This window comes from Ahaetulla prasina, chromosome 1 (genome assembly GCF_028640845.1).
Source record: "Ahaetulla prasina isolate Xishuangbanna chromosome 1, ASM2864084v1, whole genome shotgun sequence".
Classification (NCBI taxonomy): domain Eukaryota; kingdom Metazoa; phylum Chordata; class Lepidosauria; order Squamata; family Colubridae; genus Ahaetulla; species Ahaetulla prasina.
In genome coordinates, this window is record NC_080539.1 from 129,389,381 (window position 1) to 129,966,096 (window position 576,716).

Sequence of the window (576,716 nt, forward strand, 5' to 3'; positions counted from 1 at the left end):
TATATGGAAATATATGAAATACGTATATCGAGGCTACAAAACTTTAAAATAGGATACAGTACCTGAATGATGTCATGTTAGGATTAAATAGGAAGTATTTACTCCATTTAATTATTATTGAGCATTATTCTGCATAAATCATCCTTATGAACCTATCCAATATAAAATGATTTGAAGATGGCTATTGTAAATAGCGGCCAAGATAATAAACCCATGCAAGTAGCATCATACTGATTTCGGTCTAAATAATAGTATGATTAATTAGAAAAATCAACATTTCCTATATACCACGTTCACAGAAACAAAAACATTTTGAATTCTAAAAATAAATTTATTTATTTTTTTAATTTTTGTCACTGTTAATTAACTAAACAAGGCTTACATATAATTGGCTGGGTTTCCAGAATACACTGGAGCATAAACTCTTTAGCCATATTTTACTCTGAGGTTTACTTATGGAAACCTAGAGTCCTGTGAATTCATTTACAGTTTCAGTGTGACTACAAGTGAAGAAAGGTGAAGAAAAAAAGAGGATGTCCGGCAAAACTAAGACCCAGTTTTATTAACGGCTTCAATAGCTGGAATTACAAAGGCATTGAAGAACGGAGATACTTAACATGCGTGACCTGCCTTGAACTACACAGCCTAAACTTGGTATTATCTCTCAATTTTCGAGCAATCACATTTAGAGGTGAGGCTTTATTGGGTATCTACTAAGCCGCATCACCAGTAATAACATTCAACTGCTATATTAACGTAGAAGCTGAGGTCGAAAGAACTTGAAGCCCAGGAAACATAACGGAAAAAACGGATGACCAAGGTTGGCTTTCACATATTGCAACAAAGTAAAAAAGGATTATTTTACACGCATCCACATCTGACACGTGAAATAGGATCTAGGATACGCACACTCCCGGTGCAATAAAAACAAGCAAAGGGCAGAACTAAGTTAATGGGGAAGGAAGGACCGTTTCTGCTGAGAAAGCCAGCCAGACCTGGGTTAAAAACGTTGCCCCTCACGTGGTTAAGCGCCTCGTTCCTTCCCCGACGATCAAAGGGGGGAAATCCCGGCGGTGACGGGCGTCCCCTTTAGGCATACGAGGGACTTTCTCCGGTTTTACGGCCCCTGGAGGGCTATTCGGTTCGTCCACTCTGGGTCACCTGATTCGGGCTGGTGCGGGGGGGGGGAGAGAAAAAACCCCAAACCCGCGAGGTTGCGCGAAAGAACCAGCCGAAAAGAGTCAACCCGGAGGAAAGACAGAGGTGTGTTACTGCCAGGCGGAGAGGGGTTGGCGTACCTTACGCCTGCCAGGCGTTCGCCTATTCCTGCTCCAGGGCCACCCCGGGGGAACGCATGTAGCCGCGCGCGCGCCAGAGATTAGGCTGCCAGGCGAGCAAGCGGAGAGATTAAGCTAGAAATAGCGGCGGCTCCTGGGCGTGGAAAAAGCTGCGCTCCACCGGAGCCTCCGCAGCCTTAGCGCATCTTCCTCTCGGCCAATCCCACCACCACCACCACCCCACCCTCCGCCAGCCTCCTTGCACCTGAGGGAGAGGCCGAGTGCGCTCTAGGCGCGCCTTCCCGCGCGCTGGAGCAAAGCGCCCGGTGCGAACTGAGGGGAGGAGGAGGAAGGGTTCTCAGCGGAGCTGCTGCCAACCGGGCGGGGGCAAGAAAGGTTGCGGCGGGAAGATCGGCAGCGACGGGGGCCTTCTCGCGACCCAGGAGCTAAGCAGGGGAGAGGAAGAGGCACGGCGGCGCGCGCCGGGAGGACGGGAGCGTGTTGACAGGTTCGCCGCGTTGGGTTCTTCTGCGTTCCCGGGAGTGTGTGTGGGGGGGCAGAATCGGGGGCAAGGAAAGCCTTGCCCCCGACGTTTAGTAATCTTCAGCGTGGGTGGATAAAGGGTGCCGCTGTGCTCTGTTAACCAGACGCGGCTGCTATCTGGTATCATCGTTCCCTGTGCATTGAAAGTGGTGGTGCTGGTGCGGGGGTTGGGGGCATTGTATGGCATTGCATTGCAGGAAAAACTAAGGATTTGGGTAAGGAGAGAGAGCCGAAGGAATGGGGGGTTTTTGGGGTGCGATGTCGGGGTGGGGTCGGCCGGGCTGTGGAGAATGGAGAGGCCTGCGGGTTGTCTCGCCTTCGAGGAGGGAGGGAGCTGCTGCCTATGGACTGGGATGGGGAAGAAGGCTCCGAGAGGGCATAATATGGCGCAATGGTATAATCTCTCCTCAGACAGCGGAGTGGAAACGCAGGGCGACCGGGGGGGGGGGAACCCGGTGCTGCAGTGAAAATCGGCTGCAAGAGGAAGCCGGGGTGGATAAGTGGCCGAATGGGAGACGAGCTATTAAATTCATCCTGGGAGCCCTCTTGAGGCTCGGTCGGGAAGGCCTGCGCTTTGGAGACGCGGGGGGGGGGAGCCTTTTCTCGTGCCCTCCCTCCCTCCAACATAAATAGCGGAGAGGGAGGTGGTAGTTTGCAGTAACCGCCATCATATTGATCAAGGGATGCAGTTCACAGAAGGAAAAGGAATATCTCCTCCTCCACACACACACACATACACACACACTTTAGCGTCTTAATCTCCTGAGTCATATTTCGTCTTTATTCCCCCATCTCTAAAACATCCGTGGCTACACATATCAGTGCAAACAGTTACACAACAGAAAAGATGGGGGTTGGGGGAAGGAGTGGACTGAGAGCCAGGCTTTAGAGGGAATCTACTTTTAATGGACAAATCATCTTATCTCTTCTTTTTCTCCTCCCCTCAATTGTTCCCTCCCCACCTTCTTCATAGAAGTGGCAGCGGTCCTAGAATTAGTTGAAGATGTCAGGTCAGACGCTGACAGATCGCATCGCAGCTGCTCAGTACAGCGTTACAGGATCAGCTGTAGCCAGAGCAGTCTGCAAAGCAACCACACATGAAGTGATGGGCCCCAAGAAGAAACACCTGGATTGTAAGCATCTTTTTATATGCATGGTCATGTGTGATTTTTAAGCATACAATTCAATACTCCTCAGACACTAATCTGCTGTCTTGATGAAGCCTTATGTGAGGCATCTTGGAAAAATGAATTTGTTGCATAAGTTCTGAAGTTATGTTTGACCATTTTCTTCATTTTGAATAGCAGGAGATCGATTTGAATCTGGAAAACAGTGAAATATTCTTGCTTGCTTTGGTTACCTGAATTCAGTGCTGAATTAGTGTTTGGCTTAACTAGCAATGTAAAAATTTTTACAAGTAGAATTTTGAACAGTGAAATTGAATAGTTCTTCATCGGTGTAATCTCTGTAATGATTCATTGTGTATTTGGAGTGTTAAAGTGGAAAAGGCATATTTCAAATGGATATCTTCATTATTCAGAATCCAAAACTCAGTTCTTCAACAGTTATCAAAGCAAACTGTTGCATGTATTATATCTTGGTCATGGTTATATCGGCAGTACAGGTAGGCCTTGTTTAGTGACTGTATGCTGTTGGAATGATGAAAAATAACTTTAGAACCAATCCTTGCATCCATGACCTTCGCAGGTTTGTAAAGCAAAGAAAGCTGAAGTAAGATTGTAAGCGCAGTTGTGATTTCACTAAGCAACCACTTCACTTAATGACCATGTTCCTGGTCCCAATTGTGATTGTTAAATGAAGACTGCTAAATGTATGTACTATATTTTGTAGTGAGTTTTAATTTCTTCTGGTGTTGTGGCTTGGTCTTCTATGATACATCAAAGTTAGTTCTCACTACACGTTAAGTCTGGTGTCAGCTTTGGAAGCCATACTAGGCCGAAGGCTTCCATGCGCTGCCACAATTCTCCTCTGTGGAAAAGGAGGGGGGAGGGGGGATGATTAGACATAACAACATTTTTCTGGTGGTCAAGGTCAGGCTGGGTTCGCATCTGGAGAAGGAGTGGCTGGAGTGATGCTTTGACATGGGACGCTTGAGGATTGGAGCATGTGACCGGCAGAGGGGTCATGAGGGTGGAGATTTGGGGGTTTGTATTACTGAGGGACGAACCGGAATCCCCAGTTTCGGTTTTCATCCAACTGTGCCAGTTTACCTATGCTAGTAAAAGAGCTTTGAAAGATGTTGGGTTCGGAGTCTTTTCTGCAGGAGGTGTTTTCTGGAACGTTGACATCTGGAGCATCAATCTATAGCATTCCAGATACTATTGAGTTACAGCTGTTACCATCTGTGCCTGTGAGTCATAGGTTTTACATTCATCTGGTGGGTCACCAGTTCTTTTCTCCTGAGTTAAACATTGAGTCAGTGCTATATATGATTTTGTGTTTGCAAGTTGTGGAGCTAAACCAGTACTAGTAGGAATGAGAAGATACAGCCATGTGCATAGTTTTTGTAACATTTTTGTCCATTTATGATCAATTTTTCCATAATCTCAAGGTGAACAAGTTGACAGACAATACATGGCAATGGCAGATTTGTTATGAAAATATAGAATCTTTCCTTTTCCTACAAATCTCTGCAAAATAGGATAGTCCTCTTGTGGAAAGTCACAGCAAACAATATCTACTTCCCAATGTTCTGGGGCTCCTTTTAATTGAAAATTTATTTTTTCTGGTAGCACCAAACAAATTAGTGTTAAGAAATCAAATCATGGTGGAGTAAAATAATTTTCCAGATCACATTGTCACTTTGAAGAAGAAACAAAATGGCCACCTTCCACACAGTACTATTCAAGAAGGAGTAGATTTTTGTGTTGAATATGAGTGTTCCAGTTTGCCAATTATATGAAGATGTGATGGCGTTTCTTTTTGGTTTAATGTGATGTGCGAATTCATTCTAAAATAAAAATAATTACATGGTTTGTTGAGTTAGTCAAGCCTGAAATCTGTTTACACTTCCTTGAAATCCTTCTGGCCTTATAGGAAAGAATGTGCTTGAATGTTGGGCCAGAGTTACACTCCAGCATGTGCGGGTTATCTCAATCTGATTTAACTTCAAATCTTAAATGGATTGGAAATGGAATTATTATTATAATTATTTATTTTATGTTTTATACTCTTTATTTCAAATGACACAATTACCCAACTGTAGTATATATTGGGATTTTGCCAGTCATACTCAAGGCAGGAGGTTCTAAAACAACAAGTTGTGCTGTTTTTTCATATCTTGTTGCAGCTTTTTTTTAGGGTCACAGAATTATAAGGTAGTGAACTCGCAGCAACCCCTGAAGTTGTTGTTTCTTACTATGTTTCCATAGCAAGGTAATTAATATGTTGTAACTTAATATATTAAGTTAATAATCTATATAATCCCAAGCAGTCGTGCATAGAGGCTCTGATTCTCCATATGTTTTATTTAATAATCAAAATAGTCGTTTCATAGAAGGATAATTCAGTAATGTTTGTTATCAGTCCATTGTTTTCTACTTTGTGTATTTTAATCAAAAATATACTGAATTAGATTACTAATATTTTAGTAATGTACTAATGTCACTGTGAAGCATATGATTTTTGTGGAAGTGAGCAAAATACTGCAATAGATAAAGGTAATTCTTGATTTACAACCACTTGAGCAAATTTCTGTTGCTAAGTGAGACATTTGTTAAATGAGTTTTGCCCCATTTTATGACCTTGGAGAGCTTAATGGAAAAGCTTATTTGCATTATATTTACCAGTGAAGTATAGGATGGATTAGAAAAAGGCTTAAGGTGCCCTGAATTCCTTTCTCTTTATAACTGAAGTTGAAGGGAAATTAGTTTGAGGGGTAACATTAATATCTTCTACTTGTGCAGCCAGAATCACTTGGTGCTGTGCTATGAATGACCAGTTTTACATTTTAGCATCTGAATATCCCATTGTTTCTCTATGATTTTTCTCTAAAAATGATTGAATATGGTATACCCATAAAGCACAGAAGCAAGAGTAAAATGACAGAAATGTGTATTATGTACATATAGTCATAGTAAAAATTTGAGGTTTTATCTTTAAAAATAAATAAACAGAAGCAAGGCTTACCGGTATGGTAGTTTGTGGCACTGTACTTCCATTTATGGGCTTCCTGGTTTCTTGGTTTCAAGTATCTCAGAAAATAATAGTAGAAGTTTTAATTGTCATATACAGATAGTCCTCGACCTGTGACCGCAGTTGAGCCCAAAATTTCTGTTCCTAATTGAGACATTTGTTAACTGAGTTTTGTCCCATTTCACAACCTTTCTTGCCACAATTGTTAAGTGAATTACCACAGTTGTTAAGTTAGTAACACGGCTGTTAAGTGAATCTGGTTTCCCCATTGGCTTTGCTTGTCAGAAGGTTGCAAAAGGTGATCACATGATGCCGGGACACTGCAACAATCATAAATATGAAGCAGTTGCCAGGTGTCTGAATTTTGATCACATGAACATGGGGATGCTGCAAAGTTTGTAATTGTGAAAAATTGTCATAAGTCACATTTTTCAGTGCTGTTGTAACTTTGAACGGTCACTAAATGAACTGTTATAAGTCGAGGACTACCTGTAGTAATAAGATTCTGGTACTTGGGAAGGCATAAGTGCAAAATAAATGAATATGTGGTAAAAGCTTCTGGGACTTTCTGGGACTTTTGCAGAAATTTTCCAGGGTGAACTAGTTCCCTTTTGTGAAGTTAAGTCTTACAGACAAAATAATTAAGCCATTGAGGTTAGTGTTTTATGAATGGCTTATTTGGTGCCATAAAATAGGGAGCAATGTTAACCTAGCTAAAAGAGAAAGTTTGGCTGTAATGTGAAAAGAAACAAGTCAAAACATCTGCCATTATTATATTTATAGATGTTAATAATGTACATACATTGACTATATGATTTCAAAAGAACTGGTTGTTTAGATTTATTTACAAGTGATCTTAATTTGGCTGCCCTCAGTAGCCCTTAGTAGTTAGTAGCAACTAACATTTGTAATTAAATCTGTCACTAACCAGTAAATTCAAAATACAGTATGGCAATTATTAAACATTTTCAGATAATTATGTTTCTTTGTATTCTGGCAAGGAGTAGAGCCATTTTGATCATCTAAGATATGAACTGTTAACATATTGGGAGATGTAATGAAAAGCAGGTTTGATTCAGTATTGAATGAAATTTCAGAAATAGATTCTGATAACATGTTTCTAATAGAATACATTCAGCATAGCAACCCATTCCTCAGTGTGAATATAGGTCATACCTGGGACAATATGCACATGCAATGGGATTTTTCTATAGTATTTGAGCAAATGCCATAAATACTATCCAAATACTAGCCTCAGGTACTCTTTGATGGGCCTACAAAGATGAAGCTCATTTCATGTAATTGAAATAAAATACAGTTAATATGGCACTCTTCAGTCCTACATTGAATAACGTTGAATCCCTTATGTCTTATTAAAGATATTAACCTGATAACGTATTTTAGACATCATTCCAAGGATATCAGGTCTGTCTGTGGCACTGAAGCCTCAGATTTTGAACCTCTGCATCTGCTTCATTGAAAGTAATCAACTCTAATGGTTTTAAATACACTGCTAGAGCCCTGTGGGATTTTCCAGTTGGTATGACTAGTCTTTCAATATGACATTTACTCAGGTAATTGAGTAGGCATCTTTTTCCTTGACAGATTAAGATAGGTTCTTGGCAATAAAGTCAACAGGAATGCAGCTACTGAACCTGAGTGAACATGGGTTAGAGCACTTGGTTTCAAACATTTTCAGGCTGCAAAATCTTTTATTTAAAAAAAGAATATCTTCCCCAAATCCCTGATTGAGTAGCAAAGCATTGAGTTGTCACAAACGCAATTGCCCATCCACACTACCCCAGGAGTGGAGGTTCCGAATGTCAGCTTACATGCACTGTCCTTTCTGTTATACCTTAGAAAATTTGGAACCCGCATTTGGTAATTTTTCTTTTTCTTTTGGTCCTTAATTTCTCATAGAATTCCTATTGAAACTCTAAGGTTCAATTGATGACACATAAAAGAAAAACTCTGAATTAGAGCTCTTTGTGAAGTCTGTTCTGTTAAAATGAGAGTGATTCAGTTCCACAGCATTTTGCAGTGTCATCTGGTGAAGCTCTTTTATATACTGAAATATTTATTATGATTTATTCTGAAAGGGACTTGGCCATATTCTCAATGATTAACTGTAATAATTTGCAAAATACTTCAGGCTAAAAATTGCTCCTATTTAACACCCCATTGTTGATGGAATTTCATTAGAATGGAGATATTCCTTGTTTACTCTGCTCGAATTCATTTGAGGTTTAAAGTTTCGGAAAATATCCTTGGATAAGTTTACCATATCTCTTGCATGCATGATGCTGTCCTTTAGCTTGCTATAATTTAGTAAGGATGAAATGGCTGATTGGAGCCAAGAGAATCTATTCCTTGTTTTGAAATGAGATTGTATTACCATCCTAAAAAGATAGCATTGGAACATCCTTGAAGAAGTCTTTGGACTCAGAAGTGGAGGAGAACATCAGAGCAATTATTATCATCCTTTTCTTAAGGAAGGATTGTTAGATGATTGGTTGGTGTGACAAACTCTAAATACTCTTAGTCAGACTTGGTGACGGTGCTGAAAGAGAAGAGAAATACAACCATTAGATTTCACTTGGGCCTCCCATAAATCTTCAGTAACCTTGAGCATGGTATATGTCGGGATCAATTGTCTGGAATGACAATAGAAAGTTTTATTTATAGTAGTGCAATTTCTACTTAAACATCCATTACCAAAAAATTTACTGCTTTATATTCCCTGGCAATTTATAGTAAATTCCCTTTCTCATGGTTCCCTTTCTCCCGCAGTTATATGTAAACTTTATTTGGAAATACAAGTGAAAATTGTTATGTTTGGGTATTGACGAGGCAGGAGACCAGGTTAGTGACAACAGCTCTTTAATATAGTGTGACCCAGCGAAACTTCTGGAGAAAAACCTCTCCTTATATACACTTCAGCCAGAGGCTGCATCCAATCAGAAGCGAGATACTTCCCGCCTAAAACTCCCGCCAAAACTTACAGTAATACATTACACTCCTTCCCTCCCAGAAGGCACTTTGCCAATATTTACATATTACTTCTCTACGTAGTCCCGCAGGTACGTGGGGCGTCTCCTGACTCTCCCGGACCTGCGCAATTCACTTTCTGGAGTTGAGTCGAGCTTGCCAGAGGGGCTTTTTGTTCCTCTGAGCTCCTCCTCCCGGCCATCCGGCCCTGGATTATTTGCCGGCTCGGACCTGCTGTCCTCTAGAGGGACCGGAGGGTGTCGCTGGCCCTCGCTTGACTCAGATAAGTCTCTGTTTGGTTCTACGCTTTCTGTTTGTTCTCGGCTCCAGTCAGCTGTGGGGTTAATTAAATCATAGTCAGGGCTGGTCTCGCCTAATTCTGCCTTATCGCTCAATCTGTTTCTTAATTGATCTATGTGGCGCCTCCAAACTCTGCCATCGTCTATTTCCACTAGGTAAGATTTGGGGCCCATTTTGTCTATGACTATCCCCCTCTTCCAGCTTGGGCCGTCGCTGTAATTATGTGCCCACACTGAGTCTCCTATGTTTAATTCCCGGATTCTATCTGGTTTTGTTTTGAACCCGTCCTGTACGTAGTTCGGGTGTAGCCGGTCTAGTGGGCACCGTAGCTTCCGCCCCATTAATAGCTCGGCTGGGCTGCGGCGGTGGCCACACAGGGGTCCTGTGTTGGACGGTTAGGAATGCGTCGATCTGTGCCTGCCAATCGCCGGGCCGCCGTGATAGCGCTTCTTCGCACTCCGAACAAAACGTTCAGCAAGGCCGTTCGACGCAGGGTGGAACGGCGCTGAGAGGGCATGTCGGATGCCCTCTTCAGCCAGGTACCCTTCAAATAATGCTGCGGTGAACTGTGGGCCGTTATCGGACACGAGGGTGGCCCGGAGCCCGTCGTGGCGAAAAGGTGTTTTAGTGCTGCAATGACAGCTCCAGCGGTTGTGGATTTCATTAAGATGATCTCCAGCCATTTGGAGAATGCATCCACCACAATTAGAATTGTTTGGCCGTGGAAGGGGACGGCAAAATCAATGTGTATGCGGGACCAAGTGCCTTGGGGTTTCTCCCACTCCATCACTGGGGCCGTAGGTGGTAGTGGTCTGGATTCCTGACATACCTGGCATCGGCCAACCCTGTCACCGATTTCCTGTCCATTAGGGGCCACCAAACATAGCTCCTGGCTAGCCCTTCATCCTTACAATTCCTGGGTGACCCTCATGCAGTAGTTCCAGGACTTTTTCTCAGCTTCTCTGGAACTACCACCCTATCCCCCAGAGCAGGCACCCCTTGCACAGACAATTCCCTCTTTTCTTTGCAAACTCTCTAAACGGTCGCCCGGTATGGCCATCCCTTTGAACCCAACCGATTACAGTTCTTAAAACAATGTCCCGGTAGGAGGCCGAGCCACTTCCTGCGATGTGACTGGGCCAGAGTCCCAAGAGTCAATTAGTAGAACGGGGTGCCGGAGTAGGGTCCTCGATTTCCCGGCAATGGGCATCTGCTCAATGCGTCCGCATGCCCCAGCTCTTTCCAGGTCGATGCTGCAGTTTGTAGAGTAGGCGGCCAGAAAAATAGTCCATCTGGTCAGCCGGGGTGATAGTGCCACTGGCGTTGGGCGGTCGCCAGCCAGTAATCCCAATAGCGGTCTGTGGTCAGTGATAATTTCAAAGTCTCTCCCAAAAACGTATTCATGAAATTTTTTCACCCCTGACACTATTGCGAGCCTCCTATCTAGCTGGCTGTAATTCCTCTCAGCCGGGACATCGTCGTGAATAGAACGCTATAGGGGCTTCAGTGCCGTTTGGGAGTCTGTGGCTAAGTACAGCTCCTACTCCATAGGGGACGATCACAAACCAATACTAGCGGCAGTCTGTTGTTGTGTTGTATTAACAGGCTATCGCTTGATAGCAAACTTTTTACTGCCTCAAATGCCCTATTCTCTGACTTCCCCCACGACCAAGCAGTGTTTTTTCCAAGCAACTTATGCAGCGGTTCAGCAACGGTTGCCTTGTCTTTTAAAACACGGCGTAAAGTTTACCAGACCCAGGAAAGCCTGGAGTTCTGTCTTGTTTTTGGGTGCTGGGGCTCTCTTTATCGCCTTGACTTTGCTCTCAGTGGGTGAATCCTTTTTGTCTATTCTATAGCCCAAAATTCAACAGATTCGACCCCTATCTGACACTTGCTTGCTTTGACTTTTAATCCTGCCGCCTAAAATTGCCAAAACTTTCCTTAACCGCTTCCCCAGTTCTCTTAAATCTTCCCTGATACCAACACATCATCGAATAGGGTACGACTCCGGTAACCCTTGTAGGAGCCGCTCCATCAAATTTTGGAATAGCCCGGGCCACACTCACCCGAACTGTAACGGGTGCACTTAAAGGCACCCCGGTGCGTTACAATGGTCTGGGCTTCAGCTGTGCTAGCATCTACGGGTAGCTGTTGGTACGCTTGTGCCAAGTCTAATTTGGCGAAAACTTGTCCGTGCCCTAGTGAGTGCAATAAGTGTTGCACTACTGGAACTGGGTAGGCGCTCTTTTGCAATGCTTTGTTCAAGGTAGCCTTGTAATCAGCGCAAATTCTTATGGACCCGTCTGGTTTTATAGGGGTGACGATTGGCGTCTCCCATTTGGCATGGTCAACTGGCACTAGTATCCCCTGGCTGACTAATTTATCTAACTCTTTGTCGATTTTAGGTTTGAGTGCAAAAGGAACCCTCCTTGCCTTTAACCTAATGGGAGCTATTTGGGGGTCTAAATTGAAGGAGATAGGGGTCCCCTTGTACTTGCCTAAGCGGTCCTCGAATCGTCTGAATTCCTCCATTAGGCGTTTGCAGGTTGCATCCGCTCCGGTGGGCGCCAGTCACCCCATTCCCAACGCCCGGAACCAGTCTAGCCCCAGCAAGCTTGGCAAGGTTCCTCGACTAACGTGATGGGCAGGGTCTTTTCGTATGTCCCGTACTTGACCTCGACGGTCGTTGTCCCTCGAACAGGGATGCGGTTGCCCTGGTAATCCTGCACCCGGAGCCGTTGTTTCTGTAGCTTGCGCTTTGCGATGTGCGGCAAGGCTTTCACAAAAGTGTCCCAGGACATGATCGTGATTGCTGATCCTGTGTCTACTTCCAGTCGGCACGGTACGCCTTCAATTGTCGGGTTTGTGAAGATCTTTTCTTCGATGCGGGTAGCTGCGTGGTCTATGGTAACAGTCATTCGGTTTGACTTCGCGCTCTTTCTTTCCTGGCCAATCGCGGGTCGCCTCGCCGATCTCGCGCTCTGATTGGCTGGTTTGAAATTTCGGCGGGAATGTGGGGTTTGCATCTCTGACTCAGAGCCGCTCTGATTGGCCGATTTGAATTTTCGGTGGGAAGGTTGGGGTGCTCGGCAGACTTGAGCCAGGTGCCCCTTCCTTTCACACCGCCGGCAAATGGCGTCCCTGAACTTACATCTTTGGCGCTGATGTCGCCCGCAACTTCCGCATTCCTCCGGTCTTCCTTGTCGATTTTCCGGTGTAGTGGACTTCTTCCTCCTCTTCGCTGGTTGACTCACGATAGGTTTCTTCGTGGTGGACTGTGCTCGCTTTGCGCCCGCCATCGGCGTGAGTCGCTTTGTAATGTGTCTGCTGCATGGTTGGACATCTCATGGGCTCTGGCTTCGTCCAGGCGTTTGCCAATGTCAGGTTGCTCTTGGCTGTAACCGTCTCCTCAAACGGATGTCTCTGACCCCCGTATAAGTTGTTCCAGCAGCTCTTCGTCCAGATCGCGGTACTGCAATGCTTGGAGGCTTGTCTCAGGGCTGCCATGTAGTCGCTGATAGACTCGCCTTCTTGTTGCCTGCGCTCCCCAAACTCGTACCGTCGAACGTATTTGGACGGGGCTGGTGCGTAGTGATTCTTCAGGAGGGTCTGAAGGGTCTGCCACGATACGGAGTGTAGCGGTGTTGGCTCCGCTAGAGCTTCTGCGACGGCGATGACTGCGGACCCACAGTGGCTTATGAAGTAAGCCCGTTTGCGGTTGTCGGAGACTCCCTGTAGCTCGTTTGCCTCCAGGAAACTTTCGAAACGGGTCATATATATTCCCCATGTCTCCTGGGCAGGGTCAAACGGAGTGGGTGGCGTGTAGCCGGTCATCGCTGCATTCGCTATCACCTTGCTGGGTTTGATTCTCGTAGTGAGTTCAGCTCTGTTCTGGTGCTCTGCCTCAAGATCCCATCCTCGTCGCCAATGTTATGTTTGGGTATTGACGAGGCAGGAGACCAGGTTAGTGACAACAGCTCTTTAATATAGTGTGACCCAGCGAAACTTCTGGAGAAAAACCTCTCCTTATATACACTTCAGCCAGAGGCTGCATCCAATCAGAAGCGAGATACTTCCCGCCTAAAACTCCCGCCAAAACTTACAGTAATACATTACAAAAATGTTATATGAGGATGGCCATCCAGTTTCATTTCTCCTTCTCATCTAACCCAGGTGAGGTGGTGGATATCGATATCTGAGCAGAATAATGGACTGGATGCGAATTGATAAATTGAAGGTCAGTCCAGAGAAGGAATTACAAGTGGCGGGTGGTTCATTCTCGAGTTGAGCCTTTTCTGGAGGGAATTTCATTTTATTTTATGGAAGTGCTCCTGGATCCATTATAACATTGAGAAGAGCAGATAGCTTCTGTTGTTTTGAACTCTGAACGGCATGTGTGAAATGGTTTTCAAACTTTAGTTTGTCCAAAATAACTGCCATGGTTAGATGTTTCTTGTACTTCATTAGCTGCTTGGTTCCAAACCCTTTTCTGCATCCAACTCAAAATATTAGTGCATATCTTTAAAATCTGAGATAGTTTGGGGCTAGAATCTAATGGACGATCTTTTCCTCTGTATATCTGACCAGATCCTTAGGCTACCTGCAAAGATTTCTCTGTAAGTATCTTCATTAAATGGCACTGCATATTCAGGTAGAAGAGGAATCACCTCTTCGTTGTGGTGTACCATCTTTGGAAGTGCTTCCCCAATTTTTTGTTTGTGCCCACTCTTTATTTTGCTCAAAGGAAAGACATTTGCATTTTTAAAAGGTTGGAAAGATTGTTTTAAATTTTTTTACATTGTATCCTTAGGTTGATAGTTGATGTTGCTTTTATTGCTTTTATTCTTTTAGTCTAATGCATATCTCTCAAAACTTTAGTTAATTGATCTGACTAATAATTACATCCAAATAAACATTTGATTATTTTGTCATTTGCTTCATTGAAACTAACTTCCTAATAAATATTTTCAGGATATCTGTCTGTTTCCAATGTTTTGATTTTATTAGACAATGATGGCTTGGTTATACAGTCTGTTGTCGATAAAAATGCAAATTGGTAAATTTGTATTTGCAACACTTTCCAGCAACAAATTATCTGACAAGATCACATTTGCAAACCATGGTCATTTAAGTATTCTCTAAGAGCAGGCGTGCACCACTTGGCAAGGGGAAGGGGCCATATTAATAAATAAAAATCAGTAGTTCTGTGGCTAGTAAAGCCGCTGGAGTGCAGGAGATGGCAGCAAGGATTGGAAGTGCTCAGCAGCAGGTCTTTTAGGGCTGAGGATGTAAATTTACTACTTCAAAAAAAAGATAGACAACACAAGACTTTTTGCTTTGTAGGCTTGGCTGAGCGGTTTACTTTGACATGCCTCAAAATGTTAATGATGAAACTGCAAGCCGACTCTTAACCCATATAAAATTTGCTTCCAACTTTCTAGGCTCAGCCGCTCCCAGTATGGAGACAGACTAAAAATACGATTTTGCCCATAACTTATGTTGTCTTAAATGTTAATCGTGAGGAAGTTGGTAACTCCATGGTCAATATCCTTGCTAACTTTGAAGGAGTTAGCCAGTCATAACTTCCTGCATCTCCTTTGTGAAAAATACAAATCCATATCTTCACTGGCTAGTCCCAGGGACTCTATCTGATGGCAGAAAAAGTGGACTTATTTTGTGGTAACTCTCACTAGATGCATCTCCAGGCAGAAATGATACTCAGAACCAAAGCTAAGATAAGCTAAGGTGGAGCCAGGGGTATTCAGTTTCATGGCCCATATTTAAATGACATACTAAGATTAAGCACAGAATAGAGTAGTATTGTCATCTGAGCCAGATTGTTGAGTTCTAAGTGGAACTATACAGTTTTGCTTAGTTACCAATAATATCTGTTGTATTGGTTCAGGTGTCTATGGAGATTCTCAGCCATCCAGGTTATGGTTGTCCCAAAGGTGTTTTTTCAAGAGACAACTGGACTTTCTGGGGTTTTTTTGAAGAATTTCACTTCTCATCCAAGAAGCTTCTTCAACTCTGATTGGATGGTGGTAATGGAAGGATTTATACTCCTTGCAGACAGCTGGTCATTTGCATTCTTTTAGAGAGTTGTTAAGGCCACCTATATATTTATCTGTGTCCTCAGGGGCACTTGAGTAGTGCAAATGGATGTTGAGCCTTCGTGGAATGTTGAAATTGGTACAGATGTTTATATAATTGTGTTCAATAAGCAGTCGGCTGTCGGCTTTATGCTTTGGAACGCTTTCCTTATACTGGTAGTTTTCTCTTTTTCATGAGGCCTCAATTTACTATAATTTACTATAATGTACCCTAATGTACATGTAATACTCTTATCATGTGATTTATTTGGTTTCCTGTGATGTGCAGTTCTTCTCCATTAGTATTGTGAAAACAGGGAATAGTCCAGACAATCGTTAGGGGTCAACATTGACTTCAAGGCACAAAGACACCCCCTCCCCCAAACTAATTCTTAGACTGCATTCAAAGGACATCTAAAGTCATTGCTTAACAGGTAAGCCACAAATAAGCCTTGATTACAAGTTGTCCTTTAAATTTTTAGAGTAATTGTACTACATCCAATGCACTTGTGTTTGGACAGGTTGTTAAATATAACTGCAGTTATATGGCTTAATGAATTATCAGGAATTCCATATGGTTGCCTATAAAGCATGGTTAAAAAACTTGGTGAAGCATATGAAGCCAGACAAATTGGAAATAGTGGACATGAAAATTAGGTCGAGATAGCATATTGAATCACTGCAGGCCATGGTTTAATATCATGGCTTGTTTGCTTCCTCCTAAGCTTAGTTTATTGGTTTAGCTGTACCAAATTTTTAATTGTAGAAAACAGTGATATAAGGCTATATGTTTCTGTATATAATGGTTTATAAGACTGAGGTATATATTGCTATTGAAACTAAAAAAAAGTAAAGAGATTGCAATTGAAATACAGTTTAATATTTAGCAGGAGTTTTAACTACTCTGGTCAAAGGAATTGCCTGTAAAAGGAATTCTCCAAAGAAGAAATAAGTAATATTTTTATGATCAAGCAGTACTCCTTGAAAATTGATAGGGTCCTTTGAAAGCAAAGTGTCACAGATGTTAGGTACTGGTAGCATAATAGATGTTTGTGATTGTTTCCTGATTCTTGTAGATATTTCTCATATCATTAATATTGTTTCTCCAGGTATCTCTAATATAAACTCAAAGCAGCATGTAAGTAATAAATTTGCAGAAATTCAGACTACGTGTATTAGGTTTTGATGTCAGAAGAAACAATAGCATTTAACAATAGCATTTAGGCTTATATACCACCCCATAACACTTTATAGCACACTCTGGGTGGTTTACAATGAAGAACTGTTATTTGCATATTGCCCCCAACAATCTGGATCTTTATTATACCAACCTCAGAAGGATGGAAGGTTGAATCAACCTTGACCGCGTCAGGATTGAACTCAAGGCTGTGGGCAGAGTTTACCTGCAATACTGCATTCTAATCACAAAAACTATGGCTTTTGACATGGAACTGAAAGACATTTCTTAAACCATGCAAAATGTTATGTAGGAACTTAAATTGGAATTTAGTGAAGAAATTGATTCTGGTTTACATTGACTTTTGGGGGGGCTATTTAAGTTTATTTGTTGGATATATATTATATAGGGGTGTCAAACTCGATTTCATTGAGGGCCACATCAGGGTTGTGTTTGACTTTGGGGTGGTTGGGCTTGGCTAGCTTGACGTCACTTGTGTCCGGGGCGCTTGTAGTGGCCCGGGTGGGGCTGGGGGGATCCATTGTCTCCAGCGGAGGAAGGCGAGACCAGGAAGAGCACTATACCTCTTGTCCTCCAGAGGAGCCTCACTGTCCCTCTCAGGCCATGCAAAAGTCCCCTTGATGGCAGTGCAGGCTGTCCAGAGCCCTAGGCAGCAGAGGCCAAGCTCCCAGCCTGGCCCTTGAGCTCCCAGGGCACTGGGGATCCCACAGCCCAGCCCAGCCCCACTTCCCTGAGGAGGTGCCCAGTTGCACTCCTCCTCGAGGCTGCTGCTGCTGTTGTTCTCGCTTTCCTTGACCAGGTTGCTCATGGTGTGTGTGTGGGAGAGCAAAATGTGTGGGTAAGAGGAAGGCCTACTCCTTCTCCATGCAAGGAAATCCAGCTTTGTAACCAAAGCATCCTCAGTGGTAGGATGGGAAACCACCAGGAGAGGCCAGGAGGAGGAGACAAGGGGATGGCAAAAGGGCAGCAGGGCTGCTGGTAGCCAAGTGCTAAGGCAGGACCTTCCTTCCTTCCTTCCTTCCTTCCTTCCTTCCTTCCTTCCTTCCTTCCTTCCTTCCTTCCTTCCTTCCTCCCTCCCTCCCTCCCTCCCTCCCTCCCTCCCTCCTTCCTTCTCTTCTTTTTCCTTCCCTCTTCATTCTTCTTTCTTCCCCTCTTTCGTTCTTTTTCCTTCCTTGCTCTCTTCCCATCTTCCCATCTTTTGCTTTGTCTTTCCTCTTTCCCTTTCTCCTTTCCTGTCCCTTGTTGGATGCTCAAATGCAAAAGAGGAAACATTTCCCCTTTTGTTTTGTTTTGCTTTTAGTTTGTTTTGCTAGCCCTCTGCCAGTGAAAATGGAGCTCAAGGACGGCTGAAAATGGAGTCTGAGAGCTCAATTTTCTCTGTCCGTGGGCTGGTCCTTTGTTGATTCCAGGATGGCCCCGTGGGCCAGATCTAAGCACCTGCAGGCCAGATTCGGCCCACGGGCCTTGAGTTTGACACCCCTGATATAGGATCTCTTCACTCTGGATGGGCTTATGATGTAATGAATGTCTGCACAGTTATTATCATCATTGTTGTTATTGTTGTTGTTGATTGCCTGTTGTTTAGACTAGATTTGGCATTTTTATCCATCTACTGAGTCTTTCCCAAGGACCTGAGATAGGTAGATGTTTTTCATGGTGTTAAAGTTATTGTCACAGGATATAAGCTATTTCAAGTAAAGCGGCCTTTTCCAATTGACTAGTGGTGATTTTGTCAGTATTGATGGTGTTCAAGTGGTGGTCTGGATTTTGTGGGGGTTGTATCCTAGGCGCCTATTACTATTTGTACTTCTATGCTTTCTTTTGTTACAGTCATTCTCCTTTTATTTGCAGGTCTTGTATTTTGTGATTTTCTCCAGTTCTTTCTCTTCTATCCTGCTATTTATTGGTTACAGTTGTTAAGTCTGGGGTGTTACATGGCAGGTGCTGGTCTGTTTGAATTCCAACATTCCAGAGCCCTTTACTATTATTATTATATTTTTATCTTGCCTTTATATATAACTCAATACAGTGAAAATAGTTAATACTTTGCAAAGTGAAGGAACTCTAAATTTGGTTCTTGGGAAACCTCCAGACATTGCTGAATTATAATTCCCAACAGATATATTTATCATGGTGGAGAATCTAGGAGCTGTAGTTCTCCACCCCTGTTTTCCAGCCAATTTGATCTCAGTGAATAATATTACTTAAATGTGGGCTAATATTTTAAGATTAATAGGACAAAACTGTTATGAATAGCATGCAGGAAAAAATCAGAGGATAATACAAAATTCTATAAAACAAGGCAATAAAAATAACAGTAGCATAAGGTTTTAAAACAGAGCTCAGTGGACAAATAGTCTGATCTTGGGACAATAGCACTTCTGCAAATGCCAGGATATACAAATGCCTTTAACTGATTTTTAAAACAGTTGGACTAATGATGTTTCTTACTCAGTAAAATAGAATTTGGGATATTAGAAGGACATTCTGAGCCACATCTAACAGTTGTGGCTAACAATAGGCCACAGGTTGTGGTCTCCCTTGATATTAACTCATTAGTTGGTTAATACTGGGAGAGGCAGTATTTTATATTTTTGGATCCTAAGCTGCTTAGGCCTTTATTTAGGCTTGGTAGCTCACAGGTAGCCAGTCCATCAGTTCAGGAACTAGTATTATGTATCCTTTTCAACCCTCTTCTAAGTAACAAGCTAGTTCTACAAAGGATGCAATTTCTGGGCTTTCAAGTCAATGTTCATAAGTCTTTTTAGTGTAGAATTTATTATAGCATCAATTATTGAAGCTTAGCTATCCCTATCCACGTAGGGCTGGAAATGGTTTGTCAGCCATAGGCGTTTCTTCTTATTGAAGTCTGCTGTGCCTCTGCTGACAGTTCGAAATCAGGGAGAACCCCCAAGCTAGTTATTTGTCTGTGCATTTTCTAAAAATGCTTGGGTTTTTTTTCATGAACAATGGAAGTACAGTATTGCAAGCATTCTGGTGAAGAGCTAGATGCAGCTGTAGCTCCCTGATTAGTGAAATCTACAAAAGAGAACCATATGTATGACACCACAAGAGTTTTAGTAGTGCATGATTCATTTAAAATGCTAAGAGTGGAGGCAGACCTGATAGGCTGACAGAAGTATAATAGAATCTTACAAATAATATTACAAAAGTGATTGGGTCTTAAAAAATCATTATATATCACAATACTTGTAAGGTTCTATTATACTTGTGGCAGCCTATGAAGTCTGCCTCCACTCTTAGCTTTTTAAATGAATCACGCACTACTAAAAACTCTTGCAATCACCTTTTTCCCTTGCTTAGTATTGGAGATCATTTTTACTTGTCACCCCTGATGAGGTAAGTGAATGTGGCTGTTTCTCTTATATAATACCATGCATCTATGTTCACTTCTAATGTGTGACTGCAGACCTGAACAGAGAAAAATGGGGAAGATCACATTTAAGATTACTTTGTGATTCAGAGTTAGGACGAAATCATAGCAGCTACGGTACTGGTGCAGATTTTTAAATAATTAGAATAGCATATCTGTTAATAGGAGAAATAGTGCAAAAACCCTTGGTGTAATTCAGATTTGAATAAAGTACCTGCATACCATGAATGATGCATCTTGTATTCTATGACAGTATTTCTCAGGCTTTTTGCAATTGCAGATCAAAAAATAAATGTTCAGAAAATATGGGGACCACCTAGATAAACAAACGCATCACTGTATGTTTTCTTTAAGAGTATGTGAATTCCCATTTAACAGAATAACAGAGTTGGAAGGGATCTTGAAGGTCTTCTACTCCAACCCCTTAAGCAGGAAACCCTATACCATTTGAGACAAATGATTGTCCAATCTCCTCTTAAAATCTTCCAGTGTTGGAGCATCCACAAGTTCTGTAGGCAAGAGTAACAGGAAATTTCTCCTTAATTCTAGCTTGCTTCTCTCTTTGATTAGTTTCCATCCATTGCTTCTTGTCCTGTTTTTAAGTGCTTTGAAGAATAGGTTGACTCCCTTTTCTTTCTGGCAGCCCCTTAGATATTATTGAAACACTGCTATCACGTCACCTCCAGTCCTTGTTTTCAGTAACTAGAAATACCCAATTCCAGCAACCATTATTTATATGTTTTAGCCTCCAGTCCCCTAATCATCTTTGTTGCTTTTCTCTGTGTACTCTTTCTAGAGTCGCAACATCTTTTTAACATCATGGTGACTAAAACTGGATGCAGTATTCCAAGTGTGGTCTTATCAAGGCATTATAAAGTGGTATTAACACTTCATGTGATCTTGATTCTATCCCTCTGTCAATGCAGCTTGTGTTGGCTTTTTTGGCAACTGCAGCACACTGCTGGCTCATATTGATATGATTGTCCAGTAGGACCCCAAGATCCTTCTCACAATTACTATTATTGAGCCAGGTACCACCTACACTATACCTGTGCATTTGATTTTTCTTGCCCAAATGTAGAACCTTACGTTTTTCACCACTGAATTTCATTTTGTTAGATAGGGCCTAATGCTGAAGTTTGTCAAGATTCTTCTGTATCTTAAGCCTATGTTCTGGAGTGTTGGTTACTCCTGCCAGCTTGGTGTCATCTGCAAATTTGATGAGTTCCCCATCTATCTCCTCATCTAAATCAATGATGAAGATATTGAAGAGTACTAGACCCAAGACCCTTGGGATACCCCACTGCATACTTCCCTCCATGTAGATGCAGTTCCATTGAGCACTACACGTTGAGTGTAGTGGAGAATAAGATATTGTAGTACTGCAATGATTATTGTTGCAACTACGTAGGCCTTCCCATTTAAAGGACTTATAAAACAAATGTTTGTAAGAAAATTTTGTTCCAAATTAAACATAATAATGTTTACCATAAACTTGCTAGTCAAGAATAGTCTTCAGTGTAGATTTCAGTATAGTATGGTTTTAGGGAAGATTGGTTCTCCAGTTCAATGATGGTGTTTTTTAAATATTCATCATTGTACTTCCTATTCATATTTTTCTTTTGGGGTTGCATGTTTTAGATCAGGGCTCTCCAACCTTGGCAACTTTAAGACTTGTGGACTTGAACAAAGCAAAGCTGGCTGAGGAATTCTGGGAGTTGAAGTTCACAAGTCTTAAAAGTTGCCAAGGTTGGAGACCCCTGTGTTAGATCACAGTTCACCAAAGCACAGCATAGGTGGATTTGACAGCTGGTAACTGTATTTCAGACTTGTGGTCAATGTTCTGAACTTTAGTATTCATGTTACTAGTTGTATTATAATTTCTAGTTTTCAACCATCAATCCATTTTCATGATCTTGCTGATTGGTGGTGGATGTGGGATGGCTATATTCAGTGGTGGGCTGCAACCAGTTTAACAACTGGTTCTGTGAACACGTGCTTGTGCACAGCATTCAAAATACAGCAATTTGAAGCTCATCTGCTTACCTTCTAAGGCAGCCCCAGTAAGTAGAACAGCGGATGCGCAGAAATCAGCTGTGCCATGCGAATCAGCTGAGCCAGAAAGAAGGAAATATAGGACAGAATAACAGTGGTGGTATTCAGCTGGTTCTATCTGGATTGGGTGAACTGGTAGTGGCGGCTGAGGGAGACTCTGCTCACCCTCCTGGATGTAACCACTTCCCGTTTTTTATGCTCTCCACATGCGCGGAAGGCTCTGCGCATATGTGGAGGTGGTGCATGCGATCACATTTGCAAACTGGTAGCAAAGGTAAGTGAATACCACCCCTGCAGAATAGGGCGGGAGTGAGTGGGCGGTGCCAGCGGAACTACTGGTTCGTCCGAACCGGCTGCAGCCCACCACTGGCTGTATTACATCACGTGATGGCAGACAACATTGTTCTGCAGTGTGATTTTACACTTAAATGCCATACTATGGAAAAACAGAAGCAGTTCATTGACTTCTGCAATTGTACTAGTGTCGTGTCCCACTCCTTTGCTGACGGCCGGGTCGGGGAAGTCCGTATCAAGCGTGCCTCTGCAGCTCTGCCAAAGTCCTATCAGAGTTCTCAAGGCAGGCAGGAGACCAGGAAGTGACTTCAGCAATCCAAGTTAGACTTTGCCTGACTCAGAGAATGCCAGAAAGCAGATCCTTTATATAGGCCATGGGGTGTGGCTCCATGACTCAGCACTTATCCAGGCCTGCCCCTCCCTTCCTTTTGGTGACGTCGCCTCTCCATTCTCCGGAAGCGTGGGTCTATCCATTGCATCGTTTCGTCTCCAGCTGTTGGTAATCTCAGCTCGTGGCTGGCTTCAGGCGCACATGCTATCAGAGGGAGGTTTGTTTGTTCGGCCTGTCCAGGCATGATGCCAGGGCTGGGGGCTGGAGGCATGCCAGGACATTCTTCAGCACTATCAGCGTCTGGCAGGAGATAAGAGGGGGAGTGAGGAGACACAACAACTAGTTGTGTATGTATAGCCTGTGATAGATGTGAGACTCAAATCTTGGTCGAAACTGCTGAGAATAACTGTAGACCTGTAATGAAATAGGACAAGACATTAAAGTTATTTAAGGATATTATCAAACAAGCTTTCTACCATAGTAGGAAGAATTCCAAACTTGAGATTTCAGAAGAATTCTGCTGTTGATTGTAGTGTGTGCTTTAAAGGTCAAGGAGAAACAAATTGTGCCAGTAGCTGAAGACTCCAGGGGATTCCCTGCTCAAAAAAGTCATAATAGAGGAACAAGAAATCCAGATTCAGTTTTCTTGCTTCAGATCCACCAGATCCACCTCTGAAACTAGGGTAAGATGGCAAAATGTTCAGTGAAAGCACAGAGTTATAGACTTGATGCCTTGACTTCTACTCATGGGAAGGAAACACTGTTCAGATTAGGATCTGAATGGAAATGCTAAGGAATAAGGCTAACCTTGAAGCTTTGGAACTTGGTCACTGCTGAGATAATTTCTTGCAGTCTTCCATGCAAATTTTAACCCTTTATTTTTGATCCTACATTCTTTTAGTAAGGATTTGGTCCTCATATGACTTGCAAGTGAAAAAAAAAAATAAGGCACCTGATTATTCTTGTTCCTCCTCGATTTGGCTAATAATCCAAACATTATCTTTCACCAAGTTCTTTTACTGTCTAATAAGAAATCACGCACAATTCAGTCTTTATACCTGTATAGGCTTAAGGATATGAATAAGAGGGTAGAGTTTACTAATCCAGACAATTTACCTTTCTCTGTGGAGACAGAGGTTGGCAGTAGACTTCTGTTTACATTTTCTTGAATATAAGTAGTACTTATAGGTTTACATATAAGCCGTGGCGGTGCAGTAGTAGTAGTAGTGTTGCAGGCTAATTCACTGCTCAATGCCACCAGTTCGATTCTGACCGGCTCAAGGTTGACTCAGCCTTTCATCCTTCTGAAGTTGGTAAAATGAGGACCCAGATTGTTGGGAGCAATATGCTGACTCTGTAAACTGCTTAGAGAGGGCTGTAAAGCACTATGGAGCTGTACATAAGTCTAAGTGCTATTGCTATTGCTACATGCAATAGAACTGTTTTGTCAGATTTCTTGCTTATATGAAGTTCAATAAATGGCTTTCTATTGAACAATAGGGAAATAAGCTTTGAAAATTGGGGTGATACGGAGTGAGCCTAGTGTGTGATCTATATGATTCATAACATCTGTTTCCATGCCTCCTCTTCAGATAAATGCCTGAGTAGGACTTGATTGCTCTTTACTTAGCAGTAATCTAGCAATATAAAATTTTTTGGGAAAAATATTCTCAAACTATCAGGGGTGCTTTTTGTCTGTTTCCTCCTTTTTGTTTCAATATAAAGCATAAGGTATTTTTTTGAACATAGAACCATTAGGGAAACACTTCCACTTGTTAGTTATTCTGGGGTAGTTTGAGAGAACTAATCCATGAACTAATCCACGGGCACTTATTTAAGCAGCAATAGGCAACCCAACTATTTGAATTATGTTTCCCACTGTATCTTGATATTGACTAGACTGGCCAAAGATGCTGAGCATCAGATCATCTATCCTTCAGCTGAGCTTCATTGGTATGATGAGTGAGGTTGACTGCCATCATTGAGCGATGCTTTTGTTGAGAATTCTGAATTAAATTACAGAGTCTTATAACACCTTCAAATATTAACAAATAATAATCAAGAGTTACCTTGTGGCAAATAAATTTAATATATAAATAGCAATAGCAATAGCACTTAGACTTATATATCGCTTTACAGTGCTTTACAGCCCTCTCTAAGCGGTTTAAAGAGTCAGCATATTGCCCCCAACAATCTGGGTCCTCATTTTAACCCATCTCGGAAGGATGGAGGGCTGAGTCAACCTTGAATCTGGTCAGATTTGAACTGCCAAACTGCAGGCAGCCGACAGGCAGCAGAAGTAGCCTGCTGTATGGCACTTTAACCACTGCGCCACCATGGCTTATAAATAAATAAAACTACAGTTTTCAATTATAAAAATGCAGTTTTCATAGCTAAGCTGGGATTTAATTGTAAACTGCTGCTCAGTTAACATTCTTTTTAAATTTATTTTTATTTATTGCATTTTGGAATCACCTATCTCCCTACTTTGAAATATAATATTCTCCCTCTGCAAGTAGTCTCACATACTGACATATGATCGATTTTTACATAAAACTTCTGAACTTGTAGGAAAAAAGGCTCTGAAAATCATCACTAAATCAGTAGCAAAGTTTAATTCAAAGTGCGTGCCCATTATTGACTGCTCTGTTAACAGTTCTACTTTCAAATATGTCTGAACAGTGTGCATCCAAACAGCTTTTAAAAACAATATACCCCGTTTTTGCCTGGAATATAGCTACTGCTGATTAAAAGATGCATTGATTTTCAGATGAAAGATAAATGACTGCTTAATAGCTAGTGCCTAATTATTTTGCCAGAAGTTGTTATATCTCTATTTTGATTAAAAGTAGAATGATTACAAATACTTCCACTATAAATGGAAGCACTGTTTATCAAGAAACATTATGTAAATATACCACTTCTGGAGTTTAACCTAAACATGATTTGAAAGAAATGTTTGTGCAGCATAAATGCCTAAAGCATATATATTCCTAAAGTAGAAAGCTATTAATAGAATATTTATTCCTTCAACATTCAGTTATCCCTTGTTTGCTCGGCAACATTGATTCATAGTATTGCAATGGATTCCTATGATCTGTCTGATCTAAACCCCCCAAAATTGATGCTGGTTAGTATTTTAAATGAGTGCAAATGTAATTGCAAATTGAAATTTAATTAAAGTGCATCAACATGGATGATATACAAGACAGTACTTTCTCAAACTCCTCATTTCCCAATAATTTTCTACATGCTATTAGGTCTTGACTTATGACCACAATTGAGCCCAAAATGTTTGTTGCTAAATGAGACATTTGTTAAGTGAATTTTGTTTCATTTACGACCTTTCTTGCCATAGTTGTTAAGTGAATCACTGCAGTTGTTCAATTAGTAACACGGTTGTTAAGGTGAATCTGGTTTTCCTATTGATTTTGCTTGTCAGAAGGTCGCAAAAAGTGATCACATCTCGCCAGGACACTACAACAGTCATAAATGTGAGTCAGTTCCCAGGCATCTGAATTTTGATGATGTGACCATGGGGATGCTACAATGGTCGTAAGTCTGAAAAACTGTCATAAGTCACTTTTTCAGTGCCTTTTTAACTTCGAACTGTCAGTAAAGGAATTTTTCGAGGAGTATCTGTATCTTTATTTAATTTATTTATTATTATTTATTATTTTATTTGATCATATTTATATACCGCCCTATCTCCCGAAGGACTCAGGGCGGTTTACAGGCACTTAAAAAACACATAAATACAATATAAAAACAATTAAAAAACTTATTCTAACAGCCCAATAATTAAAAATATAGAAATAAAACCCAATTTAAAACCCATAAATTTAAAATCTAACTCAGTCCTGCACAATTAAATAAGTATGTTTTAAGCTCGCGGCGGAAGGTCCGAAGGTCCGGAAGCTGACGAAGTCCGGGGGGTAGTTCGTTCCAGAGGGTGGGAGCCCCCACAGAGAAGGCCCTTCCCCTGGGTGTCGCCAGACGACATTGCCTCGCTGATGGCACCCTGAGGAGTCCCTCTCTATGAGAGCGCACGGGTCGGTGAGAGGTATTCGGTAGCAGTAGGCGGTCCTGTAAATAACCCGGCCCTATGCCAAATTTAATTTGCGCAGGCAAAAGAGAGTCTCCCTCTCTTTTTTTCTTTTTCCTGCACTTTCTGTTTATTTTTTAATAGGATACGTAGGTATTTCATTAAAAAATATGATATAAATAAAAATGTGTAAAAAAGAACAGCAAGCAACAAGAAATAGCAAAATAAATTCCTTTCAAGCATTTGCCAGGATGTATGGAGAGTTTAAAATTGGGAAGAAAAGTGTGCACAGCTGTCAGAGTGATCCAGAAGCTGCCTTTATTGGTTCTGGATCATGTGGAGAATTGTACTGATGGTCAATTCTGTTACAAAATCTTTTCCGCCTCCCATTCATGATTATATTCTATATGTAATTTGCAACTTTCTAGTAAATACATGAAAAGTCTTGTAGTGGATATTGCTCTGATGGGGTCAGCTGAAGTGAGTTTCAGCATTTAAAGAGAGCCGTGGTGGCGCAGTGCTTAAAGTGCAGTACTGCAGCCTACTTCTGCTGACTGCCGGTTGTCTGCAATTTGGCAGTTCAAATCTGACCAGGTTCAAGATTGACTCAGCCCTCCATCCTTCCGAGGTGGGTAAAATGAGGACCCAGATTGTTGGGGGCAATATGCTGACTCTGTAAATCACTTAGAGAGGGCTGTAAAAGCACTGTGACGTGGTATAGAAGTCTAAGTGCTATTTCTATTGTTAAAACTTTTAGAGTCTGGAAATTTCTGTTTGCTCTGCCAGAAAAGAAGCGAAACTGAAGAAGAAAGGAAATTAGGACATTATCTATTCAAATATGCAATCAATAATATTCACCATTATTTTTTTTATTATCTATTAGTAAACTATATTTTGATCTTTAACCAACATAAAATAAAAACATTATGACATTTGCTATAGGATTAATGGCCATAAGAATAACCTATACTTGTAAATTTTATGGACGTCAACTATAAAGTTGTGAAATAGTTTTTTGTTCTCTGTCAGTTTGAAGTTACTATGGAACTCAAAACAATAAAAATATAAAACTTTATAAGACTACCAATTATGAAATACAAATTAAATCTGTACCTGTGAGTTATATTTATCATAATACAGGCAGTCGTCATTTAGTGGCTGTTTGCGGTAAATATGGTGATGAAAAAATTCTTGTATTTTTGATCTGTAAAGGAAAGGAAAGCTGAAATCTATCTATAAGCAAACTTGTGGTTTCACTTAAAGACTGCTTTGTTTAATATCCAAATTGCCAGTTCCAATTGTGGTTGTGGAATGAGGATTTCTTGTAATTATATGTTATTATAAAATTAAAAAGTATAATTAGAGTATAAAAGAATATATGTCATTCATAGAACTGTGGAGTCCTTGATACTCTCTGAGCTTGGTTGCTTTCTTGCAGATATTTCATTATTCAACTAGGTAATATCAGTGTGACAATCTGACAGAACAATCAATGGGACAGCTTGCCTTCAGATGTTGTGAGAGCTTTATCACTGGAAGCTTTCAAGAAGAGACTGGACTGTCATCTGTCAGAAATGGTGTAGGGTCTCCTGCTTGGGTGGGGGGTTGAACTAGATGACCTATAAGGTCCCTTCCACTCTGTTATTCTGTTATTTCTGTTAAAAGTATAAGCATTTTATTCTGTTGTTTCCGTTATGTAGAATTGCTTCCTCTTTATGTACAGTAGGTTGCCCTGCCAGTGTTGAGGGGGGGTATGGTTTTCTCATGTTCATTAGGATATTGTTTTCTGCTTAATCGTTTGCCTGATATTAATCTCTGCTTATCTGGGCATTGGTTGTTGAAGAGCATGTGATCTAGTCTTTCTGTTTCCTTCTTACCATTTTTATTGTCATCACTCAGTATTAAAAGTGCTAGGAAGGAACATCTAGGTTTAGCCAAAGGTTGACTATAGATAGCTGTATTCTATAATCCACCCAGTATTTGAGACAGAATGGGAAACTGCTCTTAAAAACACAAAACTGGATGCGCTGCAGTGGAGTGAATTTACAGAAAGGACTCAACTGGGCTCCATAGGAAATCTTGCCAAAAAGGATTTGCAAAAAAAATTTCCCGGCAAGTCTTCTGAAAATCGGACACGATTGAATGGAGAAAAAAAAAATCCAATGCAGACATTAAATCTCTGAAGCCTGACTGTGAGATACTGGTCAATTAAAGTCACTCTCTGTTCCTCTGCTAGGAGATTTTCTGTTCCAACCAGTTCCTTGGTTTCCAATATGAATGTTAAAATAGTATTAATCTTGCTAATGGTGCTTAATAAGGTGATGGCTCTGTAATTTGCAGACTTGTTCCTCCTTTGAAAAATGGAAACAGTGAATGAAAATCCTTAGTCCCTGTGGATATACCCATGCTTGCTTTTATACATGAAAAAGAAGGCCAGAATTGGACCCTACCAGGTTGTATTATTTTTAACTAACTCAAGGCAATTTAATCATTCCCATTAGCCTTCCTGGATTTTAACTGAGAACCTAAATGCCTGACTTCCATGACTGTGATCAATTACCAAAGTGTTGCAAATCATATTGAACTGTCTTTAGAGCAGGGGTCTCACAGGCTGCGACCCAGTGTTGGGCTTTGGCCCGTTTGGAACTGGGCCATGGAAGTGGTGGGCGATTGCACATGCGTTCATGCATGTGCGCAAAGCTACATTTGTGAAAGCAACTCACACGCACGAAACCATCCCCCCCTCCCCTCCCCCCCCCACGGCCCCACCACCACTGCCAGTTCGCCGAGCCAGAAAAGTTGGAGAGAACATGTAAGAAATATATTGCTTATAAAAAACTGTGGTGTTAGGGTGGGCTGTTTTAAATTCTCAAATTGAGTGCTTCTCAGGGAAAATAAGAAAAACATTGGATTATTTTGTACCATTATTTAATTTGTGCTACAACTTTGGAGTTAAGAAAAGATGTCAATTCAACCTGATTACTGACAATTGGAGAAAGAAACAGTGGATTCACTCTAAATCTATCCATAAATGCTATGAAAAAATAAGCTAAAACAAAAAAGCCTTTGTGATCTTAGTTTCCATCAATTGTATAATGTTTTAAAGATGCACCCATTGTTGGGTGAGGGAAGGTTTAGGGTTGATGGGAGAGAGTTACGAGAGATGGATTGTTAAGAAAAGAGTAGTTGGGTATGATATAGACATTCCTATATTGAGAAAGCAATATAACTATTGATGTGTACAAATGGGGTGTTATAAAAAAAACCTAGGTTTCTTTTCAATTTGTCAGAATACTATTAAAACTATCTAATGTATTCTAGATTAATTGTGTCCTGACAAAATTGTACCGGGTTTACAGTTTTGTTTCCCAAACATAGCCACCTTGAGACAAGTGACAGCTGTGTCTTTCATGGTCCATTTTCAGGAGTGAGGTCAAATGTCAGTGTATAGCGCACAGGGCCAGATGCCATAGCTCCTTCTAGTAAATGAGAAGTTGCAGCATCATTGCTTAAATCCCCTCCCAGCTGAACAAGTCAGATACAGCTTTTTGTTCACAGTTGGTGATAGTGATAAGACAGACAGACAGCCTGGGAGAGATTAAAGTAAAGATGCCTCATCAGATTTTCTTGGTCTCTATGGCGGTACCATATCAAGAGACGTAGAAGGATTCTTAGCACTAACATGCCCCCAATCCAGTCTCTCAGTCTGCTTATTGAGTCTTGACAGTGTCCTAAAAAATTACCGGTAAGTATTCCTCCGATGATTTGGGGCCATCATTATTTCTTGACATCACATTCATGTTTATTTCTTTAATATAATGATTGGCTTGTTTGTACTGACTGAAGTGAGGGGACGCATGACTGAGTTATGTATTTGAGATAGGCAGCTATATAAATCACAAGCGGCCCATTTAGGTGGTGTGCTAAGTCAAACTAAAACGTCCCTTAAGATTTTGTATTCCTCAGATCAAAAGTGACATAAATACATTTACCAAATCGGGAAATGTTTGTGTTTGCTGATTACTAATCTGCATGGGTTTTTTTTCTATCACAGTATATTTGGTTTCATCAGGAAGTTGCATGGCTGTATTTATACTGGTACCAGAAGTTGATTGTGATTTGAAGTTGTCCCCAGGTTAACTTTTAGCGTTCCCCAGCTGCCTTTTAAATGTGTCTTGAAAGCTCCAGTGCTCTATATATTTCTAGATTAGGGCCAAGATGAGTACAGGTAGTACTCAATATAAAATATAAAACCATTCGTTTTAAAGTTACAGTGGCACTGAAAAATGTGACATAACTGATCCTTGCACTTATGATCATTGCAACACTGTGCCAGGGTCACATGATCAAATTTTGGGTGCTTAGCAATTGGCATGTATTAAAAACTGTTGCAGCATCTTGGGATCATGTGATCATCATTTGTGACCTTCCCAGATAGCTTCTGACAAGCAAAGTCATTGGGGGAAATCAATTCGTTTAATGAATTGTTTAGTGATTCACTTAACAACTATAGAGAATTGCTTAACAATTGTGGCAGAAAAGGTTGTAAAAGTGGGTGCAACTCACTTCACAACGATTTCTTTAGCAATAGAAATTCTGGTACTGACTGTGGTTCTAAGTTGAGAACTACCTGTATGAAGTAAGACCATATTTTTCAAGTAGGTTTTTTCCCTTCCTTTGGGCCAAATTGGTATAGAATTCTGTGAGGTGATAATTACAATTTTTTTTTTAATTTATTTTTGTCACAACACTATACACAAACAATTGTCATAGATAAAACAACATATTTTGAAGAAAATATACTAATATGTATAAAAATATGCATCAACTATATCAATTTGATATGATGAAGGGAACAATAGGACAGGAATGGTAGGCACTTTTGTGCTCTTATGCACGCCCCTTATAGCCCTCTTAGAAATGGGGTGAGGTCAATAGTAGACAGTTTTTGGTTGAAGATTTTGGGATTTTGAGTAGAGACTATGGAGTCAGGTAATGAGTTCCAAGCATTAACAACTCTGTTACAGAAGTCATATTTTCTGCAATCAAGTTTGAAGCGGTTGACATTTAGCTTGAATCTATTTTTTGCTCTTGTAATATTGCGATTGAAGCTGAAGTAGTCTTTTATAGGAAGGATATTGCAATAGATGATTTTGTGTGTTAAACACAGGTCATGTCGAAGTCGACAGAGTTGTAAGTTTTCTAATCCCAGGATTTCAAGTCTGTTGGTATAAGGTATTTTGTTGTTTTCGGAGGAGTAAAGAACTCTTCTAGTAAAATATTTCTGGACTCTTTCTATTGTATTTATGTCAGAGATGTGGTATGGGTTCCAGACGGATGAGCTGTATTCAAGAATAGGTCTGGCAAATGTTTTGTATGCTCTAATTAGTAGTGTAGAGTTTTTAGAAAAGAAGCTGCGTAAAATTAGGTTTACAGCTCTTAGGGCTTTTTTCGCTATGTAGTTGCAGTGAGCTTTGGCACTAAGGTCATTTGATATGAGAACTCCAAGATCTTTGACAGGGTGGGGGTCATCAGTTAGGTAATGTCCATCAAGTTTGTACTTGATATTAGGGTTCTTTTTTCCAATATGTAAGACTGAGCATTTGCTGGTTGAGATTTGGAGTTGCCAAGTTTTAGACCAATCGGAAATTAAGTCAAGGTGTTCTTGAAGGGTAGAAGTATTATCAGTGGTATTAAATAGTTTGACATTGTCAGCAAAGAGAACACAATAACTTGAGATGAGGTCGCAAAGATCATTTATGTATAGTATGAAGAGTGTTGGTCCAAGAACACTACCTTGGGGAACACCACTTTTGACAGGAACAGGATTAGATATAGCGTTGCCAATTTTGACTACTTGTTGTCTGTTTGACAGGAAGGCATTTATCCAATTGTGAAGAGGTCCCGAAATGCCGTAGGATTTTAGTTTGAGGAGTAGTTTATCATGTTCATTTTCTTGAAGTCATCCTTAACGATCAAAATGAGAGTGCTGCCTTGGATGACAGATGTTGGGAAATGAAAGCAACTCTCCCTGTTGGTCATTCCTTCTGATTCAACATATCCAGGAATCATTGATCATCTGCTATTGTGGTGACTTTACTAGTGCTGCATTACATTTAGAGAGTGGTGAGTGTGCCCCGATGAAGCATTTAAACAGTGTATCATATAACCTTCCCTACGTCACAATTATTTGTGTAATTTTATCATTTAGCAGTAACAATGATTATTTAGCAATAATTTTATTGCTGCCTGCTCTCTTTGAAACCATTTTAACTCCCTGCCTGATGAACCTCTTCGTATAGAGAGATGCGCCATCTTATGTGTGTGTGTGTGTGTGTGTGTGTATGTATATATATATATATATATATATATATATATATATATATATATATATATATATATATATATATATATATATATATATATATATATATATATATATATATATATATATATATAGGTCTTTGGTTGTTCGGGTTTTCTCCCGTGTAAAATTGGAAGTGTCGTGGCGACGTTTCGACAAAGTCTCATTCGTCATCTTCAGGCTTCAGCTTCGTGCTTCTGGGAGCAATGTGTGATTGCAGCTGTTTCTTCCTTTTTAACTGCTAGTGGGGGTTTGAACTGATTGGGTGGGAGCTTGGCTGTGCTCTGATTGGAAGGGGTTTTTTTTGGTGCTCTGATTGGCTGGGGGTGTGTCCTGTTTGGGTAGGGGCTTGGTTGTGCTCAGATTAGTCTGAGTTGCAGGGGGATTTGAGCTGGTGAGCTGCACTGCTGCTGTTTGGCTTCGTGTTTGTGGTCGTGCTACATCTTCGTAGTGGGTGTCAGTCTGTTGCATGTATGGATTGGAAGGGTTTGAAATGGCTAATGTTGCAGCTGCAGTCTGGCTTCTGGTCCTTGGTCGTGCTTCATGATCAGTGTGGGTTTGGGTCTGCTTTCTGGGTGGATGTGTGGTGGTGACATCCTGTGTGGACCTCGTGAGTGTGGGTCTGGTGTCATTCCTCGTGTTAAGGATTCGTTTGTCAATAAGGGCGGGTTTCCAAATGGCTGGTAGGCGGAAGGTATCATCTCGTTTGTTCATGCTGTGTGGACGTTTTTCTATTTCGATGGCTTCTCCAATCAGTTACCCTACCCCTACCCAAACAGGACACACCCCCAGCCAATCAGAGCACCAAAAAAAACCCCCCTTCCAATCAGAGCACAGCCAAGCTCCCACCCAATCAGTTCAAACCCCCACTAGCAGTTAAAAAGGAAGAAACAGCTGCAATCACACATTGCTCCCAGAAGCACGAAGCTGAAGCCTGAAGATGACGAATGAGACTTCGTTGAAACGTCGCCAAGACACTTCCAATTTTACACGGGAGAAAACCCGAACAACCAAAGACCTATATACAAACACCCATGAAAACCTCAGAAAACAAATATATATATATATATGTAGGTCTTTTGTTATTCGGGTTTTCTCCCACGTAAAATTGGAAGTGTCTTGGTGACGTTTCAACGAAGTCTCTATATATACATCTCTTTCTCATTTGATTTTAAACACGGAATTTATAAATATGTGTATATAAATAATTAAAAGTTATTGCTGTGTATCCGTACAGTGCATTCTTTGAAAATGATGTAGAAGTATTTTTACTTCATATTACCTCTTTACCATAACTCCTATTTTTTTCAGGTATCCATACTAGCCTGAATGATTGTTGGAAGGATGGTTTACATTAAAAGTTAATGTAATTCTTAAAGCAGCCACATCTTTTTTCAGGTTCACACAAAAGCCTGAAAGCCATCAGGAGTGCTATGTTCACATGAACTTTTCTAGAATAATTTTCCAAGCATATACAGCACGTATTGTGGAGCAGGGGTCTCCAACGTTGTCAACTTTAAGCCTGGCGGACTTCAACTCCCAGAATCCCCCAGCCAGCTTTGCTTTGCATTGCTTTGCTTTGCTTTGCTGGCTGGGGAATTCTGGGAGTTGAAGTCCACCAGGCTTAAAGTTGACAAGGTTGGAGACCCCTGTTGTGGAGGTCCTATGACAACTTGACGTAACCAACTCGCCACGGGACAAGAGTTAGAGTAATATTGAAGAAATAGTGAAAGAGAATCATTAAAGGAAGGATGCCAAAGGAGGGACAAAAAGAAATGTGAATGACAAAAATTAAAATATTATAATTTTTTTAAAATAATTAAATTGAATTGTTGAACTGTCCCGTGGCAAGTTGGCCACGGCAAGTTGGCTGTGTGAGCTTTCCCATTCTGTACTGTGGATTCGTTGGCTTTTACTGTACCGGTCTCAGTTTAGAAAATTGTTATGCCGTGACAGTGTACCTGAGCTACTTTGAATATAATAATAGGAAATGACTTTAAATTATTGCTTATGAATCCTGAATCACGTATTGATCTTTATACCTTCCATATCGATGTGGATGTCCATGAGCTTTATAAGTAATAGATTCTACAGCAACTAAGATTAAAATCTATAAATAATAGCAGTTTTTACTGAAATATAACAGGAAGAAATACGATCATCATAGGAATCGATATGAGCATAGTGATAAGAATAAATCTGCAATAATATAAATTGCTTCACATTAATCTGCTCTACTATAGCATGTCATGATTAGGTCACTGAGCTTCTAGACAGGCTTACAAGAAAGAAAAAGAAATTTGTTATTAAATCAATAAAATATACTACAACTAGGTAGACATGTTTAAATTGAGATAATACCTGTTATTTTTCTGTGTGCTTGTTTTGTGTTTGTAACAGGACATCTTTGTATCTATTTCAGTTATCTATTGCCTTAAAGGAGAGTTGATTTGGGCAATACTAATTTAATTATTGAGTTCTAAATGATACTATAATATCCAGTCATGTATAAAAAACATGGATTCCCCCTCCCTCCCTCTCTCTCTCTCTTCCTCCCTCCCTCCTCTCATGTATGTGTGTGCGTGTTTGTATGTGTAAATGCAGTTACAAATACAGATATAGATATAATCCTCAATTTACTTCTAAAAGTTTTGCTTAACTAAACTGAAAAGATAAACATCTTAACTGATTCTAAACCAACTCTGCATGTATTGGCATGTATTGGCCAAAAGTAGAAAAGTCTCAATTAATGAATTTCCTTCTGCTACAGTTTTTGTGGCATGAACTGTTACAGAAGAAATGGATATGAGAGAATAATGTAAAAAAAAGTTCCTTGTATAAGTACTCAAAAGTGCTGGTTACAGAACTTATTTAATATTTCGAAAGCAAATCTATAAAGTCGGTAGCAAAAGGAAGAACATGTTTTATTAATTGGTTACAATATTCTTCTGATATGGGAATGGTGGGACTTTGAAAAAATTAAAACAGCAAAACATTTATACAGAGACACAAATATGGCTATAATTTTAATTGAGCCAAACCCAGAATGCACTTGGGCCACATATTTATTATCTGCTTCTCCCACTGTTATTTTTACTGCAAGAGCAAACTCTCACAAAATAAATTTTGGCAATAGCAATAATGTTAGACCATCCAATAAGGAACAGTGTTCCATTTTATTTTTTATTGGTTTTTCTAAGTATTATATAAATTTCTAAGAATGACTTATTTTTAACCTTAAATTTCTTTTTTAGTGAAATTACTACTGTATCATATAATGATTTTGGTCAGTAATTTGTAACTATACTCTCTTTAACCAGTACATCATCTTCTCTATATTTACTGTTACTATTCTCTCCTTCCTAAATATTGTAGACCTAATCCAGGCCACAAATGAGACGAATGTCAACATTCCACAAATGGCTGATACCCTCTTTGAGAGAGCGACAAACACTAGTTGGGTTGTTGTCTTCAAAGCCTTAGTTACAACACATCATCTAATGGTTCATGGCAATGAGGTAAGCATTTTAGTCCTCAAAGCTAATGGAAGGGATTGTTAAGAAAACCTGTGTTTGTCTCATAGACTCTAAAAAAAGAAAAAGTTATAGCAAGTAGTAAACATATCTGATACACTGTTAAGGCAGTATAAAATATTTAGGTTATGTGGGGTTTTCTGTATGAAAATGTTAGGGAATAAATTATCCACTCTGCTTACTGAAGGAGATAATTCTACCCCAGCGTTCCATGCAGTGGTGAAATTCAAATTTTTTTACTACGGGTTCTACGGGCAGGGTGTGGTGTGGTTTGGTGGGCATGGCTTGGTAGGCGTGGCAGGGGAAGGATACTGCAAAATCTCCATTCCCACCCCACTCCAGGGGAAGGATACGGCAAAATCCCCATGGGGGAAGGATATTGCAAAATCTCCATTCCCACTCCACTCTGGGCCCAGCCAGAGGTGGTATTGGCCAGTTCTCTGAACTACTCAAAATTGCCTGCGGGAAAGGGAAGGGAAGGAGATTTCTGGTGCTCCCTGCCAAATTTCCACAAAGAAAGTCAATGGGAAAGCTGGCAGGAAGTCAGAAATTGCTCTTGCTTCCACTACTTTTTTGCCTGCTGTTGACCATTCGTTATTTAGGTAACGAACTTTGAAATGATGACCCAACGAGACATGGGTTGTTTAGTATATGTTAGCAGTAATCTTGTTGTGTCAGTTTTGTTCAAAGAACCAATATGTTAACTGCATTTTACATATGACCAGGGGTACTTACTGACTGTATGTAAAATGCAGTTGTCTGTTAATTTTTAGATTAAAACTTGTCATGTGTTCAAATAATTCACTTCTAACCTTGGTATGTCTAACTACAACATGAATGGCTTAACTGTTTTTTTTAATATGGAAGGATTCAGTGCATATTCAGATTTGTGAACAGCCATCTGTGTCTAGGTAATTGTATATAAGCTGACACACATAACTAGAGATATGTACAAATTAGATATTAATTATGTAATGAAATACTTCATTTTTTTTTCAGCAGATATGAAATATGTTTAGAGATCTGTCATGAAAAAGGAAGAGAGATATAATTCATTTTATTGTTTTTCTCCCTCTTAGAGATTTATTCAATATTTGGCATCTAGAAACACACTATTCAATCTCAGCAATTTTTTGGACAAAAGCGGATCACATGGTAAGAAAAAACTATTCTCTTTATCAAGTTTAATGTGGTAGCTTATTTACAGAAAATAACACGAGCAGAAACAACATTTTTTTCATAGTTGTCTAGTTTTACATATTTAGATCAAAGCAAATATCACAGACTTAAACAGTAAAGGTTAAATTTATCTTTGCTCTTAATCTACATTTCTGTGTACTTTTCTGATCACACCAAAATAACCTTTCTAAGCACTTCGAGATACTGCCTCATTGTTACTTTAAGTCACAGTTGAAGTGATACAATGCCACTTTATTATTATTTTTAATAGCATTTTTCTTAAGAAAATCAACAAGGAGAAAACTAATCCTTAGTGTGAAGGGTGTGTGAATAAAAACTTACATTCTGGAAAGCAGGCTTTAATTTAATAAAGATTGTGTCATTAATATAAGTAAATTTTATTTGTATGTGTTTATGTGTTTGTTCCAGATATGGTTATCTGATATTGAATGAAGATAAAAATAAACGATAAAGTTGGATGCTTAATAATGAATGACCATTTTTGTTTAATAAGCAACAAAGAACTTATATCAGGCTCAATATTCTGCAAAGCATTGTTATAGTGATTCTTTGCTATGATGTCAGACCTAGGCAGTTTAGTGTAAGTTTCCAATTCCTGGTAAACATGTTTTGTTAAAAAAAAATCTGTAGGCAGCCTTACATCTGTTAATTCCTCTGAAATATGGTTTGGCAGGCTGTCACTTGAGGTTTGTTGATGTGAGTATCTTAAGAGGAATGTAGGTGCCTTGTTCTCTTAATGCAGAAAGGTTTTAACATACCACAGCCAGGTTAATTGGAAAAGAAACAGTGCAAAGAAAAAGTGAAAAGCAGGGAAAACCTTCTAAGATGAAAAGTTGTTTTTGATTCCTGAAATTTTAGTACTGTACTCTTTCCCCAAGGCTATCAACAAATATCAACTCCATATAGGATTCTATGAATTAAATCCTGGCAATGCAAAGACTGCATAATTCTATTAAGTATAATAGAATAGAATACGTAAGCCTCTCTCTGCTTCAAAACTTTATGAACACAGTGCAGAGCTAAGTAAAATTTTATAGGGATATTGATAGGAGAATTGTCCTCTCATTCTTTCATCATAGTCCTATCAATCATATACTGTAGCTTGTCTTTATTTTATCAGCATCCAATACACAGTGATCCAACAGTTGTTTTCTAGTTTAAGAGTTCTTTAGATCAGAATGTAAACAAGTGTTGCCTGTTATTCAAAACTATTGTATCTTGAAATTTACAAGATACTCTCTGCTCTCCCTTTGGGGGTTTATTAATGTGACCTGCTGTATTTAAAGAAGAGATTTGGGGAAATATTCATTGATTGAGAAAGAATAAAAAAACTATATATATTATACTAATACATTAGTAATAACTGATTCTTGGCTTGGTGTCAATAGCTAGGCAATTACTATACAAGTGAGCCCTCTATTACTTAGACTTTTAGGGTGGTTGGAATAATGACTAAATTACCCAGTAGGTTTGCATCATTAACATTATCATTTTTTCTCACTCTAATAAATTAATAAGTCAAAATTCTCCATGTTACGGTTGCTTTTTCTAGGATACGATATGTCAACTTTTATCAGGCGCTACAGTAGATATTTGAATGAAAAAGCATTTTCATACAGACAAATGGCATTTGATTTTGCAAGAGTAAAAAAGGGGTAAGCTGTCCTTATTTAGTATCAATATTGTCATTGCAATATAATTAATTAAATGTTGCTGTAATTTTTTCTGGTCCGGTCCGGTCCTATCCTATCCTATCCTATCCTATCCTATCCTATCCTATCCTATCCTATCCTACCCTATCCTACCCAACCCAACCCAACCCAACCAACCCAAACCAACCCAAACCAACCTAACCTAAATTGAATGTTGATGTAAATACATCTGACAGTGTCCTTTACTATATTGTACGATTCAATACAACAAATTGAATGTTGCTGTAATTATTTCTAACAATCTCCTTTTACTACTTTCGTGTTAATCATTAAAAAGGAGTCAAACTGAAAACGTGTTAAAAAGGGTCCTGGCATGCAAGTATTGCCATTTGTTAAGTATAACATAGGTTTTTTTCGTGTGTTTATCCAATAGAAGAGGGGTGTCAAACTTGGTTTCATTGAGCCGCATCAGAGATGTGTTTCACATCCCCGGGGTGGGGAGGGCAGGAATGTATGGCCAGGATGTGTTTGGCCAGAGTGGGCATGGCGAGCTCAACGTCACTTGTGTCGGGGCGCCTGTGGTGGCCCAAGCACTCTGCCAGCGAAAATGGAGCTCGGGAGAGCCACATGTAGCCCTCTCGAGCTCCATTTTCGCTGGCAGAGTGTTGCAGGAGGCTGTTGCAGCCAAAATGAGCTTGGGAAGGCAGAGGTACCACAGGCTGATCCTTCGCTGTTTTCAGGACAGCCCTGCGGGCCAGATCTAAGCACCCCATGGGCTGGATCCAGCTCCTGGTTCTTGAGTTTGACACACCTGCAATAGAATGTCTAAAGCAAGGGTCTCCAACCTTGGTAAATTTAAGACTGGCGGACTTCAACTCCCAGCTGAAGTTGGCTGGGGAATTCTGGGAGTTGAAGTCTGCCAAGCTTAAAGTTGCCAAGGTTAGAGACCACTGGTCTAAAGAGCCCAGCATTTTGCCAGGATTCTTGCCTTCTCTCACACCAAGTTCTGTTTAAAAACTGAATTCCTTCTCTTCCTCTCATTTTTTTTTCCTGACGATTTTAGTAGTAACATCTTTGATTTCTTCCTCCTCTAGTACTTGTATCTTGTTCCTCTCAACTTTTAGTCTTTTGAACTAAGTTGCTGCTTGGGTTTTAATGGCCATCAGAGCATTAAAGTAATGCTTAAAGAACACCCATCAGGAAGTAGTAGAACTGTGGCAATAAACTGACAGACATCCATTGTGCCTTTTTTGCCTTGTGAGGGAATGATGCATGCGTTATCAGATCTTATAATAATAATAATAAAAGAGTTGGAAGGTCTTCTAGTTCAACCCTCTGCCCAGGCAGGAAACTCTACACCATTTCAGACAAATGGTTATCCAACATTTTCTTAAAAATTTCCAGTGTTGGAGCATTCACAACTTCTGCAGGCAAGTTGTTCCACTGATTAATTGTTCTAACTGTCAGGAAATTTCTTTCTTCTAATTTCTTCTTAGTTCTAAGTTGCTTCTCTCCTTGATTAGTTTCCACCCATTGCTTCTTGTTCTACCCTCAGGTGCTTTGGAGAATAATTTGACTCCCTCTTCTTTGTGGCAACCCCTGAGATATTGGGACACTGCTATCATGTCTCCCCTAGTCTTTCTTTTCATTAAACTAGACATACCCAGTTCCTGCAACCGTTCTTCATATGTTTTAGCCTCCAGTCCCCTAATCATCTTTGTTGCTCTTCATCAAATAGGACTGCTTTCTCACTTAAGGGCATGTCTTTGGTGGAAGAGTCTCAGTGAAACAGTCTCTAGCTAAATTGGCTTTGAGGAAACTTGACTATCAGCCTAGTTTAAGAGATGATCTTTGTCAGGCACTCCTGCAAGCCAGATTTGCACCCAGCTCTTATAGAGAACATTGGACCATAGTTCCTGATGCAATCAGAAAGTATCTGAGTGTGTATGGAATAGATCACTGAAGGGTTCATTCCCTTATGATTTGTGGCCATATTTCATACAGGACTTATTTTTAACTAATGTAAGATTCTGCAACCACATTTGTGCGTTACCCAATGCTAATGGCCTATTAAAAATGGCTAAAGACTTTTTTGTTTGAAACTATTGTTTAGGCCAACATCAAAATTAGGGCCGGTTTAGCTCACGCTGGTAAAAGCCTGTTATTAAGAACACAGTAGCCTGCAATTACTGCAGGTTCGAGCCCGGCCCAAGGTTGACTCAGCCTTCCATCCTTTATAAGGTAGGTAAAATGAGGACCCAGATTGTTGGGGGGGCAATAAGTTGACTTTGTAAAAATATACAAATAGAATGAGACTATTGCCTTATACACTGTAAGCCGCCCTGAGTCTTCGGAGAAGGGCGGGGTATAAATGTAAACAAAAAAAAAAACAAAAAAAAATCTCAAGCGTTTTTTATGAGGTATAATATTACTCCCTTTTTTACTACCTATTCAAATTCAATTACCATTGCAGCTTCCCAGCTTTTAATTGAGTGTGCTGTAGCAAAAGCTCAAACCTTTGCTTGTCAGATGGACTCTCTCCCTTTCTAACTTCCAGGCTTATATGGCTATGTCCCAGTACTTTCATAGGGGAAAAAATAGTATTTTCCATCTTGCTCCCAGGCAAAACACAGGGACTTATTAAAGTCTTTCATGTTGGAGAAATTTCTGTTGCCAAGCAGCAGATTATACCTCTAGACACTCCGGAGATTACATATCCAATATGTTATTTTTTAAACTATTACTTTAACATATAAAAGATAAAGAAATCATGATGCAAAGAAGAAAGAAAAGGACTAAAATACAGAAGAACATACTCAGTTTTTAAATAGCAAATTAAATCCTGACCACATAGAATAATGCTAGTCAGCTTTTCCCTATAAATAATACAAAGTTAATTCATAAATGGAAAATAAGTCAATACCAGTTTATGATTTTAAATCGGTTTAATGTTACTTCCATTAAAATAAAACAATATATTGGCTATCCTCGGTGCACAATAAATCCAGAAATCAAATTCTAGTTTTTCAGCATATAGTTCAAATAGCATTCGTATATTGAACTTTATTACTGTTCCCAACATCGAATAAGTCAAATGGGACAATCATGAAACAAATCTAAAACATGCATTCTGTCATATATCACTTCCAAATCTATTGAAGTTGGAGAGCCACCCTTTGATAAATATCCCATCTGGTATACAAGATACTCATTCTTTTTATTCCAATTTTCTTGCAAATTACCAATATTAATTGTAGAATTGTAGAATAGAATTAGATGGAAGGGACCTTGGATAATGATAAACTTCAATTTTCTATAAAATTGAACTGCAGATTTAGGATCATTTGAAACTAAATTATGCTAAGTTAAAGTATTAAAATTTGATAGAGATTTCATAAAATGCTTTAAATCAGAAGGTTAAAATATATTTTAGATAAGTAAGTAGCTGTTTTGCTATTTTAAAAACAATCCAAATTCTTGTTCCAACAAAGCTAATGTTTGCTAGTAAGATGACAAACAAAATTAATATGTTTTTTGACCATGAAGATTTAAAAAGATCTACCTTGCTTTTTTCAAACTAGGATCATCCCAAATTCAATTTCTCATGGGAATAAGGAACAAATTTAAGCCTCATTCCCAGCTTCTAGTTTCTAATGCTGGAAAAATACATGCCTTTTACCTAAAACAAGAGCCAATCCATTGCAAAGACATTAAGAGAGGTCAAATATGAGTTGGGCTTAACAATTGAGCTGAAATTGGGAGAGCTAAGAGTCCCATCTTCATAAGTACCCATAAGTATCATGAGGACCCAGATTGTTGGGGGGGCAATAAGTTGACTTTGTAAAAATATACAAATAGAATGAGACTATTGCCTTATACACTGTAAGCCGCCCTGAGTCTTCGGAGAAGGGCGGGGTATAAATGTAAACAAACAAAAAAAAAAGTAATAATTTAGATAATGAAAACTGGGTGGTTTGCCTATTGCATAAACATTTTCTTATTACCTTATCTATCTGTTTTAAAATGAATTAACACAAGAATCCTTTTAAAGGTACATATTGTCTTGAAGTAATATTTATTATAATGTTTATTCTTCCTATAGACTTACAGGGATATTTAACCACCAGCTAATGTCGGTAATGATGTTTTCAGTTTTTGGCATATGCCAAGAGCTTGGCCACAGATTTTTTTAGATTTATTAATCAGATTAATACTCCTCTTGTGGCATTTGAGTTGCCATTAATATATTTGACTAATATTTTCCTTTTTTTCTTATGTTTTTACAAACCTTAATATGTTATATTGTTTCAGTACAATGATATTTACATAGTATTGATTGAAAATTAACAATTACTAGTTGATGATGATAATAAATACTTAGATACAATATTTCTTTTCCTTTATTTCCAGTAGTCTATCAATATTAATGGTAATTTCAGATGACCATATTACAAGCATAAGATTATTTGACTATTTCATCCAGAATTGAATATAATATTTTTTAAAAAGGCTGCAGATTGCCTCAAAGAATTTGTTATACAATAAGATGTATCAGTTGGGTTTGCTTTTGTTTCCTCAGAGCTGATGGTGTAATGAGGACGATGCCCCCGGAAAAACTACTGAAGAGCATGCCAATATTACAAGGGCAAATAGATGCACTTCTTGAATTTGACGTATGGGCTTATATTTTCCTTAAACTTTTATGGTTACAGAAAAACACTTCTTACTTTGAATATTAAAAAAAAACCCATGAAACATTTAACTTGTAAAAGGAAAGTTATTGTATTTTGTCAAGCTGTGGAAAAAAATAAATGGCTGAAGACTGAAGATTGTATTACCCTTTTGCGCTTCATTGAAGGTCACAACCAAGTGTCATCATTTCACCATTAATGTTACACAAACTTCAAAATGTTGTGCATTGATATTCAATTTCTTACTGGGTTTATCTAGATTTCATTATTTCTAACGGCCTAACCTGAGCTGTTCATTCTTGTAGTTTAGCATTGCTGAATTTACTGCATCTTCAGAAGCATACTTTCTGTTTAGACTTCTGTTTAGACTCCTTAATCTCAACAATAAATATATCTGCTAATGTTTTACATTGTGCCGAAAGAAAAACTAGTCTGAATGCTGTATGTTTATAATAATTCATGGGCTTTTCTTATACAGGTTCATCCAAATGAACTGACAAATGGGGTCATAAATGCTGCATTTATGCTTTTGTTCAAAGATCTCATCAAGCTTTTTGCTTGTTACAATGATGGTGTCATTAATTTATTAGGTATGTGATTATTTTCTGGATCTATGATTGTAGCCAGATTATTTTTGGTCATATTCTTTCAAAAGAAGACTAAATCTTTTCCCCCCAGAAATACTGTAATCTGACTGACTAACTAATCACAGGTGTGGAACATCTCTATGCTCAAGCACTTTAGCTAAGCAACTTGCATTAAGCAGTAAGAACCAGCACCGTTGCCAGCGTCATTATAGCAATAGCACTTACAGTAGTGGCCAAAATTGTGGAAACCTTTTGGGAAAAGTGTATTTTTGAGGTTTGATGGTTAATAACACCACTTTTTTTGGAGTTTCAAGATAATCATATTCCACTGTTGGAATGGCCTGGGAATAGCTCAGACCTTAACCCAACTGAAAATCTGTGGAGCTGACTAAAGAAACTTGTCAGTTAGAAGCGACCCAGCAATAAAACCCAGTTAATAGAAGCAATCATTCAATCTTAGTTTCACATTATAACAGTTGCAGAACTGAAAGACTTGTTTCGCTCCATGGGAAGACGTTGTAAGGCTGTAATTCATGCTAAAGGTTACCCAACTATTAGCTGACATGGTGAACATTTTTGTATATCTCGTTTTTCCATGTGTTTCACTTTTCTTCTTTATACTGTAACTGCTATTCTAATAGAAAATCCTTCATAAAAGTTATTGCATTACATTCTTGATTAAATTATTTTTCCATTGATGTATAATTTTATGGTACTACTCCAAAAAAAGTGGTGTTATTAGCTAGTTTTAGAAAATACACAGAGCTTTACAGCCCCCTCTAAGTTTACAGAGTCAGCATATTACTCCCCCCCACAAAATCTGGTTCCTCATTTTACTGACCTCGGAAGGATGGAAGGCTGAATCAACCTTGAGCCAGTGAGACTCGAACTGCCAAATTGCAGGCAGCTGGCCGCCAGCAGAAGTAGCCTGCAGTACTGCATTCTAACCACTGCGCCACCACGGCTTTTATTATTGTGGAAGAATAAGTCTCAACAATCCAGGTAGCAAATTCAAGGCAAAAGTCTTGTTTTGCTATTTTAAGGATTGAAGACTTGTTTTTTATTACAAACATCTGGCTGAGTCCAAATACTGTATTTAGTGATGCTTAGATAAGCACTTCAGCATACGCTTTTGGCAGTGTATTAATGAAGCAAACTTCCTATTTGGCACAGATCATCTTTTCATGTTTTTGTTCTTTCACTCAAATAAATAGCCCCTATCAGGAAAAAAAAAAGGTGTACCAAGTAAGTGGTTGCAAACACACTGTTAACTAAGGTTTTCTTTTTAAATTTACTGTTGATTTTGTCTTAGAAACACATTTTCCTGGGATTTCAGTTTAAAGAAAGAATTAAGGTTAGGGAATACTATAAAATAAAACTTGAAATTGGGATCATTCATAGAAGTTTGCTGGGTGGAATAGGACAAAAAACAAATCTGGCTTTCTGCCATCTTTTTAATAATACCACTTATGAAGATGATTCTTCATTGTGAAATGTCAAGTCTTCAGATGTTCTGCTTATGAAGAATACTAGAGATTGAGATTGTCAAATATATTTCTTCCAGAGAAGTTTTTTGAAATGAAGAAAGGACAGTGCAAAGATGCCCTTGAAATTTATAAGCGGTTTCTTACTAGGATGACAAGAGTATCAGAATTTCTTAAAGTTGCAGAGGTAAGTGAACCATTCATAGAAAGTATAATAGGCTGTAAATATGGCAAATATTCTTCAAGGTACTGAATTTTGTGAAAAAGACTGGAAAATGGTAGACATAATGATTATATTTAATGTCAGTTACACACAGTGTGTTGATTTGTGATTTAGCTAGTAGTGAATATTCCTAAAACGGAAAGAAATGGCAGTTAACTAAGGGAAGTAATCACCAGGTGGCTGGTTTTCAACATCCAATGTTTGCATGGTTTTTCAGTTGAATGCTTCATGGTACAGTATGTACAAAGAAATCCCAGAGACCTATGCCTCAAATTGTAAAAAATAAATAAATAAATAGAGATGTACTTGGAAGAATGTGTGAAAGAATTAACACTGTTACACAATCCAGAGATTAAAGCAAGCATAAGAAAAAAAATTCATCTAGATTTTGAAGATTTTGTTGTATTTGTTAAAGCTGCCAAACTCGAAGATGATTCTGAGTGACGTACAATAAGTCTAATAGATGTATTTAAAAAACAACTAAAAATCTTGGGATTGTTTATTATAAGATGGGACAGAAAGAAACTTGAAAATACACTTATTTGTTTAATTGATTGATTGATTAATATAACTTAAATAAAATTGGATTGCTAAAGTCTACAACAGGGGTGTCAAACTCGCGGGCCGGATGTGTCATGTACTGGCCACACCCACCCCTGTTTTAGCGAAAGGGGGAAAAGTTGTGATATGTCACGTGATGACATGTTGAGTTTGAGATCCCTGGTCTACAACAACAGACTTGCATTTGTTAAATCCCCAAAATGTCTGGGTTTTTTTGGTCTGGCTTATCTCAAAGGGCTATGTTCAGTCTTGAAAGCTTCTAGAAGTTTCTCTCTGTCAGATGATAATTAACTATGTTACACTTAACAATTCAGTTCACCTGTTGTTGCTTGATGATTTATATTGCTTTTTGGTTTGTGATCACAAATGTGAAACTTGAAACAATTTTATTTTCATTTCTTTCTTTCTTTGATCCACAGCAAGTTGGAATTGATAAAGGCGATATTCCCGATCTCACGCAAGTAAGTTGCATTCAGGTTGACAGTAGTTAAAGGTAACAGAAAAAATCTGTTCATTTAGTAAGCAACCTAAAAGTGTTAACTATTTTAAAGATATGCTTCCTGAAAATGGCAACCATTTTGATCATAGGTTTGTTTCTATACTAGGATTTCCAATTTTAGGCCATTTATTTAGGAAATTTTCATTTTTAGAGTATTTAGAGATATTGTATGTAATGAAGAAATCTTCGATTTTTTCCCTCCTTTCTAGAGATACAGTTTGTTCCCAGACTCTTGAGAGTGCAATGTCTATGCAGATTCTCAGTCATCCATGTCATGGTTGTCCCAAAGGTACTTTCTTTCAAAAGGCAAATGGGCTTTCTTGTTTTGCTTGAAGACATTTTGCTTTTCATCCAAGAAGCTTCTTCAGTTATGAAACCAGAACTGAAGAAGCTTTCAGAACTGAGGAAGCTTCTTGGATGAGAAACGAAACGGTTTCAAGCAAAAGAAGAAAGTCCAGTTGCCTTTTGAAAGAAAGCGCCTTTGGAAGGTCTGACAGTGCAAATAGTACACTTGAGAGAGGAAGTTCTTTAGGATTTTTACCCAGTGCTTTGACTTGGTCTATAACATCGCTTACTTTTTTTCTTTCCAAGGAAGAGATAGGTTTAGGGCAGGAGTGTCAAACTCAAGGCCCGGGGGCCAGATCCGGCCCATGGGGTACTTAGATCTGACCCACAGGGCTGGCCTGGAAACAGCGAAGGACCGGCCCATGGTGCTTCTGCTAGTGAAAACGGGCTCCCGAGCTCCACGGGGAGCTCCGTTTTCACTGGTAGAGGGTTGCAGGAGGCCATGGCAGCCAAAAATGGAGCTCTGGAACCTGTTTTCACTGGCAGAGCGCTTGGGCTACCACAGGTGCCCCCAACAGGAGTGATGTCAAGCTGGACACGTTCACCCTGGCCATGCCCACCTCACTCACACACACACACACACACACACACACACACACACACACCGAGGTCAAATACAACCCTGATGTGGCCTTCAATCAAATGGAGTTTGACACCCCTGGTTTACGGCTACCATAATAAAACTAATTGCTTATAAATTATTAGATGTAAAATACTTTGATACAAAGAAATGATAACTTTTATTCATATTTCTACTTTGTACATGAGTGCGATCATTATTTATCATTGCATTGGTAATATAGAGGGCTAATAACTACCTTTAAGATTTTGAAAATGTTATTTATTGCAAATATATTTTAGCAACATTTAAAAAACTTATGAAGTATGTTGCTGAACAAAAATAAAGTAGTTTCTGCAGAAATTTAACATAAGGATGACATACTTGCAAGCTTTATGATGGCGTCCTCTCAGTATAACAATTTAATATTTTGCATATAAATGAAACAGATTTATTTCTAATTACACATTACAGGTAGGTAGAATTACACTGACCTAACATTGCACAACTATAACAATAATCATTGGGTTTTTCCCAGTAATGTGCTAGAAATTGTATGAAGTACAGTAAATAAATTCAGCTACCATTCTCCCTTTTGCTTACTGTTTTTCTTTTGGCAGAATATATGATTATTGTAGCTTCAAATGAACATGAAGTATTTTATCTTGCTTTGGTTATAAATTTTCTTTTGTGCTTTTTCGTGATAATGCCCGATCATGGTTAGAAAGTGAGTGTTGGAAATGTAATCTTGTTTACATTAAAACCAAGAGATTTTGTAAATTCCTTAATCATGAATAAGGATATTTGTATTTTCCAGTTTTATATATTTTATATATCTTCCAGTATTTTAGTGCATTAGGGAATTGTTCAGGGGTTTAATTCAACACACTGGCCTTTTTAAGACTGGCTGTTGGTATTATATTCAGTAATGGAGAATTTGCAGACTTCCTCATCATCATCCATTGAGGACATAGTAGAATGCTCTTCACCCATAAAAGCCAATGCCATGACTTGATGCTTGCCTGTTGGCAGGCAGCTAAAGCAGTAGTTTAAAACAACTTGAAGTTTGAAAGCATTTGGCTTTAATTTAAATTACTTTTGTCTTATGCTTTCTTTTGGATAGCTTAATATCCATGCTGTTAAGTAGTATGAGCAGTTTTGAAAGTCCTTGTACATGATTTAGAACAGGTGTCAAACTCGCATTGTCGTCACATGACGCATCACAACCTTTCCCCCCTTCACTAAAGTGAGGGTGGGTGTGGCCAGTGCATGATGCATCCAGCCCCCGGGCTGTGAGTTTGACAGCCCTGATTTAGAATATAAACCATCTGTGTTTGCAGTTTCTTAAAAGTTTTTCTGAGGTTTCATAACCACAGATAGTGAAACATTCAGAATTAAAAATGGTTTCTGTATAAATGAATGAAACATGAACATAACTTGACTTTTGAATACATGTATAATCATATTGCACAGTTGATGATCTATTGTTATAAAAATAAATAAATAAATAATAGAATAATCATTTATTTTCCCTGAAGTCTGTTCCACCTAGTTAACTGCACATCTTTCAATTTGAACAGAATAAGTTAGTCGCTTTGATTAATGTTCTCTCTTGTTTTTAAAGTAATTTATTAGATTTCAGTAAGATGAGTAAAAAGTAAACAAGCAGGGAGAAAGGAAGTTAAAATGGTGGAAAAAGACAAAAAGCAAAATAAAAGTGCAGAAAGATCCCTTATCTGTTTGCAAGTAACATTTGACTTATTAAATAAAGGCGTAGTGTAATCATTTAATTACAAAAGTATTTTCCAAAATGGCCAGCTAGATGGCAGCACTTAGCTGACCTTGGCTGAACTCAAAAATCAAGCAAGGCAGACCAAATGGTGCTTGGATGGGAGAACACCACAGAATCCTAGATTAAGTTTAGATTGGAAAATTAAAAAACAAATAAACAGAGGCAGTGACAAACCAGTTCTATATTGTTACCAAGAGAAAACATGAATGTATCCATGACATCCTCAAGCATCAATATCCACTTGAGGAATACTTGGCTTCATCAATTCGTATAAATTCCATACACCAAACTTCCTGTGGATTAACGAATGGAGATTTCTGATTATGCTTTGAAGTAGTATAAAGGCTACTTTTGTTTTTAAATTATTTTATTTATATTCATTTAGAATAGAATAGAATTTTTATTGGCCAAGTGTGATTGGACACACAAGGAATTTGTCTTGAATTTATATATTTATTTTACTGTTAAATAGATAAGTTCTAACTATTTATCTAAACTAATAAACAGGTGTGTGTGTTCAAAAAATAGGTGCTTTATCAACACATTATGAAACAATAAAATCTTCATTATCTGTTTTGGTAAGATAAGAAGCATATTTCCTAATTATGATACATTTTATGATTTTGTATTCAGTATCCTATTAGTGCCTTCTTACATTTTCAGAAATGGCAGTAGACTATACTTCTTGACTGTTTTTCTGTCTTATGATGAAGAGCAGGATTTTTCAGTGATCCATTATGACAATATATTAAAGAAAACATATGTAATGCATATCATTATAGAGGAGAATGTGAAATATATTTCTTTAACATTTGGAAAAAAGGGATGTGTTGGCCATTATACCTTCTGCCAATTCTGAATTTGAAAGCCATTTATATAGCACATGGAAACCATCTCAGATAATGGACAAAAAGTTGACAGAAAAATTGAACATATGTCGATTTAATCAGACAATTCTATTTTAATTATGCCTTTATAAGTAATGGTTCTAGAAAAGCCCTGGCACAATCCTTAAAAACTAGTATTAGAGATCATGTGATTTGAGCCAGTGATTTATAGCTTGTAATTCCAGTTCATTACATATCCCTGAGAAAAATGATAAAAAAAGTTTTCACAGGGAAAATAGATTATTAAGTATAATCAGTATGAACCTATTGCTATCTGTAAGGCAGTTTACACTTACATTAAGAAACCTTTCTTGAGGCAGGACAACACATCTTTACATATTTTAAAAAATAATTTTATCCATACTCCAGGATTTCTTTTGTGAATCTAGATGATACCCTGGTCTTCCTCCAAGGTATACTTTGCAAGTTGAAGTTTGGATAAGGTTAGAAAAATTTGCATTAAATCTGTGGTGTATGTCCAGCTCTGTTGCAACTTGAAGGTAATTTGTTATAAATTAAACAGGTTCAGAAGCTATGTTGCTAATTTAATCCTAGCTACAATCTTTCTATATTGTTATGCCCAATTAAGTTTTCAATGGTTTAAATTTAATCTACTATTTAAAAACTCATAGTTATTGTTAAACTAAGTGATAAAAATGAAGAGTCATTTAAGGCCTGTACAATTGATGGACTTGTTCGTCTTGATGAAATGTAATGTGTATCTTACCTTATACTTGGGGAAAAAAAATTCTGATCACTGGAAATATGTTTATATAGGTATTACTTCATCTGAAAAAGCCAAATATACCCTTTGTTCTTACTGCACTTGGAGTCTTTTCTCATTTTAATAACAGCAAGAGCATGAATAGATTAAAACAGTACTATAAATATTAAGGGAGAGATTACTTAAATTGAATTTAATCATAATTGTAATATTAATGTTTGGATTTTTTGAAAAAATGTTTTTATGTTGGCTGACTAGAAAACTCCTATTTTATGATTCTTAAAAAAAATCAAAACATGCCCTGAGCAGGTCTGAAAAAATAATTCTCAAGAACGACATGAGTTGCTTTTAAGAAATATTCCGACCAGTAACATAAACTTTGAAGGATGAACTAAGTTTTATGAGAAACAGAATTTTGGTCACTAACCTTCAGGATTCAGAACCACTAATATGCAATGTGTTCTGTGTCTTATGGCCCTCCTTTATACTATTAGACATGAGAAAGTGGAAGTGTGTAGGCTTTGGTTAACATTACGGGGAGGACCACAAGTTTTATGTCCATTTTGGTGTATAGTTCCCTGTTGTGTTACAGATCTAATTCTACAGAGAACAATTGCCAGATTTTTCATTGAATATGTATTTTTGCATGCATGCATATATTTTTTGTAGAGATTAACATTGGTGCTATTAATAATGTTTAATATAAACCCATTCTGGTTTCAGTTTGTATTCCAACTAATAACCTCTTCCTTCAAAAAATGTACTTCCGCATAAGAGACAACCTATAGTAGCATGGAAGTTGTCTTTTGCACAGTTGTTTTATGCATTAAGTGGGATAGATGACAAATAAATTTAACAAACTAACAAATAAATAAATAGCATATCCATGCAAATAATTGATTCAAAGAAGAAGAAAAGACTCTGGAAATGCCGCTTGAGCTTTGTATCAATTGCTTTTTCTAATGCTCCTTGGGTTTAAATGTATTTTTTCATTATATTTTTAGGCTCCCAGTAGTCTTATGGAGACTCTTGAACAGCATCTAAATACTTTGGAAGGAAAGAAACCTGGGAACAAGTATGAAGATATTTTATAGATTGATCTAAAGAAGTTGTGGGGAGAGAATCCATTTATCAGTTTGAGCATTGCTTGGTGAAGTTTTTGGCTTCTTGCTAGAAAAAGCTTTGAGCGTTCATTATATAGTAAACATAAAACAGGATCTCAATTGGTGATTATAATAAGCCGCATGTATCTCTCTGTTCCTGAACTTCTCATTGTCTAGTGATAGCTTTATTGCTTGCCACTTATTGAAGGAATATTAGCAACATAGAGCTTCTGTAGTATCTATACACATACTTCTTCACGCGAACACACTGTCTCCAGTCTTCCTTTCAGAATGGGTGGTACATATATGTATTGTGAGACTATTGCTTACCGGTTGGTATGAAGCACCGTATATTATTGGTTTTTCCTGGGCAGCAAAAATGGTATAACCATCATGTTTCCAGCTGATGAAAGAAGCTGTAATGGAGAAACACTGAGAAGATGTGTGCTAATACATGTGGTATATTTGACCATGTAGGATTGCAACTGTAAATATTTACAGATATTATAAATGAGTAAAATAGATAGAAATTTGTAGCTTGTATCAGTGGGTTCCTTCAGTCACAAAGTGCACTTGGAACTTGGCTCTGTCACTTGGTACATTAAAGAAACTAGATGTATTTATGAGATTATATAAAATTAATACAGGATATTGCTTCCTTTTCATCTCTGCATTTTTTGCACATTCCAAAATCAATTACATGATGTTAATTCAAAATCCAAGATCTGGCCTTCGTGTTGCACAGAAATTATTGTAATATGTCTGAATATTATAGGTAGCCTAATACCATCCGGTTAAGTTTAACCAAGTTTGTAATCCTAATTAATGTAAGGCCAACAAAACTCAACAGAATATCCTCCTGAGTATACATGCTACAAATAACCACTTTTTAAGCTAACATATAAAGTTCCTCTAAGCAGACGTTTTTGGTCTGCATTTTATCATCCAATGTTAGTAGTGATTGAAAGAAATTAAAATAGGCTGACATTAACTGATCTTGTTTTTCTGTATCCCTCTCTTTTATTTGCATAATGGATCTTTTGCCATTTAGTGATGGGTAAGTAACTTAACACACTAATGTGTCTGCCTGTGTGTATTTTGCATCAGTCTCTTTAATGAAAGCTTATATTTTATGAATATTAGTTTCTTACCAGTAATTGGCATGCTGTTTTGGAACTCTGGAAAATGAAATGCCTGTGAAGCACAATGGTAATTTTCATGTTTATAGTATTTATGAAAATATAATTTCTGTTCTAAGAAGATAATTAACTGTAAACTCATACTGTTAGCTAAATTGTTACATGGTTTACCAGCTCATTGATTTTATTTAGCTCCTTGCAGTAAACCATAAAAAGATTAATCTCCTATAATGCTTTGAATATGTGATAAGAGCCCACATTCAATCATTTTAATAAACTATTCAAAATCAAAGAAGTTAAAGAAACTTTTTTTGAAGATTTGGGTGACAAGTATTGATTGAATTTTGTTTGGAATGATAAGACTCTAATTTATGAGTTGGATTTAGGACAAGGTTTATATATATAGAGAGAGAGGATGGACAGTTCAGAAATATGAAATTATATTGTATAGATATGAATACAAATATATGTAGTACTACATGTATAATATTTTAAGATTATAAAACTACACAATTCACAGAATTGAAAAATACATTTTTATACAGCTAATTGCTACAAAATTATTAATTTACTTTAAAATATAGCCATATCAAGATAGATAGTATTAGCCAAGGTTTCCTGAAGAGCTAAATTAATATTTGGACGAGAGACTACAACATTAGGAAGGTAAGAGTAACAACTAAAAAACAAATTCTGGAAAAAACAACAACAGCAAACTCCTTCTGTACTGTTGCCAAAAATGCTGCATGTTGATGAAGTTACTAGGAATGAATCTGTACATGTAAGGGACTATTTTTTAAAAAACGTAGCTCTAGTTGTAACGAAATGTAAAACTAAAAATGAAAACCAAGCTAGTGAATTCTGAGAATACAGTAACTCTTATTTTTGGTGACACCATCATCATTTGCAATTAAGCAAAATAATTTAAGTCTTGTGATGACCTTGCCTCACTGTTTCAGTTAGGGCAATATTTTTTAAGAAAAAAGCAGGGATGAGATTAAGGTTCAGAGTACATATTTAAGTCAGCTTTTTCTGATCTGAAGTACAACCAACAGTTTCCTTTATCTTTTTATCATTTTCATAGGCACTTATATCATGATTTGCCATGATATCCAAACAGATCAATTAATTTCACATTTTAACCATGTTATTTAAAGTGAAATTATCAAAGAATATTTCAAATCTTTTCTTCCATTTTAAAAAAGAGCAGTGAAAAAAGGTTTAGAAAGAAACAAGTTGTCCCTATTTTTAATATGTTTTCCCATCTGTTTTTAAAATGAAACATTTGTTTTACAATTGCATAGGCCATCACTATTGTTTAAAATCATATTTATACATTCTGCCAGATTTTTCTATGAGTTTACAACTAGCAAATAAAGTCTGTTCCTGAATCATATTTTCTTAATTTAATTCTTCTAGGTCTGGTGCTGGTTCCCCTTTGGGCAAGGTAATCTAAAAATTGATATTAGTAGTTGAGTCTTCAATTAAGTATGTAAACTGGAAAAGTCTTGTGCTTCATAAGAATGTATAAAATCGATATTTGATCTCTTCTAGTTTACATCCTACACACCTATATTGGTTTTCATTTCTATGTGAAAAATATTACACAGATATCTCTTTCCACTATGGCTTCTTTCCAAAGGATTAAACTACAGAATCAAACGTAAGCATGTATCCATAGGAAATCAATTGTCCGATAGCCCCAGTGATATAGATGTGATTTGAATCATATTTTTATGTCTTTGAATCATATTTTTGTCAGCATGAGTTTCAGATTACAAAAGCACTGAATGAATGGTGATTACAATTAGTCATCAAGGTTCTCGGCATCCCAGCCTACTTGCAGTCATGAAATTACAAGATGGCACTTACGTCAGGTTGCTAAGCACCCTGAAATCATGGGATCATCATTTGCAACCTTCCATGCCAGCTTCTCTAGAAAGCCAATGAGGAAGCTAGTAGTTGCTGGTGTAGATCTCCCCCACCAATGCTTCATCTACAGTACCTCTGCATTCACACTGTGTTAGCCACATGTGTAGAGCAATGTCATGGGGTGGCTTCTACTTACCTTTACTACTGGTTTGCAGTGGGATCGTGCACGCAAGCTCGCTTCGCTCACACACGTGCAGAAGTGCAGAAGCTTCCTGATGATGGGGTCAGTAGGCGAAGCCTATCCCTGGTTTTACTACCGGTTCGGAAGAACTGGTCTCAACCGGGGGCAACCCACCACTGCAATGTACCCTCCCTGATCAAATGCAGCACAAGTTGCACACCCTTGCACATCTTCTCCGACACTCTCAAAAGTAAGATATAAGGACTACATGAGTGCAGTGAATTTACGAGTGAATTTACAACCACCAATTATAAGGGGGGGGAAATGTACAATGATGGATTTAATCATACTATGCTGTCTTGTCTTTCACCAGAATCACCTTAGAATTTAGACTGCTATTTTTTAGGGCATAGGAAATTGAAAATAAGTGGCTGGCGAAATGAGTATTACTAACTGCACATGATACAGCTAAGAAATCTGCCTTGGATGTACACAAATCATTGTGTAATGAATACATTCACACAACATGCTAAGCCATATTGGGATTTGACTTAATGTGAAGCAGGACTTGGACTATAGTGGACCCAGAGTTGGGTTCTGTAGTCAGCACAGAATTGCTTCTTTGTCAGGTGTAAAAAAAAAAACCAACAAAAAAGGGAAAGAATTGCCTTATGTGTGACAATTTCGAATCCAATCCAAAGAAAATTACTGGGCTAGAATAGGTGGATGAGGAGCCAGCAGACTACTACTTTGAGCAATGGATATGTTTGTCTGTGGTATTTGTAATTGTTCTTCCTGACAGCTATTTTGTAATAACGCTTGTGATCTATTTTTCACATTACAAATGTACCCTTTTTAAAGTAACTAAGTAACTTCCATGCTCATAAGCTCTTCTGACAACCTATTGGACATGTTGAAGGTTATATTTTTAAAGGCTTTTTAAAAATTTATTCTACATGAGGTTTCTTGCATGATTTAACTTTGAAAATAATTTAATGGAAAATTTTCCTGCTGTGAAGCAAAAATGTGAAACATTGTGGTTTCTTGGACATTTCCTAGTTACTATAGATTTCAAATTTGACAGCTTTGAGGTTGCTGGCCGAGACTGATTTGGCAATAGAATTTTTACATAAGGTTGGAAATACTTCTCAGGATTAAATCTAAGACTGCCTTCCCACTAATCCATTTTATGATGATTTCATAGCAGACTCTTTTTATAAAAACCCGTGCTGTCTTTTATCAACACTGTGCAGTTTTCCTAACAGCCAAATATAAATGCAGAAGTATATTTAGTATTGAAATCCCTAGAGTGCTCTCGGTAACAGACGAAACAAAAACTGAATAATTTTAAAGAGTTACAACCCAGTTGAAAAAAAATCAACAAGAATAATCAGTAATTCAAAGGTTTGCAAACAAATATTTTAATTTCTTTCCTAAAGGCAAAGTAAAGGTTAGTGTTTTATAGCTCTGATATGATGATTGAAGGTTACTGCCATATCCTAAACAAGGGGACTTCTGAAATTAGATGAAAGATCTATGGTAGGCCTTTCTCATCACACTTAATGTTTTATATAGTACACAAAAGCCTGTCTTACAATGTTTTATTCAACATTCCAGAATCAAAGGTACTATTGCTGTCCATTAGCTGCCTGACAAACTGTCAGCATGCAAATTTCTGTCCAAAATATTTTATATTAACAAAATTTTATAAACAAAATTTATAAAATACACGGGGTTGTCCAAATTTTAATATATACACTGAATACATTTTTTCCCCAGAAAAGATCTCAGCGGGACTTTAATTTTATCATATCTACTATGATAAAGCCAACTTTTAAAATGGACTTAGCTTTGAAGCCTTTAAATAAGGCATTTATTGTATAGAGATTTATATTCCATACAAACTCACTCTCTGTCAGGAATGTACTGTTTTTGTTTTAAAGGGTAAAATGTATGTGAACTCTTACAGCAAAGGAGCATTCTTGGGGGAAAGATATACTGCTAATATCTTTTCCTATGTGGATCTTGACAAAATGCCAATTTTTGTGCTGGCCAGGATATTTGAGATCTTACTTAGTCATTGATCCCCAGATAATGCTGAGCTGTGAGCAAAAATTCAACGGACGTGTTCAGAGCAGCCTTTTTGAAATGCTTTTCATACTGTAATTCCTGTTTTGGCTCTTGATTCTTTAATATTAGCCTATGTGCTCTGTTCCTTGAGGGCTATCCAAAATAATAAAATAATTTTAAAATGGGATGGGTTTTTATAAAGCTAGTTTGAAGTTTATTGCATAATGATTAAATAGTGTTTACTTAAGTCAAACTTCATGTTACTCTTGTGATATTACTGAAGAATTTTTGAGAGAGCTTGTGCAGGCTTGGAAACTTCCTATAAAAATAGGAATATTTTAACTTTTTGTTCCCCATTAAAATCTGCATATATTTTCAGGCTTTCCTTCCATCTGAGGAAGGAAAGCTAAGTATTAGCTTGCTGGGAAGTGGATCTAAAGGATGTACTTTTCTTGTATCCTACAGACTTTTTTCTCATCTCTTTTACTGCTCTTTACCCTGTTTTTCAAGCTGCTTCACAAGAAATTACTAAGGATATAATTTTAAGAGGAGTATTTAGTGAACTTCTCCCCCCTCCCTATTCACATTTATCCTTTTAACATTTAAAATACAGATGTAAATAATTCAACTTAGTGAAACCGTGTTTCCCCGAAAATAAGACCCTGTCTTACATTTTGTTGAACCCTGAAATAAGTACTTGGCCTTATTGCCATGTGCTCAAAAACCCGATTGGGCTTATTATCAGGGGATGTCTTATTTTGGGGGAAACAGGGTATGTAAGTACAATGTGTCATACAAAATTACACCTTTTTTTAATTAAACAGGGCTAAACAGATGAAGTAATCCTGGTATCGACCTGGAAAAGGGGAGTAGGGAGTACCAAATACCAATAATTAACAGAAATGGTTAATACTTTAGAAAGACTTCTTTTATGATAATAGGATGTTTAATGTTTCTTTAGCTTCCCTTTTAACAGGAAATTAAATAGATCTAGTTTATGTTATTTTTTTATTTATTTTTTGTAAGCTGCCCAGAGTCACTGAGAGTGAGTGAGTGGCCATATAAATTTTCTTAAATAAACAAAATAAATTTGGTATATCCTAACCAGCTCTTCTTTTCCAGTCTTCTCCAGCCACAACGGTTACATCTCCTAATTCTACCCCAGCAAAAAGTATTGATACATCTCCACCAGTTGATCTTTTTGCAACATCTTCAACGACGGCTCCAATCAGGTTAGTTTGGTTGTACAATAAATACAATACTTACTTTTAAAACATTTGGTACAGGTAGTCATCGACTTAAAACAGTTGATTTAGTGACCATTCAAAATTACAAAGGGCATTGATAAAAGTGATTTATAACCATTTTTTATGGTTACAAGCTTTACATCATCCCCATGATCACGTAATCTAAATTCCGATACTTGTCAACTGGTTCATACTTATTGCAGTGTCCCGAGGTCATGTGATTACCTTTTGTGACCTGACAAGGAAAGTCAGTGGGGAAAAATTTAAAGTAATAACTGATGAGATGTCTGAAATGAAAGAGCAGATATCAGAAATTCAAGTGGGAAATACAGAAGTTAAAGAAGGATTTGTAATGGCAGTATGAAGTTTGGCAACGAATGTGATTTTATTGGAGGAGGAGGTTGAAGAAATTAAGCAACATAATTTAAAATTAGAAAATAAAATGGATGAATTTCAAAGTAAAATGGAAAAAACAGAGGATGAAATAGTTTTGATACAATATAGAAATATGGAATTTGCTCTTAGAATTCGAGGTTTGAAAGAAAATAAGGAAGAGAATTTAAGGGAAATTTTTTCTGAAGTATTTGCTGAGATATTAGCAGCTCGTCCAGCAGATGTGGCTTATCAAATTGATAAAATATATCGTGTGAATTCTTGGATAGCAAGGCAAAAAAAGTTGCCAAGGGATGTTGTTATTTATTTTACAAACAGAACAGTGAGAAATCAGATTTTGCAAGCTTCATATAAGGGGGAGAAGATTCAGATTGCTGGTCAAGATATTTTGATATTAAAGGAAATTCCACCAAAAATGTTAAGGGCTAGGAAGGAATTTGCCTTCCTGGTGAATGAACTTAAAAAACATCAGATTGAATATAGATGGGATATTCCAACTGGTATAATAGTATATTATGCAGGGAAAGTATATCGTTTCAATACGGTTGGAAAAGCAAGAGAATTTTATGTTGAGGTATTAAAAGTTGGAAGTCTTCCCCCATTGGAAGCTAGAAGAAGGGAGGCTGAAGTGAAGGAAGAGAAGTGAAGCAGGTACAAGAACAGATTGTGATGGAAGAAGATTTATTACAAGTGTTGGAAATACCTACGACGGGTTTAGATTCAAAAGAACAAAGGCTGACAAGAGCTGCTGCTAAACGCAAGGAACAAGAGATGAAGGCACAACAACAACTGGCAACTACTACAACGGAAACAGTGGGAGGAGCAAGGCCTAAAGTAAAATGTGATCTGCGGCTGGTGTTCCAAAAGTTTCCTATCTTGGAATGTTAATGGCCTGAACTCACCGTAGAAGAGAAGGAAAGTATTTCATTATTTGAAACAATTTAAAAATGACATTACCTGTTTACAAGAAACACATATTAGATCTTGCTAAATGTTGGAGATGCGATTGTGAAGATGCTACTTATTACCATATATGGTGGACTTGTAAAAAAGTTAAAGCATTTTGGATTAAAGTATGGTGGATCATGCAGAATATTTTGAAAAGAAGATTAAGTTTATTCCGCAGTTCTTTCTACTAGGAATAATTATGGACTACAGCTATAGAGACTAAATTGATTTTGAACTTAATAACAGTCGCAAGACTTTTGATTGCTCAGTATTGGAAGAAAGAAGAATTACCTACAATCAAGAATGGACACTCAAAGTATCAAATCTGGCAGAGATGACAAAATCTCTGCTTACTTGAAAGACTATACACTAGAAAAATATATTCTAGAATGGAAAATGTGGATTGATTATATTTAAAATAAGTATCAGATAAAAAAAAATATTGAATAGCATATGAGTAAATTTAGGAAATATTTTGTATTAGATATATTTTTGAAGGAGAGGGGAATTGAGAGTGTGACTAAGTGTGGTGTGACTAGAGATTATAATTTAGGAATTATTTTGGATTATGATTGTTAGTTTTGATACCCTGCATTTTGTTCTGGGAAGTCGGGGTGGGGGGTAAGGGGGAGGGGAATTGGGGGGGTTTTGGTAGAGATGGAGTGATGGTTAATGTACAGGGATTATTGAAGAAATATAATTAATGTAGGATCGGGTCTGCATAGTTACCATTTTAGAACGGTGAAGAGGGAGAAAAGAGAGAGTAGGAGGTAGGAAAGAGGAGAAGAGGAAGGAAGAGGGGTAGAAGAGGGAGAAGGAAGGTGTAGGGTGGAGGGAGGAGCGGATGTAGATAAGAGAAGGAGAGGAAGGTTTGGAAAGTAAAAGAAGGTAGAAGAGGGAAGAGTGTTAAAAAGGGGGGTGGTGACTGGGCAAGCCCGACTAATTGTATATAACTGTACATTGGATGAATTATTTGATATGATTGTAAAAATAAAACTTTTTATGAAAAAAAAAAAGAAGGGGGAAAAAAAAAAGGAAAGTCAGTGGGGAAAACAGATTCACTTAACAAGTAACAAGTGTTACTAAGTTAACAATTGCAGTGATTCACTTAGCAACTGTGACAAGAAAGGTAGTAAAATGCAGCACAACCCACTTAACAAATGACTCACTTAACAGAAATGTTGGGTTTCATTGTGGTCACTACTTACAAGATGTTATAAAGTGTGTTTATTCTTGTGTTTCTGTTAAATTGGTTCGATGATAGAAGACAAAAGTTTATATAAATGTGTTGCAGGCAAAAGCCAAAACATGTATGTGCAACTTAGAATAGAATAGTATTTTTTATTGGCCAAGTGTGATTTGTGACAAGGAATTTGTCTTGGTGCATATGCTCTAAGTGTACATAAAACTTCAATGTACAGATCATAATCACCCTCAAAACTTAATGTTTCTCTTTCAGAGGGAGAAGAACAGAGCCCAGCAGGCTGTAGACCTACCTTATTCCTACAAAATGTCCTACAAATACTTTCTGCCTGATAATTTTGTGGAATGTAGATTAATAATGAGTAAATGAGCTTTATCGATCTAGAAATTGTGACTTTTGAAGCCTAACTTATCTGGAAAACACTTATTTGGGGAAAGTTGATATAAGATCACAACAATTTGTACAGTTCTAATTATATTCTTGCATGTGCCATTACTTTTGTTTAATTCTTGCAAACGAATTCACAGGACTTCAAAATTAGTTTTATGACTTTTATTCAAATACTTTTTGGTATCCCCCCCCCCCCCGCTGTTCAATAGTGCTTCTAAGCCCTCCAGTGATCTTCTAGATCTTCAACCAGATTTCACATCTGGCTCCGCACAAGCAGCTTCCGCAGCTCCCACTGGTGGAACAACTTCATGGGGAGGTAAAACCTTTATGATTTTAGTTCTCTAAAACTTAATTTCAGAATAAAGCTGGAATGCTGACCATGCTTTCTTAATCCACCTTCTTATGTCTAAGACTATTTGTGCTGATTACAGCAATTTTGTAAATTGGATTTTCTCAGTCATTCAGGCCTCCAGACGTGTTAGAGTACATCATTCCTACCTACCAGCCAACACAACTAAGAGGTCTAACACCTCTAGAAATCTCCAGTTTGAGGGGGGAAATATCATTATAATGAATTTTAAAGTTTCACCCTTACAACATATTTTAATTTCAGAATAATATTTTTGAGTTCAATTTGTACTGACGTTATTCCATTGTATGTTTCAAACAAATGTATCCTGAAGGTTTTGTTTCATGAATCAGCCTATAGTTAAATGTGTTTCTCATTTTACATTTCATTGGCCTATAATCAAAGCACTATATTCCTAATTCTGTTGGGTTTAATTTTCTCCTTCTACAGAAGGAATTTGATATTTTAAATTTGAACATTTTAAATTGCCATTCAAAATGCAGGAGGTTGGAAAGTACAATGGAGACTGTTGGAACTCAGAACATTTTTTTAACATCTATTAAGAATATCGAACCTGTCATAAAACCAACAGGACACACAGATTTTAGTCATTTAAAAATAGCATTTTAAGCAGAGGTGGTTTTCAGCAGGTTCTGTCCAGTTCTAGAGAACCGGTAGCAGAAATTCTGAGTAATTCGGAGAACTGGTAGTAAAAATTCTGACTGGCCCCACCCCCATCTATTCTCTGCCTCCCGAGTCCCAGCTAATCGGGAGAAAATGGGGATTTTGCAATAACCTTCCCCTGGATTCGGGAGAAAATGGAGATTTTGCAGTATCCTTTCCCTGCCACGCCCACCAAGCCACGCCCACCAAGCCATGCCATGCCCACCAAGCCACACCCACAGAACCGGTAATAAAAAAATTTGAAACCCACCACTGATTTTAAGTTATATAATATTTTTCTTGACGAGTGGCATTAAAACTGTTTCTAACAATGTACAAAGGTGCAACCTTGTCTGTTGTAGCAAACTATCACAGATATTATGGGTTAAATTTTTTAAATTTCCCAGTGTTTTCTCGAAAATAAGACCCTGTCTTTTATTTTTTTGAACCCCGAAATAAGTGCTTGGCCTTATTTTTGGGGAGGTCTTATTATTTTGCTGCGTGTGGAGCATGGTGGGACTCCTCTTGCCATCTTACCTGATTTCCAGCTCTGCATTTAAATATTTTCGAGGAGGGCTTATTTTCGGGGGGGGGGGGGGCTTATATTAGTGCATGCACTCAAAAGCCCGTTTGGGCTTATTATCAGGGGATGTCTTATTTTGGGGGAAACAGGATGATATCCTTCACTATACCCGAGAGTGACACGCCAGGTTATGTGGCACACACCTGCCTTTATTCTCTAACAGAAAAAGAGTCCAAGAGACTTGGACAACTCGACTAGGATTGCTTTTTGGTCTTTGGGCTAAAAGGTCACATGTAATGTATATTTTTAAACAATTAGGATGCTCTCTCTTCAGCTTTTGCCACTTGAATTGGTTCCCTCAATCTGCATAGTGGTAAAGCTAGTTCTATCCAAGAGGTCTTCTTCATTTCATTGCATTTGTTTAATAAGTGCTTTGGCAGTGCTAGAAAAAGGGGAAGAAAATAAATGTATTGTCAGCTGCATGCTTTCTTCTATGCATCTGCTCTCTCAGGAGGTCAAATGTAAAGAGAAAATCCCATCTATATCCTCTGCTGGGGAACAATGCAGATAGAGCTTTCCTTTCTGAGACTTAATGAAATATTGTTTTCGCTATCTTTTTCCTTCCCCAGTTTTCCCTATCAAAGCAAGAATTGTTTAGTACATCCGCATATATCTGAATTGTTTCAAGAGTCTTTCCAGGAAGGATGAGGGGAAATTTATTTTTAATCTATATCAGCACTGCTCCAACAGTGAAGGAAGGGATTGTATTCCTGCAGGATCTAATTTTTTTATTTTGGCAATTATAGAAGATGCAGTATTTTCACTAGAAACAAGTACTGCTCAAACTGGGATAGTTTTACAGAACAATTACTTTCTGTATTTGTTCTGTAAAACTAATTTTACAGGGAACCAGAGGGTTTGTTAGGATTGATCAAAGATGTGGCTTTTTCATGGTTTCTAAAGCAGAGGTCTCCAACCTTGGCAACTTTAAGACTTGTGGACTTCAACTCCCAGAGTTCGTCAGCCAGCAAAGCTGGCTGAGGAACTCTGGGAGTTGAAGTCCACAAGTCTTAAAGTTGCCAAGGTTGGAGACTCCTGTTCTAAAGAACAGCACTACATTTAATGTTTAAAAACTGTAATTTAGGGAAATTGCTATTGATGATCAGTGATACTAGATGAATTAGCTAATTACTGTCAAAAGATTTTCATGATCATAAAGCATAAAATCCATCAGCTGATAATAATGAATGGGGGTAATATTGAGGTAAAAGCAGCCCAGAAGCAATAATGTACTCAACCTCACTTAACAAGAATTTTTTTCCTTAAAGTACCTGGGAGGCAGAACTGCAGCAAAGAAGCCAACCAACAAGTTCAAATGCAGCTTTGCAGCAAAACGCATTAAAGAACTGTGTACCTTTAGTACATAAAAACAGGAATGGAGGACATGTGCATGCAATCACACATAGACATCAGAGCCATCAAATCAACCAGCCAACCAAATTCTTTCAGGAAGGAAAAACCTATGCTGGTTTGCTGAGCTTGGGGCTACGTTTGTGTACGCTCTTTTGTCCTGTTGATTACAACATGGAATTTTTGGAGGGCCACTAAAGATGAAAATTCAGTTACTTTTTAAAGGCATCATGAATTTAACCATGAGCCAGACAGAAGAACATGATTAAAGTATGTACATAGTTGGCATTTATTTATTTATTTATTTATTAAATTTTTATACCGCCCTTCTCCCAAAGGACTCAGGGCGGTGTACAGCCAAAAGATAAAAAACACAAAAATATACAATTAAAACAACAATTTAAAACCGAGCATATTAGAAAAAAATGGCCAACATTTAAAAATTTAAAATTTAAAATTATGAACCCTAAAATAATAAAACCCCAGTTAAAAATTTAAAAATATTAAGCCAGTCCCGCTTGAATAAATAAGTGCGTTTTCAGCTCACGGTGAAAGGTCCGAAGATCAGGCAGTTGATGTAGTCCAGGAGGAAGTTCGTTCCAGAGCGTAGGAGCTCCCACAGAGAAGGCCCTGCCCCTGGGGGCCGCCAGCCGACATTGTTTGGCGGACGGCACCCTGAGAAGACTCTCTCTGTGAGAGCGCACGGGTCGGTGGGAGGCATGAGGTAACAGCAGGCGGTCCCGTAAGTACCCGGGCCCTAAGCCATGGAGCGCTTTGAAGGTGGTGACCAAAATCTTAAAGCGCACCCGAAAGACCACAGGAAGCCAGTGCAAGCCGCGCAGGAGTGGCGTTACGTGGGAGCTACGTGAAGCTCCCTCTAATTACCCGCGCAGCTGCATTCTGGACTAGCTGCAGCCTCCGGGTGCACTTCAAGGGCAGCCCCATGTAGAGAGCATTGCAATAATCCAAACGGGAAGTGACAAGAGCGTGAATGACCGTGCATAAGGCATCCCGGTCAAGGAAGGGGCGCAACTGGCGAACCAAGCGTACTTGGTAAAAAGCCCTCCTGGAGACGGCCGCCAAATGATCGTCAAACGACAGCCACCCATCCAAGAGGACGCCCAAGTTGCACACCCTTTCCATTGGGGCCAATAACTCGCCCCCGACAGCCAGCTGCGGCTGCAGCTGGCTGTACCGGGGTGCCGGCATCCACAGCCACTCCGTCTTGGAGGGATTGAGCTTGAGTCTGTTTCTCCCCATCCAGACCCGTACGGCTTCCAGACACCGGGACAGCACTTCGACAGCTTCGTTGGGGTGGTCCGGGGTGGAAAAGTACAGCTGCGTATCATCAGCGTAGAGGTGGTAACTCACCCCAAAACCACTGATGACCTCACCCAACGGCTTCATATAGATGTTGAACAGGAGAGGCGAGAGAATCGACCCCTGCGGCACCCCACAAGTGAGGCGCCTCGCGGTCGATCTCTGCCCCCCTGTCAACACCGTCTGTGACCGGTCGGAGAGATAGGAGGAAAACAACCGATAAACGGTGCCTCCCACTCCCAAGCCCTCCAACCGGTGCAGCAAGATACCATGGTCGATGGTATCGAAAGCCACTGAGAGATCTAATAGGACCAGGGCAGAGGAACAACCCCTATCCCTGGCCCTCCAGAGGTCATCCACCAATGTGACCAAAGCTGTCTCTGTACTATGACCGGGCCGGAAACCGGACTGGAACGGGTCTAGATAGACGGCTTCATCCAGGTACTGGGGAAGCTGCCATGCAACCACACTCTCTACAACCTTCGCCACAAAGCGAAGGTTGGAGACTGGACGGTAATTCCCCAAAATAGCTGGATCCAGGGAAGGCTTCTTGAGGAGGGGTCTCACCACCGCCTCTTTCAAGGCGGTGGGGAAAACCTCTTCCACCAAAGAAGCATTTATAATTCCCTGGAGCCAGCCTCGTGTCACCTCCTGAGTAGCCAGTACTAACCAGGAGGGACACGGGTTCAGTAAACATGTGGTTGCATGTAACCTCCCCAGCAACCTGTCCACGTCCTCGAGAGCCACAGAATCAAACTCATCCCAAATAACGAGGCTCCGTCATCCCGCTTGGATCATCGCAATTTTGGTCCAGACTATCCCGGAGCTGAACGATTTTATCGTATAGATAACCGTTAAACTCCTCGGCACGTCCCTGTAAGGGGTCATCCCGTCCCTCCTGATGAAGGAGGGAACGGACCACCCGAAACAGGGCGGCCGGGCGGTTATCTGCCGATGCAATGAGGGTGGAAACGTAAGAATGTTTCGCCTCCCTCATTGCCACTAGATAGGTCCTGGTAAAAGACCTCACTAGTGTCCGATCAGCCTCGGAACGGCTAGACCTCCAGGTGCTCTCTAGGCGTCTTCTCCGGCGTTTCATCTCCCTCAGCTCCTCAGAGAACCAAGGAGCCAATTGAGATCTACGCCGGGTCAGAGGCCGCAAAGGCACGACACGGTCCAAAGCCCCAGCCGCGGCCCGTTTCCAGGCCGCGACTAGTTCTTCAGTCGTGCCGTGGGCAAGATTCTCAGGGAACGGCCCAAGCTTCGTCTGGAACCTCTCAGGGTCTATCAGGCGCCTGGGACGGAACCAACGCATTGGCTCCGTCTCCCTGCGATGGTGAGCAGCGGTCCGAAAGTCTAGGCGAAGGAGAAAATGATCTGACCATGACACCGGTTCCGTCACTAAATCTCCTAATTCCAGATCATTAAACCACTGTCCAGAGATAAAAATCAAGTCTAGTTTGTGCCCCCAGTGTGTGTAGGGCCATCATTTACTTGAACCAGGTCCAAGGCCGTCATGGAAGCCTGGAACTCCTGGACCACCGTTGATGACAAGCTGGCCGATGACAAGATGAAATCCCCCATGACCAAAAGTCTGGGGATCTCAACCGCCATCCCGGCAAGCACCTCTAGTAGTTCAGGCAGGGCTGTAGTCACGCAGCAAGGAGCCAGGTACGTGATCAACAGACCCATCTGATTCCTATGGCCCCACTTCACAAGGAGGGATTCACAACCAGCTATCTGAGGCACAGTGGACTCCCTCGGCTCTAGGCTCTCTTTAATCACAACCGCCACCCCCCCACCCCTACCTTGGGCCCTCGGCTGATGGAATGCACGGAAACCCGGGGGGCACAGTTCAACCAGGGGTACCCCCCACCACTGTGCCCAACCAGGTCTCCGTAATGCCCACAAAGTCCGCGGACTCCCTCTGAATCAGATCACAAATCAAGGGAGCCTTATTAACCACGGACCGGGCATTGCACAACATCAGTCGAAGACCCAGGCCCTGAGGGTCCTGACCAGCATGACTAAACTTATACAACAGATGGATAGAAGGAGATTATTTTTCAGAATACGCACACAAACCCATCTATTTTGTTTCAGAAAATCTTTTAAGAAGTAGCTGTAACTTTCTTCCAAGCCATCAGAATGTGACATAATAAACCTCCAAGAGAGAGTGCATGCAATGTTTGTCTGTGTGAGTTGCTGGCCACAACATTGCTTTTACACTGCTGCATGTGTATATACCCCTGGCATTAGCATCCCCTTTTGACTCAACTGCATATACAGGTAGTCCTCGATTTACAACAATTCATTTAGTGACTGTTGAAAGCTACCATGGCACTGACAAAAGCGACTTATGACTACTTTTCACCCTTACAACCATTGCAGCATCCCCATGGTCACATGATCAAAATTCAGATGCTTGGCAACTGACTCATATTTATGACAGTTTCAGTGTCCCCAGGTTGCATGATCCCCTTTTGCGACCGTCTGAAAAGCAAAGTCAATGGAGAAGCCAGATTCACTTAACAACCATGTTACTAACCTTACAACTGCAGTGGTTCACTTAACAACTGTGGAGAGAAAGGTTGTAAAAGGGGGCAAAATTCACTTAACTGTCTTGCTTAGCAACAGAAATATTGGGCTCAGTTGTGGTCGTAACTCGACGACTACCTGTATGACTGGGTGTAGAAGCAGCAGCAGCAACACTGGCTACAGGTGAAAGTATGTGGCCTATGAGAGCGGAGGGCAGGGTATGAAGAGGTATGCAAATGAATCCTACAGCAATTTCAGGAAATCTCATACACTGTGGATATCAGGTGTTCTTCAGATGAAAGTCACACGTCTTCTAGGTGAGTCAATGACAGGCTCAGAGTACAATCCAGCTGAGTTGGCATAAAAAGACAGAACTTGTCTATATTGGGACAGGGGGACTAATCCTCAATACCTTTCCCATTTTAGCTCAGGAAAATACCAAAGTAAAAGAGTCAGGTTCCAGGTGCCAATAACAAGGGTGAATCATGTCACCTGCCTAGACAGAACTCTTTTCCTCAAGGCTCTGGTTGTGAGTGAGAAGTTGCTGAGAAACATGCCCAAGTCTGACCAGAACTTGACATTGGCTATCCAAGAACCTGGAGTCTGTCTTCTTCTTTCCCCCGTTTGCTCAGTTAGCATGATATGGAATGTTCTGGGCTGCCTATCAAACCATCAAACAATATCTTTCTCTGGAAATGGGCCATACACACTACCCAAAACAAGATTGGCATATTTGGGCAACATCATCACAGAATTAAAGATCTGGCTGTTCTTGCTACTGTTGGATAGCTTCTTCCTAGGCACAGTCTTAGTTAACCTCAATTGGACAATTTCTGGAGCAAGGAGAGAATTTTCCAGAGGGAAATGGGCAGGGCAGAAATGGGCAATGAGAGGGTTTCTGTAAATCCCAAAGTAGTTGCCTCCCTTGCTTCACTATATTTGTTTGATTGCATTTTGGGTCTCCCTTCCAATTGGATAAATAAGCTTACCATTTTTTTCACCCTTGAGCTGGAAAGGATAAGAATAATAGAACAGCTATTCTGGCCATTTTTGTTCACCTCTGCAGCTTCAAAGTTGGGAAACGTCTTTTTCTATTTATCAGTGGATGACTGACACACTTGTATAAAATGCAGGAAACCTGTGTAATAAAAACAGTTTTAAGACTTTGCTGTCATTGCTCATTGCAACCAAATTATAAACCCACTATTAGAAATGTTAATTTGCATTCAAACAGAGATGCTGGATTCTAAGCTTTTTAAACTGCCTTGCTTCTGTGATTTTTAAAATCAACGTTTAAAAGCACGTATCTCTGCTGATTTTGCTACCAGTTAGATTGTGAAGTGTTGTGCCATTTCTTCAAGCAGTTTCAGGTTCATGGTGTTGAAAAAACTAATAACTATTTGCCAAACATATCAAGTTAATTCTTGCTGTCAGCAATAGTTTGCAGTTGGATAAGGCTGTGTCAGTGATGGGTTGAGATAGGCCTTGGTCACTTAAGTCTTTGTTTCTAGGTGCTTTGGAAAAGGAAAAGTGACAGCATCGTGTAAAACTGCATGCCAATATCTGTGATATATCTGGACTTAGAGCAGGGTCCTGCTGATTTGAAATAGCCCCATTTTGGCAGAGAGTGACTGCTAAGTAGCATGCATGTTGACTTTCTTAACCCTCTTTATTTCTTTACAATGCTGTCTTTTAACGGACATGTTACAGACCTCCTGGGAGAGGGTGAGTAATGCTTGATTTTCTAAGCAGTTCTTCCAGCAGAAATGTTTAAATATTCAATTAGGCTAAGCCTGTCTCTGTTCAATTTATTTTACTGTGCAATCTAGTGTTATTTTGGCCTTTTCTGCTTACTGTTCCTGTTTGATCTTCCTGTATGGACACATGTAGACAGTTTGGCTGGATTTTCCAGTGTTACCTCTGAACCACAGATTTCAGATCCATTTGCACCAGAACCCATCCTAGCTCCTCCTGCTCCAACTGCTGACACAGCAACTACTTCTGCAACTACCACCAGTGCTGCTCCTGCGGCTGCGGCTGCTGAGGTGGATCTCTTTGGAGGTTAGTTAGCTTACTTATTCACTACCACTTTCTCAACTGAAACACGGGGAGGATGGAGAAAACACTGGTTGATTTTGGTAACTTTCTCACTTCGCCTACAGAATTAATAAAAATTCTTCAAAAGAGGCCCGACGTGCATGTTACCTCCTGCAAAAATTATTCTGGGAAGTGACTCTTCATAGGAAGATGGGTGGAGTGAACTTACCTATCATAAATGTGTTATATTAAGTAGCATAAATCTCTTTCCTTGCACATAGCAGTGGGTTTGAGACCTATAGAAGAGTTTAATCTTTTTCCCCCTCTGCTTATGGGTGGTCCCTTGTTCTGAGGCTGTATTCAACCTGACTTGGAAGTGCCAATTAGTACTCCAAATGTATTACCTCAGGGGTATCAAACTCGCAGCATCATGGCAGCATCACATGACGTATCAGGACTTTTTCCCCCTTCACTAAACCAGGCGGGGGCAGCACGTGACGCATCCGGCCCGTGGGCCACGAGTTTGACACTCCTGTATTAGATATACCCTCTGAAACAAATTGAACTTTGGATAATTTAAGCAAAAAAACTGCTTATCAGAGATGCTAGTTATAAATATTGTATAGCAGGGGTGTCAAACTCGTGGCAGCACGTTGTTTACATGACATATTGTGACTTTTCCCCTTTTGCTAAATGGGGGTGGGGGGGCGTGGCCAGTGTGCGACACATTCAGCCCACGGAATGCAAGTTTGACACCCCTGTTGTACAGCTTTCTTTCTCTGAATGGGAGGAATAGATCTATTGGTATTGCTGCGTTTATCACCATTAGCCATGTTATGCCAACCTGGGGAGAGGAAGTTGACCGTTCTCTTGCCTTATTTGGTCAGTTTTAGTCTGCAGAATAATATAATTTGACAAGATAAAAGTTTTTCAGGAGGAAAAGTACGCACTGTAAAACAAACATACAATTGATTTAGTGATTCTTCAGGTAAGCAGAATGTTTCCAATATAACAGCTGTGGAATTTTATCCCATTTTCAGTATCTGCTTTCAGCATTTCGGTGTGACTTTAGGGTAAAGCTTCCTGTTTACCTTAGCTAAGTAGAGTTCTTGAAATTGAAATGTTCTCCGTTATTGGACAACTGCCATACAGTTTTCTGTAACGTGTTAAGCAAAACAAAATTGCTTAAAAGCTTCATTTATTAGAATCTCAGCACAATGAGAATTTGGCAGACTCCATTTCCTGTTGCTTTTTTTCTTATTACTTTGCTCTTTAATAGATCTTACAGGCAGCTTTAACTTATTTTGTTGCAGATCAGATGCATGTCTATGTGAGCTTTTTAGAATAGGCAGCAGGATTTTTATTTTTGAGGATGAATATTTTTAACGTTAAATTGTCTGTGTCTTAATAAGCATGTGAGTCTTCCTGTTTCTAGAGAAATTGTAAGTTTGGTCTTTCTAGTGGGAAATTGCATGTCAGCAAAACCAACAGCAGTCCTGTTTTAATTCTGAATTGCCTTTTCAAACTCCCCACCATTGTGGCTACTTCAGTCTTTCCCCATTTCTTCTGATCATTTTGCTCAATCTTATTTAATGCTGCTGGAGTCGGCAGGGTTTGTAGTACTGTACACAAGTAATAAAGAGTGGGGAAATTGGTAAAGCATAGCTTCTACTTTTTTCATAGTTTTAACTTAACTTTCTAGATTTGAATTTAGAAAACTAGATCTAGCCTTTTTCTGTTTCACACGACTCAGTGGACATTTCTAGATGTCTCTAATTGCAGCAAGTGCAAATGCATTATTTGCTCAACCATGTAGCCCAAATGAATTGCAGTCTATATTTTTCTCTGCTAGTTGATAAAGGACGATTTGTTTCGATTAACTCTAAAAGATAGTTTAGCATTGCATAAACAGGCTAGTGAATTTTTATCCCTGAGGATGCCTGAGAAAAACATTAGAATCAATATCCTTATTCAAAGTGACTGGAACTGGTTATTGATAATGTTCTCATGATGTAGTAAAGCTAACTTATCCTTAAAATTGCCTTGAAGTTTTAACTGTGAGATACCTGAGGGAACAGCAATCAGGTGCTGCAACTTTTCCTTCTGTGGTTTAAGCTACTTGAACTGCCCTGCTATGCCCACTATGAGAATTTTTCTCTGATGACAAGAAATACTCTTGAAGGAGATGACAAGAAAACACTAGTGGCAAGGAGGTAGCTGTACCAAAAGAATTAGTTGTATTAACAACACTGGAAAAGTAGTTCCACCCTAATATTGTACTTTCTAAGATCTCTAACCCAAAATTAGCCATTAGCAAGCCATAAATTCCCGTTTGCTAAGTGGTGAACCAATCATACTTTGCCCCAGTATCTTTACTGGGAATTAGTTTGAAGTATGGTTTATTGACACAAGCAAAAATTAGAAAACATGCCTTGATTTTGGCTATTTTCAGTTATACTGTATGAAGCAAGTTTAAATCCAGAAGCAGAAGGTTTCCATTTCCCCCTTCCTAGGATGTTCCTGAAAAGGAAGTTGGGTCTTGATCCAGAGTCTTAATCACAGTCTCTTGTGAAATGCTAAAAGGGAGATAAAATTATACCTTTGATGTGTGCAAGAAAAAGTAGGCAATTGGTTGACTGCCTGCAATGAATGCAGTAGAGTCTTAGGGAGACAAGTCCTTTTTGCACATGCCCTAAACTTGACCAGTACCTTGCAAGGGTGTGAATAGCTTTGTGTATCACTTATGCAAATAAATAAGGCCAATAATGTCGCCTGAATTATTAGAATGCTATGAGTGTAATTACAGTAGTCCAAGTTAAGAGGAGGTTTTTTTTTATTTTGAATTTATATCCCGCCCTTCTCTGAAGACTCAGGGTGGCTTACACTATGTTAAGCAATAGTCTTCATCCATTTGTATATTATATACAAAGTCAACTTTTATTGCCCCCAACAATCTGGGTCCTCATTTTACCTACCTTATAAAGGATGGAAGGCTGAGTCAACCTTGGGCCTGGTGGGACTTGAACTTGCAGTAATTGCAAGCAGCTGTGTTAATAACAGACAGACTTAGTCTGCTGAACCACCAGAGGCCCAGAAGTTGAAATTGTAGTGCAAATAACACTTTTTAATCTACTTTACTTCCCCCGAGGGCGACGCAGTGTCTCTGTGGTTAAGACACTGGGCTTGTTGGCTGGAAAGCTGGCAGCCTGAGTTCAAGACCCAAGTGCGATGTGACGGGGAGAGCTCCCATCCTCGCCCCAGCTCTTGCCAACCTAGCAGTTCGAAAGCATGCAAATGCAAGTAGATAAATAGGTACCACTTCGGTGGAAAGGAAACCTTCATAGGTCATTCATGCTAGCTTCATGACCACAGAAATATCTTCAGAAAGTTCTGGCTCAATGGCCTTGAAACAGAGATGAGCACCACTCCCTAAAGTGGGCAACCACTAGTGGAGTAAAATCCGCAGGGGCTCCTTGTTTATATACCTTACTTCCCCAATCTCAGAAAATATATGAAACAATTCAACAGAATAGGAAAAGTTATTCTGTTAAGTGTATTGGTTATTGAATGATTTTTATGTTATTTATTAGGGGTTTCCCCCCCCTTGGAGATTACATATGCATGCTGCTCAAGACCCTTATACAAGGAACATTTTCCTTGCCATTAACTTTTCTGCTTATCTTGCAGACTATCGCAATCATTGTGACCTAATATAACTACGTGGGTTGAGTTTAGTTTGAAAACTGTTGGTAGTTGCACAAAACAAATGCAACCTTCACCCTATGCCCTGCATTTTGTATAAGGGATTTTTTTATGCTATTTAACTTGGTTCTTTTACTATATTTTCTTCTTTTTTTTTCATTCTTCTTAATTTCTGTTTCTAAACCTGCACTCAAGATGCCTTTGCAGCTTCTCCTGGTGACGCCCCTGCAGCACCTGAAGGGGCAGCAGCACCAGCTACCCCAACCCCTGTAGCAGCAGCTCTTGATGCATGTTCAGGAAATGGTGGGTTCCATCTCATTAGCTCGTCTGTCGTCATCGTGTGTGTGTCATACTAATTAAAATAAACTTCATGGCAGTATGTTTGTCACTTAAGGGTGGGGAGGGATTTTTTCCTAAAAAAAACAAAAAAAAACCAACCCCCATTTTCCCCAGGTATTTGGACAAATGTTCTGATCGAACAAAATTGTGTCAAGAAAACATTCCTACATGATTTCGCCAAAGCCTTTTTTAATTGAAAAATGTTAACAGTGCTGAATCTTGCATGTAGCTGGTAGAATGTTTCTCCAATTAGGAACAGATCTTTTCAAAGCACCTTAGTTTAAGTGAGAGGAAAAATGCATGTCGGCACATGGGCACCTATTTGTACAGATGTGGGAGAATCAACAGTAGTTAACAAAGCTGTGCATTTGATCTCTGTTTTGCATGTATGTATAAACGATGATATGTATGTGTGTATGATTTAATCCACACAGGGTGTGGCTTTTCCTATTTCCTTCCCGGCTTTATATATATGTATATTCTGCCGTTTCCTTTTACAAGACCCCTTTGCCCCATCAGAAGGCAATGCAGAGGCTACTCCTGAGCTGGACCTCTTTGCTATGAAGCCAGCTGAGACCAGCGTTCCTGTAGTTACCCCTACAACTAGTGCAGCTACTTCCGCAACCAGTCCTACTCCAGTTGCTGCTGTGGCCCCTCCAGTCCCTGCTACAACTGCTGCTACTACTGCTACTGTCACTACTGCTACTACATCTGCTCCTACCACCACTACCACCACCTCTGCTCCTCCTGCTGCTCTAGATATCTTTGGTGGTAACTTATTTAATTCTTTCTTTCATTCTGATACATTTTGGGGTGAATTAGATTTTCAGCCTATGGAAACAGTCTCTCTCTCTCTCTCTTTTTTTTTTTTGCATATTTAGACTATATGGCAATTATTTTTTGAAAGGAAACAAAATTCACAACATGAAGATATAAATTAGTAAGACACAATATATTCTTCATCTAGATTTGTTTGAATCCACACCTGCTGAGGCTCCTGCACCACCTAAGTCAGATGCAGCTCCTGGCATAGACCTATTTGGGACAGGTAAATATATATAAAAGTACTGTCGTATAATAAAGCAAGTTTGTGTTTTTAAATTTCCATTTTATTTGATTGCTGAGCATTTTTTTGTCAGTCATATATATATCTATCGCTGATCTTCATGTAATTTATAATTCTTTTTTTTTTTTTTGGTTTCTGCAAGATACGTTTTCTTCTTCAACTGCTGGAGCTTCTCCTGGGCCCGAGAATTCTCTCACTGGTGATCTCTTATCAGGTAGGCACTTTCTCCTTAGACCCAAATTATTCTCGTGTGGCTTGTCACTTTCCTTCCAAAATACCCGTGAAACATGGTCAGTTTTAAACTGTTGAAAAGTTAGTAAAGTCAAAACTGAGCTGATCCCTTGAATATTCCCTGAGTCACTTTATATGATCTTTGAGCAGGGATCCCCAACCCCTGGTCCATAGACCAGCACTGGTCCACAGACCAACACTGGTCCACGGCCCACTAGGAACCGGGCTGTGCAAGCGAGTGAAGCTTCCATCTACACAGGCGTGGGATTCAGGCAGTGTGCAAAACCACACCCTCCCGGTCCATGGAAGAACCGCCCTGTCCCCCAAAAGGTTGGGGGTCGCTGCCTTTGAGAACATTTACACCATTATTTTTTTAAAAAGGCAACTCTCTCTCCCAAATTTTAGATTGTATAAGCCTTGCCCAAGTTCCTACACAAGCAGTATACCTTTAGAACAGGGGTGTCCAAACTTGGTCCCTTTAAGACTTGTGGACTTCAACTCCCAGAGTTCCTCAGCCAGCTTTGCTGGCTGAGGGACTCTGGGAGTTGAAGTCCACAAGTCTTAAAGGGACCAAGTTTGGACACCCCTGCTTTAGAACATGAGATTGTTAATCATAAGATCTAGATAATTAAAAAAAATGAAAACATAATTATTTTAATTTAGGAAGGCAATGTGTGCAACTTTCTCCTCAATTTGTAGTGCTAATCCTGTTTACAGACTTCTGTGTGCAGTTTACATTCCACTTCCTGTTCAAATTATTGCTAAAAAATGGACAGAGTCAAAAGCTACCTGGAGAGCTTGTTTATAATCGTAACCCAGGAAAAGAGCTTTATGAGATACATAGTCTTATAGCGCCTTCCCTATTGATAGATTTATGATGTAGTTCTAAGTGACAATTCCTGCTATATTAATAAGCATTTTCAGGCTCTAGGGTCATAATACTGTCCTCCACAGTTTATCTATTAAAAGAAGGATCATGAAGCTTCCATGATCAGGAAGTTTTCATGCTATCCAGAATCCAGGAAATCTAAATAGTTAAACATATCCGGCTATAAAATTTGATCATATTTCGAGTTAACCAGAATTCCCATAGCATGAATGAAATGAGAAATCTGAAAACGACAGCTCTTGAGCATCATATGCATGCAATAATATAAAACCAAGGCTAATATATATTTATATAATAAAATACATACCTATTACCGTGTGCAGTCCCTGCATGTGTACAAGATACATTAAAAAAATGGCCATAGAATAGTTTTTCTTTTCAATCTAATTTTTAAACACGCTGCTTTTATAGTGGATACTCTGTGAAAAATATAAAGGGGATTTAGTTTTTCCAAATCTTTCCTATATATATATAGATATAGATATACATTGTGTTGGCATGGATTTAAAGTAATGGCCTCATCATTCCTAATTTGCTGATACTAAATATTATCATGCTTACTCCAGTGGATGCATTTGCAGCACCATCGTCCCTGCCCACTGCTTCCCCGGCTAAAGTGGACTCTTCAGGTGTGATTGACCTGTTTTGTGGTGGGTATTGTTGTTCCTCACCATTCAAGTACTTCCCATTTCATTTCCGGGTTCATTTCATTTTTCTTTGCCATCAATTCAACACTTCACAACAATTACTTTTATTGTGGTGTGGTGTGCTTTGTTTGCTTTTTAACTGAGTGTTATAAAATGCAGTTGAGGTGGTTTTTTTTATTGTTGTCTGTCCTTATTTCCACGCATGGAATTCCTTTCTTGTTCAAGTAACTATTTCATTCTTCCTCTTACAGTATACAGTTTTCAGTTATGCTATTATGCTTCTCTATAGCATGTATATTTCTCTTGACAGCTACCTGTTATCTATTTGTAGATTAGGGATGGAGTTAAGGGTCTATCTATCTATCTATCTATCTATCTATCTATCTATCTATCTATCTATCTATCTATATCTATCTATCTATCTATATCTATCTATCTATATCTATCTATCTATCTATCTATCTATCTATCTATCTATCTATCTATCTATCTATCTATCTATCTATCTATCTGTTCAGACAAGTCTGGTAGAATTGAGGTGATGCTTAGCAATTATTTCTCTATGGCAGGGGTGGGAAATTAATTTTCCCAAGGGTCCACATGAGAAACGGGTTCCGGGAGCGGGGGGCGAACGAATAGGGCTACATGCATGCATGGATGCACCTATGTAAATTGAAAAAAAATAGTCACCTTCAAAATAAAAGTAATGCAGTTGTATTGTGTATGTGTGTGGTATATACTTATTTACACTTATCCCATCACACAGGCTTGATAGGGACACCCAAAAAAAAGCCAGGTGTGATCTGGAGGCTGTAAAATGTCCAGGTCTGCTGTATGGGCTTCTGGGATGTACACTGAAATTATTTTAAAGCATAGTATCTACTGTCTTTTAATTTCAAACCATGAAGGGAACTGTATAACTGTGATCAAGCATAAAGCACAAACTGTTACTGCTTTTTATCAAAAGGCAGGTTCTTCATAATTTGCAATATTACTCAAGAAAACATTAGATATTGAAAGGGGAAAAAGCACAAAGGACAACAATTTTCATTAGCAGTGATGATATACAACCAGGCAAAATGTTTATCTTATAGAAGATACATCTTTTTATGGTTGGAAGCAGTATAAATTAGGAAAGTCCCCAAATTTACAGAGCAGCAATAGATATGAAACGTGTTATTAGATAGCACACTCATTAAATTTCACAGATAAATTTGGTGCATTTCAGATACCAAAAATAAAAACACTATAAAATTTTTCACCTGAAAATACTGTTGATATATTGCCTTTTTTTTTTTTTGGTACAGCCTCCATCTCAATTAAATGAATCCGTATTCCATATGCTTCATAGCAGTTAGTCTCTCTCACACTCTACTGGCTCTGATGCCCCTGACATGTTTGCCAAAGGCAGATGGGAAGGCAGGCAAACAAGCAGTTCAGTAGGTGCTGGAACAATCTGTCTGCAGGTTCTCCTGAAATGAGATCCAGGGAAGGAAAGCTGCAGAATGCCAAGGAAAGAAAGGCAGTAAAAAGTATTTTTGTGGGACTGCATCCTTGTGGGAACAAGCAGAGGTTATCTTGCTCATGTGTGCACAGAAAACCTTCGATGATGGATGGATAGGTAAGATGTAGAAGAAAAGAAGAAAACCGTGCATTAGAAAAGAGAAAATAAAGGGTTTCTGTTGAACTCTGGAGTCATGTCTTTTGTTCCTGCTTCAAAAACCTATTTGCAGATGTCTTAACAAACAGAAACTTCCACTGATTTTCTTTCCTGTGAAGTGTGTTGCGAAGCACTTTATTCAAATACTTTATACATCCCTACTTCTGCATTCTTTTTTTTCTTTTTTCTTTTGGCAATGGCAAAGCACCAGATTGCTCACAGTATTTTTTGTTTTTTGATTTCTTAAGTGGCTGCTTTACAAATGACAAGATACCAATATTTTTCCATCCCTTCTTATTTCATTAAGAGTATCTGCTTCCAACCTACTTCCCATCAACCTTTAATGTCCTGTTTGTGATGCCTCTGTGAAGGACTTGTTTAGACTACAATATATCTTTCCTTCTCACTGCACAAGCACACCCTCATGCAACTATGGTTGCAGCTACTGAGAAAAGCACCTCTTTGCAAAAGTGCCGGCATGCTATTCCATTCATCATCAGAGCTAGCAATACACTTTAAAATGCAATAGAAGAAAGTTGGCTTGGAATTTGGCAGCTACCCCTTTTTTGCTCAGACATATTTTACAGATGGCCAGAAGAGTACATACAAGATCTTAAGAAAATGTGAAATGATGCTAGGGAAGTGACAATAGATTTTATTTATTTTCTGCATGGTTTATGGGGAAAGGGAGATCCAAGGCCTATATTTTGCATCAGCACAGGAATTGAATGATATCCATCTACAAAATTCTATTGGACATTGGACAGGAAATACTTAGAGGCTCATGTATCCCTTAAAGTTTTTATGCATACTGTAGATCTACATAGGGTTGCAAAACTACTTTCAGAATGGTTTGGAGAAATGAGGAAGAGAATAGAATAGAATTTTTAGAATAGAATAGAATAGAATTTTTATTGGCCAAGTGTGATTGGACACACAAGGAATTCGTCTTGGTGCATATGCTCTCAGTGTACATAAAAGAAAAGATACCTTCATCAAGGTACAACATTTACAACATGTTGTAAACATGCTCTTAGAAAGCTAGCAGTTTTCTTGGGGTCATCTTCCTGTGGAAAATCTTAACACTGCCATCACTTCTCATCAGTACAACTGTCATACTTCTAAAATAGTCTATATATGTCCTTTTTTGGTTTCTTCTGGTTTTAGAACAACTTGTAGGACAAGGAGTGGCAGAACCTGGGGACAGAGTCAAAAGAAGAATCAGCCTGGAATCTCTATGTAGCCACAAATGGACTTAGTCAACATAGAAACTCCAGGCTGATTCTTGTTTTGACTCCGCTCCCAGGTTCTGCCAGTCCTTCTTCTCAGCTACAACTATTCCTCAGATTGTTTCATATATTTTACCAATCATTCCTCTGTGGTCGTGATGACGAACCTATGGCACGCGTACCAGAGGTGGCATGCTGAGCCCTCTCAGTGGGCATGCGTGCCGGCCAGCTGGTCTTTGCACACACCGGAGTGCCAGGAACCCAAAGACCAGCTGGCTGGCGTGCGCATAGGTGCGCACGCGTTCCAGTTTGGGTACTTGGTGCTGAAAAGGTTCGCCATCACTGCTCTATGGTCTTGAAAATTGTGTCATATTCATAGTTGCATTCTCCCTCCAAATATTACATGTTTATATATTTACATTATCTTTAAATCCTATTATCTTTTATTGCTGCCTTATGGAAAAAAATCAACAGATGCTTTTGGAAGTGGCCCTTCAGAGCCCCAACCTGCAGTTTCAACTGCTTCTAATGCTTCTGCTTCTGCTGACCTGTTAGCTGGTAATGAAATATAATTGTGGTATTTTTTAATAAAGGGTGTGCATGTTTTTACTGCATCTTTTCTGTACTGTGACAAAAAGAATAGCCAATGAACCATCACTAAGGCGACTAGACTTCTAAACTAAAAACATTCTGTGAAACCCACCACTCCAGGAAGCTATATTAATTTGTCTTTACAGGATCATTATAAGTATAATAAGTCACTGCTGCTTGCAGAAAATATCCTTAGTCATAATTAAGACATGGAGAAGCTCATGTGTTCCCCCTGTTTACCTATGAATTTAAATGATACCATTCTATGTAGCTACACATGGGTCTATACTATTATTCTATAATCACTACTAAGTAACATTATGTAATTCGTAGCAATCTGATTCTTATGGTATACAACTGTGCATTAGTTTTAAAAGAATGGTCAGGAAAGAAGGCATAAATTGCTGATAAATAAGATCCTCTCAATTCAGGGTGCATGAACCAATTAAATTATATGACAGGGTATTTCTTACGTTAGTTCAGAATGACTTTCTGTTTGTATTACTGAATGTCTGAAGCTAGGGTTCTCAACAGGGACAAGGCATGGAAATTCACTCAGACTTCAAAAGAAATTCCATTTCTAGTACCATAAATTTGCCATTGTTGTTACTGCTTTGAATATTCAATGAACACCCAGAAGAGAAGATATAAAGCAGATACAAGTTTATTAGATAGAAAGCATACATTCTGATAAACAGCTACAAATTAATTAACCTTTTATTTTATTTGAGATACACAGTTCAGAAAATATGCTTCATAGTTTTTTTCTTTGATATGGTCGAAACTTGATAGTGCATGCTAATGTGTATAATGTTTTCTGTTCTGTCAGCCCTAGGTACACACTAAGCTAGAAAACTAAAATCATGCATGGTAATATTGTTTTCATTACAAGAGTGCAGAGAATCTGAGCTTGCTTCCCTTTTCCCTTTATCTTTCTGAGAAGTAGGGAAGGTTCTTGCTTGAAATGTTTACTCAGTTACTCAGTTCTAGCCTGACTCAGGTTTCTTTTATCTCAGTGTTGTCTTGGTTGCAGCTCTTCCTCCTGTTCCTCAAGATTATTCCTTCTGCAATTTACAGCAGGAAGGAGAAGCAGTTCATACAAATTGAAATAGCAGTTGTCAAAATGGGTTGGTGGGGTCTCCAAACTTGGCAACTTTAAGACTTGTGGACTTCAACTCCCAGAATTCCTCTTTACAGGATTGTCTTTACAGGATCATTATAAGTATAATAAGTCACTGCTGCTTGCAGAAAATATCCTGAGTCATAATTAAGACATGGAGAAGCTCATGTGTTCCCCCTGTTTACCTATGAATTTAAATGATACCATTCTATGTAGCTACACATGGGTCTATATTATTATATAGCAAACCTTGCTGAGGAATTCTGGGAGTTGAAGTCCAAAAGTCTTAAAGTTGCCAATTTTGGAGACTCCTGGTCTAATCTATGCCAAATCTGCCAACTGTTTACAACACGTAGGAGAAAAGAAGGACATTAATTGTGCTGATTTATTGTGTCTTCCTGAGATTAGTTTTTAAATAATAAATGTAAACTTGCAACCTTTCTCCTACACAGATGCAAATCTAACTTTTTAAAAAAGATGTGCTAATCTGTGAAGTTAAGGCAACTTTAGAGAAGGGGTGGGGGATGAGTAAAATGCAATAACTTGTTACATTTCTTTTTCTGAAGATCTTATTAACTCCATCCAACACAATATATGTTTTCCACTTTTCAACAATCACTGTTCCTATATGTTTGTAATTTGATACTCATTCAATCTCTGTGCATCATCAAGCTTTTAAGTACTCCTTTCATACTGTTCCCTGGCTTTTGTGTTCAATCTACATTCTTTCGGGATCCATTCTTGGCCCTATCTCTTCTTGTTTTAACACATTTACTTCTAAGTAAACAATTTCCAATTAGTGTTTTCATTTCTTTTGACATTCCCAACCCTTACAAAATTAGCAGAAGCGCACTTTTATGGATAGCCATTTCACATTTTTTTGTGTCCATTCATTTTTAAAATACGTGCTACCCACTACTTTTCTATTTCTCAAAATGTCTCCATTTTCTCATGGTTAGAAAATATTTACTAAGATACACAATTCATACGTCTGCTTTATGTTTTGCCACTTATATATCAGTTGTAATTATTCATTCCATTTTGCCTATCAAACACTAATGCCTTCACATTAGTACATTAATTTTCAGGTCCACGCTCCTTATTGCAGGGTTCCCAACCCCTGGGCCGTGGCCCATTCAGAACCAGGCCGAGCGAGCAGTGGGCCCGTGTAGGACCAATTTGACTTGCTTGAGCAGCAGGCTGGCTCACACCCATGCAGCTTGATTTGCGTGAGCAGCAAGTCAGCGCACACCTGCACAGCTCAATTTGCATGAGCAGCAGGCCAGCGCACATGTATGTGCAGCTCAACTAGCACAAGCTGTGGGCCGGTTCCTCTCCCCCCCCACACACTTGGCTGCCAAGCTGTAAAGGTTGGGGACCACTGCCTTATTGTATTATATAAGTATCTAATATTTGCTGTAAATCATTTAGGTTTGCAACATATTTGCCTACCAAACTACTGTACATGACCCTGACAACACGAGATCAATCACAGGCATTCCTTAGATACTTTTATACGTATACAATACATTATGTAACAAGGGGAACATCACACATCTGTGGCTTTACTACCTATTGAACAGTTCATTTAACTTTTTCATTCATTCTTATGCATGCTATACTTCTGTTGTATATTGTTTATTTAAAGAATCAACACTTTCACACAAAACACATGTTTTCTTTCAATAAAAGTTTCTCATTGAATTTGTTTTTCAGTGATGTGTAGAAGAGCAGAATTCTGCAGGGCAAACTCCTTATCTGGCGTGAATCCATGTTTAACTTCCCAACTGTTGCTCATTGCCACACAAGTTTACAGGCAGAATTTTGCTAATCCCCTCTATACTTTCCTGCATTCATCCTTGGTGCCTTTTAATTTCATCCTGGGAACAAATAATAATAATCTTATCAAGAAGAAGAGGAAAAGAACTTTGTTTGTCAAAGCCAATTATAATGTTTTTCAGGCCTGTGGATTAATCCTTAGTATTAGGCTAATAATTAATTTCTTTCTCTTTAATTTTTTTAAAAGGCTTTGGAGGTTCTTTTATTGCTCCATCTCCATCACCTTCCCCCATCACACCAGCTCAGGCTAATATATTGCAGCCCAATTTTGAAGCAGCATTTGGAGCAGCCCCTTCTCCTTCCCCTGCTGGCGGCAGTTCCTTCGATCCCTCAGGTGAGTGAAAAGATTCTTCTGTGCCGCTTTTATCTCCAAAATACATTGCTGTAATTCTCCCAGCTATCCAAAGTATTTGCCTTGTTTTTTAATGAAAGCATTCAGAAACAGTTGAAAATGTAGTATACTACTTTTAATATATAATTTGCAAAATAGTTCCTTCTGCTCAGTTCTCTTCCATAGGATTTCAGCACACATCAAACCAAAGTGCATATATTCTGTATTTTTGCATGTGCTTTATATGCATGCCCATTTAAAAGAAACTCCTGAAATTGCAGATATCTTATTACTGTACACTCAGCATATGGCTGTGCGGTGCTGCCATTCTCCAGAGCCTTTCCCAAGCATGCTTGGCACCAGAATTTAAAAATAAAGGAGGTCCAGGGTATTTTGTCCTTTGACACAAGGCTTGACTTTTCATTACTGCTCTGTCGTTTCTGTTTGTGTCTCTTTCATTGTCTACTTCCATGCTGGGGCCTTGCTACAAATTTGCCTTTTGGGTGAGTTCTGCAACAGAAAGAAATAAAGAAACCAAATAGTAGTTAGTAGTATTTTGCTTTATAGTTACTGCTTGCCGGAGCATACTGCAACTCCGCTTACTAACATTAGCATGCATACTGTATCTGTTATGAATTGGTGTTACTGACTGTGTAATGTTGGCCTGGATTAGGTAGTTCTGTTTCATTAGAGACAGAGGGACCATATTGGTTGTTTTTTTGGTATACGACCATTTGGTCAGCAACTGTTCCAGCATTCTTGCAGTCATGTGATCACGATCTGAGTGCTTGGCAACCCCTTTGCACTTAAAGCCACAAGTGCCCCATGATTACATGATTGTCATTTGAACCTTCAATGCCAATTTCTTCCTGGCTCGGGAATCCGGGGAGTTGATGTCTACCCTTGTATCTTATCCATATTTGTCCATATATCTTGATGGTAAATTGGAAAACATAAATGTGTTTTGTGTAGAGAGCATCATTGGGTTTTTTGTGAAATCCATCTCAAACCCAGACAGCCTGATCTGAATTGCATGGTAAATAACACATGATTACTGTGGTGCTTCTATTAGCAGCAGAGTGGTAATGACTTTGCCCACAGTAAGTAAGGAAAAGGGCCCTCACCTTGTCCCATGGGAATATTAATACAGTCAAGAAGAATATTTCTCACTGTAAACGTGCCCCATTTAGTAATCTCTTCCTCGCCTAATGACAGGTGGAAGAGATGATGGTTTATTTCTGCCCATATAGGTACGTTCACAGGATGTCATGGCCTCCCTCCCAGTATTTTACAAGAATTTTCTGTCATCTGTGCCATTTCCAAAATCCAAAGGGCCAGTCTGGGGCAGATCATCCTGGAGAAAAATCTGTGGTTGCTAACAGTGACCCAAACTTGAAAATAGTTTGTGTCACTGTTAGCAGAAAGTAGTCAGTGCTCTTTCCACTGGAAAAGATTTCTCACCCACTGGAATGTTTTTGAATTTCCCAGCAAAAACAATGCTTGCCCAAAATCTTTGTCTTTTATTTTACTTTCTCTCTACCTGCTCAGTTTTTCTCTCTCTCCCTGAACTTGTTCCTAGAAAGCATTCATTAATAGGTTGTAGTATTTTACTTTCTAGCTTCCTTTGTTATGTCAATATTTTAATAAAAATAATCCTTACATAAGAGACATTTCTATATTATGATTCCCTTCCAAATCTGTAAATCAGGAAATAATAATTAGTTACAATACTCCCACTTCAGACAAACCTGATGTAAGTCTTAAATAGCTAATTGGCTAATAAATTATTATTCCTTTGGAATCAGATATTAAAAACTCTGGTTCAAGTGTTGTGGGAAAAACCCAGAAATGGAATATGAAAACCTGAATTAATTTTAGGGGCCATATTGGATGAAAGTAATGTCAAACTGACTTTTTTTTTTTACTGTTCCAGAAAATGGTAACATTCTCATTAGATTTATGGACACAATAATATGTGAATCAATTCTTCCATATATCAGTGTTAAAAACATAAAATGTGCAGTACAGCAACATGGACTATTTTCATAGCTTAAGAAGTTAATGTTGTCTAATGCTTTGTCTTTATTGTAGTCTGTTTGGAATTCATTTATTTCAATGTGTTGGTCAAAAAGCATGCATGCCTTCCGTTGGCATTACGTTGGCATTAAATCTGTGTGATGGTTCAAAGATCAGTCGTGATTTTTGTATGTTTTTAAAAGGTTGTGAATTCTCCATTTAAGCATCTTATTTAAGCAACATTATTATGTGAAAGCTTAATTGCCTGAAAAAGTATTTTTCCTAATCTATTGATTTTCTTAAATCTTCAGTATTTGATGGCTTAGGTGATCTTCTTATGCCCACTACAATGCAAGCTGGTCAGCCTTTGTCCGGTGTGGGCACAGCCATTGCTTCTGCTTCAGCTGCAACCAAACCCATTGGAAGTGATCTTGATTCTTCTCTTGCAAACTTAGTCGGAAGTAAGTCAGAGAAACTGTTAGGTTGGACTTGATTTTCATTTTATGACCGTTGATCTTTTACACGTTGCACCAGTTGGCCATTCCCGAGTTCAGTTACTATGTTTTGAAGGGTGTATTTCTTCCCTTATGTGGGAGGACAGTGCAGTTGTGTTACAGTTTAGGCTGTTACAGAAAGTTCCTTTTCTCATCCTGAACTTTTGGGACCAAGGTACATCATGTTTTCATTTTGCCTAGTCCATTTAATGGAGATTCTTTAACAAAACAAACATTTCTAGAAGTAGCTTTTAAAGTGGAAAATATGAAAGTAATGATTGTTATGGATGAACAATTAACATTTTCTTAAACTTAGCTTATTATGTCCTATGTATTTATAGTTAGGAAAGTAATCAAGAAAGTGTAACCAAGTAAAGTAATCAAGTTGAGGTCTAGGTCAGGTAGAGTTTTGACATCAGTGACTGTACGGTATAAGAAAGTTTTCAGAGATACAGTGTAATTATATATAAAATATAATTATATCCATTATATAGTTTATTGTGACTTTTAGATAACTGGCTGAATGCTGCTTACGTCAGCTAAACCTGAGTTGCCTGGTGATTTGATAGACAAACATGTTATCTTTTGACATCTACTATCAGATGAAACAATCTTTTAAATTCCTGGTTTCTTTTGCAGATCTTGGAATTTCTGGTACCACAACAAAGAAGTAAGTAGCTGGTTAATTCAAAGTCCCAGATAGTTGTGTATTTCCCTTCTGTACTTTCTAGCATAATACTGTAGTCAATATTTTTATATAGTCCATATATAGCCTTTTGATGGTGGTGTTGGTGGTTAATCATTACTATACATCTAATATTGCAAAAGGTGGAATGAGTTTGCAAAACAGTTAAAATGCTTTTGTTTTTTTTACAATCCAAAATATCAGATTTTTACAACATAATGTAATATCAGTAATCCCCACAATTTCTTCACTTTCCTAAAAACCAAGTGTAAATTATAGATATCCTCAACTTGCAACCACAATTAAGCCTGGAATTTAGGTCATTAAGCAAAGCAGTTATTAAGTGAGATGCTTCACTCAATGACCACAGTCCCAGCACTCCTGGTTGTGGCCATCGAACAATCACACAGGTTGTTAACTGAACAGAGTCCAATTTGGCAGGCATCTGGGGGAGAGGGGAGAGCCTAAGAGGTTCCGCTCAGGAGCTGAAAATCTTCCCTGTTGAAATCCAAGCAGGATTTTCAGCTCCTCCTGGAGAGACACTTATGCTTGGCCTGCACTGGCCTCTCCCATCCATCTGAGACACCCTGTGCTCCTTACCTTATCACACTTCCTTTCTGTTCCCACTTTGGATTTCGGCTCCCTCCCTTTTCTATATTCTGCCCAAAAGACTTGACTATGTGTCAGATTGGTCTAACAAATGGCAACTTCAAATCTCAACCAACAAATACTCTGTCCTGCACATTGGCAAAAAAAATCAAAACATAAAATACAAATTAGATGGAAAGGCCCTTATAGATGACCCTCACTCTGTCAAGGACCTTGGAGTACTCATTTCTAAAGATCTAAGTGCCAGAGCCCACTGTAACAACATTGCCAAAAAGGCACTAAGAATTGTTAACCTAATCTTGCATAGCTTCTTCTCTGGTAATATTGTATTACTAACTAGAGCATACAAAACGTTTGCTAGACCAATTCTTGAATACAGCTCATCTGTCTGGAATCCGCACTGCATATCAGATATTAATACAATTGAGAGAGTCCAGAGAATTTTCACAAGATATTTCACTCTGTTCGCGAAAAAATACCTTATGCCACCAGACTCCAAATTTTGGGCTTAGACAACTTAGAACTACTCAGACTTCAGTCTGACCTAAGCATAGTACATAAAATTATCTACCACAATGTCCTACCTGCCAATGACTACTTCAGCTTCAACCACAACAATACACGAGCAAATAATAGATACAAACTCAAGGTAAACTGCTCCAAACTTGATTGCAGAAAATATGACTTCAGTAACAGAGTGGTCAATGCCTGGAATGCACTACCTGACTCTGTAGTTTCTTCCCCAAACCCCCAAAACTTTAAGCTTAAACTGTTTACTGTTGACCTCACCCCATTCCTAAGAGGTCTGTAAGGGCTTGCATAAGTGCACCTAAGTGCCTACCGTTCCTGTTCTAATATTCCTTTTTATTTACTCTTTTCATGTATCCAAATTATGTTTATATTTTTACCTGTTATATTATATATGATTGACAAATAAATAAATAAATAAAATAAATGCCAAAGGATATCAGCTCCTCTGTGTGCATGGAAGGGAATTCCTTCAGCAGGATGCAGAATGGAACTCAAATCTTCAGGATCTGTACTCCAATTCGGTACCCTAGGGAGGTTCTAATCTCTTCTCCGCACACAGCTGGGAACTCTTTTGCTGGGGTGCAGAAATGAACTTCAAATCATCAGAATCTGAGCTACATTTCTGCACCCGGCAGATGTCATGTCCATGTGCCCAAGGGGAACTCCTTCTATAGGGTACAGAAATGAAGCTCAAATCATCAGGATTTGAGTTCCATTTCTTCACCTCACTGAAGCAATTCAGTTCTCCTTGGGAGGCAGCTCTTTCAGCCAATCCTACGAGACGAGAGAATCCTCTTGGCAGGCAGCAGCAACCTGCACCCTTCCCTATTGGCTTCCCCAATGACTTTCTGGGAAAGCCAGCAAAGAAGAAATGCAAATGGTCAACACATGATCGTGAGCATCTTGGCAACTAGTCTTAAATCCAAAGAAGTTGCCAAGCACCCAGATTGTGATCAGGTAACTGCAAGGATGGTGGCCTGACATTTTACAACAGCCAAAAGTACTTTAAGGGCTATAAGCAGGGGTGAAATGCTACCGGTTTGCACTATCCAGTAGCAATCACAGCCGGTAGTTCGGCGATCCAATAGCGATGGCGGAGCAAAGCTCTGCCCACCTGCCCAGGTGTCATTACTTCCTGGTTTTAACCAGGAAGTAATAAGTTTTTTACCTTCTGCGCATGCGCACATGAGCATTTCTGAGCTGGTAAGGAAGGTAAGTAGATTTCACCTCTGGCTATAAGGCACCCTTTCTGAGACCTTCATAACTTCAAATGATCATTAAATGTCTAGTCCTAAATCCATGACTATCGCTATTCCTGAATAAATATGAATAGCTACAGCAGTGCCTCTATATACAGTACTTAATTAATCCTGATGCATGATGCAGGTTCTTCTGTATTGTGGAGTGTGTATCAAATGGGTATCAAATTCTCTTTTGTGCTTGCCATTCAGACTCTTTACAAATTGCCTTTTGTAATTATGCCAGCAAGATTCCAGCCCAGAACTTTGCTATGGTTGCAGTTCTGCCTGGCAATAAGTTAGCACTCATATTCTAAATCATTCTAAATCTTAGGGGAGACCTTCAGTGGAATGCAGGAGAGAGGAAGTTAACAGGAGGAGCCAACTGGCAACCAAAAGTAGCACCTGCAACCTGGTCGTCTGGAGTTCCTCCAAGTGGCCCCTTGGTATGTGGAGATAATCGCATATTTCATAGATATACAAAATTCCATGTGAACATGACTACTAAACTATTGGAACAGAGTTAGTATGTCAAAATACAGCCAGATACTAAAGTTTTGACATCCGAAATTATCAGCATCATTTGTCTATTCCAAAACTGTAGTTTTGATATGTTTTTAAGGAAATGGGAGTCCCATCCTATTATTGTTATATGTTGCATTGTTATCTTACTGTTCTAGCAGTGGAACACTTCCTCGTTTCTCAAATGATAATATGTTTTGAGTTTGTTTTTCAGTTTTCATATAGCCTTGGTTTATTTTCAGTTATGTTCTTCTTACAAGCTAATAATAATAATGCAATCGTGAAATTGCAATAGGAAACATTTTAACAAAAGACTGTAAAATATTAAATATTGTACAGTGTGATGATCTTTCCAGGTAAGGAAAGCAATACACTAAATGCAAGGTTTTTTTTCTACCAGAAAGGTTGGACGATTGTTTTTTATGTAAGTAGCCTTTTGTTATGAAGTCGTACTAACTGAGAGACCTGGCTACTACCAAACTAATGCAAAATTTCTTTATTTTTATGGTCAACCTAAACTTGAGTTACTAATTTGCAAATAACCCTTGCAGTTTGATTCCATTAAAAAACCAACCTCCTGTGTTTGTCGTTTTTGTATGCAACACGTAATTTACTAAATGAAGTATTTGCAGCAGGATACAATAACTGCAGTTAACTGATTTGATGCCGCCTTAATGTTGGCAGTCTAGAGTTCTTTCATAAGTGCTGAAAATTGTGACATTTGACAATTAAATATAGAAGGGCTTTTAAACTGTTTTTATATGTATAAAATTTAACCAATTAGTGATTTATCTCTATTACTCCAATCTCTAGACGGGATCTGTGCCTCCAGCAGGTGCTGGCCCTCCTACATCAGGTGCCGCTTCTCCACAAACTGGATCAGGATTTGGGATGGTAAGGATTGACTCAACGAATGATAGGAGGGGAAAAGTACTACTGTCCACTTCTCCAAGTGACTTCTTCCTTTATTGATCTTTTATATTGGTCTTTTAAAAATCTCAGTAATCTTATCTGGGAAAATGCAATTTGAATAATTACTGGAGATACCACTGTAGTTCTTCCTGGAAAATAGTCCTCTTTTTCCCAGCTGCATTTTAAGAATCTACATCCTGAAGCTTATCTTCTGAACATTATGGCCAAAATATATGCTCCTTTTTTTCAGGAAAAATGTGCATTATATGTTATCTCTTTCTGGAAAAAAAATGCATACAATGTATTGTGTACTGAATAATGTATTCTTCTAATGCAATGGTCACAGTCCACAGACATCTTAAGTTAATGTAATCTACTCTGAGATGCATGTAGGTAGAAATGGGTTCACATCTGAAAAGACAACTAAAATATGTGCGCGCACACTCACACACCCCAATGGAACATGCCTATTTTATCAAGAGATTTCTTGACAAAATGGCATCTCTTAGACATTATTTGTTCTCAAATCTTTTCCAGCAACCTCCTGGAGCTGGCGTTGGAATGATGCCACAGCAACCTCTTATCTATGGACAACCGATGATGAGGCCACCATTTGGAGCAGCTGCAGGCCCTGGTGCACAAGTAAGAACTTGCCTGGTTTTGGAGAAAACAGAATTCCCTTCCCCCCCCCCCTTTTGTTAAGTCATGTAGGCCAATGTTATTTCCTTTTTATTTCTGGACGGCAGTTTAGTGTGACATATTATTGTTTTCAATTCATACTATCAAGACTTTTCAAAGTTACAATGTGGATTTTATGTAATTGTTTAGTTTTAAATTTTTAATACACTTATTTTTTTAGAATAGTACTTCTTATGCTGCTTTAGCTCTCTCCATGGGGCTCCCCTTGAAGTGCACTCGGAGGCTTCAGTTAGTCCAGAATGCAGCTGCGCGGGTGATAGAGGGAGCTCCGCGTAGCTCCCATATAACACCGCTCCTGCGCAGACTGCACTGGCTGCCTGTGGCCTTTCGAGTGTGCTTTAAGGTGCTGGTTACGACCTTTAAAGCGCTCCATGGCTTAGGGCCTGGGTACTTATGGGACCGCCTGCTGTTACCACATGCCTCCCACCGACCCGTACGCTCTCACAGAGAGGGACTTCTCAGGGTGCCGTCCGCCAAGCAATGTCGGCTGGCGGCCCCCAGGGGAAGGTCCTTCTCTGTGGGGGCTCCCACACTCTGGAACGAACTTCCCCCGCGTTTATGCCAAATACCTGACCTTCGGACATTCCGTCGCGAACTGAAGACACATCTTTTTATTCGCGTGGGGCTGTCTTAAATTGAATTTTATCAAATTTTTAAAATTCTTATTAACTAATTTTAAATGGGGTTTTAGCTTACTGTATATTTTAATTTTCAGGCCAATTTTAAAATAAGTTTTTTAATTGCATTTTAAATTATATATTGTACTGTCTGTTTTATTTTTGCCTGTACACTGCCCTGAGTCCTTCAGGAGAAGGGCGGTATAGAAATCAAATAAATAAATAAATAAATAAATAGCTATTAAAAGTATGCCACTGGTCCAAAAATGATTCCTGCTTCCAGTGAATGTTCAAATTTATGTATTTATATTTCATACTTTCATATCTCTCACCTCCCTCAAAGAGAGATGATACACAATAAAGCAATTTTATTTCAGTTTTTATTTATTAATTTAAAAGCAGAACATCACAATAGTTCTCATATTCATTCAGTGGGACATAGCATAAGCCCATATTTGTGAAGTGCAGATTAATTTTGGTTAGAGATGGATCATAATACTTGTAATTGTATATTTCTTTCTCTATTGTGCCCTTATCCTTCTGGAATAATGGAAAACTATTAAGGTTTCTCCAAGCCCAACACCCGCCACCCAGAGTCCCAAGAAGCCTCCATCAAAGGACCCATTAGCAGATCTTAACATCAAAGATTTCTTATGAGCTATTTAAGGTATGATTTTCTTCTTCCATCCTTCCTTCAAATATATTCAAGCTTGTATTCTCCTTTATATTTCATAGAAGATGCTAAGAATTTATTTTGATTTGAAAGTACTGAGCTTGCTGAAAGAACAGCTCACATGATTGAAGTGGTTGAAGGGTTGAACTAGGACAGAAAGCACCCAGGTTCATGTTCACACTCAGTCATGGAAGCTCACTTGGAGATCTCTTTTGTCAGCCCATTCTGCTTCATAGAATGAAGACTTCCTTATGAGCCACCTATAAATCCTGAGCAAGTGACAAAGTTTGCACTAGGCAGTGAAAACTATGAACCTTAAAAGCAGCAGTATCTTTCCCTTCCCTGGCTCTTACACAGAAAACGCAGATGTAGGCAGCGTACTTGCTATCAAACAGCCCTATTTCTCCTGACCACTTTTCCATTTCAAGAGTAGAATTTAAGCACTAGATTAGTATCTTGAATCAAATGTTACAGGTCTGTTGCTCTCTGTGTGTATCTATATGTGCCAAAGACAGAGCAATGATATGTGTATTAAACTCCTTTCTATAGAATAGATGTGGAAGAAAATGTGTTTCCAATTATTTTGCATCTTAGGAAAAAGCATTACACAGCTGAGGGAAAGGAAGGTTATATCATCTGTCGTCTGGCATATAAATCAGATTATGAAACTGAATTTGAATGCCTGTCCCTTAAACTTTGTAACGCTTCTTTCCCCCTCTTTTCGTGATTGTAGTTTTGTGAAAGGATAAGTGAAGATGCAAATTTGAAATCTGCAAACAAGAATTTTGTTGCTCAGAATTTCCAAGTGAGCCACCAGTACCAAACCCAGTGCTTACTCAGACTTCTCTCCTACTTCCAAAACGTGTAGCACAGCTGTGAAAGTGATCATAGGAATGTGTACTATTTTAGTTGTTATCCCTTCTCTCTCTCTCTCTCTCTCTGTTTGTGTACTTGGGTTATAATTTATGTGTTTCTCAACTTAAACAATGGATGTATGTTTCTGATGCCTTCTTAGTGCTTTTCTGAACCAATCCATTAGGAACAGATTATGCAGCTGTTGTGTGGTGAGCCATTTGGAGCGATGTGTCTGTGTTTCTGGAGGTCTTAATGTAAATAACCTTGGCGACCCTCTAAATTTTCTCTTCAAATCCAGTTTCCTTTGCATATCTGTTATACAAAACAATATTGTGGTTATATCAGGTAGCAAAAAGAACACTGTCAATCCTTTTTTTAAAAAAAGTGTGTGGAATGTAATTTTTTTTTCAAAGCAGGAGTATTATCAAATTTGTTGTGGGGTATGTTTTAATTTCCTGACATTTGATCTGCTAATATGAATGAAATTCATATTAATGATCTTCTATCAAGTTACTTGTCAAAGGTTTTTAAACAAAATCCCCCACATAAAAATATTTTATCAGATTGCTTTAAAAAACATTTGTCTTTTATTTTCATTTAAAACCATCCTATTTATCATTGTTATTTAAAATGCACTGAAAACAAGTAAAGGGTAAGTTTCTAGCCATATAATTCAGAAAAATCAAACATAACAAAAGCAAACTCCTTTAGGTTTGTCAGGCTACTTTGGCTGCTCACTGTTTCCAGGGGCAAATCATGAATTTTTCCCCCTTTGTTTTTATGTACATCTGTCAGTTTTGTTCTTCTCTGTACATATCTTAGATTAGTGTTTTTCATCCCCCATACAGCACTATGTGTTTTCTGTACTGTTTGTGATTAGAGGTCACACTGAACCTGAATTATACCCTTTACCGTAAACAAAAGTGTTCTTTTATCGTTTTAGTTTGTTCTCTCATACTGTGTGTGCTGATGGCTTAGCTTAAGATTTTTGACTTCTTAATAAGGTCACTGTTGATCAGTGTTACAAGTGGCTTGGCAGCTCTTTGTTAAAGCATATTAGGTTGGAAAGATGTTCATCTTAAGTCTTTCAAATTAATATTTAATCAATATGTGGTACCATTTTTAAAAAGTGGTTGTATATTGTGGGGATATCATACCCTGTAACGACAGAGAGTTAGAGAGAGAATTTCAAATGGATTTGCTTTGTATTTTGGTTTGAGGAAAACCCAATGCATGTATACCCTCTGAGATGCAATAAAACACCTTGATCAAAGTAAATTCAAAATAAAGTGGTCTCTGTTTTTTTTTTAAATTATCTAGTTTATGATTATAGTAGGCATATAACTGCATTAGGGTTGGTTTTCAGAGTTTAATGATTGTGGTCTAGAGAACGGGTTTCTTGACGCTTTGCCAGCAACTGTGGTATCTTCAGAGGCAAAGTGATCTGCTAGGCAACTGAGCAGGGACACCAACCTGCACCAATCAGAAACTAGCTCAGCTAAAGGCCAATCAGAAGTCAGGACACCTGGCTATTAAAAACAAGGGCCGGTCAAACCCTGCTCATTTTCTTATGTGCTTTGTTCTGATGATGCCACACGCAGTTGCTGGTGAAATGTCAAGAAATCTTGTTTTCTAGATTTTGGTCATTAAACACTGAAGCTCATCACTATTCAGCCAATGCCAGTGGTGGAAACCTAAGCAGTATACAACAATAATTTACAATTTTTTAAACCTTTCTCCAAAATGAAATGATCTTGTTATTTTGTTTTAAAATTAAGTCGTGCCAAACACACCCTCTGTGGAATTCATTAGCATTTTAAAATTCATCTACATAAATTCCCTGAAATGTCCAAAGTCACTCAAACAATCTGAAATATAGTGCTCTGTATTCTGTATTCAATAACAATTTCTTCAATCAGTGAAGCTTGGTTCTAAAAAAGTATGCAAACCAACATCAATCAATGCAAAAAATGTACTGGAAGGAAAGATATTTAGTATTGATGTCGGTTGAGACATTGGGTTAGCTGGCATTGCAATTCGTGGTTGGTTTGTTTTTTTACTGTTAAAACAAGTTTGACGGTGATTTCATCTCAAAAGACATACTACAAATTTGGAAAAGGTTCTAAACAGCAAAACTAAAATTGTCAGAAAGCTAGGAACCCTTTTCTCAACCAGAACGAGGTTTTGGAGCTGCCATTTCCTGAAATTCCCTGTCTTTGGTCATGTTGGCCACATTCTGGCAATTATAATATCAGCATACCTGGTTGAGTCAGGAAAAAAAATCAAAAGGATTATGAAGAACATAATAGAGGAATGTAAAATTATAGTTTGATTAAAGCAGCTACAGTGTTTTTTAATAACACTCACACTGGATTTTATTTTTCTTACTGTGAGAAATACGAGAAGTCTTGTATTGAAATCTTGAATTTAGAAAATTTAGAACTCCGCCGACTTCGACAAGACCTGTGTTTAACTCATAAAATCATCTATTGCAATGTCCTTCCTGTTGAAGACTACTTCAGTTTCAATCATAACATTACAAGAGCAAACAATAGATTTAAACTCAATGTTAACCGTTTCAATCTTGATTGCAGAAAATATGACTTCTTTAACAGAGTTATTAGAGCTTGGAACACACTACCTGACTCTGTGGTCTCTTCTCAAAATCCCCAAAGCTTTAACCAAAAACTCTCTACTATTGACCTCACCCCATTCCTAAGAGGTCTGTAAGGGGCGTGCATAAGAGCACAAACGTGCCTACAGTTCCTGTCCTATTGTTTCTCTTCATTATATCCAATTAATATAGTTATTACATACTTACGCTCATATATATGCTTATATATTATATAGTTATTTTCATGCTTATGCTTATATATACTGTTGTGATAAATAAAAATAAAAAAATAAAAAATAAAGTTGATAATGGGAATTTATAATAAGTACAGTGCTTAGTTAAGTCACAGAGTCCCTTACTAAAGTACTGCTACCAAGTTTGACAACTTAAAAATATAAGACAAATTCTGAAAGAATAATGCTTATGGATGTTAGACATAATGTTGATTATGTTACTGTTGGAAGAAATGTCCTTCTGGGTTCAGTTCCAAGGGGGAGAAAGACACTGGAAACATTAGGCTATTTGGAAAGATGGTTTAATGGTGGACAGGACCTCATGGTTTGAGGTCCTGGGCAATTGAGCACATGGGTGTGTGTGTGTAAGACAGAGGGCGAGAGATTTATACCCTCTCTTGGGCTTTGAACTTGCTTTTGGTTCCTGTGAAAGAAATGTATTCTGATTGGTTGTCAGACTCCCATGGGGCCATGCAGGGGTAAATTTGTAGGTTGTCTTGAGTCCCAGGCTTGGTTGAATATTGCTGGGTGATGTAATGAAGGGACTTTGGGCAATTCCCAAATTATAATATCAGCATACCTGGTTGAGTCAGGAAAAAAAATCAAAAGGATTATGAAGAACATAATAGAGGAATGTAAAATTATAGTTTGATTAAAGCAGCTACAGTGTTTTTTAATAACACTCACACTGGATTTTATTTTTCTTACTGTGAGAAATACGAGAAGTCTTGTATTGAAATCTTGAATTTAGAAAATTTAGAACTCCGCCGACTTCGACAAGACCTGTGTTTAACTCATAAAATCATCTATTGCAATGTCCTTCCTGTTGAAGACTACTTCAGCTTCAATCATAACATTACAAGAGCAAACAATAGATTTAAACTCAGTGTTAACCGTTTCAATCTTGATTGCAGAAAATATGACTTCTTTAACATAGTTATTAGAGCTTGGAACACACTACCTGACTCTGTGGTCTCTTCTCAAAATCCCCAAAGCTTTAACCAAAAACTCTCTACTATTGACCTCACCCCATTCCTAAGAGGTCTGTAAGGGGCGTGCATAAGAGCACAAACGTGCCTACAGTTCCTGTCCTATTGTTTCTCTTCATTATATCCAATTAATATAGTTATTACATACTTACGCTCATATATATGCTTATATATTATATAGTTATTTTCATGCTTATGCTTATATATACTGTTGTGATAAATAAAAATAAAAAAATAAAAAATAAAGTTGATAATGGGAATTTATAATAAGTACAGTGCTTAGTTAAGTCACAGAGTCCCTTACTAAAGTACTGCTACCAAGTTTGACAACTTAAAAATATAAGACAAATTCTGAAAGAATAATGCTTATGGATGTTAGACATAATGTTGATTATGTTACTGTTGGAAGAACTGTCCTTCTGGGTTCAGTTCCAAGGGGGAGAAAGACACTGGAAACATTAGGCTATTTGGAAAGATGGTTTAATGGTGGACAGGACCTCATGGTTTGAGGTCCTGGGCAATTGAGCACATGGGTGTGTGTGTAAGACAGAGGGCGAGAGATTTATACCCTCTCTTGGGCTTTGAACTTGCTTTTGGTTCCTGTGAAAGAAATGTATTCTGATTGGTTGTCAGACTCCCATGGGGCCATGCAGGGGTAAATTTGTAGGTTGTCTTGAGTCCCAGGCTTGGTTGAATATTGCTGGGTGATGTAATGAAGGGACTTTGGGCAATTCCCAAATTATAAATATATATAATATATTTTTATATTATATTTATTATAATATATATTATAAATAAATATAGTTATTTCATGCTTATGCTTATATATATTGTGTGACAAAATAAATAAATAAAAATAAATAAAATAAATAAATTCCTATTATGGCTTTGTCCTGGTTTGGATCTTGAGTGAGGGCTAATCCTAAAACCCTGGAGCTGAAGGTCTTTGGTCTTGTAGATAAGATGGACCAGTCTTTTGTCTTGTAGATAAGCTGGCACCAAAATATCTGCTGGGGCTGAGTTTCTGTGTCCCTTAAGATTTCTATTTCTCTTTTAGGGGAAATAGTCTACCTTTTTAATATTTCCTAGAATATTTCATTCAAGAGTGAGAAGCAGCATGCTTCTAACTGAGACACAGCAATGGTCATGAATATGAACCAGTTGCCAAGCATCTGAATTTTCATCACATGATCATGGAGAGTCTACAAAGGTTGTAACTGTGAAAAACAGTCATTAGTCACATTTTTCAGTGGCGTAACTTTGAACGGTCACTAAATGAACTGTAAGGTGAGAACACAGGGATGTTGTGGCACAGTGGTTAAGACGCTGAGCCTGTCGATCAAAAGGTCGGCAGTTCAGCGATTCAAATCCCTAGTGCCGTGTAATGGGGTGAGCTCCCGTTACTTGTCCCAGCTTCTGCCAACCTAGCAGTTTGAAAGTACATAAAAAGGCAAGTAGAAAAATAGGGACTACCTTTGGTGGGAAGGTAATAGCGTTCCGTGTGCCTTTGGCGTTGAGTCATGCCAGCCACATTACCATGGAGATCTCTTTGGACAGCGCTGGCTCTTTGGCTTTGAAATGGAGATGAGCACTACCCCCTAGAGTCGGGAACGACTAGCACATATGTGCAAGGGGAACCTTTACCTTTTAAGGTAAGGACTACCTGTATACTTCTTCAGTCCATATAACAAAAAACTCACAGAATTGTGCTTATGATACACTCAAGATCCAGATTCCTCTTTAGGAAGGAGGTTAGGTTTTAATTAACTGAAAATTATATTATCTTAACTTAGATCCTTAAAGACTTCAGCATTGTACATAAAGTTATATTCAAAAGAAAGATGCTTTAATTCCAGATTGCTTCGTTGCCATGTATTCATGAATACAATTTACTCTTGATTTTGTGACTTTTAATAGCCCTGCATTTATAGTCCTCCCCATCTCCATAAACGAAAGGGAAAAATAATAATTTTGGAGCCTTAATTTTAAATCCTGTTGATCAAGTCTGGGCATGTTCAGGTTCATTATTTGAATTAACTGCAAAGGCTTAAGAGGGAAGTTTCTTAGCATACCAATATTTTAATTTTGAGAAAAGTGTTGAGATCTTATTTTGTGTACTATTTCAAAAAAATTGGTTATGTAGGTGCTTTTTTTTTTAAACAGTGCTGCACTGATTTTTAGAAACAGCCTCTTTCCATTTCATTATAACTTCTATTCAAAGAATTAGTATTAAAACTGGAAATAAAATGAATATTTGATGAGTTTTCACATGTGATATTCCTGTTTAAAGGTTAAAAAACCTAAATGCCTAGAAAGTTCAGTTGGTAACTGGTTTTGTTATAGGCTCAAAATATTTAAGGCATGTTAAACTGAAACATAAGCTTTTATATCCTAGGCTGCCCCCTGCTGGATAACAGTATGGTATGAAAAATGTAAAGAAATACACCATGCGGCTCTATGTCATGCTTTTGTTTACCATATCACATCACTGGTACGATAATCATATAGCTAATTGGTGAGAGTCAGGAACAGGCTGTGAAATGGAGCTACATAGACTCAATATTCTTTCAGACAGAATTTCTGTGGTTGCAAGTCAGAATCAATTATGCAAAGAGATACCTCTTCTCTAGCATATGGAAAATCAGATAAAATAGAATACAATGTTTGGATCACTCATTCTGCTATATGGAAGGCTTGGACCAGTCTCACTCTCTGAATCAATCAATCAAACCCACCTCACTGGATTGTTTCTGTGGGGAAAATAGGAGGAAGAAATAAAAGGTATGTTCGCTGACTTGAATTTTTTATAAAAATAATAAGGAAGCACCAAAAGGAAGTGCAACCTATGCATAAATTATTCAAAAGTTGGCCCGGTTGAATTCAATGACATTTCTCATTTGTAAATTTGAATGAAGTTAACAATCTACTCTTTTGTCTCAGGCCTTATTAATTATGACAGCACATAGAATATGATGTTGAGTATCTGATTGTCTTGTCACTTTTTTTAATCCTATTTGAATATTCTGAAGTCCTGTTGCCTAAACTAACTCAAAAAAGTTAAGGGAATTTAATTAGTTACAATCCAGAGAAATACTGTACATGCAAGTTAACTTTGTACGACCATTTTTAAAAAAAAAAAAAAATCTTTGAAAACAGCATGCAACTTGTAAAAATACCACAGGGGCTTATTAAGTAAATAAAGCACGAAAGCTATCATCCTTTCTTTGAGATATAATCAAAGTTTATTGACCAATCAAAAGCAATAAGCAAAATCAAAACTGCATAGTCAATAAAGAGGTGAAAGCAGTTTTCCTTTCTAAGTACAGCTCTTACAGCACATTAAATTGTTTCAGCAAACAAGGAGTCTTAAGTACTTTGAGGGAAGACTTCATACAGTATTGCAGCTTCTATTTACTGGGGATTTTTTTTTTTTTGGATCTTGAGAACATTTTGGTCCAAAAGTTAACATTATGGTTTAGTTTTTAGTTGCTCTGTAATTTTTGAGTGGTTTTCATATATATTTTTGTTTTTAGTTAGCCACCAACTAAACATATTAACTTTTGTTTTGTGATATTTTTAAAAGTTGTCAAATAAAACATGAAATTTGCCAACATAGTAATTTACAAGCTTAAATTTACTGGGGTTTTTTGGGGAAAAAGACATGGTGGCTGTCATCTGGTACCTGAAATAAAATTCTCCATAACTTGTGTTCAGAGAATTTTCAAAGGCATTTGCTCCAGCTTTTTATGTGAAGAATATTGTTTCTATTCAAGAAAAAAATGTACAAGGTTGTTGACACAAATCTGTCTTATCACAGTTTTATTAGGGTTACTTTGTGCAGATTTGTGTTTGAATGTGGTGTGTTCCCTCTATTCCAAGTTTACACATCCTTCTGTTTTTAAAAAAGTCTGAGACTGAGTGCTGCTTGAGCGTTTTCGGCAGAATCAACTTTCCATATGGTAGAATATAAACTATTCTAAATTAATACATCAGCTTAGACATTCAAGTATTTTAACACCACTTTAATAATAAATCATTTATAAATGATTTATACATTTATAAATTATAAATTTTATATATTTCATAAATTATATACATATACATATACATACATACATATATATGTACCATGTTTTCCCAAAAATAAGACTGTGTCTTATATTTTTTGAACCCCAAAATAAGCGCTTGGCCTTATTTTCGGGAAGGTCTTATTATGCATATGGAGTAAGATGGGGTCTCCTTTGCCGTCTTACCTGATTTCCAGCTCTGTGTTTAAATATTTTTGGGGAGGGCTTATTTTCAGGGGGAGGCTTATTTTAGCACATGTGCTCAAAAGCCCAATTGGGCTTATTATCAGGGGATGTCTTATTTTTGGGGAAATCGTGTGTGTGTGTGTGTTCATAAATTTACAAAATATATGTTTAACTGTTCCATGCTCTTCAGAGTTTGAAGGATGGAGTGTACCTTTTGGTAGTACAATTGGACAGCTTTGACCTTCACCACCTTCACCACTTGAATGCCGGTTTAGCTCTGCCTGGTAAGGCCTGTTATTAAGAACACAAAGCCTGCAATTACTGCAGGTTCGAGCCCGGCCCAAGGTTGACTCAGCCTTCCATCCTTTATAAGGTAGGTAAAATGAGGACCCAGATTGTTGGGGGGGCAATAAGTTGACTTTGTAAATATATACAAATAGAATGAGACTATTGCCCTATACATTGTAAGCCGCCCTGAGTCTTCGGAGAAGGGCGGGGTATAAATGTAAACAAACAAAAAAAAAAAGTGCCTCCATACAGCCATTCAAGAAACCCGCTTTGCTGATGACTGTGCACTAAGGATAAAGTACCAGCCTTTGCCAAACACCAAACCCATAGAACTGAAAATCATTGATAATGACAACCAGCTGATAAATAATTTCAAATATTTGGGAAGTATCACCTCAACCAATGGGTTTTTGGACAAAGAAATGTCTCCTGTATCAGCAAGGCCAATCAAGCACTGGTATGCTCAATCAATATAATATTCACTGTATATCTCCACCAAGCAGAAAGACTACAGAGATGTGATTATCCCTTTTCTCCTATATGGATGTTGAGTCCTGGACTCTGTACCAAAGGCACATCAACTAGAGAAGTTTCACGTGTCCTGCCCTGCCCCATCCTCAACATTTGTTGGCAAGACCATATCTGCATCCTGGAAATATTGGATCGCATTGAGATATTGGATCGCACTCTCGCACTGAGTCCACCAGCGTTAAGCTCTGATTATCAGAGCCCAGATGAGGTGGGTGGGATACGTTATCAGAATGGATTTAACAATTGTTCTATAGTGTATTGGAGTTTGGGAAGGGACCTTAAAGTACATCAAAGATGCTATGAAAGAAACCTGCACCATTGTGACATCCAGCCAAGGGAAGTAGAAGCTGCTGACAGAACCTGCTGGCAAATAGCACTTAGCAATAGCACTTAGATTATATACCGCTTTACAGTGCTTTACAGCCCTCTCTAAGTAATTTAAAGAGTCAGCATATTGCCCCCAACAACCTGGGTCCTCATTTTACCCACCTCGGAAGGATGGAAGGCTGAGTCAACCTTGAGGCTGTGGTGAGATTCAAACTGCCAAATTGTAGGCAGTCAGCAGAAGCAGCCTGCAGTACTGCACTCTGACCACTGTGCCACCACAGCTCATAATTATCCTATTGGCTTTAAAGACAGGCACTGCCAAAAACTGATAGAAAACTATGGGCAATGTCACAGAAAAATATTCACAGTTACTATGAAAATGTACTTCCATTGCCCCCATTACTCTAGACTCTATGTTCTAGACTGGGATTGGAACTGTGTCCACAGATGAGCTGCACAACACCATATTCTCCTTGAACCCAAAAGGACTGTCATATATTGATAAATAATTTCAACAAGAAATGGTCAATATCCTGAGAAAGAAGTATTTTAACCAGTATACAATTACGAATCCAACAATTAATTAAGAAATACTTAAATGCTCAAAAAACAAAACTTGCTGAAACTGGTTATCAGAAAGGTTAATATGACATCATTTAGTAACCAAATATGCTCAATACGACATCTTAAAAGAGGTGTATGATGCTTTAGAAATACTTGGGAAGAACTATTTTGCCTCAGTCACACAGTTTATAAAGGTTTGTCAGACTTCAGTTGCAGATATACTTCAAAATTGTCTCATATTAGTTCTTAGGAGCACTATGCTGGTAGTTCCTATATTTGGCTATTCTGAAAGAGGATATGTTGTTGGGTAAAAATAAGCATACCTTAAATAGTTTCAATGAACAAAATTAAACTGTTTGGAGCCCTGTTTAGTAATAATGGATGGATTTAAATAGATGGAGTGTGGAGAAAATCTATGTGATCACTAGGAGTCAAAAACAACTCGATGGCACATAATATAGATACATACAGTACAACATACATACTGGTACATACATACAATGTACATTATGTAAGGCCTGTCAGGTATTCTCTTGTTCCTGGCTTCATCTTCAGCTGTAAAGTTAGTATCCAAATTTAGCTGGACAAATAGACTGCAAAATGAGCTGAAGGTACCAGTTCTGCAGATGTCATTCTAAACCATCTACCAGCTTTGCAGAAACTCTCCAATGTGGTCATGATACAGATAAAGTACATGGCTGCACCCAGCTGTTAAACACTCTATAATTTCAGCCCAAAACAGCAGTCAGCAACTGATGTGGTTAGAGGAGCAGACACAAGGTCCACTTAGTAAACTGTCATGGGCTTGCAATGATGTCTCCACCTTAACTTGTTGAAATTAAAGGCTGCCTTTTCCAATTTAGGTTGAGCAGTGCTGACATCTGAGTCACTTTCACTAGATGAGTACAGATTAATTATCTCTGATGTCAGTCACAATTTAGTGACGGGGAGCTTTGTGAGGCATTATGTGCTATTTTTGTCCTTTTTGTGCAAAATACAGCTCTCTTATTAGGTAGAACTTTAGATAACTTTATTTAGATAGAACTTTATTTTAATGACACAACCCCTTTGATGGAATACTAAAGAATCTAAAACAGAGGAGTTTATGAAACCCCATATGTCTGTCTTTCAGTGCCAACCATTTAAACGTCAGGCTACCTGGATTTGCCATCCTGGCTCTATGTTAAAGATAACAAATGTAGCATTAGACCCACTTGTCATAATCCAGCATTCCCCAAAGATGCAAAAATCAACACATAAAATTTCCAGCAACAAGAATTATGATGATGATCATCTTATCTACAGCCCCAGGTTGAAAGAAACTACATTAGAACATACTGGTGGTAATAGTGATTAATACTGTAGTTCGATCCACTTTGACTTTTAAAAATTCCATTAAAAAAACAAGCTTTCTATCTTTATCCCATTCTGTAAACTGCTGCAGTCTTCCCAACCTACCTAGCCTCAGAGGCATGATTTATTGTATTCATATATTAACTGTATTAGTAAATGGCAGCTATAAATCATTGTGATTACATTACACATGTCACTCCTAAAGGAAATCAACCCTGATTGTTCTTTGGAAGGACAGATACAGAAGATAAAACTCAAAATACTTTGGCCACCAAACGAGAAGAGAGGACTCATTGGAAAAGACCTGATGCTGGGAAAGATTGAAGGCAAAAGGAGAAGGGGGCAGCTGAGGATGAGATGGTTAGATAATGTCATCAACGCAGCGGCAGAGGTGGTATTCAGCAGGTTCTGACCAGTTCTGGAGAACTGGTAGTGGAAATTTTGAGTAGTTTGGAGAACTGGTAAATACCACCTCTGACTGGCCCCACCTCCATCTATTCTCTGCCTCCCAAGTCCCAGCTGATCAGGAGGAAATGGGGATTTTGCAGTAACCTTCCCCTGAAGTGGGGAGGGAATAAAGATTTTATAGTATCCTTCCCCTGCCACACCCACCAAGCCATGCCCACAGAACCGATAGTAAAAAAATTTGAATCCCACCACTGCGCAGTGGGCATGAGTTTGAGCAGACTTAGAGAGATAGTGGAGGACAGGAGGGCCTGGAGTGCTATGGTCCATGGGGTCATGAAGAGTCAGACATGACTTAGTGACTGAACAACAACAAATGTGTAGTATGCACACATACTTTGCTAGATTCTCTGCACCTGATTTTTGTTTTATTCCTGGACTATGACTGCCAAATCCAAAATGATGTAATTTGTGTTCTGAACTGTAACCATTTCTCATATTAAAGGTTTCTCCCTTCTTTTACTATTTACTTTCATTAACAGCACTAGAACACAATTACCTTCTATTGAGCTTGATACAGCTTTCATTTGACTTTAGGCAACACATAAATATTTACGTGCAGCTTGCTTATGCAGATTTTCAGACGAATCTAGAAGAGTACTTCATTAGGATAAATAAGATGGCAGTGCTTTGAATGTGTGTGATGGATTTTCCCAGTATTTTCCTTTAAAGTTATACCTCTTAAAATAATTTTTCTCATTGTTTGAAGACTGCAACGCTCCCCTCTGCAGTTTTTCAGGCATCTCGAGGCAATTCCTTATCTTCCATTTTGTAGATGGCAATTGGTTCTTGGGAAGGATGCTTCTACAACATTTGCAAACATAAATACTCACAACAAAAGTAAGGATTAAAGCGGTCCCAGAATATCCCTTGGCTGGCCTGACAATTGGAGTGAGCCAGCTGCAGGAAACCAATTTTGGGAGAGAGGCCCAGCTATGGGCGGCTGAAGAGAGATCGGTGTAGATCTCATAGTCTGCCCTAATGCTATTCTGGTATAATTTCAGTTGGCCACACCTGAAATAAATATAACACATATCTTCTCTTTCCCTTTCCCCTCCTCTTTTTTTCCCTTTCCCCTTTTCTTTCATTCCTCTGGTGTTTAATTTTTCAACATTACTGCGGCCTGTGTTATCCTCCTGTCCTCTCTGAAGCCTTCAGGCCATCTTCAAGCAGTCATTGTAGCTGTGTGATCCTAGCTGGCACTTCTCGTCATGACTGCCATGAAAAGAGTGCTTTGTCCTCATTGAGATGGCCTGGAGGAAAGTGAGAAAAAGGGAAGCAAAGGAATGTATCCCTGTTGTCAAGGCAACCTGTGCTTCCTTGCAGGGCTACTATTAGGATGTGTCGGCCTTGTTGTCATAGCAATAACAATAAGGATGCTATTTAGCAAACATGAACTGCTGTGTGATACAATATGGAGAAGAGTTTCCTTAACTGCAGAGACAAAATCGTATATTTTTGGAACAGTATTTTCACAACATGTGGATAACTTTGGTGCATGTAGGACTAAGTGTGACTACTGAAGCTGTTGTGACCTAGGCCCAAGTAGTTATTACCAGACACAATTGGTCCTAAACAAACATATTTTATTAGAACAGATGAGAATTACTTCATTCTCAACTTAGTCCATCATTTGTGTTGTAAATGTTATACCTTTGATGAAGGTTTATTTTTCTTTTTCTTTTATGTACACTGAGAGCATATGCACCAAAACAAATTCCTTGTGTGTCCACTCACACTTGGCCAATAAATTCTATTCTATTCTATTCTATTCTATTCTATTCTATTCTATTCTATTCTATTCTATTCTATTCTATTCTATTCTAGTCCAAATTAAGTCCAAAACAAAATCCTTCAGAAAAAGTCCTTCGGCCTTATTACAAACCTTTGTCTTCTTTGGCACCCTACCAAAGGCTTTTCTTGGGAAGAACCCCATGAGACTCCAACAAAAAACAAATTTAGCAACATTGCTTTCCTACAAAGAATCCAAGAGCCCTTGCTGCTCTTTTAAGCATAATGATCTCCTGGCCTTTTTGCTTTAGCTGCTCTTGCCTTCTGGCAGCTCTTCGCATGCATGCACTAGGAACAGGCTCCTCCTGTTCCTCTGCCTCTCTGCTGTCCGCCTTTGGAGGTTTTGGAGTCCGCGCATCACTCCCAGACGGCCCTGGCCCCATCTCTGCCTCCGATGCAGAGCCCTCGTCCGGGCCTTCCCCTGACTCCAGGACTGACCCATTGTCCTCTCAGCCTCCTCATTGTCTTGATTCTGCTACCAGCTCTGCAGGCTGCTGGCGGACCACAACAGAAGCAGAGAAGATAATGTTTTTGAAAATCATCTTTCCTCCTATGCCATTTGGAGCTCACTCTAATTTGTAATTTCAAAATACAAAATTAAGGTTGCACCTTCATTTTTATGTATCTTATCTAGAGCAGCCATATTTACATAATCTTAGCCATTAATCAAAAGCAGTTTCTGTATATTTATAACAGTGAAAAAAAAATCACATTTGATACACATTATGGCCAGCTAGGTGAATAAAATTAATCCAGTCTTATTTCCAGAGTGAGATTTATCATCTTTCTTTATCTGCCACTGGGCATAGAATAGGACCACTAGGCATCTCCCTACTGAAATTTCATCCTGTCATTCTATTTTCCTACTTAATGTTGATTTTCCATCACATATATTGAGATGTTTAAGGGCATACTTAATAGCAGTTGCAAAATCTCATTTATGAAATGGGATCTTAAGTGTGGGGTTGTGGATACCAGGTTTATCTGGAAACATAGAATTACCGGTATATTGCCTTTACTTTTTAGACAGCTTTGATTACTGTGTGACAAGAACCCTCTGTAAATGTCACCATACCATTTTCTCTATACATTTCTGCAAATGGAGAGGTTCGTAGTGTTATACACGTGTGCTTTCAGGTTCAGCATACGGTCACTCATTCACACACTCATAGCCCTGGAAAATTGTCACACTCAACTTACTTTCAACCGAACATTGAGGCACAAATGGTTCTTTAAAATAAAGGGAGACCCAGTGAATTTAAAATAACAGCAAATTTCTACTGATTTGCTCTATTTGCTCACTCACATGCACACACTGGTTAATTCAACCAGTGGATCATTTCAACTCATTCTTCTTTGTCAGGAACAATTGTCAGACTAATCGTTCATCTATGTCTCAGATTGTACTTATGCATTCAACTCTTGAAATAGTTTGCCTTTTCATTGACCTAACATTTCATTGTTATTATTTGCCCATTTTGGACATATCAAAATAATTAAAAACTCAAGACAGTTTGGAATTTTGCTTGATACTGATATTGTCTGTAAGAATTCATTTTTCCAAACAAAAACAATTCTTGCTGAGAAACTAATAAGTACAGGTGAAACTCAGAAAATTAGAATATCATGCAAAAGTTCATTTATTTCAGTAATGCAATTTAAAAGGTGAAACTAATATGTGAGATAGACTCATTACATGCAAAGAGAGATAGTTCAAGCCTTGATTTGTCATAATTTTGATGATTATGGCTTACAGCTCATGAAAACCCCAAATTCACAATCTCATAAAATTAGAATAGTACATGAAATCAATAAAACAAGGATTGTACATAGAACAATATTGGATCTCTGAAAAATATAAGCATGCCTATGTACTCAGTACTTGGTCTGGGCCCCTTTTGCATCACTTACTGCCTCAATGCGGTGTGGCATGGATGCTATCAGCCTGTAGCACTGCTGAGGTGTTATGGAAGACCAGGATGCTTCAATAGCGGCCTTCAGTTCTTCTGCATTTGTGTTTTTGCTGTTATGTATTTGCATTTATCTTTTATCTATAATTTTGTTAATCTCAGCACAGGTCAGATTTAGTATAATAACTGTCTTACAGGCTTCTGAATAAACACTATATTTCTATAACCTCTTTACTTTCTCATCCCAGTGATTTCTTTATTTGCTGAAAAAACCTCCAGATTGAGATTAATGTCCAGGAAATAAGCCATTATTTTTAGCATGCAATTAATCCAACTTTCTTACACTTATGTAAAACTAGGGAGAAAAACTACCCTGTTGAATGACTATGTATTCCATACTGTACTGAGTTTCATATTTGTAACAAACCAAAATGAAAAATTATAGTTCTGTAAAGTCTTTGATTGTGTAAATGTATGCAACTAGCCAATAATTGTTGAGTTCTTAGGAATGGCACAAGAACCAGAAAGTTAACTGATTGTTCGCCAAATGCATTTTTTTAAAAAATAACCCCTCTAATATATGTTTATGTATATGTGTATATATGTATAGGGACGTGGTGGCTTAGTGGGTAAAATGCTGAGCTTGTTGATCAAAAGGTCGGCAGTTCAGCGATTTGAATCCCTAGTGCCACATAACGGGGTGAGCTCCTATTACTTGTCCCAACTTCTGCCAACATAGCAGTTCAAAAGCATGTAAAAAATGCAAGTAGAAAAATAAGGATCACCTTTGGTGGGAAGGTAACAGCATTCCGTGCACCTTTGGCGTTGAGTCATGCCGGCCACATGACCATGGAGACCTCTTCGGACAGCGGTGCTCTTCAGCTTTAAAACAGAGATGAGCACTGCCCCCTAGAGTCGGGAACAACTAGCACATATGTGCAAGGGGATTCTTTACCTATATGTGTACATAATATGAATTGAAAGAAAGACTCTACCTTTTCATGTGGATTTTAAATTGTACTGTGAGAATATATTGCACAACAAGAGAAATTGGCAATAATGACCGTTTTAATTGTAGAGTTTTTTAACACTAACATTATGACATCAAGCCAAACACTGACAGTGCATCATTGATGAAGAGGCTTTATATTGTGTAATAATGTGTGAAAATGATCGTTGTCTAACTATGTCTCTTGTTCTTTGTGGGTTAAAACTTGTATCCACAAGGAACAGGAAGTTTAACTGCAACCATCACAGCCACATAATAACTATAGTAAAGATAAGGAAATGCACACTCAAGACTACTCATAAACTCATTTTTGGAGCTCAAACGAATTAGATGGAGAACTTTTAATCTAGCCTTGCCCTTGTTCTAATTATAGGATTGATAAAATGGAAAGATGGATTACTTTGAAGTGGCAACAATGATCTATACTTTACTAACCTTGTTGGAATGAATGCCTTGATGTCTGAAAAAATGTATCTTTTCTTTTATGTTTTTATCCCTCTCATTAGTACATTACTCTTGATGTAGGAAAGGTCTTGTAATGTCACCTTCTCAACCTATATTTGTGGGATATTTATGGAACTTGTCATTTCCATTTAGGGATAGCAGTTCTTCAATTGAAAGTGCAGTCTTTTTTTTTTTTTGGTCTTTTGTCACTTGTAAACATTCAATTTTAACATTTGTCTAAGATATTCCTGTATCTTGGTGGCTTTCACTGGCAGCAGGAGATGCAGTTCCTGGTTCAGCAAATTTGCAGAAGTGATATATATTCGCTGCTGAATAGATTATCTAAAACGGAGACTTTAAAACTTTTTCATGCTATGGAACTTTTTTTTAATTCTTGGAGTACCTGATCAAAAGGAGTGGCATTTGAATATAAGTTGGTATCCCATCCTTTCCCTGTACATTAAAATAATATTCTGCTCTGAATATGTACTTTCTTTTAGTAGAGTAGAACAGATGGAAAAATGCCATAGTCACTCTGGATGGCCTATGCATTTTAAAAACCTTTTTCTCTTAGCTCCTCACAGAGATTTTTCCCCTTAGTCCCTTGTGTAAAGGACAAAAGGAAGATCTCTCTGTGGGGGATTAAAATTACATGTTATTTACAATCTGTAAGGTTTATATAACTGTGTGACTTTGGGTTGCTCATAAGGATTAACAGAGAAACAAAACCCCAATAAATAACAGCAGATGCCCAATGATAAACAGAAAAGATATATTAACAGTGGAGGTCATCTATCTACCTGAACCAGGGGCCTGTTGCCTTTATTAGGTAGACCAAACAGGAGATGCAACCACATATGTTGCGAGCCAACATCTTTATAGTCCAAGAACCTATGGAAGTTGCCTTCTGAGTGTCTTGCTCCTCTCTCTGTACAATTGTGGGCTATGCTGCCTCTTATCTGACTTGCCTAGGCAACATCTCTTTGCTCCATCTCCCAAGGTCTTTCCCACATACTGTGACAAGATGTAGAAAGCAACTAAGACTTAGATACCTTGCAAAAAGTTTACAGGGTTGAGCTATCCAAATCTCAGGGTAGGGGTGGAATTTGGATTCTGTCCAAAGCATACCAGATTCCAATTACAGCAAACAATGTGTATGCACATTTCACTGTATTCATAGATTGTCCAAAAGCTATCAAGCTGTGTGTGTGTGGAGTAGTTGTTGTGTCTGCGCCCCCTGAGCCGGGCCCCCTGCCAGAAAGTGACTTAGAAAGTGAGGGGGAAGGGCCATCAGGACTTACCTCGGAGCACCGGCTTCCCTGGCTCAGCTCCAGGAGCCAGAAGCAGGCCAGGTGGAGGAGATAACGAGGCCTCCATCCCCTGACTCTTCCCCCCCTCCAGACCATGCCTCCAGACCCAGCTGATGGCAATCAGGCCTGGCTGGAACCTAGGTTTCGTAGGCAGGAGAGGCGGGAACGACAGAAGCAGGGGTGGGGCAGGCCTAGGAAGTGCTGAGTCATGGAGCCACACCCCACAGGATATAAAACCAGCGAGGGCTGCTATGCCTCTTCTTAGCAGGCAAATCAACTGCTTGACTAAGAGCTGAAGTACTGTTTGTTGACTCATCGGCATCAGGGAGATAACAGAGACACTTGGCAGATGCTCGCTAGTTTGCTGCCAGAGCTGATAGTGCCGGCTAATTAAGCCATCGCTCGGACTGAAGCTAGGGGGACAGAACAGTAGTACGCACATCCCTATTTGTCATTCCTACATTGTCCTATGCTATTTTTCTGCTTTTGTCATAAACAAATGCTTTTATATTTATATGTATTATTTTGCCATGGGTACATATGAGCTCACTTCTGCTTAAATTCCATATTAAACAAAGATATATTGTATAAACAGTAACTCATTCTTGGGTCTCTAAATAGTCTTGCATTTTTTCTTTATTCCTATTCACTTATGATACCTAGAAGAATTTTTCTTCCTCTGGTTCCCATCTATTCAAAATATTATATAATTTTCCTCCCAATTCATCTCCGATTTTTCAATTCAGTGAATCCAGCGATCAGCATTCACAGCAATATAACATGCAACTTTCACTTTCTTACTTTCACACTATATTTCAGTAATTAATACCAATTCACACTTTCTGATATGGAACATATAGCTCTTTGAAGAAGGACGTCCTATGATTCCTTGGGAATACTTTTAAGACAATGGTAGGAAATCTATATTATTGAATAGGAATATCCATTTTACCTGTGAAATGTGCTTCATATTTTGTTGAATATAACGGCAACTAGAACACATTTTCTAGATAAATAAAATTTAGTTTTTGTTTTTAAATTACAGTCTTGCAAACCTTCAGTTTAATGTTTTATATCTTGAAGTCTTTTGAGAACATCATGATGTACAAATGCCTTCTATATGTTTAATTTATTATGGATATTATAATATTAAGGATATAATATTCCATAAAAAATAATTCAAAATAAGAATACTTCTGAATAAGGCTTGTAGATTATGATTAATTTGATATGGAATATTTTCAAATGCACATTTTACACAGAAATAAGAAAAATCTTTGCATGTGAATTGTACATTTAATACTTTTTCAAAAGTGGTATAGCAAAAAAAAATATGTTAAGATTATTTTATTCAAACTGAAGTGCTTTTAAGAATTTAGTGATTTTCACATTTATACATATATTTAAAACCTTTTGTTTCTTATTACACATTTTTTTACCAAAATGTTGATCAATTCAAGTTAAAATGAAATTATTGTAATATTAATAAAACCAAGATTACATATGGCCAGGAATATTTCACCTTAACCTTGCATATTAAATAAAAGTTCCAATGATTTTGTCTTCTCCAAATGGCCTTCACATCAGAGGTGGGTTTCAGCAAGTTCTGATCAGTTCTGGAGAACTGGTAGCGGAAATTTTGAGTAGCTCGGAGAACCGGTAGTAAAACTTCTGACTGGCCCCACCCCCATCTATTCTCTGCCTCCCAAGTCCCAGCTGACGGGAGGAAATGGGGATTTTGCAGTATCCTTCCCCTGCCATGCCCACCAAGCCACGCCCACCAAGCAATGCCACGCCCACCAAGCCACACCCACAGAACCGGTAGTAAAAAAATTTGAACTCATCACTGCTTCACGTACATGACAATCTTTGAAGCAGAAAGCACAGTAGAGTTTATTTTGAAAAGCTACTGAAATGTGTACATTTTAAATAACAAGCCTACTTTAAATCCTTTTCTAGTAAAAGAACCCATAAGAATCCTTGCTACATAAGAAATCAGTAATATATTTACATAAATGTTAACCTACAAATTCTGTAAACATTAGATCATGATTAATTAACAAATAATTATTGGCTTTGGTGGTTGTGGTGGAACTCTGAAGGACTGCTTCCACAATGTGGCCTATCATTTGAAGAAAGAAATGATAAATAAATTCACTGATAAATCCTAATACAGGGTTTTCCAATCTCAGCAACTTCTAGGACTTCAATTCCCAGAAATCCTCAGTCAGCATAACCACTGCTTGGAATTTAAGGAATTGAAGTTTTCATATCTCAAAGCCGTTGAGGTTGAGAAACATACAACTTGTGCATCTCATGTTACCTTTATGGTGAAGCTTTTATGTACATTTCAATACAATTACATTTTAGACTATAGAGCTGTTCTTTTCTTCGTCAAGCTACTCTTACCATTACGAGCATATATATGGCTTCTTGGGCTACTGTTATCTCCTACTTTTGATAGGCTGATACACTTAGCTTTTGATAGTTTAAAAAATTTCAATACAAAAATGTTACTATTGCACCTTAATAATAATTTTAAAAGGCAGGAATTTGTTCAAAGTAGTGACTGAATAAAACAAATACAATTTCAATACTTCCAGTTTTATTTTCTAAATATGATTTAAAGGCATTTAAATTACATGGATCTCTTTTCTTCAAATTGGGAACATGCTACTTTGATTAAGTTTCATTTTATTGGTTTAGAATTCAAGAAAATGGCTTTCCACTTTCATAAACACTAATTTGGTAGGACCATCAAAGTGTGAAGATTACTTTATTTCTCTTGTCTAACCTCTATGTTTTAATAATGAATGTGTGATGCTTATTTGAGCAGAACCCTGAGATAAGTTAATATGTTGGAAATAAAATAATAAATGTTTTAATAATACCAATTACCAGAGAAGAAACTTTTCTTTAAAATGTTAACTGAGTAACAAACTGAAAGAGCAAAGAATGTTTGTTCTTTAGTATGATTTAAACTTACCTATATATTTGTGTGTTTGTGTGTACACACAGAGAGACATATACGGTACATATACGATACACAACCTGGGATTTAAGTGTACCTCATGTCTATGGTAAACTTAATTAACCTAGCAGAAAAATTCTCATAAATGCTGAGGTGTTTGTTTTTGTTCCTCAATACAAAAAAAATCTAATTTCTGGCATCAAGTTCAAATACAATCAAAGCAAATCAATGTACGACTTCCATTGCCTAACACTACTAGATATTAAGTAATCCTGTATTACCTTTAGCCCTGTGCACAGGTGTCATTATTCCCTAACCAGAGGCAAATCTGAGCATATTTGAGGGGTGTAATTCGAACTGCAACATTGTAATCCTGTTGTTCTCCATGAACATCCACCCACTGATGACCAGAATAAATGGCAATAATTTTGCGTTTCCATTTCTTCTTGTCTGGTTCTTTAAGGCGAAGGTAGATTCCTGAACCAGTAGAACCAGGCTCAGCATCACAATACTGATAGAAGAGATCCTTGGATTCATCAGATATGCTGCAAAAGCGATAAACCAGTTGGCCAGCTCGGTCTGCATCGTATCCAGAAAAATGGATCATATTTCCAGGAATCATCTTGCTATCCGGGCTGACGCCAAGTTCCATGTATTTCTTCTTGTGGGGACGCCTGAGTTCCAAAACTGCATAGTCATAATCCACTGCAACATCTCTTGTCACATCGGTTGTCCAGCCTTTGGGGATCTGAGTACTTTTAACCCTGGTCCACTGGAAGGAGGGCTTACGCTCTGACTTCCTCTCATTCAACATGGGTGTCTTTTGTTTTCTGCCAGCTCTACCGCCAGATCTCCTTTTCTGGGGTTTGGAGTCAACCTCATCCTCTTCGACTTCTGGCATCTCCCTCTTACTTCTCTTGGCTCCCCTGCGTCTCTTGCCCGTGCCTTTGGATTTCAGCTTCAACATTCCCACTCTCAGTTTCTTGCTGCCTTTAATGTAATCTTTACCGTCATGCACACAATGGGCAGCAGTGAGTACATGCTTTGGAGAAATAAGGATGCCAGTGCAGCCCGTGGAGATCTTTACCGCGGTGTTAAAAGGATAGTTGGTCAGAAATCGAGTGTCTGAAATGCTGAATCTGCTGTCTGTACCATAGACCTGTCTCTTCCTTCTCGTTGGCATCTTACTAGTAATGTTTACAACTGCATTGGGCTCCGTTCCCAGAACCTCCACTTCTGTCAGGGTCCTCGTGCCATTCTCAAAGACTGTCTCATAGGAAAGCAGCTCCTTCAGATCAGACCAACGTGGCACTGGCAATGTCCTCTGGCATTCAATCCCACACACGCCGCTCAGTTCTAATTTGCCACTGGCTTCATATTTAGGAGTGTCAAGGAAGAAAGTCTTTTCCTTCACAATCTGTGGTATTTTTTTTAACTGCCAGCTAAAATCTTGTAGTTTTATTCCACTTGTGAGGCTGAAGGCAAGAGTGGAAATTAGCAGAACTAAGGCCATCGTGTGCTTTCTTTCTGTTTTGAAAAAAAAAAGGGTGAGAGAAATATTATTTTAATTGCCATAAATTTACAAAAGTTTACAGTACTATTAAATATGGCCCTATAAGGTAAAGGTAAAGTGCTAGTCGATCCCGAATCTAGGGGGCGGTGCTCATCTCCATTTCAAAGCCAAAGAGCCAGCGCTGTCCGAAGACGTCTCCGTGGTCACGTGGCTGGCATGACTAAACATCGAAGATGTATGGAACACTGTTATCTTTCTACCAAAGGTGGCCCCTATTTTTCTACTTGCATTTTTTACGTGCTTTCGAACTTCTATGTTGGCAGAAGCTGGGACAAGTAACGGAAGCTCACCCCGTTACCCAGCACTAGGGATTCGAACTGCTGAACTGCCGACCTTTTGATTGACAAGCCACTGAGCCATCGCATCCCTGTAAATGGCCCTATAAAGACAATTAAAAACTCCCTCTTTACAATTTGGTACTGCTTATTCCCAGAAGAATCAGGGTGACTGGATGGAGTTGAGCTACAAAGACAATAAATATAATAAAAGTAATATATTCAAATAGCTATCACCAACTTTTTTTTTCATTTTTAGATTTTTGAAATTTTATTCTGCATCTTAGATATACAAATATATCAGCACTCATATGGCTAGCAAAGCCAGAAATATTTATTTATTGATAATTTTAAAATCTTATAACCATATGATTCTCTACGCTTGTACTGTATAGCATTAGAAAAAAATTTCATTTTTAATACATCCTTGATTTCCTTCAGGACTTCAAGGTGTCTTATGTGGGGCTCTGACTCCATCTTCTATTCTGAGCTGCAATTCTATGGGGTAGGTTGGCTGAGAAAGAGTACCTAGCCCAAAATCACTCATCAAGGTTTCTTTGCTGTCCATTGAAATCAATCTTTCCCAATCTTAATACAAGACTTTAACCACTCTACAACACAACGTATTCCAATTCTTGTATTCTATATCCATAACTACTTTAACATATTTTAGAAACAATTAAGAATTTGAGGTAAATTTGAGGTAAATTCATATTAGCTGATGCCTTTGGAATTTTTACTTATTCACCTTTTTTACTAGTATTTGCAGTAGTTCTCCCACAGCCGTGATGGCCAAGCTATGGTAGATGTGCACCAGCGTGTGGCATGCGTGTTTCTGGTGCGTGCATGCGCATTGGGGGCATGTGTGCCGGAGCCCCATAAACCCGAAGACCAGCTGGCTGGCATGCCTGCACGTGCCAGAAACCAGAAGACAGCCAGCTGATCTTCGAGTTTCCGGAGCTCTGGCGCACGTGCCTGCACATGCACACAACCAAGTTCCAGTCTGGGCACTTGGTGCCAAAAAGGTTCGCCATCAGTGTCCTACAGTAACTGAACTTGTTATATTTAGCAATATTACAGCTAAAACAAACCAGATCCGATCCAGAAGTGATATACCTTTCTCAAGAATCTCTGATAAATGTCCAGGTTGACTCAAAAACTGAATTCAGACCTCCAGAATACTTAGTACGCTGTGTAAAATAAATACACTAAGGCCCCTTTCAGATGGCTCCCAAGTTCATCCTCCCAGCTCTCTTTTTTTTCTGTAGTTGCTTGGAATATCTTCACATTTTTCTATTTAAGTCATCCAGTGTATTTCCATGCTGGCCAATGATGGAATGTTCCATCCTCTGCTGTGCTTTTTACTCTTGAATTACCTTGAGAAGCAGCCACTGGCAAAGCCATATTTAGAGCAGACGAAAATGCCAGAATGGCTAGTTAAGTACCACAGGACTTTGGTTTTAGGAAGAAAGGGGAAATCCCAAGAGGAAGGACAAGATGGAAGAACCACCTGCCCTGTATTGCATAGGAAATGCAGCTGATTTGTCTCTTCTGCATTGTTTTCCTGGAGTAAATCCAGAGCCAATTACTTTCCAAAGTTAATTTTGGTTAAACATTTTATTTGACATATCAATAGAAATTGCACTATTTAGTTTGAGCAATTCAAAATTAAGCATGGACTTAACTAGTCAGAGGGCAATTCCTAAAATTTGGGAAGTTTTATTTGAATACCTGTGGAGGACACCACGTTCTGCTACAGGTTGCCATAGTTTTATATTCAGAAGCAGCAGCAGCAGATTAAATGTTATTTCCCTCTATTTTGATGCGTGCTCAAACCAGCAGCACATATGATTATATTACATTTCAAGTCCTTTCCAACCTGTTGTTTCAATGAGAGATACTTTTTTTTAAAACCTGGAGGTATTAATAGTGTCTCTTCCTTCAGATGGTTTATATAAAAAAAAAACAGCCTGAATGTTGCAATGCTCTGAAACTAGCCCTAAACACAACCACAAGGACCACACCAGCTTCTTGTATTGCATTTTGGTTTGTTAAATACACGCTTCTTACTGCAGCAAATTCAGGAAAGTAACTTGTAATTAACTACAAGCACATCTGATGTAATGGAGGACAGTGCCACAGTGTGACTGCGGCTATCCTAATCACAGCAGAGAATAAATGTGTGGCTTGACTCCTCCTCTGGCCACCGTATTCTCCTTCACCTCAAAAATGAAAGAAACAACATCAATAAGCACGCACTTCCCTGTCTTTTGTCTCTCTTTCACTCATTTTTCCCAGTAGTGAACTAAAAACCTGAGGTAACTTCTCCTCCATCTTCTGACTCATTTCCATATGTACTGTACTCAGTAATGTGAGATTTCCTTGGCTTACCACATGGGACCTTCTCGTAGGTGCCACTGAGGCTGCAATACCCACCATTCTTCATGGCACAAATCAAGCAGCCATACTGGCAATATTGGCAGTTCTGGACGTTTTTCCTTTTGTTCCTTTAGTAAAGTAAGCAATAGAGCCACCAGTGTTTCTTTCACGGTAGCCTGTAGATATCCCATAAATTCCTTGAAAATAGTAACAGTGGAGAGTGAAGATCATTCTCCAGAAAAAAGTTAAAGCCTTGAAAATAGTGACAAAGGACACCTTATGAGGAGAGCATCCTCACTAGTTCATTTTAGGGCCCTTATTTGAATGATTGGCAATTCCCATTTTTGCAGCCATGTTTTAAACTCAAAAAATCCCTTTATGACAGTCACACATAGCTTCAATTTTTAAATGTGCCTATCAGCTAAGGTGTGCTCTAGTCTTTAAAAGGAGCTAAAATGATAGTTAACTATATTCTGCAGTGAGTGTGTGGTTTCTTTTATGGGGAGATGGGGAGTAGATCAGATAGAAAAATAATGCTTGGATTAAACATTTCTGGTGGTATAAGGACAATTTTGGTTATAAACCTAGTTATGTCCTATCTGAAAGGATCCTACTAAACTAACTCAGAGACTAATATTTTACTAGTGCTAATTGTACTAGTATCCAGTTGACATATTTATAAAGACTTTTCTCATCTGTGTCAAGTTTAACCATCATTTGGAAAAAGTTCAACTTATTTTTATTTAAAATAAATTTAGGGAAGACTAAATCTAAGAGCAGGTTTTTTAAACCTAAGCTATTGAAGTATATCTTTTATACATTCATAATAACTAATTGTATTTTTATATATTGTTTTATTGTTTCTATTTTTAATTGTTTTGCCCCAATTTGAAAACTATGTGAGTGATGACTTACAGTAAAACACCTTCATTTTAAGTTTCCTTTCATCTTAAAAAACTCAAGTGGTTTGTGAAATAACCACTAGAGGGCAGATAATTTATTTCGACAGCATCTAATGCATTATAAAAATGTTTCAATACTTCAGACTGTGTTCATTGAATATATTATTGTATTCATATGATAGACAGTGTGAATCAGCAACAGCTCCTAGATAATACATATGTTTTGAATGTCTATGTACTTTTTAGTTACTGTCGGTCAGCAAGGCCGACAGTAATGATCCTTACCTCTGAATTTGATATTTGGTTGTGCTGTAGTGGTTTAAGCACTTGTATATATTGTAGTGGTTTTGATAATAAGTGCCTGACTACTCAACCAACTATAGCACAATTAACACAAGTTATGAAAAAGATAACATTTCAATACATTATTTTCCATTCTTGTACAATGAAAGAAACCACACACTCATAGCAGAATATTAGTAACTAAACTATAGCTAATATTTCAACCACATAGCATCACGCAAACCAAATAAAGCCTTCCAAAAATTTTAAGTTAACTAAAAGATCCAATAGTCCAAGAAGAAAAAACAAGAATCATCTATAATAAGGTCTGTACTAGTCACTATGTAGGACAGACAGTCAGTCCCCATCCATGAATACCAACTAGAAGTCAGGAGACACTACGCTCATAATACATGCACAAATTCAACCATAGTTTCAATTAGGAAACTGCAAACATACTAGACCAGCCTAAATCCAAAAATGCTAGGGAATTCCTGGAAGCTTGGCATTCAAAGAAATCAGCTATTAACAGACACATAACGTAAACCTCATTTACATACCATTCCTAAGGCCAATTAAAAATAGCTAAGAAAAAAAACCCAGAACACATCTTCTCCAGCAGCCAATGCTCAGATAAGAAGGGATTAACAGACAATTAAGTAGAAAATAATATTCTGCATGTATAACCTATGATGATTTGGTTAGTGACCATTTGAAGTTACAGGGTGCTGAAAATATTACAGCATGTGATTTGGAGGCTTGGCAATTGTGGTGCATTTACGATGGCTGCAATATCCCATGTTCCCATGATCACAGTTTTTGACCTTTCCAGCTGGTTTTGGATATGCAGAGTCAATTGGGGAGGTAACAAGTCATGGTCATGTGATGATTCAATAGTTTATTTAATAATCACAGCAAAAAAAGGTCATACAATTGAGTGCAGCCATGTGATGCCTTACTTAACAACCAATTTTCTGGCCCTTGTGGTCATAAGTAGAGGGATACCTACAATCAAGGTGCCACTATGGAGAAAACCACACTCCCACCAATACTCAAAGGGCAAGCTACTGTATACAAACAAGAAGCAAACCCCACATTCATTAGTACTAAAGATGTTACTAGATGGGTAATGAAATATGAAATATTCATGTATCTCCCTTTCTGCTGTTTTTGTCCAAATCTGAATACACTGCATTTCATTTTGCTGTTTTATAAAATGCTTCCTGAACTTTAAATATTGGCCTTAAACAACATCCTATCTTATGTTTGAGAAAAAAAATATTTCATATATCATTACAGAATGGAAAAATAATACTTTCTCTGCTGTTATTCATTCTTATCTCCATAAGCTAGCCAGGAAAAATAATCACCAAATAGCAGTGAGGTTCTATGGGCAGAACTTTTCAAATAAAAAGGCCTGAGAAAGATGCCAAGAAGGGAAAGGAGAAAAGTCCCTGCATCCAACCCATGAAATGTACAGGTATGTAAGATATTTGATCAGGCCAAAGAGGTATGCAATAAGCACAGTTAAAAGGAACTTCACTGACTGATTTCATCCTTTAGTTCTTTTAGTTATTATCACCCATGCAACACATTGTAAAGGTTTGCCAGAATTAATGAGAATAATGGGAACTTCTCAGAGCAGTTTATAGTTCTGAAAACATTTTGCATATAGATAGAACCCATTGTCAACAGAATCTTTGATTGTAAAAGCTTTATAGTACAAACAGATACAATTTACTAGGAGTGCCATTACAATCTATCTTCCTGGTTTAATTTATAATTTGAAAGGTCTCTTGTTTTTCTGATTTGATTGAGATATACTTTCCCCAAGGAATACTTTTACTATATCTTCTCAGAATTTCAGATGTTTAAAATGTAATTTCCTACTCTAACCCAACGGGTTGGATGCTTAATTATTATCTGAAATGGATTGGATTATCTAAAAAAAGATTGGCCCACTCTTGGGACTCTCGCTTAAGATTTTGTTTTCCTAATAATTGCTTCAGTTTTAAAATACACCTGGTTAAGTTTTTAGCTCAACCATTCTCTAATGGAGAAATTCCCTCCCATCTTCTTCAATTTTTTTCATACAATCCAATCATTTTATGCCAATTTTTTGGGTCTCTTAAAGTCAGTTTTTTGACTCCTGGCAATGGCCAGGCCAAGTGTCTGAAATTTTCTTGGCAACTTTTTTTCAAAAGTGGTTTGCAACTGCATTCTTCCTAGGGTTGAGAGAGACTGGCAGTATATACTGTATGATTCGTGAAACTAAGCACCGTCACCCTACTTGCAAAAGAAAACATAAAATATAGCTATCTATATCTGAGGGTGTACTTTAGTGCACAGTAATCTGAGACAAACTCCAGAATCTTATTTCTAGTTATTTTATCACTTTCTTGAACACTTACATTCAAAATGCAATATGAAGTGGTTTGTTTCCAAAATAATGGCTCATAAATCCATTTGTGAATCATTACAGTGTATATGCAGTATTGCAGTTAAGACAGAAATTAATGAGTGGAGACTTTTCAATGCCTAAGTGGCAGTGGCTCCCACGGGAAGAAAAATTCTCTAAAAATAAAAAAGCTTGAAACTACTACAAGGAGAGAGAAAATTACTTTTGGCAAAGAAACTGTTTTTCTCCCCTCTGTGCTGGTAATGACTTAATTGAGTTCTTAGGGTTAGGGCTGTCAACACTATTTCCCTTTCACTCTGCAATATAAGAAGACCTTTGAAATCTCCAATCATCTTTAATATATTGCTAAATCACTTTCCTTTCTAAACAATTCCAGTTTGGTCCACAAGGAGCACAGAACCTTCACACTCAAAAGAAAGAAAGGTATGTGGAAGTTGGGTAGCACCATAGAATAGTTCATATATAAAAGAGGTTCAGTTTTGCCAGCAGCCAAACCCTCCTATGGGTCTGATGTGAATGCAAGTTTGGTCTAGTGGTTAAGATACTAGGTTAGAAACCAGGAGGAGATAGCAACAGCACTTTAGACTTATATACTGCTTCATAGTGCTTTACAGCCCTCTCTAAGCGGTTTACAGAGTCAGCCTATTGTCCCCAACAATCTGGGTCCTCATTTTACCCACTTCGGAAGGATGGAAGGATAAGTCAACCTTGAGCCTGGTGAGATTTGAACTGCCAAATTGCAGGCAGCCAGCAGTCAGCAGAAGCAGCCTACAGTACTGTACTCTAACCACCATGGCTCATAGTGAGGTAGTGAGTTGCAATCCATCCTTAGGCATGAATGCCCTCTGCATGACTTTGGATCAGCCCTTCTCTCTCAGCCAAACCCACCTCACAGGGTTGTCGTGGGGAGCAAAGGAGGATTGGGTATGTTTGCTGTTTTGAGTTATTTATAAAAATAATAAAGGCAGGAAAAAAGAACTCTTTAAAAAATGCAAGGAAAGTATGAAATTGGGTTTAGCAATGACTTCATTCTGCCTCATATTCACTCATATTTAGAAGTGAAGGAATCCATAGGTCTTTTAAGCCAAAAACTTTCACATAGAGTCTGAATCAACTCTGTGTTACAGACTAATCAAAATGCTTTGGCTGTTTTTATTAAATGAAATTACTTTTTAGGGTCCCTCCCTTTCTACTTTCCTGCTGCCTTCTTTTCATTTATTTAAACAAGGTGTCTGAAGCTGAAAATCAAATAAGTAACCTTAGTGAAAGACTTTTGTGATTCCAACACACAGAGCTCAGAAGAGGCAATCTGGATAAAATTAGTGTCAGTTTTCCAAAAAGGAAACACAGGGTTGATTCTGAATTTAAAAGCTGACTGTTTCAAGGGAGCAAAATCTTTTGCCTTGTCAAATCCATACAGAAGCTCAATAAATACTCAAAGACCTTTGTGTACCAGTTGTGCAAAACCAAAATATTTGTCATGGTAAAATGCATCCACCAATGCCTAAATTCTACTTAAAGTACACATAGCTAACCACTTCCAGCCCTAAGCTTACTTTTCTGGGCTTTAAATCCAAGACTGTTTAATCTTCCTCTGGCTTCACTGTAACCCTCCTAGGAATACTTCCAAGAATGATGTGCTGCAACCCAGAAGAAAATAGTATTGAATCCTGCTCGCTGATGTTTCCGAAGCTGCCATCCTTTCCAACCAATTTGATTTAACCTGTAACATATTATTTAATTCAATGTATTTATTCCCATTTCTATGGCCGCCCAACTTAACCAAGTGACTCTCAGGGATGGGGGATGCTTCCCTGCCTGGTCCTATGGCCGTACCGGTATTTGCTCCGTTCCCTCGCACCAATTCCAAAAGGGGCACGGAATCTAAGTCTAAACCCCCCCCCCCGACGCGCATTTGCGCACCGCACTTCTGATTCACCCCCGACCCTTTCGGTTTCCTATTTTCATGAAAGATACCTTTGGCCACAGATCGCGATCCAGGTTGGCATTCAGCTTTTCCTAGATCAACAACCGCGCGAGCCTTTCCTAAAGGAGATTGTAGCACCCATTTAAATCCTGCTTTGCTGGCAGGTTTTGCTCAGCACCGAAAATCATCCTAAAAGGCAAGGGACGGTGCTGCTTCCAGACAAGCCATTCCAACTTTTTCCTTAGAGGGAGAGGACGGAATAGCAATAGCACTTAAGACTTATATACCGCTTCACATCGCTTTACAGCCCTCTCTAAGCGGTTGGCAGAGTCAGCCTATGGCCCCCAACAACCTGGGTCCTCAATGCAACCCAGGAACCCCTGGGGACAACCATACCTCAAGCGCCTTCGCTCCTCAGCCTCGCGCTCTGCAGCCGCTAACGCGAGGCTGTACCAAAGTGCAGAAGAATCCCAAAATTTCGAGGAGGCGCAGAGAACCAGCCGTCCAAAGGGGCAGCGCGCCACCCGAGGTCCCGCCGCCTTCTTGCGGGGGGGAAAGGGATGGCGTGGTGAGGGCTGCAGTCGCGGTGGCACCCTCGGAGAGTCCTGGCGAAGGCTACTGCGGCGGGCGGAGGGGGATCCGCCTTGCTAGGGTCTTTCCCAGCCGCGTGGGCGGGGAAGAGCGGCGCTAAAGGAGAGGGGAGGATAGCCTTCTGAGCGAACGGAAGGGAGGAAGGACGACGAAGTGGCGGGAGGGCTGGTGGGGACGGCGCTCCCGGAGAGGGCAGCGAGGTGGGCGGCCGCGCTCCGTAAGAGCAGGAGCCGAGCGGCTGGACACGGGCCACTTTCCCTCCTGTCAGATCCACCAGATCCAAAAGGCATTTGGCGCTCTTCCGCGCCCCTGGTGGAGAGCAGAAAGGAAGGATGCGCGTTTTCCCTGAGGAACGGGGGGGGGGCTCTGTTTTTTTTTGGGGGGGGACGGCTTATTGCTTGGGGGCAACAAAAGAAAAAAGCAAGGAACCGAACAACGCGGACGGTCGTAATTGGCCTTCTCCTTTCCCAAATTTGGAAATGACTTGCAAGGGTTTCTTTTAAAAGTGCAAAACCGTGCAAAAGTAATTGCAGCAAGCAGTCGATGCCCAACGGCAATATTCCCCGTTCGTTCCTGCTCGGGACTCGGTCGTCAGCCAGTCGGCGCGTGCCTCTGTCTAATTCCGATGCGGGGCGCTTCAGAGCAAGCGGCCAATTCGGATTCATTCTCCTTTATTGAAATACCCCAACAAAGGGAAGGCACTCGTGAAGGGGTATTTTTCTGTACCATTAAAAGGGCCTTCAATTTAAAGCAAAAGCTTATAACAATAAAGTGAGAGATGAGGTATATTTTAAAGTGAGAGATGACGTATATATATATTTTTAGGTGAGCTCAGTGGTGTATTAACCATTAAGCAGACGAAGCATGTGCTTAGGGCGTCAGGCCCAAAGGGAGCACCACAAAGTTGAGAAAGAAAAAAAAAAACCAATGAAGATTTGTAAAAAAACAAAGGAGTGGGGGCACCAAGATTTGTCAGTGTTTAGGGCAGGGGTCTCCAACCTTGGCAACTTTAAGACTTGTGGACTTCAAACTCCCAGAGTTAGCTTTGCTGGCTGAGGAACTCTGGGAGTTGAAGTCCACAAGTCTTAAAACTTGCCAAGGTTGGAGACCCCTGGTTTAGGGCACCAGTGAGTCTTAATCGGCTAGCTAACCAGACAGTTTTTAGCATAAATGTATCTGGGTGATGGTACCTTGTTTTCTGTACCCTTCCATATACATACAAGGGATTCTTGGAGGAGGTTTTCCGCCCCCATTAAAGCTTCTATAGCTGGGCTGCAAATGGCAGCAAAGGTTTGGGGTTTCTGTATTCTTTTTCCTCTCGGGCCTCTTCAACTGCATCCCTAGAGAGAATGGGAAGAAAACATGAGCAGAAGAGCGTCCCCCCCCCCCAAAAAAAACCAATAGAGAAAAGACTCCATCAGATTAATTTAACAGATTAATATCGTTGGAAGGGACCTGGTAGGTCATCTGGTCCAACTCTCCCACCCGGCTCAGAGAATGGAGGTGGGCAGAGGCCTGACTTAACTGCTGTAATTCCACGTCCAGCCAACTCAGATTACTTTTCTTATTCAGTTATGCACCTACCAATTTATTTTATAACAAGTTCTTTTGTTACAGGTAGTCCTGGCCTTACAACAGTTCACTTAGTGACTGTTCAAAGTTACAACCGCACTGAAAAAAAGTGACGTATGACCATTTTTCACATCTGTGAATGTTACAGCATCCCCATGGTCATGTGATCAGATGCTTGACCACTGACTGACTTTTATGATGGTTGGCAGCGTCCTGGGATCAGGTGATCACATTCTGCAACCTTCTGACAAGCAAAGTCAATGGGGAAGCCAGATTCACTCAATAACCGTGTTACTAATTTAACAACTGCAGGGATTCAATTAACAAATGTGGCAAAAAAAAAAAGTCGTAAAATGGGGCAAAACTCAGGTAACAAATTTCTCACTTAGCAGCATAAATTTCAGGCTCAACTGTGGTCATAAATTGAGGATTACCTGTTTTGCTATCCCAAGTCTTTTGTACAATTCAGTATAATTTCCTTCTCCTTTTGCATCACCTAATGAAGTTGGTTTAATTTAGTTTAGTGTGTTCTATAAATTGAGGTTTTGATTTCCACCACAGTTTATGGCTTAGCGCAGTGTGTAGATCCCAGTCATTGTGGATTATTCAGTAAGCATGATTAAGCAAACAATGGTTTAGTGCAGTATCAGCCAGCTGTTTTATTAAACATTGATTTTATTCTCATACCAATTTGATTTTAGTTTCACACCCAAGCAACTTTGGCTTGGGTTCAGATTCACATGCATCTAAAGTAATCATAGCCTGAGCCGCATCTCCAAACAATGCCTGGGTGATGAGGCTTTGTCAAACATGACTTCAGTCTGTTATGAAAGTTTACTAGTATATGAAAACAGGAAAACTCTGGCTTTCATTCTTTCCCCTAAAAGGACACTAACTTGAGTTCCTTGGAAAATGGGAAACAGTTGAGATACAAACAAATGGTGCACAAGCAGCAACTTCAAGAATGGATCTCTAGAATTCCCAGCAGGAAGAAGGTCATTCCAGTAGAAAACAATCATAGATTTTGTTTTTAGAGTCAACTCAGTTATTCTACCCTGCATTCACTTGACAATATAAGCAAGAAGGTGAAGTATAACAAGCTGAAGCATCCCTGTTTGGTTTGATGGCAGCAGCGCCTCAGATAGAAAGTCAATTCAGAGAGTGGTAAGGACAACTGAGAAGATTATAGGAAGCTTGCTTCCTGTCATTCAAGATACTGCTTATAAGCGCTATGTGTTAGAGCTCAAAGCATTGTTAGAGACCCCACACACCTACTAGACAGTCTGTTACTATTGCTCTCCTTTGGGAGGAGGTTTCGAAGCATTTCTAGCAGGACTACCAGATTCTGTAACACTTTGTTCCCTATGCCATCTGTCTGATAAACTTGCAAGATTTGTTTCTGTCACCATGTACATGTATGCATCTGAACTAGACTGTTTTTCTCTGTGTCATGCAATATATGTGTGTATATGCATATTTATTTCATTTTTGTCATGTTTATGTAGTGTATATTAGAGGTGGAGACCCTTCCCAATTTCATTTTAATGTATGCCGATTAGTGTACATACAAAGTGACAATAAAGTAAGTCTAAATCTATAGCAGTATTCCAGTATTTGAGAGGTTGCCACAAAGAAGAGGGGGTCAGTTTATTTTCCAAAGCACCAGAGGGCAGGACAAGAAACGATGGAAATTAATCAAGGAGAGGAGCAACCTGGAATTAAGGAGAAGCTTCCTAACCATGAGGATAATTAACCAGTGGAATAGCTTGCCTCCAAAAGTTGTGGGTACTTCATCACTGGAGGTTTTTAAGAAGAGATTGGACAGTCACTTGTCTGAAATAGTATAGGATCTCCTGCTTGAGCAGGGAGCTAGACTAGAAGACCTCCAAGGTCCCTTCCAGCTCTATTCTATTCTGATTCTAAGTTCTATGTAATTTCTATACATGTAGTCCTCTACTCACAACCATTCATTTAGTGACTGTTCAAAGTTGCAACAGCACTAAAAAAGTGACTTATGACCATTGCAGCATCCCATGGTCATGTGATAAAAATTTGGATGCCTGCCAACTATCTTGCATTTGCAGATGGTTGTAGTGTCTCGGGGTCATCTTGCAACCTTCTGACAAACAATATCAATGGGGAAGCCAGGTTCACTTAACAACCATGTGATTCACTTAACAAGTATAGCAAGAAAGGTCTCAAAATAGGGCAAAACTCATTTAACAACTGTCTTGCTTAGCAACAAATGTTGGGCTCAATTGTGGTCATAAGTCAAGGACCACTTGTATATATGACAGCCAATTTGGTCTAGTGGTTAAGGCACCAGGCTAGATAGTGGGAGACTGTGAGTTGAAGTCCCACCTTAGCCATGGAAGCAAGCTGGGTGTCTTTGGACCAGTCATTCTCTCTCAGCCCAACTCGCCTCACTTTGTGGGGAAAATAGGAGAAGGAAGATGTGCTGGATATGTTTCACCATCTTGAGTTATTTGTAAAAATAATAAAGGCAGGATACAAATAAATAAACAAATAAATTAAAATCTGACTGAGATGGTGTAGGGTTTCCTGCCTGGGCAGGGGGTTGGACTAGAAGGCCTCCAAGGTCCCTTCCAACTCTTGTTGTTATATTGTTATATTATATTATTTTAAAACAGAATACAGGTCAAATGTTTACATCATAGATCATTTGCAAAGTAAAGAGCAATGAAAACACAGTAGGTAAATTGCTGTGTTTGGGAAGGATCTATCTGCTATGTTTGCTATCAGCCTTTTATTGCTTATTTCTGAACATCGTGCTTCAATTCTAGCTGTGATGCACTCAATTAATTCTTCCTGATCTAAGTTGGGATTGATGCCAATAGCAATTCTATTCTATCAAAGATATTTTGGTAAATATATTTAAATATATTTAATTTATTAACTAGTAAGGTACTGTAGTCTTTTTATTATTTTATTATTTTTATTATTTAATATAATTATTCTCAAATAATTATATTAAATATGAACAAGATACACAAAGGGGGGTTGTATATTGATAGATGCAAGACTTTAAAAGCCTCACAGTTTAGGACAAGTTTATTATTCTCAAACTGAATGTAATTCCCAGGATACCATATAGTTCTCATGGAATTTCATGTACAAATCTGAAAAACATTATCCAAAATTCTGTACAATGTTCTTTAAATTGCTAGGGGTTCTTTTCAGTTCCAAAGTTATCTTTAAAAACATGCAGTTGTCAATTAAAGATAGGGGCTTTGATTTTCTGAATCTTATATTACACCATTATATATACTTTTTGATTCATACAGAATTTTGGATATATCTTCCCTTAGTTCCTTTGGAAATACAGATTGTCTTCATTGAATGACCACTCATACAGAAAAAATTGAAGATACAGTGGGGCTAAACAAAAGAGACTTATTATGGATCCTCGTAACTATGGCAATCACAGTGTCCTGTGGTAACACAATTGTGATTTGGGCGCTTAGTAACCTGCTCATAGTTATGATGTTTCAGCGTCCTGTGGTCACATGATCTTCATTTACAACCTTCATTGCCAGCTTCTGATAAAAAGTCAATGGGAAACCCAGCAAGAAATTGCAAATGGACCCAGTAACTGTGGGATTCAGCTAACAATGGCAGCTGGGACTTCAGTGTTATAAATCTCACATTTATGTCTACTAAATAAAAAAAGGACCAGCCTGATGGTATAAATGAAAGTGTTATCAGATAGTTGTGAAGAGGATCTTTATGTTGCCTTTAGCTGCTTTTTTTAAAAAAAAACACCATGAGACTTGAAGCATACAAAACAAATGCCAATTGTATTGCTCATTTTCTTTGTTCAAGGAGCCATCAATCCCTTTTTAAAGTCAAAATTTAGTCGGCCAGTGGTTTCAAAGGGCTACAATTCCTGTCTACTTTTTAAATTTCCATCAGGATTTGACAACTCTCACATTGATAGATTTTCATACCTCTTGGCAACTTTTCCATCTGAGTCCTTTGCTTCATGAACTTCACATGAGAAGAAACTATTTTGGAGCCACACATTAAATATGTTAATCCCATGAATTATTTACAAAAAAGATAGAATCAAAATATAATAATAATTCAGACTAAGTAGAATCCACATAAACCGAAGCTTTTGAGGCTCCACAAACATTTTCAAGACTCTAAAGAGGTCCTGAGACCAAAATGTTTGAGAATCACTGCTTTATAGTTCTAAACTAAGACCCACAGATTAAATGAATTATTGTGCATAAGAAACAGTTGTTTACATACATTCCTTTCTCTCCCATGTGCATGGAAGGAAGAAAGCTGCAATTCTGTCTTCTAAACAATTTCACACTGTTTTCAGGAAAGTTATAAGAAAGGCCAAATTCATACTATTAAATCTACATGAATCTGATACCTTAACATAATTTAGGATTAAACACAGCAGTCTTAAATTAAAAACAAAAATGTTTGCATGTTTTTAATAAAAATTATTGTTGGTAAATGATAAATAATGAGATATACCAATAGTGTTATTGGCCAGATAGGCATGAAAGCCAGCTGGGTGACTTTGGGTCATCACTCTCTCTCAGCCCAACCTACCTCACAGGGTTGTTGCGGGGAAAATATGACAAAGAAGTATTAGGAAATTTGCTGCCTGGAGTTACTTATAAAGTAACAAAATGGGATGATAGATAGATAGATAGATAGATAGATAGATAGATAGATAGATAGATAGATAGATAGACAGACAGACAGACAGACAGACAGACAGACAGACAGACAGACAGACAGACAGACAGACAGACAGACAGACAGGCATAAATGGCCTGAAAATATTTTTACTCATTGCATAAGGAAAAGATACCTAGTCAAGTTTCTAAAAGCCCACTCCCTCCAAAAGGAAAATATATCTTTTGAGGAAATATACAAGGCATGCAGAAAGTATTCAGACCCCTTTCACTTTTGTCAATTTTGTTGTGCTGTAGCTTGATTCTACGGTTGTTGAAATTCATTTTTTTCTCATTAATCTACATTTAGTACTCCATAATGACAAAGTGAAAACAAAATTTTAGAAATGTCTGTAAATTTATTTATTAAAAAGAAAAAAAACTGAAATACCACGTTGGCATATAGTATTCAGACCCTTTACAACAACACATGAAATTTAGTTCAGGTGCCCCCCATTTTTCATGATTGTTGCTGACATGTTTCTACAACTTGAATGAAGTTGACCTGTGGTAAATTAAATTGATTGGACATGATTTGGAAAGGCACACAAATTTTAAAAAAAATCATTCTTTATTATTGATTAGCCTTGTTTGCATTTATAGCACATCTCTTTTCATACCTGTCAAATACTTTAATTATTTAATATTTTGCCAACCAATTTTCACTTACAGTGTGTAATACTGTGAGTTTTTAATAAATTACTAGGAATTATTGAAGTACTAGAGTTCTACTCTTATCTTTTAGTTTTGTTAATTCCCGATTCCCAAGATACTGTTCTGCATATCTGATATTCTCATTAATTCAGGCAAGCTGCCAGAGAAAAAGAGATGTATGCTACATAAGATCTGGACCAGTTTTACATTGAAACAGACACTCTTTCCATCTCCTTTGGCAAGGTAACAGTGGAACTATTCCACTCTATCATAATCTCCCCCAATATTTGTCTCCCAATATAGTAGCTGGCTCTCAAAGCAGCATACAAAAATAACTTTTAAAAATAAAAAACCCAAAACTTCAAAATCAGCATCCAGTTCAAAGCAGCAGAAAGACAGGCACCACAGGTTTCAGAAGATGGGAGGATTCCTCTTTCACCTGCCTTCTGACCTCTTTTGACATATGCCAGTAATACTAGAGTTGCAAATGTCCCTCTTTTTTTTGTGATCCGGATTAAGGGAGTCTCCAAAATGATGAAATAAACTCCCTGTGGGTAATTTTGTCTGCTTCTATTAATCTCTTAGGCAAAGTTAGTAAACACAGTTAATCTTTCTAAACAATCTGGATATATAAGAAGAGCAATCCTTTAAAGGTACAAAGTAGGAGTGAAATGCTACTGGTTCGGACCAGATCGCCCAATCCGGTAGCAATGGCAACGGGTGGTTTGGAGAACTGGTAGCAAAAATCCCTCCCCCCCCCCCCGCCCATGCCCAGCTGAGCCACGCAATCATGCTTTTAAAAGTAAAAAAAAAGCCTCTAATGATCGCGCGGCTCAGCTGAGATCATCATAACCGTTTAAAAGCATGTTTTTACAACCCATTCGGCCGAATAGGTTGTAAAAAAATGCTTTTAAAAGTGAAAAAAAGGCTCTGACGATTGCACGGCTCAGCTGGGATTGTCAAAGCCTCTTTTTTTAACTTTTAAAAGCATTTTTTAAAAGAAGCGGCAAGCGGGGAAGCAGGCAACTGGGTATTGGGTGGGCATGGGGGGGGGCAGGGATTTTTGCTATTGGGTCTCCGAACCACCTGCCGCCATCGCTGCCGGATTGGCCCATCCGGTCCGAACCAGGAGCATTTCACCCCTGAATTTACTGGAAGAAAATTAAAGAGTCATTTATGTAAGATAAATAACGCTTATATTAGTTAAGACATAAGTAACTAAATCTATAATATGATAATGCCTGCTATTTTAGTCCAATATTCTTCTCAGGGTTCCAGATTCAACAGCATCTTTTAAATTGATTTTATTTACAGAAACTCCTATGGATGCAACCAGAAATGAACTCAAATTGATTAGGAACAAGACTAAACGACCTCCTGTGGGTTTGTTCGTTTGTTTGTTTTTTTGGTGAGGTTAAAGACGGACAAGTTTGAAAAACAATTCAAGTTCTCCTGGGCATCTGAACATATAGGCAGAACTGTCTTTGGGAACAATTAATCTTCAAACTTTCTTTAGGGTGAAGAGCAAAGATTGATGGTATCACAGAATACAAAGCCAAGCATTAAAAATAGAATATTTTGTTAATTGTTGCTAAACCTTAAGTCAAGTTTAGTTGTAAACCTACTGTAGGACAATTTAGGGAATTTAGGGAACAGATTGGCCACAACAAATCAGTATCTCATTCTCAGCTTTAAGTAAAACCTTAAGGAACAAGCCCATCAAGAGATGATGAGGTTCTTTTAGAAGCCACATGTTACTGTAAGGGAAGAAAAATGAGTCGGGAGGCAGGGGAATGCAGACAATTGAATGGACACCATCAGAAGAGCCAAACAGTGTGCAGTATTACTTATTTGATTGGCAAAACTCTGTGGAAAACTCATATCAAATGTCTTCACTGAACCTTCATTGTGTCTGGAAGTCCTAAGACTTTTTGGCTGCAATGTCTGTAAACCTGATACCCTGTTTAGGTAAGATATTTTCCCAGTCTTGGTCTCTTTCTGAGAGCTATTGCCTCCTGAGGAGTCTGTGCTGGATGGAACAGAAATATTTAGAAAACTATTTAAGTGTCATAGATTGTTTGTTTTTTTAAATAAAACAAACTAAAAAAATCAAAGTAAACTATTGTATATTTCTGTAGAGGGCTGAGGAAGGGATTAATGTTGGCAGATGGGTACAGCAAGATCCTAACAGAGACTGGGACCTGTATTATAATAGAGGTTTGTATCATTGTATCTGAAAGATTTGAAAGATTGAGAAGGAAAGTTGTTCTTTTGCTGTGTAGAGCTGTGAATTCTGCAGCTGGAAAGAGATTTTTACTGTATAGGAAAAGTCAAGCTAATCTTGAAGCTGCACTATATTATATACAAATCCATGTATTTGTATTATTTTGTCTCAAATTAAAAAATAAATCTGAACTACTGTCCTAAAAAACAATCCTTCTGTAATGCCGGCTTGTATCATTTAGTCATACACTACAATTTGCAGCAGCTTTGCTAGTTGTTGTATCTCACGCACAACTGATTGACTCAACATGCATAGCAGCAGCTAAGCTCTTACTTAATGTGCTCTTACTGAATACGGCTCTCATATAGCACCAACAATGGCTTCGCTGGGCAATCCAGAAGAAATTGCAGATGCTCATCCTAGGAGATGCTCCAAGAACTGTATCCAAACCAATTGTGTCAAAATGGATTGGAATATTAGATATTATGAAATAAGTTGAGCCCAATCTGAAAGACAACATACAGTACTGGAACACTTTGTGGTCTTTACTTAATAAGCATTCGTTTATTCAAACTTGAGATGACAATGAATGAGTGGTATTTATGAGCAGTCCACGAAGTTCCATCTGTTGCAGCATCCCTATAGTCACATGATTGCAATTTGGACAGTTGATGCCTTGCTCATTCTTATGATGTTGCGGTATTCTGCAGTCACGTGGTCATCATGTAAAACCTTCTTTGTTGGCCTCCTACAAGAAAAGTCAATTGGGAAGCCAGAAGAAGGTCCCATGACATCCTTGCTTAGTGATAATTTGGAATTCACTTAACGACAAGCACAAGAGCCAATCTGAAGTAATGGTTAAGTGGTGGCCTAGAAACCAGGAGACTAAATTCTAGACTTGCCTTCGGCATAAAAACCAGCTGAGTGACTTTGGTCCTGTCATTCTCTCTCAGTCCAACTCACCTCACAGGGTTGTTCTTGTGGGAAAAACAGGAGGAAGAAGGAGGAGTATGTATGTTCACCACTCTGAGTTACTTATAAAGTAATAAAGTTGGGATTTTAAAAAAAACAACCAGAAAGTGCTGCAATGAAGTCACATGATGTCACACTTTATAATTGTGTTTGCTGAAAATGCAAAAGATTTTTATTGTAATAGAAATAAAAGAGAACTGTGAAAAAATGGGACTAAAATTAAATATAAATACCAAACTAATGACAATAATCAGAACAACCAGCCTTGGAATTGACAATGAAGATTTCAGAGTTGTGGATCACATCTGTCCTTTTAGGAACTACCATCCTAAAGGGTCAAACAGACAAGAAATATGCCACACACAAGCACTTGGTAGAGCATGGAAAAGATATTCAAATGCCCTGATGTGTCATACTTACCAAGATCAGAATTATGCAAGTCATTATAGTCCTTCCAAAGTTGGACTTTGAAGAAACAAGATAGGAAGTGTATTGATGCTTTTGAATTTTGGTGTCTGAGAAGATTCTTGAGAGTACTGTGAAAAGTCAAGAAAACAAACAAAATGATCATCAAGTAAATCAACCCAGAGTTCTCACTTAAGGCACAATAATGAGGCTCAAATTATCCTACTTTGAAACTAAAATCTTATGGCATTTCTGGACCCCTACATAATTGGATAGCTGCATTCCTGTCAAACAGGCAACAAGTGGTCAAAATAGGCAGTGCCCTATCAAATCCTGCACCTCTTAACAGCGGTGTTCCCCAAGGCAATGTTCTAGGTCCAACACTCTTTCTGCTTTATATCAACAACCTTTGTGATCAAATTATAAGCAGCTGTGTCCTCTTTGCCAATGATATTAAACTATTCAACACCACAGACAACTCTGCTATCCTTCAAAATGACCTAAACTATGTATCTGAACGGTCAAACAATTGGCAAGTCCAAATCTCTGCTAACAAATGCTCAGTCCTGCACATTGGCAATAGAAATAAGAACATCAAATATTTGCTGGCTGGAAATTTATTTACAGATCCCTCACATCCAGGATATAAATTGTTTCAACTCCTACCCTCAAAACGACGCTATAGAGCACTGCACACCAGAATAACTAGACACAAGAACAGTTTTTTCCTGAAGGCCATCACTCTGCTAAACAAATAATTCCCTCAACACTGTCAAACTATTTACTAAATCTGCACTACTATTAATCTTCTCATCGTTCCCATCACCAATCTCTTTCCACTTATGACTGTATGACTGTAACTTTGTTGCTGGCAATCCTTATGATTTATATTGATATATTGACCATCAATTGTGTTGTAAATGTTGTACCTTGATGAACGTATCTTTTCTTTTATGTACACTGAGAGCATATGCACCAAGACAAATTCCTTGTGTGTCCAATCACACTTGGCCAATAAAAAATTCTATTCTATATTCTACTCTAAAAAAAATGATCTAAAAGTTGACCCACACTCTGTCAAGGACCTAGGAGTACTCGTTTCAAAGGATCTAAGTCCCAGAACTCACTGTAACCTCATTGCAAAAAAGGCATTAAGAGTTGTAAATCTTATTTTACGAAGTTTTCTCTCTGGTAACACTATACTCCAAACTAGGGCATATAAAACCTTTGCAAGACTTATACTTTAATACTGCTGGAATCCTTGCTGTATTCAGACATCAATACACTAGAGATGGTCCAGAGATATTTTATTAGAAGAGTTCTTAAATCTTCTGCTCAAAATAAAATTCCCTATACCACCAGGCTTGAAAGTTTAGGTCTAGATAGCCTCGAACTACGTCATCTATGTTCCGACCTATGCTTAGTTCATAAGATTATTTATCAAAATGTTCTACCTGTAAATGAGTACTTTAATTTCAATCATAATAACACAAGAGCTATTAATAGATTTAAACTCAAGGTAATTCGCTCTAATCTTAATTGTAGGAAATATGACTTCTGCAATAGAGTAGTAAATGTCTGGAACACTCTACCTGATCCTGTTGTTACTCTTTCTAATCCCCATACCTTTTACCTTAAACTGTCTACTGTGGATCTTTCATGTTTCTTAAGAGGTCCCTAAGGGGACATGCATAAGCGCACCAGCGTGCCTACTGTCCCTGTCCTACTGTTCCCAATTATATGTAATCATTCTATGTGTTTATGGCTAGGTTTTGCCTATTTATATCCTTTTATTTGCACCAATGTTTTTCATGTGTCCATGTCTATGTCTATACTGTTACTTGTTTCCTTGTACTTGTTGACAAATAAATAAATAATAATAATATAATTTATTTATTTATTTATTTATTTATTTAAATAAATAAATAAATAAATAAATAAATAATAATAATATAATAAAAATAATAATAATAACATTATGCAAAGAAGGTTGTAATACTGGCAGGTGGAAGGAAAAAGGAGAAAAGGATGACCAGCAGCAAGGTGAATGGACTCAGAGTATCATGAATGCATCATTGAAATTGCTGAAGGACCAAGTTAGGGTTAGATCATTATGGGGAAAAATTGCATTGGGAAAATCCCTTAAAGTTGAACATATATTTTAGCAGCTTGCAGGGCTGAACAAGGTCTCAGATCTGGAGACTTTTTGACTACTGCAGAAGGTAACAACTACCATATTTCATTTTCACGAAGAAGTCTAAATAGAAGACAGAATAGCAGAGTTGGAAGGGACCTTGGAAGTCTTCTAGTCCAAACCCCTGCATATAGCAGGAGATCCTATACCCGTGATGACGAACCTATGACACGTGTGCCCGAAGTGGCACGCAGAGCCATCTTTCCAGATACGCGAACTGTCACCCAACCCACCTGCAGCTGCGCATGTGTGTGCGCCTCAGCTGGTGTTCAGGCCTCCGGTGCGCATGCACGCAATTCCGGAGACCCAGCTGGTATTCGGAGCTCTCCTGTGCATGCGTGTGCATTTGCTCATGTGAGTACCTGCATGCAGCGCGCGCATATGAAAATGTTCGTGCATGCACAGATGGTGCAATTGCATGTGCAGTGCACGGGGGCAGCCGCACAAAAGCTTGCACATGTGCAGATCAGAGGTGGGTTTCAGCAGGTTCTGACCAGTTCTAGAGAACCAATAATGGAGATTTTGAGTAGTTCGGAGAATCAGTAATAAAAATTCTGACTGGCCCCACCTCCATGTATCCTCTGCCTCCCAAGTTCCAACTGATTGGGAGGGAATGGGGATTTTGCAGTATCCTTCCCCTGGAGTGGGGTAGGAATGGAGATTTTACAGTATCCTTCCCCTGCCATGCCCACCAAGCCACACCCACTAAGCCATGCCACACCCATCAAGCCACCCACAGAACCAGTAGTAAAAAAATTTGAAACCTACCACTGGTGCAGATGGTGTGGTTGCGCACACAGCACATAGGGGGAGCCACGCGTAAGCAAAGCGCGTACCTATTTGGCACTCGGTCAGTAAAAGGTTCACCACCACTGACTGCCTTACACCATTTCAGACAGATGGCTCTCCAATCTCTTCTTAAAAATCTCCAGTCTTGGATCACCCACAACTTCTGGAGGCAACCCGTTAAGCTGATTAATTGTTCTCACTGTCAGGAAATAAGTGTTACTAATTTAACCTCAGTGATTACTCAACGATGGCAAGAAAGTTTCTAAAATGGTTCAAAGCTCACTTAACTGTCTTGCTCGGCAACAGAAATTTTGGGCTTCATTGTGGACATAAGGTGAGGATTACCTGAAGAAGAACATTCACAGAAGACTTCAACAGCAGGAGACCTACACTACATGGGTTTCTTACAAATCTCCTCCATAATCTTTTACAGCCATCCTTTCTAGCTTATAGGCTTACAGAGGATACCAGAAGCAACTGCAAAAATATGGGATTGTTATTCTTGATACTGAGTTACTGACAATGTAGATAAACTCAAAGTTATTGGCACTGAAAGAATAACATTTGTTCGGTGAGTTGGGTCAAGGCTTTCACAGATGAAACTATTACAGAGTCAAATGGAACAGAGATGCTGAAAGAAATTCAGCTGGCAACAAAATGCATGAACAGATGCAGTAAACACCACTAACATGTATCTGATAGGAGAAATCTTGGCACTGCCTGTTTTGAAATAGCAGAATCTGTGGCTGACTTTTTGAATTAGTGCTTTGAAGTTGATACTGAACCATTGCTAATTATGAAGCCTTTTGCTACTTTCCAATCTGCAGAAAGCCTAGAAACAGTTCACAAGGTGTTAGGAAATGACAGTGATCTGGCAGGACTTTCATTAGAACACGAGGACATAATTTAGATTGTCAATCTGACAATTTCAGTGACATCTGCAAGATGACATTGGATAGTGCAAGAAAATGGAACAAATGAACCAGCCATTATAGAAAAGTGTCACAGCAACACTCAGAGCATCTCATTAGCATCTGTGCAGCGTTGAAAAATGTACCCCCAAAGAGCATCTCAATTGAGTGAGAAATTTAATATAATAAGCCTTTGATTTAATGGATTAATAAGTGGACACCTGTTAGTTAAAATTGACTAATCTGTTCAATTACAGGAAAAAAGGGAAATTTGAGATGCAACAGGAAATAATGTTGTGACTGAAGATGATTTGCCAACCTCAAGCACAACAGATTAGTGCACTGCAAAAGAGGAGGAGGCTGAGAATCAAATCCTGTGGCCTAGTACTTCTAATGGCAGTAAAGAGAGAGCAAACTAGGCACCAGACAGTTGAAGTTGCTTTCACTCCCTGCTTTGTCAAGTCAAATCAAAAGTCTGCTCAACCAAGATTAAATTGAGAATTTTTGGTACATGTCTATTACAATATACTCCCATTTACTGAATGGAATTTTAAAACATCCTTACAGTCTTGCAAATGAGTAAACAGGACCAAGGACACAGCAAAAGCAAGAGAGCAAATGCGATTCCCAAAGGAAAGGCTTACAAGAACCAAGGCTTCTCTCACCAGATGGTCCAGATGATCATACTATGATTAAACAAAGGAAATCCTTAAATTTGAGAGGAGGCACAGTTTCCTTACTGTTACATAATTGTCACATAGATAGACAGAATGATAGATAGATAGATAGATAGATAGATAGATAGATAGATAGATAGATAGATAGATAGATAGATAGTCAGAGACAGAGAAACAGAATTCAAACAATTTATAACTACCTTTAACTAATTAGATAATTTGAAAAGAAACAATCTCATTTTTTTCTTATACCTTTCTACAACTATTTCTTGTTAAACTCTGTGTTTTCAGCTGCATAAAAACCTAGTATATCCAATTATATATTTTCCCCAACACTATATGACCAGCTATACATGGCTGGGCAATTCATTTTCTCAACGGGCACATGAGAAAGTGCGACTGTTGTGGAGGGCCAAACCAATGTACACCCTGATTTTATGTCCTCAAACTCCTCAGGCTGCTCCACGACCAAGGGTGAGCCCTGTGTAAGCGCAGAAAAGTGTTCACTCTTCTCCCCCTCCCATGGTCACCAGCTGACTGAAGGAGTACACGGTGATTGTGCAGAGTGGGACCTGACTTGGATGCTTTTCCTGCCTCCTGTGGTGCACTTATTTACACTGATTTCTAATTTCCAACTGGCCCCCCACCTCCCTGGCCAGACAGAGACAGCCAAAGGGCCAGAAATGGCCCAGAAGCTGTAAAATGACTGGTTGAGACTAAATCCAGTTGGGCACAGATAAGTAATGCATACACAATCCTGCCCAATTTTCTAAATGTATTTGTGACAACTGTAATTTAATACATAGTGTACCTACAAAAATGCCTCATCAATCACAATGAGGTGTACTTCTTTTTTTTTTTTTTTTATTGAAAGAGTTTTAAAAAAACAAAAACATTTTTCCCCCTTTTTTCCCCCTCCCTCCCAAAAAAAAACAAAACACCCCTCCTCCCCACCCCGGCTTCCCGGTCAATCACAAGGTAAAGTTATACATAAACCAAACATAGAATAAAATTTTCCTTCCAATCCAAATAACCACATCCAAAGCTTTTCGTCTCCCAACCCCTCCCATTACATAAAATAACTTTCTAATTATTCAAAGGCAATCTGATATTTCTTAATCTGATATCTGTTTTGTAGATAATCAATCCATTTTTCCATTCAATTAAATATCTTTCCTGCGTATTGTCTTTTAAAACGCTGAGATTTTAGCCATCTCAGCCAAATTAATAACTTTCAATATCCATTCTTCTATTGTAGGTATCTCTTCTTTCTTCCAGTATTGTCCAATCAACAGTCTTGCTGCTGTTATTAAGTTCAAAATCAATTTAGTCTCAATCCCTGTACAATCCATTATAATTCCCAAAAGGAAAAATTGTGGCAGGAACTTTATCTTCTTCTTCAGTACATTTTGAATAATCCACCAAATTCTTATCCAAAAGACCTTAATTTTCTTGCAAGTCCACCAAATATGAAAATATGTAGCATCATCACAATCACACCTCCAACATTTCGCTTGGATATTAGGATACATACATGATAATTTTTTGGGATCTAAATGCCACCTATAAAACATTTTATAAAAATTTTCCTTAAATTCTGTGCTTGTGTAAACTTAACATTTCTAACCCAGATTTTCTCCCATGTTTCCAACATTATTGGTTCCTGAATATTCTGTGCCCATTTTATCATACAATCCTTTACCAAATCCTTTTCCGAATCTATTTCAAGCAACACATTATACAATCTCTTTATATGCTCCTGGGTCTGATTTCTAATTTGCTTTATTAAATTTTCCTCCTTTGCATTATACCAATTTTTGATCTTCTTTCCATCTAGCACTTATTTGCCCATATTGAAACCAAGTATAATTCCTCCTTCTACATTTAATACCTGTAGTGATTTTAATTGCAATCTACCTCCTTCACCATACAAAAGTTCTTTATATGTAATCATTTCCTGTTTCTGTTCTATATTTATATTCTCTATTGCATGTCTAGGGCTCGCCCATATAGGAATCTTGTAATCTAATTTATAGGAATATTTATTCCAGACCATAAAGAGCACTTCTCAACACATGATTCTTAAAAGCCCTATCCACTTTTTCCATAAAATAAGTACGCATGCCATCCATATAACAAGTCATAACCTTCTATATTCAAAATTCTTTCCTCTGTTAAGTTAAACCAGTCACTTATTACTGAAAGGGTTACTGCTTCATAATATAGTTTAAAGTTAGGCATTCTTAAACCACCTCTTTCCCGTGAATCCTGTATTATTTTCATTTTAACCTCGCCTTTTACCCTGCCATATAAATTTATTAATCCCACTCTGCCAATCTTCCAAATTTTTATCCTTTTTAATTATAGGTATCATCTGGAACAGAAACAAAAATCTAGGTAACACATTCATTTTAATAGCCGCAATCCTTCCCAATAGGGATAACTGCAATTTCTTCCAGCCACTCATATCATTCTGAACTTTTTGCCATAGCAAGTCATAATTATTCTTATAAAGTTTCTTGTTCGATGAGCTAATATAGACCCCTAAATATTTAACCTTTTTTACTACCTCAAATCCTGTCATTTCCTCTAGTTTTTGTTTCTGTTGTATAGACATATTTTTAATTATCACTTTTGTTTTATTCTGATTTATTTTAAATCCTGATACCTTTCCATATTTATCAATTACTTCCAACAAAAATCTACTTGAATTTATAGGATTCGTTAACGTAACCACTACATCATCTGCAAAAGCTCTAACAATGAGGTGTACTTCATGCGTTATGTTTCTCTGGTACATTTCATTAAAAATCATTGGACAACTTAGGTTATTTTACACATCAGGCTAAGTAGAAATGTAGTTTTATTTAATTTTGCCTTAACCAAGAAACCATCGTTTTAAAAATTGTGGTCAAATTCAGTATCTTGAACCTGGTACGTCTGCAGTTAATTTCAGCAAAACTCAAGAGCGAAATTCTAACTATGAGTGGATTTGAGATCCAAAATGTTTTCTTCAAACTGACCTTTAGTTTAAAAAAAATTAAAATGAAGCAAGTAGGATAAGAATCAGGAATATTCTTTTAGATGACAATGCTATGATATGTATGCAGGAGTGAGAGGCCCCACTGACGTCACATAGAACCGTACCGATAATAGTAACAGTGATACATTTGGGAAATCTAGTAATGATTGAAATGTTCAGCAGCTAGTTAAGAAGGAATTTCCTCAGAGAAAATATGGGAATAAAATACGTACTGTTGGAGATTGATGTGTTCTGTGTTTCATCAGTATTCCTAAGAGTAGGAATTTGACTAATCATTAGTTGAAGCAGAAACGAGACATGTTTATAAGAAATTATAATGAGTTTAGTTAAAATTTACCACTTGGGAAGAAAGGCAGAAGGATACTGACCTCAGACCAGGGGTGAAATCCAGCAGGTTCTGGAGAACCGATAGCGGAAATTTTGAGTAGTTTGAAGAACCAGCAAATACCACCTCTGGCTGGCCCCAGAGTGGGGTGGGAATGGAGATTTTACAGTATCCTTCCCCTGCCACGCCCACCAAGCCACACCATGCCCACCAAACCACATCCACAGAACTGGTAGTAAAAAAAATTGGATTTCACCATTGCCTCAGACTAGTAATCTGAGGCGCTGAAGGCTTTATTCCCCTGTATTCATAGCATCAAGAGTTATTGGAGAAACAGACACAGTTAGAGCATATCAAGAGAAAAGATAACAAATTGCAAACTGTGTGCATGTGTGGATATGGATGTATTTAAAACTTTTAAAAGAAAAGATCAAAACTAATAGAAATTAAGTAAGGGGAAAAGGAAGAAGAAAGAAACCAAGAGAAAAATACATAAGCTAATGGCTTCTGATATTTTCCACAGCAGTTGTTAAGTTCAATTATATTTTAACTTTTCTCGCTCCTAGCTTCATAATATTATTCTCTATATAATCTATCTTGTCTAATCATCGCAGTCATAATTCACAACTCCTTTTTTTATTTTTATGCAACAAGTCTACAAAGTCACCAATAAAGGTAGCAAATTTAACATTCTGAGTTGAACCAAAATATGATTTTAATTAATAACTGTATTTGCTCCCAAGGATTCTATTTCTTGTTTGTTTTGTTTATTTGTTTTGAGTTTTGTAACCTGATTCAATTCATAGAGTGTATGGGCAATGTATCACAGGGTAAAAATACCGAACATAAAAACAAAAGACACACAGCTAAACCTATGCCAGATTTTTTGCTAGTTACAATAAAGAGCTATAAAATTATTTCAGCATATAGTTTTATAACACAGAATTTTGCAATATGTGATTTAAAAGAAAGTAACTAAAACTCAGAATAATGTAAACTTTATATATAATGTTCCAAATGATTCAAATACCATTTTTTGTGCTACTGTGTTACTTTTAAGATATATAGAACATGTTGTAATTAGAAACACGCTATAAGGGTGCAGCAGTCCAATATATACTTGTTACATTGATTTCAGTGGAGCTAAACTTCTTTTCTTAACAAATAAAAGCACCTCTGAAGTACAGTGTTGGAAGCACTGATTCTGGCTAAGTCATTTTAATTTCTGGAGCAACCTGAGAACTGTTTCCTAAAATCCCTTGCAATGCCTTATTTTTGTTCACCAATTGGCCATGCTGGGTTGGTGCTTATAGGAGGTGAAATTTCGTATACTTGGAAGATATCACAGAGGGGGAAATTGCTATCTGCGACTTCAAAGTGTTATTCCTTTCAGCTACAAACAGATCAGGGCTGTCATTTTTGAATTATATGATTCAATTCTGGTCATTTATTGCTGATGTAAGAAACTGTTGATGTTGCATCGGCAGGTCAAATCTGATTAATTCATAACTGGCAAAGTTCTGAAGATAGATAGACTCATTTTTTCCCCCATTTTGGTGCACCAAAGAAATGCCTTTTCTTCATTGGGGGGTGGGGTTGGAATGTATTTTGTTTCACATACTCTGGAAAAAATTAGGGCAAACAAAAACAAAAGCGCTCAAAAGTGAATGCTAAATTTATTCTGAAAATGAGGCATTGATTTGAGTAGATCTACACGTAGTGTGAAAGCTGCAAATCATACACATGTTGGCTTCAAACCCTTCACAGCAAGTTTTTTATGAAAAGCTTCTAAGCCCTGGAATGTTTATAGGCCAAAATGGTAAAATGGAACTTTCTATTCGCATAACTTAAACTGCTGCCCAATTAGCTTAAATAATGCATTTATACTGTATTGCAAATTTTCCCGGGAAGTTCACTGTTGCTTTCCTGGAGATTTCTAAATTTGTGTTGGCATTAAGAACCTTTAAAAAGCTGAAAACCTATAGCCTTAGACTTTTTAGTGAAAAGGGGCACAGTGCATGCGTAGCTTATTGGGCCTGATAAATATAATAATTTTAATGCTAAAGACACATTTGGGCCCATAATGGTTAAATTAATAAGCTTCAGAACATTCCATTGTAGTGTTTCAGCATAGTTTTATAAATAGGGGATTGTCACTGAGTCATATTGTCAAAGGTCAGTTCCTTTCTCTTTTCCTTTTTGGCTACTCAGATGTTTTTAACTAAAATCCATTATCATACAATAAAATGATTTTAAGATAGTTACATTTTTACAGTAAGGACTCCACCAATCAAAGTTATAAAAGCCATGTGAGAAATGTGGTGCCAAGATATATTTCATGATGATCTTTCTGATCTAGAGAAAAGCTGTACTGATTGCAATTGAATATAGCCATTAATTTATTATATTGTAGTTATTATTTTAGATGACAGACCCATCTTACAGGCTTGGCTTTGGTAATAATGCATGGTAACTATAATGATAAACTTATATTACATATACTATTTACATTTTTAATATGCAGTGTTAATATGCAGTGTTTGGATGATATTTAGGACTGTGCTATTTTGATCACACAAGTTTAGAAATATGTTTCATTGAGTTTAATTGGATTTACTTTCAGGATAGTAATTATATGATAACAACATTTCTAAATTGATAGAAATATAAATAGAAATATAAATCTCTTGGTTCAGAAATCCAGCAAATATCTGCATCCTAAAATTAAAATTACTTTATTTAGGACAACAAAAATGTATATGACCACTAGATGGCAGTAATCAGAGACAGAACACTAGTTCTATACTGCAGTCTATCAGTGGTCCGGATTTTTGCAGTCCAGTATGATAGCTCTGAGTAAGATTGCTAGCCTTTTTTTTAAAATCAGCAACTTGTATTTAACATTGGTGTTTTCTATCACTATAAACTGCATAAAAAGTAGTATATTGATATTCTTCTAAAAATACAGCTTTCATACACATTAAATAATTTGCCTGTTGCTTTTTATTAATAAAGAGACAGTATTAAACCAGATAACTTTCTTGTTTTAATTAGTTGGTTTAAGAATAATTAAGTGGGTTGATGCCTGATCTTAAGTGTAAGTGTCAGAATTGAAGATCATTTTTTTTATCTGGGAACAAAATAAATAACATGGAAACTAAAATTGTCCTGAAACCCAACCAGTTAAGGTAATCATTATGTGATGACAGAACTGGAGGATTAAAAACATTTCTTACTCTATATTTATTTGTCAATTATTCATATTAGAAAAATATTTTTGTCCTGTTTAAACCCCTTAAGAATTCACAAGGCAGCTCATGTAAAATTCAAAAGTATTATAATTTGAAATCAATATAGAAAGGAAAGTTAAACCTTTTAAGGTAAAAGACCTTAGAAGTTGTACTTCTATGTTTACAAATACTATGTCATGAGTTATTTTAATCCCTGCTAAATCTAATATTGTGGTTCGTGTAGTTATTGTGTAATTGTGTATAGTGTAATAGTGTAGTTATTTCTAACATTCAAGGAATATAAAAATTAGTCATCCAGGACATTCATCATTTTTGTCATGCTGTAGATGGAATGGGAGATTATGTTCGCATTGTAATATACTACAAAGAATATTTTTATTGTTTCTGTCAATCATTAGAACCATAGTTCTAATTAGAATTAGAACCATATTATTAAATAAACTGGGCTTTTAAACAATGTGTTTAAAACACATCATACTGTATCAATCTTCTCAAAAAACAAACAAGTCATTTTCCATGTTCTTTTTATTAAGTCTAATAGTTTCTCCTTTAAATGGTCTTTGTATTGCATATTTGTCTCAGTGCAGTATTTTGGTTGAGAAATTAGTAAGCAAATAGTTGTGATCAGAGGAGGGATTCAACTGGTTCGATTGTTAAATTTTGGCACAGTTCGGAGAACCAGCAAATCACACCACTGGCTGCCCCCCCCCACTCACTCCTCATCTCACTTCCCCTGCCTTGGCCGATGCCTACAGTCATGCCCAGAGCCATAGCTGCAGCTGCTCTCTGGTTCCCTTGCTTGCTTCAACCACACGGCCCAGCTGATTTCTGCCTGATGAGTCTTCTTTCACTGATCTCCGCCAACCCAGTCACATGACTAACCAGCCACGCCTACCCAGAGAACTGGTTGCACTTGAAAGACAACTGGCAGGCAATGCAGCTTGCATAGCAGTGGTGACACATAGGTACATCAGCAGTAACTGCTGGCACCATTGCATTTTGACCCTTTCAGATGACCAAATCCCCCTCCCCAACCAAGGAAAAATGCACACGATACACCTGTGCAAAGGCCCTCCAGGCCAAGGCTGCCACCTGCTATTTGAACAGTAGCTGCAACTTGGGAGAAGGACTTCCAAGTTATGAACCAATCTTACCTGGGGGAATGCAGTCCCATCCAAGATAGAGGCATCCTCCACTCAGGGGGCCCATAAAGTCACAACTACTCAGTCTTGTTAGGATTCAACTAAAGTGTGTTCTGCCCAACCCAGACCCAAAAGCCTCCAGGCACTGGGTCAATGCATAGATAGCTTTATATGGGCACTTGAGATAGAGATATAAAGTTGAGTATCATCAGCGTATGCATGATACCACACACCAAAATAGTAGATGACCTCACCCGTGGTTTTATGCAGATGTTGAACAGAAGAGAGAAGAATGTCTAGCCCTAATGAAAAATATTTATGGTTTATATTATAGTTTGGATTGTTAGCTAACTTGAGTACCCCGTGGCGTACGGGATTTACATTGATATAAATAAACAAATATTAACTAATATGCTAGCTGTATTTATACAGCACACTTAGATAATGATGTGGCTCTTTTTGGGTTTAACTTATTATATGAACCAGCTACTGTGGTTTATATGTTTATGGCTTAAGATGCTTTGCAAATTTAGCGCACTGTGGTTTTTCCAACAAATTACCATTAAACAAATGCTTTGGCTGATGTACAAATAGAGATGTTATGTTTCTATGAGTCCACCGATCCTGGAATAACAAATGTTTGTACTTGTTTCATTATAAAAGTCTACCTGTAGTTACTTCATAATCAACAGGGATCAGCATCATGTTTACATATAACCAAGTGGAAAAATACAAACTAAGAAGCTTATTTGACTTTTATTTACTCAATATCTATAGCCACCCATCTCAGATAAATGACTCTGGACAGTGAGTACATGAATACAGCTACAATTCCATTTATCATTTTATTCTAGGAATTTCACATATTTCACATATTTCACTGGCTCCCCTAACAGAATGGAAGCTATTCAGATCACAAAAGAAATGGTGCAAAAAAAACAAGCAAAGAAGGTCAAAAACTGGAGTGCCCCTGGTTTAGAACAGCTGCATGGATTCTGGTTGAAATCTCTTAAGAAGTTTGCATGCAAGATTAGCAAACCAGATGAATCAGGTTCTGGAAACACCAGAAAGTGAAAAATGGCTAACAACTGGAAGAACCTTTTTTGATTCAGAAGGTTGCAGAAAAGGGAAATTGTTATGTCCTCACGCTTATGACCGGTTTCAGCCAGGCTTGTTGCCGACGCTCCCATTGGCTGAGGTGCAGGCAACCAAAGAGGCGGGAACTAGCGGGCGCCGCTATTGGCTTCTGCTCTGACAGTTCGGGCTATTTAAACAGCTGTCAGGGAGCGCTGTCCTGACAGAATCTTGCGGGTTGTTAGATATTGTTGAGCTGTTGGTTAATAGTTGTCATTAAAATTGAATTACGGCAGAGCTTCATGTTGGCTTTTCTTTGAGTTCTTGGAACTGAACACTGGCGACGAGGATTGCGGTTATTTTCTTTTCCCTGACCTCAGCGTGCCTGCTGCTGCCAACACTCTATCCCCATGACGAGGTCTCACCTCACGACTCCAGTCATGTCTACATACTTGCCGGTTTTCTCCCCATTCGTTCCTTCCTCTGAAACATGGGATCCCTACCTCGAGCGGTTTGAGTGTTTCTTGCATGCGAACGATCTGGCCAACCTCTCCGGCTCGAGGAATCGGGGCTACTTCTTAAGCACAGTATATATATACTGTGTGACAAAATAAATAAATAAATAAATAAATAAATAAAAATTAAATAAATTACTTTCAGGCATTATTGCAAACCAAATTTGCAAACCAGCTATCTGTTTTCTAGATAACAATGGATCTTAAGTTTTTGATAGTGCGCGGGCCCTTCCGGCCCCGCAGGCAGTTTTCAACCTCTTGTGGGACGCCTTGGTTGACAAGCTGCGAAGCCACTATGCTCCTGCCCCGTCGCGGATCGCCCTCCGTCATGCCTTTCGCCGCTGCGCGCAAAAGCAAGGGGAGTCTGTCTCTGATTTCGTGACCTCCCTGAGGGCTGCCGCCTTGCACTGTGACTTTAGAGACCTTGATGACGTTGTTGGATCAACTGGTCTATGGAGTCGCGGACCTGAAACTCCAATGCCATTTGCTAGCATGAGGACATAACAGAAATAAACCTGAAAATTACAGGCTACTCACTTGGGCGTGCATAAGAGCACAAGCATGCCTACCGTTCCTGTCCTATTGTTTCCTTTTGTTATATCCAATTAATATAGTTATTATATACTCATGCTTTTATATATACTTATATATTGTTTAGTTATTTCATGCTTATATATATATATACTGTGTATATATATATATATAAGCACAGTATATATATACTGTGTGACAAAATAAATAAATAAATAAATAAAAATTAAATAAATTACTTTCAGGCATTATTGCAAACCAAATTTGCAAACCAGCTATCTGTTTTCTAGATAACAATGGATCTTGAATTGATATTGACAACATAGTATTAAGGATGTTGGGAATCCAGAAAAGCTGGATTCAAATTTGCAGAAGAGCTTCTTAAATGGAAAAATAAGGATTAATAATGGATTAATCCAATAAAATAATGGATTAAACATATTCTGGTCATGCAAGTTTTCCTGCTCACCCTGGAGACTATTGGTAATATGCCTATTCACATTATAAAATTACGGTTATTAAATGCACATTATGAAGTTACAAAATATATTAATCTTACCTTTCTCTAAGAAACTGAAAGAGATGATTGAACATTGAAGTAAATCCCTACTCCCACGTTCAGTATGCTTCAGTAATTTTACCAGAATAGGCCTCAGGCTATTTACATGAACAAGGCCTAAACGGATATTATTTTTAATTTTAACAACTGTACAATTTTATTCAAGTTTGCTTTCTTTTCTCGCTCCCCAAATTCTTCCTCACTTCAACAGTATTGCACTATAGTTTTAAGACAAAGCACTTGTTGTGTATTTTGTAATTCTTTTCCAAGTTGCCACCAGCAAAAACAGAGAAGGAAGCATGCCACACAGCAAGCTGCATTATCCTATGTAGCTTAACACAGTTCATACTAAGTAGCTTAGCAGCATTTTTAAGCATTTCCCAGTCTTAACCTGAAATATGAGAGGGACTTTGGATGGAGACTTCTTCCCTACAAATCTAGGCACATATTCAGTATACCATATACAGTACAAGCAGTGGTGGGATTCAAGTAATTTAACAACTGGTTCTCTGCCCTAATGATTTCTTCCAACAACCAGTTTGCCAAACTGCTCAGAAAGTTAACAACCGGTTCTCCTGAAGTGGTGCGAACTGTCTGAATCCCACCACTGAGTACAAGTCTAACTTCTTTTATGTTGCTGAATTATTCAACTCCTGTCACTCCTGGTATTCATTATTTATATAGAAACGTGCTTGCTTTTAAAATTACCAAAGCCTTAATGATACCCTTTGAGCAAATAAATCATCACTACCTTTATTAATCACTACCTTGTTACAAATATTATGAATTTGTTTTCACTGTTTCTTACGTTCACCATTCATGTAATGTTCTTGAGATCTTTCACTATTGCATCATTATATTGTGCAATTAAACTTTCCTCCATAATGCACACTTGACTTTGATTGTTTCCAACTAGTGCACAAGGTCCACCCAATTTTCTGCACTAATATTAGTTTGCTTATCCTTTTAAACTCTTTTCACCTTAAACTGTGCTTTAAACTTCTATATCTTCTGCAGCTTGACCCTATGTATATTTACTCGGTAAGGATGAATTTCTTGGAAAGTACTCCTTGAATCTAGCATGAAGCAATTCAGTATGAATTCCTCCTATCTTTGTGTTTTGTTTCTATATAACAAATCCAGGGTTTCTTTTCTGTTGAATAATTGCTTCAGGAAGACAACCATTCTTTAAAAAGTTGGGAGAATATAGAAACAAAGGATAACACTCACAAACCAAAAGTAATACTATAAGTAGCAGGGGTGGGGGCATCCTTTTGAGGTGTGCCTGCATTTTTTTTTTAAAAAAAATTCAACTTCTGAGACTAATTTGGAGGTAGTCTATAGTATTCCAAAGGTGCTTTTTCAGGAGGCAACTGGACTTTCTTGTTTTTGTTTTGAAGACGTTTTGCTTCTCATCCAAGCTTGGATGAGAAGTGAAACATCTTCAAAGAAAAAGAAGAAAGTCCAGTTGCCTCCTGAAAAAGCAACTTTGGGACAACCATGACCTGGATGACAAAGAATCTCTGCAGACTTTTACTCAATGGTATATTTATATGCAGGCAAGGTAAAAGAGGCAAGGAAGGAAGTTCTTCAGCATGTAATCAGAAATCATGAAAATCAACGAACAACCACAAGAGTAAACAACTATTAGCAATCACTCAAAATTAAGTGCAAGCAGAAAATAGGAGATTTTTTTGTTTTGAAGCAAGCCCTGGATTCATTTTGTATAATATATAAATGGAAATTGTAAAGTAGGCCATATGTGGAAGCAGGACAAGTTGTAGGCCAGGTTTTTTTCCCCACAGATCAACCGGCTGACTTTGTCCTACCTATGAGTACAGTTTGAAAACAAGGAGAACAAGCTGAACCAGCAAAGCTGTTTGCCAGGAAAAAGTATCAGAATCTCAGGATTGCATAATTACCTTTAGCTTAAAACATCCAAACTCCTGGAAAATATGAAACAACATTATTAGAAACTTCAGCTGTACTGACATAAAGTCAACAGATACTAAATTTAATTGGAAGACCGAAGAGATGCATCTACAAGTAGTCCTTGACTTACAACAGTTCAAAGTTACAACAGCACTAAAAAAAAGTGATTTATGACCATTTTTTTACACTTAAGACCATTGCAGCATCCCTATGGTCATGTGATCAAAATTCAGACTCATGGCAAGTGACTCATTTTTTGACAGTTGCAATGTCCTGGGGTCATGTGATCACCTTTTGTGACCACCTGACAAGCAAAGTCAATGGGTAAGCCAGATTCACTTAACAACCATGTCACTTTCTTAACAATAGCAGTCCTTCACTTAACAACTGTGGTAAGAAAGGTCATAAAATAAGGCAAAGCTCACTTAACAAATGTCTATTTAACAACATAAATTTTGGGCTCAATTGTGGTCATAAGTGGAGGACTACCAGTATATGGAATACAAAGGTCTTCATCAAATATGTACTTGAGAAACAGGAATAAAATGAACTCTTAGGTCACGTTTGACTGTTTTGTGATTTATTAACTTAAATCTTTTTCACCTGTTTTTTTTTCAAATAACTGGAAAAAATCTGTCAAATAACTGAAGATATATTTTTAGGGTTGTTATCACATTTATAGAATTTATTTTATTTTGTTGTCATGTTGGTAACATAGTCTACATGATGGTTTCTAAAAACAATATGTCTTCTGGTTACGTTATGGTTGTTTTAAAACAGGACTGTCAAACTGGTGGCCTGGGGCCGGATATGTCACACACAACACACGCCAACCCTGACTCCGCAAAGGCAAAAAACGTCACGATACCTCACGATATATCACGTGACATGATTGAGTTTGATACCCATGTTTTATGATGTCTGATTATATGTATTTATGTTGTTTTGATTGTAAGCCACCCAGCCTGATGTATCTGAAATGAGTGGCTATATCAATCAATCAAATAAGGAAACCATTTGCCATAATTTTCTTCCAGGGTGTTTTTCCAGCTTTCTAGTCCAGCCCTGAAATAAGTGACTATATCTTGGTCTCCCTTCCAAGAATCAGGACCATGATAAATATGGCTGCCCATCTCACAATGGACACACAAAGTTAAAACAATAAAACTGTTGAACTAGGCATCAGCCAGCTATGTATGTAGGTTGTATCTCCAGTACACAGCTACTGGGTTTACATAGAGATAAAATTGGTTCATGGCAGGACAATTACAGCAGATAAGCAAAAGACTTCGTTTTTCGTGCACATTCCATGATATTGACCAAATTCAAACTTCAAAATAACAATTGCTGAAAGAAGAGCAGCTATGGAAGCTAGCCACCTTTTGACTATGATCTATTACGTTATTTGTATCAAATTATGTCTTTTAATGTTGCAACTGACATAAAGTGACACAAACATTAAAGTTCAACTTCTAAATTATGTAATTGTCATCAATTATATAATTTTGGATTTAAAGGACATCTGGATTTAACAAACACATCTTTATTCAAATGATTCACTTTTGGTTGTTTTACTCCAGATTTTTGTTACTCAGGTTTATAGTGAAAATGGACTGATTGGAGCAAGAAATGAATTTGTATAACTTGGCAGAATGCTAACTAAAAAAAAAAAAGGTGGAAAAATGTGGTAGAAATGTAGTGGATAGCAATAGCATTTAAACTTGTATACTGCCCCATGGCACTTTACAGCACTCTCTGGGAGGTTTACAATGTAAACATTATTTGCATATTGCCCCCAACAATCTGGGTCCTCATTTACTGACCTCGGAAAGGTGGAAGGCTTTCTGATAATATACATGGTGTGCTTCAGGAAACGAATGCTTATTGAAAGAATTGGAAAATGGCTGTGTATAATATTCTATTTCTGCTTGCTTGCTTATATACAGTAGAAGTGAGAATTATGTCTCTCAAGAGAAACAACAAAGTTGATGGATGCAGCAGAAATGGGTACTTAAAAAGTGTTGTGTTCTAAAGCAAAAAAGTGTTTGGGTCAAGAATATATGGTTGCTGAATGAATACAAAAGTGATTGTGCATTGTGACAGAGGTACACTGACAATATTTGGTCATACAGATACACTGAATGACAACTAAATTGTAGAATGAATATAGGAAGAATGAATGAAGTGGGAAAAGGAAGATTAAAAATAAGTTTATGAATTCCTGCAAGTGGAGAGAAGTGTGAAAAATAAAAGCCATCTGTTGCCTAAAATTCTGAAAAGACAAGTCATGTGGAAATGGTTGAACGGTTTTGCATGCTTTCAATACGCAGTCCATGTTTTACAAGCATACAGAGAGATAGTGAGTACCACAGCTCTGCAGAACTTCAATTTTGTTGCTGTACTAATTCCTTGACATTCCCACACAATTGAGTGGAGTATACGTGAGAGCCGAATATGCCCTTGTTATTCTATAGTTAACTTATGGATCAATGGTCACTACTGGCAACAGGGTGATGCCAAGGTAATTGAACTGGTCCTTTATGTTTCTGCCATTTGATTGTGATTTTGGGTACTCTGTGTGGTACATGATGAGCAGCCTGGTGCATTACTTCAGTCTTTTGCGTATTGATGATGAATCCAAAGTTGTCAGAAGCCATAGAGAATTTATTCATACTGACTTGCAACTCCGGCTCTGAGCCAGCATTCAGGGCTCAGTCGTCAGCAAAGAGGAAATCTCCCAGAACCATTTCCTTCACTTTGCCAATAGCTTCCCATCCTCTCTGAACTTGAGCATCACTGTTCTGAAAGACATCATTCAGCATGACAATAAACATCATGCTGAATTGTGTGGGAGCAAGCAAACAACCCAGTTTAACACAATTGGTAACTGGGAATGCCTTAGACCAGGGCTGTCAAACTCGCGGCCCACAGGTCGGATGCATCACGTGCTGGCCATTCCCACGCCCAGTTTAGCGAAGGGGAAAAAAGTTGTGATACATCATGTAATGATGCAAGTTTGGCACTCCTGTCTTAGAGGATTCCCTATTTTCCAGCACTTGGCCATCATGCCAACATGGAACTGACATATCATCTGAATTTGGTCAAACTTTGACATGACCCTCCATGGGCCCTTTTTGGTTGACAGTATTGAAGACTTTCATGAAATCGACATTGGGCGATTCAGTTCCTGATGCCATTACCAGCAGATCAATCATGGTGCAATTGGTGTCAACTTGGGGAATCCTGTCTATCGTATTTTACTAATAAACTATAGTTGTTCGTGGAGGGTTATAAGTTGTTCAGCCCATTTCTGAAGGATCCGAGGTGGCGCAATGGTTAGAATGCAGTGCTGCAGGCTACTTCAGCTGACTGCTAGCTGCAGTTCAGCAGATCGAATCTTACAGGCTCAAGGTTGACTCATCCTTCCATCCTTCCGAGGTGGATAAAATGAGGACCCAGATGTTGGGGGCAATATACTAACTCTGTAAACAGCTTACAGAGGATTGTGAAGCACTATGAAGTGGTATATAAGTCTAAGTGCTATTGCTATTGCTAACTGAGTCTTCTTCGTAATGAAAGTTGTACCATCTATACTGGTATTCCCAACAGACTGAGGTCTCCAGGGAGTGCTAAAGACTTAATAAAACCATTTCAAGTCTTTTCTATTCTGGACTATCCTATGAGCAATGGAAAAGGCGTTTTTCTTGGCAGCTGATAATAAACTGTCCTGATGGACATGATGAAAGGGATACTTTTCAACAAGTAAAGCCTGTATCTCATCATTTTCATCAAATCAGTCATACTGCTGGAGAGTCCTAATATCTTCAGTGCACATGAATGGACAACATCCGTGAAGCATTCTCGATCATCCTCAGCACTGCCAGGAAGATGTAGGTCAGCTAGCTCAGTTTTTAAGTCTAACCCTGCTGTGGTTCTTTATCCATTACCTTATTTTCATGACTTTGTATTCTTGTAGTCCTTTTTTGAGTCTGATGAGTAAGCAGGACTGCTACAATAAAACAGAGGAAGTTTATTGGGTATTTTATTAAAAATAAACTACTCAACCAGAAAAAAATTCCAGGTTTTCACTTTTTATTTTTTTTAGAAAAAAAGATATGTGGTTTGCAAAATACTTTAATATTTATTTATTATTCCGACTTTGTAAGTAACTCAGGGCGACAAACATTCATAAGACTTCTTCCTCCTGCTATTTTCCTCACAATCTTGTGAGGTAGACTGGGTTGAGAGAGGAGGACTGGCCCAAAATCATCCAGGAGGCTTTCATGCCTAAAATGGGACTAGAACTCACAGTCTCCTAGTTTCTAGCTAGTACCTTAACCATACACCAATGTAGTTATTTTTAATAATTTAATAATTTTAAAAATAACACAATTAACCAACTCTCAGTGGATCTTTCACTTATAAGAATTTATTTCCATGTTAATATTAAATTGCTCATCAACAATAGTTCTCCTAGGAAAGATAACCTTTTCTGCTAACTCATTAAATGAAATCACATAATCCTGATTCTTAATGAAGTTTATCTAAGAAAATAGCTGGACCTATTTATACCGTACCCAACTGACTATAGACGGGGCTGCTCACAACAGCAATAACCTGCCCTTTGTGCTAGATTGAGGCCATATCATCTGAAAACCTTGTCATAAAAAAGAAAACATTTTGCCTTTTTGAACTTGAAGGTTAAAGTCTGTACAATTTGCTGATCTAGGGAAGGCTTGCTTGCATATTGGTAAGAATATGCAATATACTGACAGATTAGCTACCTTGATTTCAAGGGACAAGGCATCCTTTTACTATTGGGACTAAGAGTAACAGTTCAGGGTACAAGATTAAATGAACTACCTCAAAGTGTTACTTTTTTGCTTCTCTTAACACTAAAGTACTGTATAACCCCACATTATATGGTAATTATTGCTGGATTAAGAGTTTGAGCCTGGCAAGCATTATCTCATATGACTAGAAAGCTGACTCAACCAAACCGTCATTCTACTTTTATAGCATCAAACATAGCCAGAAACATCCTCTGTCTCTCAGCAATTGTTGTATTGGAGCACAGTTGTATACTGAATTTAATGTAGCAACATAAACAAATGCATCAAGACTGTAATCTATTTTGTGATAAGCAACTAAACATTGGGCTGTAAAAGCATTCTTACCTCATCCTTTTAACTTACTTTTTACTAAAGGAAAAAAGGTGTTTGATTCTAGAACTGCTTCTAATTATAAGGCAAGCGATTTTCTTTGTAACAACATATTTTCTTTGTTTTTGCTGGAAATGGGAAATAGATGAAATGACAGAATTAAATAAGCTAAACTATATTTAAATTACACTAACAATACTATAGGCTCTTATTACAGATAAATTATATGTGTGCCAAATAATCTATACTTTCATGAATGCCCTTGATGTCTCTGCAAGTTTAGCACACTCAACAGCACATAGTTAAGTTGTAAACTGACACCATTTTAGGTAAATTACAAAATGATGTGACTGAAAATGTTTTCCAGAAAGTACAAGAGGTATTTCCTGATACCTACAAGTCAAACATCCACGCAGTTCTCAGGGCTGATCCTTAAAGCTTAAAGACAAGTTGGCCCAAACAACATTTATGAAAGTTTTTTCTTCACAAAAATATTGTATATTACAAAATATTAGCAATTTAAAGCTCAAAAGGGTTTTACCTAATGAAGAGATGCTGACCACAGATTAAATACACAGGATCCAAACTGAATCTGGTTGCCAAGTATTATAGACTATTAAATAGGCTGGACAATATATTTAACACGTTTTAAGAGATTATGTTGTTACTGTATTAATTTGCAAACGGTGTTGTGCATTAAGTGTAATGAAAAAGATATGCTCAAATACTAAAGCAATTAAATGTCTACAATTGTTTTTCTTTTATTCATGAGTTAATATATGTGACTAAAAATAGCCTTCTCAGATTTCTTGTTCCAAAATCACCACCCTTTTTGTACACAGAACTTAAATTTGCCTGGAAATATTTTACTATTTATGGCAGATGTAACCATGGTGGGATGGAAGTAAGGTCACAAAATAGCTAAGACTAGCTCAATTGTGTAGGTTTCTGAGAGTATCTGCAGTTTGTTTGTCTTTTAAGACATAAACCTGTTTTAGGGCCTATATTTTTTAATATGCTTCCTAGCTCAACCTAACAAGAAATCACTCTTGGTTTCGGCAGCCACGACCAGAAGGGCAGCTTGCAAGGGGGCCAGTTCTTTCCTAGTCCCCTATCCTAATATTAGGGTAACTAATTTAGCTACCTTTTTATACACCAGCATGCACTCAACCTCGCTTGAATATGTGCTCAAGGGGCTTATTTCATTTCAAATTATCAGTTTGCACTCTAGCTTTCACACGACCTGGGTGCCGCAGGTGTGAAACTAAGGTGCGGCCAAAGAAAACGACGCCACCCGGATCGAGGGGAGTCTGCCTGCGCCCCTCACGGCTAATGCCCTCCGCCCGGGAAACACCTTAAGTGCCTCCGCGGTTGCTTCCAACAACTCCTCCGGAATGACTCAGCGACTCCCAATGCTCCACTGACCTCGGAGGAGGAGGAGGCAGTTGGGGAAGCTCTGTTTCTTCTCCCTCTTCCTCCTCCTCCTCCTCCCAAGAGGCGGCCGCCACAGCAGCCCCGGCCATAAGCGCCAACCACCGGCAACAGGCGTCTCATCCGCCGACCAGTGCGGCTCCACCAGCGATTCCTTTGCTCCGCAACCGGCCGGCCCCGAGCATGGAAGCCGCCGCACCTGCCGGGAGGAAACCTAGGTGGACCACCAAGAGGGGCTGCGATGTTTTACGCGACCCAGCCCTCAACAAGGTTCGCGGGTCGGTCCAGGGTGGCTGGATGGAAGCAGCTCCGCGGAGGAGGAGAGGGGCGCGGCGGGGCGAGAGTGGCTGTCTTGGGTGGGGGAGAGCAACGGGGGAACCCAGGTCCGGCTCGCTTCCAGCCCTTCTTTTCCCGGGACGGGCTCCCAAAGCAAAGAGAGTTTTTCCCTCTGGACGCCGAGAGTCTTCGCCGGCTTGACATTTTTTTCCACGCTTTTTGGTGGTTTTATTTATTTATTTATTTATTTTGGCTTAGCCGAACCGGCTTGTATTTTTTCTGCGCTGGCTCCGCCTCGGCGCTCGCCCTGTCAGCTAAAAGGGAAACAACAACTACCGCCGGCCGGCGCAGGAACGAAGCGCCCCCCCTCACCCAAGCCCAGCCGCTTTCCCCAGTAATTTGAACCCAGGCTCCGTCCGATTGGTTGGGCTTTTCTTGGCAGGATCATCCCACACCGATCTCAGTTGGAGTTTAAACGGCAGACTGGACGGGTTGTGTGCGTGTAGAAAACAAGATAACACTTCCATGGACAAGAGGAAAGTGGCTAGAATGGAAAGTGGGGGACCGGCTGCTTTTCGGGCTTAAAGACTTTGCTTTAAAAGCAACGCTGAAAATAGCAGGCGAAGCGGTTCCAAGGGATGGATTGTAACGCGCTGTTAAAGCGACAGTGACAGCTCTTAGTAGTAGTAAACTGAAAGTATAGATAGTCCTCGAGTTACGACTACAATTGAGGCAGACATTCTCTTGTTAAGTGAGGCGTTTGTTCCGTGAGTTGTGCCCCATTTTACGACCTTTTCTTGCTTAACAGTTGTTAAGTGAATCACTGCAGTTGATAAGTTAGTAACCTGGTTGTTAAGTGAATCTGGCTTTCCCGTTGACTTTGCTTGTCAGAAGCTCTCGATGACCCTGGGACACAGGAACGATCATAAATATGAACCAGTTGCTAAGCATCTGAATTTTGATCACACGAGCAAGGGGATGCTGCAAAGGTCATAACTCTGAAAAGTGGTCATAAGTCATATTTTTCAGTGCCGTTGTAACTTTGAATGGTCACTGAATGAACTGTTGTAAGTCGAGGACTGCCTGTATTGTACAGTGTACCTTCTTAAGTCAACCTTGTATCACCCATCCACATTGCTTTCTTAGGGAAATTACCGTAGCTGCCTACTATGTGATCTTTTCAGTGTATGTATACCGTACGCAAATAATCAAACCTTAGCTTTTTGTTCTTTTTTTTTTTTAGGAAGTAAAGACTGACTGCTCACTCTGAGACAGTGATCAGCAGCTCAATACATATATTTTTTATTGTTTTATATCGCATATTCTATTTCTATGGTGAACAGTGTGTTTTCTAGGGTTCAAAGTGTTAACATATAACCATCACCATCATAATCATTATAATCACATATACATAAACGTATATGTGATAATATCAATCATTTTAGCTTTTTGCTCTTAGCAACAATATCTGGCTTTTTCAGCAAGATTAAGCAGTGTCTCTATCATGAGAATGTTGTGCTGTTTCATTTTTCCTATTTCATTTTTTCAAAAAGTCTGTTCCTACACTACCTCAACTGGCTATAACAATCCAAGCAACATTCTTCATAGTGCTTCAGCTTCATCTGATTAGAGCTAAACTAGCAGACTTTGTGGAGAAGGCCACAAAGAGGTGGGGGATGGAATGCAGTGCAATAAAAAAGGTACTTAATGTGGGATGGAGGTGAAATTTTCAGAAAGAAGGCTAACAGATTAAAGCCCTGTTGAACTGGCTAAATACACATTGAACTTAGGATCTACATGGATGTTACTATATTTTTAAATTTTTGTTTTTGAGAGCGGGAACTGAGGAGTATTACTGTATAGCTTTATAAAACTTTCATAATACCCTGCCTTGTAGTAAAATGGTAAAAATACTTGGTCCATCAAAGACATGATAAACCCTTGGTTAGGGCTTCTTTCATGTAGAAAGCAAAACAAGGAGTTCATCAGGAGAAATGATTTTTCATTGCATTTAATGGGAATCATTTCTGGAAAAAGTAAACATAGGACTGCAGTCATGTTGATGAGGAAAAATTCATCTTGTATTATGTTAGAATAATGGAAATGAAACTGCTCTTATAGTGCAACTAGTTTCTTTCAGCTTTTTGCTCTTAGCAACAATATCTGGCTTTTTCAGCAAGATTAAGCAGTGTCTCTATCATGAGAATGTTGTGCTGTTTCATTTTTCCTATCAAGGTGCACTATTTCATTTTTTTAAAAAGTCTATTCCTACACTACCTCAACTGGCTATAACAATCCAAGCAACATTCTTCATAGTGCTTCAGCTTCATCTGATTAGAGCTAAACTACCAGACTTTGTGGACAAGGCCACAAAGAGGTGGGGGATGGAATGCAGTGCAATAAAAAAGTACTTAATGTGGGATGGAGGTGAAATTTTCAGAAAGAAGGCTAACAGATTAAAGCCCTGTTGAACTGGCTAAATTCACATTGAACTTAGGATCTACATGGATGTTACTATATTTTTAAATTTTTGTTTTTGAGAGCGGGAACTGAGGAGTATTACTGTATAGCTTTATAAAACTTTCATAATACCCTGCCTTGTAGTAAAATGGTAAAAATACTTGGTCCATCAAAGACATGATAAACCCTTGGTTAGGGCTTCTTTCATGTAGAAAGCAAAACAAGGAGTTCATCAGGAGAAATGATTTCCCATTGCATTTAATGGGAATCATTTCTGGAAAAAGTAAACATAGGACTGCAGTCATGTTGATGAGGAAAAATTCATCTTGTATTATGTTAGAATAATGGAAATGAAACTGCTCTTATAGTGCAACTAGTTTCTTTCAGCTTTTTTGCTCAAATGGCAGTAATTTGAATATAATTTTCACCATTGCTCTTCCCATAGGCTGTACTTTTCCAACTTTTAATGGAATTTAGGATTTTTTAAATATATTGAATAATGGTTTTTACTGTATCTCACCCAGAGTTGGGCAACCTTATACATTTCTAAAATAGATAAATAAATGTACCTAATGAAATAATAGAAACAAGTAAAGTTCCCATTATGTTGAACTTGATTATTAATGACTACCTGAACATGTTTGAGAAAAATATGGATATAGTTTGCCACTGTATTAAAAAAACTTTTTAATCTAATTTACATAGAGCCCTTGAATTTTCTGTATAGTACTCTTGTTTCTAAGTCATATCCAGGTCTGACTCTACTTAAGTTTTTCTCAGATTAGACAAGGTCAGGTAGATGCTGCCACCTGCTGTGATAATAAGGTGTGCCTGTAGTGCTAAGATGTTACAGGTACTGTAAATTAAATAATATGGAGCATACTCAGCTATATATGATCACTTAGTCAACTTTATCCCTTTTCTCTGTACTTATCTTTATCAATATTTAAGCATATTTCTGCTTAAAAATAATAGTGAAAAATAAGCAGTCTTTCACAAAAAGGAGTTACCAAATTGTCAATGTATTGCAATGTATTGCAAGGTTATGAGTATGCTTATATAACACATTGAAGCACTAGCTAATCATGTTTCATATTAGCATGTTTGACAAACTCAACCTGTGTTGTTTTGTGAACTCGGAAAATTGGAGAAGTTATGCTTTGTGCTCCATCTTCATTTCCGGCTTTTCCCTTAAAGCTTTTTTTTTAGTTTTGGAGGTTGGATTTTAAATCTGTACTAGTTGTTGCAAAAGGTGCTGAAGAGAAAGTACTATATTTCCACTTGGCAATGGAAGAATGCCATCAATCATATCCAGCCTTTCTCACTGGGGTTTCATGAGAAATTATTTCTCAAGAACTGGTCTTGAACATTACCTATTAAAACCTATGCTTGTTCTTTAAGAAATTTGTAGTTTGGGTGGATGGATGATGCAGGTGTCCATAGTGATTCTGTAAGGATAATGTGAAGAGAATATTTCCATCATATTTGCATACAGTTTAAAAGATAGTGTGTACTTGTAGCCCTTGATTAAATTTAGGAATAAATGTCACTTTGTAAAAATTCTGCAAAGGCCTGGTCTTTAACATCTAATAATCTGGCAAAATGAAACCTAATCTTCTGAACCTCTTTATAACATTCATACTTTTCAGTCAAAAACTAAAATTTAAATATGAAGCTAAGTGTTTTTGCAGAGAAAGGAAAATAGACTATCAGTAGATTAGTTAAATAGAACATTTTCAAGGTTACTCTACTTCCTTGTGGAAATAACAGGAAAGTTTGGTGATGCTATTTTAATTAAATGCTGTGAAAATGATATTTAACCTTTTATTTTCCTTGGAAGTCATTGGCATATGCACCGCTTATTTTCTGTCAGTCTTGAAAATTATAATTAAGACTCATTCTTATTTCGAAACAGGAATCCTAGTTTCAAAGATAGAAAATTGGGCTATGTCTACTTTATTTCTTTTATAACATATGCAAGATAATTTAGGGAAAATGAAACCACATTTAACTTTTCAAGGATCCTTAAAAATTTTACTTATGTGCAGATTATTTTCCTGAGCATCATTAGGAGCCACACTGCAAAACTGCAAAAAAAAAAGTCTTTCTGTCACAGATATTTGTATTGTTTATTTTTAGTTTCTTCTTTGTTTATAGAATATGAAGGTAGGGCTCAAAAACTTCCAAATCTTAGAAGTTATATCCATTGAGATACGTTTTGCATCTCCTCTGCATGTATTGTGAATCACCTGGAGTCATTTGGAATTGAATAGTGCTAATCAAATATATTTTCAAATATATTTGATTAGTCCTTCCTCACACTCTTTTGCATCTTCCCCATGCCTTGCTGCACCTTTTGTGCACTCTCCCTGACCTTCCTACATACCCTTATTCCCTTCCCTGCCCAGCAGCAGCTATTTACCTGCTGTACACCTGGGTCTTGCAGTTTTCTACCAGCTTTCCCACTGACTTCAATTGTGGGGAAACTGGCAGGAAGCTGCCTAGCCTAATGACTGTGGGATGTAGTTACCGGCAACCAGTACTCTAAGGATTGTCATTGCTAACCTGATTCATTCTTCCTTTACCACAGAATTGCTTAGTGATGGAAATTCCAGTCCTAGTTGCTCTCATATTGAAGATTGTCTATGTTAAGTTTTGCACCTGACTCACCCTGCATTCAAATGCTTCTTTGATGAACAGTTTTTCTTCATGGAAATCTTAGCAACAAACAGGGAACCAGCATTTCTGAATCATCCTGGAGCTTCTGTTCTGATCTGTCAGTAGCATTTTCCTTTGGGGTGTGTACCTACTCTGGTGCATTAGCCAGGAGTGACAGATACTACAATTATCTCCTGATGGTTTGTTCTTTGACTCTAAGGTTGATTCAGCGCAACAGAATTCAAATTGTACATTATATTGTCAACACATGTAAATCATATGATACTACCATATTGCATAATCATATGAATGTCTGTTTGTACCAGACATGATAGACATGTAAGATGAAATAATGCTAAAAGTAGGTTACTGTTATACTGAACCTGGCATGAAAGCTGAAGGAGTGCCATGAGAACACCTAGTGATTTTAATACCAGAAAAGTTATTTGTACCTCAACAATACCTATTATTTCCTGCTCCTCCTTTATAAATCCCTGGTCAGTCACAAAATTAACTGGGCAACCTTGCCCTAGCCAGTCATGTAACTAGCAATTAGATGATCAGCTGTCTGAAAACTGCTTTTACTAAACTCTGCAGAATACTAGTGATTAGCAGTGGTTTCTGAGAAGGACAGAGGGAGAAGAAGTGAATTGCATGTGTAAAGTGGGACATTGATATTTCAATTGTGGCCCATGTAGTCTTTTATTCTACAATCTTTGTTCTTTTGGAATAAAAACATTATGTATCATATTGTGGGGTTAACAGAGAGGCAGAACAATATCATCTTAAATTCTTTGAAAGAAAGGTGTCCTACCAATTCCTTGAAATAGCCATAGTGGGAAAGATGTGGGGTTTTTTTTGGCTTGTTTTTTTTTAATATATATTTTTATTTACATTTATATCCCGCCCTTCTCCGAAGACTCAGGGCAGCTTACAGTGTGTAAGGCAATAGTCTCATTCTATTTGTATATTTACAAAGTCAACTTATTGCCCCCCCAACAATCTGGGTCCTCATTTTACCTACCTTATAAAGGATGGAAGGCTGAGTCAACCTTGGGCCTGGTGGGATTCGAGCCTGCAGTAATTGCAGGCTGCTGTGTTTTAATAACAGGCTATCTTACAGCCTGAGCCACCACGGCCCTTATGTCTTTCACTTCTGACTATAATAAAGTTATATTTCTTATTGTTAGTGAGGTGAGGAGATATTTCTACATTTCAAATTACTTCATGTAGAGATGAAGTAATGGAAACGTGCATTTAAATAATACAATTTGAGAGGAATATAGGTACCTATAGCTGAATATAGTGAATTGTTAATCATTTTTAGACAGAAATGATGCTCATCCATATTATTGATGTTTATAGTTCCAGTAATAAAAAAATAGGTCTAGAACAGGGGTGGAATTCGACCAGTTCAGACCAGATTGCGGGTACCAGTAGCGGCGATTTGAAGTGGTTTGCCGAACCAGTTAGCCCAGCTCACCCCTGCCCACTCATCTCTCACCCCTTCCGCTCTGTGTGTATGCCTAAGAAGGAGGTGAAGACCTGGCGGAACTTTTCTTCCTCCCTTCGCAGGGAAGGGAAGGGAGCTGTGACAGCCTGCCTGTTCCTTTAAGGTACTTCAGTCCCAGGAGGGAGGGGGCCAGTGGGGGACCATAAAGGGAGCTCCACTGTGAAGGGAAGGAAAAAAGTTTGGCTTCTCTCTGCCACAGCATTCAACGTGGCTGCTTCTCTCCTCCTTCTCGGGCTCATACACACAGAGCAAACATGAGAAGGAGGGGAGAAGCAGCCATGTTGAACGCTTGAAGACGTGACCAAACTTTTCTATTGGTTCTGTGGGCGTGACTTGATGGGTGTGGCTTGGTGGGATAGTGCCACCCCACGTTGCTGTGAGTGACGTCAAGCTGGCCATGCCCACTCAGTCACGTGACCCCACCACCAAGCCACACCCACAGAACCGGTAGGGAAAACATTTGAATATCACCCCTGGTCTAGAAGGATTTGTGAATCCAGAAGTTGTTGTTTTTTTTGCAAGCTTCTGTAATGTATCTTTCATGCCCACACCAAAAAGAATAATGACAGAATTCCCATCTTCCTTCTTATGGGTTACATATAGGTTGTAATCTATATAAGTAAGCATGAAAAAAAGAAGGGCAAAGTTCAAGCAATCTCTACTGTTTTAGTTACTGTCAAATATAGAGGTAGTTTTATTCATCTGTATACTACTAAAACTCTTGTCTTTGCTTAATTCATAACCTACAAGTGGGCAAAATTGGAAGACATATGGCAACAGTTATTGAACCAAGGTAATTTAATAGATTAATTTATAGAATGCTAGGATCCATGACTCCTGTGGGAAAGTTGTTGCCGCTTCAGGACCACCAGTGCCCAGCTGTGGTCAGTTGCACTCACATGTTTATCATTTTCAGCATTGCCTGACAGCTTTCCTCAAGTCGATGGGGAAGTTTTCATGGAGAAAGTCAATGGACAACTCAGCAGGGAAGGTTGTAAGTGCACCCTTTGCCAGTTTCTTTTCACATTCTCTTGCACCTTGCCCACCTTGCACCTCTGCTTCCTGTCTGCTGCCTTTGGATGTGCAACTTCTTGCCTAGGAAGCTTGCAGGGAGAAAGTCAATGGGAACTCTGGCAGACTAGTAAGTTTCCCCCACCTGTGGATTCTTTGCTGGTCCCTCTGTACTCACACTGTACTGGTTACTTGCACACTTTGTTCTCTTCCTTACTAGATAGCAGTCACTTACATGCCTTCTATGAAGGGAAGAGGAGGGGAGTGGGAGAAAGGAATATACTTGCCATAAGCATTTGTGCATCATTGTAAATTAAATGATATGTTTTGGTTTTGCTTTAGTACATTAAACTTTGCTATTATGCTTTATAAACCATGACTTGGATGCATCCATCCAATTGTGATTGACTCAAGAAATCATGACCAAATAAAAGATGGCTTAGAATGATACGTGATCATTAAGTACGATAATTCAAACATATTGTTTGAGTCTTGACATTTTACAAGGTTATAGCCATACGGTTCTGTATACATTTGAAATGCATCACTGTAATTAGGATGTATTCCTTGTATCTTTCCAAAATGCTCAGAAATTAAAGGGTTGTTTTTTTCTGAAAGCCATTGTTGATACATTTATTAGAAGGTTTGATTTGTAGTCAAATAATTATAATAAAAGAAAGAGACCTAGAAAAGAATTGTGTAGATGCGGATATGTTTCAACTACTTTCATTTCAACACAAAAGAATTGCACATGGAGATTATTAATGTGAGCATAAAGCAGGTTTGACTTTTAAAAGCTGTCTGGACTTGGTCCATGAACAACTCTTGAGGGATGTCTATAGATAAATCTTTCTTGGGCCAAACATGTGCTGGACTAGATATACCAGCTGAATTCCTAAAACCAAAAGAGAGTAACAAATTTTTTATTTATTTTGTTATTTTTACTAAAGTTTCTGGGCTGGTATTATATCTTTTAAAAATATTCAGATTATTGGCCTTCTGTACATTTTAAATGTTATTACTGTAATATTTTTCCAAAGAATCTTTTGCTTATTTTCAGTTTTGAAGTCAAACTGTACACAACTGCCCTTCAAACTATATTCTGAAATTAAATTCAAATTAATTAAAATGTAATTAATTAAAGTGAAAAAAATGATTTCACAAATGAGACTCAGTTTTTAGTGAGATACTTAGTGGTTAAAATAGGTTCTTATTCTTATTGACCAATCAAAATAAACTATATCATACGTTCATTTATATGGCATTTTTGTTCATAGAATATCATAAATTAAGCTATTTAATTGTATACATTTGTATTGTATTTTTATTTCACATCTGCAATCTGATTATACCAGAAAGTTAATATTTCCAAGGATAATGGTTCTCATAGGTGCATAGGTAATATGTGCATTTGTGGCTGTATGTTTGTGTGTGTAATTGAATATGATTTTCTGAAGACAAAAGTAGGAAGGAATCCTATAAAATGCGCCAACTCTGTGTGCCTTACTGTTTGCTCTTTACTGTGAAACAGATAAATGTCATTTGGTTTTATGAGGATGCATTAACAAAATAAGTTAGAAACATTGTGATTTATGTATTTTATTTTACAACAAGACATATTTGTAGATACCTAGGGAAACATTCTCTTAGGGATTAGATTCAGTTTTTTGGGGATGCTAAAATTTATCACTCTCTTTGCCATGTTGCCCATGGCAACACATTTCCCTCCACCCTGCCCAATCAAGTGACCTCCCCCTCTTCGAAGGATTCTGTGAGTTACAGAGAATGTGATGGAGCAGATAGGTTTGGCTTCCCCCCCCCCACCAACTTTGCAGATGGTAGAAGCAGCATCCGGATCTTCATAGAGTACTATTTTAATAAGAGCTGCATACAAAAATTAAACCTGCACCGAGGACCTGGAGGGAGAGGAGGTTTTGGGTTTACTACCACATTGCAGCAGTGATTTGAAAGTCTAACAAATATTTTCCCATTATCCTCTTTGCACCCATAATCTTATGGTCCCATAAAACATAGGTTAAATCCTTACTATTCCAATAGCAACATTGGCCGACTTTCTGTTCTTAGTTGTTCTGGAATATTTTCTGATCTCATGTGGAGCTTATAAAAATTCAGCAGGAAGCTAGGAATGGATCTCCCATTTCTAGTTTTTGCTAAGAACTAAAGAAGGAAATAAATCATTACAGATACAATTAGTAAGCTAGTAAGCCATGCAACATTAATGGAACTTTGCATTGGCTTTCATTAGATAGAAGAGTGACAGTTTGGCTTTTTTTTTTAAAAAAAAAACTTCCATGATATTTTGAGAATAACATGTAGTAATGGATCCTGTGGCTCCTAGTTGAGGAAAGAGCTTAATCTGTTTGTATCATTATTTACTAAAGGGGGTAGAAATCTCATCACAGTATCCATAGCTCCATCTGTTGTAGTAAGATAATATCAGCATATTATAATCATCTGGGGACTGTTTATACTAGTTGAGTTTATTCCTCATTTTCCACTATGTCAGTGATTGTGACTGTTTAGAGTTCATAATTTTAGTATCAATAACCAGCCTTATTTGTTTGTTTCCTCTCTTTGCTGTTTCCCCATTTCTTTTTGTAACATCTTCTTTGATGAAGAGATCTGAAGATCTTTTATACAGTATTATCTTTGTTGTGGCATGCTAAAGTGGAAATGGAATAGGGATAATTTATTGCCTCAATCGCAGAATGTTTCCAAGGGTTCCCCAGGGGGAAAAAAATAAAATCATAAGCAAAATTTGGATAAGCCAAACCTTTAACATATGCTAATCTGTCTGGCAGAGAATGTTTGGTCCTTCATTATACATTTTTCACTTAAGCCAAACCCCGGGAAAAACAGAAAGGAAGGTGCTTTGAATCATCCTATTCAAAAACTTGAAATATAGCCCATTAAAAAGTTTGTGCTAGTTCAGAAACAATGAAAGGCAGGACATGTAACAATGCAGTTTTGTAGGTGAGGAAACTTTTAATAAGAAATTCCCTTATTAAGTCAATTGCCAAATCTTCATTTTTTTAAAAAAAGGAATACAAAGAAGATAGCAACCACACAGAATTCCCATCAAAATCCACATTGTTAGCTTAATTGAACTAAGTTCAGAACTGAACTGAAATAAGTATTTACTTATTATGGGTTTCTAAGATCTTAATTTCAGAATTTGTTCAAAGTTCATTGTAGAGGGAATGTCTGGGAAGAACTTATGTGGTCCTTTTTGTTGGTTATTATGCAGGCCATGCTATTGCTACTGCTTTCTGTTTTTTTGAGCAATATCAGTTTTATGGAATGTAGAGAATAATGGAAGAATAAAGTTAATCTTTGGAGAGGTTGTTAGCTGGTTCCTTCAATCAAGTAAATGCTTAATCTCTGTTATTAAATTTACTAGTTCATCAACCTTTAGTGGAACCTACTTTTTAAATTATCTTGGTTAAATGATAAAAATGCTGATTAGTTCCATCAATTATGCCATTGTATAAAGCCATTTGTATGGAGGAAGCCTTTTTTTTTAAAGAAAACAAAAATGAATTCTATCTGCTCACACCTCTCAGCCAATTTATCTGATGCTTTAATAGCAATGTGCCATTCAAAAAGCTGCAGTTGTTTTTTTCACACCAGGCTTTCTTTTTATTCATAAAATCTAGAGATGATCACTTCCTATGAGTATCACGAATATATGATATTCCTTAGTTGGTGTCTACAATTTCCACATTAATAAAAAAAGACATTATTATTTTCGTAGCTGAAATTTTAGTGATTTGAAAATTGTGAGATTTTGGTATTTCCATCTGACATCTTGCATAATTTTTGTCAAGGGCACCAAAATCACATATTGCAGGCAAAATGCCAATAACATTTATGGGTTGGTAAGCTAGGTAATAGAGTTTTTCCTATTTAAACATTATTTCATTGTGTATATCAGTTACAATCTTCAGTACATTACACATGACCAATAGTCCCTGGAATTACTGGAATTCATAACTATATTTGATTCATGGTTAATGCTGGAACTAAGAGGGAATTGTGATGACAAAGGCGATAGTTCCTCTGTTTCTCACAATTTTTGCAATTACAAATATTTTTTAGTTTACTGAGGGTCTGATTTATTTCACTGAATTCCAAATGTAATAATATTCCAATGTTTGCAGTACACATTTTGAATTTACAAATTAATTATTTAAAGTACCCTTCTTATGAAATGTCTAAAATCTTGTTGGGATACACGTGAACAAAATTCCTGGTTTAATTTCACTTCAGACTTTCCGGCCTTTTGAAAATATTGTTAATTATTTTTCAGTCAATTATTTCTTAGTTAAGAATAGGCACCTTTAATTGTATGCAAAAGTTGTTTGGATGGACCCAAAGTGGCATATTTTTTAAAGCAGATGTTATATCAATTTTGGTCAATTAGGGATTCATTGAAGCATACATTTTGACTAAAGTGGCCTAAAATTTTTCTTTCAACTACAAGGCATGTTGTGCTTGCCATTGTTTTGCTTCTTTTAAATAGCAAATGTGATTTCACGGATTCTTGGAAATGGGGGGAAATCTCCAGTAGAGTCTCTTAATTTGGACTACGTAGCACTACATAGGCAACAAATAAATATAATAATAATAACAAAGTACAAAGACGTGCAAATAGTAATAGAACAACTGTGGCAAAAGCACACAATAGTGGTCCTAATAATCGATAGGCTCATTGGGTGCAATTCCAAAACAACTGGAGTACCACTTGAACACCATCAGCATTGAGAAATGCGCCATCAGTCAATTGCAAAAGGTGGCTTTACTTGGAACACCTTACATCCTGGGACTATATCTGTAACATCATCAAACATCCTTATCTGTCTATCCCAGGGTCTTGGAAAAGATCTGATACAGTGGTGAAATTCAAATTTTTTTACTACCGGTTCTGTGACAGTTGCTTGGTGAGCATGGCTTGGTGGGCGTGGCAGGGGAAGGATACTGTAAAATCTCCATTTCCTCCCAATCAGCTGGGACTCGGGAGACAGAGAACAGATGGGGGCGGGGCCAATCAGAAGTGGTATTTATCAGTTCTCTGAACTACTCAAAATTTCCGCTACTGGTTCTCCAGAACTGGTCAGAACCTGCTGGATACCCAACAGGTAGACCCAATAGGTAGACAAAAATGCCAAATCTGGTCTGAACATCTGGCTGACTATGCAGTGAACCGTTACAATAATAATGTATAAACTGGGAGGCTGGATTTGATCTTGAACCTTCTACACAAAGTTGAAAAGGCAGCATTACTGGGTGGATAAGTAAGGTCTCTGATGAGTTCTAACTTCTTTCCCTGGTTTCAAATTGGGTTTGAAAAACCTACAAAAGGGCAAAGCAACTTCACAATTTGGTTGATCGTACTCTGACCTCTTTAAGGCCAAAGTACGAGATATGCAAAACTGTAATAAGTGGCATGGATGTACTGGCTTCTTTTCAGTATTAAGGTTTTTATATCTGTAGAAGAAGATAAACTACATAATCAAGGGTAGGCCCTTAACACTAAAAGTTGTTAGCTTTATGTAATATATACTGTCATTTCTGGGTATTTCAAACATTGTACAATAGTTTGAGGTATTACGTAAATAACCTAAGGAAAAAGGAGCCTTTTGTAGTGAAATATAGCTTTGTGTTGTTATAAGTGTAGAAAATATGATAAGACAAAATAAATGAGTCTGAGCCAACAGTGGAAGTGAATGCTCATAACAGAATTTCCTCTCAGTTCATACTTGTCATATGTTAGTAAAGAGGATCAAAGATCAAAATCTCATGTGTTACTATCTATTACTACAAGAGTATAGAATTATTTCCTAGTCTCATTAAACAGTAACTTGAATCCATCACATTTAAAGATCGAAAGCAGAATAATCTCAGAAGACACTCACAGGAGAGAGAAAAGCCTCTTTTTCAGACAGTGTTACTGTCTGGCTCTTACATGTTCCACTATAGATATCATAACTAACATAACAGACTTGTGGGAATCTTTTTTCTTATTCTAAAATATTATGAAAATCGTAATATTTTCAGAACAATATAAATCATTTCATATAGCCACTAGCTGAGGCCTTAAAAGCATGGTTGACTTGATGATCAGCACTAGATGGGGGAGGAATTTGTGGTAATATAATTATTTCCTCTCTAAGTTTTTATAGTGTTTATCTAAAGCCAAGGGCATAACAATTTATTCTCAAATTAAGAAGAGAGCTTTGCCGTTTTTTCATCCCATATATGTTGTTCTTATAGCAGGGTTTTATACCTTAGCCTAACTATTGTTCCAACTTTTGTACTTCAATTTAAATGTCTTGTTGGCAGTTGATAATGCCCAACAAGCAAATTAAATGGCTAATTTTATGAGTTGTAAACGTGCTGCAATATCAGTGACTTTGAAATGCAAAATAACATTCAATCTCACTTGTAAAAGAAGCAGAACTTTATTTTGGTTCATTTACATTGGACAGGCCAAGTTTATAAAATGAAGAGCCTGCCATTTATTTTAAAACAACCCACTTAATGGTGTGGGCCATTATGTTAGGTATTACATCACATACATAGACATAGATACAAATAGAGCCTTCTCTTTTTAATGCTTTTTGTCTCAAAATATTCTGATGGAGTTACACCTGTTAGCTATTAGTCAGTTAACTGAGCCTTTGATTAGGAAATTAACTTTTAAAAGAAATGAGCAAATGACCTAGAGTACACTGCTTGAATGGAATGCTAAATGAGTCCTAGATAGGACTCTAAGGACGAGCCAATTGAATAATATTCAGCAAATTTATTTGTGTAGAATCTTTCCCTCTACTTTTAAAAAATTAACTATAGGTAATCCTCAATTTACAACAGTTCATTTAGTGACCGTTCAAAGTCACACCAGTACTGAAAAAAAGTGACTTATGACCATTTTTCACACTGATGACCGTTGCAGCATCCCAGCTTGATCAAAATTCAGAAACTTGGCAACTGACTCATATTTATGAAGGTTGCAATGTCCTGGGGTAATGTAATTTACCTTTTGCGAACTTCTGACCAGCAAAGTCAATGGGGAAGCCATATTCACTTAACAACTATGTAACTAATTTAACAACTGCAGTGAATTCACTTAACAACTTTGACCAGAAAGGTTGTAAAATGAACCAAAACTCACTTAACAAAGGTCTCACTTAGCAACAGAAATGTTGAGCGCTATTGCGGTGATAAGTCGACGACTACCTATATTCATGTTCGATTTTCTGACTACCATTTTATTGACATTAACCACGAACAAGACTTAACCTGAAAATATGTAAGGGTAACATATTATATTTTAAGATATTTTTCAGTTTTTTTGTCATATAATATGCAATAGAATATAATCCAGGCCTTGAAAGGTTTGTTGCTGAATTCAGCAGATTGATTTTCAACATTGTGCAAAAAAAACCCTAAAATTAAAAAAAACCTGTTTGTTTAAAGGCAGATTTGATATGTTTAAGAACTACATCTCTCTGTAACTAGTAGCAATAATCACAAATTAAGAAGAGAGCTTTGCCGTTTTTTCATCCCATATATGTTGTTCTTATAGCAGGGTTTTATACCTTAGCCTAACTATTGTTCCAACTTTTGTACTTCAATTTAAATGTCTTGTTGGCAGTTGATAATGCCCAACAAGCAAATTAAATGGCTAATTTTATGAGTTGTAAATGTGCTGCAATATCAGTGACTTTGAAATGCAAAATAACATTCAATCTCACTTGTAAAAGAAGCAGAACTTTATTTTGGTTCATTTACATTGGACAGGCCAAGTTTATAAAATGAAGAGCCTGCCATTTATTTTAAAACAACCCACTTAATGGTGTGGGCCATTATGTTAGGTATTACATCACATACATAGACATAGATACAAATAGAGCCTTCTCTTTTTAATGCTTTTTGTCTCAAAATATTCTGATGGAGTTACACCTGTTAGCTATTAGTCAGTTAACTGAGCCTTTGATTAGGAAATTAACTTTTAAAAGAAATGAGCAAATGACCTAGAGTACACTGCTTGAATGGAATGCTAAATGAGTCCTAGATAGGACTCTAAGGACGAGCCAATTGAATAATATTCAGCAAATTTATTTGCGTAGAATCTTTCCCTCTACTTTTAAAAAATTAACTATAGGTAATCCTCAATTTACAACAGTTCAGTTAGTGACCGTTCAAAGTCACAACCGTACTGAAAAAAAGTGACTTATGACCATTTTTCACACTGATGACCGTTGCAGCATCCCAGCTTGATCAAAATTCAGAAACTTGGCAACTGACTCATAATTATGAAGGTTGCAATGTCCTGGGGTAATGTAATTTACCTTTTGCGAACTTCTGACCAGCAAATTCAATGGGGAAGCCATATTCACTTAACAACTATGTAACTAATTTAACAACTGCAGTGAATTCACTTAACAACTTTGACCAGAAAGGTTGTAAAATGAACCAAAACTCACTTAACAAAGGTCTCACTTAGCAACAGAAATGTTGAGCGCTATTGTGGTAATAAGTCGACGACTACCTATATTCATGTTCGATTTTCTGACTACCATTTTATTGACATTAACCACGAACAAGACTTAACCTGAAAATATGTAAGGGTAACATATTATATTTTAAAATATTTTTCAGCTTTTTTGTCATATAACATGCAATAGAATATAATCCAGGCCTTGAAAGGTTTGTTGCTGAATTCAGCAGATTGATTTTCAACATTGTGCAAAAAAACCCCTAAAATTAAAAAAAACCTGTTTGTTTAAAGGCAGATTTGATATGTTTAAGAACTACATCTCTCTGTAACTAGTAGCAATAATCACAAAGTAAAGCTCATGTGTAAACTCTGTTTATGAAAAAATAGTTCTTTCTGTGATGCTACCTTTCTCACATTTCCTTCCATATATCCTGCACAAATTTATTTAACTTAGCAGGAAAGAAAGAATGTAGTTTATATTTTTTAGAAACAGAAAAAGATCATATTTGAAAAAAAAAGATGGAATAAGTCAAGATGTAAAAATTGTTTATTTTCACGTGATGTGAGAACAAATAATGTGTGGTCCAATCAATAATATATAGATTTCAGGACTGTTGTGGAGCTGGCCAAAGCAAACGAATACTTGACATACAAATTCAAGTGATCTTTGGAAATTATGTTTACCTCTGAGCTCAGTTTTCTGATTTGGCTGCAAGTGGCGCAAACTTTCACAGTATGGTTTGAATTAAACACGCTTGCTTTCTTTAAAAGGAATCAAATCTTTCTGCAGTCATGAAAATTTTATAAAATAGTTTTAACACTTGCAATTTCCATATTCTTGTGATTTTCCCCATTTCTTCCTGGTTGTATTTGAGGTACTGGAAAAACAATTAATTGAACAGATACTATAGGAACATTCATTTAACTTTCTTGATTTGGTCACATTAGAATGGACACTTACCCATTCTCTTGCCACATTAAACCAAAAGCCTAAACATTCAAAGGACCCCAGGTAGTGGATGTGGTATAATGGATAAGGTAGTGGATTAAGCAGGGAAAACCAGGTTTATATTGACCCTTGACCATTATAGGCGATTGTGCAGCTTGGATCACTTATTCTCCAGCCCAATATACCTTGCTATTAGAAATAGGAAGAATCTCAGTCATTTTATTTATTCGTATTGTGTCTTTACGTGTCTGCATGCAGAGAAATAACCAATGTCACCTAATGGTACTTGGCACCTGAAATGGTTGTCACTCTGCAGTAAGGTAGTGGGTATTTGTCATCCAGGAAGGCCTGATGACTCAAAACTATTTGCTCCGCAGAAAACTGAGTGTGGTACGGGACTCCTGTTTTTCTGAACTTTCAGTTTTTTGCTCTTCTAGTAACTTCTTTGCTACACAGTGATCTCCTTATTTCAGCTGCTAGATTTCGTTGAAGGTGAATAGGTTTGCTCTGGTTCTTAAGAAAGTGGAATATGCCTAGATAGAAATAAGCTTTTAAATAATGTACACTATACTTCAATTTTAGTTCTTTTTTGCCCAATAACTTGTAGGCTTAAGTGAAGCTGTGTTCTAAACACAGCTTCACTTAAGTATCGTTCATACAATATAGCTGTTATAATATTCTGATTCATATAGAACAGTGATGGTGAACCTTTTCGGCACCAAGTGCCAAAAAGGGAGCGTGTGCGTGTGCTCGTCTGGGCTGCAATCCGGAAGAGGAGCTGTCCAGGGCACATGCCCCCTCCCCCAGAAATGAACTTCTGGTTTCTAGCACGCATGTGTGCATGAAAATCAGCTGGCCGGCACACATGCTCACGCAGGAAAATGGAAGACCAGCTCTTCCAGTTTCTGGCACTGCCACACGCAAAAAGGGCCAGCTGATCGTCGTGTGTGCCAGAAACCTGGAAGAGGAACAGGCGACGCCATGAGTGCCAAGCGACATGGCTCCATGTGCCACTTCAGGCAGATGTGCCATAGGTTCGCCATCACGGATATAGAATAACAGACGCATGGCATCTGGTCAGAATAGATTGTTGTTTTGTGTTGATTTCTATTTATCACTTTAATGTGTATTCCAAAGCGTTTTTCTGTAATATACAGCAGAATTGTCTGCTTTATAAACAAAAGAGTAATACAACTTTTAAGCTAGTACATTTGTGTACATTTATATAGTAAAGAATCTTGAATTTACATGTAAAATGTGTATGTGGGAGGGGGATTTAGCATATATTTTAGAAGCATAATGTGATTATACAGTAAAATACATAGAAAGAAGCACTTGAATAGTATTGATTTCTCTAGCAAATTGACTTCTATAATGTTTTAAAATAGTTATTCAGTAAAATAATTATTGTTTGTTTGCTTGTTTTTCTATACAGGGCTTGGCTTTTACTTTGGAAGAGAGACAGCAGCTTAATATTCATGGATTACTACCTCCCTGTTTTTTCAGTCAAGACATGCAAGTTTTAATCGAACTGAAAAAATTTGAAAGACAAGCAACTGACCTGGATAGGTAAAGTCTTCAAGGGGCATGCTTATTTACCTTTCTACTGTGGGGGGAATTTTTATAAACACTTCAGTTCAATTAGTTTTATATTTTTCATGCTTTCCTTTTCTTTCATTCACAGTTCCAGAACTCAAGTTCTATGCATCTTAATTTCTAGTTGTCTTCCAGGATCATATATACAAATATACTGCACCATGCCTGTTTTCCTGTTTTTACCTGTTGTGCTTGTTGTAACATCTTTGTTTCACCCTTGTTTCCTCCCAAATTTTCTTCCTTTCTGCCCAAATTTCAGGCTTTTTTCCCCCTTTTCATTTAAATGGATATTTTTGCATCCTTTTTAATGAATTTTTTTATGAAAATGTCTGTTCTTTCTTTAAAGCAACAACATATGTTTCATTCATCATTTCTACATCTTGATAAACTCTATAGCTTTGTGTGGCCTCTACAGGGAATAAGACCAAATAAAAGCGAATTATTAGAAGATACATTTCTTCTTTGAAATACTATTGGTTGTTCATTTTGAGAATTAAATTTCAATTAATTAGAGGGACCATTTTTGTGGTGAAGTAGGGAGAAGCATCTTTTAGCATTGTGTCACCTACTTCCTGAACAGATGAATCGGTTTATAACTAGTCCCAATCAGTTTTGCATATTTGCTTAGAGGTTGCTTGACTTTATGAGGAAGTGTTTGAGAGGTACTATGCAAGTCAAAGAAAATGTGCGAGTGGCCAATGTGGCATCAGAGTAGAAGGGATGAGGGATGTGTGGGTGGAGAGACTTACCCCAGAGACGTGCAACCTCCTTATTGGCTTCTCCATTTGATTTTCTGGGGAAGCCAGCAGGAAATTTGTAAATAATGATCATGTGATCCTGAAGCACTTTACAACCAGTCATAAGTGCAAACAGGTTGCCAAGCACCCAGATTACTATCATGTGACTGCGGGGGTGCTTGGACGGCCAGAAATATGACTAATCATAATCATCATTCATTCAGTGCCGTCATAACTTGGAATCATCACCGATTGAATGATTGTAGGTTGAGGGCTAATTGTATGTATGCATGTGGTATATTATAATAATATTAAGTATTTGTAAAAGGCTTTGATTTTTCTAGCCCATCTTAGAAAATAATTAAAAATAGCTATCCATCCATACATTTAGTACATAAGATCTAGATTGATTCCAAAAGCAAAAAATGGTTCATATAAAATTGAATCTAAAGATACAGATCAGCCAAAAATAGCAAACAAAAAATTCCCAAGCCATATGCCAATTTCACATGAATGTTTTTGATTGAGGAGTTAAGTATGACAATCAAGAGAAAGTATTATTAGTGATAAGGGAATCTGACCAAACTTTTGAACATTTGAAACTTTGCCTACTAATTTTTGTACCCCATAGAGAAATATTAGCATTAGCTGAAATATTATTTGTGATTGTAATGCAAGTTAAATATCATACAGCATGCAGAAAACCATAGTTCAATAACATTTAATAAGACATAAACTAGAGATGCAAAAGTTTATGTCTTTAAAATGATTTACTGTGAAAGACCTCACACAGATTGGACCTCCCAAGTGTTTGATATGATTATAATAAATAGCAAACTTACCTAAAATCAAAGTTGCACACTTCCTTCAATCAAGTTTAAAAGCTTTTAAATGTAGCTTCTGAAAGAGCAGCAGATTTCCCCTGATCAAGTTCATGAATGTCTTTTTTTTTTTACCTTTTTACCTCCAAAAGCAGGACTGCTGGGGAAAAGCAAGGGCAAGCATGAAAGAGCTTGAATTTCTCACTTTCTGTTTTATTTTTATTTATTTTTTGTTTACATTTATACCCCGCCCTTCTCCGAAGACTCAGGACGGCTTACAATGTATAAGGCAATAGTCTCATTCTATTTGTATATTTTTTTTTACAAAGTCAACATTGCCCCCCCAACAATCTGGGTCCTCATTTTACCTACCTTATAAAGGGTGGAAGGCTGAGTCAACCTTGGGCCGGGCTCGAACCTGCAGTAATTGCAGGCTTTGTGTTCTTAATAACAGGCTTCTCTATTGCCTGAGCTATCCCGGCCCCATTCCAAGCTTTGAAAACAACAATAATTAATAATAGTTATTATTAGCGTAAGTAATAATCACACGTCTGTTCTTTTCTCTCTCAAATATATTTCCTCTCATCCATAGAGACGTGAGTTTTGAAAGAGACGGAATTTTATTACTATTAATAAAAGCTAGTTAGCTGACTCAACTGTGCTAAATTAGATTGGCATGTCCAGAAATTTCACTTCTGCTTCTATTTTGGTTATCTCTTGTTGGTTGCAAGCACTGCTCTGAGATCACCCTCTGCTTTTATAAACATCCACTCCCACATCAGGAAAATGATTCCATGAACCTTGTGAAATATTTTTTAAATGAGGAGTTGGAATCCTATCTTACAATTTTTACTCACATTTTTCACTCTTTGCTTTTTTTTTTTTAAAGTGGGGACTGTTAGTTAATGCAATGATGAAGCAGTTAAAGCAAACCTCTTTAACACATTCTTCGGCTTAGTCTTTGTAAACAGCAATGGCTCATGCACAACATTCCCTAGTCGTACCACTAATAACTACAACAATCTAACACAAATAGATTTCACAGAAGATAACGTTGAAAAGGCACTACGTAGACTAAAACCATCTCTGTCTATTGGATATAATGGACTATGTGCTTACTTCTTAAAAAAGCTTTCCGCTGCTATAGCAGAACCCCTAAGCATAATCTTTGAAAAATCTTTCAGCTCCCTACCCAACCTATGGTCACTAGCCACAGTCATCCCTATCTTCAGAAAGGGAGACCTCAGCCTAGTTGAAAATTACATACCAATCTCTTTATGCTGCGTCACCTGCAAAGTCATGGAATCAATCATCAACCAATCCATTATCCTCCACCTAGAAACAAACAACCTACTTTCTAATAAACAATTTGGTTTCAGAAAAAAATTATCCTGTAATCTACAACTTCTACACTGCAAACATATGTACTACAAATCTTGATCAGGGCAAAGCAATAGATGTAATTTACATAGACTTCTGTAAAGACTTTCATTCAGTGGTACATGACAAACTACTTCTAAAACTAAAATCTTATGGCATCTCCGGACCCCTCCATAATTGGATAACTGTGTTCCTGTCAAATAGACAACAAGTGGTCAAAATAGGGAGCACCCTATCAAATACTGCACCTGTTAATAGCGGTATCCCCTAAGGCAGCATTCTAGGACCAACACTCTTCATACTATACATAAATGACCTTTGTGATCATATTATAAGTAACTGTGTTCTCTTCGCCAATGATGTAAAACTATTTAACACCACCAACAATGCTGCTACCCTTCAAAAAGACCTTGACTTTGAGTTGGAATGGTCAAAAAATTGGAACTTCAAATCTCAACCAACAAATGCTCTGTCTTACACACTGGCAAAAGGAATCAGAACACAAAATACAAACTGGGTGGACATGACCTTGTAGATGACCTTCACTCTGTCAAGGACCTTGAAGTACTCATATCAAATGATCTACGTGCCAAAGCCCACTGTAACAATATTGCCAAAAAGGTATTAAGGATTGTAAACCTAATCTTGCGTAGCTTCTTCTCTGGTAATATTACACTACTAACCAGAGTATACAAAACATTTGCTAGACCAATTCTCGAATACAGTTCGTGCCAGCTTTGGAAGCCATACTAGGCTGAAGGCTTCCGCGCTGCTGTTTTCTCATGTGTGGGAAAGTGAGAGGGGGGGGGTTGGTACAAGGGGCTATTAGACATAATAACATTCTTTCTGCCGGTCAAGGTCAGGCCGAGCCTACATCTGGAGAAGGAGTGGTCGGAGGGATGTCTTGAGATGGGACGGTTGACAATTGGAGCATGTGATCAGCAAAGAGGTCAAGGGGTGTGTTTGGTTTCCTAGTTTGTATTACTGAGGAAAAACCCGGATCTCCAGATTCGGAGTTTATCCAGTTGTGCCAGTTTACCTATGCTAGTAAAAGAACTTCGAAAGATGTTTGCTTCGGAGTCTTTTCTACAGGAGGGAGTTTTCTGGAATGCTGACAGTTCATCTGTCTGGAACCCACACTGCATATTAATTACATTAATAATTGTACATTAATAAATGTACATTAATACAATTGAATGTGTCCAGAAATATTTCGGCAGAAGAATCCTCCACCTGCTCGCAACAAAATACCTTATGCCACCAGACTTGAAATTTTGGGCTTAGAAAATTTAGAACTATGCCACCTTCGGTATGACCTAAGCATAACTCATAAAATCATCTGCTATAATATCCTACCTGTCAATGGCTATTTTAGCTTCAACCACAACAATACACGAGCACACAATAGATACAAATTTAAAGTGAACCGCTCCAAACTTGATTGCAGAAGATATGACTTCAGCAACAGAGTGGTCAATGCCTGGAATGCACTGCCTGACTGTGGTTTCATCCCAAAACCCCCAACATTTTAACCTTAGACTGGCTACTGTTGACCTCACCCCATTCCTAAGAGGATTTTAAGGGGCGTGCTTAAGTGCACCAGCATGCCTACCGTCCCTGTTCTAATGTCCCCTTTTATTCGTATCCATTTCATGTATTCAACTCATGTTTATACTTATATATGTTATCTAATACGTACTCAACAAATAAATAAATAAAAATAAATAAATAAATAAATAAGATTCGTTGTCAAGGATAAAGAGTATGCATGAGTAGCTTGGTCTTGAGACATTACATATGTCTTAAAGACATATTATGCCATTGCCTTTCTGGAAGCAGAATGTAGTGCCAAAGGTTTCTGTTATAGGATTTTCAGCTATTCTTCAGTTTCTTCTCTCTTGGTACTTCTGCAAAACCAATAACAAAAGGAATGATGGGGTTATCATGGTGGATGTGAAGAGCCTATGTCCCTTTGCTTAAATACCAAGCCACACCAGCTGGTTTGGAAAGGGTGCTATATACCCAATACTTATCCCCAAAGTATTTTGTAGACCTGATAAATTGTGTGTTTTTGAAAAATCACAAATTTCTATCTTCCTAATTATGCTGCATGTTTTTTTTTAAAGCATGGTTTGTTTACTGTAAAATTGAGGACAGTTAAGAAATGGAATAAAATTTCAAACTCGATACATCGCTTTCTGGTAGTAGAAAGATTTTTTAGCAGACTTTTTCCTCATACCTTGCTCAAAACATCATTTTTAAAGAATCTGCCATCAATTAAATGAACAGAAGAAAATAAAATGAGACCTTTAAGCAGAAGCAGCTGGTTATAGAGAATGAATAATTTTTTTTAAAAAAAAGGGCATTGGTTCAGTAAAAATCTATGTGTCAGATTTCTGGCTGCCATGCATGCTTAAACAGTTTGGCATACTTTAGATTAGGCGATGGGTAATATATTTTCCACCTGTTACTTTCTTTTGGAAATGAAATGAAATGTAGATCTTAAAAAAAAAAAGAATTGACCAGCAAATTGTGTAGCATTCAAAACCAGGGATTATTAAATTCAAGTACTTTAGGATGATAATCCTCCTGAAATTGAGTGAGATATTTGTTAAGTGAATTTTGCTCCTTTTTACAATCTTTCGTGCCACAGTTGTTAAGCTAACCACCATGGTTAATAAATTAGTAACATGGTGGTTAAATGAATCTGGCTTCCCTATTGATTTTGTTTGTCAACAGGTTGCAAAAGGTGATCATGTGACCTTGGGACACAGCAATAGTCATAAGTATGAGTCAGTTGCCAAACACCTGAATTTTGATCACATGATCATGGGCATGCGACAAAGGTCCTAAGTGTGAAAAATGGTCATAAGCAGAGGTGAAATCCAGCAGGTTTTAACAGGTTCTGGAGAACCGGTAGTGGAAATTTTGAGTAGTTTGGAGAACTGGCAAATGCCACCTCTGGCTGGTCCCAGAGTGGGGAGGGAATGGAGATTTTGCAATATCCTTCCCCTGCCATGCCCACCAAGCCATGCCCACAGAACTGGTAGGAAAAAAATTGGAATTTCACCCCTGGTCATAAGTCACTTTTTTCATTGCCTTTGTAACTTTGAACGGTCACTAAATGAACTGTTTTAAGCTGAAGTATAAAGGTAAAGGTAAAGGTTCCCCTCGCACGTATGTGCTAGTCGTTGCCGACTCTAGGGGGCGGTGCTCATCTCCGTTTCAAAGCCGAAGAGCCAGTGCTGTCCGAAGACACCTCCGTGGTCATGTGGCCGGTATGACTCAATGCCAAAGGCGCACGGAATGCTGTTACGTTCCCACCAAAGGTGGTCCCTATTTTTTCTACTTGTATTTTTACATGCTTTCGAAACTGCTAGGTTGGCAGAAGCTGGGACAAGTAACGGGAGCTCACACAGCAGCACTAGGGATTCGAACCGCTGAGCTGCTGACCTTTCAATCGACAAGCTCAACCTAGTCCCTGAGCCACCGCGTCCCCAAGCTGAAGTATATAGATTTATAAATATTAGGATTCATTTATGTGAGTTGTGATTAGCGTATGATCTTCTTTATTACTAGGAGTGGAATTTAAAGGCACAGGAAGAAGCAGGTTTCTTTAGTTTGCTGTGTGATCGGATAATTTACCTGGAGACTACATATGTGGAACTGCTTGTGAAAGAGTGATACTTTGGAAGCTATTTTAATAGATTACAAATGTTTCCTCCTCTGAACAGAAAAACAATGCTATGCTTCTGTAGATGGATAAAATATTTACATGACTATACCTAGCTTTACGTAGATGTGGCTTGTGAAAAAAATGATCTAATAGTATTATTTATGATTACTGAATACCTTTTTGTCATATTTTATTTCAGTCAGATCATAAAAGTAAAAGCAAGATTATGTGGGGAGCACAGCTCTTTTAGTTATTTTTGTGGTCTACCTTCTCAATCAAATTGGGAATAACCTATTTAGCCCATTCAAAACTGAATCCTTGACTTTCTCACAGAAATAATAATAATAATAAAAAAACCCAATTTTTTAGATTCTAGAAGTATGTTACAGTTTGATGCATTACAATGTTATGTTTCATTTTCTAAACAATGTTCATATTCTTAATCTAACCCACTCTGTCCCTAAAGATGTAGAATGAATAACAAAATAAATGATGTATATGCTAAATAATTTCACATTTGCTACAGATTCACTAGCTTTACTGGTGATATAGTAATAAGCTTTCCACGAGGAAGAAGCATTTTCCATAGGTAAAAATAACTCTAATGGGAAAACAGTCTCTGTTTTATACCGTTTTTACACTTAATTTACTTCAGCGCTACGTATGGAAATCTGTCTAATTTATAATTCATTTTTCACAGGTATATTTTGCTAATGGGTCTTCAGGATCGAAATGAAAAACTCTTTTATAAAGTGCTGTCTTCTGACATTGAAAGATTTATGCCTATTGTTTATACTCCCACTGTGGGTCTGGCATGCCAACAATATGGTATAGCATTTCAGAGACCAAGGTATGTAAGGTTATACTTTACATTTTAAGTAATTGTACATTTTTTTCTTGCTTCATAGGTTTCTGCTTTTCAGCATAATTGAATGTAATCCAAGCCTGGAATAATTAAGATAATTCAAATTATGTTAAGTACACTTTGCAAAAATAAATTAATACTTTATTTTTTTAAACACTGATAATAAAAAAATGTTTGGTTTAAATGGCTTTGGAGAGAAACTAATATTGCTTAATAATAACAATAAAAAACAAAACAAGGAAAATTCAATCCTACTTTGATGTAAAAAACTGAAAATATATTAATATTGTTAATATGCTAACATCATATAACAGTGGATTTAATCACAAAGAAAAAATGTCTGGAGGATATTTTATAATGTATTTTTCTGTAAAAATATTAAAACATAATTTAAAAAGGCAGTTAGATGCTATTACTACCATTGGCAAGATCAGGCAGTCTCTGCAGTTCACATTTATTTTTCTTCCAGTTGCATTGGTAGCCAATTCTTCTCCAGAGTTTTCTCAGCGTATATTTGATTAACATCAGTGTTTATAGCAATTCTCTTGATTCTCTTTTTAAAGGGTGATAAACCTCATTACTGAACTACTTGACCTTTCCTAATATTAAAATACTACAGATAGTCCTCGATCTACAACCACAATTGAGCCCAAAATTTCTGTTGCTAAGTGAGGCATTTATTAAGTGATTTTTGCTCCCTTTTATAACCTTCCTTACCAGAGTTGTTAAATGAATCACTGCCATTAAGTTAGTAACACGACTGTTAAATGAATCTGTCTTTCCTATTGACCTTGCTCATCAGAGGGTTGCAAAAAATGATCACATGATCCTGGGACACTGCAACCTTCATAAATATGAGTCAGTGGCCAAGTGTCTGAATTGATCATGTGACCATGGGGATGCTGCAATGATTGGAAACATGAAAAATGGCCATAAGTCACTTTTTTCACTGTCATTGTAACATCGGTCATTAAATGAATTGTTGTAAGTTGTGAACTATCTATATCAGGTCAGGATATTTAGATTTTAACCTAAAGGAAAATAGGCTAAATTAATACAGGTAGTCCTTGACTTAGTTGGCAATTGCGACTGGAATTTCCTTCGTTACGTGAGGGTGTGTGCGAAAGGCACTTTGTAGGTCAAGAAAGGATATACAGGGTGTGTGCAAATAGCCAGTGCAGTGTGATCACAGAGGGCTAAAGGGGAGGGTACATAGGTGGGGAAGATATACCCCAGTGACTTGTGATCTTCCCTGCTGGTTTCCCCTTTGACTTTCTGAGGGAAAATTGGCCGCTGAATGAATGATTGTAAGTCAAGGACTACCTGTAATCATTTGTAACATCAATGAATGAGTTAGACAAGAAAGAATTCTGAGTGACCTTATTGTAACGTTTTACCAATTACTCTATTATTACTAAGAAATAAGTGAAACAACCTTACAGACAGACAAATTTTCAGTTATATCCTCCTGGCAAGATACATCACGGAGGCCATATTTTATTTCACTGCCACAGGACTCACTTTCACAAACATTCTGGGAAAAGGACTTCTGTGTTTTCTATTTTTAAGCTACTGATTATTGGGAGGTGATCTGGTGTGTAAAATACTATACTTCCTGCAATGTTGGGACCGCTTCTCTAACATACATGGATATTTGGTTTTGAGGATGCACCTAAATGAACCAGAACCGCATTACTTGACCCTCACACCAGAGGTGAAATGTTACCAGTTCGCTCCGAATCAGGCGAACCGGTAGTGATAAAAATTACTGATTCGTGCAAACCGGTAGTAAAAGAAGGCTACCAGTTCATCCAAACCAATATTTCTGACGATCAGCTGTGCTGCACAGTTTATATTTGCTAGAAGGCAGGAAATTCTGCTTTCTAGTTAAGCTAATTTATGCAGCACAGCTGTTCCCCCCCTTGCTGTTCTACTTACTTAGTGAAGTCTTCTTTTTCCGTACGAAGCACATGTATATAAGCGCATTTTTGGCTTTTGTTGTGCATGCCCATGCAGTGTGCTTTTGGTGTGCACCGTGCATGTGCAGGCAGCGAACCAGTGGCGATCCGCGGAGGATTTCACCACTGCCCCACACACAAGCCCTGCCAAGCTTTTTCAAAAGAAGGATCCTTTTTTATAGTCCTTTGAGGTCCTTTGCACGGTCACTCATGCACTCGTGACGTCTCGCCTGGATTACTGCAATGCTCTCTGCATGGGGCTCCCCTTGAAGGGCATCCGGAGGCTACAGTTAGTCCAGAATGCGGCTGCGCGGGTGATAGATGGAGCCCCTCGTGGCTCCCGCATAACACCCATCCTGCGCAGACTGCACTGGCTACCTGTGGCCTTCCGGGTGCGCTTCAAGGTTTTGGTGACCACCTTTAAAGCGCTCCATGGCATTGGGCCGGGTTATTCTGGGACCGCCTACTGCTACCGAATACCTCTCACCGACCCGTGCGCTCTCATAGAGAGGGTCTCCTCAGGGTGCCGTCAGCGAGGCAATGTCATCTGCCGACGCCCAGGGGAAGGGCCTTCTCTGTGGGGGCTCCCACCCTCTGGAACGAACTTCCCCCCGGACTTCGTCAGCTTCCGGACCTTCGGACCTTCCGCCGCGGGCTTAAAACATACTTATTTAATTGTGCAGGACTGAGCTAGATTTTAAATTTATGGTTTTAATTGGGTTTTATTTTTATATTTTAATTAACGGGCTTTTAGAATAAGTTTTTTAATTGCTTTTATATTGTATTTATGTGTTTTTTAAGTGCCTGTGAACCGCCCTGAGTCCTTCGGGAGATAGGGCGGTATATAAATATGATTAAATAAATAAATAAAATAAATAAATAAATTTCAATATGATTTGCTAAAGGTTTCCTACTGTTTGGAGATATGAAAGAAACCACATGAAACCTATAGTGAAAACCCTAATGTAAACATCTCCTCCGACATGAAACTCCTCCCAAGGCCAAATGCATTGAAGTAAACTCATCCACTTTGTAATCTTTACTTTCTTTCCAATGTTACATGCAGCCTATGGGACTAATCATTAATGTGAATAAGACGCAAAGATACTTGCCTTTTTCCAGAATATCCCTTACAGTCTTAATAGATAATTACTCAATAGATCCATTAGTCCTAATAGCACAATGAACCCCACTGTATTACCGATAATGGATGAAGTTACAACTGGGTTGCTAAACTAGAAATATAGTTATAGCATATTCTGAGTATTTAGCTTTATTGGAAAAAAATAACATAATATGTTTTTCAGATTTCACCTTTCTGTGTTATATCCAAAAGTATGAAAAATTACAATCGGTAACCCATTCAGACCACCCATCCATACAGCACTGAGACATTCTTGAATCATCCCTGAGTAGGAAAAATTGATGTCAGCACAATAGCTCATACTCATTTTTATGTAATCTTAGGACACATTTGGAATCATTTGAAGAAAAAAATGTATTTTTAAATTATAAACAATTTGTTTCTGGTTTTTTTTAAATGTAGTATAAAAATGGCAGAATAACAATTGAATGAGAATAAAAACTCTGCTATATAACTTGCTAAGTGTTGGAGTATTTATGACAAGGGTCTCCAACCAAGCTTTGCTGGCTGGGGCTTTCTGGGAGTTGATGTCAGCCAGGCTTAAAGTTGCCAAGGTTGGAGACCCCTGATTTATGATATTATCATCCCTATAGATACATAAAACTTTATAAAATTTAGAACTAGTGTCGTGTCTTATCATCCGCTTCACACATACTGGGTTGCTTCTGAGGCTGCTCTGAGGAATGGTTGGGTGGACCTGGGTAGGAGTAACAAATCTAAGGCCTGCAGGCACCCTGAAGAGTGGGAAGCACACAGGCTGCCTCAGAAGATGGGGAAGGCCCTGAGAAGCCTGGAGCTGGCCTCCCAGGGCCTCCACTAACACTGAAGCATTTAATAATATCCAGGGGTCACTTAATGATTGCATTTGCTTATGCTTATATATACTGTGTGACAAATAAATTAAATAAATAAATAAATAAATAAAAATTTGGGGAGAGCAGGGTTGGGGGTCATTATGCAAAGTTATCATGTGAGCACATTGCTCAACAACCCTCATGACTTGTGGACCGTAACTGGCAGGCTGCATTATGGTCCTAACTCAAGGACTATCTGTAATGATTTTTAATGAATTGTTATTCATTTGATATCATTTTTCCTCCTGCATCTGCACTTTTTGGGAGTTTTGTGGTTAGTGTGTAGGTGTGCGCGTATATACATAGACTCACAAAACCCCCCATTCAGGATAGATTTTAACTGATGTTGGCAGATTTTAAGTTAACTAAGAAGGAAAGGTGGGCATTTCAAAAACCTTTTGAATATTTATATGTAGGGTTTTTTTTCTGTCTAATCTTTTTTTCGGGGGGACTATCATCTTTAAACTAGTCTGCCATTTTAGTAAACATAAGATGGCAGTCATGCATAGTTGTGTTTTTCTTTTACATTCTGTTATGTCTTTAAAGAAGAAATTGAAAGTTCAGAAGCAGCTTCTTTTTCTACATGTTTTCTGTTTTTATACAGGCCTGCCTTTGACTAAAGAAGTTAGGATAGGCATCACACCAGAACGTATCCATAATATTTAGATAGATTTGTATATCTGTAACTATGTACTGCTGAAATGTTTAATTTTGTGCCCGTTAGCATGCAGCTGTGTATCATATATTAATATATCTATACAGTTTTTTTTAATACGCTCTGTGATTTCTGCAAACATTGCTGCATTCCTAGGAGGGGCTGCTATTGCTAATCCATTCTTCTCATTCCATTTTTTTCAAGTTTGATTCCAGAAAGCAAATCATGTGCTGGCTTCCACTTCATGTCCTCTGTTTTAGCAAATGTGTATAAAATCGCGGTGAGCAAAGTTGTCTTTTTATGGGATTTTGTGCTGTCTTGGTTTCTCATATACTGTGGAAATCCATTTCTAATTTCTAATTTCCTTCCTAAAATATTGTGAATTGTTGTACTGATATGTGGTATGATTAGAAATGCATGCATGTTATTAACTGGGTTTTTTTTTTAAACTTAGAAAGCATTGTTCTGTGGAAACATACCCATTCTAGGTATTGTGTGATACTGCAACAGGTTACTAGACTTGTTTTGGCACAGAGCCTTACAAAGACAAAGTGTAGGTGCGCATGTTTTCCACATAACACATGTTGCATTTCCTCTTTCATTTTGTGGTATACTGAGTACACTTGGTGGTCGGGAAATACAGGTAGTCCTTGACTTACAACAGTTCATTTACTGATTGTTTAGACTTACAAGGGCACTGAAAAAGGTGACTTATGACAGTTTTTACACTTTTGACTGTTCCAGCATCCCCATGGTCACACGGTTTACATTTGGATCCCCTTTTGCAACCTTCTGACAAGCAAAGTCAAGGGGGAAGCCAGGTTCAATTAACAATCATGCTACTATAACAACTGCAGTGTTAAGAAACGTCATAAAATGGGGCAAAACTCACTTAACAAATTTCTCACTTAGCAACATAATTTTTGGGATCAATTGTAGTCATAAGTCGAGGACTACCTGTACTTTAAAAAATCCCCATGCAGTAATTGTTTTGTCAAAAGTACTTCTTGAAGTCTGGTGGATTCTTTTTTTCATAAATGATTATATCTTTCATAGAAACCTGCATTTATTTTAAATGCAAATATCTGTTGTGCTTCTTCGTAGCGTTCAGTTTATACAAAGAAAAGTAAGGTTAGTTACACCAGCAAAGAATAACTAAATCACACAGTAATCTTTTATGCCTGAAAGTTGATAGTAATCTATCTCTGCTTTCATTTTTAAATGGTTAAAAAGAAAGAAAGAAAGTTAATTTTGACAAATAAAAGCCAGTGTTTTTCATTAAACTAATATAATTTGTTTGAAAATTTATATTCTTCCTAGTGGCTTATTTTTTAAAATGTCTTTTAAAAGTATTAGGTTCCAAAAGATACTTCTATGCCAGTGGGTTTCTGCAGGTGGTCTGCCTTATAGAAATGGAGTGAAACTGGATCTTTTTTGTAGTTAAAGGGTAAGGGTGATAGTCAGTTCAGATGTTCCTTATTTCATTTGGCTTATTTTAGCTATTCTCCTGACATTCTTGTACAGAGCCCTGACATTTATGGGTACAGGCAGCAATGACTTATGTGATATAATGAAAATTGGCAACAGCCATATATCTATGAGTTTCTGGGTTGTAGGTTATGTTTGCTCATCCAGGCACATACTTAATAACTTATTTAGTATCAAAACAAATCTCAAATGCCTACACATTCTTTTTTTTTGAGAAGTTGCTATATTTTTGTGCAAAAAATAACCCTACTTTTATTCTTGAAACTATATAACTAGAGAATTATATAGAAAACCTTTTAAAGTATATAATTTCCCCTGAAGTCTTTTGGAAAATATTTTTATGAATTAAAAGCAAAATTAATTTGATCGTTTTCTGAATGAACATTATCTCTGAATTAATCAACACTGCTTTATGCATAGTAGCATATAGTCTGGGGATAATCTAAATACAAGGGTCCCCAACCCCAGTCCATGGGCTGGCACTGGGCCACGGCATGCCGGAAACTGGGCCGCACAAACAAGCGAAGCCCCATCTACAGGATGCAGGCAGCACACAAAACTATGTCCCCTCCGGTCTGCGGAAAACCGACTCTCCACAGAACTGGTCCTTGGTGCCCAAAAGGTTGGGGGCCGCTGATCTACTATATTATTGCCTGCCTGCCTTCCTGTTTGCTTATTTATTTATAAGTTTTATACCCTGTCTAATTCCTCTGACTTCAGGTCATAACCAATGCAATACTCCCAATGTACAGCTGGCAAAATACAGCTGAAAAATAGCTCTCTCTCACCAGCATTTGGACTGTCACATTGTGCACCAGCTGAAGTTTCCAGGTATTCTGCCAAGACAGATTCAAATAGAGCGTGTTGCAGCCATCCAACCTTGAGGAAATGAATGACTGCTGCAGAAGCTGGGCAGATACATCCCTGGCCACAGCTTCCACTCCTAGATCCAGTAAAAGCCGTGAATCCAGAAGAATCTCTCCACCCACCACCCCCTGCAATTTTCAGGAGGAATGCAATTTGTTCCAGAACCAATATAGGGCTTATAATCGAATCAGACAGTTTTTGGACAAGCCACAACTTCATAGTGCTAAGATTCAGTTTCAAGTTGTTTCATTCCACCCAGTCTTTTACTGCTTCTAGATAGTAAGAACATTTACTATATTTCCTGTCTGACTTGGGGAAGGCAATATATAACTGGACACTGTCTGCATACTGATGTTATATCACCCGGAATCAACAAATGACTTGACCTAATAGATCCATGGAGAAGTTAAACAACTTGCAGGGAAGAGCACAGTCTTGCAGCATCTTATACAAAGGTGTGAACACACATTCCCCATTTTCACCAGTTGGAACAATTTGCTTAAGTATTGTTGTTTTTGTTAGTTGCAAAGTCGTGTCCGACCCATTGCAGCCCCATGGACATCCCCCAGAGACTAAGCTCATGCCTACTGCTTCAGTGACTCCATCCAGTCATCTCATTCTCTGCCATTCCATTCTTCTTTTGCTCTCAATCGTTCCCAGCATTAGACTCTTCTCCAGTGAGTCCTTCCTTCTCATTAAGTGGCCAAAGTATTTCAGTTTTATCTTCAGGATCTGGCCTTCTAAAGAGCAGTCAGGGTTGATCTCCTCTAGGACTGACTGTTTGTTAAGTATAGACTGGTTTGTTAAGTATAGAAATGCCATTATAAATGCCACTTAAACCGATTTGAAAAACTCCCAGCCATTGCCAGTTCTTTAGGTGATCTAGAAGGATGCTATAATCAATTACCGTGAATGCCACTAAGCGATCCAATAGAATCAGGAAGACTACACTCTCTTCATTCACCAAAACAATCAATATAGTTTCATTACCGGGCCTAGATCTGAAATCTTTCTGAAAGAAATCTAATTAATCTGTTTGGTTAAAGTGTTAAAACTAGAAACAGGCAAATCCTGGTTCAAGTTTACTCTCACCCAACAGAAGTCTACTAGATAATTTTGAGCCAATCATTCCCTCTCAGCCCCAAAACTAGGACTTTTCAATTTGGTTTAATATATAGCGGTACATATACTGGTATTTCTATACTATTGAGCAAGTAAATTGCATTTGCATAAATCAGTCAAATTCTACTTTTTTTTTTGTTTGGTTTTTTTTTTTTTGTTTACATTTATACCCCGCCCTTCTCCGAAGACTCAGGGCGGCTTACAGTGTATAAGGCAATAGTCTCATTCTATTTGTATATTTTTACAAAGTCAACTTATTGCCCCCCCAACAATCTGGGTCCTTAGAAATATATGGGACAGATATTTTTTTTTAATCAGGCTACTTTAAATGCAGATGATACTTTTATTCTATGGGGCTTTTCCGACTACTGAATTAATATTTTCCATCCATTCGTGACTTGGGAAAAGAATGCTGTTTCCATTATTTGTTCTTCTTGATGCTGTGTCCAGTCATTGTCAGTCACTTGATTTCCCTCCAAAACCATGGGTAATAAAGTGTAATAGATTTTACCCAACTTGCAGGTATTGTAGGTCGGTGTCATAATAAAGGGGAAAATATGGGAAAGTAGCAATTTCTACAAGAACTGTAGGATATAGGGAACAAAGTTTTCACTCTTCCATTGTGAGTTGCAGTCCTGATGAAAACCCCTCTGTCCAATGCTGCAATTGAATTTACTAAAGGAAATGAAAGCTTGTATTGCCAGTGCGCTAAACTCAATTAAAAAAAACTAATCCATGTTATTTGGGAACTGTGTTATTAATTTAACATGAAGATAAATCTTCAATGTATTTCTGGGCTCAGAAAAAGTAGAGGAAATGGTGTGCTTCTGAGATCCTGCTCCTTTCCAAGAGAATTGTATGGGCTAGGTTAATTATGGGGAAGGAATTCTTTGGAAGCTGAGTGCATTTCTTACAACTTCGGACAGCGCACAGAAAGCGTATACATTGGGATTCTTTTGAAGATGCCAAGAGCTACTTCACTTAACAGCATAGCATATTGAGGCATATTTTCTAATCTGAAGTATCTGGATATGTTGAGTATGTGGCATTGTTATTGGGCTTATTGTATTTACTGTAAATCTGGTGGATCCTATTCCTCTTATGTGAAATGTTTCAGGCAGTATTCAGCAAGCATGCTATTACTATAGGTAAAGATAAAGGTTCCCTTCGCACATATGTGCTAGTCATTCCCGACTCTAGGGGGCAGTGCTCATCTCCGTTTCAAAGCTGAAGAGCCAGCGCTGTCTGAAGATGTCTGCATGGTCATGTGGCTGGCATGACTAAACACCAAAGGCGCACAGAACACTGTTACTTTCCCACCAAAGATAGTCCCTATTTTTCTACTTGCATTTTTTACATGCTTTCAAACTGCTAGGTTGGCAGAAGCTGGGACAAGTAACGGGAACTCACCCCGTTATGCAGCACTAGGGATTTGAACCACTGAACTGTCGACCTTTCGATCGACAAGCTCAGTGTCTTAGCCACTGAGCCACCACATCCCTTTTATGCTATTACTATAGTATATATTTCAGTGGAACTTTTTATAATCGAAGGAAAAGTTTTAATGGTTGACAAAGGAAAACTATATATGCAGAGATAGTAATATATTTGAAAAAGAATGGTGATGTTAATGAGTTTTCCTTAATGAGGTAGGATATGGTTTTTAAAATTGATGCTGAGCCAAGTAAAGTCCAGATGTTTAGCCTTTCAGATGTTGTTTTAGGATTTCATTCTTGTTTTAAAATTTCCATACCTAGCTTTTAGTAGGTCTTTCTTAGCTAGACCCTGAATGATAATTAAAATATAATAGGTGGAATCAGTTTTAATTTAAAAATGTAATAGTTGTTTAGTTAAAAATCCTTCTTAAATTAAAGCAAAATGAAAATAGTAGACATGGGATATATTGTTTCTTCTTCCCACTTTCTTAAACATGGTTAGTAGTTTGGCAGGAGTGAAATCATGAAATCTTATATTTCCGTGACTGTTCTTCTTAGTTTATAAGATGTCCTTGTTTTAAGATTTTGCTTACTGAACATATCACAGTGAGCTGGATAGTATACTAGTCTAACCAAAATGCTAATGGAGTACAGTTCATCAAAATGTGTGAATCTAGCATATAAATATTTGTGCTAGGTTAGTTTCTAGTGGAGGCCTTACATGAGCTATCAACATCTGGACTCCAAAATCAATCAATCAGAATAAAGCTGGAAGGGACCTTGGAGGTCTTCTAGTCCAACCCCCTGCTCAAGCAGCAGGGCCTATACCAGGGGTGGTATTCACTTATCTTCGCTACTGGTTCACCTGAACCAGATAGAACCAGTTGAATACCACCACTGCCCTATACCATTTCAGACAGGTGGCTGTCCGGTCTCTTAAAAACCTCCAGAGATAAAGCACTCACAACTTCTGATGGCAAGTTGTTCATTGGTTAATTGTTCTTCCTGTTAGGCAGAATCTGCTTAATTCCAGGTTGCTTCTCTCCTTAATTAATTTTGGTCCATTGTTTCCTGTCCTCCCCTCTGGTAATTTGGAAAATAAGTTGACCCGCTCCTTTTTGTGGCAGACTCTCAAATACTGAAATACTACTATCATGTCCCTCCTAGTCTTTCTTTTCTCTAGACTGGCCAAACTCAAAACCTGCAACCGTTCTGTATATGTTTTAGAATCCAGGCCTTTAATCATTTTAGTTATTTTTCTTTGCATATTTGTATCAAACACATATTTGCATAAAACATATTTATATATTTTAATTTGTTGTTTTTTCCTAAATATTTCATTGTCTACTTAACTTGGCACTGCCTAGTTTGTACATATAGATGGGTTACTCCTAAAAGAGATCATTTGGAAAGTTTCCTTGGGCCTTAACATGAGGATAGACAATTTTTGTTGGTCAATGGCTGTGGTTGTTTCTGTTTCAAAGGGTCTTTTGAAGGGGGAGGCATAAGAATCTGCAGGCATCCCATTGGCAGTGACTCAGTAATGTCCCCCAAGACAGATGAATGGTATGTGAGTGGAGGTGTTCTGGCTTTTATTTGCCCCAAAGTAGATGGGTTGAGTTTCTATTAAGGTTTTTTTGGTTTATTTGTTTCTTTTAAGTCTTCATCTTTTAAAAAAGCACCATGAAAATATAAGCAGCACAAACCTGGGGCAGAAAAATGAAGCTGGAGAGTTCTTGTTGCTTATCCTAGGCTTAAAAGGAAAATGAAGTATTTTATGAGTGTTGTTACAATTGCTTCTCTGTATTCTACCATACTCTGCCTTTCATCAGCGTGAGCTAGTCTAGCTATTATCCTTTTGTCAGATATTACTGTTTTCTGTCAGTAACCCATTCTTTGTTTAGCCATTACTGTCTCTGTAAAGTATGTAACCATTCACAGTTTATTTCATACAGGCTTTAAAATACAGACATCTTGGGTGCAAGATGTAGAACATACTGTAGTCATCATGTTAGCATTCTTGGACAATGTTGCATTTCAAAGTGAATTCTGATTCTAATTGGATAGTACCAAGATCCTGCTGTTTTTCTAAGTTTTAATGGGAATACATGGCTGGAACTTGTTAATATAATGACTTCTCATTTTATAATAAAGTTTTGATTTCATATTTATCAATACGCTTCTTGGAAATATATCCACAGCTAGTAACATTTTATAGTTTTTCTTTTTTGTAGAGACTGTCTGGCTTCAGTAGAGTTTGCTTCAGCCATAACAATATTTTTTGTTTGATAGACTAAAGTTTGACAACTTGTAGTTCACTGAACAGTTATACATATGCTTAAATTTTGGCACCAAAAATATTTTTGCTGGAGTTATTGGAGACTTATTCATGGCAATTCAAATTAAATGTGTTTGCATCTTTCATAGTCTTGAGATTTACAGCCTCTTAAAATTCTGATTTAATTTTCATGTGTTTTATTGTTTGTATGTGTAAAAAGAAATTATGATATATTGTAATTACACCATATAATTATTTCCTTCTATAGTATAAAGCTGTTTTTTAATTTGTATTTTAAAAAATTATCACCTTTCTTTTTTCATGGCTTTCTTGTGAAATCTTCAAAGCAGCTAAGAAATGGCAGACCATTACTACTAAACATCCAATGGTTGTTGACCTCTGGCAGATTGAAAAGGCCAGATTGTTTTTGTTTTTGTTTTTTTCCTGTGCCCCTTCATCTGATGATAAGTTTGAGGGCATCATTGCTCATTGTTGCATTGCGATTCATTTTGTTGAAATATTGTTCTTCCTGAATTTAGTTCCTGTTCTGTCCCCTCTTTATTCGTCTGAATAAACTTTGGCTCTTCTTCTTTAGCTTTCCAGTAACATCCTTAGCTTTGAGCCTTAAATTCAGATGTCAGCATATTTTCAAACCTTCTACGCCAGGAATTGCCCAGGTTCTAGTTGCTTGGAAGATTTCCAATAAATCTCTTAGTCACACAAAGGGCATAGTACTTTGGGCCAGTCTCCAAATCTTGTCAGCACTAGTTCCTGCAGCTTCTCTAAATAGCCCTTAACCTTTCTCTTCAGAGTTCCTGGAAGACAATTGTTTCCCTTGTTAGCTCACTTACCTGACCCATTATGATCCAATGGAGCCTTTTCATTTAATGCGTCTTGTGGTTTCCATAGTTGATCCCAACTAGTATTCATGCTTATCTGTCGACAGGAATAATTCATATTTTAATTATTTTCTCCTGTATATAAATGGAGTCTGTCAAACACTGAAGGATATTGTGAAATAAAATGGAATGATTAACATTTGAAACAGACTGAGACTAACTCAAGACTAGCTCATTTGCTAGATATAGGTGCAACAAATGAGATGCGGATTTATAGGTATTCAGGCCCTGAGCCATAGAGGTTTTAAAGGTGGCAACCAACATTGTGAATTGTATCCAGCATTAGACCAGCAGGATAATGTCCCGAAGATAAAGTACAGGTGGTCTTCAACTTACAACAATTCATTTAGTGACTGTTTGAAGTTACAATGACACTGGAAAAAGTGACTTATGACTGTTTGTCACCCTTATGACTGTTGCAGCCATCTCCATGGTTATGTGATCAAAATTCATATTTATGATGGTTGCAGTGTCCTGGGGTCATGTCATCACCTTTTGTGACCTTCTGACAAGCAAAGTAAACGGGGAAGCCAGATTCACTTAACAACTGTGTTACTAATTTAACAATAGTGGTGAGAAAGATTGGAAAATGGGGCAAAAGTCACAACTGCTTTATTTAGCAACAGAAATTTTGGGCTGAATTGTGGTCATAAGTCGAGGACTTCCCGTATCTGGAATTAACAGGGCTGTTGCATGCTGGACCATCTGAAGATTTTTGAGATGGCCTTCTAGCAAGCCTCATGTATAGCAAATTGCAGAAGTCCCACCACCATGAGCTGACACTGTCATGAATAACCATGCACATATCTCCTAATCCAGGAATATGGCTAGGTTTGGCACATCACATGTAGCTGTGCAAAGGTTCCCCTCAACATAACCTCCATTTACATTCAAATAGGAGCTATGAAAGAGCCCTTTCCACCCCTATAAGCCAGATTTGTTCAGAGCAGGATGAGTTCATCCGGAACTATAGATGAATTAATTTCAGACTCAGTTGGGTTTTGACTCCACAGCCGTTTTCATTTGGTTAGAGTTCCGTCCCACCCAGAACCTAAATATCTTCGGGCACCATGTCAGAAATTCTGCTACATCCTCTGCCTGATTAGGGACAGAGAGATATAACTGGGTATCATTTTCACATTGATGACACAACACTCTGAATCAATGAATGACCTCACCCAATGGTTTCATCTACAGTAGATGTTAAACAATGTAGGAAACAGGCTTTTCTGGTTCAGATTACTTCTTAGAAGCAGATGTGGAGATTTGATGTATATACCGCACAATTTTCCAGAAATCTTGTGGACTTATTTCTCAAGAGCTGCTACAATTGATGGTTAATTTGGAGGTCAGACTAACAACCATTTATTTCTTTTAGAGGTGTGTGTGTGTGTGTGTGTGTGTGTGTGTGTGTGTGTGTGTGTGTATGTATATATATGTTTACCGTACTTCTCTTTTGTCATGTTCTCATTCTTCCACTAGAACTATCTTAACATAGAAGCAAGAAATAATTTGGTAATACTAGTTCAAGTATTGTTAGAATATATTTGAAACTGAATCCTCCATCTTCTGAATGCAAAAATTGAATACTATTTTTCCAGCGGGAACCTTGTAGCCATTTTTAAGGAATTATTTTAAAACTACATTTTTTAATGTTGGTATCCAAATTAATATTTTTTCCATGAAATATCCATGGAATATCCTGATTGAAGTATTTTAATCCCTCTGTGAATTGAACAATATAACTAACTTTGGAGTCTCTTCCCAGGATAAATGAGCCATGTTATTTTGACCTGTTTCTCATAAAATAGAGTACCTATTACTGTAAGGATTTATTTTACATTTGACTTTCCTTGAACAAAGTACCCCAAGCAGGACAGGGTGACCTAGATTGTGTTTATATTTTGCAACATCTTTTAAAAATGACAAGCTTAATAATTTAATGTTAGTAATTTAGTTAAATATCCAAAAGTCACGACAAGCTTGATCTTTAATCCCTTAAAAAATGTAAGGAATTAAAAAAAACCCATATTGTAAATATCTCATGTTATAACAATTTAGGGATAACATATCTTTAGTCCTATGTCTTTTAGGCTGTTATAGAAAACTGCTTAATGGGATACCATGGGAACATACACATTAACTATCTTAAATATGTCATCAGTGCCCAAAGATAGCCAAATTTGGTTTGGAGATTTTGTTTCTGACTTGCATGATTCTAAAAGTAGTTTGCATCTCCCTCTCTGCAGTTGATCATATTAATAGGGCCAGAAAATTCAAACTGATGTAAAGACTGGTAATTTAGGGGTAATTAATTAATTACTGGTAATTAAGGGGCGTGCATAAGAGCACAAAAGTGCCTACCGTTCCTGTCCGATTGTTCCCTTCATCATATCAAATTGATATAGTTGATGCATATTTTTTTTACATATATGTATATATTTTCTTCAAAATATGTTGTTTTATCTATGACAATTGTTTATGTATACTGTTGTGACAAAAAGAAAAAAAAAATTATAACTAAAGCTGTTCGATTTTTTTTTTGAAAGAGCTGCTTTGGAATATGTGACTGTACTTTTTTTGAACTATTAAACTAATCGTATCATTTTCCACACTCACAAAATGCTCCCAACTGCCTCTGTGCGCATATGTATAACATTTATTGAATCTTCCATGCCGGTCTTTCTAATCTTAGTTTATAATGTTGGAAAATGATTTTTCTAGAATTCATGTTCATTAAATCAGGATGGGGTCTCACTGATCTGAAGCTGGTTAACTGAGGTTCTGCCTCAGCCCCATAGTATCCTCCGTCCTGTCCAGTTTGATCGGGCAGAGTTGGCACATTTTGGGTTTCTTTAGTTAAATAATGTGATCCATTGGTTCCCTGGAAGCACATTCTCTATGGTAGTGACTGGCTCCTGGTACAACCCTGAGATTGTACCAGAAAACCTGATAGCCCTCACCCTACTTCTGTTTTGAAGGGCCTTAAAGACTGGCTCTCCTCTCAGGCCTTTAATGAGGGAGAATAAAACTTCCTTTGCGCTGTGTGGGCGTGTTTATTTTTTCCATACCAGTCCAGTTTCTGTCAGCTTGCTATATTTTATTTGTTGCATTTATTCCCCCTCCTCCTCCTTTCTTGTGAGCCGCTCACAGTAAATACAATAAATACACTTCAATAGTGTTGCATGTAGTTCACCATTCAGCTCACAAATACATTGCCAGCACTGGTATGTAAGTAGGCAATTCTTGAGAATGGTGTTAAGTGGTGCTTTTTATGTATTTAGACTTTTAAACAAACAGGTTTGAGGTAAAATGTTAAAATCCCTTCATTTCACAATTGTAATCATTCCCTACTTATCCATCCTGAGTAAGTTACTACACTGCAGAAGCCTCCATTATTGGATTTAGGCAAGAGTTGATTTCCACATAAACCTGTCTCTAGATTAGGGAATTTAGCATGCCTAGAACAGCATGAGCAGCCTTTGGGTAAATTGGGCTTTTGTTATGCTGGTGGGAATCATTTCAAAATATGTTTGAACTGTCTGATAACGTGCGTATAAAACTAAAGCTAGTAGGAGACGACTTCCGGTATCCAGCGGCAACGGACGTCTGGAAGGCTTCTCCTGCCTCCAGCGCCCGAATCCGGCCGCCGCCGAGGCCCTCAGGGGCCAGGTGTTCCGAAAAGGACACCTGCCGCACGGACGGCTCGCCAGGGGTCTCCCAGCCGACATACAGGACTGTGGGGACCGATGCTGGCGCGTCCTAGGCTCGGCGGGGTTCGGAGGCCACAGGCCGCGGCCATTATTTTGGTCGTCGCCTGGGCCGCTGTGCCCAGTGACACCGGGGCATTGGATTTATAACTGCAGCAGCCTGGTGGTGAACAGGGCACGGAGAAGAATTGAGGAGGAGAAGGAAGGAATATCGGTGGCGTGGTGGAGTGCTCCGGTGCGGGGGTTTTCTCCCCTGCGGTTGGAAGGAGCACGAGTTATTCTGGAGAGGAGAACTTAAAATAAGAAGATTACGGTTTTGTGGAGCTCTGGAGAAGAGGTGATGGAGAAATTTAGGAGGGAAGGTTTGAGGCCCCCTCCTTCTGGGGAACAGTGGTGGCGTCCAGCTTCCGCCTTCACTATGAGAATTTTGATGACATCACTTCCCTTGACTTCCTGGTTGACTAACTGTACTCTGGACTCGTTGCTCCTGTGAGTGCCCCTGGTGGATCCGGAGGAAATTACAAGGATATCGTGCCTGCCTGAGGATTTTGTATTTTTTTCCTTAATGGCAAAGGTCAGAGACCAACTGCTGGAGAGATGGAGAATTTTGGAAAAGTTATCTAATATGGACAAGAAATTGGATGAAATAAGAGCAGAAATTGTGACTATCCAAAAGGATTTAAAGGATACTCAACAAGTTTCAGCAGAAAACAAGCAGAAAGTGGAAGGTTTGGAGGGTGAGATCGGGCAGTGCAGAAAAGAGAGGCGACAGGCAATGCTGTGCTTGGACTACAGATGGATAAAATGTCTTATTTCCTTAGGTTTCAAAATTTGGAAGAAGTGGACCAAGAAGACTTGAGAGATGTTGTGACTAAATTGTTGGGAGAATTTCTTGGGAGAGGTGTTGATTTCATGAATTGGGATGTGGATCGAGTTTATAGAGTTAATTCGCAATATGCACGCATGCAGTTCCCAGAGAGGTTCATGTCAAATTTGTGAGAAGAGGCGAGATGAAATTCTTAGAAAACATAGGAGTGGGGCACTGATTTACAGGGGCAGGAGATAGCCATTCTGAGGCAGATTCCCAGACAGTGCGTGAAAAAGAAAGAAATATTATTTTTGTCAAGCAAATTGTACCAGAAGGAGTGGGCTTCAGATGGCTGATGCCAGAGGGATTGATGATTTTCCGGGAGGGCATTACGAAAAAAATCAGTACAATTGCGGAGGCTACGGCCTATGTGGAGGAACACAAAGCCTTCCTGGAATCAGATGACCCAGGAATTGAAGAAGGGGAGGTTATAGATCATGGGGCTGAAGCGGCTGCCGCTGTTGCGGCCCTGGAGTTGGGTCAGGCTGAACCCAGAGTTCTGAGATCCAAAACTAGGAAGTGATAAAGATATTTGTGTTGGTTTTCCTTATTCTCTTTTGTACGATATTCTGTTTATTCTTGACTCTTCTTTATTACGTATTTAAAATTTGCAAACTTAGCTACTTCGTGTCACCTGCTTGCCTTATGGCTGTTGTATGTGTTAAAAAATTTGAGTAAAATTCTTATTTTAGATAAGAAAAATGAAAATTTACCATACCTGATATGTATTTGTATAAACCTTTTTTGACTAATAAAAACTTTTTGAATAAAAAAAAAAAAAAAAAACTAAAGCTAGTAGCCTAATCTATTTCTTCTCTAGCTTACTAAATACATTGTATGAAAGCTTTAATTGATCAAAGCCATGAGTGGCCAAAGGCTCATTTGATGATTAGCATGGCATACAGAAGATTGTCCTTGAGATACAAAAAGACTAAATGAAAAAGAACAAGAATGAATAGATAAAATGAAAGAAATTTTTAAAAAACAGGTGATTAATGGGTGATTAAATAGGGGAAAAGGCTGGTATACTCTTCCAAGGTATACTGTAAAATATTTAATACGCTTTCTCTAAACAAAACTTAAGCATCATTGCATTATAAGCTAAATGTGATTGATTAATACAATGCAAATCACTAACAAAACTAAAACCAGTAAGCAATATATTAAATTAATACTGAAAGTTGTATGTCAAATTAATATATAATTGTAGGTAGGTAGGTAGGTGGAAGACAGGCAGGCAGGCAGGCAGGCTTCATATTTTAAAAATAATTTAAAGTTTGAATTACTTCCTTACAGAGGACTCTTCATCACTTCCCATGATCGAGGACATATTGAAACATTGTTTAAAGCATGGCCTGAAACTAATGTAAAGGTAGGTGTCTCTCAGATGCATGTATGTGTACGTTTAGAATCGTATCTATAGGTTACTGGCATAAACAATAGTTTTTGCTTTGATATAGGTATGTCCCATGAAAATTCCATTAATCTAGTACCATGTCTCAGAGAAAGCATGCTGGCACTTTTTCTAACATGGTAGGGTTTTTTAAATGTAGGGAATAGTCAAACATGGAACCCTTTGACCTTAGTATTAAATATTAAAACTAATAAAAGTACCTTTATTCAGTTTGGATCTGATATAGTAAAATGCCTTGCGGTTTATTTAAAATAGGTTTAGCCTGCTTTTTTTCTTCAAAAGCACTACAAAGAGTAACTTTAAAAGTTGAAGTTAAAACTATTATGCAAAAAATTGCTTTTTGGGATTTTTAAAAATTCCAACATACTGTAATATGAAGGAATAAGAATATTCATGTGATTTATAATATTTCAGTATAGGACACGCATTTTGATGTCATCGTTTATAGTAACACATATTGGAAGACGTGGGATATTAGAGGGTTCAATTAAATACGTTACATAAAACTTACCTTCACAACTCTTAAAATACTGTCAGTATGGCCTACTTAGCTTTTTCTATAAATATGTTTGCTAAGCAATAATGTGACCAGCATTGTTTATTAATTTTATATTTCTAAGAGAATGCATTGTTTTTTTCCCTTTTGACTTTTATGAAAATAGCAGGCTAATATGATTAAATCCACATTTCATGTGAGAACAACATTGTCAGCTTATTAAAGATTTCCCTTTGATTCAGTGAGCTCTGAATGGGAGCACTGAAATTATTTGGATACTTGGTATGCACCATCTCTACAGTGGAATGTATAATCTTCTCTAGATCTTGGCTGCCCTTTCAGGTATATGTGCTATCTATAAAGGCATGCAGGGTTGGTAGAGCAGGTGGTTTGCCAGTTGCTTCTGCACCATTGCCAGATCCTTCCCAATTATATCAATTGGGAAGTAGATGTGACAATAACCGATGGATCTTACCCCTCTCACCAGCTTACAGATATTTTCTTTTGGGGCCAGGACAGAAATATGTAATCATCGTGGAATGTAGCATTGAGTACCTGTTTCTTAAGCAACAATGATTGTATTCTCAAAGGATTAGCACAGAAAAACTAGAAACAGATTATTTTTGTTTATAAATGTTGAAACTGCGGTGAAAAATACCTGGCGCAGAAGCTTCGGGTTGCTGAGTTTCTTTCTCTAAGAATTTTGGAAGTGCTATCTGCTTAAAAAAAAAATTCTGGTAGATAGCAGCTGATTTGGCAGGATGATTCATGCATATGACTTATCTGCAATTTAAGCAATTTTCTTATTTGCACTATTCTACGCATATTTTTAAAGCAGCAGCACAGAAACTCTAGATTGAATGGTATTCCTAGGGTCTTCTTATCTGCACATCATTTGACTATGTATGTCTTCAGCATCTCTTCCATCATACTGCTTTTTGGCTTGTTTACTTATATGATTATATTCTGCTGTACTATTCAGGTGGCTAATATTCAGTAAAATGTGAGATGCAAACAATCAAAAAAAATTAAGCCCAATGCTAATAGTAATTAACTTTAAAAACCTGGCAAAAGGCATGTGCCTTGACAGATCTTCTAAAATGGAGGTGTCTGAGGCAATTCCACAGTCCAGGAATAATGCGGGAGAAGACCTTCTTCCATCTGTGAAATAGATGAGTTGTAGATGGCAGGGTCTCTTCAGAAGGGCTCTCCTGCAGATTAATATATCCATACTATTGGGGTGGGCGTTCCCTTAGACAATGAGGATCTAAGCCACTTAGGATTTCAGTGATCTATACCACAATACATTAAATTCTGCCTAAAATCTGACATACTAACACCAAGAACCCTGTGCTTTGTACTTACTAGTAGCCTAATAACAAACTAGTAGCCTCTAAACCAATTGCAATTCCCAATCATTTCTCAGCATGTACTGTATTTCATTGTGCTTAGCTGACCAATCAAATATAAATAAATAAAATAAATAAATAAATAAACCCAACAATATTAAATGACGCAACCTCAAAAATGATAAATATAAAAAAAGAAAAAAGTCCTAGAAATTATGTGATTACTGGAACAGCTCCAAAAATTTTAACCATGTTAATTGAACATTTTCTTCTTTTCAAGACCAATTTGGATATTGACCACAATACGTTACTGTGATGAAGGTGTAAATCATAATAAGTGATATAATAATTTTAGCCAACTCTCATTCGCACTCTCGATCCGTAATTCTTGATACCATGATAAATTCCAAATTCTGTAGATATAGCAAAAACAACATAGGTATATTTAATACATATTGTTAATGTCTTTGTAGTCTTGTTAACAAACCTGTGTTTTTTTCCCTAGTACTATAGTCTCACGTAGACTTCTTTGTAATTGTAACTGCACAGCCATTTTCTTGTCTTCCTTTTTGCATCAATCCTTGTTGCCAGTCCTAATTTCCAGGAAATCCTGCTGGTTGGGAGGCTATATCAAAGAGAGCCTTTGCCCCAGCTATTTTTCTTTTTTGACCTACTGCTTCAACTGAGCAGTCATTCTACTGGGTTTTTTCTCACCCTCTAGCCATCTATATTCCAGCCATATCTGGATTGCTTTCTCAAGGTTTACTAAATAAAAGGAGAAAGAAGGCTTTACTAGGTAAAAGAAAACATCTCCTTCAAAGTTCAACATTTTGGACATTTCTGAAAACAGGAGTGCCTGTGCAGGATTTATTTTCTGTAAATATGAAAAGCAATGGGGGATGATCTATGGGTAGATGCCAAGTTGAGGAGATTAGATTATTAATATAGAATTGTTAAGGGGGACCTACATGAGAGAGGAAGGGAGAATGAAGGGGCTGTCTGGACTCATTGTTGCATGCTGCCACAGGTTGTGTCCAGGGGTGAAATGCTACCGGTTTGCACCAGTTCGGGCGAACCGGTAGTGGCGGCCGCTGGTGGTTTGGAGAACCAGTAGCGATGGCAGCGTGAGGCTCCGCCCATGTGCCGGGATGTTGTTACTTCCTGGTTTTAACCTGTTTTTTACCCCCTGCACAATGTGCAAAAGGCTTTGCACATGCACAGAGGGTACAAAATTGCACTTGATGCGTGCACGCATGCGGGCGGAGCACACACTTCCAAACTGGTAGGGAAGGTAAGTAGATTTCACCCCTGGATGTGTCCCTGGGACAAATGTGACAGTTGGGCTGTTAAAGCCTGTTTATACCTAATTGGTTGATAATCAATAGCCTCTTGTCAGAAATTAAATCTTTAAATTGGAAAATAAGAAGTGGAAATAGCATGGCATCATTATTCAGAGTTGGAAATGTACATCACAAAGCATGAATCATTACTCAGAGGAGTTAAAGCAATGTGTTAAACAGTTACATTTTTAGTGCAAATGTTCAGGATTACAGCGCTGGGCTATTCATGCTCAATCACATAGATTGTTTTAGTAACAGGATTACTAAGTTTTTCCCTCTTTGCAGCACAGCAAGAAATTGCAATTTCTAAACAACGAATTCATTAGAGCATCTGTTAAAAAGAAATCATTAGCCAGAACTCTCCAATGAATTGGGCAGCAGAAACTGCAGAAACCAATTGTTGTCTTAAACACACACATTGTACCAGAGAGTTACATTTTTATTTGCTTTATCTAAACCCTTTTAAGGAAGAAAATTATAACCACTGGTATCTTTTCTTTTATCAAAAATATATTTTATATTTGTGAGGCTATTGACAAATTTAAAAAATATGTAATGTTTGCCCATTTCTTTCAATGTTTTGTATTCTCTGCCAAATCTGCTCTGGGAGAAGAGGCAACTCTAGAATAGCAGGATGGAAAGGGAAATTGTTTTTAAAAAGTCTTGTTTCCTTTTATTAGTAAGATTAGACCCACTATCCATTCTGGAAATAAAAGGGCACCCTTAAAGGAAATTTAGTATGCTTCCTTTGTTTGTCATGTGTTGTTTCTCATGTAGTGATTGAATTCACTTAGCCCATATTGACCAAAGATTTATTTACTTTAATAATGGCTTTAAGAAAATGCAGTCTTTCTTTCTTTCTTTCTTTCTTTCTTTCTTTCTTTCTTTCTTTCTTTCTTTCTTTCTTTCTTTCTTTCTTTCTTTCTTCCTTCCTTCCTTCCTTCCTTCCTTCCTTCCTTCCTTCCTTCCTTCCTTCCTTCCTTCCTTCCTTCCTTCCTTTCTTGTTATTTAGAAAATATGAATATCATGACAGAGCTTAAAACTGATCATAACAAAGAATTCAGGATACCTTTTATAATGCTTACCATACTTTTCCACAGGCGATTGTGGTGACTGACGGAGAACGTATTCTTGGCCTTGGAGACCTAGGTTGTTATGGAATGGGTATCCCGGTGGGTAAACTAGCACTTTACACAGCGTGTGGAGGAGTAAAGCCCCAGGAGTGTCTGCCCGTTATGCTCGATGTGGGAACTGACAATGAGGTAACTGTTTTCTTCATGCTGATGTCAGTATTTGACATATTTCAAGAGAGAAATAGGCAAAACTGTGCAGTAATATTTGCCTATTCAGAAAAAAAAGTTACGATGTGTTTAACATTTTCCCCAGGAAAAATATTTTCTAGCAATAACACAGAGGTGTAATTTGTTAATTCCTAGTGTTTATCCCAGTTTCATTCCAGCCTGTACACACTGAAACTTTTGCTCCAACAAGGATCATACTATCCTGAGTAGTGCAGTTGGGACAAAACTGAATAGAAAGAAAGATCAATGCAACTTTTAACAAGGTAGTGACTCCTAGGTGATGTTTAAGGGCAGTGGTGGCGAACCTATGGCATGCATGCTTGAGGTGGCATGCAAAGCCCTCTCTGTGGGCATGCGCGCTGTTGCCCCAGTTCTGTTTCGGGTTTGTGTTGTGCATGCACATGTGCCTCCTGCCGGCCAGCTGGTATTCAGGTTTCTGCCATGTATGTGCGGGGCGTGGGGGTGCATGCGTCCATGCCTTGCAGTTTGGCCATGCATGTGCACTTTGGGCACTCTGTGCCTAAAATGTTTGTCATCACTGTGTTAGGGCATAATGATAGCCAACCTATGCTTTATTCCTTGCCCGATTTTCTTACAATAATGCAATGTTTGTTACTTTAATAATAGGAACTGGGTTTAATAAGTAGGAACTGGGTTCTATTTTTTCTGACATGGAATAAGAGACCAGGTTCACATTTCATGCACATGCTGGATATTAACATTGCAGTCCTTTCTCGAGTTCTCTTCATGTAGAATTGGGTCCTATAGGGAAAGAATATTTGGTAGCCACTACTTGTATTACTGATATATTTATCCCAAGAAAACATACCATCTTTGTTAAGTTCGGGCAATAAAGAGGCAGGAGACCAGTGAGTGACAACAGCTCTTCAGTTTATAGTGAACCCAGCAAAAGACATCCGGCAAAACCCCTCTTTATATACAGTTTTGGCTGAGGCTTCAACCAATCAGCAACGTGCTTATTCCCGCCCAAATTTCCCTCCAAAACTTTAAAGATACATTACACTCCTTCCCTCCCAGAACGCATTGTACCCACATTTACATGAAATTAGCATCTTATTTCTCTACGTAGTCACGCAAGTAGACAGGGCGTCTCCTAACTCTTTCGGACCTGCGCAATTCATTTTCTGGGAGTGAGTCGAGCTGGCCGGAGGGACTGTTAGTTCCTCCCAGCTCCTCCTCTAGGCCATCCGGCCCTGGATTATTGGCAGAGTCGTCCCTGCTGTCTTCAGGATGAACCGGTTGGCATCGCTGGACTTCATCGGACTCAGATAAGTCCCCCGTTCGCCCCGGGTTTGAGTCAGCTGTAAATTCAAACATTTGGTAGTCAGGGCCTGGCTGCTTTGTTTCTGTTTTACTTGCTATTCGTTTTCTTATTTGGTCTATGTGGCGTCTCCAAATCCGGCCATCCTCCATATCTACTAGATATGATTTCGGCCCGGTTATTCCAAGAATTGTCCCTTTTAACCATGTTGGGCCCTCGCTATAGTTGTGCGCCCACACTGGGTCACCCACTGTCATTTCTCTAGTTTTACCGTGTGCCCCCTTGTACCCATCTGGGGTGTAGGTTGGGTTTAAGCGGTCTAACGGGCACCTGAGCTTCCTACCCATCAATAGTTCCGCCAGGCTGCGGCCAGTTGTCACACAGGGGGTTCTATGTTGGACTGCTAAAAAGGTATCGATTTTTGTTTGCCAATCGCCTGGCCTAATCCTCGATAGCGCTTCTTTGGCGCTCCGAACGAAACGTTCTGCAAGTCCATTCGTCGCCGGGTGGAAAGGCGCCGAGAGGACATGTCTGATGCCCTCCTCCGCCAAGTACCCCTCAAACTGGGTTGCCGTGAATTGCGGGCCGTTGTCGGAAACTAGGGTGTCGGGCAACCCATGGGTTACAAATAGGTGCCTCAGGACTGAGATGACTGCCTCGGCCGTCGTGGATCTCATGAGGATGATTTCTAGCCATTTTGAGTAGGCATCTACTACTATTAAAAAGGTTTGCCCATGGAATGGCCTGGCAAAATCGATGTGAATCCTAGACCATGGCCCCTGGGGTTTCTCCCACTCTCTAATTGGGGCCGTAGGGGGTAGTGGCCTTGACTCTTGGCAGGATTGGCATTTCCCTACCCTGTTGCTAATTTCCTTGTCCATCAAGGGCCACCACACATAGCTCCTCGCTAAACCCTTCATTCTCACGATCCCCGGGTGGCCCACATGCAGAAGTTCCAATACATTTTTTTGTAATTTCTCCGGGATCAAACAGCGTTCTTTGCTAGTAATTTGTGTAGCGGTTCGGCTATAGTTGCCTTGTTCTTTAAGAATACCGCATAGAAGTTGACAAGTCCTAAGAAAGCCTGTAACTCCATTTTATTTTGGGGAGCTGGGCCTTCCTGATGGCCCGTACCTTGCTCTCAGTGGGGTGAATCCCTTCCCTGTCTATTCGGTAGCCCAGGAATTCTACGGATCCTACCCCGATCTGGCATTTGTTCAGCTTAACTTTAAGCACGGCAGACCTGAAAATGCCCAAAACCTTCCTTAGTCTTATCCCTAGTTCCTCTAAATTTTCAGCTGATACCAATACATCGTCGAAATATGGTACCACCCCGGGTAGACCCTGCAATAGTCGCTCCATTAGGTTCTGAAATAACCCCGGAGCCACACTAACTCCGAACTGTAGCCGGGTGCATTTAAAAGCACCCCGGTGCGTGACAATAGTCTGCGCTTCGGCTGTGCTGCTATCTACGGGTAACTGCTGATAGGCTTGAGCCAAATCGAGTTTGGCGAAAACCTGTCCTTGTCCTAATGAGTGCAGCATGTGTTGCACTACTGGGACGGGGTATGCACTCTTCTGCAATGCTTTGTTGAGCGTTGCCTTGTAGTCAGCACAAATCCGGACCGATCCGTCCGGTTTGACTGGGGTGACTATAGGTGTCTCCCATTTTGCATGGTCAACGGGCACTAGTATTCCCTGGCTTACTAGTTTGTCCAATTCCCGGTCAATCTTGGGCTTTAGGGCGAATGGAACCCTCCTAGCCTTTAACCTGATAGGGGCAACTTGTGGGTCTAGATTGAAAGAAATAGGGTCCCCTCGTACTTGCCCAGACAGTCTTTGAAGACGTCCTCGAACTCCTTCATCAGTTCATCCTTGAGGTCGACTTCATTTCTGAAGACCCCGGTCACTCCCATGCCCAAAGCTCGGAACCAGTCCAGTCCTAGCAAACTCGGTAAGGTTCCATCCACTATGGTGATTGGCAGGGTTTTCTTGAACTGTCCATACTTGACTTGGACGGACGTTACCCCTCGAACAGGGATTCGATTCCCTTGGTAGTCCTGCACTCTCAGCTTCTGGGTTTGTAGCTTGCGCTTCGCGACGGCTGGCAAGTCTCTCACGAGGGTGTCCCAGGACATAATTGTGATTGATGAGCCGGTGTCCACTTCCAGTTGGCACGGCACCCCTTCAATGTAAGTCTTGGTAAAAATCTTTTTTTCTAGTCGCGTCGATGCGTGGCCCACTCTCACGGTGGTCTGGTTTAACTTCGCGCCCTTTTTGAATGGACCAATCCCGGGCCGCTTCGCTGCTCCCGCACTCTGATTGGTCGGTTTGAATTTTTGGCGGGAAGGTTGGGGGGCTCGACAGGCCTGCGCTATGTGACCTTTCTTTTCGCACCGCCGACAAACCGCGTCCTTAAACTTGCAGTGTTGTCGTTGGTGTTGGCCCCCGCAACTCACGCATTCGCTCCGGTCCCCTCTCTCCGGCCTCCCGGTGTGGAAAACCTCTTCCTCTTCCTCACCTTCCGACTCGGCCTGTGGACCGGTGTTGTTTTCGCTCCGGCCCCTGGTGCGTTCGGCTTTTGCAGGGTTTCTGCCACTTTGGTAGACATCTCGTGAGCCCTGGCCTCGTCCAAGGCTATTGCCAACGTCAGGTTGCTTCTAGACAGCAGCCGCCTTTGCAATCGGATGTCCCTGACCCCACAAATGAGTTGTTCGAGTAAGGAGTCCTCCAAATCTCTGTACTCACAGTGGTTCGCGGCTTTTCTCAACGCCGCCATGTACACACTTATCGATTCGCCCTCACGCTGTACCCGCTGCCTCAACTCGAACCGTTGGATGAACTTTGAGGGTACCGGTGCGTAGTGCGCTCGAAGTGCCATTTGTAGTGTTTGCCACGGTACCGACTGTACCGGCGTTGGCTCTGAAAGTGACTCCGCGGTATCGAAAACTTCAGGACCGCAGTGGCTCAGGAAGTACGCTCGCTTCCGATTATCCGAAACCCCTTGTAGTTCGTTTGCTTCGAGGAAACACTCGAAACGAGCCATGTACGACCCCCATTTCTCCTTTGCTGGGTCAAATGGCGCTGGCGGCGTGTAGCTGGACATCGCTACTTTCCGCCCCTTACTGACTGGGTTCGCAAATTCCTGGTTACTTCAGCTCTTTCTTTTAATCTCGCTGCCTCGATATCCCACCTTCATCGCCAATGTTAAGTTCGGGCAATAAAGAGGCAGGAGACCAGTGAGTGACAACAGCTCTTCAGTTTATAGTGAACCCAGCAAAAGACATCCGGCAAAACCCCTCTTTATATACAGTTTTGGCTGAGGCTTCAACCAATCAGCAACGTGCTTATTCCCACCCAAATTTCCCTCCAAAACTTTAAAGATACATTACAGTCTTAGATTCTAAAACTGAAAATGAAGTTGACTTTCTTAGATTCTAAAACTGAAAATGAAGTTGACTTTCCTTTTTACACTAAAGAACCGAAACTGAAAATCAGGAAATGGTCTTCAATGCATAGCAAGATAGCAGGCTGCAGTCTCATGAAATATTTGGTAGACAGCAAGCCATCCGTTTATAATAAAAACAGACATATTAACACTGAGGTTCTATTTGATCACAAGTATTCTGTATTGTTTTAGGGTTATTAGAAATGAGCTTTAATATTAATTACATAAGGAGTATGTGGTCGAAAAGGAAGACAATGAAATATGAAGAAATTAAAAACATCAGATGATTTACTAAATAGACATAATCATTTACTGTCACTGTTCCAGAAATCCTGAAGGAATATAAAGTTACTGCACAGTCTGTTCCCCAGATTTAAAGACAGACAAGGTTGGAATCAGTTTGAAAAGCAGAACCTATTAGTATATACAGTCTAATTACCCTGCTGTCAATTGAAGTTAAAAAGAACCTTAGAAACTAAATCTGTTAGATGAAATTGTTAGGTGAATTACTTGATGGAAACTTTTTGTTGTGTTTAACTGCTGTTTTTAATGGAAAAATGGAATGCTGGTTTAAACGTCAACCAGAACTTCCAGCACCTGACAGATCTGTTTAGTTCTTAGTCAAAGGGCTATTTGCTCTGAGGCTGTGTCTGTACAGCATTTTCACACAGTTTAGCACAACCTGTTGTTCATTAGTCGACACAAAAAATTCCTTGCAGAAGGATTTCCCCGCCCTGATGGTTGAAAGTACTTTGAAATCCTTGCTTTCAGTGGTAGACTATGTAAGAAGCATAATTTTATTTTCCTCCAAGTTCCATCTCATTTTTATTTCTAAATTATGAGCCAAATCGGAAAAATGGAAATCTACCTCCCCCCATGTTTTCCTTTTTCCTTCAAGATTTCAAATATTGAAGGCCAGCTCTGGTTCCTGAAATGCAAGTTTGGACTAAAGGTTTCTATGCAAATGTGTCTTTTAAAAACTTGGCTCTCAGAGAGAATTCTGGATCTATTCTTCTTACATCCCACGGAGTCTGGAGGGAAAGAAAAGGAAAATTAGAGAACAAGACCACGAGGACCAGGTAGCTTTTTAAATAAACCACTTGTGGAAAAGGATTGTGGATTAAATCTGAGAGGGTTTCTTGATAAAGGACAAATATTGCAAATATGTCAGAGGTGGGTTTCAGCAGGTTCTGACCAGTTCTGGAGAACCGATAGCGGAAATTTTGAGTAGTTCAGAGAACCGATAAATACCACTGTCAAGGTTCCAGAAAAACCTCTTCTGCATAAAAAAACTCAGAAGCCATTGTTTTTCAGAGTTCTTTACTAGCATGAGGAAACTGGCACACAATGAGTGAAATTCCAAAACTGAATTTCCGGATTCTTTTCCCAGTTATACAAACCCCAAGAGTCCCACCCCCCTGACCCCTTTGATGGTCACATGGTCCCACGTTCTCCCAGTTCATTCGAATATCTTCTTGCCACTCTTCCTGCAGATGTGAACACCATCCGACCTTGACCGCTTGAAGAATGTTAACATACCCCTCAGCCCCCCTTCTTCCCCTCAGGGGAAAAATGTGGCAGCGTCTGGAACCCTAAAGTCTAGTATGGTTTCCAGGCCTGACAACCACCTCTGGCCCCACCCCTATCTATTTTCTACCTCCCGAGTCCCAGCTGATCGGGAGGAAATGGGGATTTTGCAGTATCCTTCCTCTGCCACGCCCACCAAGCCACACCCACAGAACTGGTAGTAAAAAAATTCGAATCCCACCACTGAAATACATAATGTACAGTCTGGCAATTAGGGACACATCTATTTGTTTTGCTTGAGAAAAACTTGAATCTCAAAAGAAGTCAAATGGGAGGATTTAGTTAAACTGTTTTCTTCCTATGGAATAATAATAAATAAGAGTATTAGCAAATTAAAAATGCCTTACTTTAGATAATTGTGTTACAGTATCCTAACAAACTGATACTCCCTTTCCCTATATATTAGGATAAAAATACCAGAAAAATTGGCATACTGAATAAGGAATTCTAGGAGTATTGTAGTAGTCCCAATACATTCATCATTAGATTGAAAGAAGCTGTATTTCAATTTGTTTGGTTTTCTCTTTGAGTAAGGAACACTAATGAGTAAGGAACACTGTAGATATTTTCACATGCAGATAACTCAATTATATGTCCATTTATTTACACTGCAAATTTAATTCAAAAAGTATGTGTTCAAAAATATATATACCGCTATATAATGTTGAATTATTTTAACCTCTGTCTTGGAACACTAGAAAATGTAGTTAACCATGTATTAGAACCAGTGGTGGGTTGTTCCCGGTTCTGTCCGGTTCTATAGAACTGGTAGTAAAAGCGGCGGGGGGTTTCGCCCACCCGCATGTCATAATTGACAATCTACGTATGCGCAGAAGCGTGCACGCTCCCATTGCGAACTGATAGTAAAGGTAAGTAGAATCCACCCCTGATTAGAACTGAAAATACAGAATTATGTTACCATATGGCCATAAAATTCCATCTCTGTAATTTAGCTGGAGTGAAATAGTGTTATTGGATTACTATAAAATAATCAGTTGGAATGCCAAACAGTGAAGTTTATTAAAAGTTTCAGTTTGATGAGGCAGTTATCTGGATAAAACCTATGCATTTCAGCTAGAATGGAGTTGAGAAATGTTTCTTGTTCAGGGTGATTATGGCAGTCTTGATTTAGGAGCCTAGAGCCACCAAGGAGGCAGCATATTCACATCAAAAAGCCTTACAGGTTGTCCTTGAGTTACAACCAGTGGTGGGTTGCTACCGGTTTGAGCGAACTGGTAGTGGCGGTGGTGGGAGGCTCCGCCCACCTGCCCGGACATCATCACGGACTCTCTGCACATGTGCAGAAGTGCCATGCGCTTGTAAAGTGAGCACATGCTCCCAATAGCAAACCGGTAGCGAAGGTAAGTGAAACATACTATTGGTTACAACCATTCATTTAGTGACAGTTCAAAGTTATAGTGGCATTGAAAAAGCAACTTATGACCTTTTTCACACTTAGTGATCATTGCGGCATCCCCATGTCACATGATCAAAATTCAGACACTTGGAACTGGCTCATATTTATGATGATGGCACTGTCCTGGGGTCATATGATCCCCTTTTGTGACCTTCTGATAAGCAAAGTCAATGAATAAGTCAGATGTTACTAGGTTAATAACTGCAGTAATTCTGTGGCAAGAAATGTTGTGGCAAGAAATGTTGTGAAATGGGGCAAAACCTACTTAACAACTGTCTCACATAGCAACAGTAATTCGGGCTACATTGTGGTTATAAGTCAAGGAAGACCTCTATTAGCCTCCTGTTCTTCCCTGATGCCTCCCTATGTCAACACTCAGCATCCTTATGAGTATTTATCTTTTCTCCTGATATAGCATTCTTGTTCATATCCCTACTACTTTTCTTTTCAAATCCCTCTCTCCAGAATCACCCGTCTTGAAAATAAATTCCTGTTCCACTCATATAGTTGGTACCTGATGAGATTAATTAATTAATAATTAATTAATTTCTCTCCCCTTTCCTTCCTTCTTTCCCTCCCTCCCTCCCTCCCTTAAATATATTATTTAACTTTGAACTTTTCATCTTTGGACCATATGATACCAATTTAACACCAGTATATAAAAATGATCCAAATACATTATTTTACAAAAAAAATCAAAATATATAAAATTATCACAAGTATGAGAGTTATGAATGAACTAAGCAGAATAGCACATGGATACATCATTCAACATGCCACTTGGAATGTGTTTTATTAAATATTTGTGTGTAGGGAAGTCAAGAGTTTAAATGCTTTCCTGCTATGTTTCCTTTTTTTTTAAGGAGGCATCATTCATTTTCTTCTTGGCTGATTATGTCTGTTATTATTTTATTTATACTACATGAAGTTGATCAACTACATCCAGATGCTCACACACTATTTTGCTTATTAAGTCTGACAGATGTGATGTGTTTGTAAAGAATATTTTTCTAACTTACTTTGTATTTTGAGGCTTCCATTTTGATTTTTGTGATTTTATATCTTTGTATATGATTGAAACACCACATTCTTAAAATGAAGTATTGGTTCAGATTTGGATAGGCATTTCTGCCATTTTGCAAGAATCAGCAAATCTTTAGGTAGGCCTCTTTCTCCACTTAAATATAATACTTTAGGGAATGGTTGAAACATTTGCAGTCATTTTATACCAAGGCGCCTTTAAAATGATAAACAGCAGAAAGCTGCTGTATGTGAGATTTCTCTGGAACTTTTCCATGTACAGATGCCATGGTTTCAGAAGATGAGGAGCAGGAATTTTTCACAGAGGTTTCCAAAAGAAAAAAGAACTATTACAGCTGGTTCTTTTATACTGGTCAATTTGCCCCTATAGTTGTCATATAAAATATCTTCATTTTCTTTTTAGTATAAACAATCTCATTCTTCTTTCACCCTGTTACCATTCTGAGAATTCATAGCAAAATAAAATTAGGATATCATATAAAAATACCTTGGGTAAAAAGATGATAATGTATTTTTTAAGTATCCTCTTTGTTGCTGACCTCCCAACATTTGTTAAAAAATAGTTAAACTTTTGTAAATTGCTCTCTTTTAATTAAAGATCTATTAAAATAGAGAAAATAGAATACTATCTTGTTTCCCTGAAAATAAGACATTCCCTGATAATAAGCCCAATAGGGCTTTTGAGTGCATGTGCTAAAATAAGCCTCCCCCTGAAAATAAACCCTCCCAAAAAACATTTAAACGCAGAGCTGGAAATCAGGTAAGACAGCAAGAGGAGCCCCATCTTGTTCCATGTGCCCCAAAATAATAAGACCTCCCCAAAAATAAGGCCAAGAGATTAAAAAAAGTATAAGACAGGGTCTTATTTTTGGGGAAATACAGTATCATATAGCACACTCTAAATTAAACCATATTATGCTTCGAAAAAATGATGAGCTCCTACTTCAAATGGGTTAAAGAAATAATAATAGTATGGATATTATTTTTTAATATAAACACTTTATGGAATATTATAACAATCTCTTTAGTTACTGGCACATCTAGTGTATCTAGTCAAGTTTTTGGACTAGGAGCTTTACTCAGTCTTTATGATTTGTTGAAGAGTATAAGTGGATTAGCCAAGAAAAAAGTTGGCAAGAATATAAATAGTAATACTATATATACATTAATATTTCATTAATATAAATGAAAAAGTATTCTATTATTGGCATTAGCAACTCAGAAGGGTCAAAGAATTTCAACACAATGGCATAGAGAGGGATGCTGTGATACATACCTTTGCTACCATTTCACCCAGATCAATTTTTCTTTTAACATTTTTGTTAAACCTTTCAGAAGCATAACCTTGGGATAGGAATATAGGAATGATAGTTCCTACCAAGATTCTGGACTGCCTAGGACAGTACAGCATGTTCTTGTGAATTGCCTGACTCTGGAGTGATTGGGGGTTATATAGGCATTTGGTTATGTCTGCACTTCCATCTGGAGTTCCATAGGAACAATTTCAATCAGTGAAGGAGAAACATCAAATAGGCCTCCCCATGTTAAAGCTTTCCTGCTCTTGGCATCCTTCAAGACTTTTGCTTTTGCTGCTCCTTCCAGAAGAAAAATGGATTCTTTGGCCAAATTGTTTGGATGGTGCATTAAAATATAAAATACGTATTTCACATGTAAACCATTATTTGTAATGTATCAGCCTAAAGAAGTGCAGTCCATTCTATCCCCTTACTTTTCTCCTTGTGCAGCACAGTTCTGTTCTGTAGTAGCAGGTATTTATTTATATACATGCCAGAAGAGTGACAAATTTGGTAAGAGATTCCTGACTCACAGTTGCATTGGCTAAGTTATGTTGATGCTGTTTGTTATTACTGTACACTGAAAACGTTTGGCTGACATATTTCATTTGATGATAACTTGGCAGCTGACAGTTTTCAGTAAACTAAACATTTTTTGGTTTGAAAATTAAACATTTTTTTATTTTTTTAATAATCTCTTATAGTAAAAGTGTAATATTTCTTGAAAAATGCTAAACTTTTTACAACTACAAGGCACTAAATAGCTATCTTTCTTCTTCTTCTCCTTCTCCTTTTAGCTTTGGGGCACCAGAGTGGTCAAATCTTAGTGGTAAATTTAGATTAAATAACCTGAATACATCTCAATTCCATCTTAAGTCCACTCTAACAACCAGTCTTTTATGAGCAGAAATGCCGTGTTGAAAACAGTCTTTGACCGGCTCCAGTTTGGGTGGTTTTGTTTTTAAAAAGCCATCAAGGTTTGTTTTAGGAATCCATAGCTTTTAACTGCTGTAAATCTAATATAAAGTAACATTCATTGTTTCTGAAGCATGTAATGCAGTGGTAGGATTCAGCCAGTTTGCACCACTTCGGGAGAACCGGTTGTTAACTTTCTGAGCAGTTTTGTGAACTGGTTGTTGGAAGAAATCATTAGGGCAGAGAACCGGTTGTTAAATTATTTGAATCCCACCATTGATGTAATGGGAGAAAAAAGGAGAAACTGCATGATAAAGTCTAAAAGTAACACATTTTACTGGTTTGAAGCATTATTAGCCAAACTGTCAAAAATCATGGCAAAGATTCATGTTTTTAGATATTACAGTCCTATCTTTTATTACAGGAAAAACTACCATGTGATAATGATTATGGCTATTTAACTGCTTCCTTCATTTTTGTGTGCCTTTTGAACAGGACTCCTTACAGAATGTTTTAAAGAGCTGTATAAAACAAGAGCACTACATAATTTATTTTTGGTACACGTAGTCCTCAAATTATGACCCTAATGGACTCTTAGACTTAAGAGTCTTAAGTCACGACAGTTGTAAAATTAATAATCTCATAAAATTAAATTGCTGTTTTTCTTGAAAAGTAATCAACAGTGTTACAGCCTTTTTTGCGGCAGTTATTAAGTGAATGCCGAAGTCATTAAGTGAACACGGCAAACCACTGGGTTCACTTAATGACAAAGTGAACCAGTGGTTTGCTATGGGCCTGGAAGAAAATGCCCAGTTTTGGCGAAACCAGTGTAAGATGCAATCGCATGACTGTAGGACGCTACAAATAGCTGTAATTGTGGTTCGGTTGCCAATCAACTGAAGTGCATTCAAGTGACTGGAGAGGGGAGCTTGTGTACTTAAGTATCTGGAAAAATAACAAAGTACTTATGTTGGTTTGGCAGGCCTTTTCAATAAATACTTGAAGGCGCTGTTATAATTAAAGTCAAGTGCTAGCTAGCGAGAGTTTCAACCAGAATGTATGTTGACCACCTTAGAATCGTGCATCTCTATTTGTTGCAACGCTATTTAGAATTTGGGCATTAAAATAAATGAAACTTGCGTTTGTTCTCAACTAAATGTTTAAACTTTTAGTATCCATAATTACAGTTATATGCCCTTTCGACTAACTAAATTAGTATATTTCCTAAATGCTGTGGTTGTGAAGGCTTATGAAGATTGGCTTTCAAGTTTTTTCTCCTGTTTTTCTTTCATTGGTGTCATTATTTCCCACTTACACATTAGCAAAAAGAGCTAGAGAGGATCTAGGTGTGGGATTACATCATTGATGTCACTTTTCTCTGCTCAGAGGAATCACAAATTTGGAGAAATGTAGGCTTTCCTGACTCACTTGAAATCATCGCAGATCTTGTCACTGTGTAAGCTGTAGAGGGTGATTTCTTGTGGGGGAGGAGAAGGCAGTGGGGTAGATTTAGAATTTCTATCCCTGAAGATTCTGCATTGAAATTCTACTTAAACAGTGGATCTCAAACTCATTTAAGGAGTATGAGATAAGTAAGGAAACGTAAGACTCTTTCCTGGTACTTCTAGCATCAGATCAAATATCAGAATTCTATGGGGGATTTATTGAAACCATGAAATATCACTAGATATTTTAAACTCTGAAATAACTGAGCACTTTTTTTTAATTCTGAGGAATAAGAACAATTTGACAATGCTTGGCTGTATTATTACGGTTTTGATTTACTGAACAGCCTAACTGCATGTTTCTGTTCAAAGCTCATCATGTATTTTTAGTTTTTCATCTTCAGATAAAGACTGAATCTGAAATAGTAGCTGCTAGTGAGCTTTAGCTGTTTGCATTAGACAAGTAAATATATTAGAGAAATGGAAGATTTGCAAATGAAAACCTGAGGTAGATATTTGGCACTACTGGTATTTACTACTGCTGTTACTAGTTTTACTTCCACTATGAGATTTTGCAAAGAACTGGGAGTGTATTGTTTGGGCCTATGTAGGGTCTGTTTAAGGTTTTACTTAAGGGAGAGAAGAAGTATGCTTTTAAAATAATAATAATGTTTGATATATTACTTTACAGAAGGTTTTGAAAAGGATGATCAACTATTGTTGACGCTTGTGAAAAAAACTGATTCTCAAAAGAAATCATGATCATAAAACTCAAAAGAAAGTTTGGCTTTATTTATGCTGAACATTTTCCAGCATTTGAAAGTTGTTGGAAAAGTGATATAACTAATGAGCGAAAATTCAGCATGCTTAAAACTGCTCTAGTCACAGGAGACCTCTGAAGAACAGGATAATGGATCCCACAAAAAGAAATAAAATTGGCTAATGAAAAGTGGCATATTCTCTCATCAAGTGGGATTCCTGGAAGAAAATAGTAGTGTTTTTGTCAGAGAAACATTATACAGTTGTGTGTCTATGACTGGAGGATTTCAGGCATTGAAAATGCTAACTCTTGGCCGGCGCAATGTATAACATGTTCACACTGGTACAATAGGACTGGGTGTTTTGTTAATATGATTTAGGGATTTAGGTTAGGGATTTTCTGTCTTCACTGAGTTGTACTGTGTTGTGGGGGGTACACTGAGGGAGCACCCAATCTCATTGTACATATGTTGTGCACTGACAATAAAGATTTGAATTGTAACTCTTTCCCCACCTGATAAAAAGATTCTGCCTCTTCCTGTACCACTAGCCTCAAGCATCTGCTGGACAAAAGCACAAACAGGCCTTATTCTGAAGTTGCTCTTTTAGTAAAATTGATTTGGAAGCGTCTTGTTGAAGCCAACAAAGAATCTATAAATACATTTCTGTACCAATGTAGCTGTGGCTGTAATGCTCCAAGGCACAGTGTGAGGTCGGTGGATGCCTCCTGAATATCAAACCAATCTTCTCAAATTTAGGTTGCTTGAATCAAGGCTAAAGCAGGTACATTTAGAAAAGGCTCCACTTTTACCGTTTTTCTTTGGTAATAAAAGTTATGTGTCCTTTGAGGTGAGCTAGACTCCTGATGACATCATAGACATGGATGTTTAACTTTCTTGGCAGCCATACAAAGACGATTTGCTTCAGTGTTTTTCTGGGGTGTCCTTTGACTTCCTGTTTAACCTGAAGTCCTGAGATTTTCTGATGGCCTTTCATGAAAGTACTAACCAGGCTTGACAAGGTCAGCTAAGTGCTGCCACCTCCTGAGGCTTTTCTGCAATAGCTACCTTACACTCCTGAACTGTAATTAATACATAGTTTCTGGAACCCTTTTTGTTAAGTTAGCTGAATTTCAATAGTTGGAATAGGAAATAGCATTTTAACATAAATGTTCTCTATAGATCAAGGGAGGCCAGCAATTCACATTTAAATTTTTAGCACTCAACATTTCTTTGTAAATCATTTCTAGACTGATTTAATATTTTCAGCTGCACATTTCTGTATTACATAGTCATTAACTCATTTCTCTTCTACTTTGCTCCATATATATTTACTTCTCACTATTTCTGTATGCAGGAGATGCTTTTAGATTTGACCTGCTTCTTGAAATACATGGCCAATATTATCAACTAAGAATGATGAGTAATCTATCCTAGAACTAATTGACTGAGAAAATGTCCTTGATTTAAAAACAATGGTTTTTTTATTTCCTCCATTGGCAGATGAAAGTGGAGGTTGAAGCTTATTAGTCTGAAGTTTGAACGGGCTTGTTAAAATGGCAAAAATCCATGCCTCAAACCACATGGCTTAGGGCCCGGGTACTTACGGGACCGCCTGCTGTTTCCACATGCCTCCCACCGACCCGTACGCTCTCACAGAGAGGGTCTTCTCAGGGTGCCGTCCGCCAAGCAGTGTCGGCTGGCGGCCCCCAGGGGAAGGTCCTTCTCTGTGGGAGCACCTACTCTCTGGAACGAACTTCCCCCCGGTTTACGCCAATTGCCTGACCTTCGGACCTTCCGCCAGGAACTGAAAACTTATTTATTTATACAAGCGGGACTGGCCTGACTTTTTAAATTCTAAATTTAAATTTTTAGCACTCAACATTTCTTTGTAAATCATTTCTAGACTGATTTAATATTTTCAGCTGCACATTTCTGTATTACATAGTCATTAACTCATTTCTCTTCTACTTTGCTCCATATATATTTACTTCTCACTATTTCTGTATGCAGGAGATGCTTTTAGATTTGACCTGCTTCTTGAAATACATGGCCAATACTACCAACTAAGAATGATGAGTAATCTATCCTAGAACTAATTGACTGAGAAAATGTCATTGATTTAAACAAAAAAAACAAAACATAAATCTGAGAAGGATTTAGATCACTGAAACTTTGAACTTATTGTTGCATATTGTTTGGGGCTTCTTTAGTTTACAAATCATCTATGAAGAACTCTACACATTATCTACAGCAGAATCTGGCCCACGGATTGCTTAAATCTGGCCCATGGGGCTGGCCTGGAAATAGCAAAGTACCAGCCCGCAGTGCCTCTGACAGCCAAAATGGGGCATGGGTGTGTGTGGCCCCTTTGCGCCTCTGCTTATTTCGTAGACTCTGCCAGCCAAAATGCCCCATTTTGGCTGGCAGAGTGCTACAGGAGGCGTCCCCCCTCCCCGCTGTCCCATGGAAGAGAACTACAATGCTGATCAGGCCCTCGAAGAAATCCGGTTTGTCATCCTTGATCTACAGTCTCTGGTATAATCTAACTCTGATTCAAAAAAAAATTGGTGCTTTGCTATCTGGCAATTCCAACAAAAGAGAAAAGATAACTTTGATGTATATACTAGACAACACAGTATAATACTAGGTAACATATATGTACAATACTAGACAACACAGTATCAACAGTAGAAACCTTCAAATTTCTAGGTTCTATCATATCGCAAGATCTAAAATGGACAGTTAACATCAAAAACATCATTAAAAAAGGACAACAAAGAATGTTCTTTCTGCGTCAACTCAGTAAGCTCAAACTGCCCAAGGAGCTGCTGATTCAGTTCTACAGAGGAATTATTGAGTCTGTCATTTGCACCTCTATAACTGTCTGGTTCGGTTCTGCAACCCAACAAGAAAAACACAGACTTCAGAGGATAATTAGAATGCAGAAAAAATAATTGCTACCAACCTGCCTTCCATTGAGGACCTGTATACTGCACAAATCAAGAAGAGGACTGTGAAAATATTTACAGACCCCTCGCATCCTGGACATAAACTGTTTCAACTTCTACCCTCAAAACGACGCTATAGAGCACTGCACACCAGAACAACTAGACACAAGAACAGTTTTTCCCCGAAGGCCATCACTCTGCTAAACAAATAATTCCATCAACACTATCAAACTATTTACTGAATCTGCACTACTATTAATCTTCTCATAGTTCCCATCACCAATCTCTTTCCACTTATGACTGTATGACTATAACTTGTTGCTGGCAATCCTTATGATTTATATTGATATATTGACCATCAATTGTGTTGTAAATGTTGTACCTTGATGAATGTATCTTTTCTTTTATGTATACTGAGAGCATATGCACCAAGACAAATTCCTTGTGTGTCCAATCACACTTGGCCAATAAAAATTCTATTCTATTCTATTCTATCTGGCAATTCCAACAAAAGAGAAAAGATAACTTTGATGCTTGTAAATGAAAATTTCTGAATAATAGATCCTGGTTTCATATCAGCAACCATCTATTGCTACTTCAATACAGGTATATTATATAGGTGTTGAAAGTATTGGATATTCTTAATTATTCATTTGTTAAGCATTTCATCATTTAATATATTTTTTTTGTATATCTCAAATACATAGTGCTCCCTCCTCATATTTCTTCATAACAACAGCCCCAGCATGACTGTTTGAAGTATGAAGTGGTTCAGTTGTAGTATTAAATCATTTTTTGCACTGATGAAATTGAGTTTTGAGACTGATTTGGTTTGAAAAACATTCTTGGTGTAGAGTACCCATCATTTTCTCCTGTTTTTCAGATCTGTCAAATAGTTTATGTAGATTATGGACTCAGAATGGCAGTCCATGTATATAAGTCTTCCTTATGTCATTTGTCAAGCTGGCTGTCTAAAGTTGTCGCTGCATTTTATTTCATCAATATTATATAAGAGGAACTAAACTGAGGACCAAAGCTAACAAAGGGCACCAGACCAGAATGGTCAATTACAATAAAAATGCACTGACCAAGTGAGAGATGAATGGTTCTCAGTCCATCGTTATATTAGGACATGTGCTACTCTTCATTATTAAAGATTTTTCCGATATCTACAATGTAAGTCTCTTATAAGAGCTCTTCACTGAATGTCTGGTTGCAAACCTTCTAGTTCAAGTATTGATCTCAGAAAGCACTACACCTAAATGTTGCTGAACATCTGCTAAGCTAGCAATAGCCATCTCTGATTCATATACGAGATCTTTGTGAATATTTTATACTTACAAGTTCATAACTCACCCAGTTTAGCAGGATACTTTTAAAGAAAAATAAGTACAGATTATCTCAGATGAAGTATCCTAAATATTTGTTTAACGAAGGTAATGAAAAATGACAGCATATGGCTCATATAGCGTTGCAGAACAAACTTGTCATTTGCTGAAACAATAATATGAACCAACTGTGATTCCTTATAGCTGATTATAGTTTCAGATCCAGATTATTACTGTTTCTCAGGTGGACCAGGAGTGTTTTCTAATTTCTATTGAAGCTTCATTATTATCATCATTCCTTCTGTAAAAAACTGATACCGAGGTTCAGAATATTTTTGGAAACAATGTGTTATATGGTAAAACCAGCTGTTAGTTTGATTCAGTAACAGAGTTGGAAGGAATCTTGGAGGTCATCTAGTCCAACCCCCTGTTAACCCCCTGTTAATTAAGTGCCTTCAGATTTGATTCTGACTGCATAGACAAAGGGTGTCAAACTCGCGGCCCATGGGCTGGATGTGTCCTGTGCTGGCCACGCCCACCCCTATTTTAGCGAAGAGGAAAAAAGTTGCGATATGTCATGGAATGACAATGTGTCATCGTGAGTTTGATACTTCTAGCATAGACCCATGTTTATTGTTCAGCTGGTCTCCAATAATAATTTGTAGTTCTCTGAAGGGCATTCATCCGTTTCATCTGTTGTTATTCTATCCTTCTGCTTCCTTGATCCTTTCTAAACATAACTGTTTTATTCTATCCATCATTCACTTGCATCCCATTTGTAAAGCATGTTAAGTTTCTATTTTCTGATCATTACCTCAACAAAGCAGTTAGTCTGTCTTGGTATATCTGTCTCTACGATGGATTCAGTATGAAGGCCGTGTTAGGCTGGTTACTAGTCAAACCTGAAATTCAGTTTCGTTTATGGTTTATGCTGCATTTTAGTGTCTCACCCCACTGATTTTTCCAAGGAGTCTAAGGACAACACCAGGCACAATTTTGAATAAGAACTGGAAAATAAAAATGATTCTGTGCTGTACTTTAGTAAGATATGGATTACGTATGTGTATCCCACAAAGAGGTTTCCTGAAATTGGAAGATGGTATTTGATTTTGTTGTAATTGGTAGCTTAGACTTAAATAATAGTAGAATGGTCAAAACCATATCTTCCTCCTGAAATATACTTTGTGGAAAGCTCTGAAGTATTAAAATTATCTGTGGTTTGATGTGGTCAGGGATTCATTTATTCATTTCTGTTTATTTTTGCTTTGGATATTGCATGTATTTGGATTTGAAAATTATAAGGTATAATTTGATACATGAAATTAAAAGCTAACATTTAGTCTCAAAAAGGCTATAATATCTACTCTATAAAAGCATCATGTTTTCCTTCTCACAAGAAATTTTTGGTTATGTAATCTGATTTTAGAAATGTATGAATTGAAGTTTTTTCAGGTATTTTTCAGGACTTTAAAAAGTTATGTAGATTTGCAATTTTAAAGAGTTTACTTTTTACTTTACCAACTCACTACAACTCACTGTGTAGATTATTGATTATTGGAAACTATGCAGAGATATAAATATTGCTTTCTTGGCAACCATGCAGAAGTGATTTGCCACTGTTTTCTTCTGCAACGTTTTTCAATTTCCCTATCTATTTATTTATTTATTTATTTATTTATTTTGTCACATCATCATACAAAAGATTATATAGTATATACACATATAAACATATATAGGAAGAAGAAAAGAAAACAATAGGACAGGAACGGTAGGCACGTTTGTGCGCTTATGCACGCCTTATGGGCCTGTTAGGAATGGGGTGAGGTCAATAGTAGAAAGTTTTTGGTTAAAGCTATTAGGATTATGGGAAGAGACCACAGAGTCAGGTAAAGTATTCCAAGCACTGATGATTCTGTTGCAGAAGTCATATTTTCTGCAATCTAGATTAAAGCGGTTTACATTAAGTTTAAATCTATTGGTTGCCCTTGTATTATTGCAATTAAAAGCTGAAGTAGTCTTTGACAGGAAGGACATTACAATAGATGATTCTGTGAGTTAAACTTAGGTCTTGTCAAGGCGACGGAGTTCCAAGTTTTCTAAGCCTAGGATTTCAAGTCTGGTGGGATAAGGTATTTTGTTGTTTTCAGAGGAATGGAGAACTCTTCTTGTAAAATATTTCTGGACACGTTCAATTGTATTGATGTCAGAGATGTGGTGAGGGTTCCAAACAGGTGAGCTGTATTCTAGAATTGGTCTAGCAAATGTTTTATATGCTCTGGTTAGTAGTGTGGTGTTTTGGAAAAGAAGCTACGCAAAATTAGGTTTACAACTCTTAGAGCTTTTTGCTATGTAGTTGCAGTGGGCTTTGGCACTTAGATCATTTGACATGAAAACTCCAAGGTCTTTAACGGGATGGGGTCGTCTGTAAGGTAATGTCCATCTAGTATGTACTTAGTTTTAGAGTTCTTTTTCCTATATGTAAGACTGAGCATTTGCTGGTTGAAATTTGGAGCTGCCAATTTTAGACCAAGCGGTTAGATGGTCAAGGTCGTTTTGAATGATAGAAGTGTTGTCTGTGGTGTTAAATAGTTTGACATCGTCAGCAAAGAGAACACAATTACTTGAGATATGGTCACAAAGATCATTAATGTATAGAATAAAGAGTGTTGGTCCAAGGACGCTGCCTTGAGGAACGCCACTCTTGACAGGAACAGGATTTGATAAAGCATTGCCAATTTTGACCACTTGTTGTCTGTTAGACAGAAAAGCAGATATCCATTTGTGGAGGGGTCCTGAGATGCCATAGGATGTTAGTTTAAGGAGAAGTTTATCGTGTACTACTGAGTCAAAAGCTTTGCAGAAGTCTATGTAGATTGCATCTATTGATTTGCCTTGATCTAGATTTGAAGTCCATATGTTTTTGCAGTGGAGAAGTTGTAAGTTACATGATAACTTTTCCTGAAACCAAATTGTTTGTTGGAGAGTAGGTTGTTAGTTTCTAAGTGTGAGGTAATGGATTGATTGATGATAGATTCCATGACTTTGCAGGTGACGCAGCAAAGGGAGATCGGTCTGTAGTTTTCGACTAAGCTGGGGTCTCCTTTTTTGAAGATGGGGATGACTGTGGCTAGTGACCAAAGTTTGGGAAGAGAACTGGTAGTGAAAGCTTTATCAAAGATAATACTTAGGGGTTCAGCTATATTAATGGAAAGTTTTTAAGAAATATGCACATAGACCATCAGGTCCAATAGAAAGCGATGGTTTTAAGTTGTGAAGAGCTTTACCAACGTTGTCTTCTGTGAAATCTATATGAGTTAAATCATCATAGTCATTGCTGGTTCGTTTGTGGAATGTTGGATATGTGTTATCGGAGTTAACAAAACTGAGCCAAAGAAAATGTTGAAGAGGTTTGCTTTGACTGTTTCGTCATTGCATTCTTTGTTGTTAAAATCTTTTAGTGGTGGGATGGATCTTGAATCTTTAAGTTTACTGTTGACAAAATTATAAAAGGCACGATTGGAATTTGTGCGTAGAAGGTTTTCTTCTTGCTTGGTGTGGTAATTTGTGCATTCAGTTTTAATTTGGTTGCATATGTTTCAGTAACGGTTTCTGAAGTTTGTAACATAGCCTTTTTTTTTTCTTTTCCAGAGGGATTTTTTTTTTGATTGAAGCTTTTTTATTGATATGAGTAGTTTGTTTTCTTGGACATGGTAGTCATTCGTGGTACATATAATTTAATGACTCTATTGATTTCAAGTAGGAAGATTCTATAGAGGTCATCAGCGGTTATGCAGGTTGCAAACAGATTTTGCCAGTTCAGAAGTGAAAGATCGTTGTTTATAAGGTCGTAATTGGCTTTCTTGAAGTTGTAGTTGGGAGTTCTGGTGTTATGACGATTTAAGTATGGACGTATATTGAGACGAAAATCAATCATGCAGTGGTCACTGTTTGAAAAAGGTTCTTTAATTTGTATTCCGTAAATTGAGTTTGGATTGTTGCAGAAGATGAGGTCAAGGCAGTTGTTGAGTCTTGTATTGTTAGTTACAAGTTGTTCAAGACCTAGGTTTGTAACAGCGTTGTATAGTGTAGTATGGATTGGGTCAGTTGAACATTCATTGGTTGTCCAGTTAATGAGAGGTAGATTTAAGTCACCAAGGAAGATAAGAGGGTATGGGCAAGAGGTAGTCCATGTTAGCATTGAGGTTAGCATATTTGCGTGGGTAATGTCATAGTCGGGGGCTCTGTAGCATAGTAAGAATCAAGAGTAGTGTCAAGGGTTAGGTCGCATACTATGGTTTCAGGAAGAGAGAGTTTATGTGCTACTTGGATATTTTTTAGATTCAGTGTCTTTTTGTAAAAGATAGCCACTCCACCACCTCTTTGGTTTTCCCGATCTGATCGATAGACTTGATATTCTTTGTTTGAGATAATGGAGTCAGGAAGGGATGAATTCAGCCATGTTTCACCAACAAAATGATATCAAATGTGCCACTGTTTAATAAGAGGATAAATTCAGGTAATTTGTTGACTATGCTTCTTGCATTTATCAATTTGCATTTGAGATCTGATATGATTGGTGTTGAAGAGGTAAGGGGCGTGCATACCTAGTTTTGGGTGTTAGTAGGTTGGGGGTTGTGGACAATAGATGGTTGTATAGATGGTTGGATGGTAGTTTGGGTGTTTGGATGGATGGTTGTTTGGATGGCTGGTTGGGTGGATTGTTGGGTGGCTGTTTGGATGGCTGGTTGGATGGCTGTTTGGATGGCTGCTTGGATGGCTGCTTGGATGGCTGTTTGGATGGTTGGTTGGATAGTTGGTTGGATGGCTGGTTGGATGGCTGTTGGTTGGATGGCTGTTGGTTGGATAGTTGGTAAGATGGTTGGTTGAATGGGAGGTAGGGGGATGGGTACTTGGTTGAATACTGGGATGGCTGGTTGATTGTTATGGGTGATGGGGGGTTTGGAGGTGATTTTTTGATTGCAGGTTTTATTTTTTATGCAATCAGCATGGTAGTCGATGTATAGGTTGGATTCACCATTGTCTTGTCTTCTTTTAAGTTCTGTGCGAAGCTCACGAGCGTATCCTTTGTAGAAAGGATAGGTCAGGACGTGATCTAAGTTTACTGTAGGTAGGGTTGGATTTAGCAATTGAGTTTATAGTCTTTATGAATTTGCGTTTGCTGTCCTCATTAGTGCATATAACTCTACAAAATCTTGGTGCTGTTGTCCCATCGCTGTTTTTATATTCTGGTCCATCTCTGGAGACAGCAATTATTTCATTTGGGGAGATGGTTGATGAATTATAATTTCCAATGATGTTGTGAATCTTATTGATATCTGGTTCATTTGTGTTTTCAAGTCCAAATAATATTGCATTATTTTATTTTTGTCCTCTCTCCATTGCATCTCTGATTAGTTGATTAGTAGAATCTGGCCCACGGATTGCTTAAATCTGGCCCATGGGGCTGGCCTGGAAATAGCAAAGTACCAGCCCGCAGTGCCTCTGACAGCCAAAATGGGGCATGGGGGGGGCGTGTGTGGCCCCCTTTGCGCCCCGTTTTTGGCCTGCAGCACTCTGCCAGCCAAAATGCCCCATTTTGGCTGGCAGAGTGCTACAGGAGGCGTCCCCCCTCCCTGCTGTCCCATGGAAGAGAACTACAATGCTGATCAGGCCCTCGAAGAAATCCGGTTTGTCATCCTTGATCTACAGTCTCTGGTATAATCTAACTCTGATTCAAAAAAAAAAATTGGTGCTTTGCTATCTGGCAATTCCAACAAAAGAGAAAAGATAACTTTGATGTATATACTAGACAACACAGTATAATACTAGGTAACATATATGTACAATACTAGACAACACAGTATCAACAGTAGAAACCTTCAAATTTCTAGGTTCTATCATATCGCAAGATCTAAAATGGACAGTTAACATCAAAAACATCATTAAAAAAGGACAACAAAGAATGTTCTTTCTGCGCCAACTCAGTAAGCTCAAACTGCCCAAGGAGCTGCTGATTCAGTTCTACAGAGGAATTATTGAGTCTGTCATTTGCACCTCTATAACTGTCTGGTTCGGTTCTGCAACCCAACAAGAAAAACACAGACTTCAGAGGATAATTAGAATGCAGAAAAAATAATTGCTACCAACCTGCCTTCCATTGAGGACCTGTATACTGCACAAATCAAGAAGAGGACTGTGAAAATATTTACAGACCCCTCGCATCCTGGACATAAACTGTTTCAACTCCTACCCTCAAAACGACGCTATAGAGCACTGCACACCAGAACAACTAGACACAAGAACAGTTTTTCCCCGAAGGCCATCACTCTGCTAAACAAATAATTCCATCAACACTATCAAACTATTTACTGAATCTGCACTACTATTAATCTTCTCATAGTTCCCATCACCAATCTCTTTCCACTTATGACTGTATGACTATAACTTGTTGCTGGCAATCCTTATGATTTATATTGATATATTGACCATCAATTGTGTTGTAAATGTTGTACCTTGATGAATGTATCTTTTCTTTTATGTATACTGAGAGCATATGCACCAAGACAAATTCCTTGTGTGTCCAATCACACTTGGCCAATAAAAATTCTATTCTATTCTATTCTATCTGGCAATTCCAACAAAAGAGAAAAGATAACTTTAATGCTTGTAAATGAAAATTTCTGAATAATAGATCCTGGTTTCATATCAGCAACCATCTATTGCTACTTCAATACAGGTATATTATATAGGTGTTGAAAGTATTGGATATTCTTAATTATTCATTTGTTAAGCATTTCATCATTTAATATTTTTTTTTGTATATCTCAAATACATAGTGCTCCCTCCTCATATTTCTTCATAACAACAGCCCCAGCATGACTGTTTGAAGTATGAAGTGGTTCAGTTGTAGTATTAAATCATTTTTTGCACTGATGAAATTGAGTTTTGAGACTGATTTGGTTTGAAAAACATTCTCGGTGTAGAGTACCCATCATTTTCTCCTGTTTTTCAGATCTGTCAAATAGTTTATGTAGATTATGGACTCAGAATGGCAGTCCATGTATATAAGTCTTCCTTATGTCATTTGTCAAGCTGGCTGTCTAAAGTTGTCGCTGCATTTTATTTCATCAATATTATATAAGAGGAACTAATCTGAGGACCAAAGCTAACAAAGGGCACCAGACCAGAATGGTCAATTACAATAAAAATGCACTGACCAAGTGAGAGATGAATGGTTCTCAGTCCATCGTTATATTAGGACATGTGCTGCTCTTCATTATTAAAGATTTTTCCGATATCTACAATGTAAGTATCTTATAAGAGCTCTTCACTGAATGTCTGGTTGCAAACCTTCTAGTTCAAGTATTGATCTCAGAAAGCACTACACCTAAATGTTGCTGAACATCTGCTAAGCTAGCAATAGCCATCTCTGATTCATATACGAGATCTTTGTGAATATTTTATACTTACAAGTTCATAACTCACCCAGTTTAGCAGGATACTTTTAAAGAAAAATAAGTACAGATTATCTCAGATGAAGTATCCTAAATATTTGTTTAACGAAGGTAATGAAAAATGACAGCATATGGCTCATATAGCGTTGCAGAACAAACTTGTCATTTGCTGAAACAATAATAGGAACCAACTGTGATTCCTTATAGCTGATTATAGTTTCAGATCCAGATTATTACTGTTTCTCAGGTGGACCAGGAGTGTTTTCTAATTTCTATTGAAGCTTCATTATTATCATCATTCCTTCTGTAAAAAACTGATACCGAGGTTCAGAATATTTTTGGAAACAATGTGTTATATGGTAAAACCAGCTGTTAGTTTGATTCAGTAACAGAGTTGGAAGGAATCTTGGAGGTCATCTAGTCCAACCCCCTGTTAACCCCCTGTTAATTAAGTGCCTTCAGATTTGATTCTGACTGCATAGACAAAGGGTGTCAAACTCGCGGCCCATGGGCTGGATGTGTCCTGTGCTGGCCACGCCCACCCCTATTTTAGCGAAGAGGAAAAAAGTTGCGATATGTCATGGAATGACAATGTGTCATCGTGAGTTTGATACTTCTAGCATAGACCCATGTTTATTGTTCAGCTGGTCTCCAATAATAATTTGTAGTTCTCTGAAGGGCATTCATCCGTTTCATCTGTTGTTATTCTCTCCTTCTGCTTCCTTGATCCTTTCTAAACATAACTGTTTTATTCTATCCATCATTCACTTGCATCCCATTTGTAAAGCATGTTAAGTTTCTATTTTCTGATCATTACCTCAACAAAGCAGTTAGTCTGTCTTGGTATATCTGTCTCTACGATGGATTCAGTATGAAGGCCGTGTTAGGCTGGTTACTAGTCAAACCTGAAATTCAGTTTCGTTTATGGTTTATGCTGCATTTTAGTGTCTCACCCCACTGATTTTTCCAAGGAGTCTAAGGACAACACCAGGCACAATTTTGAATAAGAACTGGAAAATAAAAATGATTCTGTGCTGTACTTTAGTAAGATATGGATTACGTATGTGTATCCCACAAAGAGGTTTCCTGAAATTGGAAGATGGTATTTGATTTTGTTGTAATTGGTAGCTTAGACTTAAATAATAGTAGAATGGTCAAAACCATATCTTCCTCCTGAAATATACTTTGTGGAAAGCTCTGAAGTATTAAAATTATCTGTGGTTTGATGTGGTCAGGGATTCATTTATTCATTTCTGTTTATTTTTGCTTTGGATATTGCATGTATTTGGATTTGAAAATTATAAGGTATAATTTGATACATGAAATTAAAAGCTAACATTTAGTCTCAAAAAGGCTATAATATCTACTCTATAAAAGCATCATGTTTTCCTTCTCACAAGAAATTTTTGGTTATGTAATCTGATTTTAGAAATGTATGAATTGAAGTTTTTTCAGGTATTTTTCAGGACTTTAAAAAGTTATGTAGATTTGCAATTTTAAAGAGTTTACTTTTTACTTTACCAACTCACTACAACTCACTGTGTAGATTATTGATTATTGGAAACTATGCAGAGATATAAATATTGCTTTCTTGGCAACCATGCAGAAGTGATTTGCCACTGTTTTCTTCTGTAACTTTTTTTCCATTTCCCTATCTATTTATTTCTTGATAGTTTGTCATACTTAAACTACCCAGGTTTGACCCTGCTTATCTTTTTGTTTTTACAAGTGTATTCACTTAATTTTAAGTGTATCTCTAATCAATCTCAGACCAATCACCATTCATGTTTATTTTTCAGATCTATCGACACCATATGTACATATTAGTTTCATGTTTTTTTAACTTGTATAACATATCAAAGGAATTATAGCTTAATTAATATACTAAACTAGACATTTAAAAACTTAAAATTTACTTAAAATAAATAAAATAAACAAGTGGCTAAAGCATACCAGGCTAGAAACCATGAGACTGTGAGTTCTAGTCTCACTTCACTGAGGGACTTTGGGCCATTCCTTCTCTCTCAGCCTAAAATACTTTTTATGGTTTTTGACGAAAATAGGAGGAAGAAAATGTGTTAGGTATGTTTGCTGACTTGAATTATTTATAAAAATAATAAAGGAGGGATAAAAAAACCTAATTTTTTTGGGTGGGAGATTTCCCATCATTTTTCTATTTCATAATTCCCTGGAATATACTGAACAATTTTTCCAATTATAAGTTGTAAGCATACACATACAATATATTTGGATTCAGGTGCCCGAAATGATAACAGTTGTATTTATTTGTTTTCTTTCTTTTCTTTTCTTTTGAACAGGAGTTGATAAATGATCCTTTGTACATAGGTCTGAAACACAAACGAATCCGAGGCCAGGTTTATGATGATCTTCTAGATGAATTTATGGAAGCTGCAGTTTCCCGGTAATTGGCTATATTTCTGCATTTTGTACCACTGGATGTTTTAGGAATTTATTGAGAGCTGGAAAGACAGCTTAATTTAGAAGCTAAAATGCTTACAAATACAGATTGTACCTGTAACTCATTGGTTTATAATGTTGAGTTGTTATGAATGGATTTACTTTTTCACAACGGTAAGAAGAAGTTGGGGAATCTCTCCCTATATTAGGAAATATTTCTTTTTATCTACTTTAAAAGTTATTTTAAATTTAAGAATCAGAGCTTATTCTTATTTATTTTATTTATTTATTAGATTTGTTTGCTGCCCATCTTGCTTTGAGGTGATTCTGGGTGTCTTACAACAATCAAATGCAGCTGGCTTGTATTTACAGCTAGTTACAGCAGTAATTATAACATTGAAACCTTTTTTTACCATTGCTTGATCAAGTGAAGTGCAGTCCTGTCTTATTCTCTTTATTTGCTTACAGACATATATACTCCATATATTCTTATTCCAAGTTCTTATTCCAAGTTAAACAAAAAAATCAGAACAATGGTTTTGCTTACCATTTCATTAGAATATTGTTAAAACTTGTTGGTAGTGTATTTATTTGGCACAATCTTTTTCTTCCGCAAAGAAATACATTAGGAAGAAACCAGATAATTGTGACACTAATTGGAAATTATGAAAGAATGTTGGGCCACACTGAAACTTTAATAGGAAAATTTAAGTCTAGTATCCTTAATTTAATCAATTCTTGGCCTATGATTAATTCTTAATTGCCAACGGGCCCATCTATAGTTGTTTATTTATAGAAATTCTTTTGCAAGTTATTCATTGCTGGAAAGAATCTATATTGTTGTCTGTTTGCAAATTAGCGAGCCCATCCAGAATGGGGTGAAATGAAGTCAGGCTAGGAGTTCAGGGTAAATCTTTATACCTGATAAAACTAAGTAGTAGGTACACAATGAAGTAGAAACCTCTGTACCTGTTATCTATCTGTTATGCTTGGGGTTTGTTTTGGAAAGTTATATGTTTTTCAGCTTCCAAAAGTTTCTGCTTTTTCTCATTACAATATTAAAAAGGTGTGGATATAGTCACTTCATGACAAGTTTTATTTACAAAAAGATTTACAAAATTTAAAAACTAAACAATAAAGTGATGTTTGTTCCATAGTAAGGACAAAAAAAGTTGCTAGATTTCTAAGAATAGAGTATTTTATACTATAGCAGTTTGGGCTCAGTTATGGATTGAGCATAGATGAGGCATATAAAATTGGTTTTCCATTATAAGAATTATAATAAGTCACATCTTTTTTTCTCGGAAAAATACATTTTTGTTTCTATGAGTTATTTTAAGCTTCATGTATCCTTTAGCAGCAGAGAAAAGCCTTTATTATATAAAGATGACAAGGAACATACATGGCAATTTGCAAAATGGCTAGCAGAGCAAGAAAATGTACAGAACACATTTCCTTATACTGTATGTCTAGGATCCCCAAGCTATGCAATTTATGATGAACATCCAAACAAATCAGATTCTAAAAAAATAAGGTTTAAATTTGCTGTGTCCAGTGTGCTCTACAAATAGTTTGTGCTTCCCCCCCACTTTTAACATTTTGATGTGTTAATGAGTTAACAAAATCACAAGGATTGAGGTATGGTGACCCTTTTTTTAACTTAATTGACTATATAAATCAGGGATAAGCAGATTTACTTCATGCATGAATTGTTATGTTAAAATTTAAGGTCTACCTAGCAGAATCAGGATTGCAGGCTAGGTTGAAAAAACATGGGGGAACAGATGCAAAATCACAATTAAATGGTGGGTGGCGACAATGAGTTACAACCTGTAACAATGCTCCATGGGATGATCTGCCTAAATGTTAATGCAGGAATTAATTTTAAATATTAGAACTTAGGGACATAATACTGAATTTTGTTTCTGTATTTCAACAGTTTAGCAAAGAAAAGCTTACTTTGCACTAAGAAATAAATGTTGAAAAGTTTTGCTGATCTACAGTCAGATTACAGTTGATGGTTTCTTTGTCCCTAGGAGTTTGCTACAGTAGGAGCTTGAGAATGGGTTGGCAAAAAAAAAAAAAGCTATTTTGTAGATTGGTTGAGAATATAGACTAGAAATTTACTAGATTATTGCTTATTGTGCACATTAGTGCAAATAAACATAAAGAGAATTTCAGATTGCCAAATAACTGGGGGAAAGTATATGGTCTCTGTCTCTGTCTGTCTGTCTGTCTGTCTCTCTCTCTCTCTCTCTCTCTCTCTCTCTCTCTCTCTCTCTCTCTCTCTCTCTCTCTCTCTCACACACACACACACACACACACACACACACACACACACACACACCACTAACTGCTAGCAACAGGTTTCCAATCAGACTGGAAAGTCCTGTGAGAACCAAGCTACAGGACTGCATGGACCAGTGCATGAGCATAGCTTAGAAAGGCATTGGGAACAACACCAGAAGCTCAAAACACCAGTTGCTCATAGATAAAGCTCACAGTCTTGCCCAAGACTCATAATATCATACTCAAGAACTTCCAGTGATAACACTGGAAGTCAAGTTAAGATAGCTCACACAAGTGACCATCAAGTGTAGCATATACCATATCCTATACTATAGAGATGCACTGTCTCTACTGCTGTTCTGCATAGGCCTGAACCCCCTCAGCCAGATAATCAAGGACTGGATATGGATACAAGTTCAAGATTGGAACTACCATTAGCCATGTCCTCTACATGGGTGACATCAAACTGTATTTTTTTTTAAAATTTGCATTTATATCCCGCCCTTCTCCGAAGACTCAGGGCGGCTTACACTATGTTAGCAATAGTCTTCATCCTATTTGTATATTTATATACAAAGTCAATTTATTGCCCCCACTTGACACAGCCACTTGACACAGCCTACAGTCAGGACATTTGGATGTCATTTGGATTGAAGAAGTGTGACTGGATGGTAGTCACAGGAGGGAAGGTGGTTAAGACTCCCTGCAGGCTGCATATCAGGCATACAGATCAGCTACAAGTATCTTGGTATCCCACAATCACATGGGAACCATAGTGAGGAATCAAGGAAGCATCAACATCAAAGTATCACCATAGAGTAAAATAGGCCCTGAAGAACCACCCAATGGGAGAACAAAATCCTGTTGGATTTCCAGATTCTATGATCAGGCAAGTATTGGCCAATCGACCAGACATTATGGTAGAAGACAAGGATCGGAAGACAGCATTGGTGATAGATGTAGCCGTACCAAGTGAGAGCAACATCAGGTAGATGTATGAGAAGCTGGAGATGAACCAGGGCCTGAAGCAAGAACTAGAGAAGACATGGAAAGACAATGCCAAAGTGGCCCAGTGATGGTAGGAGCACTTGGTGCTGTGATTCCTAAGCTGGGAGAGAAGCTCCAGCAGTTCCCAGGAACAACCTCGGAGCTATCTGTCCAGAAGAATGCAGTGCTAGGAACAACTAAGATGACTTTGCAGAACCCTCAAAGTCCCAAGCCTCTGGCAGAGGACTGAAGATTAAGGAAGACGTATACCACCAATAGGGATGAGAAGAGATTTTTATTATTTTTTACTAAACTAGAGTTCAACTCAATCACCTGGCATTTCTTGGAGTGATGCCAAATCTTTTTTTCCTAAGACCATTTGATTGATTTATTCTCTAGCACTAGTCAGCATCGGTATTGTTTCTAACACTTAAAAAAGTCTATCCATCAATCCCTGCTTCTGCATTTATAATCAGTATGATTTATCCACACCTGTAAAGAAGATTAAACCTGAAATACTGGAAAATGCATTGTAAAATAATTATACCTACTACATTTTACAAATATAATACTCATTTGATACCCACAATGGGTGTCTGCAACTAACTGGTTAGAAAGCCTAGATATCCTGTCCAGTTTGTAGCCCAGTTTACTATTTGACTCAAGAGACCAGTTTTGAACTGGTCAATCAATAGAATTGATTGACTGCCCTCCCTCTATGCTTCTTATTTTTCCAGTCAAATAGACATTCAGCCAGAAGATACAAAGAGCATCTAATCAATATGTGCATATAATCAATCAAACAATTAAACAATCAAACAATTAATCATCAATCAATTATTTTTTAAAATTAAATCCTGTCTTATAAGGCGGGGTGTCAACTCATGTCATCATGGTGTCGTCACTTGACTTATTGGGACTTTCCCCCCCTTCGCTAAACTGGGTGTGGGTATGGCCAGCGCGTGATGCATCTGGCCTGTGGCCTGTGAATTTGACAGCCCTCTTATAAAGGCTTAAGGCAACATACTTCCTTCTACTTCTATTTTTCCCCATAACAACAGCCAGGGGTGAAATCTACTTACCTTCCTTACCGGTTCGGAAGTGCACACATCACATGCGCGTGCAGACCTGCACATGTGCAAAGCCTTTTGGCATGCACAGAATGTAAAAAAAACATTACTTCCTAGTTAAAACCAGGAAGTAACGACACCCGGGCAGGTGGGCGGAGCTTCGCTCCACCATCGCTACCAGATCGCCGAACCACCGACCACGGGCGTTAACGGATCGACAGATCCGGTCGGAACCGGGAGCATTTCACCCCTTACAACAGCCCTGGGAGAAGTAGGCTGGGCTGAGAGAGAGAGAGAGAACAATAATTGGCTGAAGTCCACCCAGCTTGCTTACACAGTTTGGGATCATTATGTATTAAGAGTCCTAAATTGAAAGGAAAGTTGCATTTAAGCTAACCCCAATTCCTCCTTAAATATTTTAACATAGGGAGGTTAAGGGGAAGTAAGGAAAGAATTTGGCAAGACACATGGCTGTGAACAGTATGGCCATTCTGTGTGGCCCATCCTAAACTCAGTTTCAAGCCTTCATATATTCAGGCAGATGCATGAATGAATAACAGAGTAGGAAGGGACGCTGGAGGTCTTCTAGTCCAACTCCTTGCTCAAGCAGGAAACCCTACACCATTTAAGACAATTGATTGTCCAATCTCTTCTTTAAAAATTCCACTGATGGAATATCCACAACTACTGGTTGTTTTTTTTAAAGTAGATCCATTTGATTCCTGCCAGCAGCTTTTTCATTAGAAAGATTCCCTGCAATGCTAAGTTCACTTAGACCTGTCTTTTAATGACTCAGAACTTATTTCTGAGTAAATATGAAGAATCGTAGAATCTCAAAAGGCATAATCAAGCTGAAATTGTGCGCACTTCAATATTCCTATTTAAGAATTCAACTGTGTTGGAAGCGGTTCAGCAAACTCTAATTAAGCTGGAACCCTAATTCTGACAATAACTCTTTATAATGCAAACATAATACTACACTGTGATTTGAATAGGAAAAGATGATTTCACCTGAGTAGAAACTCAAGAGCACTCAAATCCATACAGAGTTTTTTGTCTCATAAATTTTTGTAAGGTAAATAATACCACTCAAATTCTCATTGCTAGTGAGAATTTGAAGTATGAGTGCTCACTTAAATTCTTGGCCAAAGCTAATTTGGACCTTATAATATTGAAACAATATTTAAAATTGCCTATATTTGTTAGGATATAAAATCAAGAATTTGCTTCAACAGTTGGAAGTGCTTTTTGATTTGCTGTGTTTTTTGTTGGACCTACCTAATGAAAAGTAAAATCATTGCTATACAGGTAGTCCTTGACTTACAACAGTTCATTTAGTGACCGTTCGAAGTTACAGCGGCACTGAGAAAAGTAACTTATGACCATCTTTCACGCTTACAACCATTGCAGCATCCCCATGGTCACATGATTTACATTTGGATGCTTGGCAACGGGTTCATATTTATGATAGTTGTAATGTTCCATGGTCATGTGATCCCCTTTTGTGACCCTCTGACAAGCAAAATCAGTGAGGAAGCCAGATTCATTTAACAACCAGTGACAAGTGTTACTAATTGAGTGACTGCAGTGGTTCACTTAACAACTGTGGCAAGAAAAGTCTTAAAATGGGGCAAAACTCACTTAACAAATTTCTCACCTAGCTACAAATTCTGGACTCAATTGTGGTTGTAAGTCAAGGACTAGTGTTATTTCCCAATAAATGTTACTTTATATTTTGTATGTACATCTGGACAGATTGCAAAATAATTTTAATACAGTTTATTATTAATGATTCTATTTATATTTTTAAGCTTTGTTTTTGTTTTTATTTATTTTTATCCAGTTTGGTCTAGTGGTTAACACATCAAGTTAGAAAGCAAGAAACTTAAATCTTACCTTAGTCATGAAAGGCAGCTGGATGACTTTGGACCAGTCATTCAGTGGTAGGTTTCAATTTTTTTTACTACCGGTGCTGTGGGTGTGGCTTGGTGGATGTGGCAGGGGAAGGATATTGCAAAATCTCCATTCCAACCCCAATCCAAGGGAAGGTTAGTGCAAAATTCCCATTTCCTCCCAATCCCCAGCTGGGATTTGGGAGGCAGAGAATAGATGGGGGCGGGGCCAGTCAGAATTTTTACCACCGGTTCTTCAAACTGCTCAAAATTTCCACTACCAGTTCTACAGAATTGGTCAGAACCTGCTGAAACCCATCTCTGCAGTCATTGTTTCTCAGCCCAATTCACTTCACCGGGTTGTTGTTGTAGGAAAAATAGGAAGAGTAAGTTGTGTTGGATATGTTCCTCGACCTGGGTTATTTGTAAAAATAATTAAGACTAAGACTAAGACTTAAGACCAGGAACTAAACAAACAAGCTAACTACCATACTCTATCTTGTGTTTGTATGTACATGTTGTATCTCTAATATATAGGGAGATTAGCTCTTTCATATTATATTTTTAGAAAGAAAGAGGAGAAATTGTGTTTTTGGTTTTGTTTCCCTTTCTCTTACATTTTTTTAATCTGTTCTGCTAGTTTCAAGGCTGCCTGAAGTTTCAAAGCACGCCTGAGGGCTGCCAATATGCCAATCTCAATATCAGCCCATCCTACATCCTTCCCCCCACGTCTTCCAGCTAGTCTTTCTTTCTCTGGACTGTAGAATTGGAAGTCTGGTGCCAGAACAAAAGTACAGTAATCTCAGTCTTCCATTATTTTTCATTCTGAGAGTGGGCCTTTTAGGAAAGTTCTGACACTGTAGGATTGCAGCAATCATTTTCTAAACTCTGGGTTCATAACTTTAACATTATTAATGTTTTCCCAGTGCCAATTTTGTGGAAACTGCAGTTGCCACCATGTGCACATGCCTACATCTGGCCATCAAGCCTAGACAGGTTTCAATTAAAACAACAACAACCCCAAGTAATTAAGAATAAAGGACATATGGAAGTTCTCATCAAAAGATATCCATCTGGAAAACTGAAATCCAAGATTCCTAGATGAGTTGTTCTTTTGATTTATTGTTTTCGTATTAGTCATCATTCTTCTTTGTCAATGTCAATTCAACTTTTGCAAAGGAAAATATCGTTTATTCAGTTTTTAATTCTTTAGTCAGACACATAATGTTTTGTGCTTAAGTTTTATTCTTATTAAAAACTTGTTAGGAAATGTTTTAAGGTTGTCACCAAGCATGACTTCTTTTCACTCTAGCATATATTTGAAAGAAAAAAGCCAAAACAGAAGATTTTTATTCTTTTTCTTTCAGTTGCTTCTCTGCTCAGGTTTCAGCTTGAATTCCTTCAAAGGTGTTCCAGTGTACAGTCTGAGAATAATCTAGGGACTAATTCAAAATTATACCATATACACATAGTAATACATAAAAGTCTGAAATTAAGCAGAATATCAGGGATATCAAATATTCTACCTGTTATTAAAGTTTCCCTCAATCAGCCTCTACTCCCATTGACACATTTATAGGCTTCCATTGCTTTTCCAGATCAATAAGCAATGCATCTCTTTCCATAGCTTATTTGAACTCTGAAATAATTAATTTATGCTTGAAAACGCTGAGCTTTAAACCTTGTTCTTTTGGAGCCTTTAATCTTTTTAATGGTATTCATTTTAGCCTGGAATCTTATATCCTGCCTTGCATTGCTAGTTAATATTTTCAGATCAGGAAAAGATCATCTACTTACCTTTCCTTTAGCGATCCTATCTGAAAGAAAAGGGACTTCATTTGTATCTTCCTGTTCTGATTGAGTTCTGATTGAAGCTGAGTAAAGTTCTTCTGTACACAGATAAAAGAAGAAAATGTGTAGTGTTGAGAAAAAAAAAAATTGATTTAAAGGGAATGGGAGAAATTTCCGTTTAGACTTCCCAGGTCAGATGAAGGTTGTGCGGCATCACCCTTTGTTGACTGTAAAATAGGTATCAAGATAAGATTTTGATAATAATAAATAATAATGAACACAACTTACCTATGTACTGCTGATATTTTTTTCAATATGCAATATTGAAAGGTAGCTTTTCCACATAGCATTTCAGGGCTGCCAATTAATTTTGCAGAGCAATATTAGGGTCAGCCTAGAAAAGATTTTGCATCTTCTGGTCTGAAGCCAAATTGACTATTCAGCACAGGATGTTTTTTCTTCTTCTTAAAGAGTTTGCCAGGAGACCATAGAAGCTGTAAATTATGGATGGAAAGTATTTTTAAAGGATAGTATTTGCAGACTAAATTAACCAAGTGCATCTGGTTTTTTTATAGTTTCCAAATCAGATTTTAAAATATGATCCAGCTGCTTGCATTTTGCAATTAGCTGACTTGCTAATATTTTGTAAAAAATCTTAAACTGATCTCTTTACTTAATTGTACCTTTGGAGCAATAGGCATTACACTGGAGTCAATAGTGTGTTGCACTTTGTAGATTTTTAATGTTAAATCAGTACAAATGCATCAGTGGCTTAGCTTAAGAAGTTAATAGTAGGTTGACTGTGCCATGTCCATGTAATGCATATATTCTTCAGCTTTTCATCTAATTCAACTGAGATTCTGAACTAAGGACTGGGTTGATAAGGGGCTGAATGAGGGCTAATAAACCAAAGCTTCATCTAGTCAGAAAAAAAAATGTTTTGTCTGCCTGGGTAAGCGGTGTTCACCTTGTTCTGGAGGGGACCATTCCTCACTGTATTTGCTTGAGGGGTTTTGGGATTTTGCACATTCTGTAGAGATGTGACTCATGATGCCTATTACGAATTCAGACAAATAGATCAACTGCAACCTGTCTGAAAAGTGACAGCCTTGTAACATTTATTAATAGGTTGATAATCTCCTGCTTGAGTTTCTGCATGCGTAATTTATGAAGCTACCTTTGAAAGCAGTCTGGGAACCTCTGTTCAAATCAAGAGTGGCTAGACTGTAACTGTCTTTAATTTTAAAGCTTTCAAAAGTATCTTAGGGTTATCTCTGTTATGTCTGCAGAGATCCTAACATGGGGATAGACAAATCTTTGGGTTTTAGACTTAAAATTTTAAGAGCATTCTCTGGTCTCATACATTAACCACCTGGGAAGCTTGCTTTTTCAACAAACATGATTAAGCAAAGCATGGGTGAAATCTACTTACCTTCCCTATTAGTTCGGAAGTATGTGTGCTGTGCACATCATGTGCAATTTTGGACCCTCTGCACATGCGCATGCGCAGAAGGTTTTGCACATGAGCAGGGGGTCCAAAATCCCTCTGTGCATGTGCAGAAGGTGAAAAACAGGTTACTTCCTAAGTAACAACATCTGGGCGGGTGGGCAGCGCCTCACACTGCCACCACTACCGATTCTCTGAACCACCCGGTGCTGCCGCTACTGGTTCATCCAAACTGGTGGGAACCGGTAGCATTTCACCCTTGAAGCAAAGCTAACTCATGGACTGCTCCCTATCAAACCACCTCTGGATACCTTCTGTCATTCACCTTTCCTCATCCTCCTGCTCCTTCATATGAGTTATAGTGGTCCATATTTTCTTCTAAGAATTATTGGTGGAATTTAGGTGGGACCAGAGGTATTTCTCTTTTAAGTTTAAAAAAAATTATATAAATCTGGAGGGAACTCAGAGAGGTGAACATAGGATGGTTATTCCTGACCTAAAAGGCACTGCTTGAAGTTGTATTCTAGAACAGGGTCTCCAGCCTTGGCAACTTTAAGACTTGTGGACTTCAATTCCTAGAGTTGAAGTCCACAATTCTGGGAGTTAAAGTCCACAAGACTTAAAGTTGCCAAGGTTGGAGATCCCTGTTCTAGAAGCCATTTCTAAAGTGAATATATTGTCAGTGAGAGAGCCCATTTTAGTCTTTCACCTCCTTTGTGGAATATTCTTCCCTAAGAGGCCGGCTTAATATCAATCCTATAGATTTTTTTCTGCAAAAATCCTTTTTATTCTATCTGACATTTTAAGGTCTACTTTAGTGTGTTTGGATTTTTAAAAAAATATTTTATCCTTCCACCGTTTTTCATTTGAACTGATGTGTTGCTTTCTTACCCTAAGTGTTAGTTTTGTCATATTTTTATGGCATGCTTGTTTTTATCATTTTGTGGTTTTCATTTGCTTATACACCACTGGAAAGAATTCTGGTTATCTGACAGTCTGAAACTGTAGTCAATCAATCATATTTTGGGAGATTCATGAAAAACAGTCATGAAAATCTTATAAAAGCAGCCTTTCCTTACATCTACAATTCTGATTTCATGTTTTATGGCACACTTTGAATGAACCATATGGGAAACATCAAAACTTGCTTACTGAAAGTGCTTGTACATTTTTATGTTTTTTAATGTTCACAGTATGGGAAGGGCAGAATATTCTTAGATATTATGTGTTCATATTTGCATTCCTTCTCTTTATGAAAGATAAAGGAATATGTCTGGAGATGGTTTCATATTTATTTAACATCAGTGCAGTAGAATATTTGTGGTTTTGATAAAGTGGTTTTGTGGCTTTGATAAAGTTTTACATTGTATTTTTATACTTGTAGTTGGCAAAAGACAAAGTTGGCAGAAATGCAAGAGTTTGCATTTTCTGTTGCAAGTAATGAGTGAATTGTCTTTACTCTAGTAACCCTTTCATAATTGATTCACATTAAAAATAAATTTAAGGGGCATCCAAAATCTTTTTAAGGTGACCAATTCTGAGTTAGTGATTTGTGAAGAATCTTAGAAGCTATTTAGTGATCAGTCTGGTAGTCTCTTTGTAGATTACAGATTTGTGTAGAATAAGAATCGACAGATTTGTTTCCTGTCTTTTTGTAGTTAGTTATAAATCTTGCATCATAACAATAGTGGCTCATAATTTGGCATGAAATCTTAAACAGTGTATTTTTTTGTAGGTTCCTTTAGAGGGGGATAAAAGTAATATTTATTATCCACAACAGAATAATGGCATTCTTTAACATCAGTCAGTTTAATCCAGTGATTTATCAGGGACTGAAAAATATATTGACTAGATGTTGATTCTAACTTGCTACTTGTTACTTTCAGACATGAGGCAGTGAAAAATGTGCAAAACAAGAAAGGCATAGTTCCAATGATCTGAAAATGATTGTTTTTATATATGACGTGGCCCAGAATCTTGCTGAATTGAAATAATGTTACTAGCTCCATATAAATAACCCAGCAAAATGTTATCTTTAGTTAGTGATTAATGCACTTCATGTGAGAAAAAGAAGGCTAGGTTGCTTCCCACCAGCCATCTGTTTATAATTTAAATATTTTAAGATACTGAAAAACACACATACACAACTCTACTGTTGCTCTGAGTCAGCTTGAACCACTTCCTACGCAAAGAAGTGCTTCTGCTTCTTTCTTGCTCTGTGAAGAAGTGCTTTTTCTCCTATAGATATCAAAGAGGATAATACAAAGTAACCAGAGGTGGTATTCAGCAGATTCTGACCAGTTCTGGAGAACCGGTAGCAGAAATTTTGAGTAGTTTGGAGAACCGGGAAATACCATCTCTGACTGGCCCCGCCCCCATCTATTCTCTGCCTCCCGAGTCCCAGCTGATTGGGAGGAAATGGGGATTTTGCAGTAACCTTCCTTTGGAGTGGGGTGGGAATGGAGATTTTACAGTATCCTTCTCCTGCCATGCCCACCAAGCCACACCCACCAAGCCATACCCACAGAACCGGTAGTAAATTTTTTTGAATCCCACCACTGAAAGTAACATCTCAAAAATGTTTTACAGGTGATCTTCAACTTACAATCATTCATTTAGTGACCATTCAAAGTTACAACAGCACTGAAAAAAGTACCTTATGACTATTTTTCACCCTTACGACTGTTGTAGCATCCCCATGGTCATCTGATCAAAATTTGGATGCTTGGCAATTGACGTGTATCTACCTATGATGGTTGCAGTGTCCCCTGGTCATGAGATTACCATTTGCGACCTTCTGACAAGCAAAATCAATGGGGAAACCAGATTCATATTATTAACTTAACAACTGAGTGATTTGTGGCAAGAAAGCTCATAAAATGAAGCGAAACTCATTCACTTAGCAATGGAAATTTTGGGCTCAGTTGTGTTTGTAAGTTGAGGACTACCTGTAGTTTGTTTTAATGTAATCTTTTAATGTCACTATACTGAACTCATTTAAAAAGAATCATTTTTGTCAAATATATGAGCTATGCCCCAATGAACAATTCCTTTCTTCTGGTTTCTTGGTTGCCACTTCCTAATACCAAGAATTATTTCTGTACCCCTTGCATAAAACATATTATTATATTGTTACTAGGTGTCTTTAACATAAATTTGCTGAAGGCATCCAGAATTTCTAAAAATTATTTTTCCCCATTACCTTTATTTTCTGCATTCTTTCAGGAATAACATGAGCCTAACAATTCAAAGGACATGTGATTGTAGTACTGTATCTTACAAGAAGAAGTTAATTATATCTCTTAAACTCGACTGACATTTCCTTTTGTCATAAATATTTAAAATAAGCCTGCTAACTTTAAATGTTAAAATGTTGGAAGATATATAATTTAAAACACTAAATGGGCATTTGAAAGATTGATGCATTTTTAAATATGAGTATCTATTGTGTTATCTAAGGATTTTATGCCAGGAAGTAAAAACCCCAGTAGTCTCCTCTTTCTGTATCGGTGAGGTTGCAAGACAGTCTTAAAAAGAGTGTCTCTCCCTGTCCCACCACCTTATCCTTTATCAATCAAAACAAATCTTGGTAGTTCACGTTTGAACTATGGAGTCTTTGGTGGTCTCTGAGCTTGCAGACATTTCATTACCCAACTAGGTAACATCATCAGGACGTGGTTCCATCAAAAACACTCCCAGCAACACTGATGGGGCAAGCCACTAGTATATAAACAGAGACCAAGCCCTTTTTCCTTCTAGCATTGATGATGTTACCTAGTTGGGTAACATCCAAACATTCCTTTATCAGATAACTCCTATTTAATTATAATGAATGATACATATTCTTTTTAGTCTTTTTTACCTCTGTTGGGGAGAAAAGTTTTATTGGCTTTCCTCAAGGAAGATTTAATAAAGTCAGAATTCAGAATTTTACATATTCTTATTTTTCTAGAAGCATATGGTATGAACTTTGCATGAGTTGGTGTTTCACTGTCCAATAAAGTAATCTCAGGAACATTTTACCATAAATTCAAGTTATTTTCTTTAAAAAAAAACCTATTGTGTTTTAATTAATAACATAAAAGGGAAAACAGCAGAACAAAACACAAAGATAATACTGATAGAAATACACAATACTTAATCAAAGAAAAGAGAAGAAAAGACATAAAAAGTGCCCAAAGTACATCCTGACTTCCAAAATTGAAGTTTGACTTTATTAGAGTGTCTAAATGTGCTATACTAAAATTATAGGTTCTTAATCTGCTGGTGAACAGTATCGTATAATACTTAATGATCATAGCCTAATTCGTTTGAGGCCAGAAATTAAAGGTATGCTTAAGTACTTTCTGAGTCCCAAGAATTTCAGCAATATGAAATTGGCAGAAGCCTTAGTTTTGCATTGAAAAATCATAAAGTATGAGACACAGAGTTGAATATCGGGGAAATGGTTCTGTTTGAACAACATCAAATGAGTTTTACATTCACTAGTCAGAATGCATTTCCAATGTTTTTGTGGATTCAGTTCCTTGGGGCAAAATTTTCTGAATAGACCGATACAATTACGGCCCATCTTTCCAGACTGTAGTATGTGAATATATTTATCAAAAAGTTACACATTGCAAAAATTAAAATAAGGTTGAAATCTGTATACTTTCATAAAGGTAAACCTTTTAAGGCAGCATGACATACTGCTATCCATTTCGATTTTGTTTGTTTTGAAATAGAGAGAACATATTACTCTGTTTTAATAGACAGTTCTTGCCTATTGTCTCTTAAGAGTTCTAATTTGCAAAGATGTCCTTATAGGCCATAGAAGGCCTAACGTCATTCAGTTTAAAATGTTAGTCATACTGCTGATTTTCAGTTTTCAGCAGAACTTTATCAAGATCCACAGATCTGGCTGCACTTTTGCAGTAAACAGTATAATATATTTATTAGGGCAGTTCAGCACTTCAGGTTTGAGTCTAAAAAGTGAGTCCATTTTGGCTTTATGACCCTTCTATCTGAGACGATTGGAGAGCCGATGAAATGGAGCCCTCAACCTGGTGACTTTATTACAGGGAGGAAAGCACAAAAACCCAGCAGAAACAGGGAATTATGATTATTTCTGCCAGGTTTTGAATACGTTCCGTGTGTCAGGCAAATGTTATAACAGCTGTGCTGGTGAAGTATCATTGCTAACAGTATATGCAGCAAAAATTAGATTGCAGCAGAATGGCTATCATTGACAGAGGTGAAGAGGCATTCTTACTTAAATGTAGCAGCCAATCAAAGTGCAAGGGTTTGTCCAGAAATAAAGTAAAGCTGAATAATAGCAATTTGAACCAGCACAAGTCAGTTTCCTCTATTGTCATCTCAGGGGAGGAAAACACGCATGAGTTGTCTATTCATAGTGGACTGGGGAATTCAAAGGAATATTTTACAAATCTCAAAACAATCATAGTTCTCTCATCAGAAAAATCATTAAGAAACCAAGTAAGAGGGATGTATTTGAACTAATAACTAATATGCCTGATTTAGAAACACAGTGTAACGTTTTAAGAGCTTTATTTCTTTACCAGTTATTTCAAATGGTCTTATCTCAGAATTGATTCTGACAACCTTACATCTGTTTCTGCCATGCCTTTTCTGACTGTGCAGATCTGAACGGGAAAAGTGCATATGCATAATTTCTGTCGGTTATGCACTAATTTAGGTTTTTTTAATTAAATGTAATCACAGCTTATTTATCTTTGAAATAATTGTTGGAATGTTTAAAACAGCGTGTTTTCAAGATGGTTGTGGGAATACTGTAAAATGCACAAGTGTCATTTTGAGAATTCTGGCCAGCAAGGTGTGTTATCATATTTAATTTCCATTGATGCTGCAGAGCGAATGTATGAAAATTACCCTTCTCTAGCATTCAAGGGCAGGTTCAGGCAACATATGCATTCTCATAAATGAATGTTTTTTTTTAATGTATTTATAGACAATATGTTACTATTAAATGCTTTCTTTGTTCAAAAGATGATAAACTAATTGTAGAAGTTTCTGGCCTGGAAAAAACCAAGGGTTCTCTTAGCAAAAATGTGTTTTCTGAAAATCATGTTATGTCTAAAGAACATATGTTGCTTATTTCAATCTTTTCCTTAAGCTAAAATTGCTCTCTCTGCTTTCAGCATCATAGTCAATAAGGGATAAATAGAATAGAATAGAATTTTTTATTGGCCAAGTGTGATTGGACACACAAGGAATTTGTCTTGGTGCATATGCTCTCAGTGTACATAAAAGAAAAGTTACGTTCATCAAGGTACAACATTTACAACACAAATGATGGTCAATATATCGATATAAATCATAAGGATTGCCAGCAACAAAGTTACAGTCATACAGTCATAAGTGGAAAGAGATTGATGATGGGAACAATGAAAAGATTAATAGTAGTGCAGATTTAGTAAATAGTTTGACAGTGTTGAGGGAATTATTTGTTTAGCAGAGTGATGGCGTTTGGGAAAAAACTGTTCTTGTGTCTAGTTGTTCTGGTGTGCAGTGCTCTATAGCGTCGTTTTGAGGGTAGGAGTTGAAACAGTTTATGTCCTGGATGTGAGGGATCTGTAAATATTTTCACGGCCCTCTTCTTGCTTTGTGCAGTATATAGGTCCTCAATGGAAGGCAGGTTGGTAGTAATTATTTTTTCTGCAGTTCTAATTATCCTCTGAAGTCTGTGTCTTTCTTGTTGGGTTGCAGAACCGAACCAGACAGTTATAGAGATGCAAATGACAGACTCAATAATTCCTCTGTAGAACTGAATCAGCAGCTCCTTGGGCAGTTTGAGCTTACTGAGTTGGCGCAGAAAGAACATTCTTTGTTGTCCTTTTTTAATGATGTTTTTGATGTTAGCTGTCCATTTGAGATCTTGCGATATGATAGAACCTAGAAATTTGAAGGTTTCTACTGTTGATACTGTGTTGTCTAGTATTGTGAGAGGTGGAAGTATGGAAGGGTTTCTCCTAAAGTCTACCACCATTTCTACGGTTTTGAGTGTGTTCAGTTCCAGATTGTTTTGGTTGCACCACAAGGCTAGTCGTTCGACCTCTCGTCTATATGCGGATTCGTCATTGTCTCGAATGAGACCAATCACTGTTGTGTCATCTGCGAACTTCAGTAGCTTAACAGATGGATCATTGGAGATGCAGTCATTGGTATACAGAGAGAAGAGAAGTGGGGAGAGCACACAGCCTTGGGGGGCCCCTGTGCTAATTGTACAGGTATTTGATGTGATCTTGCTTAGCTTCACCTGCTGCTTCCTGTTCGTTAGGAAGCTTGTGATCTGTTCTGGTACCTGTAGCTGGTTTAGCTTAGTTAGAAGAGTGTCTGGAATGACGGTATTGAATGCTGAACTAAAGTCTACAAAGAGGACCCTTGCATAGGTCTTTGGAGACTCAAGATGTTGTAGGATGTAGTGCAGAGCCATATTAACAGCATTATCTATTTACTCGGTATGCAAATTGCAAGGGGTCTAACAGTGGATCCGTGATGGTTTTCAAGTAGGAAAGCACTAGCCTTTCAAAGGTTTTCGTGACTACAGATGTTAAAGCAATTGGTTTGTAGTCATTCAGTTCCTTGATGGTGGGCTTCTTCGGCACTGGGATGATGGTAGAGCGTTTGAAGCAAGAAGGAACATAGCACATCTCTAGTATAGTATAAAAAGGGTTGATAGGATTATTGCAGATTAATGAAATGATGGTTCAAAATTGGACCAGCAATTGGGCCTCATAATGTAGGTGGCAAAATAAACATCATTAAATACAATTTGCAATACGTAATCATAGCTAAATCCAGACTGCCATCCTGTCACTGGGTGTTGTGCCTTGTGCTCTTGACGAGTGTATCTTGTCTTTTTATATATACGGAGAGCATATGCACAAAAGACAAATTCCTGCTCCAAATTGGGGCTGTTGAAATGAACATCCACATGTTTTTCTCACACATATGGACTGCAACACTTGGCCATAATGTGCTGGCTGCTGCTGTGCAGTAGGTATTGGGTTTCCTAAGCAAAAAATATAAAATGCTCCCTTTCAGAGCTTTTTAATCCTATGCAACAGATGCATTATTATTCAAACCACATAGTGTACTGCATTTAAAGTCCCTAATCTTAAATTTTGAACTGCCTACCCTCATAACTGTGTGGGATGTAATTTTGTCCTGATGCAAAGAAGTGTGAACAGTTTTGCTAACATTTCCCAATGGAGCTTTCTTCCACCTACTGCTTTCTGCTGTGCAGGTGCCCTGGAAAAATCTTGTTGAGAATAAAAGTTTCCTGCTCCAAACATATTTCCTGTTAAAGGATCATACGTAGTGTTGCACGTGTGAAATCTTGCCTGAATCACTGCATGAATTTCAGAACATTGCTGCCAGTATGAGCTTGATAGATCAGAGATCTGTTGATATTTTTTCTTAATAAATCTATCCCTTTTTGGTGGTCAATGGATGGTCAATACAATGAAAGTCTAGAATCTAAAGAACAAAAGAAATAGATGAATGACACCTGTGCCCTAAAAAAAGTGGGACATCAAAAAGGAGATATTAAATGGATTTGTATTACTGAGATGCTAGGAATCTAGAAAGTAGGAATGGCAACCATAACAACATCCCATTCAAACTTGGTTGCCTTTTTAATTTTTTTATTTTAATGAAAGCATAAATTGGATATGTGGGATTCTCACTGGAGCTGAAGGAAGGAGGCAACCACAAGACCAGATGGGAAAGTGGGCAGCAGTAATTATGAGTAAGAAGCAGTGAAGATCAGGGAATCCAGATGTTTTCTGACTCATGTGGCTAGTCTGTAACAAAATTTCCTAGACTGTCACCCGGTTTCAAATGCTCAATTTGAGTAAATTTCAGACAAATTCAAAGAAAAAGATAGGATGATGATGATGACAAAACAGGAACCTGAACCTGAACTCAACTCAACAGGATCAAATGCCGGAAGGCTGCTGAAATGAAAGCTTTGAGCATCAGATGGAATAACTGTTTAGCAAAAGACAGTAAAAACATAAAGAGGGGAATAACCTTTTCAATTCAATAAGCTACAAGGTTTAGTGAAATGTGATAATCACAGTAGCTTCACTAAATTGTTGAAATGACCAGGCCTAAAGTTACTCCTGTGTGTTAGGGAATAACACATTAAGTATCTTTCAAGCTATGTTTTGTTCGTTTGCTTTTGAGACTTCACATAGAATCACAGATGGATTTCTACATGAAATCTTGAAGAAAAATATTGATTTGATAAAACTTTGTGTGCCTTCAAACAAGCATTCATGTTTGATCAAGTTGGTAACTCTTTATGTCAGATAAATACTCCAATGGCATTTGTCCCTACATATTTTCCCATGGGATTTCCAAATACAATACCAGCAAATAAGTCATAATTTGATGCATGTAAGGTTACATGCATAGGCGAACAATATCTATTTAATTTAAGTGGAATTACTTTTAGAGAATTTACATAAGGATACATTCCAAAATGGAATCAGATTCCTTGCAGAATTGCTATTAACATTTTTAATTCAGTTTTTATCTAATAACTCTGAATTCAGTTTTTATTCTAGACCTTTATTTTAAAAAATCACATTATATTCTATTAAAAGGCATTTTAATTGAGATAGGGAAGGTTTTCCATCCTTCACAACCTCAAATAACAGTACAATGTAAGAGCACATTTCATATTTTGAAATGCTTTTACTATTTTTGGTTTGACACTTTCAAGTTTGTGCTATAAATATTTATTAGCAAATTTTTTTGCTAACATCATTATTTGGTAGTTACATTTCATTAAATGAACCTGAAAAATAAATTATGATATTTTGCTCTATACTGCTAAAATGATCTCATAAGTCCTATATGAAATTTTATGAAAATTTGACTAAGTTGTAGTATTCCTTATGTTGATTTTATTGAAAATTCTAATTTTAGCCGTTGACTGAAACAAACCTTGAATGTAGTCTTTTGTACTTTTTTATTTAGTAAATTAATGTAGAAGCCCTACGCACTAGATTAATCTGTACAAGAGTTAAGTTATTAGTTTGCAAAAAAAAAAATTCATAAAATTGATAGAAATAATGCTACTGTATTATATAATCAACAGACCTTTCCTTAGCTATCTTAGTTCTAGTAGCTTCTGAAAGAGAAATTATCTGGAAATAATACATGTATGAAAGAGGAAGACCTTGATCATATGAATAGGGGTAGAATTTTTTTTTATATTTTTTGACTTCCCTTTGCAGACACCATTGCTTGCTTAGAATGCCGACAATGACTTTTACAAGCTTTATAGAAAAGTTTTCACGATCACTTTAAAACAGGTAACATTTTGTATGAAACATATAAAACAAAATCTGTCCCAGTCTGTTACTCTACAATAATTTTCTTGTGCTGTGGAAATTCAAAACCTGAGTTGTTCTTATTCCTCTTTTGAAGAAATAGCAAAGTAATTCCTTTCAGCACAAGGAGTCTGCTATTTTTATATACAGGAGTAAATGCCCATAAAATTATCCATGCATGGATAGCTTCTAGTTAGTAAAAGGCCATATAATTCACTGCTTCAGTTTTGCATTAAAATGGATGAATTTAAAATAACAATTAAGCATCTAAATCTGTTTAATGCCAAGTCTTTTGCTCACAGTAAGCATGATGACATGGAATTGAAAACATATCAAAGGACCAATCATATACTATTAATGCAATTTAATTTTACCGTTGTCATTTTAAGTATATAATGTTTTGTATCCTTAGGTATGGCAGAAACTGCCTCATTCAATTTGAGGATTTTGCCAACCAAAACGCATTCCGTCTTCTGAATAAATATCGCAACTTATACTGCACTTTCAATGATGACATTCAAGGTAATGAAATATTTCTAATCTCTGTTTAGCAGAGGACAATATGATTTAATAACTTAACTATTTATAAAAACTCTGTCTCACATCCAGGCAACCCATTACAGCATGTGCTTGTAGATCCACATAATGATAGGGGTAAAGTGTCCAAGCCCTTTGTGGATTTCCTGCACTGAAGAGACACACAGGTTGATCTTTGCTGTCCTATTGTCACATTTCAGCTCTCCTGAGAAGGAACTAAAGATGCTTCCCTGGTTTATTTGCCATGAGGCATCTGTGGACTTCCAGCAAACCTCCTTTAGTAATTGAATACAGCTTTTAAAAGGCAAAGGTTCCCTCGCACATATGTGCTAGTCGTTCCCGACTCTTGCATAAGGGACATGGTGGCTCAGTGGCTAAGACGATGAGCTTGTTGATCAAAAGGTCGGCAGTTCAGCAGTTCGAATCCCTAGTGCCGCATAACGGGGTGAGCTCCTGTTACTTCTCCCAGCTTCTTCCAACCTAGCAGTTCGAAAGCATGTAAAACATGCAAGTAGAAGAATAGGGACCACCTTTGGTGGGAAGGTAAATGTGTTCCATGCGCCTTTGGCATTTAGTCATGCCGGCTCCATGACCATGGAGATGTCTTTGGACAGCACTGGCTCTTCGGCTTTGAAACGGAAATGAGCACTGCCCCCTAGAGTCGGGAACGACTAGCACATATGTGCGAGGGGAACCTTTACCTTTACCTAATTCTTGCATGTGCATGCAAGAATTATTGACTGTCAATTCTGCTAATTCATTTTTTTGGAGATCAAAGATCATTAGATAAAATACGATATTATTAAGTCACATTTACCTACAAAGTTTAAAATAGTGCAACCAATGGTATTTCCTGTGACATTCCATGAAAGCAAAAAGTAGACTTTGAAGAAGCAGAATAGGGAGAGTATCCTTTGAACATGGGTGTTGGAAAAAACTTCTTAGAATACCATGGAAAGCCAAGAAATAAAACCCATTGAACATATCAACCACTTGAGTTCCCATTTGAGGTACTAGGCTTAAATTATCCTACTTCAGACACATTGTATAAAGATCCAGCTTTCTGGAAAAGGTTCTAATGCTGGGAAAGAGGGAGAAAAAGAAAAAAAAAGTTGATGGATTCAGACCCAAAGGACCAGGTTAGAGATAGATTGTCATGGAATAAATCTGTCCATACAGTTGCTAAAAATCAACACTGATTTGATGGCATATGATCAATCAATCTCCCATTATCATTGCTTAACATTTTATACATACATACATACATACATACATACATACATACATACATACATACATATATACGTGAGGAATTTGTATTCCTAAATCTCATTAAGTCCATCTCATTGAGAATCCCAAACTCTTCCAACTTCAAAATGCTGAAGTTCTGCAGGAAAATGGCAATTTTCAGTGCATGGTGTTTGATGCTTTATGACAGCCTTTTCTTATGTTGGTGAAATTTCGTAATATTGAATAGCCTTGTTTTGTTCAGCAGCTTCATTGTTCAAATCTCCACTGATCTTTTTAATACATTGCGTAACAAAATATTTTCTTTTATGGACAAATAATATCACATTTACCATTCCTATGTATAGTGAACTGTGTTCCTGGCGGGTGTTATTTAAAGTATTATCATAATACACCTTTCATTTGATGCAATTGAATAAGGGTGAGGAGAGAGATGAACGCTTACTTGAAAAGGAGTAGTAGCTTCACAATTTATCATTCGGACATGGTGTCCTCCACTGTTTTTACTATAAGATAGTGTATCTAAGGAGAATTACTATTATTTTCTGCCTTAATTATTTCCTAATTATTTTTTCTATGTAGTTTTCCACTAGCTATATTCATTACTATTTTAAATCTCTAGCCTTTTCTTCCTATTTCAATAATTATCTAATAAATATAAGGCAAATTGGTGTGCCTTCTTGAACCTTCTTCTGATTGTAGGGCTGGTGGGGTGAACTTGATCTAAAATGAGAAAGCATAAAATGCTTTAGATTTCCTGTGCTAGACAGGGGATTGGACCTCGTGGTTTAAATTATATTTACAGACCTGGGCTTCCGTAGGATTCTTTTTCACATAGATGTGAAATGTGCAATGCATACATGTGCAATGTAACTTTACTGCAGATTTTTTGGGGGTGTGGGGAGGAAACCTGGAATGAGCACTTGTGTGTATTTCAGTTTAACATTAGAAGATTAAAAAAACAACATCCAGGACAAATTCTGTTTTTAAAGTTCACCTAAAAGATGCATGATTGGTTATCAATGGACATGACCTGTTATTTCAATTTAATACAATTATTTCTTATTCTGTTTCAGGAACAGCATCTGTAGCTGTTGCTGGTCTCCTTGCTGCACTCCAGATAACTCAAAATAAACTGTCTGATCATACAGTACTCTTTCAGGGAGCAGGAGAGGTTTGTTTATCTATTCTTTTTTTCCCATTGCTATGCCACTTTTCTGACAAAAGAGGTGTTTCTGTGCCATATTTCTAGTTTGGCCAGATATTTATTTATTTAATTCGCTGTTTGCCTATTTATTGATCGTCTGCTGCTTAGGGACAGCAATTAGTGGATCTCCATGGCTTAAATGACCTTAGATTAGAATTGTGTGGCTGTGTAGTTCAAATGGACAAGATGCTTCTCCAGCAGGGCGGGACCAGCAGCCAGGCATGGGGAGTGACTCGGTCTGTATCCAATGGGATCGAGTCTGCTAGTTGAAAAGCACCTCCTCCTCCTGGTGCCTTCCAGCTTTCAGACTCGATCTGATTGGGAACAGACGCACTTCGGAGCTGCTTCCCTTTGAATTCTTCCCAAAGTAAGCTTTTCTTAAGTAATTAGGAGGGCGATTCAGCCCTATTTATTCCTTCCCAGCTGCTGGTATAGGGGTTGAGGCTCCCATTGTAGGTGAGCTCTCCCCCTCCCCAGCGAGAAAGGGCGATTCAGCCCGATACCGCTGGGGACAGCATAAGAAGCTGCTGGAAGAACGGGGAGGCTGTTAGGCCTCAATTACGCCTCCCCGTGGCTGGCAAATTCAGCGGCTGCCGAATTTAAAACACAGCCGCGTGGCGGCTTTAATTAATATTAAGTTTGGGCGCTCCCGGGTGCTTCCCGATCGCCTCGGCCTACCCATAAAAGGGTCTAGGCCGGCCAGCCTGCCCTTACCTGAGCTCTGGGGCGTCTTTAATCAGGCCATTGATGGGCCTATTTTCCAGTCACCGGATCTTCGTGGGCGCTCCCGGGCTTCATTCCCGATCGCTTGGTGACTCAGCAGGGCCTCTGCATCGATCTTCGACTGGCTCTCCGGCCACTCACTGAGGCCTTCAGTCTGTGAGTATGATTACCCTTTTAGCCACCTCCGGTTTTACTAGCCACGTGGCAAAAATACCTAGTAGGCCCTAGAGAATGGAAAAATTTCCCCACTGAATTTTTATTTAAATGGTAATTTAATTATAATTTGTCCTAGGTCATTTCTGTAATAGGCCTTGGCTTGGGCCTCTAAAGGCTCATAGGCCTCGCATCCAGGCCTTGTCCACGTGGGGTTGAGGCCTAACTATCGGTTAGGCCTTTCAAGATGGCCGCCGTTCCTCCAGTCCGGCCTAGTAAAAGGAAGCAACATCAGACCAGTCCAAGCCCAGGGCCTAGTGCTTCGAGCTCTCATGCACCCACAAGGTCAGAGACACTTCAATCCTCCATTTCTAAGCCCCAAAAGGCTATTTCTAAGACTTCTGAAAAGAAGGCCCTACAACGCCAGAAGGCTATGGATAGGGCCATTGCTAGGGCAGTGAGGGAATCTGCTGATACTATACAGGAACAGCAATCCACCTCCTTACCAGTTCAGCCTCCTGTGCAGTCTCCTGGGGCTCCATTAACTTTATCTCCTGATATATCTGTAGACTCATCCCAACCTCTGCCCAATTCTGATTTATTCTGTCCTATTTCTGTATCTGAAATGGAGGTTTTACCTGCAGCCCCGCCAGTACTTGAGTCAGCAGAGGTTCCTTCTAGTGCCACTATTCCAATGGGGCCTGTGAGTCACCAGGCAGTTGCCCCAGTGGCTAATGACCCTGCAGTTATGGCAGAAATGATTGCAGCTGCTGTTCAGAGGGGTATTACTGCTTCCAGGCAGACAAGAACCCATTCATGGGTTTCAGAATATGTAGCATCCCAAACTAGTCACGATTTGGTGCAGGACTACTCCACACCTCAAGCTGAAGATTTCCAGGCTCATTCTCCATCTCGGGCCTCACTGGGGGATGAAGGGGACCTTAGGGATGAGAACCTCTCTGAGGATGAGGATTTGGTTCCAGACCAACCCTCCTTTGTGGGTCTCTTCAACCCACAATTATTTCGGTCTTTGCTACACAAGGCCAAGGTCACTACCCGGCTGGGAGTGGCCCGACCGCCCCAATTCCCACCTCAGAGACCACTGATCCACCCATGGACTTGTTTTCAGTTCCGTGGTCGAGTCAGAAGAGGTGCCTGCCCCCAAGCTCTTTGTGGAAGTAGTCGATAGGCAATGGAACACTCCTATAACTGGTCCTAATCCTAATGCCTTGGACCGTCGCTTGTATAATTTGGAACCTAACTTCCTTAAATTACTGCAAATCCCCACAGTTGATGCCCCAGTAGTTGCATTAGCAGGGCCATCTGTGGTCACAGGTCCTCCAGAGGAAACCCTTCGCCCGGAAGACAAACGGGCCGAACAAACCCTGATTAAGAGTCATCAGGCGGCTGCCTGGGCCGTTAGGGCCTCTTCCTCGGCCTCTTTCTTTAATAGAGCGGCCCTTTATGGTTAAAACAGTTGCGGGACCGTTTACCAGTCACTGACTCCGGTCACATCAGGACTTACACAAGATTAAAGCTGCCATCGAATACTCAGCCGATGCCACCCTGAATGCTTCTCGATTTGCTGCCAAATCGATTGGTTCCACAGTATCCTCACGCCGCCTTCTCTGGCTTAGGCGTTGGCAAGCCGACGCCAAAAACAAATGGAGGTTGGCCTCAGCCCCTTATTCGGGGACCTCACTCTTTGGAGCAGCCTTGGATCCTTTACTTATAGAGACCAAGGACAAGCGCAAAATCCTTCCAAGCATGTCCCGCTGCTCAGACTCCAGACCAACCCCATATTTTCGTCCCTTCAGAGCGGCTGATTCTAACTTTGGAAACTCCAGAACCCAAAGACCCTTCTCCCCAGACAGGGTAGACAGGATAGGCAGGATAGACAGGCAGGTCAAGGTCAGAGGGTTCCTTCAAGCGGCCCTTCGGGGAGAGGTCGCCCATTCAGGCGCTCACGTTGACTGCTTGCCCGTCCCTCCCATTGGGGCAGACTGGCGCTCTTCGCCAGCCAATGGGAGGAGTCCACCTCGGACTCCTGGGTCAGGAGACAATCAGGTTCGGTCTATCCTGGAATTCCTCTCCACCCCCGGCCATTTCGTCAGGTGCCCGTTATCTTGCAAAACGGCTGCTCGTGGCATCGGCCATAAAACATCTTCTCTCAATTCAGGCCATCCAAACGGTGCCACGAGATCAGCACGGTCGGGGGTTTTACTCCCGACTGTTCATAGTTCCAAAGCCCTCGGGGGGATGGAGAGCAATCCTCGACCTGAAGGCTCTGAACCGCCACATAGTCTACAGGCGGTTCAAGATGCAGTCACTCCAGTCCATCTTGGAGAGCATCAGGGAGGGGGACTTCCTCACGTCAGTAGACCTGACGGAGGCATACTTACACGTCCCTATCCTTCCGGCTCACAGACGATTCCTCCGCTTCTGCCACGGGGGTCTCCATTACCAATATTGTGCCCTTCCATTCGGGCTCTCCTCGGCCCCAGGGTCTTCTCAAAGCTAATGGCCGCCTCACAGCGCATCTCCGGCTATTCCAATCAGAATCCAGGCTTATCTGGACGATCTCCTTATTCAATCTCGATCAGAGACCCTGGCGGCAGCGGATTTGTCCACAACCATTCAGGTTCTAGAAGCCCACGGCTTCTCGATCAACAAGGCCAAAAGTCACTTACATCCTACGAATCGAATCCAACACTTAGGGGCCATCATAGACACGATAGAGGGCCGGGTCTATCTGTCACAGGAGCGTCTCACCAATTTACAGAATCTAGTCAGGGGGGTAACCAAGAGACGCCTTATTCCTTTAAAGACCCTTTCCCAACTCTTGGGGAAACTGGTCTCCTGCATCGGCATTGTACCTTGGGCTCGTCTCCACTGCAGGACACTGCAGTGGTTTCTACTCCCCTATCAAAAGGCACACACAGCTACGTCACCAATACTTGTCCAACTTCCACAACAAGTCAGACACTCTTTTATGGTGGATCTCCCCAGCCCTGTCAAAGGGCAGAGAGTTCAGGGAACCCCAACGCCTAATCTTGACAACAGATGCCAGTCTTCATGGCTGGGGCGCCCATCTGGGATCAAACATGGCTCAGGGTCAGTGGTCCCCAAGGGACCTGACCCACAACATAAACTGGTTAGAACTCAGGGCCATTCATCTGGCCTTACTATCGTTCCAGGACATTGTTCTCAATCAAGACATTCTAGTATTAACGGACAATGTGGCCGCAAAGGCTCATGTGAACCGCCTGGGGGGAACCCATTCTCAGCCTCTCTTGCAAGAGGCAGTGCAACTGGGTCTCTGGGCGGAGGCTCACCTGAGGTCCATACGGGCCTCTCATATATCAGGGGTGGCAAACACACAGGCCGACTGGCTCAGCCGAGTCTCAGTCGACCAGGGGGAGTGGCGACTGAATCCGGATATGTTCCTCGAGATCACACTCCGCTTCGGGAACCCGCTGGTAGACCTCTTTGCCACTCGAGACAATCGTCAACTGGATCGGTTCTTCTCAAGGTACCCAGTCCAGGGGGCGGAGGGCATAGACGCCCTGCGCAGCCCTTGGCCCCCCGGCCTCCTTTATGCCTTCCCTCCCATTCCGACAATACCCAAGGTTATCAGGAAGATGCTGAGGGAACAGGCGGAACTCATCTTGCTGGCTCCACACTGGCCTCGGCGCCCGTGGTTTGCGGACCTGGTGGCTCTCTCAGTGGCTCCCCCGTGGAAACTTCCTCAGACCAAGATCTCGCTCAGCCAAGGGCAGCTGACTCATCCGGACCCTCAGTGGTTCAAGCTGACCGCCTGGCGCTTGAGCGGAGCCTCCTGAGGAAGAGACATGTACCTGCCAACGTCGCCAACACCATCCAGGCGTCTCGTCGTAGTTCCACCATTCGCATCTACGGCTCGACGTGGCGCACCTTCTACACCTGGTGTTCAAGCAAGAACATAGACCCTACCAACGCTTCTACGATCACTATCCTGATCTTCCTTCAACACGGATTGGAACAAGGTTTGGCAGCGAACACGCTTCGACGACAGGTAGCTGCTCTCTCTTCTATTTTAACTTGCGGTGCTAAACGCTCCCTAGCCCACCGGCCCCTCATCCGTCAATTTCTGAGGGGAGCAACCAACCTTTGTCCTCCGGTAGTCCACAGGTATCCATCTTGGGACCTCACGAAGGTTCTAACATCCTCACCAAGGGCCCCTTTCGAACCTTTGCGGGAGTGTGGCCTGCAATATTTGACATATAAGGTGGCCTTTCTAGTAGCCATTACTTCAGCTCGCAGAATTTCTGAACTTGCTGCCCTTTCCACCAGGGCGGATCTCTGCGTTTTTCACTCAGATAGGGTGGTCCTCCGGCTAGATCCTACCTTCCTGCCTAAAGTTAACTCACTGTTCCATAGATCACAAGAGCTCATTCTTCCCGACTTTTCTCCAGATCCGTACACCGGCTGGAAAGGTCCTGGCATACCCTAGATGTCCGGAGAGCCCTCCGTATTTATATCAAGCGTGCCGCCTCTCTCAGGAGGACGGAGGCTCTCTTGTGTCCTTTCAACCAACCACCATCGGCCTTAAGGTATCTTCCTCTACCATCGGTAGATGGCTTAAGGCATGCATTGCCAGAGCATATCAGATTCAGGGAATTCCTGTTCCAAGTCGCATCACTGCGCATTCTACTAGAAGCGGCTACTTCAGCTGCGTGGGCCACTCAGGCTCCGTTAGAGGAAATCTGCAAAGCAGCCACATGGTCTTCTCCGAATCCATTCATACGCCATTACAAGATCGATTCCTATGCATCTGCTGATGCGGCGTCGCCGCAGGGTTCTCCAAAGGGTCCTAGAAGGGGTTCTAACCCGGACCGGGCGGATCCTCCCGATAGGACTTGCTTTGGTATGTCCCATGCCTGGCTGCTGGTCCCGCCCTGCTGGAGAATGGACATTGGTCCTACCTGAATGTCCTTTCTCTGTTGGCGGGACCAGCAGCCAGCCCCTCCCTGAACGCCCGGTTCCTGTCTTCTATAGAGGTCATTCGGGCTCTCATGGTCATATGCCGGGGGGGGGGGAGGGCATAATAGCATATTCTTGCAGTTCCTGTTTTACAGCTCAGTGCGTCGGTCTGCCGCATCATCCTCGTCCGAAAGCTGGAAGGCACCAGGAGGAGGAGGTGCTTTTCAACTAGCAGACTCGATCCCATTGGATACAGACCGAGTCACTCCCCATGCCTGGCTGCTGGTCCCGCCAACAGAGAAAGGACATTCAGGTAGGACCAATGTCCATTTCCTGACTCCACCCTGTCTGACGTCACTGGGCATAAAAAATGGTGAGGCTTACATTGTAAGATTCTGACTTGCTGGTTTTGATTCCTGCACCCTACTCCTCCTTTGGTGCTGCTGGCTGGGCAGATATATTTTTAGTAAATCAGCTCAGCCAGATTGAATCCAGTGGCCTTTCTGAACCGAATTAAGTCAGTGACTAGTCAGAATCTAGATAAAAATCTTATTTGAATTCCATGCAGACAAGATGCAATACATAAATATGTTAAAATACAACAATGTCAGGGAGCCTAAATGGTTGAAATGCATTTGTAGTCATACCAATGCAGGCCATTTGTTATTGACACCACAATTAGATCCTCAGTGCATTATTTTTTGTTTAAATAAAAAACCTTTTCAGTTTATTCCCCACATCCTGAGGAATTTGTACTATCAAGCTGAAATTTCAGTGTGTGCACAGGAAAACAAATCCCAGTCTAGCCATGGAAGCATATATTTATGCTTTTATGTTTGAGTGGCTTTGAGTTTTTGTCAGGTAACTGAAGGATTCCTCTTTTACTGGAAGTCAAAATTGGCTACGTATGAGAGCCAGTTTGGTCTAGTGGTTAAGGCATCAGGCTAGAAAGTGAGAGGTCATGAGTTCAAGTCCCACCTTAGCCATGAAAACCAGCTGGGTGACTTTGGGCCAATCATTCTCTTTAGACCCAATCCACTTCACAGGGTTGTTGTTTTGAGGAGGAAGGTGTTGGATATGTTTCCTGCCTTAAATAAATAAATAAACCTCAATATAAGGTATACTATCTACATATCTGCATCAGCAGAAATATTCTGTCCCATTTCTTTCCCCCCTTTGATTGTGAGTAAACTCTGTATAAGGGATGACAACAACAGACTATGTAATATAGTGGTTAGATTTTCAAACCAGGACTTGGGAGAACCAGGTTCAATTCAAACATGGAGATTATCAGTTTTTCAGCTCAAATGACTTCTCTGGGTCATTGTTGAGAAGCAAATGAAAAGTGACCTCTAGTATAGTGCTTTAAGCTCATAAAAATGCAAGATGTAGATGCAAAAAGTAATTAGTAATGGGATTTTGAACCTCATTGTTTATATGCAGATGTAGAAGTTTTGTCTGATTAATGAATAAACAGGGATAAATTCTTCATAATTTGTGAAACTTGGGTCATGAGATGTTTTATGTATATTCTGAAACTGTCAGAGTCAAAATAAATCAGATGTACAAAAATAACTAATACTTTGTGCCAGAAGATTTTTATTGAGGTTATACAATACAAAAAAAGGGTAATGTCAGCATTTGTAGATGTTGCAAGACCATATAAAATAGGTACAGATGTTAACTCAGAAATAATGCCTTGTTTAGTCTCGTTATTTAAATAATCCCTTTCAATTCTGAAGTAAAAACTCAAAGTCTGATTATTTTAAAGTCATTTTTTTTCCTAAGGTGACCAAATAAGCATATTCATTCTGCTGTGAACTGCAAAGAATCAAAGTGGCCAACTCAAGTTTTCAGGCAGAGCAGATTTCAAAGGGCATGATGACCAATTCTAATGTATCACTAAGTCATTTCATTTTTAAAAAATTGCACAGCCTGTGTTGTCCAAACTGAATGGGGGTAGATTTGAAAGCCAAAGAGATGATGGATAGAAATGTCCTAACCTTAACAATTAGATGGCTTGCTGGTGTAGTACTGGTTTTATTAAACAGTTCATCTTTTGTTGATCTCTGTAATCTGAAATGGGAAGAAGAAAAGGTTAAATTAAAGGCTATTATGGAGATTGTATGTACGTGCCGCCAGATAGATGAGCTACTTCTCTGGCTTGTTTTGATAATGAACATTTTTAAAAATCAAAATGTCTGTGAATATTGTTGTGTCTAATGGGTATGTGATTTGCACAGAAATGAAAATATAACAACTCAGAGTGGTGCATAAGCATTAAAAAGAAGTGATGTTTTAATTTTCATATAAAAATAAATATATTTGCACATGTATAAATATATATATATATATGTAGGTCTTTGGTTATTCGGGTTTTCTCCCACGTAAAATTGGAAGTGTCTTGGCGACGTTTCGACGAAGTTTCATTCGTCATCTTCAGGCTTCAGCTTCGTGCTTTTGGGAGCAATGTGTGATTGCAGCTGTTTCTTCCTTTTTAACTGCTAGTGGGGGTTTGAACTTGGGTGGGAGCTTGGTTGTGCTCTGATTGGATGGGGTTTTTTTGTGCTCTGATTGGCTGTGGGTGTGTCCTGTTTGGGTGGGGGCTTGGTTGTGCTCAGATTAGTCTGAGTTGCAAGGGGATTTGAGCTGGTGAGTTGCATTGCTGTTGTTTGGCTTCATGTTCATGGTCGTGCTACATCTTCATAGTGAGTGTCAGTCTGCTGCATGTATGGATTAGAGGGGTTTGAAATGGCTAATACGATGATGAATGAGACTTCGGCGAAACATCGCCAAGACACTTCCAATTTTACGTGGGAGAAAACCCGAATAACCAAAGACCTACATACAAACACCCGCGAAAACCTCAGAAAACATACCGGAAACCCAAAGACCAACTGACCAGTGCTGAAAAGGTTCGCCATCACTGTTATACTCTATTATCTGTACATTAATTCTTCCTTTTCTCATCAGGCAGCTATGGGCATAGCCAATCTTCTCATTATGGGCATGGAAAAGGAAGGGACACCTAAAAAAGAAGCCATAAAAAAGATCTGGATGGTTGATTCAAAAGGATTAATTGTAAAGGTAATAGCATTTCCCTTTCTATTACAAACACACATTATGATTTAAACTTTTCTAGGTATATTGAATAATAATAATAACAGAGGCAACATACTCTTAAAGCTAGTATATTTTTCCCTGTACACTTAAATTACAATTGGATACTATCCCTAAGAATTGGATAATAATAATAATCCATTGGAATAATAATATTGCCATTGAGAATGTGGTAAGTTTCTTTGAAAAACTAAGGAAGTATTTAAATTCCTATTGCAACTTCAGATTTAAATATCTATACATATGTGTATAGATAAATACATATATATATATAAACAAATACATATATGCATACACATCATGAATATCTTATGTTTGTAATGAACCTAAAATTGTTTATTTAAATAAGCAAAGAAATGCTGATGTAAAAGATAATTTCCTGCTGATGTTTTCCTTTACCTATGCCAGACCTCTACATAAACTTCAGCTGTGTTGCCTCAAATAACTTTTATTGCATAGCAATAAGAGCAGAGACCATGCCCTGCATGCTGTGGTTTATTATGATATCAGCAGTGGTTAGACGTTCAGAGTGGCTCAGAGACCTGACAAGGCATTCTTACCACATTTCTTCCATATGCTGGACAGAGCTAAGACAAAACACATGTATATCTCAAATACTAAAATAATAAAGGGAGTTTAAAGTAATAATTTATTCAAATTAGCATTTCCATCCTCAAAAGAAAATGTTACCTGATTTATTTGTCTTTTCCCTTACAGTAGGTTGTACTGGAAACACAACATAAACTTAGAATTCCTCTTGGATTTCCGTGCTTCTCTTAATAACTTCATATGATGAATAATGATTTATGTCACTGTTATCTGCATGAAAGTGTATATTGCTGAGTTGGGAGTGCATAGCTGTTGGGTTGAGAAAAATGAAACTTTGAATGGGATAGATTTTCATGGGGCCTTATCAAATGGGAAGATTATTATATATTTGATTTCTATCAAGAAGATTTCCTTAACAGCACTCTGGGTAACTGAGATATGCAAAAGGATTTATTGTAATCGCTGTTACTCACGCAAGATTACTGTAAGGAAAGGGTACTGCAAGATCATTGTATTCAATACTGTGTCCATCTATTAGCATCTATAGTTCAAAGTTTGTTTGTTTTTACCATTTCTTAGAGAGTTTGTGATTTAAATTGGGCAATGAAGTACTGGGAACAGAAAAGGAGGTTTCAAGTGGAAGGGGCAAAGAAGGGCCCTATGTTATAGCTTGATATGAGTGACTAAAATAATTGGCAGGAATTCTGTAAGCAGCATACAAATCCCAAGGGTGCTTAGAATCTAGAACAAAGGAACAGGAAAGCAAATAAGGAGAGGGGGGTTTGAAAGTTTAGAGGTGTCTAGTTTAGGGTTAGTCTAAGAAGATAAGGTGGGAAAACATTGTCAAGTGACAGCACATCTGCTCTAATTCCTTTACCTCAATCCTTTTCCCTAAGGAAATGGCACTATGAATCATATGAGAAAAGATCAAATGATGAAAGAAGGAAGTCTCAGTTAAAGGGAGGACAAATTACACCTAAAACATAATGGAATTTGTAGATGTAAGTTCAGAGTTTGTGCAGTCATTTTTCAAAGGTGGGCAAATGTCCTTCTCAGGTTCAAAATAGACAGTAAATTAGGTGCAATTACTCTTTTGTTCTTTTGTTGTCAGTATCTTGAAAAGCTCTAGAATTCTGTAAATTACCAGTCCCCAACATTCCCGACATTTCTGGTTTCATGGAAGACAATGTTCAGTGCCTAAATAAGGAAGAGAGAAGGTGGCTGAACAATAGTTAAATTCTGCCCTCCAAATAAATCAAGTATGAGTCAAGAAAAGTGACATATTGGAGGTTTTGTTGTTAGCCACATGTCAGAACTATGTAATCCCTTGTGGTCCCTCTGCCACTGATAATACATTGCCTTCTGTTCTATAAATAACAAGACTTGTGGTTGCTGACCAGGAAGAAACGGAGAAAGAGAACAAATGCAATGATGTAATTTACACCATGACAGAAACCTGGCAAGTTGGTCTCTCTCTCTCTCTCTCTCTCTCTCCCCCCCGCCCCCCTCCCTCTCTCTCCCTCCCTCCCCCCTCTCTCCCTCTCCCCTCCCCCTTCCCCCCTCTTTCTGGGTACGGTTATTTATAGTATAACATAGTTGTTTTGGGGCTGCTTTAAAACCCTGCTGTTGCATGGTTAAGCTTTATGTATATAATACGTACCTGCTACGGGAGAAAATTGCTAGAGGCAGGAAAACTCTTTTTTCCCCCCTCCAGAATTATTTGGGATTAGGTATGCTTTCTATGTGGAGGAAAACTCTCCTCCTGTCAGTTGGGTCCTCCCACATAGATTCAGTAGATTCAGACAGTTTCCAGGCCTGAGGCGATGGATGGTGTCCTTGTGAGTCAAACAATCCTCTGCTGTCATTTTAGGGAACTTGGAGAGTGTCCAATCTCTGAGGGAAAATAAAAGATAGCCTGGCTATAAAGAGATCAGGGGGGAAATGGTTCTCTCAAAAGGTTTTGCAAGCAGGGAGGTGGCATTTAATATTTTTCTCAGATGGAAAAATCTAAAATGGACAAATAGCTATTAGTTGTGTGGCCAAAGCTAAGGGCACAGTAAGCGACATGTCTTCCGGGAAGGGACCCGTGTACTTCTTAGAGCTCTTGTCTTCTAGATATTCTGGCCCAGCACGTTCTCCTCTTTTGGACGTCTTTCTATCATGTCTCTACATTTTTGTAGCCTCTCAGCATACACACACACACAAACAAACAGTGATGCTGGCAACTTATTTATATTTTGTGACATCGTCACCAGGCCCATAAATCTAGTTGAATCCTATGGGGATAGCCTTTCTACATGTATTTTGGTTAGGATAGTTTCTAAAATGCAGGTTGAGAAATTTTTAATGACATTTTATCAAACAAACTTTGGAAAGTTTTCAGTGTCACTGAGTACAGAGTATCCCAAAAATTTAGAGGTCTGTAATCTCCTTAAAATTTCTGACTATGCTTCTAAAAATGATTTAAATGCTTGCTAAAATTCTTTGACTATAATAGATATTTAATGGGTGCCATATGTATTGCAGTTTATAGGTTTATGGATGAGAAAGTTTTTAAAGGAAGACTGAACATTTTCATTAGAACACAGAATAAATTTAAAACTGTATTTTTAACTGGTAATCTTTTTTTTTTTAACTTAGGGTCGTGTTTCATTAACACCTGAGAAAGAAGTGTTTGCTCATCAGCATGAGGAGATGAAAAAATTAGAAGACATTGTTAACAAAATAAGACCAAGTGTTCTTATAGGTAATAAACGATCTGTATATCACTTCATCAAAGTTTGCAGTTTCATTTGATATTTATGTCTTGTCTATATGCCTATGTATGCACACATACATAGTATGCACATGCATACGTGCGCCCAGATACTGGATATGCATATATTTTAGAGAAATTGGTTAAAATATTATGATCTTTATCCATAAGAACAAATACAATAATTCTCACAGTTTTGGAAAGTAGGTAGGGTTACAGAGATTCTTGAATTGTACTGTAAGTGATGTGTGAATAACATATGACCTCAAATATATTTACATGTAATAAATAGCTTCTTGGGTGAGCAGTACATTGGCCTAGAGGCGAAGATGCTTTGCCTCACACTTAGGAGGTTGAGAGTTCAATCCTACGCAGCGACAGATGTCTCTCTATCTGCTGGGAACTCCGCATAGGCATCAGGATGGGCATCTGGCCCATAAATGCTCAGTTCCAATCAGTTGTCCTGACTCCACCCTGATAAAAGGGATTCACAGGGTCATAATCGTATGCAAATAGTCTAAAACATACAATTTTTTCTAGACCCATTTCTATAGTGAAAGATAAGATACAGTATTTTGTATCCCATGCTATATAATGCTCAGTGTTGAATATAAAAAGGATATATTTCTTTGGGTGTTGTATTAATTTTATTTATTTATTTATTTATTTGAATTTATATCCTGCTCTTCTCCGAAGACTCAGGGCGGCTTACACTATGTCAAGCAATAGTCTTCATTCTATTTGTATATTTATATACAAAGTCAACTTATTGCCCCCAACAATCTGGGTCCTCATTTTACCTACCTTATAAAGGATGGAAGGCTGAGTCAACCTTGGGCCTGGTGGGACTTGAACCTGCAGTAATTGCAAGCAGCTGCTGTTAATAACAGACTGTCTTAGCAGTCTGCGCCACTCAAGGACTCAAGGACCTACCAGTGCTCCCATAAGCAAGAAAAAATTGATCAAATATCATATGATTAATTGCTTAAAATCTTTGCTTGAAGAATTGGGAATAAATAAGTTAGCTCATGTTTCCCCAAGATTTTCCTTCTCCAATCTCAGCGACAGCCATGTATGGTATATTATTAGATACTACTCAGGAAAAAGACTTGTTATTGTTGGAGCAAGAACAAATAATATTTTAACAAATCTAGTCATAAAGCATCAGTGAGATTGTTTTCTAATTTATTTTGCTATGACTATGAGTGATTGTCATTGTACTGTTTGTTTTTTAAAAACAAAATTCACATTAAGTAGTAAAAAAAAGTAAGACAATAACTTTTGGTAAGATCAGTTTAAAATTATGGGGAGCTTTGAACTTCAGTTTCTGTAAGAGTTCTAAGTTGCCAGAGCAAGGGGGAAAAAAGATTATATGTTCAAGCTGGTGATACAGCTAAGGCTACAAAGCTCTTTGGGTCTGTAGCATTTGTGTATTAAATTTATTGCACCTTTATTTAATTTTTGTCAAAGGCAATGTCCTGATGTGAACTTTTTAAAAATGCTGTTATTCTTTTTTCATTTTATTTGAGCATTGATACAGTTGTTCAATTAAGAGTTTATGCAAAGAAACCAAGATTCAAACTCTCCTCCTTTTATTTTTCATTTTTCATTATCTTAGGATAGATATATGCAAATATTTCATGAATTGATTTAAGAAACCTTTTCAAACATATTGTTCTGAAAAATGAATTCTAAATTTCAGAACACATTATTATTTTATAACAACGAACCAGATATCATATTCAACAACACATTAACAACACATTTAATAATTGGACTCATGAGGCAACTTCAATAGATAAGAGTAAAGGGATAGTTCTTGGAGAGTAAAAGTTTGGATAATTGTTCAGTTGAAAGTTGTCATTTGCTTCTTCTCTGAAATCATGTTTCTTATATAAACATATTACAATATATTTATAAAGCAGATTGATAAAAATATCTCTATGTGCATTGGAAAATGTTTCTTCAAGGTAACTCCAAAAGGTAAAAATGTGGGCCAAAGAAAGTTATCAGAATATCAGAATAGTTATAGAAGAGCAATCTCATCAGATATTTGCAATTTGATTTCAAGTTTGTCTTTTATTTCCATTAAAAGAGAAGGAAAAAATGCTGGATGTCTTTAAAAAAAACAAAACAGCAATCAAGATTAAATAGCAAAGTTATCTGGATTGTTCATGAAATTTTCCTAATGAAACAAGTGCATAGGACATTAAAATCTTGTCTGAAAATGGCCAAAATTGTAACCATTTCCAATTCTGAAGTTTGCTCTCAACATGATCCATTAGAAACTTTCCTTGCATCACTTTACTTGAAATGAAAAAGGTATAGGACAAAGTAGTTTAAGAGCCAACATTCCTATGAAAATACTTCCAATAATGTCAGGAATATTTCAGAATACTTTATTCATGAGAGAAAAAAATGTGCTTTTTGTTTGGGGAAAAAAAATCACCCTTCCTTACCCTAAGAACTTCTATACTTCTCAGTGGGAGGTTTTTATTACTATATTCAGTGAAACATCTTAGTGAAAATAAAGAAATGCATTGGGCAATTACGGAGTGTGCCTTTCACTAGAGGGCTATGATATTTGTTCAAGAATAAACTGGCATACTATTTTAGATTTTATACTCTCACAAAAACATTTCCAGTTACAGAAAACATGGTGCTAAAAAAATGCCTATATCAAAGTTGTCTCATTTACTTTAACAGCCAGTAATTCTGGGAGTTTAAGTCCATATATCCTAAAGTTGCTAACATTGAGAAACACTGCACTATGGCAACACCTAACCCAGTGATGGCTAGCCTTTTTGTCGTCGCATGCCAAAAGTGCACACTGCAATACACGTGTGCCCCCGTGCCCCCCGCGCATGTACACACAACCCTCCTGTGGTCCCCGCCCACCCGCGCATGTACATGTGATCCCCACCCCCAATGCAGGCATGCACCTCCCCTGCAGCCCATTTTTGGTCCCAGGAGGCTGCAGACAGGCGGGGGGGTGCCACACCCACCACACTTCCCCCACCCCTGCACATGTGCGTGTGACCCCAGGCCACCCTTGCATGTGCGGCAGAGACCCGAAAATCAGCTGGTCAGCAGGAGGTGCGTGCACATGAGGGGTGGAGCTGAGTTGGGCGACGGCTTGTGTGCCCACAGAGAGGGCTCTGCGTGCTACCTGTGGCACATGTGCCATAGGTTCACCATCATGGACCTAACTTATATTATTTATTTTCCAGTCTCCTTTGACACCACAATAAACATATAGTGGTGAGGGCGAAGATGGTAATGATGCTATATGTAGTAATGTAACTAATTTAAAATGGCACTTCTGTCTGTCTTATTATTTTTTTCTTTTTAAAAAGGGGAGCAGAAATATAATTAAATGAAATTGTATTTCAATACATCTGCAGAATATTCTTTGAGAGTGATGGATAAATATTGTTCATTCTGACATTCTGTTATATCTTTGTCTGGCATAGGAGTTGCTGCAATTGCTGGTGCTTTTACAAAAAATATTATCAAGAATATGGCTTCCTTCAACAAACGGCCAATAATTTTTGCACTCAGTAACCCAACTAGCAAAGCAGAATGCTCTGCTGAAGATTGCTATTTCCTAACCGAGGTATTGGGGTGGGGTGGGGAAGAATTATATTTAAACTGATTATACTTTTTGTTGGCACATTATTAGTGTATATATTCCTACAATTGTCTCTCTGTGTGTATTTATTTTGGCAGTTTTCAGACTTATTTTGAGGGTGTTTTTAGCAATATTTCTCCATAATTTTAGGTCAATTTCACTTAAACTAGCCTTTCAGTAAAATTTTATGGCCAATATTTCAATTAATAGGATTTCATGTATATTCAGGAACTAGTAGTATATTTCTTGCCTAATATCTGTCATTGGAGAGAGAAATAAAAAGTTGCAACCATTTTAATCATTCAGGGACATGCTTAAGTTGCAGTCTGGCACGCTGCAAAGCTCCTCAAAATTGCTGTACTACAACAATTGCCTTTCACTGTAAAATTTCGAGTTCAGATTTGTAACATAAAGAGTGCTGGTATGTAAAAAAATGGAAGTAATTAATTACATTTTACTAGGAATTAAATGGAAGTAATTAGTTACATTTTACTAGGGATTCAGAAAGCATTTTGGTGTTCAGAACAGCTGTTTGGATGACCCATACCTGAATCAAAATGCATTTGTCCATGCAGGGAAGGAAACACAAATGTTTGAGCAGAATGAGAATGTCCCTCACTCGGAAATCGATGACAACTAGGAGGGAAGAGGGAAATTACTGGAGGATGATGATGACAACGAGGAGGAGAAGAGGGAAATTACTGGAGAGGTGTCAGTTGGAGGAGTGAGCTAGGCTGGTAGAATATGTGATTTTAGAGGATTGAGAGCAGGGCTGCAGGAAGGCTTGGGGGAAGACCAGGGGTGGGAGGACTTCTAGAACATTCTCAGTGAGAGGAGAAGTGGAGTGAGAGGAGAGATGGAGTGACTGTACTGGGAAGATGGGGGTTAGGTAGCCAGAGCTATGTAGCTACTAAAGTAGCTACCATGCTACTTTGGGACATGGGTAGTGGCTGAGGGGAAGGAAAGATGGAGATAGTGGTCGTAAGTTGAGAACTAGCTATATATGTGTAAATACATACAAAATGTAGCATGTTCTTTTTGCTTACTGAAAAGTAAGCATAAGGATGCAATATAGGAATGGAGGAGTAATGCAAATATTTTTTAAAGCAGATGAAATATGGTTCCGACTGGAAGACCTAAAGATACATCAAAGTTATTACTCTTCCATTAAAACATGTAAAACAAGCTTTAATTAAACAGAGCAAGTCTCCTTTTTTTAAAAAATGAAGATGACAATTTTATGTTCATTCACACAGAAATAATTGATTTTAGTGGAATTTCTCAATAAACCTATATTATAAATCATATTATAAAATTTAAGGTAAGATTCTGGGCTTGTTCCAGGATGTGGAGTATCACATTCACCAAATGAAATGTTCATGTGTTTTTCTCAGGTAACTGTGCAGCAAATGACTCAAATAGATTTTTTGGACTTGTGTTTCATTTTTGCACCATTTGTAACAATAGTTATGAACAAGAACAGCTTTAGAAAGGTATAAGGGCATCATATCAAACAGAGACGACAAGATTCAAAAGAGTTGTATAGAAGATTGAATTTCACCAGAAGCTTGTCACATAGACTTTCTGTGGTATAGAGACATTCAACATACGTACACACATGCATAGGTAGAATGACCATAACATTCAGCACAGTTGATTGTGGATGAAGAGAATTTGGAAAAGTTCTCCCAGATATTTTTTTAAGGAGAAAGAATTAAAAACTATGAAATGTAGAAAACTCATTATTGTTATCTAAAGTTAGAGAGATGTGGACATTATAGTAAAATTATAGAAAGGTTTCAAACTAATCTAAAACTTGCCAAGGTATCCAGAAGAAACCACATAGATGTTATAGATCTATAACATCAAATAATAGATCTTTTTCTTTTCTTGAAGTTTCCAATATGATCACTTTATAAAAGCACTGTTATCTACACAAACATTTCAATGTATGTCCATCCTTTTCCATTAAATAACACTTCGCAATATTATTTTTGTTTCTATTCAGGGACGAGGCATTTTTGCAAGTGGAAGCCCTTTTGATCCAGTTACTCTTCCAGATGGACGCATATTTTATCCTGGACAAGGGAACAACGCCTATGTATTTCCCGGAATTGCCCTAGGCGTTGTTTCATGTGGAGTGAGAAACATACGTGATGACATTTTTCTCCTTACTGCAGAGGTATTAATTATTCCTTGTATATATAAATGGGAATGCAGTTTGCCCCCCCTTACCAACTTCCTTGTTTGGTGACCCTTCTAAGTTATGACAGTTGGAAAAAAAAAAAGCTTTGCATTTAAGGCTGCTGCAGTGTCCCATGGTCACGTGTTCATCATTTGGATGACCTGGCATGCCTTTACAACTGTCGCAGTGTCCTATGGTCACGTGATCACCATTTGTGAGCTTCATAATTTTGTTTCCAACAAGTAGAATTAATGGAGAAAGCAAAAGTGAAATTCCAAGTTGCAGTCACACACGATCTTGTTCATTTATAACAATATGCAGTCCAATGGTAACAGGTTTCCTAGCAGAAAACATCACTTCTGGCAAATATGTATTGTAAACATTTTTCTGGTTTCTTCCTTGCCCGTGGTTCTTTTTCTCCCTAAGGTATTGATTAATACCACTATAAATATATACCACTTTCTTTATATCAAATTAATATAGTTATTGCATACTTTTGCTTATATATGTTTTTTTGCTTATATATATGTTGTTGTTTTATGTCAATGTTTGCGTATACTGTTGTGACAAAATAAAATAAAAAAAATTATAGAGATTGCATCTTTAAAATGAGTTTGAAAAGTGGTTCTTATTTTGCTTGTTTCTGTTTGTAACTAAGAAATGTGAATACATTTATTTTTTGATTAGGTTGTCAGTGGAGAAGTCTATGGGGATATTTGTACAGGGACTATGGAAAATCTGAACAAAAATCTAGGGTTCCTATATTGTACAGTATTATAAAGGTAAAGGTTTCCCCTTGCCAGTCGTATCTGACCCTAAGGGGCAATGCTCATCTCCATTTCTTAGCCGAGGGAGCCAGCATTTTCCAAAGACATTTTTGTGGTCATGTGGCCAACATGACTGTATGCCGAGGTACATGGACCACTCTTACCTTCCCACCAAAGTGGTACCTATTCATCTACTCACACAAACTGGTATGTGGGCAGAAGCTGGGGCAAGGTGCTCATCCCATCACATAGTGCTTGGGTCTTGAACCCAGGCTGTCAACTTTCCAGCTAACAATCTCAGTGTCTTCAACCATTAAGCCATCACCCCCATGTATAGAATTATAAATCTTATAAATTGTTAAAGCTCTCCAGTTAAAGTTGGCAACAGAAACACTCTAGTCATTGTAAGCAAAGAGTCTTGTTTTCAGGTGTTCTTATTTTCATGCCAAATAAAGTAGAGTTTGGAAATGAAACACTTAAGTCCAGAAGGCTATAATGCCTAATTATAGGCAGTTTCACTGTGATGACAAGCATCATTCTTCTGTGCCTCACCAAGCAGAATTATGTTTGACCACTTTAAGCTAATGAAATATTATTGTAACTCAAGTCTAAATTGCAAGGCCTCCTGGTTTAAAAAAACTTGGATCTGCTTAAAGAAAACTTACTCAGCTGCATCCAGTTTGAAGTCTGTGCTGCTTTTTCTTAACAACTTCAGCTCCCCCTTGTGGATTCCAAAATATAAAAATATTAATTTTGATAACATTTATTCAGCAATTTCCAGCTTTTAGATTTAAAAAAAGATGATAATTTTTGTACACTGTTAAGAGAAAATAAATTAATTTTTTATGGGCTAGTACATGGCACCCCTGCCATATATCAAAAACATTTCGGAAGCTGTAGAACGCAGCTTCCAAGATCTGCAAGTGGGCAGAGCCCAGAGGTTACCATATGAGGACAAGTTATGCATTGTAAAGATCGCTTTGAGATGGGAGACACTTCTCTATTGGATCTATTGGATTCCCTGCATGGATTGCCTCTGTGGCTATGTAGGACAGATAAGGAGGAAGCTAACCACCAGATTGCACGAACACAAGTGAGAGGTCAGATAAGGAGACCCAAACTCATTGGTAGCCTCACAGTATAATGAACAAGGACATGCATTCAATTTTGCAGCTATTAAGATTGTTGGACGAGCAGGCACAAAAACAGCCAGGGAAATGATTGAAACCTTGAAATTGGACCCCTCCTCAGTCAATAGGAATGCTGATTTACCACCAGCTTATCAAGTACTTAGGAGGGGAGGGCTTGGCAGTACAAGTAGCCAACAGCCAACGACTTACTAGCTAGCCATCAACACCCCAATCAACATCTAAAAAGCCACATACAATAGACACTGTATAAATACCACACGGACTAAGCCAGGGGTCTTCTAACTTCTTAAAGTCCACACTTCTTAAAGTGGCCAACTTTGGAGATCCCTACTCCCAAGCTAAACTAATAAAACAACATCCTAGAAGAAGGCAATGGCAAATCACTTCTGTATTATGCCAAGAATATTACATGGATATGAAGTTAAAGCCACCAGGAATCAAATTCAAATTGGAGAGTTTGTTTTCAAAGTCAAGGATGTCATTGTTTTCTTTTTTTTATTCTTTTCTACATGCCTGAAATTATTTGTTAGGTCTGACGATTGTATGCAGTTGATGAAAAGAAAGAGGGATTTTTGAGGTGCAAAAAGAGCTAAAGTTGCTTGAATTCTGCTTTCCTTGCTCTACATTGAATTCTGGACTACAGTGTATATCTGTATGAAAGGAAAAAAGAATAAAGCTCTTTAAGATGATCTTTGAATAATTGGTTTTCAAAGTCATTTCCATGATTTATGCTACCCTGTTTTCCCCAAAATTAGACATCCCCTGATAATAAGCCCAATAAGCCCAATAGTCGGGCTTTTGAGCACATGGCAATAAGGCCAAGCGCTTATTTCAGGGTTCAGAAAAATATAAGACAGGGTCTTATTTTCAGGGAAACACGGTAGTATATTCTGGGTTTGGTAGCAAACACCTGTAGAAGCAGTTTTAAAATTAATGTAATGAATAATGTAATGTAATATAATATAATAAAATAAAAAAATAAAGGATCAGAACATTGGATCTGAAAAAAGTAGGCAAACTGGCAGGTATCAGAGATGATGCTACTGCCATTTAAAAACCCCTTATACCGTATTTTTCGGACTATAAGACGCACCTGACTATAAATCTAAATTTAGAAGAGAGGGAAAAAAAGTTTTTGGCCTCCCTTTTTTCGGCCCTTTTCCAGGCTTTTTTTGGCCTGTTTCTGGGGCTTTTTTTGACCTGCTTTCAAGGCTTTTTGAAGCCCATTTTTGAGGCTTTTTTGGCTCATTTTCGGGCTTTTTTTGGCACATTTTTGAGGCTCTTTTGGGGCTTTTTTTGAGGATTTTTTGGTCCATTTTCGAGGCTTTTTGGTCCATTTTTGAGTAGGATTGAGTAAACCGTTTTCCTCTGGTAGGATGTATATTCTCCACACCCTTTTTTTTTTCCTTAGAAACAACTTCCATGGCTGTGGATGACCATCCAGTCAATGAAGTCCCTTTTTTGGCCCATTTTGGGGGCTTTTTTTGGCACATTTTTGAGGCTTTTGGGCCATTTTTGAGGCTTTTTTTGGCCCGTTTTTTCGGGCCAAATAAAGCCCTGAAAATGGGCTGAAAAAAGCCTCAAAAACAGGCCAGAAAAAGCTGAAACAATGGGCCGAAAAAATGCCCCAAAACAGGGCATCTGGAGGCCAAAAAATGGCTGGCGGGTGAGCAGGGCTTCGGCAATATTCAGTCTATAAGATGCACAGACATTTTCGCCTCCTTTTGGGAGACAAAAAGTATGTCTTATAGTCCGAAAAATACAGTATGTTCATTTCTGATTTTTTTTATTTAAGGCAAGTTTTTCTTCTTTAAACAAAGGTATTAGCAGTACATGCCTCTAATATATATATAATTTTTCTTCCTAGGTTATATGTCAACAGGTATCAAAGAAGCATTTAGATGAGGGCCGTTTATATCCACCTTTAGTTGCAATTCAAGATGTCTCTCTTAAAATTGCTGTGAAAGTAAGTTCATTCTTTACTGACTAATCATATTTATTATGTGTCAGCCCTTCAAGATAAGGTTATGAATTCTAATTACTTTCATTATAAGGTTACGTTAGCATAAACTTGCAGGTATGACTGTACCTTTTCCCTCTCTGCTTTTATGTTCAAGAATTCTAGGGAGGATCAAGTCTGAGATGCTTTCTCAAATTACATTCCTGCTTTGAACTCTCATTTTTTTAATCTGGTGTTGTCTTGATGGTGACTCTTCTTTTTGTTATTCTCATAGCCCATTACTCTGCGATTCGAAAATAAGTTGTTAGTATTTTTCTCAGTTTCAGTGACAAAATGTATACACTAAATAATTTTAGTCAAATAATTGTAGCACAAAATTGTAGCAAACCAAACCTACATTGTGCTATTGTTTGACATAGTTCCTGCTGAAACTACTTTGATGTGAATCCATTCTCCTCTGCTGATTTTTAAGGTTGGTCTAAATCTGGCTTCTAACATCCACTTTGGAAAAAGTGGATGTTACCTTACCCTTGCCTTGTCCTCTTCTTCTTCTCCTTTCTTTGAGGATTTCTGGTAGTAGAATGTATATTCTCCACCACCCTTTTTTTCTTAGAAACAACTTTCATGGCGGTGGATGACCAAGTGAATTCAAACTGACTTTCCCTAGTCACACTTTCTAACATCAGTATTACAAAGGCATGCAAGTTTTATCCAACAGGACAAATAACAGTGTTAAAAGGGGTCAGTAAAATGCAGTACAGATCTAATTCAGTTGGAACATAAACAAATTTTGACAAAATGACAAAATTAGTAGACCAGAGGAATGCTGTCGATATAATTTACTTGGACTTCAGTAAAGCATTTGATAAAGTAGACCATAACCTACTACTAGATAAAGTAGAAAAATGTGGGTTAGACAGCACCACCACCAGATGGATTCATAACTGGCTGACCAACCGCACTCAACGTGTAGTCCTCAACGGAACTACATCCACATGGAGGGAAGTATGCAGTGGAGTACCCCAAGGCTCTGTTTTAGGCCCAGTACTCTTCAACATCTTCATCAATGACTTGGACGAGGGGATAGATGGGGAACTCATCAAATTTGCAGATGACACCAAGCTGGCAGGAATAGCCAACACTCCAGAAGATAGGCTCAAGTTACAGAAAGATCTTGACAGACTTGAACATTGGGCGCTATCTAACAAAATGAAATTCAACAGTGAAAAAGTAAGGTTCTACATTTAGGCCAAAAAAAACAAAATGCACCAGTACCGTATATGTGGTACCTTGCTCAATAGTAATACCTGTGAGAGGGATCTTGGAGTCCTAGTGGATAACCATTTAGATATGAGCCAGCAGTGTGCAGCAGCTGTTAAAAAGCCAACACAGTTCTGGGCTGCATAAACAGAGGATAGAATCAAGATCACGTGAAGTGTTAGTGCCACTTTATAATGCCTTGGTAAGGCCACACTTGGAATATTGCATCCAGTTTTGGTCGCCACGATATAAAAAAGATGTTGAGACTCTAGAAAGAGTGCAGAGAAGAGCAACAAAGATGATTAGGGGACTGGAGGATAAAACATATGAAGAACGGTTGCAGGAACTGGGTATGTCTAGTTTAACAAAAAGAAGGACTAGGGGAGACATGATAGCTGTGTTCCAATATCTCAGGGGCTGCCACAAAGAAGAGGGAGTCGGGCTGTTCCCCAAAGCACCTGAGGGTAGAACAAGAAGCAATGGGTGGAAACTGATCAAAGAAAGAAGCAACTTAGAACTAAGGAGAAATTTCCTGACAGTTAGAACAATTAATAAGTGGAACGACTTGCCTTCAGAAGTTGTGAATGCTCCAACACTGGAAATTTTTAAGAAAATGTTGGATAACCATCTGACTGAGATGGTGTAGGGTTTCCTGCCTGGGCAGGGGGTTGGACTAGAAGGCCTCCAAGGTCCCTTCCAACTCTGATGTTATGTTATGTTATGTTAAATGGAGATTCAGCTACAAATCTTTGGCTTCTGGTACAGTTTGCTTAACTGTATCATCCTTGGGCCTTATTCATTTTTCATTTTCTACAAGCCTGCCAATTCTTTTATTCTGGTAATAATTTTAAAGCTGGTTGTCATATTTAATCCTCTTCAACTTGATAATGCAGACATTTTCAATATTTAAAGCAAATTTATTGTCAAAGAATTTTTTTGAAATCCTGGCAAACTTATGTTAGTTTACTATGTTTTTAACCAGTGAGAAAAATGGTACAATAGAGTGTATTATATAATACAAAATATTTTTTCATTCTTAAAATTAATGTTAAAATAGAATATAATTGATAGCATGATTATATTTCACCAATATATCATCTGACATGAAATAGGAAACAACATATTTGGGATTCTAACACTGAATTTCATCCCCTCAATATTTCAAAAATATTTTGAACTGAATGTGATTACTACCTTGTGAAGAACTGAATTAAAAATTGGAAGTGATAGTAGAAAATCTCCATCTGTGCATTTAATCCAATATATTTGTTCTTCTTCCCAAAATTCATATCTGTATTTAGTTATTGTGAAAAGCACAACAAAAAACAATAAAATGTTGTTATTTGAGTCTGTAGGGTTAATAGGGTTAAAGTTTTCCCTAAGGAATTTTATCAGATCTCTTTAAATTCATTTAAATGAAATACATTGAATTTCAAAGGCTTTCCAGAATAATTTTGCAAATGCATTCTGTCCTGTAATTCCTAGAGAGCTTTTATAGAGCTTAGGATCCGAGTGGAGAAGTCCGAAGACTTTGACTCTGTATGTAAACATAATACAAATAGTCCCAAAGATGCTTTTTCAAGAGGCAACTGGTCTTTCTGATTTTTCTTTGAAGATGTTTCAACTTCTCATCCAAGAAGCTACTTTAGCTCTTGACCTGGAAGGATGACTGAGAATCTCCATAGACATAATACAAGCAGCCTCATTTAGTGACTCTTTCATTTAACACCAGTTAGACTGAAAAAATAACTTTATGGCCATCCTCACATTTATGACCTTTTCAGGTTTGTAAAGCAAAGGAAAGCTGATCATAACAACAGTCAGAATTTCAAGAGCTACCTTTGATTAATTAACCAACCCTAAGGTTACAATAATCTACATGCATCGAATGCAGTGAAGTTTACACTGTAAGATCACTTAAATGGCAGTCCTGTAAATATTGTTTGGGCATTAGAATGGAAACAATATCTGAGAAAAACAGGATGACAGGATTATGTACACTGCCAATTATTACATATTTAGATCATAAAGAGCTGAATGTGCTTGGTGAGTTAGCCCTTTATTGCAATGAATCTAAAATGCCTCCCTAACTTGAGTACTTTAATATGAAATGCTCCCATCTGAATGAAAAGTGCTTTTTTTCAAAAACAACTGGAATATGATTTTTTTTGAGGAAGAAATGCTTTTTCTTTGAAGATGTTTTGCTTCTTACCCAAGCAGCTTTATCAGTTGTGGCAGGAAAGTGTATGTGTTTGTGTGTGTGTGGCGGGGGGGGGGGTTGTGGGGGGCGGAATGGAAGAATTAGTTCTGGCAAGATATGGGAGGGGGGAGCATGGAAGGATCATATTTTTTCTAGTCATCTGGTCATTAGCACTCTCTTTGAGAGCCATTAAGGTCACTTGGAAGTTTATCTGTACCTCAGGGTCACCTGAATCAGAGTGCAAATGGGTGTGGAATCTTCTTGGAATTTTTTCACTCCCAGTTGAAAAACATTAAGCATGCAGTAATGAAGCTGATGTGGATTAAGATTATGATTGCTACAGTTTGTAATACTTCCTTTCAAAGGGTATGATTCCCAGGAATGTTTTATCTTTTCTTGGAGACAACACAGATTTATTGCTAGCTGTATGATGGCAATCTGATACCTGGTTATTAAATTTTGAATTTTCCACATTGAGTATCATGCTGCTGCTCAGGCCGCTATGAATTCTAACAATGAGGGACTTGTCTTGTTCTCCTAGATTGCAGAGCTAGCCTACAAAAACAAGACAGCAACTTTCTACCCTGAACCAGAAGACAAGGAAGCATTCATCCGCTCCCAGATGTACAACACTGACTATGAAAGCTTTCTGACAGACTCTTATATTTGGTCCGAAAAAGCAATGAAAATACAGACAGGAAAAGTTTAACCAAAGAACACAACACTGTAACAATGGAGCACTCCAGAACTGGGTTGATTTCTGTCTTTTGTTAACTCAGAACTCTGTTTTTAGCAGCAGTGTGTTTTAAATCTATGGGTTTGGGGTTACAAATGTTAATGTTCTTTTACTACAATCTAAACATATAAGCAAATGAAAATAATTTGGGTATAATAATTTCCTTGTTCTTTGGAAGAGCATCTCGTAGATTCCTGCTAGGCAACACTTACTGCAGGAGGAACGTTCAGTAAAAGGTTATTCTTCATTAAGTATCTGTACAAAATGGCAGTTAACTAGTTTTGCTATTAAATTCAGATGAACCAATACTGTGATAAAGCATGTATCAGTATGATTACTTAAAGCATGGTTGGGGATGTTTAATTTAACAAGGCTACTTTTAATTTCTCCCTTCATTTGCCAACTTGTCTGTTAGCGTACCTTTGTGTAAGATTTTCACATATGTTTAATAGTGCCCTCTCAATTCGTCTACTCTAGGCCTACTTGTAGATCAGTGAGAAGTGTCATTTGGTGAACCTTTTCTGCCACTGATAACTTTTGCACTGAGATCCCCCTCTCCTGAATTTTCAATGAAATTCAAAAGTTTAAAAATCTTGACAATGAACCAATCCTATTGGCTGTTTTACAGTTCGTTGTTGAATGATGATAATGCCATTTAAGGCTTTATATAGAAAAGGCGGTAATAAGAGACATTCTCCTCTCATCCTAGTGCATTTTAAGGAAATCCCTAGCAATTCTTTCCCACTCTAGTCTATTCAGTGTGAGGGAGTTAGGTTGAAGTTCATGGTGCCAAGCTACTCCTGTCTCAGAAGGCATGTTTTAATGTTTCTGTGTCCCAGCTGAAGCAGAATTAAATGGAAAATGGTAAAAAAAAAAAAAAAGCAAGCGGAGGAGGAGGTGGGAAATACCAGAGATTTTGGAATTGCAGGACACTCTGTGATAATCTCAAGGCCATGCTGTCCAGAGATTATGTTCTGTTGTAGTGACCCAATATTACTTGCAAGCCTCAGCAGGTACATCTGCAGTATGAAGTGGTTTCTTCTCAAAATGCCACTGATTCTGTCTTTCATAATGCACATAGGAATGAGGTGTTAATATACTTGTTAGGGTTGTGCTACTTCTTTAAAAGATGTCTGGAAGTTGAGCCATGGCATTTTCTTGTTTTGGTCTGAAATGTTTCGTGACTTATCCAAGTAGCTTCTTTAATCTACTGTACTTCTACCTGGATAAGCAGTGAAATGTATCAAACCTAAAAAGAAAAGTCCAGATGCCATGACTCAACTTACAGGCAAGCCTGAGAATCTTCTTTAACATACTTTGAAACTTGTGGACTTCAACTCCCAGAATTCCTCAGCCAGCTTTGCTGTCTGAGGAACTCTGGGAGTTGAAGTCCACAAGTCTTAAAGTGGCCAAGGTTGGAGACCCCTGCTTTAAAAGATGTACTCAGCAACAGATGAAGGCTCTGTTAGAATAAGTTAGGTTCTCTGCTTTCAAAGATATGGATCCATCTGGAAGCAGTTTATAAGTAGCCATACAAGCCCAAATAATTGATACGATGGCTGCTTTATGGATTTGAAGACAAGTGCATATTACATGTTGCAAAGCATTTTTTTTCAAAAGGGTTGCTCAGCCCTACCACTTATTTTTTATGCTCTGTGTCATGTTCTAATCTCCAGAGATGTAGGCATTTTGAAATGTATAAATACTGGATTTTATTTTATTATATCATACATTATAATACCACACCAATCCTCCCTCTTGATTTCATACAAACATAACCCAGAACCGTCCTCCTAGCACATTTGTTCTTGTTTGGTGCTTGAAGATTTCAAAACCTTGTCAAGAACCAGAGAGGGAGTGAACTTGTGCTAAGTGTCAGGACTTTTTCCTTCGATGCCAAACAAGATCTGAAATATGTGTTCACTTTGGTGAACCTTAAGAAATTCTAGGAATTGACCAAGGTCCATGTGATAGTCATTCCTTAATCCATAATCACCATGAGCTTGAAACTGTAAATCTTCAAAGGTCTGAAAGAGACGGAAACTTTCCCCATTTCCTTCTGCTTCTCCAGTCTCAAGATGCTTGCAGGAAATGTGTTTCCAATTGGGATATCTAATAATATGCCAAAACTCTTCACAGTTTTCTTTTGTGCCCTCCACACAAATCACCCCAGGCTTCCCAGCTAGGCAGAAACCAGTCAGATTTAATTTCTTTGCATATTCAAAGATCTTTTTCCTCAGTTCTTGTCGGTATATGTGATGGCTGTAAATCCACATGCGTTTAAATGGTGCTTTGACTATTTCTTTCCTTGTCGTTCTTTCACAAACTTCACTATTTTGTACTCTGAAGGTACTGTTATCCTGTAACCACCGAACAGCTGCACATATACAAAGTTCTTCAGACTCTAAAGTAGCAATATAAGACCTAAGGTCTTTATTGAGCTGCAACTGTTGTTGCCTGTCTAGTGTATTTGATCTCGCAAAAAGCTGTGGTGTCACATAGGGGTAACTGTGAGGCAATTCCACCTGCAAATTTACAATGGCCTAAAAAGGGAGAGAAAAAGACAAATAACGTATTTTGTACTTAAGCAATGGGGGGGGGGCGGGAACGGTATACCAAAGGAAATACAGGGATCCACTTACAATATATTTATGTAAGTAAAACATTTATTTCAGTAAAACCTAAAGCCAATTCATAAAAAAAAATATTCCCTTTGTACAAATATTCTGCATATCCTATATGCCATAAAGGATAATTTTTATTCATTTGCATACAGTACATGTTGTACAAGAACAAAAGTATACCAGACAATTCTATATAGAGCCATCACTCAGTCTTTTCATGCACGCCCTCACACTATAGAGCTCTAAGTATGGTTACTTACAAATTAAGATTACTGCGTAACACACAGAGCTGATATAATGTACAAGTTCTTGAATCCCTGACACAGGTAGTCCTTGACTAAAGATGGCAACTGCGACTGGAATTTCCATCACTAAACAATGCTGTCCATAAAGTGTGACCACATCCCTTAGCGTGGCAATCCCTGTGGCCCCAGTTGCTGTGGTTAACTGAATCTCATGGTTATTAGTGGAGCAACATCCTGTTGGCTTTCCCACAACCAAAATTAGCGGGGAAACTGACAGGAAGTGGCAAGTCCCATGCTCGCAGACAGGTAATTTATTTCTGGATTAGGTAAAGTTTGTGCTTTTATAATCAGCGTAATAACATGAAAAAGCTAGTTAGCAATAACATCAGCATAGAAGATACAGTCACCATATGACTATTGTGACTCGTGACTGTATATAAAATTGAATATGAATTTTCCTTTACTTCTGCAATCTAAACTTATGGCACTTCGATCTGTCTTCCTGGTGACAATTCCTCTTTTTCTACCAATTTTTCACCAACCCCAGTTTTCTTGTCATAGCTGATACTGTTTTTCTATATAAAATCAGGTTATGTTACAAAATGACAAAATTGTTTTAGTTAATTGATGTGATATCCAAGCATACACATTATTAGCCCTTAACTTCAAAGGCAAAGATACAACCCTTTAGCAATGCTGAAGTTTCTAATTCTAATACTAAATGCTCTGTTCAGTGCGGTGACCTCTGATACAGTACAATTTCCTGGGTCTTGAATATATCATATATTCACAACTGCAATAAGTTCATCCTCACATTATGTTTATTTCACTGTAAGATCATGGTTCTCCACTGCCTAGAGCAGGGGTGTCAAACTCACGTCACTGTAGCATTGGGACTTTTCCCCCCTTCGCTAAGCCGGGGTGGGCATCTGGCCCATGGGCCGGGAGTTTGACAGCCCTGGACACAACAGCCTAAAGGAATAATCCACAGGGATTATTTGCAATTTGAGGGGAAAAGACTCGACACACACAGGTAGACTTTGGTTAACAAGACACTGGAACCAGGAACTCTTGCTGATTCTGCTAAGCAACACAGCCATATAGCGCAACATCACTTGACCATGCTGACTTACGACAGCAGTTCCAGTTGCGATCATTAAGCAAATCCTGTAAGACAATTGTGATGTCATGTGATCACCAATTGTGACCTCGTCTCCATTGACTGTTTATTAGAAGACAGCAGTAAAGGTCACAACTGAGGTCACGTAATTATGCAATGCTGTGACTTACAACTGCAAGCTGGTTGCCCAGCACCCAAATTGGGATCATATGACTGTGGGAAAAGTGTGATAGTTGAGACTTCAAGCAGCAGTCCTAAGTGTCCTTGTTTGGTGCTGTTGTTAACTTTGGATGGGCCCTGAACAAATGGTAGTTACCCGAGGATTACCTATACTTAAGAGGCTGTAACAGAAAAATGTTTAACCTTAAAAAGAGAAGGTGAAACAAAAGCTGTAACCTGTAGCAAGCAACTGTTTTATTTAATGCATTGTTAAAACTGTTCTGAAATCAAAGCACAATTCGATATGTTCAAGCAAAGACTGGATAATCAGGATATTTAACTGGGATTTCTGCATTGAATAGGCTGGACTTGATGCCTAAATGGCTTCCTTCATTTTATCTAGAGAAGAGGCTGTACATCATAGATCATGATTTAAAGTAGAAAACAAACTAACAAACTTCAGAAATGGAACAAAATTCTTCAATAATCATGTAGATGGTGACTATCTTGGGGTCCCAGATACATAAGTTAAAAAAAAGATACGCAAAAGAAGCCTGTAAAAATATACCCAGTGAAGCTGCATTGTTAACTAAAAAAGCTTTTGGCTATCTACATGGATATCTTCAATGCCCTTGCAGTCAGGATAGTGTATTATGGTCATTTATTTAATCTTTAAATGAAGTACTCTAATGTAATTTACAGTTGAAAAATAAATGACTAAGGCAAAATCCAACCAAGCATGCATTAGGCCCATTGGTTAAAATTAGTAATTTTACTGAGATTGATTCACAAAGGTTTAATAAACTGAAGTACAATTGGAATTCCTCAATAATAACAACCAATGAAAACAGATGGCCTCACCTTGGTTTCATTTATAGGAACAGCAACTGAATACTCAATTTTAGGCGGGACATTTTCAGTTGTATTGTTCAGGTATCTCTGAATATTCTGGAAAATATTTTCATCTTGAAGAGTTATTTCTCCTTTATTAGGAAACATAGACAAAAGCATTTCCAATTCTGCCACTTGAAGCTCAAGACTGTCTTTTATGTTGCTAGACATCATGACAGATGCAACATCAGTCACCTAGAAAAAAGAGATATCAAATCAGGTAAAATTTTCTTGTTCTTGCCAGCATTGTCTTAAAAAAAAAAAAAGTTTGGAGGGCCTGATTTTTTTTCAGCTGAAACATTTATTAGGTTGGAGGTTCATTCTCTGAGCTTGTGAATTGATTTCTGAATGTTTTGGTACCAGGCTAGGTAATGAAACATTCAGAAACCAATCCACAAGCTCGGAGAATGAACCTCCAAACTAATCCTACACCCGAGCAAGATATTTGCCACCAGTGGTGGAATCCAATTTTTTTTCTACTGGTTCTGTGGGCATGGCTTGGTGGGCATGGTGTGGGTTGGTGGGTGTGGCAGGGGAAGGATATTGCAAAATCTCCATTCGCACTCCACTCTGGGGCCAGCCAGAGGTGATATTTGCCGGTTCTCCGAACTACTCAAAATTTCCACTACCGGTTCTCCAGAACCTGTCAGAACCTGCTGGATTTCACCCATTTGCCACTATCGCAAACATTTCTTTATCTGTAATCTCTTCTTAGATTTAGGCATTAGTTGTAAGGAGTTAAAAGAGGTTGTACAGTGTAGAACCAGGTCCCAGCAGAGACATAATGTACCACATTATGGAGAAACACAAGAAACAAAATAAGAAATAGAAAAAGCACTTTAAAATCATGGAAGCATGGATGTCCTCCTGGCTGCTCAAGAGATCCAAAGAAGAATGGCTGCTTGGAAGGTACTAATCAAAAGGCAAAGGAAATGGATGCCAACCCTCAGATTGATATAGGTAGTCCTCTATTAACGGCCATGAGTCCAGTGACCATTTGAAGTTAAGACAGTACTGAACAAATGGTGGTTATAATCAGTCCTCGAAGTTCCGGCTGTCCCAGGACCCCTCCTGTCATGTGATCAAACTCTGGCACTTGGCACCCATGACTCCTGCAGTGTCCACAATCACATACTCACAAATTATGATCTTCCTGGCTAGCTTTCCACAAGCAAAGTCAATGGGGAGACTGGCATGGAAGGCTGCAAATACCTCAGGTAATTCTCTCCCACTCACACACCCTCTCCCTGGCAACAGTACCAAACCCCACTGTGCTTGTCCCTCTCTAACCAATCGTGCTTGCGCTCTCATCGAGCAACAGCCACTCCAAGAACCACCATGCTCTGCTGTACTGCCTCGGCCATCTGCACACTCCCTTGCTGTTTCCCACCTGTTGGCCTGCTGGCAAGCCTACTGGAACTTGTAACTTTTTGCCACCTTCCCCCGAAGTTTGTTTGTTGGAAGTCAGCAAGAAGGTGCAAGGAGGTGCTTGCTTAAAAACCCACAATCCTCAATAATGACAACAGAGGCTGCAGGGATTGCCATCACCAGGTGGTCACGTGACATCACACTTTGCAACTCCCTCATTTAGCAACCAATTAAGGTTCTAATTACCATTGTAACTTGAAGACTACCTTCACAGTATTTATAGCAGGGTGGGTTCTACTTACGGTAACTTTACTATCGGTTTGCAATGGGAGCGCGTGTGTGCGCTTCTGCGCAGATCGTCAATTATGACGTCTGGGCAGATGGGCGGAGCCTCCTGCATCTTTTACTACTGGTTCTAAAGAACTGGACAGAACCGGGAGCAACCCACCACTGATTTATAGGCATCTTTTGTAACACAAGGTCTACTTTTTCTTAGAGATATCTAAGAGAGGCTACTGTAAGAACTAAGAATAATTTTGGCTGGTCAATGCTTCAACTTTTAAAATGGCCTAAGAAAATTCTGCTGTTGTTTTGTTGGAAGAAATATCCATCTGGGTTCAGTTCCAAGTGGGGACAAAGACACTGGAAACATGGAGGCTGCTTGGAAAGATGGTTTAATGTTGGCCAGGATCACATGGCTTGAGATCCTGAACAGAAAAAAAAAGGGCGAGATCCTGTGTGCTCCCTGGTTTTATGCTTTTTCTGAGCTTTGACCTTTCTGGGGCACAGGAAGAGTATCCTGATTGGCTGTCAGACTCCCAGGGGGTGGGAGTCTTAGCTAACATTGTAGGTTGTCCCTCAAGCTTGCCTGAGTCTTGCTGGCTGATGTAATCTTCCCAGGTGCCATGTGGTGAGATGGGTAGAGGCTAATCCTATCATGTCCTGAGGGCCATGTCTTAATCCCATCACCCTGGAGCTGAAGGTCTTCTGTGTTGTAGATAAGATGTCTTTTGTCTTTCTGGGGCTATTAACAAAGGTGGGGGCCGCTTTCCAAGAGCATGTTTCTCCTTTTCTCATCCAGGAAGGTATAATATTCTGCTTTTTAAAATATTTCCTAGAATATTTCATTCTTCTAGGAGGGGGGTGGGTGCTAAATTCCTACAGTTTTGTAGAAAAAAAGCAAATTCCATGAGTACTTTCACAATTCTGGAAACGTATTTTGAATTGTAGCAGCTGATGGACAACAATGCAAAATGCAATACAGGCCCAATATATACTTAGGCACTATTTTCTTATACTGTTCCAGGGTTCACATGTATTAATGGCTCCATACTTGCAGAATGCTAAGCCTGGGTCCAGTGGGGTTGGGTGGCTAATGAATTTTAATTAATTAAAATGTATTTTTAGTATTTGGTTGAACAAATCTTTTCATTTTCCACAATTTTGTTAGCCAATTCCTCATCTTCAGATCTTTTGCCAACGATATCTCAAACATGTTAGCAGCAGTCAACACGGTGTTTTCATACCTTGGTATTTGTATATTTTATTCATTCATTCATTTATTTATTTGCCAGATTTGTTTGCTACCCATTTCACCATGATTGTGATTTAATGATTACTTGTTCTTGTGATGTGGCTATTGCTTTTTAAAAATAATATGTTTGTGTTGTTTGGTTGGACGTCAAAATGTCCATCTGTTGCCATCAAGGAGCAATGAAAAGCATGGAGGGAAAAAAATAGATTAACTACACTGGAAGAAAAATGTGTTTTCAGTAATTTTTGCACTGGATCTTTGCAGGCTGGCAAAACCCAAGCAGGAACAAGTCCGTGTTCTGGGTTCAGATGACAAATAAAATAAATCTGGGCTTGTAAACAAACCATGGCTTGTCACTGGGGTTTGCTGTCTAATGTATATTTTGTTATAATCCCAGATTTCATAGTCAGAGGCTGTTTAGGACAACGAAGATCTTACATTTTCATTATTGCAGAGTTCATATATCCATTTAATTTGGTGTTCCTGTTGGATGCAGTCCATTTAGAAGCTTCAACATATCCAGTTTCCTCCTACCTTCTGCTGTAAATGGTAAAAATCTCCCCACATCCCAAAGACTAACAAATCTTTGCTAAATAGACTTACACAGAATTGTTCACAGTGAGCTGAAAATCCAGGGAAGTCATATTTAATTATAAAATGTATAAAACTTCTGTGACTCTAAGTTGGCCCAATCAAAACGATTGCCTCTTCACCCTCAGTGAAGGTTAACTGAGAAGAAAATTCCACTGATTTTCATAAGCAGCCCAGCTCCCTTAGTCTCTTAATCCTGGCTACTAGCCCAGAATCGAGCAATCGATAAACCACGCTTGTCTGTATATGTTCGGTCTGTGAATTCCACAAAAGGAGCTCCATGATGGAGCTCCTCCCTTGGTCCTCCTAGGGTCCAGTCAAAGTCCTCTTTGGGCTGGATCTCCAGACTCCAACACTCTCCCGCTCTTGCATTATTCCGTGCATAATTGCAACACCAAATCCGAATGTTTAAGAAAACTCCAAAGATGGTAATAAAGCAGCCCCCATTTCTAGGGTTACTAGATCTGAACTTCAAAAATCTGCCCCTCCACAAGGCAGAAAAGAATAAGATGCTCCTACATCTCCTTGCCACCATCTTGGGGTCATCTGGTAGCCCGACTATTATTACACACCAGCTACACGCCTCCAGGTCATATATAATATATATTATATATATATAATCAATTCATTTCTCCTTTCGGGAAGTTGTTGCTGACATTCTATTTGGTTTGATATAATCTAATACAGGTAGTCCTCGACTTACAACCACAATTGAGCCCCAGATTTCTCTTTTTTTGTTCAGTGAGTTTTGCCCATTTTACGACCTTTGTTGCCTCAGTTAAGTGAATCACCGCAGTGGATAAATTAATACCAAGGTTGTTAAGTGAATCTGGCTTTTCCCAATTGACTTTGCTTTTCAGAAGGTAGCAAAAGGTGATCACGTTAACTTGGGATAAGGCAACGGTCTTAAATATGAATCACTTGCTAAGGATCTGAATTTTGATCACCTATTCATGGGAAATGCTGCAACGGCCCTAAGTGTGAAAAGTGGTCATAAGTCACTTTTTTTCAGTGCCGATCTAACTTTGAACGGTCACTAAACCAGCCGATATAATGATGAACACATCTTTTCTTTTATGTACACTGAGATCGTATCCACCAAGACAAATTCCTTGTGTGTCCAATCACACTTGGCCAATAAAAATTCTATTCTATTCTATATAAGTCGAGGACTCCCTGTAAAAGGGGAAGGAGGCCCATCGGGGAGGGCCAAGGCTAAAGATGTGGTCGTTAAGCAGTTTTGCATTCCAAGCAGAGCCCTGGCTCGCCACTAACCCACTTGCCGCCTGAGATTCCTGCCCGAGCTGGCCGTAACACTCCAGAGTCGAGCGACGCGCTTGATTTCAGAGGACCACGTAACCAACCGGCCAGCTCACATGGCCGCAGGCGAAGGACGTGAGCCGGGAAGCGCCACGCACTCCAGCCCCGGCCACGGCAGGCGGAGGAGTGGCCGGGCCCTGGAATGGCGCCTGGACGTTGATCGAATGTTGCAACACGCCTCGTTCTGTCCCCCGCACGCTCGGCCCGCTGATTGGTCCATCCGGGAAAGGCAAAAAGGAAACGTGTTCTGAGTCGATCCCGGAAGGGCGCTTCGGAGGTGGGCGCCGTTCTCTTTGCGAGGCTCCGGAGCTCTGCAGGTAATCTTTTTGGTCGCGTGGTTTTGATCGTGAGTCATTCCAAAAGAAAGGGGAGGCTTTCTGCCCGCAGAGGCTTCATGCGCGTTAGAACCTTGTTTTTCCGTGTCATATACTATATCTGGGTACATGCATAATTTTGTATATATGTGTATGTATATATTTAGTTAGTCATATTTATGTAGTGTATATTGGAGAGGGTGATCCTTTATCCTTTGAGCGCTGTATGCAACGGAATTTAATTTTAATGTATGCCGATCAGTGTACATTCAAAGTGACAATGAAGTTATTCTAAGTCTTAAAAAAACCCCAAAAAACCTCTGCCAACACCTCACTTAAGTATAGCTTTCGATTGTGGGAGGGTGTTGCGATTGAAATCGGTGTGTGCTGCTGTAATTGAATCTCTAGTTTGCAGTTTCCGGGATATCCAGAAAAAGATTGATATGGAAAAGGAAAGTAACTCATCCCCCAAGATCAGTTTCCAAGCAGGGAGGCGACCTGGGATTGGCAGAGGATAAGGAACAAAGACCTTGTGAACGGAACCAGATAATGAAGTTGCAACACTTTGCTCTGCGCTTTTAAAAGTCTTGTATTATAACTACCGTTGGCGAATAATGATTTTGGTAAAAAAAACCACACCATTTTTAACCTGCTTTTTATAAAGCATAAGGGATAGATTCTATTGCGAACGAAATTCAGTTTCCTTTCCTAATAATGTATGTGACACGATTTTGTTTTACAGGATGTGCAGCTCTAATTTCTGGCAATAAATTAGTGTCGCTTCTTGTGTACCCCTGCAGAAATGGATTCCGAAGCAGTTACAAAATATTCGAAACTGCATGCTAAACCCCTGGGACTTTTCCTTCAATATGGAACGGCTGGATTCCGTTGCAAGGCAGAAGACCTCAACCATGTCATGTTTCGTATGGGACTGCTGGCTGTCCTGAGGTCCAAGAAGACCAAATCCACTATTGGTGTGATGGTTACAGCCTCCCATAACCCTGAAGTAAGAAACGGCATTGCAGAGGAGAGAGCTCTGGTTCTAAAATTATTTGGGCCTTGAAAACAATGTCTAGTAACTGTTATCTCTCTGTTTAGTTAAGATGCTTAGTTTAAACTGGAATTTTTTTTTTAAATTAGCATCATTTTAGAATACAGATAATCCTCGACTTACGGTCAGCCATTTGAATTTACAATGACCTCAGAAAATGGGATTGTGGCCCATAAAGCACCGTTATAAAATGTGGCCACATGACTTTAGGTATTGAACACAATTCAGCCCTGAGTTACAAATATTCTGTCGGTGCAGTTTGGGTGCTTGGAAGTGGACTCAAATTTACAATGGGGTGTATCGTCCTGTGTATGATCATGTGACTACAATTTGTGATTTTTTTGCAGATTTCTGACAAAAAACACAACTTTGAGAGAAGGGATTCACTTAAGGACTATGGGGTTTCCCTTAACAAATATGTGGCTTTGATTTACAACTGTTTCTTAATGGCCGCTGTAAAAACAGTCAAAAAAGTGGATCCAGTCATTTGGGGGCCTCGGCTTATGATCACAATGACTTACGCTGAAATTTTGGTTGTAAATGGAGAACTACTTGTAGTGTTACCTGTAAACTTCATATTAAATCTGATTGATTCATTAATTAGGTATAACTTCCACTTCCTGGAACTTTTTCATAATATGCTCTGTGTTCTTTGTTCAATTATTTACAACACAAACATAGGCATGTTTACTTTGAAATAAGTCTCACTAAGTTCAATTGTGCTTTTTGCAATATAAGCATGGATAGCAGTGTCACTTCTGATTTTTCAGTCACATTTAAACCATTTTCCCTTTTTTTTTGACATTCTTTTTGAAAAGTTACAAGTTTTGGCACGATTGATTTAATTAATTTTATTTTTAGTTCTTTATTATAAAAGTGTTACACTTCAAAACAGTTTTCCTTGGGCAATTTACAACACTATAAAGGTGTGCAAAACCTTTTAGACATGAACCATTGTAAAGTCGAAGCAGTCCATTGTGTTCTAAGCTTGAAGCAAGCGTTTAAGAGTTCCAAACGCTTCGAATTTGAAACTTTACACACTTTTAATATATTTCTTTGCGTCAGAGAAACGAAACCCTTTTTCTAAACATGCCATCAATTTTAATATGATCATTTTCTGCCTTCCCCCAGGAAGACAATGGCGTGAAGCTGATCGATCCTTCTGGGGAAATGTTGGCCCCTACTTGGGAAGAACATGCCACATTCTTGGCGAATGCAGAAGAGTCCCAATTACATTGTGCCCTGACTGAGATCTGCCAGAAGGAGACAGTGGACCTTCAGAGCAAGGCCTTCGTTGTGATTGGGAGAGACACCCGGTAAGCCAGGAAGCTGATACATGTCTTGCAGCAGGGGTGAAATGCTCCTGGTTCGGACCGGATTGGCCAATCCGGTAGCAACGGCAGCGGGTGATTTGGAGCAGGGGTCTCCAACCTTGGTCCCTTTAAAACTTGTGGACTTCAACTCCCAGAGTTCCTCAGCCAAACCCCTGGTTTGGAGAACTGTTAGCAAAAATCCCTCCCCCCCCCCAATCCCATGCCCAGCTGAGCCATGCGATTGTCAGAGCCTTTTTTTTTTTTAACTTTCAGAAGCATTTTTTAAACAACCACTTCGGCCAAAGAGGTTGTAAAAAATGCTTTTAAAGGGTTAAAACAAGGCTCTGATGATCCCGGCTGAGGTGCCTGATGTCAGAGACTTTTTTTTTATTTTTAAAAGAATTTTTTAAAAGTGGGGGTGGGGGGTTCGTTAGAGAGAGAGAGAGAAAGAGAGAGAAGGAAGGAAGGAAGGAAGGGGGGGAGAGAGGAAGAAAAAAGGAGAGGAAGGAAGGACTACAAACCTGGCACTAGACGTAGCTTCAGAGGATAATCCAGGGCTGGAAGGGACCTGGAGGTCATCTAGTCCATCCCTGCTCCAGCACGACATTGATAGTGAGTTTCTGTCTTTTGATCCCCCAGTGACATAGCCACGCCCACCCAATCACATGACCCCACCAAGCCACACCCACCAAGCCACGCCACAGAACCGGTAGGAAAGAAATTTAGATTTCACCACTGTCTTGCAGGTCAAAGGGTAATATATATGTTCATCAGGCTGTTCATTGGGATCAAATGAATTTACAAGAAAGACTCAACTGGAAATTTTAGCACTTGTGGGTGGGTGGCGGAAAGTGTTGGATGGCCATGGTTACTACGGTGCCTTTTCAGGCAGGCTAAATACATCCATCTCCTTCAACTTCAACTCCTACAACAATTACTTGTATAAATTGGGCATTGGATTATCTTGTATTCTCTGTTACGGATTGCATCAGTAGAGACTAAACCAATTTCGTTGTATACATGATGTACAATGACAATAAAGGCTATTATTATTATAACTTTACTTGAATCGTTGGGAACACCATGGGGAATGCCAAGGCTTTTTTGGTGGTTCCTAATAAAAAAACCTGCCTAGAACTCTCTTGAGTTGCTTACCTGCTGTCATTCCTTCCCTTTGCAGAACGAAATCTTTTATTTGGCTAGTAGTTGTGTTTTAGCTTGTATCTTGGTGTAGTACTTTCAACAAAGTGTTTGTTTGTTTCTATGTTCTGCATGCAGGCCAAGCAGCAAGGAGCTTTCACAATCAGTAATTGATGGTGTATCTGTCCTTGGAGGTCAATATCAGGGTATGTTTGCTCTTTATCACCATTTGGTTACTTATCCTATTTGGTTCATGTAAGTTTAAGGAAACTATTTTGGAAAGTCTGGAACTTGGGGGCAGAATTATGTTTTGTATGAGGAGGTCCCTGACTCCATCTTTGGAATCTCCAGATAGAGTTGGAAAAGACTTTAATTGAAATCCTGGAGAACTATTTGGACTTGGAATATAAGTCTCACCTAGTCAGCAGCCTGGCTCAATGCAAGCCAGGAACGAAACTTCTAACCCTGTGAATGTGTTAACTACAACTCCCAGCATTCCTTAGAATTGATTTTTGAATGGGCTATTGGGAATTGTAGTTCCACAAAATCTGGATTATTGCACTTCCCTTTTCTGGTAAAAGGGTTTAGTTGTGCGTAGGTAAATAAGGAGGACCTGGTGGCGTAGTGGTTAGAATGCAGTATTGCAGGCTGACTCTGCTCACACAGTAGGAGTTCAATCCTGACCCACTCAAGGTTGACTTTGCCTTCCATCCTTCCAAGGTCATCCAAAATGGGGGCCTAGATTGTTGTGGACAAGATGCGGACATTGTAAACTGGCCAGAGAGGACTGTAAAGCGTTGGGGGACATTATATAAATCTAAGTGCTATTTCTATGGGTAAATGAATGTGTGACTCTTTTCTCTCTCTTACTAGACTATGGCTTAGTAACAACCCCACAGTTACACTATATGGTCCGTTGTCATAACACTCATGGTACCTATGGAACACCAACTGTGGAAGGCTATTATCGAAAGCTCTCCAAGGCTTTTCTGGAGCTTACAATACAGGTAAAAAGAACCATCTTCCCTAAAGAGAAGAAGATCTGGCTTGGATTCTTAAGTGCATTTATTAAAAATTCTTGAAAAATGTTCTCCCTAGAAGAGAGTTCTTTTAAAACTAGCCATAACCCCAGCTAGGGTATCAACACTCTCAAACCATGAGCTAATGGATCAAAATGGACTTTTATCTTACTGAAGAACTTCTTAGTTCTTAGAAAAGTTTGCTGTTCTTCACCCTACTTACTTTTGAATATGTGTAAAATATTTTTCTTGAAGCAGATGTATAATCCTATGAGCCAAAATGAACTGTCCTACATCTTTTATTTATAGTGCCCAAGGTTATACTACTGAAATTCATTTATGACATTTTTAGCTTGTACTTTTTATTTTTATAAAATACTAGCTGGACGCCTGTGCATCGCTATGAAACTGTGTGATCAGGCATGATAAATTGACACTTAAATCCTGAAACTTAATGTAGAATGTGTAATTCCGTAGTATCAGAGTGTGTTAATATAAGGCAAGTTGCAGTTGGAACAAAGAAGGGGGGGGAGTAGAATGTCCCAGCCCGCAGGCCGGATGAGTCACGCCCTGGCCACGCCGATGCCTGGTTTAGCAAAGGGGTAGCATCAGAGTGTGTTATTATATGGCAACTGGCAGTTGGGACAGAGTTCTTTTCAGGTGTGAAGGGAGAGTAGAACGTCTAAATCCTTAGCATCAGAGTGTGTGAATATAATATGTATATGAAATACTGATGGTCTGATAGTCATTTTGAAAAACCCTTTTTTATTGAGCACCTAGAAGCCAAAAGGAACATACATGCCAAATTTCAAGTTTGTAGGGTTTACCGTTCTGGAGATTTCATGAGTGAGTGAGTGGTATTTGGCTTTTATAGATGTACTAACCTCTGATGAGTTATTTAATGAAAATAGTTCAATGAAAATAAGTTGTAGCGGCAGAACAGACTCTCTAAAGTGAAAGTCAGGAGCTGAAAATCTCATTTCCTGAAAACTTGCTGGGATCTATCCACCCTTCTTTCCTGAGCTTTCTTTTGGTTTCTTTTCTGCAGGCTGCTTCCCAGATGGATGGCCGTGGAGGGCTCAAGATCGATTGTGCGAATGGCATAGGAGCCCTAAAACTCAAAGAAATGGAACCCCACCTTTCAGAGAGCCTGACAATACACTTGGCCAATGATGGGAGGGAAGGGAAGCTCAACCACATGTGTGGGGCTGATTTTGTCAAAGTTCATCAGAAGCCTCCTGTAGGTAAGCCACTAGAAGACTAGGCCTTTTTAAAATGGTTTAAATAAACCTATCCCCAGAATAGAATAGAATAGAATAGAATAGAATAGAATAGAATAGAATAGAATAGAATAGAATAGAATAGAATAGAATAGAATAGAATTCTTTATGGGCCAAGTGTGATTGGACACACAAGGAAGTTGTCTTGGTGCATGTGCTCTCAGTGTACATAAAAGATACATTCATCAAGAATCATAAGGCACAACACTTAATGATAGTCATAGGGAACAAATAAGCAATCAAATCATATTAGGAAACAATCAGTATAAATCGTAAGGATACCAGCAACAAGGTTACACTCATATACAGGGTAGGGCAGATGGAGGCTGAACATTGCCCATTCTTGATTTAATTTGACAGCTTATTTTGGAAGTATGTAAAAACAATAATGCAGTGGTCCTCAACATCTTGGGCACCAGGTTCTTGTTCCTTGGAGAGCGGTTTTTCCATGGACTGGAAGGGGTGTGGTTTTGCATGCTACCTGCATCCCATGGTTGGGGCTTTGCTTGCTTGCAAGGCCTGGTTTCTGAAATGCCTTGGCTCGATGCCAGTCCATCGACCAGGGGTTGGAGACCGCTGCCATAGCCTTTACCCTCCAAATTCTTGCCAACAAACACTTCTGCATTGCTGTCTTGCTTGTTAGGACTACAAATGAATCCTGGTGAGAGGTGCTGCTCGTTGGATGGTGATGCTGACCGAATTGTTTACTACTATGTAGATGCTGCTGGCCATTTCCATCTTCTGGATGGAGATAAAATAGCAACTCTAATCAGCACTTTTCTTAAAGAGCTTCTGATAAAGGTAATTGAATTCCTTTGGTTAAAGCAGGGGTAGTCAACCTTTTTATACCTACCGCCCACTTTTATATCTCTGTTAGTAGTAAAATTTTCTAACCGCCCACTGGTTCCACAGTAATGCGCCTTGTATCGTAGTCTGTGCATGCCTCGCGCATCGTGGATTGGGTTGGGGGGGGAGCGCCAGCTATCAGCTTTGCTTGTCTGTTACAGCTGGGTGGTGTGGGGGGAGATGCACGAGCTATTCTGGGACGAGGCTTTTTTGCTTGTGGTCGCACTGTAACGCCATTTAATTTCACTTACGTAACGCGAACTAAACATATGCGCGGGCGATAGAAATAGTATATTTTCAGAAATTTAAATTGTCACGGGGAATTTTATGAAAACCTAATGAAAATGTTTTTAAATAATCCTATGAATTTTTTTTTAAGTCAATTAAATTAAAAAAGAAAGTGTTTCAGTATCAAACAAAATCCCTACCGCCCACCATGAAAGTTGGAACACCCACTAGTGGGTGGTAGGGACCAGGCTGACTACCACTGGATTAAAGCATTATATATTCTGCTATGATGAACAAAGAGAGCTTTCTTGGTGAACAGTGAATACAAACACTTGTATATTTGAGATATCCTCTATGTGGAAAGAGTATGCAAATGAAATGCCATTGTAAAAGATTCTTATTTCTTTTTCCTAAACGTAGCTGTATAGTAGTTAATGGTAATATTAACTGTATAGTAATTAACAATTTCTACAGTCGCCTATTTTTTTTTAAAGAGATAAGAGAATTCCTTTTGAGAAAAGTACAGTAAATTATTGAGAATTCATTTTAAGAAAAACGCAGTAAATTATTTCCCCCCAAAGTATATTGCTACTGTTTGGAAGGGAGGTGGGAGCTCTGTTGTGTTTTGCACAAGGTAACAATTGGCTGCTTCTTAGGTTTCAATGAAAATTAAGCATAGCAGAATTATTGATGAGGCCATTTCCTCAGCTGATTAAAAACAGATTTATAAATTGCAGTAAACCAAAACCAAAAAAATCCACCTTATACATATAAATTCAGACTAGTTTATTCACAGGCAACTTGCTGTAAAATTTTAATTTCACAGACCCTCATTCAGGGGAAATTTCACAGACCATCATTCAGGGGAAACTTTAGCTTGGGCTTCACTCCCAAATAATAGTCAATCATTTTGTGAAGTAGTACATGCACTTGATATAATCAATCCTCCTCCTCCTCCTCCTCCTCCTCCTCCTCCTCCTCCTCCTCCTCCTCCTCCTCCTCCTCCTCCTCCTCCTCTTCTTCTTCTTCTTCTTCTTCTTCTTCTTCTTCATCATCATGTTTTAATGACCCTTGCTAATAATAGTTTTTTTTAAATAATCCCTTGCTGGGTGGAGTCTGGGCAACTGAATGGATCTGAGTGATTACTGGCCCTTCCTGTCACCAATACAGAGTTATATTCAGCAGATATATTCTCGTCATGCCCAGAGAGAGAAATAACTGCCTCTACCTACAATCAAACTCACAATGTCCTGATTGTGCGGTGAGACCTCCACCTCTAGGCCACTGCACCACTCAATATCACTAGAATTAATGGTATTAAATTATATAATTACAGGTGGTTGGCTTTCATGACACACTTCCTCTCCAGATGGCCTTGTACGATAAAATCTAAAAACAATGTTAATTGTAAAGAGGAATCTAATGTATGCCCTGAATCAATAGTTTGTACTATTAATAAATGATGGAATAGTTCTTTCCATAATCTTGAGGTTAAAAGTAGGTTTGGTTAACGGTTAACATGTTTTTCCACCCGAAAAGGGAAGGGCAGTGCTTTTGATCTTCAAGATCAATAGAGAAAATATTTCCACCTCTTTGTAAACTTAAGTTCTTAAACTTCAAAGGAAAAGATCCATGCAGTTTTTGTGAAGTTGAATCTTGCTTGTGGAATGTTCCTTTTTCTGCTTCTTCAGGCTGGACAAACCTTATCTTTTGCAGTAATACAAACAGCATATGCCAATGGGAGCTCTACTGGTTATCTGGAACAAACCATGAAGGTATGAATCTGACTTCTTCCAGTCTTAAACAAGCAAACAAAATTAGCATGGCTGAAACTTCAACATGGGGTAGGGTGAGGGTGGGGAGGTTATTAATTGCAACACATTTTTGTGTAATGCTTACCTAGAGAGAACCTAGAAGAGCTTCCTCCAACAAACTACCTTCCAGATGTGCTGGACTTGCAGCTTTACTCTTAGTAGCCTAGGGTTGGCAGCGATGCTTTGCTACACATGTGGAAGACAGCAGGAGGGAGAAAGCTGGGGTGCTTTTTTTTTGTTTAGAGAGAAATAAAACATCGATGTTGTTGATTTTTCCCTATGTATTCCAAGCACTGAATTTCATGAGGATCACTTTTGTAAAAAAATAAACAATAAACCCTGTGTTTAATGTATTTTAAACCGATCTTTATGTGTGCTGCTTTCTGATAATTTGGAGAGAGAGAGAGAGAGAGAGAGGCCCTGTCAGGGAACCTCTCTCTAACACAGTCTGCTAGAGAGAATGGGCTCCAGCATGATGCCAAAAACTCGGAAGACTAAACCTCTGGTCCCGGTGACTGACCCCTATTGGATTCTGCAACATTATCATGGGACACATATATTTGCCTTCATTCAGTCCTAACGCTGTTAGCCTTTCCTAAAGCTTTAAAAACTTGGCTGTGTTCCTGACCCTGGGACCCTGAATGTGTTAAAGGACCGACTTCTTGGTTTTACTGTTAACCAGTTAACTACCTTGTATGCTGTGTATATTTCTTTTGGAGATTTTTATTGTTCTTAAATGTTTTTTTTTAATATTGTTTCAATAGCTTTGGAATGTGTGAATCCACTCAATGCTCCCTTGTTGGTGATCAGTGTCACTGGTGTAATGCGCTTCTTATCATCTGTCAGGCATTGCTGTTCTGAGCCTTGAGGGAATGCTGTCTTTCCGTGTTCCAATTTTTCAAAGATTACGTTGCTTGTAATGCACAATTATACACCCATCACATTGTGTCTGTCTTTCTTAGGTGCCTGTTCACTGTACCAAAACAGGAGTGAAACATTTGCATCACAAGGCCCAGGAATTTGATATTGGAATTTATTTTGAAGCAAACGGTCATGGCACAGTAAGTATGTATTTGTTGACCCAAAGGAGTCTAGAGCCATTCATCAGAGTTTAAATTTAAACCAATGAAGCATCCCTTTTTGAGCACAAGGCGTGTGAGAGAATGTTGATTGTTTCTCTTTCATTTCTTCCTCTGTTGATAGTCCTCTGTGTTTGTCTTTCAAGGTATTGTTTAGTAAAGCCGCAGAGGATAAGATAAGATTCCAGGCAAAAGAAGAAAAAGATATCCAAAAAAGAGAAGCTGCAAAAATGCTTGAAAACACAATTGATCTGATAAATCAGGTAGGAATGTGGTCCATTACTAACTGCAGAAGCTTGTCTATAGTTGCCTTGAAGTCAGGTTTGGCTCCTAATTGCACACCAGTATCTATTCATAGAGTTTTCTTGGGAAAAATAGAGAAGTGATTTTCTATTGTCCTCTTCCCAGATGTAAGTTTGTTTCCCAAATTAGTCTGTAGCTTTTGTCTTCTCAGATGTGCACCAAGGAAAGCTTGACCCTACTACCAGTTCAAAGTTGTTCCAAGTATTGTGTCTTGAAAAGAGACCAGTGGATCTATTTTGAAGAAAATTAACAATCTAGGCTCCATCTGAGTTACAGAGTATATACTTCTTTTTTATTCTAAATCGGTTAAAATTCTCAAAAGCGTATCATCTCCTGGGGACTCCAATCTCTAAATGGGAGTCACCATTTAGATATGTAATTTTGAGCAAATCCAAACCTGTCCTTGTTCTTATACCCCTGTATGTCCATCCTTAGTTGGGATGCCTTATATAAGTGCAGACTTAATTTTAAAAGTCAATTAAATTAAAAAAGAAAGTGTTTCAGTATCAAACAAAATCCCTACCGCCCACCATGAAAGTTGGAACACCCACTAGTGGGTAGTAGGGACCAGGTTGACTACCACTGGGTTAAAGCATTATATATTCTGCTATGATGAACAAATAGAGCTTTCTTGGTGAACAGTGAACACAAACACTTGTATATTTGAGATATCCTCTATGTGGAAAGAGTATGCAAATGAAATGTCATTGTAAAAGATTCTTATTTCTTTTTCCTAAACGTAGCTGTATAGTAGTTAACGATAATATTAACTGTATAGTAATTAACAATTTCTACAGTCGCCTTTTTTTTTTAAAGAGATAAGAGAATTCCTTTTGAGAAAAATACAGTAAATTCTTGAGAATTCATTTTAAGAAAAACGCAGTAAATTATTTCCCCCCAAACTATATTGCTACTGTTTGGAAGGGAGGTGGGAGCTCTGTTGTATTTTGCACAAGGTAACAATTGGCTGCTTCTTAGGTTTCAATGAAAATTAAGCATAACAGAATTATTGATGAGGCCATTTCCTCAGCTGATTAAAAACAGATTTATAAATTGCAGTAAACCAAAACCAAAAAATCCACCTTATACATATAAATTCAGACTAGTTTATTCACAGGCAACTTGCTGTAAAATTTTAATTTCACAGACCCTCATTCAGAAATTTAAATTGTCACGGGGAATTTTATGAAAACCTAATGAAAATGTTTTTAAATAATGCTATGAAATTTTTTTTAAAAGTCAATTAAATTAAAAAAGAAAGTGTTTCAGTATCAAACAAAATCCCTACCGCCCACCATGAAAGTTGGAACACCCACTAGTGGGTAGTAGGGACCAGGTTGACTACCACTGGGTTAAAGCATTATATATTCTGCTATGATGAACAAATAGAGCTTTCTTGGTGAACAGTGAACACAAACACTTGTATATTTGAGATATCCTCTATGTGGAAAGAGTATGCAAATGAAATGTCATTGTAAAAGATTCTTATTTCTTTTTCCTAAACGTAGCTGTATAGTAGTTAACGATAATATTAACTGTATAGTAATTAACAATTTCTACAGTCGCCTTTTTTTTTTAAAGAGATAAGAGAATTCCTTTTGAGAAAAATACAGTAAATTCTTGAGAATTCATTTTAAGAAAAACGCAGTAAATTATTTCCCCCCAAACTATATTGCTACTGTTTGGAAGGGAGGTGGGAGCTCTGTTGTATTTTGCACAAGGTAACAATTGGCTGCTTCTTAGGTTTCAATGAAAATTAAGCATAACAGAATTATTGATGAGGCCATTTCCTCAGCTGATTAAAAACAGATTTATAAATTGCAGTAAACCAAAACCAAAAAAATCCACCTTATACATATAAATTCAGACTAGTTTATTCACAGGCAACTTGCTGTAAAATTTTAATTTCACAGACCCTCATTCAGGGGAAATTTCACAGACCCTCATTCAGGGGAAACTTTAGCTTGGGCTTCACTCCCAAATAATAGTCAATCATTTTGTGAAGTAGTACATGCACTTGATATAATCAATCCTCCTCCTCTTCCTCTTCTTCTTCTTCCATCATCATGTTTTAATGACCCTTGCTAATAATAGTTTTTTTAAAATAATCCCTTGCTGGGTGGAGTCTGGGCAACTGGATGGAGCTGAGTGATTACTGGCCCTTCCTGTCACCAATACAGAGTTATATTCAGCAGATATATTCTCGTCATGCCCAGAGAGAGAAATAACTGCCTCTACCTACGATCAAACTCACAATGTCCTGATTGTGCGGTGAGACCTCCACCTCTAGGCCACTGCACCACTCAATATCACTAGAATTAATGGTATTAAATTATATAATTACAGGTGGTTGGCTTTCATGACACACTTCCTCTCCAGATGGCCTTGTACGATAAAATCTAAAAACAATGTTAATTGTAAAGAGGAATCTAATGTATGCCCTGAATCAATAGTTTGTACTATTAATAAATGATGGAATAGTTCTTTCCATAATCTTGAGGTTAAAAGTAGGTTTGGTTAACGGTTAACATGTTTTCCACCCGAAAAGGGAAGGCAGTGCTTTTGATCTTCAAGATCAATAGAAAATATTTCCACCTCTTTGTAAACTTAAGTTCTTAAACTTCAAAGGAAAAGATCCATGCAGTTTTGTGAAGTAGTACATGCACTTGATATAATCAATCCTCCTCCTCTTCCTCTTCTTCTTCCATCATCATGTTTTAATGACCCTTGCTAATAATAGTTTTTTAAAATAATCCCTTGCTGGGTGGAGTCTGGGCAACTGGATGGAGCTGAGTGATTACTGGCCCTTCCTGTCACCAATACAGAGTTATATTCAGCAGATATATTCTCGTCATGCCCAGAGAGAAATAACTGCCTCTACCTACGATCAAACTCACAAGCATTTGCTGCAGATTAGGTTCCTTCAAACAAAAACTTTTTGTGAACAATAAGCAAAGCAGACAGCCATAATCAGTTAAACAAAACAAATTGGAGAAAGAACAACTCTAATCTATAGTATCATTGAGCCTCGGCGCAGTGGTTAGAATGCAGTAGTACAAGGCTACTTCTGCCGACTGCCAGCTGCCTGCAATTTGGCAGTTCAAATCTCACCAGACTCAGCTTTCCATCCTTCCGAGGCGGGTAAAATGAGGACCCAGATTGTTGGGGGCAATAGGCTGACTCTGTAAACCTCTTAGAGAGGGCTGCAAGCAGTATATAAGTCTACGTGCTATTGCTATTTTGACCTGAATAGATTATGTAGAGGCAAAACTCCTTACATGTATTATTCTTACCATAATCTGAGCCAGTTTTAATACCAGTTTAACTCGTCTGCAAAGCAGGATCCTGTAATTAGTACTAGGAAAACAGTGAGATCTGCAGTAGGGCCAGTGTTAGAATCAGTAATGTTTTACAAAGTACCTGTATGAGAGATTTTCAGTTATCCAAGTGTGGAAGAGATTGATTTTTCCCATCTGTTTTTCTTTTCCTTTTTCTTTTCTTATGCGGTCTAGACGGTTGGTGATGGTTTCTCCGACATGCTTGTGATTGAAGCCATCTTGGTGTTGAAGAACCTCACAATTTCACAGTGGGATGCTCTCTATACGGATCTTCCAAATCGGCAGCTCAAAGTGAAGGTTAGTTGGGAACCAGAATTAAATGGGTTGTTAAAATTCATTTTAAGAAAAGCATGATAAATTATTTCCCCCCAAACTATATTGCTACTGTTTGGAAGGGAGGTGGGAGCTCTGTTGTATTTTGCACAAGGTAACAATTGGCTGCTTCTTAGGTTTCAATGAAAATTAAGCATAACAGAATTATTGATGAGGCCATTTCCTCAGCTGATTAAAAACAGATTTATAAATTGCAGTAAACCAAAACCAAAAAAATCCACCTTATACATATAAATTCAGACTAGTTTATTCACAGGCAACTTGCTGTAAAATTTTAATTTCACAGACCCTCATTCAGGGGAAATTTCACAGACCCTCATTCAGGGGAAACTTTAGCTTGGGCTTCACTCCCAAATAATAGTCAATCATTTTGTGAAGTAGTACATGCACTTGATATAATCAATCCTCCTCCTCCTCCTCCTCCTCCTCCTCCTCCTCCTCTTCCTCTTCCTCTTCCTCTTCCTCTTCCTCTTCCTCTTCCTCTTCTTCTTCTTCTTCTTCTTCTTCTTCTTCTTCTTCTTCTTCTTCTTCTTCTTCTTCTTCTTCTTCTTCTTCTTCTTCTTCCATCATCATGTTTTAATGACCCTTGCTAATAATAGTTTTTTTAAAATAATCCCTTGCTGGGTGGAGTCTGGGCAACTGGATGGAGCTGAGTGATTACTGGCCCTTCCTGTCACCAATACAGAGTTATATTCAGCAGATATATTCTCGTCATGCCCAGAGAGAGAAATAACTGCCTCTACCTACGATCAAACTCACAATGTCCTGATTGTGCGGTGAGACCTCCACCTCTAGGCCACTGCACCACTCAATATCACTAGAATTAATGGTATTAAATTATATAATTACAGGTGGTTGGCTTTCATGACACACTTCCTCTCCAGATGGCCTTGTACGATAAAATCTAAAAACAATGTTAATTGTAAAGAGGAATCTAATGTATGCCCTGAATCAATAGTTTGTACTATTAATAAATGATGGAATAGTTCTTTCCATAATCTTGAGGTTAAAAGTAGGTTTGGTTAACGGTTAACATGTTTTCCACCCGAAAAGGGAAGGGCAGTGCTTTTGATCTTCAAGATCAATAGAAAATATTTCCACCTCTTTGTAAACTTAAGTTCTTAAACTTCAAAGGAAAAGATCCATGCAGTTTTTGTGAAGTTGAATCTTGCTTGTGGAATGTTCCTTTTTCTGCTTCTTCAGGCTGGACAAACCTTATCTTTTGCAGTAATACAAACAGCATATGCCAATGGGAGCTCTACTGGTTATCTGGAACAAACCATGAAGGTATGAATCTGACTTCTTCCAGTCTTAAACAAGCAAACAAAATTAGCATGGCTGAAACTTCAACATGGGGTAGGGTGAGGGTGGGGAGGTTATTAATTGCAACACATTTTTGTGTAATGCTTACCTAGAGAGAACCTAGAAGAGCTTCCTCCAACAAACTACCTTCCAGATGTGCTGGACTTGCAGCTTTACTCTTAGTAGCCTAGGGTTGGCAGCGATGCTTTGCTACACATGTGGAAGACAGCAGGTGGGAGAAAGCTGGGGTGCTTTTTTTTTGTTTAGAGAAAAAATAAAACATCGATGTTGTTGATTTTTCCCTATGTATTCCAAGCACTGAATTTCATGAGGATCACTTTTGTAAAAAAATAAACAATAAACCCTGTGTTTAATGTATTTTAAACCGATCTTTATGTGTGCTGCTTTCTGATAATTTGGAGAAAGAGAGAGAGAGAGAGAGAGAGAGGCCCTGTCAGGGAACCTCTCTCTAACACAGTCTGCTAGAGAGAATGGGCTCCAGCATGATGCCAAAAACTCGGAAGACTAAACCTCTGGTCCCGGTGACTGACCCCTATTGGATTCTGCAACATTATCATGGGACACATATATTTGCCTTCATTCAGTCCTAACGCTGTTAGCCTTTCCTAAAGCTTTAAAAACTTGGCTGTGTTCCTGACCCTGGGACCCTGAATGTGTTAAAGGACCGACTTCTTGGTTTTACTGTTAACCAGTTAACTACCTTGGATGCTGTGTATATTTCTTTTGGAGATTTTTATTGTTCTTAAATGTTTTTTTTTTAATATTGTTTCAATAGCTTTGGAATGTGTGAATCCACTCAATGCTCCCTTGTTGGTGATCAGTGTCACTGGTGTAATGCGCTTCTTATCATCTGTCAGGCATTGCTGTTCTGAGCCTTGAGGGAATGCTGTCTTTCCGTGTTCCAATTTTTCAAAGATTACGTTGCTTGTAATGCACAATTATACACCCATCACATTGTGTCTGTCTTTCTTAGGTGCCTGTTCACTGTACCAAAACAGGAGTGAAACATTTGCATCACAAGGCCCAGGAATTTGATATTGGAATTTATTTTGAAGCAAACGGTCATGGCACAGTAAGTATGTATTTGTTGACCCAAAGGAGTCTAGAGCCATTCATCAGAGTTTAAATTTAAACCAATGAAGCATCCCTTTTTGAGCACAAGGCGTGTGAGAGAATGTTGATTGTTTCTCTTTCATTTCTTCCTCTGTTGATAGTCCTCTGTGTTTGTCTTTCAAGGTATTGTTTAGTAAAGCCGCAGAGGATAAGATAAGATTCCAGGCAAAAGAAGAAAAAGATATCCAAAAAAGAGAAGCTGCAAAAATGCTTGAAAACACAATTGATCTGATAAATCAGGTAGGAATGTGGTCCATTACTAACTGCAGAAGCTTGTCTATAGTTGCCTTGAAGTCAGGTTTGGCTCCTAATTGCACACCAGTATCTATTCATAGAGTTTTCTTGGGAAAAATAGAGAAGTGATTTTCTATTGTCCTCTTCCCAGATGTAAGTTTGTTTCCCAAATTAGTCTGTAGCTCTTGTCTTCTCAGATGTGCACCAAGGAAAGCTTGACCCTACTACCAGTTCAAAGTTGTTCCAAGTATTGTGTCTTGAAAAGAGACCAGTGGATCTATTTTGAAGAAAATTAACAATCTAGGCTCCATCTGAGTTACAGAGTATATACTTCTTTTTTATTCTAAATCGGTTAAAATTCTCAAAAGCGTATCATCTCCTGGGGACTCCAATCTCTAAATGGGAGTCACCATTTAGATATGTAATTTTGAGCAAATCCAAACCTGTCCTTGTTCTTATACCCCTGTATGTCCATCCTTAGTTGGGATGCCTTATATAAGTGCAGACTTAATTTTTAAAATTCTTAGTGTTCTCTAGTTGAAGATTATTATTGGGAGACTCTGCAAGGCTTTTAACTGTACTGCAAAACTTTGTAAAGGTAAGGGAAATGGTGCAAAGAAGCCATTGTGGAAAGAATGGTAGGATCTATTTTTTAAACAGGGTAAGGTCTCATACCATGTTTCCCTGGAAATAAGACCCTGTCTTATATTTTTTTGAACCCTGAAATAAGCACTTGCATTATTGCCATGTGCTCAAAAGCTCGATTGGGCTTATTATCAGGGAATGTCTTATTTTGGGGAAAAAAGGGTAGGTAGTAGGGCTCTTTTTCCCCTAAGCAGTAAGTATTGGAAATTATCTGTAATAGCTTTGTAGCCATTTTTCAGTATTGGTGTGGTTTGAATCAGTTAACTGACTTAAACCATATTCTGTTCCATCGATTAAAAGGGTGACTATATTTTCAAAAGTTGGTTTCAGATTCAGTAGATCTTCGAAGCAGAAGTGGGAGAAACAATACGGGAGCATGGTTACACTTCGGTGATCAGGAAAAGCCAGCATCTAAAAGACTTTTGTATGGATTTTACTCTTCAGAAGCATTTGCTGCAGATTAGGTTCCTTCAAACAAAAACTTTTTGTGAACAATAAGCAAAGCAGACAGCCATAATCAGTTAAACAAAACAAATTGGAGAAAGAACAACTCTAATCTATAGTATCATTGAGCCTCGGCGCAGTGGTTAGAATGCAGTAGTACAAGGCTACTTCTGCCGACTGCCAGCTGCCTGCAATTTGGCAGTTCAAATCTCACCAGACTCAGCTTTCCATCCTTCCGAGGCGGGTAAAATGAGGACCCAGATTGTTGGGGGCAATAGGCTGACTCTGTAAACCTCTTAGAGAGGGCTGCGAAGCAGTATATAAGTCTACGTGCTATTGCTATTTTGACCTGAATAGATTATGTAGAGGCAAAAACTCCTTACATGTATTATTCTTACCATAATCTGAGCCAGTTTTAATACCAGTTTAACTCGTCTGCAAAGCAGGATCCTGTAATTAGTACTAGGAAAACAGTGAGATCTGCAGTAGGGCCAGTGTTAGAATCAGTAATGTTTTACAAAGTACCTGTATGAGAGATTTTCAGTTATCCAAGTGTGGAAGAGATTGATTTTTCCCATCTGTTTTTCTTTCCTTTTTTCTTTTCTTATGCGGTCTAGACGGTTGGTGATGGTTTCTCCGACATGCTTGTGATTGAAGCCATCTTGGTGTTGAAGAACCTCACAATTTCACAGTGGGATGCTCTCTATACGGATCTTCCAAATCGGCAGCTCAAAGTGAAGGTTAGTTGGGAACCAGAATTAAATGGGTTGTTAAAATTGAATGGACTATTAAAAAAAAATTAAACTTTTTTTTCTCTGGGTAAAAGTGATCCAGAGATGGAGACCAGAGGGGGGAAAAATCAGTAGTCAGTTGCAGCTGTGGGGAGGAAGGGAAATAAAGGCCGTGGTACATTTCCTGTAGGAGATGAGAAGTTGAACTGATAAGTCCCCTGAATAGTTTACTCATCTCAGCATTCTAGTAGACAGTGTGATGGACAAAAAGAAATGACATGGTCTATTGTGAGATTATCACCTGGAAGCACTTAAATAATGAGTACCTTTAAAGGAAAAGTTTTGCAAACCAATCTTAATAAATTTCTTTTATACCTTTGGATTTAGCAACATAGAACCTCTGATTAAAAGGTCATAGCATTTCTCAGATTTGAATAGCAATAGCATTTATATACCATTTCACAGTGCTTTTACAGCCCTCTCTAAGAGGTTTACAGAGTCAGCCAATTGCCCCCAACAATCTGGGTCCTCATTTTACCCACCTCGGAAGGATGGAAGGCTGAGTCAACTTTGAGCCTGGTGAGATTCAAACTGCCAAATTGCCAGCAGCCAGCTGTCAGCAGAAGTAGCCTGCAGTACTGCATTCTAACCACTGTGCCACCGCGGCTCATTTTAGTTCTTTTCTGGTTTCCCCTCGTTGGAGAATTGATACAACCAGTTGCAATTTTAGGTCAGACGATATTGCTTGTTTTTACTTTGACTTGCAGGTTGCTGATAGGCGGGTCATCAGCACGACAGATGCTGAAAGACGAGCAATTGCACCTCCAGGACTGCAAGAAAAAATCGACCATCTGACTCAGAAGTTTAAATTGGCTCGCGCATTTGTTCGTCCATCTGGAACAGAAGACATAGTCAGAGTCTATGCCGAAGCTGATTCCCAGGTCAGAATGGACGTGATTCATTTAGAGCCTGGATGTCCAACCTTGGCGGCTTAAAGACTTGTTGGACTTCAGCTTCCAGAATTCCCCAGCCAGCATTTCTGGGAGTTGGAAGTCCACAAGTCTTAAAGTTTTCAAGGTTTGCCTCCCCTGTTTTAGCATCTTTGTACAGTAAATTGGGAAGAATTTCTAGAGCATACAAGGAAGTCCTTTTCTGTCAGTAACATTTTCAAACTAGGTGGATTGATATAATCCATAGGTATGCAAGCAACAATACCTAGTCCTCTTGAAGTTTTACCGTCCTCCTTTCCATTTCTTCTCAAGTTTATTGGGGAAAAGAGAAATGAAGACGGTTTTGTTGCTTGCTCAAAATCTTAATTTTCCTTTCCTTGGTTTTCTGAAATATTTTCAGGCTAGGAAAGATCTGCTATTTTTTGCAGCTTTTTTGATGGAAAAATTGGGAGCCTGGAGAGAAATTTGATAATAATCTTGTCAAGTTGAACAATTTCAGAAAACTGAAATGGAGCACAATACAAACATTTCTAAAAAGAAACCTGTCCTTATTTATACTCTCCATTTACTTTTATGAAGGATATCTCCCTATTTAAGTACGTTCTGTAAAAAAAAAATTTACAAACATGGAATAAAAACAGATGAGGGAACAGGGTATTTAACGCCTCTCTTCAAAGCTTCATTTTTGAGTTAAAAGATCCTTCTTTAAAATCTGCTCTTCATAGTGGGATGTCTCCCAGGATTATGAGTTATTTAGAATTTTTTCACTACAGCACAAAATTAAAATTGACTCCAAGTCCTTAATAGTGATGAGCAGTGAGAGACTGTGCCATATGTGGTTTCTGAACGTGTGAGCAAAACAGGTTTACAGGTCTGGTGCATCTAAAAGTTCCCTTAGCTAAGATTATTTTATATTTACTTTAGTCTCATATTTTTCTCTTTAGGAGAATGCAGATAAACTTGCCCATGAAGTGTGCTTGGCTGTCTACCATTTAGCTGGTGGATTCGGGGACCCACCCAAAGCTCTTTGATGAAGCATCATACTTGGATCTGAATCATGAAATTCTGTCATATAAAAACCTTTACTAGCTGAGACATACTCAACATTTATCATTGTAAAAAAGACCAAAAACACTAGGAGTTTTCTGCTTCCTGTCCTTGGAAATTTCAACTTCAAAATGCTTTTCAGAAAATTGCAATCAGGACAATCCTAGAGTTGGATTTCAGGTTCCTATAATCCCTAGGCAAAATGTGGACTGACTGGCCGAGAATGATGGGATTTTCAGTTTAAGATGGGACTGGAAAAATGCCTGCTGGAGTAAATGTTGTACCATATTAAGAGGAGACTTCAATTCCCACCATGTACAACCACCAGAAAGAAAGCTACAGCAAAGAAACTTGTTTACTGTAAATTATGAAGATGTGTAGCATCCCAAAATCTCCCAGAGAAACAACATTTCGTAGAAACACTCAAAATATTATGGGTGCATGTTTGAAGATGTTTGCCATGTCACACTTATTTGCTTGTGAACCAGGAACCCAGCATTGTTGGTGAAGATAATTTAGTAAAAAGAAAATCTTGATGATTAATGCCTTCATCATAATATTCAAGCTACTACTTATTCAAACTACTTATTCATTCCATTTTTAGAAAGTAAATCCTGTGCAGCGGCCTAGGTGCATAGAAAGACATACAACTAGAAAAATGTGCAACTTTATTGTAAGATTTCTTAAAGACAGACCTCAAGATGACAAAAACAAAATGTACCATAAATATTAGGCACCATAATCAATATGTGCCAATGATATTTCAACTTGATTCAGGCCACATCCAGAGCTTATTTACAAGTATTTAAATTAAATACATCCTTGAAGTATACATTACGTACAAAGTATGAAAAAGGAAATTACATACTCTGGAAGGATGGAGTGGTTTCGTTTGAAATGAACATTACATAAAAGATTCTGCCATTTACATTTCATGTCTTGATGACCCCTTCCAAAAAGTCCTTCTCAACCATTTCTTCAATTTTTTGCCTCACTTTGCTAGAGAATGTCTTTTGGTTCTCCATTTTGATGTCTTTGTTGGGAAAAGAGTTTGGGTAAAGCATGGGGCTCCCTGAATGGCCAATGCTCCTGCTGGTGACTTTGCTGTTGAAGACTTGGCTCAGGACATGGAAGAAGGGGAGAAGCTGCTCAATGCTGCGGACAGCACAGAGGGTCAGGAGCAAGTGGCCGGGTTCCCAGTTCAGAATCCTCCCTGAGCTGTCCTCTTCTGGATTTTTCTGTAAGCAGCAAGACAAGAGTCAGGACCAGGCTTGGTACGTTTTTCCAAATTCAGCCTCTACACATTTTCACCAGCCACCAAAGCCAGCAGTTGATTTTACCAACTCGCAAATGAAGATAACGAAAAATCTTTTAACTAAATTTTCTCATCAAAGTCAGTGGTACTTACTCGTCTAATTGTTAAAAAGCAAATCATCCCAACTGAGACCATTGAATGGTTCAATTAAACTTGTTCCTCTTATTTTAATGAAGTACTAAATGATGGGGGAAGGGGGGAATGAAGTTGTGCAGTGTAACAGTTTTAAAGACTACAAGGCTTAAAAATCACACCTGGCCTTGAATTATCCTACTCTCTATATACGTCTCCCTGCAACAACTTAGGCTACTGTTATAACTTTCAGCCTGTAAGAGCAGGCTTATTGGTGTGCATGGATGTAAATTCTAGTTTTCTAGGGTTTCTGTAGAATCTGAACAGCAGTTATAATTTACCCATGGCTTAATACCTGAACCAGTGTTTTTTTTAAAAAAAATGGAATACCTTTGCCCTTTTTCGTAACAGCTTTGCTAATCGCACAACATATGGTTTGAATTCTCTCTGGTGGGTGCCTTGTCTTCGCACCTCCAACCCGGAATCATCGGAAGCTTCTGGAATAAAGGCCCACCGGTACCTGTTAAGAGGAAGAACAAATCCACTTCTGAATGACTTTGCATATTCAAGATTTGGAAAGAATCCCTACTCCTGTATTCCTGGAAATATTCATATCCAGTGCTACATCCAAGCTTATCTTGATACCCAGGGCACCAACGTGGCAGAGAAAAAACATAATGCTTAATCAATCTGTAACAACTTTTATCAGAGCGGAAGATCTGCTATTTTTCAAGACAACATTTTCTACCTCTTGTGAAATGGCAGTAAAAGATTTGTTTCAAAAAGTATCCCTAGCTGTGCTTATTGGGCCTTTATACAATTGTGGAATTGAAAGGGGGGGCTACATGCAATCCCCTTCTCTGTGAAGAGAACCAAATTAAAGTATCCTGCCAAGCCTCTGTTTGAACACAGTGAATAAAGGGATGTGTGCCATTTACCCCAATAACTGGTTGCTGTTATTGGGAATTTTACTATTGGGAATTTTTTCTAACATTCGTTTGAAATTTGCCTTCTAACTATTGGGAATTATTTTTCTAATATTAAAGGAGATCCTTAGAAGGCAGAAGACAGCTTCTTTTATGACTCCACAAAAAGAAGCATCCCTTTCAGAACAGTTTTCTCCCATCAAATGTATTTCTAGCATTTCTGGATTTTACTTACATTTGAAACTGAGGAAGGTTCTCAGAAGGTAAAGCAAGGGCCAAATCCAGAAATTTACAAGCTGACAAATAAAGATTCAGCCATCTCTGACTATTGTAGGATGTAGAAAATCCATTGCCTCCTGTATATGTTGTTTCCAGCCCAGCAACAGATGGACCAGAAGTTCTGCAACCAAATGAAATTAATATATAAAAACTGCTGGTGTGCTTTACAAATGAATACCAACTTTACATCTTAACAGTATTTTCCTTACAAAATTAGTAAGCCTATGTTATATTTGAACTTTCCTTTGGTAAATGAGCTTTAATACTACTGATAAATGATTTTTGGTGTATCACTTTGCAGTTGAACATACGGGAAAGGAGTTCACAAAATGAAGAAGTGTTATTATTGGCAAGGCAGATGAATTTACAAATTAATAAAATGAAGAGGAACAAATGAATAGAGAAATGCTGGCTCAATGAATTACTTTAGGACAGGCATCTCTGCTAACCATCTGCTTAAAAATCATAAGCACAAACCAAAAGAGTAATTGTCTACTAATTTGTTCAAAACTATATGAATATTAGAAGCAGCGGCAAGTGACAGACAAGGTTTTGGATCTCTATATACAAAAGAAAACTCCACAAATCAGGAGCCAAGCAAAATGAATCAAAATACAAAATGGTTCCAATGGTGGGAAGTGGGAGGAATCACTCCCAAATTCTTAATGAAAATGCAAAACAAAACCATAAATTGTATTTGGAATATGTGTTTATGTTGGCTGCGTGACTATTTCTGTTTCTGGGAAAGACAGGCAAGAGGGCAAGCAAGCACACACTCTGACAAAACTGCTAATACTCAGACATTGAATAATGTCAACAATGCTAGCAATCTGCAGAAGAGTGTTTAAACCAGACAGAAAGAAAAAGACCCATCACATAGCTGGCTTTCACCTTGCTTTTTATAATCTTATTAAAGATCACAAATAACTATAATAAGTACATTTCAATTAGCTCTTCTTCCTCATTTTTAAATACGGGGTCCTTGGCTAAAAATAACCTGAAGTTTCTGACAGGCTGCCCTTGTAATTGGGCACAAGTCAGATTTGGTTGAGTAATGTGAAAATGGGATGAACGACTTCTTTATTGTGGTTTATTATTAGCAGAGATTATGTTATTCAGTCTGGATGAAAAAGTTCTTTCCACCTATTTAGCATAAAATAAAGTTCATGTAAAATATCAGAATATCCTTCAATAGCATTTAACTTACTCTGTAAACAAGAATGAGCAAATCACAGTGACTTTACCTTGAGATATCTTCATCAGCTGTGAGCTCCTGTTCCATAAGTAAAAATACTTGGACCTGAAGGTAAAAAGAACAAAGCGCACGTATTGTTTATAAACAGAAAAAAAAACCTACCTTATATTCTGTCTTTCCATCTTTGGGTTACTAAAGGGAGATATCAGCGTTAAATATAATGTCCAACCCCTAAACCACTGTACATCATTGCCCCATTCAATGCAACCCTACACGTCTCCAGTTGTGCAGCTTGAAGATCAAGTCATGTTGTGCAAGAGGGACGAACTGGATAATGTTTTAACATTCTGACTGCTCAGTTCAAGTCCTTTCTAACTGACAGGACCTCACTGGGGGGGGATGTTAGATCAGTCGGTCACTCTTGGCACACTCATCGTACAGGGTTCTTGTGGGCATAAAATGAGCAAACAACGGAACCCAGCAAAGCTGCCTTCAACTCTCAGAGGAAAGCAGAACATAAATGTTAATGATAAGGCAATAATTTTGATACTGACATTGATCCATATAGAGATGGCTAAATTCTATAATAACAAGAAGTACACTGATGAAAGCATCCTAGTGATTCAGGAGGGAAAAAAGCAGCAGCAGCAGCCCAGGTTCAGGGGAAAATATGGGCTGCTATCTTTAACAATCTCCTGGGTAGCTTAAAACCAATAGGGAGAAATTCTTAGGTCTTCTAAAAAATGGTCTTCTTTGCCCAATTGTGGATACAAAGCGGAACTCACCAGTTCTGTGATCATAGTAGGCCAAAGTGAGGTAAGATGCTGTGGAGACATTCTTAAAAGCAAAACTCTGAAAAACAGGAATACTTGGGAGTGAAGGGTAGGCACTTGGGGCAGGCGGAGACTTTCAACCAGTCTTTCTAAAACAGAAAAGGTTACAAGGATCTTGTCAGAAAACAACCACAGCTAATATCCAGAGCTGCAACCTGCTTCAAATATTTAATCCGTTAAGAATCTGTAATGATATAAATTAATTTCACACAGTGGAACACATAAAAGAGATGCATCAGACTTTAGCCAAGCTTAAATACTCACTGATCTAAACTACGAGGCAAAAAGATAACAGAAGTTAGAACTGTGATTCAGGATACTTTGCCAACTTTGCTCCAAAATAGGCCTACTCTGTAACACAAATTTGCATATTTTTTTAAAAAAAATGTCAAATCAAGGCAAGAGATTTGTTGCAAAAAAGCAGCAACGAATCTCCCCTTCCTGATCTGTGGTCCCCTGCTCTCAAAAGATTTGTGAATAGAAAGGAAATCCATTTGACTTGCATCACTGGTTTAGTGACCAGCTGGAATGAAGCCTTTTAGAGTTTTATTTATCCCACATTGCCTAAGCAAGTAGCAGCTCATGGCTGATCTTGTCTGGGATAAGAAGTTAAATAGACTTGGACCTGGCTGGTATTTGGATGGAAGATTATCAAAGAGCATCAGTTCAGTAAGATAGATATGAAACTAAAATGCGCACGCACAGACACACGATGACATGGCAAACTGCTTGTGTAATATTGCCAATATTACACAATATTTAGTTTTTATTCATGAAGTTACAAGCTTGATTGTGAGTCATGGTGGTCCTATGAGCCGTGGTGGTGCAGGGGTTAGAGGGCAATACCGCAGACTACTTCTGCTGACTGCTGATTGCCAGCTGTTTGGCAGTTCAAGTCCCACTGGCTCAAAGTTGACTCAGCCTTCCAGCCTTCCGAGGTTGGTAAAATGAGGACCCAGATTATTGGGGTCAATATGTTGACTCTGTAAACTACTGTGAAGCGGTATATAAGTCTAAATGCTATTGCTATTGCAATTACCTTGTATATCTGGAAGGTATTTCTGATACTGATCCACTTCACTGCTAAAAATGGCAAAGGCCAGCCTCTTCAGAAGCATAGCACGCTGTTCTAGTTCAACATCCCGATTAGCAAACAGGTTGAGGGAACTGCTTTGAGCTACGGCCACACGAGCTAAAAAAGAAAAAGGTGCAATTTTGGCAATGCTTTGGGAGAGAGATAAGCTTTTTGAAGATCATTTTAGGTATTACATGAATGTTACTAATCAGAACACTTTAAATCATTGCGCAGATATGGTACTACTTGTGGTTTTATACATATAACAGAGTATCAAACACCCACAATCAAATGGCAATAATTAATTGGGCACTGGGTGGAAATTAATATAACTTTAGAGTGAATGCTCAATCAAGTGTTTCCTAACTTTTCAAGAGAAGGAAAATTTGCAGCAACTATCACCACAAGGCTTGCTTCCTGGCTGAATTTTGAACTAGATTGTTGCACGAGCATCCAAGGAGCCAAATGTCACCGCTCAAATACTAACCGTGGATCTTACACAGAGCAAAAAAAAATTAGACTCACTCATCAAATCTCTAAAAGTGGTTTTGTCGTGTGTCATCAGATTGTCCATAATGGCTCTCCAACTAGTAGTAGAAGAAGAAAAAACGATAATATTTTTTTTATAAGAGTGTAGTATTTTATTTTTGGTTAAACGAAAAGAAAGAAGGACTGTTACAACCTTCTCTCAGAATCTGGCACTGTGTATCAGAAAAACATATTGGACTGTACAAAGTTAAGGCTTCAGCAGTCGTGAATAGGAGGGAAGCTACCCAAGTGTACAAGTAGTGCTCAATTTACAAGCCTGCCCATTACAGCCTAAGTCATGACAGGCATAAAATAGGTTACCCATGTGACTAACCCGATTTTACAACCAAAATAGGGTTTATAAGTGGATGAGAAAAATGTGCAGATCATCAGGTTTCTGTTTATTTGTTTTGTAGGAATATTTAGTTTATTTCCCGGATACTGATTTCAAATAAGAGCAACAAACAAGCCTTACTGATTCACGCAAGAAGAATCCATCTGAAAGAAACTGGCATCCATGAAGAGATCAAAAGCTTCCTTCTTCCATGCTCTCCTGGTATACTGATATCCACTCAGACTGCTCAAGAGCTGGACACAGGCTCGATAACTGGGTGCATTATGGGCACTGGAAGAAGAAATCGCCCCCCATCTCACGTTACTATAAATACAGAATATTTCTGTGAAAAACAATCTGAAAACATCAGCTTTATATGATTTCAGAATTATTGTTGCTGATAAAATGCATAGCAGCACTATCCACTATGGCTTGTCACTAATAGCTCCTCCCTCCCTTGCTTCCTCCTTTCTTTTGTACTTCTCTGCTCATCTTGGGGCCTCATGTGATCTTATTTATTTCTGGATCAGAGGAGTGGGACAAAATATGGGGTAAGGGGGACTGTGCGACTTTTTGTAGTACTTTGTAAAGATACCTGTGGTTGCGAAGATAAGGCACAACGTAGTGCATTATATTTACAAGAAGAGGAATAACCCTTTCCTTCTCATCACTATAGAAAACCATGTCCAGAAGATGAGCCAAAACCTAAAACAGGACAGGAAAGACATCACAACTTTCCTTATCAGTCTATGAGTTACGGTTTAAAATGTTTTCATTCTTTCAGTAAGAACACAGCGAAGGATGATTTCCAAGATTCTACACACACACACACACACACACACACACACACACACACACACACACTTCAAAATGTGAATTTATAAAATCATAAATACAACACAGATGATGTAAAAGCCTACTTCATTTTCATGTCAATGAATATACAACTATATACCTACAGGCATGGCACTGACCTATATTAGTCCCTAACATGTATTTTTTCCCCTTGCATTGCTTTATAAAGATGAGAATGTACTTACAAAGCTTGGAAATAGACTGTGTTGTAAATGCATTCTACAGAAGATACCAGATATGTTAAAATTTTTGAAAATATGGAGAATGTAAACAAACTCAGTTTCCCAAATCTATACTTTACATTCTGCTGGCATTAATGAATGTTTGTTGTGACATTTCAATTACCCAACTATCCTTAACAATAACTTCTATGAGCTTAAAATCTAAGCAGGAATTGATTTAGTCAGTTCTTGTCACAGAATAACAGAGTTGGAAGGGACTTTAGAGATCTTCTTGTCCAACCCCTTTTCTTGGGTGAAGACCGAAATGCCAGAGCTGTAGGTTAGATTGGGGAATTACCAAAAATACGGAAGGCAGAAGTAAGTCACTTCCAAACACTGCTGAGGAAATTACATGAGCATACTCATGAAGCTACCAAAAAATGAGTTTGAGTCAAAGAAGATTTTACTTTTTTATGACTGGTTTCAATTAAATCAACTTCAGTCATGGTTTCTATAGCTAACTTCTTTAAAACAGAAAGAGTTAACTAATAATCCCAGTTATAGGACTGATGTGGAATAAAAAGCATATAAATATCCTAATGATAGTAGGACTAAACACAATTACCCTTTGGCATAATTTCACACAAAGCAAAAAAAAGAAAAAAGAAAGAAAGCTGAATTATTTTCATTGATGGCATTAACGCCTTCACATTCCTATTTCATCTCTTTCTGTTCATAATAATGAAAACAAGAAACATTTGTTTTTGCTCCAGGCTACATCTAAGATCCAAAATCAGACATATATATATCAGACTCATATATATATATATATGAGAGAGAGGTGGAATGAAGGACAGACAATATTTTCATGTCTATGAATCATAAAATAATTTCCCCTTGAGTCAACATAAATACTTCTAAAGTCCATTTGATACTAAGTATTTGCAATAAAATTCGAGAAATGTGTAATGTTTTATCTATTGTTGCATTACGTATAAAATCAGGAACTACAAAAACACTTACTTCTGACAATAGCGTTAAGGCATGGACACTATAAACCGATGGAGTTATGCTTGAGGTTTCCAAAGCTGGACACAACATATCTAAATTAAACACATGAAAAAGAAAGAAATGCTGTTTGCAAAGATGTAACCATGGCATTCTCATTTTGAACACTGGAAAGATTTGTACTAGAGTTAAACCATAGTGATGAGGTTGTTTTAATGAACAACGTTCCTGCTCCAAATTATATTTAGTTAAAGCTTTTGTAATTCCATTCAGATGAATTCAGATGAACAAAGAAAACTAAAAGTCACCTTCAACATCAGACTCCAGGTTGTTTCCATCAACCATTATTTTGGGAGAAGGCTTAACCTCTAAATTTCGCCTCAGCCAGGTAGTCTGTTCCAGGGATGAGCCTGCAATTGCCCCAATGGCATCCACTATTTTGTGTGTTACATCCTGGTGAGGTGGCAAATAAACAGAAGTAAAAGAAAAATTCTTATGAATAATATATACTACACCTTGATTTAATAACTGTCTGTCTCTTCTTCAGAAGTAATGAATAATCTCAGTGAGACAATACTGTCCTTTGTCGAATGCCATTATGTGCTGCTGCCTGATGACATCCCGAGTCTCTATTTCTAATTACAAAATCTAACATAATTGTGACTATTAAATGCTTAAGAGATTTAAACTGTCTGAAGCTCTCTAAAAAAAAACAACTCAGTAAGTTGTGGCACAGTAAACTAGAAATTTACATAAACCTAACTGAGGCTTTAACAATGTCATTGACACAGTGATCTTTTCTAAAAAACAACAACAACCCACTGGTGTATGAAATTGAAACAAAACAAAAAATCAACATCAGCATAGCAAGCATTTTATGACAGATGATAGCTATTCTGAAAAAGAGAACCCAACAGCAATTCAGGATTTCAGAAAAATAAACAGGGTGAGGAAAACAAAACAAGTATTTTCTTGGTAATTAGCCTCCAGACTTTACATATCATAAAAGGTAAAGGTAAAGGTTCCCCTCGCACATATGTACTAGTCATTCCTGACTCTAGGGGGCCGGTGGTCATCTCCATTTCAAAGCCGAAGAGCCGGCGCTGTCTGAAGACATCTCTGTGGTCATGTGGCCGGCATGACTCAACACCAAAGGTGCACGGAACGCTGTTACCTTCCCACCAAAGGTGGTCCCTATTTTTCTACTTGCATTTTTTATGTGCTTTCAAATGCTATGTTGGCAGAAACTGGGACAAGTAACAGGAGCTCACTCCCTTACACGGGCACTAGGGATTCGATCCATTGAACTGCCCACCTTTCGATCGACAAGCTCAGCGTCTTAGACACTGAGCCACCGTGTCCCTATATTTCATATCATACTTGAATCCAATAATCACTGTTTCTATAGATTTCTTACCTGTAGATCTCTCTGGTCCTTCTTATTATCCAGATTTGGATTTTTCATAATAAACTCATTTAACACACTTTAAAAGAACAAGAAAGAAAAGGGAAACATAAATGTCTTGCTTCAAGTTTTAGAAAGAGGGATTTCAAGGGAAGAGAGGCTTCAGAAGCCTATGAACAGAAGGGAAGACTCGTGGAAAGACAACTAGGGTTAAGCCAAATATTATATTTACAGCCGTTTAGATTCCACACTTGGACATCTTTAAGAAGCTATATCCTAAAAAAAGATGCTGTGATTGATTTTAGCAATAAATGTGGGGTATACATTTTTATAACTTAATCCAGTGGTTCTCAACCTTACCTTCCTTTTGGCAAAGGTTGAGATAACCTAAAAAAAAATACTCCCTAAATAATTTGGGTTCAAAGAGCTGGTCTTAAATCAATTCTGACTAGCACTATTTTGGATTTCTGCATGCTCCTGTGACAAATGCTTTCAACTCATATTTAAACTCATGAAATTGAACTGGTCTTAAGCTAAAGGAGCAACAAGATTCAGCCATGCCATTCTCACTTTGAATACTGGAAAGGTTCGTACTACAGTTAGCCATAGTGATAAGTGTATCCATGACATTTTCAAGATTTCAAATGTCTTGAAAGTTTCTAGTCCTCCCTGCAATTGGAAGACTAAAAACTGCGCTCAATATTAAGTAGTGATCTAATTTTCAATACAAAAGATCAACATTTCTGCTAGATTTTTCAATAGCTATTTTTGCCTACCATTTTTCAAAAGGAAAAAAAAATCAACAGTGTCTATGGTCACAGAATGACTCACCCAAGTATTAGAAACTGCCCTGGAGCTGGAAGGCCGAGGGGTATGGAATCCTTTAGAAGGAGCAGCAAAGAGGCCCAGCTGTCTACTAAATTGGAGACTGGGATTCTACAGGAAAGAAAAAGTCATAGAATCGTATCCAAAGGATTTCCATTATTATGTTTAGAAAGGCTGTCTAGGGTTGAGTAAATGAAATGATGTTGCCATACTTGTTTTAAAGTACTTTTACAGTTCATGATCAAAGTGTAAAGTCAGCATACAGAGCTAAGGAGGAAATACATGAAGCTCCTTAGTCAGATGGACGTTCTGATTTTTAAACAATTATCTAATATTCTAAAATCTGGAATTCGGCAGTTCAATTCCTTCCTTAATGCTTTAATCAAATGTGTCAGAATTCTCTGACTTTAACAGAACTGTTGTGCAAATGTGACCTTCTAACAATAACTTGATACTATTGAAAGGGTTGTTAGAATAGAAAACCTACCTTTGGATGTACGCAAAGAAAAACTGCAACATGCAGACTTCCAATGAAAGATGCTTCTAGAAAGAATTTTGTTAAAAAAGAGTTACGAAATATACATTACTGTTCCAAGTCTACAAGTAGCTGTCAATTCTGCAATTAAAAGATAACTAATTTTGCTGTGATTTTTTTTTTAAATGAGCACAATTTTGTCAAATTTGAACAGAAGAAAATGTGTGAGCAATTATGAATATTTTAAAGAGATTTTTTCCCCTTAGTTTCTTCTTTTTCTGGAACTGGAATATTAATTTTCTCTATGGAAAATTGAGTTTACAAATCAATGTATTCTTTCAAAAACAGACAATTTTCTCAGGAGAAAGGCAAAGGGAGATTATACTTATTAACAGAGCAAGAGGTTTTTGAAAACTGGAAGATCAACCATGTTCATCTCAAAATAATGTTATTTGTAAAATAATGCCCATTTTCATTACAAAACACAAAAACAACTTTCTTTATTCTTCATCAATGAATTTTTAATGCAAGGAACAGTAGTTACAACAGCAATTTAATGAATTACAACTAATATAAAGTTTAATTAAAGTCATTTTCATGTATGTATGTGTATAGCAGGGGTGTCAAACTTGTGTCATCACATGACAGATCGGGACTTTTCCCCCCTTCACTAAACCAGGTGTGGCCAGCGCATGACGCATCCGCCTACAGGCCGCAAGTTTGACAGTCCTGGTGTATAGGTAATACTCACTTAACAACTGTAATTGGGACTGGAATTTCCATTGCTAAGTGACACCGTTGTAAAGAGTGATGTCACATGACCATACTACTTAGCAATGGCATTCCAATTGGCTGATTAAGCAAATCACGGGTCATTAAGCAAGGACCTCACATTATCACAATATCTGGCTTCCTCACTGACTTTTCTTGTGGCAAGCTGGCGGGGAAGATAGCAAATTGCGACCATACGACCACAGCATGCGGTGGTGTCAAAAATCTGCCACCGCCCAGATTGCAATTTTGTGACCGTAGGAGCACTGTGTCACCTGGCACTTCAAGAACTGGTTGTAACTCTCACTTGTCAGTGCTGTCATAAATTCAAATAATAACAGAATGAGAGGTCATTAACGTAGGACAATCTGTAGGGAAGTATGTGGCAACTGAGTATCCACACAGGAGTGAGTGCTGAAAGTTGTAGGTGAGTAATCACTACATGTGTACATATTCATTCAGCCTATTTTTATTTAAATTATTTGGAAAGAAAGTAGTCCTTGTTTAGAGACTGCCTCAGAGGGTGACTATTTGCAATTACAAAGGTGATGAAAGTTACTCTGCCACCAATGCCCACATTTATGAGCTTTGCAGCATCTCTCCGTCAGGTGCTCACCAATACAGTTGGTACATGTTATTCTGTGCCTGATCTGTTACTTTCTACCTCCCCACTTTGCAGAGCAGAGAAATTGCCTAAACAAGTGATCTCTTCCTGAGGTGCTTTTCTCCATGTTATAGTGCAGGGGTATCAAACTCACGTCGTCACGGCGATGTCATGTGATGTATCAGGACTTCCCCCCCTTCGCTAAACCGGGCATGGGCATGGCCAGTGCACGACACATCCAGCCCGCGGGCTACTATGACAGCCTTGTTATAATGCAACCCTAGAAAGTGCTAGCACGATAACAAGATCAGTTCTGTGACCTTAATTAGTTGATTAGAATTCTCCCAGCTGCTGCCTGAAATTAACAAGACTCTAAACAGTCTCACATTAAAGGCTTTAGTTTTCCTCCAAAGCAGCTTGTAGCTGGCAGCTAGAAGCCTATTAGGCAAACAGCTGGTGCTGGCGCATTCCTCTTGATGTGCATTCCCCATTGTGCCTTCTACTCTCTTGTAATTCCTTCCTCTCCAATGAATCTAACTACAAACATCAAATCTTTTCTTTCTAATTATCCCAGAGCATTCCAAAGGGCAGAGAAGTGGGAGAAAAGGGCTCTAAGTTTTGTCTTTTTATGCAGCTTTCTTATGAGTCAAATTATGGAAACCTTCCCTGGTCTTTGGACTCACCCAGATACTTGGGGTTGCATCCTTCTGATGCTGTAAAGCAAAGTTGAAGTAAAAGCCTAAGCACAGTTGCAAGCACGTGATTCTTCACCTAATGAACATTTTGCTTAACAACTGAGTCACTACTCCCAATTATGGTTGCTAAATGAGGACTACCGGTACTTAAATTGTGTGAACTGTTAAAATATTGTTATTGGTGTCATACCTTGTCCTTGGCAATAGCTGGTGGTTGCTTTAAGACTTCTTTCACTGTTTGCATTACAGTTTCAGTTCTCATAACACTGATCGAACGAACCAGCTCCACTAGTAGCAGCTGTTCTTCACTGGCACTAGGAATCACCTGATAAGTAAAATGCCACCACTGGCATTCAATCTCAGCGAGTCAAGTCACAACCATTTCAAAGACACTTATAAGAATTAGGCTGCAGCCATGCGGGGGGCGGGGCACATGTGCGAGGGTGGTGGCCCCATGTGCATTGCATTTTGGGGGTTTGTGAGTGCTTTGGGCACTCGATCCGGAAAAGGTTACCCATCACTGACTTATAGCATTCATTTTTTTTCTCCATAGTTCAACATATCACTGTTATTGCAATATAAAACTCCTTCCAATATCTGTCATTCTAAATTTCATCTTGAATCATTTAACACTTTTATTTTTAATAATAATAACAACAACAGAGTTGGAAGGGACCTTGGAGGGTCTTCTAGTCCAACCCCCTGCCCAGGCAGGAAATCCTACACCATCTCAGACAGATGGTTATCCAACATTTTCTTACAAATTTCCAGTGTTGGAGCATTTACAATTTCTGCAGGCAAGTCGTTCCACTTATTAACTGTTCTAACCGTCAGGAAATTTCTCCTTAGTTCTAAGTTGCTTCTCTCCTTGATTAGTTTCCACCCATTGCTTCTTGTTCTACCCTCAGGTGCTTTGAAAAATAGTTTGACTCTCTCTTCTTTGTGGCAACCCCTGAGATATTGGAACACTGCTATCATGTCTCCCCTAGTCCTTCTTTTTATTAAACTAGACATACCGAGTTCCTGCAACCGTTCTTCATGTTTTAGCCTCCAGTCCCCTAATCATCTTTGTTGCTCTTCTCTGCACTCTTTCTAGAGTCTCAGCATCTTTTTTACATTGTGGCGACCAAAACTGAATTCAGTATTCTAAGTGTGGCCTTACCAAGGCATTATAAAGTGATATTAACACTTCACGTGATCTTGATTCTGTCAAGATTTATTTAAATTTGATTCACTCCTCTAGAAGTTCCCTGCTTAATCCTTTTCACCTGCTCCCAAAACAAATGTTTTATTCCATCAAAATAACTCTGTATTTTGTCTTTTCTTAATTCCTGGCTCTCTTTGTGTGCATTTTTTGCAACTATTTTTTTCTTTAAACACACTTTATACAACACTTTTTTCTCATCCTCGCTTTTTGAAGCAGTTATTCTCTTACATGCATTTTTTTGCAGTCTTTTCTACTTCCTTGTTCCATCAGACAACCTGTTTTATGTTTCTCTTTAGCATAACTTCACTCACTTCTGTGGCATTTTGTAACAGAATTCCTTTATTCTGTGCGTCTTGTGGCAATTGGCATCTTTGTCTCTTTGCGTCTTGTAAGACTTCTTCAGATTGGCTGTCACTGACTACCTCAAAGTACTCTGACATTTCTCATGTCATAAAAAGTGGAAAGAATTTTCCATTTTTTTAAATGATGCAAATTAATAGAAGCAAATACTTGTGGAATCAAGAAGTGGCATCACCTGTCTGGGTCGGGTGGTATAGACCAGGGGTCCCCAAACTTGGCAACTTGAAGTCTTGTGGACTTCAACTCTAACAGCTCTAACTGGCTGAAGAATTATGGGAGTTGAAGTCCACAAGTCTTAAAACTGCCAAGTCTGGAGACCCCTAGTATAGACCTAGTGAAGAGAAGGAACTTTACTGTTATGCATTGATTGTATTCAATAACTGCGATCCTAATAACAGTTCAGTGAACCCCAACAGATTCATAGTTTCATACCCAGAGATCACAAACAATGTTTATTTTAGTATGGCACAGTATCTCAATTTGCGTACCAAGCTAAACAAACAAACAAAGCTAAATAAGCCTATTAAATAAAACTTAGGAAACTCTTAAGCTGAACTCATTTTAAACAAGTCGATCAGTTAACACACCTTAGTCCTTGAAGCTTGTTTATTTTGTTTCCTTTCATTCCACACAAATGCAATAGCGGCCATGAAGTGAACACCATGGTTCATTGAAATTGGACCAAGCAATTCAAGAATTTGCTGCCTTAAATTCTGTAATACATAAAGTATACTAAATTTAAAGCAAAACAAAACAAGTACCTAACAGCTTATTCAGAGCAATATACAATTATACAGTGAAAGAAAATGCTGAGAAATGTAACTTGGACCATTTCTGTTTTGAAACATGAGGGAGGAAAATAATTTAGGGCAAGCGATTTCTGTTATTATTTTAAAAAGTCTTGGATTTTTTTTATTGCTATGCAAATCTGATGAATTTTCTGGCATAATCCAAGTGCCTCCTGAAAATATACTTAAGAAAATTTAACCATGATGTGACATGAAGTTTTAATGAACAATCATGTTCTGCAGTTAGAAATAAATCAGGATCAGAAAGAAGACAGTTGGCAATATGTTTTGCATTATAATTTGATATGACACCTTAAAAAAAATAGCTATTGCTATTTGTTCCTATGAAATACTACAATACTATGAGAAAGTAGAAGTGTACCAGAGGGTCAAAACCATAACAGAGATTTTTATGCTCAAATCATTATTATATTGGTAAAGTATGGTTAACACAAATACACAGTTTGGTGAAATGTCTGAGGTGATCTCTGAGTTTGGTTGTTTTTTTGCAGATGTTTCATTATCAAAACTATGTAATATCATCAGTCCTAGTCCTTTAGGTAATGAAACATCTGCAAGAAAACAACCAAGCTCAAAGATGAGGACTCCTCATTTCAACTCCGAGCTACAAATATTGTCCGATGAGGACCAAGGACTCTCATTTCAACTCCGAGCTACAAATATTGTCCTTTATTGGTGAAATGTGTGTCATTGGCATTTTTTGCATATATACTTTTAGCTTTTGTAGCCCTTCAATCATAAAGGTCTCTATATGGAACGGAGGGAAGTTTTGCCTATAGGGGCTATTTGATCAAATATATTAATACCTGCCTTTAAATGGGTTTACTATGTAGATTATCATAGGAAGAAATATCTGTTACAACTGTTTTAGAAATGAAAAAAAAATCCCATTACTGAATCACTTGATAGTCCTCTCTTGTACATACGCAAACTACATTGCGCAGTATACAGACATTAGATGTTTTCTGGAAGAATGATTAAATATTGTGATCCTGCCAAGATCCTGGCACTGATCATTCAAGGATTAAAAACAAAATATGCATGTGCCTTCAAGCCAGGTTTTTGACCCCTGGTGAGCGCTGGGAAAAGTCCCTGGAGTTTTCCTGACAAGATTTTTCAGCAGCCATCTGCCCCTGCTTTCTTCCTAGAGCGGACAGTGACTCGCCTGGAGTCATTCAGTCAGCTTTGTGCCGAGTTCTAAGCTCCAGAACTTCCTGCCTCCAATCTGACATTTTAACCACTATACCAAACTGGCTCTGTTATTCAAGTATTACATACACTAGTAAACAAAATCATTTTTTTTGGTGCTCTAACCTTTGTTGACCCAAGATTAATTGTGGTTACAGATGCAGCTGCTGCAGCAGCTGTTTTCTCTGAAGAGTCTGCCTGGTACAGGATGCTCCACAAAAGTGTGACAGAGGACATGATAATGTGAAGGATAGACAAGATCCCACTGCGTGCTTCAAACATGTGCTTCTGATCGACATTAACCAGAAGCTAGTAACAAGGAAGATGAAAACATAATCAATTATCATCAGGGATATTAATTTACAGGAATCCTATTCTCTTTTTGCACTCTCTTCCCACCTGGTTCTCCCTGCCCCCCGTTCTGTTTTAGGCAGCATTAAACCATCATTGAATTAGATGCTAACCAGAATTATTTTCAGACCAGTTTGTAACGATAGTATGAAATTAGTTTCAAGATCTGATAGGATACAGATGCAAAGAAATTCTAACAATAATTGTTACCAAGTTTAAATTGGAAAATGAAGTACTTCCTCCAAATCAAAACAGATCTTATCAAGAGAAAACATGTCTTATCTGTTTATAATTTACTGAAATTCTGAATTCAGTTTCAATTAAAGGTATGAAATTGGGTTCAGCAATTCCAAAACCGAATACTGTAATCTGAATTCTCAAATTCTGTAATTCATAAGAGTGCTTTAATATCAAACTGTATTCATAACATTACGCTACTTATATACCCAAAATGTAAAGGGCCTCTGTGGCTCAGACTGGTAAGACAGTCTGTTATTAACAGCAGCTGCCTGCAATTACTGCAGGTTCAAGCCCCACCAGGCCCAAGGTTGACTCAGCCTTCCATCCTTTATAAGGTAGGTAAACTGAGGACCCAGATTGTTGGGGGCAATAAGTTGACTTTTATATAATATACAAATGGATGAAGACTATTGCTTGACATAGTGTAAGCCGCCCTGAGTCTTCGGAGAAGGGCGGGATATAAATGCAAATTTTAAAAAAATGAAAATTGCTCTTGTAAGATTTGGTGTGAGATCAAGATCTTGCAATGTAGTAATAAATTGCACATACATAATCAATGGCATATACATCAAGAGTTCAGAATATGTCAAATAAGGTTCTCTGTTTCAAGGGTTATTTCTCAGAGTCAATGGACTGGCTTGCACAATGCACAGGCTGAAACAAGTTATTAGCGAGGGCAGAGGACAGATAAGAGCACACTGATAGCTGGAACAACAACAACAACAAAACCTAACTGAAAAATCTACGGTGGTTTACCTGATGATACTGCGTGGATGGGTCAAGTAAGCAATAATGAATAATTGTTGTGATGCCTTCCAAAAGAGTCAGCATCATATCTGGTGGAGTAACCGATGCCATCCAAAGAGGCCTAAAAACAACAATGAATTTGTTGCAATTTTGGAATGGACTTACAAAATTCCCTTTAAAAGAAAAAAGTGCCAAGAGAAAGAAAGAGAAAGCGAAATACATGCCTACTGTCGGATAAGCCCATTTCATATCTGTATTGCAGAATCAGATTATCCAGGTTCCTGCAAAGCTGTAGGGTCACCGAAACCACGACTCTTTGGAGCACCTTCCCCATGTAAGGCAGAGAAGCAGTGATTAATCCTATCCATTGGGGATGCATTTTACAGGCACAATGCTGGTGTAATGCTCTTATTACAGCACAAAGAAACATGCCTTGGGAGGTTATGGGCTGGGAGTGTAAATACTGAAGGGAAGCCATTGGCTGTTGTGGACTGACGTGCTCCAAGTCGGTTACCACAAAATCAAAACCTGCCTCGTTCTCCTCAGGCACCGTCATCACTCTGTGCTCCAGAACAATGAGCCGCTGGAGGACTTTTAAAAGCTGTGACTGGAAAGTGCTACCATTATCCAACTCGTCCTCGGAAAAGTTGATCAGACTGTCTTCGGAGAAACCTTCTTCAACAGTCCCTATATTTTTCCCCGCCATCTTCTCGCTGTGCCACTTCTGGACACTGAAGATAGAGGACAGCAAACAATGCAGGATCACCTTCTGGACCTTGCATTTGGATAGCATGTCTGAAATGAAACTGGGGAATCCTTTGGTGGAGCTCTCCACCACTTTTGCCAGCTCGGCAAAAAGAAGGGACAAGATTTCGATGCTCATCATTTGCATGTTGCGATTCCCGATCAGGTCCTGCGAAGAGACTTTCACATGGGTCGGGTAGTGGCTCCTCATGTAATACAAGCACAGAGAGATGAGGATCTCGATGTACATGGAACTTCGAAAACTGTGGTTTGAGTCTATTGGGATATGGCTGTAAAAGTCTTTGCCCATGACGGATATGCGATGTCTGGCCAGAAGATTCTGAAGTAAGGAAAGCTGAGGGGTGTAGGCATTATTGACGCTGGTGGTGGAAATGGCATTTACAAAAGCAGAAGGGTTGGTTTTCAAGATAGCTTTAATGGCAGAGAAAGAATACAGGGTCCTCGAGGAGTCATATACTTGGAGGTACAATAAGACATGTTGATATAAAGGATGTATGTTAAAATGCGGAAATTTCCGCGCCCCCGGCGACCCTGCATCGCTCTCAATTTCTGAGATTTCACCCTCTCCACAGCTATACCAATTTTCCAAGTCAAGGCCATCACTGAAGAAAACACTGCTTTGCTTCAGCTTCTCTGCTTGTGCTTTCTTCTTTTCTTCATCTTTCCTTTTCGCTATTTTGACCTTGGGCTTTGCTCCTGGGTGTTTACCAGATTCTTTCACAATGGTCTCCTTTTCTGACATTTTTTCCGGCAATTTCCCTTTGAAGCTGAATTGGATGCTACTGTGACTTCGTTGCCTTGACTTTTCTTCCGGGGCAGTGAAAGCCTGGTCACTGAGAGACTGCTGGCTTATTGAGATGCAGGGTGATGAACTGTTTCTGGAGATTTCATTAGAAATACTTTCAAGTCCAGTCTCAGATGAGACAGATAGTAGCTGAGTACTGTCATTGCTAAGCAAACTACTCTGGCTGTCCAGAAGGTTTGATTCTTCACATCTGGATACCTCTTCAATGGGATCTAAAGTGTTTAATGTAGTTGAAGTATCTTCTGGATATACATTTTTGTCTGACCGTGGATCTTCTGCAAGCTCCTTGGCTACCTTGCAGATCAGGTCAAGGACCACTTGCTGTATTATTTCATCGAATGAATCTCCTTTCAAATGTTGAGAACTATCTGGGGCAGTCAGGCTTTCGGGTTCTACTTCATAGCTGAGGTTATCCCCAGCAGATGACTGGGAACAGCCAGAGTCTGAACTTTGCATTATTTCTATCTGATTATCAGGAAGGTCAAAATCAGAGGCAGCCAAAGGAATAGTTTCGCTGCTAGTACTCAGGAGAGAGATCCTGTCACTTAAAGGGTTGACCGTAAGGCTAAAATTCTCCATTTCGTCTAAACCCAGCTGCTTTTCAGTGTTCTCTTTAGTCACCATCCCATGTTCTTGACTTAATGGTATTGTGACGAATGCTTAACAAAAAGAAAAACAAGTAGTTATGAGTATTTTTCTTATTTGGGGAGTCATTTAGAAGTTATTACCATAAATCATATAATACCTTTTTCTGCAAGACACCGTTAAGCTGTTCATTCTGATGTAAACTAAAAAGTTAATATTGCAATATGAGGCCAACAGGAATGAAGTGTTTAAATGACACTTCAGTAGGTATTTTGAGTCCAGAGTAAAACTCTGTTGGCAAATTCAAGCATTGTAATAGGGACAGTATTAGTGTTCATTTCTGAAATGAAAGAGAAATCCTTGATTGCTATGGATATAGGAAAGATCTGTAAAACTTTGGATCTAACATCCCTTTAAAAATGAGATTATATCCAACATAAAAAGAGAAAATCCACAGAAAACTCTGCCAGTGTGAAGAGTGAATGAAAGGATATGAAAGCATATTGCCTTATAATAGATATTATTTATATATTATCATACTTTTGGCAGGTCACCCTATGGTATTTTTTAACTCCAGATAACCAAACTGTTCAAATTATATAACTATATAAGTCCATATGTAAAACAAAAAAACAAAATGAATACATTAATGTAAAATAAAAAAACCTATGATACAAAATGTTATTAAACATAGTATAAAATATAAAATGCTATTTTATGCTAGATTATAGCAATATAATACCAAAACTGAAGTTATAAATATAATAACAAATTGAGGTTATCATGATAAATCTGTGGTTAATGAGGTGGTACTTACAACCACTACTATTAAATTTCTGCATAAAATGTTTTTCATTTTCATCTTCCAGATAACAGGGAGATTTATTCCAGTACCACTCAGCCTGTACCCTTTGAACAGAAATACGTTGGGTTTTTGGATGGAGAAGCAGCAAAAGCAAAGGTTCCAGGACTCTTGCAATGTCATGCCTTTGGAGGACTTGATTTAACCAGGCCTGTCCAACTGACCAGGTGGAGCCATCTAAGCTGTTAAGACTATCCAGCATGATAAATAAGGATCTGAGGAGGGGGAAAAATCCATATTAAAATAACTAGCCAAAAGAAAAAAAAATACAAGCTTTGAAACTCTTGTTGTGATCAATTTTTCCAGCTGGGAAAGCCAAATATTCACGTGACCTGATGACACTAACGCTCCTGGGGTCCACTCTTTTGGGTCAAAGTCAGTCCTTAATCTAGTGGAAAACTCCCCCCGCACCTTCCAACAGGGAAATGGGGATAGACCTATTAGTTTGGAGGTGTCAAACTCACATCTCATGTAGCGTCATGTGATGTAATGGGACTTTTTTCCCCTTTGCTAAACCAGGCGTGGGTATGGCCAGCGCATGACACATCTGGCCCATGGGCCCGGAGTTTAACAGCCCTGTACTAGATACTTCATGGATGAGATAATTAATATATTAGTCAAGCCAATTGTGTTCAGTATAAGGAGAGGCAAGTTCCAGATATATTCAGTGGCTATCAGTTGGCTATTTAGGAGAATAACTAAAATATACTATTTTTTTTTAAAAAGGAATTTCATTCAAGGGAAATTCAATATATGTAATGTTACACAAAATTTAAAACAAAAATTAAATTATATTCCACTACTCACTGGGCACATTTCTATATGGCAGATGTATGTCACATGACAAAGACAACATTAGAGGCTTTTATATTTCAAATAAGCTTGAAATATGAATAAAAAGTATAAGGAGATCTCTTTCCATGTCAATAGCTGACAGTCCTTAAATCTTACCTTTGGGGGCAAGGTTAATAGTTTAAAATAAATGCAATTCCTATATACTGCACCTATCTATAAAACATTATAAAAAGGTAATTTTTTTGTAAATGTATGAGGTGATCTTTGATCTGAACATATCCTTTAAAAAGATGCAATCTTCTATTAAAGGGAAAGTGTTTTTCCAAATTTTAAAAAATGCAAAAAAAATTGCATTTCTATTGGCTAGTATCAGTTTCAGAAACACTTAATTTACTATAAATATTTTAGATCCAGTTACACAAAAAATTGCTCCTAATAAAACTTCGTTGAATAAGATTTGATATGCAACAATTAATGTGTCAAAAATAATGAAATGTTACTGTTTTGCCTGGTATTAGTATCAGTACTAAAATTTTCAATACATCTTAGATTCAGTCTTATTCAGAAAAGAATCAGATCTATTGATTACCAGTAGAACAGATTGGTGAGAATAGAAAGGATCATGCCGTTGGAGAGGCAATAAAGTTAACTTACCAGCAAATTCTTACAGTTGTCTACCCACGTTAACATTTTTTTCAGAAATTATTCCCTTAGTAATACAGGTTAATTTCATATTAAATATTTTCTAAAACTTAAATAGCTACTTGACGAGTGAACTTTGAAATTGTTTTGATCATGTATTATTAAATCAGATGAAGTCACTTTATCTGTCACTGCTGCTTTGTCATAAAATATTTTATTTCTTTCTTATCAGGTCATATATAGGAGCAATTTTAAAACAGGTATTGTGACAGATTTTTTTCTGATTCAAGTTGGACCAAACTTCCATATACTGTATGTAAATGTAAATAATAAATATTTTTTCTGATAAGCTGAAACTGAATTTGGCCATCAACTTTATCCTTTCTTGTTTTCCCAAGAATGTTTATTCACTACAATACCAATTTATCAGAGTAGAATTTTTTAAAGTTTCAAAACTATTCTATTCTGGAAACTTCTATAAGCATGAACTCACTATTTCAGAAAAATAAATGTATGATTTTATTACATTATAGTTAATAGTTAATAATTTTCTATTTCATCTATCTATGTAACTAACCTGTCAAATGAACGACCGTATGATGAGGACTTGTTAATATGGAGGTCTCTAGTGAGATGCCAAAGGACTGCAAACTTTGCATGAGCTTCCATTCTGATTTTCTACAAAACGAAAGAACAAATAAATTCACCCTTAATATAATCCATCAAATTGGGTAAGGAGAAAATTGTCTAAATCAGTAACAATCAATATAGCAGATAATCTTTCCTCATTATCAGTCTGAAAGAGCAACAATTTTAAGCTGTCCAATCCAGAGCATTGTTGGTGATTTACAACTGTATTTCTATGAAACTAAAAAAGAATTTTTTACTTGCTATAGTCATCACGAATTTTAAAAATTACAATTTCATGAAATGGCAAGGAGCAAAACTCTATATCACAAGCAGCAATTGATCTTTGAAGCAGAAGGTACAAATTTCAGAATGACATCGCTCCCCCCCACCTCCCAAGATTGAGGAGCTATTTTTACAATTTTAAGACCTACACAGTATTCAACTGGTCCATTTCTGCTGAAAGAATTTCTGACATCAGTGTATTTAACTAGGAGCTGATTCTCCCCTTTGTGTACCCCTCAAAAACTTGTTCTGAAGGGAATTGGAGGATCCAGCCAAAGGGTACATGGGACCTACAGGAAGGGTTGGATGGATGTTGATACAATAAATGCTCACCTAAAATTCCAAGACAGAAAACAATGAGAGTCTCACATAGCAGTTAATGTGCTAGATCTGGACAGGTACAAAACAAGTCCAACTCTCATTTGATAAAAGGACTCATTAGATCAGTGGTAGTCAACCTGGTCCTTAATGCCCACTAGTGAGCGTTCCAGCTTTCATGGTGGGCGGTAGGGGTTTTGTCCAATACTGAAGTACTTTCCTTTTTTTAAATTTAATTGACTTTAAAAAAATTTTTCATAGCATTATTTAAAAACATTTTCATTAGGTTTTCATAAAATTCCCTGTGACAATTTAAATTTCTGAAAATATACTATTTGTATTGCCCAGGCATAAGTTTAGTTCACGTTACGTACGTGAAACTAAATGGCACTATAGTGCGACTGCAAACAAAAGAGCCTTGTCCCAGAATAGCTTGCGCATCTCCCCCCACACCACCCAGCTGTAACAGACAAGCAGAGCTGGTAGCCGGCGCCCCCCAAACCCAATCCACGATGCGCGAGAAGCATGCGCAGACGACGATACACGGCACATTACTGTGGAACTGGTGGGCGTTTAGAAAATTTTACTACTAACAGAGATACAAAAGTGGGTGGTAGGTATAAAAAGGTTGACTACCCCTGCATTAGATGATAGAATTTACTAGTGTTTGAATAAACTAGGACCAATAACCCTATTTCAGTAGTACAGACATGGGTGCCATCTCAAAGTTGCAGGAAATAATAATAATAATAATAATAATAATAATAATAATAATAATAATAATAATAATAATAATAATAATAATAATAATTGAATAAAATAAGATTATTATCAGTTGCAATAATAAACTTACAAGTGAAGAAAACTGCCCAAACAATGACCAAGGCCAACAACAACAACAACAACAACAACAACAACAATAATAAATGGATAAAATAAGATTATTATCAGTTGCAATAATAAACTTACAAGTGAAGAAAACTGCCCAAACAATGACCAAGGCATTTCTAAACAACTCTAACACTAATCCTAATGAAAAAATATCTATCACAATTTCATTTCAGCAGTACATGATCCTAAATATATTATTCAGAAAGAAATTTGAAGTGAAAATGTTCAGAATTGTATCCTGACACTCTTGTGAGACTGACATTATAAACTGTTCAGCTCAGATTGCAAGTACTTTGCCACATAAAAAGGGTAAGATCTTGTGATACATAAAAATTCAACTGTTATTTTAACTATTTCATGCTGAACATACCATGATATAAACAATGAATAAAACTATTCAGATACCATCTGGAGTGGGGAAGAGAAAAAAAGTGAGAAATGACATGAATGATTCATTTAAGAAGTAAACTAAATGCTGCAGCAGAACAAAATTACAAGAGCAATCAAGGTTGCAAGAAGAAAATAAACATGGGAAAGGAAATTAGAAGAGGATACTACTCAGAAAAAAAAAGAGATTTACCTTGTCTCTGTGGGTCAGCTGCTGACTGATAACATCCTCACAAATACTAGAAGATGGAACTAGATTATGCAACTGGAAAAAAAGCTCCACACTCTTCTGATGGTATTGGGGTGTCCCATCACCCAGTTGGTCCCATAAAGTTAATGCCACATGCTTTGGAAAGTAAAACGGAATAATCACATAAGTATTTGGTTTTTTAAAAAAGTTTCATCAGAGTAACCATTGAGTGATATCCTTTAGATGTTCTATTTCAGCTATTGATAAAAGTGGTAAACATTTCTGCTTGAACGCAATGCATTCTTATACGTTCAATGCATTCTTGCATCCTTATATAAGGGGAAATGCAATGCTTTAAAACCAGCATAATGGCTAAGGTAACTCAAATGATCAGGAGGTCTCACTCGATTATACAGCTCTCTGAGTGACTTCAGACAAACCATTTCTTCCTTAGCCATTTTTCGAGCAGAGTTGATGTGATATGTGATTGCGTATGATAAGGTACTAATGTATGATGTCTTGAGTGAGATACAAACAGATGAACAAACAATAAATATTCAGCATCTATAATTCAGTCAACTCCCTCCTACTTCAGCTCCTCATGTCACATCCTAGAGCCATAATGAACCTATGGCACACGTGCCAGAGATGGTGCACAGCGCCCTCTCTGAGGGTATGTGAGCCGTCGCCTCAGTTCAGCTCCACTGCACATGCGCACGCACCTCCTGCTGGCCAGCTGATCTTCAGGACTCCGCCATGCATGCGCAGGGGATGGGGCACATGCAGGGAAACATGCACATCTGTGGGGGTCAGGGCACATGCAAGGTGTGTGTGTGCATGCACAGGTCACATGCAGGGGGCCATGTGCGCATTGCATTTTGGGGGTTCGGGCATGCACACGTGCATTTGCGCACTCAGACTGGAAAAGGTTAGCCATCACTGCCCTATAGTATCCCACAATCCCACTGCCAATTCAGAGGCAAGACTTTTCAAAGAGCAGAGGAAGAAAAAGCCCCAATGCATAAAAATAGTTTCACTTTTTGGGTACAAAATGTTTTTGTACCCAAGCCTATATAAAGCCCAGAGGTAAACTTAGTAAAATGGTAATCCAAACTAGAAAGTTTTGTATTCCAACTAAACTTCTTAGAGAATTATATTTAATCCTTAATAATACTTAATCTCAGCAACATTATTCTGATAAACCTACTTAGTAAAATAGTAACAATTTTTAATGCGGAGAAAAAAATAGAATAAAATTGTACACTATCAAGGAAAGAGACAGCTTTAATCATCATCATCATCATCATCGTCGTCGAACAGGAGATCAGAGTGATTCTCCTCCTGACTCTTTCTCCTACAGCTCCCAATGAATCCTCAGAAATTGTTCTGGAGGTTCTAATGGAAAGTGGAAGGACAGGACGAGGAAGAAAAACCAAGGGGGATTTTGTTTACCTAATGGTACACATACAGGTGATCCTCGACTTACGACCACAATTGAGCCCAAAATTTCTGTTGTTAAGTGAGGTATTTGTTAAGTGAGTATTGCCCCATTTTACGACCTTCCTGGCTGCCATCATTAAGTGAATCACTGCAGTTGATATGGTAGTAACCCGGTTGTTAAGTGAATCTGGCTTCCTCACTGACCTTGCTTGTCAAAAGGTCACAAAAGGTGATCGCATAATCTTGGGACACAGCAACGGTCATAAATATGAACCAGTTGCCAAGCATCTGAATTTTGATCACATGATCATGGGAATGCTACGAAAGTCATGACTGTGGAAAAATGGTCATAAATCATTTTTTAAAGTTCCATTGTAACTCTGAACAGTCACTAAATGAACTGTTGTAAGTTGAGGACTACCTGTACTGTTCTTGATGCCGATTTATTATTTATTTATTTAATTGGATTTTTATACCGCCCTATCTCCCGAAGGACTCAGGGCGGTTTACAGCCAGAGAAAAATAAACAAGATATACAAGATAAAAACAATATTTAAAAAACTTATTAAATTAAAAATATTAAATAAATTAAATATTAAAATTAAAAATATTAAAAATAAATAAATAGATATGTCTTCAGCTCGCAGCGAAAGGTTCGAAGGTCCGGAAGTTGGCAGAGTCCTGGGGGAAGCTCATTCCAGAGGGTGGGAGCTCCCACAGAGAAGGCCCTTCCCCTGGGTGTCGCCAGCCGACATTGCTTGGCGGACGGTACCCTAAGGAGTCCCTCTCTGTGAGAACGCACGGGTCGGTGGGAGGCAATCGGTGGCAGTAGGCGGTCCCGTAAATAACCCGGCCCTATGCCATGGAGCGCTTTAAAGGTAGTAACCAACACCTTGAAGCGCACCCGAAAGACCACAGGTAGCCAGTGCAGCCTGCACAGGAGTGGTGTCACATGGGAGCCACGAGTGGCTCCCTCTATCACCCGCACAGCTGCATTCTGGACCAACTGGAGCCTTTGGCTGCTCTTCAAGGGGAGCCCCATGTAGAGAGCATTGCAGTAATCCAAGTGAGAGGTAACAAGAGCATGAGTGACAGTGCATAGGGCATCCCGGTCAAGGAAGGGGCGCAACTGGCGAATCAGGCGAACCTGATAAAAAGCTCTCCTGGAGACGGCCGTCAAGTGATCTTCAAAAGACAGCTGCCCATCCAGGAGAACACCCAAGTTGCGCACCCTTTCCATCGGGGCCAGTGACTCGCCCCCAACAGTCAGCCGCGGCTGCAGCTGACTGTACTGGGGTGCCGGCATCCACAGCCACTCCGTCTTGGAGGGATTGAGCTTGAGCCTGTTTCTCCCCATCCAGACCCATCCAGCTTCCAGACACCGGGACAGTACTTCGATAGCTTCATTGGGGTGGCCTGGGTTGGAGAAGTACAGCTGCGTGTCATCAGCGTACAGTTGGTATCTCACCCCAAAACCACTGATGATCTCACCCAGCGGCTTCATATAGATGTTGAACAGGAGAGGCGAGAGAATCGACCCCTGCAGCACCCCACAAGTGAGGCGTCTCGGGGTCGATCTCTGCCCCCCTGCCAACACCGTCTGCGACCGGTCAGAGAGATAGGAGGAGAACCACCGATAAACGGTGCCTCCCACTCCCAAACACAAGCGCTCCAAATCAGCTCTTAACTATTAAAAAAAATGTTATGAATGATCTCCCCTACCTTGAAAAAATCCGTCTTTTCAGCCATATATCTGAGGTTGCCTTGAATAAGAGGAGGTCTGATAACGACAGCTACTCTTCCCTGGTTTGGACTCAGAGGCTGCGCTGTTTCTACACTATTCCGGTTTTCTCCGGTGACCACAGCAATTGACTGAGTCAATCCAACTAAGTCCATTATTAAAGAAATAGTAATGCTTTGGACACCAAAATCATTTGCTTGCCTGCAAGCATTCATAAGGGTCTGGAGCCACAAAAGGGGCTGCTCTTGCTCACAATCTGGGAAAAAAAGAAATATATTTGTATTATATAAAAATATCAATGCATTATATATATTTACATCTTATTATATTTCATTTACATCTGGAAAATATTCTTTCCCTCTTGCTTATCTGCTCCACTATCACCACCACTCTATGACTTCATTTATAGTTTTGGGATACCTAATAGGATGGATGATGAAAGAAACGGCATAATTTTTCAGTTTGGTAACCTTTAATGAAGGGCAAGATGGAAAGAGAATTCTAATCAGACAATAGTTTGTTTACGGTTAATTATGCCTTTTTATAATAACAACAACAATAACAATAACAATAATAATATTAATAATAATAATGATGATGATGTTGGTTGTTGTTGTTGTTGTTGTTGTTGTTGTTATTATTATTATTATTATTATTATTATTATTATTATTATTATTATTATTATTATTATTAATTTGTATACCGCCCTTCTCCCAAAGGACTGAGGGCGGTTTACAGCCAAGATAAAATACAATGGAAACACATACTAAAAACAGACGTTAAAAAACTTATTAAATTTGGCCCAATTTTAAAATAAAATCAAACCCTATAAAATTAATAAAAATTAAAACCCATAAAATCAACTACAAAATTAAAATTCAAGCCAATTCAAGCCAATTTTGATATAGCACCGTTGCTAGCACCTTAACATGTAAAACTTCGGTTTTGAAACTCAAATCCCAAAAACCATTTGTGATCATAATTAAAGGGGGAAAAATCTTATTAACTATTCATTAGACATGTTGTCCTATCTAAAATAGTTTCTTAGTATGTGACCAGCATCTAAATTTGTGATATGTAAAAATTAAACAGAGAAGAAAAGACAATGTAGAAGAGAGAAGTGGAATGGAGCAAATGAATATACTCTAGGGCTATTTCTACTTATTAAGACATTCTGCATTCTGATTTACAGATACTATTAAAAACAAAAGTGTAGGTGGGGGAGGGATTGTGTCTGAATTTTCAGACCCATATGAATTTATATAGATAATAATGAAAAACTAGGCATAAAATGTCTTTATTTCATTCCAAGTTGATGATGGACACATAACATTATGGTACATTGAGCTTTTGCAAATACAGCAACTATAATCTGTTGGAAAAAGCAAAGCGGATATTGGCTAAAGCAAAGCACAACATATACTGTATAGCAAAAAGTAATACAAATTTAAAATGGCCAAAAATACTGATGTTAAAACTTGAACACAAGTTCAAAGAAAAAACCAGACTGATTATATAGTATTAAAAACAGAATCAGATGTCACATATAAGAATGGACTTGGAGAAAACCGTAGCCATTTTAAGACTCTAGAACAGCTTTCCACAATTCAGAGACTGTGTAGATTCAACCACAAGAATTTCTAAATCAACATGGCCCTTGCTGAAAATTATAAAAGAAGTCCTCACACCTGGAACCTAGAACATGATCAAAGAAGAAAAACTCCTAGATTTCTTAAAGATTAATAAAACTATACTATTATTAGTCTCCTCCTCTCCATTGAAAAGTTTTAGTTTCAAGTGTACCAACCAAAAGCTTTTCATTATGTGAACGAACCCTTACTCATTAGTCACCCATCAGCAGTTGATGTATGCCATCCAGATTCCACTGCAGCAGGGCTACTTATAAATTCAAATATTTTTTTAAAAAAAGTGTAGCTTAGACTCTGCAGCTAATCAGTCCATTACAAAGCATACTTTGTAGCTACTATGCTGTGGCAGCAATGTTTGTAATATAGCACTCTTACTTGTTTCATTTCTAGAGAGAGACCTGAGTGTCTGGGACTTGAATAACTGGTTGCCTAGGTTTCTGGATTTGCCCTAAACAGGGGGAAATAGTTTGACTAACAATTAGATTAAATTATGCTTGAGTGGATGAGCAGGTCCAAACAACATATTCCTTTGATTAATTGTGTTATGCAAATCTGACCAATGTCAGTATGTCATAAACATGCACTAAAATGTAAAGATGTGCACTCAATGTCATGTCATGGGAATTCTGATGGATGCTAATGTGCTAAATACACATTAGTCTGGAGCAGACGTCCAACTGATTCTCAGAATTAAGCCTCAGAATCTCTCTTTTATTCTAGTTTCCATTCAAAGGGAACATTGTCTATCTTTGCTTACATAAAGCATGGGGGAAAAGCAATGTAGAAATAATCTCCCTCTTCTGTCCAAATCCCAAGGTTCAGTCAAATATATATAAAAAAACCTTAGATATCATATACATAATTACTCACCAACATCTGCTTTCTCTGGATGGATTTCAGAGGGATGGTTTCCTTCTGCAATGTAAACTGGAAAACTTGAACATTCAAGAAAGAGCTGGCATGCAGCAATGAATGCAGAGAGGTACTCTTTTGGTGTTGTCTTCTTAGCTGTTTTTTTCCCTCTGGATGCATCTCCTTGGGACTCTCTTGTGCACTGTGCAGTCTCTCCTTTCCCTCTTACAAGGTCCTCCTGAATCCCTGTTGCCAAAGGCCGAGACAATGAATTGCTTGGAATGATGTAGAGGTTGATAAATCTGGTTAAAAACTGTTGGACATATTCCAAGCAGCACTGCATTGCAGTCTTTTGAATTGTCATTGTCTTCCCACTTCGAGATCCTGTCCCTTGGGTCAACTTGGATGGAGGCTGTATGATGGTTTCCTCTGAACCCACTGTTGAGGCAGACTCTGTCTCGGAGGAGGCACTGCCCATAAGGGGGATGGCAGGTACTCCAGGACCACCACTCAACATCCTGTCAATCTCTTCAGTTGTATCTGCTTGGTATTGTACAAACTCAGTAAATCCACTTTCAGATGATCGACTGCTTGGGGGATTTTCTCCATCCTCAAATACGTCATTGGGATTTTCTACAGCAACTAGAGGCATCTACTCAAGACAGAAGAAGATTAAGATTTAAATAACAGATAAAATAGTCCTTCTCCCTTTTTAGATTACAAGTAAAAGGCAACTGCAAAAGTCTATTTCTTTTTTTTATTGTATACTTCTACAACTTATTTTAGAACTTCAATGATCCTCACTCTCAATTTACAAGTCCCACATAAAATTCAGACTGAGGCAATCCTGTTCAATACTATGTGGTCTCTGCATTCTAGAATAACATGAAGTTGGATGATAACATTTCCTTAAGGAAGTTAATGGCTCATAAATTAAAGTCTCACTGAATTCTAATGTATGAGAAACTTTTAGAATCTGAGCTATTTGAATCAAGTTGAATATGACTATTAAATTATTTGATGCACTTTGATAGCAAATTACATCTAAAATGATACGTTTGAATCTACAGAAGTGTTTAGCACTAGCACTTAGACTTATATACCGCTTCATAGTTCTTCACAGCCCTAAGTGGTTTACAGTGTCAGCATGTTGCCCCCAACAATCTGGGTCCTCATTTTACCCACCTTGGAAGGATGGAAGGCTGAGTCAACCTTGAGCCTGGTGAGATTCTATCTGCCAAACTGCTGGCAGCTGGTGATCAGCAGAAGTAGTCTGCAGTACTGCACTCTAACCACTGCGCCACCACGGCTCATTTAATAAATCTGAAGCCTTCCTGTTCTGTTTAGTACTAATGAATTATTGTGATTACCTCTCCATATAATTTTATCTAGCTTGCCTTTGTTTTTGCAAGTCATTTTGTCAACAAAGCCTGCCAAAATAAACTTTTGGAAAAGGCTTCATATTAACTAGTAAAAAGAAGGCCTTTATCTAATATAGCAGAGCAGTACAGTTCCGATACACAGGGGACAAGTAGTGGTGCAGTTCAAAAACCAGATATATTTGTGGTTTCAGAGCCATCGCCATTTTCTCCAGAGAAGAAAAGATGTTTCAGAGCCTGATCTGATTTTTGTCTAGAGGCTAGATGAAGTGCTCTTGGCTATGATATAATTCTGCCTTATTTTCCTGCTAATAGTTTCTTCTGTCTTCAGCTTTGTTTTTCAACTTATGAACTGACAAAATTAAAATAGGCCAGGCCTGTACTTATGGTTCCATTTATAACAAAATTAACATTTAAAAATATATTCCATCAGTAATCATAATTGTTATCTGACTAAATTAGATATTTATATTTAATAAATTCAAATACAAAATAATTATGAGCAAGTCAAATTATGCATACTGTTGTTGCATTATGTTATTTTCAATTTTTATTGACAGTAGTATAAAAATAAATTCTGTACACTTCAATTCCCTCCCCCAATTATTTTTATCTTCCCTCTTCTATTTTTCCCTGTAACTTCAAAATGTTAGACATTGAAAGCTGAAAAGGTTAGCAATACTAAGTTTTCGTTATTATCTTTAGCTTCAAGGAAATGTGGTATTGCTCTACTGACTGTAAGGGCAGGAAATGACTTCTAAATTTTCTTCTATTACTAGACAATGAAAACAAGCTTCCAAGGTATGTTGCTGGGGAACAGAGTACCCAAGACAGGCTTTAGCACAAAAAATGTGCAAACAAGATAAGATCTCAGAGATAGTGATAACCTACCTATTCCTCCTGAACAAGGGTGTCAAACTTGATTTCATTTAGGACCGCATCAGGGTTGTGTTTGACTTCAGGAGGGCAGGGTGTGTGTGAGTGGGGGGTGGGGCGTGGCCAGCTTGATGTCATTTGTGTCCAAGGTGCCTGTGGTGGCCCGAGCACTCTGCCAGAGAAAACGGAGCTCCGTTTTCACTGGCAGAGGCACCATGGGCCGGTCCCTTGGTGTTTCCAGGGTGGCCCTGCAGGCCAGATTTAAGCATCCTGCGGGCCAGTTCTGGCCCACGGACCTTGAGTTTGACATCCCTGCTTTAGAAGATCACTGACTTTCAAGCAGTAGAATAATAGTTAAGTTGACAGCTTACCCTTTTTTTAAAAAAACAACTACTCTGTAATCTTTCAGCAAAGCAAGAACATCTGCAGAGTTACCTTTTTCTCTTCCCATTCTTTGAGAGCATTGTGTCTGTTTGGTAATTGTAGAACACCATCAGTACCAGCAGATAACAGTGGAGGTTGAACTTTGCTAAGAATCTTTGAGCAGAGTTTCAAGGAATCGGTCAGCTCACACAAGTGCAGTGTCTGAAGATGGCTTGTCAGTGCAGAGATCATTCTAAGTAAAAGCTGAGGCAGGTGTTCTGTTTGTATTTCAATATAGGTTTCCTAAAAACAAAATAAAAAGCACATTATTAAATCATCTCTCTTTTATTAATCTAGCAAATTGTTAACTACAATGTAAACGTGCAAATTCCAGAAATTGTTTATTTTAAAAAAACAAGTAACATATTAAGTTATATTAATAACTTAATCCAGAAGACTGAGATAACATTTCCAGATTTCTCTTTAATACTGGAAAACCCTACTAAATCTGATGGGTTATAATAAGGGGGCCTGGGGATTGGAGGAAGCAAGTAGACAGGCATGGACACCTTCTAAAACAGGGACTTTAAGAGCAACAGAAACCAATGCTGTGTTGCTTTGACTGATTTCCCTCTCAGTTCCACTCAACACAGTTTAGTTCATTCAAAAAATTCCTGAACTGACGGAGGCTTTAGGAGACAGGTGGAAACTGAGAAAATGTCAGAAGGACAAAGGAAAGGAAGGTTCTTTTATTATTTATTTTATTTTATTTCATCAAGCATGTATTAGATAACAGATATAAGTATAAACATAATTATGAATACATGAAATGGATACAAATAAAAGGGAACATTAGGACAGGGACGGTAGGCACCCTGGGGCTCTTATGCATGCCCCTTACAGACCTTTTAGGAATGGGGTGAGGTCAACAGTAGACAGTCTAAGGTTAAAGTTTTGGGGGGTTTGGGAAGAAACCACAGAGTCAGGTAGTGCATTCCAGGCATGGATAACTCTGTTACTGAATTTGTATTTTCTGCAATTAAGTTTGGAGTGGTTTACCTTAAGTTTGTATCTATTGTGTACTCGTGTATTTTTGTGGTTGAAGCTGAAGTAGTCATTGACAAGTAGGATATTGTAGCAGATGATTTTATGTACTACACTTAGGTCAGACCGAAGGAGGCATAGTTCTAAGTTGTCTAAGCCCAAAATTTCAAGTCTGGTGGCATAAGGTATTCTATTTCTTTTCAGAAAACTTACATGAAATACAGACTTATATCCTACACACATTCTTCACATCTATGTACAGATAAATATACATAAATAAACATATTCTAGCACACAAAAGAAATCAGCACAACCTTTTAAAGAATTTTAGAAGTGATGACTTTTGGTTAATTCTCATGCACTTCTTAGACTTTCTTTAAAGCAATGAAAACATTATCTGGCTGATTCCTTCTTCTCAAATCAATATATTCATTGAAAATATGAAAAATTATTCACATATTATAAATACTGTATTTATTCTGTTAATAATAATTACTTGAAAACAGGTTAATAATGGAAATTGACAGTTCAGAAAGGATAGTCTGATAGAGCGATTTCTGTTTTCTCACAAGAAATTTTACAAAATGTATAGGTGCACACAAAGGATTGTTTTTAATTGAAAAAACAGTAAGAATTCCATACCTGACAAAGCACTCTCATACTTCTAGTAGGCTTTGAAATGAAAAAGCAAAGAATTTGAAGGTAAAAGAAAGATAATAGAGAAAAAGCATTTTCAAGAGCTTGCATTAATATATAGTGTTATTTAACAGGTAGCTGCGATACATGCAAAAGAACGACTATTATTTAGCAGATTTAACAAAAAATTAATCTACAGTCAGAGCAGAATAGGAATGAGAAATTTAGAAAAAGAGAAATTACCGTGGCAAGAAGTGAAACCGATCCTACATGTAAAGAAGACTAGTTTCCACCTTATAACCCCTAATTATTAATGCATTCAGAGCCTGCAATATCGTTTGTTATCTGATTTAAAGTCAAAGACTTCTCCAGCCCATCTATTTTATAAAACAAAAGGCAACTATTAGGAAGACTGTAGTCAGAATGAGCAAAGGGAATCTTACCAAAGAGACTATATCCAGCAGAAAATCAACCAGAAGGCAGAAGTTGGTAAGAGGGAATTCAGCCGGTTCACTAGCACCTCCAGGCATGGCCTGTAATCGAGCATGCAGAGTCCGCCTATGAATTCAAGCAGAATTTAGGCATTGGTAGCACAGCATCTGCAGGACTAGAAACTGTAAGTAGATGTCTTAATGATTTCTTAAACTATTATTTTATAATGTAATAAACATGGTTTATAACTCTTCATGTTATAAATATGGTTATTTTTGTTTTAAAAGGCTTATCAAAGTTTTATGTATTTGCATTATAGTTTTTAACTTGTTTTTTTATTGGATTGTTGTTTTAGCTGTTGTAAGCTACTCAGAGTCACTTAGGTAAGATGGACAGCCCTACAAATCAAATCAACCAATAAATGACGATAAAGCAGCAATGTAAATAACAGAACTGTATTTCAGCTTCAAACAAAAAAATAAATAACTCTTCAAATATATATCTTTAAATCAGAATTTGAAACAAGCAACACAAGAGTTTGTGATTCTGTTTAATCATTATTATTATTTTCCATGGGTTAGGCTGAATCTCCTGCTCTTTACAAACTCACTATTTTGCAGAGTTCCCTAACTCTCCAGAACAACTTCTCAAAGGGCAAAAGTTTTAGCAGGGAGTTAAAAATCACTTCCTGTCATTTTTCTCCCCAGGAAAAAGATCCCTATACAGAATCATACTTCATAACCTTCAGCACTGACTGCTAACTTGTGCATCTGAAAGAATCGTTAAAGATTAAGCACACCGAACAGACTTTCACATATCCTAAAACCAATGCCTTCCACTAGAGTCAAGTATATTTTGAAGATCATCAAGACAGAAATTATGTGATAGCATGGTGGGTGCACACCCCCTCAAAAGAATAAAGTAACACCTTCTGCATCAGTCCTCCCCTTCTAAAAAACAGATCACAGTGAATATTTAGAATTATGCAGCTTTTCTTTCCTTCAGATAAGAAATGAACCAATTATTTTATTTTCTCAAAGAATATGAAACCCTATTTATAAACCATACGGAAGAGGCCTTCATGCTGCAGTAGATGGACAATGGCTAAAATGAAGATGATGATTTATAAAATATACATTTTCAACAGTAATATAAAAACACTTCTATGAAATGTACCTTACCTACAGCATTCTTCAAACCAACGGGCTATGTAGTCCCACATATAATAAGGCTCAAAAGAATTAAACAGAAGATTGGCAGTTTTAATCAGCTCTGCTGTTTTCTTATTTTCCCTCAATTTGCTGAAAGAAATGCACAACAGCTCATATAGTCAACCATCTATATTCCTAATACAAATGTATTTCTTTGTTACTTAACAGCAAAGTTTCATGATATCACCATCCTTTCTTCCTGAGTTTTCTGGCTCTCTCTCACTTTTACCATCTTTTCCACATAGGACATTTCATAATACTTCTATTTTTAAAAAAAGCATTGAATAACATGTGCAAAATAAAAATGTCTGCTGCCTGCCACGAACTTCCTGGAACTCATGTGTAAGAAAGTGGCTGAAGAAGTTGAAAAAAATATTTTTTCCCTGATAACAACTTTTCAGCAGTCCCACACTCATTTAACTTCATGAAAGTGACAAGAAGTAAAGGAAATACTAGCAGTGGTAGCAAAGCATTAAAGCCCAAAAGAGCACAATAAGGTGGCAAAAAACCAGAGAGAAGTAGGATCCTTACTAATGACTTACGGTACTTTCTAATATTAGCCAACCATTACTGTGTAAGTGTAACCTGATTAATCTGGTTTGTATTCAGAAGCTAATTGGGGTCTGGTTAATATCTGGATTGGGGACCACCTAGAAGTATTCGAGCTGCAGACTCAACTAAGAAATCAAAATACATCTCAAATGAAGGAAATGGCAAACCCCCTTGTGGGCCAAGGGGGAAAAATGTCAGGAAAAATTGTCCAAAATCCACAATGATCACCTATTTTTATTTTATTTTATTTAGTTAGTTTGTCAAACATGTATAAGATAACAGATATAAGTATAAACATGATTATGAATACAGGAAATGTATATGAACAAATGGGGACAGTAGGACAGGGACAGTAGGCACGTTGGTGCGCTTATGCATGCCATAAACTGGCATAAGCTTATTTATTTTTTATTATTATTTTGTGATGTAATGTCCCCCCCCAATTTTCTGCCTACTTCCCCCCCCCATCAGCATGGAAGCCAGCTATTTGCAGAAAACTAATTAACAGCAGCCTTATATTCCTTGGAGAAACTGAATGATTAGGGTTATGGCAGCAATTTCTTTCTACCCTCCTCCTCCTAATCACCTGCTTAGTTGAGTATGATCCTTACTGAAGGAAGATTCCATCTGAAGATCCAGTTCCGCTTTGCACTGGGTGTATAATGTCCTAAATACTTCAATCAATACATCTTCTAATATTACAGGTCCTAAAAAACAAGGGAAACAATTGCAATTATATTGATAAATTATCCTGCCCTGAATGTATTTTTATTGTTATTAACAGATTTCCAGAAATCCTGAAGAGATTTGATCAGCATATTTTCACTGCAGTTGAAGGGCTGAGAAAAGAATATTTGCACTATAAATCTGATTCTTACAAGGAAAACAAATAATTGTGCATTGTATTCACTGTATGAATATTTACTGGTTTATGTCTCGTTGATTTCAGAACCGTTGTCATGGTCAGATCATTTTCTCCTGCGCCTAGACTTTCGAACCGCTGCTCACCACTGCAGGGAGACGGAGCCGATGCATTGGTTCCGTCCCAGGTGCCTGATGGACCCGGAGAGGTTCCTGACGGAGCTTGGGCCGTTTCCTGAGGATCTTACCCACGGCACGACTGAAGAACTGGTTGCGGCTTGGGAACGGGCCGCGGCTGGGGCTTTGGACCGTGTCGTGCCTTTGCGGCCTCTGACCTGGCGTAGATCTCAATTGGCTCCCTGGTTCTCCGGGGAGCTGAGAGAGATGAAACACCGGAGAAGACGCCTAGAGAGTGTTTGGAGGTCCAGCCGTTCCGAGGCTGATCGGACACTAGTGAGGTCCTTTACTAGGACCTACCTAGTGGCAATGAGGGAGGTGAAGCGTTCCTACGTTTCCACCCTCATTGCATCGGCAGATAACTGTCCGGCCGCCCTGTTTCAGGTGACCCGTTCCCTCCTTCAACAGGAGGGACGGGATGACCCCTTACAGGGGCGAGCCGAGGAGTTTAACAGTTATCTATACGATAAAATCGTTCAGCTTCGTGATGGCTTGGACCATGATTGCGATGATTCAGCCGAGGTGGCAGAGACTCGTCTTGTTGAGGTTATTTGGGATGAGTTTGAGTCTGTGGCTCTCGAGGACGTGGACAGGTTACTGGGGAGGTTGCATGCAACTAAGTGTTTACTGGACCCGTGTCCTTCCTGGTTAGTACTGGCTGCTCAGGAAGTGACACGAGGCTGGCTCCAGGGGATTATAAATGCTTCTTTGGTTGAAGGGGTCTTCCCCGCCGCCTTGAAGGAGGCGGTGGTGAGACCTCTCCTGAAGAAGCCTTCCCTGGACCCAGCTATTTTGGGAAATTATTGTCCAGTCTCCAACCTTCGCTTTTTAGCGAAGGTTGTAGAAATGTGGTTGCATGGCAGCTTCCCGGCACCTGGAGGAAGCTGTCTATCTAGACCCGTTCAGTCCGGCTTCCGACCCGGTTACAGCACGGAGGCGGCTTTGGTCGCGTTGGTGGATGACCTCTGGAGGGCCAGGGACGGGTTGTTCCTCTGCCTTGGTCCTATTAGATCTCTCAGCGGCTTTTGATACCATCGACCATGGTATCCTGCTGCGCCGGTTGGAGGGATTGGGAGTGGGAGGCACCGTTTATCGGTGGTTCTCCTCCTATCTCTCTGACCGGTCGCAGACGGTGTTGACAGGGGGGCAGAGGTCGTCCTCGAGGGGCCTCACTTGTGGGGTACCTCAAGGGTCGATTCTCTCGCCCCTCCTGTTCAACATCTACATGAAGCCGCTGGGTGAGGTCATCAGTGGTTTCGGGGTGAGTTATCATCTGTACGCTGATGATACTCAGCTGTACTTTTCCACCCCGGACCACCCCAACGAAGCGGTCGAAGTGCTGTCCCGGTGCCTGGAAGCCGTACGGGTCTGGATGGGGAGAAACAGACTCAAGCTCAATCCCTCCAAGACGGAGTGGCTGTGGATGCCGGCACCCCGGTACAGTCAGTTGCTCCCACAGCTGACTGTTGGGGGCGAGTTAGTGGCCCCAAAGGAGGTGGTTCGCAACTTGGGTGTCCTCCTGGATGGTCGGCTGTCCTTTGATGAACATCTGGCGGCCCTCACCAGGAGGGCCTTTTACCAAGTTCGCTTGGTTCGCCAGTTGCGTCCCTTCCTTGACCGGGAGGCCTTATGCATAGTCACCACGCCTGGTTACGCCTCGCTGGATTATTGCAATGCTCTCACATGGGGCTGCCTTGAGGTGCACCCGAGGCTGCAGTTAGTCCAGAATGCAGCTGCGCGAGTGGTAATGGGAGCCGCTCGTGGCTCCCATGTAACACCACTGCTCCGTAGTCTGCACTGGCTTCCTGTAGTCTTCGGTGCGCTTCAAGATCCTGGTTACCACCTTTAAAGCGCCCATGGCTTAGGACCCGGTACTTACGAGACCGCCTGCTGTTACCTTATGCCTCCCATCGACCAGACGCTCACAGAGAGGGCCTTCTCAGGTGCCGTCCGCCAAACAATGTCGGCTGGTGGCCCCCAAGAGTAGGGCCTTCTCTGTGGGAGCACCGACGCTCTGGAACGAACTCCCCCCTGGCTTACGTCAAGTGCCTGATCTTCGGACCTTTCGTTGTGAGCTAAAAACATATTTATTTATTCAAGCAGGACTGGCATAAATAGTTGATTTTAAATTGGGGTTTTAGTAATATTTTAAATTTTTAAATCTTTTAAATTACCGGCCGTTTAGTAATAGTTTATTTTAATTTCTTTTAATTGTATATATTCTGTATTTTATTCCGGCTGTACACCGCCCTGAGTCCTTCGGGAGAAGGGCGGTATAAAAATTTAATAAAATAAATATATAAATAAATAAATTACTAAGTGTAATCTGAAAGGGTCCACTGATCCAATTGCAAAGTCTTTACATATATTTTATTCCAGGCACTTATGTTACTAATACTATGATACTAAGTGACTGGGCAAAATAATTTTTACACTAATAGCTGGAATAAAAATGCTCTGAAAACTGTTGAAAATTGATATTTTGGTATTGGAAGTACGGTGCACTAATAGGATACCTATCATTGTGTTTGTTTTATGAATTCTTAACATGTGCATATTACCATGAGTACTTAATCTACAACCTTGGTTATCCATAGTGCCATTTTTCTTGTATTACTTATATGATGTGTATTTTTACTGAGATATGATCCCAAATTTTCTTGCTGATGTGTCTCATTTGATTTACATTCCTACAGTGCTAGACATTTGTTAGATCCCCTAATAATTTCCCATGATTGTTACATAAGCACAGTTTTAACCTTTCCCAGCACTCCCCTGGACTAGCACCAACATTTTTACTCTACTCTATGACAATAACTCTGCACCACTAATCTACACGGTAATAGGCTGGCAACAGCATTTGAAGACAGGACAAAAGGAGCAGTAATTTGGATGACAAGAGAAGGTTAGGAGGAAAGGCTGACTATAAAATCAGGATTACCGTTTCATTTATAGTGTATGAACACATGTACTTAGAAAGTCGAAGCTAGTTTTTTTAAATCTAGGATCCAGTCTAATTCCACATTTGCTATATACTCAAACACACAAATATTTAGTTACCTAACTCAGGTTTGTCCAGTAAACTGATAAGAATCCGAAAAGGCTTTAGATCTTGCATTAATGTGCTCTCTTCGCTATGCACATTGACTTGCAGAATTCCCACCATAGCCTGTAAGAGAAGATACTTTAAAATCAAAACATTTGTATGCATTTATGAGAATTTAGGCTAAATACAAGGTCACATATAAATCCGGTTAATGGGAAGGAATCCATGGAAGGAATATGCATAAGAAAGGGTTGTGGAAGACAGTTACTTATTCCTTTTTCTTTGCGCCTCCCCTACTGCCATTCACATTTCACAGGGCTGTCAGTGAAGACCACCTTAAAACTACCACTGGTGCAAAATGCCTAGATGCTTACTGGACAATCATGGCATTGCAACATTATCTTTCTGTTATGGGAGCTGCACTGGTTATGTTTCCAAGTGCAATATGAAGTACTGATTAATATTTGTAAAGTCTTAAATGTCTCAGGGCCTTGGTAACTTAGAAGCTACCTAATCCAGGTGAATTCTGCTCACCCAATCTGATTGAATAAAGTGCCTGCTAAAAGTTAGAGGAGACAGAGAAGGTGGCCATTTTGATAGCTCTCTTCCCTTGAAACAACTTACTTCCCAGGAAAGTTTGGCTTTCATTCATGGTTTCCTAGAGAATAATTAAGATCTGGATTTTCCAGAAGTCCTATAATATTTAAACAGCTACACAAAGATCTGCACCATTATTGTTGGTACTGTTGTTGTTATTGTAATAGTATTACAATACTATTGTATTGCTATTTTTATTGTGGTCTGGTTATTTTATGCAGTGTCTACCCTAGAACTTCTTCAGTAGGCCAGTTTATAAATCTAACAAATATATTTGGGGAAGAGCAAAATCCATCATCATCATAAATGGGATTTTATTGTTTAAATTTATTAATTTTAAACGGGGTTTTTTAGTATGGTAAATTTTAATCATTGGGCTAATTTAAAGTAAGTTTTTTAAATCGTATTTTAAATTTGTATATTGTATTGTTGGTTTTATTATGCCTGTACACCGCCCTGAGTCCTTCGGGAGAAGGGCGGTATAAAAATCAAATAAAATAAATAAATAAATAAATAAAATCTTCCTCAGTAGGAGATCTTGCTGCATGTTCATCTTTTCTGCTTATAGAATCTGTTCTTTGGTGTGGGTGTAGGTGAATTTTGAATACACTCACGGCATTCTTAGGGACTGAACCAGGGGTAAAATGCAAAATTCGTTACTGTGGGCGTGGCTTGGTGGGGGTGGGTGGGTAATGTGACTGGGTGGGTGTGGCTAACTTTTTTTTTTACTTTTAAAAGCATTTTTTCTACAACCTCTTTGGCTGAAGAGATTGTAAAAAATGCTTTTAAAAGCCTCTGATGAACAGGCAGATCTAGGATCACCAGAGGAGCCTTTTAAAAGCATTTTTTCTATAACCTCTTCAGACAAAGAGGTTGTAGAAAAAATGCTTTTAAAGGGTTCTGACGATCCCAGCTGAGTTGCCTGATCATCAGAACTCTTTACAAGCATTTTTTTTGGCCAAAGAGGTTGTAAAAAACCTCGGCTGAAGAAAAAATGCTTTTAAAAGTAAAAAAAAAAAAGCCTCTGATGAGCGCGTGGCTCAGCAGGGCATGGGGGGGCCAGGGATTTTTGCTACCGGTTCTCCGAACCACCTGCCACCATCGCTACTGGATCGGGCGATCTGGTCCGAACCGGGAGCATTTCAACCCTGGACTGAACTGTATAATGTATCCCAACAATCCTGACTATTCTGTGGGAGAAGGATACCTTATATATCACATTACATAACTGACAATCCATGCTCAGTTTAAAGTGATTTGCCAAGATTTATTCCTGATGCTATAGTAAAAAAGAGCACACCACAAACAACTTCAGCATGCAGAAAGTAATACAACACAGATATATCTTTTTCTGCCCAACACACACAAACGTATTACCTGAACTAGCATTTCCTTAGAGAATGTATTGAAGTAATATGTTGCATGCTCTTCAGGATTACTATTTCGTGTACTTCTAGGTCCTGTAATAGCCCCATTGTTATCAAAACCTTCAAGCAAATAAAAATAAAAGCCCAATCAATGCTATGCTTAGGTAAATCAAGAACAAAGAACAGGGAGCACAAGATCTGAGTTATGAGAACTCACCATTTTGCCGTCCAAATATTGTTGGCAAGAGGAAAGACCATTTTAAGTTAAATTTAATAAAAGGAAACCAATTTAATAAGAGCAAAATATAAGGCTGCTTTTTTTATCTATAAAGATTCCCAAATGCCAAAGTTAATTTTATGTAGACTCCACACTTTTATTTCACAAGGATTCAAGTCATTGAAATAGTAGCAATTTTGCAAAATGCACATGCACCCATACGTTTATAAACATGTATCTGAATCCTGCATCTGAATCCTGCATTACCTTGCCCTAACTCTTACAAAAATCCTGCAATATGTAAATGTACTATAGAGAATAATGATGTAATAAGACTGCAGATGACATGTTGCTGCCTTAAGCAAAGCAGATGGTATTCTCTGTGTGCTATGTACAGAAACTGATTGGACTGATACCCGAATTTCACTTTAATACTGCAATGGAACGTATCTGAGGAATAATTGTCTACTTTACGAGTATAGGAAACCCTGGATGGCATATCTGGTCCCATCCTCTAAGAAAGAAATATAAACAATTGGGTAATAAGGAAGATATATGCCCTACTTGTTTAATTAGGAAGGAGCAGCAATGGAGCAATTAATTAATCCATACCGGCTTAAAACACTCCTAACAGATAGTATAATATACTCCATATAATGGGGAACTGCTTCAGATCAACAAATTAGGAACTACAATAATAATTTTAATTTTTAAATACTTTTAAATCTTTTAACCGGGGTTTTATTATTTTAGGGTTTGTAATTTTAAATTTTAAATCTTTTAATTGGCCATTTTTCTAATATGCTCGGTTTTAAATTGTTGTTTTAATTGTATATTTTTTATGTTTTTATCTTTTGGCTGTACACCGCCCTGAGTCCCTTGGGAGAAGGGCGGTATAAAAATTTAATAAATAAAAAATAATAATAAATAATACACTGCTAAATATTATATGAATACAAAATCATATTGTTGCATTGTACTGCTTTGTATTATATTCTGATTATTTTACATGATGCCTAGAGCCTCTGGAGTAAGGTAAGTTAAAAATGCTATCAATACATCAAATAAAAAATAGTTTGGGAAGAAGAGCTAAATCCATTGTCATCTTCCCCAACAGGTGATATTGTTCATGTACATAAGTCCATAAGACATCTCCCCTCTTTGAGTGTGTGTATGCGTGAGAGAGAGACAGGGAGGGAGTGGGAGAGAGAGGGAGAGAAAGGGAGGGAGAGGGAGGGAGGGAGGGAGGGAGAGAAAGAGAGGGAGAGAGAGAGAGACAGACAGACAGACAGACAGACTCACTCATTCTCGGAAGCTGAACTGTGGGGTATTTATTTATGTAATATATTTGAATGGCAATTTATTCTGTAGCATAACTCTGGGTGCATTACAACCATAATAAAACTACAAAACAATAAAACTACATGTAGTCCTTGACTTGTGACTGCAACTGAGCCCAAAATTTCTGTTGCTAAGCGAGACAGTTGTTAAGTGAACACTGCAGCTGTTAACTTAGTAATACAGTTAAGTGAATCTGGCTTAGTCATTGACTTTGCTTGCCAGAAGGTTGCAAAGGGTGATCACATGACCCTAGCACATTGCAACCATCATAAATATGACTCAGTTGCCAAGTACCTGAATTTTGATTACATGACCATGGGGATGCTGCAACAGTAGTAGTAGGAGCGAAGAGGAGTCACTTTTTTCAGTGCTGTTGTAACTTTGAACAGTCACTAAATGAACTGCTGTTAAGTCAAGGACTACCTGTATATTGTCTCATAAGCACATACAATTTCCAAGTTATTGCCAGTTAGTGGAAATCTTGTTGACAAAATCAGTCTTAGCTACCATATACATAATTCAATACAAGATTGGTATTTCGAAACTGGAAGTCTTTGTGCATGAAATGGCTGAACATGAAAAAGCATTTAATTTACACAGTTACAGAACAAGGCCCCATATTATAATCTTTAAAACTATGATTTAGATTTGTCATCAGAAACGAGCTCAGAAATACTGAGCTGTTTCAGTCCAAGAGTACTATTCTCCTTTGGTTCAGTCTTGTAATTAAATTAGAGACTGCATTTTGAATGAATTTAAATCTCCCAACTGGGAAGAGATGATTCCGTAAGTACCAAGCCATCTAGGATTTTAAAGGTCACATCCAGCACCCGGAAGCAAATTGGGAGCAATGGTGTCACATGTACCAAATAATCTGAGCCATTAACTACCCACACAGCTGCAGTGACACTCCCGTTATTTCTGAATGAAGGGGGGGAGGGGGAAACCTTCCAGGAATGGGATAAATTTATGTCTGAACAGCAAACCCAATAGTCTCTATTAAAAAGGTTAGACTCAGTAAATGAAGTGGTACAGGAGGGCAAGAAGCAGGCATGTCAGAGGGAAGAAAGTAAGCAATGATACTGATAGAGTATTGAGGACCATTGGGACTCCCCAACAAACCTGACAATGTTAGTCTCCCAGTTAAAATGTAGCAACAATTCTAAATCTGGAAGAGGCTTCATCCAACCTAGCACCCACCAAATATGTTGGAATTATTCCCGGTCAGCACGGTCAATTTCTGTGAGGGTTCCAGACTAGGAAAGGCTAATCTAATAAAAGTATCCAAAATTATACCTCTAAAGTCTGTGTAGAGAAAGCAGAACCTGGAACTGGAATAATTACCATATCAAACAAGTTTCTCCACTCTTAATAACATCTCTTTTGCCAAATTTAATTTGAGAAAATAACTAAATATGTTGATGATTTTTTGTGAAAACTTTAAATGCATTCTTTAAACTTGTATTTTTGATTTTGAAAATAATTAAAGAAAACAGAAAATTTGCAGAATACGTAGCTCCAATTGCAGTTACAGCAGCAATCTCCCAACAATAAGATGATTAGAACTTATGTGGCCTATTATATTTTCTATTAGTAACAAAAACTGGTGTGCGTGTGTGTGTTTGTGTGTAAGTGCACATGTGCCTGCCTTTAAGTCAATTTTTGACTCATGAAGACTACCAAGTCAACCAAGTTTTCTTGACAAAAGTGGCTTGTCATCTTTTTTTTTAGGCTTGAGACAAAGTGATTGGCTTAGTGCCTAAGGCAGGACTAGACCTCATGATCTCTTGTTTAACCATTATACCAATGGCTCTTATTGATTCAATTATTTTGCATTAGTGTTCATATGTTAAATAGTATTCTTTGATTTTTCATTAAAATCTTGTACTTTGGTTTAGGATTTTTTGCAGATTGAAAAGTAGATTGCACATTTCAAGTACAAATACATAGATATAAATAAATATATAAATCCTATAACCTACCTAGAAGCCAGGCATAAAGCCTCCTATTGAGTGACATGTCTCTGCGTAGCACTACATGAAGAGATGCTGAAAGAATTTGGATCATGTCTGGCCGTGTTGCCTAAAATTGGGAATGTTACATTTAAACAAGTGTCATATTCAAAACCTTAATTATACGATAGAAAAATGATTTTCTACTTCACTTTCAAGCACCAACAGAAATTTATATGGGCTGCAGTTGAAATACGAATGCATCTTTATTAACTTTAGTAACAAGATATAGGTGAAAATATCATAGCCCCTAAGTATAAGACTTAAAAATAATTAGCATGAGAAAAGACATATTTTTTTTCTTACCCAACAAGGTTAAAGCAAACCTGAAAAGTCAAGTTTACATAATCTAAGCACAGAGACTGATTCAAAAAACCAAAAACAGTTTTCAACAGTAAATTTCCACAAATGAAATTAAACAACGTGCTATAAAATGTAAAGTGGTCGAACATGCACAGTTATGTAAGAAGCAGCTACTGAAGCAGCCACAGCAACCTAGAAAAAGATTCATCTGCTTTAATGATAAGAGCCATTTCTTATGTTTTTGTGTCCATTATGAAGCATCAATTTTGAAGAATTTGTAGTGTCGTTTTTATACTAGAAATGTGACTAAGAAGCAGGATGGCTGGAGTAAACAGGGTTATATTTTTCCATGAAAAAGCATGGCTCTGGAATGCCATTTCCAAAGCACAGAAGTTTCATGAGAGCTGTCTTCTTTAAGATACAATGGATTGCCATCAGAAGGAGGAACTCTTTGATTTCCAATACGCTATGCATCTATAGAATTTTGAAAGGAAGTTTTGAATACAGGAGATAGAAGTCTAGCAACTGAAGAGTTGCTGTTTCCCACTAGAATATTATGCAGAGTTGGGAAATTTGAAGGAAAGAAAACTGACATTTTTATTTGTGGATAACATATCAGTACTTCACTCAATAAAGATTCGGAAGTACTTTACCTGACTCATGTGGAATGGAAAACAGAATAATATGAGATCAAGTGTGCTCCTCTGTACTAAGACACTGGAATCCTGCACTGAAGTGCTTACTGCTTCTACCTGAAATAAAATTGCCATTAGAAAGGAGCACAGATTAATAATTCTATTTAATTATTTTTCTAAAAACTGCACTTTTACAAAAACATTAGATTCTATTCAGACAATTTTTCTTCCAATTTTCTCTCTATGCATGGAATGATACACATAACTGTGTATTCCTCTGTTTCTGTAGACTGGATTTTGGCTTTTAAATGCCGGTATATACACCTATACATGGATGCCCAATAAACTGTTGAGGAAAAGTATAGCTGCATTACATAAATCAGGAAATAAGCCATTTGTAAGAGAAAAATCAATAAACTGAACTGGCTCAGTGCCAAAGGTCTGATTCAGAAGGAACAGAGACTTCATCAGCAAGGAAAATATATGAACTATTAGAAGTATCCACTTCTCAGACCAAAAATACTAAAGTATTAAAGTAATAAGATATGCACAATTTGAAAATAATTCATAAGAAGTACTCTGTCCTTGTACAAGCGTGAGCTAAAACATGAATCTCACTCAATAAATAAACAATTATTTTTTTACTCTTCAGTTTTGTAATAATGAGTCAAATATAGGCAAGGAAGAAAATAATCAAAATTTGTATAATATAGGTCCTTAATAGGCCCTTCGCATTTTTGGAATAGTATTGGAAATTGCCCAGTAATCTGTGGGACATATATGAAGTGGAAACCATCACTAAATGGGAGATTTGGCAGGAGGGAGCACAGAAGGTGGTGTTATTTGTGACAAGCCCCCTTCTATGAAACTGCTTTAATTGAGAGTGGCCTTTCACTTATAGCATTAGCAATAGCACTTAGACTTATGTACCATTTCATAGTACTTACAGCCCTCTCTAAGTGATGTACAGAGTCAGCATATTTCCCCCCAATAATCTGGGCCCTCATTTCACTGACCTCGGAAGGATGGAAGGCTGAGTCAACCTTGAGCCAGTGAGACTCAAATTCCTTGCAGTGAGCAGCAAGTTTTAATACTTTAATACTGCATTCTAACCACTGCGCCACCATGGCTCCTATATAGACATTGTTTCTTTATGCAATGATTACATCAAAAAATTAGGAAGGCAAAGAACCATTATGGTTTCATAAACATTTACCATTAATTCAATGTCACTGCCTATGATATAGAGCTGATCCTCCATAGAAAGCTTCCTGTTTAGATGGGAGAGGACATAAGTAATGCCAGGCAGCCGAATTGCAGGACTAGTAAGAAGACTACCCCAAAGTGCACTGTAGAAAGCTGATTGGTCCACTGCTGCAGCAACTTTCTCTAGTAAAGTGTTAGTTCTGGAACACAAGCAACAGTAAAGGAGAAAATAAAAATCCAGGAAGGTTTAAAGAAAACAAGAAATGATGCATCTAGAGAAGGCTTTTATCATGTGGAATGTATTGGGAAGGTAGGGCTAATATTAACTTCTTCCTTTGAAATTCACCTGTATCTTTTTAGAAACAGATGCATAATGTATTTTATTTGAGAGGATTAAGAACTATCTTCTTATTGAAAACAAATCTGTGACCAATTTCATTGTTAGGATAATCCAGAATTCTAAACAACAGATATAGAGGTGGAATACACTATGAATTATGATTCAGACAGAATGCTAAAGTAACTAAATGTAGATGGTTTTTCTTGCTTGGCTGATCCTGCATCTATTATAATGAATCGTGACTGAAACTTTTGTTTTTTATAAAAGTTAGGTACAACAGATTGTTCCCTTTGATTGTATCTAATTCGTATAGTTATTTCATGCTTATGCTTATATATACTGTTGTGACAAACAAACAAACAAACAAACAAACAAACAAACAAACAAACAAACAGATTTTTCCCAGTTCAGTCAAACAGACTCTGAATACAAGAAAGAAGAAAAACAGTTCAATGTTGAAGCTGGAACTTCCAATAGTTTTTTAAAGACTTATGCACCAAAATCTTTGCATTTTTTCCTTCAGAAAGTTAACTTTTTTATCATAACCAATTAAAATAAGGAAAATAAATTTTGGTAACAATAACATTCCATTATTCTTCACCCTTACCTTTCATAATACTCAGATCCTTCTTCCAAACCAGGAAGGATCCCGGTTAACAACCCTTGCAGGCCTGGTTTCAATGTTTTGCCCAAAGGAAGATAATACATTTCATACAAACTGAGCAATGCTGGCTTAACAGACATTGCAGCGTTAGCAAGAAGAGGAAATAGGCCAGAACTGTAGAAATATACAAGCAAACAAAACAAAAAAGAAAACAAAAAGCACAGAGGTCAGTGTCACAGGTATGAAACACAAAACTGCTTTGTATACCAGTTCATTGACATACTGTAACGTGTATTGTGGCTGTGAGTCCATACATAAAATGGAGCTTCTAGTTGCATACCGTGCAACTTTAGCTCCATTTGAGTAACTCCAATTATAACTGCAGTGCAAAAGACTACAAACAACCTCTCAATTTTCTTTTTCTGTTAAGACAATTGCTATACAGTAACTGATCATATAAGCTCACTTACTAATAGAATTATAGAATCATTTAATTATAAAATCATGTATTAGGCTGCTTTCTTTTACAGCCATATTAGTAGTTATGCTTGGATACTACATAGTTATTGAAAAATTAATATTTTTTATTTTGCACAATATATTAAATCATAAGCTAATGAATGGGATGCACAACATACCATATAAAGCCCCGAAAGTTTAACATTAATCAAATTTCATCTGTTGGTTGAGAGCAGCAATTTAAACTGCTCTGGTTAAGAGTACTATATGAATATGGTCACCAACACACAAAATATATGAATATACTATACAGCAGGGATCCCCAATCCCTGGTTCATGAACCGGCACAAGTCTGCGGCATGCAAAAGGGCGGCATGCCATGGGACGTGTAAACAAGTGAAGCCCCATCTGCAAGATGCAGGCAGCACGGAAACCACGGACACCTCCTTCCGGTCCGCAGAAAAACCTCTCTCCACACAACTGGTCTCTGATGCCCAAAATGTTTGGGGCCACTGCTATACAGTGAAAAGTGGAATAATTGGAAGGATATAATTGATATGAATCACATGATATGAAAAGTGGTTCACTGAATGAGAAATTGGCTACATCAAGGTCTGGAGGGAGGAAGGGAGAGAGAACGGAAAAGGAGGGGTGGCGGGAGAGAGAGAGAGCTTGCTTCTACCTGGAAGTTTCTAGATGATGTTTATATAACTGTCAGTTCAGTACAATGGGAACTGTAATCAAACACACTGAGAATGTGGTTTTGCAGTATTGAGCAGGAACTGCTATTGTAGAAAATTTTATTAAAGTAAAAGCTGTTTGACTAAAATAAGACCTCGACTGAAATGTAATTTTGCTTACCTGTACAAGAAGAGATCTTTGGCCAGGCGCTTGGGGCCAATGATTTTGAAAACAATCTCATATGTCTCCAGGGCCTTCCGATGCACCCCACCAGGCAGGGCAGGATGAAGGCATTGTGCTAAGCGCTTCCCTATGGTCAGCTTTTTAGGTACAACTTGGTACTTCGCATTATTTTGAAGAACCTGACAAGAAACATTGTTAGATCTCTTGGAAGGTATTGCAAAAGCTTTAGTCAGAAAATGATTTATTGGATTAAGAAGCCTGAAAGCAAATTTTCTGAATATATGGTATCAAGCAAATCATGATGCAGTAAGAAAAGCGATTCTTGAGTGTAGATGCTCAAAAGTTCTTATTTAGCAAACTGGCTTTCATTACTTTCTTCCATATTTCCATATGAATATTTATTTACATATTAATAACGCACAAAAATAGTCTATTATTTGTTGCTATGTATTAAAAGAGATCTGTATCTGTACAGAGGTAGGATTTTTACTTACACTAATGTCATGCTAGCAGAAGTGCATTCATTAACTTCCTCACCCCCTCAGGTCCCTTGCCAAGTGCATTAAAGCATCTGTAAGACCTCTTCCTGAATAGAATGCATTATATTATGGCAACTGAGTGGAAAGAATCACCCCCAAAGATCAGGCATAAATTCTGCTCTTACTTTCCCTTTAATACGTACTATATAAAAACAAGAGTCAGATTTTGTCTGGTGTAACAATTATAAGATGACATATATAAACTACACAGAACATTTTACTCCAGTTTCATCAAACAGCAGCCTATAACAATAAAATGAATTTCAAGTTTTTTCCCCCACTGCATATTTTCCCCCTCCATACCTTATTTAGCTTTCCAAGAGATGAAATCAAATCAGCCCATTCACTAGAGTACTCAAAGCTTTTCAGTGCCTTGTCGACAGCTGCTACATAGTTCCTGTACTTGGAATCACCCAGCAGCTCCAGCTCCTCTGCATTCATCCTCCTGCAGGATCCCACCAGAGATCAATTTGCAATGCATGTAAAAGTATTAGCTGGAAAAGACAGATTCACATTTCACCCAGTCGAAGTAATAACAACAAGTAGTTACTGCACCCTGTTGAATATAATTATCATGAAATCTGCAAAAATATTAGCTCATGTGAAGCAAGAGTGGAATGAATTCAGTTTTAGACCTTCCACATACTCATCTTCAGGCAACACCCCTTCAAGTTACTTTTTGTGAAAAGTAATTTATATAGTCACTTTAATAAGTGAATAAAATACATAAGTCACTCCTGGGGGCTTAGAATATCATCCTGAATATGATATGATTTGTGGAGCAAAGGAAGGGATTGTATACAATGGGCAGAGACACCTTCTCTAACTATAAATTCTGCTTTGAATGATGACCCAATTTTTAATATTTCAGGAAATCAGGAAACTTCTAAAGCAGGGGTGTCAAACTCACGACATCACGGCGGCGTCACGTGATGTATCGGGACTTTCCCCCCTTTGTTAAACTGGGTGGGGGCGGGGCACAGCACGTGGGCCGCGAATTTGACATCCCTGTCCTACAGAATGAATGGATACAATGTTGTAAGCTTCCCAGAGGCACACCATAGGGAGATGGGTGTGCTATCTATCTATCTATCTATCTATCTATCTATCTATCTATCTATCTATCTATCTATCTATCTATCTATCTATCTATCTGTAGCCCTCTCTCTGTTGATCCTTCTTTCAATTCAAAATAATATCAGATTACTATATCTAGAAAGTAGATCTGGAGGGTTGTTTCAAAGCTTTAGGAGAAACTCATTGAATTAGAAAATAATTGATACTCCAGTAAGAAAAAGAAATTGATCTTTTTCTTGCTAATTGCAAATTTTTAATTGCTAACAAAATCATCAGGACTTTCAAATTATTTGTTAACATTATTATAGCTATTAGTCTTCCAACTTCTAAACAACTTGTTTGGATTTTTATATATTTTCACATATTTCACATACAGTTTCACATATTTCACACATTTTATTGTAACACTATTTTCAAATCTGTTTATTTGCAGTATTCTATACTTTACTGCAAGACATTTTTCTGGTATTAGTAAGTGCATAATAAACAGACATCAATAAAGGGTTGCAAACTTGTTGCTCCTTTTAGGAACACTTCCTTGCTTTTGCAAGAAAAAAAATCAACTTCAAGTGTTCCAACAGTAGCTGTATAAGGGGATGAATCATCATCAGCTTAATCATTTAATATTTTTACTAAGGGTCCAGTAAAAGAGAGAGGATACATCTCTCTTTAACAGAATTGCTCCAGTGACAGAATTGCTAAGCAGATATATCTGCAACCAAGGTATCATTTTCAAATAGATGCTGCAAAAACTAATTTTACACCTCGGTAATAATCCAGATTTAGCATTAAGAAAGTGTGAAATAAAGTATCATGCAGCTATAAAAACTAAAAATGTACTGGAAGAATCCAAAAAACCCTGGAAGAATCCAAAGTCTTACCGTATATACTCGAGTATAAGCCGAGTTTTTCAGCACGTTTTTTGTGCTGAAAAACGTCCCCTCGGCTTATACTCGAGTTCACGCTCGGGACCCCCGCACGGGGGGGGGTACCGACCGGACTCCCAGGGGAGGGACGGGGAGCGGCCCCGCCGAGGCCTCGCGGGATTTGTCGCCCCCAGGCCGGCCCCCATTCCCGTGTCTGGTGGGCGGACGGCGCAAACTTGGCGGACTGTGCATTGGCGCGGGGAAGCCCTGGTGGTGCAGTGAGAGGGCTGGGCAGGGGAGCCGCCAGCCTTCTCGGCTGAGGAGGAGGTTTCCCGACGCGAGCTTCGCCGCGAGAGCCACCCAAAGGCCAGAAGAAAGGTCATTCCATCGAGTAATGGAGCGGCTCTTCCTCTCCGCCTTACCCATGCTGTGCGAGCCCGGCTGGGCTGCAACCCCGCCGCCGCTCCTTCCTCAGCCTCCCGGGGCTCGCGCTCTAGCAGCCGCCAAGCTCAGGCCGACTCGGCAGCTCCCATCAGCACTCGCACGGCGCGATTCGGCAGGAGGAGTCGGGCTCGCTCTGTGGCGGTGGCGCCGCTGCCGCCGCCGCCACCACCGCCACGGAGCGAGCCCGACCTCCTGCCCGAATCGCGCCGTGCAGTGCTGATGGGGAGCTGCCGAGTCCGCCTGAGCTTGGCGGCTGCTAGAGCGCGAGCCCCGGGAGGCTGAGGAAGGAGCGGCGGCGGGGTTGCAGCCCAGCCGGGCTCGCATAGCATGGGTAAGGCGGAGAGGAAGGAGCCTTCGCCCATTACTCGATGGAATGACCTTTTCTTCTGGCCTTTGGGGTGGCTCTCGCGGCGGCGCAGAGCGCAGCGCCATCCCGCCCGCGACCCTCAAACTCGCGTTCCGCTTTCTGGTAAATTGGAGACGCCCCGGGTGAACAAACAATGCAGCAACTCAGAGCAAGCCGGCGATTGGCCAAGCTCAACCAGTAGAAAAAAAGGTTCTCCCCGTGTCGTCATTGTTGCTAGGCAGATGTTCAGGCGCAACGGGAGAGAGAAGAGGGGGGGAAAACCCTCCCTCCCTCAGCCGAGAAGGACTGCACCGCCAGGGCTTCCCCGCGCCAATGCATAGCCTGGCGGGAGTTACTGCAGCTCACCTGCCCCGCCCAACTGGTGGTGTTAGCAGCAGCTGCCGCTTTCTAGCAAAAAGGTCGCTCGCCCAAAACTCCTCGCCTTCTCCTGGGAAGGGCTGGATGGCTAGCCAGGAAGGGTTGAATAAGCAAGCCAACCTCCCTCCCTCCCTCCCTCCTCTCCCCCGCAAGCGAAAGAGCGTTTTCCCGTTGGAAGAGAGAGAGAGAGAGAGAGAAAGGAGGGGCCGTTCCTCCCCTTCTTTCATTCTTTCTTCTCCCTCCGTGCTTCAGAAGCTGGGCGTGTGTGTGCGCGCCCTAGTCCCCTTCTGTTCCGTGGCGCTGGAAGAGAGAGAGAGAGAGAGAGAAAGGAGGGGCCATTCCTCCCCTTCTTTCATTCTTTCTTCTCCCTCCGTGCTTCACCGTGCTGGGCGACCTGGAGCAGCTGCTCTTCAGCCAGATGCTCGGTGAGTCAGCCCGTCCCCTTCCTTCCCGTGGGGGTCTGCCTTGCTGGTGAAGGTTATTGGGGCTTTTGAGCAAGGGAGGAGGAACGCGAGCACCGCCTTTCGCGCTGGCATTCCGGGATTTCCCTTTGTTTAGAGCTGGGAATCCTCCTTCCCCCTTTTGCACTCCCTCCCTCCCTCCCTCTCTCTCTCTCTCTCTCACACACACACACACACAGACTTCTAAAGTCGATTGGCACAATGCTAAGCAAACACAGCAGTGGGTCAAGGGTGAAGGGCTAGGAACCTGGCAGGTGAAAGGTTGAGCGACATGAAAGGCAAAGACCACAATTGTTTTAAGAAAGAAGCTTTAGCAGGAGGGGGATGGAGGGTGTTTTAAGTTTTGGCAAACAGCCAGGCCAACTGTATTGGAGAAGGTCACACAACTGGCCTTAACATTTTAGCTGCTGTCTTTTCCTCACACTTGGGTTTAATGATATTAGAGATCCTTATTGCCCTGCCAAAAAAAAAAAAAGAGCCACCCCAACGTCTATGAAAATTAACCTTCTGCCAAGAGACACTGTGCAGGGTATTTTCACTATTGGTGTGCATACAGGCTTAGATTTGTGCTGGGTTCTTAGTGCTTAGAGCACTGACCTTCAGAGGCACCCTGGTCCCTTGGAAGCTAAAGGAGGACTCATTTTCATGCTTGCAGTTGTATTGTCAATTTCTGTGAGACAATGTTGTTGAAGTAACTCACTCACTCATTCATTCATTCATTCATTCATTCCTTGTGTGTCCAATCACACTTAGCCAATAAAAATTCTATTCTATTCTATTCTATTCATTCATTCATTCATTTTATTTTGTCAAATACATATTAAATAATTATATAAATATAAGCATGAATTGAATACATAAAAGGAATACAACTAAAGGGAACATTAGGACAGGGACGGTAGGCACGCTGGTGCTCTTATGCACGCCCCTTACAGACCTCTTAGGAATGGGGTGAGGTCAATACTAGATAGTCTTTGGTTAAGGCTTTGGGGATTTTGGGAAGAGACCAGAGTCAGGTAGCACATTCCAGGCATTAACAACTCTGTTACTGAAGTCACATTTTCTGCAATCTAGATTGGAGAGGTTCACTTTAAGTTTGAATCTATTGTGTGCTCATGTATTGTTGTGGTTGAAGCTGAAGTAGTCATTGATAGGAAGTACATTGTAGCAGATAATTTTATGAGCTATGCTCAGGTCATACCAAAGGTGGCGTAGTTCTAAATTTTCTAAAGCTGGGAATCCTCCTTCCCCCTTTTGCACTTTTATTGTTTTTCGTTCAAATAAATATTCATGTTATTTTACTTGGCTCTATCTTTATTTTTTACATTGACCAGTAGCTGCCTCATTTCCCACCCTCGGCTTATACTCGAGTCAATAGTTTTTCCCAGTTTTTGTGGTAAAATTAGGTGCCTCGGCTTATATTCAGATCGGCTTATACTCGAGTATATACGGTAATTCATCAAAGCACAACAAAATGAACACAGAAAATAAAACAGACTATATAAAACAACCAACCAACTTTGAATTGCACACTATTGTAGCTTTTTAGCAGTCAGATAGCAATAGTAATAGCACTTAGACTTATATACCACTTCACAATGCTTTATATAGCCCTCTTTTAAACAGTTTACAGAGTCAGCATATTGCCCCCAACAATCTGGGTCTTCATTTTACCGACCTCGGAAGGATGGAAGGCTGAGTCAGCATTGAATATATATGCAGATCATGATTTAAGACCTACTAAGGTGAAGAGATTACTCCACAAATGAAATGGGCAGATTTTTTTTAGGTTCAATCAATTTGGAAGGGACATATCCATTATCAATACAAGTTTAGGGTAGGCAAGAAAAAACACTTCACTATTGTATTCAAAATTGTACTTGTGCAGTAACTTTCACTTCACAAGCTACTCTGTCAAATACTTGAATAATTAGTTGTCTTTACACATGACATGAATGCTATTCATGGCATCTAAGGTCCTCCCAGTCAGATGGCCAAGTCTTATCTTCCAATCTATGAGTTTGGAGAAACGTGTGCTGACATAAATTGCACTGCCCTCACAAGCCTGGCAAGTGTCACTGTCCATTATATTTTCCTTAACTACAAGTTAAGGAAAATGATTAATGGACCTCCCTGGCTTGGTTTCCCATTCTCCCAAGTGTCACCCTAACATAACCGTTAACCCATGCAGGTTAACTGAAAACTTCACATAGGACTTTCAGGCAAGCAGGTAGGCAAGGTGAGAACTATGGGTGGGTGACATGGGCGGGCACTTAGAAACATGGGTGGGAGGGCAGGTACTACAAGCAGGCGCTTTGGATTGCAGGCAGGTGTGCGAGTGAGCAGAAAAGTAGCAGGAATAGGAGCAACTTGTAGGAAGCCAGGAGGGAAGATGAGAAACAATCACATAACTGTGGGATGCTGCAAGTCAACTGCCAGGCACCCAAACAGCAATCGAATGCCCTGCGGGGATGCTGCAATGGCTGCAACCATATTGTTCATGCATGCTTCATTGCATTCATGGGAAAAAAAATGTACCAAGGAAGAAGGAAGGCCAACTTTAAAACAGGAAGAGTTAAAGACACCTTTAATTTACCTCAATTCTCAACTGGAGATGAAATTGATAGTGTCATAAATACAAGATATTTTTTAAAAAATTGGTTACTGGTGTATGCTCATCTTGCATTCATAGGGATGTGAGGATGAGCCCTGTCTTAATTGTATCACAATGAAAAAAAATTGTCACATCAATCCGTAAGTGAGGAATGATTCTCTTTTTAAACTTCTAATGTCTCCTGGAGAAGGTACTGTACAAATAAAACATTTTTTGAGCTTTCTGGAAGCGTAAATGACATTCCTGATCCCATAAGTCTTTCAGAAACTTAAAACATCTATTTTATCCTCAAACATCCCCATCCACAGCCTTTGCTTCTGGAATGTGGTTCTCAAACCTATGGAATTGTGCACATTTAATTAAGATGTTCCTCTTTTATGTCTTTTCTCCTAGACCATATAAGCTCTCCAGATTCCTCTGCCATAGAGAAATGAAGGAAAGAAAGATGTCATTGCCATGACTGCAATATTATAAGTGTCAAATGGAATCTCTAATGCTCTGATTATTATCTTTTATATATTTGATTATTATCTTTTATATCTTTTATATATCTTTTATTATATATCAGATAATAATCTGATTATTATCTGATTAGATAATGCTGTCTGAGGAAGCTCTGCAAATAGCTGAGGAAAGAAGGGAAGCAAAAGGCAAGGGAGAAAGAGAAAGATACACCCAGTTGAATGCAGAATTCCAGAGAATAGCTAGAAGAGATAAGAATACATTCTTAAATGAACAGTGCAAAGAAATAGAAGAAAACAATAGAATAGGGAGGACCAGAGATCTCTTCAAGAAAATTGGAGATATAAAGGGAACGTTTCATGCAAAGATGGGCATGATAAAGGGCCAAAGTGGCAGGGACCTAACAGAGGCAGAAGAGATTAAGAAGAGGTGGCAAAATTACACAGAAGAACTATACAAGAATGAGCTTAACATCCCTGATAACCACGATGGGGTGGTCACTGACCTTGAGCCAGACATCCTAGAATGTGAAGTCAAATGGGCCTTAGGAAATCTGAGCAACAACAAAGCTAGTGGAGGAGACAGTATTCCAGCTGAGCTATTCAAAATCTTAAAAGACGACGCAGTAAAAGTGCTACATCCAATTTGCCAGCAAATTTGGAAAACTCAACAATGGCCACAGGATTGGAAAAGGTCAGTTTACATTCCAATTCCAAAGAAAGGCAATGCCAAAGAATGTTCAAACTATCGCACCATTGCACTCATTTCACATGCTAGTAAGGTTATGCTTAAAATCCTACAAGCTAGGCTCCAGCAGTATGTGGATCGAGAACTACCAGAAGTACAGGCAGGATTTCGTAGAGGCAGAGGAACTAGAGATCAAATTGCCAACATACGCTGGATCATGGAGAAAGCTAGGGAGTTCCAGAAAAACATCTACTTCTGCTTCATTGACTATGCTAAAGCCTTTGATTGTGTGGATCACAACAAATTGTGGCAAGTTCTTAAAGAGATGGGAGTACCAGACCATCTTATTTGTCTCTTGAGAAACCTGTATGCGGGTCAAGAAGCCACAGTGAGAACTGGACACGGAACCACTGATTGGTTCAAAATTGGGAAAGGAGTCCGGCAAGGCTGTATACTATCACCCTGCCTATTTAACTTATATGCAAAACACATCATGAGAAAGGCGGGGCTAGATGAATCAAAAATTGGAATTAAGATTGCTGGAAGAAATATCAACAATCTCAGATATGCAGATGATACCACTCTAGTGGCAGAAAGCGAAGAGGAACTAAAGAGTCTCTTGATGCAGGTGAAGGAGGAGAGTGCAAAAGTTGGTTTGAAACTCAACATTAAGAAAACTAAAATCATGGCATCCAGCCCTCTCAATTCCTGGCAGATAGATGGTGAAGAAATGGAGGTAGTGACAGATTTTATTTTCCTGGGCTCCAAGATCACCGCAGATGGGGACTGCAGCCAAGAAATTAAAAGACGCTTGCTCCTGGGGAGGAAAGCTATGGCAAATCTAGACAGCGTACTAAAAAGCAGAGACATCATCCTGCCAACAAAGGTGCGTATAGTCAAAGTTATGGTTTTCCCAGTTGCAATGTATGGCTGTGACGGTTGGACCATAAGAAAGGCTGAGCGCCAAAGAATTGAGACCTTTGAACTCTGGTGCTGGAGAAGATTCCTGCGAGTCCCTTGGACTGCAAGGCGAACAAACAAGTCAGTTCTAAAGGAGATCAACCCTGACTGCTCTTTAGAAGGCCAGATCCTGAAGATGAAACTGAAATACCTAATGAGAAAGAAGGACTCACTGGAGAAGAGTCTAATGCTGGGGAAGATTGAGGGCAAAAGAAGAATGGGATGACAGAGAATGAGGTGGCTGGATGGAGTCACTGAAGCAGTAGGCATGAGTTTAAATGGACTCCAGAGGATGGTAGAGGACAGGAAGGCCTGGAGGAATGTTGTCCATGGGGTTGCGATGGGTTGGACACGACTTCGCAACTAACAACAACAAAATGCTCTGAGGAAACTGGCAAACATTTTCTACAACTGCATTTAAACTGTTGAAAAAAATAAAGTGAACTGTAATCTCAAAATGAACCATTTTCTCATCCTGATTCTTGCATCTGGGATCATTATTTCTCAGATATAAAGCAGATCTTGCCCTTATTACTGCATTTAATCTATAGAACCAAAGAATACATTTGAAATTAATAAATATACTAACAATTTGGGTTTTGAATATTAAAAACCAATTCAAACAGCAGGTAATTCTATAATTAACTACCATTCTATATGGCAATGGTTCCTGATTTAGAGATTCTTAAATAAACTCATATAACTTCCAATGGACTGAATAGACATTTCACACTCAAAGGTAATATAATTCTGAATAGCAAATATAACCTTTCTTATTTTAGGCGCAGGTGATAGTTCTTGTAACCCAATACAATTCACAAACATATTAGAAACCTATTTTATAACTTCTGAATATTGCCTTTAAGAAATGGAATAACTATCATCAACAAAAGCACTACTATAGAAGTTATTCTTCCACAAGTGATTATATAACAGAAACCAATATAAGATACTGTAGATATATAGTATGTATGTATAATGAATAATTCCAATATTTTTCTGTAAGGAAAATTCCAGTTAATTTCCAACTGGTCATATAGTAAGAAAAATAGATTTTTCTAGATGCTATGACCAAATAACAAAATCAAAACTTTAATCAGTGCATGCTAAATATTCCATTTCGTAAAAGAATAAAAATAATTGATGCTTCACAAAATGAATGAAAATATTTTAATTACTAAGAATACAGTAGTAGTGTGATATTGATATAGCTAAAAAATTCAGGATAGCATGTTATAATAAACTGAAAAATTCAATATTTGAACTTGTCTGTGTTCAGGTAGCCTAAGATTCTAGACAGGAGCACTTAATGAAGCTGCAAGTGTAACTCAATTTTGTTTCAATGTTATTAAGGTCCATCCACATCAGTAGCCTGGCTGATTCTGCTTTCTGAAGCACCTTTTATATCTCTATCATTGTGGCATAATATTGCCTTTTAATTTAATAACAAGGGGTGTTTCTGTTTGTACATTTTGCTCTGTTTCTGTCACTCTAAATCAGACTCAGATTCCAATATTAGCCTGTTCTTGATGGAATAGGCAATCACACTCACTGTAGCAATAACTCCATCCCCTAGTCAAAATGCTGTGTAGTTTATAGATATAAATTATCAATGCCTGGCTCTGTCTCACAGTCATGACTCTATTTATATTGTGTTGCCATGTTTTTGCGTTGCCGATCTTTTCTAAAGCAATAAAAGGATTTCTGTCCTATGAAAGAATTGATAAGACCAAGGCAGGCAAATTGAGGCCCTCAATCTCTTTTTCAGAAGTCACTGGAGCCTCCTCTAATCATAATTGCTGAAAATGGGTGATTTTGAGAGGAAATATGCAGAAACGTATGTCTTGGTAGCCAGGATTACCCATACATGTCATATATATTTATTAGCAATGATTTAATTAATATATGGATCTAGTAATATAGAATCACTAAATTACTTAATATTGAAGGTTTAGATTTAAAGTAGTTCAGTTATAGACAGAATGTAACAGCCAATTGAAAATTACAATTTTACACTCCTAATTTAAACAAGGGTTCTCATGTGCCAATATGAGAATGGCGAGTAAGAAAAAGCAGTAGAGCAGTTTGGTAGGCATCAGATGTGAATTCTATTCCTGCCTTAGGCACCAAGCCAGCAGAGTGACTTTGGGCCAGTCATTCTCTCTCAGCCCTAAGAAGGAAGCAATTGCATACCATTTCTGCAATCTTGCCAAGAAAATTACTGGAACTTGCCAAGGCAGTTACCAGGGGTCAACAGTGGTAACTTGAATGGGAAGAAAGGAAAAAAGGAAGGAAATCTAATGTTAGCAAGCTAAACCTGTGTATTTACTCTAATTACTGTTAAATATTACACATAAAATTGAATCTCCAATGCTAGGAAGTTATTTTGTATTGCTTAGAATTTTATGCGGACAGAATTATAAATATTTTCTACATTACAGAAATAATTAAATGTTTCTTTAATTAAATCTTTCCCATAAAACAAAAGCAAGCGTTTCCTTATTTTACATTTTGAGACTAAGGAATGTTTTACCTATTGCTATGTGAGACTCAGCACATTTTATGCTTGTTTGAAAAACACTGCTTTAATTCAGCCATAATAACTTTACATATTCCATCACAACCCCAAACTGGGAACAGAATGTATGAAATACAATTATCGGTAATAACTGAAAATATTTTATGTTAAAATAAATCTAACAACATATATCAACCGAGTAATGACTTTAAAAAATACTAATATCAGAAATGCAGACTGTTGGGGGAGGCATACTGTTGTCTTTACAAGATGTCAGAACGTCAGTGCAATAGCAATACAAATGTACACATTCTCTTTATCATTCCTTTGGCAGCAGATATACATATTAGATTTATTTATTTAAAACATGTATATAACCCAGAGTTGAAAAATGAGTGGCTATATAAATGTTTTGAATGAATGAATGAGACTCAGTTTATCACCTCAGATGTGTTTTCCTTTGTATCCAGACAATACAGCCTAACTCTGACATTTTGACAATTCACTTAAAATTCTCCTTGGTGGACCTCACATGATCAGCCTAAGCTAAGACAAAAGCATTATAGAATTACTGTATTACCACCTCCTAAAAGCCTTCACTTGTTTTTCTAGACCAGGGAAGAAAGTGCTATGTGCCTAGCCCTTTTACCAATCATCAGGGCAAAACATGTCCTAGCAATAGCTGATAACATAATCTCTTCCATGATATTTGCTCGATTTACCACCAGTGAAACATTAACCAAATGTTTATATTTCTTTATCTTAGAAACCAGTTCCTTTGTTTTACTTTTTTAAAACTTTCCCGACTCAGCCTCTTGGTTTGTCCAGATCTCCTATATTATAACTTGTAATAAAACTAAAATGCAACGTTTAAGAACAAGTCACATTCTTTTTTTTTTAATTTGCATTTATATCCCGCCCTTCTCCGAAGACTCAGGGCGGCTTACACTATGTCAAGCAATAGTCTTCATCCATTTGTATATTATATACAAAGTCAACTTATTGCCCCTAACAATCTGGGTCTTCATTTTACCTACCTTATAAAGGATGGAAGGCTGAGTCAACCTTGTGCCTGGTGGGACTTGAACCTGCAGTAATTGCAAGCAGCTGCTCTTAATAACAGACTGCATTAGTCTGTTGAGCCACCAGAGGCCCTTATATAACATTCCCTTATATTTTTCCCCTCCAGGAGTTGGGAGAGGTTAGCCTTTTGTTTGGTGACACAAAGCATTTTGCAATGGGTTCATTAAGTGCCAAGCTCAGCGTCCTACACTTTATTGAATAATAAAGTGATTGAACAGTGCAAATCCCTGACTTGAAAAGAAACATCATAAAAAACAATGAGATCTCCCATATAAAAAACTACATTGTAAGGCCCAATAATTGTTCAAAGATTTTTAGATCCATGATCTTCTGTTTCTCTACAATATTTGTAGATATTTACCCACAGCGAGTCCCACCATGCTGATCAAGCTCACAGCCTTACCCCGGGTTATTTTGTTTAGTAATTTCAATAAATTAATAAATGGGAAAACAGATATGGTTTATATTTATGCTTTATCTTCTAGTTTATTTTTAATTCCTAAGGATGTTTCTAAGCCCCAATGCATTCTCTCTTTATTCTTCAATACCTTTTCTTGTGTGATAGGAAGATGTGTGAGACGATTTATTTTGTTTGTTTCCACTTCTATGCCTAATCTACATTTGAGGATTCCCCAACCCTTGGCTAAAGATGTGAATATGAGGGGAAGGAGAAACCTTTTCCATTGACAAATGACTTTATTGACTAGACTGATTGAAAGAAGCTACATGAGTAAAATGCAAATGCATTACTATGGCTCAGTAGACATGAAACATTGACTGTTAGAAGCACATTAGAAAACTGAGGAGGGTACTGGGAAATAGATGGGAAAATATCCAAGTATCTGAGTCTTGGAAGTAAACCAAACACTAAACATCTGATATAATTGGATTTATAATTAGTAAACCAAACACTAAACATCTGATATTATTGGATTTATAATTAGATCTTACCAGAATCTCTGATTTAACGGTAAATAATACAATTCTAATCCTGAAATCAAACACAGGATAACCTTAGGCCGTATTGCAATGGTTAACATGAATAAGATCTGGTAAAGCAGGGATATTGATTTAAATACAAAAAGCAGGCTAGTTATAGTCTTCCCTATAATGATGTATGGGGGTGTAAAAGTAGGATACTATGAATGGCTGATCGAAGAATTGACGTCTTTGAACTGTGGTGCTGGTGTAAATTACTGTGAATACCATGGACAGCTAGAGTAACTAACGGAAAGATGCTAAATCACACCTCATTGGAAGATAAAATCATAAGACTATGTCTGATTTACTTTGGTCATTTTATGCTTGCAAATTCATTGGAGAAGGCAAGGAATGGCTAGTGGACAAAGAAGGGGCAAACAAAGAACATGATGGCTTGATAACATCAAATCTGATGCAAAGTTGAACATATAACAATTGAAAAAAGCTGTGCTTGATAGGGTAGCATAGAGAGCACTTGCTATGAAGTCACGGAGTGGGACATGACTAAAAACAACAAACAATGCTAATACATAATAGCAGCACTTGAATTTTAACTTCTGACTTTTTAAGTGTAAAAACCCTAAGATTATAATGTACCCTGAATTTTATTAACTTATTTTAACAGTGAAATCCAGACTAACTTAGAAGATAGCACCTATAAACGCTGTGAGAAATACTTCTCAAAAAAGATGAGAGTTGCAAAAGCTTTTGAGAAACAGCAAACGGAGGTGATAGCCAGTTTTTCTGAAAACTGCATCTATCTGTCTGACTTTTTCACCACTGGCTTTTTTTAAAAGTTCAAACCTTGGGCTTTGTTTAGTGTTCTTGGTTATTCTCTTGGCCAGCTAAGACTAGATACTCATCCAGATAGTTTACTTTTCTTTATCATATACACTAGACACAATCTCTCTGAGCATATATTCTTTTTTTCACCTAAGTCCATCCTCTGATTAATATTCGCCATATCAATATTTCAGCTTGTATCATCAAACTATAGCTGAAGCTTCCCTATAAACTTCAGAGAGAGAAACAGGCATAAGCAGTCATTCATTCATCCAAAAGTACTCTTTGACTGAGAAAAACCTAGATATGCAAAAAAATGAAAAATTGAAGGCTGTTAATACAATTTTTTTCCTAAGAACAAATTTATTTATTTATTACATAGCGCTCCAAAAGTTACTTTCTCCCCCCCAACTAAAGTAATATTTTAGGTTCCCACAATATCTCCGGGCAATAGTAACAGGTAGAGGCCTTTTCTACCTCTTCCCAGTCACTGCATCCAATAAATAAATATAATAAAACTACCATAACATTAACCAATCCCTATGGACATAGAATGAAGAGGGTAGAAGAAAAATTGATTTGTTAACTTTCCCTCTGCGCAAATGGGCTTTCAAGAAAAGATGCTACTCTGCATTACAGAAAGTATAATTGGCAAGTACATCATTCTAGGCACAGGAAGCCAAATATAAAGAAGAGGCAAGGGAGATGATGATGGGAAAGGTATTTGTACCATCCTGTGTACCATTTAATCAAAAGAAGGCCCACAATGTCTAAGCAGTGTTTTAGGAGTCCCATTCGATGGGCAAACTAAGAGAAATAAAACACACTCTCAGCCATAAAAATCAAATAACCCCCAGTTTCTGTTTCTTTATTCACTAGAATAAAGAACAGAATAAATATACCTTAAGAGGGCATTAGTTAAAGTGAAAAAATGAAAGGATGGCCTTTTTTCCCTTTCTTTTTTAAATAAGACGATAAAATAAAACAAGTTAGGGTGGTCCTTAGGCAAATAACCTCTCCCCCTCCCAAGTGTGCAAGAATTCCCACTTTGTGGAATTCGGCGGCAAGGAAGGGCGACAATCCCCTAAGCAAAAGACCGGCAGGCAAACATGGAAGGATTGTTTCCTTGGTTTCCAATGCACCTTTTCAACCGACAAAGCAAGAAAATATGCGAGTCTCCGCCGGCTACGCCTCCTGCCTCCGTTTACTACCGACCCCATCTCTCTGCACCTGCTCCGAGGACGCGGGGAGGGGAGGAGAAGCCCCTAGGGGTCCAAACAAGGATGCCGCTGCCCGCCGTTCCCTTTTTTGGGGGGGTGTCCTCCTCTCTCTCAGCGCTTTCTCCCCCCACAGACTAAAAAGCCCACCGCCCGCTCAAGGAAGGGAAAAGGCCGCAGGGCTAGAAAGGAAGAGCGAAAAGGGTTACCTTGGCGCCCAGAGCCGGAAGAGCCGCGCCGCAGAAACCTCCCCCCGCCCGCCTGCCTGCCTGCTTCCCCGAGCCCGGGCACTGACGGCTTCCCAGCATGCCAAGCGGCTTCCTTCCTTCCTCCGGCCTTCGCCTGACGTTATGACGCCACCTGGCGCCGCTCGGAATTAGCGCAGCTTCTTCTAGCCGAGCGGGCGATTGCAGGTTTGCCATAGCGGCGAGTTCCTTAAAGGAACTTCTTCTAGAAGAGGGAGAGGAGGGGCTCCGGGTGGGCCTTGGTGCAAAAGCCAACTTGCATTTTCTGTTTTTTTTTCCCTCCCCCCCCCTCGGATTTTCCCAGTGTATCCTAAAAGCTGAGCTGGTTTCCCGCCTGGTTTCTTATTTTCATGCCAGCGGGGAGAAATGCTTCGGCTAGCCCAGTTCTTTGATCCGCCTGGCGCGCGTGGAGGAGTCGCTTTGTTCCCCACTGCGCGACCGTGTGTGTTTTGCTCAACGTTACGGGCAGATTTAAGATTAAGATTGGCCTGGTATTCGGCGGAGTACCGGATTCTTCACGCTTCTTCGTTCGGAAGCCGACAGGCAAATCATGAAACCGGTTGTTTATATCGGGGTTCATTCCTTTCTCCTTGATTTCTCGCCGTCGAAAGCCCTGCCGCCCTTTTCTGAAGGTGGGGTGTGTGTGGGGGTGTACATCAGTAGCACCTAAACAGGCAACATTAAATAAGCGTTGGTTGAATGGAATTCAGCCTCCAAAGCCGGACCACGGGAAGCTGCAGTTTGCAATCGGTTGCACGTTTATGGCAATGCAATTGGATGCAAGGCGCTGGATAATTCACAACGCTACTCTAAACTAGCGAAACTGAGTTCTGAGTGAATCTAGATAGAATCGGACTACAAGACCCCCTCATCTCCCCGCTTATTCTATCAATGGATGGATGCGACAGAAAGCAAACAAAGACATCCATCAATCATTTCAAGCGGATTAAAAACTAAAGCGCGATCCCGGCAGGGGATACAATTCGTACAAATAATGTTTAATGTCGTAATCTTAAGTAATCGCGATCTCCTTTAAAATGATGTCACATTGCGGCCGAGGACATCTTTGCCACGATTAACTAGAGCTAAAAGAGCCTTTCTTTTCGTTTCTTTTTTCTGGGGGGATGAGCCCTGAGACTGATTTCTCTCGCAGAGGGCGCTGTGTGAGACAGAGGTCTTCCTCTCAGCTAAAACGTTTCCGGGATTCAATTTCCCTAGTTTTCTCCGGGCCACGTGGGAGCGTATTTTTGCACACTTTTGAACCTCGCAGCGGGTTGATTTCTCTCGACTTGGTCCTCTTTTGGAGTCAGTGGCTACGTGGATGGATGCTACTCTGTTCTTGGAGATTAGGGAGAAGATGAAGAGCGGATTGCTGATTATTCGGTACTTTTATTTGTTTGCTTTATGTTTGATTCACCCTGCTTCATTTCCCACTTTGAGATAGGCATTGCCGGGTTATGTTTTCTTCCATCTTTTTTTCCACTTCTCTTACAGGCCTGTCTTTAGCTTCCCATTTTCCATCCAGGACAACGGTGATTACTTTTTGTAAAACTTCTACAATATCACTTCCCATACCATCGTACTTTAGTAAATGTCTGTGTTACCAGATAATAAAGGCACTCTAGAGAAGGGGTCTCCAACCTTGGCAACTCTACGACTTGTGAACTTCAACTCCCAGAATTCCTCAGCCAGCATGTGCTGGCTGAGGAATTCTGGGAGTTGAAGTCCACAAGTCATAAAGTTGCCAAGGTTGGAGACCCCTGCCCTAGAGGACATGCAGTATACATTGGAAGTCTAATTGTGTGCCATGAAATGTTTTCCAAACATCTTCACCATGCAGACAAATTATTTCTTTAAAACTTAATTTATGAAATAATAGTCTTGGATTCAAATTTATTTGAGAAAAAAAATGTATATATCTTTTGACTTGAAAGATTTTCCTAAACTGCAGATGCAGGCCCTTTAAATAGTTCTGAGAAGCCCAGAACTGAGTTGACTGTCAAGTATCCTATCAATACTTCCTTTGAGGTGTACCTTGTTAGTTTATCATCCCCCCCCCTTGCTTTTCTTTTAAATTGCCTTTATATAGATAAGCACAAACTGCACATCTCATGTGTGTAGCGTACATCCACTCTGCTTCTTTCAAATTAAAGCAGCTGAGTTCTCAGAACAAACTCCAGAAAGTGTTGCTGTCTATTAAAGCATATTTATTACTTAAACCTGTGTGGTGCTGTTCTGTTTATATTTACCTCACCTTTATTATTTTTATAAATGATTCAAGGCAGCAAACGTACATAAAATCCTTTGCCCTCCTGTTTTGCTCACAACAGCCCTGTGAGGTGGAGTGGGCTGAGAGAGAGTAATTGGCCCAAGGTCACCCTGTTGGATTTCATGCTAAAGCAGGACTAGAACTCACAGTCTCCTGATTGCTAGCCTGGTACCTTAATCACTAGACTGAACTTATGCTTACCTAGCAGTACTGTAACCAAATTGAACTTCTTGAACTGTTTGAATGGAAATCGCTGCATTTTGGCAAAATCAAGAATGGATTTTGTACATTGCGGTCTGCAATATCTCAAGACTATACTCTGTGTGAAAGATATATACCACCGAAAAGAAAGAGTTTATGATCAGGGATGAAATGCTTCCGGTTTGGACCGGATCAGTGATGGCGGCGGGTGGTTCAGAGAATCGGTAGCAAAAATCCCTGCCCCCCCGCCCCGCCCCCCGCATATGCCCGCCCTGTAACCTGCTTGCCCGCTTGCTGCTTCTTTTAAAAAAATGCTTTTAAAAGGTAAAAAAAAGGCTCCTATGGGCCGAATAGGTTGTAAAAAAAATGCTTTTAAAAGTAAAAAAAAATTGTGTGCCACAGCTGATCAACCCCCCCTCCCACGCTGTTCTACTTACCCCATGCCTCCTTTTGGCATGCACTGCACACACACGTGCACAAATCTTGTATTTGGTGCATGGTGTGCACTGCGCATGTGTGTGCACAGCATGCATGCACAGCCAGTGAAGCAGTAGTAAACCAGTTCAGATTTCACCACTGTTTATGATGCCTGGATAAATGGAAGCTGTCATGAAATAGTAACTCCAAGCACTGGATCCTCTCAGCTGAATTCTTAAGGGAGCAAATGTAAAATAGGGAGGACTGATATTCCCAGTGGATCTTCAAACATCAATTAGAAGAGAGGAGGTTGTGGTGGAAGAATATGTCACATATAAAGATACGTGTCTTTATCTTTATGTCTCTTCTAGCCTTCAAAGGCACTGTTTTAAGTAATCGTAGCACACACCTTTCTGCTGTGGGAGAGAATGTCTGAGAATACCTTAGAATGCAAGAAAAACATCATTCCAAACTAAAGAAAGTAAAACCAGACTGCTCACTGGAAGCATTGCAGGTAGTTCTCATTTAGCAACTGCCTCGTTTAGCAACCATTTGGAATTACTATGATGATGAAATAATAATCTCTGAAAATTGAGCTCTTATCCTCAACAAATTTAATTTTAAGAAATACTTTCAAAACTGAGCTTGATTATCTTCCAAAAGATTCTGATCTGATCAGTTAAGATCCAAACATTAAACTTGTTACTTGGTTCAACATAGAGAAACTTAGTCGGTGTTTTAAAACTGAACCAACAATATTTTTCTCTTGTTTCTAAGTGTTGCACCACTTATTGAACTTAACCATATTTCTCCCAGATTCTGCAATATCGAGTTACCAAAATAGAAGAAATCCATTTCAGGAAAAATATTTTACTGGGAAGCAACTACCGGTATTAGGAGAAATCTTATTTATTCCCTAGAGAAATATAATCCTCTAAGAAGTTATATAATACTAAATCACCTGTGAGTTCCCAATAGAGTCAACCCTATGTTTTATACAGTATACGGGATAAGTAATGTCCTGGATAGCTACAGACTCCTCTGAAGTCATGCTAGTGGAATAACAGCTATTCCCCCCCCCCTTTTCTGGAATAATCTTTGTAAACCTTTTTTTAGATCTCTCATACCAAGAAACAAAATAAGTAATCCATTTCACTAAAATAGAAGAAAAAGATCTCAGTTCTACATACTGTGATTATGTCACCTTCTTCCAATACTATAGCTTTTAGTGGCTTTGTTTTGTTTGTTTTAATACAAGCCCCATGTCATCTGTAATTTGCATATCATATTGGTTGGGGTTACTTCTTATTTCACTTCTTATATTGGGCCCACCCACTCCCTTCTCTAATCTAATAGACTGCTGTGGGAGATAGAAAACTTCCTTGCCAGAAGCCTCAATTATTTCCTTGAAAGGGGCTTTTAAAATTAGATAGGAATGCATAAATTATATGTTTCCCTATGAATAAGCCTTTCTTCTTAGCAGAAGCTTCTTTCACATTATTATCTAAGGAATTCCACATTGTGCCAATAAGGGTACGAGGCTAAAATTTCAAATGTAATTTGCACAAAGGGTTTTCAATAAAAAGATAGATAGATAAACAGTGTTCCCCAGGAGAAACATTTCCTTTCTAGGGTAGTCTTGCTGTCTCCTTTTATAAGTGGATCTGTTTTCTCTTTTCAAGATGATTGCCAAAATCTTTCTTCAAAAATGACATTTGGTGAGGTGATTTCTAGTCCACACAAACTTATAGCACAATAAATCTGTAAGCCCTGAAGGTGCTGGTTGTGCTGCAAAATATTCAACTGGCTAGTCTAGAGTTTGTCCCAGCAGCCTAAAGATGTCCTGCAATCCAATCAAGATCTTATTTGAATCTTAATTGAAATTAGTATGTTGGATTAAAAGCTGCTAAGAGAGTTGTGGTAGCGCAGTGATTAGAACGCAACACTGCAGGTGACTTCTGACTGCCGGCTGACTGCAATTTGGCAGTTCGAATCTCACCAGGCTGAAGGTTTTTTTTTTTTTTTTTGTTATAAAAAGTTTTTATTGGTCAAAAAAAAAATTTATGCAAATACATATCAGGTATGGTAAATTTTCATTTTTCTTATACATGATAAGAATTTTACTCAAAATTTTAAACACATACAACAGCCATATGGCAAGCAGGTGATACGAAGTAGCTAAGTTTCAATCTTACACAATAAGGAAGGGTCAAGAATAATCAGAATATCATACGAAAGAGAATAAGGAAAACCAACACAATACCAAATATCTTTGTTACTTCCTAGTTTTGGATCTCAGAACTCTGGGTTCAGCCTGACCCAACTCCAGGGCCGCAACAGCGGCAGCCGCCTCCGCCCCATGGTCTATAACCTCCCCTTCTTCAATTCCTGGGTCATCTAAATCCAGGAGGGCTTTGTGTTCCTCCACGTAGGCCGCAGCCTCCGCAATTGTACTAATTTTTTTCGTAATGCCCTCCCGGAAAATCATCAATCCCTCTGGCATCAGCCATCTGAAGCCCACTCCCTTCTGGTACAATTTGCTTGATAAAAAATAATATTTTCTCATTTCACGTACCTGTCTGGGAATCTGCCTCAGAATGGCTATCTCCCTGCCCCTATAAGTCAGTGCCCCACTCCTATGTTTTCTAAGAATTTCATCTCTCGTCTCTCTTTTCACAAATTTGACATGAACCTCTCTAGGAACTGCATGCGTGCGTGCATATTGTGAATTAACTCTATAAACTCGATCCACATCCCAATTCATAAAATCAACACCTCTCCCAAGAAATTCTCCCAACAGTTTAGTCACAACATCTCTCAAGTCTTCTTGGTCCACTTCTTCCAAATTTTGAAACCTAAGAAAATAAGACATTTTATCCATCTGTAGTCCAAGCACAGCATTGCTTGTCGTCTCCCCTCTTTTCTGCACTGCCCGCATCTCACCCTCCAGACCTTCCACTTTCTGCTTATTTTCTGCTGAGACTTGTTGAGTATCCTTTAAATCCTTTTGGATAGTCACAATTTCTGCTCTTATTTCATCCAGTTTCTTGTCCATATTAGATAACTTTTCCAGAATTCTCTCCATTTCTCCAGCAGTTGGTCTCTGACCTTTTGCCATTTAAAAAAAAAAATTTTAAAATCCTCAGGCAAGCACAGTATCCTTATAATTTCCTCACCAGGCTGAAGGTTGATTCAGCCTTCCATCCTTCTGAGGTTGGTTAACTGAGGACCCAGATTGTTGGGGGCAATATGCTAACTCCGTACACCACTTAGAGAGTGCTGTAAAGTACTGTGAAGTGGTATATAAGTCTAAGTGCTATTGCTAACAATACATTGTTTAACTGAGCTGATCCATTCACTTCTGATGGATATTACAATATCCTCAGAGACTCTGGTACCCTTTTCATGTTATTTGCTGTCCCTCCCTATTTTCTATTTCCTTAATACCTACTTTCCCAGAGAAGGTATTTAAAATAACCTGGGAGATTAGCTAGCATTAGAGTACCAACATCTAGTCCATTATTTCCGTGAACCCATGTTCCAAGCCATAGTGTCTGTACAATTGTCTATACATTGAATGGAAAAATGCACAGCTTTGATGATAATGAGCTTATGGAATTGAAGGTGTTGGGGGCACACTAGCAAGTGAAATTTACCATGAAGGGAATGTGTTGCTGAATGTTTTTATCCTGGCATCCCAAGCATTGCTTGCACGTGCATCCCATTTCAGTATGTTTTTTTTTTTTATATATATATAACAAATATAACCCCCCCAAGCACATCCTAGATCTGACCAACCACTGCCTATCCAACACATACTTCATCTATAACGGACAAAAATACAAACAAATAGAAGGAGCACCCATGGGATCACCCCTCTCACCTGTCATTGCCAACCTCTACATGGAACACTTTGAAACCCAAGCACTAGAAAAATCTGATCACAAACCCAAACTCTGGCTCAGATCGTGAGCGACACCTTCATAATCTGGCCACACGGGAAAGAAAAACTTGAAAACTTCCTCACACACCTCAATAGCCTACACCCCAAAATACAGTTCACCATGGAAACAGAAGTTAACAACCAACTTCCCTTCCTAGATGTCTTAGTCTACAAGAAACCCAATGGCTCCCTAGGACACACCATCTACCAGAAGAAAACACACACAAACCGCTATCTGCATGCACTCTCACACCACCACCCAGCACAGATCAACTCCGTAGCCAAGACACTCATCTCTAGAACAAAATGCTTAGCTGACGAACAACACCTAAAACCGAACTACACACTCTCACAAGTGTACTAACATCCAATGGATTCCAGAGAAATAAGATTACCAAACTAATCCAAAAAGAACCCCCCACTAAAACCCAAGACAGAGAGCAAGAAAATGGCACAGCCCTCCTCCCATATATAAAAGGCACCACAGACAGAATCAGCAAGATCCTCCACAAACATAACATCAAGACAGCATTCTGCACAAACCAAAAATATCCACCATCCTAAGAAACCCCAAAGACAAAATTGAGTTAGAAAATCAAGGAGTATATGAAATCCCATGCACCGCCTGCCCCACCACATACATTGGACAAACCAACAGAAGAATAAGTGCACGCATTGAAGAACACAAGAACTCATTCAAAAGAGGAACCAACTTCTTCCCTGGTCCAACACTTTAAAGTCACAGGACACGATATTGACTTTAAAAGACCAGAACTATCGCCAAAACTGAACACTTTAACAACAGAATAATCAGAGAAGCCATCGAGATAGAAAACGCCCACACAGCATGAACAAACGAGATGATACCTCCGCCTACCAGCCATTTGGAAACCTGCCCTTATTGACAAACGTGTCCCTAACACGAGGAATGACACCAGACCCACACTCACGAGGTCCACACAGGATGTCACCACCACATCCACCCAGAAAGCACACCCAAACTCACACTGATCAGGAAGCACGACCAAGGACCAGAAGCCAGACCGCAGCTGCAACATTAGCCATTTCAAACCCTCCAATCCATACATGCAGCAGACTGACACCCACTACGAAGATGTAGCACGACCACGAACACGAAGCCAAACAGCAGCAGTGCAGCTCACCAGCTCAGATCCCCCTGCAACTCAGACTAATTTGAGCACAACCAAGCCCCCACCCACACACGACACACCCCCCCCCAACCAGAGCACAAAAAAACCCACATCCAATCAGAGCACAGCCAAGCTCCCACCCAATCAGTTCAAACCCCCACTAGCAGTTAAAAAGGAAGAAACAGCTGCAATCACACATTGCTCCCAGAAGCACGAAGCTGAAGCCTGAAGATGACGAATGAGACTTCGTCGAAACGTCGCCAAGACACTTCCAATTTTACGCGGGAGAAAACCCAAATAACCAAAGACCTACATACAAACACCCGCGAAAACCTCAGAAAACAAATATATATATATATATATATATTTATGTGATACATGTTTTTGTTAATAGTTGGGGGTCAGTTTTGCCTTTTTTACATCCATGTATGTGTTGATTTAAGGATTTATCTGCATGTAATGTATTTCTCAAAACATCTTCTGCTCTGAATTGAAAATTTAGTTTTGACCTTCAATTTTTTATCTCTCTCTCTCTCTCTCTCTCTCTCTCTCTCTCTCACACACACACACACACACACACACACACACACACACACACACTTTACTACACCTATTTTCCTAATTATGTTTTCTAAGACAGGGGTCTCCAACCTTGGTCCCTTTAAGACTTGTGGACTTCAACTCCCAGGGTTCCTCAGCAAACTTTGCTGGCTGAGGGACTCTGGGAATTGAAGTCCACAAGCCTTAAAGGGACCAAGGTTGGAGACCCCTGTTCTAAGAAGCAACATTTTTACCTCACAGAATACCCTCTGGGAGAAACTACTAAATCTTGTGATCAGCTATGCTTTCCACAACAGCTAGTTGTGAATTGGCATTCCAAGCCATACGTTTCATTTTTTTGTGAGAATATCTGACAGGTTTGGGAATTACAACTTTGTCCATATGTCCCAAAAAGTTAATGTCATGTTTCTACATTCCAAGTCCTGCTGTAGATCTTCAGTGACAGAGACTGGTGCAGTTTGCAGAGAAATACAATAACAAAAAAAATGCAACAATCATGTAGGAAGTCCATACACAGTAAATGATTTCTGGAGGGATGGTTAGGTTGATTTGTAGTTAAGACAAACCTTTTGTGATGCTTTGTAATCTTAACAGGTGTATATCACATGGATCAAAATCAGCTTCAGAAAATGTGTAAAATACCAATCTGACAGAAAAGTATTTTAAATAATGTGTGCAGGAGAGAGAAAAGGGGAAATTATGAAAAGAAGCAAGATACAGAATTACATAAAGTGACACTCCTGTCACAAACAGCTAATTATCGTAAGTTGTTTCTAGAAGATTAAATCAGCTAGGTGAAAGATAGTGTTCTCTCCTTTATTGAATTCTACATTGTCTATTTTATTTTGTGCTGGAATTAATTTCTGTAACTTCCTTTTACAAGGACTGCTGCCTTGAAACCTCATACAGCATGACCCGGGAAATTAAAATGCTCCTCTGTTAAATTTAGGATGTTGCTATTTCCAAAACAACAGCATCTGAATGATCTTGCAGCTTTCTACAGAATGGCAAAAGCAGTGCTGTGCTTCAGTTCTGTGGGGCACACTTACAACACCCATAGAAAAGAGATGTTTTCGACACTCCTTTCTCTCTGCTTTCCCCCCCTTATTCCCGAATCGTATGCATTTTTTTCTTCAAAAGCCCAACTGAACTGTTTTTTTCCTTGAGGGAGAAGAAGAAAATGTTTTGCTTCTCATCCAAGAAGTTTCATCAGTTCTGATGTTCAATTCTAACACAATCATTTCTATAGACTACAGAAAGGACCATTGGTTTGAAGGAGGGATAAAGTAATCCATCTATGTTAGAACTGATCAGTCCTCTCAACAGAGGAGAAGAAATATTGCACTTTGGTTCAGGTGACTGAGGACACAGGTAAACCCTCAAGGGGCCTCAAATGGTCTCAGAGAACGTGTTAACAACCAGATGACTACAAAGAAATACAATCCTTCCACCCAACCGCCCCACCATCCTATCAGAACCCATCTTTTCATGCCCTCACCATGCAGTCTTATCCTTCCATTCCCCCCCCCCCCGCACCGCCATCACAACTGGTCGCCGACTCCGACATGACCTGTGTTTAATACACAGAATAATCTATTGCAATATCCTTCCTATAAAAGACTACTTCAGCTTCAGTCGTAATAATACAAGAGCAAACAATAGATTCAAACTTAATGTCAACCGCTTTGAACTTGATTGCAGAAAATATGACTTCTGTAACAGAGTTGTTAATAAAATAAATAAATAAATAAATAAATAAATAACGCTTGGAACTCACTACCTGACTCTGTGGTCTCTTCTCAAAATCCCCAAAGCTTTAACCAAAAACTCTCTACTATTGACCTCACCCCATTCCTAAGAGGTCTATAAGGGGCGTGCATAAGAGCACAAAAGTGCCTACCGTTCCTGTCCTATCGTTCCCTTTCATTATATAGAATAGAATAGAATAGAATTTTTTATTGGCCAAGTGTGATTGGACACACAAGGAATTTGTCTTGGTGCATATGCTCTCAGTGTACATAAAAGAAAAGATACGTTCATCAAGGTACAACATTTACAACACAAATGATGGTCAATATATCAATATAAATTATAAGGATTGCCAGCAACAAAGTTACAGTCATACAGTCATAAGTGGAAAGAGATTGGTGATGGGAATGATGAGAAGATTAATATCATTATATCTTTCATTATATATCATTATATAATGATATAATTGATTTATATATTATATATTATTATTATATATTTTATATATATATAAATATATGTTGTTATATAATGATATATGATTATATAATGATATAATCATTATATCTTTCATTATATCAAATTAATATAGTTATTGCATACTTTTACTTATATATATGTTTTTCTTTTATGATGTGTTGTTTTATGTCGATGTTTACTTATACTGTTGTGACAAAATAAAATAAAAAGTTTCTTGGATGAGAAACAAAATGTTTTGTTGTTCTTCTGCAAGGAAAAATCAGTTCAGTTGCCTTTTGAAGACAAAAAGCACCTTTGAAACAACTATTATGACTGAATGACTGAGAATCTCCACAGACAATCTTATTTTGTCAGTTCCCCATCCTAGTACAACTTGGGATGACATCTTTCACAATCTTTTTTACATCTCTCAGTTGTAATCCTGCGAGTCCATTGGACTGCAAGGTGATCAAATTGGTCAGTCCTAGAGGAGATCAACCCTGACTGCTCTTTAGAAAACCAGATCCTGAAGATGGAACTCAAATACTTTGGCCACCTAATAAGAAGGAAGGGCTCATTGGAGAAGAGCCTAATGCTGGGAAAGATTGAGGGCAAAAGAAGAAAGGGACAACAGAGAATGAGGTGGCTGGATGGAGTCACTGAAGCAGTAGACATGAGCTTAAATGGACTCCAGAGGATGATAAGAGGACAGGAAGACCTGGAGGAATGTTGTCCATGGGGTCACGATAGGTCGGACACGACTTTGCAACTAATAACAACAACAACAGTTCTAATCAAGGATATAGGAGGCTTCATTATCAGCTTGCTTTCCATTCGTGCAAAATGCTAGATTTAATTGATTTAATTATTCCATATGTTTATTTGTTTGCATTGCATCCATTTATGAAATGAAGTACATGACTTTACCAGCCATGTGGACTTCTATTGTAACTATTTGCTAATGGGATGTTATTCTTTCTTAAATCCCTGTAGTGAATTAAATCCAGAAAGCTGGCCTGTGGATATTACTCTGATGCCTTCTTTAATAGAACTGAAAAGTGATAAAGCTTATAAAGCTTTCGGCCTTCCGCCAGAGGTCAGTATTGTGCCTTCTTCCTGTCGAGGACTGCAATATCAACCAGGGGAAGGCTTACATGTGAGGCTGCTTGTTCAAGCAGATTTCAGTTCAAGTAAGTGTGAATTTTCCTTTTTTCCTTTATTTCTTTTCTGCTGAAGATCTCTGCTTGAAAGTTCACTTGTAAAATAAAACGATCAAAATTAGGATGGGTTAAGAGTATTCAAGGAAAGTTGCATTTACCTATAAAACATTGGACTAGGGAAAAAAATTAATGTTTAGTAGTGACATTATCGATAAGGTAATCACAGTTGAGGCTCCTTCTTTTTTTTCTCATTATTTCCAAAGCTTCATTGGTCTGATTTTATTGGATTTATTCCTTTCAGTAACTCATGAAAATAAATATTAATTGTCATGCTTCCTAGGAAACCATAATGACATATTGTAATATGCAAAATATTAACAGACTATTAAAACACATTTCTTGGCTGAGTTGTTGAGATTTAAAAAAATATTCTGTTTGTGTGTATCAGAATATGATATTTTTATTCCACTGCTAATGCTACATGTTCTGCATTTTATTTTTCTCTTTAGAAATCTTAGCTCTACCTACACTTACTAAGAGCTAAACATCTTGATTCTATGCAGGTTATTTATCAGTAGATGTATATAATCACCCCATAAAGTGGTGCAGTGGATAAAATGCAGTATTGCAGGCTAATTCTGCTGACTGCCAACTGCCAGCAGTTCAGCAGTTTGATTCTCACTGGCTCAAGGTTGACTCATCCTTCCATCCTTCTGAGGTTGGTAAAATGAGGACCCAGATTGTTGGAGGGCAATATGCTGACTTTGTAAACCGCTTAGAGAGGGTTGTAAAGCACTGTGAAGCAGTATATAAATCTAAGTGCTATTGCTATTGCTAGAATTTATAGGAAATGTCACCTACAAAGAGGAGACTTTCTAGTGTCATGTTATTCACAGATAGGATGTAGCATTGCATGACTGGATTTGTGCTTATTTTAGCAGATCTTTGAAATAGCAGATTATTTCTTTAAAGATTTTATAGTATCTTTTGGGAAGACCAATTATTTAATCATGTATTAATAGAATATATTTTCATAATGTTCATTTTAATGAAGCTTTTAATTTTCCAACTAATAATGTTAATAAATTTTTATAATGATTTTACTTTATACTTTAATTCCAACTTTATTTAAGGCATAATTACAAAGACCAGCCACATGTAATAAAGAAACTGAACTAGGAGTTGATGTTCAAAGTCATGAAGTGAAGTGAAGCCGGTGCGGAACAGCCATTTCCCTGGTCAGGCAGAATTTATTTATTTATTTATTAGAATTTGTCAAACAAAAATGAGAACAAGAATAAAAGAATAAAAATACAATGACAGGGACGATAGGCATATTAGTGCATTTATGCACGCCCCCTCTACATCTACTTCAAATGTTTTTTGAAGACCATTTGACGGCTGTCTCCAGGAGAGCTTTTTACCAGGTTCGCCTGGTCCGCCAGTTGCGCCCCTTCCTAGACCGAGATGCCCTATGCACGGTCACTCATGTGCTCGTGACATCTCGCTTGGATTACTGCAATGCCCTCTACCTGGGGCTCCCCTTGAAGAGCATCTGGAGGCTCCAGTTGGTTCAGAATGCAGCTGCGCGGGTGATAGAGGGAGCCCCTCGTGGCTCCCATGTGACACCACTCCTGCGCAGGCTGCACTGGCTACCTGTGGCCTTTCGGGTGCGCTTCAAGGTTTTGGTTACTATCTTTAAAGCGCTCCATGGCATAGGGCCGGGTTACTTTCGGGACCGTCTACTGCCACCGATCGCCTCCCACCGACCCGTATGCTCTCACAGAGAGGGACTCCTTAGGGTGCCGTCCGCCAGGCAGTGCCCACTGGCGACACCCAGGGGAAGGGCCTTCTCTGTGGGGGCTCCCACCCTCTGGAATGAACTTCCCCCAGGACTCCGCCAACTTCCTGACCGAGATGCCCTATGCACGGTCACTCATGTGCTCGTGACATCTCGCTTGGATTACTGCAATGCCCTCTACATGGGGCTCCCTTGAAGAGCATCTGAGGCTCCAGTTGGTTCAGAATGCAGCTGCGGGTGATAGAGGAGCCCTCGTGGCTCCCATGTGACACCACTCCTGCGCAGGCTGCACTGGCTACCTGTGGCCTTTGGGTGCGCTTCAAGGTTTTGGTTACTATCTTTAAAGCGCTCCATGGCATAGGGCCGGGTTACTGGGACCGTCTACTGCCACCGATCGCCTCCCACCGACCGTATGCTCTCACAGAGGGACTCCTTAGGGTGCCGTCCGCCAGGCAGTGCCCACTGGCGACACCAGGAAGGGCCTTCTGTGGGGCTCCCACCCTCTGGAATGAACTTCCCCAGGACTCCGCCAACTTCCTAGACCGAGATGCCCTATGCACGGTCACTCATGCGCTCGTGACATCTCGCTTGGATTACTGCAATGCTCTCTACATGGGGCTCCCCTTGAAGAGCATCCGGAGGCTCCAGTTAGTTCAGAATGCAGCTGCGCGGGTGATAGAGGGAGCCCCTCGTGCTCCCATGTGACACCACTCCTGCGCAGGCTGCACTGGCTACCTGTGGCCTTTTGGGTGCGCTTCAAGGTTTTGGTTACTATCTTTAAAGCGCTCCATGGCTTAGGGCCGGGTTATCTACGGGACCGCCTACTGCTACCGATCGCCTCCCACCGACCCGTATGCTCTCACAGAGAGGGACTCCTTAGGGTGCCGTCCGCCAGGCAGTGCCCACTGGCGACACCAGGAAGGGCCTTCTGTGGGGCTCCCACCCTCTGGAATGAACTTCCCCAGGACTCCGCCAACTTCCTGACCGAGATGCCCTATGCACGGTCACTCATGTGCTCGTGACATCTCGCTTGGATTACTGCAATGCCCTCTACATGGGGCTCCCTTGAAGAGCATCTGAGGCTCCAGTTGGTTCAGAATGCAGCTGCTGGGTTAAAATCAGTGGCTGAGAAAATGGTAGTCATGTTCATGAACTTCTGTTATAAAAAAATTCCTGAGAGTTGTGAGAGTCAAGAATCATTGCCACATTGGGCATGAAACCTGATATTTGCCCTTTTGATCCTTGAGAATTAGAAAGATCCCAGACGAGCAGTCATCATGTCACTGAAGGCTTATCCTCTAAAGCAACCTTTCTCAATATGTGGTTTTCTAAACATGTGGACTTCATCTGCAGCATTCTTTAGTTAGCACAGATATTTTTAAGATGAGAAGGTCAGCAATCCAGTCATCACCAAGGCTGGGGAAATTGCTCCAGAAGATCTTTGGTTCAAATCTTATTTCAGCTATGATCTTGCTATGTGATCTTCAAGCTGCTGGGTTAAAATCAGTGGCTGAGAAAATGGTAGTCATGTTCATGAACTTCTGTTATAAAAAAATTCCTGAGAGTTGTGAGAGTCAAGAATCATTGCCACATTGGGCATGAAACCTGATATTTGCCCTTTTGATCCTTGAGAATTAGAAAGATCCCAGACGAGCAGTCATCATGTCACTGAAGGCTTATCCTCTAAAGCAACCTTTCTCAATATGTGGTTTTCTAAACATGTGGACTTCATCTGCAGCATTCTTTAGTTAGCACAGATATTTTTAAGATGAGAAGGTCAGCAATCCAGTCATCACCAAGGCTGGGGAAATTGCTCCAGAAGATCTTTGGTTCAAATCTTATTTCAGCTATGATCTTGCTATGTGATCTTCAAGCTGCTGGGTTAAAATCAGTGGTGGGATTCAGCCAGTTCGCACCACTTCGGGATAACCGGTTGTTAAATTATTTGAATCCCACCTTGGTTAAAATCCATTGTGTGGAATATGGAATGATAATAAATGACTCCCTTTCAGGAACGTTTCACTCATTACTGGTGAATAAAATAGATAGTATAAAAAATTCCTGAGAGTTGTGAGAGTCAAGAATCATTGCCACATTGGGCATGAAACCTGATATTTGCCCTTTTGATCCTTGAGAATTAGAAAGATCCCAGACGAGCAGTCATCATGTCACTGAAGGCTTATCCTCTAAAGCAACCTTTCTCAATATGTGGTTTTCTAAACATGTGGACTTCATCTGCAGCATTCTTTAGTTAGCACAGATATTTTTAAGATGAGAAGGTCAGCAATCCAGTCATCACCAAGGCTGGGGAAATTGCTCCAGAAGATCTTTGGTTCAAATCTTATTTCAGCTATGATCTTGCTATGTGATCTTCAAGCTGCTGGGTTAAAATCAGTGGCTGAGAAAATGGTAGTCATGTTCATAATTAATTTAATTTCTAAATTTAGTTTTTAAATGGGGTTTTTTACTATTTTAATTATAATTTTAAATCTGGCCTAATTCAATAAGTTTTTTAAATATTGTTTTTACCTTGTATTTATTCCTGTGTTTTTATCAGGCTGTAAACCGCTCTGAATCCTTCGGGAGATAGGGTGGTATAAAAATTTGATTAAATAAATAAATAAATAAATAAATAAATAAATAAATACTAATGTCAACATTAAGGCTCCCAATCTCAAGGTTGTGAAGAAAATGGCCAAATCCATTGATTTCAGAAGTCCTTATATTGAAACCTACATGTGCTTGGTCTTTATTGCAGGAGACAGATAGCTTCTTTTTTTGTCTACACTAGAGCAATTAATGTACTTGTGTCATGTTCATGAACTTCTGTTATAAAAAAATTCCTGAGAGTTGTGAGAGTCAAGAATCATTGCCACATTGGGCATGAAACCTGATATTTGCCCTTTTGATCCTTGAGAATTAGAAAGATCCCAGACGAGCAGTCATCATGTCACTGAAGGCTTATCCTCTAAAGCAGTGATTCCCAAAGTGTGAGCCGCGGCTCCCCAGGGAGCCGCGCTATCGTCATGGAATATCTGCGCTGGGTCTGGCGCTGATGCGCCATTTCTGGGCGTCTGGTGCGCATGCGCAGTTGCAGGTCGGTTCCGGGAGCGAAAAGATTGGGAACCTCTGCTCTAAAGCAACCTTTCTCAATATGTGGTTTTCTAAACATGTGGACTTCATCTGCAGCATTCTTTAGTTAGCACAGATATTTTTAAGATGAGAAGGTCAGCAATCCAGTCATCACCAAGGCTGGGGAAATTGCTCCAGAAGATCTTTGGTTCAAATCTTATTTCAGCTATGATCTTGCTATGTGATCTTCAAGCTGCTGGGTTAAAATCAGTGGTGGGATTCAGCCAGTTCGCACCACTTCGGGATAACCGGTTGTTAACTTTCTGAGCAATTTGGTGAACTGGTTGTTGGAAGAAATAATTAGGGCAGAGAACCGGTTGTTAAATTATTTGAATCCCACCTTGGTTAAAATCCATTGTGTGGAATATGGAATGATAATAAATGACTCCCTTTCAGGAACGTTTCACTCATTACTGGTGAATAAAATAGATAGTATAAAAATATTGTTGTTGTGAATCCAGCGCTACACTAAATTCATGGTGTGACTGTAGTTTTATTGTTGTTAGTTAAGTTCTTCAATGTCTTTCAGAATTGGTGCCAGCTGTTGGTCACGGCCTAAAATCCAAAAAGAGTTGTACTTTTTTCTGTCAATGTTGCGGGGAGAGTGTAATTAATAATAGGTAAGTACTGTATTCTGTGAGATTTTTCCTACTGATGAATGCATTTGCAAATCATTCATACTAGAAGAAATGTAACAGCTGGTAAAATTGGTACTCAGATAATCTGGAAGTAAAGTCCAGATAAGAAAGGTAAGAAATTTGGTGTCCTTTTGAAGGATTAAAAATCTCTGTGGCCCGTATACAATAGTTCTTGTGCACCATGAATAGCATTTTTGTTACCCCTGTTCTTTTTACTTTTATTAACACCATCAATATTTTTGGATGTCTTGCAATGTTCTGTCTTGAGACCTTTTCAATTGCAAAGCAAGAGATGAAGATTTCCAGCAACAGGAAAAACACGGGTCATTTTTAAACTGGATTAAGTTTTAAAATCAGTGGCTGAGAAAATGGTAGTCATGTTCATAATTAATTTAATTTTTTTTATTGGCGTATACCAAACATGCTAAGATATTTCATTAGCATACTTGTCTGGTTCACTGTATCTTTCGATAGGAGTTTTTGCTTTTAATCCCCAAAAGGGAATTTTTCTCTCTCCATTTAGTCTTTGTGTCCACGGTGTAGGCCAGGAACACTCCCCTCTCCCCCCACAACTAACTGAAGCTGCAGAGACTTTGCTACATTACACTAGTTTATTTATTTATTTTATTTATTTATTTTATTTGTCATAACAATATATACAAGCATTGCATAAAGGATTATATAATATATAAACATATATATGAGGAGAAACGAGGTACTATAAACATATATATATACATAGGGGAAGAAACAATAGGACAGGAACGGTAGGCATGTTTGTGCTCTTATGCACGCCCCTTAGAGTCCTCTTAGGAAAGTGGTGAGGTCAACTGTGGTTAATCAGAGACTGCCTGTTTTTCTACTGCAGAGGTTACAAAACCATGATTGTTGAGGACTGGAGAGGTTGTGTCATCTGACTACTGAGCCCTGTTTATGCTTTTCACAGATTGTTTTTCTGCATGAGATACATAGGCATAATACTTTCCATGGTACTGCCCTTGCTATTCACCAGATTGGAACTGGGTAGCATGCCCTTTAAATTAATTTTCCTCAGCTCACTCTTTTGGCCTCGACCCTTCTTCATTAATCCCAAATATCATTGCACATTTGCTTTATAGGAACACTGAAAAATAAATTGCAAGGATTATTTATCTTTTTCTGCATTACATTTAGTATGACAGGTTTTGAGTCTGTGGAGGGGGGAACCTTGTATTGTTTGCTATCAATGTGTATTGCTTTAACACAACCCTAAACAAAACAATTATGAGTGATAAACAGTGCAGAAAACACTAAATCTACCATTACAAACTTTGCTTAATATCTGAATAATACAGGAAAATGGATTGAGTTAGCAGGATTATTAGTGAAGTCCAGTTTCTCCCTTGCCTCAACTAGCCATAGTCACATCTGCATTCATTCAATACAGTGAATGAATTTATGAATATTTTAGTTGGCATCTTCAAAAGAAAAAGAATGCAAGACTACCTAGTACTTGCTACTTTAAGAATCTATTTTAAATTCCTACAAACCAAGAGACTTTGAACTATGTCTGCTCCAGCCCATCTAATATTTAAGGGTAGATTGTTTTTGGGAAGTACATTTAGTTGGAAGCTACTTTCTGTTCTGTCACTGAATGAAACCACTCAATTCCATTAATAGCCCTAGACCAGGGGTCAGCAATCTGTGGCTCTGGAGCCACATGTGGCTCTTTCACCCCTCTGCTGTGGCTCACTGTTACTGAAAATATGTGTCACAATCACCAATGTGCGACCCCCGCCAGCACCCGATTTATTGAGCTTTTCAACTCCGGTAGGCCAACCATGGATAAATCCAAGAAAAGAAAAGTGTCAGAAGAAAACAGAACATTTAATTCAACTACATATGCTAGTTTTGTGGCCGCTCAAGAAATAGTCAGGTACGGGAAGGGTTTTGTGGCTCCTGGTGTTTTCTTTTCTGTGGGAAACAGGTCCAAATGGCTCTTCGAGTGTTTAAGGTTGCAGACCCCTGCCCTAGACCAATTTTTCCCATGTGGTGCATTATGCTAAGATACACAAATATAGGTTCTCCCCTGCAAAGTTATAAGTTGCCCCTTATTCTCCATTTTTATGTATAGTTCTCAGCATCAGAAACAGTAGAAAATCTGGTTCCTTTTCTTTATTCATACAATTGTTCTGAAGTCTGCACAGCCTGGATTTTTGTTGTCTCTGTTATGGTAACCAACTCATTCTCTTCTTGGTTAGGACATTTCTCCGGGTTCTTTCACTTCCTTTTGAGAACTGGAGTGATTTGGTTGACGAATGGTGTTGCCATCCTAACCCTTTCAATGATAGCCTGCTTCATCCCCAAATTGATGACTGTTTTCTTGGGCGCAATTATCTCCTGATTAATTCAAGAACTGAGTTATCGGGAACAGAATCTGGAAGGCTTCATTCAGAGGATAAGTGGACTACAAGTAGTGAGTCTCTCTTGGTAAATATATACAAAAAATAAGACAAAAGACTGCATTCCTTTGAGTTGCACAATTTGTTCTCTGCTATTTTCATTAAGCCAGGTACTAGAACCTGTGAATTCACCACCTTCTGGTCATTATGGGGCTTGTAGTTCGACAGCATTTGAAGAGTTATAAAGTCCCAATTCCTGGATTTGAATTCTTATATAATTGTTTAGTGGGTGGTGCCAAAGATTTTGGAGAGCACAATAGCCAGGAGATTTGTTGGTATAGTTGTTGGAGTTCACCAATAGTGCTTAAGCTAGGAAAGTCTCATTTGTCTGACAAACATAACAGGTTAAGCCATAAACTATGTTTTGCAAACCATAGTACTTGAGTTTGCTTATTGTGGTAAGCCAAACCCTAACAAATTATTTTGTAATGTGGTGCAGTATGCAGACCCAGACCCAGCCAGTATAAGGTTAAATGACATGTGCTTTTGTTACTACATGATGTTCTTTGGTAAAAATAAAATAAAAATAACTATAAACTGTCACAATAGTAAAAAGTATGGCTTCTATAAAGAGCTTTGCAAACTGCAGGCAAATTAAGCAGAACATTATAAAAGCAAAGATATCCTTCTGAGATCTATGAATTATTTTTCACCCCTCTGGTTCTGGAAAAATCCAATATGATCTCTTCTGGAGAGCATTTAGCAGAATTTATTAGCCATTCTTGTCATATCTTGTGCCAAGGATGGAAATTACATCCCTCCAGTGCTAAAAAATTTTGAAAGCAGGAACAGCAGTCAGTTACTATGTGAGACCCAAGTGTGCTGATTAAGGACTTTGGAAACCTAGTTATTCAGTCCAAATTTCTCATAGCCATTTGTACAATCCATCACTGCATATAAAACAGCTCTCCACATTTGGAATCTGAGTGATCTGAATGCTGTTCTTCCACTTTACCTAGCTGGCTTAAGTAGCTTTTATCTCTGGAGCTTTTGATGCTTTTGAAGATCAGTCACTTTTTCACACAGCACAGCTTTCTGTCCTCCTGGTAATCTTCCCCTGAAATTGAGCTACATCTTTGCAGACTTAGAAGACCTTAAATACCTTGGGTTAGACAAATAAAATGTTCCTTGAGGCATGTGCAAATAATGCTGAACTTTTAAAGATTGGGGTATGATTTCTGATCATTATTTGCTTGGAAGAGTCAGGAGTTACTTGTTTAACATTATTTAAATAGGATTCAGAAGAAGGTATCACTGTAGGTTCAACCTCTTATTGATGGGCAAATGTAATGTTCCTATTGCCGCTCAAGTCTGTTGGAGCAGGTGAGAAAGTCAGTGGCTCATATATAATTGCATTGCTAGATTTATAGGGAGCCTTATTCATTTTTAACAAGCTCTTGCTGGTTTAAATGTCAACTAGAACAAAGAAAGTGCATGTTATTTATTTACTATTAATGTAAAAGAAAATTGTGCCGCCAAAACTACACAATCATTGCATTTGTTTGTCATCTCTTATTCAAAGAAAATTAGATGTTTCATTATATAATTAATTTAATATGAATGAAGGCAAATATGTCCCAGGATAATGTTGCAGGACCCAATCTGGGTCGGTCACCAGGACGAGAGATTTAGCCTTCCGAGCTTTCAGACTCGTGCTGGAGCCCATCCTCAGGGAACTTCTCTCTAGCTTCTTTCTAGCACACACTCTACAAACCTCTGGTCCTGGTCACCGGCCCAGATTAGTTCCTATTTATATATGATTTAAATTTTCTTTTAGTCAGTGCTATATTGGTACTATTTCTCTGGTTGTAAATGATAACTTAAAGTTCCCAGTTATCTGGGGGGGAAAAACCCAAGAACAATAAAAATCAATAGCATTCAATAAACTCATGAGCAGGATCCAAACCCTTATATTTATAACTGAAAGAGCTAAAGGCCTGTAATATAATTTTCTTCCCTTGCTTCTTCCCCATACAGAAACAAATTATTATGTGTGCCTTGCCTTTGAACGCTATTGTTTGTCATAAATCTTGGAAAACGCTGAAGTGTATTTTCATCACTTGGCAATTGTAATATCAGGCAATAACTTGATCTGTGAAACAGTCGTCACGGAGAGAAAGGACTCTTGGCCAGCCCTCTACATCACTTGAAACAGGACTCCTTAATGGAGCATTTCACCCACTTCGTTAAGTCTCAGCAGGTGATAAGTCATTGAATAATGAACCCTGAAGCGGCGCTCTTGCTTGTGTGCCAACCTGTGTGCTACTGACACCATCCTATTTCCTGTGCTTCAAACAACTCTTCTCCAAATCATCAGACAACATAATTTTAGATGCTCCAAGGTCACAAACTGTTCTAACCGCTTATCTCTAGAGGAAAATGTTTCCTTCCAGACAATATCAAGGACATTTTCAGATAAAATTGGGGAAAAAATAGTGTGCATCTAGCCAACAGCTGAAAGTTGTCACACAAGATACATTGATTTAATTTGTGTGGCAAAAACATACTGTTATTTCTGTTCAGGTCAGCAAAACCAGGAAGTTCTTGGTGCGTGACCTATTTTTTTAACATCATTACATGAAGTTCTAATCAGAAGAAAATATATTGGACCACAGAGTGGAAACATCAGAATTGAGTGTGAAATGCTGCATAACCTCTGAATGTTGATTTTGTAGGAAAATGTTTTAAACCCTAAAATTTGGAGTGTACTCTAAATGAATATAAGCTACTTATATTCATTGTGAATTAATTAATGGACAATTAGAATCAAACAAAAGCAACTAAGCCAAAAACAATTAGCCACAGTGGCTTTGTTAAAAACAAAAAGAAAAACCGTCCATGTTCAGCAGCTTCTGCATATTGTGCAATAAGATAAAAAGAACAGGAAAAGTCCCAGAAGGAGAGTTTGCATTGTCCATAAAGCTAAGAATTAGGTATGACAGTAGATGGAAGGAACTTGTTGCCTCAAACAAGACAGCCAATGGCAAAGAATTGGGGAAATTCTGGAGACACTAATTGAATTGACCTGGTCCTTCAGAGTTTGAGAATTTTTTGTCAACTCTGCTTGGAGATAATCACAGTTTACATTTCTAGTTCCTGGATCAGGAGGCTCTCCAAACAGTCACTGATATTCTAGTGGCTTCACAGTTGGACTCAGGGGTGGGATCCTACTGGTTGAACAACCAGTTCACTGAGTGCACACTCCAGATGTGCGCTGCATGCGTGTGCACACTTTCCATAAAATTGAACTTCCGCGTTGCAAACAAGGAAAGGAACAAGGCCCACTTTCACAACAACGGAGAACCGGTTTGCTCTCAGCAGGAAGTGGGAACTACCGAACTGGTAGAATCCCACCACTGGTTGGACTGTTGTAGAGGCTTTACGATGATCCAGATGTCTTTAAAAACCTGCTGTTCTCCTGGGCCTTAGGGAAGGATATTTGTTGAGGCTGTTGGTGATGTTTCTTATTAGAGGGAATGTGGTTGTCTGGTGTTTGTGATTTTCTTTTTATTATTTTCCTTAAATTCTTTTATTTTTAGCATCATTTATATTTAGCGTGACTAAGTCATTTTGGAACTGGGCAATCTCTAAATCTCATAAAGACATACTTTAAACCAATCAATAATTAAATACTCGTAAAACAATATGCATGGATACAGTTGAAAACAAAGCTGATTTAGTTCCAATCCAGATGGTTTCTTTTATAATTTTAAATTACCTAGCATAGTTTTCAGCAAAAGTATAAGCAAGATTAGTCCCCTTGCATACTGTATATAGATTCCCCTTGTTATTTGCAAGAATTCTCTTCCTGCTGAGCAACCTGAGATAATGAAATCACAGATAATGAGACTGAAAAAAACATCCACATTATAAGTATCTGTAATATTCCAAAAAAATGTGGCAGAAACTAGATATGCAAAGCTGTATGTATTACAGAGACTAAATTCTAGCACATATTTTAAATTGTGGATATATCACAAGAAACCAGAAAATGAGGCCATAGATAATGAGTGCCAGATATATGGACTCGATAATTCCTCTTTATACCATAAAATTAGGGTTCGTTTTAACCCAGAATTTTAGTTTTGCTGGTGGGAATTTATGTTCAATTTATGTTGCACAGATTCAGAATGATGTAGATTTTTGGCTTTGAACTGCTTGTAAAATTTGGAAAAAGGCATATTTTCAAGTCCATATTTGGTCCTTCTGAAGAATTTTAGCTGCATGACCTTTTTTTAGTCTAGACCAGGGGTCAACAACCTTAAACACTTAAAAGAGCCACAAAGGTCCTAATCAGAAGCCCTCCATTCAATTCTGGAGCCGGCCAGAAGTCCTGTTTGCCCACCATAGAATCTCCTAGCCCGGTGTCCTTTTTCCTCTGCTGACCAGAAGTCTGATTCCCCCACCATAGAGCCTCCCCCTAGTGTAGCATCCTTTTTCCTCTGCCAACCAGAAGTCCGGTTCCCTCACCATAGAATCTCCTAGCACGGTGTCCTTTTTCCTCTGCTGACCAGAAGTCTGATTCCCCCACCATAGAGTCTCCTCCTAGCATGGCATCCTTTTTCCTCTACCTGTCCTAACCGAAAGCCCTATCAATTGTGGAGCCCACCAGTGACAAGGAGCTGCAGCAGAGGGATGAAAGAGCTACATGTGGCTCCAGAGCCGCAGGTTGCTGACTCCTGGTCTAGACAGTGAAAATAAGTGTGTTGGACTACAGTCAATATGGTGGGGATTATGGAAATTATGATCTAATAGGTCTGAAGGGCACCAATCTAGTCTTACCTCTCTGACGTTCACTGGGTAACTTTGGACTAAATTGTCCATTTTTTTCTTTAGCACATACAAGTAGTACATCTTTCAGTCACTTTTCATCTTAGAGCTCATATTCTTACCAAAACAAAGGACAGGATTAAAAAAAGTGGAATTTAAATGTTGTGTAGTAGGATCTTAGGTGATAAATGAATTTGCAAAAAGCCAGAGATGGGGAACTTGGCTCTGCTGCTTTTTTCGTGAAACATAAAAATAACAGGATGCTTTAAGTTGGGAGATGTCTTTGCATTTATGCCTTGCATCCAAAGTCCAGAGTTCTGTTTTCAAGTTGTGGAGTATAGCTAATAATATGTCAGCAGTTCTTCTCTTTGACTTTCTTTCCCTCCACCTCTCAATTAAAGGTAAATGTGTTATGAACAAAGTCATTCGCCCAACTGGCTCAGCAGCAATCCATGCCCTCTCTTAAAAGGGTTGTCACATTTGCCTGGCCATCTGTAGATGTCTGGGTTTTTCTGCAAAGGAAGTTATGTGACCTGCCATTGCACTTTCCTCCTTTTCTCAACCAGGATGTTGCAAAATGGAAATAATTATTTCAATCAACATGACGTACAGGTCTGCTCTTGAATTACTAGAGCATGTTACATTCTTAAATGTGGGTTTGATGATTATACCTCTTCTCAAATAGCTTTTGGTAATTTGATGCTGAAATTGCTAGTGCTTTTCTATCGTGCACGAATCTAGAATTCATGGTGAAGTCTTCAGTCTTCTTGGTGAGTGAATATACACACCCGCGCCTCAATTTTAATAAAATGTTCTCTGCAAATAAATCATCCGCTTTGCAGTTTAATGACTGCGCACTAGTGGGCTCTTTATTGTAGACAGTAATGGCGGTAATGGTTCAGTCATTTTTAAGGGCTGATTGGTCATTGTTACGGAATTAGAAATAGTCTTCTTTAATATGTTCATTCTGGGAGTTTGAAAGAAACATGGGCTCATTTGTCTGGAATATAACAGGAGGAAATTGGCCAATAGATTGAATTATTTGTAGAAATTTTAAGCAAATTTTCTCCTCATGTATCTACCAAATAAGAAGACATTTAAATCTTTTTCTTTGCTTTGCAGAATTCACAGGCAAATAGTAAAATAACTTGCAAGCGGTGCAAGACGTTGTTGGGAGAAGCTATGCCCTCAGGTACTGAATTATCAGACAAAATCTTTGAAAGCTGTTTTAGTCGCCTACTGCTAGAGAGGTTTTAAAATGACCTGTTAAAATTGCTGTTTTTTCAGATAGGTTTGAAAGGGCCGAGGTCTTTCTTTCCTTTATTCTAAATATATTTTCATTAAGCAGTCATAAAATTTGTCTGGCTTTAGGAGCAAATAATAATAATAATTAGGGAAAATACTATAAATGTATCTGCAAAGTCAGGTATACCCCTACTTCCCAGGGAGTAAAGTTGCCCATCTCAAAGAATTATATGAAGAGTTGCTATTTCCTGTAAGACTGTGTCGCCACCACAAGCTTCTTTCTACACTAAAATATTGCTGCCATTTTCCTATTAGTCCTGAGCCGAGTAGCACCATTTCCCCTACTTTCCTAATGAAACCAATCCTCTTTTTGAGGAAGGGGCACCTTATTTGCTTTGTTTTTCTTTTTTCTTATTTTAACAAAAAAAAGAAGAAAGCTAGCTAGGGTACAGCAGATGGGGACTGGTCTTGAAAAGCTAACTGGATATTAGCCCTCAGGTGGGAGGCTACCAAGAAATCCCAGGACATACACATACACACACACACACACACACACACACACACACACACACACACATATCTCACTTTAAATATTTTTACAAATGACTCAAAATGGCAAATAAACCCAGCACACCTTCCTCCTCTTGTTTTCACCACAGCAACAACCCTGTGTGCTGGGTTGAGCTGAAAGTGACTGGTCCAAGGTCACTAAGCTGGCTTTCATGGCTAAGGCAGAACTTGAACTCATGTTTTTTTTTTTAACCTGGTGCCTTAACAACCAGACCAAACTGGTTCTCTTTGTTAATAGACTGGGGAAGAAAAATACATCTCAGAAGAAGGAAACAGCAAAGCTCTTCTGTATATTTTTCAAGCAAAGGACATACAACCAACTGACCACACAAGACATTTATAAGCTAAGAAGACAATAGCACAAGAAAATTCTGCTGCTGATGTTACCTAGTCTGGTAATGAAATGTTGAGAAATTAACTTGAAACAAGCTTGCAGAGTAAAATCACTGCCCCCTCCCCCCCCCCAAAAAAAAAGATTTGGGTGTCTATGATGTTACCAGCTATTGAACTTGAGTCAAAGGAGAATTCACTTTTTTTGGAATGAGCAAAAGGATATTTTTTATTTATTTATTTATTTATTTATTTATTATTTAAATTTATATACCGCCCTATCTCCCAAAGGACTCAGGGCGGTTCACAGGCATATAAAACATCAATACACAAAATTAAAATAATCTTTAAAAAACTTATTCCAATGCCCTATCATTAAAAATAGAAATATAAATATTAAAATCAATTAAAACCCCTATAGAATTTAAAATCTAAGCCAGTCCTGCACAGATGAATAAATGTGTCTTGAGCTCGCGACGGAAGGTACGAAGGTCCGGAAGTTGACGGAGTCCTGGGGGGAGCTCGTTCCAGAGGGCGGGAGCCCCCACAGAGAAGGCCCTTCCCCTGGGCGTCGCCAGACGACACTGCCTAGCTGACGGCACCCTGAGGAGTCCCTCCCTGTGAGAGCGCACGGGTCGGTGAGAGGTATCTGGTCGCAGTAGGCGGTCCCGTGATAACCCGGCCCTATGCCATGGGCGCTTTAAAGGTGGTCACCAAAACCTTGAAGCGCACCGGAAGGCCACAGGTAGCCAGTGCAGCCTGCGCAGGATGGGTGTTATCACGGGAGCCACGAGGGCTCCATCTATCACCAGCGCAGCCGCATTCTGGACTAACTGTAGCCTCCGGATGCCCTTCAAGGAGCCCCATGTAGAGGCGTTGCAGTAATCCAGGCGAGGCGTCACGAGGCGTGAGTGACCGTGCATAGGGCCTCCCGGTCCAGAAAGGCGCAACTGGCGCACCAGGCGAACCTGGTAGAACGCTCTCCTGGAGGCGGCCGTCAAATGATCTTCTAGAGACAGCCGTTCATCCAGGAGGGCGCCTAAGTTGCGCACCCTCTCCATCGGGGCCAGTGACTCGCCACCGATGGTCAGCCGCGATTTAGCTGACTGTACCGGGATGCCGGCATCCACAGCCACTCTGTCTTGGAGGATTGAGCTTGAGCCTGTTTCTCCCCATCCAGACCCGTCGGCCTCCAGACACCGGGACAGCACTTGATAACCGTTGGGGTGGTCCGGTGTGAAAATACAGCTGGGTGTCATCCGCATACAGCTGGTACTTCACACGAAACCACTGATGATCTCACCCAGCGGCTTCATGTAGATGTTAAACAGAAGGCGAGAGAATCGACCCTGCGGCACCCACAAGTGAGGCGCCTCGGGGCGACCTCTGCCCCCTGTCAACACCGACTGCGACGGTCGGAGAGATAGGAGGAGAACCACCGATAAACGGTGCCTCCCACTCCCAATCCCTCCAATCGGGCGCAGCAGGATACCATGGTCGATGGTATCGAAAGCCGCTGAGAGGTCTAATAGGACCAGGGCAGAGGAACAACCCCTATCCTGGCCCTCCAGAGATCATCCACCAGACCAAAGCCGTCTCCGTGCTGTAACCGGGTCGGAAACCGGACTGGAGCAGGTCTAGATAGACAGTTTCATCCAGGTGCAAGGAAACTGATATGCCACCATACTCTCTACAACCTTCGCGAGCGGGTTGGAGACCGACGATAATTACCTAAAACAGCGGGTCAGGAAGGCTTCTTGAGGAGGGCCTCACCACCGCCTCTTTCAAGGCGGCGGACAGACTCCCTCCACCAAAGAAGCGCTCGTAATCGCCTGGAGCCAGCCTCGTGTCACCTCCTGCGTGGCCAGCACCAACCAGGAGGGGCACGGGTCCAGTAAACATGTGGTGGCATTTAGCCTCCCCAACAACCTGTCCATGTCCTCGGGAGCGACAGGGTCAAACTCATCCCATACAATGTCACCAAGACCGCCCTCAGCCGTCTCACCCGTATCACCGCAATCTTGGTCCAAACCATCCCGAAGCTGAACGATTTTATCGTATAGATAACCGTTAAACTCCTCAGCACGTCCCTGCAACGGGTCATCCCGCTCCCCCTGATGTAGGAGCAAACACCCCTTTGTGTTTTAATATGTAGCAGAACAAGAAAAACAAAGGCTGGGGGCTGGTAATGGAAAGAGGTTGAGTGAATAAAAAGGATATCGCAAAACTTTCTGCATGATTTCAGTTTACAAAGCAAAACTTGGTTACTCTTCATACAGTTTTTCTGAAGTAGAAAATATTGGAAGGGTTATTTTCTCAGTGTGAGCAATTTTATAGGTACTTTGAAGTTCTTGACAAAGGTAGTGCTGAGGAAGGGAAAAAGAAAGACATTGAATAGTATTAGGGAGACATTAGAAATCACACACACACACCACACAAACTTCAACTCACCAGTTGTCTCTGTAGAAAAAGTAAAAAGCACTTGATACATTAGGAACGGATGAGCAAAAACTCTCCAAAAAGTTTTTACCCCAACCTTAGTGACTTTTTAAAAGATCCTTGAGCCTGTTTCTCCCCATCCAGACCCGTCGGCCTCCAGACACCGGGACAGCACTTGATAACCGTTGGGGTGGTCCGGTGTGAAAATACAGCTGGGTGTCATCCGCCAGCTGGTACTTCACACGAAACCACTGATGATCTCACCCAGCGGCTTCATGTAGATGTTAAACAGAAGGCGAGAGAATCGACCCTGCGGCACCCACAAGTGAGGCGCCTCGGGGCCGACCTCTGCCCCCTGTCAACACCGACTGCGACCGGTCGGAGAGATAGGAGGAGAACCACCGATAAGCGGTGCCTCCACTCCCAATCCCTCCAATCGGGCGCAGCAGGATACCATGGTCGATGGTATCGAAAGCCGCTGAGAGGTCTAATAGGACCAGGGCAGAGGAACAACCCCTATCCTGGCCTCCAGAGATCATCCACCAGACCAAAGCCGTCTCCGTGCTGTAACCGGGTCGGAAACCGGACTGGAGCAGGTCTAGATAGACAGTTTCATCCAGGTGCAAGGAAACTGATATGCCACCATACTCTCTACAACCTTCGCGAGCGGGTTGGAGACCGACGATAATTACCTAAAACAGCGGGTCAGGAAGGCTTCTTGAGGAGGGCCTCACCACCGCCTCTTTCAAGGCGGCGGAAGACTCCCTCCACCAAAGAAGCGCTCGTAATCGCCTGGAGCCAGCCTCGTGTCACCTCCTGCGTGGCCAGCACCAACCAGGAGGGCACGGGTCCAATAAACATGTGGTGGCATTCAGCCTCCCCAACAACCTGTCCATGTCCTCGGGGCGACAGGGTCAAACTCATCCCATACAATGTCACCAAGACCACCCTCAGCCGTCTCACCCGTATCACCGCAATCTTGGTCCAAACCATCCCGAAGCTGAGCGATTTTATCGTATAGATAACCGTTAAACTCCTCAACCGTCCTGCAACGGGTCATCCCGCTCCCCCTGATGTAGGAGCAAACACCCCTTTGTGTTTTAATATGTAGCAGAACAAGAAAAACAAAGGCTGGGGGCTGGTAATGGAAAGAGGTTGAGTGAATAAAAAGGATATCGCAAAACTTTCTGCATGATTTCAGTTTACAAAGCAAAACTTGGTTACTCTTCATACAGTTTTTCTGAAGTAGAAAATATTGGAAGGGTTATTTTCTCAGTGTGAGCAATTTTATAGGTACTTTGAAGTTCTTGACAAAGGTAGTGCTGAGGAAGGGAAAAAGAAAGACATTGAATAGTATTAGGGAGACATTAGAAATCACACACACACACACAAACTTCAACTCACCAGTTGTCTCTGTAGAAAAAGTAAAAAGCACTTGATACATTAGGAACGGATGAGCAAAAACTCTCCAAAAAGTTTTTACCCCAACCTTAGTGACTTTTTAAAAAGTATGGCCTTCAACTCCCAGAGATTTCTGCAAATGCCATCTGGAATTGGGGGGGGGGCGGGAGTAGAAATACATATGTCTCCAGGTGGTCCGGTTTGAGGAAAAGCTACCGTACATACATCGCTTGCTTGGGCTGTTAAAGCCTAATTTTAAAATCTTTTGGGAACAGTTTCAATTTTGTACGCATTAATAATGCATTTGAATAATACAAGCATCCCTGAAATGTGAAAGTGTAGCAGAATGTAAATATTTACAAAATGGCCACATATTTTTTTCCAATTCATCCTCTCCTCGGGTCTTTAGTGAATGACTGACATGCAGAAGTTTAACAACTTTAACGTTTTTAAGGTTTTATTTATTGCACAGCTCCATGTCGGAAGAGGGACAAGGTCAGGCCTAGGCGAAAAGAGATCCCTCCATTTGTGCTTACGGATAACTTTTAAGAAAGCTCCAAATTGTAATTCTTAAGAAGAGCCAGACTCAAAAGAGTCATGTTGCCTAGCATCCAACAGTAGTCAACCTGGTGCCTCTGGAAAATTGAAAAGGAGCATGGGATTTATAACCTGCTCCCGCTGTTGATTACATAAGATGTGTTTAATGGTGTGCCATGCGCTGAATTAATATACTCATCATTTTGAATAATTGTCTTTTTGCAAATGAAAAACCACTTGATCCTGGAATGCTTTTCAGCATATTTGAAGCATCATTTCAACTTATTAAGCATTACAATGAATTTTTTTTAAAAAAATGATACAAACTAAAAAAAGTAAAAGAATAATTTAAAAAAATAGAAAAGACGGAAAAAAGAAAATAAGAATATGGTTAAAAAAGAAAAGAAAATAAATATATAAAAAGTGGCTTCTTCCTTCATGACAGCAAGTATAAATAATTTTAGTTAACTTATCATTTTGTCTTAAAATGCAACACACAATCTCTTCTTTTACCTCATCTCTTGCTGATAAATAAAACCTAAAAAACCTTATCACTCAGCAAAAGTCCATTAAGGGTTACCAGAGATAACAATTTAAAATTTTCAACACTTTCCTAGTTGATTTTATTTTGTAAGGGAATTGGTGTGTTTGTAGTAGGTCTGCTTGAGAAAGAAGGAAGGATACAAGGAAGGGGAAACATTTTGTTGTTTGACATGGGTACACAAGAAATTATTTTGGATAGGATAGAAATTGTTGCAATGTTGGCAGCAGAGGCAGGTTTAATATTTATTTGAATCCCTTTCTCCATTTTAGTGTTCTCTCTAGGCCTAGTCCCATGTGGCTCTTCTCTTAGCTACTTAGTTCTATGTCCTCAAACTTGTTCCTTGTTTCCTTGTTATGTTTTCATGACATGCTGACTTAAGTTGTGTTGTCATTGTACATTAATTCATACAGTACAAAGATTTCATTTCCCCCCTCCTAGGTGTCATAAAATACTATTTCACAGAATTGCTTATTCGGCCATCTGAAGACAGCTTTTGCATAATACCAAGGTAGTATCATGTATTTCTATATTAAAATGGTATGGCTTGTCAAATGCTATGTGTAATTTCCTCTTTGGGAAAATTAATTCAAAACCCTGTGTATAGTTTAAGTATAATTGATAATTGTGTTTTCACTAAATATACTTATTGCTTTTCCTGCTGTTTTTCTTTCTCTTTTAGTTGTGTAATTAGGTTATGACATTAGGGAATATAAACATTGAAATCAAAGATCTTGGAGACCATTAGATGACTCTATATCAATTTCTTAGATTTCAAATGTCCAATTTTAAAGGCACAATCTCTCTTCTGGGTTACAGAGTTGGCTGAAAGTATAGGCACCCCTCATTTAAATCCAATAATGGCTTTTAACTTCTAAGAGATACCAATAATTATGCCGTGCCATTTTCATGTTTTATTCTTTATAGGAATATATTATTCATAAATCAAATGCTTTATAGAATAAAAAATGGTGGATTCCATTTACTTGTTTCAACTTGTTTCAGTGAGGCGCCTCGGGGCGACCTCTGCCCCCTGTCAACACCGACTGCGACCGGTCGGAGAGATAGGAGGAGAACCACCGATAAACGGTGCCTCCCACTCCCAATCCTCCAATCGGCGCAGCAGGATACCATGGTCGATGGTATCGAAAGCCGCTGAGAGGTCTAATAGGACCAGGGCAGAGGAACAACCCCTATCCTGGCCCTCCAGAGATCATCCACCAGCGACCAAAGCCGTCTCCGTGCTGTAACCGGGTCGGAAACCGGACTGGAGCAGGTCTAGATAGACAGTTTCATCCAGGTGCAAGGAAACTGATATGCCACCATACTCTCTACAACCTTCGCCGCAAGCGGGTTGGAGACCGGACGATAATTACCTAAAACAGCGGGTCAGGAAGGCTTCTTGAGGAGGGCCTCACCACCGCCTCTTTCAAGGCGGCGGAAGACTCCCTCCACCAAAGAAGCGCTCGTAATCGCCTGGAGCCAGCCTCGTGTCACCTCCTGCGTGGCCAGCACCAACCAGGAGGGGCACGGGTCCAGTAAACATGTGGTGGCATTTAGCCTCCCCAACAACCTGTCCATGTCCTCGGGAGCGACAGGGTCAAACTCATCCCATACAATGTCACCAAGACCGCCCTCAGCCGTCTCACCCGTATCACCGCAATCTTGGTCCAAACCATCCCGAAGCTGAACGATTTTATCGTATAGATAACCGTTAAACTCCTCAGCACGTCCCTGCAACGGGTCATCCCGCTCCCCCTGATGTAGGAGCAAACACCCCTTTGTGTTTTAATATGTAGCAGAACAAGAAAAACAAAGGCTGGGGGCTGGTAATGGAAAGAGGTTGAGTGAATAAAAAGGATATCGCAAAACTTTCTGCATGATTTCAGTTTACAAAGCAAAACTTGGTTACTCTTCATACAGTTTTTCTGAAGTAGAAAATATTGGAAGGGTTATTTTCTCAGTGTGAGCAATTTTATAGGTACTTTGAAGTTCTTGACAAAGGTAGTGCTGAGGAAGGGAAAAAGAAAGACATTGAATAGTATTAGGGAGACATTAGAAATCACACACACACACCACACAAACTTCAACTCACCAGTTGTCTCTGTAGAAAAAGTAAAAAGCACTTGATACATTAGGAACGGATGAGCAAAAACTCTCCAAAAAGTTTTTACCCCAACCTTAGTGACTTTTTAAAAAGTATGGCCTTCAACTCCCAGAGATTTCTGCAAATGCCATCTGGAATTGGGGGGGGGGCGGGAGTAGAAATACATATGTCTCCAGGTGGTCCGGTTTGAGGAAAAGCTACCGTACATACATCGCTTGCTTGGGCTGTTAAAGCCTAATTTTAAAATCTTTTGGGAACAGTTTCAATTTTGTACGCATTAATAATGCATTTGAATAATACAAGCATCCCTGAAATGTGAAAGTGTAGCAGAATGTAAATATTTACAAAATGGCCACATATTTTTTTCCAATTCATCCTCTCCTCGGGTCTTTAGTGAATGACTGACATGCAGAAGTTTAACAACTTTAACGTTTTTAAGGTTTTATTTATTGCACAGCTCCATGTCGGAAGAGGGACAAGGTCAGGCCTAGGCGAAAAGAGATCCCTCCATCTGTGCTTACGGATAACTTTTAAGAAAGCTCCAAATTGTAATTCTTAAGAAGAGCCAGACTCAAAAGAGTCATGTTGCCTAGCATCCAACAGTAGTCAACCTGGTGCCTCTGGAAAATTGAAAAGGAGCATGGGATTTATAACCTGCTCCCGCTGTTGATTACATAAGATGTGTTTAATGGTGTGCCATGCGCTGAATTAATATACTCATCATTTTGAATAATTGTCTTTTTGCAAATGAAAAATCACTTGATCCTGGAATGCTTTTCAGCATATTTGAAGCATCATTTCAACTTATTAAGCATTACAATGAATTTTTAAAAAATGATACAAACTAAAAAAGTAAAAGAATAATTTAAAAAATAGAAAAGACGGAAAAAGAAAATAAGAATATGGTTAAAAAGAAAAGAAAATAAATATATAAAAAGTGGCTTCTTCCTTCATGACAGCAAGTATAAATAATTTTAGTTAACTTATCACTTTGTCTTAAAATGCAACACACAATCTCTTCTTTTACCTCATCTCTTGCTGATAAATAAAACCTAAAAAACCTTATCACTCAGCAAAAGTCCATTAAGGGTTACCAGAGATAACAATTTAAAATTTTCAACACTTTCCTAGTTGATTTTATTTTGTAAGGGAATTGGTGTGTTTGTAGTAGGTCTGCTTGAGAAAGAAGGAAGGATACAAGGAAGGGGAAACATTTTGTTGTTTGACATGGGTACACAAGAAATTATTTTGGATAGGATAGAAATTGTTGCAATGTTGGCAGCAGAGACAGGTTTAATATTTATTTGAATCCCTTTCTCCATTTTAGTGTTCTCTCTAGGCCTAGTTCCATGTGGCTCTTCTCTTAGCTACTTAGTTCTATGTCCTCAAACTTGTTCCTTGTTTCCTTGTTATGTTTTCATGACATGCTGACTTAAGTTGTGTTGTCATTGTACATTAATTCATACAGTACAAAGATTTCATTTCCCCCCTCCTAGGTGTCATAAAATACTATTTCACAGAATTGCTTATTCGGCCATCTGAAGACAGCTTTTGCATAATACCAAGGTAGTATCATGTATTTCTATATTAAAATGGTATGGCTTGTCAAATGCTATGTGTAATTTCCTCTTTGGGAAAATTAATTCAAAACCCTGTGTATAGTTTAAGTATAATTGATAATTGTGTTTTCACTAAATATACTTATTGCTTTTCCTGCTGTTTTTCTTTCTCTTTTAGTTGTGTAATTAGGTTATGACATTAGGGAATATAAACATTGAAATCAAAGATCTTGGAGACCATTAGATGACTCTATATCAATTTCTTAGATTTCAAATGTCCAATTTTAAAGGCACAATCTCTCTTCTGGGTTACAGAGTTGGCTGAAAGTATAGGCACCCCTCATTTAAATCCAATAATGGCTTTTAACTTCTAAGAGATACCAATAATTATGCCGTGCCATTTTCATGTTTTATTCTTTATAGGAATATATTATTCATAAATCAAATGCTTTATAGAATAAAAAATGGTGGATTCCATTTACTTGTTTCAACTTGTTTCATGGCAAATTGGGATTCTTTGGGAAAAAGTAGAGGATACCAATACTTTTGACCACATCTATAGCTCCAAAAGTCTGAATCTTGCCCTTTTGTTCAAGAGGTAACTAGAAAAGATTGAATTTTATTGCTTTTTCTCATAGTGCAGTGATCAGCAATCAAAGTTTTAAATGGCAGGCACCATGGTGTGATTCTGCATACATTATAAGTTGTCCCCCAGTAAATAAGTGAACTTAGAACATTAATTTAAAAGAAAGCAATAATTAAAAATAAATAAATGACCCAGATCTTATGAGATTTCACCTAAGAACATAGAAATTTTGGCACTGTTGAACATTCTTATAAAATTTTGGCAATTAAAAAAACACTTTCATGTAACTTTTAAAAGATCCTTGAGCCTGTTTCATAGTTTTGAAAATATGGTTGCTCCGTTGCTCACTCTTCTTTCCAAACAAGGTTTGGGCAATTTTCATAGCTGGTAACAAAGTAAGTAGAGGAGTGTTCACTCTTGCTGTATCCACAAAACCAAATCCACCCTTTTATTAAAACCAGAAGTATTTTCTATCTTTCTAGACTGATTCACCCAGGTTTTCATATTGGTTATTCTTGAAAATGCTTTTAATATCTTGACAATGCCCTTGTAAAATCATTGTTTCCAGTATGCTTACAACAGAATTAATAAGTCCCCAACCCAATCATTCACTTGCTGCTGTAGCAAGGGTTAGGGTTAATCAGTGGCACATTATGCAAACCTAATGTTGCTTTAATTAATTTCTGCCATGAATCATATAATTGCCAATTAAAAGCTGGTATCTAGCCATCACTTTCTAGCCTATGCAGCTTTTGGATTCATTAAAGTTTCTGCTTTTTTAATTGTAGGGTAACATTTGACTAAAACATGTCATTCTGAAGGGGGGAAAAAATCACAGAATGTAGTCTGTTGCCATCAGTATATAAAGGGTGGTGGTGGTTTTCTAGCATTTCTTTTATGCCTGCATCACACTGGACATCAAAAATGTAGTGATGGCCAAGTGTATTCTGAGAGTCACTGCAATTGTACAGGAGCACTGTGGCTCATGTGGTTAGGATGCTGAGTTTGAGATTAGCAAGCCTGAGTTTGAGATGAGTACTGCCGTGAGATGGGGCGAGCTCCTGTCCTTTGCTCCAGCTCCTTCTGGGGACATGAAAGGAGCCCCAACTGGGCATCCGCTGGACAACGGTGACGTTACCAGCTAATGTTTTCAATCTGGAAGTGCCTTGGTGCTTCTGACAGGAATGCAATGCAATTGTAGTTGCATACTTTTAAATGTACAATAATAAAAAATAATTCTGAAAATTCTGTTGTTGTCAGACACTTGGCTTTCTTCATACTGTGGGTCCTGTATATACTCAGGGCAGGCAATTTTAATAAGATTGGTGCATACTCTCATTAATCTAAGGTACTTTGTCTTCTACCCATTCTGATTCTAAATAGATGTGGCACTTTATTACGATGTAGGTAAAAAGTGTTTTTGTAACTATGGAAGAAGGATGGAAATATGAGGGCAGGAGAACAAATGGATTGCTATGCTTAAAAGAACTGCTTTGGACAGTAATTTCTTAATTATACTCTGTCTTAAATGTAAAAAAAAATCCATTTGAAGAACCAGTTTTATCACCAAAGTCTCATGTGTATTGACCACAGCTGAGTTTTATGCATGCCTCTTTTTCTCTTGACCTGTCTTTTTCCAATAGGAAAAGAAAATTCCTTGTTTTTCTCTTCCGCTGTTTCACACTTGCTGCTGCCCAGTGGAGTCCCAAGAAAGTTAGAAATGCTACTAGAAAATGCTAAAATGTGACTTGGTCAAATGTAGCCTTAGGTTGGGACCCTAGGTCCTATCAGTGTTGTTTTGATAGACCTGAAGAGAAGTGGAGGATGAGACGAGAATGTCCTAGATTAGAAGACGAATGGGCAGACTGCTAGCTGAATTTGGCCCTGAGAAACCTATTTACAGCTTCAGTTCTCCCAAATTGATGAGGGCAACATTTTCTTCCCTGTTTTAAGTGGGTGTAAAATTGCCACAACAATGTGCTCCAGCACATCCTAGGACAGGGGTCTCTAACCTTGGCAACTTTATGACTTGTGGACTTCAAATCCCAGAATTATGAACTAAAATTTTAGTTCAGCTTATGAACTAAAAATACAGCTAAGGTAAAGGTAAAGGTTCCCCTCGCACATCCGTGCTAGTCGTTGCCGACTTTAGGGGGCGGTGCTCATCTCCGTTTCAAAGCTGAAGAGCCAGCGCTGTCCGAAGATGTCTCCGAGGTCATGTGGCCAGCATGACTTAATGCCAAAGGCGCACGGAATGCTGTTACCTTCCCACCAAAGGTGGTCCCTATTTTTTCTACTTGCATTTTTACGTGCTTTCGGAATTGCTAGGTTGGCAGAAGCTGGGACAAGTAACGGGAGCTCACCCCGTTACACGGCAGCACTAGGGATTCGAACCACCGAGCTGCCGACCTTTCGATCGACAAGCTCAACGTCCTAGCCCCTGAGCCACCGCATCCCTTTAAAAATACAGCTAGTGGGCCCTAAAAAGTTTGGTTTAAAAAGGTTAATTACTAGAATGAGTTACTGGGCGTAGAATGTTTCTTTGTTTTTCAAATAATGGTATTTCTTGAAATTTTATATATAATTGTCTTTTCGGCTCCAAAACAGGTATTCCTTTATACAGACTGTTGTAGCCAAGTGCTTCATGGAACTCACATTTTCTAGAAGCACATTTAGGTTCAGCATCCAAGGAATGGATGGCACAGTCTATATCTTGGTAAGTCACATGTCTTAGTGTTGTCTATTAGAAATTGCCTCATCTTGTTAGAGACCTAACCAGCTTTTAAGATCTGCTGAAGGAACTCTTTTGAAGAAGTTCGCACTAACAGTTAGGCAAGCCAGGGTATTCTTCCTGCATTGTTCTCAGATTGTGGAATGCAATGTTATCCTGTGCTTACTTCTTAAATTATTTTAATGCAATTGTATTGATAATGTAAATCTGTACCTTTAGCTTTTATATTCTGTTTTTCTTTCAGAGTTTTGATACAGGTAGTCCTCAACTTACAACAGTTCACTTAGTGACCGTTTGAAGTTACAACAGCATTGAAAAAAGGGACTTATGAGCATTTTTCACACTTACGACTATTGCAGCATTCCCATGGTCACGTAATTTACATTCAGATTCTTGACAACTGACTCATATTTATGATAGTTGCAGTGTCCTGGAATCATGTGATCACCTTTTGCCACCTTCTCACAAGCAAATTCAATGGGAAAACCAGATTACCTTAACAACGTGTTTATAATTTAACAACTACAGTGATTCACTTAAGAAATGTGGGAAGGAAATTTGCAAAATGGGGTAAAACTCACTTAAAAAAATCTCTCACTGAGCAATATACATTTTGGGCTCAATTGTGGTCATAAATTGAGAACTACCTGTAGTTGCCTTGAGTATTACCCAGAGTAGAAAAATTGATTATAACCAAATCACTCATTCAAATCAAATAAACCAATGCCTTTTCTTTTTCTAAAAAGAGTTCCATTGGTTAATTTCAGAGTTCTCCAACCATATAACTTGATCTTATCTCCTGGCTAAGCAGATTCCTTTTTATCTTTTCAACACCGATAATAAAATTCTGGTTGGATATGGAAGCCAGCCATCATGGGGGCATAGGGAACATTGCCAACTTATAATAGGACTTCATCATCAGTGGTGAAGCCAGCAGTTCTGTTTTAATTTTGAGAGCACATTTTCTACAGTTCCGAAATAACAGCAAGAAGTTTTTATAGAAGCCTTGAAATATCCTTGTTTCTGTTTTACCTTTCAACAAAACAACCAAATGATTTTTTTTTCCTATAAAAAGAAAGCTAGTAACTGGCATTTTCCAGAGAGCACATGAGCTTTAAAAACTAGGTATAGGTAGCCCTTGACATATAACCACAAAGGAGTCCGGAATTTCCATCGTAAGTCATGAGAGACAAAAGACATTGGGTTTATTTGATTTGAATGAGTGGTTAGGTTATAATCCATATTTTTTTACTCCGGCTATTACTCAAGGCAACTATCAAAATTCTGAAATAAAAACAGAATATAAAAGCTAAAGATACAGATTTACAGTATCAATAAAATTGTGTTAATTTTTTTTAAGAAGTAAGCTAGACCTGATTTTTTCACTTTTTTGCAGTGGTCATTAAGCAAACCCATGTATTTCTAATGGGTGTTCTTTGCTGGAATGTCCAAAAAGGCTGGAAACCAGCAAAAAAACAAAACAAAAAACAAAACCCAACCCATCGTAAATCACAGTCATGTGACTGTGGTAATGCAGCAACTGGCTGTAAAGGTGAGCCAGTTGCCAAGTGACCAAAATGTGTCATGTGATCAAAGGATTGTGGGCAAGCATCAGAACTCCAAAACTGGGTCAGTAGTAGTAGTAGTAGTAGTAGTGTCCTCTATAGTCTTTTATTTGGGAAAAGGAAAAAGAATAGAATAGAATAGAACAGAACAGAATAGAATAGAATAGAATAGAATAGAATAGAATTCTCTTGGCCAAGCGTGATTGGATACACAAGGAATTTGATTCTGGTGCATAATAATAGTTACACTTTCATTCACTTTCATTTACAGTATCTGTATTTGTGCTTGCTAATAAACAACCTGAACATGAAATTCTTTATGTGGACTAAGCTCATTAAAACGTGACTTGTAAGAATGTCTTTTATCCATAGATCTGGGTATTGAATTGTGACACACTGATGGTGGAAACGTCAGGAAACTCAGTTTCCAAAAACATTTTTACATTACTTGAACCTGAGCTGTCATCTCCTATGAGGCCTGCTGAGATTCATAAGGCTGTTAAAGTTCTTTACCATTCTTGTACTGAGAACAAAAACAAGGAGTAAGTACTGATTCTGCATATATATTTTTAAAAAGAATTTTAATAGATGATCTTCATTCCCAAATTCTTTATATAATATAATTTCTGAAATCCAGTCTCTTCTTAAGCCAGTGAAATCTATTTCACAAATCTCTTCAGGACAGTTCTACGTTACTGTGCAGCATGTATATGTGTGTATGAATATGAATTTATATGCTACCACCCCCATTCACAACAAACACCCACAGTGTAACTCAGATAGATAAATAATAACACATGGATATCAAATTTGTACAACATCAACATAATTTAATTGTGTTCTGATATTATTGGTTAGGGTTTGTTCTTTTCATAGACATTAAAATTAAAATTAAAGCCCTAACCAAAAGTACCAGAACACACATGATAATCAATATTACTCTACATGTCACAGATAATAGCATAAATACAGTAATGAAATATCAGCCAACTCTAGCAAGACAACAGTAACTCATCCAAAGCCATTCCAGAACAATTCAATGTGTAAAAACATCCTTAAAAACCATTGGGACAAATTTATAGCTAAAAGGATGTAATTCCTCAGAGTTGGAGACATTACAGAAAACTGCTATGTCTCCGATTCATCCACTCTAAATTTACAAGCATTTATAAAAATGGAATGTTCCTTTCTGTGTTAAGTGTGAACAGCATACTGTGTAAAAACTAATCTATTAACAGGCTATTTTCACTATCTTTTGGATGCTTACTCATAGTTCTTTAATGAGTTGCTTTTTAAAATAAATATAAATATATCGGTATCTAGAAGATGAACAGTCAAAGTACACAAGATCCATTAAAATTAAAATTAACAACCTGCTGTTTTTCTTTCAGAGTTTTGATACAGGTAGTCCTCAACTTACAACAGTTCACTTAGTGACCGTTTGAAGTTACAACAGCATTGAAAAAGGGACTTATGAGCATTTTTCACACTTACGACTATTGCAGCATTCCCATGGTCACGTAATTTACATTCAGATTCTTGACAACTGACTCATATTTATGATAGTTGCAGTGTCCTGGAATCATGTGATCACCTTTGCCACCTTCTCACAAGCAAATTCAATGGGAAAACCAGAATATAAAAGCTAAAGATACAGATTTACAGTATCAATAAAATTGTGTTAATTTTTTTTAAGAAGTAAGCTAGACCTGATTTTTTCACTTTTTTGCAGTGGTCATTAAGCAAACCCATGTATTTCTAATGGGTGTTCTTTGCTGGAATGTCCAAAAAGGCTGGAAACCAGCAAAAAAACCCCAAAAAAATACCCCAACCCATCGTAAATCACAGTCATGTGACTGTGGTAATGCAGCAACTGGCTGTAAAGGTGAGCCAGTTGCCACGTGACCAAAATGGGTCATGTGATCAAAGGATTGTGGGCAAGCATCAGAACTCCAAAACTGGGTCAGTAGTAGTAGTAGTAGTAGTAGTGTCCTCTATAGTCTTTTATTTGGGAAAAGGAAAAAGAATAGAATAGAATAGAACAGAATAGAATAGAATAGAATAGAATTCTCTTGGCCAAGCGTGATTGGATACACAAGGAATTTGATTCTGGTGCATAATAATAGTTACACTTTCATTCACTTTCATTTACAGTATCTCTATTTGTGCTTGCTAATAAACAACCTGAACATGAAATTCTTTATGTGGACTAAGCTCATTAAAACGTGACTTGTAAGAATGTCTTTTATCCATAGATCTGGGTATTGAATTGTGACACACTGATGGTGGAAACGTCAGGAAACTCAGTTTCCAAAAACATTTTTACATTACTTGAACCTGAGCTGTCATCTCCTATGAGGCCTGCTGAGATTCATAAGGCTGTTAAAGTTCTTTACCATTCTTGTACTGAGAACAAAAACAAGGAGTAAGTACTGATTCTGCATATATATTTTTAAAAAGAATTTTAATAGATGATCTTCATTCCCAAATTCTTTATATAATATAATTTCTGAAATCCAGTGTCTTCTTAAGCCAGTGAAATCTATTTCACAAATCTTTTCAGGACAGTTCTACGTTACTGTGCAGCATGTATATGTGTGTATGAATATGAATTTATATGCTACCACCCCCATTCACAACAAACACCCACAGTGTAACTCAGATAGATAAATAATAACACATGGAAATCAAATTTGTACAACATCAACATAATTTAATTGTGTTCTGATATTATTGGTTAGGGTTTGTTCTTTTCATAGACATTAAAATTAAAATTAAAGCCCTAACCAAAAGTACCAGAACACAAATTATAATCAATATTACTCTACATGTCACAGATAATAGCATAAATACAGTAATGAAATATCAGCCAACTCTAGCAAGACAACAGTAACTCATCCAAAGCCATTCCAGAACAATTCAATGTGTAAAAACATCCTTAAAAACCATTGGGATGAATTACACAATCCAATGTGTAAAAACATCCTTAAAAACCATAGCTAAAAGGATGTAATTCCTCAGAGTTGGAGACATTACAGAAAACTGCTATGTCTCCGATTCATCCACTCTAAATTTACAAGCATTTATAAAAATGGAATGCTCCTTTCTGTGTTAAGTGTGAACAGCATACTGTGTAAAAACTAATCTATTAACAGGCTATTTTCACTATCTTTTGGATGCTTACTCATAGTTCTTTAATGAGTTGCTTTTTAAAATAAACATATATGACCTAGGAAAGTTGAATAAATGCAAATGTTAGTACCGTTGGCTTTTGATTTTTTCTATAATTAATTTTCTGCTTAATTTAATAGATTTTAATTCTGAGGCGAGATTACAAGAGATTACTTTTGTTCCTTATATTCTTTAATGTAATGTAGTAAGGAACCAATTGACATGCTGATCTGTTTTGTACCTCTGGAAACAGCAAAGCTACAATGGAGAATATTTTAAAACAGCTGATAAGTTGGCTGGATTCTTATCAATAGTTTTTTTAAAATATAGCTGCCTTTATTTTTTTTAAAAATGCATCCTCTATAATCCATACTTATGTAAAATCTTTATTTCCTATTCTTGCTGTTTTAAGAGATGATTTATAGCACCTGAGAACATGCAACCAAGCAACTATAGTATATACCTTCTTCATACCTCAGACATACTGGAATTTTGTTGATGGACTTGAAATCTGGGCATCTGAGTTCATATGAAAAACTTGCTGAAATCAGGAATTTTGTAACAATGAGAACAAGAATAGTGTCTCTTGAAGCTATAAAATGTTGTTAATCCTCAAAATCCTACCTAGCATGGTCACTCAAGTATTATAAGATTTGTGACTCTAAAAATATGAAGCATGCCTTGTTGCCTCTTCTTGGGCTAGTATGATGAGCTATAGAATATCCAGAGAGATGTAGTTGAAAAAATTGGGTATGTTTTTCTGGGAAAAGTAGAGATTATGTGGAGACAGGATTGTTTTCAAATAGTTCAAAGTCTATTATGTAAAGTATTTATTAATTTATGTTTTATTAGGTTTGAAGTTGGCACAGATTTTTTACTGTAAAAATTAATTGTAGAAGACTTTGTCTTCAGAGTTAGTCAGTTTTTTTTTCCTTTCAGATTATTAAACAGAGTCTGAACATCCATCAGTTGGAAAAGTTGTAGCTGTAGGATTGGGGCAAAATATTTTTTTTCATAAGTGCAAGAAATCTGCAATTTCATGTATTTCAAATATTGGGTATTTTGGGTATTCTTTCCTATTCATGATGGGCTTGTGAAAGTATTTCTAAAGTTTACAGACTTGTTTTATAAGAAAATTAGTAATTAAAGATTTGTGGATAAGTAAATCCAAACTTTTCCAGGATTCCTAATTAATATGGCCCAATAGTCATGACTCAAGATCTAAAGAGTTGTACTGTATTCTCAGTACATCTGGTATATACCAGATTAGGGATAGTTGAATTGAGAATTTACACAAAGGGTAGGCAACCTAGTGACAACAGATACCAATGGGCTCACTTTCTGTCCTGACTTTATTTTTAGATATTTTAAAATAAATATATAGGAAATTGTCTTCTGCATTATTTTCATAGAACACTTGTGTATCTTGAAGCCTTTTTAGGAAATCAAAATGGTGGCTGACTCCAGCCTAATCTTAGTTTGTTCACTTGCCCCCCCTCCCCCCAAGAAAAATAGAGCAACATAGAAGAGGGAGGGCAGGTAGCCATCCTCCAGTTTGCCTTCTAGTAAGTGAGTTGTGAGCGGCCACAAACTTCATGGCATCCATTTTGTGAGAGTACTCATAAGAAATTCTGTATAGTTCCAAATGTGCCTAAAACTCAAAACAGCTTACTGTGAATTTCATCCAGGATGTTGATAGATTTCTTACCAGAATTTGCACAGAGAAGACACTGGGACCTTGTCTGGGAAATCATGCGCTACACAGTTTTTCCATATCCTGTCACAACTCACTTACCAGAAACTCATGTTTCCATCACTGTATACCATAAATGTAATGATGAATGCTCTTCAGCCCTCATTTTTATTGACGGAGCTTATTAAGCAGGGAACACGTGGGCTTTTTGTTTCCTTGGTGTTTGCAAATCTCCTAGCAATTACTAAGCACTTCTGTAATTTGTAAAGACATTATGAAGGAGGATGTCACATAACAAGTTCTTAATACATTCAAAAGCATTTGTGGATCTCCTAAAACATTGTGTATTCCAAAGGCAGAGTTGCTCTTATTGAGCTGATATTTTCATCTGCTTGCAGTACAGAAGGCAGCACAATTTTCCCCACAAACCCATTTATGTTGTCAGAAGTAGGCTTGGATCACTGATTGGAAATGTGAGACTATATTTCTCTTTGGGTATCAATGAGATGAATATAGCTGCCAGAAAATAATTAATTAACGGGTGGTCCTTATAATCCATCCTGTCCTAAAGGGCTCTAGGCAGCATACCAATAGTAAAACAACAAAATATAAGAAAAACATAATAAAATCCACTACACTTTAATTGGATTAAAGGGAAAGCTCTGTTACTTACGCCAACAAGGACAGGCTAAAAATAAATATAAATATATCGGTATCTAGAAGATGAACAGTCAAAGTACACAAGATCCATTAAAATTAACAACCTGCTGTTTTATTGATCACAAATCGGCTCCCGTGGAATGAATACATTTGTGGTTTCTGGCAAAAAACATCCATAGGATATAATAGCTTCACTTGATGACTGTAATGTTTGTTTAACAACTGGCACAAAACGGTCATAAAATTGGTCATGGTCATGTAGTGACTCACTTAATGACTGGACTGAGATATGACCATATTTCTGGGCTCAATTGGAGTCTTACTCTCATTAACCTTAGCTGAAATGGTCTGATCAGTGCTTCTGATAAGAAAGGCAGGATATAAATCAAATAAATAAATGATTAATCCCACTTAGAGAACAGCAACTTTTCTAGTACTTTAAATGTGGTGTTTAGGTTACCATATCTGGAGAAAGGATTCCATGGCTTGATTGTTACTACTGAAAAGCTTTCCAGTTCTCTTCCAAAAACAGCTAGAAAATTACCTTTTACGGATCTCAATATAGATGAGAGAAAACAAATGCTCTAATTCCAAATAATTTGGAACTTTATTTCCCATCCAAAACCTTGAATCAACTTAGAAGTAAGGAAAAATTTCCTGACAGTTAAAACAATTGATCAGTGGAATGATTTGTCTCCAGAAATTGTGGCTGCTCCAACCTTGGAAATTTTAAAGAAGAGACTGGACAAGCATTTGTCTAAAATAGTATAGGGTTTCATGACTGAGCAGGGGGTTGGACTAGAAGACCTCCAAGGTCCCTTCCAACTCTGTTATCTGTAACATGAACTGGTAGCTAACAAAGATCTAAAGTAATACAGAACGTTAATGGTGACCACAGTACAAGAGTTGTAGCTACTGTAAGCAGTTTAACCATAACAGTTTAACAGAATTATGCAGCCGTTGTTGGTGCTGAGAGTGTCTCCTTTAGAGTTAGTAGTTTCTACACAATACAGCAGGGGTCCTCAAACTTGGCAGCTTTAAGACTAGTGGACTTCAACTCCCAGGATTCTCCAGCCAGCATAGCAAACCTCTGCAATACAGCTTGTATGATAGGAATAATTGAAATGTTCCCCTTCTCCATCTGCAATTTCTAATAGTTCAGTCCCTAAATGAAGCTGCTGACCTATCAGGTTTCTGTAATCTGTCACTGAGCTAAACAAGAGAACTACACAGATTTGCGCCTTCCAGAATCTAAAAACCATGATACTGATTTGATGGTGGTTTTTATTAGGTAGGCAGCTAAGGTTCCGGATAGTATATAGCCTTTATAATTTTGTTTACTTGAAAACTAGATTATTATGTCTGAAAAATCATCTGTCATTAGCTACTGTTTGCAGTGATGTATCATAATTGGCTGTATTATATCCATTTCAAATAGCGAAGCACATGAATTTTGACAATCTTGTTCCCCAAGGCGACATTAGTCAGTGTGAGCTCAAACTGCTGGGTCAACATTTCCTTCTCCAAAGTCATACAAGAGTGTAAAAATTTTATGAGGTGACTTTAACAAGACCCACTGGGATTTGGGATTATTTGTTTTAAATTCTTATTAAAGAGAAAAAGTTCTCTCCGTGTTTAGGTGGCTAAAGTAAAGCTAGTTCAAGGCAGCACTGTTGTTATAGGGGGAAAAAATTGATAGAGAGCAGGGGTGAAATGTAAAATTTGTTACTACCGGTTATGTGGGCATGGCTTGGTGTGGGGGAGTAATGTAACTGGGTGGGCGTGGTCAACTTTTTTTTTTTTACTTTTAAAAGCATTTTTTCTATAACCTCTTTGGCCGAAGAGGTTATAAAAAAATGCTTTTAAAAGGTTCTGGTGATCAGGCAACTCAGCTGGGTTCGCCAGAGGAAAAAAAGCTTTTTAAGAGTTCTGAGATCCCAGCTGAGTTGCCTGATCACCAGAACCTTTTAAAAACCTTTTTTTTACAAATTCTTCAGCCTAAGAGGTTGTAAAGAATGCTTTTAAAAGGTTCTGGCGATCAGGCAACTCAGCTGGGATCGCCAGAGGAAAAAAAGCTTTTAAAGAGTTCTGAGATCCCATCTGAGTTGCCTGATCACCAGAACCTTTTAAAAATATTTTTCTTACAAATTCTTCGGCCAAAGAGGTTGTAAAAAATGCTTTTAAAAGGTTCTGGTGATCAGGCAACTCAGCTGGGATCGCCAGAGGAGCCTTTTAAAAGCTTTTTTTTTACAACCTCTTTGGCTGAAGAGGTTGTAGAAAAAATGCTTTTAAAGGGTTCTGATAATCTCAGCTGAGCCACGCAATCATCAGAGGCTTTTTTTTTACTTTTAAAAGCATTTTTTCGGCAGAAGAAAAATTGCTTTTAAAAGTAAAAAAAAACAAAAAACCCTGGGCATGGGGGGTGGACTTTTCCGAACCGGGAGCATTTCACCCCCATAGAGAGTATTTGAAATCAAAAAGAACATTGCTTTTTTAGGTATGTGAAGTGTATTTTGCCAGAAAAAATGTTTAATTGTGATAGCTTACCTTAAAATTCTAAAATCATTTCTAGATTAATAAGAGCAACTTTTTTGCTTGAAAACAATCTAATAAATAAAAAGGGATGCCCATTGAGATTTTAATAAGATAACTTTTTTGCTTGAAAACAATCTAATAAATTATTTTTAAGCAAATAAATAAATCTAATAAAACAATCTAAAAATCCACTGGGATTTTTTCCCCTGCAGCATATTCATATGATATTGTATTTGGAAAAGGCTACTGCCTCTCAAGAAAATAAAGTTGGGATCATGATGAATAGAGTACTTTACCGGATGGCTGAAAAAAAACAGACCAAAAAGAAATATATTTTCTTCTTCTCTCCAACCCAAAAAGACTAAACCTGATACATTATATTTAAAAGTAGAAGACACCCTTGTTTTGAAATATAGCTCTAGTCCTAGTAATTTCATTGCTCAGCTTAGACTATGGTTTGTTGGTTTGGGTCACCCCTAAACCAGGTTGGGATTTGTCTCTCTCTCTGATGGCCATAGAAACTGTAGCAGGCAACACAATGTCTTTCAACAATTAAATAAGTTTATTGAATAGCTTGCAACTTAATAAAAAGACCACCAATTTCAGCACAAGTGTCCAGAGAAATCAACAGTTAATTATACTGCCTTCTTAATGGGATGACCAAAGTGATGTCCAAATTGGGGTTATTGGAAATGAGTCCTATTATCCTGCTATTCTAGGGGTGGTGGGGTGTTGATTAGGATAGAGTGGGACAGGGTAAAAAAGTAAAATTAGAATAATTAATGGAGTTACTTGCTGCCACTCACCAATCTTACATATTGGAAAAAAGAACCTAAACACTAAGTACAAGCTTGATGGACATTACCTTACTGATGACCCCCACCTGTTAAAGACCTTGGAGTTTTTATATCAAATGATCTAAGTGCCAAAGCCCACTGCAACTACATCGCAAAAAAGGCTTTAAGAGTTGTAAACCTAATCTTGCGTAGCTTCTTCTCCAAAAACTCTACACTACTAACCAGAGCATATAAAACATTTGCTATACCAATTCTTGAATACAGCTCGACTGTTTGGAACCCATACCACATTTTTGACATCAATACAATTGAACATATCTAGAAATATTTTACAAGAAGAGTACTCCACTCCTCTGAATACAACAAAATACCTTATGCCACCAGACTTGAAATCCTGGGTTTAGAAAATTTAGAACTACGCCGCCTTCGACATGACATGAGTTTAACTCATAGAATCATCTATTAGTAGGACAGTAGTAGGACAGGAAGTAGTCTTCCTGTCAAAGACTACTTCAGCTTCAATTGCAACAATACACGAGCACACAATAGATTTAAGCTTTATGTTAACCGCTCCAGTCTTGATTGCAGAAAATATGACTTCAGTAACAGAGTTGTTAATGCTTGGATTACACTACCTGACTCTGTGGTCTCTTCCCAAAATCTCAAAAGCTTCAACCAAAAACTATCTACCATTGACCTCATCCCATTCCTAAGAGGTCTGTAAGGGGCGTGCATAAGAGCACAAACGTGCCCTACCGTTCCTGTCCTATTGTTTTCCTTCATTATATCCAATTAATATAGTTATTACAACTCATACTCATATATATGCTTATATATTATATAATTATTTCATGCTTATGCTTATATATACTGTGTGACAAAATAAAAATAAATAAATAAATAAATAAAAAGTTTCAATCTAATTACAATCTCCATATACTGCTCCTGTACCCATGGTGCTTAGGTTGAATACCATTACCACTGGAAGGATGAGTGACAAGACCATTCCTGCTCTTAGACTATGACATTGAAAAACCAGAATAAATAAGCTAACACTGATATTGGAGCAGAACTTTAATCAATCTTATGGTAGGAAGCACATGGTCAAAATGGCTTCAGTCAGGTCAGCTTCAGGGTTGAAGTTAATCCATAATGTCCAATATCTTGTTTAGATTCTAACACACAACATTTATATAGGTCTTTGGCTCATTCATTTTTAAGTGAACTCTCCCCACTCACTCTTATTCATCCATCACTCCAGCCAGCAAGATACATCTTAAAAGAGTTATTTTGCTTACCTAACAATGGTTCGATTCAGGTTACACCAATAGAATTGAAACTTACCACTTGTCTAATCATTCCTACTTGAAAATAATTAAAATTACAGAGAATGTTAGGTGATCTAGCCATTTACATTTTGCTGCAGATGAAAAAAAGAATGAATGGACAATCATACATCATATTTTTCACCTGTCAAATGAAAGCCAGTGAGAAAATATTAGGCGCTAAAGTCCATCCGTGGAGGAAAAGGGCTAATTAGCCCCTTTTCCTCTCTCTTCTTATAGTATTAAGCAGAACATTGTATTAGATTCTGACCAGTAATTTTCAATTAATTTAAATTTGAACATTATTACAATTTTGCTCCCTGTCTGGAAGGGAGAGGTTGAGACCTGCAATGATTTTTAAGCCCAGGAATGTTATCTCCAGACACTGGCTTTTCAGTACCTTCATCCATCAGAATGACCAGAATGATTGCTGGGTGTCATTACCCATGTCCTTCTGGCCATTCTGTTTTTCTTTGATATACTAGTGCTGGTCTGGAGTGGAATTATCCCACCACATATTCATTCTGGTGTGATCTTCTTTTCATGTAGTAATATTTGTAAATCACTTCATAACTGCAAAGTAAGCCTTTCCATTAAGTTGTTTGTTAGCCATCCATTGTATGTATTCACACAGGTTATTTTTTGCTCATCCATGAATGGTCTTAGATTTAATCAGGTTCTGTGTCCTTCCTTATTTAGTCTCAGGATTGGCCAGGTCTCCGTTCTGTTCCACTGTTCTACACAGCCGTCCGAGTTTTCTATTTCACATGCTCAGTTTAGATCAGGGGTTTCCAACCTTGGCCACTTTAAGCCTGGCGGACTTCAACTCCCAGAATTCTGGCTGGGGAATTCTCGAAGCTGAAGTCCACCAGGCTTAAAGTTGCCAAGGTTGGAGACTCCTGGTTTAGATGATGTGTCTGTATCAATTGGTGTTCAGTGTAATTTCATTGTGTCCTCATTTTCTTCTCCTGCTGCTGTTCCTATTTTCTTGAAAGTAATGCCCCATTAGAATGTTTGAAGCTAAGTCAAAACTTTCCCTTACTATTGGCACAGTTCAATTTTCTCCAAATAGAAAATAATCTTTCACATCTCTCAGAACTTTTTCTTTGACTTTGAATGTTCAGAAAACCTTTTTATTTCCTCTACCCACAAATCAGGTACCTAAAATTAGCTTCCAACTCAATTAAAAGACTATCAGATTTGATTCCACTCATGGCCCTGAGAAGAAGTCCAACTGTTGTAGCAGTTCTGAATTTTATATCTTTATAAAATTATATGTTTATTACAGAATTACAGAATAAGAGTTGGAAAGCACCTTGGAGGTCATCTAGTCCAATCCCCTGTTCAAGCTGAGATCCTATACCATTCTGGACAAATGCCAGTCCAATCTCTTATTAAAAACTTCCAGTGAGGGAGCACCCACAACTTCTGGAGGCAAGCTGTTCCACTGATGAATTGTTATCACTGACAAGAAATTTCTCCTTTATTCTAGGGTCTCTCTTTGAAAAGCTTCATATAACTTATATCTTTATAATTTACATCACCTTTATATCTTCTTCAGAAATTCAAGGGTAGCACTATTGTCATTTTGAGCCAGTGATTTATTCAATTTATTTATTTTGAAAACGTTCCCTCTCCTCCCCTCCCTCCCCCCCAAAACCTGGGTGAGTAACAAAACATGAAAACAGAAACCTACATATGAAAACAGCAAAAAAAAAAAAAAAGCCAACAAAAGATGACCAATAAAAATAATCAACTCCTCAAAACAGTTGAACAATGCAGGACAAAGCACGTACAATGGGTTCCTCTAGCATTCCGACTTTGAAGCCAGAGGGAAGAACTAGGGTTTTTTGGCCAACTGGATTGCGGCAATCTGAACCTCACGGGAGTGGGAGGGCCTGTTTCGCAGAAAAAACTTTCATAAAATCTTAATTTGATTTATACCTACAAGATAAATGGGAAACTTTCATTATGTCCAGCATTTTCTCCCATATTGCTCCATTCACCTGGGGATTCTTGTTTGTTTAACCAGCCTGGATTTCTTTTCTGGCAAGTTTGAAAGCATACTCACTCTTTTGTAGTAGTAATTAACTTTCATAATATTGCACTATTGTTAGCAACCCCTCTGGGCTAGACACTTCTCCAAGGGAGATGAATTTCATAACGTCAGCCTTAGCTTATTTTTAACAGAGGCAGAAGTGTTGATATGTTTTGGTTTTTAATCTCTTGACATCCCACCATAATGGGGCTCTATTCATCAGTGCATGCTCCAGAAGACTGTATAATGAGCTGCTGTTGAAAGAAGTGAGATTTGTCACCATGCATCACTCTGCAGGGATTGTATGTGCAGGATAGGTTGCCCAAGTATGGTGAATACAAACACATTTTTAATCAAATGGTTCAGCATTTACTCACGTAAACCTCAAGGATCTGACTGAGGCATAAGCAGTTTACAAATAGTTGGAGGCTGTTTTTCATTGCATACTCCCATCAGAGCAAGCATCATTTTTACCCTGGCAAGAATTAAGATACAGTACTTAAAATAGCATATTTTATCAAATCCATTGGTCAGGCAAAAAGTATAATGATGAAGATTTGGGTTGGCACCAGAGAGATTCAAGTTCAAATTAATTAGGTAACTGGACCAGTCTCCTCCTCCTCCTCCTCCTCCTCCTCCTCCTCCTCCTCCTCCTCCTCCTCCTCCTCCTCCTCTCCACTCCTCTCCCCTCCCTTCCCCTACTCTCCTTCTCTCAAACCAAGCTGTCTCACAGAAAATGAACTAAAGTTGGCCTAACGCCCTTTTGAAAAAAACTTTCTCAAACCCTGGAAGTATTACAGGTTTCTTAATCCTATCTACGCTTTTGAACTGAATTCATTCTACTCTTCTCTCCCTATCTTCCCACATCTTGATGAAATAACTTGTTGATTTTCAAGAGCCACAGTGGTTAGAATGCAGTACTGCAGGCTGATTTTGCTGACTACCGGCTGCCTGCAATTTGGCAGTTTGAATCTCACCAGGCTTAAGGTTGACTCAGCTGTCCATCCTTCCAAGGTCGATAAAATGAGGAGGAGCCAGATTGTTGGGGGCAATATGCTGACTCTCTAAACCACTTAGAGAGGGCTGTAAAAGCACTGTGAAGCAGTATATAAATTCTTTTGCTATCTTGGAGATAATATAATTAGAATATTGCCATAATTGTGTAAAGGATGAAATGCTGTAGCTAAGAAGAAACAGCTAGGACACAGAAACCCATGGTTTATATATATAATTTATATATTGCTTGACTCCCATTAACATATGGAAATATATAATGAGCCTTCTTTAAAAAAGTACTTTTCATGTCTTTCTCATGTACTGTGCTCTGTTTAAGTTTGGGGTTTGTTTGTTTGTTTTTCTTTTGGGTCATTTTTCTGGATAGATAGGAACATTCTGAAGCAAGTGGAATAGATACCCATTTTTTTATTTTCTGAGAAAATAATGAGTCCAAGGAGCATCCTTGTAAATAAAGATACCCCATTGCAGAATGCTAGGTTCTGTATTTTTGTATCAAAGAACAGATGGAGCAAGGATCATGGCAGAAACCAAAACAGCACTGAGGATCCCAGGAGTAGCATCTTCTGATATGTCTTACAGATGGAGTGCACTACTTCATTGCATTTAGTGCGTTACTCCTGTAAATGGAATAAAAAAATAAATATGATCTCATTAGGCATCTACGATCACATGCCAACCGCTAAAGTAATTGAATTAGGTTTTAACAAGAGAGCATTATATCCATTTCTCTAAGAGCCGAGGTGGCTCATTGGTTAGAGTGCAGTACTGCAGGCTACTTCAGGTGACTGCTAGCTGCAGATTGGCAGTTCAAATCTCACCGGCTCAAGGTTGATTCAGCCTTCCATCCTTCCGAGGTGGGTAAAATGAGGACCCAGATTGTTGGGGGCAATAGACTGACTCTGTAAATCGTTTAGAGAGGGCTGTAAAAGCACTATGAAGCGGTATATAAGTCTAAGTGCTATTGCTATTTCTCTGTAGCTAAACCTGCTTATAAGCAACATTTATTGTTTTTCACTTATTAAAAGTTTAAATTCCCTGCATATTACATTCAGAGGTAACAGAATTCTTGTTTCATTTCAGTCTTGTTGATGCATGGAAAGAAGATATTGGAGTCTCTCCCCTCACATTTCCATCAAAAACCTGTTTGGAACTTCTGTTGATTCTATCTCAGAGTAATGCTTCGTTGCCTCCTTCTCTTCGCTGGATGAATTCTTTCCAGGTAAAGAAGTCTTATTATTTCACATCATATTTTAACATTGCAAGAATAAGGTTTCGAACCTAGATCTTTATCCAAATGGAATAGGTAATAATAGCAGGTGTTTCATTGACTTTTCTTTGCTCTCTTCGTTTGGTACCCAGTTATGGTTTGAATAAAACATTTTTATCTATTTGTATGCACAAAACGGAAGATAATGTATGAAATTGGAGACAGTGTTGTATTCACCTATTTAACTTACTGAAAACGTTACATTTCCCCCCCTCCTTTGGGCAATTTTTGGGAAAATTCTTTTGCAAACTACCAAAAAATGTACAAATATCGCTGTGTTATTTACAGTAATAAGTTGCTGACTTTAATAAAACCCCGGGTTTATATAATAAAAGATACATTATGGATATTTTATCTGAGGTCAGTGTGATTTCTGATTCAAGCAGAAATAAGAATTCTGTATTCCGTTTAGCCCTTTGGATATCATCGTTTAAGGAGTGGGACAGGTACCTCCATATCAGTGGTGGGTTGCCCCCGGTTCAGACCGGTTCTATAGAACTGGTAGTAAAACCGGCAGGAGGCTCCGCCCACTGACTCAAAAGTCATCAAAACTCTTCTGCGCATGTGCGGACCTGATGCGAACCGGTAGTAAAGGTAAGTAGGAAACCCCCCTCCCCCCGCTCCATATGCTTGCATAATAAAATGCTGAAGTGGCCATGGCTGGCTTGAGGGAGGAACTTTTCCAATAAATGCAAGATTCAGATAGGAACGTTGTTTGGAAAAGAATATAGTCTTCTATAGTTGGGGAAAAATCACTCCTAGGAGTCATTCTGCTAAATTGGATAATAATGACAACATCAGATTGCATTTTTTTAGTCTTATTCTGTTTCGGCAATATATAAGTTTTATGAATGAATAAACAAGAAGCAATTTCATTACTTTATCTCATATATAGTAAGAGGTTGAAAATCACAAAGAGGAAATACAGGTTTTTTTTTCTAAACTATTTGAATCCTATTCCAGAAATACAATTTTAGAGCCATGTGGAGATTTTGTTTTAATAAAGAAAAACTGAAAATTATGGTTCAGGAGCAAAATGAATCACTGGATTTGACAGATCCATATAACTTCAACATAAATATTACTGCCGTTCCTCTTAGAATCAAATCAGTCTGTTTAGATTGTGGCCCGATGAGAAATGACCACATAATCTATAGATTATGACATTTTCTTTAATGCAAGACATTAGGATACAAAACTCTGGCATTAGCCAACATACATATGTGTTTGTTAGCTAATGACACACACACACACACACACACACACACACACAAACACACACCCTGCATACTATCCTTAGCTCCACTGACTTTACATTTCTTGCCTGAAAGAGCTAATGCACATGTACATTTTCTGTTATGAACAGCTTAAAGAGAAACCAAAATTATAGCCTTTGGAACATTACGTTTTTTTCCTCCCCCTCACCAATTTTATATACCCATAAAAGAAAACATCAATGGTCTATTTAATTCCAGCAATCCCTGTTTCACTTTGAAACCTTCAGAGTTAATGTTGGACACATACTAAAGTGAAATGTTTGCTTTTTCCCTGACAGGAATGTTAGGAGAAATGTGTTAAATTGTCTGATGTATCATCGTAAAAATTCAATCTCTGAAAAAATTTGTGCTTGAGTTCATGTTTGCTTTGGTTTTCTGTAGTCCTGATGTCAGAGAAAGCAAGGTAACTCTGGCAAAACACCAGCAGAATGTGTTTGTGTTTCATGTGTTAGTTTATTTTGTCACAAACATGGAAGGTTAATTCTGTAGAATCACTTTTTTAGGCTGAGAAGTTTACTAGTTTAATAAATGTGCCTGGAGATTTTCTATACTATTACAGATTTTATTCACTGTAAGCAGAAATTTCATAACTAAATGTTATTTGATAAAATGCATCACAGACACAGAATTAGAAAAAGGAAATTAAGCATAGATTCAAAAGTAGGGCTTTAAAAATGTTCTTAATAAACTGGTTCAGTTTTTAATATTGCCTTTGAATGTTCCCAGGGAGGCCAAACTGGATACGACCACAAGTCCTATAAAAGAGGAGCTGGAATATAATCTCTTGAGTGCAGGCCCTTCATTCCGAGGAAGAGATTCCACAGCCAAATCTCAGCATGTTTCCTTTTCGACATGTATCAGCTTGTCAGTTTCAAGAGAAATAGTCTGAAATTTGGTAGAAGGCAGTCTACCTAGTCCTTCCTGTCAGCAGAACTCATGACACTGATTCTCAGTTCAATGCAGGAGATGCAGCAAGTTTTCTCTATATGTAGCTTTCTTCTCTGTTGTCTCTTGACTTGAAATCATGAGCAAAGTGTTAACATACAAAGCTTTTTCAGTTAATGTAATGTTCTGGTTTATAAAGTAGCTCCAGCTGTAGCTTCTATAAAATCCTACCATTTCTCATTTTAAAATCAATATCCTCATTAAAAAAAATCTGTGAATGTTTCAACTCCCCCCCACCCAAAAAAAAAAAAAAAAGAACAGGGTGGGGTTTTGGAGGCCAGTGCATCTGATGCTCCTTTATCAAGTGTAAAAAACAAAAAACCTACCTCATACCAATAAATACATCTAAGATTTTACTGAAGTGTTGTTTTTATAAATGAGCAAATGTGTTTAAAGATTCTTGAGATTTTAAAGGATATGGCCCTCTTTCCCCACCCATTTCCATTTTTTTAAAGAGACAAAACTGTTTTTCTGAAACCTCATCCCATATAGGATGAGTTTAAGAGATGATCTGGTTTCTGGAAATCCAAGTGACACATAGTTGATGGGTTTTTTTTTTCCACTGAAAGAAAATGTGCAATATTACTGAGACTGGAAACACACTGCAAGCTACGGTTGTAAAACCGAAAAGCAATTTGGATGTGATGAAGGGTACCGGGCTGGAGAAGAGATGTTATTAGACATGTCTTATATTCGTTGAAGTACAAGAAATGCCCGGGCGTATGATATCCTTTCTTTGGGTGCCTCAGAACATTGTCTCTGATAGCCACATGTAACTTGTCTGTTCTCAATGAAATCAAAGAAATTACATGCTGCACAATATTTATTTAAACATTAGTATAATAGAATTATGAAGCTAAATTTAACAGATAGCTATGAAATTTTAAATCAATATTCGGAACAAAAATACTGCTGGAAACTGATAGACTTCATTAATAATCCAGATCTGCAACTTGGTTGTGAAGCGAGGCTATTAAGTAAAACCGCAACTGTGCTGCTCTTACTTCAGCTTTCCTTTCCTTCGCAGACCTGCAGTAATTGTTCAATGTGAGGATTGATTGCAAAGCTTTTCATTATCCATCTTAACAATGAATGATTGCTAAATGAGGATTACAGGTAGTCCCCGCTTCCTGACTATTTATTCAGTAACTATTCAAAGTTATGATGGTGCTGAAAATATAACATTACAGGCCCTTTATGTGAATTTACAACTTTTGCTGCATCCCTTACTCATGGGATCACCATTTCAGTCAACACACGTCCTTTGTCTGACCTAAGCTTTTTTCTTTTTCTTCCTTGCAGAACAGAGATATTGGAGAGGAGAATTGCAAGACACTAAGCTGTTGCCTTTCTACGCATTGAAAGCAGTGTGATTGTGCTAACAGCCTGAGACTAGGAGCAATGGACATGCTAGGCAAAAACGTAGAGTACTCTCTTGAAATCTCTTTCTCTCCAATCTCTCTGCTCTGAGAGATGGGTAGGAAGAAAAAGCAAGCACTTTCTATAGGCAATTTCTCCTTTGCCTTCCTTTTTTTCCATTGCCAGCGTGACCACATTGCTTCCATTGTGTAGAAGAACAAACATCTTACTCTCTTGAAATCTATTCCTCTCAAATGGCTTCGCTGTGGAGATTCTCCACAACCTTTTGCAAACAAGCTTTTGCTAAAGCCCTCTTTCGCTTATGGTTTCTAGCTTAACTCTCCTGAGATTAGTCTTACTCTGAACATTGTCTCTGTGGCAACGAGGGTGCAAATGTTTCTCTTACTTAATCTGTATAAAAGTTCTGAAACTTCTTTTGGGAGAAAAGTTTTCCAACGTTCTTGCTTCACCTAATGGGCAGATTCTGATGTAATCCCATGACAATAATTTGTAGAATTAAATCTGACCTGAGACTAAAGTCCAAAGTAAGATTAAGGGTTAGGGTTATATTTGACCCAACATTTGCAAACCCTCCCCCCAAAAAACAGATGTGTTGGTTTTTCTCTGCAAATGCTTACACCTAACATTTTGATACTGCAAGATAAAGCCAACAGGACTACATCAACTCAGGTGCGGAAGAGAGATGCAATTTTGTTCTGTTTTTCCTTAATGTAGATTTGTTTGGGATTTTTTGGTGCCTTCATGTTAGTGTTGACTCCTAGGGACTGCCTGAACCAGTCCCTCAGTTTTCTTAGCAATATTTTGGAAATCGTTTGCTTCTCTCTTCATCGAGGGCTGAGAGTGACTGGCCCAAGGTCACCCAGTTAGCTTTGTGCCTAATGTGGGGCTAGAACTCATAATCTCCCAGTTTCTAGCCTGGTTCTTTAACCACTCATATGAAAATGATGCACCATTATCAAAAGATAGAGACTGATATCGCAGTGTTTTGTCTTAATTTATGACCTGAATATTCTTTTAGGATATTCTCTCTGCGAATATCGTACAAACGGATATATTATGTAGCAATTAGAAAAAATTATATAACTTTCTTCTGTGTTAGTTTATCAAGGAAGCTCTTCTTAATACAATACATATTTACCGCTGCCCTTGCAAAATAAAGTTACAGCATTTGGATTAACTTTCTGAAATTCTTAAACAGATTTGTTTTAAAATCCTTCTGTCTGTCTGTCATTTCAATATTTCCTCTCAGAAGAGAAAATGCAAGGAATGCTACGTGAATGAGGTTTTAAAACTTGGATAAGGCTTTCTGGTAAACTGACTGTAATGAATCCTGTTTCTGATTGCATCCCCAAAGCTTCAACCAAAAACTTTCTACTATTGACCTCACCCCATTCCTAAGAGGTCTATAAGGCACGTGCATAAGAGCACAAGCGTGCCTACCGTTCCTGTCCTAATGTTTCCTTTCGTTATATCCAATTAATATAGTTATTACATACTCATACTTATATATATGCTTATATATTGTATAGTTATTACATGCTTATGCTTATATATACTGTGTGACAAAATAAATAAATTTCTCTCTGCCACAGTTAATAAAAGTACTTTCAGCTGTCTTTTTCCTCAAAGTACGAAGTAGTAAACCCTGCAGTAAAGCTCAAATTTGGGTTCCTTCAGGGTGTCTTGAGGATATATTCCTTTAGGAGATATTCTCATTAAAACAAAAACCTATAGTTAAGTGCCTCTAAAATTATCCATTTTGTAAGCATTTCCACACTTTTGGCAATAGATAATTCACATTATACCCATCAAGATTTAACTGTTTTTAAATTCTAAAATAAGTACTGACTTGGACCTGATGCATAGACAGGAGAGATTCTTCTCGGGGGATGTTATCAGGCTTTAATATTTACTTGTTTATTTGTTTCATTTATGTCCTCCCCCCTCCCCTCCCCAATCTTACTAAATAGTGTCCAGGCAAAAAAGTTGGTTCCTTGCTGGTTATCCTTCTGTCAATAGGCAAATGTATGTTTATTCAGGTAGACTTTGGGTACATGACCTGGCTTTATTGATGGGTAGCTTTTATACTTTTAATTTGTATTTCTTTTTATAATTTAAAACGGATTCAAATGTCCGCTTTTGGAAATAAGACTGGACTTAATTTTTAATGGTTTTGAAGAATTAAAATTCTATCAAGCAAACATTGGCATTTTTGTAAAAGAGATAGTAAGAGGGTGAAAATTTGCAAAGAACCATAAATACATTTGAAATCTTATAAGCAGATACAGTACATACTTTTCAAAATACATATTCATTATTTCTGCCTGAAATATATTTCTAAATTTTAGATAACTTATTAGGGATTCTTTTGTTGATAAGCTTCAACAGAAATTTCATTAAATAATGGCAGCTCTTAAGTATTGATATTTACTATATTTAATAGCAGTATAAATTGTCAACTGGGAACCTATATTTTTAGGTCTACGTATGGGAATCCAGTTTTATGCAACTGTTTCATTTTTACAGTGCTGCTAACTATTATGTATAAAAGTAAATCTTTAAAATTATTCATGCGAAGTCTACACCATCAATTTCAAAAAGAATATCTGTAAACTTTTTTTAAAAAATTCTTCCATTCCTTAGTTTTAGGTTCCCAGTAGAAGCAGATAATAGCATAGACATTACTATTGAAAAACTGTTAATGAAAACATTAAATGGGAGCACACCGACTTTAATGGAGGAGTAAGTAGCTTTAGATGGTTTTTTTTTTTTGAAAGAAAAAAAATGAAAATTGGTAACTTTACTAAATTATTAAAGTTAATTCTTTTTTATTATTGCTTTTTGAATGTAAATATGTGATGTTCATTTGACATCTTCCGTCTCCTGTGCTAAAGAATGCAATGTTTATACAGGTAATCTTTGTTTAATGTTCACTCATTCAACGAAGTTATGACACTGACAATTATGTTAGACAGTTATGAGAGATATTTACAACTAAATGGTTGTAACCATGCAGCTTCCTGTGGTCACATTAGTGATAGTGATTGTCTGGCAAGTACAGCATTGCAGCATCCTACAGTCATGTCTTTGCCATTTAATGGAGTTCCTGGTCTCAATTACCATTGGCAGTTAATAACTACTTGTAGGTCAGTTCTGATTGTGCAGCATTTGCTGTGGTTCTGTAGTGTATGCATAATGGATTTAAAGAAGTCTTAGTTACACTAAACAAATATTGCTAGAAGCTCTCTTGTATATTTCATTAATGCTTTATGCTTCTAGCAATGAACTAATTTAAATTTACTCCTGCTGCTAAAGGTCTAGGCATTGTCCCTCCTGCTTCCACAAGTTTTATTAAAAACGTACATCAGTTAGAACAAATGCAGCAGAAATTCTGCATTTAAAATTACTTGTAACATACACCACGTCTGTTGCTTCTAGGTGTCAGTAGATAATAGTTGTGAATGGTAAGCTCCTGAATGCATTTCAATCAAACATAGGTTACCAGTTATTTCCTGCCTATAATTTTGTTAAGTAAATTGTATACCTAGCTTCTCCTCAAATGGTTTTTATTATTTTAAATTTAAACAACTTCCTGCTGATATTCCCTTTCTGAAATTTTCTACCCATCAACTATGATGAAGGGAGAAAATTAGGGAATTTCAAAGGTGCAGAAAGTCATTAAGCTTTCAGACACAGTGAAATTAATGGATTTGCATCTCTTATAAAGCCACAAGACTTTCTGAAATTAATTGGCCCTTCCCTCCTTTTTTTATTATTCTATTAGCCTTTTCTTTTAAAAAGCTGCCAGTAATAGTCCTGCAGTAGTATATTTTGAAAGCTGCTACATCCTATTTTAGAGAGTAGAGTCGTTCCTAGGGATATGATACACATTTGAAAGCAGTTGTTTTTCACATTCATAAAAATAAATTATTCTGTCATCATAACAACAATTTTGTCATCTATTACGGTCAGCTTTTCAAGGTAGAACAGAACAAACCAACAATGTGAATGCTAAAATTGCTTTTATTATAAGTCACAGTAATAGAATCTTAGCAGATCTTAATATCTCCCTCCTTTTATTTTTGTGAGAAGTAGGGAAGGGAGGATCTTGTCCAAGAAAAATTCTCAAATTACATTTCTGCCCCCTTCAGATTTCTTTTATCTGACTGTTGCCTTGGTTGTGGCTCTTCTTTCTGTTCCTCAAGGTTATTCCTTCTGTCTATTACATAGAGATAAGGAAGACTAGAAAAAGTGTTCCAAAGTTGCTTGATTTAGATATTTCTAACAGCATGAGTATCAATTAATCTCTGCTTACAAGTACATCACCGCTTTACATCTGTACTTGTCTCTTGATATGCATTGAGTTATTAAATCTAAGTAATCTCTAAAAGGATTCTTTTTCAAGACTGCACTTAAAAGTACTTTCAAGTTTAGACGTAAGAAGCACAAAAATAGTTGAGCATATTTATATGCCAGGAGGTCTCAAAATGAGTGGGGGGGCCCTGAAGGGTCACATAGAAATTTACGGATCACAGATTTTTAAAAAAGTTATTTATCCTTGCATAGGCAAACTGGGAGCATTATAAACACTTGCTTCAGGCTTTGTTGCGCCTGGACATGCCCCCTACTGGTTCACAAATTTGGAAAATTTAGGATATATAAATTACATTTTAATTTTAATATATTAATTTCTCACCCACAGCTAGCTCCAGTGAAGTTATTATTGTATTCATAAGGGGAGGGCCATGCACATTAATAATATTAGAGTTTTCAAAGTTTAAGAACCCCAGTTATAAAAGATAAACATGAAGATTTATGTTTTTTAGGGTAAAAATATATCACTCTTGTAGAATTATTACTTTGGTCCTGACATGCCCTGATCAAAGCACTATTCAGCTGAAAACGTGTTGTCCAGCTTTCTCCTATACTTCCCATTTTTTCCCCTAAAAAGCCAGTTTGTTAATATATCCCAGTAATGAAAATGCCATAGTGATGATAAAACCTGGCTCATGTATAAATGGTGATTAAGCAGCAAAGGGAAACATTTGTACTGGAATTGGTCAGCAGCACAAAGATATGAAAATCATTCAGGTCAATATCAATCAGGCTATGTCTCATTAGTGGATTCCTATCCACACAGGAACAATTAATGTAAGAAGAAACAGTGACAATACAGAAGGTAGAGAGGTCCTTGGTGCTCTCTGAGCTTGCTTGTTTTCTTGCAGACGTTTCATTACCCTAACTAGGTAACATCATCAGTGCTAGTAAGGAGTGCTGCTTCTGTCAGTTTATATTATAATATATTTATATTATATTATATTATATTACATTATATAAAGGCTATCCCAGCTTAGTTGAAAATTATAGACCAATCTCCCTATGCTGCGTCGCCTGCAAAGTAATGGAATCCATCATCAACCAATCCATTACCTTGCACTTAGAGTTACACAACCTACTCTCAAATAAACAATTTGGCTTCAGAAAAAAAATTATCATGCAATTTACAACTTCTCCACTGTAAAAACCTATGGACTACAAATCTCGATCTAGGTAAAACAATAGATGCAATATACATAAACTTCTGTGAAGCTTTTGACTCAGTAGTACATGATAAACTTCTCCTAAAATTAAAATCCTATGGCATTTCAGGACCCTTACACAATTGGATATCTGCTTTTCTGTCGAACAGACAACAAGTGGTTAAGGTTGGTAGTGCTCTATCAAATCCTGTTCCTGTCAAGAGTGGTGTTCCTCAAGGTAGCGTTCTTGGACCAACTCTCTTTATAGTATACATAAATGATCTTTGTGATCATATCTCAAGTGACTGTGTTCTCTTTGCTGATGATGTCAAACTTTTTAACACCACTGACAATACATCTACAGTTCAAAAAGACCTTGATCATCTAACCGCTTGGTCTAAAATTTGGCAACTACAAATCTCAACCAGCAAATGCTCAGTCCTACATATTGGAAGAAAGAACCCAATCACTAAGTACATGCTTGATGGACATTACCTCACAGATGACCCCCACCCTGTCAAAGACCTTGGAGTTTTTATATCTAACGATCTAAGTGCCAAAGCCACTATATAGCAAAAGAGGCTCTAAAAGTTGTTAACTTAATTCTATGTAGCTTCTTTTCCAAAAACACCATGCTACTGACCAGAGCATATAAAACATTTGCTAGGCCAATTCTTGACTACTGCTCGCCTGTCTGGAACCCATACCATATATATGTGATCAATACAGTTGAGTGTGTCCAAAGGTATTTTATGAGAAGAGTTCTCCACTCCTCCATAACCAATAAAATATCTTATTCCACCAGACTTGATATCCTGGGTCTAGAAAACTTGGAACTTCATCGCCTTCGACAGGACCTGGGTTTAGCTCATAGAATCATCCGTTGTAATGTCCTTCCTGCCAATGACTACTTCAGTTTCAACTACAATAGCATAAGAGCTACCAACAGATTTAAACTTAATGTCAACCGCACCAGTTTAGATTGCAGAAAACACGATTTCTGTAACAGAATTATCTATGCTTGAAATGCATTACCTGACTTTGTGGTCTCTTCTCATAACCCCAAAAGCTTTATTCAAAATCTATCCACTGTTGACCTCACCACATTTCTAAGAGGACTCTAAGGGGCGTGCATAAGAGCACAAACGTGCCTACCGTTCCTGTCCTATTGTTTATCCCCCTATATATATATATATATTATATTATATTATATTATATTTATTTGATTTTTATACCGCCCTTCTCCCGAAGGACTCAGGGCGGTGTACAGGCAGAATAAAACCAACAAAGAACAATATACAATATACAAAATTAAAATCAGTTAAAAACTTATTAAATGAGCCTGAAAAATTTAAGAAATTTACCATAAAACCAATAACCCCATTAAAATTGCTAAAAATTTAAGTTTAAAATTTCATTCAAGCCAGCCCCGCGAATAAAAGATATGTTTTCAGTTCGCGACGGAATGTCCAAGGTCAGATATCTGGCGTAAGCCGGGGAGTTCGTTCCAGAGTGTGGGGCCCCACAGAGAAGGCCCGTCCCTGGGGCCACCAGCCGACACTGTTTGGCGGATGGCACCTGAGGAGTCCCTCTCTGTGAGAGCGTGCGGGTCGGTGGGAGGCATGTGGTAGCAGTAGGCGGTCCCGTAAGTACCCAGGTCCTAAGCCATGGAGCGCCTTAAAGGTCGTGACTAACACCTTAGTGCACCCGAGAGGCCACAGGTAGCCAGTGCAGCCTGCGCAGGAGAGGTGTTACATGGGAGCTGCGTGCAGCTCCTCTATCACCAGCTGCGTTCTGGACTAACTGAAGCCTCTGGACGCACTTCAAGGGGAGCCCCATGTAGAGAGCATTACAATAATCCAAGCGAGAGGTAACGAGCGCATGAGTGACCGTGCATAAGGAATCCCGATCAAGGAAGGGGCGCAACTGCCGAACCAGGCGAACCTGGTGGAAGGCCCTCCTGGAGACGGCCGTCAAATGATCTTCAAGCGACAGCCGGTCATCCAGGAGGACACCCAAGTTGCGCACCCTATCCTTTGGGGCCAATAACTCGCCCCCAACAGCCAGCCGCGGTTGCAGCTGGCTGAATCGGGATGCCGGCATCCACAGCCACTCCGTCTTGGAGGGATTAAGCTTGAGCCTGTTTCTCCCCATCCAGACCCGTACGGCCTCCAAACACCGGGACAGCACTTCAACAGCTTCATTGGGGTGGCCCGGGGTGGAAAAGTACAGCTGGGTGTCGTCAGCGTACTGCTGGTATCTCACCCCAAAGCCACTGATGATCTCACCCAGCGGCTTCATATAGATGTTGAACAGCAGGGGCGAGAGGATCGACCCCTGCGGGACCCCACAAGTGAGGCCCTCGCGGGCGACCTCTGCCCCCCCGTCAACACCGTCTGCGACGGTCAGAGAGATAGGAGGAGAACCACCGATATACGGTGCCTCCACTCCCAATCCCTCCAACCGGCGCAGCAGGATACCATGGTCGATGGTATCAAAAGCCGCTGAGAGGTCTAACAGGACCAGAGCAGAGGAATAACCCCTGTCCCTGGCCCTCCAGAGATCATCCACCAATGCGACCAAAGCCGTCTCTGTGCTGTATCCGGGTCGGAAACCGGACTGGAACGGGTCCAGATAGACATCTTCATCCAGGTACTGGGGTAGCTGTCGAGCCACAGCACTCTCTACAACCTTCGCAACAAAGCGAAGATTGGAGATCGGACGATAGTTACTTAAAATAGCTGGGTCCAGAGAAGGCTTCTTAAGGAGGGGTCTCACCACCGCCTCTTTCAAGGCGGCGGGGAAAACTCCCTCCAACAAAGAAGCATTGATAATCCTCTGGAGCCAGCCTCGTGTCACTTCCTGAGTAGCCAGTACCAGCCAGGAAGGGCACGGGTCCAGTAAACATGTCGTGGCATGGAGCCTCCCCAATAACCTGCTTATGCTTATACTACCTTGTTTCTCCTCATATATATGTTTATATATTATATAATCTTTTGTGTTATGCTTGTGTATATTGCTATGACAAAATTAAATAAATAAATAAATAAATAAATAAATAAATAAATAAATATTCTAGTGACTTCCTGTCTGGGTGGTTAGAGGCGGTTTTTAGAGATTCTTTGGTTGGGCTGTTTACTGATGGCCCTTTGGCAGTTTCTTGATTGGGGTTATTGTTTGCTTGATTGGTGGTCTGAAGTAAACCTTGGAGTTAATCTGTGGTGATCTGGGTGCTGATTACTGGTGGAGAGATGCTGGAGTCTTTTTGTTCTCTTTTGGGCTAGTTGATTGTCTCTTTTGCATAGTCTATAGGTATTGTTAATGTCAATGCGCCTTTTGGTGGCTGATTTGTCAGAGCCCCAGGCTTCTAGAAATTCCCTGGCATTTTTGAACTTGGCCTGGTCTAGAATTGTCACATTTTCCCAATTGAAACTATGGTTAAATTTGTCCATATGTTATGAAATTAAAGAATTTTCGTCATGTCTTCTGACTGCCAGTTGGTGTTCATCAGTGGTAAAATCTGAACCGATTTAGTACCGGTTTTCTGGTTGTGCGCCAGACACGTGTTGTGCACGCGCATGCACAGTGCGCACCACATACCAAATGCGAGGTGCATGCACGTGCAGTGCACACCAAAAGGAGGCATGGGGTAAGTAGAACAGTGAGGGGGGGGAGTGTGATCAGCTGTGGTGCGCAATTTTTTTTACTTTTAAAAGCATTTTTTACAACCTATTCGTGCGAATAGGTTGTAAAAAAATGCTTTTAAAATTAAAAAAAGGCTCTGAAGATCACGCAACTTAGATGTGATTGTCAGAGTCTTTTTTTAACCTTTTAAAAGCATTTTTTACAACCTATTTGGCCGAATAGGTTGTAAAAATTCTTTTAAAAGTAAAAAAAGGCTCTGAAGATCACGCAACTTAGCTGTGATTGTCAGAGTCTTTTTTTTTACTTTTAAAAGCATTTTTTACAACCTATTCCTACCATTCGGGCGGGAAAAGCAAGTGAGCCGGAAAGAAGCGGGAAAGTGAGCGACCGGGCGATTGGGTGGGCATCAGTAGGGAGCGGGCAGGGATTTTTGCTACTGGTTCTGCAAACCACCCCCCACCATCGCTACCGGATTGGCCGATCCAGTCCAAACTGGAAGCATTTTACCCCTGGTGTTCATGGATGTGTTTTGCCAGTCTGCCAGTACAGAAGGTAGACATTGGAGTTTTTATATCTAACGATCTAAGTGCCAAAGCCACTATATAGCAAAAGAGGCTCTAAAAGTTGTTAACTTAATTCTATGTAGCTTCTTTTCCAAAACACCATGCTACTGACCAGAGCATATAAAACATTTGCTAGGCCAATTCTTGATTACTGCTCGCCTGTCTGGAACCCATACCATATATATGTGATCAATACAGTTGAGTGTGTCCAAAGGTATTTTATGAGAAGAGTTCTCCACTCCTCCATAACCAATAAAATACCTTATTCCACCAGACTGGATATCCTGGGTCTAGAAAACTTGGAACTTCATCGCCGACAGGACCTGGGTTTAGCTCATAGAATCATCCGTTGTAATGTCCTTCCTGCCAATGACTACTTCAGTTTCAACTACAATAACACAAGAGCTACCAACAGATTTAAACTTAATGTCAATCGCACTAGTTTAGATTGCAGAAAACACGATTTCTGTAACAAGAATTATCTATGCTTGGAATGCATTACCTGACTTTGTGGTCTCTTCTCATAACCCCAAAAGCTTTATCCAAAATCTATCCACTGTTGACCTCACCACATTTCTAAGAGGACTCTAAGGGGCGTGCATAAGAGCACAAACATGCCTATCGTTCCTGTCCTATTGTTTCTTCCCCTATGTATATATTATATTTATTTGATTTTATACCGCCTTCTCCCGAAGGACTCAGGGCGGTGTACAGGCAGAATAAAACCAACAAAGAACAATATACAATATACAAAATTAAAATCCTATGGCATTTCAGGACCCTTACACAACTGGATATCTGCTTTTCTGTCGAACAGACAACAAGTGGTTAAGGTTGGTAGTGCTCTATCAAATCCTGTTCCTGTCAAGAGTGGTGTTCCTCAAGGTAGCGTTCTTGGACCAACTCTCTTTATAGTATACATAAATGATCTTTGTGATCATATCTCAAGTGACTGTGTTCTCTTTGCTGATGATGTCAAACTTTTCAACACCACTGACAATACATCTAAAATTCAAAAAGACCTTGATCATCTAACCGCTTGGTCTAAAATTTGGCAACTACAAATCTTGATCTAGGTAAAACAATAGATGCAATATACATAAACTTCTGTGAAGCTTTTGACTCAGTAGTACATGATAAACTTCTCCTAAAATTAAAATCCGATGGCATTTCAGGACCCTTACACAATTGGATATCTGCTTTTCTGTCGAACAGACAACAAGTGGTTAAGGTTGGTAGTGCTCTATCAAATCCTGTTCCTGTCAAGAGTGGTGTTCCTCAAGGTAGCGTTCTTGGACCAACTCTCTTTATAGTATACATAAATGATCTTTGTGATCATATCTCAAGTGACTGTGTTCTCTTTGCTGATGATGTCAAACTTTTTAACACCACTGACAATACATCTACAATTCAAAAAGACCTTGATCATCTAACCGCTTGGTCTAAAATTTGGCAACTACAAATCTTGATCTAGGTAAAACAATAGATGCAATATACATAGACCTATAAAGCTTTTGACTCAGTAGTACATGATAAACTTCTCCTAAAATTAAAATCCTATGGCATTTCAGGACCCTTACACAACTGGATATCTGCTTTTCTGTCGAACAGACAACAAGTGGTTAAGGTTGGTAGTGCTCTATCAAATCCTGTTCCTGTCCTATTGTTTATCCCCTATATATATATATATATATATATATATATATATATATATATATATTATATTTATTTGATTTTATACCGCCTTCTCCCGAAGGACTCAGGGCGGTGTACAGGCAGAATAAAACCAACAAAGAACAATATACAATATACAATATACAATATACAATATACAATATACAATATACAATATACAATATACAAAATTAAAATCCTATGGCATTTCAGGACCCTTACACAACTGGATATCTGCTTTTCTGTGGAACAGACAACAAGTGGTTAAGGTTGGTAGTGCTCTATCAAATCCTGTTCCTGTCAAGAGTGGTGTTTCTCAAGGTAGCGTTCTTGGACCAACTCTCTTTATAGTATTCATAAATGATCTTTGTGATCACATCTCAAGTGACTGTGTTCTCTTTGCTGATGATGTCAAACTTTTTAACACCACTGACAATATATCTACAATTCAAAAAGACCTTGATCATCTAACCGCTTGGTCTAAAATTTGGCAACTACGAATCTCGATCTAGGTAAAACAATAGATGCAATATACATAAACTTCTGTGAAGCTTTTGACTCAGTAGTACATGATAAACTTCTCCTAAAATTAAAATCCTATGGCATTTCAGGATCCTTACACAACTGGATATCTGCTTTCCTGTCGAACAGACAACAAGTGGTTAAGGTTGGTAGTGCACTATCAAATCCTGTTCCTGTCAAGAGTGGTGTTCCTCAAGGTAGCGTTCTTGGACCAACTCTCTTTATAGTATACATAAATGATCTTTGTGATCATATCTCAAGTGACTGTGTTCTCTTTGCTGATGATGTCAAACTTTTTAACACCACTGACAATACATCTACAATTCAAAAAGACCTTGATCATCTAACCGCTTGGTCTAAAAATTGGCAACTACAAATCTTGATCTAGGTAAAACAATAGATGCAATATACATAGACTTCTGTAAAGCTTTTGACTCAGTAGTACATGATAAACTTCTCCTAAAATTAAAATCCTATGGCATTTCAGGACCCTTACACAACTGGATATCTGCTTTTCTGTCGAACAGACAACAAGTGGTTAAGGTTGGTAGTGCTCTATCAAATCATGTTCCTGTCAAGAGTGGTGTTCCTCAAGGTAGTGTTCTTGGACCAACTCTCTTTATTGTATACATAAATGATCTTTGTGATCATATCTCAAGTGACTGTGTTCTCTTTGCTGATGATGTCAAACTTTTTAACACCACTGACAATACATCTACAATTCAAAAAGACCTTGATCATCTAACCGCTTGGTCTAAAATTTGGCAACTACGAATCTTGATCTAGGTAAAACAATAGATGCAATATACATAGACTTCTGTAAAGCTTTTGACTCAGTAGTACATGATAAACTTCTCCTAAAATTAAAATCCTATGGCATTTCAGGACCCTTACACAACTGGATATCTGCTTTTCTGTCGAACAGACAACAAGTGGTTAAGGTTGGTAGTGCTCTATCAAATCATGTTCCTGTCAAGAGTGGTGTTCCTCAAGGTAGTGTTCTTGGACCAACTCTCTTTATACTATACATAAATGATCTTTGTGATCATATCTCAAGTGACTGTGTTCTCTTTGCTGATGATGTCAAACTTTTTAACACCACTGACAATACATCTACAATTCAAAAAGATCTTGATCATCTAACCGCTTGGTCTAAAATTTGGCAACTACGAATCTCAACCAGCAAATGCTCAGTCCTACATATTGGAAGAAAGAACCCAATTACTAAGTACATGCTTGATGGAAATTACCTCACAGATGACCCCCACCCTGTCAAAGACCTTGGAGTTTTTATATCTAACGATCTAAGTACCAAAGCCCACTGCAACTATATAGCAAAAAAGGCTCTAAAAGTTGTTAACTTAATTCTACGTAGCTTCTTTTCCAAAAACACCACGCTACTGACCAGAGCATATAAAACATTTGCTAGGCCAATTCTGGATTACTGCTCCTGTCCTATTGTTTATCCCCCTATATATATATATATATTATATTATATTATATTATATTTATTTGATTTTTATACCGCCCTTCTCCCGAAGGACTCAGGGCGGTGTACAGGCAGAATAAAACCAACAAAGAACAATATACAATATACAAAATTAAAATCAGTTAAAAACTTATTAAATGAGCCTGAAAAATTTAAGAAATTTACCATAAAACCAATAACCCCATTAAAATTGCTAAAATTTAAGTTTAAAATTTCATTCAAGCCAGCCCAGCGAATAAAAGATATGTTTTCAGTTCGCGACGGAATGTCCAAGGTCAGATATCTGGCGTAAGCCGGGGAGTTCGTTCCAGAGTGTGGGGCCCCACAGAAGGCCCGTCCTGGGGCCACCAGCCGACATTGTTTGGCGGATGGCACCTGAGGAGTCCCTCTCTGTGAGGCGTGCGGGTCGGTGGGAGGCATGTGGTAGCAGTAGGCGGTCCCGTAAGTACCCAGGTCCTAAGCCATGGAGCGCCTTAAAGGTCGTGACTAACACCTTAAAGTGCACCCGAGAGGCCACAGGTAGCCAGTGCAGCCTGCGCAGGAGAGGTGTTACATGGGAGCTGCGTGCAGCTCCTCTATCACCAGCTGCGTTCTGGACTAACTGAAGCCTCGGACGCACTTCAAGGGAGCCCCATGTAGAGAGCATTACAATAATCCAAGCGAGAGGTAACGAGCGCATGAGTGACCGTGCATAAGGAATCCCGATCAAGGAAGGCGCAACTGCGAACCAGGCGAACCTGGTGGAAGGCCCTCCTGGAGACGGCCGTCAAATGATCTTCAAGCGACAGCCGGTCATCCAGGAGGACACCCAAGTTGCACCCTATCCTTTGGGGCCAATAACTGCTTTCAACAGCCAGCAGCGGTTGCAGCTGGCTGAATCGGGATGCCGGCATCCACAGCCACTCCGTCTTGGAGGATTAAGCTTGAGCCTGTTTCTCCCCATCCAGACCCGTCGGCCTCCAAACACCGGGACAGCACTTCAACAGCTTCATTGGGGTGGCCGGGTGAAAAGTACAGCTGGGTGTCGTCAGCGTACTGCTGGTATCTCACCCCAAAGCCACTGATGATCTCACCCAGCGGCTTCATATAGATGTTGAACAGCAGGCGAGAGGATCGACCCCTGCGGGACCCCACAAGTGAGGCCCTCGCGGTCGACCTCTGCCCCCGTCAACACCGTCTGCGACGGTCAGAGAGATAGGAGGAGAACCACCGATATACGGTGCCTCCACTCCCAATCCCTCCAACCGGCGCAGCAGGATACCATGGTCGATGGTATCAAAAGCCGCTGAGAGGTCTAACAGGACCAGAGCAGAGGAATAACCCCTGTCCCTGGCCCTCCAGAGATCATCCACCAATGCGACCAAAGCCGTCTCTGTGCTGTATCCGGGTCGGAAACCGGACTGGAACGGGTCCAGATAGACATCTTCATCCAGGTACTGGGGTAGCTGTCGAGCCACAGCACTCTCTACAACCTTCGCAACAAAGCGAAGATTGGAGATCGGACGATAGTTACTTAAAATAGCTGGGTCCAGAGAAGGCTTCTTAAGGAGGGGTCTCACCACCGCCTCTTTCAAGGCGGCGGGGAAAACTCCCTCCAACAAAGAAGCATTGATAATCCTCTGGAGCCAGCCTCGTGTCACTTCCTGAGTAGCCAGTACCAGCCAGGAAGGGCACGGGTCCAGTAAACATGTCGTGGCATGGAGCCTCCCCAATAACCTGCTTATGCTTATACTACCTTGTTTCTCCTCATATATATGTTTATATATTATATAATCTTTTGTGTTATGCTTGTGTATATTGCTATGACAAAATTAAATAAATAAATAAATAAATAAATAAATAAATAAATATTCTAGTGACTTCCTGTCTGGGTGGTTAGAGGCGGTTTTTAGAGATTCTTTGGTTGGGCTGTTTACTGATGGCCCTTTGGCAGTTTCTTGATTGGGGTTATTGTTTGCTTGATTGGTGGTCTGAAGTAAACCTTGGAGTTAATCTGTGGTGATCTGGGTGCTGATTACTGGTGGAGAGATGCTGGAGTCTTTTTGTTCTCTTTTGGGCTAGTTGATTGTCTCTTTTGCATAGTCTATAGGTATTGTTAATGTCAATGCGTCTTTTGGTGGCTGATTTGTCAGAGTCCCAGGCTTCTAGAAATTCCCTGGCATTTTTGAACTTGGCCTGGTCTAGAATTGTCACATTTTCCCAATTGAAACTATGGTTAAATTTGTCCATATGTTATGAAATTAAAGAATTTTCGTCATGTCTTCTGACTGCCAGTTGGTGTTCATCAGTGGTAAAATCTGAACCGATTTAGTACCGGTTTTCTGGTTGTGCGCCAGACACGTGTTGTGCACGCGCATGCACAGTGCGCACCACATACCAAATGCGAGGTGCATGCACGTGCAGTGCACACCAAAAGGAGGCATGGGGTAAGTAGAACAGTGAGGGGGGGGAGTGTGATCAGCTGTGGTGCGCAATTTTTTTTACTTTTAAAAGCATTTTTTACAACCTATTCGTGCGAATAGGTTGTAAAATTCTTTAAAAGTAAAAAGGCTCTGAAGATCACGCAACTTAGATGTGATTGTCAGAGTCTTTTTTTAACCTTTTAAAAGCATTTTTTACAACCTATTTGGCCGAATAGGTTGTAAAAATTCTTTTAAAAGTAAAAAAAGGCTCTGAAGATCACGCAACTTAGCTGTGATTGTCAGAGTCTTTTTTTTTACTTTTAAAAGCATTTTTTACAACCTATTCCTACCATTCGGGCGGGAAAAGCAAGTGAGCCGGAAAGAAGCGGGAAAGTGAGCGACCGGGCGATTGGGTGGGCATCAGTAGGGAGCGGGCAGGGATTTTTGCTACTGGTTCTGCAAACCACCCCCCACCATCGCTACCGGATTGGCCGATCCAGTCCAAACTGGAAGCATTTTACCCCTGGTGTTCATGGATGTGTTTTGCCAGTCTGCCAGTACAGAAGGTAGACATTGAGATGGACATTTATTTATTTTTTATTTATTTATTTTGTCACAACAATATACATAAGCATCAACATAAAATAACTACATATCATATAAGCATATATATGAGCAAAAGCATGCAATAACTATATTAATTTGATATAATGAAAGGAAACAATAGGACAGGAACGGTAGGCACTTTTGTATCTATTTATTATTTATAATACTATTTGTATAATATTTTGTATTCTAGCTTATGCCCCACATAGTATTTTAAAGCAGGGGTCTCCAACCTTGGCAATTTTAAGACTTGTGGACTTCAACTCCCAGAAGTCCTCAGCAAAGCTGGCTGAGAACTTCTGGGAGTTGAAGTCCACAAATCTTAAAGTTGCCAAGGTTGGAGACCCCTGTCTTAAAGCCTATGTATAAGGCAGTCATGGGTATACCCTGCTATTGAAACTCTGTCTCACAGTTTAGATTTAGTGTTCTAAATCTTTCTGATGGCCTAAATTTGTACCACAGGTACTGATATTCATCTTGTTTCAAAACATGGTATGCAATATTGATGGTTTGCAAACATGATAAAAATAATCCAAGTCTAACCGTATAAGACGGTTTACATTAGCCCTGAATTGTTGCTATAAAGTTTTTGGCGAGACAGAGTGCTTAATTCATGCACATCAGGACTGATGACCCAATTCAGCAAAAATGTTGGACTTCCATCATACATACAGCCACCATGACATCAGTGGACAAAACTTCAGGCAGGACAATCCATCCTCTCCTCCCAACTAGACACAGAATTCCATTCCTTCATGCAGAGGAAGATGGAAAGAAATTTCTCCCTACCTCTTTTTGCAAGAAAAAAACGTCATCTTTCTGATCTAGGATATTATAAAATAAGCATGAAAGTAGCAGACCCCATACAATAAAGACGAGTTGCATATAATGAACATCCCCTTCTTAAATCCTACGTTGACATACCTGAGAATTAAGGAAGCGTTTAGGTGTAATTCAGATATTTACTTTTTCCGAGGGCTTATATGTAATGCCAGCATCAGATTCTAATTATGTCCTCCATTACAAACATAGCTAAATCCTGTTAAAAAAAAATATCGCTACCAGCGCAAGTTCCATGGGCTTCAATGAATTCCACATTTTAGCTTCTTTTAGAATGTGTGTGGAGATTCTCAATCATCCAGGTCAGGGGTCTCCAACCTTGGTCCCTTTAAGACTTGTGGACTTCAGCTCCCAGAGTCCCTCAGCCAGCAAAGCTACAAAATATACATAACCTCCCACCTTTAAAAATTTAAAACTTTAGATCCCCTCACAATAAAAATAAAAAGATAGGAAAGAATAATAAAAAAAAAAGGAAAAGAAGAGAAGCAATACCAACTTCACATATTACTTCTTCTTACAGTCCAATCTTAAAATTAATCCATCTTCTCAAATTCAATTTTTTTTCCACTTGTATATTCCTTCAAATTTCATAAGTCCATTTCTCAAATTACTGTCCATCTTCTCGAACTCAAATTTTTATCACTTATATATTTCTTCAATTGCCATAACATTTAATGTCCGTTCTTCTTACAGTCCATTTTAAAAATTAGTCCATCTTCTAAAGTTCAATTTTTTTTTCAGCCACTTGTATATTCCTTCAAATTTCATAAGTCCATTTCTTAATTTACAATCCAGCTTCTCAAATTCAAATTTTCATCACTTATATATTTCTTCAATTGTCATAAGATTTAATATCCAATCTTCCAATACTACTCCATCAATCAAATATCATTTCAAATAAAATCTCTCAAATATAGTATTCATCCCCAATATAACAGTAAGCAGTTAAAATCATTACATCCACATTATCTAAATTCATAAATTTCACTTTCCATCCTTCACAATTGAATAATATCATCCCATAGATTTATACCATATGAATAGCAAATAACAAAAATCCTATAATTTATATCCTAAACATATCAATTCCAAAAATTAACCATAATCATCATATTCACATCTTAAACATTCCTCCCCTGTCCCATTCTATTTTCCATCATTTCCAAACCAATTAACTTAGCATCTAACAACAAAGGATTCCCACTCTTTAAAACATTAATATAAAAATGTCTCGCTTTCATAACTGAATTAAGAAAATACTTTCTGCCTCTAAAATTCACTGACAAACCCATTGGGACTTCCCATCTAAAATATATCTGATGTTTCTTAAACTCATCCACTAAAAAAGCAAATTCTCTTCTCTTTCTTAACATTTTAGGAGGAATTTCCTTCATCATTTTTATATCTTGTCCCAATATTTGGAATTTATTTTTATAAAAGGCTTGCAAAATTTCATACCTAACCTTTTTAGTTGTAAAATAAATAACCACATCCCTCGGTACTCTATTTTGTCTTGCCCACCAAGAATTAACACGATAGATTCTTTCAATATTAGTCTCAAAATCTTCCGGCTCCACACCCTTTATCTGGGCAAAGGCTTGTGTAAAAATCTCCTTTAAATTTTCCTTCCTATTTTGTTTCAACCCCCTCACCCTTATAGCATATTCCATTAATCTATATTGTAATATTACTCTTTCTTCATCTGCCCTATCTACCTTTGCCTGTATATCTTCCATCTTATTATCTAAGTTCCAATTGTTTTGATTTTTTTGAGTTTCTTCTATTTTCCTTTGCAACTCTAAATTAGCTTTATTAATTTCTGCAAAATCATCCTCCATCTGAATACAAGAGCTCAATATTTGCGCAATTGCATCCTTTACCATTTTCATTTCCCTCTTCTGCTCTTCCACCACTTCCTTAAAATCCAACATCTCTTTCTCTATTTCATCAAATTTTTGATCTATTTCTAAAAAATGACTCTCCAAAAACTCCTGTAAAAAATTTCTTTTTAATTTCTTCTTTTAATTTTTGAATCTGAGCTGAAGAAGTTTTTAATGACTTTTGGCAAAAAAAATTCAAAAAGAAAAATTCAAAAAACTTTTCTTATAAATCACTATAATCCCAAAGAAGAAGAAAAAATATAAATCATAAGATTCTCGTTTCTTCCATTTTAATCATTCCTATATATCTTCTATTTCGACACTAGCTGTTAGTAAGCATTTCGTTAACTTTCGTTTTCAATATACACATTCCACAAAACCGCCATTTGCTTTCTTCTCTCCTATCTTCGCAGCAAATATATCCTCAGGGGCTTGCAGTCTTCTTACAAACAAATATTAAAACTCCAGTTTCTGCTCCGTCCATGTTACAGTCCATCATAAATCAACTCCAGCCGTGGAAATTGGACGCTTCGTTTGTCCGCCATAAAGGCAGAAGCCTCGCCCAGCCAGGAGCTTATCAGGCTATGGAAGGAGATCTCCCCGTAAGCCTTTGAAGCTTATTAGGGTGTCTCAACTTCAAACCTGAATGCTCATCTTTCCTTCTTTGCCCGAAGGAGAGAATTCCAAGCTGTCGGACCCAGATTTACGATGTCCTGACAGCTCTACTGACTAGGGAGTGAGCAGCTAAATCATAGCTGCTCTCCACAAAGCGGAGCCATCTAAGTCCACAAGTCTTAAAGGGATCAAGGTTGGAGACCCCTGATCCAGGTCATGGTTGTCCCAAAGGTGCTTTTTTTTTTTTTCAAGAAGCAACTGGACTTCATTTGTTTTTTCTTGAAGACATTTCACTTCTCATCCAAGAAGCTCTTCAATTCTGACTGAATAGTGGGGAATGGAAGGATTTAAATTCTTTGCGGAGATCTGGTTGTTAGCCTCTTTCTGAGAGTCATTGAGGCCACTTGGAGGTTTGTCTGGGCCAGAGGACATTCTTTTAAAATGTCAATTGATTAGACTTAAAATAGCAGAAGTTTAATGGTTTCTTAAAAGAGAAAAGACTCGACGTTAGCAATATTTGTGATTTTATGCTTTCCTGTTCAGGGCTTAGCAAATAAACGTTGCAACAGGATTTTTAAGAAATATCAAAACAAAATTAATATTTCTGTGTTGATACCCTCTTTACATCTTGCTGCCCTCTAAGGCTTGAAAGGTGTAGTCAGGTGCCCATTCTCTCTTTTAAATCATCTGGAATTGAACTTTTACTTTCTACTTTGCTATTAGCCAAGGTAGGCCAGAGTAGAAGTTTGAAACGGTACTTTATTGATACATGCTATAAATAAATAAATATATAATCTTGAAAGAATGACCATTTTCCAGGCTCTGTTTCTTTCTAAAGGTTTCTCTTATTTCTTGAGCCTAAAGCATGTCTTGGTTTTCATAACTGCATAGTTCTGCATAGTTACTACAAGGTTATCTCAATGGCTCTTTAACTCACTTTCCCCCCTTCCCCATTTTATATCAAGTTAAATTTCCTTTTCTGCTAATGGAGTTAATAAGTATTCTCTACATTTTTACCTATTTTTCCCATTTCACTGTGTTTTCTAGTAATTTTTTGTTTAAAGCAGTTATGTGCCACTTTACCCTGGAGTAAAGTCAAGTATATATGAAACAAAGTTAAATTATCTTTACAATAGAAGTTAGAGTCATAATCATTGGCATCCTTTGGAAGCCCCAATGATGCCATTATGAATATTCATCAGTCATGTCATCATACTAATGATATACAGAATGCAAGATACATCATTTACATAATGAAACATGACATACATGATGACACTCTCCTCCCCATGGATACCCACTGTCATATTTTAAAAGTCAAGAAGTAACAGGTATAAAGTGGTTTTAAATTCTGATATTGCTTATTGTTCTTATTGTTTATAAGAAGAAGAACTCCAAAATGTGAAGGTTACTAGAATTCTGCAGCCAAACTTTTGAAGGACCAAATAAACAGAGCAGCCTAAACAAAGAGTGCCAGAAAAATTAAAGATAGCAGAATTAATTTTCTCACAGGTTAACAAGCTCCGAGGCACATGCTTCTGTTTGTTTACTGTCATTTAGATAATTTAACATAGGAACTTCAGTAGCTGCGACTTGTAGATCTTTGCAGTCATTAACATATGCAATATGACTAGGAAACTAGAGTTAAGAAAGTCCTTTAGGGACCTTTTGAAGTTTTTAGTTCAAGTCATGTTAATGTTAATCAAGATTAGAAAATGTTAATTAGTATGGAACCCTAGTGTTAATATTAGTAAGATAGGCAGCTTTAAATCAAAGTTGTGCAGCCTGTGATCTTGAAAAGAATATCATTCTTGAATTTGTTGAAAATGTGCTCTTTAAGACTGGTTGGAACACCCAGGGAGAAAATTTCATAAGTACAATTTCTTGCCATGTTCCTAAAGCAATTATGTAAAATTTGTTTGGAGTTTCTAACCTCAATCCTTTACCAAGGGACCAATTAATCAGAGTTTTGAAGAATATGAGTTGGGAAGTTCCTGATTTAGATGTCAGTTTCTTGGATAATATGACCAAGCTGGAAATTCAACGGGAGATTTATGATGTAATTCTAATTGGGCATTTTGTTCCCATTATATCAGAAAATGCAAACATGGGAAGTTGCAACTGGGAGCTGAAAGTATTGTCAGGGCAGATCTGGTTTGGATTAAAAATTAAAAAGCTGTTCACATTAAGTTCATTTGGTTGTGGATGTCCAAGGCTGCTTTTTAAGTGAAAGGAAACCCTCAGGAGATAGTTGCATACATTTACCTTTTCTCTTAGCCAAAGACTTACAAGAAAATACATAATATTTGGCAGAACTAAGAGGGCACAAAATTCAAAAATACTTCAGAAGACAGGTTTTATTTGTAGTCTTTCAACATTTTCTGTGGAGTTCTCACTTGGAAAAGTGTGAAATGAAAAGTATAATTATAAAGCTTTGGACCCCATATATACATACACACGTGTGCGCGCATACACACACACACACACGTTTATATATTTTGGGGTTTATATATTTTTGGGTGTCTTAGATTGTGGTGTCTTTATTTTTTCTTGCTCCAATCTTCCCAAAGATTGATCCATTTTGCCGTCCTATATGGAGGAATGACTTAGTTCATACAAACTGAATTGAGCATCATCTTGTCTAGTTGAATCTGCATGTTTGATAAGAATAGGACCTCCTCTAGTTGATGGAAAGAGGTCATGGACCAGATGGCTGTTCTTTTCTGTTGTAGTTCTTGTATTTTGGAACCCCTGTCCTCCAAAGATTCAGCCAGCATTTTCCCCTCCTGGGATTTCACAAAACAACATTATTGTATCATGGTTTTAACTAGCATTGGATTTTTTTTGTTGGCCATTTGAAGAATTTCTATTAATTCTATTTCTCTTCTTTTTGCTTTTATTGTATTCTGTATCTTTCTACCTGCAAGATTCAATGGAATAGTGTCTCTGTCGTCCCCCCTCTTTCACATACACACACAAAAAGAAATAAGCAAGAATTTATAAAATATATTAAATTTTGTAAACTTGCACTGGTACTTATGTCTAATTAGAAATATAGCTATATATATATAGTATCCTTAGAATCTTTTACTGTATAATGAACTACTGCAACTTCTGATATGTTAAAACAAGAATTTGAAGGGTCTTCTACCCACCCCCTTATTTTGAACTTTTGTAATAAAAGGTGGGGGAAGCAAAAAAAAAAAAAAGAACACTAAGATTTGGTGGATGAATTGGTTTCTGAGCTGGTGTATCAAGTGATAATAATGTTTTTCTCTTGCTATGTTGAAGCATAAAAATCAATAGAATTTAGTAGTGGGTTTCCTTTCTGTCTCCTGAAAGATCAGAAGTTGAAATTAGAGTGACATACAAGCATTCAGTAGAGAAACTCTCAAATTGGTATTGGAATGTTACCTGTTTTAGAGGAACTAGAGTGGTAAAGCAAATGGAATGGCTTAACTGTATTTTTTATATGTGCAAAACTGTATTTTTTCAGTTTTCCTATTCTGGAATGAATTATAGAAAGCTATCTTAACTTTATGAGGATAATTTTGTAAAAAGTTATTTTTCAGATTGGGAGGAATTTTTGCTTTGATTTATTGTGTGCAATGAAAACATGTTTCAGGTGACATATTTTCCCTAAAAAAGTAGTTTGTCTCACCACAGAGGTCACCCTTTCCTTTACAAATTATGTTTTGTTCCATTCACTTGACAAATCAGTTGCCAAATTGGGAGAGAGAACAAAGTTGAATCGATATAAGTGCAGATTATCTCATGTGGAGAATTGTTGGTCACTGAATTAAGCATCCTTGTTCCCCCCTGAAAACTTCTATGCTAGTAGCATTTTAAAAAGTAGCTAAAATTCAAAGGCAATTTGGAAACTTAATTGTTCTTTAGAGAGGGTAAAATCCTGACTAATGTCGGTTCTTCATATGTCACATTGAACTACTGTCCTTTTTGCAGCCAAGAGGGCAGTGTTGAAAAATAAATACATTTCTTTTATCTTATTAAAATCAGGGATTCTATTTGCTGTCAAAAATTTTGGTTTCTCCTTTGACTTTGAGCTTTTCTTACCTTCTCTTTCATTTCTTATATCTAACATTTCCATTGCCAACTCCACACAATTTGGAAAGCCTTGCTTTCCTGAAATGTAGTGGCTCTCACAAATGAACTTTTGTTTCCCAGCTTCTCTAAAAAGCTATAGCATCTGCCAAAGGACCTGTGGTGGCACAGTGGTTAGAATGCAGTATTGCAAGTTAACTCACTGCCCACTGCCAGGAATTCGATCCTGACCGGCAATATGGTGACTCAGTAAACTACTTAGAGAAGGCTTTAAAGCACTATGAAGTAGTATATAAGTCAAAGTGCTATTGCTATTGCTATTACATGGTGAAAGTTGTCATTACAGTTGAAAAGTAAGTTTCTTTCTGAGCATTTTAAAAATGCTGGCTAATAATTTCTAATCTGATTGCTAATATGAAGATTCCATGTATGGCTAGCTGAGAAAAGTAACCTTCCCTTGATAAAACAATATGAAACAGGTCTCACCTGATAACTCTGAGTTTGGACATTAAAAATGTAGGTTAGGTATGGTATTATATTCCAGGTAAATATCGCCAGAGATCTCCTTTTGTGAGCTGTAATATAGGAATCAAATGTGCAGCTAATTCAAACAAATAGTTGGTCTAGGTAGTAGCATGGAGCAGTGAACAAAAACTGAATACAAAGACATTTAGAATTCTGAAGAAAATCATATAGCAGAAGGATTCATGTTCAGTGGTGTAGCAAAAGCATTGCATATTTAAAAGTCTTGGGCATTTTCTTGGATTAAAAACAGCTTCAAATGCCTTCGTGTGTTTGAATTTTGGGGAACCTGCTTGCGTTTCACAGAAAAAAAACCAGGGATATCATTTGCATGTCTATTCATAAGTAAGCTCATTAAAAAAAAGAAAACCTTTGCTTAACCTTAGGCATCTTCAGAGAAAAGCCATTATCTTCTGCTTTTGAGCTAGCTGGGTCAGATCAGAATAAAACACTTCCCTTATTACCAGCATCTGTAGCTACTTGGATTTTTTGCCTTTCATTTTCACTGTGAGCAAAGGAAGCCTTCAGTTAGCTGCCTTCTTTGCTATTTTCCATGATATGTGGAACCTCTTAATAAGAACCAAGATAACATGACATTTTCTAACATGGCAAATAGAATAATATTGATTATCAGAGCCACAGGGAAGCACTATGTCTTTAATTATCTCCAGAAGCAAAACATCACTGTTCCAAAAAATCACAAATAGGGAGGGAGATATGGGGCTCCATGTTAGCAGGAAGGGTCTTCCTGCTACCTTCACGTAGTCCCAGATCTATTTTTCTTGGGGAGAGGGAGGCCAGGGTTTGTTCAGTTTTCCCTAATCTCTTAATGATGCTTAAAATTATTTCACCTTTGCTTTGACATTTATTTATACAGATCCCTACCGCCTGCCCTATTTGAAAGATTTTCAGCTAGTACTGAAGCAGAACATGCAGATGAAATATAAGAAGCATCCTATCAAAAATTGCTCTTGTGCATATTAAAACCTATCTTGCAAAGCGAGCCAAACAAGAATGTTTTTGCACTGCTTATGAAAAGTGCCATTGGAACCAGTACACTACACTGACGTGCAATCCCTAAGCTATCTGCTTTTACTGATTTTATATTTGTATTCGTCCTATGATTTTTATCTTTGTGATTCAAATGTCTTTGAATTATTGCAAAAAAAATGTTTAGATTTATTTCATAAATTGAGGTAACTCATCATAGGAATTGTATTAATTTACTAAATGGGTGAACATGGAATTAAATACCTAGATTCTATCAGTGAGATCCTTCAGGGCAATGTTAAGTTTTGGAAGGAATTTGACTATCTCAGCATAGAGCATTTTTTGAGTCTTTGTTTTGTAAAGTGAAAATTTCTATACATGCTCAATGTTAGTAGTGGATGTCACATTATATCCAGTGCAGTTTATGATTTCAATCTATACTAAGGAGCCAGAAGAGATGAAAGTCAAAATGCCATTTCTTCAGAGTGCATTCTCCTTTGTAAGTCATTGGAACACTTGTCTGCACTGTTTATCCTTCGAAGATCATCTGGCGACCGTCTCCAGGAGAGCTTTTTATCAGGTCCGCCTGATCCGCCAATTGCGCCCCTTTCTTGACCGGGATTCCTTATGCACAGTCACTCATGCTCTTGTTACCTCTCGCCTGGACTATTGCAATGCTCTCTTCATGGGGCTCCCCTTGAAGAGCACCCGGAGACTCCAGTTAGTCCAGAATGCAGCTGCGCGGGTGATAGAAGGAGCTGTTCGGAGCTCCCATATAACACCTATCCTTCACAAGCTGCACTGGTTGCCTGTGGTCTTCCGGGTGTGCTTCAAGGTATTGGTTACCACCTTTAAAGCGCTCCATGGCTTAGGACCGGGTTACTTACGGGACTGCCTACTGCCACCTTGTGCCTCCCACCGACCCGTGCGCTCTCACAGAGAGGGACTCCTTGGGGTGCTGTCAGCCAAGCAATGTTGGCTGGCGGCCTCCAGAGGAAGGGCCTTCTCTGTGGGGGCTCCCACCCTATGGAATGAACTTCTCCCTGGACTTCGACAGCTCTCCGACCTCTGGACCTTTCGCCACGAACTTAAAACGTATCTATTTTTTTGCGCAGGACTGGCATAGAATTTTTAGATGATTTTATGGGTTTTTAATTTTTTAATTAGTTTTTTAGGGCCAAATTTAAATAAGTTTTTTAGCTATGGTTTTTATTTGTATTGTATGTGTTTGATTGTTGTTTTTATTTGGCTGTTAACCGCCCTGAGTCCTTCAGGAGAAGGGCGGTATACAAATTAAAATATTATTATTATTATTATTATTATTATTATTATTATTATTATTATTATTATTATTATTATTATTATTATTATTACGTATTGAGAATGGTTCTGTTCATTTGTGGGTGAGTGTCTGTATAAGTGTGTATAAGTGAGTTGAAGCTTAACTGTGCAGATGCTAATTTGAGGGTTATATTTTGTTTTCCTGCAGGTTGCGTTTCTGAAAATGTAGCATGACCTGTAAAGAACAAAAACCATCCTTTGTCTGCCAAGAATCGTGGAATATTAGACCTCAAGTGAAGGTTATCTTTCTCAAAGTGGTACCATCGATCCCGAATCAAAAGCTGGATATTTTAGCTCTTTGTTGACTTTGGAGTGTTCTGATGTTCAGAAAATTTGACAGAGGCAAGTTGTTCAAGCATAGTTGTAAAACCAGAGTTCAGAGAGTGAATTAATTTGAAATGTCAGGAGTCTGAGATCAACTAACATCCTACTAATTCCCCAAAGAATTAATTATCTTCTGAAACAACATCAGCTTTACAAAAAAGTCTTGATAAGTAGCTCCTTTGCTTTTTTTTGAGGAATTAGGAACTGGCTGCCAGGACTAGACATTGGATATTTCAATGTCCAAATGGAAAAATAAACTGCAACCCTTTTTGGTAAGCTTTGGTTTAGCTATAATTATTTTGAGAGGCCCTGCAAAGCAAATGGGTTAAAACGGGAGTTCTCAAAGTGTGAATTGGGGTTCTCCCAGTAGCCCCACCACCTTCTATTGGAGAGTCTCAAGTAACCTAGAGTGTCACAATTTTGGAAAAAAAACTGTGTGATGGAACTTGTGCGGAAAACATGAGAGTGCTGTCAAAACCCACTTTGAGCTTTGCTGTTCATTTGTTTGAGTGAGCCCAGAGGGAACAGTTGCTGTACCCTGATCTTTAAAAATTCCTGTGATGTATGAAGTAAAATTGAATTATTAAAAATGTCAGATTTATTCTCTGCGCATTCTTAAATACTGATGAAATCAATACTTTGATTTGATGGGAATACTCAACACACAAATTCATTGATCATTTTAGGGGGTGACAGAGTTGAAGAGCCATTGGACTAAAGGTTGCTTTCTATACGCAAGCATGATTTCTCAGTGAGCCGTGAGTGATACAGTTATAAAGAGCTGTGTATGAATGATAGGAAATAGATGGAACTGGGATATGATGTGATGGGTATACCCTGATGTGCCCAATTAGAAAGAATAAAGTTTGTCCAAGAATGATGGAGATGAAGAAGATTTTGTGGAGAATGTTTCATCCTTAGAACTAGACATGTTATATAAGGGAGTGGGATGTCTCAGAAACATGCAAGCTGTGTGATAGATTTTTAAGAGTCTTCAAACTGCACTATGTGGCACCATCTAGTCAAGGTTGATATTGTTGTTATTTGGATGGAAGACTTATAAGAAAACCTCAGAACTTTGGTTAAACTGAACACTGAACATAAACAAAGCAAACTAGAAAAAGGCAGTACCAAACCATTTAATAATAATAATAATAATAATAATAATAATAATAATAATAATAATAATAATAATAATAATAATTTAATTTGTATACCGCCCTTACATTTCTTACATTGATACCACGAAAGCTACATTAATTAGATCATGAAAAATCCAGGAGTTATATTTAAAAAAAGAAGAAGCAGGAGCTGAAATTGACATTTTAAAATGCCTTTGTTCCCCCATACCTAATACCAAAAATTAAGGCTTTTTTCCTTTTTTTTGTGGACAACATGAAATATGAATCCATGTACTGTATATAAAAGGATTGTATAATATATTGTGTTTTTAAATCACTTAAAATATATTGCCGATCAGGGATCACCATCTTATTGTGTATTGTGGGGCTTGACTTCTTAGGCTTAGTTGCACAGAGGGGCCAATGCATTTTCAGATGAAACAGCCTTATTGAATATTCATGAAAGTGGAGTAGAATTGATCTCTGTAAACATGCAATGATTTTCAAGAAATGAAAACATTAAAAGTACTTAATAATACCATCATTCAATCTCTAGTTTCCCCATTTTATTGTTACTTTTATTCTATTATATAAAGGTATGCATATACAAATTTTTCCCCCTTCTCTTATTTCTACCTTAGTTGAAATAATCACTCTAATCATGCCACCATTCTAAAAAAGAAGGGAAAGAGAAAAAAGAAAAAAGACATCAAAAAAGAGAGAAACTCTTTCCTTTCTATCTATTGTCTCTTGCCTGCTTCAGTATTTTAGTTGCTAAAACCGGTAGGTGGCTCAGTGGCTAAGATGCTGAGCTTGTGAATTGAAAGGTCAGTAGTTCAGCAGTTCGAATCCCTAGTGCCACGTAACTGTGTGAGCTCCTGTTACTTGTCTTAGCTTCTGCCAACCCAGCGGTTTGAAAGCTCATAAAAAAATGCAAGTAGAAAAATAGGGACCACCTTTGGTGGGAAGGTAATAGTGTTTCTGCACCTTTGGCATTTAGTCATGCCAGCCACATGACCACAGAAACGTCTTCGGAGAGCGCTGGCTCTACAACTTTGAAACGGAGATGAGCACTGCCCCCTAGAGTTGGGAATGACTAACATATATGTGTGTGAAGGGAACCTTTACCTTTACCTATGCTTTTTTTGACTTGCCTCCCATATTCCTCTCCGATCTTTATCTCTGTCTGCATCTACTTCTTAGACACGCAAAGAATTTCTAATTCTTTCTAAGATGCACAGATGTGCATATTAAAATATAATATGAAATAAAATATGAGAAATAAAAACATGTACCACAATCCTTAATAAATTTATTTAATTGGCTTTCTTTTTAACTCTTTATAAACCGTTAAAGAAAGTATTGCTATATATATCATTAAATTAAGATGAATGGAATGGAATGGAATAGAATAGCTTTATGATTAGACACACAAAGGATTTTTAATTCTAATGTGCACAGTTGTGCATATTAGATATGTGCATTTCTAATATATATAGTTGTGTCCTGGCCCTTGGATTTGTTTTTTTAAAAAATTCCTTTACTTTAGCCAGCACAACAGTGACCATAACATTTCCAGTTGCATTGACTTGTTTTTTTCATGTTACCGAGCTTGGCCTTTAATAGACTTTGATTTATGTGATCCTAATAAAAGCAGAATAGGCAAAGGCCTTTATTGGAGCGTTGAAAAAAAAGTAGATATAGGACAATTTACAGTGTGCTTAGCTGCAAAATGGTATTTTGCAAATAGCTGAGGAAATATACCTCAGGCACTTTATTAAGAGAGCTTTAAAAAATAAATAGCATTTTAAAGGAGAAACTTGAGTTGTTATTATAGTTCATTCTTACCTTCTGTTAAAATCTTGGTTTCAGGCTGTGGGTTATAATTTGACTTTTACCCAATCTGCTCCTCAATTTATGAAGTAATATTTCCTTTCCTATTTACAAATGGATTTGTAGCAATCCAGACATCTTGGCAGTTCTCCATTTATTCGCCAAACAAGAACTAGGAAACCCCAGTAATTCGCTATCAGCCCCAAAGCAAGAGGAAAAGTGTCAAATTGTCTGCTTCTCATGAAGGAAACAAATCAACTGATTTTCAGAAGAAATGTTTAAGATCATCCAGGAATCACTGAAAATTAATGTGTTCTTTGCAAAGCTAACATTGGCAATTGAGTTTTCAATAGAAGATGCTGAGCTTGGTTGTTTGCTTCCAAATATTTCATTACCCAACTAGGTAACATCACCAGTATGAGTGAGTGTGATGTTTGCATCCTGTTTATATATAATAGCTTGGAGTTTTCCTTGCTAAATGCACTTTTTTTTTGCTAAGCATACATGTTTTTGTGTATTTATCAAATGCACACACAGAGGGAGAATGCTGTAAAGCAGCAGTCCCCAATCTCTCTGGCTTCAGGGACTGGTTTCGGGAGAAAAAATTGTCTTCCATGGACTGGGTGCGGGTGTATGGGATGTGTATGGCACACAACCTAGATCCTGCACATATGCAGATGAAGCTTTGCTCACCCACCCACTGGATACTAGTCCACCGCCTGGGGACTGAGGACTCTTGCTGTAAAAGTACCATCATTTGAGAGAGTTTTTGTTAATTCTCTGTATTGTTATTTAATTTTATGGAAGAAAAATCCAGAAGTATGGTGATAAATATTGTAAATATCAGCCTCTATAATAATAATAATAACAACAACAACAACAGAGTTGGAACAACAACAACAACAACAGAGTTGGAAGGGACCTTGGAGGTCTTCTGCTCCAACCCCTGCCCAGGCAGGAAACCCTACACCATTTCAGACTGATACTTGCTTGCTATCGGCTGCCATAGTATGGGGGCTGGGTGGTGGTGGGGAAGCAAGCTGGTGGAGATGTCTCGCTGAAAAGAGAGGAAAAGGGAGGTTTGTTCTCATCGTCTACTGCGCAGTTGAATGGAATTATTTATAGCCAGTCAAGGTCAACCGTCCCAGCATACCAGAGGGCTGAAGATGTACCCCACACAGGGGTGAAATCTAGCAGGTTCTGACAGGTTTTGGAGAACCGATAGTGGAAATTTTGAGTAGTTCGGAGAACCGGCAAATGCCACCTCTGGCTGGCCCCAGAGTGGGGTGGGAGTGGAAATTTTGCAATATCCTTCGCCCTGGAGTGGGGAGGAAATGGGGATTTTGCAGTAACCTTCCCCTGCCACACACACCAAGCCACACCACGCCCACCAAGCCATGCCCACAGAACAGTAGTAAAAATATTTGGATTTCACCATGGGGAGCCAGGGTCCTTGGGGGGAGAGATTTGGGAATACTTTCAATATGTAATTTTCGCACTTTTAGCCTCAGATCTTGCTTTTTCTTTCGTTGCTATCAGTTCAAACTCAGTAAAAATACTTGTCTCTACAAACATGGCGTTGGGGGTTTCCTTTCTTGGGTTTTGAACGGAGGCACAGTAAAGCTGACAGTAAAGCTGTCCTACAAATTTTATGAGTGTAGATATTTTCAGGCTGGCCAGTTCTTGACTCCAAATATATTCCAGTTAATAAAATGTATTTACCCCAGATTTTGGCATATTGTCCTATCTTCCGTTGAGAAATGGTACAGAAACACAGTTTCTCTCTGGGATGCCTTCAATTCACAATATAACAATTAGAAATCTGAAAAGTTTACCATCTGGATGGGAGACAGGGCAGATCAGTGAGTCTTCCCTTTTTCCTTTTCCCTGTCAACTCACACCCAGTGGATCACAGTTTAAAAAAAAAAAAAGATTTCCAGATAAGCACTTGAGTCAGTTGAAGCATCCATAGACACATTTTCTTATTTATGTTACTGTAGCTACTACCATGGTTTCTTAATCCTGCTTAAAATCACTTAAGGTCAGCTTTTTGATAATTTGTCAGCCTGTATCATTTGTCAGACTTAAGATGGCACAGCAACTAGTTTGAAAAAGATTTATCATGTGAATTAGTTGCTGGAATTCTGTTCTCTAGACATTTTTCTGGTAACCCTTCAGGGGAGTAGCAGCATGTGAGAGAGTGGGCTTTTTGATAGCCATTCCCTGCCCAGTGACTTATTTTTTCTATGGATTGAAGGCATTTTCTATTGTCCCCATCGTTTAAAAATGGGAGGAGGAAGGGCTTAAATGTGTATCTGCATGCACATGATTTGTATATATGTATATACACACACATGCATATACATACATACATACTTTTTTATTTTTTTATTTTTTGAATACAAATAATACAAACATAATACGTATACATCTAAATACAAAAAAAGAAAGAAAAAGGAAGAAACCCTCAAATATTACAGTGCACCCCCCACACCCGGAGACCATCCCCCCCTATATTTCTTCGTCTATAACAATTAAAAGATATACAATATATTCCAATTGTGCCCTTATCCCCTCCAAAACAATATATAGAGTAGGCTTATTCCCTTTGACTTCTACCAGCACTGATTTTATAAAATCCCCCCATATTTCATTATACTTGTTTGCTTTTATCATCCCTTTTTTAAATTTAATTTCTGTTGTTAATTTATCTTTCATTGCCATACTCCAAATTTTATTATACCACTCATTACTTTGAATATCCCAATTACGGGCCTCTGTGGCTCAGACTGGTAAGACAGACTGTTATTAACAGCAGCTGCTTGCAATTACTGCAGGTTCTAGTCCCACCAGGCCCAAGGTTGACTCAGCCTTCCATCCTTTATAAGGTAGGTAAAATGAGGACCCAGATTGTTGGGGGCAATAAGTTGACTTTGTATATAATATACAAATGGATGAAGACTATTGGTTGACATAGTGTAAGCTGCCCTGAGTCTTCGGAGAAGGGCGGGATATAAATGCAAATTTTAAAAAAAAATTGTCCTCAATATTTAGCCATCACTAATCTGCCATGATCAGATTTACAATTGATTCCTTTTTTGTTTCATTTATATCCTGTTTTTCCACCAGTAACAATAATGCAATTCTTGGTGAGATGTCTAAATGTACATACATACATACATACATACATACATACATACATACATATGGAGAGAGAGATAATCTTTGTATGACAATAGCAACAGTAAAACCAAATATTAAAATTTACATTTATTAAAAAATGTGTGCCTTACTGAAGACCTATTAAATAGAAAAAGGCTATTAGGAGAGTTCCAGTTAACAATTTTTTTTCTAGCTGACCTTGTTACCTTACCTCACCTCACCTCACCTCACCTCATCTTACCTAAATTTTCTACATTTATTTTGATATTAGGAAATGAACAGAGTCAGAAGAGGTGACCCCTCAGATGCTATTTATTCTGAAATGGGTGGCGATGTATTTAATGTAAGAGTAGGAAATATTCTCACTTTTAAATTCTGTTTAATGTGTATCAAAAGAACCAAACTATAGAACCTGCTATAGAAAATTAGAAAAATAGATTGTTGTGTCTTAAAGGATTAATATCTGGAATATATTTAGAATCTGACAGAACATTTTAACTGTACTTAACTTCTTATTTAATGCAAATCATTCACTGCCCTGACAATTACTTAACTGCAATGTAGTTATAACTTTGTATAATGTCCTATATACAGGGGTGGGTTCTACTTACTTTTACTACCAGTTCGCATCATGCCCGTGCGCAAAAGAGTTTTGATGACGTTTGGGTCAGTGGGCGGAGCCTCCCAATAAAACCCCAGTTTTACTACCGGTTCTATACAGGGGTGGGTTCTAAATTTTTTTACTACTGGTTCTGTGGGCATGGCTTGATGGTCATGTGACAGTGGGCGTGGCTTGATGGTCATATGTCTGGGTAGGCATGGCCAACACAATGTCACGTCAAGGGGTGCCTCGCCTGGCCCCTCCCCTCCCAGCCATTCCTTGTCACACCCACCCTCAACCTACCTATAGTTCTGCAAAAATGTTGTTCCATCTTTTTTTTTTATTTGCATTTATATCCCGCCCTTCTCCGAAGACTCAGGGCGGCTTACACTATGTTACCAATAGTCTTCATCCTATTTGTATATTTATATACAAAGTCAATTTATTGCCCCCATCAATCTGGGTCCTCATTTTACCTACCTTATAAAGGATGGAAGGCTGAGTCAACCTTGGGCCTGGTGGGACTAGAACCTGCAGTAATTGCAAGCAGCTGCTGTTAATAACTGACTGTCTTACCAGTCTGAGCCACAGAGGCCCCTTTCAACTTTATTATCTACATACTATAGATCATGGCATCCGGCCCTCTCAATTCCTGGCAGATAGATGGGGAAGAAATGGAGGTAGTGACAGATTTTATTTTCATGGGCTCCAAGATCACCGCAGATGGGGACTGCAGCCAAGAAATTAAAAGACGCTTGCTCCTGGGGAAGAAAGCTATGACAAATCTAGACAGAGTACTAAAAAGCAGAGACATCACCCTGCCAACAAAAGTGCGTATAGTCAAGGCGATGTTTTCCCACTTGCAACGTATGGCTGTAAAAGTTGGACCATAAGAAAGGCTGAGCGCCAAAGAATCGAGGCCTTTGAACTCTGGGGCTGGAGAAGACTCCTGCAAGTCCCTTGGACTGCAAGGCGAACAAACAAGTCAGTCCTAGAGGAGATCAACCCTGATTGCTCTTTAGAAGGCCAGATCCTGGAGATGCAACTCAAATACTCTGGCCACCTAATGAGAAGGAAGTACTTACTGGAGAAGAGCCTAATGCTGGGAAAGATTGAGGGCAAAAGAAGAAAGGGACAACAGAGAACGAGGTGGCTGGATGGAGTCACTGAAGCAGTAGGCATGAGTTTAAATGGACTCCAAAGGATGGTAGAGGACAGGAAGGCCTGGAGGAACGTTGTCCATGGGGTCGCGATGGGTCAGACACGACTGCAACTAACAACAACAAAATAGATGCACTTTCATGGACCACTGAAAGGAGGAAATGGCTCACATACTTTGCCCAAGAGTATGATAGGCAACAGGCTTTTAAGGGGCTGCCAGAAAGAAGGGGGGCAATGTATTTTCCAAAGCATCAGAAGACAAAACTGATGGAAACTGAACAAAGAGAGAAGCAACCTAAAACTAAGGAGAAACTTCCTGACAGTGTGAACCAATATAGGTTTCAGTCATAATTTCACATATAAAATAGCCATTCCTGTAATACAACCTGCATATTGTTCAAAACAGTCATTAGTATTATGGCTGATGTTTGACAGCAAACCTAAAATCCCCATTCCCTCCCCACTCCAGGGGAAGGTTACTTCAAAATCCTCTTTCCCTCCACATTCCTGCCAGCTGCATAAAGGAAACTTTGTAAGCAGAAAACAGCTACCGGTGCTTAGAAATAATATAAAGTGGAAGCTGGAAGTTCGGCTCCATTTACAAGCAGGCAGAAAACTCATTCAAGACAGGATATTTCACAATGGAAATCGCCCAAACCTTTTTAAAAACATAAAGCCCATGTTGCACAAACCCCAAAACTTCAAAAACATAGAACCATATAAGAATTCCTCCTCTTATCTAGTTTGTTGTTCAGCTGACTCAGAAACAAACTGCTTCTGCAAGTAAAAACCTCCTTCTAGCAGCTGCGTCAATTTAAAATGACGGTGTCTTTTTTTCTTCTTCTTTGCCAAGTGATCTCCTGGCAGAGAAGCGAGTCCTGATTTTTTCATTCTAGTCGATCAGTTGGGAGGCTTCTTGGCTTCTCAATTTAAAGCGACAGTGTTTGTTTGTTTTTTCTCTTCTTTCTCTTCTCTCTTGTTTTGTTTTTTTTTCTCTTCTTTCTCTTCGGAAACCTGGTTGGGCACCGAAGGGGGGGTTCCCCTAGTGGAGATGTGCCCACCAGGTTTCCGAACATTCCATCAGCCGAGGGCCCAGGGTAGGGGAGGCGGGGTGGCGGTTATTATTAAGGAGAGTCTGGAACCGAGGGAGACCACTGCGCCTCAGATATCTGGGTGTGAATCCCTCTTCGTGAAGTGGGGTCGTAGGACTCAGGTGGGCTTGTTGATCACGTACCTGGCTCCTTGCTGCGTGACAACAGCCCTGCCTGAGCTGTTGGAGCTGCTGACGGGGTTGGCAGTTGAAACCCCTAGACTGTTGGTCATGGGGGATTTCAATCTGCCATCAACTGGCGCAGCGTCTTCGGCGGCTCGGGAGTTTATGGCCTCCATGACGGCCATGGACCTGACGCAATTAGTTGACTGCCCTACCCACATCGGGGGTGGCACCCTAGATTTGATTTTTATCTCTGGCCAGTGGTTGAATGATCTGATTTTAAGTGATTTAGTGGTCGAACCTTTGTCATGGTCAGATCATTTTCTCCTTCGTCTAGACTTTCTGACCACTACCCACCACCGCAGGGAGACGGAACCAATGTGTTGGTTCCGTCCCAGGCACCTGATGGACCCAGAGAGGTTCCTGACGGAGCTTGGGCCGTTTCCCGAGAATCTGGCCCACGGCACAACTGAAGAACTAGTTGCGACCTGGGAACAGGCCGCGGCTGGAGCTTTGGACCGTGTCGTGCCTTTGCGGCCTCTGACCCAGCGCCGATCTCAACCAGCGCCTTGGTTCTCCGAGGAGCTGAGGGACATGAAACGCCGGAGAAGACGCCTAGAGAGTGTCTGGAGATCCAGCTGCTCCGAAGCTGACCGGACACTAGTTAGGTCCTATAGTAGGACCTACCTAGTGGCATTGAGGGATGCGAAGCGTTCTTACGTTTCCTCCCTCATTGCATCGGCAGATAACCACCCGGCCACCCTGTTCCGGGTGACCCGCTCTCTCCTTCAACAGGAGGGGCGGGGGGACCCATTATCAGGGCATGCCGAGGAGTTTAACGGTTATCTATACGATAAAATCGTTCAGCTTAGGGACGGATTGGATCAAAATTGGGTAGATCTGGGCGAGAGTTCCGAGGCCCGTCTTGTTGAGGTTGTTTGGGATAGTTTTAATCCTGTGACTCCCGAGGACATGGACAGGTTGCTGGGAAGGTTGAATGCCACCACATGTTTACTGGACCCATGCCCCTCCTGGCTGGTGCTGGCCACGCAGGAGGTGACACGAGGCTGGCTCCAGGGGATTATAAATGCTTCTTTGTGGGAGGGGGTCTTTCCCGCTGCCTTGAAAGAGGCGGTGGTGAGACCTTTCCTCAAGAAGCCTTCCCTGGACCCAGCTGTTTTAGGTAATTACCATCCAGTCTCCAATCTTCGCTTTACGGCGAAGGTTGTAGAGAGTGCGGTGGCATGTCAGCTACCCCAGTACCTGGATTAAACTGTCTATCTAGACACGTTCCAGTCTGGCTTCCGACCTGGATACAGTACTGAGACGGCTTTGGTCGTGTTGGTGGATGATCTCTGGAGGGCCAGGGATAAGGGTTACTCCTCTGCCCTGGTCCTATTAGACCTCTCAGCGGCTTTTGATACCATCGACCATGGTATCCTGCTGCGCCGGTTAGAGGGGTTGGGAGTGGGAAGCACCGTTTATCGGTGGTTCTCCTCCTACCTCTCTGACCGGACGCAGACGGTGTTGACGGGGGGGGGGGCCGCAGAGATCGACTCCAAAGTGCCTCCTGTGTGGGGTGCTGCAGGGGTCGATTCTCTCACCCCTCCTGTTCAACATCTATATGAAGCCGCTGGGTGAGATCATCAGTGGTTTTGGGGTGAGATACCAACTGTACGCTGATGACACTCAGCTGTACTTTTCCACCCAGGCCACCCCAATGAAGCTATCGAAGTACTGTCCCGATGTCTGGAAGCCGTATGGGTCTGGATGGGGAGGAACAGGCTCAAGCTTAATCCCTCCAAGACGGAGTGGCTGTGGATGCCGGCACCCCGGTACAGTCAGCTGCTGTTGTGGCTGTCTGTCGGGGGCGAGTCATTGGCCCCGATGGAGAAGGTGCGCAACTTGGGCGTGCTCCTGGATGGGCGGTTGTCTTTTGAAGATCATTTGACGACCATCTCCAGGACAGCTTTTTATCAGGTTCACCTGATTCGCCAGTTGCGCCCCTTCCTGGACCGGGATGCCCTATGCACGGTCACTCATGCTCTCATTACTTCTCGCCTGGACTATTGCTCTCTACATGGGGCTCCCCTTAAAGAGCACTCGGAGACTCCAGTTAGTCCAGAATGCGGCTGCGCGGGTTATTGAGGGAGCAGCACGGAGCTCCCACGTAACACCTGTCCTGCACAGACTGCACTGGCTACCTGTGGTCTTCCGGGTGCGCTTCAAGGTATTGGTGACGACCTTTAAAGCGCTCCATGGCTTAGGACCGGGATATTTACGGGACCGTCTTCTGCCGGCTTCAATCTCCCAACGACCGGTGCGTTCTCACAGAGAGGGACTCCTTAGGGTGCCATCAACCAAACAATGTCGGCTGGCGGCCCCCAGGGGGAGGGCCTTCTCTGTGGGGGCTCCTACCCTGTGGAACGAGCTTCCCCCTGGACTCCGACAACTGCCCGACCTTAGGACCTTTCGCCGCGAACTTAAAACCTATTTGTTTCATCTTGCTGGACTGGCTTAATTTTTAAACTTTTAAATTGATTTATTGGGGTTTTAAATTTTAGTGATTTTATAGCGTGTAATTGTATATTAGCTTGGCCAATTGAATAAGTTTTTTATGGGTAGTTTTTAATATTGTATGGGTTTGTTTTTTGTATTTTAACTGGCTGTTCACCACCCTGAGTTCCTCGGGAGGAGGGCGGTCTATAAATTAAAATATTATTATTATTATTATTCTTTGTCAAGTGAATCCTGATTTTTTCCTTCGAGCCGATCAGCTGGGAGTCGGGAGGCAGCAATAGATTGGGGGCAGGGCCAGGCAGAGGTGGCATTTATCGGTTCTCTGAACTACTCAAAATGTTTACTACCGGTTCGCAAGAATTGGGGAGAACTGGTAGCAACCCACCACTGGTTCTATAGAACCGGTCCGAACCAGGGACAACCAGTGGTGAGATTCAGCCAGTTCGCACCACTTCGGGAGAACCGGTTGTTAACTTTCTGAGCAGTTTGGCAAACTGATTGTTGGAAGAAATCATTAGGGCAGAGAACCGGTTGTTAAAATACTTGAATCCCACCACTGGGGACACTGCCTATATATCTAGCTATAATTTCTGGCTTTTTTGCAGTAATGATTGCCCAAACAATTTATTCTTAACTTATAACTTTTAATAATGTAGAAAGAAGTTTTTTAAAAACCCTGTGATTATAAGATTCATGATGTGCTATCTGATGGAAATAATAGAAGTAAGTAGTCCAGAAGGAGAAGTCTGTGCTGATGATTGTCTTTACTCGGTTTGACAGGTGTCACTGATTTTCATCCCTTGTCACTGAAGTCTTAATAACATTGCATGTTTATATATAGGAGATTTAATTACTGCTTTGGTTTCTCTGCTTGCCTGAAACCTAGGAAATGAGGAATATTTAACTAATGTGCTAGCATCACTTCTAGGACTTGACTCAAGCTGTACTGACGATGCGGAAGCAACTGGCACAGTGAAGAACAATGAAGGCCATGGCAACTCTGGGTATTCTAGTGTAATTCTCAGGGACCTCAGGGGATACCCACAGCACTATATTGCTCTTCTTACACCAAATATGACTGGAATGGCAAATGACCTTTTAAATTTCCCATGATGCTGCTGCTTTCATGTTGGAAGCACCGAGGCACTCCTGAATTGAAAGGATTAGCTGGTAACATCACTGTTGCCTGGGGGAATACCTTGTTGGGGACTCCTTTTATTGTCACCATTAATGTGCCACCAAAGTGGGACCCATTTATCTACTCATGGTTGCCCGCTTTCAGGCTGCTAGGTGGGCAGGAGCTGGAGCGAATGATGGGAGCTCACCTCATCATACAATAGCACTGGGTCTCGAACATGAGCTTGCTCATTGTCAACTGCACGTTCTAAACCTCGTGAGCCACCGTGCTCCTCATATTTCCCATAATGTCTCACAACCGTATGAGAAAATACTTATTTCTGCCACCCAGGAAGAACTTGTTTTGTTGTTATCAAACATGCCCAGAAGGTCCCATCAGCATAAAATGTTTGATGTCCCCTCAAACATGGATATTCTTCTGTTCAACACAAATTATCTGGGGATTGGGAACAAAGGGACGCTGTGTACTATGAGGACAAATTGCAGTGTCAAAGTCTGCTGATAGAAACATCACTTTCATCAGGCTTGCAAAAAGCTCATGGCTAAACTTTTGAGACAGAGCCAGAAGTATCACTTAAAGGTTTCTCTTTGCGCATGAATGCATCTGTGTTGATTTCATTGCATCAAAAGGCTTTAGGCTATCTATATCTATTCCAAAGAAAGTGACATTTCTGCAAGAGAACAATTGCAGAATACACATATACAAGGCACAAGTGTTAGGAACACATGGAATTACATTGAAGTGTGACTATGATTTGTTTTGTTGGTTGAATGAAATCCGTTGAGTGGAAGGAATATAGGTTTAGTACTGTCACACAGAAGTTTATTGGACATTAATACAGCATTAATACAGTATTCAAAAAATAAATCTCCTCAAACTTGGGAAATTCAGATGCAATGTAAAGCCTGTGAGATTAAAACCTGGCTTCAGACTTGAGATGTAATCAGAAATGGTCAGGAAAATTTGAAAGTCTTCCCACACAGGAGCCAACCTTAGATTTTTGTCAGAAGTTTGATTGAATCCCTTTCACTCATTCTCTCAATAAGAAGGTTGATGTGTTGGTAGAAGCACCACTAAGGACAAGCTTTCTCAGCAGCAGTTATGGGTTATTTTAGGATCTTATTCTCACAGCAGAGTTTGTTCCATATGTAACACGTACACCCATTTTGACATCAAACTAAAGGAGTTTTATTTAGAAAACTCAAGAGCTTACTTGGCCTTTCTTTTGATATATTTCAATCTTTTTGGTAACTGGTTTTAGTTATGTTCCTTTCTACTATTTTATTACTTGATGTTTTGCACGATGACTGCCCTCATTGCTGCCCTATGGCCCCAGGGCCAAAGGTTGGGAGATAAATAAAGTCCACATGTAGTCCAGGTCCAAGAGGTGGAATCCATTAAGTTTTTTAATGCTTGTGTTTTGTTCTCAACAGCCTCTAATCTCAGTTCAGCCACAGTTAAATTTGTTTTATTTTAGACTTTACTTGGCCTTTATCAGGGATTTTTTTTTGTTTTATTCCCATCTGCAGGTATAGTAAATTTTTTGCTTTTAAACCATCCCATGCATTTGGCTCTAAAATATTTGGAATGGATGGGAAGAATCATATTGGCTGTAATCTGATAATAACCAAAAGTTACTCCACAGATGAGAGCCAAACAAGAGACTGCTGGCAGATACTCTACTTTCTAAAAGTCAAAATCCTTTTTTAGACTTGTTCAGATAGGCTGCTAACCATCACAGATTACTGCACTAACTCAGTATTTAATTGGTTTCCCTTTTCAACATTCTCATTGCTTGTACAATTCACCAGAAAAGGGAAATCTTTGACCTAATAAGATCCGATGTATACAGAAATTCTGCAATGTTGACATCCAGTAAAGAAACAGACATATACAACGCAGTGATCATTAACAGGTTGAGTGTATTTTTTCTTACTGTAATAATAAAGAAATGCAAGCACAGAGTGAAGCTTTGGGTTGCTTTATTATAAAAATGAGAGCCATCTGTCTTGACTAGTTACTCATTTTCCTTTTTCATGAAAGATTTTTATTTAAGGAAAAAGATTCTGCAGAATTAGCATACTTTATTATTATTATTATTATTATTTATTTGATTTTTATACCGCCCTTCTCCCGAAGGACTCAGGGCGGTGTACAGGCAGAATAAAACCAACAAAGAACAATATACAATATACAAAGTTAAAATATCAATTAAAAACTTATTAAATGAGCCTGAAAAAATTAAGAAATTTACCATAAAACCAAAAACCCCATTAAAATTGAGTTTAAAATTCCATTCAAGCCAGCCCCGCGCGAATAAAGAGATATGTTTTCAGTTCGCGACGGAATGTCCGAAGGTCAGATATCTGGCGTAAGCCCGGGGGGAGTTCGTTCCAGAGTGTGGGAGCCCCCACAGAGAAGGCCCGTCCCCTGGGGGCCGCCAGCCGACATTGTTTGGCGGACGGCACCCTGAGGAGTCCCTCTCTGTGAGAGCGTACGGGTCGGTGGGAGGCATGTGGTAGCAGTAGGCGGTCCCGTAAGTACCCAGGTCCTAAGCCATGGAGCGCCTTAAAGGTCGTGACTAACACCTTAAAGTGCACCCGAGAGGCCACAGGTAGCCAGTGCAGCCTGCGCAGGAGAGGTGTTACATGGGAGCTGCGTGCAGCTCCCTCTATCACCCGCGCGGCTGCGTTCTGCGTACTTGATTATGCTATTTATTATTTATTGGCAAGAAACTGGCAGATAGGAGGGCTGCAATGAAAAATGATCCCTCTGAAGAAAACATTGATTTGGTTTCATTAAATTTAGGCAAGGTTGTTCATGTTGTGCAATCGACCAGACAAATTTCCACATTCAAGTGTGCCCATCATACCTGAGGAGCTGTTACCTGCCAAAAACATCCTGGAGTTGCATCTGGGAACACTTATTCCTTGTCAAATTATATCCAATCCAAGTGTACTGTATTACAAATTTCAGTGCTTTTTTTAGTCCAATGTCTCCTTGTATCAGAAATCTCTCCTTGAACCAGTTTCCATTTTTTTTTCTTCAGAAATCAGTGTTGCTTGATTTTAAGTTGCTCAAACACACGCATGAATATATATATTTTGTAGGTTTATATTGTACCTGTACTGCAGTTCAGGTATTATAGCAATAGCACTTAGACTTATATAGCACTTTGTAGTACCTTACAGCAGTGTCTAAGCCAGGGGTGAAATCCAACAGGTTCTGACAGGTTCTGAGGAACCGGTAGCAGAAATTTTGAGCAGTTCAGAGAACCGGCAGTGGAAATTTTGATTAGTTTCAAGAACTGGCAAATACTACCTCTGGCTAGCCCCAGAGGGGGGTGGGAATGGAAATTTTGCAATATCCTTCCCCCAGGAGTGGGGAGAGAATGGGGATTTTGCAGTATCCTTCCCCTGGAGTGGGATGGGAATGGAGATTTTGCAGTAGCCTTCCCCTGCCACGCTCACTAAGCCATACCACACCCACCAAGCCACGCCGACAGAACTGGTAGTAAAAAAAAAATTGGATTTCACCACTGGTAGCAATGTACAGACTCAGCTTGTTGCCCCCAGCTATCTTGATTATCCTGGATTTTCATTTTACAGATCTCGGAAGGATGGAAAGCTGATTTAACCTTGAGCCGGTCAGGATCAAATGCCAGGCTGTGGGCAGTATTGTTAATGGCTTTTGTTTACCTTCTCCAGCTTTATATCCGTTTTCCTCTACAAATAGACAGCAAAATTATTCATATGACTGGAAGGGCAGGCATGCTGTTCCCCATTTACCACTATGAAGATAATGTGAGATTTGAAATCGTAGTACTGTATCATGGTAAGCAATAATGTGACTTTTACATGTTAACATTTGAGGAAGCAACCAGTGGCATTAGGATTAACAAGCCGTTTTAGATGAAATGATGCAAGATTTAAGTGGATATATATATATATATATATAGTAGCTGTCTTAAAAATCTTACTTTCAGTCTTTTTTTTTGAAAAAAAATATTTATTTTTAAACATAACATAAAAAAACCTCATCAAATCAATTCCATTACAACGTGCTGTAAGGGTGTTAACATCTCTTCCTGTGCATTCACAAAATAATCATCTCTTCCATACATATATCTTATACTCATTTTTCCTAACATATCTTTCCATTTAACCAATTATAGAATAAATCCCATATTTTATAATATTGTTTATCTTCTTGTTCTCCAATTTCAAATGTTAATTTACTCATCTCTGCACATTCCAATATTTTTCTAATTATTTCATCTTGCAAAAGTAACTTTTCATTTTTCCAATTTTTTGCAAATACAATCCTAGCTGCTGTAGTAATATTCACAATCAAATATTTTTATATCTCTAGTATATATCTCTGGTATAATTCCCAACAGGAAGATTTCTGGCTTAAAGTCAATATGCTTTTTAATCATTTTTTCCAGCCACGTGTGTATTTTAGTTCAATACCTTTTAGCTTCAGTGCATGTCCACCACATGTGATAATATGATCCAGGTATCTGATGACATTTCCAACATTTTTCAGATTTGTCCTTAGACATTCTAGCAATTCTTGTCGGGGGTAGATGCCACCTATAAAACATCTTATACAAATTCTCTTTAAATGCTGTCGACATCGTCATTTTATAATTATACATCCACAATTTCTGCCAGTCATCTAGATCTATCCCATGACCAAAATTCCTCCCCCAAGCAATCATTGTCTCTTTAACCTGTTCTTCCTCTAACTTCAGCTCTAGTAAGTATCCATACAGTTTCTTTATTAGATTGTCATCTGAACCTGTTAAATCTCATCAAAACTCGTTAGGTTATTATAAAAGCCTTCTGTTTTAACATCATTATCATATCTGGATTGTATTTGCAAGTATGCAAACCAATTCATTGTTATACACTCTGTCTCTAATTCTAATTTGGATTTTAAGTCTTAATCAATGGTCCTTCATGAAACTATTAATAATTTGGATGAAAAAACAGAAATAATGCTTATGTTAACTTTACCTGGCAAAAAAATGTATGAGATGACATCTTTCAAAACAGAAACAAAATTCAAAATGATCTTGATACATTGGAGATTATAGATTTGATTATGGGCCATGAAGTCAGGTTTGACTTCTTCATTGGTGAGAAGTATGTAAGTCCAAGTGTAGTCCAAATCCAAGAGGTGTTTTTAAATGCTTGTGTTTTGTTCTCAATAGCCTCTAATCTCAGTTCAGCCACAGTTAAATTTGTTTTATTTTAGACTTTACTTGGCATATATCAGGGATTTTTTTTTTTACTCTAATCTGCAGGTGTATTAATTTTTTTGCTTTTAAACCATCCTATGCGTTTGGCTCTAAAATATTTGGAATGGATGGGAATACAATTAACTTGGTAACAGTAGATAAGAAAATGATCTTTGTAGTTGATCACAACCAGTAAGTCAGTAATTTGACCACAGTTGTTAAGAACACAAACATTATTTACGCTGCTTCAGCAGAAGTGTAGTTTCCAAATCACAAAAAGTAATATACTGTGTATTGATACAATATCACCTCAAATATTTTTTAATCCAATTCTTGACAGTATAAAAAGTGGAATAGACCAGAGGGATGAATAGACAAACAGATGCTAAGATAGAGAGAAACTGTGTATGCTTAGCCTTCACAATATATGTCTAAGGGGAAATAGGATCTCATAGTCCAAATGAGCTTTTTCCTGAAACACCTGGAAACTTCCAAACTTATTTCTCATCAAACCGGAGGCACTGAAACTAAAAACAAGCCAGGAGAAAAAAAAACCTCTGGAAGAGTTCTTTAAATTGCAGCTGGTGGGTTTTGGCATAGCTGTGGATATTAGTGACATCTCAAAGTCTTACCTTTGATCACAGATGCAGCCGGCTTGCATGTGAATTTCAGCTGGGCCTACAGTGCTTGAGTGACATCATGCCCTATTAGCTACATGTCTTCAAATTTCAGGTGCTGAAACTAAAAAGGAAGAGTAGCCCCAATTCCCGCAAGTCAATGACCCCATTATTAAAACTTTGTTTATTAAAAGTTCATTTAACTTTTAATTTGATTTAAATTTTAATTAGAGTCTCATCCAGACAAGTAGCAACACAAGATCTGTTCTGACTGCTAACCAGTAAGATCCCTTAGATCAGGAGTGTCAAACTCGTGGCCTGCAGGCCAGATGCGTCATATGCTGGCCATCCCCACCCACATTTTAGCGAAGGGGGGGAAAAGTTGCGATACGTCATGCGACGATGCTATGTTGTCGTGAGTTTGACACCCCTAGTTTAGATTGCTAGGAAAGAGACTGGACCTTGTCATTTGGGAACTTCATGCCACACGAAATATACCTTTGACTAATGGCTTTCAAACAAAATTTCAACATCTGCTATTTTGCTTTTGCCTTTTTTTAAAAAAAAAAACTTGCTCAAGTATATAATGATTTTGCTGCTGTTTTATATAACACCTGAATATTTTAATATTGCAAGTTTATTTCTGAAAATATCCTTGAGGAGGATTTCTGCATAGAAAGATGGTAAATACATGCATTACATAAACTGATACTGGCAGTATCTTAGACTTTCTGATAATTTTATTTGAGTTTATTTGACTTTGCAATTTATAATTTTTCAGATTTTAAAAAGCCCGAGGAGCTAGCACGTACCTCTTTCCAACAGTCTGTAGATGGAGATGAAATTTTTATCAGATAGGCATAGGTAATAATTATGAACAATAAGCCAGTGTTCCCCTGCATGTAAGTTTTTAAAAGCAAAAAAGCTAAATTGAAGGGGATCTTCTTTGCATTAAATTAATTATTTTGGTAGTTCTACAGTCTAACTATTTTGACTACCCACCAACCCTAACATGTACATTGACCTTTGAAAAATCAATAGCACTTCTCTTACGGATCACTGGGAATTATTTAAAATTGTTTAATTATTTAAAATGGATGAAGAATGGGTGTGTCTGAGTCTCTTTTAAAAATGTATTTAAACATTGATTAAAAAAATTAAAAATTCTTAATAGATCAGGTTTCTAATAAGAGTAATAACATAAGTGATTGGTTTACTTATTGCTTAGTATCAATTTCTCTCTTGGACCACTGTGCTCCTTCTGATATTTGCATTTTTAGAAGAGATTACAGCAGCATACGAAACTATGAATTATTCAAGCATTTGCACATAGCTGTAGGGATGCCTTTTTAAAATTAAGAAATGCAGCTTGCAATAATCTCATGTAAATACCAGTGGGCCTCATTTAGCTGTGAAGTCATTATTTTATGCAGAGGGAATCCTGTATGTAGACTCTAAAATCACTGAATGCAATGCTGGATTCACAATTTAGTTTGACAGTTTTTCTTTTGGAAAAACATTTTCATGGAGAAATACTTGAAAGAATAAGGTAAAATCACACATATGAAAATAGTCGAGAATAGCTCCCTAATTTCTCAGAGAATGTAGAACCACCCAAAAGAATTAATTCGGGCCAGACTTGGTCCCACTGGACTTAGCTGTCTTGCTTCTAAAAACTTACGTGCAGTGTGCAAAGGAACACTGGCCTATTGTTCATAACATATATGGAAATAAAAAGAGAACAGGAAAGGATAGATTACAAGCTTGGAAAAGACAAAACTGCTTTCTCGTTCACCGCTCTTAAAATGGCCAGAAAGAATACCTCCATCTGGTCATCTGGCAACACAGGGTAGAAGAGTTTGTGTCATTCTTTGTGCATGAAGTTCAAATATCATGAACAGTATGAACTTTCTTGATTAGTTTAGATGCTCAGGATCTGTAGTTTGCCAAACAAGGTCATTGTTATTGTGATGCCCCAGTTGTATAAAATCTGCTTCCAAAGGATTTCTGATTTCATTCTGTTACTGCCTGGTAACAACTTGGCATTTGAGAGAATTACTGAGGGATCCGTGGTTCATTTGTAATGACTGGATGGCTGTTTTTTTTACCATTACAGTCATGCATTTCATCATGGCTTTTTCAATTGTAATTATGTTAATCTGCATTGTGTCTGTAATTTTTAATTTCAGTGTTTTGATATTAAAAAGCATGGTTTTATTAGCACAGTTGTGTTCAAAGCTGCTGTTAAAATTTAAGTCCAACAATACCTAGAGATTTAAAATTAAAAATCACTGGTAGAGTAGAATGTTTTTGTTTTGTTTTGCAATGATTAAACTGCAATGCCCAAAAACAGTTATTGTTTATACAGGCAATCCTCGAGTTACAACAGTTCATTTTAGTGACCATTCAATGTTACTGAAAAAGGTGACTTACTACCCAGTAGTGGATTTCAAATTTTTTTTACTACCGGCTCTGTGGGTGTGGCTTGGTGGGTGTGGCAGGGGAAGAATCTGTAAAATTTCCATTCCCACCCTACTCCAGGGGAAGGATACTGTAAAATCTCCATTCCCACCCCGCTCCAGGGGAAAGTTACTGCAAAATCCCCATTTCCCCCCAAATAGCTGGGACTTGGGAGGCAGAGAATAGATGGAGGCGGGGCCAGGGGTGAAATGTAAAATTTGTTATTACAGTTCTGTGGCCGTGGCTTGGTAGGGGGGTAATGTGACTGGGTGGGGGTGGCCAACTTTTTTTTTCTTTTAAAAGCATTTTTTCTACAACCTCTTCAGTCGAAGAGGCTTTAGAAAAAATGCTTCTAAAGGGTTCTGACAATCCCATCTCATCAGAGGCTTTTTAAAATTACTTTTAAAAGCATTTTTTCGGCCGAAGAAAAATGCTTTTAAAAGGAAAAAAACAAAAAACAAAACAAAAACCTCTGATGACCGCGTGGCTCAGCTGGGCATGTGGGGGGGCTACCGGTTCTCCGAACCACCAGCCGCCATCACTACCGAATCAGGCGATCCGGTTCAAACCGGGAGCATTTCATCCCTGGGTGGGGCCAGTCAGAATTTTTACTACTGGTTCTCTGAACTACTCAAAATTTCCGCTACCGGTTCTCCAGAACTGGTCAGAACTGCTGAAACCCACCTCTGTTACTACCTTTTCATACTTACGACTGTTGCAGCATCCTCATGGTCACATGATGAAAATTCAAGGGCTTGGCAGCTGATTCATATTTGTGAAGGTTTCAGTGTCCTGGGGTATTGTGATCAGCTTCTGCAATCTTCTGACAAGCAAAGTCAATGGGGAATCTAGATTCATTTAAAAACCATGTTACTAATTTAAGAAAGACAATGATTCACTTAACAATTGTGGCAAGAGCAGTCATAAAATGGGGCAAAACTCACTTAACAAATGGTTCCCTTAGCGATATAAATTTTGGGCTCAATTGTGGCGAAATTCGAGGACTAGCTGTATTTCTGTATTCCTTTATCAGGTTTAAATCTGCTAGAAAATTATGGACAATTCATAAAATGGGACTGCAGATTGTAACTGTGGAGCATTTTGAGATCTACACACACATACGTGCATATGTGCATACACACATACACACTAATTAACAGACATAAGAATTCAAAATTACCTTTCTTACAGCCACTTTTTTAATGCTCTATACATGTGTTGCTTGAAGAAAACATTTAATGATCTATTTCTTTGGCAAATGCTATGTTCTAATACAGTTGCTCAAAACTGAACTTTCAAGTTGGTATACATCTCTAAGCATGAAGAATGTAAAAATTGTCAGGTCCTGCAAGAGAATTGGTAGACAGGACTACACTGCTGGATCCAAGTGATGGAACATGGCCCTGGAGAATCAGTAAACAGAATTTTTGGTAACACAGAGTTTTCCTAAAGAGAGATCCCAATTAAGGGGCTGCACAGTCCCAGACTGGATAGGACGGGGGTTGGGGGGAAAGGTTGGGGGTAGCCATACCCTAGAATCTCTTAGGCTACATGTAGTAGCTTAAAAGGTTATAGCTTTAGTTTGGCAAGATTCTGTCCTTTAGGTATAAGCAAATAAGGATTGGATTCAATTGTATTTCACTGTGTTGTCTTTGTATTTGGGCCTGACAATCCAAGCCAATGAAATTTAAATCCTTTTCTAGTTGATGGAATATCGGATGAATATACATGTTTCTGTGAATTTTTACCCATTATAAATCTTCAACTACTGAAATCACTCTTCCATATACTTATTCCTCATTTTTAATATAACAATAATATACAGTTAGTTATTCAACACTGATAAAAGTATAGAACATTATTATTGTATAGAGGCATTATTGTGCTATTCAGACAGGTAGCCAGAGTAGCCAGCTAAAACAAGCAGCTTTCTGTATTTTAAGTTTGAAATAGGAATGTTTTTCAGAAATTTTGGGACACAATTTTTCTCAGGGAAACAGAAAGCCAAACAGAAGTTTCAAACAACTGATTTTGAGATTCAGATTAATTTACAACTAATTAATTTCCAATATTAAATTATTAAATATTAAATTAAATCTTCAGAGGATTCTCAGCTGTTTTTCAAGTTTTTTCTTAGGAATTCAGGTTAAAAGCTACTATGCTACATTTCTGAGTTTCATTTTTTATTATGTGTTAAAAAGCATAGAAAAATCAGTACACAAAAACGTATATAATAGTTCTAATGAAAAGAAGGCTTATAACTATTGAAATCAATTAATGTAGGTCTAGATGGTGGTATCAGGTCACGTATTTATTAGATTATTAAAACATCAAAGGGAAAATCTTCTGCTTCTATATTGTCCTTTAATTAAACCCCTCAAAATAAATAAAAGTTTGTACACCTGTAAAAATGGTTAATTGTAAATCGGGTTTGTCAGTGCTCTTTTTTGTTTATATATTTAATAAAAGGTCCTGAAACTCTCATTTAATTACTCTATCTCTTTCTCTCTGTGTGTAATTAATATTGTGACAGTTTCAGGAATGATAGCTGGCAGATTTGACATATGTACTGAATCTGCATAAAAAGGCCACATAGCAGTTGTAATTCAATAAATGTTAGTATGCAGTGGCACAGAGTTGCTACATAAGTTATTCTGACCTTCAAATGCTAGTCTTTATGGGCTTGCCTCTAGTAGTTTAATATTATAAGTGTTGTTTTGAAGGCTGAGGATTCAATATATCTTATTGTTTTCATGGATTTCCATAAGCTGGAAATTCATGACTCAGCTCTTACTCATATTGTGCCTAACACTTTCCTCTCAATTACAATTTCTCATATAAGTTGCAATTTATGCTGTTTATGACAAAAATCCAAAACAGATATTTTGTTGCATTTCTCTCTTGGTGGATTCCAGTAATATTTGTAATTCGCTAAAACGTAGGTTACCTACGGGCATAAATCTGCTATCAGAAAAAAAAAAAAATGTTCTCAGACCATTATTTAGAGAGTTCAGTTCCTCTGATGTATTAATTCTTCTTCCTCATCTGAAGAGTGGCAGAAGAATTGAAATTCATTAGGTGAAGCAGACAAGCTGAAATTCTCTAAAAGATTTCGTGCTATGCTCACGGATTAAACACACCCCAGAGTTTACCACATTTCACTGTTTGCTAATCATTCAGTGCAAAAATGTGTCACACCAGAATGAAGAACAAAAAAAAAGCTTTAGAGAATTCCAAGGCAGGTCTACAGTTTCACTTTCTCCATTTTTCCTCTGTGGAGCAAAAACCCTTTGGAGTTGTGGTGCATGTACATTGGTGGGAACCAGGGGTGAAATGTAAAATTTGTTACTACTGGTTCTGAGGGCGTGGCTTGGTGAGGGGGAGGGAAATGTGACTGGGTGGGCATGGCCAACTTTTTTTTTTTACTTTTAAAAGCATTTTTTTACAACCTCTTCAGCCAAAGAGGTTGTAGAAAAAATGCTTTTAAAAGGCTCCTCTGACGATCCCAGCTGAGCTGCATGATCATCAGAGGCTATTTTTTTACTTTTAAAAGCATTTTTTAAAAAATGCTTTTAAAAAATGAGGACCCATAGAAAATGCGTTTAAACGTAAAAAAAAAAAGTTTTTTTTCTGATGATTGCGCAGCTCAGCTGGGCATGGGTGGGTGGGTGGGATTTTTGCTACCGGTTCTCCAAACCACCTGCCACCATCGCTACTGGATCAGGCGATCCGGTCTGAATCGGGAGCATTTCACCCCTGGTGGGAACTCTTGTTCCTATGGGCTTCCCAGCTCCTACGATTTCTTGCCTTGCTTTGGTAGCTGTGGCACTGGATAGCATCTGGCCATTGTCCTCCCAGATTGTTCCAAGGAATGGCTGGCTTTGCTGCTCTTTTCCAATACAAGTGGCCAGTTACAGTATCTTCTCCTTCATGCCTCTTCTTCTTTTTTTTTTTTTTGCCTTGCAAAGCCAGTCTGGCTAGGGAAGAACTGTGTCCATCTGGAGGAAGTTATGAGTATGGGGATCTTCCAGGGGTGAAATCCAGCAGGTTCTGACAGGTTCTGGAGAATCGGTAGTGGAAATTTTGAGTAATTCAGAGAACTGGCAAATGCCACCTCTGGCTGGCCCCAGAGTGGGGTGGGAATGGAGATTTTGCAATATCCTTCCCCAGGAGTGGGGTGGGAATGGAGATTTTGCAGTATCCTTCCCCTGCCACGCCCACCAAGCCACAGAACTGGTAGTAAAAATATTTGGATTTCACCACTGGAATCTTCCCCTATTAGATGGCAGGGAAAAGCTATGAGATATAGGGGATAAGAGAGAGAGTAAGGAATGAGGACCCATAGAAAGATGGAAGGTTCCCACCCTGTAATAATTTCCTCCTTCTGTCCCCATTCCCAAAGTCAGGTGTACATTCCTTCAGTATCTCTAGACTGAGTCCAATTATATTACAGATAGCAATAGCTCTTAGACTTATATAGCACTTCATGGTGCTCTACAGCCCTGTCTAAGCAGTTTACAGAGTCAGCATATTGCTCCCAACAATCTGACTCCTCATTTTACCCACCTCAGAAGGATGGAAAGCTGAGTCAACCTTGAGCCGGTGAGAATCGAACTGCTGGCAATCGGCAGTCAGCAGAATTAGCCTGCAATACTGCATTCTAACTACTGTACCACCATGGACCAAACGTTAGTCCTCATTTAGCAACCATAGTTGAAACTGCCAACGCCATTACTAAGCAAAGTAATCTCTAAGTGGGAGGGAGGGGGTGACTCCGTTTTCTGGTTCAAAACTGATAAAATTAATCAGTTTCACACCTTAGGTTTTGGTTTGCTTCCACTCCCTGGCTCATTGGAACACTCACCCAGGTGCTGGGATAATGAGCAAGAATGGAATTAATGTTTGCATTTACATTCATTGGAGAGGAAGGGATTACAACAGAGTAAGCAGGCACATAACAGGAAATGCAATGAAAGCAGTGTTCTGGTGCAAGCAGAAGAACACTGCAAGTGTACTGCACAAACAGCCTGGTGTGTTATTTACTCTTTTGTAATCCCTTGCTCTCAATCTCTTTGCTCTGGAATAGGGGGAAGAATAGGTCAGGGCACAGGAAAAAATTCTAACTGAAATTGTTTGTGATTTCCCACCCACCCCTATTTTTCCCACTACTGCAGACCAGAAATTGGAGAGAAAGGGATTACAAGAGAATAAGCAGGCACAAAAATGAGGAATATACTAGGCTGTTTTTGTAATGTGTTTGTGTCAGCACCAGCATATTGCCTTCGAAGTGTAATCCCAATTGTCTGCTTGCTTACTTTGGTAATTCTTCCTCTCCATCTCTCTGCTGTACAAGGGAGGGGGGGGAAATGGTCAGGCGCAGAACAATGTGTACGGACTGTAATGTCGATCTGAGGGGTGGTGCCAAGATTGTAAATGCAGGCATTGGTTTTAAAGTTATTTTTTCAGTATGTCATAACTTTGAATGGTCATTGAACAAGGCAGTCAGTAAGCAAGGACTATGTGTACTTCGTGCAAACCTTCAAGAAAGAATAGAAATTCCTGATTTTCAGTGGTAGTGTTACAAGCAGGTATCAATCATGTATGGTAGCTAATTCTGTGATGGGTTGTTTTCTTATCAGCAGGAATAGCTACTGTCTGACTGTATATGTGAGGTAAAGATAAAGGTAAAGGTTCCCCTCGCACATACGTGCTAGTCGTTCCTGACTGTAGGGGGCGGTGCTCATCTCCGTTTCAAAGCCGAAGAGCCAGCGCTGTCCGAAGACATCTCCGTGGTCATGTGGCCGGCATGACTCAACGCCAAAGGCACACAGAACGTTGTTACCTTCCCACCAAGGTGGTCCCTATTTTTTCTACTTGCATTTTTAGGTGCTTTCGAAACTGCTAGGTTGGCAGAAGCTGGGACAAGTAACAGGAATTCACCCCGTTACATGGCAGCACTAGGGATTTGAACCGCCGAGCTGCCGACCTTTCGATCGACAAGCTCAATGTTCTAGCCTCTGAGCCACCGTGTCCCGTATATATGAGATCTTCCTTCAAAATATCTCAAATGCTTATATGCTTTCTGGAACATTTCAAGTTTAGACATAGTACAGCCAGAGTTGCAAGTTGAATCACAGATACCTTAAATCAGAATTGTAAACTTACACATTTTGATCTACACCAGTGGTAGAATCCAAATTTTTTTACTATCGGTTCTGTGGGTGTGGCTTGGTGGGAGTGGTGTGGCTTGGTGGTCACGGCAGGGGAAGGATCCTGCAAAATCTCCATTCCCATCCCACTCTGGGGACAGCCAGAAGTGGTATTTGCTGGTCCTCCAAACTACTCAAAAGGTCCACTACCAGCTCTCCGAACTACTCAAAATTTCTGCTACCGGTTCCCCAGAACCTATCAGAACCTGTTGGATTTCACCCCTGATCTTCACATATATTTTGTTCACAGCCTGTGTGTTTTTGTGTGAGTGGTGGTACAGTATGTTGTCTTGTATTTAATTCAATGGCATCCACTTAGTTCAATGGCATGCATACTGTATAAATTTAATAAATATTTTTCCCCCTCGAAAAAGAAATATGAAAATCATACTGATGATAACATTGGTTGGCAAACTCAAGGACTGATGGCACAGATTATTTTAAACATCTAAGCTAGTAGCCAAACATCACATTATATCACATTCTTACTCAAGGTTAGTAGAATGGCAGCCTGAAATTCATAATTTTAATGAATACTCCCCAGAATATGTTCCTTTATCCATAGCTGCAAGTATTCTGTCATGTCAGAGCTGTTCCTACAAGAACCAGGACATTATTCCGAAGCTGAACTCATTATCCATAGATGTGAGATCCTTTTATTGACCTGTCCTGTTTCTACAGCTAATAGAACTGTCACTTCTACTGTCATTCTCACATCATCTGTTCCAGAAACCTAATAGAAACTTTGAAGGAAGCACAAGAAATGGTCCCTATCGAGGACACAGAATTTTCCCAAAAATAACACGGATTTCTACCCGAACTGTGCATTGTGAAGTGGTTTCTGTAATTAAAAGTTTTTAAAGAACGTCTAAGTTGAAAATATCAAAATAATTTTAAAATAGTAACATTATCTAATCTTATTTCATTGTTACACTATCTTGGAAATTCTGCTATAAACATCTCAGCCCATTTCATGCTGTTACCGCATGCCTCCCACCGACCCGTACGCTCTCACAGAGAGGGACTTCTCAGGGTGCCGTCCGCCAAGCAATGTCGGCTGGCGGCCCCCAGGGGAAGGGCCTTCTCTGTGGGGGCTCCCACACTCTGGAACGAGCTTCCCCCGGGTTTACGCCAAATACCTGACCTTCGGACCTTCCGTCGCGAACTGAAGACACATCTTTTCATTCGCGTGGGGCTGGCTTAAATTTTATTGATTTTAAATTTTCTATTAATAATTTTAAATGGGGTTTTAGTTTATTATATATTTTAAACTTTTTAGGCCAATTATAAAATAAGTTTTTTAATCTGCATTTTAAATTGTACATTGTATTGCCTGTTTTTTACTTTTGCCTGTACACCGCCCTGAGTCCTTCGGGAGAAGGGCGGTATAAAAATCAAATAAATAATAAATAATAATAATAATAATAATAAATTATTAACTTTATAAGGCCAATAGTGTTTATCATGATTTTGGGCAGTATAAAACATTAACACAATTTAAAACAAAACAAAACTCTCTCTGTCTCTCTCCCTCCCTCCCTCCCTCCCTCAATGCATGTATCCATTCATCCATCCACGGAGATCTGGAGCCATCTGTTTAACAATTATTAATGTCCAGAGTAATTAATTTTCTACTTTAATTGATAGAACTTAGCTGATGTTGTCTGGGCTCAAGCGCCAAGATGGTTTGGATCTGGTTAATATTTGGGCAGGCAATTAGCAGAGAATCCTAGGGCTAAAAGCTAGACTGAAAAAGTTTTTTTTTAAAAAAAATATATTTATATATGAGAAGGCAGGCAGAGTTGGTGTGTGTTTGTGTATGTGTGCGTGTGTGTAATCCTCAGCAACCCTTACATTGCCACAAACAATCCAAATCCAAGCCCTCTTGAATTATGTTGACCTTTATCTGGCGCCAATTTATTACTGAACTTTAGTTGACTAGATTCTTTTGTACTGTTTAGGCTTGCATAAGTCGTCTGTGATGTAACTTAATATATGGTCCTGATCTTTTGCATCTGATAATTCATTTTTTAATTTACCAACTTTCAAGGCTGTTCGACTTCTTAATAAGTACTGGACAGCTTACAAATAGAAAGACAATGCATACAGAAAAGAACACAACCATAAATAGAACATACCTATATTCCAGTCTCGCTCTGTTGGCTACTGCTTTACAGCTCCTTTTGTACACGGGACAAAATACATTGGAAAGGTGTAGTAAATCAAATAATCATTTGTTTTACAGGGTAATCAGAATAGCTGATTCAAGCAAACATTTACATGACTGCTAATCGGACAATGTAGCTAGGGCTTTATTAGTGTTCATTTCTGCAAGTATTCCCTAGTGAGTTTGGCTGGAAATATGCCATATCATGAATTTACAAATGTACAGGGAGCTGCTTATTTCTCTCCCTAGCAAGAACAGTGCCTTAATTTTTTTCTCACAATTTTGTGTTTTTCAATCAGATCCAAAGTCATCCAATGATCTATCATCTCACAGCTATTATGTGTATTTGGGATCCTTTCGTGAGCAGCTAATAACTTTTAAAATGCAGATATGTACATATATTTCTGAGAATTTCACTTTCTATTGTTGAAATATTACAGGCAGTCCTCGACATATGACCACAACTGAGTCCAAAATTTCTGTTGTTAAGTGAGACATTTGTTAAGTGAGTTTTGCCCCACTTTGCGACCTTTCTTGCCACAGTTGTTAAGTGAATCAATGCAATTGATAAGTTAGTAAGCCGGTTATTATTATTATTATTATTTATTCAATTTTTATACCGCCCTTCTCCCGAAGAACTCAGGGCGGTGTACAGCCAAGGTAAAACAAACAGTACAATATACAATTTAAAATACGAATTAAAAAACTTATTACATAATTGGCCTAAAACTTTGGAACATATAAAACTAAAACCCATTAAAAATTGATAATAAAAATTTAAAACCAATAAAATTTAAGCCAGCCTCGCGCGAATAAATAAATGTGTTTTCAATTCGCGGCGGAAGGTCTGAAGGTCAGGTATTTGACGTAAGCCCGGGGGAAGTTCGTTCCAGAGGGTAGGAGCCCCCACAGAGAAGGATCTTCCCCTGGGGGCCGCCAGCTGACATTGCTTGGCGGACGGCACCCTGAGAAGTCCCTCTCTGTGTGAGTGTACGGGTCGGTGGGAGGCATGAGGTAACAGCAGGCTTCATAAGACAATCTGGCTTCCCCATTGACTTTGCTCGTCAAAAGGTTGCAAAAGGTGATCGCATAAACTTGGGACACAGCAACGGTCATAAATATGAACTGTTTGCCAAGCATCTGAATTCTGAGCACATGATCATGAGAACTGTGAAAAACGGTCACAATTTTTTAGTGCCGTTGTAACGCTGAACAGTCACTAAACAAACTGTTGTAAGTCAAGGACTACCTGTACTTAAGAGATTCAGAAAACTGAGTGGTCAGTTTTAGACAAATGTTATAATTAGAAAATCCAGAATCTTTTAAATAATTACTTTGTAATTATCTTCCTTTGTTAAAAATGTCTAATAAAAAATAGACATAAAAATCTTACGCTATAAAATCTTGTAAAAGAAGCACATGACACTTATTTTGACATTTATACTCTCTGAATTTATGAAATGGAAGGTGGATTACATACACCATTCTAAAGATAGAAAACAATTGCTGAAAAATTCCTACTGCTACATTTTAAATATGAGGAAAGCCATATTTATGAGCCGTAGGGGCACAGTGGTTAGAATGCAGTACTGCGGGCTACTTCTGCTGCCTGCCGGCTGCCTGCAATTTGGCAGTTCGAATCTCAGGAGGCTCAAGGTTGACTCAGCCTTCCATCCTTCCGAGGTCAGTAAAATGAGGACCTAGATTGTTAGGGGCAATATGGTTACTCCGTAAACCTCTTAGAGAAGGCTGTAAAGCACTGTGAAGCGGTATATAAGTCTAAGTGCTATTGCTACATTCATCGTCTGCTCCCATTTTGCATCAACTATAGGATACAGCAACTTGGAAAACAGACTATAAAGCCAGTTAATGTTTAATACTCTTCTTCCACTGAGTTTAATAATTGCAGAAAAAATAATTTAATAACTTAATAATTTAATAAATAATAATAAATAATAAATAATAATTTAATAAAAGTTTAATAACTGCAGAAAAAATAATTGCTACCAACCTGCCTTCCATTGAGGACCTGTATACTGCACGAATCAAGAAGAGGGCCGTGAAAATATTTACAGATCCCTCGCATCCTGGACATAAACTGTTTCAACTTCTACCCTCAAAACGACGCTATAGAGCACTGCACACCAGAACAACTAGACACAAGAACAGTTTTTTCCCAAAGGCCATCACTCTGCTAAACAAATAATTCCATCAACACTGTCAAACTATTTACTGAATCTGCACTACTATTAATCTTCTCATAGTTTCCATCACCAACATTGTGTTGTAAATGTTGTACCTTGATGAATGTATCTTTTCTTTTATGTACACTGAGAGCATATGCACCAAGACAAATTCCTTGTGTGTCCAATCACACTTGGCCAATAAAAATTCTATTCTATTCTAATAGTATAGGTATTCAATTATTCATTTATCAACTGTTTCTAGTTAAAATGGCACTGGTGACTTTCGACCCCTCCTCACTGTTATTACTGTCTCAGCAACCCCTTGGTCATATGATCAGAATTTGGACGCTTGGCAACAGACATCTATTTACAATGCATTCCAGGGTCACATGATTGCCATTGCTGCATTAGAGTTATAAGGTTATAAAATTGGATGAAGCTCACTTAGCAACCACCTTATTTAAAAATTCTGGTCCCCATTGTGTTGAGGACTACCATTAAAAAGGCCAATGGGTTAAGCATTATTTTATGGCAACAATTGTTGAAGCACGATACCCTAATTGTTGTGAAGATGCTATGTGGAAGATGATGATGGAGATGGAGGAAAGGCACTTGATAGTTATCTTGCTGTGAAGAAAACCACAGGGATGTATTTTGGATGGACTGCATGACTTGAAGAAATAAGAGAGCAATTTAGTTATACAAGCAAAATTGTCATCAGTCTGCTGTATCCAGCTTTAAAATAATTTGTTGTTGTTGTTAGTTGTGAAGTTGTGTCCGACCCATCGCGATCCCATGGACAACGTTCCTCCAGGCCTTCCTGTCCTCTACCATCCTCGGGGGTTCATTTAAGCTCATGCCTACTGCTTCAGTGACTCCATCCAGCCACCTCATTCTCTGTCATCCCGTTCTTCTTTTGCCCTCAATCTTTCCCAGATTTAGTCCTTCCCTCCAGTGAGTCCTTCCTTCTCATTAGGTGGCCAAAGTATTTGAGTTTCATCTTCAGAATCTGGCCTTCTAAAGAGCAGTCAGGGTTGATTGCCTCTAGGACTGACCAGTTTGATTGCCTTGCAGTCCAAGGGCTTAAAATAATAGAGGGAGGTTATTAATAGATTTAAGCAAATCACTGTTAAAGGGAAGCCATAAAGCTTTCCATAACTTCGTATTAAAATCTTGGCTTGCTCCCAGTTTGGATATCTCTCCCAGGCAGCTGCTCAACATTGTTTATAATTCAATTGCAAGATGGCTAATACATATCTGACAACAGGTACAGTAACATTTCTACACAACGAAATGGTTTTGATGAAAATGCTGGAGAAACGTCCCTTAAAGGACATCTTGAAATAGTGCATACCCACTTCTGTCCTCCGGGTGCTTAACTGAGATGGCTGTGCTGACAGGAGTGACACTTGCTTAACAGTTACTGGATGGGAAATATCCTTGGTTAGTCTTTGTATGATGATGCTTCTATCAGCTTTATTATCTTTTAGACATGTCGTGGTCTGGTTTTCTATTTTTCCAGCACAATCTCATCCTAATAGAGATTCTGAAACCTTGAAAGCTTAAATATCTTCAAGTGACTTTAATCTGCCAAAACATCCTTTGCACTTGAAATGCCATTCAGTGGGAAAAGGATTCTGAGCAGAGGCATTCTTGCCAAATCTTTCTCTCTCACACACACACCCATCTGAAAAGATCAAAGTTTTCATACTTTACTGCAGAGGTCTTCAAACTTGGCAGCTTTAAGACTTGTGGACTTTAACTCCTGGAGAATTCTGGGAGTTAAAGTCCATAAGTCTTAAAGCTGCCAAGTTTGAGGACCTCTGCCTTACTGCTTTCCCTCATGAGGGAAGCTCTGGATAGTTTATCACTCTGCTTACAAGTAGTCCTCGCTAAATGACCAGAACGAAAACAACCAACTCCCTCTTTAATCAATATGGTTGCTAAATGAAACGTGACCCCATGCTGGACTTACAACCACTTCCCGTGCATTTGTTAAATGAGTCATTGCGGGTTGTTAAGCAACACATCGTATGACTGTGATTTGCAATTTACCGCCGGCTTCTCCATTGACTTGGTTTGTTTGGAAGCTGGCTATCCAGAGCTTTCCCTCAGTGCTGTTGTAACTTTGAATGATCGCTAAACAAGAGAGCTGTTAAGCAAGGACTTCTTGGCTGTTCAGGTATTCATCAGAGGGACTATTTCAGCCTTCTCCTCTAAGGATGCCCTAATTGGGATGGTAGCTACTGTTCTCCATCTCTTTCTTGCCCTCTAGTGGTCATCTGGAGTTTTGTACTTCAGCTCTTCTTTTTGTGCCATATCCTTCATCGGATGTTGGCAATCCTATTTTTATCAATAGCTGACGAAAAAGTGCTGTTGAGTTTTGTCCAAACCAATCCCTTAGATTTTGAAGCCTGGATGTTCTTCTTCTGCCTGGACCTCATTTGCCTTCAATCTTTCTTTGGAGGATTAAGTGAAATATGCTGTATTTTTCTGGTTGTCGCATCACATGCACAAAATATTCTAACTTTCACTTTTTTATGGTTTTGATTATTTCCCTTGGCTTTCCCAGGCGGCTTATCACCTCCTCATTTCTGATTTTATCAACCCAACCCTTATACGTAACAGCTGCCTGTAAATCCACATTTCAAATGTTTCTAGTCTCTTCAAGTGACTTTCTGTCAGAGACCAATTCTCCACTCCGTAGAGCAGGATAGAAAAGATGTAGCATCTGACAAGCCTGATTTTGACAACATCTTAGGCGTATATCGTGACTGGAGAAGACCTTTTTCACTTTGAAGAATGCTGTTCAGCTCTAGCAGTCCTATTCTTTTTTCCCTTTAGTATTGTTGTTTTTTCTGTTTTAAGAACAATATTTAAATAAGATTTAGATTGGACAGATTTTCACCTGGAAGGCTATCCTCTCATGGCTCTTCAAATAGAAGAAAGATTTATTTAAAAGTCACCTTAAACAAAACAGATACCTAGCTTTGAAGCTAGGTATGCTTTGAAGAGGACAGTCCTTCAGATATAGTGTCTTGTAGTTCTCAAATTAAAAAGCCTTGCTCCAGTGTGTCGGTGTTAAAGAAAGTAAATAAAAAAGCATACAGTTATACCAACAGTTTTAGCCCACTTAGATTCATAAGTGACTCAGATTTGTTAGTTTATTGATTTCAAGTTATGCAAGTTCAAATATTACCCCTGATTTTTATTTTACATTATTCTGGAAAGCATGGTAGTAATTGTGGTGAGGTGCTCTCATGCCTGAGAGCAAATTCTGTAGGTCAGGTTCTACTCCAAAAGCAACACAAAGCAAAAAGTCTAAATTCCAAGCAATGGATAAAACACAAGGAATTATCTCTTTTCCATTTCCATGCTAACATAGTTCGGAAGCTATTGGCTGGCCCCGATTAGCCACCTGCCACCATGGAAGATAGCTCCTCGCTAGGGATACCAGACACCTGGCAAAAGAGGACATCTGGTCTCATACCGTTGACATCTCAAAGTGCTGGGACCTGATGCTAATTTGATTGCACTGTAGTTAGGGAGGGATTTGGGAGCTGTGTAGAAATGGTTTCCGGGACAGCAAGTGAATCTGGACACTCAGATAGGGCATCAGTAGCACAATATTATCAGTATTATCTCTGAAACTTGGTATGTTTTCTAGTCTGTTAAAATAGAAAAAGATTACCCAGATGCAAAAAATAAAACAAAATAAATACAAAGGAAATTGTCCTAAGAATTTTACTATGACAAAACATCTTCTGGGATGACCTAATAATGTCTCTAGTCTTATCTCTGTCAGTAGGTAAGACTCAAGCAATGCAGTTCTGCCAGGATGATAATGATGTTATCCATTCAGTCATGTCCTACACTTGGCGGTTCTATGGGCAAATTATTTCCACATCGTCTGATCTTGCACTACTTCTTTGAGTTTTTCTATGCTCTGGTTGGTGTCAGCTTTGATAGTGTCCGGCAGTCATGTTTTTTGGTGGCCAGGATTCCTTTTACTGCTCACCCTTCCAAACACAATTGCTTTCTGCAGTGAATTCTCTTGCGTGGCATGGCCAAAATAAGTGAGACACAGTTTAGTGATTTTTCCTTCCAATGACCTATCTGATGTTCTGCGCTCCAGTGCTTGCTTGTTGGTCACCTTGTCTGTCCAAGCAATACACAGCAGGAGCGTATTCGCTCAAACGAATTGATGTTCTTCCTGTCTTGCTTTTTTAAGGTCCAACTTTCACAACCCTGGGTAGCTACGGGGAGCACAACAAAGCACTTCTGGGTAGGAGTTAGCTATTACTTTAATATGTAGGAGAAAGTCCTGGGCCTAGTCTTTTGATACCATACAGCTGTGCTCTTTCTCTGGATTTTATTGCTCGTGGCTCAGGTGCATGTGATGGAGAAACAAGAAGCATTAAAGTAAAATTACTTGCTTCATTATGGCACTTTACAGAAATTTAAAACTGTGTGTCAATATTTGATTGAGATCGGAGGCCTTTGTGGGTTGATAATCATGTTATCAGATTGGGATCTGGGCCAAATCACTGAATGGCTGCCTATTAGAGCCAATTACATTTTTCATTTCAAATTTCCTCACATTTGTTCTGCATGAAAGATTGTCGAGAGCAGCCTTGGTTACGTCTAATTAATTTTAATTTCACCACTTTCGGAAGCCACAGATGTTAAATGCTCACAGAGGCATTCGCATTTTCTGCAGTTCCCACCAAAGGTTGGGGTGATTTTAAGATCCATTTTGTAGAATCAAGGCTTACATAAGGTCAATTCCACTAAGATTTGTTGTAGGGCAATGTTGTGCATGTACACACACAATTGCATTGATTCATTCAAGACATGTTTACATACATTGCCTACGTTCAATTTTCCAATGATGGCTTGCCTTCAAAGTTATGGGAAAAGAGGTTATGATGTAATTGGAAAAAAGGATGGAGAGTTGAATTTGTCTTTCACTCAGAGCCAAAAAGGCTACTCCAAGTTTCCTCTGGACATGAATTGATCCTCTTTTCATTAGAAAGTAACAATAGGTGACCTAAAATGCAGGTAATTCTTGTTTAGTGAGAGACCCATATAGCAACTGTTCACTAGTGAAAAAGTAACTTTACAACCAATCTTCACATTTGCAGATCTGTAAAGCAGAGGAAAGCTGAAGTAAGGTTATAAGCACAGTTGTACTTTTATTTAGCCATTGCTTCACTACATGACAAGAGTTGCTGATTCTAATGATGGTCACTCAATGAGGACTATTTGTAACTGAAAAAAGTCCACATGTATATTTTGTGTGTGTGTGTGTGTGTGTGTGTGTGTGTGTGTAAAACTAAAATGTTTCAGTGATGTTTCTAATATAGGAAAACTTTACAATGTTTTCCTGCATAATGTAAGTTTTTTTCTGTACAATGAATTTCTGTTTGATTGAAATCTAATGATGTCTCTTTAAGTACTCTAATTGTTTTTAAATGTATGTTTCTCTAGGAGGACTTCATTAAACATGTATGGGTAATTACGTTATCTTCCCTTTAGGAAGAAGAGTGTAAACTATGAATGAAATCCTCTAAATGCCTTTTGGATTTTATTATCTGTGAAATTTGGCAGCAGTTCAGAAATGTGTAAACTCAGCTCATGCTACCCACTAAGAACATTGGACTATATTCAGCCTTCTGAAGTTTCTATGGATTTTTGCCTTTATAGATTTCAAAATCAACTTTAAAAGTTTGTTTTAGCTGAAGTTAATTGGCAGCTGTACGGAAAATGCCCAGAGATGTAAAATTATTTTCCATGGTATCAGGTTAATGACAGATTATGAACTGATGTGTGTTTGCCAAGGGCTGTGTTGAAGTAGGTAATTATAAAATAACATTGCAATAGCCTAGTTATCCATGTCAATAAATAAAGGATGCCATCAATAATAATAAAAAATATGTAAGCTGCAAAAATAACTGTGTGGTATTCCTCTTCCTTTACTTATCTCTCATAGCGTAATTTTCAGTTTTTGGAGTGTTCTTTGGAATGTCACCTATCTGAAAATCAAGTATGAAAACATAATGAATGAATATATAGATGATTCTTTCACTTTACATCTGATTAGAACAACAACAACAACAACAACAACAAATTGGCTATAGTTTTCCCAGTTGCAACGTATGGCTATGAAAGTTGGACCATAAGAAAGACTGAGTGCCAAAGAATTGAGGCCTTTGAACTATGGTGCTGGAGAAGACTCCTGAGAGTCCCATGGAGGTGATCAAAGGTGATCAAACTAGTCAGTCCTAGAGGAGATCAACCCTGACTGCTCTTTAGAAGGCCAGATCCTGAAGATGAAACTCAAATACTTCGGCCACCTAATGAGAAGGAAGAACTCACTGGAGAAGAGCCTAATGCTGGGAAAGATTGAGGGCAAAAGAAGAAGGGGAAGAAAACGAGGTGGCTGGATGGAGTCATTGAAACAGTAGGTGTGAGTTTAAATAGACTCCAGAGTATGGTAGAAGACAGGAAGGCCTAGAGAAAGTCCATGGGATCGCGATGGGTAGGACATGACTTCGCAACTAACAACAATTGTTTTTGATTAATTCCCATTGTTTATTGTCAAGCCCTAGACTGCTAGCAAACCAAGGAACCAAAGCTACACTGGTTTGAGGAAGGTCTCTTTAATGTCCTAGCCAAACCTTACAGTAGTCCTTGACAGATGACTGTAATGGAGCCTAATAGTTGTATATCATGATGGTCGTAAATCAGGTTGGTCATGTGACCAACCCAATTTTACAACCTTCTTTGTGGTAATTGTTAAGTAAACCCTGCAGTTGTTAAGCAAACCCATAGAAGAGAAAAGCTGGAGCCTCATTTTCATCCTTACAGAAACAACACCTTTAGGCCTGTAAAGATCACTTCCCAAGTTCTCAGCTGGATGTGACACCAAGATGGCAGCTATGACAACACATTAAAATGGGCTTTGATCATGCTGTCATAATGTACATTGTCATCGCTGCCATTTTGATTTGACAATGCCCCTTTGACACTCCTGATCATTCCAATTCCTTTAAGAAATAGAAATTCAACAAGTGATAATAACACTGTAACGTATGATCAACATCAGAATGTTTTTGTGTGTATGTGTACAAGAAAAAATAGGGACAAGAAGATGCAGAACAATGTAGTAGAGGAAAAGAATGAGAGCAGGCTCATTAGAAATAATAATTGTGAGTTATTGTACTTGCCCCCTTTGCATAATTGGATTATCCATGGATTTCCTTATCAGTAAATTTATTATTTTTAGGAAAAAAATGTAAAGCTATATTTATCAATATTGCTTATTGATATTGCTATTGCACAGTTGTGAAGATGCAGATAACTGAAATTAGTTGTGAATTTGCTAATTTCTTGTAGAATAAGGTAATTTTTATTAGGTGATAACAAATAAGAAAGCATATAACAATATTAATAAAAAGGAATTATCCATTTGTAGTGTCGTGTTCTAATCATGCAATGGGCTTACCTGTCTCCAGAGACCTTGTTTTACAGTAATCAACCAGGAATGGAAAAAATTCCTTGTATCTCTATGACCACATTTTAAAAGAATTATCACAGCTCATTTAATATAATTATATTGAAGAAATATATATGCACAGTATATAGAGAAGCTATCGTTAATACTCCTAACATCTGTTTCATTAAAACATTAAAATATGGATCAGTAATTAATTTTTGGATATTAAAATGTTTCCTAACATTCATCGTGCACCAGTTTTTTCCTTTTAACTCCAAATCATGCTAATTGAATTCAGGGATTAATTTGAACACACACATGTGCGCACACAGTAAATCTGAGTCATTGGACAGCCCAATTAAATATCCAGACAGTGATAAATTTAACTCATTAGTCCTATGCCATAATCCCAATGAAAATGATCCCATCAATGGTATTTTCATTACTGAAAATACCATTGATGTACCTAACATTCATTGGTACAAAGGAGAATTTGTATCCCCATGCAAATAGCAGCTTTTCTGTAGAATTGTCATGAGGGTTGCAGGAAAGAAATAAAGAAAAGGCTCATAGATATGGTTCTTAATCCATACCTCTTGATGGCTCCTTCCTAAAGAAGACCAACTAGAAATACTTAATATGCTGTTTGGTCTCTACTAAATATTCATAAAGTATGAATATAATTCCAGAGTGATGATGATGATGTGCAATCGAATTGTCTTTGACTCTTGTTGATGAATAGATTTCTTCATGAAGATCCATCTGGTTCTTCAGCTCTTCCAATGGTGCAGTCATCACAGGGGTGAAATTCAGCAGATTCTGGAGAACCGGTAGCGGAAATTTTGAGTAGTTTGGAGAACCGGCAAATACCATCTCTGGCTGGCCCCAGAGTGGGGAGGGAATGGGGATTTTGCAGTATCCTTCCCCCAGGAGTGGGGAGGGAATGGGGATTTTGCAGTATCCTTCCCCTGCCACGCCCACCAAACCACGCCACACCCACCAAGCCACGCCCACAGAACTGGTAGTAAAAATAATTGAATTCCACCACGGAATCATCACCACTGTAACTGAATCTGTCCACTTTGCTGCAGGACATCCCGTTTCATTCTTTCTTCCCACCTTTCCCACATCAGAGCCTTCTCCAGAAAGCTAGTCTTTGTATAAAGTGTCTGAAGGTGGATAATTTGAGTCTGGTCATTTGCTGATTAATTTGATGGTCTGTTTGATATTTTTCTTGGCTGTCCACAGTATACAACAGAGTTCAAACATTTCAATAACTCTTCCTATCTTCCTTCTTCAGAGTTCAACTTTTTCTTCCTTAGAACGACACAGGGAATTCCATGGTTTGCATGAGTTTGATTCTTGTAAATATAGACACATCACAGCATTTGAATAACTTTTCCAAGGCCTTTGTGGCTACTTTATTAGCCCATGGTGTATTCCTTGACTGCTTGTTCTTTAGCTGTTGATGGTTGATCCTATCCATCATTTCCATATCTTCATTGTTCGCTGTAATGCTGGTTGTTCTACTTTTTGCCATTAGTTTGATCCTCTTTATATTAGACCCATTTGTTCATTGTGCTCCTTGACTTTCATTACTAGATCTTGCAGCTCCTTTGCATTTTCACTTACTAGGGTAATGGTATCGACATTAGCTGGTTATTGACAGGTCTTCCTCCAATTTTAAAGTCACACTCATCTTCTTCCAGTTCAGATTTTCTCAATATACTGTATATTCAGCATAGGTGGAGCAGATTAGTTCCCTAATGCTTGGACTCCAGTTCAAGGTTATTTATCTGAATCTCCGGTACAGCTGAAAAGGTGGGAATAAAATACTCCCATTATAAATAAACAAATTTCCCTAAAACATCATGGTGTGAAAATAAGTGAGAAATCACATGTTCCTGCGATTCTCTGCCTTCAAATCAGAGTGATCTTGCCCATTTTGACAGGCAATAGTCCTCAACCCACAACCTTTTGTTTAGTGACCATTTGAAGTTATAAGACAGTCCTTATACACATGAGCAGGGGTCTCCAACCTTGTCAACTTTAAGACTTGTGGACTTCAACTCCCAGAATTCCTCAGCCAGCAAAGCTTGACTTGAAGTCCACAAGTCTTAAAGTTGACAAGGTTGGAGATCCCTGCACATGAGTGATCCTTGCATTTACAATCACCACACATGGACACATGATCACAAATCAAGCACTTGGCAACTGATCTGCGTTTATGACTGGTTGCAGCGTCCTGTGTCACATGATTGATTGCAATTTGTGACTTTTTTTGGCCAATTTCTGAAAAATGGGTTCACACTTAAAACCAAGGTGTTGTTTTAACCATGAGGATTTATTTAACTACCGTCATCAAAATGGTCATGGAATTGGATCTGACTCATTTTATGACCTCAACGACTTACGACAGACATTCTGCTCCCGATTGTGGTTGTAAGTCAAGGATTATTTGTTGTTCAGTGGCATTTGCTGGGTTGATCTGAGTTAGCAACCAGCGGATATTTTTTGAAAAGAGAAATGAATTTGGCCCATTTATTTTTTTCTAATTCTCTGAACAATCAGTTGCTTTGTATTTCAGAAAGACCACGACTATTCTTCTTGAACAAGGCTTCTCTTTGCACAAAACCTTATCTGAAATTTGGTATAGAAGATGATTGGTACCAGAGAGTCTGCTGCAATTTGCATCCCATTCCATCCATCCCTGGACATTTCTGGAGCAATACATCAAATCCCTGAAGTCAATCCAAAGCTTGCTACAAACCTCTATTATTTTAAAAGCCCCCACATATCATTTTACTCATAATAAGATTCCACAGACAGCAGCACAATTCAGAATAACCAAGAATTTGTGCTGATGACATATTTACTTGAAACTTTTAAAGGTTAGCGTAACGTTCTAGTTTGTGCTAAATCCAATATCTTTAGGGGCTGCAGGTCATTCCATAGGAACAGTGTTCTGGAGATGGCTTGGCCTGTTTGGATGTGATGTTTAATTTTAGCTTCACTTTATAGATCTACTCTTTTCCCTTGGGCTAGACAAACCTATCCAAAAAAGGCAACATGGATTTAGAGGCAAGTTCAAAGAACTAAACTTTGTCATAGCAAACTGAACATTCAATTAAATGTTAGTTAGCATACTCAGATTGACAGCTAAACAAAGTGAGATTTATCCTCCACTTATACAAAGACATGGGTAATACAAAAAACCTCACCAAACTTTTTCATCTTATCAGGAATACATATCATTTACACATTTGTAAAGACAGAACAACACCACCACCACCATACACACACACACACACAAAAGCAGTCCCTTGCGAATCCTGCCCTTTCACAGGAATTTACCCAGGAATTTGATTCTAATGCCTGAATCCCAAATGAATGGCCTTCCATTTTGTGGTTATGCAGACATTGTGAACACAATGTAAGTTTCATGCAATGGAAGCCCTTCCCTTTTTAATATGGATATTATGGCACATGTAAAAAGGACTGGGACTTTGGTCACATAGTTGTGGTCACAATCTGGGCTTTTAGACATGCTTCTAAAAGGTAGAGATCTGTATGCCTTGATCTTATTCTTTCTTTTGTTGGAAGAAATATCCATCTGGGTTCAGTTCCAAGTGGGGACAAAGACACTGGAAACATGGAGGCTGCTTGGAAAGATGGTTTAATGGTGGTCAGGATCACATGGCTTGAGATTCTGAACAGAAAAAGGGCTGAGATCCTGTGTGCTCCCTGGTTTTATGCTTTTTCTGAGCTTTGAACTTTCTGGGGCACAGGAAGAGTATCCTGATTGGTTGTCAAACTCCCAGGTGGTCTAGGGGTCTTAGCTAACATTGTAGGTTGTCCCTCAAGCTTGCCTGAGCCTTGCCATGTGGTGAGTTTCAGTTGCTAAATGGGTTCTATTATGATGCAGATGATGGCCCATTAACAAAGGTGGGGGGTGGCAGGAAGTTGCAGGGAGCTGCTTTGTCTTTAAAACATGTTTCTCCATTTCTCATCCAGGGAAATATATTCTGCCTTTTTAAATATTTTCTAAAATATTTCATTCTTCTAGGAGGGGGGTGGGTGCTAAATTCCTACACTTTCTTATACTGTCATTTATTGTAAACCCCATTTCCAACAAAGGCCAGTCTTTCTATTTCTGAATAGTGAGGTGTTTTTTTATTCCCCCTGAATTATTCTTTTATTCTTATGGGGTCCAAATAACATCACCCTTTGCATTCCGCCAATGCCTTCAAAATGTATTGCAAGCTCCAGCTTTTAAGGAAATTTCTGCCTTATTTTTCTTCATTCATAAGCTATCCCGAGACCAGCTGTCTCTTCTTTTCCCTTGGCACTAGTTAAGATGTTGTTACTATTATTTGGAAACGATGTCCCTTTGTGAGGGATTTTTTTTTTTTAATGAGGTGTCTGGTGAGAGCTTTTCAACTCTTTTGCACATGAAGGTCCTGATCTAGAGTAAACAAAAAAGAGAAGGGACGCTACTCTGTAGCTTATCCCTCAGTTTTATATTTCACCGAGTGGATCTTATATACACTTGGAATCAAGTCTCATTAAAGATAATGGGCTGATTTTTGTATTCTAAGTTTAGATTATTCTAGCTTTATCTATATAAATCTCAGAATGTGCATGTTTCAAGGGTCTATGTAAATCCTCCCTCCCTTTACCTTCTGTTTTCTTCAGAGAGGCTTCAACATGGTTATCAAACTTCTGAATAGGCCTCACAAGAGGACCTCATGCCCCCATCCCATAGGGTTGGATTATTACAGTACATGGGGATGCTCTTGAAATGTCAATTAGACTTGTTTATTTGCTGACCCTTGACACTCTGAACATACAGGTAGTCCTCGACTTACAATAGTTCATTTAGTGACCGTTCAAAGTTACAACATCACTGAAAAAAAGTGACTTATGACCATTTTTCACACTTACAACTGTTGTAGCATCTCCATGGTCACGTGATTTACATTACAGATGCTTGACAACTGACTCACATTTATGACAGTTGTAGTGTCCAGGAGTAATCTAATCACCTCTTGTGACCTTCTGACAAGCAAAGTTGATGAGGAAACCAGATTCACTTAACAACCGTTATTAATTTAACAACTGCAGTGATTCACTTAACAAATGTGGCAAGAAAAGTCGTAAAATGGGGTAAAACTCACTTAACAAATTTCTCACTTAACATAAATTTTGGGCTCAATTGTGAGGACTATCTGTATTGCACATATACTCTGACCCTGCACTGGCTTTTTTACATCTTTTACATCTTACATCTTTACATCTGAGTGCAATTGATGGTGCACGTTACCTAGAAAGTCCTTTGGCACTGAAGGGTCTTTAGGATTGGCTTCTCTAGTTCCGCATCTGATTTGAAACTTGACATCTCAAGAGGACATGCTTACTTTAGCCATGCTGAGGGAGAAGGAAAATGTATACAAGGTAAACCAGCAATGTTATGATTGATACAACCACTACCACCACCATGGAAGCCATTCTAAGAATGATTAGCCACTAAATGAAGATCAGATTCAATTCAGACCAACTATCCACAGGACTGCCATAAATTGATGTCTTGATGGCAACTAACAACAACAATGTAAGATGAAGATTTTGTAAGCGCTGCTTTTCTGTGGAAGCAATTATGCTTTCAAATGGTCTCCCATTTGACATGATGTTGGCTCTGGAGATTTTCAGTTTCTGGAGGCTTTTTGAAATATAAAGCCTGTGGTGATTCATGCTATCTGGAAGGGCATTATGATTATATAATTTTATTTTTTTTCCAATGGATCTTTTATTTTAGTTGTTTGATCAATTTGGCCAATAATTCAATTTTTTTGTTCCTTATATTCTCCAGCCAGGGGTGAAATCCAGCAGGTTCTGACAGGTTCTGGAGAACCGATAGCAGAAATTTTGAGTAGTTTGGAGACCCTGCAAATACTACCTCTGGCTGGCCCCAGAATGGGGTGGGAATGGAGATTTTGCAGTATCCTTCCCCTGCCACGGATTTCACCATTGCCTCCAACTGATATAGGTTACAAATCTCATTGACTTAGCTGGTTGAATCTGGTGAGAATTGAAACCCAAAAGTTCTTGAGACATTAGCTTGCCTAACCTTGGTTTGTTCAGGTCTCAAGCATGGCTGTTACTCTTTCTCAAATCTTTAGCTAAATTGTTAGGGATTGTACATGAAATTCCCTACAGACAAATTCTATCCACAGTCATAAATTATAGACCAATTACTTCAGTGTATCCCCCCCAAAAAAAATTATGGAAAAAGCTTAGTTTTGAAGCTACATTCTAATTTTGCCCCCCCCCCATCAACTTTTAAAGCACCTTTGATTTCAGAAGCCCTTCCTTAACTACTTTCTAGTGGAATAAATATATTAAAGATGTAGTAATCTCCATCCTAAAAACATTTCCTTAAAGTATCATAAAACAATTTTAAATTAATGCTTTTCTTTCAATCAACTGGGAACTATCAGAGGAAAGAGATAGATCTTTATGTTACTTTTCATATTTCATTTGTGAGTTGTAAATGTGAGGAGATTTTTAGTTCATTATTGGAAACTAATCAGTTACAATAGAAATGAGGAAATGCATCTCCAGTGGAAAATTAATGGAATTTCAGGTGAGGAGGGAAAGATTCAGGAAAAGAGTTGGAGTTAATAGGAAAATTGTTCATTATTTTTCATCCGAAGGCAATAGGGAAACATTGCTACTAACATTAGTTGAAATTATTAATGAAGTGCATTCTTGTAAGTAAACAAAACCATTTCAGTTTATTATACGTACATTAGAAATAATAAATCTTTTTTTTAAAAAAGAGGACTTAAATTATCATAGAGTGCATTTGATTTTGTGATTTAATAGTAGGATTAATGTGTCAGAATTCTATGTTATATAAGTGCCTTAAGTTTACATATTTCAGAAAAATATATACAGTGCACTCTTATTTTATCAAGATTTAAAACCACTGATAAATGAAAAAGTGCCTTTAAAGCTAAAGAGGAATGAACACAATTTTCTTTAAAAAGTTTCTTTTTCAAATAAAAATACACCTTAAGTATACTGTAAGACTATAAGAAAGTTGGACCTTAAGAAAGGCTGAGTGCCAAAGAATTGAGGCCTTTGAACTATGGTGCTGGAGAAGACTCCTGCGAGTCCCTTGGATTGCAAAGTGATCAAACCGGTCAGTCCTAGAGGAGATCAACCCTGACTGCTCTTTAGAAGGCCAGATCCTGGAGATGAAACTCAAATACTCTGGCCACCTAATGAGAAGGAAGTACTCACTGGAGAAGAGCCTAATGCTGGGAAAGATTGAGGACAAAAGAAGAATGGGATGATAGAGAATGAGGTGGCTGGATGGAACGTCACTGAAGCAGTAGGCATGAGCTTAAATGGACTCCAGAGGATGGTAGAGGACAGGAAGGCCTGGAAGAACAATGTCCATGGGGTTGCGATGGGTCGAACACAACTTCACAACTAACAACAACACATACTGTAAGAAGGAAATATGAGTGTTTTTATTCACACTTTTGCATAACCATCATATATTTGTGTTGGTACACAACTGGTAAGGATTAGATAAGCATGCTCACACTTAAATAAAATATAGGTAGATTGCATATGCCATCTCTCTATCAAGAATTCTCATTTCCACCTAACAACTGGCCTGAGATTGGAAGCTAAAAGACAACTTATAGATTGTATTCTAGCTCCCTACCTCCTAGAAAGAAGAACATGGCAAGGGTAGAGGGAAAATGGAGAAATATAATTTTGCTAACTTGAGTTCTTGGTGGAAAGCAAGAATAATTTTAATTTTAAAATGGAATAATCTTTAGACTTTTTTCAGTTGGGTTAATCTTGAAGTCCAAACTTGCATTTTTAATTGGGATAAGGATGGAAGGTTGTGGTTTGATGAAACAGTAAACCTATAACTTGTCTGCTGATGATGGATGTATTATATTCTGCCTTTGATCCAGACCTCATCGTAGATGAAAACATGACTTCTGTTTGAGTAAATCTCCTATTTGTTTTTTGCAGGTGAGACAAATAAACAGAAGTATTCTGGGCAATTGAGAGTGCTTTAAGTAGGCATGCATGATAGGCTTAAATAATGAGTTATAATTCTGTAGGTCTCTAAACTTTGCCAGTTCTTTAAATTACTAATTGAGCTCAATGGTATCTGATTCACTAAGTACTTTTAGAATTTGGCTTTTACCAGCAAAGTGCAATAGCAAGACATATTATGAGCTGTTCAGGTTTTTTTCCAAATCGTAAACAATGTCCAAGCAATTGATTTGTTATCTTGGATGACTCACAGTGCATGTAAGGGAATAAAAAATCAAGGCTGCAGTGATTAAAATAAACACAAGTTATTGATACTTTGTTGACTTCTATATAATCCTGGGTAAAGCAAGGGATTCTTTATAAATTCTTTTCAGTTGCTGGAAAGAATTGGAATCTTGAAATCACAGTGACAAATTTGATTGCAATTCAGCATAAAACCGGAAGCATAATTTTAAACCAAATCCATAATTTGACAAAGGCTAAAAGGAGAAAATAGACAGCGGAGGTATTGATTTGAATATCAATAACTTTGGTTCAATCCAACTTTGAAAGAGTAGTGGTAAAACACTTTGGCTCAGGTACAACTCCACCAAATAAATGGGAAGTAGCAGGTAGGCTGGTGATGGCAAACCTTTTGGGCTCAGCATGTCAAAAATTAGGAAAATGCCCAACTTGACTCTACTGATGTGTCACATAAACATAGAATAGAATAGGATAGAATAGAATAGAATAGAATAGAATAGAATAGAATAGAATAGAATAGAATAGCATTTTTTATTGGCCGTGTGATTGGACACACAAGGAATTTGTCTCGGTGCTTATGCTCTCAGTGTACATAAAAGAAAAGATACCTTCATCAAGGTACAACATTTACAACATTTAATGATAGTCATAGGATACAAATAAGCAATCAGGAAACAATCAATATCAATATAAATCGTAAGAATACAAGCAACAAAGTTACAGTCATACAGTCATAAGTGGAAGGAGATGGGTAATGGGAGTGATAAGAAGATTAATAGTAGTGCAGATTTAATCAATAGTTTGACAGTGTTGAGGGAATTATTTGTCTAGCAGAGTGATGGTGTTCGGGAGAAAACTGTTCTTGTGTCTAGTTGTTCTGGTGTGCAGTGCTCTATAGCGTCGTTTTGAGGGTAGGAGTCGAAACAGTGATGTCAATTGCAGCAAAACTGAAGTTGTTCTATGCTGTAATAAAAATATTTGGTACTAATTCAAAACAGTGCAGTGGAGAATCACATATGGTTTGCTCAAAAATAAAATCACAACAGGAGACCTGGATTTCTATTAAAAAAAAAAATTCTATTAGAATTACAGATGGGTTGTCCAAAATGCTTTAGGTCTCCATCTTAAACGCACAATTTTTATATTTTGTAGAAAAATACATGAACCATGGTTGAAGCACACTCACACACCCATAATTTATCCATGACAAGTTGCAGCTGTCCCCAGTTTCTCAAAATTTCCCGAAGGCTAGCCTTCAGCTGCTTCTAGAATAACCCATGGCAAACCCTTTAAAAGCTTGACAGGCAGGTTGTTCACACTATCTCTTATTATCGGAGATAAAAGCAATGTGTTTAATGCTTCTTTAATATGTGTTCTCCAAGTTTTATTTGGATGTTATTTAACTTCCTTTTTTTTTTTTACAGACAAGCAAGAGAAGGCTTTCCTTGCATTTCCATTCACTAAGTTTTCAATCTGTTCTCATAATTCATTTCCACTAGCTGGATGACATCTGCAGTTTTTCCCACAGCTGTATTAGTCTTCTTTCTTTAAATCATCAGTTTTTAGAGCTTATTAAGCAACTGGTTGGCTTTAGCAATCCAAAGTTAGCAGTTTGGACTGCAATTTAAGAGCCACTGATATTTTTATTCTACTGTACATTTAAAAAAATAATTGCTCCTAGACTTACGGAAACTTGTCAGAGAATATACATTTTAGTTACAGCCCTGTTAACAGCTGAGTAAAGTGATAGGGAAGCAACTGCCGACCTTTCGATCAACAAGCTCAGAGTCTTAGTCAACTGAGCCACCACGTCCCTCTAGAATAAGTATATATATGTGCTAAAGATCCAGAAGAAATAATCCCATCATTGTTGTGTCTAAATCTATGCACTCATTGTAGATCTGTCTTTCATGAATGCTCAAAAACTTCAAAAAATTTTAGAAGTTGGAGAAGAAAATGATAGGCTGCTTCATGAGTGGATGTGCAAGTGAGGGGTCACTATTGCCCCCCTTTAATATCCAATGAATGAATTGATGTATTCCACAAATTGGTTTGTTTGGGTATATAATGTCTACTAATAATGACAAAAGAGATGGTGGCTCAATGGTTAAGATGCTGAGCTTGTCGATCGAAAGGTCGGCACTTCAGCAGTTCAAATCCCTAGTGCCGCGTAACGGAGTGAGCTCCCGTTACTTGTCGCAGCTTCTGCCAACCTAGCAGTTCGAAAGCACGTAAAAAATGCAAGTAGAAAAATAGGGACCACCTTTGGTGGGAAGGTAACAGTGTTCCATGCACCTTTGGCGTTTAGTCATGCCGGCCACGTGACCATGGGGATGTCTTCGGACAGCGCTGGCTCTTTGGCTTTGAAACGGAGATGAGCACCGTCCCCTAGAGTTGGGAGTGACTAGCACATATGTGCGAGGGGAACCTTTACCCTGATAATAACAATTATCTAACATGATTAAAAAGGTAGCTTCTTTTCTTGTAAGATCATGATCAAACAAGAGACTCTACTTAATATTGTGACATGTATCTTTTCTTTATAATGTATCAACTTTTTAAATACGCCCCATAAACTGTGGGATTGTCCCCACCACATCCCAAGATTTGCCATAACCTAGGACTGTGTGTTTTATTTTAGCTGTGTTTCTACTGTTGGGGCTAAATTGATTCGGAGTAAATCCCCTCCATTTCTTTTTAATTTGCCTTAATTGGATTGGCAGATTCATTATTCATCAACCAGTTGCTTTTCCTTTTAATCTTCCAAAGAAATTGGAGATTTAGCCGGGGGGAGAGGACAACACATCCACCCCTTCACGTTTTGCAAGATGCAGTTAAGACAGGAAGAGTCAATGAAACTTCTAGCAGGAAAAGAGTAGGTTGGTATTAGAAATGAGCAACAAGCATTCATTCGTTAGGAAACAGGCTGGATTCCTTCCCAACAAACTTTCCATGTTATCTCTGTCTTTGAAACATTCAGGGCTTTTTCAGAACTACCCTTGTGTCGTTGTTCTTGCAGCAGAAGTTGCCGTGTTCGCAATTCTCTTCTCTTTCTTTTTCGAAACAAAAATCCCAGTAGGAAATTTGGCCTATTTACCACATCTTGCTTGGTAGTGCACATTTCTGGTTTTGTTTGTTATTGAAAAATGATTAATAAATAAGGCCTCTATACTCTGATATTAGTGCATACTTTCATTTTCCCAGTTTAGGTATCATAGCCACAATAATAAAGATCCTATGCAGCATAAGAGGGTGTGCTTGTTTGCAACTGCTTTAATCACTGACTTTGCATACTTGCCTCGATTAGTTATAAAATATAGCAATATCAGCAGACAATGTAGATATTCGACCAGCACCCTGGAGTGTGTGTGTGTGTGTGTGTGTGTGTGTGTGTGTAGGGGGAAGTGGACAGGGGAATTGGGAGACATATTTTGTCAGAACTGCCACCTCACACTTACGCTCTGCGATCACTTGATTCCAGTCTGCCAGGAACTCCAGGAGACTGGATGGAAAGGGAGGGGGTTCCGGGCTAACAAAGAGTTCACTATATCTGCCTGAGAAGCGACTTCAGGGTCAGGTGGCTGAGAACAGACCACAGCTGCGTTCCAGCCCACGCATGAAGTAACCGTTCCAAAAACATTCTCTTTGAATTTGATAGGACAATGGGGCCCTGCAGAGAGATGCCCCTAAGGGAGAGAAAGTTACATTTTGGGATTTGGGCATGTATGTTTCAGTTCTGGCTATGCTTTAGTGAATTTCACTTGACCTTTAGCGAAACTATAACTTTCTCAACAAATGGAGTTAAGGATCGTTCTTGCTTCAGGGTTCAAGTTGAGGCAGGTCTGACAGGTTTCCTATAAATGATTAGTGCAGCATCTTCTCATCTATCTATCTGTCTGTCATCTGTCTGTCTGTCTATCTGTTTGTCTGTCTGTCTGTCCATCCATCCATCCATCTCTCTCTCTCCCTATCTTTCCAGCCAGCCAGCCAGCCGGCCAGCCAGCCAGCCAGCCATCTATCTTGTCTGTCTGTCTGTCTGTCTGTCTGTCTGTCTGTCTGTCTGTCTGTCTGTCTGTCTGTCTGTCTGTCTGTCTGTCTATCTATCTATCTATCTATCTATCTATCTATCTATCCATCCATCCATCCATCTTGTCTGTCTGTCAGTCTATCATTTATCATCTATCTATCTATCTATCTATCTATCTATCTATCTATCTATCTATCTATCCATCCATCCATCCATCCATCCATCCATCCATCCATCTGTATCATCTATCTATCTGCCTGCCTGCCTGCTATCTATCTGTCTGTCTGTCTGTCCATCTGCCTGCCTGCCTGCCTGTCATCTGTCTATCTGTTTATATCTATCTATCTAAGAATCTGTCTATCTGTCTATCTGTCTATCTGTCTATCTATCTATCTATCTATCTATCTATCTATCTATCTATCTATCTATCTATCTATCTATCTATCTATCATCTTCTTGCATACATATAATTTATATGCCACTCCATTTCCAGATATTATAAATGGATTACAATATTAATATCAGAAGATTTTTTAGAAAAGAAATTATCAGTCTGATCATCCCTTACTTTGGCTCACCATTTGGAGTAGCATGATCTTACTTACCCCCAAGTGCCTTTCTGAAGAGTCTTGCATTTATGGTTATCCAAAAAATTGATGAAAAACCCAATAAAACTCAAATGGGTACATTTCTAAGAGAATACCACTCCATCTCTGGTCTCAATGATAGATGCCAGATTCGCCCTCAGATCCAAGATTAAATTATGGATGAGAATAGGTTTATGACAAGCAGACCTGGCAAGCAGTAGCATCAAATAGAATTCACAGTAAAATGTTCTCTAGGATAAGAAAGAAGCTGGGATCATTTTATAGAACCAATCTAGAAAAATGGACTGGAGGGAAGAGGAGGGTAAGGGAATGGAGGAGGCCAAGAAAGAAGGGAATGACCAGAGGAGCAAAACTGTTGTACTAGTCATCTGAAGAATTGTTAAAATAGCCTTTTGCAGCCTTGCTTTGAATCAAACTAGCCTCAAGAAAAAGAAGATTCGAATCAATGCAAGCTGAGGATAGGAAATCAGGCTTAATACACCTTGTGTATTAAACCTTCTTTTGAGGTAGGATCCATTGGGAGATATGCACAGGTACTTTGATGGAGGAGATGAAAGACTGATGAGAGCAAGCCATTTTTTCTTCCAATATCATGATTCTAATATAGCATGAGATCTTCCCACTCCACATAAGCTACGTTTTCTTCAAAATAACAGGAGACCCAGTTTTTTGGATTTCTTAACAGTTGTCTAGTTGATATTGGGTTTCTATAATTAGACAAGAGATATGGTGAAAGTCTTCTCAGTAGTTACAGAGAAAATCCAAGAGCAAAGTAATATTGCCAAGTTAGAGTGTCTGAGCAATCTATCTAGGGGATGAATGCATAACCTGACTGTTCCTCAATCTCTAAGGGTAAAAACTGCAAGAGAAAGGGAGGGAATGAGGCAGTGACAATGGACAGATACAGCTTACCCATTGACACTCCAAAGAGTTTTTGGCCTATTGTTTTCTTTTTCTGATTTTCAAGAAGAGACATTAATGGGGAAAGCAATTTCAAACAATGCAAGTAAGGGCAGCAGGGGTTCAGTCTAATGTATTTTATGATGCCATAGAGTCAACTATTCCAACTATAAATAATTCCCAATGTTCTTTAAATCCAGCCACATTTCCCCCACTTTATCCTCAGCAGTTGTCGATCAAAAGCATGATATTGTCCATAAACTTGCAAGTCTGGAGCTTGCAGATAGCACCTTCAGCTTATCACTGCTCAGCCCAAGCTAGCCAAATAATTGAATATAAAATGTGAGCCCATCAGCGCTGGTTCAGCTTGAAACCTGCCAACTACGGAGTTCTCTCTGCCTGGCTGTTTAACAAGGAACCATTTCTCCAGGCTTTATAAGAAAGAAAGAAAAAAGATTCTCATTTCCTTCACACCATGTAAGCATTCATTCATATGTATTTGTATGCATGCATTTGGCAGTCTGCAAAAGCCACAGTTGTGTTGGTTACAAGGAAAGCTTAAATTGTTAACCTTGTCAAATATAGAAGGATCTCAAGAGGCTTCCTTTCATCGTGGCATCAAAATAAGCTAGCCCCGAGAAGCCCCCAAACCCTTCCATTCACCATGATGTCAGATCTGCAAGCTCTGGGCAGGATGCTGAAAAAATGTCAATTATGATTATGATATTGCAAATGACCGAAATGTTAATTTAATCCCCAGGCTGAACTGAATGAATGAAGTGTGAGTTGGAGTGGTTAGGCATAGTCTACAAGGAAGAAAAAAGATACCTGTAAATGCAGGAGAAACCTGATGAGTGTACTTCTTACCTCTTCCTAAAGCAGGGATGTCCAGATGTGGGCCCTTGAAGAGTGATGGACTTCAACTCCCAGAATTCCCCATTGCTCATGTTTATAACTCATGATGGCTGGGGAATTCTGGGAGTTGAAGCCCACCACTCTTCAAGGGGCCAAGTTTGGACACCCCTGTCCTAAAGCATTGAAAATTGATTTTTTAAAAAAAGCTTGTTTTCCAAGGCTGGTCAATAGCTACTGCTTGAATTATGCTACTATAAGTTTCTGCTGGTGTTGTGCAATGGGCTATTGGCAGGGATGCCTCTAGAAGGTATCAATAACTTCAGAATGGCAGGTGTGACCAGGATAATGAAAGCCCTGCTTGTTTTTACATGTATGTAATGTGTGCAACATATGCTAAAAGGGTGCAGGGTTCTCATTGATGGTTCATGCTCGCCACTTGTCTCTGGAAGCATTCAAGTTGTCATGTATCAACACATGTATCAACTTTGAACAAGTATAAATATTTGAGTGGCAACGTAACATTTACAATGGAATCACATTTTTGCAAATATTCGGGGAAATATCGAATAATGGAAAATTAGCAAGTTAAGCAAATATTAAATATTGGACATAAAAATAGCTCAGCATCCATCAACACTGGGGAAGATTTAATTGACACACTGAAGCAAACCAGAAAGGATAGGAAAATCTCTATTACATTTGTAGAGGAAGGTTAGCAAGTCCATCCCACCACAGAGTTCAAGGTGTTGATTCTAATAAACACAACCTAAGGAACCAAAGTAATAGAAAAGGTAAATGGCCACAGAGTTAACAAGGAAAGCTTTACTGCTCTTTAAAATGAGGGAACCTATGACAAAAAATAAGGGTAGATATAGAATGGGGAAATCGAAGAAACACAAGGTGTGAAATTTAATTACCTCTAAACAATCAATCGCAAAAGTAAAGTAATTCATCTTCCTGGACTCTAAAATTATCCAAAGTGGTGACTGTAGCACTGAAATCAGAAGGTGTATAGCAATGTCAGGCATGTATAACATATGGAAGAGTAAGACATCAGCCTCACAAACAAATGCAGATTAGTTAATGCAATGATTTTTCCAATTGCTACTTATGGCTGCAAAACTTGGACTCTGAAAAAGGCAGATAGGAGAAGGGTAGACACCTTTGAACTGTGACGCTGGAGGCAACTATTACATATCCCATAAACCAGTGGTCCCCAATCTCTGGTCTACAAAAGCAGATGTGTGCCTGAAGTCACATGAGATCATGCCCCCCCAAAACATTTCACTCATAGCACAAAAAGTATTTGCAAGCTGACTAGATGCTGGAAGGGAAATCATTCTCCTCTCCTCTCCTTCAAAGGCAAAGAAACCGCGGCAGAGAGGCTACAGATCTTTGCAAGGTAAGTGAGTCGGGCATGGCAGGATGGGGTAGGGGGGAAGGATGAAGTATCTAAGTGGGTCACCTGTTCCATCACTAGGTCCCTCCCTTGCCCTTCCTCATCCTGAGATACCTTGTGCATTTAACGACTTAGCGAATGTGTGGCTGAAAGCAAGGAGTGATCACATTCAAGTTACATGATTCACTCCTACAAATTCTTGAGTTATGAATGTAATTGGCAGGCTCCAACTTCAAGGACACTGTTGATTATCAGGGATTCTGGAATCCCAGTTGGTTAAAAATAGATGTGCAAATACAGTAGCCCTTGTTTGGTGGCTGCTTTATTTAGATACGATGGTGATGAGAAAATAAATTTACAACTAATCCTCACATTTATGACCTTCACAGGTTGGTAAAGCAAAGGAAAATTTCTGCAATGAGATCATAAGCATAGTTATAGTTTCATTTAGCAATCACTTTGCTTAACGACTGAATGGCCAGCTCCAAAGGTGAGCTCCTTGTATCCAATAGTTACAAGTTAGTCCAAGATTTTTGCAATATTTTGCTGATGGTGAATAGGTATACACTCAGATATAGCAATTATGGATATCACTGCATTGAACATGCACCTGGGCTGTGGATTCAGTGCCTGCTTTTAAAGAGAGAAAAATCTATTGTAAACTGATTTCTCCTAATAACAAATCAACAGTCTAATTGCTGCTAGAATAAAAACTTGCACACTACAAATTAAGGAACTGTATACGAGGAACAAAATCAATCACAGGGTGTTTTTTTTAGTCAAGAGATTAGATGATGGTAGTGCTGATGATATATACTCTAGAAATAAAACCTCCAGGTAACAGTTCTGATTGGAAAATGGCTGGCTTAATGATTCAGAGCGATGGTCTAGACCAGGGGCCTCCAAACTTGGCAACTTTAAGATTTGTGGACTCCAACTCCCAGAATTTCCCAGTCAGCATGGCTGTCTGAAAAATTCTGGGAGTTGAAGTTCTCAAGTCTTTAAATTGCTGAGTTTGGAGATCCCTAGTCTAGATCAGAGGTCTCCTACCTTGGCAACTTTAAGACTTGTGGACTTCAACTCCCAGAATCCCTCAGCCAGCAAAGCTGCGAAGGTAGGAGACCTCTGGTCTAGATTGTTAGAAGAAAAAAAAAACATCATGATGGTTTGGATTAGAACTGTTTCTTCAGAGAAGAAAACTAGGACACTCCTCCGAGTTTAAATTCCAGAGGCAGAGGGAACAGAAAAGAGAGCAATGTGGCTGAGATGAATAGAGCAGTATTTCTCAACCTTGGCAGCTTTAAGATGTGTGGACTTCATATCCCAGAATTCCCCCAGCCTGGATTGGGGAGAAGAGTTTCTATTTACTGGTGGGAAATGGGTAGGTCTCTATTTCCGGCTTGAAAGCACTCCAGAAGCATCTGGTTGATCACTATGAGAAACTAAATATGAAGTATCAGTACCACTTACCAGTATATAAAGCTTTAGTAAGACCACACTTAGAATGCTGCACCTAGTTTTAGTCACCATATTATAAAAAAGAGCGTAGAAAAGAGCAACAAAGATGATTAGGGGGTTGGAGGCTAAAACATACAAAGAACAGTTGCAGGAACTGGATATGGCTACTCTAGAGAAAAGAAGGACCAGGGTGACATGATAGCAATGTTCCAATATCTCAGGGGCTGCCACAAAGAAGAGGGGATCAACCTATTCTCTAAAGCACCAGAAGGCAAGACAAGAAACAAGGAAACTAATCAAGGAGAAAAGCAAGCTTGAACTAAGGAGAAATTTTCTAACAGTGAGGACAATTAACCAGTGGAACGGCTTGCCTTCAGGAGTTGTGGGTGCTCCATCACCAGAAGCTTTTAAGAAGAGACTGGACAGCCACTTGTCTGGGATGGCAGAGGGTCTCCTGCTTAAGCAGGGGTTGGACTAGAAGACCTCCAAGGTCCCTTTCACCTCTGTTAGTCTTTACATGTTGGGTCAAGATGGGGTTTACCTTGATCCAGCAATGCCAGGGCTCCTCCTGGGTTCTTATGGATGCTCTCTCCTTAAAAAGCCATATTCACAGGAAAAGCTAGATGCACTTCCAATGGCAACGAGTCACATTAGGTGACTTAGGCTATGTTTTCGTCATAAACTAGCAGCCACCTATTGTTAACGCTACAGATTAATGCTAACACAAGCTAGAATAGTAGGATAGGTAGCTCAGTTCCACTCTGTGGATTCTAATATTACATACATAATCTATAATTATGTTAGCTACCAGTCTCCTCCACCATACCTGTCCGTAACTCATTTATCATCTGCATAATAGCCTTTCCATAACAGCCTTTCCACTTCTGATAATGGTGCCTGCTGCCACACAGCAGTGCAAAAGACACTTGATATTCTCCTTCTATAGTAGGGCTAAAATTTCTGCTGCCACTAGGATTGAGCTTTTCAGCAAATAATTCCCTCCATGTAATTCCCTCCCTTCTGAGGTTGAGGACAATATGATTGAAAATGGGGCTTAACTGCAATGGTGCCCACTTTGGGAAATTCACTCCACTGACATGTTCATTTGGTGTCATTAATATCTATTTTCTTTTAGGTGCCAGGCAACAAACATTCAGCATTCTGACACACACACACACACACAAAGCTTTTAAAACCTATTATTTTGCTTGCTGGCTTTGTCATTTTTACATTTTTGATCAGCTATAATTGCCAACTTTTTCTATTTCACTTGGTAATAAATCACTTTGGGGTACCCTTGTCAAATATAGGTCATATATTACATTTGTGAAGCATCAAAAGGGAGATGCCCAAAGATCTCTCTCCCTTGCAGAAACACAGTTTGTTGGCTCAAGTCATAACTAGTCTTGATTCTCAAATCGCATCATGACTTTGGTATCTACTGGAAATGATGATGATGATGATGATGATGATGATGATGATGATGATGATGTACTTGGTTGATACCTAAGATGCAGGCAGCAACTCGTATCAACCATTAGCACCAGTCAATGGTATTTGTGATGCATTTTTGAGTGTTCAGTTGACTGAATTTCATGTTTAACGAATAAAGTAAATAATAATAATAATAATAATAATAATAATAACAACAACAACAACAACAACAACAACAACAACTGGCATGTTGTGTTCCAAATGACGATCTGTCTGTATTCAAAAGTCCCACAAGATCTTCACCTGCTTATTTTTGATAACTTTTTATTTATCAATAAAAATATTTTATTGATAAATAAAAAGTTTATTTTATTATTTTATTATTTACTTTATTATTATTATTTACTTTATTCATTAAATATGAATGTTCAGTTGACTGAGTTTTAATGAATAAAGTAAATAATAATAAAGTGGAAAAAGTTACTGAAAATGAGAAGGTGAAGATCTTGTGGGACTTTTGAATACAGATGGATCCTAATTTGGAACACAGCACGCCAGATATTATAGTTGTCAAAAACCAAAACGTACAATTTATTGATATTGCGGTACCAGGAGATGCCAGAATCAAAGATAAAGAACTGAAAAATATCACAAAATATTGTGACCTGGCCATCGAAACTACACGATTATGGATGAAACATGTAACAGTGATTCCCACTGTCATCGGGGCACTTGGTACCATGTCCAAGAATTTTATAAAATACATCAAGAAATTGCAGCTTCCTGCAATAACACCAGCAGAATTGCAAAAAACTGCACTACTTGGAACATCGTACATCTTAAGAAGGTACTTGGTTGATACCTAGGACGCTGGCAGCAACCAGATACCATAATGGTATCAACCATTAGCACCAGTCAATGGTATTTGTGATGCATTTTTGAATGTTCAGTTGACTTGAGTTTCATGTTTAATGAGTAGTAGTAGTAGTAATAATGGTAATAGAAATAGAATGACGATGGCAAAGGCAAGCAAAGGTAGTACTAATAGTAATAGGCACCTTAGGTGCAATCCCAAAACAACTGGAGCACCACTTGAACACCATAGGCATTGACAAATTTGCCATCAGTCAATTGCAGAAGGCGGCTTTACTTGGAACAGCTTCCATCCTGCGACGATATCTGTAACACCATCGAACATCCAGATCTGCCTATCCTAGGTCCTTGGTAAGGACTCGATAGGTAGACAAAAATGCCAAACCCGGTCTGAACGTCTGGCTGACTGTGCAATGATTAATAATAACAACAACAGTAATAATAATAAATTAAAATAATAAAAAAATAGACACAGGAATGTCACCTAAAGATGATCTAACTTTGCTGGAAGAGACAAAATAGTATCTACTAAGTTTGGAATGTTACTGGCCCTGCAACCTCTTCAATCCTAAAACACATTGCAATATCAGCAGGCAGAATTTAGTATTTCCAGAAGAAATACTATGCTCCAGGGAACCTCTGAGTTATAAGACAATCTCAAAATCACATAATCGCAAAGTTATGAATCTGGTTGTTTTCCATAAAGTCTGTTCCAACAAAATGAAACTGTTTTATGAGCGGATTAATAATATGGATTTATTCATTTGGTTCTAAAAAGTACACTCAATTCTATTGATGTGGAATTTAAACGAAGTGAAATTCTTGGAGATACTGAGCCCATAAAATGTGGGGCCATATGTAACTTTAGTCTTCTTTCATTTTTCTGTAAAGCACTCTCTAAAATACAAATTAATCCTATAGCTTGGGAAAAAAGGCAAACTAAAAAAAAAAGCACACATTTATAGGGATTGCATTTGTTTACATTTATCTTCTGCTTTGCCTGGGAGAGGAAGGTGGCATGATATCTTATCATGGCTACTGGGACTGTCCAGACCTTTGGGTACCATCTCCATCAAGTACTTTGAAGTACATGGGAAGGCAAACAGGACATTTATCTTCAACACTTTAAGGGAGCTGCATCTGTTCCTGGGTTCACTTCTGAAAAAGGATGGCTACTTGAAAGTGTGTTTGTGCTTTTGTGTGCTCCAAAATATTTGTGGAAATTGAAACCACAGCTTTGGATTGATTGTTGGTTTACGTTTGTAATTATGTTCCAACAAGGCAGTATTGATTCTTAGTGATCACATAGATAGATTTTCTCCATGATGAAAAGGCATTAAGGATCGTAAACCTAATCTTCTGTAGCTTCTTCTCCCGTAATATTACACTACTAACCAGAGAATACAAAACATTTGCTAGACTAATTCTCAAATACAGCTCATTTGTCTGGAACCCGCACTGCATATCGGACATTAATACAATTGAGAGTGTCCAGAGATATTCCACAAGAGTCCTCCACTCCTCCCCTCGCAACAGAATAGCTTATGCCAGCAGACTTGAAATTTTTTTTTTTGTTTACATTTATACCCCGCCCTTCTCCGAAGACTCAGGGCGGCGGCTTACAATGTATAAGGCAATAGTCTCATTCTATTTGTATATTTTTTTTTTTACAAAGTCAACTTATTGCCCCCCCAACAATCTGGGTCCTCATTTTACCTACCTTATAAAGGGTGGAAGGCTGAGTCATCCTTGGGCCGGGCTCGAACCTGCAGTAATTGCAGGCTCTGTGTTCTAATAACAGGCTTCTCTACTGCCTGAGCTATCCCGGCCCCTAAGCTCTATTTTGGGCTTAGACAACTTAGAACCATGCAACCTTAGGTCTGACCTAAGCATAGTTCATAAAATTATCTGCAACAATGTCCTACCTGTCAATGACTACTTCAGCTTCAACCACAACAATACATGAGCACACAATAGATACAAACTTAAAGAAAACTGCTCCAACTCGATTGCAGAAAATACGACTTCAGCAACAGAATGGTCAATGCCTGCAATGCACTACCTGACTCTGTGGTTTCATCCCAACCCCCAACCCCCAAATTTTAACCTTAGACTGTTGACTTCACCCCATTCCTAAGAGGTTTTTAAGGGGCGTGCTTAAGTGCACCAGCATGCCTACCGTCCCTGTTCTAATGTCCCCTTTTATTCGTATCCATTTCATGTATTCAACTCATGTTTATACTTATATATGTTATCTAATACATGCTTGGCAAAAATAGTTTTTCTAAAAAATGACCTGTCTCTGACCTGGTCTTTCAGGTCTTCCAATGGTGCACTCACTGCCGCTGTAACGGAGTCCATCTACCTTGCTGCTGGTCATCACCTTCTCTTTCCTTCCCCCTTTCTCAGCATTAGAGCCTTCTTCAGAGAACTAGGACTTTGTATAACGTGTCCAAAGTAGGGTTAACTGAGCTTAGCCATTTGTGTCTCAAATAAGAACTCTGGATTTATTTGTTCAATGATCCATTTGTTTGTCTGCTTAGCTGTCCATGGTATTCTCAGAAATCTTCTCCGACACGAAAGTAACTATGACATCTTCAGTTGATACTTTTGTGATGCCTCCTTCTTGAAGAAGACCTACTATTAAGGAACCCAATGAATAATATAAGTCTTATAGCAGGCTTATATTAATTCCTCTAGCGAAATTGTCCTACCAAATTGTATATGTGGGTGTTACAGTGGGTGAAATATAAAGCCTGTGGAGTATGAAATAGGAGATTTAGACAAAATTGAAATGTGTCATCTCCCTGGTTGCCCAACCACAGCACTAACTGGAGAAAGCAAGGAGTTGGTTCCCCCCACCCCCCAATGAGCATTATTTGGTGAGTCTGGAGGCTGTGAAGTGGAAGGGGGCTTGCATGGCTTTTTGAGATAGAACTGGTGGATATGATACTTATTTATTTTATTTATTTATTTATTAAATTTTTATACCGCCCTTCTCCCAAAGGACTCAGGGTGGTGTACAGCCAAAATAAAACACAATATATATACAATTAAAACCAAAATTTAAAATAGAGCATATTACAAAAAGGCCGATATTTAAAATTAAAATTTAAAATTTATAAATTTAAAACCCCACAACAATAAAAAACCCAGTTTAAAATATTAAAAACCATTATGCCAGTCCAGCTTGAATAAATAAGTGTGTTTTTAGCTCACGGCGAAAGGTCCGAAGATCAGGCACTTGGCGTAGGCCAGGGGGAAGTTCATTCCAGAGCGTCGATGCTCCAACAGAGAAGGCCCTACTCCTGGGGGCCGCCAGCCGACACTGTTTGGCGGACGGCACCCTGAGGAGACCTTCTCTGTGAGAGCGTACGGGTCGGTGTCCACTGCCACTTCTCAAGGTTGCTCCATGTCAGGCTAATCTTTCCACTGAATCAGATATTCAAGCTTCTCCCTGCTGTGTCAAGAATCCCAAAAATACTCTCATATTCCTCTTCCCTGTCTATGAGAACTGCTGGAGGATGGGAAGGTGCTGCTAATAAAGGACAGGGAGGCTAGACAAAAAAGGGTGAAACACCAGAAATACTTTCACTGACGTGGGCAATTGCAAATGAAGGGACATTGGGGTTGATCTATCTCTGAGTAATGTTGACTCTATGAGTTTCTTGGATGGATAAAAGGGAAGTGAAAACTTAATGAAAAGTCATACCAAATTCCCCATAGCAGTCTTGGTACCGTCTTGCTTTATGCATATCTGTCTGTACTCAACCTTGACTTAATCTAACTGTTCTTTGAAGAGCAATTGTGTCACCTATCTCTCTTGAAGAAAATCAAAGACCCAAGGATCCACAAGGCAGCAATTTGAAGAGAGAAACGGTGAGGTTTATAGCCATAAACTACTTGAAAGGGAATTATGGTAACCGAGGAGCACAGAGAGTTGTAACATGCAAATTCTGCAAGTGACCAAAAAAATAATAAAAATAAATCAGGTCAACAGTCTTGTTGATAGGAAACATAACAACACAAAAATTGTTCTAACATGCCATTCGATTCTCTGCTCGTTTTATTCCATGGTGATGAGACAATGGCAAAGGAATATAAATATTCAGCCAGCAGAAGAAAGTTACGCAGAATCTGTAAATTGAAAGCTAGCATCTGAGATTGCATGATAGTGATTAAGATCTTATATGAAAAATACAGTCTGGAAAAGAGTTGTGGAATCTCCAGAGCAAATGCTCTGCATAGAATAAAAGGTAAACAGGTCCACTACCACCAAAATGACTGTGTAACTTTGCACTTCTGAAAAAACAGTAATATAGTTCAGTGTTCCATAGATCTTCAGGAGAGGGGAGTAAATGGAACAAAGTGGCTGAATTAGCAATGATGGCCTTGGTCCAGCAACAGTCATGAAAGGATGATAGATAGGCATTGATATTTGTTCTCACCCTTGACCACCAGAACTGTCTGAGCAAAAGTTGCAACATTTTGAATATTCCCCCAGTAGGCATAGTGCACGACGAAGTTGCACCATGTCTTCCCTTAAAGGGGGAGGACAATATACAGTGAATAGCCATTGAAAAGCAGTTGTCCTGTAGGTCTTTTTGCAGGTCACCATATAAAATCTGATGTATGGATATTGTTGTTGCTGTAAACAAATCATTTTCAACAGATTTCCTGCCTGCTTCCCCTTGCCTAGATTCTCTGGAGTGTCCCTTCTAGGAGAACGTTAACTCTATCTTTGCCAGGGCTTCAGTCAGTGGTGGGATGCAACCGGTTTAACAACCGGTTTGGTGAGTGCGCGCTTGCACGCAGCGTTCAAAATACAGCAATTTGAAGCTCAGCTGCTTACCTTCTACAGCAGCCTCGGTAAGTAGAACAGCGGAGGCATGGAAATCAGCTGTGCCACATGAATCAGGTGAGCCAGAAAGAAAGAAATATAGGACAGGATCGGGCGGGGGCCGGGGGGGGGCAGGTCTAGCTGATCTTTGGAACTACAGGTTTGCCTGAACTGGTCTGAATCGGCTGAATAACACCCCTGGCTTCAATCCTCTAGGCCAGGGGTCTGCAAACTTGGCTCTTTTAAGACTTGTGGACTTCAACTCCCAGAGTTCCTCAGCCAGCAAAGCCCACAAGTCTTAAAAGAGCCAAGTTTACAGATCCCTGCTCTAGGCCAAATAATTTATACAGCTCATCCCTTGGAACATCGAAAACTATCAGAAGATGAATGAATCAGCCAAATTTGTCTCCTACATTCAGCAGTACTCAGTTTTTAACCAGAGGTTGGCACTCAGTGGCTTCCAAGAGGCGATTACAGCTGAAGAATGGGAATGTAGATTCTGAATTCAAACTGATACCAATATCGGGCTCAGTCAAAGAGGACAAAGCTGCTTGGAGAAGCCTTAATTTCCAGATTTAAGATTTCCTGATGATTTCTCTTCCAAGTACTAACTAGGATAAATTGTGTTTTCTTTTTGACATCAGCCAAGGTTACCCAAATGCTGCCAACTAGCTGAGTCTTCAAGAAAAGTCTTAAGGAACGGCCAGTTCTGAGGGCCTGAACTATATAGCTCTCTATCATGTCATTCAGTTCTAATAAATCTATGTTTACCTTCAGGCAGTCTGCATTATAAACACTACTCTATTAATTTTGCAAGAGTTAGGGAACCAAAGAATATCTCACGATTGATGTTTTCATGGACGCAGACCACGAGGAAATGAAATATGGCTCCTTAGTCCTCCAAAGAAGATTAGAAAATTGCTGAATAACAATATCACCTTGGATATAGCAAATGTCCATAATATAGAGGTTTGCAGGAAAAATTGTGCTCCCAAAATTCATGTTTCTCTCAATTTATTTCCTTGTTATGGGGATGAAATTGGGGCTCGGGAAGAGCTCTGAGGCTGTAACAATACAACCCTTATTGTACTTAGAGATTATATGGATGGAATGTGCTGGTAGAGCTGATTCTGATGTGGCTTCTGCCATGCTTTTCCCAGACTATGAAATGAAAGATGGGAATTTGTATCTTTATCCTTCTTGCATGCATTAATAGAAAGTGGTAATAAGAACACTGCCCTCAATTTTGATATTAGATTAGATTAGAATGTTCCAGCAGTATGCCGCTAATACAGGTAATAATGAAGTTGCTTATTTTTCCTTCAAAAATGTAGTTGATATTATCCAGGCTTGGCCAGGTTACATTTTCATTAACTTTTTAATGGGGTTATTTGATTTTGCTTTTTAATTGATAACCTCCCTGATATAACTCTAGGCAATCTTTGGGCAGTTCTTTATCTAATGTGCTCTTATGATCACTGAACAATTTATTCAGAGGGTTTCTCCCTCCTGATTGGAAATCACACAGCGCCAATTTTATACACAGCTCCATAAAGTTAATTTTGCAGAATGGTTTCAGACCTTAAATGCATGCATGAGGCTGGTGTGGGAAAACTCTCTCATCATAATGCTTTTTAGAGTTTTACCCTTATCTCTATCACTACCCGTCTTGCTTATATTCTATATCTTAAGATAAAAGGGGTTTCCTTGGCACCTCAGTCTTTGTTGTGTCTTTTTTCTCTTCCTCCTCAGCTGTTTAGTGGGTTAAAAGGAGGAAACTGAGCAAAGCATCTTCAATCATCAAACTATACAAACCTAATTTACCTGGAACTGTTCCAGGAGATAGATCATAAATCTAGACTTCTTTGTCCAACATTCTTCATGGTTCTTTAACAAACCAAAAGATATCAGAACAACATACTATGGGTGTTTGGGGCCAAGCTATTTAAGGACTAGACTATATGGCATAAATGGTCCAACAGAAGATTTACCCCTTCCTTGGAATGAGAGGGTGGCTGGGGTCCTGGACTGGATTGCACCCATGTGACCTCTCCCTCCCCATGGATTCCATTGCTCCTATAGTTTATGAGGAGCTGAGACAAATAAAATGAGAAAAGAGACTTCTGGAAGTGATCAAAGGAACCACAAAAAATCCACTCTACGAAAGAGCTACCATGTGTCAGTAAAATTACTGCTGCAAATGCCGTTTTCTCAGAGTAGCAATAGGGAAGATGGTATTTAGAGATTCCGTTCTTTACTTGTTACCATAACCATTCCCAGGGATGCTGTTTTCCTTGGTGGGAAGGGAAAGAAAAGTTTGGACCAGGGTGGATTCTACTTACCTTTACTACCGGTTTGCAATGGGACCGCATGCGCAGATCACCCATGATGACGTTGTGGCAGGTGGGCGGAGCCTCCCACCGGTTTTACTACCGGTTCTATAGAACTGGACCAAACCGGGAGCAACCCACCACTGTTTTGGACCCATGTAATCCTTTTGGACAACTAGGCATTTGGAAAAGATAATTTAAGTATCATGAAGAACCAATTAAATTCCCTGGGATTACATGGGTCCTCAGGTCTTTTCCTACCTCAATATAAAAAAAACACCATAACATTCACAGAAGCTAAATTTCAGTTTTCAAAGAAATAATGTTTGGAAATAAAACACGGATCTCTTAAATGTTATTTAATAGGGCACTTAGATTATAGAGTAAGCAAGAACTGCCAGGGAGTCTGGAGTCCAATTGGTTGTGTATTTCTACTTCCAACCTGAGCCATTCTTTGCAGAATTCAAAGCAAGGATAATACCTCTCTGCATGTGCCAAGTGTACCCAGTATTGTGCAATTCCCCAGTCTGCTTTCTATCTCTTTAAACATTTCTGAGAAACATTTTTGCCTCTGGAAGTTTAGAATTTTAGGATTTGAGTGATGCCCCTGCTTAGTCCTTTGGCACTATTAAAATCGTAATGGTGTTTGGGGCTATTTAAAACAGGGGTCTCCAACTTTGGCAACTTTAAGACTTGTGGACTTCAACTCCCAGAATTCCTCAGCCAGCAAAGCTGGCTGAGGAATTCTAGGAGTTGAAGTCCACAAGTCTTAAAGCTGCCAAGGTTGGAGACCCCTGATTTAAAAGATTAAATTCAGATAATCAGGAGAGGGAATGTATGCTCAGCTCCTCTGTTGCCTATTTTGCCCCTTGGAAAACACAGAGGTATATACAGAGGTATAATTCTGTGGACTGGGAACAAAATACAGAGCTGTGTACATAGCACACATTTGAATGCTGTTTGTCTGAACTTTGGGTAACTTTAAAAAATGTCAGGATTCACAGTCACATCTACAAAGAGCCCTCCCCCCCACAAAAGAGACGGACATTAAAGGAGGATATTTTTATAAGGACAACCAGTTTTTTTTTAAAAAAAATCTTATTTAAAGCTTAGATTTCAAATGTTCAAGTTTTTGCAAAAATGAGGCTCTTGGAAAGTTATTTTTTTTTTCTTTAATAAGTTCATAAGTAAAGATTGATGCCTCAAGGTCAGTTGCAAAATCTTTTCTCTCATAAATTTCAGGCTGTATGTAGGACCTCACACAAAGCATTTGGTATGCCTCTGAAAAGTGTCAAAAAGTGATTAATTACAAGGATTAAAACAAATTTGAATCGGTAGATTGTTAATGGCATTTTTCAGCTAGGTCTTTTCAATCTCCTGCTCTGGCAGATGGAAATTTATCTCTTAGTGCTGTTCATTTTCTAGAACACCAGCTACATATTTTGGTCTATTTTTTTTTACTTCCTTTTTGTTGCTATTTTAGTTGACAAATAGAAAATGTCTTGTGTTTTTCATGAACCATCGTACCCGAACTATTTCTCACAGAAAAATTCTAGAACCTTTTAAGATACCTCATTTTATCTTAAGGCAGCTAAAGGGCTCTAAATTGAAAACTTGTCTCCAGATTTTTTTTATAATTAAAATTAAGATTTACAAAAGGGTTTTCCATTCAGTACTATTAAAAATGTTGGGATCTATAATTTGAGAATAAATTCTCTATTACTACCTGTAATGATTTTAGCAAATTGCATATGAAACAAACAAAATGTTAAAAAGTTACAATATTTATATATTTACTCACCAAGCACATTTAAATTATATTAAAATAACCAACATATCTTTATAATTTCCAAGGCATGTCATAACTTTTGAGCACCCCTAATGTTTGGAAATTGAAAGCTGAAAAAATTGGCACGCCCTAAGTCACACGCAGGTCTCAATTTTTCAATGGTGATACCAGGAACAGATGGGAATTTCTAAAAATATATTATTTGGCTTTCCTTGCCTTGTTGAAATTTCTTCTGTTTATTTCTAAAATAGTTATCAGAAATATAAGAATGGGGAATCATCCTTTTATTAAAAAAACAGAGCTACTCAACTCTTACTTTGCCTACATTTTCTCCATCAGGAGCGTAATTATTCAGCCTTAATTGCAAAGAACAATTTGAAAGGACAAAACCAATCGTGGGATTCAACCAGTTCGCACCAACTCGGGAGAACCGGTTGTTAACTTTCTGAGCAATTTGGTGAACTGGTTGTTGGAAGAAATCATTAAGGCAGAGAACCAGTTGTTAAATTATTTGAATCCCACTACTGGGCAAAATTAAATGTTGAGAGTTGATAGAAATAGAATCAATAAATATTTATTTATTTTGAATGAATTTATTCTCCATGGGGAGTCACTGAAGGAATTTATATTCACTTAAAACCTTATTCCTTATCCTTGAGAAACACCAGAGAATGATTGCAGGAGGACAAATGTCCAAATATTTAAAAAAGAGGGAAAGGAAAATCCAAGGAACTTGTCTTGTATCTACTGTACATATGAGACTATTTTTGAGTAGGTCATAAAACCATAACCACTTTGAAAACAATCAACAAACAATGGCTTTGTCAAGAATAACTTTTACTAAAGTAAGTTCATTTCCATTTTTTAATGAGGCAAATATTGGGGATGCTGTAGACATAAAGAGATTTCAGCAATGCATTTGACAAAGAACATCATAAAATTATGATTACCAAGCTAGTTAAGTGTGAGCTGCATGTCATTAAAATAAGTGGATACATAGCTGGCTCATAAATCATATGAAGAAAACGATCATCAATAGTTCCGCAACTGGAGAGAGGTTTCTGCTGGCTGCTGCAAAAGTCAGACCTAATTCTTCTACTTCTCAACATTTTATTCATAATTTGGATGTTGACAGAATGCTAATCAAATTTTCAAATGATACAAAATTGTATGGAATTGTTATCTTGTGGATAACCATCCTGTGTTCATAATAGTGCATCTTTCTGCCAAGCTAAATACTAGCCAATATCTGACTTTCAATCAACATGCAGAGAGAGATATGCTCTTTCTAACATGTATGCAAAAGGTAGAATAGAATAAGGTATATTCTAAATAGAAAATAAAATTGGTTCATTAAAAAAACACCTCCGTGGACATAGACTAAAATATTTCTGTGCTTGAGCTAGGAATATTACAGACAGTCCTTGACTTAGGATGTGTTGTGTCTCGCCTGCTCCCCCTGCCGCAGCCGGGCCCCTCTTATCTCCTGCCGGACGCTGATAGTTCGGAAGAATGTCCTGGCATGCCTCCAGGCCCCAGCCCTGGCACCATGTCCAGACAGGCCGAGCAAGACGAAGGGCCTGACGTGCCTTCAGCCCCCAGTCCTGGCACCATGCCCAGGCAAACGGAGCAACTAAACCCCTCCCCCACAGCATGTGAGCCTGAAGAATGTGAAGCCAGATTACCAACAGCTGGAGGCTGGAGAGATCTTTGCTTCCGGAGAATTGAGAGGCGACGTCAGCAAAAGGAAGGAAGGGGCAGGCCTGGATAAGTGCTGAGTCATGGAGCCACACCCCATGGCCTATATAAAGGATCTGCTTTCTGGCATTCTCTGAGTCAGGCAAAGTCTAACTTGGATTGCTGAAGTCACTTCCTGGTCTCCTGCCTGTCTTGAGAACTCTGATAGGACTTTGGCAGAGCTGCAGAAGCACGCTTGATACGGACTTCCCTGACCCGGCCGTCAGCGGAGGAGTGGGACACGACAGGATGACAATTGGGACTGAAATTTCAGTCATATATTATTGTGATTATAAGTGGAATCGGATCCAATATTATTTTTAAAAAAATCAATTTCAAACCTTTATTGTCAATGCACAACATGTGTACAATGAGGTTGGCTGAGCCTCCCTTAGTGCACCCCCACAACACAAATACATTTCAATAACTCACAGTGAAAGAAAGAAAATCCCTAACCCAGTAAATCTTATTAACAATCCTCTATACATATATGTGCATAACATAACATTATAATATATTAACACCAATATGAACATGTTGCACGTTGTGCCGCTCCTACAAGTCTATCATACTGCATACTTATTATTATTGTTGCATTCAGGAGTCTGACCACCTACAGATAAAAGCTGTTCTTCAGCCTGTTCGTACGACTGGCTATGCTTCTGTATCTCCTGCCCGATGGTAGGAGAGTAAAGAAGTGCTGGCCAAGGTGTGAGTCGTCCCTGAGGATTTTCCTCACTCTTCTAAGGCAGTCCTAGCGATTTCATCTAGTGGTGTCTGGGGACAGCCCATGATGTTTTGTGCCATGCTCATATTACAATTTTTAGGATCATTGTTAAGTGAATCATAGAAATTAAGAAAATAATGAAGTCATTAAATGAATCCAGCTTCCCCAATGAGTCTTTTTTTCTGTTTTCTTTTATTTATTATTTTATTTATTTATTTATTTATTCGTACTTTTATACCGCCCTATCTCCCTAGGGACTCAGGGCGGTGTACAGCCATATAAAAAACACATAAATGTACAAAGTAAAACATTCATCTAAAAAACTTATTATATAGGCCAAATATTTAAAATAGACATATAAATAATAAAACCCAATTTAAAACCAAATCTAAAATTTAGACATTTAAAATTTAAAACTCTAGTCCAGTCCTGCGCAGATAAATAGATGTGTCTTAAGCTCGCGGCGGAAGGTCCGAAGGTCAGGAAGTTGACGAAGTCCTGGGGGAAGCTCGTTCCAGAGGGTGGGAGCCCCCACAGAAAAGGCCCTTCCCCTGGGCGTCGCCAGTCGGCACTGCCTGGCCGACGGCACCCTGAGGAGTCCCTCCCTGTGAGAGCGCACGGGCCGGTGGGAGGCATTCGGTGGCAGCAGACGGTCCCGTAAGTAACCCGGCCCTATGCCATGGAGCGCTTTGAAGATCATTACCAAAACCTTGAAGCGCACCCGGAAAACCACAGGCAGCCAGTGCAGTCTGCGCAGGAGGGGTGTTACATGGGAGCCACGAGGGGCTCCCTCTATCACCCGCGCAGCTGCATTCTGAACTACCTGGAGTCTCCGGGTGCTCCTCAAGGGGAGCCCCATGTAGAGAGCATTGCAGTAGTCCAGACGAGATGTCACGAGAGCATGAGTGACCGTGCATAAGGCATCCCGGTCTAGAAAGGGGCGCAACTGGCGAACCAGTCGAACCTGGTGAAAGGCTCTCCTGGAGACGGCCGTCAAGTGGTCTTCAAAAGACAACCGTCCATCCAGGAGAACGCCCAAGTTGCGTACCCTCTCCACTGGGGCCAATGACTCGCCCCCAACAGTCAGCCGAGGCTGCAGCTGACTGTACCGGGATGCCGGCATTCACAGCCACTCCGTCTTGGAGGGATTGAGCTTGAGCCTGTTTCTCCCCATCCAGACCCGTACGGCCTCCAGACACCGGGACAACACCTCGATAGCTTCGTTGGGGTGGTCCAGTGTGGAAAAGTACAGCTGAGTGTCGTCAGCGTACAGCTGGTACCTCACACCGAAACCACTGATGATCTCACCCAGCGGCTTCATATAGATGTTGAACAAGAGGGGCGAGAGAATCGACCCCTGAGGCACCCCACAAGTGAGGCGTCTCGGGGCCGACCTCTGCCCCCCCGTCAACACCGTCTGCGACCGATTGGAGAGATAGGAGGAGAACCACCGATAAACGGTGCCTCCCACTCCCAATCCCTCCAACCGGTGCAGCAGGATACCATGGTCGATGGTATCAAAAGCCGCTGAGAGGTCTAATAGGACCAAGGCAGAGGAATAACCCCTATCCCTGGCCCTCCAGAGATCATCCACCAACGCGACCAAAGCCGTCTCAGTGCTGTAACCGGGCCGGAAACCGGACTGGAACGGGTCTAGATAGACGGTTTCCTCCAGGTACCGGGGTAGCTGACATGCCACCACACTCTCTACAACCTTCGCCGCGAAGCGAAGGTTGGAGACCGGACGATAATTACCTAACACAGCTGGGTCCAGGGAAGGCTTCTTGAGGAGAGGCCTCACCACCGCCTCTTTCAAGGCGGCCGGAAAGACCCCCTCCAACAAAGAAGCATTTTGGCAGAAATCAGCAAAAAAGGTTGCAAACTGTGATTGTGAGACTGAGGAACTGTGATTGTGAGACTGAAAAATCCAAATATTTTTACTACCAGTTCTGTGGGCATGGCTTGGTGGGCGCGGTGTGGCTTGGTGGGCATGGCAGGGGAATGATATTGCAAAATCTCCATTCCCTCCTCACACCTGGGAGAAGGATGTTGCAAAATCTCCATTCCCATCCCAGTCTGAGGCCAGCCAGAGGTGGTATTTGCCGGTTCTCCGAACTGCTCAAAATTTCCGCTACCGGTTCTCTAAACTGCTCAAAATTTCTGCTACCAGTTCTCCAGAACCTGTCAGAACCTGCTGGGTTTCACCCCTGCGAGGGACAATGCAACCGGTAATAATGTGAGCCAGTTTCCAAGCTCCCAAATTGTGCTCATGTGACCACAAAGATGGTGCGACAGTTGTAAGTGTGAGTATAGGCCGTTAGTCACTTTTTCCAAGGCTGTTGCAACTTTGAACAATTGTTAAACAAACAGTCATAAATTGAAGACAACCTGTAATTCTGTTTCTCCGAGCAAGTACGGCATTCTTTATCATTTTAGGCTGAATTCAGGAGTCACTTTTCTCTTTGGAGACGATATACAACTTGAAAGACATCTGGTCAGGTAGGCAAAGTCAACACCATGAGCAAACTACAGTGATATCGATAATGGCTATAATGACAGAATTTTACGAGCCTGATCGTGCTTCACCTTCCTACTTTCTTAGACCCTAATGAAATGAATCAGGGAGGAACCTTGCCTGAGATGCTTCCAAATTCTGTCTTGCTTCATAAGATTTAAGTAATGTTTTCAGCCCTCCTTGCTTATGTAACTGTTCTAGAATATTTCCGTCAAAATAATTTCTGTTATAGTGGGTCAACAGTGTGGTGGAATGTAATCTGGAATCACAGGAGGAATAGCTCTTTCCCAAAAGACGAAAAGATAGTGGAGGCTGAATGTCTTCTGAGAAGGAACAGAGCAAGGACAGAGCCTCCCTAGTAATTCACCGAGTATATCTACAGTTCTAGTAGTTAAGGCACCAGGCTAGAAAGCAGGGGACTGTGAATTCAAGTCCTGCCTTAGCCATGAAAACCACCTGGATGACTTTGGGCCAGACACTCTCTCTCATCCCAATTTACCTCAAAGGATTGTAGTTGTGAGGAAAATAGATGAAGATAGGTTTGTTAGTTGATATGTTCGTTCCCTTGAATTATTTGTAAAAATAATAAAGGCAGGATACAAGTAAATAGTTATGCAGATAACAACAACAACAACAACAACAGAGTTGAAAGGGACCTTGGAGGTCTTCTAGTCCAACCCCCTGCCCAGGCAGGAAACCCTACACCATTTCAGACAAATGGTCATCCAACATTTTCTTAAACATTTCCAGTGTTGGAGCATTCACAACTTCTGCAGGCAAGTTGTTCCACTTATTAATTGTTCTAACTGTCAGGAAATTTCTCCTTAGTTCTAAGTTGCTTCTCTCCTTGATTAGTTTCCACCCATTGCTTCTTGTTCTACCCTCAGGTGCTTTGGAGAATAGTTTGACTCCCGCTTCTTTTGTCTGGCTAGATTAATGCCAGGCTCAAATAACCAAGAACAATATATGGAGTTACTTCTGAGTAGTTTATTGATGTTCACCTACAGACAGGATCTGGTTGAGGGAGAAAGATTTTGTTTTTTTGCCTTTGTAGAGAATAATTCTTAACTTTTTTTTGTTATCACCTTTTATGGTTATAAATAAATATTTCAGAAGTCATCTTATAGTACTTCAGCTATCTCTGAAACTTTAATACATCTAATGTCTTGCAACAACCAGAAGGAAGCTGATGTTTTAGTTACTAGTTCAATCTTTGCATGCGTGTATGTGAGAAAGAGAGAGGAGGGCAGAGAGAGAAAGACAGAGGGAGACAGAGACAGAGCTAGTGATTTGCATAAACCCAGAAATTGAGTAAATTCAAGAACCAGATTAAATCTATTATATGAATATAGCTATCCTCTAGATCAGGGATGTCAAATTCGTGGCCCGCGAGCCAGATGCATCACACCCTGGCCATCCCTATGCCTGGTCTGGTGAAGGCAAACACCTGACACATCATGTGACAATGCCATGATGATGCAAGTTTGAGACCCCTGCTCTAGATCATATAGACATGGTGTAGATCTTTGGAATAGGGATAATTCCAGAAGACTGAACTGATTATTTCTTGCTGTAGAGAGAATGAGAGTCAGCTGGCCATATGGGCTTCAGCTTGGCAGAGGCCTGAAATAAGGTTACAATTACACCAGCAGGTTTCTGTGGTTCTTCTAATAAAGAAAGCAATTATCTAAACCCATTTTGCTTCTAATTACTGCTAACTACAAGCTTAGTTCTGCACTTTAGGCGCACTTTAATTACTCTCTCCAGTGTTGACTTGCTATATTATGATCTCTTTTAATGACACTGGAGGAAATAGACATTTAATTAACCAGTTGGCATTCAATAAATCTTAACTGTTACTCTCTGAACTGGGTAAGAAAGCCCTAATTGTTTTTTTAAAAAAACAGTGGGCAAAGGTAGATTTTTGTTTATGTTAATACTTGCAAGGAGGGCCACCTGGGGGCTAGATTGAAGGGGGGGGGAAATCCTGAAAGAAGGCAGCAACAAACCCCTTCCAAATCAACTGCATGAATGTCTCCAGCTAGTCACTAGGAGTCAAGCTACATTTGAGGCTGCTTCATCTTTAGAGTTCTTAAAAGGCAAAGAAATTCATGCCTGGGAAGTTTGAGAACAAATTGCAGACATAAATGCTCATGTGTGTATCATTAAGGAACCTTCCTACTGCTTGTATCACTCCAATCTCTTGGAATTATAGCTTTCACCACTCCTGACTCGATGGCTATCATGTTGGTGGCAGGAGAGAGAAGGAAATTCTGAAATAAATCAGGGAACAAACAATTCTGTTTTCCTCTCCTCTAGGGAGAAGAAAAGATGGGAAAAGAAAAATCACAAAACAGGTAAAAGAAAAAGTCAGAGCAAAATGAAAAATTAGGGTTACGACTGAGACTGGTTGTATACAATAACAGTCACTTGCAGACAAACTGGGGTTTGATATTCCTTTACTTTTAGGGAAAAGGCAAAGTCATAGTCCAAAAATAATTCCAGGTCATACACATATAAAGCCAGTCAGTCAGGGATGTTACAAATATCAAGTCTTCTTACCAATGTAGACTTGCACAACAAACAAGGTCTTCTTTCAGTTCGGCAAAACACAGTTCAATTCACAACAGTCGGTATCTTGAGGAATCAGTAACTAGCCATGTTCAAGCAACGATCATAAAGCTCAAATATACAGTTGCAGCATGTCATCAGGTTGCAATGCTGTAGCATCCCTGTAGATTCTCCACAAGCCATCATTTAGCTTTCCTTTTATACATTGGCTACAGAGCTCAACCAGGCAGGATGCTTGCATGATGCAGCACAGCTTTAAAGCAATATGATATCTTTCTTGCTGCAAACATACATAATTAGTTTATATATTGCCTGGCCAACTAGTTAGGCAAATAACAATTTCCTGACAGTGATCGTTCGAAATTACAACGGCACTAAAAAAAGGTGATTTATTTCTTTTTACAGTAATAATGACTTCTACCATTAAACCAAATTAAATGGCAGTTTCAGAATTTTTCTCATCAAGAATTTTTCCTTAGGACCCCCCCCCAAAAGTGTTTCTGTCTGTAATTCTCCCATATCCTGCACTGCTCTTTTCATTTTCCCATTTTTAAACAAGGTATGAAATTGGTTACAGTAGAATAGCAAAAGTAGAATGGCAACACAGATCCTCTTAATTGGTAGAGCTAGGAGGCCATCTACAAACACTCAATCTTTGGGTGTCAGTTTTTATCTATACGAGCAATCTGGATAGAACAATGGTCTCTATGCAACAATGGCCCTTCTGTTAAGGGCACAACATTCCCTTTATACTGTGTTGATATAGTCACTGCCAGAAGTGGCCACCTGCAGGTGCCCTACTTCATTTTGCTCTCAGGAAAGTATCTGCATAAGGACATGCCCCCTGGAAGGGTGCTAGAGATCTACATAGTTCATTCTTGATCTTATGCTTCTGCCGGGTAACTGCTGGGAGGCAGAATTTGTCTAAGAAGAAATTTATTCTGCATGCAGCTTTGGATTAAAAGAAAGAACCTTATATTTGGAAACAGCATTTGTCTTGCTGGCACTCGGCTGTTAATATTGATGTACCGATACCGAAATGGCGCAACGTTCGGATCATTTTTTATAAAAGGGGAGAAAAAAAATCACCCTTGAAATTGCTGCAGTTGAGTCGCTGTGTTGTTTTCTTCCCCAGGAAAAATGACCTACTTCTAATTTAAATATTTTTTACATTCTTTAAAAATATTTCTGATTCCAAAAATGGAATGGTGTGCTGTATTTGGAATGATACCCGTATGAGGGCACCGCTAGGCATTATTCAAAACGCATGGCTGTTGCAGAAGGCCATTTTTTCCATGACTTCATATTCCTCACTAAGTTTCTACAGCTTCACAAATTAATTCAAATTCAATAGTATGTAGACAACTGCACTTTAGCTCTCTTTAGCTCTTCTCTTATTATGTTCTTTGTTAATTCTCCTTGCATTTTTACTATACATCCTTCTGAGACTTCTTATAGTGAGATTAGCAAATGTAGGAAATACAGTCAAGTAAATTTTGGAAGTAAAGTAAAATAGAACCTAGAAGTAACTGTAAATATGGGACAAAACAAAGTTTGCATTATCAATGATACTGATGGATGATTTAAAGAGAAATTTACAAAAATAGAAATCTTCCTGTACTTTGCTTGAAAATATTCAACAGGATATTTGGGGAATATAATCTGCTTTATTTGACTGAGTGCAGTGTACAAACCAGTGGTAGGTTTCTACCGGTTTGCCCCGGTTTGGGTGAACCGGTAGTGGCGGCAGCAGGAAGCTCCACCCACCCACCCAGATGTCATCATGGACACTCTTCACATGCGAAGCGAGTGCGCAAGCATGCGCTTCTGAACCAGTAGCGAAGGTAAGTGGAACCCACTACCGGTACAAACCCATCTTTAGCTATTGGGGTAGTGTTATGAAAATCTGCTGTGAATCTGCCACATTCAGTCACATACATTATACCTGTTAGTGTTTTCAAACTGTTGAGATTTCTGTGTTCTATGTTCTGTTTTAATCTTTTTAAAAAAAATTGTTGCAGCTTTACTTTGTATGTAACCATTGATGAAGACTGTTCTTTGATTAGGGGTGTGGCTATCACTATGCCTTCAGACAAGACTTGGCTGCAGTTTGAAAACTACCAACAAAAAGCTTATGGTTCAGAATGAAGGCTTACTTATGCTTTTTTCCCCCCAATTTTATTTTAGAAATAGAATTTTTTTTTCAATGGAAGAGATTCCAAAATATCTCGGAAGTGCTAAAATTTGTCCTTGAATTATTTAATGATCTAAAGCATTTCTTGTTAATCTACTGATGGATCCGTTGAACCTTTCTGTTATATCTTTTGCAGGTGACCTATCTACAATATAAATGTTTACATTCCCCTGTTAAATCCAATAGCTACATTAGATTAAATAGTAAATTTCCAACCTATCCTATTCTGGCTGTAAATCCAGAATTTTCTATGAAGAAAATTACAAGGCTCCGCGCATGCGCGAGAATGGTAGCGACCTAGAGGAGCCCGAATCGGCGATGGCGGCTTTTCCTTGAAATGGAGGCTTTGGGCTGACTTACCAGGCTGCTCCGGTCCCTCGGCGTGTGGTTCGATCGGTCTGGCTGCCGCTGGAGAGGTTTGTGGCCTCTCGGTCATGCGACAGCCGAGAACGGGCCGAGGGACGGAGTGGCGGTCCGGAAGGGGGCGGCCATTTTGGAGGAAGCGGAGATGCGAGGGAGGCGAGGGAGGCCTGCTGTTTGTTGCAGGCTTCGGCCTCGGCCTCGGTTCTGGCCCTGCCTTGCCCAGCGGAGCGGCCCTGCCTCGTTTTACGGAGCCCTGCCCAGCGGAGCGGAGCCCTGCCCAGCGGCGAGCCCTGCTTAGCGGAGATCTGCCCAGCGGCCCAGTGACGAGCCCTGCTCAGCAGAGCCCTGTCCAGCGGCCCAACGGCGAGTCCTGCCCAGCGGAGCCCTGCCCAGCGGTCCAGCGTCCAGCGGCGAGCCCGCCTAGCGGAGCCCTTTCCAGCGGCGACCCCGGCGATCTTGGCCGAATTTCAGCGGCGTGAGATCGCCGGTGATTCCGCCTGGCTCCGACGGCTTCGGGTGGATTCGCCTGGTTTCGCTGGCGCGAATCCCGCCCGCTTTTGCCTGTCGGTGGGCTTGCCGGCTCCTTCGGCGCCAGTTCCATCGGCGCCAGTTCCATCGGTGCTGGTTGGGCCCGCGGGCTGTGTGGACCGCGGGTGCCTGTCCAACGGCGCCTGTATTAGGCAGCCCCACCGAGGATGGGTGTGGTAATGCCTCGGTGGGAGAGGAGGCCGGAACCATGGCTGAGGTTTGTCCCCTCTTGTGGCCTGTTTGGTCGCAGCTTTCCATCATGTGTCATCGAATGGCCCTTGGTGGCCTGCTTGCTCCATCGTATTTTCCTTTGTGGCCTTATGGCCTGGCTTGCTCCATTTTTTTCCGCTCCCCTCTATCCCTATCCCGGACCATGGGTCATCTATACTGGGCGGTCATGCATTTCCATCAGCGGGATGGAGTGGATTGGACTGGATTGGACTAGCTTGGACTGGTCTCGGGACTTGGGCTGACCGCTAGCCACGTCTACCTGATTAAGATCTGTAGAACTGCTTCCCATAGGCATGCTATGGAGACTGTCGGCCTGTCTGTTCCTGTTCTGTTATCGCTATCCGGTTCCTGCTCCATCTGTCCTTTGACCAACTGGACTCCCGCTAGAAGACTCACCATTTCTATTACTTTGGGATTTTACCACCTTAGCATCCCTCGCCGATTCGCACTTTCCTATGCGCTACACTGCACGTGAACTCTTGCGCCTGCGAGGTGCCCCCGCCTCCCACGGATGGCCCGTGTCGCTACCAAGGGCCGGCCACAATGACGGGTCTTGGGACCCACAGAGGTGGCATGCGAGAAGAAAGAGCCTTTGGGGGTTTTTAGACAGGGCATTTTTAAGGGGTGGGAGGGGTAGGGCGGGTGATGGGGGTAGCCCGTCGGGAGGGAAACCAGTTCCAGCGCATGCTCGTGGCGATTATCAAATGGGTTCGGAGGTTATGGGGGGGGAGGGTGTTCCTTTGTGTGAGGGTGAGTCTATTGGCACGGTAAGTGGGAGGGGCAGATATGACGGAAGGGGATCGATCGATATAGGGGTCACGCTGCTCGATGTATGCAGGCGATCGCGCCCCGATCCCCTAACTTTACCTGCTCCCCGGATGGTCAGGACTCAGGACCTGGGCCTCGGCTTGATTTTATGCAACGCACGGTCCGTGGCCAATAAGGCCCCCCTAATACATGATCTAATTCAGGGGGGTGCCGCGGATATTATAGGCGTTACGGAGACCTGGTTGGGCAATGAAGGGGGTGTACCCCTGGTTGAGATGTGCCCACCGGGTTTCCGTGCATTCCATCAGCCGAGGGCCCAGGGTAGGGGTGGAGGGGTGGCGGTTGTGATTAAAGAGAGGTTAGGGCCGAGGAGACCACTGTACCTCAGATATCCGGTGTGAATCCTCTTTGTGAGGTGGGGTCATAGATGTCAGATGGGCTTGCTGGTCGCGTACCTGGCTCCTTGCTGCGTGACAGCGGCCCTGCCCGAGCTCCTAGAGGTGCTTGCCGGGGTGGCGGTGGAGACCCCCAGACTTTTAGTCATGGGGGACTTTAACCTGCCATCTGCCGGCTCGTCATCGACGGTAGCTCGGGAGTTCTTGGCCTCCATGACGGCCTTGGGCCTGGCTCAAAGAGTGGGTGGGCCCACTCACATCGGGGTGGCACACTGGACCTGATTTTTGTCTCTGGTCAGTGGTCGAGATCTGGACTTAAAGGAAATAGTCATTGAACCTTTGTCATGGTCAGATCACTCTCTCCTTCGCCTGGACTTTCTGACCGCTACCCAACACCGCAGGGAGACGGAACCATTACGTTGGTACCGTCCCAGGCGCCTGATGGACCCAGAGAGGTTCCGGACGGAGCTTGGGCCACTTCCTGAGGATCTGGCTCACGGCACGGCAGAGGAACTGGCTGCAGCCTGGGAACGGGCTGCGGCCGGGGCTTTAGACCGTGTCGTGCCTTTGCGGCCTCTGACCCGGCGTAGGTCCCAACCGCCCTTGGTTCTCCGAGGAGCTGAGGGGATGAAACGCCGGAGAAGACGCCTAGAGAGTTCCTGGAGGTCCAGCCGCTCAGAGGTTGATCGGACACTAGTTAGATCCTATACTAGGACCTACCTAGTGGCACTGAGGGAAGCGAGCGTTGCGCTACGCCTCCCTCATTGCGCCGGCAGATAACCGCCAGCTGCCCTGTTCGAGTGACCCGCCTCCTTCACCAGGGGAGCGGGATGACCCGCTACAGGGACGTGCTGAGGAGTTTAACGTTATCTATACGATAAAATCGCTCAGCTGAAGGACGGTCTGGACCAGATTGCAGCGATTCGGACGAGACGCCTGAGGGCGGTCTTGGTGATGTTGTATGGGATGAGTTTGACCCTGTGACTCCGAGGACATGGACAGGTTGCTGGGTAGATTGAATGCCACCACATGTTTATTGGACCTGCCCTCCTGGCTGGTGCTGGCCACTCAGGAGGTGACACGAGGCTGGCTCCAGGGGATTACGAGTGCTTCCTTGTTGGAGGAGTCTTCCGCCGCCTTGAAAGAGGCGGTGGTGAGGCCCTCCTCAAGAAGCCTTCCTGGACCCGGCTGTTTTAGGTAATTATCGCCCAGTCTCCAACCCGCCGCGGCGAAGGTTGTAGAGAGTATGGTGGCATATCAGTTCCCCTTCACCTGGAGGAAACTGTCTATCTGGACCTGCTCCAGTCCGGCTTCCGCCCGTTACAGCACTGAGACGGCTTTGGTCGCAGGATGATCTCTGGAGGGCCAGGGATAGGGGTTATTCCTCTGCCCTGGTCCTATTAGACCTCTCAGCGGCTTTTGATACCATCGACCATGGTATCCTGCTGCGCCGGTTGGGGGATTGGGAGTGGGAGGCACCGTTTATCGGTGGTTCTCCTCCTATCTCTCCGACCGGTCGCAGACGGTGTTGACGGGGGCAGAGGTCACCGCGCGCCTCACTTGTGGTGCCGCAGGGTCGATTCTCTCGCCTTCTGTTCAACATCTATATGAAGCCGCTGGGTGAGATCATCAGTGGCTTCGTGTGAGGTACCAGCTGTACGCTGATGACACCCAGCTGTACTTTTCCACACCGGCCACCCCAATGAAGCCGTCAAGTGCTGTCCCGTGTCTGGAGGCCGACGGGTCTGGATGGGGAGGAACAGGCTCAAGCTCAATCCTCCAAGACGGAGTGGCTGTGGATGCCGGCATCCCGGTACAGCCAGCTGAGTCCGCGGCTGACTGTCGGGAGCGAGTCATTGGCCCGATGGAGAGGTGCGCAATTTGGGCGTTCTCCTGGATGAACGGCTGTCTTTTGAAGACCACTTGACGGCCGCTCCAGGAGAGCTTTCCACCAGGTTCGCCTGGTGCGCCAATTGCGCCTTTCTAGACCGGGATGCCTTGTGCACAGTCACCACGCCCTTGTGACGCCTCGCCTGGACTACTGCAATGCTCTCTACATGGGGCTCCCTTGAGGGGCATCCGGAGGCTACAGTTAGTCCAGAATGCAGCGGCGCGGGTGATTGAGGGAGCCCCTCGTGGCTCCCGAGTGACACCTATCCTGCGCCGGCTGCACTGGCTACCTGTGGCCTTCCGGGTGCGCTTCAAGGTGTTGGTGAATGTCTTTAAAGCGCCCATGGCATAGGGCCGGGATACTTACGGGACCGCCTGCTGCTACCGAATACCTCTCACCGACCCGCGCCTCACAGAGAGGGCTCCTCAGGGTGCCATCGGCGCGACAGTGTCGCCTGGCGACACCCAGGGAAGGGCCTTCTCTGTGGGGCTCCCGCCTCTGAACGAACTCCCCCCAGGACTTCGTCAACTTCCGGACCTCCGAACCTTTCGCCGCGAGCTTAAAACCTATTTATTCATCTGCGCTGGACTGGGGTAGTGTTTTAATGGGTTTTAATGGGTTTTAATGGGTTTTTAGTTCCAAATTTTAATTCTGGCCAATTTTAATAAGTTTTTTAATTGTATTTTTTAATCTGTATTTATAGTATTGTATTTTTATTTGGCTGTGAACGCCCTGAGTCTTTGGAGAAGGGCGGTATACAAATGTAAATAATAAATAAATAAATAAATAAATAATAAAAACTCACCATTTCTTCTACTGACGTCTTTCTAATTAATATAATTGCAATTGAGGAACTAAAACTCCCCTTAATCTTGAAAATAACTCAAGGCAATTAATTATTCTTCTTGTCCCACTTTTTTTTGAGTTCTTGTCAGAAAGATATTATGTTCCATAATATTTCAGGAACACACTTCCTCCTCCTTATTCATAATGGCATTTATAAATTATCAAGCCTTCAACTATACACTGAGCTTATCTATTATACAACTAATTCATAGTTTCCCAACCAGAACAGTAAAAAGAGAGTCCAATCTCACTAATTTTTAAAGGGGTGGTGATGGTGAGTTTACTAAGTGAATAGTGGTAGAGCAAGACTATATGGAGTTTTCTTAGGGGATTTAAAAGTGAGGAGTGACCCATAAATCTGCATCTGCTCATTCACCAGCCTCTGGTGGCTCAACAGACTAATGCAGTCTGTTATTAACAGCAGCTGCTTGCAATTATTGCAGGTTCAAGTCCCACCAGGCCCAAGATTGACTCAGCCTTCCATCCTTTATAAGGTAGGTAAAATGAGGACCCAGATTGTTGGGGGCAATAAGTTGACTTTGTATATAATATACAAATGGATGAACACTATTGCTTGACATAGTGTAAGCCGCCCTGAGTCTTTGGAGAAGGGCGGGATATAAATGCAAATAAAAAAAAAAAAGCCAGATAGAATAAGTACCATAAATATAGCAACTGCAATAGCACTTAGACTTATATCTCATTCCATAGTGCTTTATAGCACTTTCTGGGTGGTTTACAGATTCAGCATAATGCCCTCAACAATCTGGGTCCTCATTTTACTGACTTGGAAGGATGGAAGTCTGAGTCAAAATCGAACCTCCCCAGGGTCGAACTCCAGACTGTGGGGACAGTTTGCATGCAGTATCCCATTCTAACCACTGTGCCACCCCAGCTCCTCCTGGAATAAGGACATTGGCTCCCTTTGGGAGGGAGATGGGCAGTTTCAAAATTAATTAATTTCCCATTTCCTTTTTCGGGAAGCAGTGTCTAGTCTATGGATATTTTCTGCGTGGTGCTGCAGAAAATACATAACTTGCAGTGTTTTCTAATGGCCTCAGATAGCTCTCATGAAAATTATACCATATGGCCGAACAGCACCGGCATTGTTCTTAGGCAAAGTGAGGTAAATGCTCCACGCAGTCAGAGCACAGGGATGGCATTTGCCTGTGCATCAGAATTCCACAGGTTCCACGTTTTGCTCACTTGTGCCAGTCCAATTTGTGCAACAAACTTTTTTGCAGGGTGGCAGGACAGATTTGGAAAAAAAACCCCGTAAGCTATAAAGAAGTAGGGGAAAGAGAGAGATAACCTCATTTCTTATCTACCTTCACATTTTAAATTGCCCTAAAACAAGATAAGACCCAATTTAATATAATGATTAAAGCATCAGGCTAGAAATCGGAAGACTGATTCTAGTCCTGTCCTAGGCCTGAAGCCAGCTGATGAATTTGGGCCAGGCCCTCTTTTTCAGTTCTAGGAAAAAATTAATGGCAAACCTTGCCAATAAACTCCAGAGACTGGTCCAGGCAGTCACTACCAGGGTTGAAAACTGACTCAAGCCACACAAAACCTCTCCCAAACCCACAAGATAAGCTTTGTGTGTATGTGCATAATCATGACAATCTTTTAGACCATCTAAGAAACTTCTAACTTTTGAGATGATTGGCTTATATTGTACCTATTACCGTCATTCTTCTAATTCATTAAGACGTCTGTTGTTGTTATGGACATGACTTTTTGTTCTAATCTAATTTGGCCTTTTCAAAAGAAAAAACAACAACACAATATCAACATTATAAAGGTTAAAATCTGCATCTGCTCATTCACCAGCCTCTGGTGGCTCAACAGACTAATGCAGTCTGTTATTAACAGCAGCTGCTTGCAATTATTGCAGGTTCAAGTCCCACCAGGCCCAAGATTGACTCAGCCTTCCATCCTTTATAAGGTAGGTAAAATGAGGACCCAGATTGTTGGGGCAATAAGTTGACTTTGTATATAATATACAAATGGATGAACACTATTGCTTGACATAGTGTAAGCCGCCCTGAGTCTTTGGAGAAGGCGGGATATCAGATCACTCTTCTTCGCCTGGACTTTCTGACCGCCATCCACCACCGCAGGGAGACGGAGCCGACACGTTGGTTCCGTCCCAGGCGCCTGATGGACCCGGAGGGGTTCCGGACGGAGCTTGGGCCATTTCCTGAGGGTCTGGCACACGGCTCGGCTGAGGAACTTGTTGCGGCCTGGGAACGGGCCGCGCGGGGCCTTAGACCGGTCGTGCCTTTGCGGCCTCTGACCCAGCGCAGGTCCCAACCAGCCCTTGGTTCTCCGAGGAGCTGAGAGGGATGAAGCGCCGGAGAAGACGCCTAGAGAGTTCCTGGAGGTTCAGCTGCTCAGAAGCTGATCGGACACTAGTGAAGTCCTATACTAGGGCTTACCTAGTGGCAATGAGGGAAGCGAGGCGCACACGCCTCCTCATTGCATCGGCAGATAACCGCCCAGCCGCCCTGCCGGTGACCCGCCTCCTCCTACACCAGGGGAGCGGGATGACCCGTTGCAGGGACGTGCTGAGGAGTTTAACGTTATCTATACGATAAAATCGCTCAGCTTCGGGATGGTTTGGACCAAGATTGCGTGATACGGGTGAGACGGCTGAGGGTGGTCTTGGTGACATTGTATGGGATGAGTTTGACCCTGTCGCCCCGAGGACATGGACAGGTTGTTGGGGAGGCTGAATGCCACCACATGTTTATTGGACCCGTGCCCTCCTGGTTGGTGCTGGCCACGCAGGAGGTGACACGAGGCTGGCTCCAGGCGATTACGAGCGCTTCTTTGGTGGAGGGTGTCTTTCCGGCCGCCTTGAAAGAGGCGGTGGTGAGGCCCTCCTCAAGAAGCCTTCCTGACCCGCTGTTTTAGGTAATTATCGTCCGTCTCCAACCCGCTCGGGCGAAGGTTGTAGAGAGTATGGTGGCATATCAGTTTCCTTGCACCTGGATGAAACTGTCTATCTAGACCTGCTCCAGTCCGGTTTCCACCCGGTTACAGCACGGAGACGGCTTTGGTCGCGTTGGTGGATGATCTCTGAGGGCCAGGGATAGGGGTTGTTCCTCTGCCCTGGTCCTATTAGACCTCTCAGCGGCTTTCGATACCATCGACCATGGTATCCTGCTGCGCCGGTTGGGGATTGGGAGTGGAGGCACCATTTATCGGTGGTTCTCCTCCTATCTCTCCGACCGTCGCAGTCGGTGTTGACAGGGGCAGAGGTCGGCCCCGAGGCGCCTCACTTGTGGGTGCCGCAGGGTCGATTCTCTCGCCTTCTGTTTAACATCTACATGAAGCCGCTGGGTGAGATCATCAGTGGTTTCGTGTGAAGTACCAGCTGTATGCGGATGACACCCAGCTGTACTTTCACACCGGACCACCCCAACGGCTATCAAGTGCTGTCCCGTGTCTGGAGGCCGACGGGTCTGGATGGGGAGAAACAGGCTCAAGCTCAATCCTCCAAGACAGAGTGGCTGTGGATGCCGGCATCCCGCACAGTCAGCTAACCGCTGCTGACCATCGGTGGCGAGTCACTGGCCCCGGCGGAGAGGGTGCGCAACTTAGGCGCCTCCTGGATGAACGGCTGTCTCTAGAAGATCATTTGACGGCCGCTCCAGGAGAGCGTTCTACCAGGTTCGCCTGGTGCGCCAGTTGCGCCTTTCTGGACCGGGAGGCCCTATGCACGGTCACCACGCCCGTGACGCCTCGCCTGGATTACTGCAACGCCTCTACATGGGGCTCCTTGAAGGGCATCCGGAGGCTACAGTTAGTCCAGAATGCGGCTGCGCTGGTGATAGATGGAGCCCTCGTGGCTCCCCGTGATAACACCTATCCTGCGCAGGCTGCACTGGCTACCTGTGGCCTTCCGGTGCGCTCAAGGTTTTGGTGACCACCTTTAAAGCGCCCATGGCATAGGGCCGGGTTATCTACGGGACCGCCTACTGCGACCAGATACCTCTCACCGACCCGGCGCCTCACAGGAGGGACCTCAGGGTGCCGCCAGCTAGGCAGTGTCGCCTGGCGACGCCCAGGAAGGGCCTTCTCTGTGGGGCTCCCGCCTCTGAACGAGCTCCCCAGGACTCCGTCAACTTCCGGACCTTCGAACCTTCCGTCGCGAGCTCAAGACACATTTATTCATCTGTGCAGGACTGGCTTAGATTTTAAATTTTATAGGGGTTTTAAATTGATTTTAATATTTATATTTATATTTTTAATGATAGGGCACTGGAATAAGTTTTTTAAAGATTATTTTAATTTTGTACACTGATGTTTTATATGCCTGTGAACCGCCCTGAGTGAACCGCCCTTTGGGAGATAGGGCGGTATATAAATTTAAATAATAAATAAATAAAAAATTATGCATTTGTGTGTAGTTTTATTTTGCCTGGAAAATACATTTTGAGGTGGTTTTTTTTTTTTGCATTTATATCCCGCCCTTCTCCGAAGACTCAGGGTGGCTTACATTATGTCAAAGGTTGGGTCGAAGGGTTTGGAAAGCACAACCTGTTACAATGGCAGGTTGATTTCCACACTCCTTCTCCAATGACTTTACAGGCACAATCCAGAGCAACCCTATTCCTGAAGCTCCACCTGATCACATCATGTGACTTTCCATTAGATAAAGCAAGGAATAAATGATACAGTGAGCTGTGACTGTCCAGGGAACTAATGTCATCTGCTTCTCATCTTTCCCATCAGAGCAGTTGAGTAGTAGGCAAACAACTCAAGAAGATACAGTAAAATTAGCATATAATTCAAAAGGATACTTTTAAATTAATTGACTGAGACAATCCAAAGTAAACATAGGTGGACAGTGCAACAGTAAAATCCTACTATAACTCAGTAAGTTTTAAAAATCAATCTAAATACCCTGTTTCCCCCAAAATAAGACCTCCCTGGATAATAAGCCCAATCGGGCTTTTGAGCGCATGCGCTAAAATAAGCCCTCCCGGAAAATAAGCCCTCCTTAAAAATATTTAAGCGCATGTGCAGCTGGTCCCCACCATTTCCTCACTGTTTGGGAGACAGGTGGAAAGCAGGTAAGATGGCAAGAAGACCCCTGTCTTGCTCCACACGCCCCAATATAATAAGACCTCCCCGGAAAATAAGGCCAAGCACTTATTTCAGGGTTCAAAAAATATAAGAAGGGTCATATTTTTGGGGAAACACAGTAGGCATGTCAAGCTGAGGTTTATGACAATATTCATTGGAAAATCACTCATACTAAATTAAATGCTTTGTTTATAATCAAGGAACCTTTAATATCTTCATCCTAACTTGTATTGAAGTCCAGTAGATATTGTGGCATCACTGGGATATCAACAACATTTGCCAAACGTACAGGGAGCTTGGAGTAGAGAGAAAAATAATAAATAATAAATAATCATAGTATTATTTATCAAAGAGTTCTACCTGTAAATGAGTACTTTAATTTCAACCATAATAACACAAGGGCTATTAATAGATTTAAACTCAATGTAATTCACTCTAATCTTGATTGTAGGAAATACGACTTCTGCAATAGAGTAGTAATGTCTGGAACACTCTACCTGATCCTGTTGTTAGTCTCGCTAATCTCCATACCTTTTACCTTAAACTGTCTACTGTGGACCTTTCATGTTTCTTAAGAGGTCCCTAAAGGGGCATGCATAAGCACACCAGCGTGCCTACTGTCCCTGTCCTACTGTTCCCAATTATATGTAATCATTCCATATGTTTATGGCTATGTTTTGCCTATTTATATCCTTTTTTTGTGCCAATTTTTTTCATGTGTCCATGTCTGTCTATACTGTTACTTGTTTCCTTGTACTTATTGACGAATGAATGAGATCTCCAACCTTCATTTAACTATGTTCAGGCAAAGGTCTACATGAAAGCTCTGCTTGTGTTTGCTTGAATTCTAGAGTCTCTCTTTGCATCACCATTCAGATACAGAAGAAAGAAGATACCAAAAAACCATTAACTTGCCAAGCAAATGAGGTACAACTTTCCGTGAGATCTCCTATCTGAATGTTGGGATGGGTGGAAATTTGCTGCTGCTTTTTTCTTGAAAAATCTCCTCTGTTCAGAAACAGGTGTCTGGGGGGTGGGGAAAGAAGATACACACAAAAATAATCAAGGGCCGTGGGTGGCTCAGACTGTAAGACAGCCTGTTATAAAACACAGCTGCTTGCAATTACTGCAGGCTCGAGTCCCACCAGGCCCAAGGTTGACTCAGCCTTCCATCCTTTATAAGGTAGGTAAAATGAGGACCCAGATTATTGGGGGGGCAATAAGTTGACTTTGTATATAAATATACAAATAGGATGAGACTATTGCCTTACACAATGTAAGCCGCCCTGAGTCTTCAGAGAAGGGCGGGATATAAATGTAAATAAATAAATACAAGTAATTTTCTACTATCTAAAAAAAAATACCCCATCCAAATAAATCTCTAATACATCTATGATACTTTTAAAGAATGTTGTTTATTAGTTTGTTCGTTAATTTTTTTATGCCATTTATATTTCTGACACATGACTCTGGGGACCTTACAGCAGGGGTAAAATTCAGCAGGTTCTGACAGGTTCTGGAGAACCGGTAGCGGAAATTTTGAGTAGTTCAGAGAACCAGCAAATACCACCTTCTGGCTGGCCCCAGAATGGGAAGGGAAAGGAAATTTTGCAGTATCCTTCCCCTGCCACGCCCACCAAGCCACCCCACACCCACCAAGCCACACCCACAGAACCGATAGTAAAAAAAATTGAATTCCACCACTGCCTTACAGTCTAATAAAACAATACCATAAAAGATTAAAACAGTAAGACAATAAAGATATCATTAAAGTTAACAGAGAAATAATTAAAATGGGTAGATTTATATGATACAGTTTATGAAACATTGAAATATGTTCCTCCATGGCAAGTGAGCTTCTTCTGCTCTACATTTTTTATTTTTTCTATTTAATGGATAAATCTCTTGACATGCAGTAAAAAAAAAAGAAAAGAAAGATGAGCTGATGCCCCTTGCTGATAATTTTGCTTTATTAAATATTGAAATCCATTCATGAGGAGGCATAGAAATTCTATTGCTTAGAAACTGTTGAAACGAAGGTGTTGGGTATATGAATGCACCTTTGCTGCGTAAGATGCCCAATTAACACTTTCAAAAAAAAAGAGAAAAGGCAGGGCTGTTTATCACTGACTATAAACACGAAAGAGAAAGTTAAAAAAATTACAAAGGAGTGAAGGAAAAAGAGAACAAGCAGGATGGCAAATGAAGAGAGGAGATTGAAGGGAAAGAAGGGAAAGCAGGAAGAAAACCTAGGGAGGAAGATATAGCACCAGAAATTTGTATTGGAGAAACCCTTCAATGTCTCTTTTAAAAAAATACTTATGATTTTGCCAGATATAGGTAAACCCAGTGGTGGGATTCAGCCGGTTCGCACCACTTCGGGAAAACCGGTTGTTAACTTTCTGAACAGTTTTGGTGAACTGGTTGTTGGAAGAAATCATTAGGGCAGAGAACCGGTTGTTAAATTACTTGAATCCCACCACTGGGTAAACCCGTTCAGTAGTTGTAACTATGTTAGTTTTCCACTGTTCAATTCTTAACCTTAGGTCGGTAAAATGAGGACCCAGATTGTTGGGGACAATATGCTGACTCCTAAACTGCTTAGAGAGGGCTGTGAGGCACTTTGAAGTGGTATATAAGTTTAAATGCTATTGACACAGACTGATAGAATAAGTGGGACTAATCAGCTCATTTTCCTATCTCATTCCAGAATATGTTTGGATCAGGGGTGAAATCTACTTACCTTCCTTACCAGTTCGGAAGTGCACGTGCCATGCATCACATGCGTGCACAGACCTGCGCATGCACAGAACACAAATAACACATGACACCCGGGCGGGTAAGCAGAGCTTTGCTCCACCATCACTACTGGATCGCCGAACTACCAGCCATGGTTGCTACCGGATTGCGTGATCCGGTCCGAACCGAGAGCATTTCACCCCTGGTTTGGATCATGTGCATTGTGTTCTAATTAACCCTCTTGGGATAATCCAGAGACGACATACCAATCTGCATTAGTAAGTCAAAGTCATTATGGTGAGAGGTTTTCCTTTCCACAATTTCATATATTGCTAATTTTTATTGAACAAGAGGGAGGTTTATGGCTCTCTTTCCCTCTTCTTACATATGAAATACAATCCGATATTGGTTTCTTTATACAGTACATTGCACAAAGTCCTTACTTCCTGGCCAAATACAATGCCTGAACTGCAGTGTTATTTTTTCTTCTGTAAAACTATCAGTACTGGTCTTACTTCAGAAATGTCTTTCTGAATATTTGGCATTAAAATAACTATATTTAAAAACTTGATTTCATTCCTATATGTGGAACCACCTCTCTTTTTAATCATCTCGCTTATGTTTTTATATTTGTTGATCAGGTACTAATTTCAGTGCTCTATTTTCTATTTTGTTCACTTCTTGTGAAAGGTTTCCAGCAATTTTAACTGGCTGTGTACACTGTCATTCTTGCACTGATTTTCATATTTTTAAAAAATATGTGCTTGAGATTTCTGGGAATTATCTTATTCTATATTCATGTTGTTAACTAGCACAATTTCTGAGAATGTGCTACAGGTAAATTAAGTAAATAAATAAATAAATAATAAAAACTCACCATTTCTTCTACTGACGTCTTTCTAATTAATATAATTGCAATTGAGGAACTAAAACTCCCCTTAATCTTGAAAATAACTCAAGGCAATTAATTATTCTTCTTGTCCCACTTTTTTTTGAGTTCTTGTCAGAAAGATATTATGTTCCATAATATTTCAGGAACACACTTCCTCCTCCTTATTCATAATGGCATTTATAAATTATCAAGCCTTCAACTATACACTGAGCTTATCTATTATACAACTAATTCAGTTTCCCAACCAGAACAGTAAAAAGAGAGTCCAATCTCACTAATTTTTAAAGGGGTGGTGATGGTGAGTTTACTAAGTGAATAGTGGTAGAGCAAGACTATATGGAGTTTTCTTAGGGGATTTAAAAGTGAGGAGTGACCCATAAATCTGCATCTGCTCATTCACCAGCCTCTGGTGGCTCAACAGACTAATGCAGTCTGTTATTAACAGCAGCTGCTTGCAATTATTGCAGGTTCAAGTCCCACCAGGCCCAAGGTTGACTCAGCCTTCCATCCTTTATAAGGTAGGTAAAATGAGGACCCAGATTGTTGGGGGCAATAAGTTGACTTTGTATATAATATACAAATGGATGAACACTATTGCTTGACATAGTGTAAGCCGCCCTGAGTCTTTGGAGAAGGGCGGGATATAAATGCAAATAAAAAAAAAAAAGCCAGATAGAATAAGTACCATAAATATAGCAACTGCAATAGCACTTAGACTTATATCTCATTCCATAGTGCTTTATAGCACTTTCTGGGTGGTTTACAGATTCAGCATAATGCCCTCAACAATCTGGGTCCTCATTTTACTGACTTGGAAGGATGGAAGTCTGAGTCAAAATCGAACCTCCCCAGGGTCGAACTCCAGACTGTGGGGACAGTTTGCATGCAGTATCCCATTCTAACCACTGTGCCACCCCAGCTCCTCCTGGAATAAGGACATTGGCTCCCTTTGGGAGGGAGATGGGCAGTTTCAAAATTAATTAATTAATTTCCCATTTCCTTTTTCGGGAAGCAGTGTCTAGTCTATGGATATTTTCTGCGTGGTGCTGCAGAAAATACATAACTTGCAGTGTTTTCTAATGGCCTCAGATAGCTCTCATGAAAATTATACCATATGGCCGAACAGCACCGGCATTGTTCTTAGGCAAAGTGAGGTAAATGCTCCACGCAGTCAGAGCACAGGGATGGCATTTGCCTGTGCATCAGAATTCCACAGGTTCCACGTTTTGCTCACTTATGCCAGTCCAATTTGTGCAACAAACTTTTTTGCAGGGTGGCAGGACAGATTTGGAAAAAAAACCCCGTAAGCTATAAAGAAGTAGGGGAAAGAGAGAGATAACCTCATTTCTTATCTACCTTCACATTTTAAATTGCCCTAAAACAAGATAAGACCCAATTTAATATAATGATTAAAGCATCAGGCTAGAAATCGGGAGACTGATTCTAGTCCTGTCCTAGGCCTGAAGCCAGCTGATGAATTTGGGCCAGGCCCTCTTTTTCAGTTCTAGGAAAAAATTAATGGCAAACCTTGCCAATAAACTCCAGAGACTGGTCCAGGCAGTCACTACCAGGGTTGAAAAACTGACTCAAGCCACACAAAACCTCTCCCAAACCCACAAGATAAGCTTTGTGTGTATGTGTGCATAATCATGACAATCTTTTAGACCGTCTAAGAAACTTCTAACTTTTGAGATGATTGGCTTATATTGTACCTATTACCGTCATTCTTCTAATTCATTAAGACGTCTGTTGTTGTTATGGACATGACTTTTTGTTCTAATCTAATTTGGCCTTTTCAAAAGAAAAAACAACAACACAATATCAACATTATAAAGGTTAAAATCTGCATCCCTATAAATACCATCTGGTTCCCTGGGAGTTGATGCTATCAAGAAAGTGATTGTGTATAAGATGTGGAACAGTTTGGTAGGAGTTGTCCAGGCTTTTGAGCCTTGCCAGATGATTTAGTTCTGATATCCAACAAGATTTGCCAGGACATTTTAAGACAACATACAGCGGCGAGGGGATCTCAAATGTTACAATCTACATTAATTGGCTCAAAAGTCAATGTTCAGGTTTACTTTGTTTATTTAAAATATGTATATAGCCGCCCATCTTAAAACAAACTCTGGGAGGTTCCCAATCAAAAATTAAAGCAACATTAAAATCATATTAAAATTATAAAAATCAAACATATTTAAAATGAAGACCTGGTGCCAAGTCAATCTACTGTCACTTCATCTCATCCCAGCGCTGAGTGAGGGGGAAGGGGAGGGTGCAAGCCAGGTTTTTAATGCTTTATGGAAGTTTAGGAAGGTAGAGGCCTACCAAATTTCAGAGGACAGAGTGTTCTATAGCAGGGATCTCCAACCTTGGCAACTTTAAGACTTGTGGACTTCAACTTCCAGAGTTCCTCAGCCAGAGTTTTTACGCGGGAGAAAACCTGAATAACCAAAGACCTACATACAAACACCCGCGAAACCTCAGAAAACAAATCTCTCTCTCTCTCTCTCTCTCTCTCTCTCTCTCTCTCTCTCTCTCTCTCTCTCTCTATCCTTAAGGAAAGTGGTCCCACAGATAGGTTCTTGAAAAGCCTTTTGTGTTCATGAGAGACCAAGACCAAGATAGAGGAATGAGATTCTTATAATTGTGGAAATAATTTTCTTGTGCTAACAGTGTATAAATTAACTGGTATAATGTTTTGGTTGCTGTTTGCTTTAGGAACTTTGGATTGTGAAAATCTCCACTTCACCTACTACTTCACTGGATTGTTGAAGGGATAAAATCAGTGGTGGAATTATTATTTTTTTTACTACCAGTTCTGTGGGCGTGGCTTGGTGGGCGTGGCAGGGGAAGGATACTGCAAAATCTCCATTCTCACTTCCCTCCAGGGGAAGGATACTGCAAAATCCCCATTCCCTCCCCACTCTGGGGCCAGCCAGAGGTGGTATTTGCCGGTTCTCCGAACTACCCAAAATTTCCACTAGCAGTTCTCCAGAACCTGTCAGAACCTGCTGAATAGCACCAGGTTCAGGTTTTTTTAAAAAACATGATTGTATTATTGTCACGTCCTTGACAAAGTTGACAGGTTTTCCTCCCTCCCTCCCTCCCTCCCTCCCTCCCTCCCTCCCTCCCTCCCTCCTTTCTTTCTTTCTTTCTTTCTTTCTTTCTTTCTTTCTTTCTTTCTTTCTTTCTTTCTTTACAAAATTACCCTTTATTTTACAAGGTTTAAAAGATTTCATTTTTCAGTGATACATCACTAGACATATTGCTGGAAAATGTGCTTCATTGTTTATTTCAAAAAATAGCTCATTATATCCACTTTGAGTCAAATTGTCAACTTTAATATGAGTGTTTCTGGTGGTAGTGATGGGGAATGGAACCATGGTGAAATTCCATATCATAGGGGGAAAAAACCCAAATACCTTTGTCAGTCTAGGAAACGATGCAGTTATGTAATTTAGCTTTTGAATTTAATAGGTTTAAATTTCCTTTCCTCATGAAATGAACTTAGTACATTTTCACTTCAAAATCTGATAAGCACATTTCAAGAAGCACTTCTGCTTATTCTTTTTTTTTAATTACTTTTTTCTAACATTACAAACAAAGAAAAGAAAATATATATATATTATTCCACCCTTGTGCTATAAATAAAAAAAGGAAGATTTGGGTCTTCGGATATGTCCTCATGATTGCCAAAATCCACGTTCTTGAGGTACAGGTACCGAGGCGTCCAATTTTCCAAGCGCATAGTCCACGAATGGTTTCCAAATCTTCCAGAAAATATCTTCTTTATACACACCACTTCTAATTTTAATATCACATGTCATTTTATCATTTAAAGCTAATTTCCACATTTCAGAATTCCACTCTTCTATTCTAAAAATCTCATCTAGTTTCAATATCTAGCTATTATAATTCTACCTATTATAATCATAATTCTAATCAATTCTTTTTCATATTTTGTTAATTCTATTTCCTTAATTACCAACAATAATATAGTTTCCACTCTCAATGTTATTACTTTCCCCATCATTTCAAATATCATTTTCTCCAATTGTTGCCAAAACTTTTTAACCTTATCACATTTATACCACATATGTTCATAAGTCCCCAATTCCATCTCACATCTCCAACATTTTTTACTAATTTTTTTATCCATTTGTGACAATCTTACTGGAGTCAAATACCATTTCCAAACAACTTTATAATTATGCTCTTTAATCCTTATAGATAAGGTTCTCATAATTCTACTATTCCAATTCACATTCCAATCTGACTCTGGTATTTCAATATTAAGATCTTTTTCCCAATTTGTCCTCATCACTCTTTGTAGTTTTTCATCAGAGTTTATAATCTTATAAACCCTGCTAACGAGTCCCTTTAGCCCAATTTCATCTTTCATAATCCGAGATACTAAATATTCAAATTCAGTTTCACATCTATTTATCGAATAGTTTTCCCTTAATTTTTTTGTCCATTTTTCTATCTGTATTTTTTCAAACCAGGTTAACCCTAATTTTTCAATAATTTCTTTGTTCCTCCTTTCATTTTCTAAAACTTTTAACCAATCTATAATAGTTTCTATATTTTCATCTTTAATCACTTCATTACGTCTTATATTATTTTTATTCGCCAATTTCAATTGTCTTCCCCAAAAGATTATATCCGAATTAAAATTTTAACAAATTTATTCCACATTTTTACTTAATCCTTTAACCAATAACTTCTAATTACACATTTTGAGTTTGCTTTATCTAAAACCACCTTGATCCAAATTTCTATATGCCTTAACTCTAAATCTCTCCAATAATTATCTTCACCTTTAAGTATTTTTACCACTATCCGGATACCATATGTACAGTAATAATTAAATAATTTGGGGATTCCTAATCCACCTTCCTTTTGATTTTGATACCACATTTTCTTCACTAATCTAGGTCTTTTCCCACCATTGCAAAATTTGTCCAATTTTTTCTGATATCCTTCAATATCTTTCTCTGTCAAATTTAACGGTAACATTTCAAATAAAAAATTAAACTTCGGTAACAACATCATCTTACACATTGCAATTCTACCAAACCAAGACAATTTTATCTTTTTATATTTTTCTATCTTCTTTTCCACTTCATTCAGCATTACATCATAATTTAATTTTTTCATTTCTTTAATTTTAAGTGAAAGTGTTATACCCAGATATTTTAAAATATTTTTAATCTTAATACCAAATTGTTCCTGTATATTTTCCCCTTTACCATTATTATCCATTAATAATTCCGATTTCGACCAATTTATTTTTAAACCCGTCATTTTCTCGAATTCTTTCAAATGTTTATATATTTTTTTTAAGTCTTTCTCTGTATCTTTCAAGATTATCAAAGTGTCATCCGCATACAAATTTATCTTATATCCCTTATATCCTTCTAATTCTTCATCTTTTTCTATCATTTTTGTCAAGATTTCCATAGCCAATAAAAATAATGTTGGGGACAAGGGACATCCTTGTCTCGTACCCGCTTCTAATTTAATCTCTTCGGTTAATATTCCATTCATCTTCACTCTTGCACTACTTTTTTGATACAATTTTGAAATAACATGTATAAACTTGTTACCAAAGCCTAAAGCCTCCACAATTACTTTAATAGCTTCCCATTGTACAGAATCAAAAGCTTTAAAAATATCCAATGATACTATACCAATTTTATCACCATTATGTTCAGCTACATCTATAATATTTAATACTCTTCTAACATATATCTGCCCTTCACAAAACCTACTTGGTTGTAACTTATATATCTATCTATAAATCTACTTAATCTATTACTTATAATAGCAGTAAATATCTTTGCATCCTGATTAATTAAAGAAATGGACCGGTAGGACTCAATCTTTTCTAAATCTTTATCTGGCTTAGGAATTAGGGATATCACCGTTCTATTCCATGACGAAGGAACTTCTCCATCATTTAATATTCCATTAAATAATTTCTGCAATCTTGGTATTATTAATTCTTTAAATTCTTTATAAAACTCAGCAGGTAATCCATCCTCACCTGGAGCTTTCCCTAATTTTATTTTTTGTATAACTCCATTAATCTCATCTTGTGTTATATCTTCTTCCATCAATTCTTTATATGTTTGATCAATTTTCACCACATATTTTTCTAAATAACTTTGCAATTTTCCCCGATTGACTGGTTTCTTTGAATATAGATTCTGAAAAAAATTTCTAACCACTTCACATTTCTCTAATTTTTTGTAACATCTTATACCATTATCATCTATCAAAGCTCCAATTTCTCTCTTCTCTCTTTTATTTTTCGCCATCTTTGCCAATAACTTAGAGTTTCTGTTACTGAATTCAAAAAAATTCCTATTTAAATATCTCAAATTCCTTTTTACTAACTCTGTATCTTCTTCTATCATTTTATTTCTTAACATATTAAGCTCCTCAAGGATTTTTTTCTTTAGTAAGCAAAATTGATTTTCCAATTCTTTAATCTGATTTTATCTCTTTCCATTTTAATTTTATAATTTTATATTTCCTACTTGATAATTTAATACTCTCCTCTAAACACCGCTTTCATCGCATCCCAAACAATTTCAAATTTAACCTCCCATTATCATTTAATCTCCAACTTTCCTCCAATTTTTAAGTATCCATTTTTATCCTTTTCATTTTATACAGTTTCTCCTCATATCTCCAATAACTTCTTTTTCTCAAAATTAAAATCTAAATCCACCATAACTTCTGCATGATCAGAATCTTTAAAATTCCCATCTACCTTATCCACATTGTTCAACAAATCTTTAGAAAGAAAAATATAATCAATTCTAGAATATGTATTATATATCTTAGAGAAAAAGTGTATACTCTTTCAATTCCTTTAACCTCTCTCCACATCCACTACAACGCTTCGAGCATCCACTTATTTAAAATCCCCATTTTGTTTGCTCCTCCACAACGAGTGGGGTTAGTACTATCTATTTTATCTCTGATTAAATTAAAATCCCCAGCCACAATTACTTTCCTACACTTTCATTCTCCAAAATTTTTGTTATTTTTCAAGAAATTCTCTTTGTTTTCATTCGGTAAATATAAATTAACAAGTGTCACTTTTTCCTCATTAAGATTTCCAACAATTATTACATATCTTCCATCTTCATCCAAAATTACCTGATGTTTTCAAAATACACCCTATCTGATATCAATGTTGCAACTCCTCTGGCTTTTGAAGTTCCAAATGCTTTTTCATATATTTGCATACCTTTTATATACATTCTATTTGAATCTTCAGATTTCTGATGGGTTTCTTGTAAAAATAAAATATCTGGTGAATCTCTTTTAATCTTAAGTTCCAATCTTCTTCTTTTAATCTGATTCCCTGTACCCTTCATATTCCATGACATTATTTTTATGACTCCCATTTAAATTGTAAATTTTTCAATCCTAGCCCCGCCTCTTCCTTTCTGTGCCCAAAACCCAACATTAAACTCCCATCTAACAGACATTTAACAATAAAACAGACATTTAACAATAAAAAACCAAAAAAAGACAAAAGACAAAACAAACAATAAAAAACAAACAATCTTCTTCCCCCACATCCTCATCGGTTTCGCCTCTATAAAGAGAATGGGGAAGAGGGGACGTGCCAATGTCTGGGTCACTTCTTTCGGGCTGTCTATTTAAATTCATCACTCAAGAAAAAAGAAAGTGGTAGCTCTCTCCTGCATTCAGCTTCGTATTTTCCAAGACTCTTATCTGCTTCTTCTCCTACTGTATCCTCACGACTTTTCTTCTGTTCGACCAACACAGGTGAGATTTCCTTCCTCTTTAACCCTTTAGGGTCTTGCCCCCCAGTAGCCCCTTTTTCTTCTTCTGGAGTTGATGTTTCCACATGTATTCCACCCATCTTAAGGATTTGATCTTTTATCTCCGTTGAATCCTCCTCCTTGATCAGTCCAAGCTCCTGTAAATATAGTATTGCATCTATGTCCGGGGTAATTGTACGCATCCTTCCTTTATAAAAAAATTTCAATTGTTGTGGTGGCCTTCAATTATATTTAATTCCGTTATCTCTCAAAACCTTTGTAATTGGTTTTAAAAAAAATCTCCATGCCCTTTCTTCTCTTGATATATCCGGGAAGACTTGAATAGTCTTCCCTTCAAACTTCAAAGCATCTCCCATCTCTCTCACCTTGGCCATAACTTCCATCTTATCACCAAGATTTGCAAACCTGACAAGCACATTCCTGTTGGAACCATTTTGCCTTCTATATCCAATTCTAAAAACACTTGCCAGATCTGCTATTGTAAACGTAATTTGCGTGTCAAGATCATTAATCCATTTTAAAACCCGCTGTTTCAAATTATCTACCTTTTCTTCTGGAATCCCTCGAATAACCAAATTATATTTCCTCATCTCTTCTTCCAGGAGACAAATTTTCTTGTCTTGCTGCTCATTTTTGTAAAATATTTCACCAATTTGCCGATCCACTTTTGCCTCATGTACATGAATCTGCTCAAGTTCATCTTTAATAATTGTCATTTCCACTGTTTGCTTTGCAAAATTTTCATTCATTTCTTGTTTCATTTTTTTCATTTCCAATGTCATATTATCCATACGCTCTGATAATCCTGCTATTTTTTCCCCAATTTTGTTTAAAGCTGCAGCAACTTGCTGCATTTCTGAAGGTTGTTGAGTCATTTTAAAAAGTTTTCAAACTAGTATTTCAAACCACTTTTGCAGAGGGTCTTAATGAAGATCAAGGGACAGCAATTTTTTAATTGAAGCCAAAGCGGCTTATTTTGCACTCGAAAGTTTATCTCTCAACAGCTTGTGATTCATAGTCACTCCACAGAGAGCACAGATAACTTCACAGCTTTCAAACAATAATCAGCGCCATTTTTTCTCCACGTCAGCAAAGGAAAAAGAAAAAAAATTTACTGCTTCATTCCAACTTAAACTTTGGAGAAAAATTCTCTCCTTTTGTTATCTGTGATCATAAAAGCACATAAACAAGCTGTTAATTTCCTCTTAAAAAAAAAATAGTCCGTTGGAAGACAACGCCCAGTAAAATCCTGCTGCTCCGGTCAAGTTTTCCCACACAAAAGATCAATTTAATCTTCAATTAAACTCTTCTCATTAACAAATTCGGTCTTTAATATTCACACCTTGACCTCAGCAGTAAAGCACAGAACACGATGTTTGTAATAGCAAAAGCGAAAGACAGCAATTTATTCCAAACTCAATCGTGTCTGCCGGCCGGCTGGTCACCCCCACGCTGTAAAAACTCCATAATTCAAACAGTTTCAGATGACCTACCGGTTTTAAATTCAGTCTGCTGGGCTGTTAACACTTTCACTTCACGATTTATTAACTTTCATCCGTAACAGTGCATTCCAAACACGTAAATCCTCATAAATCTTCATTAATAAGCCCTGTGAAGTGAAGGAAAGGTCCTCACCCCACCAAGGTCATGGCCACGCCCCTACACTTACCTGGCAGGGGAGATACCTTGAGCACTTCTGCTTATTCTAATGAATGGTATCATTTGCGAAGTGTCTGTAAGTCCATGGTAAAGCAATATGATTTGCCTGGAAGACAAGCCATGATTTGGCTACCATGTTTCTCCAAAAAGAAGGCTGGGTCTTATTTTCTTTTCACCCCTGAAAAAATGGTTAGTCCTTCTTTTCAGAGGGTTCTAATTATTGATGCACCTTGTGGCAATGGCACCAATAGCTCTGTCCAGCAGGAGCCCGCTGCTGGCCCACTTCTTCTGTGGCCACTTGCCACCACTCGCATACATTACCCCGGCCTCTGTTTTGCCTTCAGATGTCTGCCGGAAGGCATCCAGAGCTCTGTTATTGGCTGCAGATGCCTTCCGGAAAGCCCTCTGTAGCTGATAATAGAAGGTATCTGAAGGTGAAACGGAGGCCAGGGTGATGCATGCAATTTGGCAAGCGGCTGCAGAAGAAGTGACTGCAGAAGGCAAGGCAGGTGTCGCGGTGTGCGAGGCCTGGTAAGTAGGGCAGCTCCACCCTCCCACTCCCACCCTAGCTTATTTTTTACCTATGTGCCTCGTCCTACCTCTTGCACCCTGGGGTGGACGGGGTCTTAATTTGGGCTAATTTTGTGGGTGGGGCTTCTTTTCAAAGTGGGTCGTCTTTTTGGAGAAACACGGTAGAATTAGGAAAACCATTTTTGAAATCTGGGAGAGTCATTGACAATCCAAGTCTATACTACTGGTCTGGATGGATGAATTGTAATTTCTTATACTCGTCCTACACTGTTGGAAGATTATCTGTATGTGAACCTCTTAGTCTGAAAATAAAGCCAGAATAAAAAGTCTCTTGAAAGTATATATAAATGTTGTGTGGTGATTAAAATAAACTGTTTTTTACATTTAATTTTCTATAAACTGATACATTTCTGAATGGAAATTCAGAAAAAGAGTTAGGTTACCTGAATAGATCTAAGAGCTCTGTTATATACTAGTTTTACATTACTTTCATCCTTTGCATAGTAGTGGAAGTTTTGTTGTCCAGAAATTAGATGTTTTGATGCTGAATTGGGATTTGAGTAAGAATTCAGTACATTGTCCTGACCTTTTGATTGATTGATGATTTGTTTTTTTGGGGGGGTTATCTATTTAGAATGGGTGGCCATATACATTTTCTAAATACATAAATAATTCTCACCCTGTTATAGCAGCAGGAACACAGCTGGTTATCTTGTACAGTTTACAGCGTATAAAATCCAGCAGTGCAGACTGATTTTGATGGACTGATTTTGGGAAGAGATAGCTTGAAGGATAACTTTATTAATTGTTCATTAGCATAATGAACTATTTGAAAGGGCTATGAATAATAAGAAATGTTATTACTGAAGCTGCCTAATCTCCTGTTTGGTTTTTTGTCCTGCCATTATTGCTTTTCAGAAAGAGAAACTCTTGGCCTAACATTATAGTTACTAAATTAACAGAAGGGAGTTGCAATGAATTCTTAGTGCACTGTTTTTCTTACAGATACTTTAATCTTATTATTCCTAGCAGTGGTCCAGTGGTTTGAAAGAAGACACGTTTTCAACCACAATCTTTCCTTCTTACAAACCAACTGTCAGTATATAAGGGTTCATGAATTGAAATAGACATGGTAACAGGTCAGCCAATGGGGACTGTTTGGTGACCCAGACAGCTCAGAGACTTAGGTTCACTGATCTGTATATCTATCTATCTATCTATCTATCTATCTATCTATCTATCTATCTATCTATCTATCTATCTATCTATCTATCTATCTATCTCTCTCTCTCTCTCTCTCTCTCTCTCCATACATACATATACATATACATATACATTACATATACATATACATATACATATACATATACATATACATATACATATACATATACGTACATACATACATACGTGTGTGTGTGTGTGTGTCTTGGCATATTCGGGTCTTTTCCCGTGTAAGGTTGAGAGTATCTTGGCAACGTTTCGATGAGGTCTGACTCATCATCTTCAGGCTGGTGCTTTCGGCTTCGTGCTTGTGCAAGCAAAGTGTGGTCAGAGCTGCCGTCTTTCTATAAATACTGGTGGGGAGGTGGGGAGTGTTGCTGTGAGTGGGTTGGTTGGCTGTGTGGTTGCATCTTGATTGGTAGATGGAGTGGGTGTTTGCAGATTGGTCGGCTATTTCATAGCATCCTGTGTGGGTGTGGTCTTAGTCTTTTGTTCCTGAGCTTTGGTATTGTGGCATCTGGAGTTCTGTGATGTGATGTCTTGAGCAGATGGTTTTGATGCAGCATCCTGGGTTTTGGTTTGGCTCTGAGTCTGAGGTCTTGTCCTGTGTTCCTGACGTGTGTCAGCTTGCTTTGTGTGGGGATCAGAGGGGGGGCAGCAGCCAGTGGTGCCAGCATGGTCTGGCTTCTGGATGGTGGTTGTGTTTCATCTGTGGGATGGGTTTGGGTTTGAATCTGGTGAGGATGATTGGTGGTGGCGTTGTGTGTTATCCTGGGTCCGGTGTCAATCTGCAAACACCCACTCCATCTACCAATCAAGATGCAACCACACAGCCAAACAACCCGCTCACAGCAACACTCCCCACCTCCCCACCAGTACTTATAGAGAGACGGTGGCTCTGACCACACTTTGCTTGCACAAGCACGAAGCCGAAAGCACCAGCCTGAAGATGATGAGTGAGACCTCATCAAAACGTCACCAGGATACTCTCAATCTTACACGGGAAAAGACCTGAATGTGCCAAGACCTACATACCAATACCCGTGAAAACCTATACTTCTAAGATTATTGATTCTGTACTTCTAGATTCTGAGTTCTGGTTCTGGCTTCTGCTATATGGTATTGTATATAAAGAAGTTTCTTATTATAAATGAATCCTGCTGAATTGTTTACTTGTGTGCTGGTTGGATTGCTGCAAACTCTAACACCAACTGCAAGCAAATATCTTCACCATTACAATAATAAAATAAACTTACTAGAATATATTACCTTCCGGCCATTGGCCACCAACAGATTCCTAGGGGAGAACATTTCCCTTAAGAAAAAATAATACAATAACATTTTTGTATTAAAAGAGCAATGGCAAGGATAGATAATTCGAAACAATGTGTTTGCAACTTGCCTGGGAACTGGTTTAATCTCTCATGTCATTCAGCTCTCAAAACATTGTAAAGTTAGGGCAATGATGTGATTGAGAAACCAGTTACTGAATCAAATTATTTGCATGAATGTTTGTTTTCTGTGAATAGGCAGCTGGCGGAGTCAAAGCAGCTGCTTGTGGCATTCAAGGAGAGAAGAAAGTAATGCTATGAATCAGACTGAACAGGACATTTGGGTCATTAAGAATTTCAAATCCTTACACAAAGATTATCTGAAGACTGAAAGAAGTACCATAAGTCAGACATAACAATCTGCATTTGTTTGTACACAAAGAGGGAGAGAATATTCATGTTGAGGCACAGTTTGGGATTGTGTCTGAGGGAAAGCATGAACAAGAAGATACCAAGAAAGTTCCAGAACAAATCCAGAAGGTTCCTGAGCAAGTCATCCTTTTTTTCCCTCTTCACATTTTCAATCTCAGCTGTTGAGATTCTTCACATATTGGCCTGGTTCTTTTGACAGCATCCAGCCATCCTCTCTTCTAGTCAATGTATTATTATCGTCTGCTGGGAGTCCATGATCAGGGATGACTTGGTGATAACCATTCTTTGAGGCTTGCATCCACTTCAAATCAGAAAGGGAGGCTGTCACTTTCTGCCTCATTCCTCCTTTCTCTCCCCCCTTTTTTTGTCTTTCCTTTCTAAATTGGAGGAAAAAGAAGACAGCAAAAGAAAGAAATCCTCTGCAGTGCCACCAGATTGATATCATTATGTCCAGATTTGGAGTTTCATTTCTCCTCTTTTTTCATGTGGTTTACATGTGGTTGTGGCTGGAAGTGATGAAGAGGATTGAAATAGTCCTGTAGACTAAGTGCCAGTATTGACTTCATTGCCTCATGGTAATCTCAAAAGAAATAAGTCTCTGTTAACACCATGGTCAACAGATCCCACGGTATAAGTGACTAGATGGGGTTAGTTTGACTTTATGCATGACTAAGCTCTGCTTTGGGCTAAATGTGACTCTAATTGGACTAGATGAATGGATGGGTTCAGTAGATCTGTGCTCTTTTGATAGGTGCCAGGGAAACACTTTTTGATCACTTTTTGGAGAATCTCATCCAATTCTCCATCAAATAACAATCCATAGGTCTTCCATGGATTTGATTTGATGGAGAATTGGATGAGATTGGATGGTCTCTGCACTGTCCCCCGGTCTTCCTTGACTTTTTTTGTGTTGTGAACAGGAGAAAGTCTTTTCTGGACATTGGCTGTGAGGGATAAATACTCTAATCTAACCTGATGCTCTGTATGACTCAGAGCTGCTCCAGAGATGGTTGGGGAACTCGCTGCAGCCAACTCACTATGGCCAACTTGCCGCAGTGAACTTACTGCAGGACAATTTACTATGGCCAATTCGCCGTGGGACAAGAGTTTCACTAATATCGAAGACATCGTGGAATAGAATCATTAAAGAAAAAATGCCAAAGGAGGGACAAAATGAAATATGAATGACAAAAATACTTGTTTAATTCTTTAAAATAATTAAATTGTCCCACAGCGAATTGTCCGTTGGTGAGTTGGCCATGGCAAATTCTCCCACAGAGTTGACCATGGTGACCATGGCAAGTTGGCCATGGCAAGTTGGCTGTGGTGAGTTGTCCCATTCTGTTTGGAGGAGCTGTGATCAGGATGAGGAGCGGATAATCCCTAGCAATTTGACTGTCATGCAGGGCAGTGGCAAGGAAAGTTTCCATGGGGCAGTAGTGAAATCAAATTTTTTTTTACTACCAGTTCTGTGGGCATGGCTTGGTGGGTGTGGCTTGGTGGGTATGGAAGGGGAAGGATAGTGAAAAACCCCTATTCCATCCCCACTCCTGAGGGAAGGATATTGCAAAATCTCCATTCCCACCCCACTCTGGGGCCAGCGAGAGGTGGTATTTGCCAGTTCTCCGAACTGCTTAAAATTTCCGCTACTGGTTCTCCAGAACCTGTCAGAACCTGCTGGATTTCACCCCTGCTTTGAGGCCATACTATGCCTTCTGATTGTATGGGACAATTGCTTTCTCTGTACTTTTCAAGAAGCAGGAAATGGTGCCTATACGATGTTTTGATATTGCCCATGGGAACGGATATCAGGGAGGCATTTGATATCAGTTATGGTTCTATACCCATAGAATTTCATATTTTGGGATACATTTTGCTGCAAATCATTCATGCAAATCATTCATAACAAAACCTACTGTAGCAACTTCCTAACAATGTTAGAAGAGCCAGGGGTGACAGACAAAAAGAAAGAAAAACCCACGGCAATGACAATTATGTGTTTAACCAGCCTCTTTGGTGACTGAGTGGATTGCTCTCATTTGTTTTTCTGCTTTAACCTCGTTTATGTTGCTCACAGTTATATTGATAAAAGAGGGGATATTTCTCAGGCTGCTTGAAATTAAATATTGGGCTTGGCTGAGCCCAGACATTAAACTCTGTGAAGCAAAGACAGCATTTTCAATTGTGTGAGGAGGGTCAGCCTGATGAAAGCCATTGGGCCTTGCATTGTACCAAAAGTAAATAACAGCACACAATCCTAATAATGTAAAGTGCTTGTAAAGTTAATGGAGCATGGAAACAGCCAATTTAGCCTGAGTTAGCAGAAAAGTGTGTGTGTGTGAGGGGGGGGGAGGGAGAGAGGGAGGGAGAGAAAGAGATCGAGATATGCCTTGGTTTTCTTGGCAGAATGGAATGAATAAAAGGATATAATTGAATTAACAAGTTCACGGATTGATGTCACATTTGAGAAAAATATACTGATTTTTTTTTTATCAATGTGCTTTATGATGTGTGACCCTCCTCCAGAGTGAAACATGCACACAAATGAACTTAGCTCTTGCCTAGGACACCATGTCATGTAGGGCGCAACATTTCAAGAAAAAAATTAAATTAAAAAAAAAAAGGTGAGTGGATGGGTGGGATGGGAGTGCCAATTTGTGGCTATCAATCTAGGGCCACTACTGCTGTCCTCCATTCAACCAATTTTTTGACACGAAGAGCAAACCCTCTGGAAACAGATGACCCAGGTTCAGCAAGGAATATAATACCGGAGTTATATTTGCTACTTTCAGAGTTCTGGTGTTGATGATATCTAAGTCATGATTGAGAAGTTGAGAATGCAGATGTGAGACAATGGGTAGTACAGAATAACAGCGTTGGAAAGGATCTTGAGGTGCTTTCCATCTCTGCTAGTCAGGGGTGTCAAACTCACGGCGTCTTGTTGTTGTCTTTCCCCCCTTTGCTAAACCGGGGGTGGGCGTGGCCAGCGCGTGACGAATCTGGCCTGGGGCTGCAAGTTTGACACCCCTGTTCTAGTCCAACCCCCTAATCAAGCAGGAAACCCTGTATCATTTCAGACAAGTGGCTGTCCAATCTCTTCTTAAAAACCTCAAGTATTGGAT

At 38.8% G+C, this 576,716-nt stretch overlaps 7 protein-coding genes across 14 annotated transcripts; 4 read left to right on the forward strand and 3 right to left on the reverse strand.

Moving 5' to 3' along the window:
• The first annotated feature begins 1,220 nt into the window (after window positions 1-1,220).
• On the forward strand, window positions 1,221-95,903 carry SNAP91 (synaptosome associated protein 91). The gene is made up of 27 exons (XM_058175744.1): window positions 1,221-1,263; window positions 2,794-2,953; window positions 36,412-36,554; window positions 37,649-37,724; window positions 39,322-39,424; window positions 44,001-44,094; window positions 44,591-44,702; window positions 46,264-46,370; window positions 47,387-47,428; window positions 52,778-52,848; window positions 55,435-55,462; window positions 59,261-59,370; window positions 62,530-62,636; window positions 71,014-71,184; window positions 75,058-75,165; window positions 76,169-76,249; window positions 76,410-76,481; window positions 77,954-78,037; window positions 81,398-81,481; window positions 84,661-84,807; window positions 87,132-87,281; window positions 87,954-87,984; window positions 90,712-90,823; window positions 91,713-91,793; window positions 92,349-92,453; window positions 93,692-93,794; window positions 94,534-95,903. Exons 2-26 carry the CDS (start codon window positions 2,824-2,826, stop codon window positions 93,782-93,784), a joined length of 2,442 nt encoding a protein of 813 aa, XP_058031727.1. The 5' UTR covers window positions 1,221-1,263; window positions 2,794-2,823; the 3' UTR covers window positions 93,785-93,794; window positions 94,534-95,903.
• Window positions 95,904-113,958: 18,055 nt separating this feature from the next.
• On the reverse strand, window positions 113,959-126,289 carry PRSS35 (serine protease 35). 3 transcript variants are annotated; one of them, XM_058164107.1, is made up of 3 exons: window positions 125,861-126,289; window positions 125,094-125,177; window positions 113,959-117,234 (listed from the first exon to the last, which is right to left on the reverse strand). In XM_058164107.1, exon 3 carries the CDS (start codon window positions 117,218-117,220, stop codon window positions 115,991-115,993), a length of 1,230 nt encoding a protein of 409 aa, XP_058020090.1. In that variant the 5' UTR covers window positions 117,221-117,234; window positions 125,094-125,177; window positions 125,861-126,289; the 3' UTR covers window positions 113,959-115,990. The 3 variants fall into 3 exon arrangements, with proteins under 3 accessions (XP_058020090.1, XP_058020092.1, XP_058020089.1); XM_058164109.1 differs by lacking the exon at window positions 125,094-125,177 and having other exon boundaries at window positions 113,959-117,230; XM_058164106.1 differs by lacking the exon at window positions 125,094-125,177 and having other exon boundaries at window positions 113,960-117,234; window positions 125,861-126,287.
• A 33,850-nt stretch (window positions 126,290-160,139) lies between these two features.
• ME1 (malic enzyme 1) lies at window positions 160,140-287,413 on the forward strand. Its single transcript, XM_058175780.1, has 14 exons — window positions 160,140-160,406; window positions 178,963-179,096; window positions 186,438-186,587; window positions 205,178-205,253; window positions 209,581-209,742; window positions 237,021-237,124; window positions 257,373-257,482; window positions 259,822-259,919; window positions 268,764-268,877; window positions 272,100-272,205; window positions 275,688-275,830; window positions 277,854-278,027; window positions 281,816-281,914; window positions 285,910-287,413. The coding sequence occupies exons 1-14, from the start codon at window positions 160,320-160,322 to the stop codon at window positions 286,075-286,077; spliced, it is 1,725 nt and encodes a 574-aa protein (XP_058031763.1). The 5' UTR covers window positions 160,140-160,319; the 3' UTR covers window positions 286,078-287,413.
• A 176-nt stretch (window positions 287,414-287,589) lies between these two features.
• Window positions 287,590-296,143, reverse strand: RWDD2A (RWD domain containing 2A). 3 transcript variants are annotated; one of them, XM_058175827.1, is made up of 3 exons: window positions 295,912-296,143; window positions 291,114-291,338; window positions 287,590-288,647 (listed from the first exon to the last, which is right to left on the reverse strand). In XM_058175827.1, exons 2-3 carry the CDS (start codon window positions 291,315-291,317, stop codon window positions 287,973-287,975), a joined length of 879 nt encoding a protein of 292 aa, XP_058031810.1. In that variant the 5' UTR covers window positions 291,318-291,338; window positions 295,912-296,143; the 3' UTR covers window positions 287,590-287,972. The 3 variants fall into 3 exon arrangements, with proteins under 3 accessions (XP_058031810.1, XP_058031820.1, XP_058031805.1); XM_058175837.1 differs by having other exon boundaries at window positions 295,916-296,051; XM_058175822.1 differs by lacking the exon at window positions 295,912-296,143 and adding an exon at window positions 294,484-295,904.
• Window position 296,144: 1 nt separating this feature from the next.
• PGM3 (phosphoglucomutase 3) lies at window positions 296,145-317,040 on the forward strand. Of its 3 annotated transcripts, XM_058175810.1 has the most exons (13): window positions 296,145-296,273; window positions 297,071-297,276; window positions 298,453-298,637; window positions 299,913-299,980; window positions 300,648-300,781; window positions 301,842-302,037; window positions 302,717-302,874; window positions 304,839-304,922; window positions 305,924-306,022; window positions 306,187-306,303; window positions 309,856-309,978; window positions 315,272-315,445; window positions 316,399-317,040. In XM_058175810.1, exons 2-13 carry the CDS (start codon window positions 297,073-297,075, stop codon window positions 316,483-316,485), a joined length of 1,629 nt encoding a protein of 542 aa, XP_058031793.1. In that variant the 5' UTR covers window positions 296,145-296,273; window positions 297,071-297,072; the 3' UTR covers window positions 316,486-317,040. The 3 variants fall into 3 exon arrangements, with proteins under 3 accessions (XP_058031793.1, XP_058031775.1, XP_058031786.1); XM_058175792.1 differs by lacking the exons at window positions 296,145-296,273; window positions 309,856-309,978; window positions 315,272-315,445; window positions 316,399-317,040 and adding an exon at window positions 296,284-296,395 and having other exon boundaries at window positions 306,187-306,790; XM_058175803.1 differs by lacking the exons at window positions 296,145-296,273; window positions 309,856-309,978; window positions 315,272-315,445; window positions 316,399-317,040 and adding an exon at window positions 296,763-296,893 and having other exon boundaries at window positions 306,187-306,790.
• A 128-nt stretch (window positions 317,041-317,168) lies between these two features.
• On the reverse strand, window positions 317,169-383,828 carry DOP1A (DOP1 leucine zipper like protein A). 2 transcript variants are annotated; one of them, XM_058175759.1, is made up of 37 exons: window positions 383,742-383,828; window positions 368,959-369,149; window positions 368,114-368,295; window positions 366,797-366,967; window positions 365,860-366,049; window positions 364,662-364,760; window positions 363,676-363,775; window positions 360,146-360,255; window positions 358,186-358,294; window positions 354,674-354,794; window positions 353,506-353,625; window positions 352,336-352,450; window positions 350,285-350,515; window positions 347,613-348,246; window positions 345,074-345,348; window positions 341,915-342,067; window positions 339,791-339,891; window positions 337,732-337,991; window positions 334,984-336,988; window positions 334,769-334,880; window positions 333,548-333,730; window positions 332,012-332,137; window positions 330,048-330,182; window positions 327,800-327,855; window positions 327,319-327,423; window positions 326,500-326,566; window positions 325,391-325,535; window positions 325,098-325,177; window positions 323,654-323,763; window positions 323,200-323,349; window positions 322,722-322,783; window positions 322,161-322,313; window positions 321,074-321,210; window positions 320,338-320,393; window positions 319,050-319,214; window positions 318,279-318,408; window positions 317,169-317,739 (listed from the first exon to the last, which is right to left on the reverse strand). In XM_058175759.1, the coding sequence occupies exons 2-37, from the start codon at window positions 369,094-369,096 to the stop codon at window positions 317,434-317,436; spliced, it is 7,392 nt and encodes a 2,463-aa protein (XP_058031742.1). In that variant the 5' UTR covers window positions 369,097-369,149; window positions 383,742-383,828; the 3' UTR covers window positions 317,169-317,433. The 2 variants fall into 2 exon arrangements, with proteins under 2 accessions (XP_058031742.1, XP_058031750.1); XM_058175767.1 differs by lacking the exon at window positions 383,742-383,828 and adding an exon at window positions 379,912-379,932.
• A 117-nt stretch (window positions 383,829-383,945) lies between these two features.
• On the forward strand, window positions 383,946-449,130 carry UBE3D (ubiquitin protein ligase E3D). Its single transcript, XM_058175847.1, has 10 exons — window positions 383,946-385,160; window positions 395,521-395,717; window positions 401,150-401,240; window positions 403,499-403,727; window positions 409,592-409,661; window positions 415,974-416,043; window positions 422,392-422,500; window positions 424,453-424,622; window positions 438,397-438,535; window positions 440,587-449,130. Exons 1-10 carry the CDS (start codon window positions 385,099-385,101, stop codon window positions 440,638-440,640), a joined length of 1,191 nt encoding a protein of 396 aa, XP_058031830.1. The 5' UTR covers window positions 383,946-385,098; the 3' UTR covers window positions 440,641-449,130.
• Window positions 449,131-576,716: the final 127,586 nt, after the last annotated feature.

What these genes read in the sequence shown, in the direction of transcription:
- SNAP91 (XM_058175744.1), top strand. Translation starts at nt 2,824, where the DNA reads ATGTCAGGTCAGACGCTGACAGATCGCATCGCAGCTGCTCAGTACAGC. An exon ending in CAGTTCCTTCGATCCCTCAG is followed by an intron (nt 84,808 to 87,131) that starts GTGAGTGAAAAG and finishes TTAAATCTTCAG; the next exon opens with TATTTGATGGCTTAGGTGAT. An exon ending in TCTGGTACCACAACAAAGAA is followed by an intron (nt 87,985 to 90,711) that starts GTAAGTAGCTGG and finishes TCTAAATCTTAG; the next exon opens with GGGAGACCTTCAGTGGAATG.
- PRSS35 (XM_058164109.1), bottom strand. Translation starts at nt 117,220, where the DNA reads ATGGCCTTAGTTCTGCTAATTTCCACTCTTGCCTTCAGCCTCACAAGT.
- ME1 (XM_058175780.1), top strand. Translation starts at nt 160,320, where the DNA reads ATGGAAGCCGCCGCACCTGCCGGGAGGAAACCTAGGTGGACCACCAAG. An exon ending in GGCCTGAAACTAATGTAAAG is followed by an intron (nt 205,254 to 209,580) that starts GTAGGTGTCTCT and finishes ACTTTTCCACAG; the next exon opens with GCGATTGTGGTGACTGACGG. An exon ending in AAGACCAAGTGTTCTTATAG is followed by an intron (nt 272,206 to 275,687) that starts GTAATAAACGAT and finishes TGTCTGGCATAG; the next exon opens with GAGTTGCTGCAATTGCTGGT.
- RWDD2A (XM_058175822.1), bottom strand. Translation starts at nt 294,546, where the DNA reads ATGGACTGCATCCAACAGGAACACCAAATTAAATGGATATATGAACTC. An exon ending in AACTCTGCAATAATGAAAAT is followed by an intron (nt 291,339 to 294,483) that starts GTAAGATCTTCG and finishes TCTTTTTTCTAG; the next exon opens with GTGACTGATGTTGCATCTGT. An exon ending in TTCCTATAAATGAAACCAAG is followed by an intron (nt 288,648 to 291,113) that starts GTGAGGCCATCT and finishes CTCCCTTTTTAG; the next exon opens with GCCATTGTAAATTTGCAGGT.
- PGM3 (XM_058175810.1), top strand. Translation starts at nt 297,073, where the DNA reads ATGGATTCCGAAGCAGTTACAAAATATTCGAAACTGCATGCTAAACCC. An exon ending in CCTTGGAGGTCAATATCAGG is followed by an intron (nt 299,981 to 300,647) that starts GTATGTTTGCTC and finishes CTCTCTTACTAG; the next exon opens with ACTATGGCTTAGTAACAACC. An exon ending in ATCTGGAACAAACCATGAAG is followed by an intron (nt 304,923 to 305,923) that starts GTATGAATCTGA and finishes TGTCTTTCTTAG; the next exon opens with GTGCCTGTTCACTGTACCAA.
- DOP1A (XM_058175759.1), bottom strand. Translation starts at nt 369,096, where the DNA reads ATGAATGCAGAGGAGCTGGAGCTGCTGGGTGATTCCAAGTACAGGAAC. An exon ending in AGGACCAGAGAGATCTACAG is followed by an intron (nt 325,536 to 326,499) that starts GTAAGAAATCTA and finishes CCACCTCACCAG; the next exon opens with GATGTAACACACAAAATAGT. An exon ending in ATACCTTCCAGATATACAAG is followed by an intron (nt 321,211 to 322,160) that starts GTAATTGCAATA and finishes TTTCTGTTTTAG; the next exon opens with AAAGACTGGTTGAAAGTCTC.
- UBE3D (XM_058175847.1), top strand. Translation starts at nt 385,099, where the DNA reads ATGGATGCTACTCTGTTCTTGGAGATTAGGGAGAAGATGAAGAGCGGA. An exon ending in AGCGGATTGCTGATTATTCG is followed by an intron (nt 385,161 to 395,520) that starts GTACTTTTATTT and finishes AAATCCCTGTAG; the next exon opens with TGAATTAAATCCAGAAAGCT. An exon ending in GAGAGTGTAATTAATAATAG is followed by an intron (nt 401,241 to 403,498) that starts GTAAGTACTGTA and finishes CTTCTTGGTTAG; the next exon opens with GACATTTCTCCGGGTTCTTT.